Genomic DNA, 548,174 nt, shown 5'->3' on the forward strand with positions numbered 1-548,174 from the left:
TACTTCTTTGAAGTGTTTTCCAGTGCTGTAGATCTCATGAATCAGATCCTCCATGCAGATGATGCCATGTTTACCAAGAAACCATGCAATCAAAGCGTTATCCGTCAAGGCAATTCATCTCTTACTGATTTTGCCACATCCATACTTGTAGATTGGTTCATTCACTGACTTCAGGTTTGGGTACCCCCATGCAATATCTGTTCCACGATCTTCAGCATGTTAATTGAAGCCTTGTTGAGCTTAACGAAGGTGCCGTTGAAGATCTGGCGAAAGCAAAGAAGTTATAACATTTTACAAACCTTTGGGCTCAAACCATTGATGTCTCAGATCCTGATGACAAATGCCAGTTTGGGTTCTGCAGGTACGTAGAAGTTGCCAGCTTTTATCACCATCGTAGCCTTTTGAATCTCTGTTCTGTACATGTGCCTATATTCCTTGTGGTAATGCTTGACTTTTTCATAGATAAGTTTCCTCCTTGCCTTTCAAAGCATCTTTTGGGCAAACTTCCTCAGGTGCTTTACCTTCAGCTCTGCATAATTCCTCCGCTTTTTCTTAAGGGTTTCTGACACAGCAAGAACCTTTGTTTTCTTCTCTTTGGCACCTTCCATGGTTCTAGCTGGAAAAAAACAGCAGCCCATTCTTGAGTGTGTGGCACTGACTTGAGGTGGCTTAAGGAGGAGAGTAAGCTAGGGCGAGGGCAGGGAGGCCTGGGTCAGGTTCCAGTCCATTTGGAGCTACACAGTGGTCAAGACCTGTAGGAGGGTGTGGAGGGAGGAGAAAGGGCCAGATAGTGGCAGCAGGGAGGGGCAGAAGGTTGAGGGTGTTGTTAGAAAGAGGTGGCAGTGACATCACAGCCTCAAGAATCCAAGCAAGGGGCCTGGAGCTGGAGCTCACTGGCAGAGCGCTTGCCTAGCATGTGTGAGGCATTGGGTTTGATCCTTAGCCCACATAAAAATAAATAAGTGAATAAATTAAATAATCTTTAAAAAAGAGAGAATCCAAGCAAGGAGTGTACTGTGCCATACTTGAACTTGAATTTAGGGTATTCCCTGGCAGCCTGTGGCAGCCCCAAGCTCTGATGAGGTCTCTGGTGCAGGTATGCTTCATGCTGAAGGAAATACGGGCAGCCAGGGAGTCCTCCTCACTTAACACCTGGCTCCTCCAACAATGTGGGACCCAGGATCACTGCAGACAGGGTTGAGCCTAGTGGGCAGGCAACCTTCATGTGCTTTCCTTGTGACCATTCCCTCCACTGTCAGTTCTTTCCAGGAAGAGCCCAGCCATGGTGGCCAAGTCCCAGGTGAGCTGGCCTCTGGGTCTTTCAGCTTTAGCCTGGAGTTCCTCACCCAGCACACTCTTGGGGTTCAGAATAGAATCTTCCCTGGATCCAGGCCCACCTTGCTCTCTACTTCTTCCTACCAAGCTGAGCCGGTCACAGGACCTGGAAAGAGACCCCAGTTTTGAGGGTGCAGTATTTCCACAGTTACCCTTTCCCCTACCCACTTCCCTCCCCACCCAACCCTTTTCCCCAGCATCTCCCTGGAAGGCTGGGGGATGCACACACAGCCTTTTCCTGGACCCTCAGGTGGGGTGAGGCTTTCTGAGCAGCAAGCTCCTGTGATTACAGAACATGATGACCTTCAAGGATGTTGCTGTGTTCTTTACTCCAGAGGAGGCACAGCACCTGGGCCCCCATCTGAGAGACTTCTGCTGGGATGAGATGCTGGAGAACCAGCATACCCTGAGGGCTCTGGGTGAGTACCACATGGTGGTGCCTCAGGTTCCTGCACCCTGGTGCCTGGTCTCTGGGTGCTCTTGGTGCTTGGTAGACCAAACACCTCCAGTCCAAGTCGGTGCCCTTATTCTACAGGGAGTGCCCAGTAGACTCATCCTCTAATTCCTTTCCCTCCGGACCTCCACTGGGGTCTTCCTCCTCTATCATCCTAAGTGACCCTCAGGGTGGGCAGATTTGATTGTCTAGCAACGACAGTTATCTTCTTAGTCCGGACCTAGTAGGATCATCTCTCAGCTGGAGGAAGGGGAAATGCCATGGATTGTGGCCCTGTGGACCTCCCTGTACAGGTGAGTGACAGCAGGTTTCCTGGGGGAGGCACTGTACAAGCTACAAGTGATGCAGCATGGAGGGCAGGTGGCCCTGACTGTCCCTTACTGGCTCTCCTCCTGCCCCCATCCCTTAAGTACAAGTCCACAATGACACAATGTGCTGCTGCTCAGGTGAGATGTTCATCTTCTCAGTAACCAGGAAAGTGTCCACATGATAGGCCAATTAGGACTTGGGTTTTAGTATAAACAGAACATTGCATCGTGTCCACATTTGGAACTTACTGTTAGCAAGAGGACCGTCCATTCCTGTCACTCATTCCATCAACAAGTACAAATTGAGTGTACCACATGTGGTTATTCTTCTGAGTGCTGGGGTTTAGATTAAGCAAAACCAAGTCTTTGCATGGAATTTGACTTTTGGTCTGGGGAGAGCATTCCAACTGGAAAGGTATTCTCTGTCCTGACCCTGATGTCCTCTCATATTGTTGATTCCACATTAGGTTGTCAACTCCCAGAGGGCAGGGTCTCCACTCCTCACCCAACTCCATTCCTCACTAGGACCTGTGCCTGGCTCTCAGGAGACGCATGGCAGGCATTGTTGGAACGAGCCGTGTGCTCCTTTGTTTGTCAGCACTAAAGTGAAAAGCTGAAAGGAAGAAAAGCATAATCTGTATGGGTTCAGTGCTAGCCTGTTTTTGACATCCACCAGGGGACTTAGAACATGCCTCTTATGGGTAGGTGGGAACAACTCTACCTCCCTTCTCCTTTCACAGGCAAGCCTTTAATTTCCCTTCTTTGTTTTCAGATTCTCAAGTCGAGACAAAGTGTCACCATTTAACTCCAAAGGAAAAATCTTTTGGAACAGAATTAAAAGTGGTGACTCAGAAAGTTCCCTAAGAGGCAATCCAGAGGTGTTTGAGTCTCAACAAGCTTATAGGACTGAGGCAGGACCAGAGCATTCATGGAAAAAATCAGTAATGGGCAGGAGGAAGTTCTTTTCCCAAAAGAAAGGTCCCAAAACCAACATAGCAGAGAAAGACCAGAAATATAACAAATTGGAACGTGTGTTTCTGGGTACAAACATCAGAGGGATGGGCCAGGAGAAAGCACCAATGGATGGAGGTGGATAGCCAAAGTGTTCCAGGAGAGCCGTGCCTGAGTGGTCAGGTGACAGGTCCCAGGGTGTCAAAACCTGTGGATATCGTGTGAGAACAATGCAAGAACTCACACCTTACTTGGCATCAAGAAAATTCATGCTAGAGAGAAGCCCTGTGGATGTGTTCAGTGTGGGAAAAAATTCCATCCTGACTCAATCCTTAGTGGACATCAGGAAGTTCACTGTAGAGAGAAACCCTACCTGTGTAATGATTGTGGCAAGGGTATTTGTAGGAATTCAACCTTTTTTTAAAACTGCAGATGGACACAATACCTTTTTTTTTTTTTTCCTTTATTTTCAGGACCGAGGACCGAACTCAGGGCCTTGTGTGTGTTAGGCAAGCGCTCTGCCACTGAGCTAAATCCCCAACCCCTATTTTGTTTATTTTTATATGGTGCTGAGGATCGAACCCAGTGTCTCACACATGCTAGGTAAGCACTCTATCACTGAACCACAACCCCAATCCTCAAACCTTATTTAAAAACCCGTTGATACATACTGGAGAGAAGCCCTACAAATGTAATGAGTGTAGAAAAGCCTTTAATCAGAAAGCAAATCTCATTAAACCTCAGAGATCTCATGTAGGAGAAAAGCCCTTTGCATGTAGAGTGTGGGGGAGCTTCAGCCAGCTGTCACTCTTGACTCTCCATCGAAGATGCAGTCCGTGGAGAGGCCCTATAAGATGCGAAGAGTGTGGCAAAGGCTTTGGTCAAAGTGATCACCAAAGAATACAACTGGGGAAAGCCCTGTATGTGTGAGTGTAGGTGAGGCTTTATTCAGATGTCACACTTGATTTATCACCACGGAGCACACTCAAGAGAGAAGCCCATGCGTGCCACCAGTGTGGAAAAGCTTCGGTCAGAACTCCACCCTCATCAGACACCAGCTCTCCGGGGTGCAGAGCACATGCCAGCCAAGTGGATGCAGTAGGTCCATGGCATGAGCTGCCACAGGAGTTCAGGAGGAGCCTTCCCTCTGTGCCAGGGGAAGCGTCTGAGAATATAGTGCGAAGACAGAAAATGCCTTCTGCTAGCTCGTCAGGCAGTGTCTGTAGTTTCCTAGTGCAGGGCCTTGTGGGTGCAGTGGGTGTTGAGGAAGCATCTAGTTGGAGCTCACCCCTTACTGTGAGATGATCCACGTGGGTCTAACAGACAAGAAAGGCTTTGGTGCACTGTGGCAGAAGGCAGGCCTCCAGGCATCACCATTGCCAGCTGCTCCTTTGATCCCTGGCATGTTCTTGCCCACAGGTGGCTATGCCCTGTGGTGTGCTGGAATGAGGACAAAGATAGCCTTAGGAGAAGCCAGTGATCTGAGTGGCCTGATCCCACAATGCAGACCAGGAGAGAAGCAGGTTAAGAAGTGAGTCCCCAGTGTGGGCCACAAGAAAAGATGAAGCTATTTGGTGTTGGCCTAACCTTTATCCTGAACAGTGTGATAACCAAGGACTGCCTGAAAACTCTGGAGAGGAGGAACAGTTTCCTGCTGCTCTGTGCTAAGTCCCATAATTCCAGATATGTAGAATGGGCACCAGCCCTGGCTTCAGGCAAGATTCATGTTTTCTCAGAGAGCCACCAGTGGGGTACAGGCTGCAGAGAAAGATTTGTGCCAAAGTCGAGGATCTGTTTGTACAGTCTAGAAGTAATTTAATCAAAACAATGATACACAAGATCATTAAAGTAGAAATAAAGGTTGAAGATAAGACCAACTAATTTTGTGAGCTTCAAACCATAGATAAAACTCATGGTTATTTATGCAAAGTGGCCATGGAAAGTTTCCAATGGCTTTTCCCGTGGCACTTTTGGGACCTGGGAGGAGCTGTGAAATTGTCATCCTCCAGCTTCCTTTGTCAGCCAACAGTGGCATAGGCAGCCTAGCGTGCCCACCTCAGAGCCTTGTGGGCAGAGGTGCAGATGAGCAGCCACATCAACATGCCAGTCCTGGCCTGAGGGAGCAACTGTGGAAAAGAATGCAGGGAGGGTGGGTCTCTGAGTCCTGCTTGCAGTTCCTTGTACCTCGTGGAGAGCATCTTCAGTAGCAGTGGTCACACACAGGTGCCCCGCGTCACTGATGGATGTCTGTCACAATCCTAGGTGTCTGTTGCACACAGCCCAGGACTCCAGAGGACACCTCCTAGTGCTGCCTGTGCTGTGGGTCTTACGGTGGGGAGGGCAGGGTCAACTGGGGAATCGGGGTCAGGTGGACTCCATGAGGAAGGATTGGAACCTTGGTAGGGTGATGGTAAAAAGGGCCAGAAGGAACAGAGATGGAGATAGTAAAGGCTCACTCTTAATGCCAAAGATCAGGGGTGGCAGACCTTGGTCTGTGGGCTCAGTCCTGATGACTGTGGACTCCATGTGGTGTTACATATATATACATATATATATATATATATATATAATTTAGTTGTTGATGGACCTTTATGTATTCATATGTGATACTGAGAATTGAACCCAGTGCCTCACATGCTAGGCAAGCGCTCTACCACTGCGCTACAACCACAGCCCCAACACATAGTGTTTTTGAGCAGAAGGTTTTGGAGTTCAGCACCTTGGCCATCTCTGCCCATGGAGTGCAGAGACCCACTTGAAGCTCACTGCCTGTGCCTGCTGAAACCTCATGCCAAGTGCTGTGCACAGCCGTCTCTCTGGCATCCAGATGTGATACAGTGGCTTCTTTTGAAACTGCAAGTCTCTCCTTCCCTCCTTTCTTTGTTCCTTCCTTCCTGTTCTTTTTTCTACAGGGTTAGCCAGGTCCCAGGCTGGCCTTGAACTCCTGGGTTTAATCAGTCCTTCTGCCCCAGCCTCCAAAGTAGTTGAGACCAGGCACGTGCCAGTGTATCTGGCTAAAAGGTATACTACCCTGTGGTGGATGTGATTTTAATTGACATACCATGGTAGTAAGCTTTCCATTACTATAATAAATACCTGTGATAACCAACTTATGAAAAGGAAAGTTTCGTTATGGATCATAGCCTTGATGGTTTCAGTTCAGTTGATCCCACTGCATTTGAGCCTTTGGCAAGGCAGCACATCCAAGTGGGAGAAAGTAGTGGAGCAGAGCACTCACCTTGTGGCCAGGAAGCAAGAGAGAGGGTAGGGCCGGACTCCCAACAGTCCCCTTCAAGGGCATGGCCCCAGTGACATGAAGACCTCCAGCCAGACCCCATCCTCAACAGACTCTGCCTCCAACAGTGTGCCCTGCTGGGGAGTTTTTAGGGAACACATTCATTTGCTTTTGGTACTGGGAATTGAACCCATGGTTGCTTAACCACTTAGCTACATCCCCAGCCCTTTTTTATTTTTTATTTTGAGATAGGGTCTAAGGTGCTTAGGGCCTCACTAAATTGCTGAATCCAGCCTTGAACTTGCAATCCTCCTGCTTCAGCTTCTCAAGTCGCTGGAATTACAGGCATGTGCCACCACACCCAACCCTTTAGGGGATACTTAACAAACTGTAGCATGCAGTGTGGTGTAAGTCCCATTTAATTTTTGTATGCAGCTCTTCCTTAGCTGGTTCTTTGTTCCCAACTGCTGTGGCAGGTTGTACTCCCTGCGTTTTATTACGTGTCACCTACTGATGAGCTTCCACATTGCCTCCTAGTCTCCACTGCTGCAAATAAGGTTGTGCTGAGTATCTGCTTCCACAGGACCTATGTAAAAACTCCTTTGGGTTACCTTCCCGTAAAAGGTTGTTGGTTCACAGAATATTCCTGTGTTTAATTCCGCCATCCACCACCAGGCTGCCTGTTAGGGCTCCTTAAGCCACTCTCATCCCATCAGCAATGCCTGGGAATTTCTGGCTTGCCATGTCCTTACCCACACTGACACGGTTCTCTCGTTTTTTTTTTTTTTTTTTTCCAACCAGATGTGTAAACAAAGACACATCACAGTTGTTTCAGTTTCCCTTTTTCCAAGTGAATTTGATGATACCAGTACTATCCAGCCATTCCCTTTTTGTGGATTCCCATTTTTTTTTTTTTTAACTTTTCTACTGGAGTTCCTTTGTTTCGTTTTGTCTTGTAGATTCGCAAGAGTTCTTGTACATTCTAGATGTAAATAATTTTTCAGGTTTATATTGCATATCTTCTTGTTTACCGTCTATTAATTTTGCAATGACATCTGTTTAACAGAAATAAATTTAAAGTAACAATATAAGCTTTTTTTTTTTTTTTTTTTTTTTTTTTTTGCCTTGTGCTCTTTGGCTTTAGGAAGTTTTTGCTCTTTCCAGTGTCATCAGGATACTCTCTTGTGTTTTCTTCCATTTGTATTTGAATTTTACTTTTCATATTTATGTTTGTAATTCATTAGGAAATCAATTTAGTACGTGTAAGGTGTGAATCCAGCTTAACTTTTCTCCATGTAGCTACGCCAAAGAGAGTATATTAATCAATCTTTCCCTAGTATTATTGTTATTATTACTTTTTATTTTTCAGTACTGGGGATTGAGCCCAGGGTCCTCTACCGGAGTTACACCCACAGCCCTTTTTTTACATTTTATTTTGAGACAGGGTCTCATTAAGTTGCCCAGCCTTGCCTTGAACTTTGAATCCTTCTGCCTTAGCCTCCCAGGTAACTGGAATTATAGGTGTGCACCACCGCACACCTTAAAATCTTAAAATCTTAAAGGATTTCCATCTAAAGATTCTCAGAATTATTCTGAGAATAATGTATATAGGATTTTTTGGTACATATCCTCTATCTGTATAGTTAATAAATACATTTTCTTTCATAGTCTCAGGATTTTTTGTTTGTTTTTTGTTTTTGGTACTGGGGATTAGACCCAGAGGCACTTTACCACTAAGCCACATCTACAGCCTGCTTTGTTTTTTATTTTGAGACAGGGTCTTGCTAAATTGTTTAGGGCCTCAATAATTGCTGAGACTGACCTCAAACTTGTCATCCTCCTGCTTCAGCCTCTAAAGCCCCTGGGATTACAGGCCTGAGCCACCATAACAGCTATATTCTTAGTTTTTATTTTTTGATACTGGGGGGATTGAAACCCGGGGTGCTTTACCACTGAGCCACATACCCAGCCATCTTTATTTTTTATTTTGAGGCAGGGTTTCGCTAAGTTGCTAAGGGCCTTGCTAAGTTGCTGAGGTTGGCTTTGAATTTGTGATCCTCCTGCTTCGGCCTTCTGAGCGTAAAGGCATCAGCTACTATGCCTGGCTATATTCTTAGTTTTTAAAGTTTTGATTAAAAAGGAATGTTGACTTTTATTGACAATTAAGTCTGTGGTTTTATCTTTAGTCTAACGATGTGGTGAATTACATTGATTTTTCTTATATTTTTACATATTCTTGAACTGTCCACATTTTTGTATGTGTGTACTCAGCTAAAAATATTTTATGTAGGAATTTCACATTTATGTTTTCAAGTGAGATGAGCCTTTGATATTTTTTCTTATACCATCCTTATTTACTTTAAGAATCAAGATTAGCCAGGTGTGGTGGTGCAGGCCTATAATCCCAGTGATTAGAAAGCTGAGGCAGGAGGATAGCAAGTTTGAAGCCAGCCTCAGCAACTTAGTGAGAACTTGTCTCAAAATAAAAAAGGGTTGGGGAAAAGTGCCCCTGGGGGTTCAACACCCAGTTCATGCACACACGCAAAATCAAGATGAGAGTGGTCCAAGAAGTGAGGTAGGTTTCCTCCTTTTTGAAGCAACTTGTTTAGGGTAGGTACTATTTAATGAGCCATCAAACTCAACTTTAAACTGTTCCTAAACAGTTGGTGTGTGGGAGAGATATCTGGTCACATTTACTAGTTGTCCTCAAGTTTTCTTTTCTTTCTTTCTTTCTTTTCTTTTTCTTTTTTTTTTTTTGTACCAACTTTGACAGTTTTTCTTTTCCCAGAAATTTGAAAAGATTGGCATTTAAAATGTGTTCATATACTATTATTTACACCATTCTTGTTTTAATTTTTTAGCCTCCATTCTGCACTTAGTGTAGTTGTGAATTCTCTCATTTTGAATAGAGGTTCATTGGATTAGACATAGGGGAATGAAGGGAAGGAAGATGGGGTGGGACTGGGAAAGACAGTAGAATGAACTGGACATGACTTCCTGTGTTCATATGTGAATTCACGACCAGTGAAACTCCACCTCACGTACAACTGCAAGAATGGGATCAAAACGTCAAGGGTTGCACCGCGTGTATGTATGTCAGGATACACCCTGCTGTCATGTATACCTCAACAGAACAAACAAAAAGAGCACATGTGCCCACTTCCCTTAGCCTCTGAGCCAACAGATGCCACGTCAGTGGGGTTGTCATCAAGGTCTGTCACTCTCAGCCACTGCCACCATTTAATATGACCAAAAATCATGTCCAAGGATTGCCAGCAGGAGGCAGGGTAGTAATGAATATGATCATTGCATTCTCAGACTTTGAGCCTGTCCAATTCTAAAAATAACTACTAAACATTATAAAATCAAAAAGCACTGTGTTGTAAATGTCAAAAGAGTCCCAAACTTTGGAACCATGAAGGCTTGAACCCATGTCTGTCCCACACTAACTGGGGGACTGCTGGCCTGTTGTCGTCTCTGAGATTGTTTTCCCTCCATGAAATGGAGATGAAATACTTTGTGATGTCAGGGTCAAACTGATGTTATTCCATGGTCAGGACAAGTGAGAAAGGGTCCCAGAGTCCCCTGAGCCCTTGAGGGAAGATGCTGGTTGGTTGTTGATATCTTTGACAGGTTTGCATTTTGTCTGCACTCATACACATCCCTCCCATGGGGGACCAGAGTGGTGACAGAAAATAAGGTACATCACCCACAGTCACTGCAGCATTATTCACAGTAGCCAAGAGACAGAAGCAACCAAGAGTTCATCCATGGGTGAATGGGTAAAGGACATGTATCTATACCATGAATTTTACTCAGCCTTAAAAAGGAAGGAAATTCTGACACATGCTGGAACAGATGAACCTGGAGGACATGATGCTAAGTGAAGTAAACCAGACACAGAAAGACATTGTGTGATTCACTTACAGAGTAGTGAAACTCATAGAGACACAAAATTGGAGGGTGGCTGCCAGGAGCTGGGGGAGGGAGCAACAAGGGTAATATGTACTGTGCAATTTCCATGTGGGAAGATGAAGAAACTCTGGTGTGGATGGTGGTGATGGTTTAAAAGGATGTGAATGTACTTAATGCCACTGAACTCCACATCTGGAAAGAGGATTACAGCAGTGAAGTTTGTTTACTTTACCACTATCAAAAATTTAAATATTTTAAAAAGGAACAAAATTCTACTTATTGCACATTAGTCAGTCTTGCAAAAGGTCCATCTCTTCACTTATTCTTTGTTTAACAAATATTTATTGACCTAGGCATTGGGGATACAGCAATGAGAAAAGCATTGGGAAATTGATATTCCAAGTACACATGTATCTGCATAGCTTGAGTTCACCAAGGCAAGCAGTCTAGCTATGAAGAAATGAGGTCCAAGGACTGAGCCTGGGGCCATTGCACCTTGAGAAATCAGGAAGGTGAGGAGCCAGGGAAGAGGAGTATGAAGACGGTCAGGCCATGAGACCCGAGAGGTACATATGGATCCCACCAGGGGATGTGCTCCTCAACCTGCTGTAGTAACCTTTCCAAATCATCAGTTTTTAGTTTGCCGATATTCTGTATTTTGTTGTTGCTTATTTTATTGATTTTGGCCCATTTTTAAAATTATTTCCTCCTTATTTGGAATTTCCCTGTTTCTCCTTTCCCAACATCTAGAGCTGAACACTTAGGTGAATATTTTCCAATTGTTCCTACTTTCTGAAAACCTTATTTTAAATTTCCTCTATTGTTTTAACTTGGTCCCAGAAATTTTTGATTATTGTTTTTCAGTCCATTATTATTATTATTATTATTATTATTATTATTATTATTATTGGTTCTGGGAATTGAACCCAGAACCTCACACAAGCTAAGCACAGTACTTGCCCCTGAGCTACACCCCCGTCCTAATTATTAAATTTTTATTTCCACTTTAACTGAAGAATTTAGTGTTCATGTGTTATGTGGGGGCTGTTTCATTGTATCTGGGATGTACCTCACTTATTTATTTGTAATTGTTTTCAAATTTTATTCCTCTTTGTCAGAAGATTGTACTCTGAATACCACTGATCCTCTGGAATTTATTGTCAGTGCCATCGTCAGTTTTTGTGAATTTTCCTGTATGCATAATCTGCCTTTTAGGTGTGTTATTTCTGTATCTCTTAGTTCAAGTTTGTTAACCATTTTATTCAAGTGTTCTATATTTTGGCTGTGTTTCTGCCTGATTTAACAAAGAGATATGTTAAAATTTCTTTGTTCACAGTGATTGATTTGTCTGTCACCACAGATCAGTTTCATGTATATGTGTGTGTATAGTTAATGCGTACATTAACATAAAATTCTTTGCAATTTTCTGAACAGAATATAATTTCCCTGTGGTCCTTTATAACATTTTGTACTTAAGTTCTACTTTTTTAATTTAAATTGCTAACTTGCATTTACTTTGTGTCATATCCTCTTAACATATATTCTTCCATACTTTAATTTTCAGTTACATAAATGCTCACGTTTGGCAGGGGCTGGGGAAGGAGAGCAGAAATGGAAAGCAATCCCCACTACTAGGTCTACCCCTTTTTCTAAGGAAATCCTCTCCCTCTACCAAGAGTCCTTTGCTTACACTCACATAGAAGGTGAAGGCAAAGGATGTTCTTGTTCCTCCCCCAGAAGTCCTCAACAGATGCATGTGACACCTTTCTAGGATGTGTGGATGTGGTTGCCTGCAGTCCTCACCCAAAACTCTGTTCTCTTGTTGTGCTACAAGGTGCTGACACACACGGCTATCCCCTCAGAATCCCAGACCTAAACACCTAAGGCTCTCATCCACAAAGGCAAGTCGAAGGTCAAGTGCTGGATGTTCCGACAGGGCAACAAGATAACACAAGAATGCTCTATACCCCACAAGTGACCTAAGCAAGACATTTTTATGGAATCGGTGGATGAAGGGAGAAAAAGAAATTTAAACAAGATGATACTGAAGTGCAGGCACAGTCATCAAGGAATGGAGTTCCCAGGGAGGCGGGTGGAGTTAAAATAGGCCTTCGGCTTTTATAATGAACACAGTGTGTTTCCATGCTCTTGGAAATTATTCAACACAGATGGGCAAACTGACAATGCAGGAGACAGGCATGGGTTCCAGTTGCCTGAAGCAACTGCCTTTGATAGGAGCAGAGAGATACGGCAGGCAGGCGTACTTTCCGGAGAGAAGGTGAAAGGCAGGGGGATGGATGTGGTGAGCCTGTGGTTTGGTGATGGGAGTCTTGGTCTCCTCTGGGAGGCTTAACTAGAGGGAATCTGAGAAGTTATCTGATAATCGGGAGACGTGCCCTCCTGGAGAAAACCGCGAGATTGCTTGGGAGTGTGAAGTGCTCATTTTCCTGGTCAAGTGTTCCAATGGAAGCCCCGCAGTCCGGTTGGTGACGTTTCTCCAGCGGCCTCGAAGGAGAATGGCCCGGCTCATCCAGGTTGGGTTTCCTCAGGTGTGCACAATGCAGAGCGAGCTGAAGCTCGTCCACGAGCATTGGGGTGCAGAGTGAATCCGATGCGGACCCTCCGGCCGCAAGCAGAGGTGCGGTCAGCGGCAGCAGGGGTAGGTGGGTCTCGAGAAAGCGCCGCGCATTTTCTCGGTGTTGGAACGGGTCTGGCGGAAGGCCGAATGCTGTGCTGTCGTGGAGAGCTTCCGCGGTTTCACATCCTTATTTCTAGAAATGGTAGTTAAATACAACTTCTAGAAATGAATGCGGCAAAAGGAAGCATTAGGGGGGCTGTAACCGGGAAAAAAATGATAGAGACAAAAAGAAAATGATAAGGAGCAGTTAGAGACTGGTAGTTTCGCCAGATATTTTAGACAGCAGCTACCTTTCCAGAGTCCGGGAAGGGGTAAATTTCAGATGCAGGATGCATCCACATGCGCGCATGTGAAATCACACCACATACACACCGCAACGCGCCACGGGTTACCTGCACCACGAGCTGAGAGGCGCGGGTAGCCCCGGGGCGGAGCAGGTCCTGAGAGCGCAGGTGCAGCAGGCGGGGCGCGGCACTGGGGGCGGGGCGGGGCCAGGACCAGCTCCCGGCGTGCCACGCGCATGCGCAGGCGCAGTATTGTTCTGCGAGGCGCCCTCTGGCGACCGCGGCGGCGCGGGGGCGGAGCCGGAGGCGGGGGGTTGCGCTTGGTGACGGAGGACGCGCGGCCGCTGCGCACTGGGCCGGCGGCCGCCGAGAAGGACTCGGACCGCGGGTGGCAGCGGCGGCGGCCCGGGAGCCGCGGGCAGTTTGGGCGCGGCGCGCGGCCCATGATGAAGGGCTGTGACGGGGCGGCCCGCGCGCAGCCGGCCGGTGAGAACGCGGGCTGGGGGCGGCGCGGCCGGGAATATGGCGGAGAGGCTGTGCTGCGGCCCGGCGGCCCGGCCCGGGCGGAGGCCCCGGCGGGCCTGCGCAAGGAATTCGGTCCTACGGAGACCGAGGGCGCGGGAAGGGCCGGGCTGGGGGCGCTAGGGCCGCGGGTCGGGCGGCTAGGGGTCAAGGCGCACGCCGCGGAGGTGTGAGGGTGGGTGCGAATTCGCGAATATGCCGGACCCGGGGGTGCGCGAGTGTGTCCCTGCTCGTGGGTGGGCGTCTAAGTGTGAGGGGCAGGAATGTGGTTGCGAGTGGGCCCGACCTAGAGGTGGGCGTGAGTGCTTGTGTGCCCCTGCTCGAGGGTAGCGGTGAGTGTGAGAATGCATGGCCGGAGGGTGGTTGTGATTGTGCCCGGCCTGAGGGCGGGTGTGAGTGCGTGCGTGCCCAGCAGGAGGACAGGTGTGGTACACGTGTGCCTGGCCCTGGGACAGGTGTGAGTGCTTGTGCCCCTGGCCTAAGGTTGGGTGTGAGTGTGTGCCCCGCCTGGGGGCCGAGTGAGTGCTTGTGTGCGTGCTTGTGTACCAGGCCCAGGAACAGGTGTGAGTGCGTGTGTACCTGGCCCGAGGACAGGTGTGAGTGTGAAGGTGCTCTTCCTGAGCGGGGCGACGTTCCATTCCGGGTGGGGACCAGGTGGTAGCCGCGGGTCTGGGTTCGAGCGGGCGTGGGCTGCGACCCTGATCGGGCTTTGTCCGCGGGGCGTGGGGAGTCGGTGGGCGTCTCCAGGCCGGGTCATGGCTGCCTGCGCGTGGCGTGCCTGGGCTCCGTGACCCGGCCTCTGCGGCAGGCGCGACTCGCCCTTCCCGGGGTCTCTGGAGCTGGAGCTTCCTGGGCACATCTCAGTGGCTGGTGTGGTGTGGGTGGGGGCCGCGAGCCGGCAGACTGTCGTCCGGGACTGGACATCTTTATTTTAAAACATGCAGCCGGCTTCAGGCGCGGCAGCTGTGGGTGTGTTCCATGCTGCTGCTCACCGCAGCTGCTGTGGGCGCTGCGCAGCCTTCAGCGGCAAAAATGCGGCTGGGCCCCCTCCCCCTTCAATGTTGCGGGGGTTTGACCAAGCCTCCAGTGACCTCTGCAGAAAAACCTACAGTTGCAAGGCCTCGGTTCCTCCCCTGGTGCAGACAATACGGACGTTTGTCTTTGAAAACCAGGGAGGGGAATTGAGCATTGCGTCCTGAGTGCCTTCTGGAAACAGCAGGTGGTTCTGCCTGCTGCTTCCCTTTCACAATGAGCCTGGGGAGAAGAGGAAGCATGATGGAGGCGTGACAGGACATCCCAGGACCCATTCATTCCTTAAGCCATCCTGGGTGCCTGAGTGCTGGAAGAAATGGAGAGTTGCCTCCCTCCTGCACTTGGCTAGTGAACTGGAGAAGAAGGGACAAGAGGGTTCTGGAGCCAGAATGACGGCCTTTGAGTCATGACTGTTCCTTTACTGGCTTTGTGGTCTTACACAGGACTCTTGGTCCCTCAGCTATAAAATGGGTACACTTTAATAGTACTGGCTCCGGAGACTTGTGAGTGAACTAAAGCTTGCAAAACCCGTTGTCCCTGGCACTTGTATTTCAAAAAGCTAGGAATTGTTCTTACAGACAAGGTTCAGACCTGGCAGGGTTAGGTGTGGATGACATTGGGTGCTGTAGGGTGCATGTGCTGGTTCATGGGCTCTTCGGTTACCCACCAGCACTGCATCATAGTATTACATGAGTTTGAAATCTGTGTCTATCGCTTCTTCCACAAACAAACTGAGGCTATATTAGGAAAAACAGGTGTTTATAAAGGTAAAAGAGGAAGCTGGGTGCAGTGGTCCTGCCTGTAATCCCAGTGGCTCCCGAGGCTGAGGCAGGAGTATTGCAAGTTCAAAGCCAACCTCAGCAAAAGCAAGGCACTAAGCAACTCAATAAGACCCTGTCTCTAAATAAAATACAAAACAGGGCTGGGGGTGTGGCTCAGTGATCAAGTGCCACTGAGTTCAATCCCCAGTACCAAAAAAAAAAAAAAAAAAAAGAAGAGGAAGAAATCTTATGTACTTAGGTTAAATTATTATATAGAACTGTTTTTAAAAATATCTTCAGAGAAAGAATGCTTCCAATGAACAATCTTGGAATGCTGTAGAATTTTCTTGTCCTTGGTTAGGTAGGATTGTTCCTGGGTCAGGTCCACCCTCTGAGTCAAACCTCCAAAGCCATGTTGCTCTCTAGAGTTGCTTCAGTGTACCTCGTTAAAATAAACCTTGGGTGACTATGAGGAAATGTGTAACAGTGAGATGTTGAGTTATTAGCACAGTGATGTTCTGCCTTGCTCAAACTGTTGGAATAAGTTGAGAGTTGCTTTAGAGCAAAGTGGGGAGAAGCCACATGTTTTCCAAGGAGATGACTCTCTTCAGGTCTGATCATCTCTCCCTTCTATATTCATTTTTCTTTGCGATACCAGGGATTGACCCCAGGGACTCTTTACCACTGAGCTACATCCCCCAGCTTTTTAAATTTTGAGACAGGGTCTCACTAAGTTACTTAGGGCCTTGCTGAGTTGCTGAGGATGGTCTCCAACTTGTGATCCTCCTGCCTCAGCCTTCTGAGTCACTGGGATTACAGTCCTGCACCACCACACCTGGCTTTAAATACGTTCTTGAGAGCTATATTTCATCTCCTTCTTTGAGATTTGTAGCATTGAAGGCGAGAATGTTCATTGTTTAGAAAAAAATGGTGACAAGGATTTTTAAAATGCCAATCCTGGCCTCTCTCCCACATGTGTGCTGAGGCAGAAGGATGTGCATGGAGACTTCATGTTTTTTTTAAACTCGAGGGAGTTAGCTGTGCCTGCCATCCTGTCAACCCCCTGAAATGTGATGGTGACATATATGAACATTATTGCCATCAGTCTGTGAGCTTTGATGATGGGGGATTGTGTGTCTCTGCTTCCACCCTTTGATGGTGTGTGCTGAGAGGAGCTTGGGTGGCCTCTGTTTTGCTACACTGGGTGGAGTTTTTGTGGTTCAGATTTAGTGCAGCATTTCTTGCTCTTAAGTCTTTGAAATTCTGTGGCAAAACCATAATAACATTAGGAATAATTTTTCAATATTCTGTACAAGTGTTTCCCAAATATTGTTTATTCAGTACTTTTTACAATTGAGCAGTAATCTACATTCAGTGAGTTGTGCATGCATTGCAGTGCTACACATGAAGTTTAGAAAGAAAAAAAAATCCATAGAAGACAGGAACCTTCCTGTGATTAAGGTTCAAACTGGTCTCCAGACCAGGGGTCAGTTAGTTACAGCTCACCAGGAAACCACATGTCTGTTTTGTCAATAAAGTTTTATTGAAACAGCCACACTTGCTTGTCTTTGTATTGTCCAAGACTGCTTTGAGAGATTGAATATTTGTGACAGGCTGTGCAACCTGCAAAGCCTGAACCCTTCATTTTTGGTACAGTCACAGGACTAGCATGCTACTGAACTTCTGAGGGGAGTTGGCTGCAGGGCTCTGGCTACAAGGAAGAGTTGGTCTCTGGCTAATGGGATAAGGAGACACCACAGATAGAAGATGCTTTAAATTTAGGAGCAAAGGGAAGAAGGTGGGTTATATGTGGTTTGTAGAGGTTTAAAGTTTGTGTAAGAAATAATGGGACATGAGGATGGTGATAGAAAGATCTCTCTGTTTAGGTTAAAGATTTCAGATTTTAATTTTCTAGTTAATAGAGAACTACTACAGGGATGTGAACAGGGACTGTCTTGATGAGCAGTGACAGGTGGAGTGAACTGGAGAGGACTCCAGATCAGTGTTTTGGGACAGGTTTCTCTAGACAGCAATAGCACATAGCACTGTGTTTTCTGTGACTTCAGTGACAGGGTCTTGTTTTCTACTGACATTTCATCCACTTGTGGTATTGCTTCCAGACCCAGGACCAGTGCTTATGTGGAACATGCTTGTTTTTAAGGCAGAAGGGTAGCAGAAGCTAGGAGTGTCTCTTCAGGCTTCATCTTGAACTGGCAGGTCAGCTTCCATGGCCACAGAATGTACAGCCCTCTTGTGGCCAAGGGGTAATGCATACTGGAGATAATGCAATGATCTTCACCACCTACTGCCTGCCCCGGCGAAAAAACGATTGAGCCTGCTCCCTGCCACCTGGGTGGCCTCACATGGATGGGGCTTAAGGTGCAGCTAAATAGCTCTCCTCAGCCTGGGACACAGGAGCCAGCTGTACACAGAAGTCCTTAAGGCTTTTCAGTACCTGTTCTTTAGGCCTTACCCTCGGTGCTTTGGAACTTCAGTTTGTTTGAGGCTGCTGGAAGCCTGGTTTCCTGACCTGGGTTCTTCCCTCGACCTTGAACCCCTCCCTTTCTTTCCCACATAGTTGCTTAGGTGATGTGTGCTGTGCCATGCTCTCACATATCTGGAGACACTTTTGTTTTCCTGTACTAGGAGGGCGAGGCCAGAGATGTGGATAATTCCTGCAGTCCAGGGTGGCACCCAGACTCCCCAGAGCCTCCTAGCTGCTCTCCAGAGCCCCATGTGTTCCTGACCTGCTCTACTTTCAGTGATGCAGCTTTGTTGGGTCACTGGGCCAAGCCTTGCTTGGTGTTTCCTTCTCCAAAACAAGCAAAGCTCATGTGGTTCCTTCAGGTCTTTGACCCCGGCTGAGGCAGCCTCAGTAGGAGTCCTTCCCCACCTCCTTCAGCACCCATTTCTTCCCCTCCCATCCCCTGTGGGCTCTGGGTGATGGTTTTGGTCCCTGTGTAGCTACACCTGTCTCTGCCTAGTCTGGGAATTCCTTGTGGGCAGCAGATATATCTGTATTCTTGATATCTTGCTGTATGTTGCCTTTAACATCAGTAAAGATGGTTAGGTTTGAGCTGGGTGCTGTGGCACAAGCCTGTAATCCCAGCAGCTCAGGAGGCTGAGGCAGGCGGATCACGAGTTCAAAGCCAACCTCAGCAATTCGGCAAGGCCCTAAGCAACTCAGTGAGGTCTTGTCTGTAAATAAAACATAGAAAGGGCTGGGGATGTGACTCAATGGGTAAGCATCCCTGGATTCAATCCCTGATATCAAAAAACAAAACAAAACAAGAACAACAAAAACAACAGATGGGTGGGTTTGGGCTGAGGAGTGCCCAGAAAGAATGCTCAACAAGCCCAGGAGTGACTGTTATTTTCTCCATTTTGACTGTATCCAACTAACTAGGGCTTCTCTCATCTCTTCTTTTCCTAAGTATAAATTGTTTGATTTTTCAAGAGATTCACTTTATTCCTGATTCCTGAAAGTTTAATTTTATGTATTTTTGAACAGATGATCTGTTCACATGGTGCACAAGCACAAAGGGTGCTCAGCAGGACTTCCTTCCTTTCTCCCCAGAGCCTGGTTCCCTGAGTCCAGGACCAGCTTCTGCTATCTCTTGGGATACTTTGTAACTGTACAGGCAAGCATGTGTTCTTTTTTCCTGTCCTTTTGAAAATCTTTATGACCCTTGCCTTTTTCAACTATGTTTGAGAGGTCATTTTCCAGTACTTTCTTTTCCATGACTGTGCCTTCTTTAGTGCGGACATGCTGTAATTTATCTAACCAGCTCCTGTTGATGAGCATTGTTTTTTGTGCAGATAGAAATGAGACTGCAAGTACAATATTCTAAGTGTGTGGATGTGCCTGTCGATGCACTCCTAGAAATATTACTTAGGTCTTCAGTCATTTGTTTAATGGCATCAGGTTTGCTTTTGTCCCTGAATGTCTTTAACACTGTACTTCCTTTGGCCATTTATTTCTCCCAATTATCTGTCTCTGCATTTTAAATACTAAAGTAGGTCCAAACGTGATTTTCTCTGTTGGGAATCAGTTACCTTTTATGTGTTCTGATGGTTAAGAGATAGGAAAACATACGTCCGCCCAGAAACTTGTCCATGCGTGTACACAGCAACAATAGCCAACAAATGGAAACCATCTGGGTATTATCCAAAGGTCCAGTGGGGTGGCACCTGCCATCCCAGCTGCTTGGGAAACTGGGATGGGAGGATGCTTGAGCCCACGAGTTTGAACCAGCCTGGGCAACAGAGTGAGACCCCATATCAAAAGACCAAAAACAGGGGCTGGGGAGATAGCTCAGAGTCGGTAGAGTGCTTGCCTTGCAAGCACAAGGCCCTGGGTTCAATCCCCAGCACTGCAAAAAAAAAAAAAAAAAAGAAACAAAAATAGAACAGAATAGAAATACAGGTATCCACCACCATGCCCAGGAACCCAAAAGCTCCCAAGATGAACTAGACAAGACCAGACCTCTGTTGGGGTACACTGTGGACAGTGCTCACACTTTATGGCAGCTGTGCAGACAGCATCCACCATAAAACAACACACATCACCAGTACATGAGTGGATGAACAAGGTGGTATAGCCATAGGAAGGAATATTATTTGGCAATAAAAGAAACAAGTTACTGGTTTGTTTGCATTATGGATGAACCTTGAAAATACTATGCTGAATCAAAAAAAAAAAAAAAAAAAAAAACCATACAGAGCTGAGTGAGATGGCACACATATGGGCACAGTGGCACACACCGTAATCCTAGTGACTCAAGAGGATTGCAAGTTTGAGGCCAGCCTCAGCAACTTAGGCCCTAAGTAACTTATTGAGACCCTGTCTCAAAATAAAACATAAAAAGGGCTGGGGATGTGTCTTGGTGGTAACTGGGTTCAATTCCCAATTCAAAAAAAACAAAAACCAGACATGTTATATGATTTCATTTATATGAAATGTCTAGAATAGAGAGATCCATAGAGAGAAAATAGTAGGTAGTGGTTGCCAGGAGCCTTGGGGATTATAGCTAAGAGGAGTAGAGTTTCTAGAGTATTGAAAATGTTCTGAAATTGACACGATACAGCTTGTCTTTGTCTGTGAATAGAACAAAACTGTACCCTTTAAATGGGCGTATTGTATGATATGTGAATTACATCCCAGTGAAGCTATTAAAAACAAGGGTAAACAGAATTTTTCAGAAGGGAGTGTTCCATGGTAAGAGTCAGAGGTCGGGTGGTACCCACAGAGGCTGTGGGGTGGATGCCATCCTGGGGTGAGATGGGACCGAAGATCCAGCAGGCCCTGTAGCAGGTGTTGTGCAGGTGGGATGGAGCCTTGAGTCACACATGGACTCTGTCCCTGGCTAGTTGTGTTGTTAATCACAGTTGTATCACTAACCCCCCGAGTCCTAGCTCTCATCTGCAGACTGGAATTCTGTGCTGTCTTCTGTTCAGGGTCATTGTGAAACTGAAGCACAATTAAGTTCCAGAGGACTCCATCAATTACTGGGGGTTATATAGTTTTATTAGTAAGAGGCTGATGAACGAATAGCACTTTTTCTGTCCTCTTGCAGGCTGGTCTGAGACAAGACAACCACCAGGTGTAGTGAAGTGTAGCAAGGACAGCTGAAGCCCAGGTCCTGGGCACAGGCACAGAGCCCCTGGCTGACCTGGGCATTCAGTTCTTTTTCCTTTTTTTTTTTTTTATTGTAAACAAATGGGATACATGTTGTTTCTCTCTTTGTACATGGCGTAAAGGCATACCATTTGTGTAATCATAAATTTACATAGGGTAATGTTGTTTGATTCATTCTGTTATTTTTCCCCTTCCCCCCCCCACCCCTCCCACCCCTCTTTTCCCTCTATACAGTCCTTCCTTCCTCCATTCTTGCCCCCCTCCCTAACCCTAACTCTAACCCTAACACTAACCCCTCCCACCCCCCATTATGTGTCATCATCCACTTATCAGCGAGATCATTCGTCCTTTGGATTTTTGAGATTGGCTTATCTCACTTAGCATGATATTCTCCAATTTCATCCATTTGCCTGCAAATGCCATAAATTTATCATTCTTTATGGCTGAGTAATATTCCATTGTATATATATATATATATATATATATATATATATATATATATATCACAGATTCTTTATCCATTCATCAACTGAAGGGCATCTAGGTTGGTTCCACAATCTAGCTATTGTGAACTGAGCAGCTATGAACATTGATGTGGCTGTATCTCTGTAGTATGCTGATTGTAAGTCCTTTGGGTATAGGCCAAGGAGTGGGATAGCTGGGTCAAATGGTGGTTCCATTCCAAGTTTTCTAAGGAGTCTCCAGAGTGGCTGCACTAGTTTGCAGCCCCACCAGCAATGTGTGAGTGTACCTTTTTCCCCACATCCTCTCCAATACCTGTTGTTGCTTGTATTCTTGATAATCGCCATTCTAATTGGGGTGAGATGGAATCTTAGGGTGGTTTTGATTCGCATTTCTCTTATTACTAGAGATGTTGAACATTTTTCCATATGTTTGTTGATTGCTTGTAGATCTTCTTCTGTGAAGTGTCTCTTCATTTCCTTAGCCCATTTGTCGATTGGATTATTTGCATTCTTGGTGTAGAGTTTTTTGAGTTCTTTATAGATTTTGGAGATTAGTGCTCTATCTGAAGTATGATTGGCAAAGATTTTCTAGCACTCTGTAGGCTCTTTCTTTGCATTGCTGATAGTTTCCTTTGCTGAGAGAAAGCTTTTTAGTTTGAATCTATCCCAGTTATTGATTCTTGCTTTTATTTCTTGTGCTATGGGAGTCCTGTTGAGGAAGTCTGGTCCTAAGCCGACATGTTGAAGCTCTGGACCTACTTTTTCTTCTATAAGAAGCAAGGTCTCTGGTCTGATTCCGAGATCCTTAATCCATTTTGAGTTTAGTTTCGTGCATGGTGAGAGATACGGGTTTAGTTTCATTCTGTTGCATATGGATTTCCAATTCTCCCAGCACCATTTGTTGAAGAGGCTATCTTTTCTCCATTGCACATTTTTGGCCCCTTTGTCTAGTATGAGAAAATTGTATTTATTTGGGTTTGTGTCCGTGTTCTCTATTCTGTACCATTGATCCACTTTTCTATTTTGGTACCAATACCATGCCGTTTTTGTTACTATTGCTTTGTAGTAGAGTTGAAGATCTGGTATTGCGATACCCCCTGCTTCACTCTTTCTGCCAAGGATTGCTTTAGCTATTCTGGGTTTTTTATTCTTCCAGATGAATTTCATAATTGCTTGCTCTATTTCTGTAAGGTACATCATTGGGATTTTAATTGGAATTGCATTGAATCTGTATAGCAATTTTGGTAGTATAGCCATTTTGACAATATTAATTCTTCCTATCCAAGAACATGGGAGATCTTTCCATCTTCTAAGGTTTTCTTTAATTTCTTTCTTTACTGTTCTGTAGTTCTCACTGTAGAGGTCTTTCACCTCTTTTGTGAGATTGATTCCCAAGTATTTTATTTTTTTCGATGCTATTGTGAATGGGGTAGTTTTCCTAATTTCTCTTTCTTTCTTTTTTTTTTTTTTTTGGTGCTGGGGATCGAACCCAGGGCCTTGTGCTTGCAAGGCAAGCACTCTGCCGACTGAGCTATCTCCCCAGCCCCCCTAATTTCTCTTTCTGAAGATTTATCTTTTATGTATAAAAATGCATTAGATTTATGTGCATTGATCTTATATCCCACTACTTTACTGAATTCACTTATGAGTTCTAAAAGTTTTCTGGTGGAATTTCCTGGTTCCTCTAAGTATATAATCATATCATCAGCAAATAGGGATAGTTTGAGTTCTTCTTTTCCTATTCGTCTCCCTTTAATTTCTTTGGTCTGTCTAATTGCTCTGGCTAGAGTTTCAAGGACAATATTGAAAAGAAGTGGTGAAAGAGGGCATCCCTGCCTTGTTCCAGTTTTTAGGGGGAATACTTTCAGTTTTTCACCATTTAGAATGATATTAGCCATGGGCTTTGCGTATATGGCCTTTACAATGTTAAGGAATGTTCCCACTATCCCTATTTTTTCTAGTGTTTTGAGCATGAAGGGGTGCTGTATTTTATCAAATGCTTTTTCTGCATCTATTGAAATAATTATGTGATTCTTGACTTTAAGTCTATTGATATGGTGAATTACATTTATTGATTTCCTGATGTTGAACCAACCTTGCATCCCTGGGATGAAACCCACTTGATCATGGTGCACTATCTTTTTAATATGTTTTTGTATGCGATTTGCTAAAATTTTGTTGAGAATTTTTGCGTCGATGTTCATTAAGGATATTGGTCTGAAATTTTCTTTCCTCGATGTGTCTCTGTCTGGTTTAGGTATTAGGGTAATATTGGCTTCATAGAATGAGTTTGGGAGGGTTCCCTCCTCTTCTATTTTATGAAATACTTTGAGAAGTATTGGAATGAGCTCTTCTTTAAAGGTTTTGTAGAATTCGGCTGAGAATCCATCTGGTCCTGAACTTTTCTTTGTTGGTAGGCTTTTGATGACTTCTTCTATTTCATTACTTGAAATTGGTCTATTTAAATTGTGTATGTCCTCCTCGTTCAGTTTAGGCAATTCATATGTCTCTAGAAACCTGTTGATGTCTTCGAAATTTTCTATTTTGTTGGAGTATAGATTTTCAAAATAGCTTCTAATTATGTTTTGTATTTCAATCGTGTCTGTTGTGATATTTCCTTGTTCATTCCGAATTTTAGTGATTTGGGTTTTCTCTGGTCTTCTCTTTGTTAGCGTGGCTAAAGGTTTATCAATTTTGTTTATTTTTTCGAAGAACCAACTATTTATTTTGTCAATTTTTTGTATTGTTTCTTCTGTTTCAATTTCGTTGATTTCAGCTCTGAGTTTAACTATTTCCTGTCTTCTACTACTTTTGGTGTTGGTCCGTTCTTCTTTTTCTAGGGCTTTGAGCTGTAGTGTTAGGTTGTTTATTTGTTGAGTTTTACTTCTTCTATTAAATGCACTCCATGAAATAAATTTTCCTCCAAGTACTGCTTTCTTGTGTCCCAGAGATTTTGATATGATGTTTCTTTGTTCTCATTTACCTCTAAGAATTTTTTAATTTCCTTCCTAATATCTTCTGTTATCCATTCATCATATAATAGCATATTGTTCAATCTCCAGGTGTTGGAGTAGTTTCTGTTTTTTACTCTTTCATTTATTTCTAACTTCAATCCATTATGATCTGATAGAATTCAAGGTAGTGTCTTTATCTTCTTGTATTTGCTAAAATTAGCTTTGTGGCATGATATATGGTCTATTTTAGAGAAGGATTCATGTGCTGCTGAGAAGAAAGTGTATTCGCTCTTGGTTGGATGGTATATTCTATAAATGTCTGTTAAGTCTAAATTATTGATTGTGTTATTGAGATCTATGGTTTCTTTGTTCAATTTTTGTTTGGAAGATCTGTCCAGTGGTGAGAGAGGCGTGTTAAAATTACCTAGTATTATTGTGTTATGGTCTATTTGGTTTCTAAAATTGAGAAGGATTTGTTTGACATACATGGATGAGCCACTGTTTGGGGCATAGATGTTTATGATTGTTATATCTTGCTGATTTATGCTTCCCTTAAGCAGTATGTAATGTCCTTCTTTATCCCTTCTGACTAACTTTGGCTTGAAGTCCACATTATCTGAAATGAAGATGGATACTCCAGCTTTTTTGCTGAGTCCATGTGCATGGTATGTTTTTCCCCATCCTTTCACCTTTAGTCTATGGGTATCTCTTTCTATGAGGTGAGTCTCTTGCAGGCAACATATTGTTGGATCTTTCTTTTTAATCCAATCTGCCAGTCTATGTCTTGATTGATGAGCTCAGGCCATTAACATTCAGGGTTATTATTGAGATATGATTTGTATTCCTGGTCATTTGGTTCATTTTTTAAATTTTATTTATTTATTTATTTTTTTGACACAACTTGGTTCCTCCTTTATTTGACAATTCCTTTAGGATAATTCCTCCCTTTGCTGATTTGCTTCTTTGTTTTTTATCTCTTCCTCATGGAATATTTTGCTGAGAATGTTCTGTAATGCTGGCTTTCTTTTTGTAAATTCTTTTAGCTTTTGTCTATCATGGAATGATTTTATTTCATCGTCAAATTTGAAGGTAAGTTTTGCTGGGTATAAGATTCTTGGTTGGCATCCATTTTCTTTCAGAGCTTGAAAAATGTTGTTCCAGGCTCTTCTAGCTTTTAGGGTCTGGATTGAAAAATCTGCTGATATCTGTATTGGTTTCCCCCTGAATGTAATTTGGTTCTTTTCTCTCACAGCCTTTAAAATTCTGTCTTTATTTTGTATGTTAGGTATTTTCATTATAATGTGCCTTGGTGTGGGTCTGTTGTAATTTTGTGTATTTGGAGTCCTATAAGCCTCTTGAACTTGATTTTCCATTTCATTCTTCAGATTTGGGAAATTTTCTGATATTATTTCATTGAATAGATTGTTCATTCCTTTGGTTTGTTTCTCTAAGCCTTCCTCAATCCCAATAATTCTCAGGTTTGGCCTTTTCATGATATCCCATAGTTCTTGTAGATTCTGTTCATGATTTCTTACCATCTTCTCTGTTTGGCCAACTTTGTTTCCAAGATTAAATAATTTGTCTTCAATGTCTGAGGTTCTGTCTTCCAGGTGTTCTATCCTATTGGTTATGCTTTCTATGGAGTTTTTAACTTGGTTTATTGTTTCCTTCATTTCAAGGATTTCAGTTTTTTTTTTTTTTTTCAGTATCTCTAACTCTTTATTGAAATGATCTTTTGCTTCCTGTATTTGCTCTTTTAACCGTCGATTGGTGCGATCATTCAATGCCTGCATTTGCTTTTTCATCTCATCGTTTGCTTCTCTGATCATTTTAATTATGTACATTCTGAACTCCCTTTCTGTCATTTCTTCTACCATGCTATCGTTGGATTTTATTGACGTAACATCTAGATTTGTTTGGGACATTTTCTTCCCTTGTCTTCTCATACTGTTCAGGAATCAGTGGATCATTAAGATATTGCAGATTTCCTCTATTGACTTATAATGTCCCTGAAGATTGCTAGTATATCCCCTCTTATCCTTCAGTAGCCTGAAGTCTTGGAGGAAGTTGATACTGCGGTGCTCCACAAGGAAGCTGCCTCTCTAGGGGTGGTGACCTTCAGGTGGGGTATATTCCCTGATAGTGGGCAGAGGTACCTCCACTTGTTGACCAATGGTCATCCAAAGGGGAACTAGGCTGTGGGCTGAGGCAAGGCCTGTTTGTGCCTGTGTCTCTGGTTTTACCGTCCTTGTGGGAAAACCTCACCCGGCGGGGAAGACTCACCTGGTGGGGAGGTCTTGCTGGTCAGTTCCCCTCCTAGAGGTTCCCCTCAATCTACAACTACCGCCTGGGCTGGACTGCCTTCCTCTGCAACATTCCCAGGGGCCTGGACCTACCTCCTGGGCCTGGGAGCCTCACCCTTCGCAGACGAGTCTCCTTAGGCTGCCTCTCCTCAGACAATCTGCCCGCAGTCCTGGAAACTTTGCTCCGCCCCTAGGCATGTCTCTGTGCGGCTCTTCCACCAAGAAGCCGCCTAGGTCCTGGGACCCTGCTCTGCACCTAATCGCCTGGCTATGCGGCCCCTCCTCTGAACCGCCACCTGGAGCCCCATACAATAGCTCCGATACCCAGAGACCCGCCACACACCTCTTTCTCCGGACAGCCGCCCGGTGTTCTGACGCAGTCACTAGGAGTACAAGCAACTCACTTCACCTCTCCTCCTCCCGCCATCTGCCCGTAGCCCTGGGCAGTCACTCCGAATCCAAGTGACCCGCCCTGTTCCTCCTCCTCCTCAGGGTAACCCCCGGGTGTTCAGGAGCGGTCAGTCCGAGACCCACCGCGCTCCTCCTCCAGGCAGGCCACCGGTGTTCAGGAGCGGTCGCTTTGAGTCTAAACAACTCACCACTCGCCTCCTCCTCTGGCAACCGCCTGTAGCTCTGATGCAGTCACTCCTAGACCAAGCGACCCGCCATGTTCCTCCTCTTCCTCTGGGAGCCCCCCGGTGTTCAGAAGCGATCGCTCTGAGTCCAAACAGCTCACCACGCAGCTCCTCCTCAGGCAACCACCTGTAGCTCTGATGCAGTCACTCCTAGACCAAGCGACCCTCCGCTCTCCTCCTCTTCCTCTGGGCAACCCCCCGGTGTTCAGAAGTGATTGCTCTGAGTCCAAACAGCTCGCCACGCAGCTCCTCCTCAGGCAGCCACCCGGAGCCCCCCTGTTTCTTAAAGGAGACTTCTTAAATAATCTTCAGGTTCCACAAAACCTGGATCTACCCTGAAACCCAATGCCGAGCAAGCCAAGTCCTGACAGGAAGCAGCTCCCTGGTAAAACCAGTTGTGGGGGAGTAGAAATCCTTCCCAGCCTTCACAGGATCACTTCATCATCGAGGTCCTTGCCACTGTCTACCTTGTATGATCCACTGACAGGTCTTGTGAGAGGTAGCAGAGTGTTGTGATTAAAATCACAGAGACTGGATTACCAGATGTAAATTCTGGGTCTACCATTAACTAACTATGTGACCTTGGGCAAATAACTCATTTCTGGACCTTGATATTTTTACGTGGGTAGAGAGCCAGCAAGGATGGTCAGCCCAAGTGACCACATGAGGATGGTCAGTTGCACTTGCCTTTGAGGTCTGCCTCTTTTTCCTTTTTTGCCATGCTTCTTTCCCCTTTTCTGCTTTTTCTTTGGACTACTGGAGGGTGGCTGGTGCTTCCTTTTTGGATTAGTTTCACAGAAATGTTTCTTGCTGCAGTCCCGTCTGCCATCCTCTAGGACTTCTTGGTGGTCAGCGTTCTTCCCATCCATTGGGATTGTGCTGAGATCGTTCTCCAGCCTACAGGCCTCATGTTACCTATGCTTGGGGCTGGAGTGTTCCCTTGTGGAGCTCCTGCTCACTCTCATTAGAGTTTGTTGCATGGTGCTGGCCTTTTACCTTGTGTTCAGAATCCAGCTGCACCCTGGCATTTCCTACTTCTTCTGATCAAAAGTACTAGAAGCAGCATAAAGGGATGAGGCTGTGGTTCCCAGAGACCCTCATGTAGGACCCTATGCCAGCATGCATAGGAACCACAAATGGTTTCTAGGAACAGTGTGGGGCTTCTTGCTCAAGGCCCTGGGGACCCAGGGCTTCAGAGCCCTTCTCCATTGATTTGGCAGGGCTCCAGTGCCTGGCTGGCTCTGTGCTTGCCAGGCCCACCCTCTCTCACCCCACTTGTTATCTCCTGTCACCTTCTGTGTGCTTCTGAGATGGAGGAGACAGACCACACTTCTCTTGGGAGACACAGCAGTGAGTGCTCACACCCGATGGCAGCAGCATCCCACAATCTAGGACGGCAGGTCCTAGAGGCAGTTGCATAACTCTGAGGTTGTAGAGCCTCAGCCGACCTTCCAGAGAGGGGATATCTTGTTGAGGAAGGAGGCTGTTCACCAGGCCTAGAGGAGACAGCTGTGGGCCACTGCCCGTGGCTTTTAGGATTGAGGTCCAGTGTGAGGAGAGGATGTGCAGACACCCAGGAGATCAGGTGGGCTCTTTTCAGCATGAAGAATAGGGCTGTCTCCTGGGGGGGGCCTGTGTCATCTCGACATACCATGGGGTCAGGATGCAGTTGTCGGGGTGGGGTATTGGCAGCTTTTTAGCCCCAGCTTCCTTTGTGGGAAACATCAGAGTGTAGTGAAGTTATCCATCCCTGATTCATTCCAACGTATTTTAAATGGTAAAATAAATCCTTTGCAAAATCTGGACCAGCTGCCTTCCAGTGACAGCACAGCTGACTGGGAAATGCCACTGGACAGGACCTTCATTTGTCCCTCAGAGTCTGGTGTGGCAGACCCATTGGCCATGACCCTCATGGAGAATGAGATACACAACACAGGCTGTGTTTCACGTTGACTGGGTTAGTACTTCAAGACAACCAGCACTAGGGATTCGTGAGCTAAAGACGGGCACATGTTTATTATACAGAGGGCCCTGGTTGGCATCTGGTGGAGCTTGGCTGCCAACTACTGGTTTCCTCCTGAGTGTGAGCACATGTGGGTGACCAGGGTCTCCAAATCTGGAGGAGGGGACACTCCCAGGCAACACTGTGGGTGTGGTTCCTGCCTTTCCAGTCATCTACCCCATCCATCCCTGAGAGCTAGTCAGGCGGGAGCTGGCAGTGCAGGGTGAGGCCCTGCCTCCGAAGTTCAGTGTCTCCTGCAGGGACACAGTTGGCAGTTGTGTGTACTCTGAAGGCCAGGAATGGGGCAGTGAGAGCAAACTTAGGGAACCCTGTGTAGGTGAGGGGCCAGGGCAAACCTGGGCTTGCAAGACAGGATGGGGTGGGATGGGCTCATGTGGCAGCCTGGGCAAGACTCCAGGGAAAGGCAAGAGATGGGGCAAGTAAGGCCGTCCAGACCATGCCAAGGGCTGACCCAAGGCTCTTTTTGAAGCATCAGCCTAACCGTGTGCTGGAAGTTGAAGGCCTCCAGGAAGCACAGAAACAGTTCAGCCTGGCCTCTAGTGGGGGCAGAGATTGTTGAGGATTAGGTGTGGTTGGAGGGCTGGCACAGTTCCTAGTCTCAGGTGCTGGTCTTGCTTCTCAGAGTTGCAGCAGCATGTGTCAGAATGCTGCTCTTTTTTACTGCCAAGTAGTATCCACTGTAACTGACCAACCAGTTCCTTTAAATTCATCCATTTATGGACATTTGAGTTGCCACTTACTGGCTATTATGAAAATGCTGCTGGCATGTATTTGTGTTTTAAGTGTTCGTGCAGATAATATGTTTTCAGTTCTCTCAGGTATATTGCTGGATGATTTGGTAGATTTAGTAGAATTGCTGGATGATTTAGTAATTCTATACACGTTTTTGAGGAAATGCCAGACTGTTTTCCAAAGTAGCTGCCCCATTTTACAGTTCCTCCAGCAATACATAAGGTTCCCCATTTTGCACTGCTTGAGGACACTGTTATCATCCTCCTTGCTCAGTGCTGGGGTGTAACTCAGGATTCCCACACGTGAGATCTGTGCCCTCCTGTTGTCCCAGTTTTTATTGTAGCCATCCTGATGAGAGTAAAGTGCATGCTCATGATGGTTTTGATTTCTGTTACCCTAATGGCTAAACAAGTAGAGCATCTTTTCATGTGCTTACTGGCCATTTGTCTGTCATCTTTGGAGAACTGTTTAGATCCTTTGCCCATTTTTCAGTGGGTTATCTTTTTATTATTGACCTGTATGTTGTTTATATTTTGGATGGAAGTCCCTGATTAGATATATGATTTACAAATGTGTTTTCCCATTCTGTGGCTTGGCTTTTCACTTTCTTGATAGTATTATTTGGAGCATGAAAGTTTTTAATTTTGATGAAGTTCAACTTGGTTTTTCTTTCTTTAGTTGTTTGTACTTCCAGGTTGTGGCAAGAAATCATTGCCTAATCCAGTCATAAAGAGTTTATACTTTCAGCTTTTACACTTATATTTTTGTCTTTAGACATTTCTTTAGATATTGTTGATGCACACATTTAGGTGTTTGATTATTGAGTAGATATTTTCGTGAATGGTGTGCAACAGCAGTCCAACTTTGTTCTTTTGTAGGTGACTGTTGATCTGTCCCAGCACCATTTGATGGAAAGACCCTTCTTTTCTTTTCCAAGTGCGTTGTTTTGGCACCCTTGTAGAAAGTCGTTGACTATTAAGGAGCTCACTTCCTGACTGCTCACTGTGCCTCCCTGTGCATCTGTCCTCAGCCATTGGCATGTTTTCTTGAGGACCGTAGCTTTGGTAGTGTATTTCCAGGTCAGAAAGTGTGAGTCTATCCCTTGGTTTCCCTTTTTAAGATTGTTTTGGTTATTTTGGGTCCTAGAATTTCCATTTGAATTTGTAGGATCAGCCTATCAGTTTTCTCAAAATTAATTCAATTTTGATAGAGACCTGTTGAATCTGTAGATTAATGTAGAGCATTTTCCATCTTACGAATGTTAATTCTTTCCTTCAGTGAACATGGGGTATTATTGTACTATTTATTTAAGTCTTTTATTTCTTCCAACAGTGTTTTATAGTTTTCATTGTACAGGTCCTACACTTCTTTTGTTAAATTCATTCCTAAATATTTCATTCCTTTTGAAGTTATTGTAAATGAATTTGTTTTTCTAATTTTATTTTCAGGTTTTTCATTACTAATGAATCTTTTAAAAGCTTTTCCTTTTTATCCTAAACATTTAATCAAAGGTTCAAAATTTTACAGACAGTAAGGTAAACTGTGAGAAGAATTCCACCCTCACTCTTCAGCCATCCAGGGTCTCTCTTGGGGCAGCTAGCAGCCTTAGATTCTTGTTTATCTTAATAGGAACCTTTAATGCAATTATAAGCAAATGCACATGTATGTTCTTTTCCTGCCATTTGGTTGATAGTTCTAAATGAGCAATAAAAATTATCTTTAAAATTTAAAAAATTGCATTTAAAAAGTGAAGTGCATGCATAAAAAAAAAATCCTGGGACTATTTCAGTGGTAGAGCATTTGCCTAGCAAGTGTGAGGCACTGGGTTTGATCCTCAGCACCACATTAAAAAATAAGTAAATAAAGTAAAAGTATTATGTCCATCTACAACTAAAAAAAAATTTTTTTAAATTGTTTCTGAAGAGATGAGGAACAAAGAAGTTTTACTTCTACCTTACCTTCTAAGTTTGCCAGTTTTCAGGGATCCAGGAGAGTTAAGAAGGGCTGTGAACATGATTCCATGAAGCATAGGGCTGGCATTTTCAGCCCATCTTTGGTTTGAACATTGCCTCACCAGAAGATCCATGAAGTCTAGAAAAACTGCCTTGAAGATAAATGTTGCCCACTGTGGCTGCTGGCCTTGTGATCTGGTGTATGTGTCCACATACCATTCTGAGCACATCCTGGGTCTTAGCAAATCTCCGACAAACCTGTCCATACAGCCCAGCCCCTAGTGGATGTTCTTGGTCCTGTCCACAGATGTAGCATGGGATGGAGAGGACTGTGACCCATGTAGGCACTCAGTGGTGGCAGAACCTGATCCACATCTACTCGATCACACCTTCTTGCACGTATTGTCACCTTGCTGACCTCAGGGTATAAACACATGGTTCTCGACACTTAGTGTGTCCATGGACACAGCAGTGAGGTGCTGGGACAACACAGTAAGGAGGCAGGCCGGCCCTTGCTCTCACTGTGCTTAGGGGTCAGTGCTGCAGCTTTTGGAAGCCGTTAGGGTCAGGTAGGCCTTGTTCACAAAGACCATGAATTTGAATGAAGCTGAGCAGGTTGAGGAGGGAAACCCCTGTGGAGAGGGCAGTTCAGGCTGAGGGGACAGCAATACAAACTATCCAGCTGGAGCTGTGCAGTGGCCGAATGTGCAGGCTTGGGCAGTGTGTGTTTGTAGGAGTGAGCAGGAGGGCCTGTGGGAGTGGAGACAGCAACCCAGGTGGGGGGCCTCACCAGGTGTTAATGGGGTATAGGATGTTGGAACCCAGAGACCATTTCTAACTTTTTCTTCTTTTGTTTTAATTTTTATTGAGCTTTTTGGACATGTTGAGATTTCCTGGTGGAGTTGCAGGTGAACTGACTTGCAAGTCAGTGAGGAGTTGTTGGAGTGTGTCATGATTGAACCTCTGAGACCTCAGAGTAGCTGGTGGGGGTGTCAGATAGGGAGTCATAGGCATAGAGACAGGAGCAAACTGAGCCTGGAGGGACCTCCAGGGCAGAGGTACAGGTGGAGAAGGGGTCCTCCTAGATACGGGTCTCCCACAGGTCTCAGGCAAGAGTTCTCAGAGGCCAAGTGAGGAAGACCAGTCAAGGGAGGAGAGAGCTGTGCATGTTGGATAATGGAGAGAAAGAAGTGGTCCAAGGAGGATAATAGAGAAAAGGGAGCAATCTGAGGCGAGTAATGGGAAGGAGGGAGTGGGCTAATCCACTGTGAGGTAAGAGTGAAAGGATGGGGAACTGGCATTGGACTTCTTAAATCATCGTGATCTGAAGAGATGTGGAGGTGTAAGGGAGGGAGGGGATAAAGGTGCTTTTGGAATGGGGTTAAGAGAAAATGGGACAGAAGATATCAGAAGTATTAGGACAGACTCCTTTTTGAAGGGCGTTCAAAGGTCAGTGGAAGTCACCAGAATAGTTCTTCACATCTATTTTTTTAAGATGCAAGAAATGGTAACTGGTTATGTGCTGATGGGACCAGTCCTGGAGAGAGGAAGAAGTGGTAAAGGAGGAGATAAAGTCTTGCGGGAGCTGACTGGGTGGCAGGCAGGTAGTGGTCATATACCGGTCCACAGAGGTCTGTGGGAGTCCTCCGGTGCTTTTCTCAGAGGAAGTAGACTGAGCATTGGAGGGAGCAGCAGACAGAGGAGGTGTGAAATGGGCCAGGAAAGGTGTAAACCCTGAGCAGATGTGGGACTTGGGTGGGGATTAAGGGCAGGCTGTATAGCTGCATTTTCCTGGGGGTATTCAGCTGCAGGCATGGAAAAGGGGAGCCCTGGGTTTGCCAAGTAAGCTTGACCAAGGGATACACAACATCTTGGACTGAGAGATAAAGACCCAGAGGCCATTTGTGCTGACCTGACTGGAAGGTCAGGGTGAGGAAGAGCTGGGGCAAGGGTGGGATTTTGCCTTCAGAGCTTCGGGAGCCTTGAGTGGTAGATATGGGGTGACCTCATCTGATCACTCCTGTGGTAAGATAGTGTAAGCTGTGTAACGGGGGCCATGGTGGTCCAGGAGTGAGATGATGGTCCAGGAGTGAGATGGTGGCAGACCCCTGTGTTTTGTCTGTTCTGTAGTTTAGATTTTATGTGTCACCAGAGGCCTGTGTGTTAAAAGCTTAGTCTTCCCAGTGGCACTACTGGGAGGTGGTGGAACTTTAGGAGGTGTGTCCTTGTAGGAGGTCCTTAAGTTACTGGGGGCATGTTCCCAAAGAGGATTGTGGAACCTCATCCAGTCTTTCTCCCTTGGGTCCCGGTTCCTTTTGTGACCAGTTCAGTCTTTCACATGATCCTGCCACACCATCCAGCACCCCTGCCAGAGACCCAGAGCCATGGGTCTGCCTCCTTAGACTAGAACCTCCAGAACCATGAGCTAAATAAACTTTTTTTCTTATAAATTAATGATCTGGGGTATTTTGTTATAGTGGTGGACATCTGTCTTAACAGATGTATGTTTTGAAAGTGGCACCAGGAGGGCTTGCTGTAGGATGGTGATGTTGGCCTCATGCTGTGGTGCATGCAGTGGACCACTGTCACCCCAGGGTCTCAGGAATGGTGGTTCTCATCCTTGAGGTGGTGCTGGCAGGAAAAGCTGTAGGTCCTAGATTCCATGCATCCTCTAGGCTGGGAAGGGGTCTTAAGCACTGCTGTGGCTGGATATAGACACGTTTGGGGATGTGGAATCCAGATTGACAGCTGCATTCCACTTTACACAGGAACTGCATCCCGGTGGGGCTGAAGAACAAGACAGCCGTCTGCCCACGTGTGGATGTGCATGCTCACACCTGTATGTGTGTCAGGGTGGACAGAGGCTACCTAAATGTGCTGTGGTAGAAGGGGATCTGGAGAGGAAAGCACTTGTTCTCATCAAGTGTAGTAAGACCTGTTTCTTATGAACCCAAAGAATAGTAGTTCTGCACTTGCTGCTACAAACAGAATTCTTCTGGAAGGAAGCACAAAACAATTAACAGTGGTTTCTCTGTTGGAACCTCATTCCTCTTATGACTTATCTGCTCTGTGTGATGATGGGCTGTTTGCATTTTCTTCTTCCTCGTGAGTGACTTACCCTGAGATGTATGAATCATTCAGAATGGGTGTGGGGCAGGAAAGGGAAGAACTGCCACTTGAGTGCTGGTGCGAAAACCCTGAGGAACACTGGGAGCCATTCATGGAAGGACAGGCAAGGACAGGAGCGAAGTTGGAGGGAAAGGGACTGGACCCCTCTTGCACCTCAGCCCAGACCTTGCTGTGGACGCAGTGTGCTGGTCAATCTGAACTGGAAGCCTGGAGCCCACCTTTGACCTGAAGGCGAGGGTGCTTCACTGCCGTGGATGATGCTCTGGCCTCTCTCTAGCCGGGGCATTCTGCCTGTGCCCAGTCACTGGGTCCCACAGCAGTTCTTCTGTAGCATAAATTGTGTCATTAGCTCCCCTGCTTAAAATATTTTGGTGGCTTTGTACTTAGGACAAAATTAATAACCTTAGCATTTCCTCTGAGCCTTTTGAGCTCTGCAGTTGCACTGGGACCTCTTCCCTCATCCCTAGCATGGCTGGTCCCTTCCCCCTTCAGTCCCCAAGGCTGACTTCTTCTCCTGAGATCTTATTTTTTAATGGACAGCATGCCTTTATTTTATATATTTATTTTTATGTGTTGCTGAGGATCGAACCCAGTGCCTCACACATGCTAGGCAAGCGCTCTACCACTGAGCTACAGCCCCAGCCCCTAGAGATCTCATCTTTAAAATATATGTTCTTTTTAGATATACATGACAGTAGAGTACATTTTGACATATTTTATATACATGGAGTATAACTTATTCTAATTCGGATACCATTCTTGTGGTTGTACATGATACGGAGTTTCACTTGGTGGTGTATTCATATTTGAATATAGAAAAGTTATGTCCCACTCGTTATATTGCCTTTCCTATTCCCATCCTCCTCCCTTCCCTTCATTCCCCTATGTCTAATCTACTTCTACCACCCTCCCCCTTATCGTGCCTTATCATCCATATATCAGTGGGAACATTTGGCCTTTGGGTTTTGGGAATTCGCTTATTTCACTTAGCATGATAGTCTCTAGTTTCATACATTTACTGGCGAATGCCATAATTTCATTCTTTATGACTGAGTAATATTCCATTGTATATACGTACCACATTTTCTTTTATCTATTCATCTGTTGGCTTCATAGCTTAATCTTTCCTCATGTAATGTAAGTCCTTCTCACTATTCTTCCACATAGAACTCTATCCTTTTCTTTTACAGCAGTTACCAGAATTTATAATTATGTATTTACTTTTTAAGAATACCTTTATTTATTCATTCATTCATTTATTTATTTTATGTGGTGCTAAGGATTGAGCCCAGTGCCTCACACATGCAAAACAAGTGTTCTGTCTCTGAGTTACAACCCTAGCTTTGTATTTACTTTTTTTTTTAAACATTTTTTTTAGATGTTGATAGACCTTTATTTTATTCATTTATTTTTATGTGTTGCTGAGAATCAAACCCAGTGTCTCACACGTGCTAGGCAAGTATTGTACTGAACCACAACCCCAGCCCCTGTATTTACTTTTTACTGTCTCTTTTTCTCCTTTAAAGTGTAAGGACAGGAAACTATGGAACCAGCCTAGGTGCCCATCAGTGGATGAATGGATAAAGAAAATGTGATATATACACACAATGGAGTTTTATTCAGCCATGAAGAAAAATAAAATTATGTCATTTGCAGGAAATGGATGGAATCCATTATATTAAGCAAGACAAGTCAAATTCAAAAGGTCAGGGGTCCTGCGTTTTCTCTCATATGGGGAAGCTAGAGAGGAAAAAGGAAAAGAAAGGTGGGGGAGGGGTCTCATGAAAGTCAAAGGTAGATCAGTAGAGGAAAGGGACCATGGAGTAGGAGGAAGGAAGGGGGCGAGTGCTGGGAAGTGATATTGACCAAGTCATAGCGTTTTATCGTCCAGTGTGCACATACAAATATGTAACTACATAGTCCACCAAATCCCATTGTTCTGTGTAACTGCAGTGTGCCCATAAGAAATGTGGGGGAAAAAACAACTGTCTTATACAAAAAATAGATAAAGTGTAAGGGCAGGGCCCACATCAGGTTTGTACAGCTGTGGGTGTCCCATGCTGCAGGGGAGGCGTGAGCATCCAGGAAGGGTACCATGTGGCAGGGAGGAACTGTGGGTCAGGGTGGTAAGACATCAGGTTTGTGAAATAAGCGAATTCCCAAAACCCAAAGGCCAAATGTTCCCACTGATATATGGATGATAAGGCACGATAAGGGGGAGGGTGGTAGAAGTAGATTAGACATAGAGGAATGAAGGGAAGGGAGGAGGATGGGAATAGGAAAGGCAATATAACGAGTGGGACATAACTTTTCTATATTACCCTGGACCTGGTAAGATATTGACACATTAGCACAAAAGAGGTATTTTTTGCATGAATTAATGAATTCATAGATAGAAGAAATAAATAGTGGAAGAATTAATGAGCTCCATCAGGAGATATTGCCAGCTACTGGTGTACATAATTAAAAGCATTTGAATGATGGAGATAAGAGCTTAATAGCAATTCAGAGGGAGGAGGCCCTTTTACTGTGGGTGCTTCTCAAAGGGTGGATGGTTTTGGTTAGAAAGGGAGGGGAGGGGAGGTGTTCCCAGGTGGGGAGCAAGCACCCAAGCATCAGAGGAGGCCTGGCAAGGGCGAATAGAGTCGAGTTGTTGGAACAGAGCAGAGGCGAAGCTGTGTCTGGACCAAGACCTCCAGAGTCGTGCTGTCCCCCATGGCTGAGCAACACTGAGCCATGGCCAGTGAGACCAAATGTAGGGATGCTTCATTTTAATTAACTCAAAGGGCCACAGTGAGGGGTGGTGCTCTTGCTGTGAACAGCACTTCCTGAAGGTGCTAGTGTGAGACCTGTCCCTTTATTTAGGGTCCCTTTATTTATTGTGATGAAAGTCTTGGCTAATCTTTTGAGGGGTTCTAGAATCCCACCATGGGGGTGAGATGGGCTGGGGAGGGGACACTGAAGACCTAGAGAATCTCCTCTTACCTAGCAGAGGTCAGCAAAAGGTAGCCCTGGCAGTTGGGATAGAGGTATTAATGGTAGAGATTATGACTTAACCACTGAGAGGTTATAGTGAAACTGTGGAAAACAGGTTAGGACCAAGGATTTCAATGAAGAACAGTAGAGGGAAAAGAGCTGTGGGTGTCCCATGCTGCAGGGGAGGCATGAGCATCCAGGAAGGGTACCGTGTGGCAGGGAGGAACTGTGGGTCAGGGTGGTAAGACAACAAGCCAGAGAGTCAGTCCCGCCAGAGGATTTGGTGGAAGATTATTTGAATTCTCTGATCTCTTCTTTTAGACCCCCATTTAATGTTCTAGAAATGTACTTCCATTTGTCTTGAACTGGGAATGTCAATCCAGGGATCACACATCTCCCCATACACAAATTGGAGGCCAGTGTTCTAGTCCTTTCTCTTCCTCTGTTCTGATGACCAGGCATTAGTGCTGGTCTGTTATCTGAGGCTGCATGGCAGCCTCAGATGCTTTGCTGTGGCTGAGGCAGGTCTCAGTGGGAATGTCAAGCTGGACTATATGAAATTGCAATGTTTTTAGGTAAAAACTGTTGGAAATGGCAATTTCAGCTGGTTGTATCTGCTTGTATGAAGAGGCCCTGCTCATCAGTGCAGTTAGGCTGTGTGTACCTGTGCTCCCATCGGCATAGAGTGTTGTCTAGCTGCCTGCCATTTTGACTGTAGTAATCATGTCCTTCATGGATGTGCATATTATTGCAGCTTGTGTCAGAAGCAGACTGAAATGCAGAGTGTCATTTAGGAAGTTTGCTGGGGAGTTCTCCTAGGGAGAGTACAGGGCAAGTGGAACTCTAGCACCTGAGGCTACCAGTTCACCAGCCAAGTACTCTCTCCAAGAATGAAGTTCTTCCAGCACCTCTTGATGTACTTTGTAGTGCTCAGTGCTCTTATTTCATCCCTAATATTGATATTTACCCATGATAAACAAATATTTGTTTCTGATTTTTTACATATATTATCATTTTGTCTTTGAATAAAGAGTTTTATTTCTTTTCTAATCTGTATGCCTTTTATTTCTTTTTCCTGCTATATTGCACTGGCTAGGTTCTCCAGTGAAATGTCACACAGAAGTGGTGAGTGATCACATTCAGTCTTCCACTGCTCAGATGGCAGATAGTACCTTGGGTGTGTGGACCCCTTTGTCATGTTGTGGTTGCTTCCTCAGTTGTAGTATGTTTAGTTTTGTTAGAGTAAATGGACATGTTCTAGTCCTTTCTCTTCCTCTATTCTGGTAACCAGGTATTAGTGCTGGTCTGTTCAGATGGTGGATGGCACAGATTCACCTTGATATTAAACTAACCTTGCAATGCTGGGACAAACTCCACTTGTGTATGGGGTGTAATCTTTTATTGTTGGATTCAACTTGTTGTAATTATCCAATTGTAGAATGTTTATGTGTGTGGTCATGGGGGACATAGGTCTGTAGTTGTTTTTTGTTTTCGTAATATCTGATTTTGATCTCGGTATACTGTTGACTTCAGTTAAGAAATGCTTCTTCCAGAAGCAGAAGAAGAATTTTTAAAGAGTCATTACTTTTTTTTTTCTTAAATGTTTAGTAGAAATTATCTTAGCCTGGAGTTTTCTATGTGGGAAGGTTTTGAACTATGAATTCAATTTCTTTAAAAGATAGATATATGGGTTTTTCAAGTTAAATGTTTCCTCATGAGTGATCTTTTGTAGTTTGTGTTGGTCAAGGAATTTGTCCCTTTCATCTAATTTGTCAATTATGTTCTTTTTTGTTTTGTGTTTTTGTCTGGGTACTGGGCAACTGTTTTAGTTGACTTTTTTGCTGCTGTGACTAAAGACCTGAGAAGAACAACTTTTGGGAGGAAAAGTTTATTTGGGACTCATGGTTTTGGAGGTCTCAGTCCATAGACAGTCAACTCCATTCCTCAGGACTCAAGATGAGGCAGAACATCAAGGCAAAAGAGTGTGGTGGAGGGAAGCAGCTCAGATGATAATCAGGAAACAGAGGAGACTCCTCTCACCAGATAGAAAATATACACCCCAAAGGCGTGCTCCCAAATGCCCCACCTCCTCCAGCCATACCCCACCTGCCTTTAGTTATACTCAGTTAATCAGAGGATTAATTCGCTGAATGGATTAAGGCTTCAATAACCCAACCATTTCAGCTCTAAGCCTTTTGGCATTGTTTCAACACATGAGCTTTTTGGGGGGACACTGCACATCTGAACCCAACAGCAACAAATTCTCTCCCTTTGGGTTCTCAGAAAAACAAAAATCTAATCAATTCTGACTTCTATTACTGGAATATACTAAAAGGGATAGAGAGTACCAGGTTGGCCATCGTGTTCTCTTCTGGAATGTGCTCTACCAGTCCTACTATATGTACCGCTTCTGAGAAGGTCTTTTCTGCTCGTGTTTATTGGTGAGGTGGCGCAGGGCCTGCTCCTGAGGAGAGGTCTCTCTCACTGTTTTCAGACCCCTTCCTGTTCCCATGCTTGTTTTTCTGTTCAGATTGTGCTGTACTGACTGTAGGTCAGTTCTGTTTTTCCTCTATTTCCGTTGCACCTAAGAGGCTGTCTGTGCTATAGTTGCCCACTCTGCTGCTCTCTAGAAGGTCTCCTGATCTTGGAAGGTGCTCCCTGTGCCTGCTCTCTTCTTGGCTGTAGACTGTGGCACCCTTGTTCAGTGCTGATGTACTTCCTCCACGTCCCTGTCATGGAGTTCTCAATCTGAGGCCAAGTTCTGTCCTCGTTGTGACTTTAGTTATGACTTCCTCCAGCAAGATGGTGGTTCATGGATTTCTAAGTCAGTTTTCTGTGTGGGAGATCCTAGGTGTAGATTTGATGAGAATGAGGTGCTAGCACTGATCTGTCCAGAGTTCTGGTGGTCGACTTTTATGGAGTTTGTAGGGTCCATCAGTCCTTTCCAGCAGCCTACAGCCCTCACCACAGCCACTCTTTCCAAAGCAGAAATGTCACGCACAGTGTTGTCCTCCTGGTGGGCAGTGTCCTCAGTGCTTGGTCCTCTGAGTCCTCTCACCTTTGTTTCTGTTTGTCCGTGCTTTTCCCCTTCAGCTGTATATTGAAGTCACTGTGAGAACTTAAACACTGGACCCTGCTCTCAGCTCCCTCCCACACACTGCTCCTGCCACCAGTCCTGAGCTAGGTTGTTCCACTCATTCTTTCTGTTCATTCCGATTCCTTAGCTCTCAGTTTTATTTTCTTAATGCTTTTTTCACACCTTGTTTTTTTTAATTTGTTCTAATTATACATGACAGTAGAATGCACTTCGATACATCATATATAGTGGAGTATAATTTCTCATTCTTCTGGTGATACATGATGTAGAATCCCACACATTGTTTAGTTATATATGTACATAGGGTAATAGTGTCTGATTTATTCTACTATCCTTCCTACCCCCATACCCCCTCCCTTCACTCCCCCCAACCTAAAGTCACTCTATTCATCCCTAGTCCCCAGCAGCACCACCCTTATCGTGAATTCACATCCACATATCAGAGAAAACATTTGTCCTGTGAATTTTGGGGATTGACTTATTTCACTTAGCATGATATTCTCTAGTTCCATTCATTTATTGACAAATGCCATAATTTCATTCTTCTTTAAGGCTGAGTAATATTCCATTGTGTATATGTACCACATTTTCTTTATCCATTCATCTGTTGAGGTGCTTCTAGGTTGGTTCCATAAGTTAGCTATTGGGAGTTGAGCTGCTGTAAACATTGATGTGACTGCATCACTGTAATATGCTGATTTTGGGTATAAACCAAACCAAGGAGTAGTATAACTGAATCAAATGCTGGTTCCATTCCAAGTTTTTTTTTTTTTTTTTTTTTTTTGTGGTGCTCGGGATCAAACCCAGGGCCTTATGCTTGACAGGCAAGCACTCTACCAACTGAGCTATATTCCCAGCCCCAATTCCAAGATTTTGAGAACTCTCCATACTGCTTTCCATAACGGTTCCACCAGTTTGCATTCCAACCAGCAGTGTATAAGTGTGCCTTTTTTCCCACATCCTTGACAACATTTATTGTTGTTTGTATTGTTGATAATTCTCAAATTGCTAAAGATGTTGAACATTTTTTTCCTTATATTTGTTGATCCCTTGTATTTCTTCTGTGACGTGTCTGTTCGGTTCCTTAACCCATTTATTGATTGGGTTATTTTTATTAGTTGTCAATGAACCTTATTTATTTGTATATGGTGCTGAGAATTGAACCCAGTGCCTCACACATGCTAGACAAGTGCTCAACCACTGAGCCACAACCCCAGCACAGGGTTGTTGTTGTTGTTGTTGTTATTATTATTATTATTATTATTATTTTCGCATTAGGTTTTTTGAGTTCTTTATATATCCCAGAGATTAGTGCTCCACCTGAGGTGCGTGTGGTAAAGATTTTTTCCCATTCTGTAGGCTCTCTCTTCACGTTATTGATTGAGAAGAAGCTTTTTAGTTTGAGTCCATCCTATTGATTGATTCTTAATTCTGTCTACTTCTTGCACTTTAGGAGTCTTGTTAAGGAAGTCAGGTCCTAAGCTGACGTGATGAAGATCTGGACCTCCTTTTTCTTGTATTAGATGCAGAGTCTCTGCTCTAGTGCCTAGGTCTTTGTTCTATTTTGAGTCGATTTTTGTGCAGGGCGAGAGATAGTTTTGTTTTGTTACATGTGGCTTTCCAGTTTTCCCAGCACCATTTGTTGAATAGGCTATCTTTTCTCCAATGTATGTTTTTGTCTAGTACGAGATGACTGTATTTATGTGGGTTTGTCTCTATGTGGGTGTCTTCTATTCTGTACCATTGGTCTGTGTGTCTGTTTTGGTGCCAATACCATGCTGTTTTTGTCACTGTGGCTCTGTAGTATAGTTTGAGGTCTGGTGTTGTGATGCCTCCTGCTTCACTCCTCTTGCTAAGAATTGCTTGGCTATTCTGGGTCTCTTATTTTTCTAAATGAATTTCATGATTGCTTTTTCTAGTTCTATGAAGAATGCCTCTGGGATTTTAATAGGAATTGCATTGAATCTGTACAACACTTTTGGTAGTATGGCCATTTTGACAATATTAATTCTGCCTATCCAGGAGCATGGAAGGTCTTTCCATCTTCTGAGGTCTTCTTCAGTTTATTTCTTTAGTGTTCTGTAGTTGTCTTTGTAGAGGTCTTTCCCCTCTTTTGTTAGATTGATTCCCAAGTATTATTTTTTTGAAGCTATTATGATTGGGATAGTTTTCCTAATTTCTCTTTCAGTAAATGTGTCACTGATGTATAGGAATGCGTTTGATTTATGGGTGTTGATTTTGTATCCTGCTACTTTGCTGAATTCATTTATGAAGTCTAGAAGTTTTCTGGTGGAATCTTTTGGCTCTTCTAAATATAGAATCATGTCATTGGCAAATAGTGATAGTTTGAGTTCTTCTTTTCCTATTCGTATCCCTTCAATTTCTTTCATCTGATTGCTCTGGCTAGAGTTTCAAGGATGATGTTGAATAGAAGTGGTGAAAGAGGGCATCCTTGTCCTGTTCCAGTTTTTAGAGGGAATGCTTTCAATTTTCTCCATTTAGAATGATGTTGGCTTTGGGCGGGTTCCCTCTTTTCCTGTTTCATGGAATACTTTGAGGAGTATTGGTGTTAATTCTTCCTTGAAGGTCTTGTAAAACTCTGCTGAGAATCTGTCTTGTCCTGGGTTTTTCTTGATTGGCAGGCTTTTGATGGTTTCCTATTTCATTACTTGTAATTGATCTGTTTGAATTGTGTTTGTCCTTCTGTTTCAGTTTGGGTAGGTCATATATCTCTAGGAATTTGTCGATGTCTTCAAGGTTTTCTATTTTATTGGAGTATAAATTTTCAAAGTAGTTTCTAATCATTGTATTTCGGTAGTGTCTTGTGATATTTCCTGTTTTCATCACGTATTTTAGTGATTTGAATTTTCGCTCTTTTTCTCTTTGTCAGTGTGGCTAGGGGTTTATCAATTTTATGTATTTTTTTCAAAGAACCGACTTTTTGTTTTGTCGATATTTTCAAGTGTTTCTTTTGTTTAAATTTCATTGATTTTAGCTCTGGTTTTTATTATTTCCTGTCTTCTACTGTTTTTTTGGTGTTGACTTTTTTCTTTTTCTAGAGCTTTGAGATGTAACCTGAGCTCATTTATTTCTTATCTTTTTAACCTTTTAATGAATGAGCGAAATGCAATTGAACTTTCCTCTTAGCACTGCCTTCAGGGTGTCCCAGAGATTTTGATATGTTGTATCACTATTCTCATTTACCTCTAAGTATTTTTTTATTTTATCCCTGATTTCTTGTGTTATCCATTCATCATTCGATAGCGTATTATTTAGTCCCCAGGAGTTACAGTAGCTTCTATTTTTTATTCTATCATTGATTTCTTATTTCATTCTATTATTATCTGATAGGATGCAGGGTATTATTTCTGTCTTTTTCTGGTTGTTTAGAGTCCCTTTATGGCATAAGATGGATCTGTTTTAGAGAAGGATCCATGTGCTGCTGAGAAGAAAGTATATTTGCTCATTGATGAATAAAATATTCTGTATATGTCCATAAGTCTAAAATATTGTTTGTATTAGTCACTTTCTAGAGTTTCTATCTCAACAACTTCTTTTTTTGGGTGCCGCGATCGAACCCAGGACCTTGTGCTTACAAGGCAAACACTCTACCGACTGAACTACCTCCCCAGCCCCTCAACAACTTTTAAACTTGATCTTTTCATATTATTGTATAATTCTTGGATGTTCTATTCATGGTTTCTTACTTTCTTCTGTTCATGATCAACTCCGTTTTCAAGATTATGTATTTTGTCTTCATTGTCTAAGGTTCTCTCTTCCAGGTGGTCTAGAATATTGGTGATGCTTTCTATTGAATTTATAATTTGGTTTATTGATGCCTTCAATTTGAGGATTTCTACGTGGTGTTTTTTTCTCAATCTCTAATTCTTTATTGACGTGATCTTTCACTTCCTGTATTTTTTCTTTCATTTCATTCCGTATACTATCCTTTACTTTGCAGATCAGTTTAACTATGTACATTCTAAACTCCTTCTCTGACATTTCTTCTACTGTGTTATCTGTGGGTTCTATTATTGAAGCATCTTGGTTTGTTTGAGGTCCTTTATTCCCTTGTTTTTTTATGTTGTTCATGTGTTTTCCCATCTAGCATTATGGATCTGAGGCAGTACAAATTCTGCTCTGCAGACTTATAGTGTCCTGATGGTTTCCACTACCTCGCCTTTAATGGGGGAGACCAATATCAACAGCACTTAACACAAACAACATACAGCCCCAAACCCACTAGATCCTATTAAAACTTCCACACTTTTCTCGCAATAAACAGAAATGATAAGTTCAGTTGTTCCCTATACTACATACAGTAAATTTGCTAAAAGACCTTATAGTTTCAAATGTTGAACAAAGAACAGAAGTGTTGCAGGACTTCTGAGGGAGAAAGAGAGAAGCCAGAAATAAAAATCTATGGGAAGAGTGGAAGAAGAATTGATAGAGATTGACCATTAATGGAAGAAAATAGAGAATCCAGGAAAACAGGCAAGTGAGGAAAAATATCTACAATAAAAAGTTTAAAAGATAAGAATACACAACAAAGCTGCAAAATACCATTCATATGGCACCATCACAGTCCTCAAAGCTGATGACAAACTGACACATGGAAAATTCCTGGTTTCAAACATAGCAGAGATGTTAGAGAAGGGAAAAGATTAATCAAAACCAAAACCCACGCCAAACAAAAAACTCACTGGAAAACTGAACAACTATTTGTCTCAGCATTCAGAGGTTTCTCAGACCTGTCTCTGATTCTTCATGGGATTGCCAGGCCCAGACCAGCCCATGCAGACCCAGTCACACTCCCAGGGATCTGGGTTTCAGATACTCCAGACTTGACCACATTGCAGTTCCAAGATCTCAGTGCCGTTCCAGTTTTCAGAGAGAGCACCAGGGATGCACTCACACAGAGAAGTGACCTTGAAAGAAGCTGCAATTAGGAGGTCACCAGCACTTCCAACGGGAAGACTCCAGGCGCAGCCAGCCCTGCAGGCACTTTGACTCTGGACCTCCACGTCCCAGGCTGATGTCCCCAGACAGAGGAGGCTGTACCCTGGGATGGTGGTAGTGGCAAACTGGCTAGCACCCTGGCTCCCCAGGTGCTGGCAGCATCCCAAGATGGAGGCGGCCATGTGCAGCCAAACCTGCAGGCACTCTGGCAGTGGTCCTCTGGGTGGCAGGAGTGGGTCAGCAGCAGCGGGCAGCGGGTTGTTGGCAATGACACCTGGAGAACCTGTTGGCAGCAGCAGCTTCCGGAGAAAAGAGCTCCAGGCCTAGGTAGCAGCAGCGGACTTAGGGAGCGGTGCCCAGAGCTCACACCTCGTGTTTTGGGTGTTGGTGTTTTCAGAGGGTTGAGGACAAGCACGGATCAGGCAGGCAGTGCTGCAGGGCTCTCCTCCACCCTGTCCCCTCTCAGTATCTGCCTTATGACCGCAAAACTGTGATCCTCGCTCCACTTGGGGCCATTGTCACTGTGTGCCTTGTCTTCATCCCACCAGACACTTGAGGATCTTTCCCTGTTGGCATAGAGAGAGCATCTGTGCCCCTCTCCAGCTGCCATCCTTGCTGCTGGACACCAGGTGCCATCAGTTGGACCAGCATGGATGTGTGGCTCCAGGATGAGGTTCTGCAAGCGATGCTGGACCAGGGGCTGTGGTGATCTCTGTCTGGCCACCCTTCCTCAATGACAGGGCCATTCTAGATGTTTCAGGGCAGAGGTGTGTTGCTTTTCGGTTCAGCAGAACCCTCCATATGGAGAGTCTAGTGCTTGAGGTGTCTGTTGGGGCATCTGCGGGATTCACCACTCCCCTTGCTGCCTCCCTGCCAGCTACTTCGGTACGACTTTCCCAGGATTTGGAGTTCAACATAAAGTAACATCTGTGACCAGGGCCTCTGGCTCTGCTTCTTGACAGAAAGTTTGAGTGAGGACTTTTCCATAGGGGACAGGAGTCCCTTGTGTCCTTTACGTGTCAGGTCTTCAGCTCTAGCCTGGCTTCAGCTCTAGTCTGTGAGGTTGACCTTCCTAGAAGGTCTGAGCTCAGAGACCCAGAGCCAGAGCCAGACTGGGGGTGGGTTCTGCCTTCACAGAGCAGGTCAGTGAGCCTTTCTGAGCCCATGCGGGACGCCTGAGGAAGTGATGTGATTCTGTGATGGCCCTGAGGGCAGTGATAGTCTTAGCACAGGCCCTGGCTATGAAAGAAGGCCAGCCCTTCTTTCTCGCTGGATGCCTCCTTGTCTTGGGCTCATGGTTCTAAAGCATGCAAACTTGACCTGCAGGTTCTCCACGTGGGTGGTGCAGGCCTTGTCACTTTTCGTGTGCAATCAGTGTGGCCTGAAGTTCTTCAGAGTAAAAGGTGAGTCCTGTTCCCTTTGTCAGAGCCACTGCTCAGCAATGCTTCCTCCTTGGTCAAACAGGGATTACAGGTGACATGTGGTGTTGTAGTTTGGATATGAGGTGACCCTGAAAAGCTCATGTGCAAGACAACGAAGGAATGTTCAGAGGTAAAAGGGTTGGATTGTGACTGTCATAACCTAATCAATGGATTAATCCACTTCATTGGATTACTGGGTGGTAACTGCAGGCAGGCAGGGCATGATTGGAAGAGGTGGTCACTCGGGGCGTTCTTTGGGTCTGTATTTTGTCCCTGGTGAGCGGAACTCTCTCTCTGCTTCCTGAGGGCCATGTCCTGAGCGACTCTCCTCTGCCACACCCTTCTAATGTGGCGTTCTGCCTCCCTGTGGGCCTAGAGCAGTGGAGTACTCTGATCACGGACCGGAACTCAGAAATCATGAGCCAAAATAAACTTTGCCTTTTCTAAGTTGTTCTTTTCAGGTCTCTTGGTCACAGTGACAAGAACAGCTGACTGAAATGCTTGGTCAGTGACAGGGCGAGCTGAGTGCTGTGTCTGGCCCTGCCTGTCACCTGCTTCCCAGGATCATGCAGACAGGGAGCTGGTGAGGACTGACGTCTGCTGTGAGGCGGAGTCTGGGGTGGGAGTGCCAGCGGGTGACAGAGGACCCCCTGGGGATAGTTGGGTGTGACTAAGCTGAGTACTGAGGTGCTGATGAGGCCTCAGAGAAAGGGGCAGACACAGGGCGAAGGCACTGAACTAGAGTTCTGTGAAGACACCAGCTGAGAGCCAAGCATGCTCCTGGTCCCAGGAAGGCCAGGTGTGTAGCCACAGACTGCATCATGCTTGGCACTGGGCTAGGGTGGAAGCCCTGGAGATGATACCCCTGGAGAGGTAGTGTGTGGAGAGGAGGCCTTGATGACAACACAGAGGGCTTTGGAGCTCCTGCTCCAAAGGGCAGGAGCAGGGAGGAATGTTAGCCAGGGTCAGCATTCATTCTGGGATGTCTTAAATGGTTTTATTGAGATAGATATAATATATATGCCAAAAATTCACCTAACCAAAAATTTGATGCTTTTTTAGAAAATTTTACAGAGTTGTGCAGCCATTACCACTGAACAGTTTGAGACCATTTTCATAACCTCAGAAAGATTCTGTGCATTCATTTCCAGCCCAGCAGAGACAACCACTAAACCACTTTTGTCTGCAGATTTGCCTTTTCTGTGAGTGGAATCCTGTAAGATTGGATTGGTCTTTTGCCTCTGCCTCTTTTGTTTTGGTGTTCATTTCATTGTACTGCTTAAGTGTCTCCTGATCGTGTTCTCTGTGTTTTGTTCCTGTGGCCTAGTTGATGTGCATGGGTTGTCTCATGAGACCTGTGCATGTAAAGGTCTGCATGCGGGACAGAACAAGCATGTTCTCATTTCTCTTGGGTAGATTCCAAGGAGTAGAACTTCAAGCTGAATGGAAAATGCATGTCTAACCTCCGAAGAAACCAATGAACTGCTTCCCCATCTTGCTGTCATAGCAGGTCCCAGTGCCTGTTCCTTCACCTCAGTAGTGCTCACCTGAGCTTGGATTCCAGCCCTCTTGGTGGGTGTGAGGGGGCTATCTCCGTGTGGATTTGCTTGGATTTTCCTGATGACTAATGATACTGAGCATCTTTTCATTCACCTGTTGTTCATTCATATATATTCTTTGGAGAAATAGCGATTGAGATCCTTTGCTCAATCTTTAAGAGGGTTTCTTTTTTTCTTGGTATTGAGTTGTAACAGTTCTTTGTATGTTTGTAAATGCAAGTTCTTTGTCAGATGCATGATTTGTAGAATTTTTTTTCTCCTGTCTGCGACTTATCTTTTTCTTTTGTCTTTTCTTTTTTAAGTGGTACTGGGGATCACCTAGGGATTCTACCTCTGAGCTACATCTCTCTCCATCCCTTTTTATTTTGAGGCAGGGTGGTACCAAGTTGTCCAGACTGGCTTTGAGCTTGTGCTTCTCCTGCCTCAGCCTCTTAAGTAGTAGGGATTATAGACTGTGCCATTGCATCTGTCTTCTTTTCATTTCCTTTTTCTTTCTTTGTTCCAGAGATTGAACTCAGTGGTGCTTAATCACTGGGCAACATCCCCAGGTCTTTTCATTTTTTATATTTTTATATTTAATTTTTTTATAAAGGAACTCTTTTTTAAAAAATATTTTTTTAGTTGTCAATGGATCTTTATTTTACTTATTTATATGTAGTGCTGAGAATCAAACCCAGTGTGTCACACATGCTAGGCAAGTGCTCTACCACTGAGGTACAACCCCAGCCCTATATTTTTATTTTTGAGATGGGTTCTCACTCTTTGTTGCCAAGGCTGGCTTCCAGCTTGCAATCCCCCTGCCTCGGCCTCCCAGTTTTTTCATTTTCTTAATGGTGCATTTTAAGGCAAAAAAAGTTTTGAGTTTCAGTAAAGTTCATTTTATCAGTTGCACCCTCTATCACACCTGCCTTGGGTATTGCATCTGAGAAGTCCTATTCTTCAAAATACTGAGAGCCAGTTTCTGTACTCAGTTTAGCAACATGGAAATTGCTGGTGATGCCAACAGTGCAGGGACATGGTCTATAGTGTTGGGTCTCAGCATCAGTGAAATGCGAGGTGGTTAGGAACCCTGTGGTGGCGACTGCAGGGACACCTGGGTAGTGGGCAAGGGAGCCCTGTCTCTGGATTAATGTCTTTAAGATGGAGGAGACAGGAATGTTTTTAAATGCTGGCAGGAAAGGACAGGCAAGGAATAACTGAGCACATAAGCTTTCCAGGAAGGAGAGGAAGGAGGAAGACATTTGTGTGAGTTTTCTATTGCTTCCATAACAAGTCATCACAGATTGAGTAGCTTGAGACAGTGCAGCCCTGTCCTGGGTGTTCTGTAGGCAGGGTGACTCTGGAGCATTCTGTGCCTGTGGGTTTAGGTGTACAGGTGCTGTGAACCACAGTGAGGAGGCCTGGACCATCCTGAAGGCTGTGGCAGTGACCACATGATGTGTGCCCATGTGCTCCTGGGGCTTGCCAGCAAAATGTGACTGCTCAGTGCACCTGTTTCTCAGTGCCTGGGACACATGCTTGACACCTGCTTGCCTTGGGTCCCTGTAGGGCTAGCAGGAGCTGGGGTGGATCCCAAGTCAGCTTTTCTCTGGTTCACCTTGCAAGCAGAAACCCAGAACCTTTGCTCTCATCTTGGGCTCTGCTTTTTCTTTTTGGTACTGGGGATTGAACCCAGAGGTGCTGAATCACTGAGCTACATCCCCTTGCCTTTTTATTTTTTATTTCAAGATAGGGTCTTGTCAAATTACTTAGGGCCTCACTAAATTGCTGAGACTGGCCTCAAATCTGGAATCCTTCTGCCTCAGCCTGCTGAATCTTGGACTCTGCTTTTGGAAGAGTCCTCTGAAGGTGAGCCTAAGCAGCAGGGGACCAGGGTCCTGGTGGTCTTCCTCAGCAGACTTGGATGTACCAGTGGCCTCAGGTAGTGTCCAGGTAGATGTGCTTTCAGATGCACTCAGGCATTTCCCACTTAATATTTTAGCCCAGATGAGCTCATGGGGACATAACCCACGGCAGGGGGAGTAGTAGCCATGGTCCTCCCCAACCTCTGCCCCCTCAAGGCCAGAGATTGTGCTTAGGGCTCAGCAGCCTGTGTAGTCTTTGTGCCTGTGACCCTGTGGCAAAGACTGACCCTTCCAGATTCCTTTGGAAAGCTACTCCCCAGCAGGGTGCCCACACACAGGCACCTTGGTCTGGGAACTGGCTTCCCTTCTGGGTGAGGAGGGTGTCTTCAGAGCCCACACCTCCTGCTGATACTCAGTAATATCACTTAAAGTGTAAGTGGAACTGGGTGCTGTGGCGCACACCTGTAATTCCAGCGACACGAGACTGAGGCAAGAGGATTGCGAGTTCAAAGCCAGTTTCGGCAATTTAGTGAGACCCTGTCTCTAAATAAAACATAAAAAGGGCTGGGGATATGGCTCAGTGGTAAATTGTCCCTGGGTTAAATTCCCAGTACAAAAAAAAAAAAAAAAAAAAAGACTAGGTGAATATAAAAGGTTGCTGAGATAAAAATGTTTACTTTGATTTACTATTACGAGAAGGATGAACAGCAAGTCAGTGCAGAGGAAGACAAGAGGGCGTGCGGTGCTTCTGCCCACCTCCCAGGCCTGATGGGAACAGCCAGGGCCTGGAAGTTGGTGACGTCTGAAGCAAAAAGGCGGCTTGTTGCAGCAGTGTCTTGCGGGTGCTTGTCTCCACACCACCCTGGCACCCTGTCTGTCCCACCAGTCGGGTGGAGTGGCGCTCTGTGAGTACCTGAGAATGGCAGTTGTCTCAGGAAAGCAGCAGTCCCTGGCGGCCTGTCAAGCTTATCTGTGTTTGGCAGACCCTTGATTGCAGGGACCCTCTGATGCTGTCTTTTGGCAGAAAGGATTGCAATGTTTTATGCACGGCACTTGTAACATATTCTCAAGAGAGCAAGTGTTCAGGTATTTCTTGCTTAACGTGGGTTGACAGACATTCTACATGAAAATGCTGTCTTCTGTTTACATTAAGTGGGGAAAGTTACTAATCACATGTCATTCCAGTCAGTTTCCTAAAAGCAACCAAACTGTGGTGAAGCACCTTCAGAGAAGAAGCAGGCTTGTGTCAGGGCCTCCTGGAGGCCAGATGGGCAGCATGACCCTGGCTGCTGCTCTTCCTGTGCTGGCAGGACAGCACTAGCTGCCTCTGGTTGCACTCATTTGTGATTGTAATCTTTCTGGTTGTATCTGGAATGTAGCTTGAGGCTTTTCTCCTGCTTGCTGTTTTGTTAAACTATCGATTTGATTTTTTGAGATAAATACAAAATTTGCCCTGTGACTCATAAACAGAAATGCATATTGGAAAAAACATGTGATTTATGAACTTTTAAACTATCAGAAACCAAGAGGTGTCCTACCAGGAAGTGTTAGCTGGGAAGGTGTCCGCAGTACAAGTGCATTTGCAGCTTGGTGAATGTCAGTAGATGATGAACTGAGTACTTATTTCTTTTGTGTTTTGAAATAATGTGTGTGGTAGCAATGAAATTTAAATCAATGCAAAATGTGTCTGGAGTGAAACTCCAAATCAGTTTTAAATGCTGTGTATAATTTTTACAGAAAGCACATTGCTTCCAGGTAAGGGTGGCTGACTGGATACAGGCAAACACTTTCTCTCCCAGAAACTGCTAAATGAATGCTAAACTGGTGTTTTAAAACTTCACACAGGATGGTCAAAACAGAAGAGACAAAGTGATGCAATTCTGGAAGCTAGAATGCAGACAGGCGAGTGGCAGCTCACTTAGCAGATCTAAGAAAGCCAGATCCTGTGCTGGCACTGGGGAAGCAGATGATGAATTCCACCTGTGCTGCAGAACCATCAAGCTGGGTGTGGGGGCCACACCTGTGATCCCAGTGGCTCAGGAGGCTGAGGCAGGAGGCTGAGGCAGGAGGGTTGCAAGTTGGAGGCCAACCTAAGCAACTTAGTGTGACTCTTGTCTCAAAAATTAAAAAGGGCTGGGAATGTGACTGGTAGAGTGCTCCTGGGTTCAATCCCTAGTACTCCCCCAGCTCAAAAAACAAAAAAACAAAAAAACAAAAAACAAAAAATCACAAACATTAGAGGTACAAGGGATGTAAAAACCACAAAGGTGAACAGAAAACAGAAGACAAGATGTTAACAAGAATAATCCAGAGGGTTTGAGATGACCTCAGGGAACCTCTAGAAACAAATAATAGTTGAAACTTTTAAAAGTTCCCACTAATAAGGTTGGGGTGTACTTAATAGTAGAACACTTGCCTAGCACACCTAAGGCCTGGGTTGCATCCAGCACTGCAGTAAACAAAGTTCCATCAACAGCTTTAGTGTCCAGTTGTTCATAGTTGAGAGACTTTGTGGACTAACTAGAAGACCTATATCAAGAACACAGCAGGGTTGGGGATATAGCTCAGTTGGTAAAGTGCTTACCTTGTAAGCACAAGGCCCTGGGTTCCATCCCCAGCACCAAAAAAAAAAAAAAAAAAAAGAACACAGCAAAGATGGTTAATGAGATGGGAAAATGACAGTGAAGTTGGTTGAGATGTGGACGATTGGATGTACCACAACTTTAAGGTACACTGGATTTCAGCCCCAGAAGGGAAAAATAGAATGGAAAAGAGGTAATATTTGAAGAGCTGTCAGCTTCAGAATATTATAGAACTGATAAGAGATTTGAATCCATGGGTGATGGAATTATACCTTACAGTCACCCTCCTTGTCCATAGGGCTTCTACCCAAGGCCCCTGTGGATTCTGAAAATGCAGTCAGCACCACACCATGTCTGTATGCTGTGCTTTCTCCTATACCTGCATACACAGTCTAGTACCTGTCCCTCCAACTAAGCATGCATCACTTGCTGTGGCCATTGCCTTCGAAGTTTGAGGTGCAAAACTAGCATGAATATCATTTTCCTTTACCACAATTCCACAGGTAGACTTGTTCATACTATAGATGTTAGCAAACTCAGCACACAGTTTTCTGTCTTTCCTTATGTCGTGAACTTTCACTTTTTCACTTAAAGGAAGCACTTTACAACTTCTGTTTAGTTCATCTGAATCACCAGTGTCACTGCTCCTGCCTTGGGGGCCATTAACATGGTTCTTACTGCAGCACAGCCTCACCAAAGCTAATTGCAGAGGTCGCTGGGTGAGCTGTGCTCACTGACTGGTGTTTACAACTTGACTGAACTACTGCACTTTTTAATTATGCCAGAGAGTGAAGCCAGTGGTCTCTGGGTGCTTGTGGTAGCAGCAGCAGTAATTGTTTCCCAGAGCTGCTGCGGGGGAGTCAGTTCATGCTGCACTACTGGCACACACTTGTACAGTTACTGCGCTTAAATGCTGCAAATTTTGTGTTATTCTACTAGCAAACTCTACAAACAGTTGAACCATGGCAGTTATTACATCATCCAAAAGAAACCACTGTTTTGTAAACAATTAAACTCACATGTTCCAATATCTGAAAGACTCCTGGCAGTGCACAATGGAGTCTGCCCTCCCAGCACTTTGCCCATGACTGTGGAGCTGTCTGATGGCCCATGTTGTCTGGGGTACCCTGTAGAGCTCCTGAGCCACAGCTACCTGGCAGGTTCTCTGGGCTGCCCACATAGCACTGCCATCAACCTTCATCACATTCAGGAGAGTTCAGAGGTGACAAGTCTGTGTGCATTCCAGGGAAGGGCCATGGAAGAGGTGGAGCTCAAGGCAATACCACAGCATGGGCACATTTTACAGGCAGGGTGAGCTCCAATGCCCTTCCTTAAGTTTGGGGCCTTGTGCTCAGATGTTATGGATGTGAGTGCACTTAACTGATAATTGCCAGCCACCAGGGCTTTGCTCAGCTCCGCTGGTACCCACAGTAGCCCTTCAAGCTGTTGAGGTAGATAGGGGTGGCCCCTTGACCTCATGGCTGGTGCTGTGGAGCTGTGCTAATGGTACCTGTTCACCCCAGGCCTTTGCTCACCCTGTTGTGACAGGCACTAGGACAATTGATTTGGGACTAGAGTCCGACAAATCAGAGTCTGTGTAGATTAGGCCTAGAGTGGCAACAAGGGCTGCCATTTCATTTCCACAGGGAGCTGTATAATGAAGTTGAACTTTTAAGGACTGGGGATGCAACTCTGTGGCAGAGCACTTGCCTAGTATGCATTGAGGCACTGGGTTTGAGCTCCAGCCCCTCAAAAAAAAAAAAAAAAAAAAAGTTGAACTTTGAAAGGTGAATCTGCCACTTAAGTTTAAGGTGAGCAGGAACTGCTAGAAGCAGCTGAGAGTTGTTGTGCTGACTTCACACCTGTCTGCTTTTGATTACTGAAAGAGAATGAAGGTAAGAAAAATGATCCTGATCCATCTAGCTTTCCAAATGTTGTGGCATTCAGGACAGATAACAGAGTAAGAGTGATGGGGAGCCCTGTGACTACAATGGGGTCTGTCCCTGTGATGGTGGGTACATTGGGGAGAGCCAGCTGTGGGAGGAAGCAGGACTGAATTGAGCTGAATGTGAGGGATGAACTCTAAGGGCACTAGTCCAGTGTAGTTTATGTAGTGGGGCCTGTGGTGCCCACGAGGACCAGGCTCCAAGGCAGTGGGAAGATCTGTGGGGAAGGATCTGGCATCCTGGAGAAGGGCACTGTCCTGGGCAGTGTAGAAGGAAGCTGCATGTTCTCTTGGGCTAGATCACAGACATGTTCACAAGGCCACACCTGAGCACAAGTCCCATATAGATCTGTGTTCTGGCTGCTCTGACCCAAGACATCTTTATGTTTTGTTTCTTCTCTCCTTCAGTTGGATGAGATGTTTTGCTTTCCCTTCTCTATGGGCTTCTTCCCTTAGAATTCTCTCAGCACAACTGAGGCATGCAGTACTTGTGTTCGTGTACCTTCTGTTCATTTCATGTGGAGAAGCAGCTGTTTCTGTTGTGTGCTGATTCCAAATTAAAGACTTAATGATTCAAATTTTTCTGTTATAGTGTTTCATGGTGTGAAGGAGTACTCTAACCAGAGCATGATTTGATTACGAACTTGATGATATTCATAATTCACTAAAAAGCTTTTAAGCTTTAAATCAGAAGTGACTGGTTTTTGAAATGCTGAGCTTCATGAAGGACTTCTGGGTTGGATATATAGTTCACATCTTAAATGAAAAGTAAGTAATAGAGCCTGGGGCTGTGACTCAGTGGTAGAGCACTTGCCAAGCCTGTGTGAGGCACTGGGTTCAATCCTCAGCACCACATAAACAAATAAAACAAAGGTGTAAAAAAATTGTGATTATCAAACATGCTTGCTTCAGTATTGTTGTTTCTTACTTTTTTCTTTGAATTTCTAATACTTGGGACTAGATTTGTGAGAAATGTGCCCAAGAGTTACACAAGCATCAGTAGCTCTTCTCCCAGCTCCCCAGGCCCTGCCACACAGCCCTGGGTTCAGCACTGATGGTCTGGGCTATCATGTGGCCTTCCACATGTAGCTCAGTGCCAGGATCCTCTTCCAGCACTCTGATGCCCCCTGAGGAGATGGATGGAGGCAGTGGTTCTGCCACCTGTTGGTGAGAGACAGAGTTACCTGCCACCAAAGTTGTCTGGTGTACATGAGAGTGGGGACATGGCTGGTGGACCTGAGCCTAGGCTGGTCTCTGCTGTGCCACAGACCCAGATGCCTCACTTTGCTGGCTCCGAGGGGACAAGCCCATGCTCTCAGTGGAACTTGTAGCCCCTGTACATGTTCTGGCTGCCAGACAGGCACAGTGTAGGCACAGGTGTGCCCTGAGGTTCTGGTGGAGTGTGGTGGGTTGCTGCAGTGAGAGGAGGCCTGAGCCAGGGCCAGCCAGGGCTGTAGGCATTTTTAAAAAGATACCTGGGTTGGACATCAAGAAAACAGTATCAGCTCTCTGGAGGCCAGATGCCAGGAGGCAGAATCCTGCAGGGGAAAGACGAGAACCAGCCTGTACAGCTCAGGGCATCATCCAGGGCTTTGAATCAATGGCCTCTGTTCCCTAAGTGGAGGCTAGAAGACAGGGTTGATCAAATAATCAAAGACTGTGAGTGATTGGAAGCCTGAATCCTCTCCCTGGCATCCTCCATGTGGGTCTTTTCTCCAGAGAGTGGTTCCAGAGAAAAGAGAGGTGTTGGTACTGGTCTCTGGCCCAGTTGAGGGTTGGGATCCTGTGCTCAGAACCCTGGCAGCCAGGCCTTTCTCTCTACACTGGCTGCTGGGGTCATCCATTCATTCCAGGAAGAACCAGAGGTCTTAACCAGGGGCCCCAAGAGATGGTGCAGCCACACTGCAAGACCACACGCACCACACCATTGTTGGAATAATCAAGCTGCCAACAGGACCTACAGGCCTACTTCTCAGAGATGGACTATTCAGAGAGATGAACATCAAGTCACAGGAGAATCTTTAGGGTGAGAGCCCATCCACCCATGCAATGAGCAGGGATGCTACGAAGGAAGGAATGCTTGGCTGTCTCAGGCGTGAGAGCAGGAGTGGGAAACCCAGCAAGGATGGGCCCTTGCAGGAAGACATAGGAATGTAGTGTCAGTCCATCCCTGCTGATGGGACAAGACCTCAGCCACAGTGACTTGTGTGCAGTAGATGTCCCTCAGTCTGGGGGCTGTAGTCCACGGGACAAGCCCTGTCCTCCGTGATACCTTCCATGTCCTCAGTGGCAAAGAAGGTGGAGGGCAGAGCCCTTGGGATTTAATCATGACCCAAGAACCCCACCTCTGCACACTACCATGTTGAGCTTAGGTTCCAGCATGTGGACTTTGGAGGATGCAACACATACAGGTTTATTGGGAAGGGAAGGGAAGGGAAGGGAACTTTCTTCTTAGCTGGCAACTGCCCTGCAATGGGAGGTTCCTGCAGAAAGATTGTTCCATCAGCTTTCAGGACTTCTCAGACCTGAGTGCTGCCTTATGCCTTTGTTGGGACCAAAGCTGCCTTGTTTGCCTGAGACTGCTACTGCTTCTTGAATGGTCTGCCTGTCCTCCATTTGCATTTGGCAGTCTTCTCGTGGCAGCAGGTGGCTGATTTGGGGCCCTGGTCCTCTCATTGCTATCAGTTCATTTTCTGGGAGGCATTTTGTCTGTCCTGCCTGCCCACTTGTCTGGTTTGCTCTTTGTCCCTGAGCCTGGCTCAGTCACCTCGGGGGAGAGCCTGGCTGGGTGGCTTCAGCCCTTTGACATTTGTTGAGAACTTGTTTCATGCCCTGGGGTGTGGTCAGTTTCACAGTTTCAGAAATGCCCCATGGGCAACTGAAGGAATCAGTGTTTCCTGCCTTTGGTGTAGTATTCTGCACGCCTGCCAGATAAAGACTGGCTGGGTGTGTTGTCTCCTGTGGCAGATGTTAACTCTCCTATGTCTCCTCCTCTGTCCACGTTGCCTTCTGTGCTGTGAAACTGTGCACCAGGTCCAGAGGCCCCTGTCCACTCTGTCGCTGAAGCCTGTCAGCACTGATGGAGCCACACAGCAGTTCCACTCTTGGCTTTCTAAATTTCATGCTGTTATATGTTGTTATCTTTAAATTTTTTTTTGTTTATTTTTGGTACTGGGGATAGGACCAGGGGCACTCTGCCACTTTTATTTTGAGACAGGATCTTATTAAGTTGCCCAGGGCCTTGCTAAATTGATGAGGCTGGTTTTGGACTAGTGATCCTCCTGCCTCGGCCTCCTGAACAGCTGGGATTACAGGCCCAGTTCATGCCCTATGATTAGATGTGTCTCCTCTAAGAACACAAAGTCGTGCATCACTTAAGGGGGGCATTCTGAGAAGTTAGCTGTGACGTGTCCTGTCACGCGGACATCAAGATTCCTGGACGAGGCAGACAACGGCAGTCCCAGGCATGACCTGGGGGGCTGCTGTTCTGGGCTTGTGCAGCACACGACTGCACCTGGGTCTCTGCAGGTCTGGCCTGGCAGCCTCTGTCTTCACCTGACACTGGCCCATACGTTTACTATGATTGTGATACTGCCTTTGAATTTATTTCTGCTGTCTTACTTTGTTCTGTCCTGTCCTTTGGGGATAGCTCACTTTCCTTTCTTGGCCTCTCAATTATTTCTTGTTAATTTTATCTCTGCTGTGTATTAGAATTTACTCACTCATTTCCAGTGTGGTTACACTAGATATTTTAACATGTAGAACCCATTTATCAAAATCTAAAATTCATCTACGTTTTTTTCCCTCCCCAAACACCCGAGGCCTTAAAATCCTACGTCTGGCTATGTCGGTAGCACAGTAGGTCCTGCCTCTGTCTCAGCTCCAGCCATCACCTGACTCTCAGGAGTCCTGAGAGGGGGATGGTGGCTCTCCTTCCAACCCACCATAGACCCTCTGGGGTCTGGCTGCTGGGGGTTCCTCTATGTGGATTTGTTTTCTCCCCTGCTTTCTTGCAAGCTATAAACACAACTCAAGGTCAGCTGCTGGTCAGGACCCTCAGAGGCCAGACCACTGGTTCCTCCCTTTCTCCAGGTTCCTGTTTTCCTTAGTCTTTGCCCTGTTGGGTTCTAAACATTCTTGGTAATTCATCGGTGGATTTTCTATGTCGCTGGAGGATCATCCAAGGAGGTTCCAAAGAAGGGGAGGGGAGAGGGACCTCAGCTTGGCCTAGGTGAGCTCCTGACTTTTGTTCCGGAAAATAATTTCTGGGCACATCAGAGTTCAGTGAAAGAAAGCAGTGGGACCTGTACACACTTAACAAGAGGGGAGTGGGTACCAGAGAGGGTCACCCACTTTCAGGGCCTCAGGCTCCTCTTTTACAGGGAGCTTTGAGGGGCAGCATGGCAGTTCCTGCTTGTGGATCACAAACACTGCAGTGTGTCATGCTCTCTAGATTTTTTTTTTTTTTTTTTTTTTTTTTTTTGGGTGATGTTGGGGATTGAACCCAGGGCCTTGTGCTTGTGAGGCCAGCACTCTACCAACTGATCTATATCCCCAGCCCTCTCTAGGATCTTGAGGACGACACACTCACCATCTAGATGGTAGAGTGTGCCTACATTATCGGTTCTTCAAATGCACGTCCCTTTGAACATACATGTTTTGTAGACTAACGGTGCACTTAAGCTTTACTCAAAATAGGCAGTTTTGGGACTGGGCCTGGGGTTGTAGCTCAGTCATAGAGTACTCGCCTAGCATGCGTGAAGCACTGGGTTCAAACCTCAGTACCACATAAAAATAAATAAATAAAGGTATTGTGTCCATCTACAACTAAAAAACAAAACAAAACAAAACAAAAACAAAATAGGCAGTTTTTATAAGTGAGTGAATTTACAATAACGCTAAGGTTCGTAGATTTCTCAGGAATTTGGGAGTGACAGGCCTGGAGGAAAATGCCAGTCTGTGAAGTCAGTAGTCGTGGGCTTTTCGGGCCTACCAAGTCTCCTTCCCTTTTTCTTTCTCCTGTCTCTGTCTTCAGGCCCTCTGTCCTGCCTCATCATCAGAGGGTGGGTTGAGGCCATGCGGGTCATCATTCTGACAGAAGGCAAGTGTTTTCTAAAAAACTTTGACTTCCAGTCTGACTTTGGAACATGGCTTCCATCCAGGGCTGACTTCTCTCCTGGAGGACCATCCCTGGGCACAGCCCCTTCTCGTTCCTCCCTGTTGTAGTTGCAGAATGCTGGCAGCTCTGGAAGTCTCCGCAGCTCTTCTTCTTGTTGGGGTTTAACCTTGGGCTGGCCTGAAGGCTTCAGAGAAGAAGGCTTCTGACAGGTGGGTCTCTGGAAAGAACATGCTTCTCAAGTTCACCAGCAGTGTTGTGGAACTGCCGTCAAGTAACTTGAAGAGAGTCCCCAGGGGCAGCAGCCTCCCTGGCCCCACACCAGGCAGCAGACCCTGATGAGGGGGCAGCCATGGCATAGGGGTTGCCAACTTTTCCACGTTTTCTCTCATCCATGACCTCATCTTTTTCCCTGCGTTCTGTTGGATAAATGTTTCTTCCTTTTATTTCTCTCATGGAGTTGATTATCTTCACGCTGGCCCTTAACGTTGTATGATATGTTACCTTTCAGTCTTCCTGATGAACTTGTCTTCGCTCAGGACTTCTGAGACACACACACACACACACACACACTCTGGGCCACCTGCTGAACTTACCCTGCTGTGATTTCGCCTAAAATGGTGGTTGTTTTATCCTTTGTAAAAACTAGAAAGGAGCTCTCAGGCCCTGGTCGGTCATGTGCGCCCCAGAGCCTCTAGCCATGGGGACCTGTAGCTGAAAGCTTACTGTGTGGCTCATGCCCACAGAGGACTTTTCTCTCCTGTTTCTGACTGACTTTGGCATCCTCACTCTGGTCTCTTTCCCTGGTGCTTTTCTCCAACTGTCCTCCCTTGGGACATGAGTCTTCCTGCTCCTGGGAATTGGAGAACATTGCATCTGAGAAATTTGACTGCAAGCCTGGGGGTCATGGGGGGCACTTGTAGGTTTCTGTTGCAGCATGTGGAGAGGCTCACTAGGAAGCTCTCTGGATGTGGCCGTCCTTGGCTGCATGGACAGTTCAGAGGATGTGCAGATGCCACCTGGGATGCTACCTGAACACAGGAAGAAGGTACCAGTTTTGCCACAGAGGCATATAGTGGTGGGAGCCAGGGCAGCATGGAAGGACAAACCAGTGGGGCTCTGGGCAGCCAGCTCCTCCCGTAACTGCACTTCTACAGAGGAGGCCTTGAGGGTGCCGGGTAGTCATCCCAGCTTCCTCAGTGTGGCTCCTGTCCCTGGCATTCTCAGGCGCTGTTAGTTTCCCAGGTCTTCCCCTGGAGAGTGGGAATTGCCACAAAGATGGTCTTAGCCTTTTACTTTTCAGCCCAGCATAGGACATGAGGGCCACGCCAGTGATGGAAGTCACAGGGATTCCTGCTGGTCAAGGCCAGGGATCCTTTCCTGTCCCGACAGTCCCCACTAAATCCAGCACCTGGTGTCTACATGTAGGAATCGGTGTTTGGGAGAATGGTGCAGGTATAGGAGGTGCCAGGGCAGCCTGGGAGCAGCCTGGACCAAGGTTTGGGGCAAGAGGCACAGCACGTCGATGGCAGGCTCCTCACACCGTGCCGCAATCTCATGCCTACATACGTGTGCACACACATGCCCATGTTCACGTGTGGCCCACCAGCCCTAGACAGGGTTGGGAGAGGTGGGCTAGAGGCCTGGTCTGCTTGAGGGTGCTGCCAGCTCCAGAAGCAGATTCCTATTTCTGGGGGCTCATTCTCCAAACACACCCCATCAGGGGCCAGCACAGAGCGTCCTCTGTTCTGGAACTCTGTGTAGGAGGTTGGAATCAAGAATCTTCTCGCCCACTCATGACCAGAGCTTAGCTGCACCAAGGAGTGGGGCGAGGAGCAGCTCTGGGGGATGGCAGGAGAGCCTGGTGCTGCTGTGTGGGTGGCTTCTGTCCTGTTCCTTGTGTGTCTGAAACCTTACTGTGCACTGTGGTCAGTGGCTGGGCCTGCTCTGTACCTCCTGGGACAGGCTGCCCTCTGTCTTCTCTTCTTTTCTCTCTCTCTCCCTCCCTCTTTCTTTCTTTCTTTCTCTTTCTTTCTTTCTTCTTTCTTTCTTCTTTTCTTTTCTTTCTTTTCTTTTCTTTCTTTTCCAGTGCTGGGAATTGAATATAGGGCCTTGTGCATGCTGGGTAAGCATTCTGCCACTGAGCTACATCCCCAGCCTTGCTTCTGCCAGTGGTGTTGACATTGCTCTGGCTGTTCTTTTTGCTCACCTTCCAGGTGAGGACCAAAGGGCCTGCTCTAGGACCATGCCCTGTACAGTTGCACACAACTTGCAGATGCCATCAAAGGGCAGCTTCTGTCACACTAATGTGGGTCTTTTGAACCTGTATGTTGCCACTGCTGTGTGCCAGGCACCCCTCAAGGAGCTAGGTAGCAGGGTCCCTGCCTACCTTGGCAGCAACAGCACATTCTGAGGAACCCAGTGCTAGCAAGCTTAGGGCCTCCCCAGTCCAGTGCAGGACAGAGCATGCTGGGCAGTGGGCCTAGGACATCCCAGGCACCACAGTGTCAGGTTCTGGCACCTCTAAGCAAGTGCCCGTCTCCTCCTACAGGAAACCAGCTCCTGTGCTGTAGGACCACTGCATGCCCTGTCTCTGCTCTCCTGTCTCTGCTGAAGCAGTAGACCAGTCTTCAGGTAGTGTCAACAGCAGGAGATGCCGTCTGACCTTGCTCAGGCTGACCCACTGAGTAGCTAGGCCCAGGGAGAACTTAGCTTGTGCAGAAGACAGCTTGGACATCAACAGAGTATGTCAGCCTGTGCTGTGCTGAGCGCACCCCTGGTAACACTTAGGGTGACATTCCTTAAGAGGCTGGGTTAGGGTGGAGCCTTTTGGTGGAGATCCTTCAGGACATCAGGGGTACTTCCCATGGGTGCACTATAACCTTTTCCCTCTCCCAGCATAGACTGAAAACAGGCCAAGTGCAGGGTCCACATCAGTAACTGAAGTAGAGTCCCATTTTTCCCCCCATGGTACTAGGGATTGAGCACTGGCCCTACTCTGATATTTTCATACCACACCTTGTGACAAGAAGGTCCCCCAGTATAGGGGCCGCAGCCAGGTGGGAGGAGGAGTGGGGCGAGGTTCACCCTGAGCATCAGCACCCAGACAGGCAGGTGAGAAGTTCCCTAGAGGGCAGGTGAGAGGGAGCCATGTGCAGGGCACAGGATATTTTGAGAAATGTAACCCCTAATAAAGATTGAAACATTCTATTCTATTGAAAATAGTCTTAAAATCAACACATGTTCCAAAGCAGTGTTGACTCATTGAGCATAGACACTGATCTTTGGAAGGTTTTTAAATAGTTGCTTGTGAGGAGACTTAGCAAGAGCACCGCCTGTTCCATGTGGTGCTGCGTGTTGCTCTCTCCTTTGTAGGACCTGGGTCTTCTCTGGTGCCATGTCCTGGTTCCAGGCCAGACCTCTGTTCTGCCTTTGGCACCTAGGAGCAGGAGGGGCTGTGCCACAAGGCAGCTCTGTGTCCTGCTGCCCTTTTCTAGGACTTAAATGCGCTGGCTGAGCCCATAGACTCAGCTGGTATTGAGGCAGTGACACCACAGTCAGAACCCTTCACACGCTATAGTGAGGCATCTCCCGAGGTGGGGCTTTCCCTTTCTCCTTCCCCAGAAGCATTTTCAGAGCTGGTCCTTAACTACAGTGTTGATCTCACAGCTTGCCAGCCTGCCGGATCCCAGAGTTAGATACAGTGTGACCCTCCAAAGGGTCTGGGGAAAGCAACCTCCCAAGGCAGTGGACACCAGGAGTGCCCAGCTGCTCTCCAAGCCTACACTGCACTGAACCAGTTGTAGGCTCAGGGCTGAGAGAATGGGCCATTGTGCCCTTTGCACAGTCAGTCTTTCAGGATGTGAACCAGCTCATTGTGCAGGACTTGGAAAGCTGCTTACTGGCAATCTTAAGAATGGACTTAGACCTTCTGGAAATGCTGGCTGAGCAGACTTGTTCATCCTAATTCCTCCTTGAAACTCACTGAAACAAACAAAAAATGAAGAGCAAGGAACAAGATCTCATCCACAGTGGTTCAAAAGCAGCTGCAGTCAAGGAGACCAGCCAGCTGGGGAAGAGCAGCCATGGCAAATGGGGGGGTCTCAGGATCAGACTCACGCTGAGCAGGAAGGATTGCAAAGGACAATGCTGGTGAGCATCTGTGTAGAAGATGGGTCTGTGTGCAGGTGCAGCTGTGTGGCCTAGGCTGGGCATCTGGTAAGGGAGGCAGGCCCAGTTGCTCCACCTGTGTTCTCAGCAAGGTCCAGACTCCCAACAGGGTGGAATGGGATGGGTACCATGGTGCTCACCTGTGATCCCAGAGGCTCAGGAGGCTGAGGCAGGAGGATCACAAGTTCAAAGCCAGCCTCAGCAACTTAGAGAGACCCTGTCTCAAATAATGAAACAAAAAGGGCTGGGGTTATGCCTCAGTGGTTAAGCTCCCCTGGGTTCAATGCCTGGTCCCCAAACAAAAACAAGCAAATAAACCAGGGTGGAATGCTGAAGGGGGAAAAGGGGGGGTGTCTCCAACTGCCACGAAGTACCCATCTTGGCAGTTTCTTAGATCTGGGCCCCTGGTGTATGGGCCAAGAAGAGACCTCTTCTGACCCGACTCCACTGAGCACTTCAGCAGACCCACAGTCCCTGGCTGGTGAGCTTGGGCCCTGGGGTGTGACTGCTTCCCCCAAGTGTGCAGCTAAGGGATGGCCCACCCAAAGGAGGCAAGACAGGGACAGAGGCCATAGCAGGGCCCCAATGCCTTCTTGGGCTTCACCTGACCCACTAGGGAAGAAGCTTCTTGTGGGGTCAGAGTGCTACTTAGCAGGTTTGGGGTCTCGCACAACCTGCCCTCTAAAGCACCATTCAGAGCATGGAGAGTCCCGAACCTCCTGAGGGCCCTGCACAATGTGGGGCCCAGACAACTGCTGCGGCTCCTGTCTCCACACCAGAGCACTTGCTGAGACCAGTAAGAAAATTTGGTAGAGGAGCAGTCTGGAATGATGCCCAATTTGAGGGCACTGCCTTTCCTTATTTAAAGGTATTGGGGCTATGGTGCAGCTCAGTGGGAGAGCACTTGCCTAGCATGTGCAAGGCCCTGGGCTCCCTGCCTAACACCACAAAATAAAGGAAGAATGAAAGAAGAGTGATGATCCAGAGCCCTCAGCACCCTCATGTGGACACTGGCAGGAGGGGAAGAGTCAAGGGAAAGAGCACAGCTGAAGAAAATCAGAGTTGCAGCTCAAGAAACAAAACTTCACTGTATAGCAAAGAGGTATAAAATTTAAACCACATGAGTTGGGAGAAGATAGTTCCAGAACAGTGAGCTGCAGAACTGGGAAGGGTGGACAGTAAAACCATCACAGCACGAGGCCCCTAGCACTAGCAGGCCACGATGGGTGCTCACCCCCCAGGGCCGAGCTGTTGGGGAGGGGAATGGAAGCAGGAGGGCCAGCAGGGGGACTGTAGCACCCAGCAGTGTGAGGGGACATCATAGAGGGAGCCCTTTGGGTGAAGGAAGCTGAGTGCATATTGAAGGCTGAGGCAAGGGTATTGTAAGTTTGAGGCCAGCTTGAGCAACTTAGCAAGACCTGTCCCAAAATAAAAAAGGGCTGAGGATGCAGCTTAGTAGCAGCATACCCCTGGGTTTAATAACCAGTACAAACAAAAAGACCAGCATTCCTGAGCGCTTGGGAAGTGTTCATACAAACCCAGCCATCTGGCTCACAGCATCAGTCTGTTCCAGAAGGCAGCAGAGCAAAGAAAGCCATGCGGTTCTGAAAGGGGGAGAGAAAATTGTCATCCCAGAATTCTCATGGAGTCACATTGCCATGAGTGTATGATGTGTCGGGAAAACATGAAGCATGGGGCCTGCAGAGCAGTGTGGAAAACCTTGTCAAAGCCCAGTGTGTGAGGATAGCAAACCCTGCATGTTGAGGCAGAACACCTGAAAACTGGTTACAGAAGAGAATGTGATGATTTAAGACACTGATAACATAAATTTAAAACAAATTGTGTTTAGAGACAAATGGAAGTGAAAGTCTGCTGCCCTTAATTTTCAAAGCTAGGCATTAGTAGATAAATGTCTAAAGTGAATAAAATGAAGAGAAATTAAAAGACTAGGCTTTAATTATTTTGACTAAAATTGGAAACAAAACAATGCTTACTATTTTGATTCACCATCATTCTGAACATTTTTTATCAGTGCAGTAAGCTATGAAGCAGCAATAATGATTATAAATGTGAGAAAAATTTCCTGGCAAAATAAACTGTATGTAAGTATTAAACTTAAGTTGGTAAAGATTCTCTGGGGAGTAGGGTCAACCTCCAAACAGAAGAGGCTGAATTGGTTCACGAGGTGGGGTCAGCCTGCAAGTGGAGGAGATTGGATTGGTTTGGGTGGTGATGGGTCAGAGTTGGAGACACCAGTATGAATTCATGTGTGGCATTATGTAGCTACAGGTGGGTGCATGTCGAAATACCCTGGATATGTACATACACTCAGGTTAGCATACACAAACATGGCTCCAGTGTCAGCTGAGAGGGTCTAGAAGCAACAACCCTTGGAACAAACATACCTAGAGATCAGATGTTGGCTCTAATACCATCCCTCAATAAATGGAGCCAGCAGTCCTGGGAGAAATGACTGAAATGATAGGGTCAGGAAGTATTCAAGATGAGCCTGGAACATCTTGCAGAGGCAGAAAGTCAGGAAGAGCTAAAGCGAACACAACACCACAATGACAGTAGTTTGTGAAGGGACCCCAATAGCTACAAGAGCTCCCAGCCAACAAGCTAGCACTTGGAGCAGAACCCCCAAGTCACCCTGGAGTTCAACCCAGAGTGTGAAATGAGTATCCTTGAGTGCAAGTTGACATGAATAAATGACCCTACAAGCAAGAAAGGGGAAAGAACAGATTAATCTTCCTTGCAAAAAGAAAACTGTCCAGGGAAACAAGTAGTTTTACCCTCTTTGAACCTCAAACAGTTGTATTGAAACAGGAAAACAGACCCATGCTGTAGTGAAGAGTCAAATCAAAACTGACATGGATGTCATAGTTTGGACAAGATCCTCTGGAGGAAAGGCTAGATACCTCACATACAGACACAGAAGGTATCCAGATGAAACTAGAGTCAAACCCAGAATATCCAAACATGGATTACCCTAGTGGGGTCAGTGGCAGAGTAGCCATTGCAGAAGGGAAGGGAAGCAAGCCTGAAGATGTGTCCACACGAAGCAGGTACTTGGGAAACAACGAGCATCCCCGAGCTGCCCTGGTGTCCAGAGCCTGCTGCATGGAGGAGCTCAGGAGGAGGCACAAAGCACCAAGCTTGATGGAGACCCGGAACCCAAATCCAATGTGTCAACACTGAAATGCAGAAGCAACACAAGAGAATCTGGACTGAGTTGTTCAGAACCGTTCACAGAAATGGCTTGAAAACAGGCGGAGAAGACATCAGATGGCCAATAGAGAAAACCGTGGCAGCAACGCCTTTCTGTCAGAAATAAGTCATGAAAAGACTGGTGTCTAAAGTTCCAAAGAAAAGCCCACTGCCATGCACAAGCTTCCTGAGTGAAGGTGGATTGAGGCACTAGCACGCTTGCAGAGCAGGAAAACTCAGGCTCAAGAGGAGACCAAGTGGAGGTGGGTTGTGCACCCAGGAGCAGAGGGCATAGGTGGTGACCGCAGGGTGAATGCGGAATGCTTTGCTTATAATGAGTAGACTGTGGCAGAATGAGGGGTGTTTAACGTGTAGCTGGAGATTACAGGACCAAAGGGGGGAAAAAATGTCCAGGACACATGTATTTGAAGTGATATTCTTTCACTTGAAGACCATGATGGGTATGAGAACTATAAACCCAAGGGTATTTACTAATGATTTCCTGCTAAGTCAACCATGGGGATAAAGTTGAACCACATGGCAATCCACAGGAAGGCAGGAAGACCTGGGAGGCTCATGGCTGCTGTGGGGGCACGGCAGGCTGTGTGTTCTGAGGGCCTCCTGTGGGGGCACCTTGACTGACCAGCAGAGTGCTGCTGGTAACAGCGGCCAGCCCAGGCGCCAGCCAGCAGAGCAGAAGACTAGCAGCATGGTGTTGGGCGTGTCCAGGCCCCAGTGTAGCTGACTCCTCACTGGAGTACAGCAGCCTGTCAGATGGTGTGCAGATCAGTACTCAGGTATGTGCTGGCTACAGTGAGCCTCCTTCAAGACATAAGTGGGCTAAAGTGAGAAAAGGATAAAAGGTACATGCTTATAGTTCTGGTGGATAGTGTGTTGAAATGGCTGCAGCAGCATCCAATATGCTGATTTCAGAGTCAAGAAAACTACCAGGATGAAGATATTTCATAACAATAAAGGGGGGCTGGGGAGATAGCTCAGTCGGTAGAGTGCTTGCCTTGCAAGCACAAGGCCCTGGGTTCGATCCCCAGCACCACAAAAAAAAAAAAAAAGAAAAAAGAAAACAATAAAGGGGTTAGCAGAGATACAAACGTGTGAAGCAAAACCCAGCAGAACTGCAAGGGGAAACAAGCCCACAGTTCTATCGGAGGGACTCAACAATACTCAGCAGTGGTAGAAGAACCAGAGAGGATCCTCCTGGCAGCTGTCAGCCAGCGTGACCTAATTGGCTTTACGGTGCTCTCCACCTAGCAACGCGCTTGTCCAGTGCACACGTATGGGAAAGAGGGTGGATATTCTTGTCAAAATGCACATTCAGTGAGTACCAAAATAGACTTTTTCTGGGCCATAAAGTGTCTTAATAAACTTACAAATCCAAATCATTTAAGATAAGTTTCTGACCAAAAAATGAAATTAAATTAGAAACCAATAAAAGTATCTGGAAAGTTGGCAATTATTGGTTGATATACTTCTGTGTAATTCACAAGTCAGAGTTTTCTGAACCAGATGAAAATGAAAATTCAGCTTATCAAAACAAGGCATCCTGAAAGCTGGAACAGAGGAAGATTTTAAGACCGAACACCTAAACTGGATTTTTTTTTTTTGAGGGGTGTGGTGGGATTGAACTCAGGGGCACTGAACCACTGAACCACTGAGCCGCCTCCCCAACCCTATTTTGTGGATTATTTAGAGACAGGGTTTCACTGATTGCTTAGCACTGCATTTTTGCTGAGACTGGCTCTGAACTCGGATCCTCCTGTTTCAGCCTCCCAAGCCGCTGGGATTACAGGCATGCACCTCTGCACCCAGCTCTGGATTTTTTTTTTTTTTAAAAGGGTGTAAAACATTGAATTCTACTTCCACCTTAAGAAACTAGGAAAAGGAGAATAAATTAAATCCAAAAGAAGCAGGGGAAAGGAAATGAAGATCAAAGTGGAAATTAAAGCAGAAATATAGACAAAATATTAAAGCTAAAAGCAATCTTTTTGAGATCAATAAAATTGAGAAGGTTCTAGCCAGACAGGTTAGGGGGTAGTAAGAAAATGTGGGGAAGGACAGACACAGCATCCCAGTGGAAGGCTGATTGTGAAGTGGCAGAGGAGGGCACAGCCACTCCATGCTGCCTGGCCTGCGAGGGGCAGGCTCCTGGAGGACATGCACCCTGCAGCTCCCTGGAGAGGGGGCACAAGCATGGCTCAACCCTGCAAGTGTTGGGCACTTCCAGTTCCTGGCCAGAAGCCTGCGCACAGAACACTGCATGCCTAGGGGGCTTCACTGCACTCTCCAACACCTAGGGGAAAACAGCAACTCCACAGAGGTCCCCAAGGAAACCCATGACAGGTACCCCTCCATCCATCTGATCACACCAGTGCTGTCCTGACACCAACCAGAGACTCGGCGAGAGGAACGAAACATAAAGACCAGTCTCCCACATGAATGTAGTTGCAGAAGCTTTTGTTTTTTGGTTGTAGTTGGACAAAACACTTTTATTTATTTTTATGTGATGCTGAGGATCGAACCTCATGCCTCACATGTGCTAGGCAAGCACTCTACCATCCAGCCACAACCCCAGCCATAGATGTAGAAATTCTTGACAGAATTTTCTCCAGTTGAATTCAAGAACATAGGAAAAATATAATTGCGTCATGACTGTTTTTGTCCAAGGAGTGTATACTTGGTTTTACATTAGAAAACTGATCAGTGGAATTCAAGTATTAATAACTTAGAAAAGGAATACCATGTGATCATTTCAGTAGATAAGAATATTTTACAAAATCCACCAGCCTTTCCTAAGTTAATAAATAACTTGACAAACTGGGAACACAAGGGAGCTCCCTGAACCTGGCAAAAGGCATTTAGGAGAAGCTACACTCACATTCTCAGTGGTGAGGACTGAATGTTCCTGTACCAGAGCAGGCTACTGGTGCTCACCCTCACTAATTCCGTTCATCATCTTGCTGGAGGTTCTCGCTAGTGTGATACAACAGGATCAAGGAGAAGGATCTGGGCTTGAAGAAGTGAGACTATCTTGGTTCTCTGTCAACACGATCATCAGTGCAGAAAACTGATTGAAACCACAAAACAGCAACTAGACTGGTGAGTTTTGCAAGTTACAGGTACACCACCAAAGTGCAAAAATAAATAACATCTTTCTGTACTAGCAGCCAACAACTGGAAGTTGTTTTTCACTTTTTAGCATAAAAATGGGAGGGCTGGGGAGGTAACTCAATGGTAGAGAACTTGCCTAGTATGTGTGAGGCTTGGGTCAGATTCCCAGCACCACAAAGGAAAAGAAAAACAGGTGTGCCAGGCCTGGTGTGGTGCCCGTTGTCCCAGCTATTCAGGAGGCTGAAGCAGGAAGATCTCTTGAACCCAGGAGTTCAAGATCAGCCTGGGCAACACAGCAAGAATCCATCTTGGAGGAGGGAAGGCAGGACTGACTGAGGAGTACATTTTCTAGGTATGTGTGGAAACTACAGAACATTGCTGGAAGGAAACAGACCTTGCTAGCTGGGGTGACAGGCCCTGCATGGTCAGAAGACTGCTTGCATTCTTGCCCACCCAACCAAACCCAGCAGCAGTGATGCAGATTGAGAAACTGTTCCTGAAATTCATGTGGAAATGCAAAGACCTAAAGTAAGTAAAACACCCTCAAAAGCAAAGGGCACAGTTTGAGGGGCGACACTGCCTGTGGTGTTTGGGATCATCAGTGCAGGGTGCCCCAGCTGGAGAGTTGTCTGGAGAGGATGCTGGGACCCACGTAGCGGGGCAGGCAGTGGTTATCTGGGCGCCTTCTGTCAGTGCTGTGGGCCAGGCTTGAAGGAGGAAAGGAGGGTGCAGGTGGAAAGGGTGGATTTGAAGTGCTTCAGGCTGTAGCAGATAATTGCCAGTTTTTAGATATTCACTAACACTGCCATTTTTCTCTTAAAATGCAAGAACCATACAAGTTCCCCTGTTTTCTCTGAAGAAATTAGGAACACTTGATTTTCATGTTTAAAAATAGCATTCCTAGTCCTCCACATTTGAATGAATGGTATGTTGAGTGGTGTGGCTTCAAGAAGGCTGGAGAGGGAGTCTCCACCTGTGACTGAGTGGGCCTAGCTGTAAGCTGCCGGGCTGGCTCTACCCTCTCCAGGTGGTCAGGGAGCAAGACCATGAGGCCCACAGTGATGTCCCTACTCTGCACTGCTGCAGGCTTTTTGGTGTGGGTCACACGTAGGGGAAAGTGGGAGGGCACGTGGCTCTGTGCCCCACATAGCAGCCCAGCCTCCAGCCAGCAGAGCAGCAGTCCCTGTCACTGCCTGACTTCTGGCAGCAGTGGTTCTTGCTGGGTTCTGAACTTTCTGAAAGGGAATCAGGTGTGTGCTCAGTTCTGTGTGGCTCCCTTCCCTGTCCCTCAGGCCTGGGAGGCTCATGGCTGCTGTGGGGGCACAGCAGGCTGTGTGTTCTGAGGGCCTCCTGTGGGGGCACCTTGACTGACCAGCAGTGCTGCTGGTAACAGCGGCCAGCCCAGGCGCTGAGCACTGTACAGGCCTCTGCAGCCTCCATGGAGCAGGCCCAGCTGTGGTCCAGATGGACAGGTGTGTTTAGGTGCTTAGGAGAGGCTGCCTCTCCAGTGTTCTGGATGGCACTTGGTGGCTCACACACTTTCAGTTAGCCTCTCCCTAATGACAGAGCTGCACATTTCTTATTGACCTCTCTGCCCTTTGTCCTGCTCATCTGTAGACACTTCTGTGTGTTCTGGATTTAGTCCTTGGTCAGAATGTGTGTGTGCGCTCTCACTCGTCACGGACTCAGGGGTTTCTTGTAACCGCTGTTCTACTGGATTGCAGTCCAGTTCATGGGGTTCCTGTTTGGTTCAGACATCTGTGCCCACTGCGGGGCCAGAAGGTTTTCTGTGTCCTCTAAGAGTCTTTTGTTAGCCACCACAGTGTCATAGTCTGTGATACAGCTGCTCAGGAGGCTGAGGCAGGAGAATCCTAGCTCTAGGCCAATCTGGGCCACTTAGCAAGACCCGGTCTTAGGAGGTGACTTGGTGCCCCTGGGTTGAAACACTAATACTTCCCCCACCCCATAAAGCCAGTCATTTCACTCTAGCATTCAGATTTACATTGCTCTGGAGTTGGCTTGTGCCTGGGTGGGTCTAGGGTCCTGGCCCACACAGCCCTGAGCGAGATGCCGTCCTCCATCACAACCAAATCCATGTGATGCGAGTGCATGTGGTGTGTCCTGGGTGCCACCCATGCAGAGCCGTGCTGTGTGTTGCACATGTCTGCTGTGCTGTCCCCACTGAGGCTGCCAGGTAAGTGGTGGTGTCTGTGTCCACAACTGAGGACATGAAGGCTTGGATGTCAGGTGCCAGCAGGAGCCTGGTGGACCATGTGGTCCTGTGCCCTCGAATCCTGCAGCCCCTCTAGTGGGCAGCTGGCAGAAGGTCATCCCATTGCCAAGGAGGGGCTGGGCACAAGGAAGCTCCCATGGGTTTGGCTGGCCAGGGAGCTTCCAACCCTGGGGGCCAACTTGACCTTGAAGGGTAGATTTTACTGTCATGCAGTATTTTCCACATTGGTACTTAGATGCTTCTCTCTCACAGTGCGGCCCCTTCCCATCTGATGCTGGAGGAGGCATCCTGATGACCCTGTGACATCTGTCCACCTTGGTGCCCAGGACCTGGACGCAATGTCCCAGACCCAGGACTACGAATGTAGAAGTCATCATGTTGACGGACAGGAGTCCAGGATCCCAGGATCCAGTACCAGGTAAGGAAGCACCATGCAGACCTGAGTGTTCCTAGCCTCAGGTGAGTGGGAAGGAAGGGTTCTTGGGAGGTGGGTACAGGACTCCAGGGGATCATGCTGGTTCTCCAGGTCCTGGGCACCTGCACATAGCTTCTCACAAGGCTTTGCCGGTGCTGGGCTGGGCCTGCCTTTGGGAGTCCTGCTTTATCCATCACAGCCACTCACTGCTACCTTGCCTGCTGCAGAGGCCGCATGACCCACATGGGAGCCCCTGTGCTGGCCATGGCTCCCCAGGTCTTTCTGTAGGCATTGGCCTATGTAGATGCAGTAGCCATAGTTCCTTATTTTCATTTTCCTAATTTTCAGCTTTTTTTTTTGGAAATATTGCACACTTATAGAAAAGTTACTAAAATAAGAACAGTCCGGAGAACACTCACTGCCCTGGCCCAGCATTACTTGCTGTTATCATTAATCGCTCAGTCCCTTTTTCTGAGTACTTCTGGAGCAGGTCCAATGCTTGGCCCCTGTTCCTTGGGTGTGTGTCCCCTAGGTAACCTCTCCTTGAGCCGGGGTACTTGGCACAATGAGCAGATGTGGTGGTGACACAGGCTTTGATTTTCCCTGCCACCGGCCCCTGTGCCAGCCAATTCTCTGCTGCCCTTGGCAGCACTACCTGACCATGTGCAGTGCAGGGTTCCTTGGCTGATTTTGCTCCTGGCTTCTATATATTTAGACTTTCCTAATCTGCATGATTTCTACAGCCTCTCCCTGTTCTTTGTGACCCAGACCCTTTTAAACATAATTTTCATTCATTTTTAAATAGAATATTCAATAAGAGAGGTAAGGTTACATATTAATCTGTAAGGTATACTCAGCAGGACCTCATTTACCTACTTGGTTTCTGTTTGTAAGAAGAACTGCTGGTGTGGTTTCCAACTTTTCCCTCATTCCTATAAAATGCAATCCCAGCATTTGTATAAGAGAGGCTGAGGCAGGAGGATCACAAGTTTGAGGCCAGCCTCATCAACTTAGCAAGACCCCGTATCAAAATGAAAAAATAAAAAGGGCTAGGGATGTCAGCAGTGGATAAGTGCCTCTGGGTTCCACCAAAAAAAAGGAAAAGAAAAAGAAAAAGGCATCTCTGTGTTCCCCACACAGTCCTCAGCAGCTTCCTGGAAGTCATTGCCTCTCACCATCACAACTATCCTCCATTGTTGACAGCTTCCCAGGCCAATGTTGTATGTTTCCCAGAAACTTTTCAACTGGTCCTGTGCAGTTACAGGTGCTGCTGTAGAAGCAGCCTGTGCCTGTGTAGCATTGCTCTTTTGGAGCTGGATCTTCAGGTGAACTTCTGATGAGGAATGACGTGGAGCGTGGTGCTGCCACAAGCAGACACCTGTCCACCATGCCTCCCACGCGGCCCAGGCTGGGACTGGGGCCTGTGCTGGCAGCATCTCGTGACTGACCAGTCCAGAGGAGATGCACCATTTGTCACACTTCACCCTGAGATGTCCTTTTCTCCCCCTTTTTCAGTGGAGTTTATATTTGTCTTTGTTCCCTTCTGTGCACCAAGGATACGAGCCCTTTGTGATTCATATTGCCGACGTTTCCACTAATGTGTCCAAAAAGCTAGAATCTTTTCTAGTCATTTGTGGTGTTTTTACCTTGTGAAAGTGTAGTTCTTGTGCAGCTGAACGTGCCAGTCTCATCAGCACGTCTGGAGTATTAGTCCCCTCCATCCAGACTTTGTGTCACAGTGTGTTTTGTGGTGCTGGCAGTTGTGTGTGTGGGGTCCTGGGGTTGAACCCCAAGGAGGCATGCATTCCACACTGAACTGCACCCCAACCCCACAGTTTCATTTTTTGTGTTTAGGTCTCAGATCCACTTGGGTTTAACCTTGAGTGAGGTGTGGACCTGGCTCTTTGTTTTCCAAACATTCTGCAGCTGTCCCAGCACCATGATGAAAGACTGTCTTTCCCTGACCTGAGGCCTCAGTGTCCTCTGACCATTTCCTGGGAGTCTCTGAGGAGCTGGGGCTGCTTCAGCTTCTCTTTGACTCTGTTGACCTCTGTCTCGTGCAGGCTCCACTGCCTGATGGAAGCCGTTCCCCAGTGAACTGTCTTCTACCCAGGCCTGTGCTGGTGGGACCCCAAGTCCCCAGTTGTGCTGCAGAGGGCCAGGCAGGTCGGCAGTGGCTGATGGTGTTTTGGCTATTTGTACATCTTTTTTTGAGAATGTCTGTTTGGACCATCTGCCAGTTTTCTAACTTTTTTTTTTTTTTTTTTTTTTTTTTTTTTTTCGGTACTTGGGATGGGACTGGAGGCCTCACGCACTCCAAGCATGCCTTCTACCATAGAGCCACATCCCAGCCCCAAGGGTTATGTGTCTCTTTATTGTTGCATTGTAAGTGTTCTTTTTTGTTATGTTTGTTTATTTTGGTAATGGGGATCAAACCCAGGAAGGCTCTACTACTGAGACATGTCCTTAGCCCTTTTGATTTTTTTTCATTTGAGACAGGCCTTGCTAATTTGCTGAGGCTGGCCACGAACCTGTGACCCTCCTCAGCCTCCTGAGTTGCTACAAGTGTGCACCACCACACCTGGCTGCACACTTGATTTCGATGCTCTGGATTTGAGTCCTTACCACAGATGGTGGTAGCTGTGCACTCCTGCTGCTCAGCTGTTTTCACGTGGTGGTGGTGGTGTTGGCAGAGGCTCACCTCTGATGAGTCTGGCACACCTGGTGCTTCTCTTGCTGCTTGTGCTTTGGTGTTATGTCTAAGAAGCTGTCACCAACCCCAAGGTCATGAAAATGTCCCCTCCTTTCTTCCTAGTTTTTGGATTTAGTTCTTCCATTGAGCCTTGTTTCAGTCTGCATTGTTTTGTGTGTGGCCTGAGGTAGGGCTACCTTTACTCCTCTGCAAGTGGTGTCTGCCTGCCGCAGCACCGTTGCTGAGACTGTCCTTGCCCTTGTTGAGTGACCTTGACACTGCATCGTTGGAATCCAGAGAACAGAGAATGTGACTGTCTCACCTGGTAAATTTTGCCTGGTATGTACTTGGCACTCACGGTGGTCATTCTGGAAATACTTGTTTAGACAGATCATGGTCTGAAAGTAGACATGTCCAAGAGCAGGAGCAGCGTGAAGGGTGCTTTCACATCAGCACCCCAGGAATTGCTGAGGAGGGACCTGTCTCCTGTTGCCCTGTAGGACAACAGGGTCACCACAACCTCACCCACCCAGGGATTGCTGCTTCTCTCACTTTTCACCTTCCTCACCAAATGGTTTCTTCTTTTTGCAGTTCATTGTAAATACTCTCCCCCAAACACCACTCAAACCAGGGCAGCAGGAGACTGCCAAACCTCAGCCACTTCCCACTACCTGCAGACACCAGTCTCCACAGGTGGCAAAGCCCTGAAATTCCTTGGACAGTTCCCCAGCTGCTAGTCAGGCTCTCCTCACCTGCTTAGTTTGGCGCGGATTGTCTGTCATCACCTGGTGACAGTGCCCTTGCTCTGTGCAGCCCCCACTGGTCAGATGCTCAACTGAGCCCAACTCCAGCCCCCAGAACAGGATGCCTGTTCTCCAACCCATAGTGATGTTATCTCCCGAGTCCACGAGGAGCGATGAGCAGTCCCAGACCCCAGCCTGCATGTGGCCACAGCCACCAGCCGTGTCCCTCCCTGTCCTTGAGGTCCAGCTCCAGCCAGAGTTCCTGTGGCCTCCCCAGACTGGGTGCCTCTCTTGTGTTCTGAAGCCCCTCGCCTTGAAAATCTGTGGGTCCTGCCCACACCCGTCTGGGAGTGGCTCCCTGGGGTCCAGGGTTCCCTGCGCCCTTGCCTGCCTCTGTTTTCTGAGGTTCCTGACCGGATGCGATCCCCAGGAGGTACCATGCGCTAAAACGGAGTGAAACCTATTCTCTGTTGAGTTGGGGTTAGTGCATCATATTCACATTTTTAAGAAAAACAAGAACTGATGTTGCTGCTTTTAAGACTCAAAATGTCAGTAACGTGCTTTTACTTCTCTGCTCAGATTGTCTGGGGAGTATCCCAACTTCGTTCTGTAAGAGAGAAAAAGTGAGAGCATCAGCCCCAGAGAGTGAGGCAGGACCTTGTGGGCACCCTGCCCACATCCCAGGGCTGGGGAGGCTGTACTCAGGCTGTGGCACTGGTTCTTGTCACTTTCACGCTTGGTCTGTCATTGGTGTGCTCCCCAAGTTCTGGCCCCAGACCCCACATAGTCCTGCCAAAAACCTTGCCTTCCCCCACCCTGTGGGCTTCTTTCCTGGAAATGCTTCACCCATCTATCTGGAAGCTTCCACCTCGCTCCCTCCAAAATAACCAGGAGGACCTGGTCACCAAGTTGGGTTGGGCAGCAGGGACTTTTGTCTTTACATCCCCCTATCAGTGAGTCCACCTTCCTGGAAGCCCCAGCAGTCTTGCTGGGTGTTGTTTGGTCAGAATTGTCCCTGCCCACCTGTTCTGTGCTGGCAGGGACGGGGTGAGTGTCTTCCAGGGTGCAGTGTCTGCAGGGGAGGCTTGTGACTGTGTGCCTCTGGCCACACCCCAGGCCCAGCCTCCATGCCAGTTGCTCAGGGAGGTTGAGGAAGAGACTGTGAGCAAAGCTAGCTGGACAACAGAGTAGTGGCAGGTGCAGGTCTCTCCTGGAGTTCGCTCTGGAGCAGCACCAGCCCAGGGGTAAGTGTCTTTCATTGTGGAGAACAGCAGGGCACACCTGAGGGTGATTCAGGAGAGTAGCACAAAGCCTTGTTGTCCCGTGCCACTGGGCACTCAGTTCTGGGGCAGCAGGGCCGTGGTCGTGGCAGCTCCCTGGAGATGTGTGCCTTTAGTGTGCCCTGGGACTCTGCAAATCTATCGCTTCTGCCTCAGCCATTGGTAAAAGTTGGCCTTGTGGTCACTCCTGGGCAGAAGCTCAAGTGACCTACAAAAACCACTGAAGGCTACTCAGTGTGAAGGTCACAGCTGGGAGATGGTCAGTCTATGTGCACTCTTTATACTTTTTTTTTTTTTTTTTTTTTTTTTTTTGGCAGTGCTGGGGATTGAACCCAGGGCCTTGTGCTTGACAGGCAGGCACTCTACCAACTGAGCTGTGTCCCCAGCCCCTTGGTGACATCTCTTGCCTTTAACCTGTCTTTTGAGTGAAACCCACTCCCAGCTCACACTGCTCTGCATTCTGCAGTGTGGCCAGCGAGAAATGTCCACAGTGGCCTCCCTGTGCAATTGGGCACTAAAGGGTTAGCACTTAGTGTGTAGGTGTGGACCTTGGGGATGGTGGTCACATGGGGGTGGATATGCTGCAAATTCAGTCAACGGCCAGGAAACCAGCACTGGGGGCCTGGCTCTGAGGCAAGGTGACACTTCTGAGCCTCGCACGTGTGGAGCTTCACTGTGTCTGGGCCTCCGAGGGCTGCTCATGCTCCTCTGCCTACGGCTCGGGTCTCTCCCAGCCTCCTGAGTCTTTTGGAGGAACGGGCTCGACAGGCACCCCATGCACCTGGTGTCCTTGATTCACCCTGAGAAGCGGCATCAGCAGGTCTGAGTTTGTCTTGGATTCTCTGTCATCGACCACAGGGGCGGACGCGGCTGCAGGACTACAAAGCCACAGTCCTGGCCATCACATGCACATTTGCATGCCATCCTGGCCCAGTGTGCCTGCTGCTCCCAGGGTCCTCCCTGCCTCCAGTGGACAGGAGCCCTGTGGGCTCTCCTGGCTCCTTGGTCCCACCTGCAGGTGCTGCAGGTGCCTATCAGGAGAGGAGGCTCTTCCCGGGAGGCTCCCACAGCCCTGCTCCTGGTCTTCATGCCCACAGCAAGGAGACACAGCCTATGTGGCCCTGCCCAGGAGTGAAATGAGCCCTCTTTGCAGTAATCTGCAGGATGTAAAATTAACATCTTAAAGTGTAGATACTGCTTACTTTTAAAGAATTATCCTTTTATTTGAGGAGTTTTAGGTTGAGTAGCATTTGCCAAGGTAGTGCCAGGGGCGCCAGCCCCAACAGCCGTGTCTGTGGGTGTGTGGCAGACTACCAGTCCACACTGGTCTGTCATCTTTGCCTAAAACCTGCACTCTACTCAGTATTCCTGATTCTCACCAATGTCCCTTCTGTCTTCAGATCCAATCTGGTGTGTTCTTGTCATGTCTTCTTGGTCTCTGCTGGTCGTTATGGTTCCTCAGATTTTATTGGGTTTTGTTTTTGTTTTAATACTGGGGATTGAACTCAGTGGCTCTCTACCACTGAGTTATACCCCCAACCCTTTTTATTTATTTATTTGTTTGTTTGTTTGTTTGTTTTTTGTTTTTGGTATTTTTTGGAGACAGAGTCTCACTAAGTTGCTGAGGCCAGCCATCTTGAGATCCTCCTGCCTCAGACTCCCAAGTCAGTGGGATTAAAGGGGTGGGCCACTGTGCACAGCTAGACTTTCCCAGTTTTTGATGACCTTTTACAGTTGTGAGGAGGACTAGCCAGGAATTTTGTAGAGTGTCCCTCAGTTTGGATTTGTCTGATGTTTTCCTCACAATTAGTTGGGGCAGTACATGACTTCGGAAGGATGACCCCACTGTGTCAAGATCTCAGCTGTCAACAGGCTTTTCACTGGGGTCACCAGTGTTGATGTGAGGCTGTGCTGTCCAAGGTCCTGTGTGAGGCCCCTCCCCTCTCTACTCTACTCCTGAGAGGGAGCCCACAGCTCCGTGGGGACTGCTTTGGGCTCCCTGAGGAGCAGGGATGGGTCCTTGTGTGCATTCCTGGGACTCCTCTGCGGGGAGAGGTCTGCCTCCACTGGCCCCTGGCACCACTCCCATTGTCCTGTGTCCTGGCTCTGATCACCGGGGCTCCCCTGACCTGGGATGCACCCCTCCTCTGGGGTCTGCACCCCTTTGTATTCCCTGCCCCAGGCCTGGAATCTGCCACTTCTCTGAGGAGCCCTGGCCCTTCATGGGAGGAACCTGGACTCTGGGCTGTGGTCAGCAGAAGCTTTAACCTCTGCTGCCTGGACCATCCATTTCATTGACTGTGCTCCTCAGAGGTCTTTTGGTGTGAGGCTTGCAGAACTGAGTGTGTCCAAGAGTCTCACAGTGCAGCCTGGTTGCTATCACAGGCAAGTGAGCTGACCTGCTCTTTGCTCAGAAGACACAGCTGGGCTTAGGTGCTGCCACCAGCCTGGGTAGCATCCCTGCTGGCTGCTGCCTCTGACCTGGAGGGGTCATCTGGTGGGCCTCCATGCACTTTTCAGGCACTTCTGCTCTGCCCCAACCTGGCCACAGCCTTGCAGGCCTCCTGTGTCTCCTCCATCCCTGCGCCATGCAAGCTCTCCTCTCGGCTGCTGGGAGAGGGTCAGGGCTTCTGACGTGGGAAGGCGAGGCTTGTTCCTCTGTCCTCTGGTTGACTTTGTGGCCCTACCAGCAGGGACTTGCCAGCATCATTGTCAGCTTTGTTTGCTTATGGACCTTAAGGGGAGCCCCACCTCACGCTGTGTCTGGTTGCCCTGATGGCGTGTTGTGGGCTGATGTGCTAGATGTCAGCGCCTGGGTGGCCTCTGCTTGTCACAGGTGTTTGCTGCGGTGAGTGTGAGCACCTCATCTGTGGGTTCCTGCCAGGTCTTCAGCTTGAGGAGCAGGGCCAGCTGCGCCATGGTCCTGGTCCTTGCCACCATGGGCATTAGGGCCTCTTGGTGAGACTGTGCTTGTGTTTGCAGTGCCCTTCTGTGTGGGTCTGCATTTTCCTGATCTCTGTCATTCCTGATGGTGACAAGCACCTTCTACCTCAAGGGGCCAAGACGTGTGGGTAGTCCATGCTGCTTCTTGGCTGTTCTGGGAAGTTACTAAGTTGCTGGGGTCTTGTTAAGTTGCCCAGGCTGGCATTGAGCTTGCAGTCCTCTCAGCCTCCTGAGTCTCTGGAATTAGAAGCATGTGCCACTGCACCAGACACCGCCTGACTTTTGGTGAGCTCAATCTTTGGCATGCATGGCTATGATTTTTATAGGATTTGTATCTTGTGAAGGCAAGTAGAGGTACCAACCACTGTGGTCTTTCTCGGGGACCCCCTCAGGTCTCATGTATACCATCCTTGGGGTAGATTCTTTCCCTGGATCTTTCAGTGGTTTTTTTTTTTTTTTTTTTTCCGGTTGCTGGGGATTGAACCCAGGGCCTTGTGCTTGCAAGCAAGCACTCTACCAGCTGAGCTACTCCCCAGCCCTCAGTGGTTTTTACATGGGCCCTTGCCTGTGGCAGGCTCTGAGTCTTCCTGCAGCCTGCACGGCAGGCAGTGCTGGGCTCCTGGAGTGAACTCACTGTGAGGGAGTTCGTGTCACCGGGACATCAGCAGCATCCACATCAATGAGAGTTTTCTGACCACTGCCCCCTGTTGAGGGAGCAGTGCTCATGGCCTGGAGCCCCTGCCCCTCTGCCCTAGGGCGAGGATCTCCACGGCCACAAGTCTGCAGGGAAAGCTCTGAGATGGCACTGAGCTTGGCTTCCAAGGTTGGACTGGGCCTACCGTGTAGGCTATGGGCTTCTAGGGAGAGCTCCATCTCCCACACTGTGGCCACAGGAGGGGTGGCTGGATGACACGCATGTGACCCTGCACAGGTAGGCAAGGCAGTGCGATCAGCCAAGATGTTGGGGAGGCAGGGTGATTCTGCAGTGGGCAGGGCCATTATGAGTTTTCAGCAGCGTAGGAGATAGTCTGCAGGCTGGAGGGGTGGGAGGAAGGAAGACCCACTGTGGTCACGTGAGTGCCAGGTTTGCCCTAGGGTCAGGGTTGCAACAGTAAGGGCCTGACTGGGCTCTGAGGTGCAGGCTCTAGGGAGAGCACCCCCCCTTCTAAAACACACTGACTCTGGCCATTTTTCTTTGTGTGATACTTGGATTCTCTTTCCTGATTAAAGTGGGCTGCGAAGGGGCCCCAGAGAATGCAGATTTAAGAAGCGAGGTGTCAGTGTGATAGGCACAGCCAGCAACATCCTTGGGAGTCCTGGCTGGAGCCACTTGAAGTTCTCCCCAGCCTTCCCTCCATGCAGTGCTGAGCTGAAGAGGGAAGAAGAGAAGGTGGGTCACAGAGCCCATGTCAGCATCCCATGTTTTCCCTACAGAAGAACTCACATTTGTGTTGCAGACTGAGGGGAAGGTTTCCAAGGAGGGTCACTGGAACAGGCGGGCACAGGACCAGACTGAGGGCAGCACAGCTGCATTGTGGCTTTAGAGGGAGTGGGGTCATTCAAACAGGTTGTGTGAAGCCAGGTGCCAGGATGCTTAACTCTCACACTGGGTGCCATGGGAGGGGCGCAGGCAGCCTTAGCTGGCACCCTGGGTGCTCCATGGAGTTGTTCATTGACTATGAATGCAGAGAAAGAAGGGAGCCAGGGAGCTGCAGCAAGAATGATGAGAATCCCTGCTTTGTGTGGGAGCAGACCAGAGAGGTGCAGACTGAGGGACTAAACTACAGGACCAGGGCAGCACAGGGGCCCAGAGACAGAACCTCAGCAGTGCCTGCTCTGCAGGGCTAGACGCAGAACCTCTGAAATTGGAACAGGCACCAGCAGGTGGCAGGGCCAATGGGGTGTGCTAAGAGCTTGCAGTGCCTTCTCCATAGACCTAGCCCATGAACAGGAGAGACTCCAGGATGACCCATGCACCACAGAGAGGTCTGTGCTCCCTGAACCAATCCGTCAGCTCAGGGCAGATCCCACATGGGGGCCAATCTCAGACCAATTCTGAGATTCATGGGAAAAGGAGAAGGGGCACTAATAGCGCAGGGCTGGGTGTGGTGGTAACACCTGCAGTCCCACAACTTGGGAGGTGGGGCAGGAGAATACAAAGTCAAGGCTGAGACTGTCTCAACATGAAAAGTGAAAAGGATGGGCTGGTCTGTGGCTCGGGGGTAGAGCACTCACCTAGCACACGTGACACCTTGGGTTCGATCCTCAGCACCACCTAAATATAAAATAAAGGTATTGTGTCCACCTACACCCAAAAAAGAAATTTAAAAGAAAAATTATCAAAAAAAAAAAAAAAAGTGAAAAGGACTGGGGATGTCGCTCAGGGGTCAGGCACCCTAGAGTCACGCAGTACTACAAACATAACTTTAGAAAATAAAAAATAAGGGTTGGGGAGATAGCTCAGCTGGTAGAGTGCTTGCCTCGCAAGCACGAGGCCCTGAGTTCGATCCCCAGTACCACAAAAAAATAAATAAATAAATAAAAAATAAAACCTGTTTTCATCAAAAGACCGAAGGTACCATAAAGACAGTAAAAAAACAAGACCCATAGTAGATTATTTTAACATATAACTGAGAAGGCAAGTGTGTTTAAAACACAACTCCTGCCAATCAGTAAGAAGGAAAAGTTTAACAGTAAGTCTTTTGCGTCTAACAAATGAAGAACATAAGTGACTGGCGAATGTGAGAGAAATGTTTTACTGCATCGTAATCAGGAACAAGTGACAACCAGTCTCTGTGTTTTCATGTGTGTTTGAAATTTTCTGTTATAAAGTTTGGAAAAAAATTAGATGAGTGAAAAGGGAAAAATTAACCAGACTCTACTACTCCTAGATGACCCCTTTTAATCTTTGGTTTTAATTTCAAATCATTTCTATACAAATGTATATAGATAAGGAGATACATGGCTTTTGAAAATAAGGCTCTATACCTTCATTTAACTATGGATTATGGCACTGCTTCCCTGACATTAACTTTGCATTCACCTTAAAACACCCCTTTGGGGACACCGTTAGGGCTCCCTTGGCTGAGGGGTTGCACAGGCCCATGCAGGTGCTTTGTGGAAACATCGCTACTGCAACTGTAAAACTTCAAAATTTTGATACTTTGAAAGCTTTATTGCTTACCATAGTTGAATTATGCACTATTTTTATAGAAGATAGTGTGTGTGTGTGTGTGTGTGTGTGTATTTTCAGTAACAAAAGTAATATTGTGAACACTGTGGAAAACTTGGAAAATTCAGGAAAAAAGACAAAATCACCCTACCCCCCACCCCCACCCCCACCCCTACTGACACAACAAAGTCTCTCTTGCTCAACACTCACAGCAGGACCCACCTGAAGCTGCAGAGGGCGAAGGGAACAGCACTGGGCGGCACAGGAGGACTGCTCAGACACTACTTTGCATCAGACTCAACCCAGGACTCTGAGCTTCCATGGATGACTTCTGCCTGAAACAGGCAGGACATGTCTCCCGATAAGAACCTTATCAACCACAGAGAGAGGTCTGGCTGCCCCCTTGACCAGGTGGTCCAACTGACTATCCCCATGACCATCCACCTGCTCTGATGTACTGCAGTTGCCAGGCTACCAGGGTCCTCTCAGAGGGGAGTGGCCCAAACCCAGGCATCCACACGTGTTGGCCAAGGTGCTCAGATGCCAGTTAGGAAACAGCGCCTTCACGCTTTCCAAGGGTTAGGGATGGAATGCCCTAAGGACAGGTCTCAGCCCAGTGGGACCAAGGGCTTCAAACTGCCTGTGCAGGATGGCAGTGCCCACTTGTCAACCCAGCTTCCTGAATGGACCCCACAGTCTCTATAATTAAGAGACTGCTCATTCTGTGCCTTCTTCCTCCTCCCATCTGCTTTCTTACTGGTGACATCTTCACTCAGGCCCAGAGCTAGTTCCTTCCCTGTCTGTGTGAAGTCTTCCTTAGAGCCTCCGCCACACGGGGTGCTGAGCCCCCCACCCAGAGCACTCCCCAGCCACAAGCCCCTCTGCCTGTAGTGCCCACTCACAGGAACAGGGGCCAGTGATTAAGGAAGGGCTGAGGCATTTGGCATTGGTATCAGCAAGAAGCAGGGGTATGCCAGGTGTGGTGGCCCATGCCTGTAATCCAGCCACTTGAAAGGCTGAGGTAGGAGGATCACGAGTTTGAGGCCAGCCTCAGCAATTTAGTGAAACCCTGTCTCGATATAAAATAAAACAGGCTGGGGATGTAGCTCAGTGATAAAGCACCCCCAGGTTCCATCCTCAGTATCAAAACAAAACAGATGCAGGACTGCTGCCTGAGGCTTGGACAGGCAGTGGTGATAGCTGCACACCTTCTGCCCCACAGTTAGGTCCTAGCCTTGGCTTCTTCCCGTGTGGCATGAGGGCTTATGGGTGCAGAATCCATCTGGAGCCTCAGTGCTCCCCAGGAAGGCAGATATGCATGCAGGCATTTGTCTGTTTTCTGAGCAGCCCTATCCCTGGCCTGGTTCCACAGGCAGGACAGGTCATGAGAGAAAGATGATGGGTGTGATGAAGGGCCCCCTGCTCTGGGCCACCATAGGGTCAGTGAGTGTGAGATGAGGGAGGAACCAGCCAAGTGGAGGCAGTGTCCCCACAGATAGGCATTCCAAGACTGAAGGGTTTTTCTTTCCAGGTAGACATTGCGAAGCAGCTTTAAAATGCCAGATGACACCCAAGCACAACCTGACTTGAAACATACCTGTTTTCAAATGGTCTTGTCCTGGATGCTTTAATTTCCATTATTCACAAGTTATCTTCTTAATTAGAAAAATTACAGGGTTGCAGGCTGTGCCCCCCTCCCCCCGCATGGGGTCCTATGGATCACCAGGAGCCAATAACTGGAGCTCCCGGATAAAACCCCTCCAGCCACCGTGCAGAAGTGGTGGTGCTCCTGCTCTGCGGAAGGTCACCTGGGACTGGGGGCTTGGGATGGCAGTGAGGGTGGGGAGCGGAGCTGGCCGCCTGGGGCCCTCGCTGATACCTGTGTCCCCACAGGCTGGAGTGGGTGGAGATCATCGAGCCACGCACCCGGGAGCGCATGTATGCCAACTTGGTCACCGGCGAGTGCGTGTGGGACCCTCCAGCCGGTGTGCGCATCAAACGCACCAGCGAGGACCAGTGGTGGGAGCTCTTCGACCCCAACACATCGCGGTTCTACTACTACAGCGCCGCCTCGCAGCGCACTGTGTGGCATCGCCCTCAGAACTGCGACATCATCCCGCTGGCCAAGCTGCAGACGCTGAAGCAGAACACCGAGTCCCCACGTGCCTCGGCTGACAGCAGTCCCGGCCGCGGCAGTCGCGATGGCAGCACCGGCTCCTCGCTAGAGCCAGAGCCCGACACCACAGAGAGGGCACAGGAACTGCCCACCAGGGCGGGGCGGCCTGCAGCGCAGGGGACCCCAAAAGAGGACAGCGGCAGGTGAGGAGAGTGTGGGGCTGGCTAGAGGAGGGGCATGGCCAGCAGGCGGTGGGCGGGGCAACCAGGCGGGGGCTGCCCGGATGTGGCCGCCTGCAGACGTCTGGCTGCAGCTCCTGCCTCCTGGCTCTCCACCTGTGACCAGTAGCGAGGGTTTGGGGTCTCTGGCAGGTGAGGAGACAGCTGTGACCCAGCTGATGCACATGCTGGCTGGCTCCTTCCCATTTTGCTCAGGATCAGCTCTTCGTTGACACTGTCCTTAGTTACCTGGATCCCTAAATCCAGGAGCTGATTAGGGGAACAGAAACTTACAGACCCAGAAGCCCTGAGGAGCCAGTTTCTCAGTCAGCTGTGAGGAGGCCCCTGTCAGTGGGTGTTTTCCTGGCTAACAGTCATGTCTTTGGTACTTGACTTCCATCAGTTTGTTGAGGAGTTGCCTTCCCTTGACTTAGCGTGGGGGTCTGTGGGGATCATGACATTGCAGGTGCTGCCTGGGCTAGAGCTGGACTGATTCTCCTGAATCCCCCAGGAGGGTGGTGCTGCTGTTGTTCTCATTATACAAGTGAAGAAACAGGTGGCTCAGGTGGAGAACCTTGTCTGCATGGTCAGGCAGGTGGGTCTGCAATGGGAGCCTGTGGTCAGGGTCCCCCAGCTACCAGGTGTGTGTCTACTCGGTCACAGACGTCTTTGTTGTATGCCTGATCCTGAGCAGCTTCTTGTGTTGTACATCCGGCCACTGGCCTTTTCTTCTGCAGGACCTCGCCCTCCCTCAGACCCCTCCAGGTGTAATGTTCATCTCTAGGGCTTGGGTTTGGTTTTGCATGTTCTGTGCATCCACTTGAAGTGCTGGTCTTCTTCTGACTCCGAACACAGGGAGCACATGGGAACAGCTCTTGCTACCTTCCCCTGCTGACTGCCTCATCCTTGTCATTGCTGGCACAGCTTCTTCTTGACTGGTTGTGGCGAGCAGAAATAGGGGCCCTGTGGACAAACACAGCAGGTGGGAGGGTGAGCTGCTCCAGAACAGGGCCTGCGGCATCCTAAGGGGGCAGCAGGTGGTGCGATGGCTGTTCTTCAGTCAGAAGGGCTGCCACATTTGGACCTGATCTGCACATGTATGTTTTGAGCATGTTCATCACGTAGAGACGTTGATCAAATCCTGTTGATCTTCTCCTGGCGTTTATCTTTTAGCAGGCAGTGCCTTACAGGTTGGTCACACCTGACTGAAGGTTAGGCAGAAGCTCCTCAACTGCAGTTAAGTGAGTCTTGAAACAGATGTTTCCTTCATGCTTGCATGTGCATCAGAGTCTAAAAGATTCTGCTGGAACTGTAGCTTGAGCTTGGAAAATACCTGCTACCAATTTGTGTGGGGTTGCTGGTAATGTTGACCAGAGGGAAGGGGATGAAGTGTCTCAACATTGCTGTGATTTGAACGCTCATTGTCTTTGCAGAAACTGCTTCAGCGTGTTTCACAGATAGCCACCATTTGCCCTGTGATTTTAGGTTGAGTTCATTAAGAAACATTATCAGGTCTACAACAAAAAGTAATCTCCAAAGGCACTCAACAGTGTTTAATAGTGATTGAGAGAAGTTTTTCTCATTCAGAAAATCTCACTTGACCCTGAGTTTAAAAAAAAATCATAATGAAATATTATGGCTGCTGAGTTGTTGTATAACAGGTTGTTCAGCTACTGTCTCTGACCGAAATATCCATGGTACTGATGATGGCCAAGTCCAGGGGAGTGCATAAAGTCAGTGCAGACACCAGTGTTTGATGACTCATGGTGGATTCAAGTATTTCCTGAAAAATACCTGCTAATGAACAACAAATGGCCATAGACTTATGTCTTCACAAGCTTTGTAAGTGGTCCAGCCAAGCCTTTGCCTGGGCCACCCGTGCTCCCAGTAGTCACCTGTGACTCCTCTTGGCAGAACCCAGGTTACTTCCAGTTGTACCAAATTAGTGTTTTCTCAGGTGATTTTGAGATAGGGCTTCTCCAAGTTGCCCAGGCTGGCCTCAAACTTGTGATCCTCCTGCCTCAATCTCCCACATCACTGGGGTTGCAGTCTTTGCCACCACACCTGACATCCCCAGCCTTTCTTATTTTTTTTTATGGAGACAGTGTCTTGCTAAGTTGCCCAGGCTGGCCTTGAACTTGTGATCCTGTTGCCTCTGCCGTCTGAGTGACTGTTATTACAGGTGGCACTGGGAGTTCTTTTTAATTATTAGTATATATTAGTCTGATCATATGCCTTTTGAATATCTGTCAAGATAATTTCCCTCTAGGTCACTTATTTCTTCGAGTGTCTGTTGCAAACCTGCCAGTCAGCCCCATGGGGGTCTTTCTAGCCATGGTTCCTCCTCAGGCTGTCCAGTCAATTCTGGTTGAAGCTGTAGACTCACTAACTCCATCTCTGGACCCTTAGAGCAGCAGCTCCAGTCCCAGTGGCCCAGGTTCCTGAAACACAGGACAGGGCTGGTGTCCTATCCTGGCACACAGCTTTTAGATGGGCCACTGTGGGCTGTCCCTGTGAGAGGAGGTGGGTGCAGAGCAGAAGAAATACCCATGTGGACTGAGGAAGGAGCAGTGTTGTGGGCAGGAGCCAGGCCGTGTCCTCCCTAGTCAGCTGAAGGGCACCCCCATGTTCTTACCTAAATCGCTGCGCTTACGCTCACTTCTTTTCCATTCTCCCGTGTTTCAGTTCGTCGCCACCGGGTGTACTCCTGGAGAAGGACTATGAGGTTTACCGGGATTACAGTGCAGATGGCCAGCTGCTTCACTACAGGTAGACACTTCTGCCCCCCAAGTCCATCTACCAGCCCAAGACGGACTCCTGGGTGGGCTGGCATGGGGCACCTGGAGCAGAGTCTGGCTCAGCAGGAAGCAGGGGCAGTGCCCGCCATCTGGTGGCTGTGGAGTCTGCTGTGATGGCTTGATAGCCCCATCTGGGAAGACCCTTGTCACTGCCCAGCAGAGGCAGCCATGGGTCCTGGGTGCTGCCTTCGGCCCCCATTAGAAGAGTGAAGTCTGAAGGTCCCTGGCATGTGGTCAACCCCTGGGCAGCACTGGCTACACATGAGAGTGCTTTTTAAGTTGTCAGGAAGATCCTGTTAGTCTGGGAAGGGAGCAGGCCTCAGCTCATGGGGAAGCGTTGGAGGGCCCTGCGGGTCAGCCCTGAGCCCACTGGTCTTCCTTTGGCTAGTGATTGGTTGGTTGTGGGGGTCTCAGGACCAGGGTAGGTGCTGTCCTTGGGAGTAGAATTTGTGCTGGAGAGAGCTGGAGGCCTGAGGCCCAGACTCAGACAGTAGTCTGTTTCTCAGATTTGTATTTGAGGAGCATCAAGAGTGTGGAAGGGACTCGAGCTGCCCTGGCCACACAGGCCTGTGACTGTGGTGTGTCCCTGCACTGTTCAGGCTTCATTACCCCTCATGAGACGGGTCTCACACTGGCCTCCTGGTCCCTGTGACCCTGGCATATTCCTGTGTCTGCTCATCCTCACTGTGGCAAGTTTGATTTTGTCCCTGGCACAGGCCTAGGCTTCCCCACAACCCCTGCAGTGCTTTCCTGGGCTGAGGAGCGGGCTCTGTATGGACTTGTGCCCACCTGGCTTTTGACTGAGCTTTGTCACAACCCTGCCATCCCCTGGGGAGCCATTAGCCCCTAAAAGAGCCTGGCTCACTGACAGCACCCCTGTTACCATTGTGGGCACCTGGGGAGCTTTCAGGGAGGTGGGTCCCAAGTGGGACAAAGAGGGTCCTCTGGGCCTTTCAGGCATCACAGAGATGGGTGGCAAGTGGCAGAGGTGAGCCTGTCCCAGTGTTCCCCCACTTGCCAAACCTCTCTGGCAGCTGAGCTGCTCTCAGCCCCATGGAGCCTCCCCTAGCAACACAAGCTGACAGGTCTGGTCTCTTATAGAGGCTTGACGTCTCCAAGGCCCCTTGTCCCCAAGCCCTCAGCTCGCTGGTGGCCACTGTTCCTGTGCCTGTTGCTTGTCTTGGCAGCCCCCAGCCTCTCACCCTGCTAACAGTGTTGCCTGTCAGACCCCACTCAGGCCCCTGGTGTGGGCCATCTACTGGCTGAATCATCCACCACAGGGCAAACACTGCATTTATAAGTGAAAAAACAGTGACTGAAGAAGCAGGCCATCCGCAGTGTTGACCTCTGGATGGGGTACATCTGAGACCTGCTGGGCCTAGCTGTCCAGAGGCAACCCAGCATGTCTGCCTGGGTGGGGCCAGCTCCCGAAACCCTGAGAGTACGCTGGCCCTTGGCCAGTGTGATGCTGCAGTCTGGTCTCACCTGTGATCTTCTGGGGGTGGCTCCATGCCACATAGTTCAGCCATACCCTCCTGCCCCTTCTCCTGCCATTACTGAGACCTTGGGACAGAGACCCAGTGATGTCTGGAAGAAACAGCAGGTCCACAGGAGGGGGGCCAGCGAGTGCACAGACACCCTGGAGGCCAGGTGAGCTGCCTGGTTGTGCAGCCAGTCCTGTGGCCACAGCTTGGTGCCCACCCACCCCAGAGAGCTGGCATTTTCTCTCACAAGCTGTCCTGGATGGCACAGACGGCATGATAGAAAGTAGAACTGCAGGAATCACGGTGGTATGGAAGACCTTGTGAGAGAAAGCCAGGCAGCCCAGGCAGGGGCAGCAGAAGCTGTGCTGCCGCTCAGCCTGGTGGGAAGGAGCACCCTGGTGTTCCTGCTGCCCAGCACTAAGGCTCACCGAGAGTCACACTCTGGCTGCCCAAGTCTCTGGTTGGGCCCGGTGTTAGTCTTGGGACCAACTCTGGGTGTCTTGTGGAGAAGAGAAGTTCCAGAGCCCTACCAGGGCCGATTCAGGTCTGGGGTGGGGGCAGTTTGGGGAGAAAGGAATAGTGGATCTGAGAAACATTTAGAAGGTGAAGTTGCTGGAATGTGGGGACCATGTGAGGGAATGAAAATGTGTCCCACCAGAACCCCCAGGTGGGATGTGGGGGTGGGCATTCTTGGAGCTCAACCTCCAGAGGGACTTTAGAGCACATGCAACTGCCTTTGAAGTAGTACACTCACCAGAGAGAGCGGGAAGAGCAGAAGTAGCACCAGCAACTTGGGAGGCTGAGGCATGAGGATCCCAAGTTCAAGGTCAGTCTCAGCAACTTAGTGAGACCTTGTTTCAAAAGAAAAAAGGGGCTGAGGATGTGACTCATTGGTAGCACCCTTGCCTTGCATGTGCAAGGCCCTGGGTTCAGTCCCCAGCACAGGGTCAGCTGACAGGACAGAGGAGGAGGCACCCCTGAAGCCCTAGCAAGTCTGTGAGATGTGGAGACACGAAGGGACCTGTCCAGGAGTAGGCTGTGCCACCTCAGAGGTTGTGCACAGGGCAGGGCCCTCAGCAGGTCAGGGGCTGGGCAGCACCAGCATCATGAGTGAAACCCCTGGCCACCAGCCCAGGCAGAAGAAGCTAGGAGTGGTGGGAGATGCAGATGGACAGCTGACTGGTCACTTTCAGGCGTGGTTTCTTCTGTGTCATGCGAGCACAACTCTGCTCGGGCTGTCTGTGAAATGTGCCGTCGGCCCGGGGACTTGGGGCTGCAGTTTCTGGCCCCGCCCTCCCACTTCCAGGCTTCTTCCCTCAGCATAGTGGTAGAAAAGCATTCCAGCTTCAGTTCTAGTTCTGGGTTTGTTTTTGTGCAGGGCTCCCAGTTCTTCCTTTGAAATAGGCCTTGGGGAAAATACCCTGCAGGGCCCTGAACAGAATGAACCCTTTGTCCCTGGCTGGCCTGCCTTTTGGCACTTTCAGAGGCAGTGGGCTCTGCCAGGGTTTCCTGCTCCCTTACTGATGAAACCAACCCAGTGAGGCAGAGATAGGGCTTGCCCTGCCCTCGTCTTCTCTTTGGTACCTTCACCTGTCAGGGCTATCATTGGAACTAGGGAGCTGAGGAGAAGGATGTGCAGACAGATCAGAGTTCACCCGCTGCCAGAGGTGGGGACAGTCTGGGGTAGGAGGAGGGAATGTGGGCCTGTGGGAAGGCCAGACACACCCCAGGAGGAAGCCTGACAGGGTTGCAGGCAGCAGAGTCATCACAGCCATCACAGCCAGTGGCCCCTGGGACGGAGGCAGGATCACAGTTGGCAGGGCCTGCAAACTACCTTGTGAGGCTAGGGGCTGTGGAGAGCAGAGTGGTGGAGCAGGGTGCAGGATATGGGGCTGCAGAGAGGCCCAGCCCCGTGGTGATCTTGGAGCTGCCTATACAGCAGATGGGGACCCAGAAAGTGGGCAGGGTAAGAGACCCTTCAGACCAGAAGGTGTGCTGGACACCCATGGGGTGGCCTTCACTTGACTGCGCTTCATCTTAGCTGCACTTCCAAAAGAGGCTTCGCCGTCTGAGACATGGAGCCTCTGATCAGGCTCCCTGCACAGGCCTTGGCCTGCTCTGAGATTCAAATGAGACTTCCTGTAGGTTCCCCAGGCACACACAGCCTCAGGAGACCACCTACGTGGTAGAGGGCAGGCCCACAATGTCCACCTGCCTGGTTCTCTCCCACCTCATCCCTGACTGGACATAACCAACTACTCTAGTTCCTGGAATAGAGGGTATTCCTGACCAGCAGGCGTTTCTGCCTATCCTGACACTTGCTCCTGCCTCAGCAGCCAGGAGCAGAAACCTGAGAGCCTCCTCATCCAGGCCACAAAGAACATAGCCTCCAAGACTGGACCAAGGCTGTTGTGAGTGGTCCCACACCTGGCATTCTGGAGTAGGCCCAACCCCAACTCACCTACTCCAGGGAATGGAGCATCAAGGCCTTGTCCAGATTTGTCCCTTATCAGAGGGACAGATGGAACCTAGGGACCAGACTCACAGCTGGGTCAAAGAGACGCTTCAGGCTTTTCTTTGTCAGACCTCAGACCCACCTTCACCCACTGGCAGCTGGAGAAGTTAACAAAACACACGACCCGACCCTGAAGTCATCAGAGATGTACTGAGCAGTGAGGTCTGCAGGCTGCTCCTCCTCAGCAGTCACCAGGCCTGAGAAGCTTCACAGACCCTTGGAGGTTCCTCTAGTTAACATCTAACAAAGAGGCCCTCCTCAAAGGCCTCAGGAAGAGGAGGAGGATGAGCCGTGAGCAGGCTGCCCTCAGCATGAGCCCAACCCCAGTCAGCTGGGCCCCATGTGGGACTCAAGGAAGTGCCCTCCTAATGCCTGCCAGAAACTAAAGTAAACCCAGAGCTCAAATTGCCACTATAGCTTTTCATAAACGACCACTAGAGTTTCAGTCTAAAATAGCAGAATTACTTAGAAACAGAAACAGATCCACATGTGCACCATACTAAATGGCAGTGTAAAAGAAACAAATGTGTATTCTAGAACTGAAAAAAACTAAGAACGCAATAGATGGTGCTAAGGTCTGAATGTGTTATGTGCCCCTCCCACCCAGATTCCTTTGTTGAGATGCTTAAGGAGATGGAGCCTTTTCAAAGTGATAAGCCATGAGGGTAGATGAAGAGTCCTACTAGTGACAGATAAGGGCACTGTCCTTATAAAATGAGGCCTCCGTGGGGCACTGTGGCACCTCCTTGTAATCTCAGCTACTCAGGAGGCTGAGGCAGGAGAATCAAAAGTTCCTAGGCCAGCCTAGGCAATTTAGTGAGACTCTGATCTCAAAATAAAAATTAAAAAGAGGGATGTAGCTCAGTGGTAGACTAACCCCTGGATTTAATCCCCAGTACCACAAAAACAGCAACACCTAAAAAATCAAAGCCAGCTCAGACCTTCTCTGTGTGAGAACACACAGCCAGGCATCACCTGTGAACCATGAAGGAGTCCTTAGCAGACACTGGATCTGTCAGAACCATGACTGTGTACTTCCAGCTGCAGAACTAAGTAAATATGTTGTTTTTAAGCCACTCAATCCATGGAGCTTTGTTATAGCAGCCTGAATGGATCAGAACAATGGGTTTTAAATTAGATTAAACATAGCTGAGTAGAGAATTAGTAAATTGGAAGACAGATCAGAAGAGAACATTTGTTCTGAAGTATGAAGAAGCCAGGAATGAGAAATACAGAACACAGCATGAAAACCCACAGGATGCACAGTGAAAAGGATTGTAATTGAATTCCCAGACTAGAATAAATGTAATAAACATAATATTTGAAAAGATAATGATCAGGATTTTTCCAAAAATCATAGAAGATGTTGAACCACACATTTTTAAAGAATTGCTGTGAATCCCAACTAGAGAACCACCCCTAAGTATCCTGGGGCAGAGAGCTTGAGGGAGGGACAAGTTCTGCCCACCCCCACCCTGATCCCTGTCATCTCTCCCCAGACATGCCCTGGGTCTGGCCCCCAGTTACAGCAGGTACAGCCATGGGGTGCAGGACCTATGCCAGCTTTGAGCTCACGGCAGGCACAGTATGCACGGACATGGAGTCCACGCAGTCCATGCAGCAGTGTAGCCCTGGGACAGAGAGCAAATGAAGCTAAGAGACCAAATGTCCAGCATGAACTTACTAGGGCAGAGGCCAGAATTCAGACAGGAGGCTGTGGGTACCCTTGGCCTGATGCAGGCATTAGTGGGTAGGTGATCAGTGGAGGATTCACAGGAGCCTCTGGTTGGGAAATGGAGCCTTGAAATGTTGGCATGCTGGGCTCACCTGGAAGCTGATGATCACACATACCCCCGAACTGTATGCTCAGTTGAGTGGTCCCTGGGCAGGCCCCTTTCATTGTCAGTCATAGCTGCAGATCTGTGCCTGGTGCTGGGCAGGGTGCAGAGCAGAGCATGCAGGAGAGCTCCTGGGGAAGGGTGCCAGGTGGTTCGCGGGGAGCACCCCCTGGAGCGGGTGGGTGCTGGAAACCGCCACGCTGAGGCGTGGGACGGGGCTGGCCTCCTCCAGTAACTGCTGTCTGCTCCCCTGTAGGACCTCCTCACTTCGGTGGAACTCAGGCACCAAGGAGCGCATGCTCATCAAGGTCGCTGACAGGGAGCCCAGCTTCCTCACCCCCCAGGGCAATGGCTACTCTCCCGACGGCCAGGCTGGGGGCCGCCCCCGACGACCCTCTGGCAGCCAGCACTCGCCCAACCTGCAGACATTCACCCAGGACTCGGAAGGCGCCGTCTTCTTCCCCGAGAGGCGACCCTCGCCCTTCCTGAGAAGGGCTGAGCTCCCTGGGAGGAAGTGCTCCAGCGACTCACAGCCCTCCTCCCCACGCTACGGCTACGAACCCCCTCTCTACGAGGAGCCCCCAGTGGAGTACCAGGCCCCTATCTACGATGAGCCCCCCATGGATATGCAGTTCGAGGCTGGTGGCCCCTACCAGGCTGGCTCCCCACAGAGGTCACCCAGCCGCAAGCCCCGTCCCTTCCTGCCTGGGGCTAAGCAGACCCCTGCCTCACCCTGCCAGCAGCTGGTGCGCACCAAGCAGAAATGCCCTGAGCGCTTCCTGAGCCTGGAGTACAGCCCTGCAGGCAAAGAGTACGTCAGGCAGCTGGTGTATGTGGAGCAGGCTGGCTCCAGCCCCAAGCTGCACGCAGGCCCCCGGCACAAGTATGCACCCAACCCGGGTGGTGGCTCCTACTCACTGCAGCCCAGCCCCTGCCTGCTGAGGGACCAGCGCCTGGGGGTCAGGTCTGGAGACTACAGCACCATGGAGGGACCCGAGCCCCGACTGGGCCAGCCACCCACTCCACTGCCCCCTGCCCAAGAGGACACCATGTCTTGGTCCAGCCAGCAGGACACCATGTCTTCCACAAGCTACTCTCCAGGTACACGCAAGAGGAAGAGCAGAAAGCCCTCTCTGTGCCAAACGCCTGGCACTTCCTCCACAGATGGCCCAGGGGACCTACTGGGCGAGCAGCCCCTGGATGAGGAGCGCTCCCCATGTGGGCCCAGCCTTGCCCAGATGAAGCATGCGGAGGCTGAAGTGGACGCAGCACGGGGTGTGGCCGAGCCCTTCCTGGCACAGGCGCGGCTGGCCTGGGAGGCACAGCAGGCCCACTTCCACATGAAGCAGAGGGGCAGCTGGGACTCCCAGCAGGATGGCTCTGGCTACGAGAGTGACGGTGCTGTGCCGCTGCCCATGCCTGGACCCGTGGTGCGCGCCTTCAGTGAGGACGAGGCGCTGGCGCAGCAGGACAGCAGGCACTGGAAGCGGAGCACCTTCGAGAAGCTGGGCTTCCCCCAGATCCTGCTGGAGAAGAGCGTCTCTGTGCAGACCAACCTGGCCTCACCAGAACCTTACCTCCACCCCTCACAGGTGAGGAGTACTCGGTGGGCAGACGGGGACCCTGGGCTCACAAGACCTCTAGGATCAGCTGCAGGCAGAGTGGGGCTGAGCGCACCTGGCATCCACGAAGTGTGTGTGGCCCTGAGCACGTCCAGAGCCTGGCCTCTGAATGCCCAGCACACCAGTGGCAGGGAGGGCTTCAGGGAGCACCCCAGTGAGGCCTCCACCAGGCATAGGGCTTCCTGGACCTTGGCCTCCAGGGAGTTTCAAGTTGTGACTCAGGCCAGAGCAGCTGGGGGCAGCTGGTAACCAGCACTGGGACTAGTGTGGGGCATCAGCATTCTTTGGTGGCTCCAGAACTGTCTCCAAGCGAGTGTCCCTCAGGCAGGAATTGCTGCTGGTGAGGCAGTGACTGGGTGGTTCCCAGACATTGCAGCCATAGCCGGAGCCAAAGCCAAAGCCCAGCCTGCTGTGTCCTCCCCAGAGGGCCACAGCACACATCAGTCAGTGTCCCGCAGAGCCCACAGGTACTTCTGTTCAGCAGCCCGTACCTGAGTGTCCACCTGCGGGTCTTCCCCTCTGGAGACCACCAGGTCATTCAGATTTGATGGCTGTAATGTCCTTGTCAGTGCTTCTAGCTTCCACCTTCCATAATGGTTGATTACAGACACAGGCCAAGCCTGAGGGTGGCCTGGCATCTGTTTAGTTGCCCAGTGACCCCAGGTTCCAAGGAGGATAGAGTGAGAATCTTAAGGCCTCCTGGAGATGTATGGCGGGCCCACCTCTGCCCTGCTGGGGAAGGCCTCCGTGGCCCTTGGGTAGCCAGCATCCTGGGCCCTCCAGGCTGGTGAGCTCAGAGCTGCATCCAGCCAGACTTTCCATCTGCTGCTCATAAGCTGTCAGGATAACAGGACAGATGGAAGAGGCAACCTTGGGAAACAGTGAACAGGTAGAAAGCCACCCCAAACGGAATGGGCAGGTCAAGAGCAGGACAGAGGGATAGGCCTGCTGGGGAAGCACTGGAGTCACGCAGAGAAGGGAGCAGGACCTGCGAGGCTCACTTGCGGAAGCTGGGACACTAGCACCTCCTTAGAGGTGCAGGGTGAGTCAGGTGTCTCTCCCTTTCCCTGCCCTCTTTCCCTGGGTACCTGCTGCCGCCCCGCCTAGGGTTTGAAGCTCGGCTTCTTGGCTGTGTTGCTAGGCTGGCCATGCCACACCTGGCTGGCTCACACATCTTGGGACTATAATCCCAGTGGGCCCGGCTGCCCACACCACCCCACCCCTGATGGCCCAGCCCATTTGTCCTTCCCAGTCTGAGGACCTAGGTGCCTGTGCCCAGTTTGAGAGCAGCCGGCAGAACTGTAGCGCGATGCCCAGCTCCAGCTGTGTGTTCCCCACCTTCACACTGCGCAAGCCCTCCTCAGAGACGGACATCGAGAACTGGGCCTCCAAGCACTTCAACAAGCACACCCAGGGCCTCTTTCGACGGAAGGTGTCCATCGCCAACATGCTGGCCTGGAGCAGCGAGTCCATCAAGAAGCCCATGATTGTGACCAATGACCGCCACGTGAAGAAGGAAGCCTGTGAGATCTTCAAGCTGATCCAGATGTACATGGGTGACCGGCGGGCCAAGGCAGACCCGCTGCATGTGGCCCTGGAGATCGCCACCAAAGGCTGGAGTGTGCAGGGCCTCCGGGATGAGCTGTACATCCAGCTGTGCCGGCAGACCACTGAGAACTTCCGCCTTGAGAGCCTGGCCCGAGGCTGGGAGCTCATGGCCATCTGCCTGGCCTTCTTCCCACCCACACCCAAGTTCCACTCCTACCTGGAGGGCTACATCTACCGGCACATGGACCCTGTCAATGACACCAAAGGTAAGGCCCAGTGTACACCCGCAAGGTCTGCTGCAGCTGAGGTAAGGGCTATGGAGAGGGCTTCCAGCCATGCTGGGCAACACCTGTCCAGTCCCCTGTTCTCCCACCCCAGCAGACCTGGCACCACACAGGAGTGGCACTTCTAAGAAGACACATGTCCCCTGAGAGACCCCATACCTCAGCTTTGGCTGGTTTGAGGGCATCCTCAGGGCGTCCCACCTTGGCCCCGAGGTAGAGTCTTCCAGGGCTCAGATGAGGGCTTATGGCTTCCTGTCTCAACCAGCTGCATCTACTCTGCTCCAAGCCCTCAATGACTGGTTGCCTTCCCTAATGAGGGGCGGCATGACCAGGCCCTCCATGCCTGCCCAGTCTGGCTTCTGTCATCTGCAGTGTGAGGGCAACTGTGCCATGCGGCTCAGGCCGCATGTTCTAGGCAGGGAGGGGCACAGTGGCCACAGTGCAAGTGCATCTGCCTCAGCCACAGGCTTCCCACATACAGGCCTGTGGAGATCAACCAGCCTTTGGGACACTGTGAGCTGAGCTGCCCTGAGGGCCAGAGATTCAGGCCAGCACAGGTGGCCACTTGCTGGTGGCTGCTGAGTATCAAGTACAAGGCCCCCAAAGGGGATGCACTAGGTCTTTTGGGCCCAGGCCATGGTCTCTCAGCTGGGCAGCACCCTGATTATAAACCTAGTGGACAGCCTAAGCCCTGGGCTTGACAGAGTGCACACTGGGCAGGGACACAGGCAGCCCCAGGCTATGTCCCACTTGGTGCTTGTGAGCGTCTGCAGGACACAACCGTGGAATTGACGGCCAGATGTGCATACCTGTGTTTAGGCACTCACACACATGCACATGCACCCCTTCCAGGGCAGACATGCCGGCTCCTCTGGGCATCCAGTCTCTGCCTAGGTGGAAACTGGGATCCCCCCAGCCCAGGCATGGGAAAGGCAGGTCTCACACTGCCATGGAACCTGAGTGTGCATCCAAACGTGGGTTGGGGTTCCTGGGGAAGGTGCGTCAGGCCCAGGAACCACCAGCTCCTCAAACAGTTGTGGACAGTTTTGGAAAATGTGTGATATTTGCCATGTGTGCACTTACAGCACATACACCAGCAGACACAGAGCCTGACCTGGGTCTCCAGTCCTTGATCTTCTTGGACGTTTCTAGGAGCTGGTGGAGTCCTGTGGCTTCTTAGGTCACCCATCTTGCTTCTCGTGAAGGGGCCTTGAAATGTGCCTAGAGCTGGAGGCTGTGGAGATGTGTCTCCAGGGCTCGGCCAGCAGACACCCGAGAGCCTGCTGGGTGGAGTCCAGACTGAGCGGGGGCAGTAGCTGGGAAGCAGAGGCCTGAGCTTGCTGGCTGTGCCTGGGCCAGCTGACCAGCAAGTGTATGGCTCTGCCATCCCACCATCCAGGGCTTCCCAGAGGAGCTTATGCTTCAGGCCCCATGCAGGGAATCCCTCTCACACAAAGGATGTGTGGTTTTCTCCTAGGGTCTCACACCCACAGGGCCCTGTCTTGCACATAAAAGGGATGCAGGCTTAGCTTCAAGGCTCCTATGTAAGGCCCACAAGGTCTCAGAGGACTATGTGGGCGCAGGGGGATAGGTTCTGTGTGATTCTGCCAGCATCCAGACTGTGGCACAGTCTGCCTGCCCACAGCCAAAACCCCATCTCTAGTGCTGGGGACCCCATCCTAGATCTGCCTGTCCAAGGTTGTGCTCCACCCTGACCCCAGAGGAAGGAGCTCCACGCACAAGCTAGCCGCCAGCACATGGTCCCTGGGGAAAAGCAACATTGGTCAAGAATGTGGGTTTGGGCTGGTTTGTAGCTCAGTGGTAGAGCACTTGCCTGGCATATGTGAGGCACTGGGTTCGATTCTCAGCACCACATATAAATAAATGAATAAAATAAAGGTCTATCAATATCTTAAAAAAAAAAAAAAAAAAAACTAATGTGGGTACTGCTGGATGTGGTAGTGACACCTGTAATCCCAGCTACTCAGGTGGCTGAGACAGGAGGATCGCAAGTTCAAAGCCAGGCTCAACCTACCGAGACCCTGTCTCAAAATAAAAATGGTTGGGGTTGTAGCTCAGTGTGGCAGAGTGTCCCTGGGTTCAATCCTAGTACTGAGAAGAAAAAACAGCAGCCTTATCAGCCCAGAAAGATGTTAACTATGCTCTCGAGGGACCAACAGTCTGACCACACAGCACCTAGAAGAAGGAGACTGCAGCAGAGGGACCATGATGAGGGAAGAGCTCAGCCTGGCTCCTGGGCCTGGTGCTGGCTCTGGCGCTGACCCTGGCCCTGGTGCTGACCCTGTCCCTGTCCCTGAATTGCTTGCCTTGGCCTCAGGAACCTTGATCAACTTGTCCATCAGCATCTGTGTGACCTCCACTCTGTGGTCACCACCCCAGGACCAAGGCATCACGGGGTGATTCCCATTTAACCTTGTATCTTGCATGGTAGCATCTTCATATCAGGCACTAGGAGCTCTCTCCTGATTGTCCTCAGGAGCCCCTCAGATAGAGTAGCATGTAGAGGGTGACTGGCCCTGGATCAGGAAGCTGCAGGAGCCAGGTGCTGTGGCGCACGCCTGTGCTCCTAGCAACTCGGGGGGGGGGGGGCTGAGACAGGAGGAAAGGCTAGGCATGTAGCTCAGTAGCTCAGTGGTAAAACACCCCTGGTTCAATCTTTGGTATCCCCTCCCCCGCAAAAAAAAATAAAATAAAATAAATAAAGAAGAAAAATAAGTCGTGAGAGACGTCCTGCAGTTGGTGTGGGAGACTGTAGCCCAGAGGAGTTCTCCTGCTTCACAAGCTTTGTGCTTTCAGTAAGACTTCTGGTAAAGCATACCAAGAAGTAAGCAAAAGAACAGAGATAATGAGGATAGTGGTAGAAGCCAGTGAAAGGGAGTACAGAACAACAGCTGATGAGACAGAAAGCTGGTTCTTGATAAGCCTGCCGCCAAACTGATGAGGACAGAGTGAGAGAAGACCTGAATCACCAGAACCAGGAAGGAGAGGTCACGCCACCAGATTCTACAGGTGTTGAAAGGGTAATGATGAAATAGAGTAAGCTGTATGCTAAGGAATTCAAAATGGACAGATTCCTCAGGTGACACAGGCTGCCAGAGGTCACTCAAAAAGAAACAGACACCCTAAAAAGTCATATGTCCATTAAGGAAATTGAGTTTGTACCTAAAAACCTTCTCACAAAGAAAATTCCAAGCCTAAATATCTTCACTGGTGAATTCTACCAAACACTTCATTGTTTATGCAGCAATTCTGTGGAATGTCTCCCAGAAAAATGAAGTGGAGGAAGTGTTTACTGATTCATTCTATGCTAAAATTAGAGAAGGACATTACAAGAAAGAATCCCTCATGAACAAGGAAGAAAAAATAATTAGCAATATTTTAGCAGCTTGAGTACAACAGTATATAAAGGAGATAATACGTCTTGATCAAGTGGAGTTTATCCAAGGAACCCAAGAATGAAAGATTGGTTCAGCCAGGGGTTGTGGCACATACTGTCATCCCAGTGGCTCAGGAGAATCTCACTTTCAAGGTCAGTCTCAGCAACTTAGCAAGGCTCTGGCTCAAAATAAAAAATAAAAAAGACTGGAGATATAGATTAGTGGTAGAGCACCCCTGGGTTCAAGGTTCAATCCCCAGAATTGCAGGAGAGGAGCAATCAATGGAAAATGGAAACTACATGTAACAAAGTAAAAAAGAACATACATTTCAGAAAATCCAATATTCCATTCTTGATAAAATTGAATAAACTAAGAACAGAAGGGAACCTCTTCACCCTGGTTAAAGACATATTAAAAACCTACCTGGGCCAGTGGTGGAGTCCTTGCCTAGCATGGAGAGGTCCTGGGCTCCATCCCCAGCAACTCCAAAACAAAAAACAACTACAATACCCAAAGGAATTTTTAAAGCAGGTTTCAGGCACACACTTGCATGTGTTCATAGCGGCACTGTTCACAGCAGCCAGCAGGTGAAGTGGCCCAGGGTCCATCCACAGAGGAATGGTAAGCCACATCTAGAATGACATTCTGATACATGCTGCAGCATGAATGAGCCTCGAAACATGCTGACAGGTAGAAGCCAGACCCACAGCGGCAAACCTTGTGTGTTCCCACTTACATCTAGAAAAGGCAAATTGATACAGAAAGCAGGCTTAGGCAAGGTGAGAGGAGAGACTGAATGCTTCATAGGTACTGAGATTTAGTTTTGAAAGATGAAAGAGTTTTGGAGATTTGGCGACAGTTGCGTAACATTGTGAATGTAGTTAATGCCACTGAATTGTCCTTAAAAATTGGTTCAGAGGCTAAATTTATGTTTATATTTTATCACAATTTAAACACACCCACACAGACATCATACTTATTGGCCAAAGACTGAATACCTTCCACTAACAATAGGAGCAATGCTAGGACCTTCAGTCATACCCCGTCTGCACAGCATCACACTAGAGGTCGAAGCCAGGCCTCAAGTCATGACGAGATAAAAGTCACCCACATCATAGAGGAGGTGTGCAGTTGCTTTATTCACAGTATGACCTGCAGAATAGTACTGGAACCAATGAGTTTATTACAGGATACAGGACCAATATATTAAAAAGTGATCCATTTCATATACTAGCAACAAGCTATAGGAAACTGATACTTTTAAAATACCATTTGCAATAGCATTTACAAGTCTGATATACTAAGAGAGAAACCTGATAAAAGATGTGTAAGACCTCTACACTGAAAAGTACAAAACATTACTGAAAGTAAGAACTGGATAAAGGGAGAAGCACACCATGTTTATTGATCTGAGACTCAATAGTGTCAAGATGTCATTTCTATCCAAATTGATCTATAGATTCAATCCTAATCAAAAAAAATTTTTTTTAATTTTAGAAAGTGACAGGCTGCACTGGGTACAATGATCCATAACATAATCCCAGCTGCTCAGGAGCTGAGGCAGGATCCATAGTTTGAGCCCAGCCTGGACAACTTGGCAAGACCCTGTCTCGAAATAAAAAAAAAGAGTTGGGGATGTAGCTCAGTGGTAAAGCACCCCCTGGGTTTAATCCCTGGTGCAGCAAAAAAAAAGCAACAGACTGATTCTAAACTTGAGGGGAAATGTAAAGAGCCTAAGGTAACCAAAGCCCCTCAGGCAAAGAAGAGCAAGCCTGTCATAGCCTCGCCTGCTGCCTTGTTACAGCTGCAGTGTCAGGAGAGGGCACAGTGTGGCATCGAGGTGGACGTGGTCTTGGAGCAGGACTGAGGTCCCAGAAGTGTACCCACCTGAGTGCTGGGCAGTTTCCTCAGGGGCAGGCAGCTCAGTGAAGAAAGGGCAACTTTCCCCAGTGGTGCTGGGACCCCTGCACGTCTAAATCCAAGCAAGACAGATCCAACAGAGCTTTACACTGTCTGCAGAAAATAACTCCGTGGATCACAAGCCAGAATATAAGACCTAAAACCAAGCTGAGCATGGTGGCACACACCTATAACCCCAACAACTCGGGAGGCTGAGGCCTGCAAACTGCAACTTTAAAGCCAGCTTCAGCAACTTAGTGAGACTCTACCTCAAAATAAAGTAAAAAGGACTGGGAATGTAGCTCAGTGGCAGAGCGTTTGCCTAGTGTGAGTGAGGCCCTGGGTTAAATTTTTAAATAAATAAAACCTAAAATAATAAAACTTCTAACTTAGGACAAAATCTTTGTTTTCCTGTATTAAGCAAATATGTTTATGTCATACCAAAAGCACTCTCTATAAAAAAAAATTGATAAATTGAATTTATTAAGATTAAATCTACCAGGTCCTGTGGCACATGCTTGTAATCTCAGCTCAGCAAGCTAAGGCAGGAGGTTCAAGGCCAGCCTCAGCAACTTATTGAGACCTTGTGTCAGAATAAAAAATGTAAAAGGAAAAACAACAACAAAAATATATATACAAGGACCGGGGGTCTCTCTCAGTTGTGGAGCACCCCTAAATCCAATCTGCAGTACCTGGGATAGGGGGCATCCTACAAGACACAATTAGGACAGTGAGGGGTTGGAAGTGTAGTTCAGTGATGGTGTGTGAGAGGCTCTGGGTGGTAATTGGAGGCATCAGCATGAACTCAGGTTTAGCCTAATATAGACACAAATGGACACATACAAAAATGCTTACAGGTCTGTGTACATACAGGGTTAGTAGGCTCACAAATGTCCTTGCTGCCAGCTGAGAAGACCTAGTATCGGGGGCACCTCCACCTAACCTCGATCATGGTTTCTAAAGACACTTTCCATGAAGAGGAACTGTAGTCCTCTTCACCCCACTCCTTGGGGAGGTGACTGATTTTAGGCCAGTGCAGGGAATATACAAGATGTGCTCCAAAGTTAAAAAGTGGGGCGGACGCAAGCCAACTGAAAGAGCTTCAGTGGCAGAGCTGGGACAGGGGAGCAACAAAACCGTGACCAGGATGATGACCGAAGTTAATAATGTCCACAACTCTAGCCCAACCCCTGTGAGTGACTTCCCTCCAGAAAGCACAGTGTGGAAAGGGAAAGAGTGTCTTCACAGTGCAGAAACCTGACAGGTGTGACCTCAGCAGTGGCCAAGGTCCCTGGGGACAGCACAGAACTGTCCTGCAGCTCCCCTGGGACAACCCCAGTTCCTCTTCCCCTAGCAGCAGCACCCAGGTGGCCAGTCCCCTGTTTCTGTTGGTTTTCTATCTGGTGGGCAGGTTGGGCTGAGCATATCCAGCTCAGGAGCCAAGGCAGCCCCAGACTTGTTGCCCGCAGAAGACGGTGAGCCTTCCCTGCACCTTCCTGCCTACCACTGGCGTGGAGAGCCAGCCTTCTGATCACATAATGCCAAAAGGGCCCTGGTACCTCACACAGCCCTGGGTGTGCATATGCCTGCATGTGGCACCCACCCACTGACACACTTGGTCCCCAGCTAGATGGGGACAGTCCCCAACAGGCCCAGGGGCCTCCTTGCCACCCGTTGCGGGAACCACATGGGCACTGGTTCCTGGCTTGTGTTCTGTGGTCCTCATGGTTCTGTTTGCTCCCCAGTGACACAGCACATAAAAGAGCTCCTGGAAAGGAACACTAAGAAGAAGTCCAAATTGAGAAAGAAACCCAAGCCTTATGTTGAAGAGCCGGATGGTAGGGCTCCTGCAGCCCTGGGCGCTGCCTCTGCACAGCTCTGCTCTCCAGCCTGGGCCACCTGGCCTTCTCTTCTCTAACTGCTTCTGGGCTTGGGGAGGGACACTAACCTCAGACCTGGATCTCCTCAGCGTTCTGGAGGCCCAGGGTGACTGACAGGATCCTGGAGAGGCCAGGCCTGCTCTGCCCCTCCCTTGGTGGTATCCAGAACAATTCCAATTTTGTTTGCTGGGTTATTGTTGGGCAAGGGGCATGAGGTATAGCCAACCAGGGCCTGGAGGCACCCCCAGGTGAGTGAATGTGCCCAAGCCAGGTGAGGCTCACAGGGAGAGGGACAAGGGGTACTCTGTGGCAGTACTTTCCCAGCCCAAGGTCCCCCTGGGGCCAGGGAGCAGAGCCTGGCGTCCAGAAGTCAGAGGGAATCTCTCATCTTCCATGGCAAGCCACTAGCTTAGTCCCCCAAGCTCAGGGGTTTCCCTGTCCTTCCCTTGGGCCCTGGCTCAGGACCCGCCCTGCCCAGTCTGTCCAGAGGTATGAGTGGTTCTGCTAACATGTCAGGTCAGTCACCTCAGGGCCTCCAAGACCCAACACCCCCACCACAAGCTATACAGAACTGCTTTCACCAAGTGTGGCTCACATGCATCTGTCTGGAACCCTGTCTCCGCTCTTTGCTTCACTCCCTCTGAAAGGCCCTCTCTGACTGCACACTGCTCCAGGGGACACACAATGTTGGGAGCTTTCTGCAGATAGGCCTACGTAGAATGAACTCTTGGGCCAGCAGGAAGCTTCAGGGACTTGAAGGGACCCTTGTGGGCAAAGCCAGTATGGCATCTGCAGGGCAGGGGACTTGCCCTTACCCTAAGGCCTCTGAGGTTGCCGCCAGCAGGTTTGTGCCAGGGCAGCTATAGTCCAGGGGTTAGATTCCAGACCATGGGCTTCTGGACACTCCTCTGGGACAGCAGTGGAAGGATCTCTGAGCTCCTGCCTGAGCCGGCCACTGGTGGTTTTGGAACTGGAAAGATGCCAGCTGACCAAGAGAATCTTGCTGCTGCAGCTGGGGGAGCAGATGCCTCAGGACCAGTGTTCTGATCAATGAGGACAGTGCAACCTGAGTTGTGTCAGGTACAGAGAAGGGAGCAGGCCTGCCCTGGCCACACCTGTAGTCTTTGAGGGCTTATAATTTGGGCCTCTCGTGTAGCAGCATGGACACTGCTCTGTCCACCCTCTGTGGGCTAACCTGCATCCAGATAGATGGAGGTGCTGGCTGAGGTCCAAGTGGGGCAGATGGGTCAAGAAAGGTCAGATTGGAGGCCCAATCTGACACAAGTGCATCTTACACAAGCGAGGGTCTCCCTAGGCTGACCATGGGCATTGCCCATTAAATCCTGGGTGTGAGTCACCTCAGGACCCAGGACTGTGGTACCTGCAGCTCTGCCAAGCACTGGGTGACACAGTCTCAGCTCAGCCCTTCACAGGCACCTGCCAGTTTGTGCTGCCCCTGTCCCTTCCTTCAAGAAATGGGCACAGCCAGGCGCAGCAGTTCACACCTGTAATCCCAGAAACTCCAGGGGCTGAGGCAGGAGGATCACAAGTTCAAAGCCAGCCTTGGCAACTTAGGAAGGCCTTAAACAACTTAGTGAGACCTTGTCTCAATAAATTAAAGTGGGGGAGCTGGGGATGAATCTTTGTGGTTAAGTGTCCCTGGGTTTAATCCCTGATACCAAGAAACTGAGGCTCAGAGATCATCAGCTGAGAGGTAATGGCCCCAGGATGCTATCCTGGTTCAGGCCCAGGCTGAAGGCCTGGGGGTTTGCTGTAGCGACAGGAAAGCAGCCCTTCCACCACCCTCAGACCTCTCCTGCCCAGTGAGCAGTTGTCCTCACTGCTGGGCTGAACCAGGGCCCAGAAGCTTCTCTACCTGCTGCTCCCTGCAAAGCTGCCTCTAGGTTCTGAATGTTCAGGAATGGCTTAAGCACTGTTCATCCCACAAAATGAGGGGCCTCAGAATGTCCTATGGTAGAAGGATCCAGGCACTGTCTAGAGCTGGCCGAGACCAGAACCAATACCTGCTGGGCCTTTGGGTCCCCAGGGACCTGGAGAAGGTCGTCTGTGAGAATTCTTGAATTGTCTTCATCTTGATTTAAGAATTCCCTTTCATAGATACGCACAAGGAGAGAGCCATTTTAGGATAACTAAAAACAAACGTTTTCATGAACTGCTGAGCCTAAGGACCCCGTGTCCTCAGACATCCACAGAAATGACTTTCATTGAAAGAAGGCAAAGGTGAGGGCCTGGATCTAGTGGCCTCCCTTACACCCTGGCAGGCAGCAGGTGTGGGGCGGGGGCAGCACCTTCTAGAGCAGGGTCCTGTGCCCAGAGGCACATGGATCAGGCTGCCTGCCTGTCCCCTGCTTCTGGCATCTTCTCTCACCTGCCTCCCCACCCCTTTCCTGCTTAGGCCAGGGTGGCCAGCACACATCCCAAGTCCCAGGCGAGGGCTTACCTGCTCCTTCTCTTTCTCCCACTTGCACTGTCTTGGCCTTTCTTCCTGCCATCCCATGACCCTCCAGGACTTCTAGCTAGAACCTCTGCTGCTGGGAGACTGAGTTGCAGAAGGCCCCTCCCTTGAAGGAGGAGGCCTCGTCCCCAGTCTCAAGGAGCCCAAAGGTGATCCTGCCACCGCTCTGCCCCCATGGGGGAGAATGTGCTGGTTCAGGGTGCTGCTGCACTTCCCCTCTCACTGTGGCCTAGAACGGGGGCCTTACTTTCCTTGACCCTCATTCCCACCCCATCTCCAGGCAGCCTTGGACTGACCAGGGCCCCTAGCTGGAGACCAGGGCTGCAGGGAGCTGTACCTGCCTTCCAGTAGCTCACCGCTCTCCACAGTGTGGTTTCTTGTCCAAGAACTTCTTCCCAGGACCAGGGAGGGCAGGGGAGGTGTGGAGGCCTTGGGGCTCTGGGTTTTTGCCCTGTCCTGCCTGTGTCTTCATACAGGCAAGCAACTTGGTCGCCAGTCTGGCCCTTCTGTTCTGGGTGGCCATGGAAGTGCTAGGTGGGCTGGCAGAGGGGTTGCTCCCATAGCCTGGCCCCTGGAAATGAGAAGAACCTCTAAAGGACATTATCTAAGAGTGGGAGATACTGTCCTGGTCAGGGGTGAGTGGGAGCCTAGCCAGGCCACCCATACGCCAGGGCCCCCAACAGGTGCTGCCCTCCCTTAGCCCCTGCACCCTGCACATCCACCCTAGACTGACCAGCACCTGTTCTTTTGCAGGGGTGGCGATAAGCACCTACGCCAAGTATTGCTACCACAAGCTGCAGAAGGCAGCCCTGACGGGGGCCAAGAAGGTACAAGCACGCTGGGAGGAGCAGCCCAGCCCAAGGTGGTGGGGAGGTGTGAGGCTCAGGGGAGCGCTGACTGGCAGAGCAGAGGGTGCTGCCAGGATGCTTTAGGCAGCTGGCCAGGTGCTGCAGGGGCTGCCTCCTGCACCACACCCCTTTCCCCTCAGGGGCTCCTCTCCATACATAGATCCCCATTTCAGGAATGGTACAGGAAAACTGGTGTGTCCTGGGCAGGGCCAGGGCGTCAAGGGAACCTCCCACATGAGGTGGGGCAGCAAGGGAACAACATCCTGACTGCACCAACCCAAGGAACCAGGTGGTGTGGTCAGGTGCAGGAGTTGGGTGCAGCCATGGCAGGCCACAAGACCACCCTCTGGAGGGGACGGAGGGGACCCTGCCTTTGCTCTCTGGGAGCCTGAGCCCTTCCTGCCAAGCCCCTCTGACTCCAGAGGACCGAGGCCTCAGTTACAGCACACAGCTGGACTTGTTCAGGAAGTCACTTGAGCCCCTGTACCTGTACCAGATCTGGCCCCTTCCCCACTTCCTGTTCTGATATGTTGCTCCAGCCACTCTGGCCCAACTCACAGGACTCTTAAGCCCTGCCAGTCAGGCTTCCAGAAGCATCAGATCAATGAACCTGGCTCCCACTGTGGTCCCCGATAGCCCAGACTGACCCAGCCACTTCCTGCATGGCCAGGGGGCCCACTTTGGGTGCTGTAGCTAGCCCAGCAAGAGACCCCTTGGTGACTTGGTGGTCAGGGTTCTGGGACTGCTCCTGGCTCTGGTTAGGGAGGAGAAGACCCTGGGGGTGGGTGGGGGAGGGCCAGGCCAGACCTGGACAGAAGAGCCTGGCTATTTTCACAGGGGCTGAAGAAGCCCAACGTGGAGGAGATCCGGCACGCCAAGAATGCTGTGTTCAGCCCTTCAATGTTTGGCAGTGCACTGCAGGAGGTCATGAGCATGCAGAAGGAACGTTACCCAGACCGGCAGCTGCCCTGGGTACAGACGCGGCTCTCCGAGGAGGTGCTGGCACTCAACGGTGACCAGACGGAGGGCATCTTCAGGTGCCATGTCAACCCTGGTCCCTGGATGTGGGGGACACAGGCTTGTGTCCACCATGCATCTCTGGTAGCCCATCAGGCCTGCTTTTTAATGCCCCTGCCTCAGAGCAGATGGAAGGGTGGGCCACCCTGTGGAAGCTGATCCTAAAGGCCATGTGGCCAAGAGGAATGTCAGGGCTCATCCTTCGACCCCAGTATGGAAGCACAGCCACCAGAGATGTTCCCTCTACAGAAATAGCCACCAGGGGTCCAGAGTGTGCTTCGCCTAAGATGTGAGCCCCAGAGGTGAGGTCAGTTAGCCAGCAGAGCAGTGCAGCAGCTCAGCAACCCAGCTCATCATCCTCACCTGTGAACAGGACTGCAGAAGCCCCCATTGTGACTTACCTCTTAGGAGCAGGGCTGCCCAAGCTCCTGAAGGAATTGTCTCCCCAGTCTGGGAAAACAGGCTTGCAAGCGTGGGCCTTCACGGCCTGCAGAGGGAGGTATGTGCACAGCAGAGCCTGCCTAGGGTCCAGGAAGGGACGGTCTGGGGGACCCCACACCCCTGACCCAAGCACAGGGGGCAGAAGGCCAAAAGGTCAATGAGGCCTTGTTACAGCAACCCCACTGGAAAAGGGCCTTGAGGGTCTGCACCACCTTTGCCCTCCTGCCCGAGACCTGCCCTGTGCTCTGCAGGGTTCCTGGAGACATTGACGAGGTGAATGCCCTGAAGCTGCAGGTGGATCAATGGAAGGTGCCCACAGGCCTGGAGGACCCTCATGTCCCAGGTAAGCCCCCAACCCACTCAACACCAGAGCATGCACTCCCCAGAGGGCAGATGGCCATTCAAACCAAAGCCTCTGTCCACTCACTCCTCCTGTCACCTGCTGTATCATGTCCTTCCTTCCACACCTCTGAGGCCAGCCCATCACCAGTCGGAAATATCACTGGACCGCACCACTCCTCAGTCCCCAAATACTCTGTCAAATTGGCAGGACAATAGGTCTTATTCAAAGCCAGCCTTGAAGGAAGATAAAATTTCCATCTTGGGAAAAATGAAGGGTCAGGATACCTTTTATAAGAGAACAGCCAGGAAATGTATACATGAAGATTTATTTAGCCTGTGACAGCAACGGCCATGGCGGCAGACGTGGGCAGGGGACCCTTTCCAGACAGGCCTTTCCCCACGTTCCCTGAGGCGGTCCCAGCGGGCAGCTAGGCCCACGGGTTCCCCGAGCAGGCCCACCTGAGCCGCCCTCGTCCGCAGCGTCGCTGCTGAAGCTGTGGTACCGGGAGCTGGAGGAGCCCCTGATCCCGCACGAGTTCTACGAGCAGTGCATCGCCCACTACGAGAGCCCCGAGGCCGCCGTGGCCGTGGTGCACGCGCTGCCCCGCATCAATCGCATGGTGCTGTGCTACCTCATCCGCTTCCTTCAGGTACCCGCGCCCTGCCCCACCCGCCACGCCCCACGCGTGCACCCGGGGACCCGCGGGCCCACCGGCCATGCCCTCGCTCCGCCCCCCCTGCAGGTGTTCGTGCAGCCTGCCAACGTGGCCATCACCAAGATGGATGTCAGCAACCTGGCCATGGTGATGGCACCCAACTGCCTGCGCTGCCAGTCGGATGACCCGCGCGTCATCTTCGAGAACACGCGCAAGGAGATGTCCTTTCTGCGCGTGCTCATCCAGCACCTGGACACCAGCTTCATGGAGGGTGTGCTATAGCACGCGGCACCACGGACAGCGGGCTGCGCGGCGCGCGGGAGCGGGGGCCCGCCGGGGCAGCATGCCAGGCCCCGCCGGCCGCGGGCCAGCCGGCCCGAGAAGTGCCTTCTGTTCCCCGGAGCCGAGCGACACAGCCCTCCCGGCCGGCCGCAGCACTCGCCGCGCCGCCTCTCCGCCCGGGCGGGCCTCCAGGGCCCCCGCTGCCCACCACCAGGCCGCGGCCTCCTGCGCGGGGCGGGCCGCGAACCACAGCCCTCGCAGCGGGCAGGGCCGGGCAGGCACCCCTGGGGCGAGGGGAGGGTTTTTTCCGTGGTGTACCTGCGAGTCCAGATTCCACCCCGCACCCAGCCCTCGTGTGCAGAGCCGTCGGGATCCGCCGGCGAAGGACCTAGATCCAACCCAGATGCCGTTCATCTCCGAGCGTCCGCACCGTCCTCGTGCAGAGCACTCCACCCTCCTTCCTCACCCTCCTCACCCGCGGCCTCCGACCCAGCCCCAAGCCGCGCGGCGGCCGGGCCGGACTCGCCTGCGTTCTCGTTCTGGAATCAGTTCCGACTGTTGTCGAGCTTCATTTCTCCCAGTTTATATATATATATATTTTTTAGAGTTGAGTTTTTATTTATTATTAAAACAAAACAGCCAGCCCTGCCGAGGCGGCCCCTGGGCGGGCCTGGGTCTGGGCCTGCGGGCCACAGACGTGCTCTGACGCGTGGACCGAGGGACAGCGCTTCGTGTGAATAAAGTTCGTGTGGACACCCGTGCGCTGCCTGGGGATCCTTCGGTCGCAGCGGGTCCCGGGGCGGGCGGGGCGGGCGGGGCGGGGCGGGGCGGGGCGGGGCCGGAACCCGAGGAGCGAGGCCGCGGCGCCGGGGGACGCCTGTTCGCGCAGCACCGTCCCTCGCCTGACCTGCCGGCCGCTTCCGGAGCGGGAGGATGTGGCGGACATGCGGGGCGCTGAGGATTTCGGCACTGGCCTTGGCGCGGTCGCGGGGAGCCCGGGGCTACAGCGGAGACGGGGGCGTCTCCTACACTCAGGGCCAGATCCCGGAGCCCCGGACGCGCGAGTATTTCTACTACGTGGATCATCAGGGCCAGGTGTGTGGGGAGCGAGGCAGGAGAGGTGGTCCTCGCGGGGGCGGAGCAGGAGCAGGGGTCCCGGTGCGTCCAGGCGGGGAGAGGGGTCCCCGAGGGCCGGGGTAGCGAGGGGGGAACCTGTCAAGTGCGTGAACCCAACTCTGCAGAGCCCAGACAACCTGCTGGGAAGACCAGGGGCAGCCTCCCACCCGGGGAGGCGCCGTCCCACCTAGTCATCAACCCGTCATGTCTCGGAAGGAGCAGCCAGGTAGCCTCCGCGAAGGAGGTGGCACGACTGATGGGAAACTTGAAAGGAGGAGGGGAAAGTGCAAGGAAGCACTAGCGGGCTGCGGGTGACGTCGGGAAGCAGCGGCTGGGCTGGGCGCCCTTTCCGCGCGCCGCCCTGCCCCGAGTGTGCACAGAGAACGGGACAGCGAGCGCGGGCTAGGCTCGCCTCCGCACGCCCGCAGGGCTCACGCTTGGGCGCGGCCTGTCCCCTGCAGCTTTTCCTGGATGATTCCAAAATGAAGAACTTCGTCACCTGCTTCAAAGGTACTGCTGCGCCCGCTCCTTCGCCCTTGAGGACAGCCGAGGACGGGCCCTGCCCGCCCCCACAGGGTGACCCGGCTGCCCCGGCGAGGCCCGCGCCGGCCTGCGGTGTGGGCCGAATGCTGAGCAGCCGCACCCTCTGCCTCCCGCAGACCTGCAGTTCCTGGTCGCCTTCTTCTCCCGCCTGAGACCCAACCGCAGCGGGCGCTACGAGGCCTCCTTCCCCTTCCTCTCACTTTGCGGCAGAGAGCGCAACTTCCTGCGCTGTGAGGACCGGCCCGTGGTCTTCACGCATCTGCTGGCCGCGGGCCGCGGACCCCCGCGCCTCTCCTACTGCGGCGGGGGCGAGGCCCTGGCAGTGCCCTTCGAGCCAGCGCGCTTGCTGCCCCTGGCTGCCAATGGGCGCCTGTACCACCCGGCGCCGGAGCGCGCGGGCGGCGTGGGCCTGGTGCGCTCGGCCCTAGCCTTCGAGCTCAGCGCCTGCTTCGAGTACGGGCCCGGCGCGCCCGCGCTGCCCTCGCACGTGCGCTGGCAGGGCCGGCGCCTCGCCCTCACCATGGAGCTGGCCCCGCTCCTGCGGGCGACCCCGCAGTCCTGAGCCGCGGGCGGTTCCGGAGGGCCCAGCGCTCCGCCGGCCGAGTGCGCGTGCGCGCGGAGGCGCGCCCCCCACACCCCGCTGGCGCTGTCCGAGGTGCTGCGCGGGCCCGTCCTGGCTCTGGCGAGGACCGCGCCGCCCCCCGCTCTTCGCTCCCGTTCCGGGCGTCCTCTCGATTGGCCCGCGCTCCCGACGTCAGGCCCGGGCGGCGGGCACAGGAGGCGCGGGGCTCCGGTGCGCGTGCGCGCCCCGCCTCCCTCCCCCGACACCCCCGGCCGCTGCTGGAGCCAGGCCGCCGCGGGCTGGGCGGGGAGCCGCTCGCCGCCGGAGCGTCAGGTGAGGGGGCGCCCGGCCCAAGGTCACCGGGCTTGGGGGCGGGATCGGGGGCTTCCCCGGGTCGGACCCTCCGCGCTCACCGAGAAGGGTGTGCGACCTGGCGCCGCGGAGGGCGCGCGGACACCACGCCCTCCACGAATGCGGCCTGCACCCACCTGCGCGGGAGGGGGAATGGGGAGATTTTGCGGGATCGCGGCGCCAGGTCGCAAGGACCACCGGAGACCCTGACTCAACAAGCCCCGCACTGTGCCCGAGAGAGGATACCGGGTGCCCCCAGACCCCTGCTCAGCCGGGTTAGGGTTTGTCCGCGGGTAAAAGGACTTCTGGGCCCTCATCCGGGTCCCTCATCCCTGTCCGGGCGGTCCTTCCACAAGGACGTGTATCTAGGGGGTCCATGCATGAGAGCTGCAGCGCCGACTCATGAGGAGGAAACCAAGGCTCTACTGCTGGAGGCTGCGTGGGCGGGCGAGTCCTGGAGCCGAGGCCACCCATTGGTGCTCAGGGAGACTAATCTCATGGGCCCAAAGAATGCCCCCCACCCAGTTTCTTGGGGTTCACACATCCTGAGACACCTGGCAAGTGCCTCTGCCTGATCCAAAGCTATTCCATTAAAACTTTATTGCTGTGCTTACTCATCTCTCGTGATTTTAAATAATCATGTGAGCTTCAGTTTATCACGACTCAGAGAGCAGGGACACCTGCGTAACAGTACACCCTGGGCTTTGACTTCCTTGGCTCCAGAGGAGCAGGCTTCTCAGTCCCCATGGTACCTTTAAAACTGGGCCCCTTGTGCTTGGCACAAGACCCCAGTCTCCCCATCCCTAAGGCCACAGCTGCATGCACATAGACCCCTGCAAGGCACGTGCTCCTTCCTAGTCTCAGAGGTCATTGCTCCTAGGGGCCACTTAGAAAGCCACACTGGAAATGCAGTTGGTGTGGTTGGAGGTACAGCCCAGTGGTGGAGTGTGTGCTTAGCATGTGAGGCCCTGGGGTCAATCCCACACAAAGAAGAAACACTAAAGCCTGATTGGTGACCTAAAACCCCTCTCACACTCCAGCTTTCCAAGGACTCCACCTACCCCCAAAACAGAGGCTTTCTTTCTGGGAGGCATCCTAGGGAGCACGGGCCCATAGCTCCTGAATTAATGTTCCTATTGTTTGCCTCACCCCCCAATTCTCTACAAGTTTCCTGAGAAAAAGCCCCAGCTCTAGCTGTCCATCTGGCTCCTCCTCCTGCCCAGGTCTCCCTTCAACTCTTGACAGATGAACTACCAGGTGGAGCCTACCTGCTACTAGTGTTAACCCGGAGTTTAAATTGGGACCCGGGTCTTGTTCTAGGGGCAGGAAAGAGATCTCTGCTTTGGACTGAGCCTTAGATTCACACCAGTCCTCACAGTGAAGGCAAGGGGACATGCCTGCCTAGGGCCTGTTTTCCCCTTCTGGTCCTGCAGTCCTGGGGCCAGCTCTAGAGCCAAGGAGCTGGATCACCAGGTTGCAGAGGATGCTTGAACCAACTGGGTCACGCATGAGCAGAGGCCCTCAGGACAGGCATGGGAAGGCATCTGAGAATGGGTGGCTTTCTCCATGTGGCAACATCCTGAAGAAGCAGGACACCAAAAATTCTCAGCTTGAACCTCATGCCCTCGGCCTTGGTGTTTTTGTCAAGGAAGGAAGACAGAAAATTTTATTCATCCGTTTCTTTATTGGGAGGGGTGGCTGCACTCAGGGTAGCCCAGGGCCTTGTGTATGCTAGGCAAGTGGCTACCACTGAGCTACTTCCCCAGCACTTGAACTGACTTAAAATTTTTGGAAAGTTAGACACAGGTTGTGGGCCTCCACTTGTGCTCTTGGGCTGGCTCTGGAATATTAGCAGTGGCCTGCCAACCTGTGTTTCAGGAGGTGCATCCCATCTGGGGCCAACCCTGGGGAGGCTCGCAGCCCCAGGCCGTTTTCTAGGGAAATGGCCCCGGGGGCTCCCGTGCTGCTGCTGCCGCCGCTGCTGCTGGGGCTGCTGCTGCTGCCACTGCCCGGGCTCCCGCCCCGCGCCGCGGGCTGCCCCGCCGCCTGCCGCTGCTACAGCGCCACGGTTGAGTGCGGCGCCCTGCGCCTGCGCGTCGTCCCGCTGGGGATCCCCCCAGGGACGCAGGTGGGCACCACGTGGGGCCAGCCGGGCCTCGGGTTGGAGCAGGCTGCAAGAGCCCATGGGATGGAGGGAGCCTTGTGTAAGCATCCGGGCGGGGCGGTTGGGGCGCCCCAATGGAGCGAGACTCCTGCAGTGGGATAAGATTCGCCCTCCCCCGGCCCACAGACGCTGTTCCTGCAGGACAACAACATCGCGCGCCTAGAGCCCAGCGCCTTGGCGCCACTCGCCGCCCTGCGCCATCTCTACCTGCACAACAACAGCCTGCGTGCTCTGGAGTCCGGCGCCTTCCGTGCGCAGCCGCGCCTGCTGGAGCTGGCGCTCACAGGAAACAGGCTCCGTGGCTTGCGAGGAGGTGCTTTTGCGGGCCTAGCTCAGCTGCGTGTACTCTACCTGGCCGGCAACCAACTGGCACAGCTGCTGGATTTCACCTTCTTGCACCTGCCGGTGAGAGGCCAAAGTGCGGGATCTTCTTGTGCTGCCAGTCATCCTGTGCACTGTAGTAGTTAGGGGAGAAAAGTGAACCTAGTCTAGCTCCCCAGGGCCCTTTTTCCTGATGATCTGCTGTCCCTACTCCAGCGACTGCAGGAGCTGCACCTGCAAGAAAACAGCATTGAGCTGCTGGAGGACCAGGCCCTGGCCGGGCTGTCCTCCCTGGCCCTGCTGGACCTCAGCAGGAATCAACTGGGTACCATCAGCCGCGAAGCCCTACAGCCTTTGGCCAGCCTGCAAGTCCTGCGCCTCACAGGTAACTCTTCAGGCAAAGGTCTCTAGCTGGGCTCAGTGGCATCAGTAGGGAGCAGGCTCAGGTGTGGAGGGGGTTCCTGTGATAAACCACTGGGCAGCACATTGAAGGACCACACCACCCCCCTGCAGTTGTGGTACAGGGCTGCTGACAACTGAAGTGCTGTTTGATACATAACTTTGGCACCTGCCTAAGGAAGTGAAAAAAGGTAGACCAATCCAGAAAGGCTTAACAAAATTGAGGTTCTTGGACACTTTGGGGCCATGCAGGCAAAAACTGAAAAGAACTGACCAGTACTGGAGCCATTTCCAGGAAAGGGTTATCTGAATTAAGATCTCAGTGTTGTTGGAATATCCATGTGGTCACTGAGGTTCCCCCAAAACAGTGGGAATTGTTTGGGGAAGAAACTTCCTAAGGGACAGGCATCATCGAACTAAGCAGGGGTGGTGGTGAAGGGCCTGCCTCATTCCCAGGAACGCGGGGCAGAAAAGAAACTCCACTGAGGTGGCTATGGGAAGTGGAGTGTGGGCTTCTGCCAGAGCCAGCAGAACCTACACGGTGTTCTTGCTCTGCCCACAGAGAACCCATGGCGCTGCGATTGCGCCCTCCACTGGCTGGGTGCTTGGATCAAGGAGGGGGGCCAGCGACTGTTCAGCACCAGGGACAGGAAGATCACGTGTGCGGAGCCTCCACGTCTGGCACTGCAGAGTCTGCTGGAAGTCTCAGGCAGTAGCCTCATCTGCATTCCGCCTTCTGTGCACGTGGAGCCGCTAGAGCTCACAGCCAACCTGGGAGAGGACCTGCGGGTGGCCTGCCAAGCCTCCGGGTACCCGCAGCCCCTGGTGACCTGGAGGAAGGTGCCGCAACCTCGCGAGGGCCGGCCGCAGGCCCAGGCGCAGCTGGAAGGCAGAGCGCCAGCTCTGGGCGGCCAGGCCGCCCCCGACACCGGCAGCGGCATGCTCTTCCTCACTAACATCACCCTGGCACACGCGGGCAAGTACGAGTGCGAAGCCGCCAACGCGGGGGGCGCCGCACGCGTGCCCTTCCGCCTCATGGTCAACGCGTCCCGGCAGCCACCGCCCGGCCCGCCGCCCCGCCCCGCCGGCCGCGCCCCGCGGGATGAGGCGGGCAGTATGGCGTTCCGCGCGCTGGGCCTGGCCACGCAGACAGCCATCGCAGCGGCCATCGCGCTACTGGCGCTGACGGCGCTGCTGCTGGCCGCCATGATCTGCCGCCGCCGCAGGCGGAGGAAAAAGGCGGGCGCGCCGCCGGGGGAAGGCGCGCTGTTCGTCAACGACTACTCGGATGGGCCCTGCACCTTCGCGCAGCTGGAGGAGCTCCGCGACGAGCGGGGCCACGAGATGTTCGTCATCGACCGTTCCAAGCCCCTCTTCGCCGAGGGGCCGGCGGAGGCTCCCGCGGCCCGCGGCGGGTCAGAAGGGCCGCCGCCCGCTCTGCGCCTCCCGTCGCGCGTTGCCTACGAGATTCACTGCTAAGCCCGCGGCGCGCGCCGATGACGCGGTCGCCGTTCATTGGCCCGCGTGGCTCCACTCGTGAGGCGTCGACGGCAGACGTCCCAGAGCCGCAAGAAACCGTGATCTGGAAGGTCCACAACGTCCCTGAGCTGGTCCTGGCCCTTAGCTCTTGGGGGCGGGGGGCCCTATGCTGGTGGAGGGCCAGAAGGCCGAATGACAGTTGATGCCCAGTAGCCATGCTGGGGGAACAATAGAGGTGGGGACAAATCACACTGGCCAATTGGGACAGAATAAACAGCCAGATTCAAACTCCAGACACACTGCACGTTTGTACCTTGAGGCCACCCTCCAGCCCCATAGCCAGCTGGCAGGGTGGCTCTGGTGCCAGGGCACGGAACACTGCACAGGCCACAGGCTGCATGAGCCCATGCCTCCATGAAGCAGGTCCCACCCCACCTTCAATCCCACCGTGCTGCACTCTTGGTAAGAAGATGCAAAGGGCCCAGCACTGACCCTTGGATCACAGCTGGGATCCCAGGAACATTCATAGAGCAGCCAAGTGCAGCTACACAGAGCAGGGTAGTGCAAGCCTGAAATCCAGCACAGGGCCCGCAGTCAGCCAGTCAGTTAGGGAGCAGGTGCAGGGCACTCAGAAAACATGGGATGCTTAAGGTGTGCCCAGGGGCAAGACAGACCCTGCAGGAAACCTGAGACCAGTGTCTTTGTGTCAGGCCTCCAACAGAGTCCCAGCAAAGGCTCTTGGCCTGTCTCACCCAAAGCCGGGAGATCACAGGCTGAAATAGTCTGCAGCTAGCCGCCCATAGATGTCTGTGGTCCAGAGCACATGGGCACGGCCTGAGGCCAGCAACAGCTGGTGCAACTCAGCTTCTACACGGGCAAACTTCTCCTCATTGATGGAGGCTTCCAGCAGGACAGATGCAGGTGGGGGCCAGGGCAGGCCCTCATAGCAGTCCACAGGGAAGGGATGCACCACAGTACGCAGCTCAGCCTGCACCGCTGAGTCCCGCAGCAGCTCCTTGAGGCCAGCCATGGATAGCGGGTTGCCATAGAGGCCAAGGTAGCGGAGACTGGCACAGCGGGTCAAAGTGGGCAGTGTGGCCAATAGCTGGGCATCAGCAAGCTGGCACTCAGTCAGCTCAAGATGCAGCAGTGTGGCTGCTGCTGCCCGCAACAAACCCTGGAAGGGCACCAGCTGACTGCCTGACAGATCATTACCACTCAGATCCAGCTTCTTTAGGTGGGCAGCATGGGAGCTCTGTGCCAGGAAGCGCAGGTCCTCAGGCAGCAGAGCACAGAAGGCCAGCTCCAGGCTCTCCAAGGGGCTCTGCAGGGTGCTGTGGGGACACAGGTGTCATAGACAAGTAGGCCAGGGGAGTGTCACGATGGAAGGGAAGGGTAGACCACTGATGGGGCCCACTCACCTGAGCAGCTGGTCCAGCCTGCCTGAAAGGAGAGAGGAGCCCATGCTGAGCTCTCGAAGACAGGTGAAGCGGCCCATCTGGGCCAGGAAGTAGCGGAAGTTGTCCTCACCATCTACAGAGGGCTGCCTTGAGTCCCCATGCACATAGTGTAGTCGCAGGCTGGCTAGGTGCTGGAAGCGAGCCACATGAGGGATGATGACAGACAGGCCACGCAGGCCTAGATTGTTGAAGCGCAGGTCCACTCGGCGCAGACAGCCTGCATCCAGAAGCTGCAACAGGGCCACAGTGTTGCGCATGGGCAGGTCCTCAGCCCGGAGGTCCCGGCAGCAGAGCCGCAGGGGGCTACCCACGCTGCTTCGGAGAGCCTCACGCAGGAATGAGTAGGAGGCCCGGTTCACCCGCAGGTCCACACGAACCTCCACAGGGACAGGGGCCGGTCCAGGTTCAGCAGTCCTGCTCTGTTGCTGGGCAATGCATGTGCGGGCTACGGCTGCTGTGCAGTCCCACATGCTCATAGTACCAGGGTCCTGCTCCACACCATCATCCAGGAGACCAGTCATGTCCAGCACCCGCAATGTGTGCTTCCTAGAAGTAGGGATGGACCAAGATGGGATGAGAGAGCAGGGTCTACAACCCCTCCCAGCCACTTTCAAACAAGAACAACATGTCTGTTGCCAGATTGAGCTCTTCTAACCTTGCACCCCAACATACGCTGTCCTCAGAGAACCCTCTTTGTAACTCCAGGTCTGAGGTCCCTGCAGGTAAGTCCATACCTACAGAGGGAATGTGTGTCAGCCTCAGCCTCTGGGGTGTGGAGCCGGGCAGTCAGCCCCAGGATCACAGCTTGCATGCTCTCAGTGCTGGGCCGCTCCTGCAGCAATGCCCGGCTGCAGTGAGCACATTCCTGCAACAACTGCTGGAAGCTGAGCAGTGGGAAGGGCCATGTGTGCACCAGCTCACGCAGTACCACAGTCTTCTTGTCCATGAAGGCCACCTTGAACAGCAGGGGAAAGAGCTCTCGGGGCAGCAGGGGCAGGGCCTGGCAGGCAGCTGGCTGGCACTGGAGCACTTGCCGAGTGCTCAGGAACACAAGTGTGTGCATGGTGCTGGGCTGGGCAGGCAGCCACCTGCAGGAGAGGGGCTTCAGTGGAGAAAACCCTAGGCCACCACCAGGTCACACCCCCCAACATACATCAGTGATGAGAAAGCCCAACATATGCTTGACTGGAGTAGGCAGTGGAGGACAGTGACACAGAGAAGGACCTTTTAGGTGCCTGGCACTGGGCTGGGCAGAGTGGACTGGAGACAAGGCCATACCTCAGGCCCCAAACTCCAGAAGCAAAGGGCTTTGTTAGGAAAACAAAGAATCAAGTAGTACATAAATGGTGTGTCACCATCAAGTTTGCGTGTGCCTCCACAGATGGTTATTGCTCCACAGAGGCTCCCACTGGCACTTGCATCCTACCAGATCATAAGGCTGTTTCAAAAATCCTCCCTCAAAAGTAGAATGAAGACCAGGCCCTTCCAGGTGGCCCCTTATCAGCCCTAGAGCAGATGGAGTACTCCTGGGGAGGCCAGCAGCCACCTCGGGCTCCCTCCCTCATCTTCCTCACTGATGTATTTGAGGGCTGCTCTCGGATTCCAAGAAGCACAGACACAGCTTAATAACATCTGGGTTTGTGGAAACACAGAATCCCAATGAGATGACCTGGGATCAAGGCCCTTAAGGTGAGCCCAAGGGATAATGACTATTTGCTGGGATATCACCAGGGATGGAAACCCAAGAAAAAGCAACTCTCACCTTCTGTGACCCTCGCCACCTGTCTAAGCATCTCGCTTCTTCCCTGAGGAACCAACGAGAGAGAAACCAAGGATTCAAAAGGGCCCAAGTCTGAGATCGCTCGAATGAGGCACAAACAGCACGCAAGCTTAGAAGATGCATGCAAAAGATCCAAGGCTGCAGGATATCTGCAACACATGGGCTCAGCCCTGCTTCTGATTTAAGCAGACTTCCTGTGCGCCAGCCACCTCACTCTGATCCCCCTCCGACAGATTGGAAAGCTAAGGCCTAGGCCTTGACCAAGGTCACAGCCCAAGTAAGGGGCAGGGAGCAGTCCGGCCGCAGGGCCCTGAACTTGCTGCCCTCTCGACAAGTCCTTAGGAGGCCACTTCCTAGGAAAACTCACACGCCCACCCTCGGCCTGGCGTTGCCGTGCGCAAATCTCGCGAGGACGATGCATACCTCGCCGACGGGACAGACGGAACGAGCACCTGTCGCGAAAGGAAACGAAGACGGCCGGCCTAGCCGCCCAGGGAAGAGCTTTGGCGCGATGCCCCCGTTCGTCCGGCGCTGCAACAAGCGCAGACGCCCCCGTCGGGCTCCTGCGGGCCCTCAACCTGACGACCCTCCGCCGCCCAGGCAGGTCTGTTCCCCGGGCCTAGTGAGGCCCTGCCCACCCCGAGGTCGTTCTTTCAGCGTGGGGGGGGGTCTCTCGGGCCCATCCCGCCCGCAGCAGCACCGCCCAGGACTCACAAGCGCCAGCCCCCGCCTCCCCAGCCCGAGCGCCCGGCGCTACGCCCCTTATAACCAGCCGGTCCCGAGGACGCGCTGCCTCATTCAGACCCAAGCCCGGCGGCCCGCGCTCACCGGCCCCGCAGCCGCCACCACAAGTCACCAGCCCCGCCTCAGCCGTCCGCCCGTCCCGCCCCGTCCAGCGCCGTGGCGCGCCGCGATGACGTAGACACCTACCATTGGCCGCTCCTCCAGGACCCCACGGATTGGTCGTCCGTCCCAGCGGCCCCGCCCCGGCCCTGCCGCGCACCCCCATTGGCTGGTAGCCGGACGTCGCTCTCGCGGCGGGAGTTTCGCTGGGCGCGAGACCGGATCTCCATGGAGCGGCTGCGGGACGTGCGGACGCGGCTTCAGGAGTGGGAGCGCGCGTTCAGGCTGCAACACCGACGGCGGCCCGGCCTGGTACGGGATGTCGGGGGTGGGAGCCGAGGGTGCGGCCTCCGTCTGACACGTTCCCTTCACAGGAAGACGTGGAGACGGCGCCCAAGAACATCCGAGGTGAGCAGTGCGGTACCGGGGACCACCGAGCGCGGGACGGCCTGGCGGGGGACGGTGGGGCGGGGCCGAGGTGGTGCGAATCCCGCCCTGACCCAGCTCCCGCCCACTCCCCCCACCCAGCTCTCTACCGGGAGTACCGCACCCTGAAGCAGACGGTGGGCCAGGCCGGCGGCGGGCTCCGCAGCTCCGAGCAGTCGCTCCCAGTTGTGGTCAAGGAGGTACCTGAGCCCCAGACCCCAGCCTGCCGGTCAGCTTCCTGTTCGGCCGAGTTGGAAGCCAAGAGCAATCACAGCCAAGACTCTGGAGCGCAGAACATGGAGCCCAGTGGGAAAAGTCCCGGCCTTCCTGCTGGGGGTGGGTGTTGGAGGCACCTCAGCCCTCATGCCAGGCTTTTTCTGGTCTGGACCCCTACTGCCTCCTTCTTTAGGTTCTGGAGCCCAGCTGCTGGGGACCCCACCTGAATCGGGCAGCAACCCAGCGTCCCCAACCTACTCCACAGCTGAGCCCCTGGGGATCTGTACAGGACTATGGGAAGAGGCTCAAGGCCAATCTGAAGGTCATTCCACAGGTGAAAGGTGGAGGTGGGCTGCAGTGCATTCAAGCTGGGACCAGAGGTGTCCTGACCCAGAGGCAGGCCTCTCTGTCTTGTCTCCACAGTAGGTGCAGGCATAGGCAGGGTCCCTGTGTTGCTTCAGGCTTGGCTGCTGAGGGCCCTTGAGGACAACCTTTGCTCTCAGCCTCATTTCACAGCCAGTTTTGTGCCTCTTTCCCTGCCCTGCCATTGAGGGTGGGGTCTGGGCAGTTTTCTAAGTCTGAGTTCCCACCTGCTAATACTATTCTCCCTGACCCAGGCTAAGCCAACCCTGGGCAGCAGACGCCAGCCTCCACGAAGACCCTCATTGAAGATGCCCACCCAAGTCCACCCGGCCCAAGGACTGCTTCCACCTCTCCAGAAGAAGTCAGTGATGGCACACTTCCCCAGCCATCTGAGCCCCAGCGAAGTCTAGGCCGGCTCCAGCAGCTTCGGGCATCTCTGAGCCTGCGGCTGGGCTCCCTAGACCCTGGCTGGCTTCAGCGATGCCACAGTGGACCCTTAGATTTTTCAACGTCCCCCAGTACCTGCAGTCCTGGCCTGGGTGCAAAGGGGTCGCAACCTCTGGCCTCAGGTATGTTTCCTGTCTTTGGTCCCAGTACTTGCTCTGAGAAATTTTCACAGGATCCAGAGACTCCAGCCCCACAGGCAACCCAAAATGTTAAGGGAAGCCCTCCGCTCAGCAACCCTCAAGGCAAGAAGCAAAGATGGAATGAGAGTGGGGTGAGCCCTGTGCAGCTCCAGCAAGACATTAACCAAACAGGACCCCTGTCTGAGGATACTGGGGCTACAGCACTTGAGGAAGACTTTCCAGGGCATCCTGTACAGGCCCAGCCACGTCAGCCCTGCAGCAGCTCCTCAGGTCCAGCTAGGGCAAAGAAGGCTAAGGCCATGGGCCACGTGCACATCTGCCATAGACCAGCTGTCCCAGACAGAAGTAACTACGTCCGGCTCAACATGAAGCACAGGCGCTATGCACGGGGTGGGGCCCTTCGAGGTAGGCTCCTCCGCAAGCAGGTGAGATGGGCACAGCAGGACAGGGTGGACCTTCCCCTTATCTCTCCCATCTCCCTTTTACATGATTCTTTTTTGTGCACTCTCTCCAGGCATGGAAACAGAAGTGGCAGAAGAAAGGGGAGTGTTTTGGGGGTGGGGAGGCCAGAGCCCCAGCCGAGGATTCTTGTTTCCAATGTGGGCCGTTTGGCCACTGGGCTCCCCAGTCCTCCAAGCCAGGTGAGGCCTCTGGCCTGGGGAATGGGTGGAGACAACACTATGCAGGGAGTGCTATGCTCTTTTGGTGAACATTTCTTAAATAGAAGGCCCTGTCTGCTCTTCACCCTTGGCCCAGGCCCCACTCTGACCCTTCAGAAGGAGAGTAGCAAGGGCAAGGGCAAGGACAACATGCAGGTGTTTCCCACTTTGGAGGAAGCAGCCTGGAGGACAGACGCTACTTGCTGCCACCTCCCTGTGCCAGGCTGTCTTGGTCCTGCCTGGAGCCCCCACAGTACCCTATCTCTGCCCAGGTGGTGAGAATACAGGACCTCCTGGGCCTGAGCTGCAGGTGGATCCCCCATCCCGGCACCCCCCAGTGCTACCACTCTACCCACCAGGGCCCTCAGGACAGGTGGCAGGTGAGCAGAAACCTACTGGACCAGAGCCTTTACCAAGGGGTGGGAAGATTTCAGGGGCCTTAGTAACCAAACCTGTGTCCACAGAGACACCAGCTGAGGTGTTCCAGGCCCTGGAGCAGCTAGGGTACCACGCCTTCCGCCCAGGGCAGGAGCGTGCAGTCATGCGGATCCTGTCTGGTGAGTGTGGCTGCCCGGGGGCTGACTCCAGCCTCCACACATGGAGCCTTACAACTGCCTGTTGTCTGGCCTAGGCATCTCCACACTGCTGGTGCTGCCCACAGGTGCTGGAAAGTCCCTGTGCTACCAGCTTCCCGCCCTGCTGTGCGCCCGCCGCAGCTCCTGCCTCACCCTGGTAGTCTCTCCGCTCCTGTCGCTCATGGATGACCAGGTGCATGGATAGGGCCTCAGCGCCTACCGAGTGTTGGGGCCCAAAGTCTCTGGAGCCCTGGGGTTACTTCTTGTTCCCTGAACACCAGGAGCAGCCAGGTGCTCTGCGGCCTTTGCTCAGGGGTGGCAGGGCCTGACCCCCAGCATCTACTATCTGGGCCCCTTAGCTTCAGAGCCCCAGGCCCAAGGCTCTCTTGTAGACTCTCCCAAGGTTTGGAAGTGAAAGTGGTTCAAGAAAGGTGCGTTATTGAGGTGGTGGGCCCAGAACCTCAGCTGAGGATTCTTGTTTATGGCATGAGTCATTTGGCTGGGCCTCACAGTGCCTCCAGCCAGGTAAGGCCTCTGCTCTGGGGAGTAGGTGGGGGCCAATGTCTTCATCCCCGGACTCAGGATCTGGTGCTTCTCTAAGGGAGCCTGTTGGATCGAGCAACTGCAGAATTCAAGCAACAGCCAGGGTTGGACTGGCCTGTGGCAGCATTGCCTCTCTATCCGCAGGTGTCCAGCCTGCCCCGTGTCTCAAGGCAGCCTGCCTCCACTCAGGCATGACCAAGAAGCAGCGGGAGTCTGTCCTGCAGAAGGTCAGGGTGTCCCATGGATGGGTGTCTGTGGGTAGCCCCCTGGGTAGTGTCCCTAACCCTGCTGTCTTCAGGTACAGGCGGCCCAGGTGCATGTGCTGATGCTGTCCCAGAGGCACTGGTTGGGGCTGGGGCCAGCCTCCCCCAGCTGCCCCCCGTGGCCTTTGCCTGCATTGATGAGGCCCACTGCCTCTCTCAGTGGTCACACAATTTCCGGCCCTGCTACCTGCGTGTCTGCAAAGTGAGTCACGGGGTGTCAAGGTGGGTGGTGGATGGACCAGGGTCCTGGTGTGCTGGATACTGGGTGGCCTCACCACCAGGCCTCCCTTCTGGGTTAGGTACTTCGGGAGCACATGGGTGTACGCTGTTTCCTGGGTCTCACGGCCACAGCCACACGCAGCACCGCTCGCGATGTGGCCCAGCACTTGGGAGTAGCCGAGGTGCTTGGCCTGGGTAGGCCAGTCCCCATCCCTGCCAACCTGCACCTGTCTGTGTCTGTGGACAGGAACCCACACCAGGTAGGCATGCATACGGCAGGGTCTGGGCAGAGTCCACCTCCTGGCTGCCCAATGACTACTGCTCCCCACCAGGCTTTGGTGACGCTGCTGCAGGGTGACCGCTTTCGTGCCCTGGATTCAATTATCATTTACTGCAACCGACGGAGGGAAACGGAGCAAGTTGCTGCACTTCTCCGAACCTGCCTGTGTGCGGGGCAGGACCGAGGCTCTGGAGGTAAGGCACAGCAGGCTGGACCCTGGGCCACACCACGGGCAGGCCCTGATGCTGCCCACCATCTCTCTCCATCTTCTCCAGGTCGTGCCCCAGAGACTGTGGCTGCAGCTTATCATGCAGGCATGTGCAGCCGGGAGCGGCAGCGAGTGCAGCGGGCCTTCATGCAGGGCCATCTTCGGGTGGTGGTGGCCACAGTGGCCGTTGGGATGGGACTGGACAGGACAGACGTGCGAGCTGTGCTGCACCTGGGGCTGCCCCCAAACTTTGAGAGCTACGTGCAGGCTGTGGGTCGTGCTGGGCGTGATGGGCAGCCCGCCCAGTGCCATCTCTTCCTGCAGCCCCAGTTGGCACCCTGCCATCCCTCACACCGGGCCAGCCCTGTGCCCTGGCCACACACTCACAGCTCTGCTTCTACAGGGCAAGGACCTGCAGGAGCTGCGTAGACACGTGTACGCTCACAGTGCCGATTTTTGGCCCTGAAGAAACTAGTACAGTGCCTGTTCCCACCCTGCTCCTGCACCCCACAGCCTCCAGAGCAGGAGGGAGGCAGCAATGGGGTGAGGCCCACAGCCGAGGCACACCCTCAGGAGGCCAAACAGCACAATGGCCACTCAGCAGCCCCAGTGCAGAGACGGGCCTGCCCTAGCCATGTACGATTACTCCCAGTACAGCAGACAGTGCAGGCCCTGGACATGCCAGAAGAGGGTGAGAGCCGGGAAGATTGGGGCGGGGGGCCTGTCTGCACACCCACTAAGCCCACTCCCCACTACAGCCATCGAGACCCTGCTGTGCTACCTGGAGCTGCACCCACGGCACTGGCTGGAGCTACTGCCAACCACCTATGCCCATTGCCACCTATACTGCCCCAGGGGCCCCACCCAGCTCCAGGTCCTGGCCCACAAGTGAGTGCCCACCACCCTAGGTCAGGGACAGGGACAGAGGGCCAGGGCTGCCAGCATCATGCCCTCTCCTCCCGAACCCAGGTATCCTCTTGCAGCTGCATGCTGGGCCAGGTGGCCACCTGAGGACATGAGGCAGGGCAGCTCCATGGAATTCGATGTGGGCAAGCTGGCGGATGTGATGGGCTGGGAGCCGGCATCTGTGCACCAGGCTCTGCGCCAGCTGCAGTGGGACCAAGAGCCCAGGACAGGTGCCTGCCCCAAGGCCCCACCTGGCTGCCTGCCCCACCCACCCATACCTGATGCACTCTGACAGGTGGGCTGCCCCACCCACCCACCTGTATCTAATGCACTCTCTGACAGGTGGGCTGCAGGACACAGGGGTGACCGTGGAGTTCAGGGAGCTGGCGCTTCACCTGCGCAGCCCTGGTGATCTGACCGCTGAGGAGATGGACCAGGTCTGTGACTTTTTGTACAGCCGTGTGCAGGCCCGGGAGCGCAAGTCCCTGGCGCATCTGCGCCGAATGTTTGAGGCCTTTCACAGGTAGGAAGGGGGTGAGCAGATCCTGGGGCCACCTCCCTGTCCCCATGGGCAGCCTTCACAGGCTCCTCCCACCCCTGCACCCCAGTGTGGCCTTCCCCAGCTGTGGGCCCTGCCTCGAGCAGCCTGACATGGATCGCAGTGCCCAGCTGAAGGCCCTACTCGGCTGCTACTTCGAGGAAGAAGAAAGGAAGAGAAAGAGGGAGGGATAGAGGAGCAGGGCCCAGAGCCTGGGCAGGTCCAGGTGAGTGCAGTCCTCTGGACATGATCTCCAAGGCCAAGGATGGTGCCACATCCACACTCCTGACTTAACAGGAGTCCTACCTAGCTTGTCCACAGGCTTCCTGGACTGCCTAGGCTTGGCTGTGTGGGGCATGGTTCTGTGGAGGCTCAGGGGGAAGTCTAACGTGCGCGTCCACCCACAGCTTCAGGACTGGGAGGACCACGTCCGCCGTGACATCCGCCAGCTCCTGTCCCTGAGGCCAGAGGAGAGGTTTTCCAGCAGGGCTGTGGCCCGCATCTTCCATGGCATTGGTGAGAGCCCCAGGGGCTGCCAGATGCAGGCAGGGGCTGTGGACAGAAACCAGCCCACCTCAGGTCTGTTTTTCTGCTCTACCACAGGAAGCCCCTGCTACCCAGCCCAGGTGTATGGGCAAGACCAGCGCTTCTGGAGAAAGTACCTACACCTGAGCTTCCCTGCCCTGATGCGCCTGGCCACAGAGGAGCTCCTGCTGGTTGGCCGATAACTGCCCTGCTCAAAGGTGCTGCCCCCATGGAGGACAGGCAGACTCAAGGCAGCGGTGCAGCTGTCAGTGATCAGCACAGTGACTGACTGGGTGAAACCTGCCAGCAATTGAGTGGGAACAAAGAGGCCCTAAAATGCAGAATAAAAGGAGTTTGAGCTGTTTTTATGAGCCCACCTTTCCATCAAGCAGCCCTCAATCTGAGGACAACTGTGCCTCATACTGCAGACACATCCAGGTCAAAGGCACACTCGGCTTTATTGACAGTCCTACCACCCAGTTCAAGCCAAGGTGCTGGGTGCCAGGCCAAGGTCCAGAAGGGGCAGGGCTGCGAGAATGAGGAAGAGAGTGAAGCAGGGACGTGGTCCCAAGCTATCAGCCAGCACTCCAGCCAGGGCACCCATCAGCAGCTTGCCCAGCAGCTCCAGAGTGGCCAGGAGGCTATAGTGTGTTGCCTGGGGATGGGAATGTGTGGTTAGAGCCTCCAACCTTCCCAGTCCTGGGTGTCCCTGCCACATACCCTCACCTGCAGGGCCCTGGGTGCCAGCTGGCTGCAATGCATCATCACAGTGAAGGTGGCAGTGGTGACCAGGCCCCCCAGGAAGTGCTGCAGACACAGGCTCAGCAAGGCTGCTCCTGAGAGAGCAGAGGTCAGTAGGATCCAGGGTTCCTGGACCCTCCATCCCCAAAGCCAGACCCTCACCTCTCAGGAGCGTGCCAGGGCCCACGCTGGCCCCTGGGGTGTCCAGGTGGAGGAGCAGAGCAGTCTGGCAGGCCAAGCCCCCAAGGCGGAGCCCAAACACTGACCTCAACAGCGGGAGTGGCTGCCTGGGGTGGGGTTGGAGAGATGATAGGTCAGAGAATCCAGGACAGGACCAGGGGTGAGGAGTGAGAAGGGCAGGCTGGGGAGGCTTACCAGTGCCTGGCCAGTAGGGCTCCACCCAAGGAGGAGCCAGTGACAGAGCAGGCCACAGCCCCCAAGCCATTCCACAGCCCCAGCTCTGGGGCAGAAGCACCATGGTCCAGCAGGAGGAGTGGAAACAGGCTGCCGGCACCCTGCTCACCTGAAGGAGGTGGGGAGTAGATGTGGTCCCCATGCCTGCCACCACTTCCTTTCTCCCCACCTGTGGCCTCAGTGGTGCTGGAACACCAGCTGGACCCTGCCCTGCCCCCATCTTTCCTGGGCCACAGGTGCTGGGAGAGAAATGGCGCTGGGCATTTGGTGGAGCCCAGAGTCAGTAGACAGCAACACAAGAGCAAACCAAGGGCTGGGGCTTTGGGCTGGAGCGGAGGGAGGACGAGGCAAGGCAAGGCCTGGGTGCAGCACCCTGGGTCCTGGGATCAGACTGCGTGCTGGGTTCTGGGGCCAGTCCCAGAAAGAGGGTGGCCCCTTAAGTGGGACCCAGAGGCCCTGGGGACCCAGCTCTGTTGTTGCCTGACTTGAAGCGTCACTCACCCAGCTTGTAGGTGAGCACAAAACCTGCTGTCCACAGGGTCCCAGGAGCAGCCAGCAAATCCTGCAGGTGTGGCGTGCCTGGGGTGTGCTCTGAGGGCGGAGACCAAGGCATCCGTTGCAGCGCTGGTGCGGTCCAGGCTAGGGCAGCGGCCAACCAGTAGGTGGCAGCCAGGAGCAGAAAGAGTCGTGGCCAAGAGAGGGTGGGCAAGAGGACGAGTAGCCCACCCCCAGCCAGCGCTGCCCCCAGCTTGTAAGCAACCACCTGCACGGTGTTGCCGGGTCCCAGTTCGGCTGGGTCCAGGAGCTGGACAGCCAGTGTGTCCAGGGCCACGTCCTGCACAGCCGCACCAAGGTTCAGCAGCAGTAACAGTCCCATCACGGTGGCGGGCAGCCCGTCCTGGTCAGTTTGGCTGGGAGGCAGTGCGGCTAGCAGCCCACACACCAGGCCCAGAGACGCTGTGCTGAGCGTCAGCCAAGCCCGCGGGGAGCCCCGCCGGTCCACCAGTGGGGCCCACGCCAGCTTGAACAGCCATGGTGCGTACAGACCTTTGGCTAGACTCACACGCGTCAGGGAGAGGCCGCGGGCCCGCAGCAGGATGGGCAGCAGGCCGGACTGCAGCCCATACGGCAAGCCCTGCACCAAGTAGAGGCCAGCCAGCGGCAGCAGCTTCCCGTGCATGGCCAACGTCAGATGGGCCCGGCGGGCTCAGGCCGGGAGCAAAGCCCGGGGGTCAGCCTCCGGGTGGGGTCTGACAGGGCATGGTCCCCATCCGCACCGGGTCGTGCAGGGCAGGCTGGGGCCCGGATGCGCGCTTTGAGGTCCTGGGGCTGTCGATACCCCGGAAGAACCAAAGCTAGGGACAAACCAGCGAGCTGAGAACCAGGTCCTCCAGCCCGCAGGACCGCGGGGTCCTGCAGCCCGCTGCTCCCAGCGTGCTTTGCGCGGGGCGGGCGGGGCCCTTCCTGGTTGGGGCGGGCCCTGAGGGAGGGGCCCACGCCACTCAGGGCTGGGCTTGCTGGCGCCCGCTCCGCCCTTCTCCCCCCGCCCCCCGCAGCACCGCTGCCCCGAGCGGTCCCTTGGGGTCCTCCCGAGCCACGAAGCGTAGTGTGGACGCACGCCCGCGGGCAAGTAGCCGCAGAAGCCCGCGGCTGCCCGTTCACGAAAAGCCGCGTGAGCCACTGAGATCCTGGTAGGCCCAGAGCGTCCGTCTCTCTAGCTCCCGGGCGCCCCTGGTGGCCAGCTTGGTCAGGGCATCCCGCTGGCCCCTTCGCACGAAGTGCAGGAATCCGAGGTGGCAGCAGCTGGTCACCAGCCCTGCCCCACCCCGAATTATCCGATCCGCTCCAGAAGTACTTCCCAGTATCCAGCCCCCACGGAGGAGTAAACCTGCTACCGTGTGCTTCTGTCATTGGTCCTCCGCTGTGCTTGTGACTTCAGCCCTCTCCCCAAGGCCTTGTGTGATAGATAGGTCAGGGCCAAGGGTCACCCAGGACACACTGCCAGCCACACTGCTTATATCCTCCCCTCTCGCCCTCTACTGCGGTGCTCAGTGGCAAGGTGAGGAGCGCCTAGTCAATCAGGCCCAACCCTTCCTGATTCTGTGCCCAGAGCTGTGCCCTCATGAGATCAGGCCAGGATGAGGCTGTGAAATGAGGCCTTGGTTTAAGAACCATCTTCAGCGTGGGCATGGTAGCCTGTACTTCTAGCAACTGAGGAAGCCAGAGGCAGGAGGATCAACCTCAGCAACTCAGCAAGACCCTATCTCAAAATTTAAAAATAAAAGGACTGGGCATGTAGCTCAGTGGTAGAGTGCACCTGGGTTCCATCCCCAGTTTAAAAAAAAAAAAAAAAAAAAAAAAAAACTCTAAGGTCTGTGAATCTCTGCATGCAAGAGAGCCAGGTTATTTCTGTGGCTACTGAGTCACTGGTGTCTTGTCATTTCCAGGGAGTCTTGGAGCTCAAGTTTTCTCATCTATAAAATGGGATATCATGCCTACCTCAGAGGAACACTGTTGTGAATCAAGGAAGTGACCCACAGCAGTGTTAGCAGGGTGCACACAACAGGCCCTCAATCCTTTGTTCCAGAGGCAAGGACATGGGCCTTCCCCTGGGATACTTTTCCCTCTACATCCCTTTTCTGTCCCCAGGCCTCCCAAGCAGAAGACTGCATTTGCACTAGGACTTCCCCTTCCACCTGTCGAACCCAGGTGGGAATGCCCCCTTGAGCCCTTTCACTCCCTAGCAGGAGGGAGCCCAACCAGCCCCCTCCTGTTGGCACAGGAAGGGTAGGGATGAAGGACACAATTGTTTCTTTTTCAGGAAAGGCTATTTTTTTTCTGATGTGGTCTTTCTGGGGCCACTGCCCCTGTGCTTCATTATCAAGTCTCATCTCCTCCCTGAGAGATCTGGGGGGTGCCACAGGAAGCACAGGTGGCCTGTCCTTACTGGTACCATCACCTGATTTTTATGTGACTTGTCAGACCAGAGATGGCAATGGAGACCTAGTCCACTAAGGTGCTGTCTCTAGGACGAATGGGTGGATACTAGACAGGAGGGCCCCGCTGTGGGAGCCAACCTTGACCACTCCTGAAGATGGACCCTGGTGTCCCATGAGTGGAGTCCCCAAGCCTGCACTGAAGGCAATCAGGACAACCAAAGGTGGGGGTCACCCAGGGAAGTCAGGCTCACCCCCTCCAGAATCAGAACCGCACGCAGCTTTATTAGGGACCCACAGAGGGAGATACCCAGCCTGCAAGAGGCAGCAGCAAGTTCTCAGAGCTCCAGAGACCTCCAGGTCCCTGGGCACAGTCAGTCCGGGCGGCCCAGCTTGGTCCCTGTGGTGGCCTTAGGAGTACTCGTGGGTGAACTTGGTGTGAAAATCGCTCAGCTTCTCCAGTAGCAGCCGAAGTTTCTCCATGGGAGGCAGAATGGTCATCCTGAAAAGGGCGAGCTGTAAGCCAAAGGGAGCACGGCCGGCGCCGGCAGGGGCTGTGTGGGCCTGGTCTCACCGGAAATGATAGGTGCCCTCCAGTTGCCCGAAGCCGCTCCCGGGCACCACGCAGATGCCGGTCTCCTCCAGGAGGCGCTGGCAGAAGAACATGTCCGGGGCCAGGCCGAGCTCCTGCGGTGTGGAGGGCGGTCAGAGCTCCAGACCTAGGTCTTCGCCCCGCCCCGCCCCGCCCCGCCCACCAGACCTGAGCGCGCTGGATCGCGCGCGGGGGCAGCTGCATCCGAGGGAAGGAGTACATGGCACCCTGCACCGGGTTGCATCTGATGCCAGGAGTTTCATTGAAGACCTGCTCGGTGAGCTTGGCCTTGGCCGCCAATTCGGCTAGCACCGCTCGCCTCTCCTGCAGAGGGGGCGATCAGGACAGGGCAGGGCAGGGCCACGGCATCCCTCAGTCCCTTCCCCCAACTGGCTCGCCGGAAGCCCCCAGCCTCAGTCCCCTCACCTCCTGGAACTGCACGAAGGAGGGGTCAGAGGGTGTTGGCGGGCTAACCACCATGTCCAGCAGGGCCTGGCCCGGCACAGGCGGGCACAACCGCACACTCATCAGCTTCAACATCTGCCGCTGCACTTCAGGGTCCATGTTCACCACCTCCACGTAGCCACCACGGAACCCGCACCTGCCAGGTAGGGCAGGCGTCGGGGCGGGGCCAGGAAGAGGGGGCCGGGGAGTGGCTGGGGTCCAAGATCCCATCCCTAGCCCACACGCACTCGCCCATGTAGCCCTTGGAGACCGAGTGGAAGGAGGCGAGCTCCTGCTGCGCGGCGTACGGCGGCCCCATCTCGGTGAGCACCTTCTTGAAGGAATAGAACTGCGAGCCCTCTGCGTACACGTTGTCCTGGTACACCTGCAGGGGCGGTGGCGTCAGGCGCGCCCGCCGCCGCCCACCGCCACCCGTCCCTGCGCTTCCCCGTCTGCACCTCGTCGGCCATCAGAAAGAGCCCCTCTTCGAACGCGAAGCGGATCACGGCCTCGATGCACTCGCGGGTCTGCACCTGCCCTGGGGACAGCAGCATGGTCGGGTCAGCTGCAGGCACCCACCACCCCACCCCGCCCCCTCATCTGCACGTGGGGCTGACTGACCCGGTGAGGTGGGCCTAGGAGCATCTAGCGGCTGGAGGGGCGGGGTGGGCAGGGCAGGGGGCAGAGGGGCGCACCGGTGGGGTTGCCCGGGTTGATCACGCAGAGCGCGCGTGGGCAGCAGTGGTCACGCGCTTGGGACAGCGCGCGCCGCAGCTCAGCCACGTCCAGCGCCCAGGCGCGCTCCTCATCCAAGTAGTAGTCCACCTGCACGGCGCCCAGTTCCGCCAGAGTGGCCGAGTAGAGTGGGTACTGCGGGATGGGGATGAGCACGCCGGTGCGCGTGCGGCCCTCACCAGCCACCAGCAGCTTCAGCACTGTCTGTGGGCGGATGAAGAGCCCAGTGTCGCGGGGCCAAGGGGTTGTACCCGTCCCCCGCCCCTCGCCCCATGGAACCACAGATGAAAAGCCATTGGTCCTGCCCTGGTCCAGCCTACCACGATGGCATCGCTGGCGCCTGTGGACAGGAAGATGTTATTGGGGTCCGCGGGGATGCCTCCATCTCGCCTCTGGATGTACTGTGCAACGTCCTCACGTATCAGCTGGATGCCAGAGCTGATGCTATAGGCCCCTGGACTCCAGGCAGGCAGAGCAGAGTGGGCCTATGAAAGTGGCTAGTCCTCCTGCAACCCTCCCAAGCGATCCACCCCTCTGCTTCTCCAGCACTGGCACTCACCCAGACTGTGGCCCCCACATGCCAGCAAGATGCGCTGAGCCCTTCTTTTGGCATCCTCAGGGAACTCAGGGCTGCTCAGGAGATCTGGGTGGACACAGAGGGCCAGGACCTGGGAGGATGGAATGATGAGGTCAGGGCACACTGGCCGCTGGGGACAAGGAGACATAAGTAGTGCAGGAGCCTCACCTGGCGCAAGAAAGTGATGGGCCTCTGCCCCATGGCGTGTGCATCTCCAATGTTGGCACGGATGACCTCAGTGAAGGGTTTCTTCACTCCCTGGGAGGGAAAGGGAGAAGGCAGCCAGATTGGGCACCGTCACCCCCACAGCCCTTATCCCAAGTGCCACTGGGCTGGAGGCTGATTCAGTAGCCCAGGAGCAGCAGGAGGGCAGCAGGGCCCAGGACCATACCTGGCGCAGCTCCTGCTCCAGCTCCAAGGCCCGCAGCACTATGGGGCCACGCACAGCATACTCCACCTTGCGCACGCGTGGGTTCATGGTGTTCAGTGTCAACACCTTCTCCTTCAGTCCATTCCTTGTAGCCTGGCTCCGGTCACCTACTCTCAAGGCCATGACTCTGCTCAGATCAGGCAGAAAGGTGGCTCAGGAGGTAGCAGGCCCAGAGGTGGTGGTGGGGGCAGCAGGGGCCAGGCTTGGGGGCTTAGGATGGGAGAGGGAACCTGAATCAGGGAGCTCAATGTAAGAGGACACCCTCTTCACTGCAGCCTGCTGGCCCCACTGACAGGGACAGAAAAGGCCGAAGGAGCTCAAGCTGCCTGGGCTCCGCCCCATAGTCTGGGCACAGTTCTGCCCCAGGGAGCCAGAGGGAGTGGGTGAGGCAGCAGGCGGGGCTTGGGGTGAGTCCCAGTGCCCGCCCAGTGTCCCCATGACAGGGGAGCAAGAGACCCACATGGGGGGTAGGGAGAGACGGCCTGGGTGTTGGGGGAGGGGAGAGCTCAGTGCCTGGGTCTAGTGGACAGGAGAGGTTGGCAGAGATGGCTAGGGGTGACCAGGGTGACCCCTAAGGTGAGACTGGAGCCAGGAGACACTGGATTTACCTCAGCAGGGCACTGCTGAGGCCTAGCCCTCTTGGCACCCCCATCTTTTCTTGGGCCAGTAGACAGACCAGTCTCCTAGGTGACAGCCAGGCCTTAGGAATGCTGGGGGCCTTGGGGGGACAGGAGTAAGTAGACTCTAGGTTCCGCCAGGGCAGTGGCCACAGCCCAGACACTGCAAGAGCACTGTAGTTGGACCTTGGTCCCTGATCAGCATTGAAGGGAATGGAGGGAGAGGGAAGGCTGGAGACAGGGCAGGCCAACCCTGGACCCTCGGACCCCTTGCCCCAGGTTGCTCTGGGCCGCCCTCATGCCCTTTCAACACACATCACCTAGGGTTGTCCTTGGGGCCACACCCCAGGCATGGGGCTGGTACCCTGTCACCTTCCCTCCTTCCTGATTGGTGGAGAGAGCAGGAAGTGAACTGTGATAGGCCCCAAGAACCCCACCTCCACAGGCTCACAGGCCATACTGAGGATTTGCCCTGGGCTGCCAGGCCAGCCAGCATCTGAGAGTGAACTGACAGTCAGGAAGCCAGCCTCTGAGCTGGGAGTGGGCAGCTGGTTAGACCCATGAGCAGCCTTGGCTCCTCTGCTTCTGCAGACTGGGAGAGAAGCCCAAGAGCCCTGAGTGGGGCGCGCGCGCACACACACACACACGCACACACCTCTCACCTTGCACCCTCAGTTCTGCTGCCACAATGGCCTCCCAGTTCACAGGCCTGTTCCTCTGGCCCTCAGGTCAGAGCACAGGTTAATATGAGACTGGCCCCAGCCAGAGCCAGCCACTGCCTGCCCTCTGGCATCAGGGCCCAAGTGGCAGCTGCAGTGGTAGGTGGACCTTAGGCAGCTGTACCGCCCCACTCACTAAATTTAACCAGCAGCTAGCCCCTGGCCCTCCCCCAGACCTGCTAAGGGAAGGAGGCCTCCAAACACAGATGCAAGAGGAAGGGCGGGCTCTAGACACACTGGATAGATCAGGTCAGCAAGGAGAGGAAGGTAGCCTAAATTCACAGTCAAGCATGGTGGTCATGCACAGCTGCCTACTGACAGATAAATGATAGAGCAGTGCCCTCAACCCTCCAGCTTGAGGCCCCTAAGGGGCCCCTCTCACCCTCACACATTGTATCCAGCCAGCTCAGAGCCTGAGTGGCCAAGTGCTTGTCACCTATACCAGCCCAGGCAGAAGTTGGCAGCCACGGCCCAGGATCAGGGCAACATGCCATAAACTGGGGAACCACTGCCCCTGGGAAGTGCCTGATGCCAGCTGTGCCAGTTTTGCTCCACTGGCTCTGACCCAGAAATCCTGTAAAAAATACTGCCTCCCTTTCCAGGTCAGGGTCCCTGCCCCTTGTATGGGCCCCCTCAGCCCTGCTTCCAAAGAGCTTCCTTCTAAAATATCCTACTGCCCTCAGGAAAGCAAAGAGTTAACAGAGCCTCCAGGAAGCTGAACACAGCAGGGGAGGGTGTGGGTGAAGGCCAGGCTTCTTGCCCAATGGCCGTGGGCCTCCCTCCTACACAGGGGCCAGAGCTGCCACTTGTGAGCCCCAGAACCACGTGCGAGCCCCAGCATGCACCTACAGGCCTGGGTGCCCGTGGGCGGCACCTGATCCAGCAGCACCACCTGCCCCTCCCCAGCTGAGACACTGGAAGGCTTGATGGCAAACAGCCCTTTATCAAGAGTTACAGGGTAAACAGTCTTTGCAGCTGGATGCCTGCAGGTATGGCTATGCCACAGGTCCATCCCTGAGAGAGAATCCAATGTCCTGAGCAGCAGAAGCTGGGGAAGACTATGGTGGTTGCCACCTGCAGTTCTGGGGCACACATTGAGCGTGGGCCTCCGGGGCAAGCCTCTGGCTGGGCTGGGCACTGCCACCTTGAACCTCCGGGGCAAGCCTCTGGCTGGGCCTGGAGATGGGCACTGCCACCTTGAACAAGAGCCCCTCACATGAGCAAGCAGCATGGCCTCTTCTCCACTGGGGCCTCCTCAGACGGGGCTGTGAGCTTGAGCAGGGGTGGGTCCCCACCTATCCGGAAGCCACAGTCAGGCTGGGAGGACTCAGGGTCAGCAGGCAGGCCAGGCTCAGGAGCCTCAGGCACCTCAGTTTGTGGTCGCAGAAGTTTGGCAGCAGCTCGCTGGCGCTTGAGCTCTGCCAGGGTGTGGTGGGCCTTGTCCCGGACAAGGGTGTCAGGGGTGGTGCTCTCCACCAGGCTCAGCTGGTATGACACACTCCGGTCCAACCGCTTGGAGTAAAGGTGCCGCCCTGGGGGCCCCCTACTCGGCCATTGTGTGACCTGGCCACCTCAGGGCCATCTTCCTGTGGGCAGAATCAGGGCCCAAGGCTGTCAGGAGGCACCCCTCTTCTTGCCTCAGCCTCAGGCTCTAGGCTATGTGGTTGTGGAGGGGCAAACATGAGGGGCAGAAGGACACCAGCCCAGTCCTGAGGGGCACAACCCACCTAGGAGCCCAGGGGCTCTGGTCCCACCAGCTCCACATTGGACCAGTGTGAATGGGAAACTCAGCTGCTGATGCCAAGTCACAGCCTAGGACCAACTGCCAAGGGCACATGGAAGGTGGGCAGCACAGGCCGGCACTCACCGCTGGGGGTGGTAGCCAGAGCTCTGCATCCGTCTGGTGGTCCTCATCCTCCTCCAGTGGCTCTGGACTGGTGGGAGGAGGCTGCTGCCATACAATGGCCTCCTGGGCATGCTCCTTGCGGTACAGATTGGTGCGCTGGGTCAGGCTCACTCGCCTCACCACCTTCCTGGGAGGCCAGGGTGGAGACAGAGGTGAGTTGGGGGCACACAGCCTGCCCCTTAGACTGTCCTGAGCTCTGCTGGCAACTCCATCTCCAAGCTGACATCCTCTGACATCCTGGGGCACAGCAGGGTGGGGGCTGGGGATGGTCTATGGTAGGAGGCTTACCCTCGGCTGCCTGCGCTGGAGGTGCGGCGGCGCAGCAGGGAGCGCTGGCGGCCCTGGGCTCGAAGGAGTGCATCCTGCTTCTGCTTCAGCTCTAGCAGCTTGGCCCGAACCTCTTCATCTCCGCATACATCTGAGAGGTGCGCACAGGCGTCACAGAGGCCCTCCCTGTGTGTTCCTTCCACCAGGTGGAGGCAGCCCCCAGAGCTCACCAAGGGGCGTCTCATCCATCAGGGATTTTCCGTTCAGGTTGGCCCCATTTGCCACAAGCAGCTCCACCAGGTGCACCTGCAGGCCAGCCAGTGGGGGCTGCTGAGGGCTTGAACCGCAGTCAGGAGCCCACTCACATCTGCTCCTGCCCACACTCACCTGGCCCCAGTAGGCGGCAGCATGCAGCGGCTCCCAGCCATCCAGGTCCTTGACGCTCAGGCTAGCTCCATGCTCCAGCAGCAGGGCAGCTGCCTCACTGAAGCCACTGGCGGCGGCCATATGCAACTGCAGGCAGGCCACCCAGCCTGAATCCAGTTCCATGCCTATCCAATAAGCCCCCAGCCCCACAGCAGACCGCCCCCTCTACATGGCCAAGTCCTCACCAGTGTGGCTCCGTGATCCAGCGGGTCGTTGAGGTCAGCCCCCGCGTGCAGCAGGCTCCGGAGGTCATTCAGCATGTGCAGCTCTGGCACCGCCCGGGCCTCCTCAATGCTGGCCTGGGTGATGCCTGTGGAGCAGCAGGCTCAGAGACAGAATGCCTGGGCCCACCCCTTGCAGGCAGGCACAGCACACTCACCACAGTTGGCCATGGCAGTCTCAAGGCAGTCCAGGGTCTGCTCATCCTCACACAGGTCATAGGGCATGTTCCCATCAGTGTTGATGGCCAGGAGATCAGCACCCCTGCAGGGAGGATGGATGAAGGCTGCTGGCTTCAAGACCCTTCCTCATTCACTAGGCCCTTTGGGCAGGGAGTTCCCAGCCCCCTTTCAGCAAGTCCTCCCTGAGCAGAGGCCCTCAGCCTAGGACTGCCTTCAGGAAGTGCCAGCAGACATGGGGAGGACATGTAGGTTCTAGCTGCTGTTGGAAAGGTTGCCTCTGGGCTCCTCTCGCAGGCCCTCAGCCCTGGATCTTGTCCTCAACCCAGACAGGCCATCCTGCAGTCTACCCATATGGGCTGCAGGCTCATAGCACCCATCTGTCCCCCATAAATTCAGGGTACACCTGCAGGAGGCATGCAAGTACTCTGCAGGTCCCAGGGAAAAGGGGAAGCAGGAAGGCCTGGCAGCTGCTCTTCTGGCAAACCCACAAGCAGGGAAAGCAGGTCTGGGAAGGACAGCTGGGGACACAGAGGGGCTGCATGAGGAATGGAACCTATCTGCAGCGTGTCATCAGCTCCAAGGGGAGTCTGGGGGCCTGCTTGCTACATAGCTACTGCCCTACTCAGAGGAGGCACCTATGTGTGATGGTGACAGCCAGTCACCCACACAAAGATCTCTGATATGCTGACCTGGGGAAGTCACCAGCCTCCACTGCTCCATCCTCCTTCCCCTCCCCCAATACTGGGAATTGAGCCCAGGGGTGCTTTACCACTGAGTAGTATCTCCAGCTCTTTTTATTTTTTTTTGTGTGTGTATGTGTGTGTGTGTGTGTGTGTGTGTGTGTGTGTGGTACTGGGGATGGAACCCAAAGTTATGTACACACTTGGCAAGAGCTGAGCTACATCCCCAGTCCTTTTTTAAGAAAATTTTTATTTTCAAGGCTTGGGGATGTAGCTCAGTAGTAGAGTGCTTGCCTAGTATGCATGAGACAGTGAGATCAATCCCCAATACCACCAAAATAATTTTTTTTTAACTTCGAGATAAGATCTAAGTTGCCCAGGCTGGCCTTGAACTTGAGATCCTGCCTCAGCCTCCAAGTAGCTGGGATTACAGGTGTGCATCAACTCTCCCCACTCCAACTTCCTTCTTGTTAGAGGTAAAGTCCTCACCTGTGCCCAGACCCACCTAGCCTCTTTGCTCCCCCTCCCTCCTTCTCAATTCTTACCCTCAATATTAACCAAAATGGCATTTCTCAGGGGAGATCATGGGAAAGCTCTCAGTCCACAGCTAGTGGTCCAGCCTACCGGGTGGGCCCAAACCATTCCCCTGGTGTCCCAAGCAGGATGGGCAGAGAAGTTGAGGACTTAGGAAGCCAGGATCTGGTCAGCTTCACCAAGTAGCCAAGTGAGCTGCTGTCTATGACAAAGCCCCTCCATGATAAAGGCCCAATGGACACTACCGGGCAATGAGGAGTTCCACCAGGTGCAGGTGGCCGCAGGTGGCTGCAGCATGCAGGGGCGTCCAGCACTCACTGTCGCGGGCATTGACATCAGCCCCAGCCTCCAGGAGCTGGTGCACCATCTCTCGGAAGTCATCGATGCAGCACTGCAAACACGCAGCCTGAGTGGCCAGAGCCCTACCAGCCCCTGCCCTGCCCACCCGCACACAGGCTGACCTGGTGCAGCGCTGTCAGCCCGTCCTCATTGGCCAGGTCAGGACTGACTCCACTCCTGAGGAGCTGGCGGACTGTAAGAAGGGGGTGGTGATGTTTGGGTGAGGCCAGTGACTGGCCTCTGCTGTCCCTGGCCTGAGGCCGCCTGGGCCCACGGTGCTGCTGCTCAGGGATCAGAAGAAGACGAGGAAGACTGGCACAGGTGGCAAGAGGCACGTAGACTCAAAGACATGGGACAACTGTCTGCCCAAACACAGTCACGTGCACAGCAGCCCTAATCCCTCGGCCCTCAGAGCAGGCCCTCCTGTGAGGCGGCTGGCTAGCAGTTCACACCCTGCTCCCAGTCCCACAGCTGCTGCAGCTCCAGTACAGGGGCTTGCGCTCCTCTGCTCTTCCTGATGATGAGCCCAGCCCTCAAGCAGTGCCTGTCCCTGACCTCGTTCCCTTTCAGAAGTCCTGTCTCAGGCCAGGATCTTGCCAAGGTCCCTGGGGTCCTCTCTGGCCACGTAGCGGGACACAGCTCCCTGTGGTTTGGCCTGTGGCACACACAGTACCGTCCTCTACAGGCCCCTCCCTCCTCCAGGTCTCAGGAAGGCTCCTGTACAGGCACTGCCCACTCCTTGTCACCTCTGCCCCAAAGAGAGATAGGAAAAGCCCTTAAGAGAAACCAAGAGGTCTCCTCCCCAGACTCCAGAGCCCTGCACCCAGTGGGGCTGCCAGTATGAGACATGGAGAGGAACAGGGACCTGCAAAAAGGTCAGGCCTGTCATCAGGCTGGAAGGGTCCAATGGTGAGGACAGAATCAAAAAGGGGACTGGGGCAGCCACGAGAAGGGTCAGCCATGTGGGCTCTTGGCCTAGCTGACCCTGCTCTTTGCCTCTAACTAGAAGTATGTATTACTACCCCACTCTGCAAAGACACAGAGGACAGCAGGCAGAGACCAGGACTCTAGCCCACAGCCCAGGACCCTTGCAAGAAGCAGTGAGAGTTGCTGGCCTGCTCAGTTCCAGACATGCAGAGCACTGGATGCTTCTGCAAGCCCAGGTGGACCCAGCCTGTGGCCTAGCCTCTCACACTGGCTTGCCTCACAGCAGGACCATTTGCACGTAGCCCCTGCTGTCTCAGCATGGGTTGTCCTAACAGGAGACCCAGGGTCACCATGTGGCTAGAGCCTAAGAGTGGTGGACAGGCACAGGCCCAGACCAGAGCCCAAAACAAGATGAGGCCACACCCAGATGGATGGGAGTGCCATTTGTCTATCACGTTGGGACAAGTACACTCACCTTCTTCCAGGTCATTTCGGGCAGCAGCTTCCAGAAGGACAACACTGGGAGGGAAGACAACTTGCTTCTGGGGCTCTCGGACAGCTGCCTCCTTCCGCAGCTGTACCCCATTGCCTTTCTTGGATTGGGCCTCCTTCTCGGCCTGGGCCCACATCTTCACCTGCTGGGCACGCCGCTTCTGGGCATGCTTCAGCCGCTCCTGGGCGCTCATCCTGCCCACCATGGGCATCTCTGCCAGCAGCTCCAGGTGCTCAGTCATGGTGGGGGGTGTCTGCCCACAGGGCTGCTTGGGGTACCACAGTGCAGGGGTTGGGGGCCAAACCAGGTTTGAGGGGCAGGGCAGCTGGCTGGACTAACACACTTGGGGGCATTCCTTTCCCAAGGTTTGTGCCCTCTGTCCCTGGCAAGGCTGTGATCAGGCCCAGGCAGCCCTGAGAGGCACAGCCCAAGCAGGGAGAATGTGCAGGGGTACCATAGCTGGTCCTACGCAGGCCTGGCACCTCAGCTGCTCAGACAGCAGGGCCTCTGCCCAGAGAGCACCTCACTTCCTTCTTGGGGTCAGGGTGCAAAGACTGTGGGAAATAACCCTAAGACCTGGCCGGACTCAGTCCAGGGTCTGAAGCTAATTATCCAGATAACAATGTTCCAGCTTCCTGGTACCTTGCCAAGAGAGAGGGAGGACAGGGCCAATGCACAGTGGGCCCCTGAGAACCCCTGGGTATTTCTGCTCTTTCTAGGCCTCAGGAGTCTGGGTGGGGCCTAGGAGCAGTCATGGACTGGCCCTGCCTGCACCCCCTGATGGTCCTCCAGTCAGCACATCAGGACCAATGAGGTGGGCCACATATGGTCAGTCCTGGGCAGCCAGGGCACAGAGGACACAGGGCACCTGTCAGTGTCTTCAGGGGAGACTCCCCTTCTGGCAGCCACACACACCTGAAGAGCAAATAAGGAAGCACATCAAGGCCAGCTCCCAGGGTGGGGCAGGCAGGCTCCGGGGAGACCAGGCTCCCTGCCACCCTGCCTTGTGGTGGGGCCTGCCCTCTGCCTGCAGAATATACTGCAGGGCAATTATCCCTGGGGGGCTGCTCTGCTCTCACATTGTTCCACACATTTAGGAAAGGCAGAATGAGGGGCATCTCAGGCTCCCTATCACCCTCTGCAGAAGGGGCTGCACAGGTGCACAGTCGGTGGGCAGAGCCAGTAGTATTGTCCGTACTCAGTCAGCCATCGCTGTGCACTGCGTGGGAAAAGGTCTCTCCCTCAGTCCCTGAGCTCAGGCCCTGCCTCCTTGGTCTTGGCCAGTGATCAGCTCTCCAACCCCTCACTCTAGCATCTATCTGCTCCTGTTCCTTGCCAGGCTTCCTGGCTCTGGCCAGCCAAAACTTCAGCCATCCTGAGCTGTACTGGAAACCTGGGCAGTGTGGACATAGGCACAGGTGGCCTACCTGGCTTGAGGTCTATAGGGACCAACAGGCAAATAGCTTAGGCTATAAACTTAGGGGTACAAACCTGCTGGACTGCCCATGTTGGCCCCATTCCTGCCCAAGATGTGGTCACTGGGCTGCCCACTGCCCTGTTCCTCAGAAGGCATAGCCACCCACTGCCCAGAGATGAATGACCCAGAATTCTGTTCTCCACAACCAGGCCTTGTGGTCACCTAGACACTAACCCACTTTCCCTCTAGCTAGTCTAGTACAACAAGGGTCTCAACAAACATCCCCTTTTGCCTTGAAGGGGATGGCCATGCCATGTCACATTAGGTTGATCCGAACCCTCCTGACAGAGTTAGCCCCTGTGAGCTTGGTCTGAGGTTCCCAGGGACAGAATAGGAGGGCCCTTGGTGCTGGGCGGGTGTGCTTTCTACAGGTCAAGAGCTTTCCAACAGCACTCTGCTCTGAGCAGCCTGCTCCAAAGTTTGGCCACCTCTGCAGACTGCTGGGGCCAGGGCTTACAAAAGTCAGTCCAACACCCTGCCCAGGCTCCCCAGTTCTGCTCTCACCCTCTAGAACCCAGCATCCCCACCCAAGAGAGGCCAGGATGGGTCCCACAGGTACCCTGCTAGCTCCTCCAGCATGAGGACAAGGATTGCAGACCCTGCCATGTGACAGTCCTCCCTGCTGCCACCCACAGTACATATCCTCCTCCTCAACAGGGCTGACAAGGTGGGACCTGCATCTCTCTGTCATCAGGATCCTGTCAGGGAAGTAGTCCCAGTCTTCCCCAAGAGATCACAGCAAAGAGGGAGACCCAGTGCCCCTGTCTTCCCTACCTCGGGCCAATGAAGATAACGGAAGATGATCTGAGACCATGCCTACCCCATCATTTGATAGATCTTATTTTTTTGTACTGGCATTTGAACCCAGGGATGCTTAACCACTGAGCCACATCCCTCTACCCCCTTTATATATATATATATATATATATATAAACACATATTTTTAGATGTTGATGGACTTTTATTCTTTATTCATTTATTTATATGTGGAAATGAGAATCAAACCCAGTGTCTCACACATGCTAGACAAGCACTCTATCACAGAGCCATAACCCCAGTCCCCCCTTTTATTTAATATTTTGAGACAAGGTCTCGCTAAGTTGCTTAGTGCCTCACTAAGTTGCCGAGGCTGGCTTTGAACTTGTGATTTTCCTACCTCAGTCTCCTGAGCCACTGAGATTACAAGGGTACACCACCATGGCTGGCTATATAAAGATATTCTGATGCCCTTGTCCTACAGAAGAAAAGTAATCTGAAGATAGCAACCACTTTCCTTTGTGTATATGTGTGTGGGGCTAAAGACTGAACCTAGGGATCTCTATCACTGAGCAACATCCTTTAAAAAAATTATATATTTGTTAAATACACACACACACACACACACACACACACACACACATACATACATACATTTTTTTTTTTTTTCCAGATAGGACTTGCTAAGCTGCCCAGACTGACGTGGAACTAGAAATCCTCATGCTCAGCCTCGTGAGCAGCTAGGATCACAAGTTTGGTCACCATCCTGGCAACAACCACTTTTCAAATGGAACACAAGCTGACTTAATTTTCTCATCCTGAAGCGCCTCAAGGTGCAGCTGGCCCCTCTGGCTGCTATGAAAAGAGTGCATGTGGGGTATTCTGCCCTCCCCATATGGCACACAAAAGCAGTGCCCACACCCCCAACACCCTGGTGTACCCACCTTGCTGAGTTCCTTGCTGGAGGCTGACTGAGGGCAGTCTCTATGTGAGCTGGGGTCGGTCCCTACCCTGCTTGACTGTTTCCTCTGAAAGGAGGTGCCCAATGAGGCCAAAGAGTCCCACCATGCAGGCACCCACCCGAGAAAGTCCCCCTTTCAGGGAGACTAGCACCCACCTTCCCCCAGGCAGAGCCATAAGCTCCCAGTACCCTAGATCCCCTGGGCACTGCCTGCCTAACTGTCCTCCAGAAGTCAACCTCAGAGGGGGCAAGCCAACCAAAGTCCATGGCATCAAGTCTTAGGTTCCAGAAGGAAAGGCCACCTCCTGCCTATCTGGATCTTGGCTGCCCCAGTGGAATGTCACTAAGATGTAGCCCCTTCTCCCAGTCATGAAAAGGACCAGATCAGGTAAGCCACAAAGGCTCAGTGGCTGGGTCAACAGAGACCTACCACATGTCTACCACACTGCACCCAGACCAGGAGTGGGTGGAGAGGGCAGCTCCCGTGCCAGTCCACAAATCCTCCCCAAGCCTCCCTGGAATGTCAAACAGATAATCTGGTTGACTTATTCTAGTTCTCAGTTCCAAGCCCAGGCAAGCTGCACAGGAGAGTGGAACACTGTGGGGTGGAGCCTCAAAGATGGATACTGGCCACTGCCCCATCCCTCCCTCTCAGCCTCATACCACTGGGCCACCCCCAGACTGCAGAGAGCATCGTGGGGCAGCAGCAAGTCAGCACCCAGACCCAGCCCAGACTGTAGCAGTTCTAGGATGGCCTGGCTTCCTTGGCCTGACACCCTCAGCACCAACCCACCCTGCCCCCAGCCAAAGCCCTCCTCCAGCATGTCCTTGCCATCATCCCCATGCCTAAATCCACAGCTGCCCTGTTAACCACTCCACCACAGTGCCTCACACACCCACTTAAGGGCCTCCACAGCACAGCAAGAGAAACTCAGTGAGACCCTGTCTCTAAATAAAATATAAAATAGGGATATCCAAGATGGGAGACTAGAGGGAGGCTGCGTTCCTTGTCATTCCATAACTCGGGTTTCAAGCAGATGATATCTGTTTCTTGGTGAGGCAGTTTTTCTGCTTATCAATCCCCTGCTGTTTACCCCATTTGTCTCCTGTGATTACCTGCAGTCTGCCATCATATCGACTACTTTTGAGTGCAGATTGCTGTCTGGTGACTGCCATCCACCATTTGCCTGCCTCTTGCCTGTCCAGTGGCTGCCTTTCACCTACCCATCACCTACCACCCAAGGTTCAACTCCCGATCCTCCGACAGCAGCTGACAGTCTAACCGCAGACCGCCAGTGGAGTGCCAGCTACCTGCTGTTGCCTGGAAGTCCACTGTCACAGTACCTGCAGGTTTGGTTACACGTGGCTGCTGCCATTTTGAGACAACAGCCAGGACCTGTAGGTTCCCTGGACGGACTGACTGAGCCCCGTCTCCAGGATCCCTCAGCCAGACTGACCACTCCCTGCCACCAGGACCCCCAGACCAACTGACTGCGCCTCTCCTCCAGGATCCTGCAACCGGATTGATAACACCCCACCTCCAGGACCCCTGCCCAACCAACTGCACCCTGCCTCCAGGACCTCCAGCCGACAACACCTACACCCTGTGCTGAAGCCAACACATTTGGAAATCAGAGTGGCCATCTTGGATAATCCTGGAAGCCGTATCTCTCATCTTTAGGTGGGGCAAATCTCATCCTGAGACACCTGCTGGAGTCTGGAAGGTCATTGTCAGGTGCCTCTCATGCATCAGGCTACTGAAGACTGGGAGGTTTGAATACTATATGACTGTTATAGTCTAGATCTTTTTCTCTCTTTTCTCATGCTAACAACCAACTTCTTTTTTTTTTTTTTTTTTTTTTGCGGGTGCTGGGGGTCGAACCCAGGGCTTTGGGCTTGCAAGGCAAGCACTCTACCAACTGAGCTATCTCCCCAGCCCCCAACTTCTTTTGATTACACTTTCATTCTTTCATGATCTAGAACTTCTATATACTCTTTCCTTATCCCATTATCAGTTACATCTTACACCCCTCCCCATCCTCTTTGTCCTCCATTAGAAACTGCAGACCTTATTGCAAATCTATTTGTTATACTGTAGATAATAATTAAACTCATTCTGTTTATTATGACAATATTGTTAACGTCCTCATAGGGGCTATTTGGTTTAGGGTTGCATATTGTCTGTACTGGGCACTGCTAATATTGATCTCCCCCTTAAAAAAAAAGTTTTGGAAACTTATAGGGTCACTATAAGCCTATAGGGGGGAAACTGCCTCAGATCTGCACTACTAGAGGGGAAGATACATGAACAACATGAAAAAACAAGGGAAGAAAATGATCCGAATAAACCTAGAGTCTATACTAATAGAAGCCAGTGACAGCATGGTAGAAGAAATCTCAGAAAATGAGTTCAGAATATGCATAATTAAAATGATTCGTGAAGCAAAGGATGAGATAAGAAAGCAAATGCAGGTAAAAAATGATCACTCCAATAAGCACTTGAAAGAGCAACTGCAGGAAGCAAAAGATTATTTCAACAAAGAGGTAGAGATTTGGTGAGAACTGTTTCCCTCATGCTGCTTGACAAGGTCTGAGCATGGGGAAGGGCCTGGCAAGGCCACCATTCCAGGAAACTGCCACTGTCATCTCTCCTAGGAGTTGGGTGACTTCTTGTAATCATCATACTTACAACTATGCAACTGCAAATCACAGTCCCTGGATTGCTGTGATAAGAATTTAACCTGGGGGTGGGGTGGGAGGGAGGCAAGAATGGAGGAAGGAGGGATTGTATAGAGGGAAAAGAGGGGTGGGAGGGTTAGGGGGGAAGGAAAAAATAACAGAATGAATCAAACACCATTACCCTGTAAATGTATGATTACATAAATGGTATGCCTCTATTTCTTGTACAGAGAAACATTTATTTACAATAAAAAAATAAAAACATTTATTTACAATAAAAAAATAAAAACTAAATAAATAAAATATGGAATTTAAGAAAAAAGCCACCCCCCAAAAAAAAACAAAAAAAGAATTTAACCTCAATGAGTGTGCGGAGCTTGGGAAGGATGAGGAATGCTTTAAAAATATGCACCAATATCACACATGTCTGAAGGTACCCAGTGTGAGGCGTTCTTCAGAAAACTACAGTTACAGGAATCGCTTGCTCCTATGCTGACCACACCTGCCCCTGACAAAACAGGAGACTTCTTGTCCCCACAGTGCAAGGACCGCCCTACTTAGCTTACAGGATTGGGGGACATGTGTGGAATCCACCTAGAGGGAAACAAGCAAACAAGGATAAGGACCCACCTCCCACAGATCCACCTCTTCCCTAAACAGGAGTGCACAATGAAAATGGTGAATAAAATTAAATATTTATGGTAAATAGACAAATGTCCAATATTTGTCCTTCCTTCAAGGACGTCAAGGGCCACCCTGGAAATGTAGGACTAAAGAACAAAGAAACAGCATAGGCAAACAACTAGAAAAATATTATCTTAAGATCAAATGCCCTCATTGCATGTTAACTGGTGAAGTAGTTTATGCTGGCTTACATCTCACATGTGTACTACAATAGGCAGAGGACAAATCAATGACATCAAAAATATAGGATAAAATTAAGTACTCACACTGATTGTTTGGCATAAATAACCTAACTTGGTCTTAACTGAGCTTCTTTAGGTAACAGAGTAGACCTTTAAGGTTAAATCAAAAACATAATCATATGAGCTAAAGATTAAGTGCATATTTTGCTTAGCAGTTCAGTAATTAGCTTAAAACAAAATAGAATCACTATGCTGACAATAGGTCTGACACCAGAGGGTAAACAAAGGCCAGTAGGATGAAAGAGGAAAATATCTTTCACTGTAATTTGCTTATGTGAGTAACTTTAAGTGAATATAGAAAGTTGGCCTTAATGTACCCGCTCCATGTTAGACACCCGCTGGAGAGTGTGGTTAATGACAAATCTTGTGGTAATTTTTCTACAACTTGCATTGTGTTTAATCTTGTTTTACTTAATACTATAAAAGAAGAGCTAAAATAAATCTGAGCAGCACTTGCTTCAAGTTGCTACAGTGGTTCAAGTCGTTCCTCTGCGCTGACTTCACCCATCCTTTGGGGAACGCGCGAGTTGGTGGGGCAGACATTCTCAAAAAAAAAAAAAAAAAAAACCAAACGGAAATCCTTGAAAAGAAGGAAACAATAAACCAAATAAAAAATTCAATGGAAAGAATCACCAACAGACTACACCACTTGGAAGACAGAACCTCAAACAAGGAAGACAAAATATTTAATCTTAAAAATAAAGTTTGCCAAACAGAGAAGATGGTAAGAAATCATGAACAGAAAGCATCTCGAAGAACTATGGGACATCATGAAAAGACCAAATTTAAGAATATTTGGGATTGAGGAAGGCACAGAGATACAAACCAAAGGAATGAACAACCTATTTAATGAAATAATATCAGAAAATTTCCCAAACCTTAAGAATGAAAATCAAATACAAGAGGCTTACAGAACACCAAATGCATAAAATCACAAAAGACCCACACCAAGGCACATTATAATGAAAATGCCTAACATACAAAATAAAGAGGATTTTGAAGGCTGCGAGAGAAAAGCATCAGATTACACAGAGAGGGAAACCAGATTTCTCAACCCAGACCCTAAAAGATAGAAGGGCTGGAACAACATATTTCAAGCTCTGAAAGAACATGGTTGCCAACCAAGAATCCTACACCCAGCAAAACTAACCTTCAGATTTGAAGATGAAATAAAATCCTTCCACAATAAACAAAATTTAAAAGAATTTACAAATAGAAAGCCTGCACTACAGAATGTTCTCAACAAAATATTCCATGAGGAGGAAATGAAAACAACAATGTAGGTCAGCAAAGGGAGGAACTACCTTAGAGAAAAACCACTCAAAGGAGAAACCAAGCCAAGTTAAAAACCAAATATAAGCCCAAATGACTGGGAATACAAATCATATCTCGATAATAATCCTGAATGTCATTGGCCTAAACTCATCAATCAAAAGACATAGACCAGTAGACTGGATAAAAAGAAAAAAAAGACCCAACAATATGCTGCCTTCAAGAGACTTAGATAAGAGCATAGAGACTAAAGGTGAAAGGATGGGAAAAACCTACCACACACATGGACTCAGTAAAAAAGCGGGGGGTTTCCATCCTTATTTCAGATAAAGTGGAATTCAAGCCAAAGTTAGTCAGAAGGGATAAAGAAGAACATTTCATACTGCTAAGGGAACCAAAAATCAGGAAGACATAATGATGGTACATATTTATGCCCCAAACAACGGTGCATCCACGTACATCAAACAAATCCTTCTCAATTACAGGAACCAAAGAGACCACAACAAAATGATTCTGGGTGACCTTTAACACACCGCTGTCACCACTGGATAGATTTTCCAAACAAAAAATAAACAAAGAAACCATAGAGCTCAATAACACAATCAATAAATTAGACTTAACAGACATATATAGAATATTCCATCCATCAACAAGCGAATTCACTTTCTTCTCAGCAGCACATGGATCCTTCTTGAAAATAGACCATATGTTATGCCACAAAGCAGACCTTAGTAAATGCAAAAAAATAGAGATACTGCCTTGGTGTTCTATCCAGATCATAATGGAATGAAATTAGAAATCAATGACAAAATAAACAGAAATTACTCCAACATATCGCTTCTCGGCCTTTTGGCTAAGATCAAGTGTAGAAATTACTCCAACACCTGGAGACTAAATAATATGCTACTGAATGAAGCATGGATAAGAGAAAACATCAGGGAGGAGACAAAAAAATTCTTAGAGGTAAATGAGAAAAATGGAACAACATATCAAAATCTCTGGGATACTATGAAAGCAGTACAAAGAGGAAAATTCATTGCATGGAGTGAATTCAAGAAAAGAATGAAAAGTCAACAACTAAATGACCTAACATCACAGTTCAAAGCCCTAGAAAAAGAAGAACAGAATAACAGCAAAAGTAGTAGAAGACAGGAAATGATTAAAATCAGAGCTGAAATCAATGAAATTGAAACAAAGAAACAATTCAAAAAATTGACAAAACAAAAAGTTGGTTCTTTGAAAAAGTAAACAAAATAGACAAGCCCTTAGCCACACTAAAAAGAGAAGAAGAGAGAAAACTCAAATGACTAAAATTCATGATGAAAAAGGAAATATCACAACAGACATCACTGAGATACATAACATAATGAGAAGCTACTTTGAAAATCTGTATTCCAACAAAATAGAAACTACCGAAGACATTGACAAATTTCTAGAGACATATGCTCCTCCCAAACTGAACCAGGAGGACATACACAATTTAAACAGATCAATATCAAGCAATGAAATAGAAGAAGCCATCAAAAGTCTATCACCCAAGAAAAGCCCAGGACCAGACGGATTCTTAGCCGGGTTCTACAAGACCTTCAAAGAAGAACTCACTCCAATACTTCTCAAAGTAGTCCAGGAAATAGAAAAGGAGGGTACCCTACCAAACTCATTCTATGAAGCTAATATCACCCTCATACCCAAACCAAAGACACATCAAGGAAAGAAAATTTTAGACCAATATCCTTGATGAATATAGATGCAAAGATCCTTAACAAAATATTGGCAAACCGTATCCAAAACATATTAAGAAAATTGTGCACCACCATCAAGTGGGGTTCATCCCTGGAATGCATGGATGGTTTAACATCCATAAATCAATAAACGTAATCCATCATGTCAATAGACTTAAGGATAAGAATCATATGGTTATTTCAACTGACGCAGAAAAAGCATTAGACAAAATACAACACCCCTTCATGCTTAAAACACTAGAAAAAAATAGGGATAGTAAGAACACCTGAACATTGTAAAGGCTATTTATGCTAAGCCCACAACCAACATCATTCCTAATGGAGAAAAACTGAAAGCATTCCCTTTAAAGACAGGAACAAGACAAGGATGTCCTCTTTCACCACTTCTATTCAACATTGTCCTTGAAACTCTAGCCAGAGCAATTAGACAGACTAAAGGAACTAAAGGGACATGAATAGGAAAAGAGGAACTTAAGCTGTCGCTATTTGCGGATGACATGATTCTATATTTACAGGATCCAAAAAACTCCTCCAGAAAACTTCTAGACCTCATCAATGAATTCAGCAAAATAGCAGGCTAGAAAATCAACACGCATAAATCTAAAGCATTCTTATACGGAAGTAATGAAACATCTGACAGGGAAATGAGGAAAACAACTCCATTTGCAATAGCTGCAAAAAAAATAAAATACTTGGGAATCAATTTAACCAAAGAGGTAAAAGATCTCTACAATGAAAACTACAAAACATTGAAGAAAGAAATTGAGTAAGACCTTAGAATGGAAAGATCTCCCATGTTCTTGGATAGGCAGAATTAATATTGTCAAAATGGCCATACTACCAAAAGTGCTATACACATTCAATGCAATTCCAATTAAAATCCCAATGATGTACCTTACAGAAATAGATCAAGCAATCATGAAATTCATCTGGAAGAATAAGAAACCCAGAATAGCTAAAGTAATCCTTAGCAGGAAGAATGCAACAGTGGGTATTGCAGTACCAGAACTTCAACTATACTACAAAGCAATAGTAACAAAAACGGCATGGTATTGGCAACAAAATAGACAGGTAGATCAATGGTACAGAATAGAGGACACGGACACAAACCCAAATAAATACAATTTTCTAATACTAGACAAAGGGTCCAAAAATATGCAATGGAGAAAAGATAGCCTCTTCAACAAATGGTGCTGGGAAAACTTGAAATCCATATACAACAGAATGAAACTAAACCCCTATCTCTCACCCTGCACAAAACTCAACTCACAATGGACCAAGGACCTTGAAATCAGACCAGAGACCCTGCATCTTACAGAAGAAAAAGTAGGTTCAAATCTTCAACTTGTTGGCTTAGGATCAGACTTCCTTAACAGGACTCCCATAGCACAAGAAATAGAAGCAATAATCAATAACTGGGATAGATTCAAACTAAATAGCTTTTTCTCAGCAAAGGAAACTATCGCCAATGCGAAGAGAGAACCTACAGAGTGGGAGAAAATCTTTGCCACTCATACTTCAGATAGAGCACTAATTTCCAGAATATATAAAGAACTCAAAAAACTCTACACGAAGAATACAAATAACCCAATCAACAATCAGGCTAAGGAAATAAACAGACACTTCACAGAAGAAGATCTACAAGCAATCAACAGATATATGAAAAAATGTTCAACATCTCTAATAATAAGAGAAATGCAATCAAAACTACCCTAAGATTCCATCTCACCCCAAATAGAATGGCGATTATCAAGAATACAAGCACAATAGGTGTTAGAGAGGATGTGGGAAAAAAGGTACACTCATACATTGCTGGTGGGGATACAAATTAGTGCAGCCATTCTGGAAAGCAGTGTGGAGATTCCTTAGAAAACTTGGAATGGAATCACCATTTGACCAGCTATCCCACTCCTTGGCCTATACCCAAAGGACTTAAAATCAGCATACTACAGATATACAGCCATATCAATGTTCATAGCTGCTCAATTCACAAAAGACAGATTGTGGAACCAACCTAGATGTCCTTCAATGATGAATGGGTAAAGAAACTGTGATATATATATATATAATACACACAATGGAATATTACTCAGCTATAAAGAATAATAAAATTATGGCATTTGCAGGCAAATGGATGAAATTGGAGAATATCATGCTGAGATAAGCCAATCTCAAAAAACCAAAGGACAAATGATCTCGCTGATAACTGGATGATGACACATAATGGGGGATGGGAGGGGGCCAAGAATGGAGGAAGGAGGGGACTGTATAGAGGGAAAAGAGGGGTGGGAGGGGTGGGGGAGAAGGAAAAAATAACAGAATGAATCAAATATCATTACCCTATGTAAATGTATGATTATGCAAATGGTATGCTGTTACTCCATGTACAAACAGAAACAACATGTATCCCATTTGTTTACATTAAAAATAAATTAAAATTAAAAAAAAGAGAGAGTGCATCACCATCAAGTGGGGTTCATCCTGGGAATGCAAGGTTGGTTCAACATCAGGAAATCAATAAATGTAATCCATCACGTCAATAGACTTAAGGATAAGAATCATATGGCTATTTCAATTGATGCAGAAAAAGCGTTTGACAAAATACAACGCCCTTTCATGCTTAAAACACTACAAAAAAAAAAAAAGGGATAGTAGGAACATACATCAACATTGTAAAAGCTATTGATGCTAAGCCATGGCCAGTATCATTCTTAATGGAGAAAAACTGAAAGCATTTCCTTTAAAAACAGGAACAAGACAGGAATGCCCTCTTTCACCACTTCTATTCAACAGGGTCCTTGAAATACCCAGAGCAATAAGACAGACTAAAAAAATTAAAGGGAAATGAATAGGAAAAGAGGAACTCAAGCTGTCACTATGTGCTGATGACATGATTCTCTCTTCAGAGGTTCTAAAAAACTCCACCAGAAAACTTCGAGACCTCACAAATGAATTCAGTGAAATAGCAGGCTATAAAATCAACATGCATAAATCCAAAGCATTTTGATTTATAAGCAATGAAACATCTAAAAGGGAAATGAGAAAAACAACTCTGTTTACGATAGCCTAAAAAAAAAATACTTGGGAATCAATCTAAACAAAGAGGTGAAAAATCTCTATAATGACAACTACAGAACACTAAAGAAAGAAACTGAAGAAGACCTTAGAAGATGGAAAGATCTCCCATTTTCTTGGATAGGCAGACTTAATATTATCAAAATGGCCATAACTTCAAAGGTGCTATACAGATTCAACGCAATTCCAATTTAAATCCCTATGACATTTCTCATAGAAACAGAAAAAGCAATCATGAAATTCATCTGGAAGAACAAAAGATCCAGAAATAGCAAAAGCAATCCTGGGCAGGAAAAATGATGCAGGAGGTATCACAATACCAGACTTTAAACTCTACTATAGAGCAACAGTAACAAAAACGACATGATATTGGCACCAAAATAGACAGGTAGACCAATGGTACAGGATAGAAGACAAGGAGACATACCCACATAAGTACAGTTACCTCATACTAGACAAAGGTGCCAAAAACTTACAATGGAGAAAAGATAGCCTCTTCAACAAATGGTGCTGGCAAAACTGGAAATCCACATGCAGTAAAATTAAATTAAACCCCTGTCTCTCACCCTGTACAAAACTCAACTCAAAATGGATCAAGGACCTAGGAATTAGACCTGAGACCCTCCACCAAACAGAAGAAAAAGTAGGCCCAATCTCCACCACGTTGGCTTAGGATCAGACTTCCTTAACAAGACCCCAAGAGCGTAAGATATAAAAGCAAGAATCAAAAAATTTGGATGGATTCAAACTAAAAAGCTTTTTCTCAGCACAGGAAACAATCAATAATGTGAAAAGAGAGCCTACAGAGTGGGAGAAAATTTTGTCCACACACACCTCAGACAGAGCACTCATCTCAAAGTTTATAAAGGACTTAAAGAACTTTACCCCCAAAATACAAAGAACCCAATCAATAAATGGGCTAAGGAACTGGGCAGACACTTCACAGAAGATATACAGGTGATCAACACATATATGAAAAAGTGCTCATCATCCCTAGTAATTAGAGAAATGCAAATTAAAACCACCCTGAGATTTCTTTTAACTCCAATTAGAATGGCTATTATCAAGAACACAAGCAATAGTTAAGTGTTGGCGTGGATGTGGGGGAAAAAGGCACACTCATACATTGCTGGTGGAGTTACAAATTGGTGCAGCTACTCTGGAAAGCAGTATGGAGATTCCTCAGAAAACCTGGAATGGACCTACCATTTGACCCAGCTATCCCACTCCTTGGTTTGTACCCAAAGGACTTAAAATCAGCATACTACAGTGATGCAACCACATCAATGTTCATAGCTGCTCAATTCATAATGGCTAGATTGTGGAACCAAACTAGATGCCCTTCAATTGACGAATAGATAAAGAAACTGTGGTATATACACACAATGGACTATTACTCGGCCACAAAGAAGAATAAAATCATGGCATTTGCAGGTAAATGGATGAAGTTGGAAAATATCATGCTAAGTGAAATAGGCCAAGCCTAAAAACCAAAGGCTGAATGTTTCTTCTGGTAAGTGCATGACAATATATAATGAGGGGGGTAATGGGGGGAACAGAAAAAATGAAGGAACTTTGGAAGGTACAGAGGAAAATGGGGTGGAAGGGGGTGGGAGGACAGACAGTTGGTAGAATGAAACAGACAGTATTACTCTATGTTATGTATGATTACATGAATAGTGTGAATCTACATTGTGTGCAACCACAGAAATGAAAAGTTGTACCCCATTTGTGTACAATGAATCAAAATGCACTGTGTAAAAATAAAAAAGATTTAATAATAATTAAAAAAAAGATATGTATCTAGGTAGCTTGGCTGCTGCTTGTGGCAGAGACTGGAAGTTGTGGACAGAAGAGGCATTTGAATACCCCAGACTTAGAACAGGAGACCTGTGTGGACCAGATGACTGACATGCCAACACTGTCTGAAACCCCATCCAAACAAGGCAAGAACAAGGGGGGCATCCCAGGAAGAGTTCACAACTAGTTAGTAAATTCCTAGAACTGGATGGAAGAAAGGAGGAGGCTGGAAGAGTAGAGATATAGCCCCCCCAAGTTCTTCAGGGAAAAGAGATCAGAGAGGGACACAATACACAATGACAAAGTTTAAAAAAAAAAAAAAAAAAACAGGGACATGACAAAAGAGCCGATTCCTCTGAACCCCAACATTATTTGTGGGGTGCAGAAGTTAGGACACTGGCCAGGTGTATGCCTATAATCCCAGCAGCTTGGGACTGAGGCAGGAGGATCCTTTGAGCCCAAGGGTTTGGGGCCAGCCTGGGTAACATACAGAAACCTCATCTAAAGGTACTTCAAAAAGAGAGTGGATAGCCAGGCACAAGAGCACAAGCCTATAATCCCAGTGGCTTTGGAGATTGAGGAAGGAGGATCCCAAGTTCAATGCAGACTCAGCAATTTTGAGAGGCCCTAAGCAACTGTTGCAAAATTTAAAAAAAAATAATAATAAGGGTGGTGCCACACACCTGTAATCCCAGCAGCTGGGGAGACTGAGATAGGAGGATCTCGAGTTCAAAGCCAGCCTCAACACCAGCAAGGTGCTGAGCAACTCAATGAGACCCTGTCTCTAAATAAAATACAAAATAGGGCTGGGAATATGGTTCAGTGGTTGAGTACCCCTGAGTTCAATCCTGATACTCAAATAAATAAAGGACCGGAATGTGGTTGAGTAATTAAGCACCCCTGGTTTCAATCCTGATACCAAAAGAACAAAAACAAAAACCATAAAATAAAAGAGAGAAGACAAAAATTACCAATATTATGAATAAAAAAGCATTACTGCAGCTCCTACAGACCATTAAAAGGAATTATGGTCTGGATCTGGAATGTACCCCAGCATCTCATGTGTCCCAAGTTGAGGCTTGTGGGAAGTGATTGGATAATGAGGGCACTGACCTCTAAGCCACAGGTGGTAGACTACTGGAGGTGGGAGCTCACTGGAGGGGCAGGTCACTGGAAGCCTGTCCTTTAGAAGGGCACACTTCTCTCCGGCCCCTGCCTCTGTTTCCTAACTACCATGAATGAGTGAGCAGGCTTCCTCGTTGCCACACTCTTCTGCTTTGGTGTTCGGCCTCACCTAGCAGAGTAATGGAGCCTGCCAACCACAGACTGAAACCTCTCAAACTGTGAACTTTTAAGTTCAAAATTAACTTTTCCTCACTTAAGTTGTATTTTGGTCATAGCAATGAAAAGTTGACTAACACAAAGAATAAAAAGGGAAATATTTTGAACAGCCTGTGATAACTAAAAACTTGAACCAGGGTGGTTGACAAATCACAGCCTATAAACTACTCTGGCCTGCCCATTTGACTTTGTAAATGGAATTCTACTGGAACACAGCTAAGTTCATTGTTACAAACAAGCAATCTTTGGCTGTTCCATGCCAAGTCAGAGTTGAATAATTCAACAGAGACTAGAGACCTGGAAAAACCTAAAAGTTACTGTCTTTACAGGGAGAAAAAAAAAAAAAAAAAAAAAAAAAGTCACTCTGGACTTCAATAAATGTACAAATTTCTTCAGTGAAACAAATTATCAAAATAGGCTCAAGCCTGCCATGGTGGTGTATTCCTGTAATCCCAGTGACTAGGAAAGGCAGGAGGATCATACCTTCGAGGCCAGCCTGTGCAATTTATCAAGATCCTATCTTTTACCTGGGGTCTTGCACATGTTAGGAAGCACTCCATCACCAAGCCACATCTCTAGTCCACCTGTCTCAAAACTTTAAAAAAGGACTGGAGATGTAACTCAATGGCAAATGCCCCTGGTTCCATCAGAAAAGGAAAGGGAAAAGAAAAGGAAAGAAAAAAGATAAAGGTCAAACACAGGGACACGTACCTGTAAATCCCAGCTACTCAGGAGGCTCAGGCAAGAGGGTTGCAAGTTTTGAAGCCAGTCTGGGCAACTTAGTGAGACCCTGTCTCAAAACAGAAAAAAGAAAAAAACAAGAGCTGGGGATGTAGCTCAGTGGTAGAGTGGTAGAGTGTCCCTGGGTTCAATTCCGAGTACTACAAAAAAAAAAAAAGAAAGAAAAAAGAAGAAAGGAAAGTAGAAACTGGTTGGGCTGAGAGTGTGACACAAAAGCCACCAGTAATCCCACCTACACAAGTAGCTCAAGGCCAGCCCGGGCAACTTACTAAGATCCTGTCTTAAAATAAATGGCTTGGCGTGCAGCTCAGTAGTCGAGAGCTCACCTACCATGTACAAGGACCTGAGTGCAATCTGTAGTATCACCAAAAAAAATTAAGACAAACCATTTTTCTAATTGTTTCTCCCCACATACACCTCAACCTGGGGACCGAACCCAGGAATGCTCTACATCTCCAGCCTTTTTTTTTTTTTTTAATTTTGAGACAAAGTCTTGCTAAATTGCCCAGGCTGGCCTCCAACTTTTGATCCTACTGCCTCAGCCTCCTGAATTACTGGGATTATAGGCATGGACCACCACACTGGGTGCCTATAAGCCATTTTTCCAGGCAAAAGATTTGAACAGACATTTCGCAAAATAAGATATACAGCCAGCCAGGCACAGTGGCTCACACCTATAAACCCAGCAGCTCTGAAGCCTGAGGCAGGAGGATCACAAGTTCAAAGTCAGCCTCAGCAATAGTGAGGTGCTAAGCAACTCAGTGAGATTGTCTCTAAATAAAATACAAAATAGGGCTGGGGATGTGGCTCAGTGGTTAAGTGCCCAGGTTCAATCCACAGTAACCGTTCCCCCCAAAAAAATCCCCAGAGATATACAGCCAATTAAAAAAAGCACATGAAAAGATGTTCAACATACTTCAAACTTAGAAAGTGCAAATTAAAACCACAGTGAACTACCAAAACACACACATCTATAAGAATGGATGAAGTTTAAAAGGATGACGTTAGAGGTGTGACTGAGTGGTAGAGCCAAACTCAAGATATTTACAGAATGGCCTGCTACTGTCAACTTCACCCCACCCCATGAAAGCTGTTACTTCTATCTGGAAAGTTCTCCTAACCAGATCTTAGACATCACAGATCAAGTCTTTTTTTTTTTTAATATATTTTTATTAGTTTGATTTATTTATATGTGGTACTTGAGGATTGAACCCAGTACCTCACACACGCTAGGCAAGTGCTCTACCACTGAGCCACAACCCCAGTCCTCAGATCAAGTCTTAAATGTTACTTTCTCAGCAGTCTTCTATGATCACCTCACTGTTATGTTTTAATTTCTGACATGACACTTACTGTTGGCTTCCCTGCTATATCCTCAGAGCTTAGCCCAACGCCTGACTCACAGGAAGCACTCAATAACTGGTGAACAAACAGGTGAACAGCCGCTGCATGTGCCAGCACTGGGGACAACAAACAGAATGCGGACACAGGATGGGACACCGAAAGGCCTTCACTCAGGTGTGCACACCAATGTGCCAGGCACGTCTAGGAGGTAGTTCCAAGAAAGCCTAGAGGGACTGGGGCTGTAGCTCAATGGTAGAGCGCTTGCCTCATGCACTGGGTTCAATCCTGAGCACCCCATAAAAATAAGATAATGTATCCATCTATACCTAAAAAAAAAAAAAAGAAAGAAAAGCCAAAAGATGAGAGAAGAGCCTTCAACTGCCACCCAGATGTCTCCTCTTGGCCACAGATAGATGTTGCATACGTACTGGGATGGGGCACACTTGGGGTTGAGCAGGTGTGGAATCTGGGGGCTGAAACAGTCTGTTGGTTGCCTGAGACTGAAGTTTCTAAGTTGCATGCAGTGGAGACATTCACTGGAACCAGTTGTTGATATGGATCAGAGATTCAGGAAGCCCTAAGACACAGACCCCAGAGTTGTGCCCAAAGATACAGAGCCCCGTTTCTAGGTGCCTGCCAGCCAAGACAACCCTCCGAGGAAAGCAAAGTTCAGGCATACCCTGAGCTGGTGAGGAAGGATGCCAGGAAGGCTATTCAAGAGACAGGAGGTGGGCCCCAGCTAACAGGGGGGAACCCAGCGCAGGCATCAGGAGAAGGAAGCACCACCTAAAGCTGTCCATCCCAGCACTGAGCATGATGATGGGGAGACTTTGAACAGGTTCGGGCAGCTGGCCTCTCAAAGCTCTGAACATCCATCACAGTGACAAACATGGAGCAGCCAAGGCTCTGTGAAGGTTTGGGCAGTCACTGCCCCTCAGACAACTCAGTTTCAGGCTGGAGTTCCCCAAGCTGGTCCGTGGGGACTCTGGATACCAGGCAGCCACAGGCAAGAGGACTCTTTCAGAAAAATCCGTCTTGCCAGGCAACACCTGGGGAGCAAAGACCGCCCCCAGGAGGTGTCAGTGCTGAGCCAGAGAGGGCAATGTGGTACCCTCGCCTCCGGCCTGCACCCAATGAAGGACCAGAAGAAAGGAGGACTAGTTTTGCTCTGGCTCCCCTGAGCCTGGGATGACTCCATACACACCTCTCCTCTTTGAACCGGTGGAAATTAATCCCACCATGCCCTGAGCCTTCACTCTGGTTTAGCCAGAGCCAAATCAGCTGAAGCATTTTTCACGGGTTGGTTAGTACTTCTCGCCTGACCCCAATTCGCGAAGCGTCGCCGAAGACCCCGCCTACAAGTGAGGTCACTTGAATCCTGAGAGGCTCCGGTTTCAACATTCCCCTAACTCCAAAGCCCCACCAAGCGTGGGCACGTCTCTTCTCTGTGGCTTTAGTGTCCACATCTGAAAATGAAGACTACCTGACCAGCAGGCTGCAAGAACCACACCTGCCATTTGGACAAAACGGGACACGCCTACCGGTGGCCTCCGCAGGCGGCCCTTCCGGAAGCCTCTCCTGACCCTTGGCGATCGCGGCCCGACAGGAGCCGCACAGGCGCTCGGCGGCCGAGCCCGCCTCCTCCGCCCCGCGCCCTCGCGGACTCCGCCGCCCGCCCCGCGCCGCCCGCGCCGCCCCAGTCACCTTCGGCCCGCAGGCGGCGCACTCTTTCCAGCCCCGCGACTGGCCAAGCGGCCCCGCGCTCCTTCAGGCGCCGCGGGGGCGGGCCCCGCGCCGGCCTCGCCATGGCAACGCGACACTTCCGGCCCGCTAGGGCCCGAGCGGAAGTCGCAGTGCCCCGTGGGAGCCAGGGGCGGGATCACGCTGCCTAGGCGGAGCGCCGGGAGCTCCTCCTGTAGCGAGCGCGTTTTCTCTGTGCTGTTGGGCATCGCGGCGTGCTCCGCCTCTGTGGCGCGATCTTCCTCTGGCTGCGGGTGGGGCGGGAAGGGCGAGTGGTCAAATGTTCCTGGATGGGTGGTCGTCTATTTGTGCTAGGCTTGAAGGAAGGGTAGTAGGAATCTACCTCTCAAAACAGAGCCATCCTGGGCGAAGGGAACAAACAGCGCATGCCAAAGCAGAAGGGCCGGGACTGCACCAGAGAAGTGGGCAGCAGCTCGTGTGGTAGCTGAGGGGCCCGGGAGAGAGTGACCAGAGAAGAGCCGCTAGAAGAGAAGCCCTGAACTCCAGACCGAAGAGCGAGGCTTGCAAGGGAGGGCCAGTGGAGGAGAACACCCTAAGACTTCTGGAGAGAGCGAGGTCCTTGCCAAGTTGGGCTAAGAGTCCATAGGTGTTACCCTCATGATACACAAGGACCCCTCAATGAGAACCCTGGAACGAAAAAGAGGAGAGGGCACCGAGAGTGCCAAAATGATAGGAGTCTAGAGGAAGCCGGATGCTGTCTGAAGGGAGAATCTGGTAGTGGGGAAGAGCACAACCATGCCAGGTGTGGGGTGGCTGAAGCAGTGTGGTGTCCCACGTTCATCTCCCATCTCAGCCCCAGACTCCCTCCTGTGCACTCATGACTCATCTTTTCCCTTTGGTACTCAAGGTGCTAGACACTCATTGTATGCCGCAGGCCAACCATTTAAACTGCTAATAAAGTGCTCCAGCAGATCTAGTGGCCCTTGACTTTGGTACCAGCATCAACCACTACTGCTAGTACCTTGGCCCTGATGCTTTCTTGGGCAAACTTGCCTGGGCTTTGGGTCAGGGTGGAGACCACAGGTTTTGACTGACCCCAGGGACAGAGCCAGGGAGAAGGTGAGGGGTTCAGCTCAACTCTATAGCACATTCCTGGGAAAATCACTTGAATCCACTACATCCCATTCCCCATTTTACTCCTAGGATGGGGACTTTATAGTCTCCCTTCAGGAAGTCTTCTTGATCGTGTTCATTAAGTCCAGCCCATAGGACCCAGGTTCTACTGGCTGCTTTGTCTTGAATTCCAGGAAAGATCCATCCCTTCTTGCAACTTGGCATGGGCAAATCATTCCCATCTTTTAAATAGGAATCTGAGACCTGGCCCAAGCAGACAAAATAATCCTGGGCCTTGCTCTCCTCCTAAGGGTTTTTTCCTTCGAGTTCCTGGGAGATGCCCAAACATCCAAAGACAACCTAGGAATGGGGACTGTGGCTTCAGGAAGTCACCTGGGGTCCCACTGGAATCCTCTCTCTGCCCCTCCCTTCCAGATTAACCGAAACCTGCTAATTGTGGCAGCCCTCGCAACTCCCCTCCCCCACAGCCTCTTCCTCCCTCCCTCCCCCTTCCATCCGAATGATAAAGGGCCCGGTCTGCCTGCCCCAGCCCGGCCTCAGGCCCCTGGCCCAGCCTCCCCATACTGCCCCACAGTCTGAGCCTTCCACGAGGCCAGGCCCCTACCTACGCCGTCAGCCTCCCCTGCATGGGGCCTTATAGCGATTCCCGTCTGGGGCCCCCGGATGCAGAGCGGTCCTCGCAGCCCCCCAAGAGGAGAAAGAAAAGATACCTGCGGCATGACAAGCCCCCCTTACACCTATTTGGCGATGATCGCCTTGGTGATTCAGGCCGCACCCTCCCGCAGGCTGAAGCTGGCCCAGGTGAGAGGGTCCCCCGCCTCCCTGACACCCCGTGGTGGGTCTTTTCCCCAACCCGCTTCCCAACTATCTCACTCTCAAGTCTGGTTTCCCACCCCTACTCGGCCCACCCGGCCCACCCATCTCCGCCAGTGGGACCAGTGGTGGAAGCCGAGGGACTCAAGACGACCTTTCTCTCGGCCCTCCCCACCGCATCGCCCCCTGGTGCGGAGGTTTCCTCGAGCGGGGTGCCCCTGAGCCGGGCCGTGAGGGAGCGGTGGGGTGCCGCCACCGCCTCAGCTCACGGCGTCGGCCATCCCCCGGTTTCAGATCATCCGTCAGGTCCAGGCCGTGTTCCCTTTCTTCAGGGATGACTACGAGGGTTGGAAGGGACTCCATCCGCCACAACCTTTCCTCCAACCGGTGCTTCCGCAAGGTGGGGCCCGCGACGGTCGGAGCCCGGGGGCGGGGCGGGCGAGTAAGCCCCAAGCATCCGGGACCGGGCGGCCCCACCCAAGCCTACCACCCCCCAGGTGCCCAAGGACCCTGCGAAACCTCAGGCCAAGGGCAACTTCTGGGCCGTCGATGTGAGCCTCATCCCGGCCGAGGCGCTACGCCTGCAGAACACCGCCTTATGCCGGCGTTGGCAGAACCCGGGCGCGCGCAGAGCCTTCGCCAAGGACCTGAGTCCATACGTGCTGCATGGCCAGACCTACCGACCGCCCACTCCCCATACGCCACCCAGCGAGGGTTTCAGCATCAAGTCCCTGCTAGGGGACCCCGGGGAGGGGGCATGCTGGCCCCAACAGTCCCAGCCAGCCTGGACAGAGCAGTCCAACTCAGGCAGGCATAGGGTGCAGTGGGGAGGACCTGGTGGTGCCCACTCCACACTTGCCCTCCTCTGAGAGGCTTCTGTGGCCCCTCTGCTCCCCTCCCAGTGCCCACAAGAATGGAGGAGGAGACTTCCCAGGGGGCAATCATTGGGCCTCGGGCCTATCCCCAGAGCCCAGAACCTGGCCCTTGCACTTCCTGCAAAGTACCTCAGACTCTGGGGGAGTGTCCAGTGGGGGATGCAGGGCCTCCCTGTGGGGACAGCTGCCCACCTCCTACTTGCCCATCTACACACCCAACGTGGTAATGCCTTTAGCCCCACTACCATCCACTTCCTGTCCCCGGTGCCCACCTTCAACCAGCCCAACCTACTGGGGGTGGGCCTCTGAATCCCAAGGGTCTCCAAGGCTGCTCTGGGATCTAGACTCTCTCTTCCAGGGAGTACCACCCAACAAGAGCATCTATGATGTGTGGGTCAGCCACCCTTGTGACCTGGCTGCCCCTGCTCCAGGTTGGCTACTCTCCTGGTACAGCCTCTGAAGCTTTCTAGGCAGGGGTTGCTTCTCTCCCCAACCCCTTGATGGTGGAACCAAGGTAGGAAGATGTCTCCGTAGCCCCAATAGCCTTGAAACATCAGGCTCCAGCCTTTCTTGGTGTGGTCCACAATGTTTATTGGGCTATTCCAGTAAGAGCTGCTGCTCAGCTAGGCACCAACTTGGGCCTGGTCAGTCTTGCCTCTGCCTCCCCCACACCCAGGGGCAATGCTGGAGGAGCAGGGCTGAACCTCAAGTAGCCAATCATGACTCTATCTTCAGGCCTAACTCATCAGTCTATCTATCCATCCATCACCATCTGTCACCTCCCTCCTTGGCTCCAGGCTGGGGGAGGGAGAGCCTAATGGTGGGTCAAGCCTGAAGTCCTGCCTTCCCTCAACGGTCTGAGAAGGAGGTAGCACCTTTGGGGGAAAGGGTTAGAGAATAAGACTGGATCTTATGTACACAGATTTGAAGTAGTGGTGGGGTAACATTAAAAAATTTACAGCATTTTAATGTGGAGTCTTATTTTTGGAGCAGAGGTGGTGACTTGGGAAACTCCTTGGCCAGAGTCAGATCTGGTTCCTGTGGCTCTGGGATCCCCTGCTGTGTGCTGTGATAACGGCAAATGGTGATAAGGAGGGAGCTGAGGGCTCTGGCCCAATGGGGTGGGGCAAAATCACTTCTCCAGGCTATTCCCTGTCTGGGGTTGTGGGGAGCAACTTAGGAAGTTTGGAGAGGAGTGGGCCCCAAGAGATCAAGAAGGTTGCCTTGGGAGCCCCGGGTGTAGGAATTTTACAGCTACCTCTGCCAGCAGAGTTATATCCCCAGGTCTCTTGGGCAGGGCCTCCACCCAGAACTAGGTGGGAAGGTTCCCTGGAGGCTCTAGTGCAGAGCATGAGCCGCTGCCGGGGCTGGGGCTTGGAGGGCTGCCAGGAGACGGCGTAGGAGTGCAAGGGGGTCCCAGTGAGTGGGGTGTCAGTACTGAGGGAAGAGGGAGTCCCAGAGCGTGGTGCCTTGCGGCGCCGGGCTGGTCCCAGCTCCACTTGACCCACTCGCTCAGCGAACTTGAGCGAGCAGACAGTCTCCCCAAGATCCTCTGGCCTAGTGGAGATCTGCGGAGGAAAAGCGCTTGTGGGCGGGGCCCGGCCCTAGATGGTGGCGCTTCACACACAAATGACCCTCCTGCACCCTGCCACCATGCCTGCTCTAGCCAGGCGCCCACCTGCAGTAGCAGCACTGCGGTGGTACCCGGACCAAGAGCCGGCTGCAACAAACGCGTAAGCTGCGAGTCACGGAAGGGCACGTGCGACCGGCGGGCGCGCAACGCAGCCATCACGCCCCCCAGCGCCAGCAGCGAGCGGTTGATAGTCTGGGCCTCCCGCAGACCGCCGGGCACTGTTGGGATCTCCTCGCTGCGCACCAGCCGCCCCCGCCTTCCATGCACGCTCAGATCCCGCCAGGTCCACCAGGTGCAGAGTGCCTACAAAAGCAAATGAGCCCGACGTGGAGGGAGACCCGGCTTCTGGCACGTTGGAAACCCCGCAAAGGCTTAGGCAACTGCAGTGCTACCTGCGGTGCCTGGAGCACGTAGTGGAGAAGCTTCGCACAGGGTCAGCGTAACGAGGGCGTGGGATCGGGAGCTGCGTGGGTTCATGGCGGTGGCGGCGGTGGCCCGGTTGCTTCTCCCCTGGCTCAACATCTGGAAGGAGGAGCGACGAGGCGCACCTGGTGCACAGTTCCCACTCCCAGGTGAGAACAGAGGAGAGAGACCTTAGAAGACATCTTTACCTGGTGCAAAGTCTCCAGGTTGGGCACATCCCAGTGTGTGAGGCCAGCTACATGGATTCCCCCCTGTCCTGCTGAGCCCTGCCTCACAGAGAGGCGCTCGGGAGGTCCTGGGGCCAGGAGGTCCCTAGTAAGACAGGAGAGTTTGGTTCCGGGATTCTAAGAGTAGCGGGAGTCTTGGACTAGGGTGAAGAGTAGCCCACCACCCCTTCTGCACAGCTCTGACCTGACAGCCTCGTTGTAGATCTCCACCATGCTGAGGGTCACACGGTGCTGCCCCTCCAGTCCCCATTTCCCTGAACAGCGACTGCAGCGCCCTGGGAGCTATGCCTGGGTCCTCAGGTGGGCCCTGAAGGGGTACCACATTGGGCTCACATTCAAGCCTCTGAGGTTTTCCCCCCAGGTGTGTGCTCCACCCCACCTCCATGCTGTATGTCTTTCCAGTCCCGGTCTGGCCGTAGGTGAAGATGCAGACACTGTAGCCTTGGAGGCAGGACAACACAGCTGGTTCCAGCTCTCCAAAGACCTGGGAGGAGAGGTGGGAAAAGTGTCCTGAGCCCTTTCCAAGGTCTCTATTTAGGACCTTAAAGGGTGGAAAGTGCAGTGAAAAAAATCGTGTAGAGTACATTCTCTTGGGAGATGGCTCCAGGGAGCACAGGGGGCTGCCCAGAAGACACGCTCTGCCTCCCTAGAAAAGGTGGGTATTTACAACTGACCAGGCAAAGGGAAGAGATGTGAACAGCCTGTACAGATAATGTGGCGTCCTGATGACCACTTAGGTGGTCCTGGAGAGCAGTGGTCAAGGGTCCAGGTGCTGGGGCTTGACTGCCTGGTCCCAAACCTGGATGACTGGAAGCTACTCATTCTTCCTGTGGCTCGTTTGTGTTCTTTCTCTGTTCGGCACCTATTTTAAGGCTTAGTGGGCATGTGTCCAGGAGGGCCAGAGCAGCACTTAGCACACAAAGGATGAGAAAGATGAGACTGGAAAAGGCTCTGGGGGTGGAGAGGATAGTAGCCAGCCAGGACTGCTAGAACCTTGGTCCTGAGAGAGAGGCAGAGAGGTGACTGACAGGGAAATGAGTAGACATAGTAGTTGCTTTCTTTCTTTTTTGCTTTGTTTTTATGGTATTGGGGATTGAACCCAGGGGTTCTCTACCACTTAGCTACATCCCAGCCCTTGTTATTTTTTTTATTTTGAGATACGGTCTCACTAAGTTGTCCAGGTTGACCTCATTCTTGACATCCTCCTGCCTCACCCTCCTGAGTAGCTGGTATTACAGATGTGCACCACCATGACCAGCAAACAGTGACCTTTTGAGCAATGACATGACTACTTTCATTGTAGAAGGTGCTGATAACTGGGTGGCTGTCACCTCTGCTTGAAGTCTTGGCTGATGGCAATGAGGCTAGAATCTAGAATTGCCAGGGTGGGAGCTTAGAGTCCATGATTAGATAAAGAGGCACTGGAAGTGGTGGTGCACAAATAAGGAACACAGGTGAGGGGCTTGGTCACAATGCAATGAAACTGTTGGGCCAGCAGGCAACCTGGATGTGCATCACTGCCATCCCTGTCCCTTACCTAACCTTCTCCCAGCTCTGAGCCTCCATCTCAGTTCCAGAAGCTCTAGGAGCAAAATTTATATGTAGATGGAAACTGTATTAGCAAGTTGGTGGTAGGCTGGGACTGAGTCCCTGCTTTTCCACTAGTGTCTGGCAGAAAAAGAGGGGAAAACATGGGATCTGGGCAAGGCAGTGGGGGAGTGCTAGTGCTGGACGCTGGCCTGTTCACCTATGGCCCTCAACCTGCATTGTAGCCACAAAGCAAGGAGGGCTAGTGTCCTCCCAGGTGGAAGAGTCTGGACCCCAGAGATGGGGAGTGGTCAGTCATGGAAGCCTGAGGAGGCATCGCCCGTGAGGTCATGGCACTGTTTCTACCACTGTGGCACCCAGCTGTACTCTAGCCAGTTCTACACAAGCAGGGACTGTCACTTCAGATAGGTTCATTTTCCTTAGTGTCCAGCAGGGCAACCACTCCCAGACCCTCGGGCTACTCCATTCCCTTTCAGGCTGGAACTGATTCACCCTCCCTTCTACAGGTGGGCAAACAGGAAGGGGAAAGGAGCTTCTTCTGGACTTTGGGAGACTCTGAGGAAGGGTCAGGATAGGTGCTGTCACCTCCTCCTGGCTGGCATCTGGAGAGAAGACCCAGTCCAGGTGGAAACGACGCTGGCGCCCTCGATAGCAGGTGGTGACTGTGCCCCCTGGTCCAGCCTCCACACTCACCAAGCTGCAGGGTGTACCTGGCCTCAGCCGACATAACACACGAATATTCCCTGCAGTGGGGATCAGGTCAACAGGTTGCCTCTTCAGCCAAGAGACATAAAAAAGATCCACCTCCTCCACCATGCCCTCCCTACCATCTGCTCCCCATGCCTGCCATACCCTTAAGCTCCAGCAGCCGCCCTGGGCATCCAGTTGGGGGCCCCTGCTGCCCCTCAGGGAGCTGAGTCCCAGTCCCTCCAGCTGACAATGCCCCCAGGGCCCAGGATACCTGAGGGAACATGGATTTGATGAAGACAAAGACAGGTATTCCAGGGTCTCCAGGTAGGGTGGGATGCTGGGAGCAATATGGAGCCATTGTAGCCCTCAGCTGTGTTGATTCACAACGTTCAGTGGCTTTGGGGCCCTGGGGGCATCATTTGGTGGGCCTGACAAGGACATTATATCTGTCTTTCTAGGCTTCTCAGCAACTATCAGTTTGCACAGGATAGACATGAGATCATAAGGTCACATACAAGTTGTTCTGGTCTCAGAGTTTACAACAGATCCCTAGTATGGGCATTTCTCAAGGCCAGGAAGAGAGAAATAACAGGGAGTGAACAGGCTACCCAGATTGATGATGTGAAGAGGGGAGGGTTCCTGACCTGGCCCTGGGCCTCACTCAGCGAACCCTGACAGCTCTGGGTAAAGGTGCTGACCAGTCCTCTGAGGTCACCACAGCCCTGGCGCAGGCTGGCCATCCGTGCCCGAAGTCCTGGAATGGTAAAATAGTTGAGAGGGAAAGCCCAGACCTCAGGGCCTTCCATGAGCCACCTGCTCCCAGCCCTTACCTGCCAGCTGCCCATGCACCTGCTGTAGTTCCCGTCTGCAGTTCTGCTCCGTCTCCTGCTGAAGCTGCTGAAGGGCCCCTCGGAGGCCCTGCAGCTGCACCTCCTGCACCCCCAGCTGCCCCACCGAACCCCACCCCTGTCACTGAGAAAATAGGCACTTACCAGGCCCTGTCCCAGATGCCCCCCTCCCAGTGTCCCAGCCCACCTCACCCCGGGCCCTGAGCCCACCTGGACTCGTAGGGCTTCTGTGGTGTCCTGGGCCTCCTGAAGCCGGCCCTGGAGCTCCAACAGTGCCTCTGCCTCCTCCTGTAGGAAGTGGGAGCCAGGTAGGTCTTTGAGTCAGGTGAGAACTCAGGGAGGGGCATTCCATGATCCATTTCATAGATGGGAAAACAAGTCAAGTGGCAGGCCCAGCTGAACCCATGCCTCCCAACTTCAGGCAGGGTTCCTCTCCCTAGTCCCTCTACTTTCCCAGAGATGGTCACTCTGAGAAGCATGAAGTGGGGGTTATCCCAGATGCATCACCCTGATGGGCTTGCTCTACATAGACCACCCTGGGTCCTGTTTGTTAGAGACAGCCCCCTGATAGAGTCCACTGCTTCAGCCAACTTAAAGCCCTAAGAAGGCTGGGGTACTGTTGCTGATGCCAGGTGTGCAGAAGCCAGGACTGTAGGAACAGCAGCAACCAAGAAGTAGGATACCTGTGGGGCCCTGTTGAGAGGGCCAGGGCCCCAGTGCAGCAGGAGGTCCCGAGTGAGGCTTAGGCTCTGTTTCAGGGCCTCATTCTCCAGTGTGAGATGCTGAATCCTTTTCTCTGAGTCTGTTGCCCCCTGGCAGAGATGGAGGCACTCAGGACCCGTGTGAAAGTCCTGTACCCTTCTTGCCCTCTCCCAGCACCTGCTCCAGCAGCCTCACCACTCCCAGACGCAGTCTGCCCAGCTCCTCCTCCTGTTGCTCCAGCTGCTGCCTCATTTCTTCCAGCTGCAGAAAAGCAGAATGGAATTCCTTTTTTGTCTCACACCCTCCAGTGCCTGCTGCTTCTGGGCCCCTCACCTGTCCAAGGATGAGCTGCTCCAGCCTCTGCCAAGCTCTCTGCTCCTCCTCCAATTGAGAAAACTGCTGCCCCTGGGCCTCACCCCTTGGTACCTCCCCTTGGATGGGAGCAGGCTGGTAAGGGTTATCTTCTTGAGCGAGGGATTCTGGAGAGGTGTGAGCTCAGTTAGGAATGAGGTGGTCTGAATTTTAGGAACCCCAACTGCACACCACATAGATTCTGATAGGATTCCCCCTCCCACAGAGGGTACCCCTTACAAACCATCTGGAGTGGGGGGCTGCACTTTGGAGGCTGGATGAGTCCCCTGGAGCAGGACCTGCCTCCCCCTGGGGCTCCGAATCCATGCCAGAAGAGCCAAGAGCTGACTGGTCACTGTCAACAGTGGAGGAACCTCCCCAGGCTGTGAGGAGATAAGAATCAGAGCAAAGAAACCTGGAATGGTGGCCCACACCTGTAATCCAAGCTACTGTGTAGGCCGAGGCAGAACAGCAAGTTCGAAGTTTACCTCAGCAGTTTTAGCAAGACCCTGTCTCAAAATTTAAGTGGGGGGGCTGGGAGATAGCTCAGTCGGTAGAGTGCTTGCCTTATAAGCACAAAGCCCTGGGTTTGATCCCCAGCACCCAAAAAAAAAAAAAAAAAATTAAGTGGGAATGTAGCTCATCCGTATAGAGCTCCTGGGTTCAATCCTCCAGAGAAAGGAGATTCAGAGCAGAGACTGAGTCGGGGAGGATTGTGGAGGCCACAAGGGCTGGAGAAAGAGAAGTGCTGCAGACAGCTCCTCTGCCTTCTCACCTTGCCCAAGTCGGGAGGATTCTCGCAGCTCTCTTCTGCCCCCAGCTGGACCGAGAGGAACTCAGCAAGGCGCATAAGAGCCTCTTCCAGGGACACCTCGGCTGGGCGGTCCTCTGCTCCCCCTTCAGGCCCATCCTCAGACTCCGAGCAGCCCGCTAGGCCAGGTAGTAGAAGGGGGAGGCATTCCAAATCACCGTTGGAGACTGGCTGGGCCTCTTTTCCCTCCCAATGAGGTCACGGCACCCCTCCCTCTCTCGGACAACGAAGATCCCTCAAGGACCCCGAGGCGCTCCGGCCTGCACTTACCGGCCAGGTCTGTCAGCTCGGTCCACAGTTCTGGCGTAAGCTGGTCGGGGCGACGACGACCTCTAGGCTTGCAGTGGGTTCTCTAGGAAGGGAGAAGGGGTGTCCCTGAGGAGGAGGCAAGCAGCCTGTTGGGGTTCCTAACCGCCCAGAACTGGGTCAGATGATAGGGGCCGAGATCTAAGCTCCCAGGGCTCGGACCAAGAGGAGGGTCCTCCGCACCGCCGCGTCCCTCAGCGCCAGCGCCCTGAGGACGTAAGCTGCGCAGGCCTACCACCACCGCATCTCCTGATGGGGGCAGGGGCTCGACCGGCGGTGCAGGCCCACGCTGCTCACCTGGGCAGGATCCTCAGGGTCGGCGGTCGCCGCTGCACCTCCATCCCTGCGGAAGAGGCTGTAGAAGATGTAGATGAGAAGCGAGTAGAAGGCGTACATGGGCGCGCGGGGCGGCAGAGGGCCCCGCTTCGCGCCGCCCCGCGTCCCCGCGCCCGTACTCCGTACTCGCCCGCCGCAATGCCCATGCGCATGCTCGCGGCGGCCGCCCCCACGGCCCAAATCCCGCGCGCGGAAGGCGCGAGCTGAAAGGCGGGAGTGTGGTCGAGGGTTCCTGAAACAGGTGTTCCCGCGACCGCACCTCGCAAGGTCCGTCCCTCTCACAGCTCCTCCGCTCGCCGGACACTCAGTATCGAGAACGCCCACGGTTGCCTCACCTCCTTTAGGAGTCCCTCCCGCCCTCCGCGGAGACCCCCACCACTCGCTCGTGGAGGAGCACTCCGCACCCAGGTGTGCTGCCTCGCCGCCCCTTGCAGCCCGCCCTCTTCCGGAGCCCCGCCCTCCCCTCGGAGCCCCGCCCAGCCTCAGCTCGCGGCCCCGCCCAGGCTGCCGAAAGCCCCGCCCTGCCTCCGCAGCCCGGCCTAGACCGCTCTGCCGTGCGCGCTGCTTCCCAATCTCCGCGCCCCGGACTAGCCCTTGTCGAGTCCCTAAGCCTGGGGCCGACCTCCTGCCTTCCAGTCCTCCTCCTAGAGCCTCCCATCGTCCTCCCCAGGCCCCGCCCCGGCCGCTCTAGCCTCGGCTCCTCTCGCTGGTGGCAGCGCTCGGCCGGGCTCGCCTGAGCCACGGGAGGCGCCTGAGGCTGTGGGGCCGATTGCGGTGGGCCTACTTCGGCCTCCGACTGCCGCCACCAGGAACTGCGCACGGCTGGCGGCCCGCAGGTCTGCGCCGAGGATCCTTCCGGGCCGGGGTGCGGAGGACGGCGCTTCCCTGAGTGCTGGGACAAGCCCCGGCCGCCGCGAGGGCCTGCGCGCCCCGACGCTCGGTCTTTCTGGTCCTGCGCCCATTTGAGCTCACGCCCGCCCTGCCCAGCTCCCAAGCGTTGTTCACCACTTTTCCAGTCGAATTAGTCCTTCTGCACAGGTGCTTCCAGTGGCCTCGGGGCTCTGGAAAGTTAGGACTGTACCTATCCCATCATCTAGCCATGGGGCCCTGGAACCTGGGATTCCCGCCGAGCCGCCGTTAGGGCTCCAGGTCCCCGGCTTCTATTCTTTCACTCCAAAGTTGAAACTCTCTTTCCTGTCTCCTCAAACTCACTACTGCCCACGTCCATGGCCCTCAAGCCTGGGGGTGAGTGGAGCACAGTCCTGTCCCACCTGGTGCTGGGAATGGTGTCTCTTCAGGGAGCGGTGAGTTCTGCGCAGGTGAGTAACCCCACTCCCACACCCTAAAAACCTAGTTTGCTGTATCAGGGGAAGGTGGTGGGAAGCGAAGGTGGGACCAGGTCTCCATGAGAAATCCAAAGCTTTTCCCGTTTAAAGAGGTCACCCTGCCGTCTTGTTTCCTTCACTAACAGTCGAGTCGAGGGGCTGCTGCTGGTTTCCTGCTCCAGGCTTTGGCTGCTGCGTCCATGCTGGTCCCAGGGCTGGGCACACATGAAGATTGTCTTGCTGGAGCCTGGGTGACCACAGTCATCGGCCTGCCCCTCCTGGCCTTCGACTTCCACTGGGTGAACGGGGACCGCTCCTCTGCTAACCTACTCCTGGGCGGAGGCATGGTGCTGGCAGTGGCTGGTGACCACCTGGGTCCTGAAGGCTGTTCTGTGGCTGGTCAGGCAGTACTGTTGGTGGTAGCAGTGACCATCCTCATTGTGGCTATTTTTACAGCCAACACTTACGGGATGTGGGGTGGTGCGATGCTAGGTGTAGCAGGCCTCCTGAGCCGACTGGAGGAGGAGAGGCTGCTGCTGCTGCCAAAGGAGGATGTCTGTCGCTGGGCCCCTGGCAGCAGGCAGTTGGGCCTACTGCCGGGCTCTGCACACACAGCGCCTGCAATGGGAATGACAGTTGCACACAGCAAGGCAGGGCTTCTCCCTTGGTTACCACCTCCCTCTCCACCAGCCTGCTCCTGGAGCCTCCTCCCCTAGGAATAGGCTTTCTCTCCTGCATTGGGCTTGCTGCAGGTTGACTGATGCAGAGTGGAGTTTAGGTGCTGTCTCTTCTCCCGTGTCGTGTAGGAACTTACCTAGACCAGAGTGAAAGGACCAGGGTCCCAGGCATGTTTGGGGCCTGATTCTGGGAAGGACATAATTTCGGGTTCAGAGAGGCCTGATCTACAATAAACCTTAGGAATTCTACAGGAATATGGAATTTGCCAATTCTTGAGAGGGACTGAGGGGTCTTTGGTGAGCTTCCAAAGGCCTCCAGGGCATCAACTGGTTTCCCTGAACGCAGGGTGGGGATGTGCTGGAACAAGCATGGACCTCATTCAGTCTGGCCTCCTCCTGGCACCTTTGTCAGGATATCTGCTGTGCTTAGAATATATAGTCCCAGAGTTCTTGCTTTCCTGAGACAAATTTATGGATATGGGTGCCCAGCCTGGCAGGTGGCCCTCTGGGGCAGTGACCTTCACGGGCTGATGGCTGGGTTAGTAAGGGCAAAGGAAGTCTGTACCACAACGATTTGCAGAAATGGATCTCCCTTCCCTGGGCTGACTCAATGACTACCTGTTTGCCTTCCAGTTTGTGGAAGCAAAGACCTATTCCCTAAGACCCTCACTTTCCTCCGTGGACCCCTCTTCAGCTTCCAACCCCAAGGATAGCAGAGCAGTGGGTTAGGGGTACGAAGTGCGCCCCCTCCCCCGCGGCAGTCCCTCAGATTGCGTCCTGCAGAAGCATATCCTATCCCGCACGAGACATGGGTGGTCCGCCAGGCTCTTAAGTTCGTGCCCTTCCACTCCAGGGAGCCAGGCCTCATTAAAGCCCAAGTGTCGGGGTACGATGGCGCAGGGAGACCCCCGAAGTGGGAGTCTGGGGCTGCTCGGCCCCTGCTGACTCGCCGCGAGTAGGTGCGGCCCCGTAGCCCCCAGGCGGGTTTCCCAACTCGAGGTGTGCGCCCCTCCGCGGGTCGTCCGGGCCCCGCCCCTCCTGCCCACCCTATAGAGGAGGCGGGCCCTCACTAGCTTCGTGCACCCATTGGCTCTGGTCGGCGTGCCGTCTTGCTCCAGGTAGCGTTCCCATTGGCCCTGCGCGGAGTCCACGTGATGGGGAGGACGAGGGGGCGGTGGCGCGGGGGGGCGCGCAGGGAAAACAAAGATGGCGGACGCGCCGGGGTCGGTGGCCGCGGCGGCTGCGGGGCGACGCGCGGGCCGGGCCCACTGAGGCGGCGGTGCGGCGAGTAGGCTGCGGGGTCGCGGCGGCGGCGAGAGGCCGGCGGGGGCGCGTGGCGCCCCTAACTTCCAGCCGGCGAACGCGCCGGCACCCGCCCGTCGGCCCGGCCGGCCGCAATGTCCGGCGCCGAGGAGGCCGGCGGGGGCGGCCCGGCCGCAGGGCCCGCGGGCGCAGTGCCGGCCGGGGTCGGGGCCGGGCCCGGAGCGGTCGCGGGACCGGCGGCGGCGGCGCTGGGCGAGGCGGCGGGGCCCGGGCTCCCGGACGAGGCGGGCCTGGCCGGCGCCCGGCAGCTGCAGGAGGCGGCCGGCGACCCTGACGCGCCGCCCAAGAAGCGGCTGCGGGCGGCCGAGGCGGCCGAGGCGGCGGCGGCGGCGGCGGCGGCGGGCAGCGGAAAGCTGGAGGAACGGCTCTACTCGGTGCTGTGCTGCACCGTGTGCCTGGACCTGCCCAAGGCCTCCGTGTACCAGGTAGGGCCGCCGGCCCTGCCCGGCGCCGCGTCTCCTCGAGCCGGGCCCGGAGGCCCGGGGCCGGCGGCCGGGACCCTCTCGGGTCCCACGTCCGCCTTCTGCGCCCGCGGGACCCTGGAGCCTGTCCGGAAACTCCTCGTTTTCTCTTTCCTCTACCAGCTCCGAATCCCCTTTTCCGTGTTCCGACCCCCTGACTTTCTGTTTTCTTTCTCTTGCTTAAATCCCGCCTCTCCTCTTCCAGGTTCCTTCACGGTTCCTCGATACCTTCAACTCCCCTCCAGCTGACCCCGAGGAGAGCTGGAGGCAGGTGCCCACGCTCCATGCCCTTTCTTGGCGCTCCTCACTCCCAGGCTTTCTGGGCACACAGAGATAGCTCCTCTGTTCTGGCAGCCACACCCCCAAGCGTGTCCCTCCAATTCTGAACTCATATATATGTCCTTTTTTGCTCTCCAGAGCCCTGTCAGATTCTTTCTGAAAACAGGAAGAAGGGAGGGGACTGCCTTTTGTCCCTCCCCCAGCCCTCCTGTCCCTGATCTGGAGGAACCTCTGCAACAAGCCAGCTTCAAGACTGGCAGTCTGGGTATTTTCTCCAGACCTAGCCTGAATCTCCCACCCCAGACCCCCTCACCCATGCCAGGTCTGCAGAATGGGTTTCCTTGGCTGCCAGTGCTGCAGAATGTCTGTCTCTCATTCACCATCTGAGGAAGATCCAGTGCAGTGTCTGGACTTAGGATCCTTGACCAGCTCAGGGCTGCCTGAGGGATACCTGGTCCAGGTAGATCTAGAATTCCCCTCTCAGGTAACAGCAGGCCTCTGGTTTAGGCCCAGAGTCAGTGGGCAGTATCTCTGCCTTCCCCTGATGTTTCCACCTGTGCCGCAGCCCCTTTGAGAAACAAAGTGGATTCCCTCTCGATTTTTTTTTTTTTTTTTTTTTTTTTTTTTTTTCGTACTTTCGTACTTACAGGAACTGGAAATGGCTGGTGGGTCCTTGTTTCCCTGATTCTGTTTAGACTGGGGTTCTGAATGAGTAGGCCACTTTTGTAAGGAAGGACGATAAGGACTAGTTAGAGTTCCTATTTTCCTAGTCTCTGGTTCTCTCAATCCTTTCTGCTCAACCAGAGGTTGCTTGAGAAGACCCCACTGTCCTGGATGGGGCACCCACCTTCCTGGGTGTCAGTCCTGGGTCATCTGGAGGGGTGTCTTCCACAGCTCTGGTCCCAGCACCCACATTTATCCCTCTCTTTGGGGACCATCTGAACCCCTCCAGCCTCATGATCCCCCTTGCTGGAAGAGCTTTTCCTCTTCTTGACCTCGAGTAAGAACCAAGCCAGTGGTCAGGGGTTCCAGGGAATTCAGTGTTGTCCTTGTTTCCCTTCCTATGAATGGACTGGAGCTGGACTTGGCATGATGACAGGCCACACAGTAATGGTTTCTGATGCACACAGCTCTGCTTATGGCCAGACAAGCTGGTGACCAGGCCTCTGAGCCTAGCTGGTTCAAACCAGCCTGCACTCTGTTCAGAGTAAGCTCTTGCCTGGGCAGCTGGAGGCAGGACAACTGAGCCGAAGCCGTAACAGCATGAAGTCCAGGGTTGCCCTGACTAGTGCCCTGCCAGGTTGGAGCTGCCCCATGGCTTCTCTGGGAGCAGACGAGCTAAGCATGGGGAGCCATGGGCACTGACACTAAGTTGTGGGCTCTGCCATGAGCCCACATCCCACCTCCATTCTTCCCAGGTAACACTTGGAGCAAGAGAGTTCCTCTCTCATCTCTAGATGCTGGGAGAAGGAACTAGAATGTGTGACTGTGGAAGAACCTTTGGGCCCCGTGTTGGAACTTTGACTGCTTACAGATTTATTATGTGAAATGGGAAGGGGACCAGAGGAAAGAAGGAAGCCTTCCTGTTGTCTCTGAATGCCACCAGGAACACTTCCCATGGTGGTTCCCTGCCATGTGCAGTGACTTTGGAGGTTATTGCTATTCCCAGCAAGTCATCCTGGGTCATGTCAGACCACACTTTTACCAGGTCTTCCCAGAGGAACTGGGCACAGATGGAGTGGGCATGTCCCTAGTCAGGGCCTACTGCTGATGACCACCTTGGCTTGGGCATGGCCCCTCCATCTTTTGCTAGCCTTCATTGGTGACCCACATTGATTGGCTGTCTCTTGTGAACCAGTCTCCGCCTTCTTGCTTTCTGTTCCTGCAGGCAACATTTTTCCCCCAGTGCTGGGAACTGGACCCAAGGGCACTTTACTACTGAGTTACATCCCAGCCTTTTAAAAAAATGCTTTTTTCAGTTTTTGAGGCAGGGTCTCACTAAGTTATCAAGGCTGGCCTTGAACTTGTGATCCTCCTGCCTCAGCCTTCCAAATCACACAGGTATGCACTATCATGCCTGGTTCTGGCTGGCAAACATTTTGCCTGATCCAGCAGAATTTGTGGCTGGGAATAGGTCCCTGCCATACCTGGTGTCCTGGCGGCTGGCTCAGACACTCTGATATGAGGAGAAGAGGCAGTGGCCACGCTGAGCCCTGTGTGTTGTGCCTAGCTTTGGGCTGTATGGTTGGCTAGGTACATGGTAACTTGAGAATACATAATCTGGCAACCAGGTACTACCTGTGGTGTTAAGGAAAGTTTGGGTAGTGGCAAAAACAGATGTGAGCCTCATGTGTGGGTTCATCTACCTGGTTCAAGACTGAGTCCTTGGACCCATAGGGTCAGCTTTCACACAGGCCATACACATACACCAGCATGTCACAGGTTGGGAAACTTGCTAAGGCCCTTGAGCAAATGGCTCTAGCTGCTGTGGCCTGTCATGTCGGGTTGAGGGCCACCACAGGGATAGCAGATGCATGCTTTTGATGTTCTGTGTGGGTGTTAGGTGTGTCCTGGGCAACTGGCCTGGCAAGATGTGCAGCCGCCTTCCTGAATCCTGGACAAGGCCTTTCCAAAGTCCCAGGCAGGCATCCAGGTGGATGGTAGGAGTGCTGGAGGAGCAGCAGCAACGCCCACTCAAGAGCTTTGGGCAGGACGGGCAGCGTATGCTGACATCCTGCTCTGGATACAGTCCTGTGCCCCAAGGACAGTGTGACCTGTCAATACCTCTGCCTATGAAGTGCCTTCTCTGAGAAAGACCCAGCCTTGGTGGTGCCCAGGATATTACAATCACAAGCCTGATTCCTGACCTCCCTATCCCAACTATCCTGGCACAACCCTTTATAAGGCTTCAACATGGTCCTCCCTAAGATGGACCCAACTCAACCTTTCCTCTGGATGTCTGTGAGACCCAGAGTCTGAGTCCTGACATCTGGAGGAAGACACTCGTGGACTTTGAGGTGTGGGAGTCAGTAGGCAGGGGTCTTTTGAAATGGGATGTGGTCTTGCCTGCACTTGCTGTGACACAGAGGCACACCCGTCATCTGTCCCCACCTTCCACTTGGCTGCTCTCCATGTCACCACTCACAGCTCTGCCTTTGGGCTTGTCTGAGGCAGTGCCCCATGTCACACTATTCCCTTCTCCCTGCCACAAAGGCGCCCATCTCTCCCTATTGCCTGAGCCCCTCTTAGACCTGGGGGAGGGTGGTATACCCTGCTCCCATCCGATACAAGACCTTCTGCCTCTGTGCCAGGTCTCAGCTGTGGGGACTGGTACCTGATTGGACAGTTCTGTTGATGAAAGGCCCAGAAAACAGGTACTGCTCCATCTCTGCCCACAGCTTCCCACCCTCTGAAAACATGTAGCAGCTCAGGGTTCACTACTCACATGGCCATGAGCCTCAGATGCCACTGATATATTCTTTGAGGCAGGAAAGAACTTTGGAAATAAATCTGCTTAGGGGTCCAAAACTCAGGACTGAGCAAGAAGGGTTTCTATAGGTTTTGTACATTAGGTTGTTCTTTTGTGGTGATAGTTTGTCAATTTAAGTTATTATTTGTAGTACTGGAGATTGAACTCAGGACTTTTCACATACTTGACAACTGCTCAATCACTGAGCTATGTTCTCAGCGTTTTAAAATTTAATTTAATTTAATTTGGAGTCAGGGTCTCATTAAGTTGCCCAGACTAGCCTTGAACTTGTGATCCTCCTGCCTCAGCTTCCTGAGTTGCTAGAATTTCAGGCATGCAGCACTGCACCCAGCTTTAAATTACTTTTAGATCTGAGGACATTTCTAGGTATAATGGGGACAGGTTGCTGAGCTCCACCTGAATCCTGACATCAGGAGGGGAGGTCAGATTTAGCTGGTTCAGAACTTCAGATCTAACCTGAGTGGAAGTTTAAATGCTTCCTTCCCTCTTTTTTTTTTTTTTTTTTTTTTGCGGTGCTGGGGATTGAACCCAGGGCCTTGTGCTTGCAAGGCAAGCACTCTGCCAACTGAGCTATCTTCCCAGCCTGCTTCCTTCCCTCTTAATGATTATGTGGCCTTGGACAAGGAACTAGTCCTGCTAGGCCCATACTATGGAGGTTAAGGAGTCATGGTTGAGTGTAGGATGTGTGCCAGAGTGCCACTGTTGTTGTTAAAGCCTTGCCTACACTACGAAGCTCTTGGGAGGAAGGAGGCATCTCCAGCTGACTGAGCAGTGCTTTTGGGTTAGTGCCCAAGGGGAAAATCCCTCAGCTACATTTTGGCACTCTGACCTCTGCAAAGGGCTTGTGGGTCTCTGTCCTACTGGGCAGAAGGGTGAACTGTTAACATGGGTAACAATCTGTCCTGTAGTAGAAAGAGTAGGTCTCCATGGGTTTGAGAGGATCATGTGGTCCAGGCTAGAAAGAGATCCTAAAAGGCTAGCTGTCCCAGAGAGAACTCATGACCAGCTAGAAGTCTTGAAAGCCCCATTTCCTAGGACCTGCTTGTGGCCTTGGCAGGCTTCTCTTTGAGCCTGGCCAGTTCATCTAGCTCCCTTAACCCAGGGTACAGAGCAGGTCATACAGACTCCTGGTATGCACAGGCCAGTCGCATGTGAGCTGCCTGCATCCAGGTGGAGGGCAGGGCTAGGTGCTGTCCTGGGGTGTACAGGTGCAAATGGCTATTTCTGGGCCTTCAGGGTCTTTGTTGTGGATGATCACAAGGGTGGTGTATGTTTTGAGCCTGCTGTGGTCTGGGTGCCCAGCTTTGCCACCAGTCATATTAACCCTCCTACCTCATAATAATCATCACCTTGTGCGTGTGAGAAAACTGAGAAGAAAAGTGATGAACCTAAAGTCATGCTCCTCTTGACCTTGGTCTGGGGCCTGAGTCCAGATCTGTGACTCTGAGCCAGCATCTGCCCTACGAGGGCCTGCTGGGAGGCCCCGTAGTGTTGTTCTGGGTTACAGGTGCAAGTCTTCCTGGCTGCTGGCGGGAGGGCAGCCTGACCTGAGTTCTGCAGGTGCCTGGGCTCTTGGGTACCTGACCCTAGCCTGTTGAGTGTGCATTGTGGCCAGCATTGTGTGTAGTCATCTGGGTGGGACTCAGCTTCTGGCTGGGCAGTGGGCACAAATCAGGGAATCATGTGCACTGGCAAGCCACTGGCAAGACTGTATGACTTTCCCTGTGGCCAGGCCTGTGTGTGAAATCAGGTCTTGTTCAGGAGGTCAACAGAAGACATTGGGGCATGGTGACCACCTTGCTGTGGGCAGACTGCCTGAGCTAGGTGTTGACCTGGAATTCACCTAGAGAACGTCCCTTAGCTGGTGAGGGGCTATGTGTGGGTGTGGCTTGTCCCTTGGCTGGTCTAGCATGCCATAGAACATCTTCAGCTGAGTTGTCAGGGCTGAGGGGGGCAGTGACCCCAGAGCTTAGAGATCCCCAGGAGGCTCAAAGGGAGGCAGAAGAGGGCAGGATCAGCACCACCTCTCCCATCGTGAAAAATCAACTACTTGTGTAGGGGTCTGTGGCCAGGGGTTGGTAGCAAGAGTGGTGCTGGGAAATAAGTGGTGACATGCTTGGCAGCCTCAGTGGGCCAAGATGAGGGCAAGTGACTCCAGCCCTGCTTGGAAGTGCTGGGAAGACCAGGCTACAGCCAGGAATGCTGTTGCCCTCTCCTTAGGCTGGTGGACCCTGGAAGCAGCTCTTGGCTGGGTCCAGAGCCTCATCCAAGGCCTAGGTAGCCTCAAAGCAGCGTAGGGATACCAGGTCCTGGAGGCTCGGGCCAGTGTTCTATAGGCTTCCCTCTTGAGGAATGCTGCATGGTGCTATGTGTCTGGCCCCACTTCTGAGGAGGCAACTCGAGGCGTGTGTGGCCATCTGATACCATGCTATGTCCTGCCCTCCCTGACAGTATCAGCAGCAGCCCTCAAACCAGACAGTCCATGCAGGTGGGAGCAAAGAGAGGCCCTGTGACCTGGGCCCTTGTGCCACCCAAACCCCCATTCCACACCCCACTGACCCCTGGGATAGACAGAGCAGCTTGGTTTTCCCATCAGGATTTGCCTTAACCACCACCTCAGCCAGTCTGGACTTGTTGCTGCCTGGCCCCTGCTAGGTCGCTCCTCACTCATTGTAGTGTGTTTTAATTTCTAACCTAATTTAGAGTATGAGACTTGAATGCAGGTGATACGTGGTGTTTTTGTAGATGTGGATTCTGTGGCAGTCCTCTGTGGCCATCAATCCTCAGCGTGTAGGTTCCATCAGACCTGGCCCAAGAGTTCCTGCTAAAGCATTAGGAAGACAGCAGAGGTTCACTGTGGACCCCACCTGTACAGTGTAGTTCCTGGCACAGCCAGGTAGCAGCCTTATGAGCATCTCCCTGCCCAGTGCACACTGCCTGGAAGCTGTGGTGTGATGGGCCTGGCATCTGGGTGTCTTTCTCTCCCTCTGTGCTTCTGGCATAGAACCAGTGCCTCCCCATACTAGGCAAGTGCTCTCCCAACTGAGCTACACCCCAGCACCTGGGCCTCCCCTCTCATCCTGTGAGCCCCCTGAGGTCTGACCCACCCCAAGTCCCTTGATGGCACCATTTGATACTCAGAGGTATTTATTGAACAAGTGAGAGATCAAGATGGGAGAGGTTGTGGCAGCATTGTCCATATGAGCAGGACCCCCAGCAGTTTACACCAGCCCAACATAGCACCACATCCTCTTGCAGCCCCTTCCCACCTGTCTTCATCCTGGTTCAGCTTGGCCTCCTGCCTGCTGCAGCTCTTTGGACGTCAGCTCTGGTGATAGCTCCAGCAGGTAGCTACCCTTCCTGGGCAAGGGCTGGCACCAAGAACCAGAATTGAAGTCAGCCTGAGGGCCCTCGTCCCCACATGAGCAGCCTTTCAAGAAGGCACAGAGAAAGAGCCTATCTCAGTGTGTGGGGAGCAGCTTCCACTCCCCAGCTGGAAGCTGCTCTCTGAGGGCCTCTGCCTTGCCAGGCCAAGTGTTCTCCAGGGTATTCTTGTAGGACAGGGAAAAGGAAAAAGTCCAGGTTTCAAGACCTGGGTTGGCCAAACCACCAGTCAAGCTTGCTTCAGGGAAAATGTGGAACTCCCATGACCTGATGATGCCCCACAGAGCTCAAACTGAGTCCTGTCACACCCCCTGCCAGCAGCTGTTACTTTGCTAGACACCAGCACGAACTTGGGTACTGGTGGATGCTCCCTCCTCTCCTCACCAGCTGGAGTCCCTTGGGACAACTGACCAGGCTGACGCTACAGGAAAGGGCGGGCACGTGTGCACGCGTCCCGCAGGTCTGTGAGCTTCATCTCCCTTTCCTTCTTCACAGTGTACTAATGGTCACTTGATGTGCGCTGGCTGTTTTATCCACCTACTAGCAGATGCCCGGCTGAAGGAGGAGCAGGCCACATGCCCCAACTGTCGTTGTGAGATCAGTAAGAGCCTCTGCTGCCGGAACCTGGCTGTGGAGAAAGCCGTGAGTGAGCTGCCCTCAGAGTGTGGCTTTTGCCTGCGCCAGTTTCCTCGTTCCATCCTGGAGAGGCACCAGAAAGAGGAATGCCAGGACAGGTAACTTCTAGGGCTACGGGCTCCACTACACTTGTGGGGTCCAGGATGGGGCTGGAAGCCCAGCCTGGTGCAGGCGAGTTCTGCCTCAGGATAAGCTGGCTTGTCCTTGTTGTCTGAGTCTTGGATACGCACATGCAACATGACAACCCTGTAGGCCCAGGGTGGGGTGAGCATGGGGCTTCCCAAAGGACAGGGCAAGTTCTGTACCCATTTGCTATCTAGACATGACCCTGACCTAAGCTTCTAACTCTAGAAGCTTTGCTCTATAACACAACCCAGGAGGTGGACAGGGCCACTCATCTGGTGAGTCCCACACCAAGCCTCCCCTGGAATGAGGCTGTGTGGGACTAGGACCATGGTCATCGGCCCCCTTATTACCAAGCAGGTGAGAGATAGCACAGCAGTGGGTACAGGAGGCATGTTGACTTATAACTCTTACTCCTCCTTCCCTCTCCCCCTCTCTCTCTCTGTCTCCTCCTTCCCTCTTTCACTGTCTCCCTCTCCTCCTCCTCCTCCTCCTCCTCCTTCTTCTTCTCTCTCTCTCTCTCTCTCTCTCTCTCTCTCTGTCACACACACACATGTGCAAGCAAGTACAACTGTTCTCTGATCCTGTCCTCATGACTGGGCTCAACGGGAAGAGGTCTGTGACTGGGCAGAAGCTGCCTCTGGGGACAGCTGGTCACAGCCACTTCCTCCTCACATAGACATGACCGCTGTGCTCACCTTCTACCAGGGTGACCCAGTGCAAATATAAGCGCATCGGCTGCCCGTGGCATGGCCCTTACCATGAGCTGACAGTGCATGAAGCTGCATGTGCCCACCCCACCAAGACGGGCAATGAATTGATGGAGATCCTAGATGAGATGGACCAGAGCCACCGCAAGGAAATGCAGCTCTACAATAGCATCTTCAGCCTGCTCAGCTTCGAGAAGATTGGCTACACAGGTGAGGTGCCCCACTGCTCTCTGCATGCTACACAGGTGTGAGCTGGGATGGTGCTGGTGACCAGAAGCTGGGTGTGGGAAACAGCAAGCTCTGGGCAGTGGGCACAGGCTGCGCCGGATGGCCAGGCTTTGGACAACCTCCAGGTGGACAGGAGGACATCTCAGGGAAAAAGATAGGTTAGGTCAGAGACTGAGCGGGGGGAGGGGGGGCTGACAGGGCCCTAGGGCATACCTGCATGGCTCTCACAGTAGCCCCTGCCCCCTGTCCTCCCCATCCTGGCCTACCATCCCAGCAAGTTGGTGTCCTCACTGTGTATGGCTCCACAGCTTGGGGTCTAACCAGAAAGTGGGACGTTTGTTAGGGAGTCCTGGGAACTCAGGGCTGCCACTCAGCTGGAGCAAGAAGAGCCTCCATCAGGTCAGGCTCTCTCAGCAGACCTCACTGAAGCCACCACATGCCTCCCAAGGCTGGCAAGAAGCTGTTCAGGGACAGGACTCCAGAGCAAGCTGAGGGCACCCAGCTCAGGCTGTAGAACCAGGAATGGATGTCCACAGATGGGCAGACTGGACTGGGCCTAGGCCCACTGGATCTCGTGGCTCCTGGGCTACTGCCACCACCTTTGAACATTTCGGAGAGCAGGAGTCAGGCTGGAGCCTGGTTCAGAGGACAGCAAGAAGCACCTGCAGACACTGGGCCACTCAGGGAGACCCCATCCCTCTACTGCTCTGCAACACCAGGCGGCCAGCTCAAAGTGTGCAGGGCAACCATGGGCAGCCAGTCATACCACGCTGTCTAGACTGAGCTTGGCTGAGTATGGGCCTGAGCAGGCCCCAGAGGCTGAGGGCCCAGGGGGCTACTGCAGCAGAAAGCCACAGCCCCTGGTTAAGAGCAGTCTCTGCTGATCTGACAGGCCCTGTGGGGTCTGGGTGGGCAGGGGTGTGTGGCTACAGCAGTGGCTGGGTAGGAAACCCCATCCATGCAGGAAGGACTGGTTGCCTGGGAACCCACACCTCCACAGAGGGACTTGCCAGCCACAGGCTGTGGGCACAAAAGAGGACTGCAAAGGCAGGTCTGCCCGCTGACTGACAGCCCCAGAGATGCCAGGCAGAGCCTGGTCGCAGCCGGACACCTGAGGACCTGGCGTTCCCCTCGGGCAGGACCGGGTGCCACTCACCTGCCGGCTTTTCTGGCAGCTTTGTATCCGAACCAATAAAGTACACTTGTTCTCAGAACTGCATCCTGTCTGTGTGTCTGCTTACCCCGCCCTGCTGGGACACCAGGGCTAGGGTGAGGAGGGCGGTCCATGGGTCAGCCACGCCTGGGAGATGGCCTGATATCCCATAGCCTTGGGGCTCTACAGCTAATTGGTGTTTGTCCCCCTGGACCCCTGAAAGCTTGTGCGCCTTCATGTACAATACTTGCCTTTGACTTGCCTTGTGACAAGTAGAAGTCACTGTGTCTGGGTAAGTTGCCTTCCTCCCTGGCTGAGCCTGTCCTCAGCCTGGTCAGAGAAGGTGCCACCATCCAGCTCTGCCCAACACTAATGGCTGGCTGTTTCTGGCCCTGTCTGTCTCCACAGAAGTCCAGTTCCGACCATACCGCACGGATGACTTCATCACACGCCTGTACTATGAGACACCGAGGTTCACGGTGCTGAAACCAGACATGGGTCCTGAAGGCTCGTGTGAATGACTCAGAGCGCAACCCCAACCTGTCTTGCAAGCGCACACTTTCCTTCCAGCTCCTCCTCAAGAGCAAGGTCACAGCACCCTTGGAGTGCTCCTTCCTGCTGCTCAAGGGCCCGTATGACGATGTGCGGATCAGTCCTGTCATCTACCACTTTGTCTTCACCAACGAGAGCAATGAGACAGACTATGTGCCTCTGCCCATCATGACTCCGTGGAGTGCAACAAGCTGCTGGCCGCAAGAACATCAACCTGCGGCTCTTCCTCTTCCAGATACAGAAGTAGGACGGGCTCAGGATGCCCGAGGAGCTGAGGGCCAAGGCCGGCGCCGCCATCCCATCAACCCCTGGCTTGGCAGCGGCTTCACATGACCATCTGATCATTTTAGCAAGAGGAGAACAGACAAAACCAAACACTGGGAAAGTCTGCATGCGTGTGCCACAGGGTCCCCTGGCTCCAGCTCCCCCTCACCCAGCCTCCCTCTCCTGAGGGTGGCTGGAGGCTGGGCTGACCGCAGAGGAGACAGTGCTCTGGGCTACCCAGGCTCAGGGATGGGTGGTGAGGAGGGCAAGAACAGCGGCCCTGCCCCTGCCCCCATCCTCACAGTGAGGCAGCACTGCCTACTCTGGTCCTGGCCGGGCTCAGGGGCCCTCACTGACTTCAGACGGCATATTTGATTGCAATTAAAAGGCAGCCTTGTTTCCTACTTTCTGTTTTGTTGGAGGGGAAGGAGTGGCTGTGAATGGACGGCGTGGGAGCTCTGGTTTGGCCTGGGGGTTACTGTTACTGCACCTGTGTGTGCCCCCAAGAGAGACTTGGAGACACTGTTTCCCCCACAGTCTGGCTCAGGTCTCTGGACTGAGGCCTGGACAGGGAAAACCAGGAAGGGTCGGGACTCCCCCAGCTACCCAGCTACTCCAGGGAGGCAAGACTCAACCACCAGGGCTCAGCAGATGTTTTCGGAATGCAGGGTGAAACTTTCTGTCTCTTCCCAGGAAAAAATTAAACTCTTTACAGGCTCTTCTAAAAGTGATGCTGTTTTAGTAAGAGAGAACTCATTCATTTTCTTTAGCCTCAGGACCCAGGATCCTCAGGCTATAAAGGAGGCAGGCTACTGGCTGTGAGCCTGACTGGGTGAGGTCAGAGAGGGCCCCCACCCCAACCTGCTCTCAGGGACTGGCTACTGGGCCTGTGTTCAGAGAGCCACTGCAGGGGCCAGGGTTGGGCTTCTCACCTGAAGAAGGTGAGCTATGAGAGGGCTGGGGAGTGGGAAGCAGCCCAGCCTGAAGGAACAGACCCTAGTCCTTTATTCCTCTGGGACCCTTAAAGCTACTGGGAAGGTAGAATTTGCTCCCTTCGACTTTTGTTTAGGAGATGGGGCTCCTCTGTGATAGCTTTTTGTTGCTTTAATACCAAAGAACTGGGTTTTCTCTGCCCTGAGCAGGTCACCACACACCTGGGAACAGCTCCCACCCTCCCTGCAGGCTGCCTGTGCCCCATGGGGCTGAAGGACTGGATAGCTCTGGCCACAAGGGTGCAGAATTTAGGCCAACTGACCCCTGAGGCTCCTCCCCCCCACCCTCAGGGGGCCGAGAAACTGAGGGAAGGGGCGGGTGACAAAGAGCACAAGCCCCAACTATATTCCTGAGCATGGCATAGCACAGGGTGGCTGCCGAGTCAGTTCTCCCCTCCAGGGTGGCTCTTCTGTCTCCTCACAGACTGAAAGTTTCTCAGAGCTGTTTTCAAGGATCCTTTTGGGCTCCTGTCCACAGCTCAGGGCAGAGGGCTTGCAGGGAGCCCCTCGCTGGGGAACCTCTCCTGCAAAGCTGATGTGGCTCAGTCAGGAAGGCCATGTTTGGCTTTCCGCCTTCTACAAAGAGAGCCCCAGCCCCAACCCCAGATTCCAGCACATCTGTAGGAGCAGTGGCCTCTGACTCAGGTACACCCGGTGACTCCTCTGCCCTTATGGGGCAAGCCCCTCTCCTATACCTACCTGACAGGCACAGAGGACCTCTGGAGGACAGAAGCCCCTCAGAACTCTTCTGGATTCCAAGGTGATGGTGTGAGGGACAGTGCAGATCACCCTGTCCACCTACCCTTGGGTGTGTGTGTGAGACTGATCTAGCAGGGGATGATGTGGTTTCCTGGGTTGGGACAGGGTGGGAGATTTGTTCTCCAAGGTCACAGCCATACTGGGACAAGGATGGGCACAGCTGGGCTGGCAGGAGCTTGGAGGCAGCAGATCTATATGTATGTGTAGCTGTGGGGCCTGGAGGTCACAAGGAGGGAGGCCCAGGGCTGGCAACCCTACAGCCTTTCCTTCTCAGTGCTGGAGCCCACAGCCCTGTGTGTGAGGTGGGGGACAGCAGGGTCAGCCCAAGACATATGCAGGCAAGGGCAGTGCCCAGACAACGCCCTCTCTAGGGGTGTGGTGTGTCTGGAGATGCCTGGGAGGACTTCTTAGGCCTCCCAGCACTGTCCCCAGCATGGCCCCTGCCCTATGACTGTCACATGCAGCAGCTGAGCCTAGCAACCTAGGGGAACTTGGCAGTGAAAGGAGGACTAGCATGTCTTTGGGTTGTGCTGGGCACTGGCACTACAAACCTTGCATTATTGTCACCATGAACCCTTTATTATTGGGGCACATCTACTGGCTTGTCTCCAGAGTCCTGTGTCTTCTTGCTGTCTCAGTCTGGTCCCTTATCTGTCATCTCTGAAGATAGGGTGTTTAGCCTCTGCAGATGTGGGGGGGGCTTGTGGGGGCAAAAGGCCAAGCCAGGCCTGTACCCCCATTTTACTCCCACTCCCTGTGAGCACCACATCCCTCAGTTTGCCCAAAATGAGACATTTACAAAAATAATAAAAATGAATTTTTAAACATTAGAGCAAGAAGTGCTTTTACGACTGTCAGAAATGACTTACGTGTCACTTTTGTGGTCTGCATTTTCTTTGGATATTTTCTGTATGTAACCGTAGTTTAAAAAATATTCCAAACTATGTTTTGTCTGTGTGTCCTTACCGGAAGACAGCCTCTCGCCGCCCCAGCCTGTGCCCTCCCCCAGACCTCCAGCTCTGTGCAGCACCTTGGGCCTGGTCACCTGGGGAACAGCATGGAAAAGTCAATCATCTCTGAAGGGAATTGGGCTCTTAGAAACTATGCTGTCCTGTGAATCCTGGGGCTGGAAGGAAGGCAGTTCATGGTCTTCCCAGCTGCTCTAGGGCCTCCCTGTGTCTTCTGAGCCAGCTTGTCTTCAGTCTCTACTTCCACACACCTTGATCCTCACTCCCCTCCTCCCTCACTGTGCTCCTCACACACCTCATCAGCCTGCCTCCAAGTAGCTGCCTCAGTTTCAGAGCCACAATTTAGAGGGATTGGCAGTGTGGGCCTTGTCCCTAACACCCTGGGTCTCGCTGGGGGCCTGGTAGGACACCTCACCCTTTACATCCTGTCCCTTCTCCACCTGCTCAACTCTATAGCCTTGGTTCCACCCTACACCTGTAGCTGTGGAGACAGCAAGGCACAGAATAGCCTAGGCCCCAGCCCACATCAAGAGGTCAGTGCTCTGTTTCACCATCCTGACTCTGGCAGCCCTTACTGGACATATCTGCACCCTTCACAATGCCCTCTCCCCAACAGACCTGCTGTCCATCCATCCACTGACTGGGAGTTTTACCTCATTGGGTCTGTTTTGATTATGATTTAAAAAAATAAAAAACCCATCTATCTCCCACTTCTTCTGGGGCCTCAGGACACAGCTCAAGAATCAGGTGTCCAGTACTCATCTTACAGTGTTGTAAGGAATAAGAGCCCCAAGACATGACAGGTGTTTGGTGTTCAAGGTAATGAGGGACAGGGTGCCCCAAGTCACAGGATTCCAGACGTGTCAGACCTTCCTAAAGTTGAGAAATCTGTGTTATAATGCTCCAAGCCTAGACCCTAACTCCCTCTTACTTCTTCACATTTTTAATGTGCCTTCACTGAATCTTGTAGTAATACAACCTGCATATATACCTAGGAAACAGTACTTGGTCATTTTGGAAAACACGTTTCCCTCTTCTTTCCTTCCCCAACGTCCCTGGGAGCTTGAGTTCCTTAATACGACTAGCTGTGTCTTCTGCATGCAGGCTGTTCCCTGGAGTATCCGTCCCCTTGATTAAGTTCACATGCCCAATTGCCCAAGTGTATTTTACCAAAATCACTTTTGTTTATTAGGACACTATGTCCCTTTTTAAAAGTTCCAAGTGTAAGGTGGTGTGTTTTGGTTTCAGGAGAACGGGGCGACGGTGCAACAGAACACCTGGGTGAAAGCAGGAGCCACAGCCCGGGAGAACACCCAAGGGGCTGCGGGCAAGGTCGCCCCTCCGCCTGGCCCCGCCCTTGGCGCGTGCCTGGTGACCAACGCTGGATGTACCGATCTGGTCAGAGCTCAGGGTACACGGACTACATCTCCCAAGATGCTCTGTGCCCGCGGCCGAAGGGCGGGCCTGGGCGGGACCTGGGCGGAGGCTGAAGGGACGGGGCTTGGACGAGACCTGCGCGGGTGGACGTCAGGGGTGGGGCCTTGGCGGGGCTTGCGCGTTGATCCGAGGGGGCCGGGCCTGGGGTGGAACCGCCGTGCTGCGCGGGAAGTCCGGGTCATCACGGTGGCTGTGGCGGCGAGAGCATGAGCCTGGAACGCGAACTTCGACGTGAGTCCCTTGGGGCCCAAGTACCGGGAGCAGGGGGCGGAGAGTTGGTCTCCACTCATCTCTCCGCCCTCCTTCCCGGCAGAGCTGAGCAAGGCCAAGGCCAAGGCCCAGAGGAGCGGGCAGCTGCACGAGGAGGCGGCCTTCTGCCATCAACTGGGGGAGCTGCTGGCCAGCCATGGTGAGCGCACGCGCGGGCAGGAGGCTGGGGACCTGACTCTTCTCGGCGGCAACCGGAGTGCCCGTAGCCCGCCTGGCCCGGTGACCCGCGCCGACCCCTTCCGCAGGCCGTTATGCTGAAGCCCTCGAGGAACACCAGCGGGAGCTGCGGCTCCTGGAGAGCGCCCTGGACACCCTCGGCTGCGCTGTGGCCCACCGCAAGATCGGAGAGCGACTGGCCGAATGGAGGATTATTCAGCTGCCCTGCAGGTGCACAGAGTGCAGCAGCCTGAGCTTCTGGGGCTGCTTTCTGAGGAGGGAGGCCCCCACTCAGGAGCCTTAAGCTAGAGGGACGTAGGCAGCCACACTCTGTGGCTTGCCAGGGACACATCCTGGTTCTGGGGTCAGAGTACCGCGGCCTTCCCTGCAACCAAGCAGTAGTGTGTTCCTGGCAACAGAAACTATTAAGGAAGTATTACTTCTTCTCAGTTTGTTGGGGAGGAGTGGGACCCACTTGTTGCTGGAGGTGGTGGCAACACCCCAGCCAACTTCTAGTCATCACAGACAGCCCCTGGCACCAAGCAGATGGGGCATGTGAGGATGGCACTGCAGGGGAGCAGGGGACTCTCCTGGGCAAGAGTGGCTTCCCCTGGGGTTGGGACTTATGGGTTTGCTTAAGATGAAATTAGCTCAGCTGCTTTCCCTCTCCACACCAGCACCAGTACCGTCACCTGGAGCTAGCAGGTTCCCTGTCCAATCACACTGAGCTGCAGAGGGCCTGGGCTACCATTGGCCGCACCCACTTGGACATCTATGACCACTGCCAGTCAAGGGATGACTTGCTGCAGGCACAGGCTGCCTTTGAGAAGAGCTTGGCTATTGTAGATGAGAAGCTGGAGGGTGGGTCCCTTCACCTGACCTCCATCTCCTGCCATCCAGGTCCTTCTTTTTCCAAGATTCCTGCATGACAGGCTATAGGGCCTATGCTGCCTGCCAGATTTAAGATGGTCTTTGTGCCCTTTATGCTGTGCCTGCAGCAGGACCTCTGCTCCCATGGTGGGGGGAGGGGCTTGAAACCCCATGTGGGGAGGAAGCAGCTCAGTATCTGGAGGGGGTATCTTCCAGGGACCCTGTCCCAACGAGAGCTGAGCGAGATGAGGACTCGACTCTACCTCAATCTGGGTCTCACTTTTGAGAGCCTGCAGCAGACAGCCCTGTGCAATGAGTACTTCAAGAAGAGCATCTTTCTCGCTGAGTGAGGCTCTAGCCTGACCCAGGAGGGTGTGGGTGGCCCCCAAGATCTTCCTGAGGGGGCGGTCTGGTTGGGCTGTTGATCTTCCATGAGCAGAAGGGCCTCTCATCTGTGCTGGAAGTTGGGGAGGAGCAGGTTCAGGCCCCAGGCACACAGCATGGCAGTGCTGTGGTCCATGTGGCATCAGTAGCCGTAACTAGCTTGGCAACCTTTGCACCTCAGGGGCATCTTAAGCACTTTGCTACCCTTTGTCCACTGTTCAAAAGTAGGGAAGGGTCCTGGGCATTCTGAGCACTTGTTCCCCACCCTCTGCAGGCAGAACCACCTCCACGAGGACCTGTTCCGTGCCCGCTACAACCTGGGTGCCATCCACTGGCGGGGAGGGCAGCACTCTCAGGCCATGCGCTGCTTGGAGGGGGCCCGCGAATGTGCACGTGCCATGAAGAAGCGGTTCCTGGAGAGCGAGTGCTGCATGATGGTCTCCCAGGTGCTGCCCTCACTACTCAGGGCTCAGCTTCCTCTGGATGGGCTTGGTCTTGGAGAGTCAGCACCTCACCTTCTTTGCTCCCTAGGTCCTCCAAGACCTGGGGGATTTTTTAGCTGCCAAACGTGCCCTGAAGAAGGCCTACAGGCTGGGTTCCCAGAAACCTGTGCAGAGAGCAGCTATCTGCCAAAATCTCAAGTATGGTGAGACTGGACAGGGACTTGAGAACGAACCCCAGAATGGTTGGGAGGGCTCTGGTCCTCTAGCAGAGGAGGCCTAAGTGTCTGTCAGCTTCACCTGGGCCTCTTGCAGCAAGAGGAATAGGTCCCTGTTGACTCAGACAAACCTTCACATTCATCTGAGCCTGTAGCACAGCATGTCAAAGGGTGTCCAAGGGGGACTAGCCAAGCCTTTATTCACAAGGCAGCATCTTCACAGACAAGCTGACCAGATGGGAAAGCAGGTGGCATGTGTGTGGCCCTGCATTGATCACAGTGATGGTCAGTTGTGATTGATAGCAATGAGCTCTTGCTCCAAGCCAGGCACTGCTACAGACTGTGAGCTTATTTGTTCTAATCTCAAGGGACCCACACAGTAGATTCTTCTGCCCTCTTATCCACTGATAAGTGGTAGGAGTGGGGTCGGGGTCCCATGCCATGCTGCCCCCTTGCATGAGACACTTTCTGGCAGTGCGAGCAGTGGTCAGGCTGCAGCAGCAGCTGGAGGATGCTGAGAGCAGTGACCCTCAGGGTGCCATGGCCATCTGCGAGCAGCTGGGGGACCTGTTCTCTAAGGCAGCTGACTTCTCCAAGGCCATTGAGGCTTACCAGAAGCAGGTGTGTGGCCCCTGCTAGGGTGGGCGGAAAGAGCCAGCAAGATGCAGAGTGGACATGACCTCACTATGCTCCTCTCCAGCTGCACTTTGCTGAGCAACTGAATAGACCAGACCTTGAGCTGGCCACCATCCATGTGTCCCTGGCCGCCACACGGGCAGACATGAAGGACTACCACCAGGCAGTGTACCATTATGAAGAGGAACTCAGACTGCGCAATGGCAATGCCCTGGAGGTGATATGTCCTGTCTCCTCAGTGTAGGCTTGTCCTCATGACTCTGCCTCAGACCCACCATCCTCCAGTGGGCATAGATGAGTGTCTCTCTGGATAGGACTTCCTTCTGAGGATTGTCAAACTCCATTATTTGGAGATGGGGGAGAACCAATGCAGATATTCCTGTTGTATGTGGGCAGCTGGGGAAGCCAATCTATGAATGTGGTGGGCAGCAGGCACCAACCTCATCTTTCGTCCACTCCAGGAGGCTAATACCTGGTTCAACATTGCACTGTCCCGCGAGGAGGCTGGTGATACATATGAGCTGCTGGCCCCATGCTTCCAGAAGGCTCTTGGCTGTGCCCAACAGGCCCAGCAGCCCCAGCTGCAGGTACATGAGCCTGCACTGCCTTTACTGGGTCCCCAGGAAGCCCAGCTTCCTTTCAGCCTGCCTGTCCCTCTTGTCCCATACCCCCATCTCCCCTGCTCCACCCCCAACCTTGAGCAAGATGTCCTCTTTGTTACTCAGAAGCAGGTATTGCAGCACCTCCACACTGTACAGCTGAGGCTACAGCCCCAAGAAGCCCCTGGCACCAAAACCAGACTAGAGGAGCTGAGTGTGGCTGAAGACCTGGTGGAAGAGGAGGAGGAGGAGGAGGAGGAGGAGGTGGAGGAGGTGGTGGCTCGTGAGGCCCTGGAGGGCAGCGAGCTGGAGCTCTCAGAGAGTGGTGAGGGGTGTGACTGCGGCTGGCCTTGTCCCTGACCCCTGCTCTAGACTGGTTCCTGGGCTGGGGCTGTGCCTGCACAGAACTTGCTCAGGACTCAGCAGCAGGCAGGCAGCCCTGGCTTCTGTGGAGCTGAACAGAGAAGGCTGGCAGCTGCAAGGAGGCTCTGCAGGGCAGAGCCTGGGGAGATGGCCCAGTAGAGCCTGCTGTGCACATCCAGGCAGGGCGAGGTATGGTGCACGAAGAGGACCTTGGTGCTCCATGCCAGAGCCAAGCACATTCCTGGACCCCTCCAGAGGCTGGTGTGGTCGGCTGTGCTGAGGGTGGATGTGAAGGACCTGCTGGAACAGGTCTTAGACTAAAGTTACAGCTGTGGGGTTAGAGTGAGAGGTCCGGGGCTGAGAGTAGGGTCGGTGGGAGGTAGGGAGCTGATTTCTGACTGTAGGGTGGGTAGAGGGAAGCCTGGCTGTGAGTTTTGGAGCACAGGGTCCTGAAAGGCTGAGACTTGAAAACTGAGGGGCCTCTAGGACCTCAAGGTGAGTCACCCAGCAGCCGTGGGAAGTTGGGCCGGCCTTAGAGGAAAGGCAGGTTGGATGTTGCTGGTGTGTGGGTGGTGCGGGAAGAGGTGACCCAGGACTGAAACTTCAGGGAGCATCATTCAGCAGGTGGACACATGGAGGCTAGTGTAGGAAGAGTGTGTAGAAAGGCAGAGGCAGCTGGAAAGAGCAGAGGGGGTGATACTCAAGTATCATCAGGAGCAGGAGTGAGTGGGAAGCTGAGGACAGGCACCTGGCCTGACAAAGGTATTTCCCAGGAGAGAGGATAGGGGTGGAGGTAGGGTATCTCCCAACAGCAGGTCTGGGAGGGAGGCTGGTCTATAGAATAGGACCTGTTGGCAGGGGTGAAAGGCCAGCACATGGTGGGTTGGGTGGCAGCTCCACTGAGGGAGGGGTGCATCCCCTGTGGACAGGAATAGTAGGGCCTTGGCAGGGCGAGGGGTGGATCAGGAGCAAGCTTTGACCCCACCTGGCTGAAGAGCTCTCAGGGCCCACCAATCTGAATTGTGCTCTCCTTCTTGTGGCCACTGCTGCCCCAGAGGTCAGAGGAGCCTGGGCAGGGCAGGGGTTTCTCCTGCTGGCTTCTCACAGGCTCACAGTTCGCACAACTATTCCAGAGGATGATGCTGACAGCCTGGCCTGGCAGCTGGAGGAGGATGAGGAGCTTCAGGGCCGTCTGGGCCGGCGGAAGGTGAACAGGGTAAGGACCACATGTCCCAGTCCCGCCTGTCCCGGCAGCACCACCTGCTGCTCACAATTCTGCCCCGAGTTGGGGCTGCTCTGCCCACAGTGGAACCGACGCAACGACGTGGGGGAGACCCTGCTGCACCGAGCCTGCATCGAGGGCCATCTGCGCCGTGTCCAGGACCTTGTGAGGCAGGTAGGCTGTCACCCCACAGACTGCTGGGCCCTGGCTTCATTGTGGAGGAGCTGTGGGCTCATCTTCCTCGTATTTAAAATGGGTCCTGAGACGCCAAGCAAAATCTGGGCTGGCCTGGCCAGGATGGGGACGGATTACAGACCAAAACCCTGGTGCCCTCCCTCCCACCTCAGATCCTCCAGCCAGGCACTGTGCCTGCCCCAGGTCACAGGGCAGCTTAGAGGCTGGAGGTGCGCTGTGGCTATTCAGCCAGCCTTATGGGGCAGAGGTGCTGCCCTCAATGAAGAGACCTCCACAGTGGAGGAGAGGGCCAGAGCTAGGCTGCAGAGCACACTGGGCCAAGCTCCTTTCTGTCCTTGGTCACAGGGCCACCCCCTGAACCCTCGGGACTACTGTGGCTGGACACCTCTACATGAAGCCTGCAACTATGGGCACCTGGGTGAGCAGGGGACAGGCAGGGCCAGTGCACAACATGGGGTGTGGGGAGCAGACACTGGAGCTGGGCTCATGTCCCCACCTACAGAGATTGTCTGCTTCCTGTTGGACCATGGGGCTGCAGTGGATGATCCAGGTGGCCAGGGATGCGAGGGTATCACCCCTCTACATGATGCCCTTAACTGTGGCCACTTTGAGGTGGCTGAGCTACTTATTGAGCGAGGGGCATCTGTCACTGTCCGAACCAGGAAGGTGAGCTGAGGGAGTTGGGGGAGTGGGGAGAGGGGCTGCTCTGTCCCCTGCTCAGCTGGGTGCCACACAGGGCCACAGCCCATTGGAGACGCTGCAGCAGTGGGTGAAGCTATACCACAGGGACCTGGACCTTGAGACGCGACAGAAGGCAGCAGCCATGGAGAGGCGACTCCGGGCAGCTTCTTCAGGCTCAGGCAAGTGGGGACCTCTGCATCTGTGGACATCACCCCAGCTCTGGGCCCTACTCTAAAGGGACACTCTAGCATAGATGGCAGAGACAGAGTCCAGTACCTGTCTCACAATGCATTCTTCCTCCTACAGCCTCCCCAACCTCCTGGACCATCCCAAGTAACCACCTGTTTGACCCTGAGACCTCTCCTCCCTCCAGCCTCTGCCCAGAACCCCCTTGGCCCACCCCTAGACCCTCAGAGGCCTCTCCAGCCTATGCCAGGGTTTCCCCACAACAGGCCAGGCCTCGAAGGAGCAGGCACAGGTTGGCCAGTAGCAGCAGCTCGGAGGGTGAGGACAGCGTCGGGCCCCACAGGTCATCCCAGAAGAGGCCAAGGCACTTTGCTCCAGCACAGCAGGATGAGGCCAGGACAGCTGGCCCTGCCAGCAGCAGGGAGGCAGCTGCAGTGAGCACTGGTCAGACAGCCTACCAGGCAGCCATCCGAAGTGTGGGCAGTGCCCAGAGCCGCAGCCTGGGGCAGAGCCCTCGGGACCCAAGTGAAGCCCTTGGACCCCAGGCAGCTCTCATTCCTGAGGAGGAATACCTGGCTGGGGACTGGCTGGAGCTGGACACACCCTTGCCCCACAGCCGCCCATCCCGCCTGCCCCGACCCCAGGGCAGTGGGGACAGCAACAGACCCAGTGCCTCAGCGCCAGGCAATGAAGAACACCCTGCCAGGCCCCGGACCTGGGCCAGGCAGAGCAGCCAGGCCTGTCTCGAGAGTTGGAGCACACCAGACAGAGCTGGAGACGGCAGCTTGGCTGCAGAGCTCCCAGAGAAGCCCAGTGGGCCCAGTGGGGAAAGCCCTGCAACAGGCCAGCCCTTGGTGGGTGACAAGCTGGCAGCAGAGCTAGCTCCCCAGCTTGGGTGGGTGGCGACGAAGGCCTCTGTCTTTCCTGACTGCCCTGTCCCCTGCCTCTCCTGCCAGGGTCTAGTGCAACCTCTTCCCATCCGGATTCGAGTTCAAGTTCAGGATAACCTTTTCCTTGTCCCTGTCCCACACAGGTATGGTGGCATCTACCCTCTCCCAATACCAGCCCCTCTGCCCACCATGTAGCCCCTTGCCTGAGCCCTCAGTGGCAGCAGAGTACACAGTTCCCTTATGTGCATGTCAGGGTGGGATTTGATGACTTTGCCTTGATGGCTTGCCCCTGTTGTGCCCCAGGGTGCCTGCGTGGAGGTGGCCTGGGCAGTCCTATAGCCCCTAGGAATGGCCAGAGGAGCAGGTAGCATGCCAGGCTACAGGGACCAGAGGTTGCTGTTGAGAGGAAGGGATGGGAAGGCCACCTGGAGAAAGAGCTGTAGGCCTTAGCAGGGTTGACAGGGCTTGGGGAATCTCCTGGGTGCAGCATTCTACCCTCCCCCAACAGTGAGGTCCACTCTGTGGCCTGGCTGGCTGACCAGGCTGCCCAGCGCTACTACCAGACCTGTGGGCTACTACCCAGACTCACCCTACGGAAGGAGGGAGCTTTGCTGGCCCCACAGGACTCCATCTCTGATGTGCTGCAGAGCAACGATGAGGTAGCCAGCAGGGCCATGGGCGCAGTCCACCCTCACGGGCTGTCTCCAGGCCACTCACCAACAGTGCTCTTCAGGTGTTGGCTGAAGTGACTTCATGGGACCTGCCCCCCTTGACTGACCGCTACCGCAGGGCCTGCCAGAGCCTGGGACAAGGTGAGGGCCCTAAGAGCCTGGCTGGGGCAAAGACTGCGTAGAGGTGGTAGGCACACAGTCCACACCTTCCAGTTGCCACTCCCAGTTCTGTGGTGCCCTCGTCCCAACCTAACCCCTTACACTCACCTGTGGGTGACAGGTGGGGGCAGACCGCACTGCACTTAGGGAGGGAGCTGCCAGGAAGCTTGTTGGATGGGAGATGTGAGTTGGGATGGGGGATGGGAGGTGTGAGAGTGACCCACTTGTGCAGGGGCTCACACACTGAATCCCAGGCTTATGGGAATGGGCTCAGCTTTAACTCCTGGGGCTGCCTGGTTTGTCCATAGAACTCAGAGGACACAGTGTGGGCTCTGGCCCTGCTAACCCCATGTCTCCCTCCCAGGGGAGCACCAGCAGGTGCTGCAGGCCATGGAGCACCAGGGCTCAAGCACCTCCTTCAGCGCCTGCTCCCTGGCCCTGAGCCAGGCCCAGCTCACACCCTTGCTTCGGGCCCTCAAGCTACACACAGCACTCCGGGAACTGCACCTGGCAGGGAATCGACTGGGGGATGGATGTGCTAATGAGCTGCTGGCTGCCCTGAGCACCATGCCCAGCCTGGTCCTCCTTGATCTCTCCTCTAATCACCTCGGCCAAGAAAGTCTGCGCCAACTTGCTGGGGGCCCTCAAGGCCAGGCCACCTTGCAGGTAGGGGCCTGGGGGGAGCAGGCCAGCAGGTCCAGTAACAGGCTACAACAGCTGGGAGAGCTGGCCTGTACCCAACCTGGAGCAAGGAAACTAGACCCGAGGGGACTGGGCCCATGGGCATCAGGGAGCTCAGTGCCCACACATGTCTTCCACAGAAATTGGAGGAGCTGGACTTAAGCATGAACCCTCTGGGGGACAGTTGTGGCCAGGCCTTGGCTTCCCTCCTACGGGCCTGCCCCTTACTCAGCACTCTGCATCTAAAGGCCTGTGGCTTTGGTTCCACCTTATTCCTGAGCCACCAGGCAGCCCTGGGCAGTGCCTTCCAAGGTAAGCTGACTAGGCACGTCTAGTCCCTGAGCCCAGGTGTTGAGGGATTAAGGGACCTTGAGTATGAGGGCCCTGAGATGTCAAGCCTGACTTCTTCAAGAGGAGGCAACACCTGAGCAACAGGTGGACATTTGGGTGCTGCACCAATCTGGGCTGTGCTCCCAGACCCCCACCCCCAGCACACTACAGGCAGGGTCCCAGGCAGGCCATTTCTGCCCCATCTCTGCTAGAGACTTCTGCATGCCTTAGTTCTGCTCATGGCAACAGGCTGAGAGCAGAGCCACCCAGGGAGCCCTGGGACAGGTGCTATGTTAGGCAGCAGTGGTAGGAGTTCCCCGGATGCCCCCAGACATGCTAGCCCAGGGCCCATCTCCAACAGCCAGGGACTGTGGGGTAGGGAAGTTGGGCTCAGGAGATCTTGGGCAAGAGCCTTTGCCACTAGACCTCAGTTTCCCCGCAAAATTAAAGGAGAACAGCCTCTCCAAAGATTGTTCTGGACCCAGAATTCAGGGTGGGAGATGTATAGGGTGGGTTGCTACCTGGGGCCTACAAATTCTGGTCCTGATGCAGATGCTGAGCACCTGAAGACCCTGTCCTTGTCTTACAACGCTCTGGGTGCCCTTGCCCTGGCCAGGGCCCTGCAAAGCCTGCCCACCCGTACACTTTTGCACCTAGAACTTGGCTCTGTGGCAAACAGCAAGAGCGACATGGGCCTCATGGAGCCCATTGTCAGGTACCTGGCCAAGGTATGAGATGGGAAAGGAGATGCCAACATGAGACCTCAGATACCAAAGGGCCCCATAGCTGCGGCCCTTGGGAGGTTGGAGGGGTTGGTTTGGGGCAAACAGATGCAGGACACCTGTACAGATGCTTGTCTCAGGTTATGAATTCCTGGCCACCAGGAAGGACATCTGGGATTTGGGGTGGCCTCTTCACCCCAAAAAGGTCCCAAGGAGCCTACCAAGCCCTTGTGCTCTCTCCCAGGGGCTTTTCCAGCTGGGGCTGGGGCTTGTGGTTTTCACATCACAAGGTGCCAAGCATGACTCAGACCAGGAAGAAGAATTTCCTTCTCTAAGTTGGGGGGCTTCCTGCGTGTAGGGGCCTCTGCTGGGAGGGAGGGAGAACCAGTGCCCACTGGCTTGGCTCCCTCCCTGTGCTTGTGCTCAGGAAGACTGTGCTCTGGTCCACCTCACCCTGTCTGCAAATTACCTGGGTGACACAGCTGTGAGAGAACTGAGCAGGTGATTGATACCCCTGCCCTGTTCCCCGAGGGGGGGGGGGGGTGGCTCGACCTGAGAGCCTGGGATCCCAGTTACTCTGACATCCACCCTGTCTCCAGGGCTGGCCCTGGCAAGCATGCTGCTCTCCTAAAGTTTTTTTTTATTATCATACTCTGGTGACTCTTGAGAGCTTTCCCTCTAGTGTGGCATTTCTTGGCACCCTTTGTGCATCAGTCCATGCAAGGGCTACCACTCTATGCCCCTGGAGATCTGGCTAGCTCTAAGGGGAGTGTCAAGAGGTGCCCAAGTTTGGCAGTTCTGCCGAGCTGGCCACTGCAGTCCTGACCTTGGTAGTGCTGCTAACCATTGAGTGCCTGCCCAGCTATGTTGGGCCACAGTCTGTTGGGACTGACCTGTGAATCCCAGAGCTAGGGTTTGTGGGGCATCTTTCCCTAGAGATCCAGTGAGAACTTCCATGGAAGCTAATCCCTACACTTCTCACATTGTCTCAGGTGTCTCCCTCTCTGCCCCTCGCTTATCTCTCTGGACCTGTCTGCCAACCCTGAAATCAGTTGTGCCAGCCTGCAGGAGCTCCTATCTGCCCTCCAGCAGCGGCCCGAAGGCCTCCATTTCCTTGGCCTGTCAGGTGAGGGCTAGGTATGGTGGTCACCTCTGCCACACTTTCAGGCTCAGTTACCTTCTAAGAGAACAGCATGGTGAGAGGCAGTGTGAGGTATGACAGGAAAGGAGCAGGGGAGCCTGAGGTCTCTGCTGTGCCCCACCCAGCCTGACCCTCAAGTATAGACCATGACAGAAAGGCCCCTCATCCACAGGGATCTCCTCATTCTTGATGGCAGGAAGAGGAAACCCAGGGTCAAGGTTCACCACCACCATGGGACCCTCTCACATCCTGGTAGGGGCTGCTTGGACTCTGTCCAGGCTGTGACAATGTAGTTTGTTCTGCCACACCAGGGCAGCCCCAACATGTGTTCTCTGAAGGACCACTTCAGGAGAGGAGCATTTGGTGAACTGGCTGACCAGCAGCCTGGCATCCCTAACTGAAGCCTGGGCAGAGTGGCAGGCTTTGCCCTTCAGTGGACATAGGCTTGTGCCTAAGGGAGTCCCTGAGTTCTTCCTGAGCTTCACTTCCTGCTTCCACCCTGGGTTGCTGGTACCTGCACCTTCACCCAGATTCTAAGCTTCTCCAGATTCTAAGTCTACTGGGCTTTCTGGCCAGAGGACCAAGCCCTGGCAGCTCAGTGTCCTGAGCCCTCAGGCCCACGACATACAGATCTGCAAGTAACCTGTTAAATTCATTTTATGGGTGGGCGGGTCAAAGTGTAGGTATGCTGCAGGGATGGGAGGAAGTCCACCAGTGGGCCCATCTCGCTTCTTCCCACGGTGAAGCAGGGCTTTTGCCCTCCAGGCTGCGCTGTCCAGGGCCCCCTGAGTCCGGGTCTCTGGGACAAGATCACCGTGCAGCTGCGGGAGCTCCAACTATGCAGCAGAGGCCTGTGCGCCGAGGACCGCGATGCCCTGCACCAGCGGCTGCAGGGTCCCAGTTCATGCACTCTGACTCGGGGCCCCCAGCTCTTCTTCCGGCGCCTCTAACCCTGCCCACCTCCCGCTCGAAAACCTCAATAAAAAGTCGCTACTGCCTTCGTCGTGTGGCTTCCTGGCAGGAGGGTGGGCGGTGTGAGGTGGGATTCGCTTTGCCCCATCCGCATCCCCCAGGAGGTCCCGCACGGAAAAGGGGTCGTGGGGGCGTGGCCGAGGCCAGCCACGCGCCGAGCGCAGGCGGGAGGGCTGAGCGCCGAGCTGCCGATCGGGTCGTTCCGGCAGGCGCAGGCGCGGGAGAGCGCCCCGCCCCGGCGCCATCTCCGGGAGCGGCTGAGCGCGCCCAGGTACTCGTGGCGGCGGCGGCGGCGGGACGGGACGGGACGGGCCTGGGCGGTGGGCGGCGGGCGGCGCGCCTGGTCTGGGCTCTGCTGGCCGGGAGGACCTGACTCCGCTTTCCTCGGGGGCTCCGGGTCGTGTTCGCGGGCTCCCCCGCGCTGTGTTCGAGGAGCCCGGCGGGAGCTGGAGGACGCGGTTCCATCCCGCCAGCGAACTGGACGCTGCTCCGGGAACCGCGCGCCAGGCTGGCGACCCCCTACGACTCCGCCCGCACCCGCCCACCAGGCCCCTGCGTCGTGGTTTCCCACTGTCATGGTTCCCCTAGGCCAAAATCGGGGGTCTCATTTTTAAGTCCTTATTTTTTCCACCCTGTTTCAAATCCTTCGGTGGGACCCAGCCATCGGCCCCAACCTCCCTACTAGGCAGGACCCTCCCAGGGGTCCTATTTCCAAACAGCCCCTACCTGGCAGGGAGCCTTGCGACGAGCTTGCCTTTAGCCCTCCAGTAGTTCCTGCCATATTATAGATAAAACCCTCTCTCCATCCTGCTTCCCTAGGACACCCTAGGCTCAGAAAACCCAGCCCCCAGCTTGTCTTTTCCTCAAAGGACGTTCCCTCTGACGGGTTGCTTTAGGGTGCTCTTGTCTGCGCAAAATGCTGTGTTCCAACAACTGCTCGTTTCCACCTGTCGCAGAGTAGCTCCGCCACACCGCCCTGCCCATCACTCAGTGCCTGCCGCCTCTCTTCCTCTGACAACCCATGGGCTCTGTGTACTGATTGTTGTGGGAGGCTGGTGGGGAAGCTCTTGGTCAGGGCCTTCTTGAATTGTTGCTGGATGTACTCCTCAGGTCTCACTCTGTGGCTGACCGAGCCTGCAGGATGTTTCACGGGATCCCAGCCACTCCGGGCATGGGAGGTGAGTGCCTGCACTAGCAGAATAGGAAGGGCCCAGGCTTTCCCTGTGGCAGGGGCTGATGGGAAGGTTTAGGGGAGGGAGTCAGAAAGTTACCAACCTCCCTCCATCCTTCATACTGCCTTGGAGGTGGCCAGAGGTAAACAGTAAGGGCCCCAAGAACTCCAGGCAGAGCTAGCCTGGTCCTGCTCAGCACAGAGATGATGAGCTTCATTGTGCTCAGAGCCTCAGCTCTGAGGATCCTGAGCATCCTGAGGATTCCTGCATCCAGCCCAAGTTGTGAGGTGTGTGACAAGCCTTATTTGCACTACACTGTGGTGTTGCAAGCAAGGTGTGGTTCTCCCTGTTGTACAGTGGGTAGCTGGGCCTACCACAGCCACTCAGAGCCAGTATCCTACTCACTAATCAGGGGTGAAGATGGAACCCCCATCCTTAAGCTCCCCCTGAGCTCTTTGGGATACAGCACAGGAGAAGCCTCTGGGAAGGAACTGAAATGGGGCTGAGATCAGCCTGCCCTGGGCTCACCCTGTGGCGAGCTTGCCAACTCTCTGCCTACTCTGTTGCAGCCCCTGGGAACAAGCCAGAGCTGTATGAGGTGAGTGTCAGGTGCCCTCCTGGCCAATGTTGGCCCATAGCAAACAGCTGTGTGAACCCTCTTGGGCCCTGGAGCCACCAGGTGCAGCTGGCTGACACGTTACCTACTCTTTCCAACAGGAAGTGAAGTTGTACAAGAATGCCCGGGAGAGAGAGAAGTAAGTCAAGCATCCAGGCTGCCCCCCGCATGTACCTGTGCCCATCCCAGCCTCTGGGGAGTAGCCTCTCCCAAAGCCACCACCACACTAGTGGTAGGGGAGGAAAACATGGGGTCAGGCCAGGTAGACAATTTCCAAGGAACAGTACCAGGGATGGGGTGAGAGGTGGGCTGACAGATCCACCACAGCTGTGTCCCCATGTGGGAGGCTTCCCTGCCTCGGGGCCATGGCCTGATGGACAGATTGTCTCAGGTATGACAACATGGCAGAGCTGTTTGCAGTAGTGAAGACAATGCAGGCACTGGAAAAAGCATACATCAAGGACTGCGTCACCCCCAACGAGTGAGCAAACCGCCACCCTCAGATGTCCAAAGGGTACCCCGCATTGGAAGCCTTGCAGAGGGACTCCGTGGGCAGCAGGAACAGTGGTCTGGGACCTCGCTTCTGTAGGGCCTTCAGCACCGTGGGGGTGCTCCTGGGTGCTAGGTGGCCTCAGTGCTGTTTCAACCAGGGAAAACCTGCCTGGGTGCAGAAGTATCTAGTGAAGGACAGGCATATAATATGTATGCCCCGGCCCTGCCTGCCAGGTATGGGTGGCCTCATTCAGGCGGGTTGGGGATGTTCAGTTAGAGGCAGTGCTGCTCAGTCCTGGCACCCAGTGTGGACATGGGGGTTTTGTTCAGTGAGGTAATCAACCCAGCCATTAGCCCCCCAGGACCATAGTGGGTATCTGGGCCTCTGCCCAGTGTGAGCCTTATTCTCTGTGGCCATCATATTTTGGCCTCTGCTCTCCCCTAGAATTCTCATCTTCTACAGGCTTGATGGCAAGCCTCAGCCCTCAACATCCAGTCTCTGACTCCATCACCTGGTCCTCTATGAGAGTCACTGTGTCTGAACCGTTAGGGGAAAGCAGGGTGAGCAGGGGCTTGTTTCAGGTGTGGGCAGCAGCTGGCCCTTTCACTAGGTACACTGCAGCCTGCTCTCGGCTCCTGGTCCAGTACAAAGCTGCCTTCCGGCAGGTTCAAGGCTCAGAAATCAGTTCCATTGATGAATTCTGCCGCAAGTTCCGCGTGAGTGAGCCAGTCCCTCCACCACAGGAAGGGTGCAGTTGGGGTCAGGGGGGGATGAGGCCATGGCCTGCATAGGGCCTGCCACTCTGCAAGACCCAGCACCCACATCTGCTCTCCTCAGCTGGACTGCCCGCTCGCCATGGAGAGGGTCAAGGAGGACAGGCCCATCACCATCAAGGACGACAAGGGCAACCTCAATCGCTGTATTGCCGATGTTGTCTCAGTAAGCCCAGCCTCCTGGGAGAGCGGGAGGGCTTGCTGCAGCCCACCACTGAAACAGAGTCCCAAGGGCCTCTGCTGAGCAGCACGCCGGGAGCCCCCAAGGCGCACCTGTGGCTGCCCATAGGCTCCTGTGAGGAGGAAGGCACAGGGTCCACTCTGGCAGGGTGCTGGCCTGGGAAGGTTGTGTGGCAGTGCGCCCCAAGTTCCCACACAGCTCTCCTTGCAGCCAGGAGACCCTCTAGGAGGGTCCTGCATATAGTGCCCCAGGCAGGAAGGAGCCCCAGAACTTCAGGATTAGGTGTGGTGAGGAGCCTTGAGGTGGGAGAGGCAGAAAGGCTTGGCCATGGACCTGGCCCTGCAGGGGAACCAGGCCCATAGCTGCCAGAAACCTCCCCACACCAAGCTGGTCTGCGAAACCTCCTGCATGCCCCCCCCAGCTCTTCATCACAGTCATGGACAAACTGCGCCTAGAGATCCGTGCCATGGATGAGGTAAAAGAGTTGGGCGGGGAAGAGGGGCGGGGGTGGGGGGAGGCAGGGGTGGGGTGCCAGCCCCTCACCTGTCTGCAGATCCAGCCCGACCTGCGGGAGCTGATGGAGACCATGCACCGCATGAGCCACCTGCCCCCAGACTTCGAGGGCCGCCAAACAGTCAACCAATGGTGAGTGTCACTCTTGGGCAGGCAGAGTCCCCAAGGTGCCATCGTAACCCCGTTGCCCACACCCCACTCACTCCACTTCCAGGCTACAGACCCTGAGTGGCATGTCAGCATCCGACGAGCTCGATGACTCCCAGGTGCGTCAGATGCTCTTCGATCTGGAGTCTGCCTACAACGCCTTTAACCGCTTCTTGCACGCCTGAACCGCGGCGTGGCCTGTGGGGATGTGGATGCTTCCTAGGAGACAGTTCCTCGCTCCCTCTGGCGGTAGCCACCCTGGATATCTTCATGAGACTTGTGTCCATGGTGTCAGGACTCTCCCCCAATAAAGATGCCGTCCTTACGCCTTCTGTGGGTACTCCTCTGGGCCTGTCTGGCCTCATCTGTCTATCCTAAACTTCTGGTAGGGTCCTGCAGCCGTTGCTCCAAACCAGCATGGTGGCTTGTCCCTGTCACTGCCGCTTTGCACACCGTCTGTTTCATGCAGGGGCACTGTCCTCCCCAGTGGGCCCTGCTTGGCACAGAGAGGTCTGGGTGAACCTCTACTGCTCCTGCTTTGGGAATGGACCTGCCGTGCCATCCTCCCCACTCCGCCCCTGAGAGCTCCCAGCAGCTGGGGCTGGATGAAAACTACCAACCACAGGCTGCCGGAGCTGCCCTACCAGTCTCTTGGCATTCGTTGTGAACCTGCCTCATGTCAGAGATCACTGTCCTGGCCAAGTATGGTGGCACAGGCCGGTAATCCCAGCTACTAGGAAGGATGAGGTAGGAGGGTCGCAAATTTGAGGCTAGCTTGAGCAACTTATGTGTGACCCTGTCTCAGAATAGAAAAGCCTGGGAATGCATTTCAGTGGTAAAGCACCCTGGGTTCAATCCCTGGCATGAAAAAAAAGGAAAAGTATGCTCGCCTAGGGAAAAGCAGTAAGCCACGGGACCAAGAGAGGCATGCTTAATGCTGCAAATGGCATGAGGATGCTGGCAGCATTTTGTGGCTGGGGAACAGCTTTTTTGGGGGGAGGGGTACCAGGAATTGAACTCGGGGGCACTTGACCACTGAGCCGCACCCCCAGCCCTATTTTGTATTTTATTTAGAGACAGGGTCTCACTGAGTTTCTGAAGCCGACTGACTGGTTGGTTGGTTGTTTTTTTAATTTTTGGGGTTTTTTTTTTGTTTTGTTTTGTTTTTAGTTATGGATGGACACAATGCCTTTATTTTATTTTTTTAAAGTGGCACAGGATTGAATCTGGTGACTCACACGTGTTAGGCAAGCGCTCTACCACTGAGCCACAACCCGGCTGCTGCGATCTTCCTGCCTCAGTCTCTGGAGCCCCTGGGATTATGGTAGTGTGCCACCTGGCCTGGTGCGAACAGCCTCTTGATACCACTGCGCTTAAGGCCTGCAGTTGTTCAGAGGGACCAATGGCCAGGGAATGTTGCTTTGATCTGTTTTCTTTTTTTATGATAAAATGTAACATTTGTCATTGTAACCACTGGAGTGCAGCCACTTTCAAGTGCATCAGTCCTGATCTTAATGAGCGTCCTCACTGTCCACCTACAGAACTCATCATCTTCCCAAGGTGAACCTCAGCACCAAGGAATCACCAGCTCCCAGCCCTGGCACCCTCTCCCTCCTCTCTGTATTTGAGCACTCTGGTCCCCTTGTGTAGTGGAATTCAGTGTTTGTCCTTTTGTGAATGGCGGTATTTCAACACAACGTCCTCTGGGGCCCCTATGCTGCAGCCTGAGATGGGAATCCCTCCCAGAAGGCTGCAGACTGCTCCGATGTGCATGTGTTACTCATCCCTCCACAGGTACTCCGTAGCCTCCACCTCCTGCCGTCTTGCCTAATGCAGCTGTGACAGGCTATGGTTTTGGTTTTTGCTTTTTGACTGTATTGGGGATTGAACGCAGGGCCGCGCACACACACTAAGCAAGCCCTCTACTGTTGAGCTGCATCCTCTCCCAGCATTTTGCTTTTATGATGGGTGCAGACGCATTGAGCATCTAGATGATGGGGTGACGCAGAGGATCCAGGGTGCTGGAGAGGGTGCAACACCCAGGAGACCGACCCTACTGGGGGTGAGCTACCCATCTGGTGTGGGTGGCAGAAGAGCAGGGAGCTGAGGATGCTCTGTGGCAGCTCTTAGACTAGGCAAGTGGGCATGGGGAGAGGGGGAGGGCACCAGAAATGGAACTGAGGCCCTTTGGGGGAGGCCAGCCTTGCACTGACTTTTGAGGGTTCAGACGGGTTTGGCCCCTGGGTACAGAGGTCAGATCTGGATTGCCAGGCCCAGATCTTTGCCCAGAGGCTGACAGCGTGAGCAGTGTGTGGTGTGTAGCCAGAGGCCATTTCAAGCCAGCCTGGTCCTGCAGCCAGCCCAGTGGCCACAGGCAGAAGAAAACCTCCGTTTTGGGCCATGGCTGTGTGGGGTTGCCCTTTTTGGCATTCCAGGCAGCCCCTCCCTGACCCTGCCCTAGCTCTCACTTAGGGACAGGCAGAAGAGTCACCAGACCCCAGGGCCCAGGACATCCAGCCTGACGGCACCCTGCCCTGCCCTGCCCTGCCCTGCAAGACTAGGGAACACAGTCCTAGGGCATCAGGCTCCCATTCACCAGCCCAGCCACACCCTGCAGGGCTCAGTCAGGGCTTGGCTGAACCCAGAGGGAGGGGTTGACAGTGCCCTGTAGGCCCAGTCCAGAAGGCAGGGCTGCCCTAGGCCTGGGGGGAGTCCAAGCTCCCTGGAGTCCAGCCCTTCCCCCAGACTGCCACAAAGTAAAGATAAGGCCCTGGGGTCAAAGGCTGGAGAGGAAGCCAACAGGGAGGAGCACCACTGGGAACCACAGCCCTCCCCCAACCCTTACCAGCCCCAGAGCTCCAGACCCTTCTTGGCCCTCCTCCAGCCTTTGTTGCCAAAAGCTCTGTCCCCCATGCCAATCCAACAATGGACACAATTTGGAGAAAAATGAAAAAGGTTTATTGCTTTGCTAGCAAAGGAGAAGCACAGGGCACTCCTGTCCCAGGGGCTGTGATTCTGCCCACCAGCGGGAACAGGGGCTGTTAAAGAGGCAACCCAAAGGCCACGTTCCCGTGCTCTCTGTTGGAGTAGTATTCACTGGTTAACTCGGGAGACAGGCATTTCTGAGGTCTTCTGCTGCCATCCCCAAAGGCTGGATTCCTTCCTGTGGTGGGTGTGCACTCAGGGACAGATAAGTCTGCCTCCATGGGGAAGAAAGGTAAGCCTGTTCCCCTGAGGTTAGGGAGGAGCAGGGAGAGAGGAAGAAAAAGAGCATGTCTGTTTAAAAATAAGTCACCAAAAATAAATAGATAATCTAAATATATTAATAATAATTTAATATAAATTTATTATTTATTATATATAAATAATAAAAATAAGTCGCAGTGGCTGAGCAGCCAGGGCTGCGTTCAGAGCCAAAAGTGAACCACTGAACCACCGAACCACCATTACACCCTGACACCAAGAGCCCTGCCAGGTGGTAGCCAAGGTCAAGAGCCTGTCTTCCCTTCCTGTTTGTCTGCTGGAGCTTTGGCCATTTCCTGGGGATTTTCCCTGGAGGACTTGGGGTGGGGAACATGACTCAGCAAGTACCTTTGTGGCTCCTTACACAGCAGCCCATCCCAGGCCCAGAGGCCAAAGCCCCACCCTCAACTGGGGCCACAGGCTTGGGGGGCTGGGAAGGCGCCAGGGCAGGTGTGTGCGTAGGGGCTCTGAGGTGCACGTGTGGAGGAGGACAGGTACATCCTGTGGCATTCAGGCCCCTCTGCTGCAGGAGCATAAGCTTGAGGGCAACCTCCAGAGACAGGGCAGGAGGGGATGCTTGGAGCCCTGGGAGAGTAGAGGGGTGGCCCTGCACCACAGCTCTGGGTGAGGCAGGCAGGGGAGGGATGCTGAGGCCACTCACCCAGGGGAAGGAGCCCGGCCCTCACTCCACAACAGGCAGCGGCTCTGCGCCTTGCTGACAGGGAGGACCTGCCACTGGAATGGTTAACCCAGGAACCTCCAGCAACCAATCACAGAGCCCTACAGGAAATACCTGGGAGAGGTCCTGGGGCTGGGGCCAGACATTAGAGCCCAAGCCCAGTCTGGCCCCAGCAGCCCACAGCTGGCCCAGACACACAGCACCGGACACTCAGGACCCAGCATGGTGTTCCTAGCCCAGCTCACACCAGGGCTGCTGTTGGCCATGACGATGGCAACAGCGGTGATGGCCCAGCCTGCCAGCTTGCTGAGCCTGCTCACCTCAGGCCAGGGCACTCTGGATAAAGAGGAGCTGAGCAGCCTATTAAATACGCTGATGGACCGTGTGCACTGTACCAGCGGGCCGTGTGGAAAGGTAACAGCCCCACCCGATGGGTCCCCCAGCCCCGGCCCCTTCCTGCCCGCTCCACCCTGCAGCCTGCTGCCAGCAGCCAAAGGAGCTGGGCAAACTCCAGGAGGCGGGCCAGTGGCCGAGCCGAGCCTCTCCTCCCCTGCTGGGGGCTGCCAGACCTGCCCTCCCCAGCACACAGAGCTCCACTTCTTTCCCAGGGCGTCAAGCTGGCAATGGCTTCAGGAGGAAACTACCCAGAGATGGGGGTCTGACTGGTGGGGACCTCTGGGTGTGCTAGCCAAGTGAGGAGCAAGAACAGGCTAGGGTGTGAGAAAGGCTGTGGGGCCCATCCTGGCCAGGGCCTGCCTCTGCCCTCTCTGGTGGGCACAACCCAGCCCCTGCCCACCTGTTTGTGCCCACAGTGCCTGTCCGTGGAGGATGCCTTGGCCCTGGGCAGGCCTGACAAGCTGGGGCTTGTCCCAGGACCAGTCCTGGAGTCCAGGTACATCGCCCGCCTCAGTGCCGCCGCAGCTCTCTATCTTAGCAATCCACAGGGCACATGTGCAGACATCCAGGCTGGTCGCTGGGCCTCCCGTGCTGACCACTTCCTGGTCCTGCTGGAGAGTCCTGAGGCCATGACCCAGGGCCTAAATCAGCTGCTGCAAAAGATCAAGGCCCAGGCTGCTGGCCAGCCTGCTGGGGAAGAGGTGAGGGCCCATGTGGGCTGACCGAGAAGTAGGGTGAGGAGGGGCCAGAGCACAGGAGGGGGGCCATGTAAGGGGTCAGTCCTGACTGCAGCAGGGGAAACATCCCATTCAACGCCTTCCAGGCTTTGGGGCCAACTTGAGAGGCTAGAGTGGGGCTGGGGGCTCTCACATAGCACTGACCACTGACTGGGGCAGGGAGTGCCAGAGCCAGGAGATGGAGTGGGTTGTGGGGTTACTCAGAGATGGGAGGCCAGGAATGCTCTTGTGCCCCCAAGAAGGCCAGAGAGCAGACTAGGGGTCTGGACTCGCTGGAACAGGGCAGGCTGGGCTGAGGCCTCAAGGAGGAACTGAGGCTAGCCAGGTCACAGGTGAGAAGAAAAAGTGGATCTGATTCCAGGAAGTGCATCAGGCTGGTAGGTGCAGACCCTGGGGGTTAGTGGGAGACACATCCAGCAGGCAAAGGCAGACCTGGAGTCTAGAAATTCACTGAGGGTGGGACTGAGGCCCATCTCTTCCCCAGACATGTGTAGATGTCCCTCAGCTGCTGGAGGAGGCAGCGGGGGCAGGAGCTCCTCAAAGCCCGGGCCCTGTCCTGGCCGCCCTGCTGGACCACACCAGGAATGGGTCCTGCTTCCATGCCCTGCCAAGCCCTCAGTACTTTGTGGACTTCGTGTTCCGGCAGCACAGCAGTGAAGCTCTCAACCTCACACTGGCTGGTGAGACAGGCTGAGACCCCCAGGCTCCATGTCCCTGGGAAGGACAGCCCGGAGCCCACAGACTGTGCACTGCCTCCATCCTTCCTGACAGAGCTGGAAGCTTTGATGAAGCTCCTGGGAGTGGGTGGAGAGGCCCACAGTGACCACGACCACACTGACCATGATGAGCACAGTCAACTGGACAGGGAGGCCAACAGCTGGGACCCTGTTCCCCTTAACCCCAACAGCAACTCCAGTGTATGGGACACGGTAAGCCACCTGCAGTCTTAGGGGAATCGGGGTCCCGTGGGTATGCTCAAGCCCCTGATCCCTATGCCGCATAACCTGCCCACAGGTATGCCTGAGTGCCAGGGAGGTGATGGCTGTTTATGGACTGTCTGAGCAGACTGGGGTGAGCCCTGAGGCCTGGACCAAGCTGAGCCCCGCCCTGCTCCAGCAGCAGCTGAGCGGGGCCTGCAGCTCCCAGGCAAGGTCACCAGCCCGGGACCAGCTCAGCCAGGCAGAGAGTGAGTGCCCAAGCCCCCAGCGGGGCCTACCCAGCTCTGCCCCAGGGTGCTGGCCTCAGGAGCGGAACCCACAGAAGGAGGAGAGAGTGGTCACTGAAAATGGGAGGCAGGCAGGCTGGGGGCCTGCAAAGGGGCTGCAGTTAGACTGTGAGGTAGGAGGGCCAGTGTACACAGAGGCCTCCACTGACTGCGGGCAGTCCTGGTGAACTCCTGCTAATTCCCCGGCTGGGCTTGGGAAGCAGGGGGCTCTCAGTGTGGTCTCACCCCCTAGGGTATCTGTATGGCTCCCTGGCCACACTGCTCATCTGCCTCTGTGCTGTGTTTGGCCTCCTGCTGCTGACCTGTGCCAGCTGCAGCTCAGCCACCCACTATGTCATGCAGACCTTCCTGAGCATGGCTGTGGGTGCACTCACTGGTGATGCCCTCCTGCACCTGATGCCCAAGGTCTGTGGTCACCCACTGCCAGAGCCCCACTTCCTTTCCCTCCCTCCCCAGCCCTCCCCTTCACCCCTGTGGGCCCTAAAGCTCCCAGCCCACCTCCTGCTCCCCAGGTGCTGGGGCTGCACTCCCACAATGGAGAGGTCCACACCCACATGGAGGAGGGCCTTGGCCCACAGCCCACCTGGCGCCTACTGGCCGTCCTGGCAGGCCTCTACATCTTCTTCCTGTTTGAGAGCCTCTTCAACCTCCTGCTGCCCAGGGACCAGGTCAGGCTGGTGGGGATGTGTGTGTGTGTGTGTGTGTGTGTGTGTGCACCCCGGGGCGAGTGCAGGCATGCGACTGGGACTTGAAGGTCAGTGACCCGCCTTCCCCACAGGACCCAGAGAAGGACGGGCATTGTAGCCATGGTGGCCACAGCCACGGAGTGTCCCTGCAGCTGGCACCCAGCGAGCTCCGGCAGCCCAAGCAGCCCCACGAGGGATCTCGGGCAGATCTGGTGAGTGGCCCACTCCCCACCCACGCAGAGCCTGGTCCAGGAGAACCACCGGCCTGTGACCCATCCCCACACCGAGGCGCGCACCCCTTCTCCCCCGCAGCTGGGGCTCACTCTCGCTCCTCCCAGGTGGCAGAGGAGAGCCCAGAGCTGCTAAACCCAGAGCCCCGGAGGCTGCGCCCAGGTGAGCTCCGGGGAGGAGTGGAGGGGAGGCGCGGAGGGCTGTGGACCTGCGGGCGGTGGACGGGAGGGGCAGGGCAGGCCTACGAGGACCCACGCCCACTGCGCCCGCAGAGCTGAGGCTGCTGCCCTACCTGATCACCCTGGGCGACGCCGTGCACAACTTCGCTGATGGACTGGCCGTGGGCGCGGCCTTCGCGTCCTCCTGGAAGACCGGGCTGGCCACCTCGCTGGCGGTGTTCTGCCACGAGGTCCCTCACGAGCTGGGTGAGCGCCCGGGATGGGGCCGCTCCCGGGGGCGAGGATACCCGGCGGGGCGTGGCCTCCGAGCGTGGGTGGGACATTGGTGGCCTTCCCGGTGGTGAGGGTGGCTACTGGGAGCAGGAGTGGGTCGGTCCTGGTGGGGGAGCTGGGCCAGCTCTTGATGGACCCTCCCCACAGGGGACTTCGCGGCCCTGCTGCACGCGGGGCTGTCGGTGCGACGTGCGCTGCTGCTGAACCTGGCCTCGGCGCTCACGGCCTTCGCCGGCCTCTACGTGGCGCTCGCAGTCGGAGTCGGCGAGGAGAGCGAGTCCTGGATCCTGGCAGTAGCCACAGGCCTCTTCCTCTACGTGGCGCTCTGTGACATGGTTAGGGGGACGGCCCAGAGCCTGGGTGGAGAGCTGAGTAGGTGCCCAAGCTGACCGCTAACCCAGCGCCACCTCCTCAGCTCCCGGCCATGCTGAACTTGCGGGACCAGCGGCCCTGGCTCCTATTCCTGCTGCACAACGTGGGCCTGCTGGGCGGCTGGACCGTCCTGCTGCTGCTGTCACTGTATGAGGACAATATCACCCTCTAAAAATCCTGCCCGAGTCTACGGCCCTTGACTCTGCCTCCAGGTCCTCAGGAGTCCTCAGCCCTTGGATGGACCCAGTAACCAGAGAAGCCCTGGCCTTTGAGAGTCCCCTCCCCCTTCCCAGTGTCCTAGCCGCGATTTCAATAAAGACAGCCTTACCCTCGAAGCCCTGCAGTTCTCTCCTGGCCCAGAGAAAACAGTTAGCTTGAAGAAAGTCCAACCTGCAGCCACTAGTTGAGAGCTGCTCTTGGATTCCTCCAGGGAGCCAGCCCTTCTCTGTGTGAGACACCACCTGGAGAACCAGGTCAAAGAAATTACCCAGGGTGTGTGGGCTGCAGGGGGACCCTATTCCCAATCAAAACCAGCATCACCAGTGGTGCTTCACACAAGAGGCCTTATTTCTCTCTAACATGGAAGCAGTCCCAGAGGTAATCAGACCAGAGTATGACAGCTCACAGTCCCTGGGGCTGCCCCACTGTCCTTCCAGGAAGTGTCCACCCTGAGTCCCTTGCAGCTGTCTCCTTGGACTTAACACCACCTATCATAGACTGGGTGCTTAACACTACAGAAATGTGTTCTCCCACGGTTCTGGAAGCCAAAAGTCCAAAGGCAGGGTGCCAGCAAGGCGACAGTCCCTCCCAACACCCAGGGAAGGATCTGCTCCATGAGCCTTTCCTGACTTCTGGTAGCTTCATGTGCTCCTCAGCTTGTCACAGCACAACTCAAATCTGTTTTCATGTGAACATGACACTCTTGCATATCTTTTCTCTGCTTATAAGGACATCTGCCTTAATCCAGTATGACCTCATCTTAAGTAATTCCATCTGTAATGATTCTTTTTCCCAATAAAATCACATTCTGAGGTGGAGGTTAGGGTTTCAACATATCTTTTTGGTGGACACCATTCAATCCACAATACCCCTCATGGTCCAAAGCTGCCAGGGCTTTAGTCATGATAGGCACTCTCCAGGTAAAAGAAATGGGACAGGAGAAAAGAGCAAAGAGATAAGAGGTCCAAGGGCATAAGATCCAGTCTGTCATTCACTTGGTATCACAGTTCCACAAACAGGACAGCCAGAGGTTTATCTCAAGTTCTACAGGTTCACCTGTGCTGGAGGGGGAAGACACTGCCTTCAGGGACCAATGCAAACTGGGCAGGAAGGGCCATGTCTGAGAGCTCCTTGAGTTGACACAGTTCCCAGGAATGGTGGGGGACAAAGAAGCCATGTGCTCCAGCCAACTCTGAGACACTGATTCTTACCTCAGCATGCCGAAACTGGGGTTAAACCCAAAGGTGCTTTACTACTGAGTCACATCCCCAGCCCTTTTTTATATTTTATTTAGAGACAGGGTCTCACTGAGTTGCTAAGTTGCTGAGGCTGGCTTTAAATTCACAATTCTCCTGCCTCAGTCTCCCAAACTGCTTGGATTACAGGTATGTGCCACAGCACCTGGCCTCAGCAAAGATTTTTCAAGAAACTTCACCAATCTCCCAAAAGGCATTGAGGAATTACCCTCTTTCTTCTAAACCCAGCTCACATTACTGAACATGCCAAGATGGCTAGTAGCACGGGGGAAAGTTGCAAAAAGCCATGGGCTGGCTGGGCACACACCTGTAATCCTAGCAGTTTGGGAGATTGAGGCAGGAGGATTGCAAGTTCAAAGCCAGCCTCAGCAGCTTATCGAGGCCCTAAGCAACCTAGCAAGACACTGTCCAAAAATAAAAACAAAAAGAACTATGGATGTTGCTTACTGGTTAAGCACCCCTGGGTGCAACTTCCAGCAATAAACAAACAGAACAAAAGAAAGCATCCAGGGTCTCCCAGCACATTGCCTGCTTGTGCTATATGTGTGGGGTGGGTGCACGAGTGTGACCTGGACAGCAGGAGGGTCCCCTAGCCATGGCCCACCTTGCAGGGGCTTAGTGAAGTCTGGAGGGCAAGGGCCTCTGAATGGCGAAGCCGAGAGCCCTGAATCTGCCAGGTTGTGTGCTGGTGGCCCCATTGTCCCCCCCCTCCCCCGTCCATGATGATGAGATGCTCCTTTCTCAGAACCTTTGGCCACGGTCCAGCCCACCACTGACCTTCCCCACAGTGCCTCCCAGTCCCCCTCCTCACTTTATCTCTCATAAAGAACAGGCCACCGGGCAGGTCTGCCTCCACCTTCCAGCCCCAGCCAGCCCTGAGACGGGGCAGGGAACATCCCGCCTGAGTTCTCCCGGGAACTCTGCTTCTTCTGTGTCTGGCTCGCTCCCTGAGCTCCTGGTTCGTCTGTAAGGGCTCTGCCACCTGACAGGCCTGCTTGAGGGGTTCTGCGGGCTCTGTCCTGTTTATTATGGGGTGTCTGAGGTGGGAGGATGCTTCCCTCCAGCACTTTGGCAATACCCCGTGCCCCAAACAAAAACCAAACGAAACAAAAAAAGTAGACACCCTGTGATGTAAGAGCCCGGACTGCCCATGAGTCCGAGGAGGTAGTCTATCTTAACACATTTTAAGGGGCTTGGAGGTGGCTCAAAGGCCACTATCCGTCTGGGGACCCAAGTGACGCCAGTCCCCTGCTCAGTGATTGGGCGGCGGATTTGGGCGTGGCACGAACATGTTTCCAAGCCTTTCTCTGGGGTGTGATTACACTCTCTTTCGCTTGACCTCTAGGATTGAGGTGGGGGAGCTGGGGCCGCGCGCAGGGACCCTCTCGGCCGCCAGGGGCCGCTGCCGCCCGCCGCCGCCGCCGCCGCGCAGGCGCAGGAGGGCGGAACGCACGGCTCGGCTTCCGCGCGAGGTCGGATCGCGTCCGCTGCCGTCCCGGTCCCCCAGTCGTCCCCGGCGGCGTGCGGCGGCGGCGGCGTCACCATGTACGCGGTCTACAAGCAGGCGCACCCTCCCACCGGCCTCGAGTTCGCGATGTACTGCAACTTCTTCAACAACAGCGAGCGCAACCTGGTGGTGGCCGGGACCTCGCAGCTCTACGTGTACCGCCTGAACCGGGACGCCGAGGTAGGCCCGCGCCGCCCGCGCGCCGCCGTGCTCGGGTGCGCCGCAGGCGACCGCTGCGCCCGTCGCGCTTAGTGGCGCCGGGAGCCGCCCACGCGCCCGCGGAGGAGCCGCCGCCGCAGCCACGCACCGTTAGGCGCTCCTGCAGCCTGCCGCGCCGCCGGGAGGCTGGCGGGCCCTATGGCGTGAGCCCTGGCCGGCCTCGCATTGCCACCCTCCCGCCGCGGCCTCGGGCCGAGAGCGGCTTTGTCGGTGTTTGGAAACTGCCGCCCCGAGGCGGAGCCGAAGAACACGCCAGCCCGAGGCGCGGGGCTGAGTCCGCGCGGGGACAGGCTACTGGCAGAAGGGGGCGCCGGGCCGCGCTGGTTGCCAGAGCGACGAGGGTCCGACCGGGAAGGCTTCTCAGAGGAACGAGGCGGGCCCGCATGCGGAGCGGGACAGGTGTCGGGGCGGAGGAGGCCACCGCCTGCTAGTGCGGGCGGGCTGCGCAGAGCCCGGAGCGGCCCGCGAGGGGAGGAGCCTCCCAAGGGTTTTGCGTAGGGGCTGACCGGGCAGAGCGGGCTGCACAGCCTCCCCGTCCCCTCCTGGGCACCTGTCCCACCGCAGGTGTGTTTAACGTGCAGCGCTGTTGAGGTGTATGCACATCACGAGGCAAGCAACACAAAAGGACGTGCTGTTTTAGTGAGCTGTAATCGAACACGTTAAAAAATGACTTAAGCCAGGCGTGACTGCTCATGCCTGTAAACCCAGGAGCCTGAGACAGGAGGATTGCAAGTTCCGGGCCAGCCTCACGAATTTAGCGAGACCCTAAGCAACTTTGTGAGACCCTGTCTCAAAATAAAAAGAACAGGGGCTGGGGAAGTAGCTCAGTTGGTAGAGTGCTCATCTCGCAAGCACAATCCCCAGCACCGCAAAAAAAAAAAAAATAAATAATAAATAATAATAAAATAAAATAAGGAAATAAAAAGAACATAAAAATGACATGTTTTGAGATCAGTACTTGACTTTAACGTCAAAATTTCAGTCAAAACTGAAGAAGAGGTTTTTTGTTGTAAGTTACTGAGGATTGAACCCAGGGCACTCTACCACTGAACTGCATCCTTGGCCTTTTTATTTTTATTACTGTTATCTTTAAATTTTGAGACAGTCTCACTAAGTTTTTGAGGCTGGCATCAAACTCACAGCCTCTCGAGTTGCATGCACCACCACACAACCAGCTGAATGAATTCTTGCAAGTAAATACACATAGCATAATGTCGTGAGAACTTTTTTTTTTTTTTTTCCCCTTTCTTTTTTGTACTGGGGATTGAGCCCTGGACCCCACTCAGGCTTGGGAAGTGCTCTATCACTGAGTTAAACCCCCAGTTTTTTATTTTTTCTTTTGAGACCAGGTCTCACTAAGTAAGTTTCCCAAGCTGGCCCTGAAATTGTGATCTTCTCACTTCATCCTCCCTAGTCACTGGGGTTATAGGTGTGCACCAACACACCCTGCTAACTGCATCTTTGATTCTGTTTTGACAGTGGATTTTCAGGTTCATCTTTGAAAGATTCAAACAATTATTTGAACTTAAATAGTCTTCATTACCTGTTGTAGTGGACTTTTACTAATTAGAAGTTGTTACATCATTTTTTGTTGTTGGGTTTTTGTTGTTGTTGTTGTTGTTGTTGTTGTTGTTGTTTGATACTAGGGATTGAATCCAGGAGTGCTTTACTGATGAAATTCACCCCCAGCCCTACTTATTTTTTATTTTGAGGCAGGGTCTCCCTGAGTTGCCCAGGCTGGCCTCAAACCTGTCTTAGCCTCCTGAGGGTTAGGGTCGTAAGTGTGGCTACCATGCCTGTCTCAGCCTCATTTCCAACCCTGGAGCCTCCCAGTGGCTGCAGCACCTTGTCTCTGACTGGAGTCTAGTGCAGCCTGCATGTGCCTGGAGCAGCACTCTCAGGCTCAAGTCTGGGTGCGTAGCTGAGCAGGTGTGGGGGCAGATCATGAGTGCAGGCAGCAGATATTGGCTTCTGGGGAAGCTTTGAGGCAGAGACTTCCTGGGGAGGAGCCCGAGACCAGGCTCAGGGACATGGGTGGGTGAGGGTGCTCGACTGTCTCCAGGGCACCTAGTGGCAGGGACCAGCCCTGGGTGAACTTTTCCTACTCTTCCTCAGGGCTGTGTCTCTGGAAGAGGTGAGGCAGCCATGTGTGTGGACCCTCACTGCCTTCTCTTCCTATCCCTTCCAGGCCCTGACCAAGAATGACAGGAGCACAGGTGAGTACAGGAGTGGCCACCCTGGGTATGTGGGTAGCCAGGGCACCATCCAGATCTGACCTGCTGACCCTCTCCCAGAGGGGAAGGCCCACCGAGAGAAGCTGGAACTGGTGGCCTCCTTCTCCTTCTTTGGCAACGTCATGTCCATGGCCAGTGTGCAGCTGGCAGGAGCCAAGCGTGATGCCCTGCTGCTCAGCTTCAAAGACGCCAAGGTGAGTGGTACTCCTGATGGGGGGGTGGCAGGCATGGGGCAGGGAGTGGGGGTCAGGGCTACGCAGGGGCCTGCTGGCACCCCCAGGGTGGGCGGGGGCAGACAGTTCTGACCTCCTCCCTCAGCTGTCGGTGGTGGAGTATGACCCGGGCACCCACGATCTAAAGACCCTGTCCCTGCACTACTTTGAGGAGCCTGAGCTTCGGGTAGGCTAGCCCAATGACCAACTCCCTCCTTCCACCCCCAAAGCTGCCTGTGGGGTCTCCTGGCTGATGTCCCTCTGCCCCCAGGACGGCTTTGTGCAGAATGTGCACACGCCGCGCGTGCGGGTGGACCCTGACGGGCGCTGCGCAGCCATGCTCATTTACGGCACCCGACTGGTGGTGCTGCCCTTCCGCAGGGAGAGCCTGGCTGAGGAGCATGAGGGCCTCGTGGGCGAGGGGTGAGTGCTGGGGGTGGTTGTGGGTCTGAGGGGCCTGAGAGCCCAGGTTCCCCTCTGGGATACCCCCGCTGCTGACATCCCCGGCCCCCCAGGCAGAGGTCCAGCTTCCTGCCTAGCTACATCATTGACGTGCGGGCCCTGGACGAGAAGCTGCTCAACATCATCGACCTGCAGTTCCTGCACGGCTACTACGAGCCCACCCTGCTCATCCTGTTTGAGCCCAACCAGACCTGGCCTGGGTGAGGCCCAGGGATGCCCTCTGTGCTTCATCCCAGCTGCCCTGGGCAGAGGGGACAGGGATGTGGAGTTCAAGGAGAGGGTGGAACTGGGTGCCTAGCTGACCTACCTGCTGCTCCAGGCGGGTGGCTGTGCGGCAGGATACCTGTTCCATTGTGGCCATCTCGCTGAACATCACACAGAAGGTCCACCCTGTCATCTGGTCCCTCACCAGCCTGCCTTTTGACTGCACCCAGGCCCTGGCTGTGCCCAAGCCAATAGGTGAGGAGGGCCCAGCAGTGCCAAGTAGTCCCTGGGGCGGACGCAGTGAGCCTACCCACCAGCCCGTGTTCGCCTCCAGGTGGGGTCGTGGTCTTCGCGGTCAACTCGCTGCTGTACCTGAACCAGAGCGTTCCCCCGTATGGCGTGGCTCTCAACAGCCTCACCACAGGCACCACTGCCTTCCCCCTGCGTGAGTGTGACTGGCTGCGAGTGGGCGGGCTGTGGATGTGGCAGGACCTCCAGGTGGCCCGACCACTTTCCTCACAGGCACTCAGGAGGGTGTGCGGATCACTCTGGACTGCGCCCAGGCCGCCTTCATCTCCTACGACAAGATGGTCATTTCCCTCAAGGGTGGCGAGATGTGAGCCCCTGGCCCTGTCTGCCCTGGGACCCCCACATCCCCTCCCCTGCTCACTCAGCCCTGCCCCCAGTGCCCACCACCCCCAGCCCCACTCAGCAGCCTGCCCCACCCACAGCTACGTGCTGACCCTCGTCACAGATGGCATGCGCAGTGTCCGTGCTTTCCACTTTGACAAGGCAGCTGCCAGTGTCCTCACCACCAGTGTGAGTAGTGGCGGTGGTGGCGGTCTTGCCCTGGGTCCAGGTCTGTCCTGCTCTCACCCTCACGTCCTCCCTCAGATGGTCACCATGGAGCCTGGGTACCTGTTCCTGGGCTCACGGCTGGGCAATTCCCTCCTCCTCAAGTACACAGAGAAGCTGCAGGAGCCCCCAGCCAGTGCTGTCCGTGAGGCTGCCGACAAGGTGGGTGCTCATGGTGGGGGCCCTGGGTCTGCCTGGCCACTACCCCTTGGTGCAGGACGGCCTGGAAATGCTGCTCTTCTCCATCTCCTGCCTCGCAGGAAGAGCCTCCCTCCAAGAAGAAGCGAGTGGACCCCACAGTGGGCTGGTCAGGTGAGGGTTGGACTAGTGGTTTGGGGCCGGGGCTGGGAGCCAGGGCCCAGCTAAAGTGCGCTGTATGTGCCACAGGGGGCAAGTCGGTGCCACAGGATGAGGTGGATGAGATTGAAGTGTATGGCAGTGAGGCCCAGTCAGGCACACAACTGGCCACCTACTCCTTTGAGGTGAGACTGGGGACAGCAGTGGGTGCCTGTCCCCTCTGCCCACCTGACTGCTGCTGTGTCTGCAGGTGTGTGACAGCATGCTCAACATTGGACCCTGCGCCAATGCTGCTGTGGGCGAGCCTGCCTTCCTATCTGAAGAGGTGCCAAGGGTCTGGGCCTGGGGGGTGGGGGCTGGGGGCTGGAGCATGGCTGGGACAGCATCTTTACCTCCACCTGTGCAGTTTCAGAACAGCCCTGAGCCAGACCTGGAGATTGTGGTTTGCTCCGGCTATGGGAAGAATGGTGCCCTATCAGTGCTGCAGGTGTGTAGGCATGTGGGGGGGCCTGCTGGTGGGACCTGAGGAGGCTGACCCCACTCCTACCCCGTCTTCATCCCAGAAGAGTATCCGGCCCCAGGTTGTGACAACCTTTGAACTTCCTGGCTGCTATGACATGTGGACAGTCATTGCCCCTGTGCGCAAGGAGGAGGTAGGTGGTGCCTGAGGCGATAGTGACTGGTGGCCGGGGGGCAGCTGGGTCTGGTGGTCATGACCACCATGGCTCTCTGTCCTCCCCATCCTTGGCCCTTGCAGGAGGAGACACCTAAGGCAGAGGGCTCAGAGCAGGAGCCCAGTGCCCCTGAAACAGAGGATGATGGCCGAAGACACGGGTTCCTCATTCTGAGCCGGGAAGACTCAACAATGGTGAAGGGTGGGGTCTAGATTTGGGGTCTGGGGGTCCCCCTGGGGAAGGGTACAGCTCACTACTGTTTCCCACAGATCCTGCAGACTGGCCAGGAGATCATGGAACTGGACACCAGCGGCTTTGCCACACAGGGCCCCACGGTCTTTGCTGGGAACATTGGGGACAATCGCTACATTGTCCAAGTGTCACCACTGGGCATCCGACTGCTAGAAGGAGGTGGGTAGGGAATGGGGAAGCAGGTCCTGGGCAGTGCGTGCTGACCTCCCTGGTCTGACCATCCTGTGCCCACAGTGAATCAGCTGCACTTCATCCCAGTGGACCTGGGTGCCCCCATTGTGCAGTGTGCCGTGGCTGACCCCTACGTGGTCATCATGAGCGCCGAGGGCCACGTCACCATGTTCCTGCTCAAGAGTGATTCTTATGGCGGCCGCCACCACCGCCTGGCACTGCATAAGCCTCCACTGCACCACGTAGGCCTCGCCTTCCGTACCTGCTGTCCCTGCCCGCTGCCCCCCACCCTGCCCCTGCTGTCCCTGCCCCACTGCCCCCCACCTGCAGCTGAGCCTTGCCTCACTCCCTGCAGCAGTCCAAGGTGATTACACTCTGCCTGTATCGTGACGTTAGTGGCATGTTCACCACTGAGAGCCGCCTGAGTGGGGCCCGTGATGAGATCGGCGGCCGCAGTGGCTCAGAGGCCGAAGGACTGGGCTCAGAGACCAGGTGTGCGGGGGGCTGGGGTGCAGAGACCTGGTCACCGTGGCAGGTTCAACACGTCTGTGCTCTCCAGCCCTACAGTGGATGACGAGGAGGAGATGCTGTATGGGGACTCCAGCTCCCTCTTTAGCCCCAGCAAGGAGGAGGCCCGGAGGAGCAGCCAGCCCCCTGCTGACCGAGACCCTGCTCCCTTCCGAGCAGAGCCCACCCACTGGTGCCTGCTGGTGCGGGAGAACGGCACAATGGAGGTGGGTGAGCCTGTGTGGCCTGGTAGCCCTGGCAGGATGGCAGGCCCTCCCGGCACTGACTGCTGTCCCCCATCAGATCTACCAGCTTCCTGACTGGCGGCTGGTGTTCCTGGTGAAGAACTTCCCTGTGGGGCAGCGGGTCCTGGTGGACAGCTCCTTTGGACAGCCCACCACGCAGGGTGAGGCCCGCAAAGAGGAGGCCACACGCCAGGGGGAGTTGCCCCTGGTCAAGGAGGTGCTGCTGGTTGCCCTGGGGAGTCGTCAGAGCAGGCCCTACCTGCTGGTGAGCGCCCTTGATGCCTGCCCGAGGCTGGGTCCTGCCCTCACAGCCCAACTCATGGCTCTCCCCTGTCCTCGAGGCCCAGCCCCACCTCTGTGGCCCCACCCTGCCTCACTTCCAGGTGCATGTGGACCAGGAGCTGCTCATCTATGAGGCTTTTCCCCATGATTCTCAGCTTGGCCAGGGCAACCTCAAAGTTCGCTTCAAGAAGGTGCAGCTGCTGGACCCTTTGTGGGTGCCTTGGGGTGGGGTCCAGGCTGCAGGGTCTGAAGAGCCTGGCGTTCGTCACTTCCTCCACTAGGTCCCACACAACATCAACTTTCGTGAGAAGAAGCCAAAGCCATCCAAGAAGAAGGCAGAAGGTGGCAGCGGAGAGGAGGGGTCTGGGAGCCGGGGACGTGTGGCCCGTTTCCGCTACTTCGAGGACATTTATGGCTATTCTGGGGTAGGCAGGCAGCTTTGCTTGGGCTTGGGAGTGGGGAAACAGGACCTTACCCACATGTTCTCATCGTACCTGTCTCCAGGTGTTCATCTGTGGCCCCTCACCCCACTGGCTCCTAGTGACTGGCCGGGGGGCTCTGCGGCTGCACCCCATGGGCATCGATGGCCCCATCGACTCCTTTGCTCCATTCCACAATGTCAACTGCCCCCGAGGCTTTCTGTATTTCAACAGACAGGTAGGAAGGCTAACCCGGCTGCTCCACTGGCACCGATGCTGCCCTGGCAAAACCAGGCGCCAGGGACGGGGGACCCTCAACTGCAGCTCATCCCAGAGAACTGGAGATGAGTGTCTAGAGGAGGGTAGGGCCAAAGAAGTGGAATCTGGGGCTTAATGCCGGGAGGTCTAGAGGCTGGAGCAGGTGGCAGTAGAGGGCAGTGTCACTGCTTGGGACACACCCTGAAAGCCCCGCTCAGGAGCCACTCTGGGTTGGCTTCAGCTCCATACTGCACCTTCACTGCTGTGTAACTCTGAGGGAGGCACACACTTTTCTGGGCTTGTGTTCTCATCTGTGCCACCCGCATGGCAGTGGTGACCACCTGAGTCACTCAGGCACCTCAGTGTTGTGTTTCCAAGGGGCTGATAAACTTGGCCTGTCCTTGGATGGAGACTGTGACTAGCAGGGGTTCCCTCTGCCTGGTTTCTGCAGTCCCTGGCATGGCCAGTCTTGGGCTTACTTGACTGTTAGCCTCTCGTATCCTCTGGGTGTGGGCTCCCATACCCTGTGCTATGTTCCTCAGTCAGGAGGATGGACAGGAGTCTATTGATAGAAGGCAAGGGGTCTGATCACCAAAGCTGCAGCCCTTCCTGACCATCCCCAGACATGGTGACCCTGGCCACGCAGCACCCTGGGGAGGACTGTGGCCCCAGGCCTTGCTGACTGTCTCCACCCACCCCAGGGTGAGCTGAGGATCAGTGTCCTGCCTGCCTACTTGTCCTATGATGCCCCATGGCCCGTCAGGAAGATCCCGCTGCGCTGCACAGCTCACTACGTGGCTTACCATGTGGAGTCCAAGGTCTGCCCCCTCCTCCCCAGGCACCCCTCCCCAGACACATCAGGCGTGTGACACCCTTCAACCCCCAGGTGTACGCTGTGGCCACCAGCACCAACACACCCTGTACTCGCATCCCACGCATGACTGGCGAGGAGAAGGAGTTTGAGGCCATTGAGAGAGGTACATGCCGCCAGGAGTCGGCCGGGCCATGCCCAGGGCTGGCTGTGACCACCCCTTCCTTGTCCCTGCAGATGACAGGTACATCCACCCCCAACAGGAGGCCTTCTCCATCCAGCTCATCTCTCCAGTCAGCTGGGAGGCCATTCCTAACGCCAGGTGAGGTTGGACCCAGTGGGGGCTGCTTGGTGGCAGCAGGGCAGGGCTGGGGTGTCCTGATGCAGCCTGGCCTTGTGCAGAATTGAGCTGGAGGAATGGGAACACGTCACATGCATGAAGACAGTGTCGCTGCGCAGTGAGGAGACTGTGTCCGGCCTTAAGGGCTACGTGGCTGCTGGAACCTGCCTCATGCAGGGGGAGGAGGTCACATGCCGTGGGCGGGTAAGCAGCCAGCAGGTGGGGACAGGCAGCCCCTGGCGACCCCTCTGCCATCCCCTCTGCCACCCATGTCCCCTCGTCCTGCCAGATCCTCATCATGGATGTGATCGAGGTGGTGCCCGAGCCTGGCCAGCCCCTGACCAAGAACAAGTTCAAGGTCCTGTATGAGAAGGAACAGAAGGGGCCTGTGACTGCCCTGTGCCACTGCAACGGCCACCTGGTGTCGGCCATTGGCCAGAAGGTACGCCACTGTCCCTGCTTCCCTGGGTCTACCTGCTCACCCTGCCCCCTGTGCTCACCCCCTCCTGCCCCCCAGATCTTCCTGTGGAGCCTGCGGGCCAGTGAGCTGACGGGCATGGCCTTCATCGACACCCAGCTGTACATCCACCAGATGATCAGCGTCAAGAACTTCATCCTGGCTGCGGATGTCATGAAGAGCATTTCATTGCTGCGCTACCAGGAAGAGAGCAAAACGCTGAGCCTGGTGTCCCGGGTACCTCACGTGGCCCTGGGTACAGGTGGGAGCCAGCTAAGGCCCCTCCTGACACCCCCTGCTTCCCTCCCTGCCTGCAGGACGCCAAGCCCCTGGAGGTGTACAGTGTAGACTTCATGGTGGACAACGCCCAGCTGGGCTTCCTGGGTGAGTGAGGTCTTGGGGGAGTCCCAACTCAGGGGTGGCTGGAGCTGACTCTGGGTCTTTGCTCCCCAGTGTCTGACCGAGACCGCAACCTCATGGTGTACATGTACCTGCCAGAAGGTGAGTGGCTCCCTCCCTCACTTCTGCCAGGCTGGGTGCTGGGCACTGGGTAGGCAGTGATCTGAGTTCCTCTGACCCAGCCAAGGAGAGCTTTGGGGGGATGCGCCTGCTGCGCCGGGCAGACTTCCACGTGGGTGCCCATGTGAACACGTTTTGGAGAACGCCATGCCGGGGGGCCACGGAGGGACCCAGCAAGAAGTCCGTGGTGTGGGAGAACAAGCACATCACATGGTTTGGTGAGTGGGGGGTGGAGGGAGAGGGACAGGTGTGTGTGTGTGGGGGGTTGACCCAGCTCACACTGCCTCCCCCAGCCACACTGGATGGCGGCATCGGGCTCCTGCTGCCCATGCAGGAAAAGACCTACCGGAGGCTGTTGATGCTACAGAACGCACTGACCACCATGCTGCCCCACCATGCTGGCCTCAACCCCCGTGCCTTCCGGTGAGCACCCGCCAACCTCCTGGCCCTGCCCACCCTCCTGAGTTGCCCTGACCTCACACACCCACCTCCCCAGGATGTTGCACGTGGACCGGCGCATCCTACAGAACGCTGTGCGCAACGTGCTTGACGGCGAGCTGCTCAACCGCTACCTGTACCTCAGCACCATGGAGCGCGGGGAGCTGGCCAAGAAGATTGGCACAACCCCCGACATCGTGAGTCTGCCTGCCACTCCTGCCCAGCCCGTCCCTGCCCCACTCAGCCGTGCCCTGACTGCTCCTCACCTTACAGATCCTTGATGACCTGCTGGAGACTGACCGGGTCACCGCCCACTTCTAGGCATGTGGATGCCAGCCACCCCTGCACACTGCCTCCCACCCCTCCCCACTTTTGTACAAAACAAGGAAAACAGATCGTTTGAGAGGAGTTGTGTGGTCATTGCTGGTCAGACAGAGCCCCACAGTGCTTCCCCCCAGTCCCCACGTGCAGGCCATGACTGCTCCATGCCCATGGTGGGCAGCAGCCATCTGCCTGATGTCAGTGTGCCAGGGCTGCAGGCCCTGCTGGCCCCGGGCAGCTGTGTGGTTGTCCTGGCCCTGCAAGCCTAGGTCTCCAGGTACTGGTAGAGCTCCTCAGCCTGAGGCACAAAGCCCAGGTGGACCAGAACTCGCACCAGGAGGGCAGTGAGCTGCATGGTCAGGGTCTCCAGCCTGTGGGAGGGTAGATTAAGGGGGTGTCAGACTGGTGGGGAGAAGGCCCAGGCCCACCACCCACCCAGTCCCACATGTCCACTCACCTCAGGGCCACCTCAAATTTGAACATCTCCCAGGCTACCTTCAAGTGGCGCAGAAGGCCGCTGCCGTAGATACCCCGATACGCTGCTCCCACCAAGCGGCTCCAGCCTCGGACTGCACTGCATCGGGCACAGGCATCAGCCCATGGGCCTCGCCCGCTCCCAGGGAACCCCCTCGGTCACTAACCTCTTGGCCATGAGGAAGTAGCGGTCCACAGGGGTGCCGAGAGCCACATTGATGGCGCGGACAGTGTTGATGTTGCGCAGCACCAGCAGCATGGACCGAGGCAGTGCCCTGAGTACCTGCATGATGCCCTCGAAGTGGTCGCGGGCCATGTCCTGCATGTAGGCCACCTCCTCACGGCTGGGCAGGTGGGAGCGCCACAGCTGCCCCAGGCGCACGGGCCGCTGCATGAGCATCTCGGAGAACAGCAAGTAGTCTGTGGAGGCAGGACCTGAGCTGGGCTGTGTCCAGCTGGCACTGCTCGACCTGGGGCTGCACCTTCCCTCACCTTGTACACCGAGTGCAGCTGCGTGCTCCTTCATCGCAGCCTCGTCTCTCAGGATGATGGTGCGCCACAGCTGACACAGGGCTGACCGGTCCCTGTGGGAGGGTCTGCGTGAGCCCCATGACCCAGGGCGAGAAAGGTCAGGCCACCAGGAGACAGTCCCACCTGCCCACAGCTCACTTCTCGTCCAGGAACTGGTAGAGCCCATGGTCCAGCAGCACCAGCTCTGCCTTCCCGTCCGGGCCTCTCCGCACCAGGACTACAGACACAGCAAGTCAGCCCAGGCCACCCACCCCAGGGTCCTGCCCTCAGCAGGGTGTTAGACACAGCAGGTCAGCCCAGGCCACCCACCAAGACCTCCCCCAGGAGTCCTACCATTGCCAGGGTGGGGGTCAGAGTGGATGAAGCCTGTGTAGAATATCTGCTCAGCAAAAGCCTGGATCAGCTTCTCTGCTACCTGGGAGGGCAGGATGTGCAGCAGAGGGCAGCACACCTGCCCCCACCCCCACCCCCCACCAGGTGCATGCCACTCACATCCCGCACTGCCAGCCCCTGGCTCTTGATGGCCTCCACGTCGTTGACCTTGCAGCCCTCACAGAAGTCCGCCGTCAGCACGCGCTGTGGGAGAGCAAGAGGTTGAGCCCAGAAGGCCTGAGCTGCGGCCCCCCCCAGGCCAGCCTGGCATTTGTCCTTGTGCACTTGTCCTTGTGCACCTGTCCTTGTGCACCTTGCTGCACTTGTCCCAGTGCACTCGGGGGACTGTGACGTAGCGGAAGTGCTTCAGCTCCTGCGCACAGCGCTCAGCATTGCGGCCCTCATTCTCAAAGTCCAGCTCCTGGGCCAGGGTCCCCTTTAGGTCCTGGGGCCACATGTGGGCAGTTGGTCAAGGTCCAGGACCATCTCCCGCCCACGGCCTGGACGATTCAGCTCCCTGGGTTGCCATTGGGCAGCACTACCTGCAGGACCCAGCTGAAGCTGAAGCTGGGGTGCATCAACCCCACAAGCTGCAGCAGGAGCTCCAGTGCGTGCACGTCCCCATCGAAGCGGTCCTGCAGGTCGATGTACTGCACCTGCAGCAGGCGGGGTGTCGGGGACCCAGGGCTGCCACCCAGCCCAGAGCCCGCCTGGCACATGGTGGGGGCCCAGGTACCTTCACAGCCACGGCAGTGCCATCGTGCAGCTTGGCACGGTGCACCTGAGCCAGGCTTGCAGCAGCCAGTGGCTGGTAGTCGAACTCCTGGAAGAGCTCAAGGGGCAGGGCCCGGAAGTCTTCTAGGAACAGCTCGTCCACCTGGGAGGAGCCAGCACTTGGAGCTGCAGGGAGCACTAAGCAGCCCCTCCCTTCCTCTGGCAGCCTTACCTCCTGGAGGCCCCGCGTGAGGGCCCGGTCCTCAAGCACACGCAGCGTCCTGATGTACTCTGGGGGCAGCAGGTGGTTGAAGGAGCATAGCCCCTGGCCCAGCTTCACATAAAGGCCACCATTGCGGATGGCCCCTGCCACCAGGGCGTCAGCTGCCCGCTGGTGACAAGCAGACATCACCTCCACGTACCTCGGGCTGTTCTGACCACAGACATGGAGGAGAGGATGGGGGCAGGCAGCCACCTCCTCAGTCCCCAGGGCACCCACCACCTCCAGTGTGCCCCCTGCATGCCCAGGGCATGGAGACAAACCTCTTCTACCCCTCGCAGGATGACATTTGTGCACCACCAGTAGTCCAGGGAGATGTACAGGCCAGTCCCCAGGGACCTGTGGGCAGAGGCAGTTTTAGCCCCTGAAGGCAGACTGTGCACTCCTGTGCCGGGTTCCTTTTCTCAGCCCTATCAGGGGCTAGCCTCACCCCTGCCAGCCCCTTGTGTCAAGGGAGAGATGGAGCTGGGGCCCAGCCTCCAGCACTTAACACTTGTGAGCTAGTGCTTGCTGGTCAGTCTCAGTCCCACATCTGCACAAGGCCACCTTCATTCCTCACCATAACACCCACGTGAGTCCAGGGAAGCGGGAGGGAGAGACAGTAGACAGGGAGGAAGGGTCTCCAAGACCCAGAGAATCAAAGCTGCTGCTCCTCAGAATGGAGCCTGAGGGGTGGGGATCACGGAAGGCCTCTCAACTGGAGGCTCAGAACTCAAAGGTGGGTGGTCTAATCCCAGTCTCAGCTGGGAGGGGAAGGGTTCCTCCAATTCTGGGTTACAAGTCTCTCACCACCATGGAAGTAGCAAGGTCAAGCCATGCCCTGCACCTGCTGAGCTGTCCTCCACAAGCTGGACCTTCCCACAAGGGGGAATGTCCACTGCAGAGGGGGTATGTGGCCAGGAGAGTGAGCATGGAGCAGGACTGCTCAGCTCCCTCGGACTCCAGGAGGACCTTCCTTCTTGAGCAGTGCAGACCTAGAGCCATCAGGTGGCTATCCTCAGGGAGACATGAAGGACTGTGCCAGGAGTGGGAGGCGCCCCGGGAGCATGCGGTCTTCCAGCCAGGAGGACACAGTCTGCAGGCACACATCCCAGGCACGACTTTGCCTCACAAGGCCTGTGTGCACCCGGAGTTGCTCCAACCACCTCCACTCCAGGTTACCCCAGGCTCCTTGGAAAGAGGCTGGGCAGGGAAAGACTGGAGAACCCAAAGCATCCTGCAGTGCCAGGATGCAACAGAATGCTCAGAAAAGGAACACAAGCCAAAGGACAGAGGAAGGTCATGGCAAAGCCTCAGGGTGGGCACAGGCACACACGGGTAAGCAGGGAGCATTTTCTTTTTTGAGGGACAGAGGTTACTAGGGATTGAACCCAGAGGCATTTTACCACTGAGCTACATCCCCAGCCCTTTTAATTTTGAGACGGGGTCTTGCTGAGTGGCTTAGGGCCTTTCTAAATTGCTGAGGCTGGCTTTGAACTTGTGATTCTGCCTCCTGAGGACTATAGGTGTGCACCACCACACCTGGCACATGGAGCATGTTCACTTCACTGTTTAAAATTTTTCACAATAAAATGTTGGAGAAGTTGGATATGGTGGCCCATGCCTGTAATCCCAACAACTTGAAAGTCTGAGGCAGAAGGATCGCAAGTTCTAGGCCAGCCTGAACAACTTAGCAAGGCCCTAAGCAACTCAGTGAGATCCTGTCTCTAAACAAAAATAATACAATAAAAAATAAAGGGCTGGGGATGTGGTTCGGTGGTAAAGCACCCCTGGGTTCTATCCCTGGTACCAAAAAAAAAAATTGGAGACAAAAAGGACACAAAAGCCAGGGTGAAGGGGGACCCCCGAGTAGAATCTGGAACAGTTTAGCAAAAAATGATGCTACCTCCAGTAGCACATTGAATAAAACAGAGAGGTTGGATGGTATGAATAAGCAATGGCTCATAACTGGCAGAGGAGAAACTCCTTACTAAAGATGTTGAGGGAGTGGCTGAATTAGAACCACCTCTGACCTCCATGGACAATTCACTGGAATAGCTCAGTGAGTGGCACTGTGGAGCCATGGGAGGAAGGGCAGCAGGCTGGCATCACCATGATGAGACATCAGGGGCCAAGGCCTGTTGGTGCCTTGGGCTGGTGCCCAAAAGGGTCAACTTGGAAGGGCATGGTAGCTGTGCAAGGCCTGCCTCCATTCTGCACTGAGTCAGGAGAAGCATGGAAGAGCACGTGTGCTAGGAACAGGGCAGCAGCTCTGTCCAGCCCAAGCCTGTCTGGGACAGCAGTTCTCCTGTGGTGGGGTGAGAAGAGAGGTGGGCAGCTGCCATCTGGCCAGGGTCTGTGGGGCTGTGTCCAGAAAGAGGCCCACTTCAACATGGGCCTTGTCCACATGTGGCATGGCAGTCAAAGACACCTGGAAGAGGGTGAGAGTCCCTGCAGAACACTGCAGCCCTTCCAAGGACAGGCACAGCCCACCTGCGCCCTTCTACCTGCCAAAGCGCCCAAAGCCATCCACCACAAGCCGCATCTTCCTCTTCTCCCGCGCCTCTGCTGTGAAATAGCGGATTCCAAGGAGCAGGGGCACCCCCAGCACAGTGGCAGACAGTGTCCTCTTCCATAGTGGCATGGGACTTGAGGTCCTGAGGGGCAGATGGGAACTGCAGGATCTGCCCTCCCAAGGCTGAGCCTACCCCAAGGACTGCAAGCAGCCCTGAGGGAAAGTCTCCCCGCCTTCAGTCCCACTGCTGCCACTGGATGTACAGTGGCTCAGTCAGATTGAAGCAACCTGGAGAGGTCTGCACTCCATGGGATGAGGGCCACTCCACTGCCAGAGTCACAGCCACCATCCCCTCAGGACAGTGACTGGTAAGATACGCAAACCCAGTTGAGAGCTAAAAACAGCCGAGCAGAGCTCTGTACTGCCCAACACAGGAGGCTGGCTCATCGACCTGTGTCCATTCCCAGTCTGTCTGTCCCAAGGACATAGGTCTGAGCACATGCAGACACTGGGAGGAAGGGCTGTCCAATGTGGTCCAACCTCACTGGCCTCAGGGCCTTGGAAGACTTTCCGTCCACTTGGAACATACCTTCCCACCTCTTCTTCTGGCTGCTCCTACCTCTTGACTGACCCACCCATGGCAACACCCTCTCCATGCTCAGAATGGTCGCCCTGTTTATGTGCTGAGGTGGATGGCTATCCTCCTGATCTGCCAGCATCTGCTGGTGATGCTGTGCTGGGTCAGGACCAGGGTGGTCTTGGTCCCAAGGCACTGTATAGGTGCAGACACATCAGGCTTTGTGGGTACAAAAGAAGATCCTGCTTAGGCCCCTCTGCCTCCACCTCCACCCTGACACAGGTCACCTCCCTGCCTGGGGGAGGTGCATGCCCATGGCATGGAGAATGGTTACCTTGCAGGTGGGCTCCTGAAGTTCCTCCTGAAGAACACTGCAGGGCAGGGCCAGGGCTTCCACCTGCTTCGCAGCAGAGCCAAGTGGAAGGGGCAGAGTCGCAACTGCAAAGAGTCGGTAGGTAAGCTCAGCAAGGGGAGCAGCCTTCAGGCCTCTGTGGACCCAGGAGGCCCAGGGCGCCTTCACTCACTGGCCACCACCTGACATGCCATCCAGATGTTTCCAGGGCTGCAGCCAGGATGCAAGGACAAAGAAGCAAGCCTAACTCTTAAGAGCAACACACCATAGGCAAGGAAAGATTGGGGGGTGGCTGAAAATGCCTGACTTTCAAAGTCCCCTCCGTCTCTGCAGGAAGACTTCATCATGGCATGGCTCATCTGTGCCAAGACCCACCATCGCTCTTTTGGTGGTCCTGTGATCTATCACTTAATATTTCCTGATGCTGAGACCAATGACCATAGAAAGGCAGGCCACCTCCAGGCGTGCAAACAATTCTAAGGACTGTGAAACAACACAAAGGTCAAAGGACAAGGCTCATGATCTACTGTCCCAGGAGAACAGGCTGACCACACCTTTTTCTGCTCAGTAAGACTACAAGCTGCAGGCACTGATTCTCAAGAAAACTACAGAGGCAAGAAGGGGTGCCCTAGGCAGAGGTGGGTACACCATCCACCCTGCAGCCCATTGGCTTTACCTCCTGACCCCAGACACCTCCAGTGCCACGACATATGCACAGCCTAGAGAGGCCCAGGGAATAGGAGACTTGATCATGCGCTATAGAGAGGCTCAGAGCAGAAGCTAGGAAATGCCTGCAGAGCAGCTAGCTCTAGCGGCCATCCTGACCACCACCTACCTCATCTGAGTCCTCCATTCCATGCCACACTGCCCAGGGCACACAGACAAACTAGCCCTGCTTGCAACAAGGACCAGAGCTCCACAGCCAGCCCAGAGAGCACAGGGTGGAGGCACACACCATGATTTGGACAGTGGATGGGACTTCCAGTGTCCCCTGAGGTCAGGATGGCGTGGGCATCTCTGAGGAGTGGGAAACAGGCTTATGTGGCTGGAAAGTAGAACTTTGCCCAGAAGAGGGGGTTGCTCCAAAAGAAAAGGACAGGCACACAGCAAGCTGGATTCAGCAGGACACTCTAAGGGTCCCAGGGCTGCAGGGAGGAAGTGAGGGAGAACTAGGTTGAGCCCCTACTCGGGAAATTAGCCCAACAAGGCAGGGGCAAGCGTCCAGTTAGAGGAGACTGGAGCCAGTGGATCCAGGACAGGATGGCCTGAGGCTGGTGCCTTGGTACCATCCCACACCTGCTGCCACTCTGGCTCTCAAGGGTTCTGCTGTGACTAATCTTCCGAGCAAAACCACCAGCCCAGTGGATAAGAAGCAACATCAGGGCTGGGGTTGTTGCTCAGTGGTGGAGCACTTGCCTAAGCATGTATGAGGCACTGGGTCCCATTCTCAGAACCACATGTAAATAAATGAATAAAATAAAGGTCCATTAACATCTAAAAAAGATATTAAAAAAAAAAAAAAAGAAGAAGAAGCAACATCAGCCACCAGCTGCTTCCCAGTGCTTGATGGGCACCTTCTGACCCTGAAATATAAGCAATCATAAGGTATGGAACATCCTCTAATAACAACCCGGTCTCTTCAGAAAGTAGCGTGAGCCAGGAATTGAGCACTGCTGGTACTGGGCACAGGCATTAACTTTCTCTGCTTCTATAAATATCTGAAATTTCTCCCATAACAGGAAATTAAAACAAACAGTCACAGGAAAAGGTGGGAAGAGCACTACAGACAGGCACCACGGCAAGTGCAAGAGCCTCAGTCAGGAGGGAAGATGCCTGCTTGCAGGACATTTTGAGGTCCACAGGCAAGACTGAACGTGGACTAAGCAACAGACAGAGAATTATTAGGAATTTAGGCATGAAAAACTACCATGGCTACATGAGAATGTCCTTGCTTAGTGGATGCATATTAAAGTGTTAAGAGTAAAATGTCTATGATTTACTTTCAAATGGTCCAACAAAAACATTTTTCCAAGCAGAAACAGAAAACAGTTAAGGCAGCATATTAATAAGGAGTAGAGGGGCTGGGGAGATAGCTCAGTTGGCAAAGTGTTTGCCTTGCACACACAAGGCCATGGGTTCAATTCCCAGCACCACCAAAAAAAAAAAACAAATAAGGAGTAGATTGAAGCAGTAGTTATCTGGATAACTGACTACATTAAATTCCAGCAACCTGGAAGGCCGAGGCAGGAGGATTGAAAGTTCAAAGCCAACCCAGGCAACTCAGTAAGACCCTGTCTCAATAAAGTTCTGGGGATGTAGCTCAGGGGTACAGCACCCCAGTTCAATCCCCAGCATCATTATAAAAATAAATTGGGGGAAATGCTTTCCTGAACAAAAATTGCAAAATATCTGCTCTAGTACTGAAAGTCCCAGTTGAGAAAGTGGCGTTTTGGAGCTGAGGCAGCTCCCACAGGGTGGGGGTCCTCACCTGGGGTGACTGTGCCCACGACACTGGCACTGAAGGGAGACGCTTCTCATTATCACATGATGTGCCCTCAGGTAGAGCCCAGGGTGCTGCTCATACCAACAGTGCACAGGATCCCAGAAGCTGAGGCTGGGAACCTCAGGAGGAACTCTGGATGGGCTTTTGAGGCTGGAATCCTGGTTCCAGCCCTTAACTGGCCATGCAGACTGGGGTAAATTACTTTTCTCTCTGTCCCTCAGTTTTCCTGTCCATAAAGTGGGGATCAACGGACAATCAATGTGCGAGACAAGCCCACAAAAAGGTTGTACCACAACCCTTTGCAAAGTCCCTGGAACAGTGCCTGACATACCAGGTGCTGTGAGTGTGTGCTTGGCAGGCAGACAAGCTCTGAGGCCATGCTGGGCTCAGGATTCCCAGCATAGCTCTCCAAGGCTTTCTCCCAACACCAAGGCCCCCACTGGCCCCCTCGGTGAGTCCCAGCTCACCCCATCTAACAGGACAATCCCATACCTACTTACTGAGTTGAATTATTTAAGAGTGGCAGATTCCTGCTGCTTTCAAAAGGAGAAGTGTTTTAATCCAGAAGAGAAAGGAGACTTCCAACATGCGCAGACAGGTTATATGCAAAGATGAAGAGAGGTTCCCACTAACCACAAGAGGTCAGGAGAAGAGGGCTGGCTGCAGTTTCCAAGGGGACAGCAAGAGAAGAAGATGGCCAAGGCTGACACAGTGACTACTCTTGAGATTCAGCATTCAGAAGAGAAGGGGCCACATGGCATTCTCGCCAACAGGCAGGACTGGAGAGGTGCAGGCTGTGGGTGCTCACACCAAGGTCACAGAATCGGGATCCCTCTGCACCAGGCAGGGCCAGGGCTCACACACAGCTGCCAAAGACAAAAGGCTGAACCCAGCATCACATGGCTCCCAAGGACAATGTGAGGGCTAGACAGGAAGGGCCTTGGAGGTGGCAGATGGGAGAATCAGGCTGAGGGAGGGCTCACACTCCATGTCCCACCAACTCTGCCCTTCAGGGAGATTCAGAGGAACATTAGGAAGGGTTCCCCACAAAGGAGCATATGCACAGCCTAATCAAGCATCAGCCAGTCAGCAGCCCCTCAGGTTTTCTGGCAACCCCAGTGCAATGGCAGTGTCTAGATGGCAACGTCATGCTGAGGGGTATTGCTGAGGAGGTAGAGTCCAACAAGCACTGAACTAAGTTGGGGCAAGGCCAGTGTGCCAGGAGAAGCCCCCATCTGGGTAAAGGAGGGGCACCTTCAAGGTTGGCGAGGGGAGCTCACTCAGGGCTGGCACTTAACAGACATGCCACAAAAGGGGGTGTCTCTTATAATGGGGACTTTATGTGTCCTCACGCACAAGACCTGGAGAAGCTGGGAGGAGGACCCAAGCTTAACTGCTTCCTCAGGTGACACTTTCTGTGACACACTAGCCTCAGCATCCTATGGTAAAATCTTTTGTTGTTGTTGTTGTTCTATTTATTTTGTTTTATTTTATTTATTTGTTTATTTGTTTATTTATTTATTTTTTATGGTGCTGGGGATTGAACCCAGAGCCTTACGCATGCCAGGCAAGCACTCTACCAACTGAGCTATATCCCCAGCCCAATTTTATTTTTTTATTTAACTTTTTTTTTTTTATTTTTACAGACTGCATTTTGATTCATTGTACACAAATGGGGTACAACTTTTCATTTCTATGGTTATACACAACGTAGATTCACACTTTTCATGCATCATACATAAACATAGGGTATACGGTCTGTTTCATTCTACTATCTTTCCTTCCCCCACCCACTCCCGCCCCATTTTCCTCTACACCATCCAAAGTTCCTCCATTCTTCTCTACCCACCCCCCTGCCACACCTCTTGTTATGTATCATCATCCACTTATCAGAGAAAACATTCGGCCTTTGGTTTTTTGGGCTTGGCCTATTTCACTTAGCATGATATTTTCCAACTTCATTCATTGGTAAAATCTCTTCATGAGCAGGGATCCCTGAGGCCACAGTGCTCGACATTATTCCCAAGGGCAGAGAGTCAAGCACACTGTCCCCAAAGGTTTGGAGGAAAAAAAAAAAAATCAAGTCACCTGAAAAACACTTTAACATCACTTTCATATATTAAAACACATGGTTCTTGGGCAGAGAAGAACACTGACTTGAACCATCTTACAATGAAACTGGAGGCTCTGGGAGCTCCTGATAACTGTCCACTGTCATCAGGACTCCAGTGGGCAAGCTGGGGGCTGAGTGTGCAGGTCCCAGTACATCACCGGCACAGTACAAGCTGCTCTCACGGCTGAGGTCAGGAGGGTCTGGTTCCTATGCACCACACTCAGCCACAGTTTCCTGCTCTATTCTTAGGAGCCCATACTCCGGTAGAAGCTCTGGCCCTGGGATCCCACCTGCAACACCCCTCCCCACCCGTGGCTTCATCCTGCCTACCATGTTCCTCTTCCCTGGTTCCTCTTCACCTCGTATACCCCTTTCTCACTGTCCTTCTCTCGGGCTGGCAAGAAAGTGAATTTATAGCACCTGTCTGGCTGGACCAAGCAGGGTTCACCTCCCAAGAAGCTTTGCACTTCTAGGATTGAGCACTGTCCTGGGGTCACTGGGGTCATGCAGACATACAACACATACTTGTTGAGTAACAAAAGGGACCAAGCTTGGGATGGGGTTGTGGCTCAGTAACAGAGCACTTGCCTAGCATGTGTGAGGCACTGGGTTCAGTACTCAGCACCACATAAAAATAAATAAATTAATTAAAGATATAAAAATACAATAACATTAAAAAGTGGGGGCAAGCACAGAACTAACCAGAACCCCACATGGCACACACTAGGACTTCTGCCAAGCAATAGACAGAAGGTCACAGTCAGGCAACAGAGGGCAAGTCCAGCCCTAGATAGGACAAAAGTGGACAAGATCTCATGCTGATGGCCCCAGAGCGCCCACAAGCTCATGGGGCAATTCCACTGCCTGCCTCCTAGGGTAGGAAGTCCAGGGTTCTGCAAGCGATCAACTCTGAAATTCCCATCATGTTACAGACATTTTCAGAATCCAAAAAGGGGATGTTGGGGCTGTGTTGTGGCTCAGTGGTAGAGCATAGTACACATGAGGCCTGGGGTTCGATCCTCAGCACTACATAAATAAAGGTATTATGTCTACCTACAACATAGTAATAAAAAAAAAGGGTGTGGGGGACCAAGCCTGCAGCCAGAATAATTTCCACCATATTGCACATAAACCAAACTCCTCCCAGAACAGGACCACTAAACCAAACACAAAAAGGCAGAGAAGACTGGGTCCCAGGACACTGTCCCACATATCACCAGCTCCTCCCCATTGGGGCAATACACTCCTGCCTACCTGGGACTGCTTTGGCCATAAGGGTCCCAGCAGCTCCCTCTCCCCTTCCAGTATGGACAAAATGAGATTGTCTCCCTTTACCCCAGCCCTTGTACATGCGTGCATGGCCTATCTGCAGAAAGAAACAATTGCTCAGTTCTCCAATAGCTGCTGTTTTCAGTGGAAACAAATCTGTAAAGTAGCAAAAGCAAGCTCTGTGCATTACCTCTCCAACAGATACCCACAGATACCCAAAGTGTGGCTGTCAGGCAGAGTATGGCTGAGCCTTCCTGTTTTCCAATTCCCTGCAGGTCAGAAAGCAGACTGGAAGTAAGATGAAAGGTGGCCACAGACAAGCCAGCCTGCAGCAGGAAGAAGCAACTGTGAGTCTCAGGATAAGGCCTTAAAAGAGGGAACTGGAACCAAGCAGCCTTATGGCAGGATCCAAAGTGCTATGCACCCCAACAAGAAAGGAAACCGGGTACAAGAAGAGATAGACTGGGAACCTGAGTCACAGAATTGTCTGCTGACCAGAAATGCTGTCTTTCAAGGGCATGAAGCCTGTCAGTGCTCAAAGCCTTCTAGGCCAAGCTGTACTTGCTACTCACATCAGCTCCTGCTCAGGGGCTAACACCTGCCCTGCCTACTCCCTGGGGCTGTCTAGAGGATTGGTGGCCTGGTATGTGAGGAAGCATTGCCAGAGGTCAATTCTGTCTCTGCCTGACTCTCAAACTAACATCACTCCACGGTGTCAGTCCAGAAAACACTCTCATGCAGCAAAGCTGCTCACTGCAAGCCATGAGTCGGCAGAACTCACCATCTTATCAGTACCTACACCTTCAAGGCCAAGCTTACTAGAAAAGCACAAGCTCTACAAAACAGTCCAAAAAGGAAAACCGCGCAGGAGGCTGAGGCAGGAGGGTTATGTCAACTTTGAGGCCCACCAGAGCCATTTAGCAAGACCCTGTCTCAAAATAAAAAAAAAGTAAAAGGGATGGGCATGTATTTCAATGATAGAGCACCACAGGTTCAGTACCCAATACTGCAAAACAAAAACAAACAAACGAAAAACGCTGCTGTGGAAAGGGCCATAATCCAGGGCACCTCCAAGGACAGGGACATCTCCAGTGTGGAAGACAGGGGCCAGGGAGGGGAGGGCCACCCTGAGCTCATCCGGGCCCACTAATTCCCTCCTCTCCCTCAAGCAGAAGAGGGAACAGGTTCTCCAATGGAGGGGAGGGTTCCTGCAGCACGCAGGGACTGGAGGGGTGTCCATCTACCCCGGTGGACTGAGAGGACTGGGGCGGGGCGCTCAGGCTGCGGCCTCTCCCCGGGCTATTAGGTGGTCAGTTCTCTCCCTAGGGGTCAGAGGACCAGGTGGAGTCGGAGACCCCTAGGGTCGCAAAGAGGAGAGAGACAGGAGGGGGCCTGAGGGAGTCTGGAGCACTGAGGTGGGGGTCCTGGGCATGCGGGGTCGGATCCCGGGACGAGCGGATTCTCACCGGCCGCCACATGTCCCCGCCGCGCTTCACAGAACTTGGTCGCTGGCGTCCCGGCGCCCAGCAGGCCCTGCGGGAGGACGCGCGGTGCGCGTGCGCACCCGGCCCTCGAGCCCCGCCCCGGAGGTGGGCGGGGACTGGAGGCCACACCCGGTCCCGCCCTCCTTTGAGGCGCAGCAGCGTCCCCTGGCGGTGGCTGACTGCCCAGCGTCGGGCTCCGGAATCTCGCTCGCCGGAGATCTCGGGTTAGATCCCCGAGCACACCAGGGAGCCCTTGGAACTTCCCTGACCACGTCACCCGCGGCAAGGGCTGAACAAGAAACTAGCCAGACGAAGCGTAAAGGTCTTGGGGCTTCCCGAGGTCTCCTGAAATGGTCCCTACTCAACATTCCGTGTACCTAGGATGAACGAATCTCTTTAACTTCCTCGGGATTCACTTTCCTCCCTGCAAAAACGAGGTGGTAACTCATAAGCTTGTCGTCAGGTGTGACGCCCAGACTTCACTTGCATTGAGCCCGTGATACTTAGCAGCATCTGCAGGTGTTGCCATGGATGGAGCCTCTTCCAGAGGGGCCCTGCCGCTTGCCGGTTTCCCGACTCTCCTCGAGCTCCCTGCTATTGCCGTGCGGCAGCCCCTCCTCTCAGCAACTACCCCTCGGTCTCTGTGCATCTCTGGCCCGTTCCTCCTGTGGCCTGGCCGCCCTGCCGTGGTCACTGTGATCTTCCAGGCACCTTGAGCACCTGCTCCCTTTTTCCACACTTGGCTATGGTGTATGAAGCTGCCTTCTGGAACAATTGGAGACTCTAGGGATTACATATCAGGGAAGCAGAGGGTCAAAGAGGAGGGGGAAGCAAAGGCCTTGGGCCAGAGAAACCGAAGGCAGCAGCACCTCCCACAGGGCCACCCTTTCTGGCCCTGCCCCTTGACACACCCATGACAAGAACTCTGTAGTCTGGATGTCTGGGGCGTCTCTAAAAGCAGCTAGGGTGCAGTGGGCCATGGACAGAAAGGACTCAAGGTGCACTAACCCTAAGATGGGTATGGGAGGGAGAAGGTGTTCAGGGACTAAAGGTACTCAGTTGTAGCAGATGGCCAACTGTAACCCAGACAGCCTGAGAGGGAGCTGCTCATGAGTTCCTAGGCCCCATGAGGCCAAGCCTGCACTCTAGAAAGACAGGCTCGGGTCCTGAGGAGGGCCACTGGGGTTGGAACTTCAGACCTGTCTAAAGATTTGGGGCCATGGGAGCCCCCTGGAATCTCCTGAATACCTGCCCACCCCAGGAGATAGGTGAGCACCAAAACACGGCAGAGTGGAGTCTCAGCCAGTGGCCTGGCTCAGTATTCACAACTGATTTGGTAAGTTAATATTAAGTAGTATTTCTGAAGTGTCAGGATTTATACGTGAGGCCCTCCAGCTGAGCAATACCTCAGAAGCTGTGAGATCTCAGTGTTTTGGAGCCAGGAACCTCAGGCTCTGGTTGGCACAGCAGGGTAGGAAAGAGTGACCTCCACCTGCAAGATAAGAGTGATGAGGCTTGGGGAGAAGGTGTGGGCCAGACAGGTATAGCAGGGGAAGGCTCAGCCTGGCCTCTGTGAGTGCCCACCTCGAGACACAGGCAGAGCTGGTGTTTGCAAGAGTCTGAGGGGGCTTGCTCCTGTGGGGTCCCTCACGTGCCCAGGTTCTTGCCCCTCTGACAACAGGACTGTGACTCCATTTTGTGCAGCCTCTGGAGGCCCTGACCCATGACTCAGGGCCTGCCCCTCACGACTTGGGAGGCTGTGGTCACTTCCTTGCAGAGCCAGTTTTCTCCTTTCCAGGTCAGCCTGGCAGCACCCCAACAGAGATAACTACTGCAGCTCCAGGCCTGCTACAGCTGGTCGACCCTCACTCCAGCTCAGGACCTGAGACCTCAAATGGCACCAGGCACCAGGACCCAGCCAGAGCCCTGTCCATATCAGCTGCCTGTCTCTCCCCACCTGCCTGTCTCAGGATCTGGTTGTCTTTTTCTCACCTGGCACACCAAATCCATCCCCTCCTGTTACAGGAGTCCCTCCTCCTGGCCCCTCTTCCTCCAGGGGGCCATGTGGTAGGATAAGGTCCTCTGTCTCCTGCACCCAGAGCCATCTCACCTCTCAGGGTCACTCTGAATGGACACGCAACTGCATTCCTATCTACCATTCAACAAAAACCCTCCTCTCAGCCTGGTGTTCTGGACTCTGGAGCTTACAATAGCCCTACCGGGATTCCAGGATCAACCAAAATCTCTTACTCCTTCCACAGCAGGTCTTTGTCCGGCTCATCCCCATTCTCCCTCCTGTCCTGTCCGACATTGCCAGGCCCCTTTGGCCTTGGCCATATCCACAATCTGTTGTTCCCGGGCCACCTGCCAGCATCGGACTCCACCTCCTCTGGACTCCACCTCCCACATCCCAGGAGCCTGTCTTGACTCACCCTTCTGTCTCTGGAAGGCAGCAATTCGCCCTCTGACTGTGAGGTGGAAGGACCACCAGGGGCGTGTCTAAGAACAGTCCCGAAGTCCCTCTTCCAGAGGCCCCATTCACATAGGGAGGCCTTCCCCAGCCCAGACCAGTCGGATTATAAGATTTTAGGGTCCAGCCTGCAGTCCCAGTCTCCACATGAGCTGAGACACGACATGCTCAGGGCCCAACTGGCTGCTCTTCCTCAATGCACTGAGTGTTCTGCTGGGTAGGCCAGCACCCTCACCCCAGCCAGCAGGGCTCTGGCAGGCATCTACAGCTCACTGAAACTGCAGAGTGGTCCTGTCACTTACATGCGGGAGCCCTTCCAGGTCTGTGCTTTGAGCATGGAATAAAATCCCCTTCTGTATATAGAATTTTTTTTTTTTTTTTTTTTTTTTTGGTACTGAGGATTGAACTCAGACACTGTACTACTGAGCTATATCCCCAACCCCCTTTAATTTTTTTAATTTTGAGAAAGGGTCTCACTAAGTTGCTAAGGTTGGCCTTTAACTTTTTTTTTTTTTTTTTTTTTTTTTGGTGCTGGGAATTGAACCCTGGGACTTTCAACCACTGAGCCTCACCCCAGCCCTTTTTAATATTTTATTTAGAGACAGGTTCTCACTAAGTTGATGAAGCTGGCTTTAAAAAAATTGTTTTAGTTATTGATGGATTCTTATTTTTATTTTATTTATAAATGCAGTGCTGAGAATCAAACCCAGTGCCTCACACATGCTAGGCAAGCGCTCTACCACTGAGCCACAACCCCAGCCCCTGAGGCTGGCTTTGAATTAGTGATCCTCCTGCCTCTGCCTCCTGAGCCACTGGAATTACAGGCTTGCACCAAGGAACCCAGTTGACCTTGAGTTTTTGATCTCCCAACTCAGCCTCCTGAGTCACTGGGGTTACAGGCACCACCACACTCAGCTCCTTTAGACTTTATTCTCATGTTGTTCTTCCTCCTAGCCTGGCCTAGAGGTGCCAAAGGGCTGGGAATAGGAGGGGTTTAGGCCTCAGGGCCTTTGCATCACTCTCACCCATGGAGTCTTCCTCCTCTCCCCCAGGGTTCAGCCAGTGGCATCTCTGCAACAAAGCAGTCCTTACCCAGTCTGAGTCCATGGCCTCAGCTTCTGACACCTGGCTGTCAGCTTCTATTTTGACATGTCTGGTGTCCCTTAGGTATTGAATTCCCCTGTGCTGGTTAATGCCACCAACTGTTGTTACCGCAGGTTAGGGTTAGGGTTAGGGCTTCCGTAGCTGTGAAGATTGAACACCCAGGAAACGCAGAGGCAAGTGTGGGAAACAAGTGGTAGCTCAGTGGTAGAGCACTTGCCTTGAACGTGTGTGGCACTGGGTCCCATCCTCAGCACCCCATAAAAAAATAAAGATATTGTGTCCATCTACAACTAAGAAAAAGAATAGTAACACAGACTTCTCCCCAGAGAAGGGGGCCCAGAGCTGGTGTCTGTGGGAGAGGTGAGTCTTGTCCTTTGTACAATTTCCAAGTTTTTTATTTCTCATGTCCCCTCCCTGTCACCCATGGGGTGAAAAGGTGGGAGAGGGGTAATTCAAGGGGAGCTGCCCAGGGAGTACTCATTACTCACTCCCTGCTGGGAATGCTGCCCCAGAGGCAGGTGACTTTGGCTGGGAGTGAGGTGGATGTATCCCAAAGGTATTAAGGGCTGTTCCCTTGGAGCAAGTGTCCCCTCCCCACCTTCCTTCCATCTACCTGCACTAGCTGCCTGACCTTTGTTCCTGCTTCACTGTCCTTGTGCATTCTTTGCCCACTGACCAGGAGGACAGGACTTGCCTCTCATCTGCAGTGTTTTATCCCCCACGTCCAGGGCAGGGCTTAATAGAGGGACCTGGAGTCCCAGGGCTGAACTTCTTGCAATGTTCTCCATGGCCAGCATTGATCTCCCCCAGACCTCCTCCTCCCCCTCCCCCTGTACAGTTGGGTGAGGCAGGTTGGCATTGGTGTTGGCCACGTGTGAGGCCGAAGCAAAGAGCAGGGTATGAGCTGCAGCCAGAAACACTGCCCTGCCGCTGCCCCTGAGCTAGGAAGGGCGGGAAGACTCCTCCGTCCACCCTGTGAAGGGACAGACAGTACAGGGTTTCCGGACCCAGAAAGAATGCAGGAATGAATTCCATCCTCCAAAACAGCTGTTGAAGAAAAAAGTATAAGTAGGCATTAGCAGGCATTATTTTCACATTAGTATAACATGAATGTGTGTGGGGGCTGAATAGCGTCCCCTCAAAAGAACACCATTCCAGCCAAGCCCTGCGGCCACACCTGTGATCCCAGTCATTCAGGAGGCTGAGGCAGGAGGATTGCAAGTTCAAGGCCAGCCTGGGCAATGTAGTGAGACCCTCTCTCAAAATAAAGGATAAAAAGAGCTGGGGATGCAGCTCAGAGATGGAGCAACCCTGGGTTCAATTCTTGATACCTCCCCAAAGGAATGCTGAAATGAACTCACTAATGGATATGAGACTGATTTTCCACAGGGAAAAAGATGGTACCACACTGGACCAAAATCAAAGGCATGGCTAAACAGGAAGCGCCTGCCCTGCTGTGAGCACTAAGACAGCAGGGACAGGTATCCACAGAAGCAAATCAGAGCCCAGGAGGGTGTGCTCTGAACCATGCCACACTTCCCCTGGAAACAGCAGGGACACAGTGGCTTATTCCAAAGTTTAAAGTTTTCATTACTGACTCCCAACTCCCTTTTTGATTAAAAACAAACAAGTCTCAAAAGAAAAAAATCACTCCAGGCTACAAAATAAGTTAGTCTCAGTAAGAGCGGTGAGTTGTTCACATAGGATCAGCAGAGATGCACACTGTGGAGGTCACTGCTTTGCTAGCAGTTTCCACAGAAGTCTCTGATTGAACCTTCCCAAACTGCTGTTGCTTGCTAAGCAGAGACAGGAAACACAAGACCCACAATGGGGTGAACTTTTGAGTTCCTAGGCCTTCTAGGAGGTCCCCTCCCACCCTCCTGCAAGGTCTGGTTTCCCAGGCCTCGGAAGGCTCCCTGGTGCTCTTTGGTAAGCCACTCTCAGCTGTATAAGCACGGCCAGTCACCCAGACCAGTGAGCAGCAGGCTGCACTGCATAATGCTTGCTTCTAATCACAGGCTGACAGAAGGATGGTCTCCAACCCAAATACATGCTGAGTCCTGGATGTGTCCCCCAGGATCAGGTATTGGAAACTGGATTCCCAAGCAGTGATATTGGGAGGATGTGTAAGAGGCGATTAGAACATGAGGTCTCTGCTGCTGTGGATAGACTAGGGCCAACACTGAGGGCATGGGCTCCCTGTGGGAGGCTGAGGTCAGCTTACTGCCTCTCACCATGTGCTACCTTCTGCTGGGTTATGATGTGGACCCTCAATCTTGAACTTCCAGTTTCCAGAATGACAAACCAACAAATTCCTGTTCATCTTAAATTACCCAGTCTGAGTTGGGCACAATGGCGCCTGCCTATAATTGCAGTGGCTTGGGAGACTGAGGCAGGAGGATTGCAAGTTCAAAGGCAGCCTTGGCAATTTACTGAGCAACTAAGCAAGAATCTGTCTCAAAAAAGAAATGAAAAGGGCTGGGGCTCAGTAGTTAAGCACGCAGGGTCTCTGGTCTGATTTCAAGGTCCTTGATCTATTGTGAGTTGAGTTTTGTGCAGGGTGAGAGATAGGGGTTTAGTTTCATTCTGTTGCATATGGATTTCCAGTTTTCCCAGCACCATTTGTTGAAGAGGCTATCTTTTCTCCATTGCATATTTTTGGCACCTTTGTCTAGTATTAGAAAATTGTATTTATTTGGGTTTGTGTCCGTGTCCTCTATTCTGTACTATTGATCCACCTTTGTATTTTGGTGCCAATACCATGCTGTTTTTGTTACTATTGCTTTGTAGTATAGTTGAAGTTCTGGTATTGTGATACCCATTTCATTCTTCCTGCTAAGGATTGCTTTAGCTATTCTGGGTTTCTTATTCTTCCAGATGAATTTCATGATTGCTTGCTCTATTTCTGTAAGGTACGTTATTGGGATTTTAATTGGAATTGCATTGAATCTGTATAGCACTTTTGGAAGTATGGCCATTTTGACAATATTAATTCTGCCTATCCAAGAACATGGGAGATCTTTCCATCTTCTAAGGTCTTCCTCAATTTCTTTCTTCAATGTTTTATAGTTTTCATTGTAGAAATCTTTTACCTCTTTGGTTAGATTGATGCCCAAGTATTTTTTTTTTGAGGCTATTGCAAATGGAGTAGTTTACAAATGGAATTGCTTTCTTCATTTCATTTTCAGTTTGTTTACTGCTAGTATATAGAAATACAACTTGCCCTCGTACGGGTTCTTGTATCCTGCAACCTTGTTGGACTTATTAGATTAGATTTCTTTTGTGGGTTCCTTAGTATTTTGCATATGTGAGATCACATCATCTGTGAAGAGAGATGGTTCACTTCTTTCCAATCTAGATGCCTTTTACTTACTCTCTTGCCTGCTTGCCTGGATGGCACCTCCTGTACAGTCGACTAGAACAGCGTGGGCATTCCTGCCGAGGATGCTGGTGTTGGAGGGAGAGTTCTCCTCTGATCCTGGAGTGCTGAGTGACTTTGTCATGAAAAGGTGTAGATGTCCCTCTTTCTCCCCCTTCCACCCCCCACTCCTTTTAATAATGAGGCCCTGTTCCTGGAAGTGCTGCAGTTCCAGACTGGTGACAGAGTGGACAGAGCAAGCTCCTGCTTTATCTCCCTGCTCCAAAAATCCATTTAACATACTGTCCTTGGAGGAGGACGCACCAGCCATGAAGCCGATGAGAAGAGGCTCTGCACTTGACTTAGCCAGAAGGCCAGGAAGATATTCTTTCTTTTTCTATTTTTTTCTTTTTTTTTTTTTAGATTGGGCTGACGACCTTGCCCAGGCTGAACTGAGACTCCTGCACTCAAGCACCTCTGGCCTCAGCCCCCCCCCGAGTTACTAGGACCAGAGGTGCAGACCACTTCGGCTGGTGGGTGTTAAATTTTGTTTAACATTTTTTCTGAGTCTTTTTTTTTTTTTTTTTGGTGGTGCTGGAGATTGAACCCAATGCCTTGTGCTTGTGAGGCAAGTACTCTACCAACTGAGCTATATCTCCAGCCCCCTTTTTTTGGGGGAGGGGCGTCAGGGTACGGGTATTGAACCCAGGGGCACTTAATCACTGAGACACATCCCCAGCCCTTTTTTTTTTTTTTTTTTTTTTTGAGAGAAAATCTCACTAAGTTGCTTAGGGACTCACTAAATTGCTGAGGCTGGCTTTGAACTCACAATTCTCCTGCCTCAGCCTCCTGAGACACTGGGATTACAGATGAGTCCCCACGCCCAGCCTGAGTCTACTGATATGTCTATTGATATGGTTTTTGTCCTTTTTTAGAATGGCGTATTGAATGATTCTCATATCTTAAGCCAATTTTGCGTTCCTAGGATGATAACAGTTGAGATCAAACCTGACCTAAGATCTTACTGGAGATTGCCTGGCATCCTTGGCTGCTGTGTCTGCTGTAAGAGGATTTCAAGCAAGACGTGAGACCTAGTCACAGTATGGCAGTCTACTAGAAGAGAAGGAAGAAGGGTGAGCCCCTCAGGGGCAGAGCCAGGGCTCTGAGAGGAGCCGCTGCTCACTCCTGGTCTGGTGGAGGTGCTGGAGGCTCCTGGAGAGTCGCTCAATCCCTGCCCAGCCCTTGACTGTCAGGACGTTCAGGTCAGAGTTTGAAAGTTCCTCCTGGCATGTTTTTACCTACAGGTACTCAAAGTCATTTTGGTTTGTGTAAAGGTTTACAGAGCTTCCACCAGGTTCAGCCCACGTCAGGGTGCACTGTTCTGTTTTGAATTCGTGGAGGAGTTTTGTACCTATACTTCTCAGCCTAAGAAAGAACAGCCCTGAAAATAACAAGCTCTTTGTTGTTCTTCCCTGGGGTAGATAAGGGTAACATATCCTTATCTTCTTAAGTCACAGCTGGGTCAAAAGGGCCTTGTGTGAGCAGCTTCAAAGAGAGACAAGCTGAGAGTTAGCAGTTGGTTTGTCTGCAGAATTAACCCTTTAAACTTCACACCCCACTGCTGTTTTGTATCTGTGAGAGGGCTTCAAGCAAAGTCCCCCTTTACTGGGGACTGAACCCAGGATCTACCACTGAGATCTACCATTTTACTGGGGCTCTCCCACTGAGTCACACCTCAGCTCTCTTTATTTTTTATTTGAGTTGCCTAGGCTGGCCTTGAACTTGGGATCCTCCTGCCTCCACCTGCAACTCTCTTGAGTGTGAACACAATGACGGTGCCCAAGGAACCATGGTTGGTTTTCCCAAAATCATTTCCCACCACGCCATACCAACAAACCATTGAAGTGGTCCCTGAAGCTCTGTGACTGAACCTGGCACCATCACCTCCTAGGATGTCCTTATTTGATAGGAACTTTAGATAAATGAGGCAATTCTGAGTTGGATGAAGTCACTTCTGATCTGAATGACAGGGTTCCACCTGTCTTGCTGCTGCCCAGGACCACACTCCTGTCAGTGAGACCCCAGTAAATCCCAATCTACGCAATCCTGGGTCTGTCTTCTTCCTTTTGTCTTGTGGAACCTTTCAACTAATTCTTTTACACTGGATTTTCCAGGAACTCAATCCTTCCAAATTTATTGACATTTGTATTGTGGTTCGACATAAGTTTGTCCTGGAGATGTTCCATGTGCCCCTGAGCAGAGCGCATATTTGGCATTGTTGGGTGAATTGTCCTGTGGACACTTATTAGGTCCAGTGCCCAAGAGTCCATTGACATTTAATGTAATTAATGATTTAGAAGGATCTGTTTGGCATTTGCTGTTTGTTTTCTGTGTGTCTTACCTCTTTTGCTCCTTTTGCACTTAATAGATATTTCTAGTTTACTATTTTAGTCCCCCCACCTTTATTTTTTTAATGGTACAGGGGATGGAACCCAGCATTACTCTACCTCCAAGTTACATCCTTAGCCCTTTTCTTTTTGAGACAGGCCCTAATATCTAAACAATAAATAAGCAAAAAATTAAAAAAAGCAAAAATAACTAAAATAAGCAAAAAATTTAAAAAAATATATCGCATAGGGGTAATTGTAAAACTGTGTTGGTGGATTTATAGCACATACAATGCTATTTGTAGCCAGGCATGGTTGTGCACACCTTTGATCCCAGCTACACATGACGCTGAGGCAGAAGGATGGCAAGTTTGAGGCCAACCTTGGCAACTTACTGAGACCTTGTCTCAAAATAAAAATAAAAGGAATGGGGAAGGGGCTCAGTGGTAGAACATTTACCTCCCATGTGTAAGGAGACCTCAGTTTGATCCCCAGCACTACAAAAAAATTAAAAAATTTAAAAGAATTAAAAAGGTGTTCTATTTTATCCTCAGGAAACACCCTAAGAAAACAACTTCACAAAATAGAGAAAAATATGGTGGGGAAGACCTCTAATCCCCATGACTCTGGAGGCAGAGGCAGAAGGATAGCAAATTTGAGGCCAGCTAGAACAATTTAGTGAGACCCTTTCTTGGAAAAATAAAAATAAAAATAAAGCACTGGGGATGGAGCTCAGTGGTGAAGCACTTGCCTAACATGCATGAGGCCCTGGGTTCTATCCCCAGTACCACAAAATAAAAACAAAAATACTATTATGACACTGTACAAATTTAACAAGTCTTACTATTATCAAATATTCACTGTTCAAATTTCCAATTATCGGGGCTGGGGATATGGCTCAGTTGGTACAGTGCTTGCCTAGCATGCACAAGGCCCTGGGTTCAATTCCCAGCACCAAAAAAAAAAAAAAAAAAAAAAAAAAAAAAAAAAAAAAAAAAAAAAAAATTCCAATTATCTTGTAAATATCTCTATACAGTTTCATGTCCATCTGGGTAAGCCTTATTTGACTATTTCTTCAGGCAGGGTATTAATTGCTGTGCCTTTTTTTTTTTTTTAAAGTAGTTTCCCCCCACCCCAACCTCAACATGGTAAAATAGATCTGATATAAAATTTGCTGTTTCAACCATTGTTGGTGTGCAAGAAAGGTCCGCAGTACTAAACGTGATCACAGTGTCCTGAAAACCATTCTCTCTCTTCAGCCCATGACTCTTTCCATCTTGCAGAACTGAAATTCTGAATCCAGGCAATACTGCCTTCCCATCTTCTCCATCATCCAGGCACCCGAAGACCACACTACACTTTCTATGCAGTCATTTCTGCTTTTGCAGTGCTGGGGATAGAACATATGCTAAGCAGGTACAGCGCCACTGGGCCACACCCCAGGTCCCATCCCCCACATGGCCCAAGTTTCCTTGGACTATCCACTTAGGTGGGTCTACAGATTCCTTGAGTTCAAAAGGATGTGAGCCAGTTTGTCACAGCTGAGGGATTCAGAAAACCAGGCCCTCCCTGTTCCCTACTTGAAGCCTCTGGGTCAATGGCCCAGACCTTTGGACTATAGTCCTGGCCATCTAATCTTGCAGAGGGGTTAACCATTCTCTTGGCATTGCCTCCCACACCCTGGGATCCCCTTTCCTGGGGCCCCTGGCTGACCTGCTGGGTACCTGACCCTCCCAGAACACCCAGAGTTGGGCCAGATGGGGAGGTGGGCAGGCCATTTCTCAGCTGAACCACCCTGACAGAGCCCCAGGTGGGTTTGTAAGAGAAGTCAAGGGGGCACTTGCCAACTTGGCCGTCACCTGTTCTGAGTGTGGATGATCCTGCCAGGCCACTCTTCCAAGCAGGTGACTCCCTGCTCAAGGTGGTGTCATGGGACCTGGCTCAAGGGCTCTCAGCTTGAATATCACATTTCTTGGTTTTTCTTTTTCTTTCTTTCTTTTTTTTTTTTTTTTTTTTTTTGCGGTGCTGGGGATTGAACCCAGGGCCTTGTGCTTGCAATGCAAGCAATCTACCAACTGAGCTATACTCCAGCCCCAGTTTTTCTTTTCTTTTTTTTTTTAATTTATTTTTGTTGATGAATCTTTATTTTATTTATTTATTTATTTATTTATATATATGTGGTGCTGTGCATCGAACCCAGGCCCTCACACATGCCAGGCAAGTGCTCTACCACTGAGCCACAACCCCAGCCCCCCAGTTTTTCTTAATAAAGAGCTACCATCTCTGCCCCCACCAAGCAGGGGTTAGACAAGCTCAGCCCTCACTGGACCTGCCTTGCCCACTGGATGTACTAGATCCAAGGTTTTCAGGCCAAGCAAGATGGGCAGTGGTCTGGGTTTCAGTTCCTGGGAGTGACCATCACAGGCAGCACTGAGGTCACCTGCTGGGACTGGAGTAAGAGTGATCTGAAGGCTGGAAAATTCAGGGAACTGGAGGAATTAGTGTCTGGCGGGGTGGAGATGAGAACACAGGAGAGGGGGGACTAGGTACTGGGAGAAGTCAGGAGATGGCAGTATGTGATTAGATGGAATTAGGTTCCTGAGAAAACTGGAGAACTTTGGAAATTAGCTGAGAATCCTGGAGATCCAAGTGCAAAGGGTCCTGGCTGCAGGCACAGTTGGCTCCAGGTGATCCCAGGATCTTGTCAGTGTTGTCCTACTACTCAGTTCTGCTTGCCTCTACTGTGCCTCCATTTTCAGGTGGGCTCTTTGAATATTCTGAGTCATTCTTATGAAGAGTGACTGAACCCCCTAAGGCATACCTCACAGGGGTCTCACCACCAGTTCAATCAGTGGTCAGGAACATGGCTCACACATCCACCAAAGGAGCTGGAAATGCTGTGATGAACACCCACCAAACCTGAGTGGTCTCTGAGCCCCCAGAAGCTAGAGCAAAGAAAACCCAGGTACCCCAAGTCAGTGGGCAGCAAGTTTTTCCATGATAGGGTCGGGTGTCTGGGGGACTGGTTCCCACTTTTGACCATTCTCTGCACCATTTCCTGGCAACAAGGAAGCTGGGAGGTGCCTGTGAATTCCACCCAGTGGAGGGAACTCCTTCAAGGACCACCATTCTGCATCCCCTGTTCAGAGTCTCTCCACAGACACAAATTGAAGGTCACCATTGTCCCTTCACCCAGGTGTTGTCACACTGCAAGGGCATCAGGACTCTCAAGGGCTGGGGTTGTGGCTCAGTGGTAGAGCACGTGTGAAACTGTGGGTTTGATTCTTAGCAAACAAATTTATTTATAAAACAAATAAATGATATAAAGGCATTAAAAAAAAAAAAAAAAAAACCCTCAGTCTCTGTCCAGATCCTCTCTGGGCAGAGAGTCACAGAACTGAAGGTCCTGCCTCAGTCACTCAATCAAAGCCATTTGAACCTTGCCCAGCACTCACAGGCTCAGTGTCAGGTACGATGGCCACACACACACCTGGGAATGGGGCAGCTTACAAGCTGGCCCTTCTCTGGCTTTGAGAACCTGAGGGGACTCTTCTTGGTGGTGGGTGAGGCAACATGGGCCTTGTGTCCTGCCTTAGCTGCTGCCTTTCCTGTAGGGTTTCATCCACAGCCCCAGGTCCAGGTCTGAGACCCCCGTCCTGACCTAGACAGGCCCAGTGTGGGGGCTGTCCTGCCTCCTGAGGGATGCCATGGCTCGATGGGACCTTCTTGGCCTGGGCTTGTTCTCCTTCTCTCCTTGTTATTTGATCCTTGTCCCATTTCCTACAATAGGACCTGAAAGCCCTGGAGACCTCAGCACTATGGCTTCCTCAGGCGGCCTACCTCCAGACCAGGGTGGTTGGGCTCATGGGCACCTGCCCCCTCTTTCAGAGACCATGTGTGTCTAGAGGGTCAGGCAGGGCCTTGCTCCTCTGGGGTCTGTAGGGCTGGCACACCCTGAACAACCTCACATGTGGCCACTGGGCAGAGGCTGCAGGAATGCTTCTGATCCTTGACCTGAGGCAAGGAAGGCCACAAGGAGCTGGGAGGTGGCTCCAAGCAGCCTTCAGTCCAGGGTAGACAGGTGAAGAGATCAGAGTGCTGGAAGGGAAGGAGAGTGTGGGACCTGGAGTCCTGCTGCGCTGCCAACTCCACCCACCTGTCCTGGTCCCTCTGCCTCTCTTCTCCATTTACCAGCACAGGTGACTGAGGAAGTTCACCTCGACCTGCCACCCCACATCCTAATGTCAGACCCTGCAAAGGGAATCAATCCCCCCAACTGCCCCTGACCTTCTGGTGGCTGTCTGAGCCACCCACCTAGAGGTTCCACCAGAAGTTGGTGGTTCAGGGTGGGCAGATGATACTGTCAGGCTGAAGGACCAACATGGGTCAGAACCTTAAACCCTAGCTTTTCTAAGTTCCCTTCACTGAGCCCCTTCTAGAATGCCTGGACCCTGCAGCAGACCGCTGGCAACCAGTGGATAGGTGCTGCGTTCCCAGGCCACAAGTAGGCAGCAGGGATTGCTGCAGGTCACAGCCCGGTCCCACCTGACCCTCATGCCTCAGAGATGCTTATGGAGCAGTGGCCCTGCTGTCAGGAGGACTCCACACTGCCCGAGACCAGCAGCCCTTTGTAGGGCCCATACAGATGGGCCCTGGGAGCTGGCGTTCGCCTCCAGGGCAGTTCTAAACTATGTGGGGTGAAGTCCGGGGGTGACCCCAGCATCTTAGAGCAGCCTGACTGGATGCCAGCCCAGAAACTATGCCAAGCCCCTGTGGAAAAGTAGTCTGTACTGAACAGGCTAGGGAGAGGACTAGCCTCACAGGAAGAGGTGCTCATGGGATTAACAACTGTCCACTGGATAAAGATGTTTTATTGTGCAAATCCCATGAAGTTCCCAGGCCCAGGACCAAGCCTGCAGCCCCAACCTGTGCCTGGCTTCGGGCCTGCTCTTTGGTCCCCACCCTGGTATGAAGTGCCAGGGGCTCCTGTGGAGTGTGCAGGTGTCCATGAATGTGTCAGTGTTGGGTGGGAGACCTCCCTGGGCAGCAGGTGCTCAGGCACTGTGGCAGTCTCCAGGTGGAGACCGGTTTGGAGGTTGGCGGGTGTGAGGAGAGTCCCACCTGCCCAGGCTCAGGGACCACACTGGTCCACACAGTCTTTTCCACTGTGGAACACGTGATAGATGCTGGTGGGAGGGAACATGGCAACAGCACCGAGCAGGGAGCCCACCTGGATGGCCACACCAGCTGCTAGCAGTGCTGGCCGCCCCCAGCCGTGCAGCATGGAGCTGATCGCCACCTTGACATATGAGAACACACCTGCACACAGCACCCACGACAACACCTGAGAGGCAGATGACAGCAGCAGGCTGAGTGTGAGATGCCACTGTAATGGCGAGGCAAGCCCTTTCCCCACTTCATGTGCCCACTGTACCTACCACAAGGACCACGCCTGCAGAGGTGCCCACTAGGGGTGGGCAGGGGCTCAGGATTGCCAGTGCCATCAGGTAGGCCCCAAAGAGTAAGCCCAGCAGAGAGAGACCACACAGCCCTGCCAGGGACCTGCCAGAGAGGGGCGGGAACTCAGGACTGGCTGAGCCAGGACCTGGACCCTACCTCTATGTCCCCCCGCCACCAAGAGGTTTGGGACCCATGTTCACCTGCATAGTATGCCCATGGCCAGGAAGCAGGCAAGGGGGTTGGCGGAGCTGCCCAGCACCACAGCCAGGTGGTAGGCTAGGCGCCCATAGGGCAGACAGGAAAAGCTCTGCACTGCAGGCAGCACGCCATTGGTCAGCGCGTTGGTGACAGCCAGCAGGCCCAGCAGGCAGGCACCCCGGGCTGAGAATAGCTGAGAGGTCTTGGGGTCTGGGCCAAGGGTGCCTGCTGCCTGACTTGGGGATTCCTGCAATGGTGACACCTCTTCCTCCTCTTCTTCCTCCTCCTCCGCTCCTGGTGTCCCCACCCGCAGGCCTGGCCCTGGGCCCCCTGCAGGTGGAGATGGTGATGGAGGCAGCAGTAGCAGGAGACCCTGGAAGGCGGCAGCCGAAGTGATCAGGAGGGCAGTCAGTACCCAGAAGAATGTGCTGGCAGGAAAACGCTCAGGGAAGTTGATTGGGGGCCCAGGGGTGCCATTGGCAGGGGGAGGCAGACACTCAAGGCGGCCCACGCCCTGCACCAGGGCCAGTATGCAGGGCAGAAGAGCACTGAGGCCCTGACCCAGGAAGAAAGATCGCAAGAAAGGAGGTGGCAGGTGGCTCAGGAAGGGCAGGAAAGTGACATTAGAGGCACAGCAGGCCAATGCCAGCACCAATGCCAGTGTCAGGAAGGCCACCGAGTGGGGCTGCCCAGCCACTGGGGTCACATGATGCCACAGAGGGGCCAGTAGGGCTGTGCCCACCATACTCAGCCCCTGCACCACCTGGATGGGGACCCGCTCCCCCTTGCTGGGGGCTAGCCGCCTCCACAGGGTCACCACCAGTAGACCCAGGTTCCCCAGCGCCACAAGCACAGAAAGGTACGAGGGGAGGCTCCAACCTGCGGGGGAGGGGGAGGGAGGTCATGTCAGGGTCACATGGCCGAGGTACCAAGAGCAGCCTGCCCACCACCCCAGGCTCAACCCCCCCACACTCACCCTCGGGGAGGTCTTTCACCACCACGGGCAGTTCCACCCAGATTCCATTCACAGCAGCCCAGGAGCCCATGCCAAAGAGGGCCACCAGCAGGTGGGTTAGCACCAGACGGTCCAGCGGGGGTGCAGCCATTGGGCCAAATGAAGGCCCTCCTGGCCAGGGTGACGATCACAGTTCGTTTTTACCCACTTAGATCCCAAGACGCTTTGGCTCTTCTGAGAGCTGAAGACCCCTTCCAGCTGGAAGGAAAAAGGCAGGCGTGCGGGGCAGACCCTGAGTCAGAGGAGTCAGACTGCAAGTACCGGGCACCTGGACCGGCCACCGCGGGGCAGTCAGGGGCTACACATACCGCGGAGCCCTCTCGGAGACCAGGACACAGCGAGGCTGGCAAGCCGAGAAGCAGGAAGCCGGTCCACGGCGTGGCCAAGAAGAGGCCGAGGAAAGACAGTGACCCTGCTACTCACGGAGGACCAGTTCCCTGCGCTAACAGATCGCCACCGCCCTCTCCCCACTACCGCCCCTGCGCCGCGCACACCTTGGGCTGCTGCGACCAAGGCCTGCCGGCGAGGGCGTGGTCGGGGGCGTGGGTCCCGCGCTGTCAGTCCAGCGGCCGGCCTCCCAGCTCCGCGAGCTCGCCGCCCCCGCCGGGAACGCGGCCCAGTTCCGGCCTGCTACGCCCAGTCCCGACCTGCGTCCCCAAGGCCCGGCCGCCCTGCGCCGCTCGCGGCGGAAGCCCCGCCCCGGAAGCCGAGTTCTGCCACAGGCGCCAGGCAGTTCCCGAGAGGAAGGCAGGGGTCGGGGGACCCCGCCCCTTCCGCAAGTCCCGCCCTTCCGCACCTCTGGGCGCCTTCGCCGCGCCTTCTGTGGCCATGGACGCAGGGCGAGCCAGGCGCAGAGCGTGGCGCAGAGCCCCGGGCCCGCGAATGACCGGGGCTCGGACTCGCTCGGCCGAGGACTGGTGGTGGGATCGGCTGGCGCCCAGCGGCTCTGGGTACCACCTGCTACAGGCAGACAGCATGCTGCTCGTGCTGCCCGGCCCGGGGCCCGTCCGCGCCCGCGCGCACAGGCGTACCACCCGCCGCGCTCAGCGGCCACTGCCCTCGGGCCCCGCCGCGACAGTCAAGCCCAGGGCCAGGCCCCGACCGGAGCCGACTCCTGTCCCTGAACAGGAGCCGGACCCGGGCTGGGGAGATCGCATTCCCTTGGAGGTTCTGGTGCAGATTTTCGGGTTGCTGGTGGCTGCCGATGGGCCCCTGCCGTTCCTCAGCAGGTACACTACACCCCCGGCCCCGGCGCAGACTTGTAGTTGGATTTTGGGAGCGCATACACGAGTGTTTGGGCACTCATCCGGAGCGCAAGATTTCTCGGGGGATCCATTTGTATCCCCAGAAGCCCGGCTTTGAGCTGGGGTGTCCGCTGCACCGCTAGTGCAGGAGCCTATCTGCCCCTCTTAAGAAGCCAATCGCGGGGGTCTGGCGATATAACTCAGTGGTAGAGTGCAATGCCCTAGGTTCAGTCCCCGTCAGCGGGCATCACCTGCGAGACGCCGGGCGCCCTCAGTGGTTTGTTCCCCCAGGGCTGCGCGCGTGTGCCGCCGCTGGCACCAGGCAGCTTCCCAGCCCGCCCTCTGGCATACGGTAACCCTGTCGCCCCCGCTGGCTGCCCGAGGTGTCAAGGGCAGCGTTAAGGCGGAGAAGAAGCTCCTGGCTTCCCTGGAGTGGCTCATGCCCAGTCGGTAAGGATTTCCCCTGGTCCTTACTCCCTTTCCTGCCTGTGCCTCCTGCACCTGTGTTGGGTAGAGAGGAAGCTGGCCAGGGCAGCATGGGAACCTAGTGCAATTGGGCCTCTGCTGTCACCCAGGTTTTCACAGCTCCAGAGACTGACCCTCATCCACTGGAAGTCTCAGGTGCACCCTGTGTTGAAGGTGAGAGCTAGAAGCTGCCCTATGTACCAGCTGTGTACTTGGAGGGAGTAGCCCAGTGCTGCCCCACAGGCATGTCTGCCTGCCTGCCTGGTTCGCCTTTTCTGGTTGTCATCTCTGGCAGGGAGAGGCCAGAGGTAGGGCATCCAGGTAGGCCTGGCTTGGCAGAATGCAGGTCACAGCAGGGGCCTAGAGTGGGTTGGCATGGCCATCATGGTCTTTCCTGTGCACATTAGCCTGCCTTCCTCAAAACCCAGGTGGCCTCTATTTTTCCACAGCTGGTTAGTGAATTCTGTCCTCGGCTCACCTTCCTCAAGCTTTCAGATTGCCACAGCGTGACTGCAGATGCTCTCATCATGCTAGCCAAAGCCTGCCACCAGCTCCACAGCCTGGACCTACAGCATTCCATGGTGAGCCCTGTGTCCCAAGGGGCCCTGAAGAAGCCTAGGGAGAGGTGACAGGTACCTCTGTGCTGGGTCCCCAGGTGGAATCCACAGCTGTGGTGAGCTTTTTGGAGGAGGCTGGACCCCGAATGCGCAAACTGTGGTTGACCTACAGTTCCCAGACAACAGCCATCTTGGGTGCACTACTGGTAAGCTGGTGATGGGCAGGAGCAGAGCCAAATGCTGAACTGGGGACTGCCAGGCTGGTGACCCACTGTACTCCCCCACCCCTGCAGGGCAGCTGCTGCCCCAAGCTCCAGGTCCTGGAGGTGAGCACTGGCATCAACCGCAACAACACTCCTCTGTTGCTGCCTGTTGAGGCTCTGCAGAAAGGCTGTCCCCAGCTGCAGGTACCTGATGTCTTGCTTCTTCCACCTGCCACCCCATCCCCACCTGCAGCCTGAGCCTTGTCCCCAGGTACTGCGGCTGCTGAACCTGATGTGGCTGCCCAAACCTTCTGGGCGAGGGACAGCTCTGGGACCAGGCTTTCCCACCCTTGAGGAACTCTGCCTTGCTAGCTCCACCTGCAACTTTGTGAGCAATGAGGTCCTGGGCCGTCTGCTCCATGGCTCCCCCAATTTGCGCCTACTGGATCTTCGTGGCTGTGCCCGCATCACGCCTGCTGGTCTGCATGATCTACCATGTCAAGGTCTGCTGTCCTGGGTGGTGGCTGGGCAGGGTGGATGTGGGGGCCCTTGCTTTTCCTGTGGCCCATGCCATTCCTGTCATCTCAGAGCTGGAGCAGCTGCACTTGGGCTTGTACGGCATGTCTGACCGGCTGACTCTAGCCAAGGAGGGCAGCTCTCTGTTGACCCAGAAGTGGCATCACACCCTGCGGGAACTGGACTTGAGTGGCCAGGGCTTCAGCGAAAAGGATCTGGAGCAAGCCTTAGCTGCCTTCTCTGACACCCGTGGAAGCTCACACCCTGCTCTGTACTCCCTCAACCTCAGAGGTACCCAGGTCACAGCAAGCACAGTCAGGTCAGCACCCACTCCCCCAGTCCCTTGAGGCCAGTACTGCTTGTTGCTCAGAGTTGGTATGCTGCCTGGCTTAGTACCACCCAAAGTCTGGGAGGGAGTGAACACTTGCTAAGCCCTGCTTGGGCTTGGCCTTAGGGACACTAAAGTGCTGGGCTTAGGCCTACATAGCTGTGGGTGTCAGGCCAGGGTAGAGCACAGGCAGACATGGATCCCTGGCTGGGCCCCGCTTTCTGGGCTTGTGTCTTCTTGGCAGTAGCTTACTTCCCCTGCCCACAGCTCTGTGATCAGTAGCTGCCCTGGCCTGCTGTACCTCAACCTGGAATCCTGCCGCTGCCTCCCCAGGGGCCTGAAGCGTGCCTACCGGGGCCTAGAGGAAGTCCGGTGGTGTCTGGAACAGCTACTCACCAGCCGACCCCCCTCCAGCTAGGTGGATCCAGCCCTGCCCTGTACCCTTTCCCAGTTTGGGATGTTTAAACATTTTGTTACAATAAAACATTTTTAGGAACTCTGTATGTTTCTTGGGGTGGCCCCTTGTGTGAGGAACAGGATTATATCTGATGGAGCCACTGTAGGCTGCAACAGACAGGAGTCAGTATTGTGGGGAGTCCTCTAGAGCCTACCTGGGCTGTACCTTTGCCTGGTCAAATTTTGGGTTCAAATTTTGAACTGTTGGGCTGGGGAGATAGCTCAGTTGGTAGAGTGCTTGCCTTGCAAGCACAAGGCCCTGGGTTCGATCCCCAGCACCCCAAAAAAAAAAAAAAAAAAAAAATTGAACTGTTATGTGTCCTGCCTCAAGACACTAAGTGAGCTGGGTGGGTGTGTTCATGCATGCCTGTTATCCCAGGGGCTGGGGAGGCTGAACATTGGAGCATTACAAGCTTAAAATCGGCCTCAGCAACTTAGTGAGAAATTGTCTCAACAAATAAAAAGGGCTGGGGATGTGACTCAGTAGTTAAGCACCTCTGGTTTCAATCCCTGGTACAGAAAAAAAAGGCACTAAGTGAGCTGTCCCTGGGTATGTCCAACTGACTACCCTTCACTGAGGACTGAGTGGCTGTACAGGGGTTGCCAATGTGGTGGACACTGGCCAGGAATACAGGGTACACGCCCACGAAGATGGGATGGTTAACAGAGCAGCCCCGTCTAGAACGTGCCCTAGAACTGCTAGAACTCCTGCTGCGTGGCTCAGATAGTACTGATACGTGGCTTGCTACCTTGCCCTAGAGCCGCCTGAGTACCTACTCCTTCCTGGACCGCAGCCCTGGAGGCTTTTTTCTCCCGGGTATGAGCGTGACTGCGGGCAGTGGGCGATGGCAGCAGGCTGGCCCCCAGGCTGACCTCCTCCACCTGACAGGTTCCCAAGGGCCGGGCCAGTGGCCTGCCCACGACCTCTGCCGGAAGTCGCTTCCATCTCTGGGCCCTAGGATTTTTCTGCACAGAGCGCCACCTGGCCAAGCGCCTCAAGAACAACAGCTTTTACCCATTCACGCAGCAGCAGCCCGGTGGTGCGCGCGGGTGGGGTGGAGTCTGACCCGTGGACTGGGCGGGCCAGGGCTCGGGGGTGGGGTCCGCAGGTGTACCCGCCTGCGGCGTAGACACCTAGGGTGAGACATTTACCGCATGGGCCCCTGAGCCCAGTGGATCCTTCGGGACCGAATTCCTGGCGCTGCCTGCCCCCGCCCCAACACACACACCATCCCCTGTTGCGGGCACGTCCTCATGCGCGTCGCCGCTCCACCTACAGTCTTCGTGCTTGAGTACTACCTGGACACGCTCTGGAAGGGAATGCTCCTCTTCGTAGTCTGCCTGATCCTGGTCTGCTCGGGCTTTGTGAGACAGGTCCGAGTCCTGGGCCCCACCCCCATGGCCCGCATCCTCAGAGGGCCGCACCTAGCGACCTAGCGGTTCCTTGCACCCTGCAGCCTCTCATATGGCCCCCGGCGCCCACAGGTGGAAAAGCAGGAGACCTGGGGCTTCCCCGCCTACGGCATGGTCGTGGGCCTGTGGCTCATGATCTCATCGTTGCCGCGGCGCCGCTTGGTGCTGAACCACACGCGTGGCATATACCACTTCTCCATCCAGGGCCGCACCGTGTGTCAGGGGTCCATGCACCTGGTCTACGTGCGCCTGGCGCTCAGCTCCGATGGTGACCTGGGACGGGCGGGCTCAGGGAGGGTGTGTGAGGGGAGGGTAACCACCTGGGAGTGGGTGGGGGCAGGCAGGGACCTGCTGCCCTGCCCCGAGGCCCAGCCCTCAGAGACCCCCTCTGAGTCGCTCACTGCTCCCCAGCCTACGGAAGGTGCTTCTTCCAGTTGGTCCTCTGCGGCCATAAGCTGGAACCATTGGTGCTGGTGCAGTTGTCGGAGCGCTACGAGGTGGGTTCTGCCCTAGACACAACTCCCTTCTTGGGACATAAAGTCACAGACCGCTGTTTAGGGTCCTCGGATGCGGCATTTTGCCCTCAGAGGGTAAATATAGCTTGGTTCTCCGCCTGAGCTTATGCCTACAGCGGTTGGAAACCGGGAGAGCGCGGCTGGGGGGAAGGGTGGGGGCGTGTAAGGGGCGTGGCATCCGGGCCTCTTTGTACATCCCACAGCAAATGGAGTACCTGGGCCGTCACATCGCTCGGAAACTCAACATCAACTACTTTGACCTACCTCGCTAGCTCCTACCGACACGTGGTCCGGCACTGGCCTCTGGGGGCCTCCTTTAGCCCAGGCATCGTGCTGCGCAAGAAACGCATCTACAGCAAGCCAAGCAGCTCTCAGTCCGACCTAGATGTGTAACCCTGGGGTCTGCCACCCAAACCTCTGGTCCCGTTCCCTCCATCCTCTCACCCTGCCTGTAGACCATTCCACCCTGACCCTCGGGTGGACTCCAGCCAGTCCTCCTCACTGGCCTTTCTCTGAATAGAGATGTCTCTAGCTTCCAGCCAAATCAGTTTTTGTTTGTTTGTGTGTGTGTGTGGTGTGGGGGGGTTCCTTCCATTGTCTCCCCCTAATGCAGACTTCTGAGGGCCTCAGGACCCTGTCCTCTCCAGAGGCTGCATTAAACCTCAGAGCAGGAATTGAAAGAGGAGTGTGTAGCCAGGATTGAAAGAGTCTGTATGATCACTGGATAGGCTTAGTACTGCTGCCCCTATTGGCTAGCAGCACTTAACAGGTCCTGCCTGGTTGCAGCCAGTGGAATCCAGGAGTCAGAATCTGGCCCTGTCTGGCTTGGTGGCTATCCCTAATACAGTCAGCAGTGGGATGTGGCAGAGCCAGGGAGGAGAAGCCCTCAACCTGTGAGCTCACCCCGAACCTCCGTGAGAGGTGCGCTGCACACTTCCTAGGGAGTCACCTCCAGAGTCCTCTCCTAGGGTGCAGGGACCCAGTGGCACTTGCTCTGTGTGTGTGCTGGAACCCCCTTGTCCAGCAGTGCACCCCAGCTCCTGCTCCAGGCATCCGAGGCCTCTTGGGTGCAGGGGCTGCTTGTGAGCAGAGAAGGCAGTAGGTCATAGGCTCCAGGAAGAGTGGTACTTGTCATGGTCCACCTGGCTCTCTGTTCAGCTTATTTTTGACCCAGGACTTTGGGCACTGTGTCCCAGAACCCAGGATGAGCTACATAATTTGCAGGATTCCAGCAATGTGGAGGGATGTGGGTCAATGGTAGAGCACATTTTTAGCACACAGGAGACCCTGGGTTCGATCCCCAACACTTAAAGAAGGAGAGGACCAGGGGAAGGAACCTGTGGTGGGGGAGAAGGGCAGGGTCCTTGGAGACCCACAGCTAGTCTATGCAGTGGGAAATGGATTGTAAGCAGAGAGGCCCTATGATCCAGGGAAAGAGGCAGTCAGGAAGAACCAGAGGCTATAAGAATTATGCTCAGAAATAAGGGACTGGCAGGGCAGAGGGGGAGGTTAAGGATTCTGCTGAAAAGCAAAGCCCACAGGATTTGCTGGCCAGGTATGGACTGAGAAGCAAAGCAGTTCCCTGGGAGAGCAGGGCGTCTGACAGCCATGGGAGGCTGGGCTGGGAATGGGGGTTCTGAGGTAGGAGGTGCTATGTACTTATTTTGTGGTGCTGGGATCAAACTCAAAGCCTTACACAAGCTAGGCAAGTACTCTACCCCTGAGCTACTCCCCAGCCTTTCAGGGGATATTTGAAAAAGACAGAGGCACCAGGCACAGAGCTGGATCCATCATCACCCGGGAGATCCCTAAAGCCAAGGACCAGCATGTGATGTCCCTGGTGACACAGTAGAAGCAGCAGAGATGAGACTAGAGCCATGATGGAGCCCTGGCCACTTTTTTTTTTTTTTTTTTTTTTTTTTTTTAACCACTAAGCCATATCCCCAGCCCTTTTTGTATTTATTTAGAAAACACAGTCTCACTGAGTTGCTCAGGACCTCCCTAAATTGCTGAGGCTGGATTGAACCCCCAAACTGCTGGGATTAGAGGTGTGTGCCAGTGTGTCCGGCTTATTTGGTGTTTTTTTTTTTTTTTTTTTTTTTTGCAGTGCTGGGGATCAAACCCAGGGCCTTGTGCTTGCAAGGCAAGCACTCTACCGACTGAGCTATCTCCCCAGCCCTTATTTGGTGTTTTCTAATACCTGCTGCCAAGTTTGATTCTAATTAATAAGTGGGGCATCGGCTTTGAGGGTGCAGGGGATCAGAAGGCATTCTTCTTTTCTTCTGGTGCTGGGGATGGAACCAGGGCTTGGTGCCATCTGGATCTGGATGAGGCTGTGCCACTGAGCTACACCTTCAGTCCTTTTAAAATCTTTATTTTTTGCAGTACTGGGCATTGAACCCCAGGGTGCTCTACTGCTGACCTACACCCCCAGCTGTTTTATGATTTATTTTGAATCAGGGTCTCACTAAATGCTCAGGTTGACCGTGAACTTGTGATCCTCCTGCCTCAGCCTCCTGAGTAACTGGAATCACAGGAGTGTGCCACCTCACCTAATGGATTAGAAGAATTTAAGTGGGCGTGGGGAGGAAGAAGGTGTGAAACAGTCTTCCCAAGGAGTGGGGGGCCGCTGGTCAAGGGGAGTGTCGCAGGATGGCCTGGTAGCATGGCTGCCTGTGGGGACGTGCCATCACAGAAGGGCCGTGAGTATGAGCCTGTGTTTTATCCAGTAGAGTTCTGTGGTTTGACAAGAGCAGCTGCTTAGCCAGGACAGCATGAGGGCGACAGAAGCCAGTCGGGCGGAGCACGGTGCCAGCTCTTCTGCTGCATCAGCAAGCACTCTGAATGCAGGCCTTGAACCAGCAATGGCCCTCTTCCCCAACCTCTGTGGGCTGGTGTGGCTCAGCTGGCTGGTTCTACTGCCCCTGTGTGGCCGGATTGCTCATGTGTCTACACCAGCTGGAGGCTCATTGGGGCCATGATGTCCAGTGCAAGCCCCACCCTCCAGAGCTGCTTCCCAAGTGGCATCAAGTCATTCAGCAGACCTTCCTGGGCTGGTTTCCAGAGGGGTGGGACCAGAGAACAAGGCCTAGCAGGTAGGGTGACTCTGGGTGCCTCTCAGCTCGGCAAGTCACACAGGAGTGGGCTGAATATGTCTGCAGGGTCTTCAGGTGCAGGGACAGATCTAACAGCCCAGGCTCCTCCCTACACACTGCATGGTTGGGGATGTCTTCCATGGATGCTTCTGCAGGGACAGTCAGCGCTGGATGGTGTAGCTGGCCTCCAACAGGCCAAGTGCAGAAGAAGAAAAATGCTGCTCCACAGAAGGAACCTGGAAGGTGCCACCTTGTCCAGGTGGCCAGCATCACCAGAGCCCAGTTCACTGATGTGATATGCCCTCTGCGGTTCAGCAAGAGATCATTCCGGCCATGGTTTCCTTCCCAACTTCCTACCATTCACCCCTAGAGAACAGTGACATACCCGACTGAGGAAAATTCTACAAATACTCCTCCATTCTACAAGGTTGAACATCACTGCTCAAAACTGCCAAGGCCATGGAAAATAAGGGGACTGAGAAACTGTCACAGACCACAAGAGACATGAGACTAAGAGCAGTGTACTACCTGGGGCTGACTCTTGGAAGAGGAAGAGGAAATCTGCGGAAACACAAGAGAATTCCAAATAGAGCCTGCTGGAGTTAATAGTAATGTGTCTGTTACTCAAAGCTGGTCATCTTAATTATGGCAAACGTACCATATAAATTAACATATTAGCATGGGGAAGTGAGAGAGGGTGCAACAATTTCTTGAATTATTTTGAAAGCTTCTGTATGTATTATATTTATTCTGTATTTATTCACATTTATTCTAAAGTAAAAAGTTAAAAAAAAAGTAGAGGGGCGGAAAGTGTATAGCACTGTAGTCAATAGAAATTCTGAAATGTGTGGCAAGTTGCTCTCTGCCTGTCTTGCAGGTAAGGAGTTGTCCTTGGCTGGATCCATCTGTGCTCTCAGAGGGTCTCTATTGTTCTCTTCTTGGCTCCATCCTTTGAACTGTCTTTTCTTTTCCACAGGAAAGGTCCACATTCTTTTTATTTTTTTGGGGGGGGTGGGTACCAGGGATTGAACTCAGATGAGCCACTGAGCCACATCCCCAGCCCTATTTTGTATTTTATTTAGATACAGTGTCTCACTGAGTTGCTTAGTGCCTTGCTAAGTTGCTGAGGCTGGCTTTGAACTCTCAATCCTCCTGCCTTGGGCTTTTAAACCACTGGGATTACAGTTTGTGCACCACTGTACTTGGCAAAAGTCCATATTCTTTTTTTTTTTTTCGTTGGCAATGGACATTTATTTGTTTATATGTGGTGCTGAGAATCAAACCCAGTGCTTCACATGTGCTAGGCAAGCTCTCTGCCATCAAGCCACAAACCCAGCCCTGAAAGGTCCATATTCTTGACCTGCTTTCTATCTACAGAAAGGTTGATGCTTAGCGGTCTCACTGGTTTGAATGATCTTCTGTCCTGTTTAGTTTAAGATACTGTGATTCCTTTTATAACCATATAGATTTTCTGAGCTTGGTGGCAAACACAGATATTCGGGAGCCTGAGGTAGGAGGATGGAAAGTTCAAAGCCAGCCTCAGCAAATTAATGAGGCCCTAAGTAACTTAGACCCTGTCTCAAAATGTTAAAAAGGGCTGGGGACACAGCTCCTGTCCAAAATGGCCAGGCCTTTTACGACCATATGGAGAAGTTGCTGTATACAGGCCACTCTAGAAGGCTCTAACTGTGGGGCCAGGGCTGTTAGCAGCTGAGGGAGCCCCTGGAGCATTCAAGTGCAGCTTGTCCACACCCTGCACTGCCAGCAGTGACCAAAGTCTTTCCTTGGAGGGTGACATGGGTCACACATCCACCACAAAGGACAGCGGCAATGCAGGACAGGAAGAGGCCACCTAGAGTTGAGATGAGTGGGCAGCTCCCTGTGGTCCCCAGGGACAACACTCCCTGGACAGTGAGGAACTGGAGGGGAGACCAGAGGTGGCCTCAATGAGTGTGTTGTCAGTGTGGACCCTTCTTGGGGTGCAGCTGGGGACCCAAGAGTGGGGCTGAGTAAATGCTGAAAGTGTACAACCTCAGAGGAGATTAGGGTGAGGGAGGGAAGGACTTCCTAGATTAGGAAGTAGGGATGATGTTGCCAGGCTTCCGTGCAGGACTCTATGGAGTTTAGGCAGGTAAGGGCCTGCTGTCCATTGCACCTTCCCTGTGGAGGTGGAGGCAAGGCCCTGCAGGCCATGTAAGCAGTCTCCCTTTCCTTCCACTTTCCTTTCTTCCCCATTAGTCCAGGCTCTCCTTGATGTCTCCTTTAACACTGGCCCCAGCCCATGCCTGTAATCTCAGGGACTCAGGCAACTGAGGCAGGAGGATGGCAAGTTCAAGCCAGCCTGGGCAACTTAGGGAGACCCTAAGCAACTTAAGCAGACCCTGTCTCTAAATAAAAAATAAAAAGGACTGAGGATGGGTCCAATTCCCAGTCCTAAATAAATACCCCAAGAAATGTCCTGCAGGCAATAGAAATGCCCCGTGTCTCTATAAAGCCAAGAGCACATGCACGTGTTAAAGTTGATGGAATACCTACATTAAGGTCTTCTATAGTATGGAAATCATATCTTAGCAATTAAGTGATCCTTGCCCAAGGTCAAGAGTCTGAGCAGGTCAGGCAGTTGGACTTCTGGGTACTGGTGACAGGCCTCTCCATTATCAGTCAGAGTCTCAAGATATAGGATGTTGAAGGGTCAACCTGCCAGAAGCAAGACGGGAGTAGGATCTAATGACACCTGCTGAGCTGACTCAGCAGGTTGAGGTCTCCGGGTTGGCTCCTTAGCTGCCCACCCATACACCAACTCTCCTAGGCCTTCGTGTTTCTCATGTCTTTATTCAGAGAAAAAAAGTGGCATTTCGTAGGGCTGGGGATATAGCCAGTCGGTAGAGGGCTTGCCTTGCAAGTACAAGGCCCTGGGTTCGATCCCTAGCACTGCAAAAAAAAAAAAAAAAAAAAAAGTGGCATTTTGTGATATAAAGTCTGGGATTTGCGTCAAAATGACAAGAAGTAGGGGAGCTGGTCTTTGGCAAGTGTGGGCATTGGAGGCCCTCATTATCTGGGTCTCTCTGCTTTTGTGCATTTTTGGGGTGGATCCTGGGATTGAACCCAGGGGCACTTTACCACTGAACTATATTCCCATCCCCCACCCTGTTTCTTAAATTTTGAGATGGAGGTCTCAATAAATTGCCCAGTTGGGCCTTGAATCTGTGATCCTCAGCCTCAGTGTCCCAAGTTGCTGGAATGACAGGCATGCCCCACCACACCTGATGCTTTGGTTCACATTTGACAATTTCTATAATAAAGCCAAAATCCTGAAATTTGCATTTTGTCACTTAATCTTTGGATCTAAATAATGTCTTTTATTTCTTGTTACCAATCACCTGGTAACCTTTTTGGGATCTCTTTTATTTTTTTATTTTTTTTTGCAGTGCTGGGGATCGAACCCAGGACCTTGTGCTTGCAAGGCAAGCACTCTACCAACTGAGCTATCTCCCCAGCCCACTTTTTGGGATCTCAACATCTTTGTTCTGTTAAAAGTCCATTTATGCCAGTTATTTCTTTTATCATCAGAATATAAGCCTGATAGGTTTAGTGCAGAAGTCTTCTACTACTTTGATACTTGCTCTTTGTTTTTGCTCATCTTTTTCAGGGACACATCATGGTTGTGTTATGACCTGAACTCTCTCCTGCGATCATGGCCTCCAAAGTTCATGCCCCACTAGGACCAAGTCTGCCCCACCGTTACACTTTTTAGAGCAGACCCCCAGCCCTGAAACTCTCTGCTGGGGCTCCGGCTCTTACCAGGGAGCCCCCACGTCCTCTCCTGAGGGAGCCTGGCTGCTGTTAACCTGGCAGCCCCCTCTGTCACTGTCGTCTCTCCCCACCTAGGACCCTGGACTGGAGGGCAAGCGCCACCTTCCTTGTTCTTCACTGGGATTGCAGGCTTTGTCCTTTCACTTCCCTAAGAGTCCTCACTGGGACAGGAGTCCCTGCTGCAGCGGCCACCCAGCACCAGCCCTTGTTGATGGCGCGCCCCATGGCTGTGTTGAAGCTCCTGCTGGTGTCAGTATTCTTATGGATGATTCTGCATTTTCCTGCCTCACAGCCTTGACCTTTTCTTCCTGCTAATGACCTCCTCCTCTATCCCAACTATATGATCCCCCACAGCAACTGTATCCTTGTTTCAACACAATCCCCATTCTCTGCCCCATCACTTCCTCCCTGCCCAGCAGGAGGGGTGAACCCTCCAGGATAGGTTGTCCACTGATTCCTAGATTGAGTCCTGCTGGGCAGAGAGGAATGGGAACACAGGATCTGAGGTGGGCAAACAGGGTCTCTGCTTCCTGGTGGTGTGGGGGTGCTGGAACCCAAAAGTGGAGCCCCTCTCTTAAACCTGAACTTTCTGCTATATGAGGGGATGGTGCAGGTTCTGGGGGTGACTGTACAGGAGAGGCAGAGGGTCATAGAATCAGTGCTGGAACGAAGCAGGACGGGGAAAAGAGGCTGGGCAGAGCTGTAAGTGAAATAGGACAGCAGTGAGAGGTCCCCAAGGAAGACTGTGGGGAATGACTAGGAGACCAAGTTGCAGACAGAGCCTGGTGCATCCACCCAGCTGTGGGCCCTGGATGGTTCCTCTTGGGGAACCAAGTCTTCCAAGATCCCTGGCTCCAGTGGAAGAGACTCAGGGGATCCCCAGGTTAGAGTGACTAAAACCTTCAAAATTAGAAGTCATCTGCTGTCCTCTAACCTTTCCTGGCTGTACCTCAGGTATGGGGCACTACCAGATGAAGAGGGCCGAGGTGGGATGGGGCAGGATGTTTGCAGGGAGACAAGGCAAAAAGACCCAAGCAATTGCTCCCAGGCCACATGTGTGCTCAGTACCCAGGTCGGGGTGGACTGATGGTCAAGGCCTGGTCCCAGCTGCCTCTCCTTGCTGGGCGCCCTGGGGGTGGCTGAAGGATCCACCCAAGTGCGATCGAGGGCCCTCCAGAACGGTACCCTCGGGAACACCTGGCCGTGGGACACAGTGTTCACACTCTGACGTCTTGTCGTCAGGATGGTTGGGGGCCAAGGGGACTGGGAGATGGACAAAGAGAGACAGGGATGTGGACAGAAAGAAGATGCGGGTACCGAGATGTCGGATGGAGAGACGAAGGGTGAGCGAGTGGTGGACAGAGGAATGGCACCCGAGAAAGAGATGAGAGGACCGAGGCGGAGGTGAGATAGAGGAAGGGAAAGAATAAGGGAACTACAGCGAAATAGTACCGGGATAGAATGACGGGATGACTGTGTCAGAGAGAGGGGACAGAGAGGGAGTCAGAAAGACAGAGCTGGGGGCGGGGGCAGGGTCCAGGAGGATGCAATAAACGCCGGGTGAGAGGAGCGCCTGGTGCAACCTGGCAGCGCCCCGAGGGTCTGCCTGGTAATTAGGCCTCCTTCCAGATGGGCCCCCCAGTCCCGCAATCAAAATGCTAATTGGCCCCACGCCTCCAACTGCGCCTACACCGGGAACCCCTGGGAGGAAGCCTGGTAGAGCCGCGCGGCCGAGGGGACCCTCACCCCGCCGCGGCCTCGCCGGCTGCTGCTCAGCGATAAGGGGGCGGTCTCGCCCATTCCCGCCCCTCGGGGACGCCTGACACGCAAGATGAATGTCTTGGCCAGCGCCTGGCCAGGCCTCTGGCAAAGGGCCGGCGGGAGGTCTTCACGCGTCTTGCGCAGGTTTGGTTGCTCTCAAGCACTCCAACCCCGGGTAGGCAGCGCATGCGGGAAGCCGCGGGTCGCCGGCGCAGGGGGCGGGCGCTGAGCTCAGCACTCCCGGCGCGCCCCCGTGCGCGCCCCCGCCGCCCCGCACAAGGTCACCGCGCGCGGTGGCGAGCGTGTCCCCGCCTGGCCGCTCCCGGGAGCCGCCCCGCGACCTTGGTCCCCAACTAAAGCAGGCTGTGTGGAGCGCGCTGGCGCAGGGAGACCCCGATGCGGGCGGAGGCAGGAGAGGGGACAATGGCGGCGCCGGCCCTACTTGGGGTATAGGTACCCAGCGTGCGGCCATTGTGAGGCCGCGAGCCCCGCGCCCCTCCATTGGCCACCTGGCCTGACGTCATGGGGACTGCAAACTCGGGGCGGGCGGCCGGCCGCGAGAAGGGTTATCCGCCTGGTTGCGGGGCCGTGGGGGGAAGGGGAAGCTGCAGCCGTGCGGAAGGGCGGAAACCACCTTTGAAGCCACATTGAAAGCAGAAGCATGGCTTTCCCCTGCACACCCCGCTCGCTGAGAAACCACGGCGATCGACGTCTGCCTCACAGGAGAGAGGCGGGGGCGGGGAGGCCCCTCTAGCGGGCATGGGGTCAGCCCGGGTGACGGAGTGGCAGGAGACACTGCGGCACAGAGCGCACGCCGCACTTCCACACTGCGCTTTCGCTGCCTCAGCATTCGCTCCTTGGTCTCCCGCCTCCCCTCCCCCGCACATCCCGCACCTCCAGGCCGCAAGCGAGGCGACCTGCACCGGCATGGGGTTCATCTACGTTCCTCCTAAATGACCCCGAATCCGGGATGCGTGGGTGCCGGGCGTATTCCCACTCTCCCCCCCCACGCCGGATAGTGCCGCCGATCGCTGGGCCGCTATTCCCCCAGCCGCGCAGGGAACTCCCCACACGCCGAGATGAGGCATCCCCAGGACCCTTCCCAGGAGACCCTGGCGGAGCCCGACCCAGCGCAGCCATTTCCGTTGGCCTCTTCCCCTCCCCCAGCTCCTGGCTTTAAAAGCCAGAGGCTGGGCTGGGCAACCGGCAGAGGCTGCTTCGGGCTCAGGAGGCCTGCCCGCGAGCTGTCCGAGCTTCGAGCCCCGCCCCCGGAGCCCCGGCCCTCCCTTCCTCGGCCCGCCCTCCCTGCGCACCCCTCCCCCCGAGGACCCCCGCCCCCCGCCCGCCGCCGCCGCCGCTCGCTCGGGCTGCAGAACAATAAAGCAAGCCTCCTAGAGACCCCCGCTGAGGACCCCCGCCCGGCGGCCGAGCCCCCCCGGGCCCGCCCCTCTCCGCCCGCGCCGGCTGAGCGCGCCCGGGCGCTGGCCGTGGTGCTGCCCTGGCCGGCGCTGGCCGCGGTGCTGAAGCTGCCGGCGCTACTGCTGCTACCGCCGCCACCGCGTTCTCCCGCTGGTGCCGCCGCCCCCGAGGACATGGGGGCCGCTGACTGAGGGCTCCGCCGCGGCGGGGGGGGGGAGGGGAAGGGGGCCGCGGGGCGCGGGCCAGCCCTGCACCCATTCGCAGCCTCCAGGCCGGGACGGAGCCGCTCCCCCCCTCTCCGCCCCCCCAGCCTCCTCCCCCGCCTGTCCAGGGGCGGCACTGCTGGCTGGGAAGCCGGGACCAGAGGAGGGAAGGAAGGAAGGAAGAAGAGGAGAGGAGAGAGAACGGAAGGAAGAAGGAAGGAGGAAGACGAAGAAGAGGGGGGTCCGGAGGGGCACAGAGGAAACGCAGGGCAGAAAGGAGGAGGAGAGAACGCACGCAAGGCATCATCCACAGGCCAGAGTGGGGACCGGTGCTGACTCCGCTGCTCTCGGATGTGACCGGGCTCCGCTGCAGCTGCAGCCCCTTCGAGCCCCGGCTCCGCAGGCCCGCAGCGCCGGAGCCCCGCAGGAATCATGCCCAGGTCCTTCTGGTCAAGAAGGTCAAACTTGACACGTTCTCTTCAGCAGACCTCGACAGCTCCTACGGGCGCGCCCGAAGCGACCTCGGAGTTGCGACTGCACGATAAAGGTGCGAGCTGGGCTGAGGCTGGGGTGAGGGGCCCAGGGCTTTGCTAGAATGGATGGGTGGCCAGAGTGTGGGTGTGGAGAGGGAGGGTCGGGGAAATAGACGAAGGAACCAGAGGCGGGCAGGAGGCTGAGACTGAGCTGGGACTGTGGAGGGGGTGGGGAAAGAGGATCGCAGAGGCAGGCCAGATTTCAGCCAAGGCTGGACAGAGGGTATAGATGCTGGAGAGAAGGTGGGGAAGAAGTGTTAGGAACAAGAGGTACTGAAGGTATACACTGACCCACACCCTGACACAATGCAGAGACCACAGCACACAGCAGCCTGGACACCTGCTGACATTACAAGGACCCAGCATACCAACACATGCAGACCCACACCCAGAAACCTGGACCCGCCTCACTACCCTCTTCTCTTCCTTGGTTGTTCCTCCAAGCCCCCTGCTAGTGCTAGCTGGATAATGCTGGTAGCTCCAAGGAGTAGGCATGGGGTCCAGCAGGCTGCCCACCTGTCAGGGCCAAGGTACCAGCAGAAGTAGCAGCAGTATCTTCCCTGGAGTCAGTGTCAGGGAGGAAGATGTGGTAAAGGGAAGCCCAAGCTGCTGGAGGCTGGGGAGGCTCTTTGTGTAAGTGTGCCCAAGTTCAAGGACAACTGTTAGCATGCAGACAAGGGGAACCGAAGTGCCAGCAGCATGGGGTGGCAGAGCAAATGTGACCTGCAGGAGCATGAGCCTGTGTGGGCCCATGTGACTGCCTGTGCCCATGTGACTGTGTGCGCTTGTGTGTGACCCTGTGTGAGTGTGTGCCTGCCTGTGTGCCACTACATGGGACCATGTGACTCTGAGGCCGCTGTGTGCCATGTGACCCAAGAGTATGTCTGGGGTGGCTGCATAGGTAACCCTGTATGAGTGGATGGTGAGTGCCAGGTTCAGTGAGCAGCTTACCCTTTGAGGGGACTGCAGGGCTGATGGTGGCTGGGATGCTGGGTATAAACCTGAAGGAGCCAGAGCCTGCATGATGAGGGGTGTGCATTTGTGACTTTGAGGTTGTGAGATCCATCTTGTGCCTTGGGAACAACTGCAGTTATCGGCATGAATGATGCCATCCTCCTGCTTGTCCCTGAGAAGGTGTCCCCCATGGATGTCCTGGCAGTCTCCTGATCACAGAGTCTTCCTAGTTGGTATTTGGAGTGGGGTCAGGAAGGTTCCTGCAAGGGGTTAGAGTGTGGGGAGAAGAGGACAATGTGAAACACGGTGGGACCCAAGGATGCACGATGAGGGAAGAGAGTGGAGGTAGAAGAAAGTGGATATAGGGAGATGGGTTCCAGCTGCAAGGGCATGGGTCAAGTCGTCAGAGAAGTGGGAAATGAGGTGGAGGTGCTTGTAAAGGAGGTGCTTGTAGAGGAATGGGGAGGTAGACGTCTCTAGGGTTTGTTGGACGACCTAGGGAGCCAGAGGTAGCCAGTATCAAGGCTGGGAGGGGGTGCTAGGGGCCAGAAAAGGGTCGTCAGGGATACCTGAGAGGCAGGACCGCCGGGGTCCCTGGGCTGGCAGTCCTGCTTTGTGCACGGCGGGTCTGCAGTGTGTTGCATAATCAGGAAAGCTGCTGAAGTGGGGAGAACCGAGGGGGAGGGGAGGGGAGGGGAGGGAAGGAAGTAAAGGGAAGCGCCGCCCCTCCCCCCTGACCTTGAGGCTTTCGGAGGAAGGGGGGCAGCCGCGCCCGAAGATGCGCGTCTCTCCTCCCCCGGCAAGGGCGGGGCGCTCCGGCGGCGGGGGCGGAGCCGGCCGGCCCTGTCTCACCCTCTCCTCTCCTCTGCTCTCCTCTCCTCTCCCTGCCGTCTTCATCCTTCCTGCCCCGTGGTACCCGGTCCCTTGTCCTTTGTCCTCGTTGTTTGCCTCCCTCGCGGACTCTGGCGTTTCCCGCCTGTGTCTGCTGTCCCCTGCCACCCGCCTGGTGTGTGTCTTGCCCATTGCCCGGTTCCCCTACCTGTGTCTGTCTGTCTGCCTTGGCCTGCAGGATACCTCAGCGACTACGTGGGGCCCACGTCCGTCTACGATGGCGACGCTGAGGCGACGTTGCTCAAAGGGCCGTCTCCGGAGCCCATGTACGCTGCGGCTGTGCGGGGAGAGCTGGGTCCCGCTGCCTCAGGCTCGGCGCCGCCGCCCACCCCGCGCCCAGAGCTGGCCACTGCAGCGGGCGGCTACATCAACGGCGACGCGGCGGTCAGCGAAGGTTACGCGGCTGATGCCTTCTTCATCACCGACGGGCGCTCGCGGCGTAAGGCCACCAATGCCAATGCTGCCGCTGCGCCCTCCACAGCCTCAGCTGCTGCCCCCGACAGCGACGCAGGAGGTGGGGGTGGGTCCAGCGCACGAAGCTCGGGCTCAGGGCCCGGGGGCCGGGGAGGCACGCGCGCGGGGGCGGGCACCGAGGCGCGTGCAGGGCCAGGAGCCACTGGCGCTGGTGGTCGGCATGCGTGCGGCGAGTGCGGCAAAACATACGCCACGTCGTCGAACCTGAGCCGCCACAAGCAGACGCACCGCAGCCTGGACAGCCAGCTGGCGCGGCGTTGCCCAACGTGCGGCAAGGTGTACGTGTCCATGCCGGCCATGGCCATGCACCTGCTCACGCACGACCTGCGCCACAAGTGCGGTGTGTGCGGCAAGGCCTTCTCTCGGCCCTGGCTGCTTCAGGGCCACATGCGCTCTCACACAGGTGAGAAACCCTTTGGCTGTGCGCATTGCGGCAAGGCCTTCGCCGACCGCTCCAATCTGCGCGCACACATGCAGACGCACTCGGCCTTCAAGCACTTCCAGTGCAAGCGCTGCAAGAAGAGCTTCGCGCTCAAGTCCTATCTCAACAAGCACTACGAGTCGGCCTGCTTCAAGGGCGGCGCCAGTGGCGCCGGAGGCCCTTCAGCCCCAGCGCCGCCGCAGCTCAGCCCTGTGCAGGCCTAGGGCTGCGGAGCTTCTGTCAGCCAGGTCGGCTCTCAGCAATACGAGCCCCCAGGGAAGTCTCCGCTGGCGTCCGTGCTGAGGGGCCGGAGGGCGGGCCCCTCCTCACAGCAATAGGGGGAGGGAGCCGGCCCCACCCCGCCCCGCTCGCCAGGGGCCTTACCTGCCCCTTCAAGCAATAGGGTCCCGAGGGGAGACCCACCCTGAACCCCCTCCCCTCCTCCAGGGTGCCCCAGGCTTTCTCCCAGCAATAGGGTCGATCAGACCTAGAACCGAACCTCATCTCTTAGTTGGGTCTCTGTAGACCGAGGGTGGGGTGAGGTAGGGAGCGCCCTCCTCCTTCCTCTGCGCCCCTGGATCGAGTTGCAGAGACTCAGGTCTTCCCTATCCCTTCCCAAGCCTTCCAGGCCGGGCCTTCGGCCCAGACGTCCAGGGAGCCAGTCCCTCCTGGCAGTAGGCCGCGGGAAGAGCAGGAGAGGGGGCAGGCCGCAGAAGCATCCTGCCCTGCAGGCTTCGCCAAACTCCTGGGAGTCTTAGACGAGTTGGGGATGGGGAAGGGGCGTGGACGGCGGCACTCCTCTCCCTCGGTTCTTTCTGGGGCCTCAGTCCGAGCCGCCCTCCTACCCTCCCCTCGTATCCTCTGCCAAATCCGAATTCTTCCAGCCCAGTTTCCCGGGCTCTGTCCTCCATAACAAATAATAATGACGCATATCAACTCGCATGGACTTATCCGACCTACTCAGATCCCGCTCCCGCCCTGCCCCGGGGCCCCCCCTCCCTCGTACCCGGGCTTTCGGTGTTGGAGGACAGATACCTGGCCCGGCAGGCAGGCGTGCACTGCCCTCTACACACCTCTGTATTCGCTTTGCGGGTAAAGCCCCTGCGGGGGGGGGCGGGTTTGCGGACGCGTCGGGTTTCTTTCTTTCTGTATTTGTACGTTTTATTTATGAACGGATTGCACTCGGGTCAGGGAGGAGGCGCCGAACCCTTATCCTTCCCGCCGACGCCCGGGACTTGGGATGTCCAGGATCACTTATTCCGCCTCTGAGCCGGGACCCTAGCTGGGCTCTGCCTCCTGGGAGCCGAGGACCCCGCCTCCCAGAGGCCGACCCCTCCTCCGAGGCCCTGGCCCCATCCCCACTCAGTTGCCAACTTTCGCCCGTCTATGCCAAAGCCTCGGCGGCGACCCTGCTCAAGGGCCCGCCCCATTGGCCGCCGCCTTTGTGACGTCACTGCATGCAGCCCCACCCCTCCTCCCAACCCTTCCCGGGGCTGCCCGCTCTCCCTTCCTCTTAGTTAGTCCGATGCCGACTATAGAGCAATAATGCGCACTGCATGCGAAGCTGCCGCAGCCTCTAGAGTTACTAAGAATCAGGTATTCCCCGCCCTTACCCAACTCATAGGCCCCTAGATCAGGGATGCTGCGCGGGGCCGGCCGCGCAGACTTTCTTTCTCCCCTTCCCGCCCCCCACGGCAGAGCCAGCTGGGCCGGCATGATGGTTCCAGGGGCAGGGGTGGGGGTGATTGCACCAAGGCCTCTCGGTCAGTTGGCAATCGCTCACCGGTCCTTTACTGGGCACCTATTTGCCAGGCCCGTTGCTGAGTCTGTCAGACACGGCCACCTTGGGGGAGGTGCTTGTCCGCGACAGGAGCCCAACCGGCTTTCGTGGGCCAAGGACACAAGCAGATGCAAAGGGCAGAGACCCTGGGCTCAGACGGCCCCGCTCCTCCCCACCTCTGTTCGGTCCATACTGGTTACAGTGGGGCTCTGCTTTCGACTTGGGTCATGAGTTCCCAGGTCAGGCGGGATGGACCCAGAGTCCCAGAACCCAGCTTCACTAGGGTTGCCCACACAGGGCCCAATCTTTTGATTCCCTGGCAAACGCGGCTCTGCTGTGTGCGGCCAAGGTGCAAGCTGGAGTATATATGAACAGCCTCATCCCCAGCACCAAGCGCGGCTGCCCCACAGGGGCGGCCCTGACGGTCCAGCATAGCTGTGCTCCCATCCAAAACCCCACACACCTCCAGGGGTGGTGCCTGCATAGCTTCCCAGCCCAGGTCTGCCCGCCTGTGCCGCATGCATACGCACACACAGGCGCCCCGCCCCACCCCACTCCGCACTCCTGTCTACCTACCTAAGGAGAATGCCCCAGGGCCCTGGGCCCTCCTGGTTCTCCCGCTTCCCCCACACCCTGCCGCCGTGGAAAGCCATGGGCCCCCTCCTGCCCCCATAACTAAGCAGCACAATAACCGACTTAGCGAATTCAGGTAGAAGGAACGTTTAGGTAGCACCTATTTTGTACTGATTCTACAAGTAGGGCCCGAGGTGCGGGGCCCTCGGGTGGGGGCTGTGGCTGCCGGCCCGCCCCGCCCCCACCCCTGCCTGCGCCCCGCCGCCTTGTACATTTTCCCTGCCCTGAACAGGCCGGGATTTTTACTCGGGCCGCGCCCCTCTTCCGCCCCCATTTGGGGCCGGGCCGGCCGGACAGACGGACGGACGGACAGACCTCCTTCCTAAGCACAATAGCACCAGCTCCCCGGAGCGCCGCACCTCCACAAGGAGAATAAATGCCACTCTTGATAGAATTTGGAGTGTTGCCTGATGTGATGTGTCTTCTCTGGGGCGCTGCTGGGGGTGTCTGGGAGCATCTTCCCCGTGCTGAAGTCAAAGCTCAGGTACCTGATCCAGGCCTTTCTTCTAGTGGAGAGGGCCTGCTTGCCTGGTTCAGCCACAGGAGCACCTTCCTTTAAGGCAGAGCAGTGGGCATTTCTCTGTGGCAGGTGAATCTGTAGGAGGAACTGAGGGCACAAATGGGCTCTAGCTCAAGGTCAGGCTTAGCCCAGGTTGATCCAAAATGGCCAGACTATGTACAGCAAGGGATGCAGTCCTCTGGGATGTCTCCACTGTTCCTGTTCCCTATTTTCCTTATAGGGGCTTCTGCTCCATAGGCCTGACCTGAAGGCAGATATAGCAACAACTCCAGGGCCCTCATCCTTAGCAAGCTCTCTAAGTTGCTATTGGAAGAAATGGAGATGGCAAAGATTCTGAAGTCTAGCTCTCCCTGTGGCCTGCTGCCCTCGTCCTGACTACCAGACTCTGGGGTTACGCTCCCATACTGCTGGAGAATGCTGCAGGGGTGAACCAGTTCCAGGGAGAATGTGACCCAGGGGCAAAGAGGCTTTCACAGTCACCACAGTCCTTGGGCTCTAGACAGGGTAAGCAGAGTTGAAATGGGGTACAGGGCTGTGCTGGGTAGAGACAGCAGAAAGGCAGGGACCTCCTGCCTTGCAATGGCCCCTAGTAATCAGGTAGACAGTCATGAATTGAGTGGCTAAAAGACTTTGTCAAACTAGGTTAGTCTTAAACTGGGGTTAACACAGATGCTCATATCCTGGCAGGGGCAGGGGCCAGAGCTGCCCAGTGGAGATATAGCTCTAACAGGTAATAAAAAGCCTATGGGGGGGCTGGGGAGATAGCTAGGGGCTGGGGAGATAGCTCAGTTGGTAGAGTGCTTGCCTTGCATGCACAAGACCCTGGGTTTGATCACCAGCACCGCAAAAAAAAAAAAAAAAAAAAAGCCTATGGGTCTGATGCTTGGAGGGGGTTATAGTGAGGGTGAGCATCCCCTTCTGGGATTTCCACCAACAATAACAACTGTAGGAATGAAGGTATGCCTGGTGCTGTGAGGGCTCCTCACTGTCACAGTCTCTGGGCTGGGGGGCATCACTGTCCTACTTGCAGATGAGGAAACTCAGGGAGGTGATAAAGAGCTTTTCTAAGGTTGAAGGACCCAGGGCTGCCTTTGACATAGACATATCCCTGCCCCAGTACTCCACATACCACTATACCTGGATCTACACCATGGCAGGTAGAAAGGCTCCTAGCTGTCCACTCCTTCCTGAAGGATCATAGGTTCAGTCTTTATGGGCTGTTACTGCTTCTTTAGGATTCTGAGGCTGATGGGGGTAGAAGGATGGAAGTGACCTCCCCAAGCCCTGGATGAGCCCATCTGCCTATTCCTCCTGGCTGTCCACAGACACTGCTTTCCATTCTAGGGAATGGGTGGCACAGGCCTGTGAACAACACTGCCACATACTCCCCCTCCATACTGCTGGTTGGTTTCCTTGGTCTGCCCATGATCCCAAGACACTGGGGACAGCCAGGGACCCTTTCTAAACCTCAAAACCCTTCTGGTCCTCTTATTCCACCAGGATTACAAGGTTCCCCACACAGCCTGGTCCCCCTTATTTGTTGCCTTTCTAGGTAAAGAGGACTGCACTATGATTTCCTTGCCAGCCCTACCACACCACTGTCTCCAACCAACCTCACCTACTCTGAACTTTATCCTTTCCCCTGGTGCCCTAGGCCACATCTTGACCTGGATTTTGGTGTACTCGTGCTGTCTACCAGATAACCTACCTTTTCCTACCTCAGACTTCCACCCAGGCCCCGCCTCCCTAGGCAAGCCCCGCCTCTGCGCCACCATTTTCTGCTCCGCCAGTGTGGCCCGCCATATCCCCCAACTTGGTGACTTTTGGTCCATCCTGTGGTAGTCTCATTCCCCAGGCCACTTGCCAGCTGATAGCTCTGAGCCAGGATGTGGCCGAAGGCAGTCAGCTCCAACACGACTCTCCAATCCTCATTGGCTGGTGTGCTGGGCCTCTCCCGGCTTACCGACATACTCAGCGTTCAACATTTTCTGCCTATCAGCCTGGCTTGGACCGGCACTCTTGTTATTTCTTGGTTCCAAATTGGAGGATGGCAATGGCTAGAGTGCCCTGGCAGGGAATACGGAGGACAGGGATTCTTGGGTTCGCGAAGGCCTTGTGCTAACTACCTAAAAAGGGACTGGGGAAAGAGTGGCAGAGCTCCCGTGGCTCGCTCCCGTGGCTCACCCCCAGGATCCAGCTTCCTTTGGGGTCCATACTCGCAAAGTCCCAGCCCTGCCTGGTTCGGGCCAGTTGCAGGGCAGTCGCTGTGGTTTTGACCCACCAAGGCCCGGGCCTGAGGGGCTTTCCTCCGTCAAGCCGTTAAGACCAAGGAGGTTTCCTGCAGGCTACACGAAGACACCTGCCAGGTAGCCCCGGTCTGCCTGATGCCTGGGCTGACTTCAGGTCAGGAAGGCCAGTGGCAACAGGAACACTGTCATGGGGACCGGCCCCCCAACCACCGTCGGAGGAGGTGGTGAAATAAGGGTGAGCTCAGTTGGAAAGGTGTGCCCCGTTTGCTCCAGAAAGGTGCTTCTTGGCCCTGCCCTCCCTTGGGAAGCGAGCCTCTGTGCGTCCCGTTGCTAAACGCGTTTCTGGGAAATCCGGCCGCTTCGCGAGGTCCGGGATGCGGTCACTGCGTGCCCGGTGCAGGACGCATGGCAGCCCTAGAAGGCGCCCCGAGCGGCCCTGATGGCTGACTAGTTGCTTCACTTAACCGTCGGGCGATTGCATATGCCTCCTGTGCCTTGGCCTGGGCATCTCCAGCTTGATGCACCGACCTGGCCTTTGTGGGAAGTCCCCCTAAGTCCATTCAACTAGGTCCCTGAGTGACAGCTAGAGGGCTCTAGGGGCCCGACGGCGTCAGTTTCCGTCGGGAGCGCGTTCGGACACCGGCTCCGGACAGCCGGAAGGTCGCGCACAAGGCGTTTCATAAACGACTGCATCCCAAACTGCTCGCCAGGTTAACGGATGACGAAGCCCCGGGTTTACAGAAGCGGGGCAAGGGCAGGCGAGCGGTCCGGCGCGGCGCGCAGCCGCCTTAGCTGGGTGGCGCAGCCCTCTGGCCGCCCAGATCCTCACTAGGCTTGGCAGCACTTCCGACGCTGCAGGCGGAGGACTGGGACCACGCCGACGCTGGTCCCACGCCGCGGGGCGACTGCGACTCCCAGGATGCCCCGCGCGCGCGCCCGCGGCGACCGCCACTCCCAGGATGCCCCGCGCCGCCGCCCCGACCCGCCCCGCCCCCGCCGGCTGTGCACTACAAATGGCCGCGCGCGGTGGCCGCCGGCCAGTCAGTGGCTTCGGAGCAGCGCGGCTGCGGGGTACGGCGGCCGGCAGGGGGCGGCAGCGGCCGTTGCTCAGGGTCCGGAGGCGGGGTCGCGGGCCTGGAGCACTGCGAGCCCAGCGGGCCACGACTGGTGCGGGCTGAGGCCATGGGCGACCGCGGCGGCACGGGCAGCTCCCGGCGCCGGAGGACTGGGTCGCGGCCCTCTGGACAGGGCGGCGGCGGGCCCGTGGGGGCGGAAGAGGAGGTGCGGGACGGGGCCACAGGCCCCGACGTGGGCGCGGGGGGCGATGCGCCGGCCCCGGCCACCTCCCCCGACAAGGACGGAGACGCTAACGTGGGTAGCGGCCACTGGGAGCTGAGGTAACGGAGCGCCTGACCCCTCACCTATGACCCCAGGCCCCGCGACTCTCCCCCTCTTCCGGGAGTGGCCAGAGCAGTGCGAGTCCGGAGACGTGTGCCTCTTGGGCACCGCGGGAACACTTGAGACTTTCCCGGGAGGGTCACCTGCCAAGGTCACCCAGGTCAGGGCCAGGAGCTGGCCTTCCTGGCCAGACAGAGGGGAGCAGAGCAGCAGCCCCTTTTCAAAGACACCGGAGCCGATGTACAGTCAGTTGGGTCCAGAGGACCTTTCTGAGGGGCCAGGTGGAGACCTGGGCCTCTCCTGAGTTGGTCCACTTTCTCCTTTAGAAGGAGGTGTGTGGATGGGACTCGTGGTGAAGGGGTCTCTTTTGAGGGCTTGCCAGTTTGATACCTTGCCAGTTAGGAAGGCTCCCAAAAGAGGATTGGTCTGCCAGGGAGCGTGCTGCTGGCGTCAGGCCTGTCTGAAGACAAGGGAGTGGGTTTGCCCAGGGCAGGAGTGAGTGCAGGAGACTTTCCTACGGTTGCAGACCCTCCTGAAAGTGGCCCATTCATCCCTCACGCAGTGGTTAGGGCCCTGTTTATGTTACCAGAATAAGTACTGCTGTGGAGGGTTGGGCGCTGTGTGGGAACTTTGATTCGCTGGTTGTAGTTCAGGAGAGGGTTTAGAAGTGGACACAACTACAGGTGGGGCCCTGCTTAGCTGAAATACTGACAGGATGGAGTAGAGGACTTGGCCTGCCTGGGCCTTGGTTCCCTCCAATTGGCCTTGGTCTTCCCCAAACCTCCCTTTCTGGTCATCATCCTGAGATTCTCAGGGACTCTGGCATAGGGAGCACCTGAGGGGCTAGGAGGAAGGATTGGTTGGCAAGGACTTTCTTTCTCAGTAAACAAGAATTGAGGCTTTCTTTACCTAGCATTCTAGGGAGGGGACTGAAGGAGGGCAGCTTGGGTACAGGCGCTGTCACCGTGCTTCATGATGCTCACAGTTCACCTGGGAGATAAGATAACCTCAGAGTGAGGCAGACATGGCACACTATGAACAAAGGTCGGATAAGGAGGCCATAAAGATACTGTGGGGGAGGAGGCTGGCCCTTCTGAGAGGGGCACTGACTTCCTGGGACCTGGGAAGGTGCTGAGGAAGGCTGGTCCAGTACCTCCTGCCTGAATAGGAGTAGAGGGCCCTGGAGTCCTTCTCTGTTGAATGCCCCAAGTTACCCTCCATAAGATTGGGGGATGGTTTATATGACCTCCAGAGGGGTTGAGAATTGGAGTTATTTTGTGTGATATTGACAGGGAGGTCCCATCTGGGCCAAGCTACAACCTAGGCCTAGGCAGGGGAAAGCAGTTACATATCTTCTTTGCGCTAGCCAGTGAGCCTTTTCCTTGTCTGTGCTGTGTGAGGCTAATGGGAGAGGCTGAGGGTCTCCCTGGGAAGACGAATGGTACATAGCAGCCTGGAGAGCGAACCAGTTGATTATCCACTTGTGGGTCTCCAGGTCATGCAGGCTCTGAATGCTTATCTCTCAACCCCAGGGAGGCAGCAGGGCTTGAGGATTGCTGGTTGGGGTGTTGGACTTCATTTCCCTGCTGTCAGGCCAGTTCTTGCTCAGACTATGCTCCTGGAACTTGGCCTGTAGCTCACCTCCTTGTCACCCTTCTCTCATCAAGTTTGCTTCCTCCCTGCTTGTTGCTACACTTGGCCTAGCCCAGTCTTCCTCTCCCCCTTCCTCCTGATTCCTTGAGCTCTGGTCTTGTCCCCTCCCCAACACTTCCTGCTCACCTTGGACTGGGCAGGTAAGCTAGGCTCTGGGTGTGAGCTCCTTTCTTCTGCCCTGTGGCAAGGTGAGGCTGTGAGGCAGGAAGGGGAAGCACTCCTTGCTCTGCCTCCTGTTTACCTTTCCAGACTCTGCAGATTCCCACCAGTCCATGGTTCACAGGTACCCTAGGCATAACCTTCTGGTTTTGAGGTTTTCCTAGGGTGTTTTTCCCTGTGTGTCCTACCTACCTCTCCAGCAGAGTGTGAAAGGTGTGGGGAGCCTGGCCCAGCCGTCTGGCACTCCAGGGCTTGTCTCAGGGGTTGGTGTAGAGGAAGTGCTGAAGAGGTGGCAGCTGGGAGGGGAACTGGCACTCTGTCCCCCTCCTTGCTCCACTTGGTCCTGGAGCTTGACTTTGTGGTCCAAGAAGCAGTCCACACTCAAAGGCTGTCTTTGGGCATGGTATAGACCTTAGCAGGTACATCATGGGGATGCTTAGCCCATGTGAGATTGAGTGTGAGGCAAGGAGAGGGTACCCCTTCCTGCTCTGCCTTCAGTTCACCTGGGTAGGCTTGGGACTATAGGAGGGAGAGAGGGCTGTTCCAGGTCCTCTTGGTCCCAAGGAGTGGGTGTAGGACAGTTGGAAGGTGCATGGTACAGACAGGCCTCTAATAGGTGAGAGGGGGGACAAAAGCAGCTTGGGTATGGCTGGCCAGCACCCTCCTCCTCTGCTGGCCATCCCTGCAACCTTCTCTCTAGCCTGTTTTCTGCTGACCGCACTGGAAAACGTGGGCCTTTGTGGGCATTAGAGTAGGGGGGCTTCCTCCCCTGGGGTAGGGGCCTCTGTGCTGCATGGGGTGGGGTCCTGCCTGGGGGAGGGGCTAGTGGGAGGCCCTGGGAGGGGCCTGAGGTATGGGTGTGTGCTATTGAGGAAGGCCTTGAAGCCCAACAGGAGGGATCTGGAGAAGTTCTGTGGATTTCTGGCACCAGCCTTGGAAAGCAAGACCCTTTCCCTACTACTTTCTTCATCTTGGAAATGACCACAGATAAAGCAGCATGCTCTTGGTGGCCCAAAGCGGGCAGAGGTCACACTGTTGTGAAACAGCCATGGTGGTGTGAAGACAGCATGACAGTTGGTAGGTCGTAGTACAAGGAGGCCAGCCAGGAGGCTTCGGGATAGTTCTGGTGAAAATGAATGGGCTTCAGCTTGCAGGAGGGGCACCAGTTGAGAGGCCCTATCCAGCAGACAGGCCCAGAGAGGCCATCCTGCTTGCCTCATGGTACTGAGGCTCTGGGGAGGGCAGACATTTGAGTGAAGCCAGTTGCAGGGTGCCCCAAGGGAAATAGTCAGTTGGAAAACCAGGTATAGACTTTGGGTGAAGGGGGGCTCAGGTAGAGACCACAGCCTCACTGTGTAGCTCAGGGTGAGCCTGGCAGGTAGATACAGGAAGCCCAGGACTGAGTTTGGGAGAGAGGGTTGGATAATGGCAGGGGCTGAGGTTGGAGTGGAGCTAAGGTGGGCAGAAGGAGGGGTGTTACCACCCTTCCAGTGGCCAGAAGCTGCCAGGGGCTAGTGTGGATGGTGCCAGGTGCTGAGCAGACACCTGGGGATGCAAAGGTCGAACCCTTTGGCACTGCCCCTTAGCTTCCTTTGTCCCTCCCCCTAGGGGTGCTGTCTGGTCACTGCCCTTGGCCAGAACCAGACTTGCTTCTTGGACTGAGGCAAGCCAACTCTGAGAGGGCATCTGTGCCTTAGTGTCCGTCATGGGCTCCTCCACATGCTCCCCCTGCCCACATGCCCTGAGGGGGAGAGAGGTATGGTGGGAGGGATGGGGAGTCTCTGGCTTCTCCTCTTACAAAACTAAAGCCTTACTCAATGCCACATGGGACTTCCTGGTGGCACAGCAGCTGGAGGGCAAGGCGGGGCCATAGCTGGTATGAGTGAGCCAGGGTACTGGTTCCTGGGATGTGGGCTCTGGCCTTGTTCCTGTTTGTTCTTGCCAGGGCCTGGGTCTGAACCTTGTCTCAGCCATACCACCTGACCCCTCTGCCAGGCCAAGGTACTCCTCTTCACAGGCAGGGTCTTTAGGGAGGGATATCTTCTACCCCAGCACTTGGTGGAAACATTCCTGGTGTTGGGGCCTGCTTCTGTCAGAAGCCTGCCTGCCATCAGGTGCCTGGTCCTCTAATGACCTCCACTTGGCATCCCCAGCCTAGGCAGGAACATAGCATTTACCATGAGCACATGAGGTCTCAGTCACTGCCCCCAGAAAGGTGCATAATAGGCTGGATGCTTGGCTGGCCATAGGACTGGGTCACTGCCCACTCATGCTTGTGTCACTAAATGTGGGGAGGAGGCTCATCTGGGCTCTGGTGAGAACCCTTTAGCTTATTGGGTGGTGGAATGGGTGGACTGAGCAGGGTGGACTCTACCCCCACCCCTCTGTCCCAGCAGTGGTGGGTGGTACTGGGTGGGTCCACAGATCCCTGAGTTGGATTATTATGGTGGCCTGAGACCCTGATTTCAGTCAGGTGCCTCTGGGGAGCAAGGCCAGACTCCTAACGTGGGGTGCTGAAGCCCCATATAAACTTAGGTTAGCTCTTGCCTGTATTTGATGAACCCTCTCTCTGCCTGGAGGAAAAAGCCTCTGCATTTTCCTGAGAGTTTTGCCTACTATAGGCCACATGGCTACTGGGTAGCCTTGTGTGGCTCCTCCTCCTGGGGAGTGGGGTATGTGGGCAGAAGAGACAGTTGGGTGGGAATGGGTCACAGTAGTGGGCCCATCTCTGCCCTGCTGGTGTCTGCTCACTAGGGGGCCTATCCCCTACTCTGTCAGGTGCCATCGCCTGCAGGATTCTTTGTTCAGCTCTGACAGTGGCTTCAGCAACTACAGAGGCATCCTGAATTGGTGTGTGGTAATGCTGGTGAGTAGGATGCCCACCTGTGACCAGGTGTGGCAGAGCTTTCCAGGTGGGCCTTTCCCTGAGCACAGGCTATGCCTCAGGGGTGTGGGGGCTGGTGCTAATGTGGGCTGGGGTGCATGGGTCATGTTGCAGCTACCCTGAGAAAGTTACAGCTCCATGTGGCTTATAGCCCTGGGTGGGTGGAGGAAGCAAGGGTGATCCCTGTAGTGGCCACATGGGGGTCCTTTGGGGTCCTAGATTACCCCGTGGAGGCCATGTGAATAGTGGGGAGGCTGAGCAGTGCACTTGGGGCACAAGGGGTTTAACTGAGAGCAGTGCCTCAGGAGTACAGGTTCCCCTCTATGTATTGGCATGACATGGGAGGGCAGAGAGGAGGAGAGTACTGAGTGGCCCCTGAGGCTGGGAGGCTTTTGGGGACCGAGCCTGGGTTGTTGTATGGGTACAAAGCTTTCCTAGCAAAGTGGAGGGGAGGTCTTACCAGTTGTATGCCAGTGACCTCAAGGGCATAGAGACTTCTCCTGACCCCTCTCCCTCAGCCTTGGGTCCTAGTGAATGGAGAGGCCTCTGCCATATCTAAGGTCCTGCTGTCTCTAGGACCTCATTCCCTGGTACTTTGTGGGGTCAGACCAGCAGCCCCACCCCAGAGGCTATTAGAGTCCAAGGCTCGAAAGGGCAGGCAACCTGTAGGGCAGGTCAGGGGCAGGCTTCTATTACTCAGGACTGATGTGGCCTGAGGCCTTTTATCCTCACTCAGATGTGAACACCTCTACTTTGGGTACAGCTCTGTGGCTGCCCATGTGCAAGGGCTTCATGTATACCATACCCTGCCATGTCTTGGGAGGTCCTGAAATTCCAGCACTGTTAGCCTGAAGAGGGCCTTGGTCTCAGTCAGCTGTAGGGGGCCACAAACTAGGGTGAGTGAGTAGCTGGTAGCACTGGGGACATGGGTCCAAGACCAACCTGATCCCCAGGAGATGAAATGTCCCATTTCTGGTCCAGGCTGGTTCTATAGTTTTCTCAGCCAGCCTGGGAAGCACTGTCTGTTCTTTTGCAACCCTGTGGGCCTGCCTGGCTCTTGAGCACAGCCCCATAGCCTTTCCCCTGCTCTGGGCCCTCCACCACCTTCTCCCAAGGAGATCATACATCTTGGGCTCCAGCTGCCTGCTGTGGTCTCTCAGGAGAGGCCACACTGTGCTGTGATGGTATTGGGGTCATATGTGTTGGGGCAGCAGGGTGGTAGAGCAGCCCTGCAGTGGGGAAGGTGGGGTGGTGGCTCCTGTATTCTGAGCTTGTCATCTCTGTGAAGCCTTCCCTGACCACTCAGGCAAACACACCACCAGTTTTCCCTTGCCAGTGTTACTGTTCAGTTTCAACTGTGCAGGGCCTGAGCTCTGGACACATGGCCAGGTTGATGGCATCAGGGCCCAGCTCCTGGGGTGCAGGGGGTGCTTTTAAGATGGTTGAGGAGAGAGGACAAGCACCTAGTTCCAGGCCAGAGTTGGGGATCCTGTTTCAGGGGGCTTAGCTTTTGGAAACTGCACTAGGACCAAGCCTCTGGGGCTTGGAGTATTTTAGGAACAGCTAAGGCGGGCAAGGGCAAAGCACCTCTACTCTGACCCTCAACTTTGGTAGCATCTGTCACTTTCAGGGCCTGCACCTGCTCTGCAGCCACTTGCACTGTAGGGACCAGCCTGGCTTGTGGGGTGGTATCCTGGCAAGGGGTGGGCAGTTCTTCCTCCTCAGCCTGGACTGCTAGTAGGGAGTGGTCCTTGGGGCTCAGCTTTGGGCAGGTATCCCTGGACAAGCGGGTGTGGGCTTTGGGACCATCACAATAGTGACAGGCTGTCGGGTGAGCTGTGGCTTCCTCATCAGCTCAGCTAAGCTGAAGTGGTGAGGGCTACTGAACAGTGGGTCTGTCTGCTACCCAAGATGTGGGCATCCTCCTCAGTAGTGGTAGTGGAGTTGCCATTCTTTTCTGCCCCTGCACTGATATGTGGTAAGGTAGATGGTGAGTCTCAGAGCTTGGCATGGAGAATGGTGGGCCTAGGACTGTAAGGCTGAGGCTGCTACCTGGCCTAGGGTCTCTGTCCCCCAGGGGAGGTGCTTTGGGGAGCTGGCAGGGGCTGGGGTGGAGTGCCATGTGACCAGCACTACCATACTGACCTTCTGACCATCTGCAGATCCTGAGCAATGCACGGTTATTTTTGGAGAACCTCATCAAGTGAGTATCTTTTTCTCTAGATCCCATATACTCTGCCACCAGGCCAAGGCCCACTCCCAATCAGACCTCTTTGCCCCACCCTCAGGTACGGCATCTTGGTGGACCCTATCCAGGTGGTGTCTCTGTTCCTGAAGGACCCCTACAGCTGGCCTGCCCCATGCCTGGTTATTGGTGAGTTGGGCTCTGAGGAGGGCCATGGGTGGGGACCAGGCTGACCTGTCCTGAACCTGCCTTATGGTACTTCTGTCCTCAGTGGCCAACATCTTTGCTGTGGCTGCATTCCAGGTTGAGAAGCGCCTGGCAGTGGTAAGCACAGTCCCTTGTGGCCTGCCCCCAGGTCAGCTCTCCTTACTAGGTAGTCCTTACCCAGGGAGGGGTTCCTGAATGAGTGTTCTGCTCCCTACAGGGCACCCTGACGGAACAGGCAGGGTTGCTGCTGCATGTGGTCAATCTGGCCACCATCCTTTGCTTCCCAGCAGCAGTGGCCTTACTGGTTGAGTCCATCACTCCAGGTGTGCCCCCACCCATCCATCCCAGCCCATGCTGCGCTCAGCCTGTATAGTCATGGATCCCCAGTGGTACATGGGGGCTGTGGCTGAGCCTGCCTCTCTTGCAGTGGGTTCCGTGCTGGCTCTAGCAGCATATACCATCCTCTTCCTCAAACTCTTCTCCTACCGGGACGTCAACCTGTGGTGCCGCCAGCGCAGAGCCAGGGCCAAGGCTGGTGAGGCTGCTGAATGGGGGGGAATTCACCTGTGGGTGGGCCTGGGTGGCATGACCCCACCCTGGTGTCCCCTGTTTTGCTTGCAGTCTGTGCAGGGAAGAAGGCCAGTGGGGCCACTGCCCAGCGTATGGTGAGCTACCCGGACAACCTGACTTATCGTGGTGAGGACCTGTGGGGCCAGGTCCCAGGGGAGGAGCTGGGGCAGGGTCAAGTCTGTGCTGGTTCCAGCTCCTCCCTTCCCTTCCAGATCTCTACTATTTTATTTTTGCTCCTACTCTGTGTTATGAACTCAACTTTCCCCGCTCTCCCCGAATTCGAAAACGCTTTCTGCTGCGGCGGCTCCTTGAGATGGTGAGGTTTGGGGTGGGGGGGAGCCACAGGGGTGGGAGGGATATGTGGCTGGTGGTGCTAGGTTCTCAGCTGGCTGCTCTTTGGCTCTTCCCCCCAGCTGTTCTTCACCCAGCTCCAGGTGGGGCTGATCCAGCAGGTAAGTGGGTGAGGAGGTGGATGGCGGAAGCCAAGTGCAGCCTGGTACTGATCTGGTGCCCTCCTTTGCAGTGGATGGTCCCCACCATCCAGAACTCCATGAAGCCCTTCAAGGTGAGCAGCTGGGCTCTCCTGTGGCTGGGGAAAGGTGGGTGGGAGCCACGGCCACTGAGGCAGACTGTCTCCTCAGGATATGGACTACTCCCGCATCATTGAGCGCCTCCTGAAGCTGGCGGTGAGCATTGGCTAGCAGTGGGCAGGGTCAGGGAGCATGAGAGGTGGGTGGGGCATCTGGAACCTAGAGTCCCTTTCACTACAGGTCCCCAATCACCTCATCTGGCTCATCTTCTTCTACTGGCTCTTCCACTCCTGCCTGAATGCTGTGGCGGAACTCATGCAGTTTGGAGACCGGGAGTTCTACCGGGACTGGTGGTGGGTGGCCTTGGGGGGTGGCCCTGGGGACTGGGGTGGGCTGCAGCATGCTCTGCTCACCCCATTTTCTCTCAACCCCAGGAACTCTGAGTCCGTCACCTACTTTTGGCAGAACTGGAACATCCCCGTGCACAAGTGGTGCAGCAGGTGCGTGGGTGGGGTGTGTGCGTGTGTAGGGCGGGTGCACATTGGGGCCTGTCCCTGTCCCAGGGTGTCATCCAGCAGCCTCCTTCCTCTGCAGGCACTTCTACAAGCCCATGCTCCGCCGGGGCAGCAGCAGGTGGGTGGCCAGGACAGGGGTGTTCCTGGCCTCAGCCTTCTTCCATGAGGTCAGTGCTGAGGGCATCCTGCCTCACCTCTAGGCAGGGGTGTGGCCAATGACTGAGACCCTGATGCCCTGTTCTCCCCTCACTCCAGTACCTCGTGAGCATCCCACTGCGAATGTTCCGCCTCTGGGCATTCACGGCCATGATGGCTCAGGTGAGCAACACCCCAAGTATCTCACCCACCTGAGCCCTGTGCCCAACCCTATCCTTGTGGTCATTGCCTGCTGACCTTGGTCCCATGTGTCCCCAGATCCCACTGGCCTGGATTGTGGGCCGCTTTTTCCAAGGCAACTATGGAAACGCAGCTGTGTGGCTGACACTCATCATTGGGCAGCCAGTGGCAGTGCTCATGTACGTCCACGACTACTACGTGCTCAACTGTGAGGCTTCCGCAACGGGGGCCTGAGTTGCCCATAGCCAGGAGAGCCAGCCCTCCCTGCCCAGGCCTGGAGGGAACCTGGCTGCTGAGCCTTCCTCCTGCCCCAGGAGGCCTCTCTGCCCCTATGGGGCTCCCTCCTGCTCCCCTTAGGGATGGAGACAGTGGAATCTAGCCCAGCTGGCAGGGGCCAGTGCCTTCCTGTGGGAGTCTGTGCTCACTTGTGGAAGAGGGTGCCAATAAAATGCTGCCCAGAGTGACCTCCCTCAGCCTTCTGGGGGCTGGTGGGAGGGATGGCTCAGTGCCAGTACTGTGGGGGCAGCTATTCCAGAGGTTTGAGGCCCTTCTGGTCCTCAGGTGACTGGCCAAAGCTTTGGAGCTCTTATATGCGTGGGGGTATTTGGGTCCTGATGTCTGCACCCCCACTATAGCTGGCAGTCACCTTGTATGCCTACAACCTCCTGGGGTGTGGGCAAGGCCACTCAGCTACAGCAGGGTAGGACACAGGCAGTCACCCACAGTTTCAGCTCAAGGCAATGGGGGTCAGGGTCAGCTGAGCAGTTCTGCTTAGGTAAATGGGGCCGAGGTCCCACTGCCTATTTTAGCCCTACCCAACTGATGCCATGTGGGGCCAAGACTCGGGTGTTCTGTGGACCCCAGTGGACAACTTTGCTTGGCTAATCTGGGTCTATCACGCTTACCAGAAGTTCCTGGGAATGGGGCTTAGTGTGGGGCAGGTCAGAGACCAGGGAGTAAATGGTCCCCAAGGCCTTTCTGACTTGGGTCTGGTGAGTTCTGGGCAGGACCCATGTCTGCAATCTTGTCACAGTCTTCAGCAGGAACTTGAGTTAACATACCCAGAAGTGGGGCTTTCCCTGCCCCTAAGCATGGACTGTCTGGGCCTAGGGCACCCTTTCACCTGGCACAGAGACCCAGATGAAGACTGGAGACCTGAGTACCCCATCTTCCCATCTCCCCAGATGGGACAGCTCAGCAAGGAGGGCTCTAGGGTGCACTGCAGAAGGGCTTGGCCTGTCTGCCCCCTGCCCTCATAACCCACTTCTTAGCGCTCTGGGCAGCAAGAGCTGGTCTTGTGATCCTCAGAGGGACACTTTGTCTCCAGACCCTGCCACATGGCCAAGTTGTGCAGAGGCCACTTTACTGGCCTGTCTCATCATAGGAGGGAGGTCTAGTGCTGGCTAAAAACACAGCCCTCAGGCCTTCAAGCCATGGCCCAACAAGGTGGGTGCCTGAGGGGTACCTGGGTGCTGAGAAGGGCAGGGGGTGGTCTCAGGCTTGCTGTCCCTGCCCCATTAGCAAACTGCTAGACTCAGTCCTCACCTCTCTGGCCATGGCAGTGTTGAAAGGGTAGCTTAACTGGGGGCTGCTCTGTTCTGGCTGGTTCCCTTCCCAGCAGAGGCCTGTCCAGGACAGTGCATAGTGGGTGATACCTGGAGGGAGAAGGCTTTGGAGCTCACTGGCCTGAGCCTGAGGGCTCCTATGCATCCCCCAACCCCTCAGCCAGGAGATCCTGACCCAGGAGATAGGGCATGCTCCACAGTCACCTGTGAGCTTGCCTTCCCCCTCTTCTGCCCAGACCCCATGAAAACTACTGAAACAGAAGCATGCCACCCCTGCTTCCAAAAAAGTCCAATACCCTGTGGATAGAGGGGGTCAGTGTGACCCTGCCAGGAGATACATGGAGCATGCTCACCTGTGCCCCCTATTCCTGAATGGATATCTTGGGAAGGGGTGTCTTGCTGACAATCAGGGCCAGACAGGCCCAGGGCGCTGCCAGCATCTGCCCTGCAAGGCTATCACTGCTCAGAACTGCAGTGACCTCTGGGGTCTTCCCCTGCATCCCCACCTCCCTAAGTAGCCCTCAGGGCAGGAGGAATCACATAGGAAGCCACAGCATAGAGCTTGTCAGTTTATAGATCTCTGCTCGTCTTGTCTGTCCGTCTGTCTGTCCATCTGTGTGTATATATTTCTCTGTGAAGGGGAGAGGGGAACCCTCTTGTAAAAATCCAAAATACAATTCTATGAACCTGCAGAATCAGTCCAAGCGTGGTTGTGAAGCCCCAACCAAGCCTTGGGGATGCGGGGCTGGGCGAAGGCAGCAGGTGTGCAGGCCCAAGGGCCCTCACGCTGGACTGGAGGTGCTGTTCAGCCCTGAGCCCCTCTTCCCAAATGGGGCTATTGAAGCTGACCCAGGGTGCCCAGGACCACGTGTGTGTCCTGCCTCCCCAAAACCTGTCCTTGGGGTAGAAGCAGGCCAAAGGCCAGCCCAGTTCCTCCTGGGATCTCTAAGAGACAGTAGGGTCCTTGGCTTTGGGGGGCTCAGAGCCCGTCAGCAGGGAAATGGTGGGATCATCTGTGTAGTCGTCTCCCTCGGAGAAGTAGGAGCCCTCCCCTAGCTCGAAGAGCACAGGTAGGTCACTGCTCCCCGTGTCCACAGCGTCCGGGTCCAGCAGGAACAGAGGCTGTGCTGTGTACTGCACCAGCTGCTTCCCTGTGGGTGGGTGGGGGTCAGGGTGGCATGGTTGGTGGGAGGGTTGGGGGTAGGCACAGGGCTTGGCTCACCTGAGTCAGGGCTGTTGTTCTCTGCCTCAAGAGGCCTGGGGGGCTCCTGGGGAGACAGGAGCTCCTGTATCTGTGGGGTAGAAGGAGCATGGTAAGGGCTGCTGCAGGTGCCCCTGCCCCCCACCCTGCCCGCCTACGCACGCTGGCCAGGCTGCTGTCAAGGTCAGGCAGGCTCATGTCGGGCATGGTCACGGAGGGGCTGAACAGCTGCAGGAGGGAGGGAGGGAGGGAAGTCAGGGCTGGCTTATAGAGAGTGGGACGGAGCAGGGAGAAGATAGGGTGGACTCACGTCCAGCAGGGCGCTGGTATCCACGCTGAAGCCATGGCTGGTCAGCATGGTCTGCAGGTTGTCCAGGTTGGAGTCCATAGCATCCAAGTGGTCACTGAGCTCATTCCTGGCCCGGGGTGAGTGGGCAGGTGAACCAGAGCCCCAGACACACTCCTGTAGAGAAGGGCTCCCCCTTGGCAACACCCGTTCCCTAGAAGGGCCCCTCAGCACCCCCAGCATGGGCTGTGGGGAACAGTGTGTATGTATACAGCTGGAAGGTGCTGGAAGGGCAGTGGCGAGCCCCATGCCCACCAAGGCTACTGAGGGTAGGGTGCAGCTTGGCCCACGGGGTGAAAGGCCTTGCGGGGTGATCAAGGCTGGGGCAAGAAAGTAGCAGGGACAAGGGATTCAGCTCCAGTGCAGTTTTTCAGGCTTGAACAAGGTCTTGCCACAGCACTTGGAAGAGTAAGGAGGGGAGATGGGCTGTGCTCAGTGTGGCTGGGTCTGACCCTCCCCTGGTGCTAGTGGATGTATTGGGGGGCTGTGGGAAGGACAGCCAGGAGGGCTCTACAGGTGCCACTGGGCCCACCCACCCTGAGAGGAAGATCAGCACAGCAGCCTGGATCCTGCCTGCACTGGTAGCTGGGTTGGGGGAGGGGGTTTCGTCCCAGTCACGGCCATTGGCCCAGGCCTGGAAAGTCAGTGAGGATGCAGAGCCTGGAAGGCCCTCCTCTGGCACCCTCGACAAACAAGGTAAGTGCTGTGCCCAGGTCAGGGTCTGGTTCTTGGCTGCGGGAGGGGCCCGAGCTCTGACAGAGCCCTCCTCCCTCCCCAGTGGGGGCAGCGCTAACCCTGGCTGGACTCGGCCATGCAGAAAGGAAGAGGAGGGGCAGGGGAAGAGGCGGGCAACCCCAGACATCTGTGGAGCGCGAGCCAAACTGCAAGATACAAAGACAAGAGCCCCCCATTGCAGGTGGGGGCCGGAGGGTGGGCTCTGAGCCCACCATCCTCATTCACTCAGCTCCTGGGCAGGGCCTAAGGGGTCAAAGCCAGGCCCGCTCACCATCTCTTGCCGCCAGTCTGGGCAGCATGACAGGCAAGGGCCCTGTGGTTTGCAGGAGAGGGTGATGGTAGCCAGAGGGTGGCCGGAAGGCAAGGGCCCTGGGTTACAGAGTGGTCTGGCCAAACTTAACTCCCTCCCCGGTCCTAAGCCTGTTTGCTTACTACTAGTAAACCCTGTGCCCGGCTCCAGAGCCTGGAGGTCTGACCTCCCCACCCCGCAGGACAGTCCCAGCTCAGGTCCAGGCTCAGGGGCAGCGCTCACTTGTCCAAGCAGGCTACGCTGAGGCACTTCTCGGGGGCCGAGGTGGGTGGGGATGAGGGGGCGCGGCCTCCAGCATCAGTGGGGGCTGTGGCTGAGGCAGGGGCAGGCTCACTCTCCCGCAGGATGGAGTCGATGAGGGCAGTCGGGGACAAGGGGGTGTCCACAGAGGACGGATGCCTGGGACTCGCCTCCTCCACCCGGGGGCTCCGAGGTGGACTGGGGGGTTCCTCCTTGACACGAACCAGGGGGCTGCCGGACAGGGGCCTGGACATGTTGGGGAACACATTATCAGGAACCTCAGCAGGCCCCGCTCCCTCCCAACTCCACCCTGGGCTCACAGGGGCTGGTCCAGTGAGGCGACAGAAGGGCTGGGGGGGAATACAGCCCCACCTCTCATCTCTGCTCCTGCCTGGGGAGGCCAAAGGGCTGGTGGGAGCAAGCTCAGTGATGTCGGAGATTATAGGTCCAGAGCTGGTAACAACATCTGGGGTATAGAGACTGGAGCTGCTGTAGGCTGGAGATGGAGCCTGCAACAGAAGCAGGGGCTGGGCCACACGTAGGGTGTGCTGTGGCAGCCCAGGTACATGGAGCACCACGCAAACCCGTGGGCGCCGTCCTGCCCAGCCTGGTGCTTACCGAGTATGGGCCTGGACCATGCACATGCTCCAGGGAGTACTGTCTGCCATACTTGGGCACTGAGTGTGCTGAGCTGCTGTCACTCAACATCAGCGGGCTGTGAGGAAGGGGTTGGGGTTAGCTGTTCGCCAGGATGCAGCAGATGGAGGGCAGGGAGGACCCAGGGTCTGAGCAGAGGGTACAGGCACCCCCAGTGCCTCACATCTTTCTCTTCACCCCCAGGATCCGGTTCGACTGCACCAGCGAGATCAGGAACTGAATGAGCTGTGGGGCAGAGAGGACACAGTCACCCTGGCCCAGCTGTGGAGGGACCCGCCTGCCGCCAGGCCTGCCCCACCTTGTTGACGACTTTCTGTTGTTGGGCATGCTTCTGCCGCAGGCTGGCCACCTCTCGCCACAGGGCTTCATTCTCACTGCAACACATGGCTGGTCAGGCAGGCCCACCTCAGCAGCCTAGGCAGGGGTAGCTTGCAGCCCTCCCCTGCCCTAGGCAGGTACAAAGGGGTGTGGAACAAAGGGTGGGGCCCGGCGAGGGCTTGCGGACAACACTACTCCTCCAACCTCTGCTGTTCTTTCAGGGAGGACAGAGGTAGGGCTTGCCAGGCACCCACTGATGTTGAACACTGGGGTGGGGTGGGGTGGGGTGGGGGCGGCGGCTGCGGGGGTTCTTTGAGCTTGAATCCTATCCCAGTCATCTGCCCCCACTGAGGCCCAAAGGATCAGGTTTTAGGAAACCTAGACTTCAGATTGCTAAGTGACATACGGGGTGCCCTGCATCTTGTGGGGGATTCAGGGCCCTGCACCAAGTTTGGGGGTGGCCCTGTGAGGGTAGGGATTAGCTGCCAAACACGGTCCTGCATTCCTGCTGCTCTGGGGGGCTGGCCTGGCAAAGCCCACATCTCCTTGACAAAGAAATGGCCCCCTTCCACATGTCACAGTCAGTGGCTTCTGCTAGACCTGATGTGGGGAGTATGAACCCAGGGCATCTTTTGCCACATGGGTAGGGTTCCTGAGTCCCCAGGGCCTCAAAGTGGATAAGAGACCCGTGCCTCAGTTTCTCCAGTGCTAGGCTGCCTGCTAAGCCTCCAGACCCCTGGGTTCTGGTTGAAGAGGGAGTCACAGGATGATCATGTGTGGCCAGACATACACAGGCAGATTCCAGAAGGAACCTGAACTGCTTCCTGCCCTAGGCCTGGGAGGAGGCAGCAGTGGGGGCTGTTGACATTGTGCCGAGTGATACTGGGAGGAACCAGCGGCGGGAGAGCAGCTCACCCAGCCTGGGGACTGCCCTGCTTGGTTTCCTGCTGCCCTGGCCTTTAGGGAGGGACTTGAAGGGCAGAGTTTGTGCACTCAGATCCTGTGGAGTGGAAGCCCAGCTAACCTGTGGCTTCAGGAAGCAGGCAGAGGTCCATCTTCCCAGAAAAGGAGGACAGTTCAGCAGGGGTAGAGGGAAGTGGTTCAGTGCCCCCCCTCCCAAGGGTGGACACAGAAGGCCCCAGAAGTCATGGCTGGACAGTGGCTCTGCAGGAGGTCCTCCTCATCCCACTCCCTAGCCCCCAGGACACATCCATGCTCCGGACCCACCCCCTGGAGACGCAGGACCTACTGCTTCATGGCCAGGAGCTTGGAGTCCATGCACTCTTGCTTCCCTTTCATCAGTTGCACATCTGTCAGTAGCTTGGTGACGCTATCCTGTCGGATCTTTATGTCTTCACTCTTCAGTGTGGACACCTGGGTGGACAAGAGCCTCAGGAGGTCCCGGAGTGTGGCTGGTTCCCATGCTGCAGCTGGGCCCCAAGGAGAGTGGGAAGGCCTGGGACACAGCAGGAAGGGCCAAGGGGTGGCTGGGGTGGGGTCAGAAAGGGACAAACGAGGAGGGAGGATAAGGAAGTCTGTGCTTAGGGCCAGTCACTCACGCTGGTCACTTTCCTCTTGATGTTCTCAAGGAGCTGCTCCTGGCCACGCAGGAAGCATGGGTGCTGGAACTCAGTGTCATCCCTCTCAGGTTTGACCAGGCCTCCCTGCTCAATGTGGACCACCTTCCGGAAGCCGTCTGCACACACAGGGGTGGGAGAGCTCTGTCTGAGGCCAAGTGAGGGGAGGCCCCTGGAGAAGGGCCATGCAGGGCTGCGGCCAGAGCCCATGCCCATGGCAGCTGGGAGACCCTGTTCCCACACAGCTCCCCATCCTGCATGAGTTGTGGCTAGGGCCTCACAACTCCTCCCTCCCTGGGAACCCCAGGTTTACACTGTGAGGATCTTCCAAGAAAGAGGTGCTTTGCCCCAGCCCCCATGTGTGCCGGACTCCAGGCCCTGCCCCTGGTCAACCTAAAGCATTGTCTGGGGTGAACATGCTGGGGTCTGCCTCCCACAGACTCCTAGAATGGGGCACCCGCCCAGCCAGAGTGGGCACTCACACATGTTGAGCTGCCGCACGAAGCTGGCCATGTTGTTGTGCTTGAAGTACTTGGGCAGCACCTCCTTGGCGAACTGGCCTTGGTCAAACACATGGAAGCTGTTCCCACTCTGTCAGGAGACACAGCAGGCCACATGTAGCAGTGACAGGGTAGTGGCCTGTGACTCCCCTCCTTGTGTGGTGGGCAGTGCACACTCCCACCCTATGGGGCTGCTGGAAGGCAGAGTCTAGCCCAGTACGCGCTGGCCCTCATTCAGAGATGGGGTTCCTGGATGCTGAGTTCACATTCATGCAACACCATGCACTCTGTTCCACCCTCTGGGGATGACATGTAGCTATAATCAGCAAGAAATTCCTTAACAGCAGCTAAGAGTCCAACTGAGGCAGTGGAGGAAAAGAGGGGCAGACGTCCATTACTCTGGAGGAAGGCACAGCTGTGCTCAGAACACAGCCTCATTCTTCCCGCAGGTGGGATGAGAACCAGACTGTCAAACACTGCCTGTACTGCCCTTCCTCTCCCAGTTCTTTCCTGAACTCAGCCCAGAAGCCATCAGGAGGGACTGATGGGGAAGCCATGGTGGTTCAGAGGAGGCATCAAATATGGTGGGGCCCACACAGTGGAGGTGGGTGGCGGCTTGTGGTTGTACCTGACCCCATCAATCAATCCATTAAGGACAGTGGAAATGGTTTCTCCTAGACAGGGTCAGGATACAACACGGGCAGAAGACAAAAAGAGCACCACAGTGCTGGGTTAGCACTGGAGCTGCTTTCTAACACACAGAGGCATGAAAATAAGCTTGAGTAGCAACAGTGGTGTGAGGAAGTGGTGGAGGAAGGGACTACAAAGCAGCAGAGTGACAGCAGGTAAGAAATGTTAAGTCAATTTTTCCAGGGCTCTGAAAAGTAACCAAAGAACGCAGCATGCTGGAAGCAGTTTCTTCAGGAGGAACAGCTGTGTTGCAAGAGCACTGAGCTGCATGGCTCTTACTGGCCCTGTTCTATTCCCTCTCCTGCAGTCTTGAAACCAAGGGCTGCAACCAAAGTGGGGAAGGCAAGGCTGCAGGGCAGGCCTGCAGCTGCTATAAAGCCTGATTCCAGAGAACACTCACTAGCTGGTGGTGGTGGCAGCTCCCTGGAAGAATCCATGTGCAGGCATGGATTTGACCAGGCTTGAAGCTCTCCCAGTGCAAAGAAGTCATTTTCCCCTAGGAGTGTTTGTTGGAACATCTAGGGGTGATTTTTAAAGGCTGTGGCTGCTCAAGGCAGCATATAATACAAGCTAACTAGAAAACTTAAAAAGGAAAAGCCAAGCCAATGTATGGTGGCACGTGCCTGTGATCCCACGGGCTTGGGAGGCTGAGGCAGGAGGATCACAAGTTCAAAGTCAGCCTCAACAACTTACTGAGACCCTATCTCAAAATAAAATAGGGCTGAGGATGTGGCTCAGTGGTTAAGTGCTCCTGGGTTCAATCCTTGGTACCCAAACAAACAAATAACCCCCCAAGACCCCAAACATCAACAAGAACAACAAAAGGAACAGTGGGTAAAGGAGGAATCATTAGGGGCTCTGAGAAGCCCCAAGTGTCCCTGGGAATCCAGAAGCCATGTGTATGTGTAGAGCTGGAGCTGTGCAACACACTCCACGGACCCCAGAGGTCCTAAGTGGTCATCTCTGGCTGACCTTGAAGCGGGCTACCCAAGAAGTGAAGGATGAAGTAGGGCTGTCCACTACTGTCTGGGTTGAAGGTGTTCTAACATAGAGGCCCTGGGGGACTGGGAAACTTACTGGTTCTAGACATTTGTGATTTTGCCCCAACCCCTGACTAAACTAATGGAACAGAGACTGTAGTGGCCACCAAAAAAAGAACACAGGCTTTACAGATTAGTTCAGGAAAAACACCAGGCAAATAAAATACCAACAAATACTGGGGAGAGGGAGAATCTCATCCCTAGAGTTTCTACATTTGATTAATTAAGTCTATTTTTCAATTAAAAAAGTCATGAAACATACAAAGAAACAAGAGGTTATGGTCCATACATTGGAACAAACAGTCAATAAAAACTGCCTAAGGCCAGGCGTGGTGGTGCACACGTGTAATCCTAGTGGTTTGGGTGGCTGAGGCAGGAGGATTCCAAGTTCAAAGCCAGCCTCAGCAACAGTGAGGCGCTAAGCAACTCAGTGAGACCCTGTCTCTAAATAAAATTAAAAAATAGGGCTGGGGATGTGGCTCAATAGTTGAGTGCTCCTGAGTTCAATTTCCCCAGGCCCTTCTCCCCAAAAAGAACACCACCATCAAAAACTGTCTAAGAAGTCCAGATGTTGGACTTCTGAGACAAAGATTTTTTTTCAGCACTGGGAACTGAATCAATGGGCTATACTCACTGAACCACTGAGCTACATTCCTAGTCCCTTGGATTTTTCTTTTTGAGACAGGGTCTCAGTAAATTGTTGAGGCTGGCCTCAAACTTGTGATCCTCCTACCTCATCCTCCCAAGTTGCTGGGATTACACACCACCCTGACCAATGAGAAAAAGTTTTTAAGTTAGCTATTTTAATTATTTTCAAAGAATACATCTGTCGAACTAAAGTAAAAGAACAATATCTTGCCAAATGGAGAATTTCAATAAAGAGGTAAAAATTATAAGGAAGCATCAAGTTGAAATTCTGAGGCTGAGGAGCACAATTCAGTTTAATAATTCACCAGAGGTACTCAAGAGAGATGTAGGCAGGGAGAAGCTGGAATTGACAAACCTGAAAACAGGTTGACTGAGATTACAGTCTAAAGAAAAGAAAGAAGAATGAATACAAATGAACAGAATGGCAGAGACCTGAGAGGCACCATGGCACACACTTGGGCTGCAGGTGAGGCTCAGAGGCAGAGCCCACGCTTAGCGCTGACCTCTGGTACAGGGGGCAAAAAGTGCAACTTATGTATAACAGGAATCTCAAAAGAAGAGGAGAAAGAACAAAGAGAATGTATTTAGAAAACATTGCCAAGAGTTCCCTAAATTTGATGAAAAACATCCAAGAAGCTAACAGAATTATAAGTGGGATAAATGAAAAGGAATTCAATTAACACACTTCCACAAGGGAACTGTCAAACGCAAAACGAGAGAGAGTATCTTGTAAGCAGACAACAGAGTCATCACAGCTGAGAGCCATAGGCAGTGGACACCAGCAAAGCTGCCCTTTGAATTAATTTCTTTCTTTCTTTTTTTTTTTTTTTTTTACAGTTTCAAATCATTTATTTGAATTCCTGTTAATAGATTTTGTCAAGCAATCTCTGACCTGGGAGTACTCCTTAGAGGGAGAACTTGGGCTGGAAATGATCTTGTAGAAGAATAGTGATTTATGACTCAAAAGATAGAGGGGGTTAACAGTCTTCTTCACCTTCAGATAAAAATTCCTGGTAGCAGAACAGCAATTAAGATTTAGATGTCCTTTCCCTCTGGACTAGGATGGCAACAGGACATATACAACAGGACACACCGAACCTACCAGGAAGCCTTCATAGTCTCTTGCTTCATTTAGATGCAGGGAAAACATAAATGGACTCTCAGGATGCTTAGGGTCAATACCAGTGAATATAAACTGCAGTTTATCACCATAAATTTTTCTAATTTCTAGTCCCAGTCGATCTTTATACAAATCTGCTGATTTCTGTAGTCTTTTCAGTCTCTCTTCATTAGCTTTATTAGCACTAGAAATAGTTTTCTTCCTAAAATATTCTTCCTTAAGATCCTGGAGTTCTGCAGTTAGTACTTCTAGTTCCTGCTTTTTGCCTTTTATTTCAGTGATCAACTTTAATAGGTCCTCCTTTTTTTCTTGAATGAGCTTATTCTGCCTGCAGATCTGATTTTGATATTCCAGAAACATCTCAACCATTTGTTCTTCTTCCTAATTTCACCGACAGTTTTTCTGCAAGTGCTCTGATGGAGTCCTTGTAGGCATCTCTTAGACCCACCATCTGACAGGGCGTGTCACTGAAAATGTTTATGAACTTACTTCCGAATTCATTTATACTTTTATCAAAGAGTGCCAGTTCATCCTCCACCACTGTGTAAGACACTTGACTGAAAGGGGTCAGCCCGACGCTTTCCCCAAACCAGATCTGCACTACCTTCAGTCACCAGCCTGTAGCCAGACCTAGCTCCGGCTTCTGCGCCAAAGTTCTGATTTCTGAATTTATTTCTTTTTAATATATATTCTTAGTTTTAGGTGGACACAACTACACAACAACACCTTTATTTTATTTTTATGTGGTGCTGAGGATGGAACCCAGGCCCTCACATGTGCTAGGTGAGTGTGCTAACACTGAGCCATGACCCCAGCCCAAAAAGTCGCCCTTTGAAAGTGAAGAGGAGATTCTACTTCTGGGTCAGCAGCATGAGGTACTTCGTGGAAGTTTCTCCAGTGAAACCCCAAAGCTTACTTAGACCCTCTGGCATCTAGCAAGTGAGGTGACATCGACTCAATGACACCTGCTACTGCTGGGGGCAGTGTGCATCTCGCGAGAGCCACACCACCAGGATCTCACCCCAGCACTCCAGGTTGAAGAGATCACATTCCGGTTTAGTTGGGACAAGAGGGCAGTTGGCTCCCTCACCATGCCCATTCCAAGTCCAGCAGTCAAGAAAATCAGTGGCTACTGCTCAGCCCTGTGCCCAGAGTTGTGGCTCCAAGTCTGTGCTCAGGGGAAGGGTGACCCTGGAGGAAATGCTCTGCTGCCACTGCAGGGAAGCAAGCGCCCTATCAAGTGTGGGCAGGCCCGGGTCCCAATCAGGGCACCAGGCAGGTCCTAGACCAGCCTGCTGTACTGGGAAGGGCCAGAACAAACCTAAGGCTGACCTGAAACACTCACAGCTCAACCAACAGACTCCCCTGCCTACTGTGGAGGGCAGGCTGTGCCCTCTCGGAGATACTCCACGATGTACAGATTAACGGTTTTCAGGCTCCCTAAATTTGATGTAAAGGTTACTTCATTTTGTAAAGCAGTGGTTTGCCATGAGCTACTCCATTTTGAGTTTAAGTGCTGAGATGGAATGACTCTACACCTTGTTTGTACAAGTAAACAACTGTCGGGGTTTCGGCCGGACCCCTGGCCCTAGGTGGAGCCTGGCCAAGATGGCGCCTGGCAAGCTGCCAGTGCAGTTGAAAAACTGCTATTCTGCACGTATACAACTAACTTCACCTTGAGGAATTCTCAGTAATTGGTCAGGGCCTCTGCATGATTCTTGCGTGATTTTTAGGTGCTTCAAGTTATACCCATATACGTCTATCTTCTCCCCACATATCATGAATATTCTAATTAGTTGATATAACCTATATAAGTGACAATAACTTCCCAAAAGGGGAAGAAATAAAAAGAAGAAAAAGCTGTTAATAGGGAAGTTTGCCACCCATCACGTCTCCGGGTCGTTCTTGCTGGCGGGAGCGACAAGTGGTGCTGAACCCCGGGAATCTTACGTGCCGCGGAGAGGTGAGTGAGGTGAGCAACGGATCGGTGAAAGTGTGCACCCAGATCTGTCAGTGGACAGGGAGGTTTCCTAGAGACGATAATATTGTGATTGTGATAAAGTTCCTAGGAACGAGAGGTGAAAGTTTCCTCAAAAAATGGGGAACGAGGTTGCTAGATATAGAATGGAAGGTCCCTTGAAAGAAATTCTTAAAGCTAACGGCACTTCCTTAAAGACAAACTGCTTGGGCATTTTTAAAGCAGGTAGAGGAGATTTCACCTTGGTTTCTGGAAGAAGGATTGTTAACTATCCCACAGTGGGAACACCCGGGGGAAGATTTAAAGCGCTGTCCGGTAACGCTCCCAGGGACGTTAGCAGTTTGGTCATTAGTCAGAACTTGTTTGCGTTCCCCTCGGGAGGCTTTACAAAAGGCAGTTGCGCAGGGAGAGGAAGTGTTAGAAAAGGTAAAAGAAGAGTCACAAAAGGGCTCTGTTAGCGCTCAGTCAGATTCTGATGAGAGCGAAGAGGGACTCTCAGAGATGGAGTTAAATAAAATTAGTAAAGAAACAAAGTGTTCTCAAGCTGGTTCAATTAGTCAACAGGCATTAAGGGAATTGGAGGGCATAGGGCAGCAGCTAGAAGACAAAAAAAAGGCGTTACAAAAAAAAAAAAAAGAGTTACTCAAAAGAGTTGAGCTTACAAAAATATGCAGTGGCGCAGTGGAAAAAAAAAAAAAAAAAAAAAAAAAAAAAAAAAAAAAGGGAGAAAGTACAAATAAAACCACAAACAGAGCACAAAGAGAAAAATCAGTTTAGGGGAGGGTCCCCCTAGGCAGAGAGCTCAGCAGCTCCATTCCTTAAAAGTAGTAAAAAATAATGTTTTCTGATTTTCTGCATTCAAACCTAACCTGATTTCTCAACCAGGCAAAAAAGGGGTTAAAAAGTCCTAGGTGATCCTCCCTCCCCCTGCCACAATGGAATGTAACTACAGCATCTCAAGGAGAAAAGGGGGGTAACCTAAAGATAAGAAGAAAAGAAGAAAAAAAGTGTCCGTTTTAAATTCCTGGGCCGCTGCATAAAACTGACTTATTCTTCAGGATTCTTGTTTTGTTTTGTTTTTTCTTTAATGCTGTATTTTTGAGCTCATAATTTTGATCCTGCATACCTAGGTTAATGATTTTTTTTCTCTTTTTGATCAGTTCTATTTTTTATTCAATTGAAGTTTTTGAACAGCTGTTTCATTGCAATGAACATTTACCTATAAATTACAAGGCCTTTGATTTTGTGTTATTTGTATGTCGTACTGTCTGGTGTTATGTCTTATCTGCATCAAAACTGAGAGCTCTTAAAATTAAAATTTAAAAATGGATCCAAATACTTTTATTCACATGATTTAAAAAGGTTCAATTTAAATTGGGTAAACTAATAAAAGTAAAATATTTTTAAAAATAACTTGCAAGTTTCCAGGTGGTCAAACTAATGAAATGTTAATGTTAAACAATGTCTAATATCAATTGCTTCTAGGACTTTTCTTCAACAGGAAAGAGGCAGCAGATCCTGTTCAGGACACTTGTCTGATATCTTGGTTTTTATAAAATAAATAAATTGGAGTTAACATGTATGGGATTACTCAAATGTGTTTGTAGAGACGTCTGGTTAATTTACAAAGTTGAAATGCTAATTGTTAAATAACATCAAGTACTTTTAACTCCTCAAATTCCATGGGGTATCATACTTAAACATTATTGGTGTTTTCATAGGTTGGTAAATAAAAGGGTTTAAACTTGCTTTGTGCCATCACTAAACTAAAAACAAGGTTACTAAAAGTTATGTCCTAACAAGTGGAATTCTATATATAAAGGGTCCCAAAAGTTTCAACTGTGTTTCAATTAAGGGTACTATAAACAACAAAATATTTAATCTTATTAAAATAGGGTGATTTATCTAAATTCAGAAATTTCATAAGAGTTGTTTCAAAATGTGAACAAAAAGGTGTCAACAGATAAAAAAAAATAATAATAAATAAATAAATAAAAGGTTCTGGGTATAGAAATATATTTAGTAAAAGGTAAAAGGAAATGTTTCTGGATAAGAAAGTCTGTGTGTAACAAAGGGCAAGTTTCAACAAATCTGTGTGTAACTAAGTTGGTTGTATGTATGTAAAACAGCTAAAGCTATTTAAGGTTTTTCCTAAGGTGAAATACTAATGTTCTGATATAAGCCAAAGTTTAATCTATATGGTAAAATGACATGGTAAAATGACAAGGATTTCTTAGAAACACTAATTTACTCTTAACTTTGTGTCTCTTAAGTTTTATTCTTTAGAACAATTGTCTTAAAAATAGGGGTTTATACAATTATGGTTAAACAACTGTTAAAGATTGTACTACGTTATAAAGTCTATATTTTTCTTTAAAAACTAAAATTGGTAAGAACCAATTCCTCACTAAAATTAAAATAACTCTAACCACAGATGTACCTTATAACCCACAAAAACAAGGTATTGTTGAACATACACATCTCACCCTCAAAAATGTTCTTTATAAACAAAAAGGGGGAATAGAGGAGACCTTCAGGTCCCCTAAAGATAAACTTTCTCTTTGTCTCTTTGTTTGGGGTTTTTTAACTCTGGGTAATAAGGGTAACTCGGTGCTTTACTGGAGCTGTGGCTCAGTTTGTGTGTTTCCACGGAATAAACTAACTTACTACCTCTTTTTAGTCTCTTAGGAGGAACAGTTCAACTATGTAACAAAACAACCGCTTCTTTCAATTGTACTTTAGATTTGTGCTAAAATGCTTCTAGATTCCTGCTGGCAGACTTAATGTGTGTTCCTACCTTCCTACCAGTCCCAGTCTATGTTACAGATGCAGAATTGCCAGTGTTACTATCAAGAAACAGGAGAGAATTTGGCATCACAGCGGCTATGGTCACTGCAATAGTGGTTTCTGCAACAGCAGCACTAGCAACTGCCATACCTACAGCAACAGCAGTCAATCACTTGGCCGAAAATATAGCTGCAGCCTTACAGACTAAAGAGACCCTAAACCAACATCTAACAGCAGGCATACTCCTTATGAACCAGCGAGTGGACTTACTTCAAGAACAAATGGACATTTTACAGGAACTGTTAAACGTGGGATGTATTTATCATCTGGCGGGACTGTGCGTTACACCTGTAGCTTACCATAACTTCAGCTATGCAGCAAACTTGTCTAGAATCTTGTCTGCTCAGCTACAAACAAACTGGTCTTACGAATTTGATAATCTTACTGCTATTCTTAGATCTCAAATTGTTAGTCTCAATGCTACTAGAGTTAATGTAGCCCCTATGTCCGAAGTGCTAAGTTGGCTATCCTCCTCTTTCAGCTTTGTAAGCAATGGGCAGGTATGGGAGCCTTTTGTATGTTCATGGTTATTACTGTTATCTTCCTCACACGCCTTATCATGCGCATGCGCCGAGATCAAGTTAGAGATTGTATCATCTTCCATCAGGCCATGGCTGCCCTAGAGGCCGGCAGCTCCCCACAAGTGTGGCTCGCGAGGCTGGACCATTGACCAGACGGGTAAGGTAGTAGGTAACGCCGTACCAACCTAAGACAGGAGCTGTAGCATGCTCTGCAGTTATCCGATGACGGGTAAGGACGGTGGTTGACCACTCCGCCTAAGACAGGCTTGGTCCCGAGCTTTTCTTTTAAAAGAAAAAAGGGGGAACTGTCGGGGTTTCGGCCGGACCCCTGGCCCTAGGTGGAGCCTGGCCAAGATGGCGCCTGGCAAGCTGCCAGTGCAGTTGAAAAACTGCTATTCTGCACGTATACAACTAACTTCACCTTGAGGAATTCTCAGTAATTGGTCAGGGCCTCTGCATGATTCTTGCGTGATTTTTAGGTGCTTCAAGTTATACCCATATACGTCTATCTTCTCCCCACATATCATGAATATTCTAATTAGTTGATATAACCTATATAAGTGACAATAACTTCCCAAAAGGGGAAGAAATAAAAAGAAGAAAAAGCTGTTAATAGGGAAGTTTGCCACCCATCACGTCTCCGGGTCGTTCTTGCTGGCGGGAGCGACAAACAACCACCATCTGCCAAGCACAACCATAAGGCATAAACTGAGATAAATTAATCATTCCAAGAAGAATGACCACTTGTAAATTGATTAACCACAGCACACACTGGCATATCAAACTCACATTGGAAAAACCAAGCCCATGAGATTATTGAACATACTAGACCACCAAATAAAGCAAACCCCTCACCTGAGACCAATAAAAGGGAGGCACCCCAAGATTAGACATAGTGGCACCCTGACCCGATTAATTGGTCACTGTTCACTAGCCTTGCCCAGGAAAATTGCTATAGCAACGAACCTCCCATTATGTCCTTGGGCTTTAGCAGAGTACGGTTTCTCCTGCCCATGACAACCACCTGAGTCCCACTCCAAGCTGACGTGGTGAAACTGCCGGACCCCTGGCTTAGAATAAGCTCCTGCAGCCCAACGGCTGACAGCTCTGGCCCTGAACGAGCTCTGGCTCTGGTTCTGATCGTATCTGACTGCCTGCAGTGGCTGCCTTCTGTCTGCTCACTGCCCTTGCTCTCAGTGCAGCCTCTGCGCCCCCTGTGGCCACCTTGACCCCTTCTTAGCTGTTCTGTGGCCTGCGTGTGTGTCGCTGTGTGAAGCATGATGTGCGACTTGGGAGCTACAGACACTAGCAGTTAAGATGGAATAAGAACCTGGGATTGCCTGGCTCATGACCACCAGGTGATCTGCACATAGTCAGTCAACTGCCACTGCCCAGCTGTGAGGCCTGCGACTTTGCTGTCATTCAACACATTCTGACAGCGTGGAAAGACAGGAACACCTGTGGCCTATGCTGATGACACTACCAAATCAGAAACACCTCCAAAACAACAGCTGCCCAGTCACCTCCCCACAAACCAAACCAAACCAAACCACCTCACCACTAGTCAGATTTAATTGCATTTGACTACCCAACCATCTGTGGCCCAGGGCATTACAAAAAAACAAAGGCAAAATTAGGCAGTGATTACAGGGGCTGGAAGGGTGGGTGTGATCCCTGCAAGGCAATGAATAGAGACCAAAGAAAAGTAGTCTCCCTCAAGCTGCCAGCCAAGTCACAGCAGACAGGGAAACGGCAGGAATGCACTCAGGAAGAAGGAACCGCCACCCCAAGTGTAGCCTACCATGTGTCAGCTAGAATGTAAGACTGCACAGAAACAGAAGAGTGTCAAAGAAGCGGGGCAAAGCACTCACTGTGCCAGCAATAAGGCGAGGGGAAGAGAAAGGATGGGAAAATTTTCGGAAAATCTCACATCTGTGGATTCAATGGTGGATTGAAAAAAATATATATTATATGTATATTGAAATGACATTTTCCCTGAATTCATTCTTTCTTTCTTTTTTGGGTAGAGGTACTGGTTATTGAACCCAGGGGTGCTTAACCACTGACCCACAATCCCAGCCCTTTATTTATGTCTTATTTAGAGACAGGGTCTCCCTAAGTTGCTGAGGCTGACTGAACTTGCGATCCTTCTGCCTCAGCTTCCAGAGATGCTAGGATTACAGGTGTGAGCTTCCAAAAATATTAAAAACAAACAAACAAACAAACAAAAAACCCTACAGACTATGTAGAGACTTTTTTTCCTAGTCATGATTCTCTAAACAATATAGTATAACAAGTTCACATAGCATGTACATTAGGTGCTATGTATCATCTAGAGGGTGGGGGTGTGGCTCAGTAGTAGAGCTCTTTTCTAGCATGAGAGGCCCTGGGTCCTATCCTCAGCACTGCATAAAAGCAGAAAAAAAGAAAAGAAAAATATAAATCATATACATATGATTTAAAGTACACAGATGTGATGCCTATACCTGTAATCCCAAGAGACTGGAGGCTGAGGCAGAAGGATCCAAATTTCAAGGCCAGCCTGGGTAAATCAGATCATCTCACAATTAAAAAGGGCTGAAGGGCTAGGGAGATAGCTCAGCCCTGAGTTCAATCCCCAGTACTGGGAAAAAAAAAAAAAAAAAAAAAAAAAAAAAAAAAAAAAAGGAGTGGGGAGGGATGGACTGAAGATGTAGGCCAGTGGTAGAGCATACCTGGGTTTAGTCCCCAGCACTGCCCCCTACCCACTAAAGTATATGGCAGGAAGTGTAGGTTATATGAAAATACTACACCATCTAATACAAGGGACTTGAGCATTCTTACATTTTGGAATCCAGGTGGGGATACTGGAAGCAATACCCTGTGAAACCAAGGTATGACTCTTATTTAATTTTCTCGAGCAACTGTAAATGGTATTAAAAAAATCAATTTCCCATTATCCATTGGTAGCATGCAAAAACAAAATAGGTTTGTGGGTTGACCTTATATCTAGTGACATTGTAAAACACATTCCTCAGACCTAGTAGAACTTCTGTGAGCTCAGGGCTCTCCATGCAGACAATCTTAGTATGCAGGCAGACAGTGTTGCTTCTTCCCCTCCAATTCCAATGCCTTCCTTTTTCTTGTCTTATGATATTGGAGAGAACTTCAACAAGAGGCTGAATAAAACCAGTGAAAACAGATATCACATCTTGTTGATCTCAAGGGAGAGCACTTAGTCTGCCATCACTGAGTAGTTAGGTGTGCTCTTTTTTCCTGGTACTGGGGGGTGGAATCCAGGGATGCTCTACCACTGAGCCACATACTCAGCCCTTTTTTAAAATTTTGAGACAGTTGAGACAGGACCTTGCCGAGGTTGGTCTCAAACCTACAACCCTCTTGCCTCAGCTCACTGGGATTCAGGCATGCAGAATGAGCCTGCTCAGGTGTGGACTTTTTTTTTGTAGACACTCTGTATCAGGTTGAGGAAATTTCCTATTATTCTTAGTTTTTTTTCTTTCTTTCTTTCTTTTTTAATGTCACAAGTGTCCAATTTGATCAACTTCTTTTTAAACAAATAATCCAATCATGTTTTTTCATCTTTATACTACTGATATGGCAGATAATGTAGGCTTATTTTCAAATGCTGAACTAACCCTGCACTCCCAGGACGATCCCACTTGTGATTTCATTCTTTAAACACAATGCTGACCTGATCTGCTATATTTTGTGGAAGATGTTGTAAGGGATAACATTTTATAAGGGAAAATGTTGTCTGTGGTCTTCTTGGAGTATTTCTTGTTTAATTGTGGTATCAGAGTAACGCTGGTCCCATAAAATGAAAAGTAAACCATTTCTGCCTCTGCTAATTTCTGCAAAGATTGTAGAAACTGATGCTATTTATTTTTCAATTGTTGGACTTAGTGAAATATTTTGGGCCTGGAAATTTCTTTTACAGAAGGTTTATAACTGGGAATTCAATTTTGCTAATTGTTTTAGGACTATTCATGTTGCTATTCTGAGTGTGACTTGTAGTTTGAGGTTTAAAGAATCGGTCCATTTCATTCACACTGCCAAATTCACAGTACTTCCTCTTCATCTTATTACCTGTGGAGTCTGTACTGATGCATCTTTTCTTCCTGATATTAGTAATTAGTATGGTCTCTTTTATTCTCTTATCATTTGTGCTATGAGTTCATTAACTTTATTATTGTTTTTCTCAAAGACTCAGCTTTTGGAGTTTGTTTTATTGTTTTCAGGTACAGTGCTTTCTTCTGTTGTTTTTACTTCCTTCCTTCTTGCTGTGAATTTAATGGCACCCCTCTCCTGCTTTCTTAAGAGTGCTCAGAAGGTCACTCTTGTGGAATGAACCCAGGACTTTGCACATTAAGCTAGCAAGTGCTCTGCTGCTGAGCTACAGCAATGGTCCCTTCTTCTCTAATATAATCACTTAATGGAGTACATTCCCCCATAAGCACTGCTTTACTGTTTGGAGATTCTCCCATTTCCGGTTTAATTCCTTTATGTTCAGAAAACACACTTTGCATGATTTTAGTTCACTTAAGTCTCCTGAGCTTGCTTTCAGGGCCTTGAACACACTCCACGCTGGCACAGGTCCATGGGGCCTGAGAAGAGACTGGGCTCTGTTGCTGACTGGAGCATATTCAGGTGTCAGCAGGTTGAGTTGTTTGATGTGTTCACGTCTCCTCTAGTTTGAAATTCTCTCAACACCAATCCAGTCACCATGAGAATGCTGACACGCGTGACTGCACCTGCAGGTCGTTCTTCCAGCCCTGTCCAATTCTGCTTTAGTTCTTCTGCTGCTTTGTTGCTAGGTGGACACGTCAGGACTGCCACATCCCCTTGGTGCACTCACCCTTATTCTACCCGAGTTAAAAATCCCAGCCCCAGTATAATGCCCCTCTTTAAGGTAAGTTCCTTTGCTCGTAGGCCTATTTTAATTGATATTGTCACTCTACCCTTCTTTTGGTTAGTGTTTAGAAGCACAGTAGTCCCTTCTTATGTATGAGGGATACATTCCAAGATCTCCTGAGGATGCCTGAAACCACAGGTAGTACTCAACCCTACACATACCATGTTTTCCTCTACACATACACCTATGCTAAAGTCCAATTTATAAATTAGGCACAGTGACAAATGAATAACTACATAATAAAACAGCACAATCGTAATGCGACAGCAGTGATTTGATGTGCTCTTTCCCTTCTTACTGTACCTCACTGATGGAAACGACAACGTCTGTGGCAAGATGAAGCGAGGTGAGTGAAGCAGGTGTGTGAGACAGCGCGAGGCTACATCCGAGGATCACTTGAACTCAGGCACCACGTTTCCCGACAGTTGGCCTGGCACTGGAGATGGCTGCTATAAACGACTCCTAGGCAGGCGCATGTGTGGTGCAGACCCACTGAGTGAAGGGACCATTTGCATTCTGGGGGTCAGTGTGAGGCTGCCTTACACTACTCAGAATGGTGTGCCATTTTAAACCCACAAGTTGATTATTTCTGTAATATTGTATTTGCTGTATTTGAACTGGGGTTGCCCGTGGCTAAGGGGGAACCACCATAGGTTTTTCCTTTATTGATTGACTGACTGATTTTGGTATTAGGGATTGAACCCAGGGCACTTCACCACTAAGCTGAATCCCCAGCCCCTCTTCATTCAGTTGTAGCTGGATATAATACTTCTATTATTATTTTTTTAATATATATTTTTGGTTGTTGATGAACCTTTATTTTGTTTGTATGTGGTGCTGAGGGCTGAACCCAGTGCCTCACACATACTAGACAAGTGCTCCACTACTGAGCCACAACCCCAGCCCTTAATTTACTTTCGTGTGGTGCTCAGGATCAAATCCAGCGCCTCACGTGTGGTAGGCAAGCATTGTACCACTGAGCTACAGCCCTGCCTCCCATTTATTTATTTACTTAATTTTAAATACTTTTTGTTGTAGATGGACACAGTACCTTCTTTTTATTCACCTGTTTTGTGTGGTGCTGAGGATTGAACACAGTGCCTCACACATGCTAGGCAAGTGCTCTACCAGAGACACAACCCCAGCCCCCACGCCCCACTTCTACTTTGAGACAAGGTTTTGCTAAGTTGCCCGGGCTGTCCTCAAACAGCCTCAATCCCCTGAGCTGTTGATTATAAACATGTACCACTGTGGCTGGCTTGACAGTTCATTTCACTGGTTTAACTTCCTTCTGGCTTCCCTGTTTTCTGATAGGAAATACAAAGCAACAGGTGCCACTGCTGCCAGATGGGGCCATTTTTTCTCTGGATCTTTTAGAATTTTCAGTTTGCCTCTAGTTTTCAGGAGTTTGGTTATATCTTGGTTTTATCCTTCTTTGAGGTATACTGAACTTGAACTTTTGGGTTTATATCTTTTGTTTAATTTGTAAATGTTCAGCCATTATTTATTTTTCCTGCACTTTTCTATTCTCCTTCCAGGACTCTGATGACATGAGGCCAGACTGCTGAGCTGTCTATGAGGCTGTCTGCTTTCTCTCCCAGTTTTTGCTATCCTATGGTTATCACATTCACTGACTTTCTTCTGTCACTTCCATCTTACTACTGAACCTGTCCAGTGTTCCTTATTTTGGTTACTATAATTTTAAGTACTAAACCTTCAATTTGGTTCTTGTATATAAGTTAGATTTTCTTGCCAAGACTTACTTTATACTCATTCCAAGTAAGTCTACCCTTAGTTCTTGAAGTGGAGTTTGCAGTCATTCTTACCTTTTGTTCTTCTGTGTGCCGTTTTCTTTATTTTTCTGCTTGCTTTTAGGGCTTTTTATTAGTCTTTTTCAGAGATTTGAACATGATAGTCCTCAATATAGCTTTCTTTGTTCTTATTCTGGTTGGGATTCATTGCTATTCTTAAATGTGTGGGTTTACAGCTGTTCAAAAAATTGGGAAAAGAATGCATTCCTGTAATCCCAGCTACTTGGAAGGCAGAGGTAGGAGGATGGCAAGTTCAAGGTCAACCTCTGGATAACTTAGCAAGACTGTGTCTCTAAATATAATAAAAAGGGCTGGGGATGCAACTTAATGGTAGAACACTTGTTGGGTATGCACAAGGGTGAGTCTGATCTCTAGTACCACGGGAAGAGTTCCGGCCATTCTTTCTGCAGACATTCTCCTCTTCCCTCTTCTGGAACCTCAGCTGTCTCAGTCTGTATGGCAACATCCGAAAGATGCTCAGATTTCCAACCTCTCTCTCTATGCACTGCAGTTGATCACTTTTGTTGTTTCTCATTCAGTGATCTTTGTTAATCCTCTCCAATGAACTTAAAAATAACCTTTCAATTTTAAATTTACAGAGAAGTTGGGAAGATTGTACAGAGTTCCCATACACTCCACACCAGTTTCCTTATTACAAACATCTTGCCTTAGCAAGGTGCATCTGTTAAACTAGACACATTGTGAAGCAAAGTCCATACTTTTTCCAGATTCCTCATGTCTTCTTTTGTTCCAGTACATCATCCAAAATATAACATTACATTTAGTTGTCATGTCTCCTTCAGTTCCTTGGGACTGCAACAGTTCCTCATACTTTCCCAGTTTGATGACCTTGACAGTTTTGAGGAAGACTGGCTAGGTATTTGGCAGAATGTCCCTCAATCTGGATTTGGTATTCTTCTTACAATCAGTTGGGGCAGACTTTGGGGGGATGGCCCCACTGTGTCAAGAGCTCAGCTGTCAACAGGATTGTCACCGGGGACACCAATGTTGATGTGCTGGCTGAGGTTGTGATGTCCAAGGTCCTCTGTGAGGCTCCCTCCCCTCTCTATAGTGCTTCTCAGAGGGAGCCCACAGCTTGAGTGTGAACTGGGTGTGGGCTCCCTGAGGGGAAAGGATCTATCTAAGTAATTTAGAATTCTTCTGCCTAGATTAGTTCCAATGATATTTTGTCTAACTTGCTTCTTTTTTTCCTACCTTCCACTTCTCAGTCTTCATGTTTTGGCTTTGATTCCTTGAGCACACAGAGTATTGTTAAAATTGTTTTAATGTACTTGTTGCTCATCCCATCAGACCTGGGCCTGTTATTATGAACTCTCAGCCTCCCATGACAAGTTACACTTTTCTTGCCTACTGGATTATCTACTGATTTTGACTGGACCCAGAACAAGGGAGTTTTCTGTCATGTGTCTGGATTTTGTTGTCTGCAAGAGTGCTGCACTCCATTTAGGGCAGCCTGGCTGTCACTTCAAGGCTTACCTCCAAGCTTGCTCCCATGGTATCTGGAGTACCTTTCATATGTGAACTGCCAGCACATCTATTCCGAACTGTAGCTCTCCCAAGGTCCCTGCTAAGCCCTACATGTGTTCATTCAAAGTGGTTTCTCCACCCTGCTGGCGAGAGCGCAGCCTGTGGGCTTGTGAGCTCCAGCTGCTCACACTGTAGCTCTTCTGCAGCGCTTCCTCCATTGAAGGTGTTCTTGGCCTCCATAAGGGCTCACCATCTGCATGAACAAATTGGTATTCTGCCAAAACTCCAGGGAGTTCATCTGCTGATTCCCAGATATCTTTCTTGGGCAACTTCCTTCTCTATGCCACCATGCCCCACAAGTTCTAGCAGCCTCAGCTTCCCCTAGTCTGGGATGTTAGCTCTCCCTTTTTGTACCTAGGTCTGAAATCATCCCCACAGAACATCCAGGCAATTGTGTATTACCTCAGTCCTTATCTGTCCTCTAACGCTTGAACACTGTCCAAAGTGAACAAGTCTGAACCTATTCAATTTCAGAGGGTCTGCTGAATGAGGAGCAGAAAACTCAGTGTTTCATCTCTCTGTCTCAGTGGTTCAAAGGCTCTCCTTTGCTGACCACAGGTAATTCTGGAAGGTCATAGTTTATACTTGAAAATAATGAAAACTGGAATTATGGAGGACCAGGGAAAACTGGCTGCCTAGTTATTGGCTGTTGAGTAATGCTCCTGTAGTCTGAAACACGGTAGTCAATAAACATGAGTCTTACTGTGAACTATACCCAGATATGTTCTACCACCAAGCTACACATCCAGTCTTTTTAAAATTTAAGACAGAGTCTTGCGCCCAGGATGGTCTCAAACTGGAGATCCTTCTGCCTCAGCCTTCCAAGTCCTCAGTCACCATGCCTGGCTATGGCTTTGTTTTCTTTCTTTTCCTTTTTTTTGGTACCAGGGATTGAACCCAGGGGCCCTGAACCACTGAGTCACATCCCCAGTACCCCCCTACCCCTTTCATATTTTATTTAGAGACAGGGTCTTGCTGAGTTGCTCAGGGCTTAGCTAAGTTGCTGAGGCTGGCTTTGAACTCTTGATATTCCTGCCTCAGCCCTCTGGGGTGCTTGGATTATAGGCGTGTGTCACCACACTGAGTCTGTGGCTTTATTTTCTATAGCACTGTTGACAACTTGAAATATATACAAAATTCTCCATGTAAATGCTTTGTATGGAGATCTGTGACTTTGCATATCTTCTCAAAGGACTCTGTGGTACCAAAAGGCTAACAGTCATAAATTTTATAATGTGGCTTATCTGTTCTCTTCATGTAACTGCCCAGTCACAAGCCCTTCCTATTTTAGCCTCCCTGCACATCCACAGATGGGGCTTGAAATGTACTCTGGTTTCCTGGCCTCAGCTAACTGACCTCTCTCTGGGTCCCAGGAACTGGGACTAGAGAAGCAGGAAGTCTAGGTACTTGGTTGCATAGGAAGCCATGCTGGCCTGGCCTTGTGGCCATGAGGACATGGACTGAAGAAATCCATTCTAGAGAGTGAGATTGATGGGAGGGTTCAAGTAGGTACAGAGGAGCAGCCCATTTCTGGGCCTCCTTCCCCAGTCCTAGTCTTGCCATTCTCTGAGGGTCAATTTGTACTTTTCCCAGGGGTGCTTTTCTTGCTTCTGCTCATGCGTGTAAGTCAGGCACCATGACCAGCATACTCCTCCACATCCCAAGAGCACTGAACACATGGAGGCTGCTCAACTCTGTTCACTGTAGGTTCAGCCAAGTTGGAAGGGGGATATTGGCAGAAGCTACCAGTGCTGCCAGGCACAAAGAAACACTTGAGTGCTGAGCTCCTCACATTTTACAAAGGACAACCTCTTGCTCCTGCCAGACCTTGGTTCTGCTAGGCTCTAGTTTTCCCTTCCCATAGGCTAACTCCTCTGAAAACAAGCAACTCCCAGGTGCATGTTGCTCTTCCTGGTCCCTTGATAAAGGGTTGTGAGCCAACACTAGTTCTGTGGTGTCAGATGGGCCCATGTTGCTGTGGGCATCTGCTTTCCTCCAAGGTTACCAAAACCCAGGCCTGCAAAGACCTCTGTGCCCTGGGCTCCACCTCTATATCCTCCAACTCCCTCAACTCCTCAAGGTAGGAAGAAACAAACAAAGGCTGAAGCATAGAGCTTGTCAGTTTGGTCTCATTTTTCTTTGTGTGAAAGGTGGACCCTCATTTAAAAATCTAAAATATGACTATGAATCAGCAGCCTTGGTCACTGTAAAGGTGGCTGGGAACTCACTAAGAAAGAAGGTAGGCAGGGGTCTCCTGCTGCCCTCTGTTTCCAACAGCTGGGTGACTCTGGACTTATGTTTACCATTTTCTAGCTCTTAATTTGGTAAGATTCTTGATGTCTTTAAGCCTGAGTTTTCTATATATAAAATGGAACTTATGTCACCCACTTGAATGATTGTGGGTAGAAGCAAATGAATAGGCAAGAAGCATAACCTTGTCTGTAACACAGAGACACCAAACATGCTGTGCACCATTCAATGGTCAATAACCCAGCAGCACGCATCACAGCCTGCTTGAGGTGTGTGGTTTCCAGCACTTTGGGCCCACTGCCACATCTCCAAGGGTGGGGCCAGTGGGCCTGTCAGTTCTTGTCGGCTGTCTAAGAATGAGCTCACCTGGCTGAGAAAGCGCAAAGAGTAGGGGTAGCTTAGCTTGTCCTGGGAATTCTGGGCACAACTCGTGGCTGACAGCTCATCTCCTTTCAATCATATAACATGTTTACTTTTTAAGAACTAAAAGAAAAACTTAAATAAAAATAGAAATTAACTGTAATCTCACTAGCCAGAGATAACCAAGATTACTGTTCTTTTATCCTTCTAAAAAAGATGGAGTGATATTATACAAAATCAGGATTACACTGAACCTGGGTATGAACCTTCATTTTTCACTTAGGCCTGGACATTTCTCACTGCTTTGAGGGGACCACAACTCTCTAGAGTTGTCCCGAATCCTGCAAGGCCCTATCAAGAGCCTACTTGGAGGACAGAGGAACACAAGAAGGTAGGGAGGCCTCATGCTTTGTTTATGGAGCTACCTATTTACACAGGTAGCCCTGATCTTTGTACCTTTGGGTACTGGATCCGGGGGCACCTTTGGGACAAATGTTGAGAAGCTGGCTAAGGGAGGACTACCCATGTCTACACTCATACATTCTTGTGGATCCTACTTGGATTCTAACCTATGGTCACCAAATTTCCTCCACAGGGCAGATAGAACTGCACTGTCCCCCAGGACCTGCCTGGGGAAGGTATCTGTAACTAAATAAGGACTGGATGTGGGAATGAACACGAGGATACATAGTGCCATAGCCCCCACTGCAGAGTTTCCAGGTCCTGAACTATTCTGTCCCTCAGTGGCCTATCCAGGCTCAGTACAGGGCTTCTGGGACTGGAAGTTCTTCTCCATATATTCAGCCAACATTCTCCCTCCAAATGGGATGGTACTTTTGGACAGAATAGGGAGAAGACTTCCAGCACCAAGGAGAAAATAACCGAGTGGGAGCCTCAAAGCCTTCTGAGGTCTCTGAGGGCCGAGTCAAGGGCAGTGAGCCTATAGGAGGGTCCATGCTGGGACTCTGCTGACAGAGGCCACTGGGCCAGTGTGGGTGCCCTCAAGGTCATGGGAACAGAGACATCATCTTCCTTTTCTGGGTCAGTCAGCTCCAAGAAGCTCTGCAGTCCCTCCCTGCTCATGCTGACAAGGGCTTCCTTCCATTTCTAAGCCAGAGTTTGGTTCCAGTACTCATGCTAGCACCCACTGCTGTGTCCTGCATTAACCATAGATCAGGAAGAACCAAAGCTTGAGTTCCATCAACTCTCTATCCCTCCCCAGGGAAAATATGTCAACAGGTAGTGTGCTGCTGTGGGCGGGGGCTGGTCACAGGTCTGATCAGATCTGACTCCCAACTCAAAGGCCCTCCCCAGAACAACCCGCAGGTCCTGGAAGAATGTACACTGGAACTTTACCCATAGGTCTCTCAATCTAAAGGCAAAAACAGCCGGCAGATTACTAGGCAAGATGGACCTTCCTAGCAGGATAAGGCTCAGAATATTCCAGAGCATGTCTGATGCCGGCCCCCACCTGGGTGAGACCACTTCCTTTGAGCTAAGGGTAACAAGGTAGAAATGGAAAGAAGCTAAAGAGAGTCGGAAACGTGGTGCCATTTCCTGGGGTCAGGAGAGTTCAAAATCTAGAAGAGGTGTCTGGAAAACACACCTCCTTTTTTGGATCTGGGGAGCTGGGAAGGCCCACATAGAGGAGGTGCCATGGGGACAAACAGAGTTTCCACCAACAGTGAAGCTGCATGGTTTCTAGTCTTCTCTTTATTCCCACACACAGTTTTTTCTTTTGGCACTGGAATCGAACCTAGGGATACTCTACCACTAAACTTACTCCCCCAGCTCTTTTAAAAAAATATTTTTTTTTTGAGAGAGAGGGTTTTCTCTTGCTAATTTGCTTAGGGCCTTGCTAAATTCCTGAGGCTGGTCCTGAGGTTGCATTCTCCTGCCTCAGTCTCGGGTTGCTGGGATTATAGAAGTGCTACACTGTGCCAGGTATATTCCAAAATACTCTTTACAGAGGGCACACCTTCAGTAAACCCCCAACCCAGAGGCAGAGAACCGGACTTCCAGCTCGGGCTAGGTTCACGTCCAGGCTTCTTCTTCATTCCTGACGACGGAAGGGACGGGTGTGTGGAGGGGCGTGCTCTCGGCACCGGCAGAGAAGCCCCGAGTTCTGGCTTGCAGGAAGTCAAGCAGGTTTGGTGGCACCCGGCCCGTCACAGTTCCTCTAAAGGCTCCCTCTGGATCGCTGCGGCCTGTCCTCAGGCCACCATTTGCCAGCCCGAGGCTCTGACTCTCTCCCGGCGTGACCTCTGCAAGCTCGAGGTCTGCGGGCAACTCCAGAGGCCCGACGCCGCCCGGCTGCCAGGCGGCCTGGGACCGGCCGGCCCGTGCGCCTCGCTGCCCGCCCCTCCTCGCGCCACGCCGCGATCTTTCTCTGACGCGCGGGCTGGGCCCAGGCCGTCGGGCGCTGTCCCTCTGCGAGCCTCGCGCGGGAGGACCGGAAGCCGCGTCCGCCGCGTCCCAGGCAAACTGAGGCTCTGGGTCCGGCGGGCTCGGGCCGCGCGGCCCCGGGGTGCGAGAGGGCCGCGGCGGCCAGGTCCTCCGCGGCAGGGCCCCTTCCCGCGGCGCCCCGCTCCCGCACCCGTCCCTACCGGGCTCCAGCAGATGAGTGCGTCGGTGTCCGGGTCGCTCACGAGGGTCCAGAGCTTGGTCAGGAAGGCCGGGACGTTGCTGGGCCCCGCCGCGCCGGGGCCCATGGGCAGATCCATCTTGTGCGAGGCGGCGGAGGCAGAAGTGGCGGCCACGAAGAGGGGCCGAGGCAGCGTTAGCGCCGTCGCCGCGTCTGTCCCCCGGGCCGCACCGCCGCCCGCTGCGCACACACTATCCTGGAGCCTCGCATGGCCGCCGCCATCTTGTGACGGACGCGCTCCCGCAGGCGCCCCGCCCGCGCGCGCTCTCGCGCGCAGGCGCCACAACCCGCGCCGGCGCCGGACCGCCTCCGAGCAGTACGCCTCGCCGCGCGCCTGCGCAGGAAGGCCCCGCCCCCGAAAGTCGCCAATCAGAGCCGGTTGGGCGGGGCCGACTGCGCCTCACGCGGCGCGCTCGCTGCCGGAAGCGGCCGTCCGTCGGGAGCCGGGAGCCACTCGCCATGGATGCGGAGAGGGGTGCCGGGCGCGAGGCGCTAAGAGTACAGCCCGGAAAGCGGCGTCCGGAGCCGGAGCCAGAGCGCCAACTGGAACCGGAACCGGAGAAGGTGATTGCTGAGCGACAAGGCGCGTGTCGTGAGGGCCCGGGATGCACGTGGCGGCCGGCGGGGCGGGGGAGGCCGGCGGCGCTGGGGAGTGCGGGCCGCCTGTCACCCGGAGCGCAGCACCGAGTGTCCTGAGGGTCGCTTTGAGGCTCGCGGAGCACATCCAGAGCCGAGGGGCGCAGGAGCCCGGGCAACTCTGTGGCGGAGGAGCTGTGTCAGGCTGGAGACTGGCAGGGGAGCGGGAGCCTCTTCCAACGACCTCCGAACCCTTGAACTGCGTCCCATCATGGGGAGGGCTTGAGCTTGCACCCTTATAACCGCTCGCCTCTTACACATTAAGTAATTGTGGTACTGTCCAATGTGTGAGGAATATTTCGAAATTAAAAGTGGACGTGACAGTATGGAAGTCAGCAGAGAATCCAATGCCCATTTGTCACGATCTACCTTTCCCAGGGGCAGGGTTGTGGAGCGTCACCAAATTTGGTGAAGGCATGCACAGCCGAGCCTCTCAGACCACTTTGCCTTGCTGCATCCTTTAAGCTGTTCCTTTGTTCTGTGAAATGTACTGAAACTGCTTCCCATGGTCAACTGAGCTAGCAGTCTGGATACCAGGTGCCGAAGATTCAGTGAGCCCTAGCCCTTTGCCACATTTCACTTGCTGTTTTAATGTGTAGCAGCTGGAGTAATGGTGATACCCTCATCAGTGAGTGTGTGAGGTCTCTGCTATGAAAACTCAGTTATGTGTTGTCCTTGAAAAATTACTCCCTTGTGAAATACTATGAATTAAAATGTAGGTGGCAGTGCTGTCTGTGGAGGCAGGAGATGAGGGAGACCTAGGTTGGAGGGTGGTTTTGGTGGAGGTGGAGGTGGGGGCTGTTGTGCAGTGCCAGGTCAATTGCCCCTGTGGGGTCTGCACAGTCTCTCCGGGGTGAGCCTGTGGGGTTAGCAATCACCACTTCTCTGCTTCCTTGCAGCCCTCCCTTCTCTGCAACCCTGCTTCCAACCACAATGATGACAGTGATTCTGGCCTTTCTGACAGCAAGGAGAGTGTATTCTCAGGTCTGGAAGATTCTGGCAGTGACAGTAGTGAGGACACTGAGGATAAAGAAGATGGAAGCAACTGTGACAAAGATGACGGTAGCACAGAGGAGACCTCTAAGGAGCAGGCACAGGTGGGTGAGCGAGGAATCCCTGTGCGCTCCCCAGTGTGGATGAGGGTGGCCGAGAAGAGGACGCACTTGCTGGACCATGGATCCCCTGAGGGGTGTACCGCGCTGTCTTCTCCAGGCCAACCCAAGCCTTATCTCTTCTTATTGTATCTGGGGCCATATTTGGGCTCCAGGGCACCCAGATGTGTGTGCCATTCCTGAGAACTCTGAAAATTACATGCCTGGGTCTTCTCCCCTCAGACGATTTTCAGGCCACCTCTCTATAGGACACTGCCTTTCACCCTTGCTGTAGGCTAGGCCTTCTGGTAGAGCCCAAGATGGGGATTTCACTGCCCGGGGTATTGGCAGAGCGTGGTTGTAAGGGAACATTCTGAGCAGTGTGGTTAGGGTTGCTAGAGTCCAGCCCAGTCATCCTACATGGGTTACATTGGTATTGGGGAATATTGCACCCCACTCTTGTCTTATGTGAGAACAGGGTTAATTCAACTAAAATGCCACAATCGTTACTTAAAGCATCCTGGAAACTAAGGTGTAATCATTTGTATTTGAATGGGCATGATATTCTGAAGTCATAACTTTGGCTAGTAAATTTTATAGCCATGAAGGGAAGCCATAAAGCCATAGTTTACTTGTGTTGATTATATTAGGTTGGTGTATTTACTAGGAAGGAACGAGTTAAAGCCAGATTTAAGCCTTTCACTCATTCAAACTGTAATTATAACTCTGATATGCACAGAGAGAAAATGATGTGTTCACTGTGCTGACCTTGGTTTATAAGGTTCTTTCAGTTTTTTTATTTTTGGTACAGGGATTGAACCCAGGAGCACTTTACCACTGTGCTCCCTGACCTCAGTGTCTCACTGAATTGCTGAGGCTGGCCTTGAACTTGTGTTTCTCTTGCCTCAGCCTCCCGAGTCACTGGGATTTACAGGTTTGTGTCACCTCACCCAGCCATTTTATTATTATTATTATTTTAGTTATCAGTGAACCTTTATTTTATTTATTTATATGTGGTGCTGAGAATCGAATCCAGTGTCTCACACATGCTAGGCAAGCGCTCTACCACTGAGCTACAACCCCAGCCCCTCACTAAGCCATTTTTAAGTTTTTTTCCCCCCCTTTTTGGTATTAAGGATTGAACTCAGGGACACTTTACCACTGAGCTACATCCCCAGCCCTTTTTATTTTTTATTTTGAAATAGGGTCTCACTAACTGCTGAGACTGACTTCGAACTTGAGATCTTCCTCTCTTTGCTTCCCAAGTCTCTGGGATTACAGGTGTACCTTTTTTAAGTTGTAAAAATAGACCTTTCTTGAAAAAGATTTGGATATTATATCAGTACTATCTGGTGAAGTGTGAAGGTTCTCATTCAGTGCCCTTGTATTGATAATTGGCTAACAGTTCATGTATATCTTTCTGGGCTTTTTCCACCCATTTTAAAATTAAGAACCCACACATTGAAATATTTAAAGTGTAACTTTTGTTAAAGTCCTTGAAATGACCTGTACAAGTGTTTTGAAGGTACAGGAGGGTGTCTGGTGGAGTCAAACCGCAAGGTACTGCTTTCATCAGGCTTTGGTACATCCCTGGGCATCTCTGATTCTTGGAGCTCTGGGTCTGACCTCGAAGCAGTGCTTTTCCTGCCTGAGCTCTCTGCTCAGATTCCTGTGTCTGGAGGTAACTGGACATCTGCCTCATCCTGTGGCAGTACCACCTATCTCCAAGGGTGGTTCTGTCCTTCTGCCTCAGGGGCGCTGTTTCAGCTGCAGGCTGCTTCACTGCACTTGAGTTGCCAGGCTCAGACCAGGTGGGGTTGAAGGAAGGGGCAGTCCTCAGATCTGCGCCACCCTACTCTGCCTAGCTATGGGACCTGCCCAGCTGGGTGCTCTTGTTTCCAGTGTTTTTCCTATCTTGTATCTTTTTTGTGTCCTGATTGGGGACTGTAAGTAGGCCCTATTAGAGTGTTTTCAGTGCTGAAATGTGATCCTTGTTATTAGATTTGAATTCTTTCTGGCTAGGGGAATGAATCGAAGAGGTGGGGGTGCTGTCTAGTCTTCAGTGGGAATCCCTCTCATTTCCCTCTTTTTCCTCCATTCCACAAAAACCGTTGTACACATTAACCTGGCCAAGCTGTCCCTCACCTCCTTGTCCCCCTGTCCTTTTCCGTGAGTCCTTTTCTCTTGCCAGCCCTGTAGGTAGAGACCCAGTCAGTACTGCCATTTGAATGTTCTCAGCTTCCCATGAGCTCAGCTTCCCTAGGTACCCCACGTTCTGCATGGCAGCCTGCCACGCTCTTCACTGGTGTCTGAGTCTCCGCCATCTGCCACCCCTAAGGATACTAGACCTGCAGCCTTCCTACCATTTGGGTGGTGTTCCACTGAGTCAGGTCCCTTTTGGGAGGTCTGCCAGCCTGCTTTCACCTACCACGGTGGCAGCTTGTCACTTATCATACCATCTGCCCCAGGTGTTCCCCACTGCATGTGTGTCCTCAGCCTAAGAACCCCTCCATCAAGCAGCTTCTAGGATTCTTGTTTTCCCACACTGTTAATTGTGGGAATCTGCCAATAGTGACTCCTAGCCTCTCCCCTGCCTCTGCTAGATGTCCCAACTCTTTAATGGAAACTCAGGATCATGGGTGCCTGGTGTGATCTTGTGAATTGCCTCTGTCTCAGGTGAGGCTCTACAAGATAAGGAGAGCTCTCTATGATGGAGAAAATAGTCCTTTCTTCTTCTAGGCTTTCTCCTAAAACATAGTTTGATGCCCTGATCCCAGAAGCATCTCCTATCTCCTTACCTTAGTTGGATCCACTACTTGTTGGTCCAGCAGTCCATGTCCTTACATGTACCTGTGTGTGATATCAGGAAAGCTATACTCGGCCCTGTTGTCATTTTGGCCTGATATGCTGAACCAAGAGCCTTTGTTATCTGTGTTAGTTACCTGTCACTTATAGCAGGTTACCCCAAACTTCTGTGTCCCTCAGAAACAAGACTTTACTGCCTCCCTGTTATTGGGAATCTATTGCCATGGTGGCCTGGGGGTATAGTCAGGGTGCAGCAGGGTTGGGGTTGCCATGCCAAACCCCTCACCTGGCTGATACCAGGAGGACTAAGGTGAGGAGGATCCCAATGTTTCAGGGCTGATGGTTGGGTGGGAATGAGGGGTGGGGAATGGGCCTGCAAAGGTGGGGCAAGTGTGGTGTCTGCCCATCCCTGGAGGAGCTGGGTTTTCACGGGCCCAGCATGTTCAAGGTGGCCTACAGCACTTAGGTGGCAGCCTGCCTTCAGGCAGTGGGTATTGTTGTTTGGCTTTGTGTGTAGTTATGGGGTAAATAACTTGTTCCCTATCGAGTGGACAGGCAGCTTTGTTGTGCTCCTCATTTAATGATGTCAGCTTGCTCCCGTAGTCCCCAAGGCATGTGCAGAGATTGGCCCCTCTGCCTTCACCCTGAGCACCCACTCTGTATCCAGCCTCATTCATCTATGTCCCCTCATGACTGATGACCCTGCCCCTTTGTCCCTCTCCAGCCTGATGACCTGGTGCCTGTGTCCCAGTTCCCAGGGCACCCTCAGTCCCTGATTGTCTCAAGCCTGGTCCCCGTGCTGCCAGGCCTGGCTCCTCCACCCACTGGTGTTCCCCACTGCCACCCTGCCCAGCATGTTATCTCTGCCCGCTGCTAGCAGCTCAGGGAGAGGTTTTGCAGGGCTTTCTGGACTCATGGTTAAGAGGACTTACCTGTCACTATGCAATTGCTCTCTTTTCTTTTATTTTGGTGCTGGGTATTTAATCCCAGGGTCTCATACGTGCTAGGCAAGGGCACTGTCTCTGAGCTATACCTGACATGTGCCTTCTCATCATTCCTGATGTGGTTTGTGAGCTTATAGCCATTTCTTCCCCTTTGTGCCCAGCTGACCCATTATTTTCTGCTTATGCTTGGCTTTGGTTGTTTAGTAGCTTTTGTTTTTTTAGTGTGAGTATTTTGCTCTCTTTTGTTTTCTTCTTTCTTTGTGCCATAGTCCCAGTTCCACCCATTCACCTTGCTTGCCATATTCCAGAATGTAAGGAATGGCCTAATACTGGTCCTGGTATGTAAGAAGCATCTCCTTGTTAATTTGAGAAGAGTTTCGTCTGTGCCTGGACTCGATGCTACCTTGGGTAGGAGGGGTGATTGGGATCTCAGCATCACACTAGGGGTGGTAACTGCCAGGAGGTGATGCAGAGGCCATGTGAATCTTGTACTGGCTCAGGTGTCACTGTGGGCTCTGGTGTGCATGTGTTGGAACCCTCTGGTAGAGTATGGTATGGGGCTGCAGCTCCCCAGGGCTGGGACCAGGGCACCTAGGGCTTTCCCCAGCTAGTTGGTGGAGTGCACCTCAGGCAGGAAGTGCCTGGGTATATGCCAGAGCTAAGTGCGGGGCTCAGTGTTCAGACTGGAGGGGATGCTCCTGTCTCTGTCCCTGCTCTCTTCCTTGCTTCTCTCACCACTGAGCGCCTCAGACTGTTCCTTCACCCACCCAGTGCTTAGCGTCAGGGCCTCTCTGGTTCTGGAGCTCATCAGGGGTGAGGAGTCACAGGTTCTGGTACATTTCACCTTAGGACGAGGGTTACTCAGATCCTGCCTACTGTATTCTGGGGTTTAGTGATGATGGAGTCCCAGGTGTGAACGGGGGTTCTTCACTGATATCGGGGCTGCCCCTGAATGACTGGTGCACACTGGGCTTCTCTGTCTGTCTGTCCCTCTCTCTCAGAGGAATCACTCTTCCCAGGGTGGTTCTGAGGTGAGTGGTCCCGCACACTAGGCAGAGGTACAGGGCTTTTATGTCTTGTGCCCAGGTCATACACTGTCAGTTTGGGCTGCCTCCCGTGGGTGTGTAAAGGAGCCACAGGCCCCTCCAGATTTAGGCAAGGGGATATTGACTTAACCTCTTGATGAGAGGAAAATAAAGGTTTGCAGTTCTGTTTTCAAATGGCCGCAGGAGCTGGACACGGTGGCACATACCTGTAGTACCAGCAACTTGGGAGGCTGAGGCAGGAGGATTGCAAGTTCAAGGCCGGCCTCAGCAACTTAGCAAGAACTGGTCTCGAAATAAAAAATAAGAAAGGATGGGGATGTGTCTTAGTGGCAGGGTGTTTGCCTACCTGTGTGAGAACCTGGATTTAGTCACCAGAACCACAAAAAATAAGTAAAATGTCCACAACCACATTCCCAAGTACACTCCTCTCTCAGACTCACCAGAACCTCACGACACAGTTGTGTTGACTCTGAGCCAACCCCAGGGTCTCATCTAAATCAGACCTGGTGTGAGTAGGGGTTCATCTCTCTCTTCAGGTCTTGGGGGCAAGAGTGCAGGGCAGCCACTGTCCCTGGTGTTTGTGAGATATGCATGGCCTGCTGTGGTTCAGGGCAACGAGCCTACTGATTTTAGGCTCCTTCTGAGTCACTTTCCTTTTCCCTGAGAAACAAAGGTGTTTTCCATCCCATGTATTTCTGGTCTTTTAGTCTCCACTGAGGAATTCCCTTTTAGTGAGACCGTTTCACCCTGTTGCCTGGTCTGGCCTTGTACTTGGGGTCCTCTGGGCTCAGTCTCCCAAAAAGCTGGGTTTTCAGGCATGTGCCTCCATACCTTGTTCTGACATATTTTCTTTAAAACCATACTGGTTAGAAGGTACCAGTTTCTCCATCTTTCCCACTGGTTGGACCATGTGCGCAGACCTCTGATATTGACCCTTTTCATCTGTGTTCAGCCACTGAGGCTGAAGTGGTCAGTGCCCTGCAGGTATTGTGTTCTTTTTGTCTCTTTTGCACATAGGGTCTTTGTGTTAGCAGCAGCAGTCTAGATTTGAGCTCTGCCCCGAGATGTTGGGGACGTGCTGTGCCTCATGTTGACCTCAGTGTGCAGTGCCTTCTGGTGCCTCCCGAGATCTGGGTGCCACAGGGAAGGAGTGCTGAGCGCGAGGTCTGGCTTGGCTGTCCCAGGCCTCCCTCCCAGAAGACAGGGAGCTACTGACCTGCCTGGCTGCTGGAGGCACTGATGCTGGACAGAGGAAACTGCTGCCATTACAACAGGAAGCTTGTCCACCTGATGTCATTCCAGACTGTCATAGCCCACTCTAGTCCCTCTTTTTGGTCCTCATGGTGCATACTAGCCCTAAGGCCAGGCAGCCACCCAGATTTCAGAATGGGAACCACCTCTCATGGACTTTCCCAGGCACCTGCACTGCAGCTCCTTTGCCTGAGTTTGCTTCACTAGCTCCTTTGTGGAACGTCTTCCTGGCCTGCTGCCTTGTGCCTAGAGCAGCCTCCCTTGCGGTGGTGAGCACAACCTTCCATGTCCCTCTCTGGCACTTCCATGCTCCCTCCTGGGCTCCAACTGCTCTGCCTCCAGTTGCTGTTCTGCTGATGCCCCATGGCCCCTACGGGGGTGTGGCTCCCTGTCCACTGGTCAACCTGCTCTGCCTCTGTTCGAATTGTGCACACTGTGCTGCCCTCAAGGTCCTTGGGCTTTTCTGCCCCCTACACCCTGTCCCTCTGGCTGCTGGGCCTCTTATGAGGCTGGAATTACCAGTTGTAGTTTGAAGCTGTACACTGATCCATCTTCTAGGAGGGGCCTGTGTGGGATTACTGGCCTGAGATATCTGTCCCCTCATCTGGAGAACTTACCAGAGAATTCCGTGTTCCTTTATGCTTCCTCCTGTCACTCCCAACCGTCTGAGGCCCCTGAAATCAACCTTGCCGGTGGCTTCCTTCATGTGCAGCTCCAGGCAGGGATGACCCTGTCCTCAGGTGGGTACTTGTGGCCTGTGGTTAGCTAGCTGCATGGGTCTGTGAAGACCTCGGCTCCTGGCGTCTTCACCTGAGAGTGAGGGGAGCAGACATCTAGGCTGCTGAGGGTCCCCTGTTCCAGAGAAGACAGACTGCTGCAAGCAGGTCACACCTATATTCCATTTGTGTTTTGGATGTTTTAGTGATCTTTTTCTTAATTTTTAAGTTAAAAAGAAAAAAAAAAAGGTGTGCAATGCCCACCAACTGCAAAGCATCTGCCTCCAAAATTCGAATGGATGAGGCTTTCCTAGTCTGCTAGTTCCAGGGCTACCCCTGTTCAGGTGGCCCCCAGTGCCTCAGTAGGGAGCTGGGCCCGGGGCTGTCTTGCATGCCGATGCTGCCCTCTGGTGGAAATCATGTGCCCTTCAGCCATTGAGTTGAGCTGGGATGCTGCTCCTTGGAACCTGGAGTGCCCTGTAAGTACACATTTGTTGGAGAAACAAAGTTCTGCTATTGGGGCACCCCTCCTTTTGCCAAGGGCTTGCCAGTGTCAGGTTCTCCTGGTATACCTACACTGCCATGCTAGTGGCCTAGCTGTGCACAGCTTGACAACGGTGGCATACGGTGCTGGGTGATAAACCGGTGGTCTCCTACAGTACTTTGTGACAGAGGCCTGGGACACTGCCGCTGGGACTCATGGGGTGTGGTGTTTGGCAGGGTGCACTGGTCCCAGAGGGCCCCTGGGAGGAGATTTGAGATACCAGGGACCTGGCCTGAGGTCAGAGCTGCAGGTGCATGCAGCTGACTGAAGTTGGTGTCCTAACTACCCCCATCCAGGAATCTGATGGCCCTGAGGTGGCCTACCAGTTGCTGCTGGGGTGGATTTCTCCTCTGAATGTGTGGGCCCTGCTCCAAGCCAGTCTGTTAGGGGTGTGTGCTCTGTGCTGAGGTAGGAGCTTAGGACTCACCCACCCTATGCTCCGTGCCAGCCAGTGCTGACCCACTTTCAGCGGGCAGCAGGGAAGTTGGAGGTGGGGGAGATGTGAAAACTGAATCCTGCCTTGTTCCTGGCCTGGAAAAAAACTTAGTCTCCTATCCCTCTTTATATTGAGGGAAAAAACAGGCCAGGGAAGAGCCAGGCCTTTGGCTCCTGCCTGGGTAGGAGGGAGAGGGGCTCCGGGTGGGGGGCGCCCGCGCACAGGGGTTCCTGCTCTGAGCACTTTACTGCCCCCAGGGGTGAGAGGTGGGCCTGTTTTCCCCATTAGTCCTGGTTCCGCCAGTAAACCCGATCTGACTGGAGCCCTCGCCTCCCCAGTCAGGGGCGAATCTGTTTTCCAGGTTGGGGTGTGAATCCTCTGTGGCGCCCACTCTCTGACCCCATGGGATGGGGTCAGCCTAGGGTCTTGGACCTAGTGGGTGGGGAGGGTGCCTGGGGGGCCTACAACTGGCCCCTCTTGGGGTTCCAGGCATTCTGAGGATTTGGGGAACCTCTGTGGGCCCTTGGTACAACTGAATGTGGCTCTTAGCGGCTCCTGGCAGTGGCCAGACTGCCTAGGGGCAAGGGTCTCACCCTGAGGATTGGGCTGCCTGCGGCCCCCTTTGACAGGTTAAAGGCACGCACTATCTTGTGCCCCCTCTGTGCACTGCCCCCAGTGATGGCTTTGCCCTTAAGCAGTCTCCTCTGCTGGGTCTGGGCCCAGTAGATACCAGCATGGGGCAGTTGTGCCAGGGGCCCTGGAGCAGGTTTTGGTGTTACATAGCATGTGGGGTCAGGTGGGAGTGGGGCCTTGCTGCTGCTTCTCTGGGTGACTTTCTTCTTTCCTGGTCAGGCGTCTGGTATTAGCTCCTCTGTGGGCTCCAAGAGGGTGTAGACTGGTTCAGCCTTGAAAGAGGACCAGGGCAGGGCCCTGATGCCAAGGCATGGCTGCTCAGGCCCTGAGAGGCTCACTGGGAACTGGACAGCCTCTAGGCTGCACTGAGGTCAAGTGCCAGGTGGAGCTGCTCAGAGGCTGGGCACAGGGCTTCCTGTGGTTGATGTCCCAGGCCTTGGCATTGGGTACAGCTCTTCCCAGGTACCCTACCAGGTCAGAGAGACTGGGGCTGCCTGATGTCAGGACATCCTGTGCCTCCTGAAGTAACACTCTTCCCCCTCGCTCTGCAGGTGCAAGCTTCTCGCCCAGCAACAGAGATGGCGGGAGTGCCAAGCAGGGACGAGTATGCAGAAGACAGCTCTGATGAGGAGGTGGGCTTCAGGGTTACTTTCCTACCGTGCGGGGGGCCTTGTGCCATGGCCCCAGTGGGGCCAGAAGCTGCCCAGACTGGGTGCTAGGTTTTAGGCCAGGGTGACCCTGGAGGGCATTTCCACAGGAGGGCGGTGCTGCCTGGGACATGGGAATCCAGGGCCTTAGGAGGCTGCTGGGCCGAGTGGGCGGCCTGGTGTGGGCCTTACCCCCATCTGGAAGAGTGCTCTTGGGGTCCAAGACAGACGATTACAGTTTGCATTGCAGGGGTGGGGGAGGAAGGTTGGATGTGGCTCAGCAGCCCCAAGCCCTGCCCTGTGGACGGGCCCTGTGACTCCTGGCGTATGGATCTGCAGGGTGCTGGTGTTACCCCCACCCTGCAGCTCTGTTTCCTGAGGGCTGTGCTCATCTGCATGGTCATAGAGGGGCCAGGACATGGTCTGAGCAGACCCCGACTCCTGTGGTCACAGGCCTGGCAAGGCAGAGGGCAGTGGCTGGCTCTGGCCCTCCCCTTTTCTGTCCCTCAGGTGGTGGCTTTTGTGACTGGGCCACTGCCTTTGACCTCTGACTGAGTTCCAGGAGCACTTACGAGGGGCAGGGAAGGTTGCTTGTTCCTCTCACAGAATTTCCAGGGTAGAGGCAAAGTGTGGTGCTGACTGGGGTCCATTGGAGCTCTGGGGAGCACAAGCATGGAGAGGCTGCGGTGGGCTGTGTCCTAGAGACCGAGGCCAGGAGGGCCTGGAAGCTCTCAGCCCAGAGGTGGTGGGGCTGGCAGTCCGTCCCCTCCCCGGTGTGGCCTAGCCACAGGCAGGGCGGTGGCCCCAGTGTGGAGGGCCAGAGAGTGAGCCAGGAGCCTCCCCCATGCCCCGGGGGCTTTGGTGTGAGGCCTGCAGGGACAGGCCCTCCTCCTCAGGAACTCTTCCTGCCTGCCCGTTAGGAACTGTCCCCAGGGCCTGGGGGAGACACGCGCCCCCTCCCTGGCTGGGCTTCCTCCCCCATCCTTGTGCTCTCTTGGCAGTGTCTGCAGGAGCCTTGGCTGCCGGCCCAATCCCGTCTCTGCTGCGCGTTCAGAGAACAGAGACAAAACAAAATAAATTGGTTTCCTGGCCGGAGCAGCGGGTGCACTTGGAGAGGGGGGCCGCACAGCATAGCTCCCTGCCCGTCTCCCCTCCCCCCAGGGGGCTCTGGCTGTCGGCAGCCACATCCTGTCGGCTACTTTTTTATATTTGGTATTTTGAGAAATCAATGATGATTGTAAATGGAGTGCAAAGGCCAGGGGAGGGCCTTCCAGAACTGGGCAGGACCTTGACCAGCCTGCCTGCCTGCCTGCCTGCCCCCAGGGGGCGTGCCTTACCTGGCCTGTCCAGGACCACTGCAGAAGGGTTGGGCAGCCCCCGCTGTGCCTGGAGGAAGCCCTGGACTGCGGGGGCTGCTTCCTCCGGTGATGACTATCGCATGTGTCAGTGTGAGTGACAGCGCTGGAGCAGAGATGCCTGCCCACCTGAGCTTCTGCCAGCACAGCCGGCCTCCAGGAGCCGGGTCGGGGCAGACAGATGCACCAACTCTGTGTGAGGGCCAACCCCACCCCAGGGTTCATCTGGCCTCCTCACCCTCACCAGAGCAGAGCTCTGCATGTGGGCTGGGCACAGGCCTGGGAGAATGGGATGTGGCCGTCAGTGCCTGGCTGAGGGCCAGGCCAGGTGAGGAGAACTAGACCCGCCCGGGCTACCCACTGCAGTTCTGCACAAGAGTTCCGCGCTCTGGGAGGCCACCCTCTAGTTGGTTAGGACCTGTGAGGGCTGCAGCCTGCTGTTGAGGGTAGTGCTTGTGTGGACTTCCGGCCAGCGGCGCCCTTCTCCTGACAGTGCCCTTAGAGGGGGCTGGTGATAGCAGGACCCCAGGGCGTCCCCAGCCCCGCCCAGCCATGGGTGCCTGGCAGAACTGGCCAGGTGAGTGGTTCATATCAGCAGGCCTCTGGAGGGCTCTAAACAGCAGGGCAGAGAGGGTCCTGGTGAGGCGTGTCCTCCCAGGAGCAGAGACCTCAGCGGGAACCACGAGGGATGGCAGCCACATGGTGTGGGGGAGGCCTGTGTGACTGCTGCTGGGACCGGAGGTGCCACCTGGCCCTCCCTTCCCCACTTCTTCCCTTCCCATTCCCTGGGTCTGGCTTTGGGGCCATCTCCTACTGGCATCTGCCAGGCCCCGCTTTAGGAACACCCCCATCATACACTGACTGGGAATCAGACCCAGGGATGATCTGCTACTGGCTCCATCCCCTTAGTTGTTTTCTGTTTTATTTTGAGGCAGAGTCTTGATGAGTTATGGAGATGGACCTCCAACTTGCAACCCTCCTGCCTCAGCCTCCTGGGTTGCTGGACCACAGGCGTGGCCACTGCTGGCCTCACTGACTTGGTTACTCGTGGAGCAGATTCCTGGTTGTGTTCACTTGGCCTCTGGTTCCCTTCCCCCAGATTCACAGCCAGGCGGCCTGGAGTGTGGGCTGAGTGCAGAGGGGGTGGAGTCCCCTGGACGAGTTGTTGGGCCTGGCGGGGGTCCTGGACACCATGGAGTGGGGGAGCCCCTGAGGAGCTGCTGCACTGCGGCTGCCCCACCCCCGCACGGCCACCTCACCCCCTCCCCACAGCACCCGGGTTTCCTAGACGTGATCTCATCCAGCGCCGGGACCCCTGGGAGGGGGGCTGGGGTAGAGTGCGGGTAGATGGACTGGCTTGGCCCTTTCTCTGTGTGTCAACAACTGGGAGAAACTGAGGCTGGGCCTTCTCAGGTGGAAGAGCCTCCTGCCCTCCTCTTTTCCCTGCCCAGCAGGCCTGTGGTCCTGCTTGTTTAGGAGGCCTGGCCAGACTGAGGGGTTGGGGACCCTGAACTCTGGCTGGGAGGAGCTGTACCTCTCGATAGTTTACCCTTGCCTTCCCTGTGGGCACCGGGCCTGGGACCATCCCCCAGAGCCCCTGGTGGAGCCTGGGGTTAGGGGCTGGGCTGCAGCCCTGCCTGGCTCCCCAGCACCCCTAGCTGTGCCTGGGCTGTAACTTGGGATCCCACAGGGACGCGGCCCGGCATGTCTGCATCCAGAACCCGCGATCCCCTCTGCTCTCTCGCCAAACGCCGTTAATGGCTTCTCCCAGCTACTGAACCGGCAGCTGCCTCCAGTGCTGGCGGCCTCCCGCTCCTCCGGGGCCGCCTCCGCCTGCCTGCGTCCTGGCCACCGCCCCACGTACTCTGGTGCTTGCTTGCGTTGCTGCTGGCAAGAAGAGACTGTCGGCTCAGGTTTCCAGTGAGTGAGCTAGTGAGTGGCCCTCGCTGCTCTGTTTGTGGAGGGCACCCAAGCCTGCAGATCACCCTGGTAGCTGTCCACCCAAGGCCAGCCTGTATGCTGCCTCTGAATAGGGTTGCTGGTGGGACTCAGACCAGCCCTTTGGGTCCAGCCTTGCCAGCCTACTGACTGCCAACCCAGGGATGCCACCAGTAGCCATAGGGCATGGGTGTGCATGTGTGTCTTTGACCAGAGAGACAGACTCCCAGCAACCTCTGTCAGCCACAGCCTGGTGGTTCCTAAGGGCCACCCTTTGTGTCCTAGTGCCTGGTTGACTGAGCACTGTCATTGGAGGGGTGCTCAGTGAGGAGTGGCAGACGGTGGAAGCCAGTTCCCCTTGGTACTGAGCACTCTACAGGGTCCTTGCGGTGACCATCAGGCAGAGTTGGCCTTCAGAACTGCACCCTCCCCCATGTTGGGGTTGGTGGGGTCAGCCCTGGCCTGCCACTGGACTCAGGCAGGGCCAGTTGCCTGACAGCAGGTCCCCATGGGGTGGGCTGGAGGTGTTGGCACGGACGGTGAGGAGGACATCTGGAGAGCAGGCCTGTGGGGTGGAGCGGGGGTGCTGGGGCACAGGGCAGCTGCAGAGGGTGGGCAGTTGGAGCTTTGTGTGTGGGTGGTGCTCCAGAGCTAGGGTCCTCCAGGTGAAATTCCAGAGGCCTGGAGCCAGGGCGCTGACTGAGTAGGTGTGAAGCCCCCTCCCAGCTTGAAGCAGCACTGTCTCTGAACATGGGGTTCAGGATAGGGCTTTGCCCTTCAGCTCATGAGACATAAAATGGCCTGAGCTCTTGTCCCCCACCCCAACATTCCTACAGAAACACCTTGAGAAGGGATGTATGGCACAGGAACACCCCTTGGACCTGCCTCGCTCCAGGAGAGGGCCAGGCAAACTGGGCCTGGGGCATCCTATAGGTGAGGGGTTCCTTCCCACTACCTATGCCCCCACACCCTGGCAGGAGTCTGGGTAGTGGGCCCACGTGCACCTGATGACTGAGGGATGGGCCAGCAGATGGTGGGAGGAAGAGGGAAGCCAGGGTGTCTGGGCACAGACTGTGGATCAGTCTGACTGAGGTGGGAGGGTGGCCCCTCCTGCTGGCTCCCGACCCCTGCTTGGTTCCTTGATGGGTTTGGACTGGGTCGGGAAGAGGTTGTCTTCCCTCTGGTCTGTCATGAAGGCCTCTTGGTATGGGCTCCAGGGCTCAGCATCCCTGCTGGAACCTTCCGTGGGGTCAGTGCTGCAGGTGAGCGAGCCCAGGGCAGCCTGCAGGCCCTGAGCACTTTGACAGAGATAAGACACCTCAGGAGGGGGAGGCAGCAGCCAAGAGGCACAGGAAGGCTGTGAGCTCCGAGGCAGGCGGGCTTTTTGTGGAGGGGGAGCTGAGTGAGCACTGAACACTACCCGCATTGTAATCGGAGAGGGGCCAGGGGAAGAGAGAGACTGAGCAAGGCGGCTGACCCCGAGCTCCCGGGGGACAGGTGGGAGAGGCGGAACGAGGAGAGAGTGAAGGATTCCAGAGGTGGGCCGGCTTCCTCTCTCGCAGACAGACACGGGAGGGAGGTGGGCAGCGGGCCAGCCCCGTACCTGCAGTTCCAATCTGCGGTCCTGACAGCTGCAGCCACTTTGGGGAGGGGGAGGGGATAGGGCTCATCGAGAGCGGAAAAGTCCCAGCCGACACATCAGCTAGTTGCTGCTGTGTCCGGTGCAGTCTGGGGGTGGGGGGACCCCTGCCCAGCCCCATTCCACAGGCCTGTATTTGGGGCTGTGTGGCCCTCGAGGAAAGCTCTGGGTTTGCATCTGTCTGTGCCTAGGCCAGCCCGGGCAGGGGTCTTGGAGTGTGGTGCCTGACCCAGAGGGGTCACATGTGTTTCCTGGCAGCCTGCAGGTGCTGAGCAGGGCGGGGTGGCTGGCCTGGGGCGCAGGCAGCCTGGTGATGAATCATGTGGTGCTGCCAGCGGCTAGTTCCCCAGGCTGGGGACGGGGAGCTGACAGCGAGGCTGGACCGAGCGTTTCCAGCTCAGCTTTGCTCACAGGGGCCTCCCTTCCTTGCCAGCTGCCTCTGTGGGGCACATGCAGAGGGAGCCCTGAGTCCTTGTCCTGCAGCTCCCCAGCTGGGTAGAGGGAGAGACCAGACTGGAAGGAAGCCAGGGTCCATGGTGGGCAGGGAGCACCTGCCATCCCTTGGCTGCTGGCTGAGCTGTGTGGATTTGCGTGGGGCCACGGGCTGGGGCGGCCCACGCCACCCCCAGTCTGGGTAGAATCTGGAGCGGTGGAGGGTGACGGAGTGTTCCTCCCAACCCTCCCTTTCTCCTGCTGGCTGTTGGGCCAGCCCCTCGGCTGCTGCTACCGGTGCAGCTGGGGGAGCAGCCGGGCCGGCTGCCCAGACCTGAGGCTGGCCAAGCTGCAGCCGCTGCCGGAGTCAGACCCTGTAGCAGAGGCCTTGGCCGGGCGCGTGCCGTACCCTGACCATCTGGGCCCCTGGGGATCCTTCCAGCCCAAGGCTTATTTCTGTCCCTGGTCCCTTCCACCTGGCCCTTAGCTCTTGTCTGGTGGCCTGGCCCTCCCTCAGCCTTGCTCAGACCGTGCCTGCACATCCCTGTCCTCTCGTGCTCTGCCAGTTCTTCCTAGCCATGTTCGGTCCTCCCCTCCTGTTATGGGCTCCAGACCATGTGCTGCCCACTGGGGCCAGCCATCAAGCCCCTATTGCTCCAGCCCCCGTCTGCCACATCGTCCCCAGTCATGCCTGCTGTGCAGGATGGCAGTCCCTGTTCTCCAGGGGTGTCCCTTCCCTGCTCTCCTTGGTGTGCTCTTTGGAAACTTCCTCAGTGCTCTTTGCAGTGTGTCCTCTGGTTTGTTCCTGAACTGTCTGGGCCACTCTGACCACTGAGATAGCTGTTTGCACCCCTGCCTGGGCCCAGAGCTCTGTGTGAGGGTAGGTAATCCACAGTGCTCACAGGACCTGCAGTGGGAACTGGCACCTCTTGCCAGGTCATGCCCTGGGCTCTGCCCATCCTTATATAGTGGCCTTGTTGCCTGGGAGGGAGGCTGGGCAGGGTGCTGCATGGAGATCACATGGGAGGAAAGAACCTCCGTCAGCCCCCAGCTGCACCCCTGGTCCCCCTGGGCCTGGCTTCCCTGGGCAGGCAGGGGCTTCTGCAGCAAATGTGCCCTCTCCTCCCCCTCTGGCCAGCTGTGGGCTCCTGCAGGATTAAGGGGAGGAAATTTGGGGTTGGGTTTCTCTCTGAATGAAACCTGCCGCTGAGACTTTTTATCCTGTTATATTTCTATCACATAGGACACAGCCCACCCCCCAGCCTTAATGGCTCTGGCTTTGAGAATTTCCTCCAAAATTACACCACTGCTTCCTGCTCCATGTTCCCTGGAGCCTGTCATACAGAGGAGGGGCAGCTCTGGCCCTGCCCTGTGATGGTGCCCAGGGCTTCAGTGCCTGTGCTGCAGGCCAGGAGGGCGAGGGTCTACAGAGGGGGCATGGGCCACCAACCTCTTGCACCTGGCAGCCTTGGCCATTTCCACCTTCCACCCAGCCAGAAGACAGACTGCTGGCTGTCTGGATTAGTGGGGAAGGTGGTCTGCATGGAACTACCTGGCTTTTCTTTCTACTGTGCCCACAGAGCTCTGCCACTAAACTAATTGTCCCCTGTAGGACTGTAACAGTTGACCAACTGTGCAGGAGCCTGGTGGGGCGCAAAGTGACCCTTTTGGAAGCCAGCAGGGTCTTTCAGGAAGTTGGGTGGGACAGAGTGGTGGACAGCCAGGAGTCCTCCTTCCAGTATGCTGCTCAGGACAGGGCAACTTGTGGCCTAATGACCCCTTGCAGAGGCAGGGGAGCAGGGTGGCCCTGGTAGGCTGTGGGTCCACAGCTGAGGCCCAGGTGGGTACCAGTGGGGCACTTAGGTGGCTGCCACCTGGCTGACCTGCTGTCAGGTCAACCCCATGTCCACTCTGAGGAGCACTGTTTGACTGAGCTGCCTGTCCACAAGCCAGCCTCAAGGCCTGGCACTGTGCACGACCAGCTCTACCCTCCTTACTGTCCAGGGACCTTGGTGGGGCGAGACTGCTCTGCTGCCTGCTGTCACCCCTCGCCATGTGCCTCTCCTCCCTCTCCCCTTACCTCCCCTCAGCCCCACCCCACAGGTTCCCAGTGGGAGACTCTCGTCGGGTGACAGGCTGCCTCTCTGAGACTGCCTCAGTCTAGTCCAACAGGCAGGGGCTTCTCAGAGAACTGGGGCGCCCCAGGCGGGGAAGGATGGCGCTCTGGGGGTGGGAGTGCAGGCTCGGCTGCGGGTGCGTGGTAAGTTCACAACCTTTCAGAGGATAGTCTGCCTCCATATTTGGAAGATACTGTTCCATTTTTTAATTATACAAAATTTCCACACTTTATATTATCACATCAGAGATGCAGGGTGCCAACACTCAGCCCAGGTAGGGAGCCAGCATGGAAAGTTCCAGTGGCCGGGCGGGTGCTGAGCTGCTCAAAGTCAGGCTGCTGCCTGTCGGTCCATCTGTCCGTTGGCCCTGCTCACAGCCAGGGGCGGGTCTGGCCTGGTGGGTGCTCTCTGGGTTCGTGCCCAGGTCAGGTCCAGGTGGGGTCTGTGCATCCCCCGCTGGCATCCACCTTCCCCATGCATCCGCCTCGGCTGCTTGGGCCCTCCTCCTAACTCCGAATTGCCGTTTTTCTGTCTCGGTCCTTGCTCTGCAGAGGGAAGGAGGGGCATCAGGGCCAGGGCAGAGGCCCAGCATCACCCAGTGCCAGCCCTGGCTTCTCTGGCTTCCTGCTGGGTGCTGTCTCAGATGGCCAGTGCTAAGGCACCCCCTTCCTGGCTCCCCCCCGTGCGTATTCTGCACAGCCGAAACTGTAAAATTAAATTTCCCAGATGTTCAGGCCCCAGGAGCTCGCGCGTGCTGTCTGGAGAGGAAATGGGGATTGGGAAAAGCCGTTGTATTTTCTCCCTGCTCACCCTGCTTTTCCGGTGCCACCAAGCTGGGCTGGAGCTGTAAATCAAGGCTGGCCAGCATCTCCCACAGCCTGGCCCTCACCCCCACACCCATGTCCCCTTTGGCCTCTCTGCCTTCTGCCTCCCACAGGCCAGGGGGAGGGGCAGCAGGTGCCCAGCGAGTCTTGGGGTGGTAGTGGGCTGCAGGGGTCGAGGAGCGGTGGCAGATGGACCCCAGGGGCTCCTTTCTGAGTGTCTCACTGCTACCCTTTTGCCTAAGGGCAGGGCTCATGGACACTTCCTTTCTCAACTTGCTCAGAAATCCTCAGCCTCTCCCAGGTTGGTGTCCAACCTGCTATCCCCCCAGGCTGCCTGCCCCCAGTGGCCCCTTCTAGTCATTCCTACCTCCTGGCCCTTACATTTGCAAGTCCTGGTGACCTACTCCAGCCAGAGCCAGTCTCCTAGGAAGAGGCCCCAAGAGAAAACAGACCTGCCTTCCCCAGGGCAGCTTCCATGTGTTGGTCCCTCCCTGGGGCCCAGCTTGGGTGGCAGATGTCCTATCTGCCCTGCTGGGGAGCGCTGCCCAGCCTTGCTCTCTCTGGGGCAGGTGGGTCTCGGAGGGGTGAGGTGGGCCCCTTGGCGCTGGGACCCTGCTCACCAACTTTCTCTGGTTGCTGAGGCAGAAGGTGCAGATCTGTTTGGGCTGCGCATTCTCGCCATCTCGGGCTGGCGGTGGAGGCGGCGGGGGTGGGGGGCTGCCGGTGCGTGCCGCATGGAAGAAGGTGGGTCCGGAGTGGCACGGCTGCCCATCGCCGCAGGCCTCGCCCACCAGCAGCACGTTGCCCAGGTGCGAGATGTAGCTGGAGGCCAGGCGCAGCGTCTCGATCTTGGAGAGCTTGCGGTCGGCTGGTTCGGTGGGGATGAGCGTGCGCAGCGCGGTGAAGGCCGTGTTCACGCTGTTGGTGCGGTCCCGCTCGCGCGCGTTCGCTGTGTGCCGCTGCCGAGGCTCGCGACCCGGCCGCCCCCCGGGTCCCGGCCCACCTCCCCCGGCCCGCCGGCCTGCAGCCCGCCGCCGGGCGCCCTGGAGGCCGCAGCGCGCTGCATGCACGCGGCAGGGCTTCTCGTCCGAGCCCGAGCTCTCGCTGCCGCGGTCCTCGTCCTCCGACAGCGGGCTCACCTCGGGGTACAGGTAGCGGCCCGGCGGTGCCGAGCGTAGCATGGCGAAGGACACGGGCCGGGGGCCGGCGTCAGCTCCGCCGTGCGCCGCTCATGCCGGCTCCTGCGGCGGCCACGGGCCTCGCGGGCAGCCGGCCGGGCGAGGCGCGGGTCTCGGCTGCGCCCCGCGGTGGCGGCTGCCGGGCGCCGCGCGCACACGTGCGTCCTGGCTAGAGCGGGGCCGCGAGTCGCGCCTTTATAGCGCCGGCCGGCCCCTCCCCCGCGCCGCCGCCTCCCAGCCCGTCCCAGCCCGTCCCTGCCGGCCCAGCCGAGCGAGGCTGGGCTGCCTAGCGGGGCCTCAAGCGTCTTTGCCTTCTCGTGGCCGCGCCTCCTGTGCCTTCGAGCATCTTTCTGGCTTCGGAGATGCAGGGGAAGTGGAAGCCCCAGGTGCTACTGGATCCCTGAGGACCTCGGTGCCCGCCCCTCCCTCTTGGCTTGTAGGGGGCCGGTGGGGGTGGGAGTATGTGAGACAACCCGTGAGCAAGCAGGCTTTTTCTCGACGTGCCCAAGTTTACCCAGATGCCCTGGGCATGCCCTGGCTCCCTTGTTCCTCCTGCTTGCACATGGCCTTCTGTGCCCAGCCGTGTGTCGGCCACAGGAGTGTAGCAGGGCAGCAGTCAGCCCCAGCAGCTGCTGCTGCCCACAAGATTTGTGCGTGGGGTGGCAGTCTTGTGTCCTGCACCTGTCTGCTCCAGGTCTGTGCTTTCTGCCAGAGCCCCCGATCTGTCCTAGGTCACTACTGCTCCCTCTTCCCCTGCTGTGTACTTCTTGAGCCTTCTCAACACCAGGGCCCACGTGGATAAAACCTAGGGCTCCACCCAGAGCACCGCCAGTTCTGGATGGCTGTGTAGACAGACGTGGAGGGTGCTGGAGACCTCTCCCCCCATGGGACCTCAGGACCCAAGGGCAGTGCTTGTCTGGCCTGCTGAGAGGGGCTGGGGAGCAGAGCCCAAGCGGTCTTGTGGTGCTGCAGAAGGGCCGTGGGCACCCAGCTGCACTAAGTCTTGTCTGGGCCCCTCCTTCCATGGCTACTGTTGCAGGAAGCGGCTGCCCGGGCAGCAGTCCTGGGTCTGGAGGAGCGAGGGTGGTAGCTGGCAGGGGCTGAAACCAGGAATGTGAGTCCAGGAATGTGGCTGCTCTGCCCACCGGAGGAGGGAGGGGCAGGGCCAGCAGGAGCTGGGAGGTCCCCAGGTACCTGTAGGGCAGAGCTCAGTGACTTCCATCACCCTGTGGAATGGGTAGGGAGGGGTCTTTCCCGATCTCTGTCTCTAGCTACCCACTTTGGCCTAAGGCCCCTGCCAGGGGAGGGAGCCCGTGGGCGATGAGGTCATCCCTGTCTGTGGCTGCCCAGAGCCTTGGCCAAGGAATCTGACGAGGGGGAGGCCAGGGCTGGCACCACTTCAGTGGAAAATGTGAAGGTGCGGCTCCAGGCCTCAGAGGCCTGGGGGGGCAGCAGTGCCGGCCGCTGTGCCACGTCAGACCCTAGGGCCAGGGAGAGGGCACATGTGTCGCCGGCCTCAGGTGCACGAGGCTGGTCCTCTGGTTCTTACTCTCTTCCCTCTCTGCACCCTTAGAGTGGCTTACAGGGAGGGAGGGCATGGTGGGACAGGTGCTGAGGTGGTGGCATGGCTACAGGACATCCGGAACACGGTGGGCAACGTGCCTCTGGAGTGGTACGAGGACTTCCCACACGTGGGCTACGACCTGGATGGCAGGCGCATCTACAAGCCCCTGCGGACCCGGGATGAACTGGACCAGTTTCTGGATAAGATGGACGATCCTAACTTCTGGTGAGTTGGCCTCTGGGCGGGGCCTGGGGGCCTGGGGGCCTGGGGGCAAGGACTTTGGCTCTAACTGGCTGTCCCCCAGGCGCACAGTGAAGGACAGGATGACGGGGCAGGACCTGCAGCTGACTGATGAGCAGGTGGCCCTGGTGCAGCGACTACAGCGGGGCCAGTTTGGGGATGTGAGCTTCGACCCTTATGAGGTAGGTTGGGACAGCTGGCCCTGGGGGTCTGGAGGTAGCTGGGCCCCTGCCTGGACACCACGCCTGTCTCTCTCCTTAGCCGGCTGTGGACTTCTTCAGCGGGGACGTCATGATCCACCCAGTGACCAACCGCCCTGAAGACAAACGCAGCTTCATCCCGTCCCTGGTGGAGAAGGAGAAGGTGGGAGCCCCCGCTTCCCCAGGCAGGGCAGGCCCTGTGCTGCCCGTCCTGACCCGAGGCTCCCTTGCAGGTGTCTCGCATGGTACATGCCATCAAGATGGGCTGGATCCAGCCTCACAGGCCCCGGGACCCCACCCCCAGATTTTACGACTTGTGGGTGCAGGAGGACCCCAACGCTGTGCTGGGGCGCCACAAGATGCATGTGCCTGCACCCAAGCTGGCCCTGCCTGGCCACGCCGAGTCATACAACCCCCCTCCCGAGTACCTGCCCAGCGAGGAGGAGGTGTGTCTGCGTGGGGGGCGGGGTCTGGGCTACCCTGACCCCAGCCCCGGGGGCTCCTTCCTCCCGGCTCACCCCACCTGCCTGTCTGCACAGCGCTTGGTGTGGGCACAGCAGGAGCCGGGAGAGAGGAAGCTCAATTTCCTGCCACGGAAGTTCCCAAGCCTGCGGGCTGTTCCTGCGTATGGGCGCTTTATCCAGGAGCGCTTTGAGCGCTGTCTTGATCTCTACCTGTGCCCACGGCAGCGCAAGATGAGGGTATGTGTGTGTGGGAGGGCATGCCTGGGGGCACTGGGCAGGGCCGGGGTGACCCAGGACTCTCCTGCCCCAGGTGAACGTGGATCCTGAAGACCTCATCCCCAAACTGCCTCGGCCCAGGGACCTGCAGCCCTTCCCCACGTGCCAGGCCCTGGTGAGTGGGGACTGGGGACGCGGCCAGCACCCCTGGCGTCCGTCTCCTCACTGCCGCTTCTCCTCTGCAGGTCTACAGGGGCCACGGTGACCTTGTCCGCTGCCTCAGTGTCTCCCCAGGGGGCCAGTGGCTGGTTTCAGGTGGGTCTGGGGGGGGGTCAGCCCTGTGCTGGGAGGCTGAGTTAGGGGAGCCGCCACTGAGGGCCTCTGTTCTTCTAGGCTCAGACGATGGCTCGCTGCGGCTCTGGGAGGTGGCCACTGCCCGCTGCGTGAGAGTGGTGCCCGTGGGTGGCGTGGTGAGGAGTGTTGCCTGGAACCCCAACCCCAGCGTCTGCCTGGTGGCCGCAGCCATGTGAGCAGGGGCCTGGGGGCCTGCAGGGGGAGCCCTTCGGGAGGGACACTGCTGAGGGGCTGCCTCTGACCCTGGCCCGCAGGGACGATGCAGTGCTGCTGCTGAACCCAGCCTTGGGGGACCGGCTGCTGGCGGGCAGCACAGACCAGCTGCTGAGCGCCTTTGCCCTGCCGGAGGAGCCTGCCCTGCAGCCTGCGCGCTGGGTGGAGGCCTTGGAGGAGGAGCGCCAGCGGGGCCTGCGGCTGCGCATCTGCCACGGAAAGGTGTGTGGGGGGAGGGCGGGGTGATGCCACTCTCCCCAGGCACCCGCCCAGCTCATGCTCTTCCACAGCCCGTGACACAGGTGACCTGGCACGGGCGTGGGGACTACCTGGCTGTGGTGCTGGCCACCCCAGGCCACACCCAGGTGCTGATTCACCAGCTGAGCCGGCGTCGCAGCCAGAGCCCCTTCCGCCGTAGCCATGGACAGGTGCAGTGCGTGGCTTTCCACCCCACCCGGCCCTTCCTGATCGTGGCTTCTCAGCGCAGCATCCGAGTCTACCACCTGTTGCGCCAGGAGCTCACCAAAAAACTGATGCCCAACTGCAAGTGGGTGTCCAGCCTGGCTGTGCACCCTGCAGGTGAGGGACGTGCCCCCTGCAGCTGAGGGTGGGGTGTGCACCGAGGGCACGCTGGGCATGCCTGCTGCTGCTCTGGCCCCCAGGGGACAACATCATCTGCGGCAGCTATGACAGCAAGCTGGCGTGGTTCGACCTGGACCTTTCCACCAAGCCCTACAGAGTGCTGAGGTGAGGTGAGCTGGAGTGGGTAGCTGGGGCCGCAGGGCCGCCTCTCGCCTGGACTGCCAGCAGTTCCGTCCTCCCCCAGGCACCACAGGAAGGCTCTGCGGGCTGTGGCCTTCCATCCCCGATACCCACTCTTTGCGTCGGGCTCGGACGACGGCAGCGTTATTATCTGCCACGGCATGGTGTACAAGTGAGTGCTGGCCCCTGCCCTGCTCCCCTCCGCCCTGGCTCTGGTGTCCAGCTGTGTCCTGAGTTCTTCTCTTCCACAGTGACCTGCTGCAGAACCCACTCCTGGTGCCAGTCAAGGTGCTGAAGGGGCATGTGCTGACCCGGGACCTGGGTGTGCTGGATGTGGCCTTCCACCCCACGCAGCCGTGGGTCTTCTCCTCAGGGGCTGATGGCACTGTCCGCCTCTTCACCTAGGCTGCCGCCCTGCTGCGGGGTGGGGGCTGACCTCCTTAATAGAGGCTTTCTTCCTGTGCCACTGCTGCTTCCTCCTTCCCCCTTCCCACCAGGACCAGCCTTCACCTCATTATTTTTCTAAAATGGGGGCAGGGGGTGACACCCTCCTGGCCTGTCTCAGAAGGAAGGGCCACACCACTGCACCCTGCCACCCCTTGAGGAGCAAATGGCTTTATTGGGAAACAGGTGGGGGCACACTGGCTGGTCCAGTCTGGCCCCAGCACCCTCCCTCCTTCCCCACCAGCAGGGCCGGATCCGGGTGCCGCCTGGCAGGCCTGCCCTCGCCCTGCCTGCCAGCAGAGGTCCTGGGAGGCCTTCCTCTGCAAGTGCAGGCGCAGGGTGCTGCTCCTCGGGTGCTGGCCCCTCAGGCAAACTTCACCAGGCGGCCCAGTGTCTCCGCAGACTTCTCCCGCACCCTGGGCGCTGGGTCCCGCAGCAGGAGCTGCAGTGCTGGGGACAGAGGGAGAGCAGGCTGTGTGCACGTCCGCGCCTGCTCTTGGGGCCGCCCACAGCCTTCCTAACAGAGCTCTGCTGGAAGGGCTTGGGAGCCAACGGAAAGATAGTTTTTCCTTTTTTAGTGTTTTTTAAGCTCTTTTGGAACAGTTAGGAAGTTTCCGTGAATTACTAGAGACGATGAGGTCACCAGTGACAGGGAAAAAAATCCTGAAATCCAGGAAAATCACTTAGTCCCTGCAGATGCCCACAGGGTCACCGGGGCCCAGCAGAGCTGGGCAGGTTGGGGTGGGGAACTCAGGCTGTGGGGCACACACCTGCAATAAGTTGGTCCAGGTCCACCTGTGGTTGTTGCTCAGGCTCTGCATGCAGCACCAGGAACCCTGCAGTAGGTGGGGTTAGGTGTGTGGCAAGGGTGGAGGTGGGCCCCCCCAGGGGCTGGGGCTGGGGCCAGCACTCACCTGTGAACATGGGGGCAGCAGCACGGACCTCTTCCAAGGTGCTCTTGAAGTAGAACAGGTTGGTGCTCACCAGGCGGCCCAGCAGGTCTGGGAAGTGATGCATCTGCAGAGGTGGGTCAGGCAGTAAGGGTGGCCAGCTCAGCCTGGGCAGGGCCTCCCCCTTGTGCCCACCTCACCAGGGTCTTGCAGGTGGAGTTGAGGAACTCCCCAAAGTGCAGGCTGCGTCCCTCCTGCAGGTGTTTGTGGATGGTGGCTGCCAGCTCCTCACAGTCCAGGTTGGGGATGCACATACACAGGGCAAACCTGCAGGCCTGCAGGCCACCGAGTGAGCCCTGAGCCCACTGAGGGTATCCCCCCACACACCACTGGCTACTCACACTGGCCACAGGGGCTTGAGGGTCCTGCAGGTGCAGCAGCAGGGGCACCAGCCCCCCCACGACCTGCTCCAGGAAGACTTCTTCGCAGTCCCCGTGGCAGGCCTTGTTAAGGTGCCCAAAGAGGCGGATGGATGCTTCCCGAAACTCCACCTTTTCCTGGCGGGGGTGTTGCCCTGTCACCTTACAATGCCTCTTCCCTCTGTCCTCCCTGTCCCATGCAGTGGGTGGACCTAGGAAGAGGACTGAGGCTGCCACCAAAAGACTACTGGGCAGGGGTGGGGGAGGGCAGGTCCAGCACAGCATCGTGCCTGTTGAGGTCTAAGTGGCGGGTGGAAGTACGGCTCATGGGACCCGTGGGGAAGCAGCAGGGACTGGCCAGGGGCCACGAGTCAGCTTCAGCTGATACCCCACCCCACCATGGCCTACGCTGTCGAAGAAGGGCCGGATGCGGATGGCTATGTGCAGCAGCACCAAGCGCAGGTCCCAGGGCTCCACCAGGTCCAGGAGTCGAGCAAGGCCCACCATGGCCTCCAGGGCTACCAGGCCATGCGGGTCATCCCCGTCGTCCAGCCCACTGATCATGGCCGTCAGGAGCTGGGGGCCATGGGCCCGCACCTGGGAGCCCTGCATTCAGTCTGTGCTCCGTTCACAACCCCTTGCAGCCACACCCCCTCCACAGCGACCATCGTGCACCTGCCACCACACCCATGGCTGCCCTGATCTCCAGGGCCTAGCCAAGCAAGCCCCCCCACACTTCCTCCCACCAGGACAGGGGTGGTAGGAGGCTGGCCTGCTGGACCTACCTTGTCAGGGGAGCCAGAGGCAATGTTGGCCAGGCCACGCAGCACCAGCCTCCGCACACCGGTACTTGAGTCCTTCTGCCGAGCTGCTAGGTTGTCCAGCAAGGACTCCAGGAGCATCAGGTCATTGACCACATTGCTGCTGAGTAGCTGGAGGCAGAGCCACAGTGACCCTCTGTTGCCTCCTACTAGAATACTGCAGCTGAGCAGGGGAGCCACGACAGGCTGGGGCCCTGCTCTCCCTCAGGTCTGCACAGGCACCCCCACCTCCACCCCTGGCCTTCCACTGCCAAAGGCCTGGCCAAAGTTTCAGCTCCCATGGCCATTAAGGGTTGTGGGAGCCCAGTCCACCAACCTGTAAGCTGGGCCTACCAAGGGTGTTGCCAGGAGGAGACTAAGTAAGCTCCACAGGGGCTGAGGAGGCAGCGCTGCCTGCAGGTTCCCATGCAGTGATGCACAGCAGCGTGCCATGACCACCCCACCTCCCTCCGGCTCCTACCTCAGCCAGGAAGGCAGTAGAGGTGACCCTCTGGATCTCATACACGCTGTTCTGTGTGCACACAAGCGTCTTCACCACAAGGGGGAGCCGGGGCCCTGCACACCTGGCCATGGCACTGGGGAAGGAGGTCCCCAGGGGTTTAAAGGCTAAAGCTGCCTGCCTGGAACTTGCAGGGTCTGTACAGCCACTCACATGTGGACCTAAGGGCACTACTACCTCCCACCCTGGGTGGCCTTGGCAGCCCTGCCCAAGCCCTGCAGTTTCTTCCTCAGACACCCCCTTCCAGAGGCATCGCCTTCTGGCTCATGGAGGCCCCCCCCCCCCCCCCCGCCCCCAGGTGTCTCCAGGGGTCCCAGGCTCTCAGATGGGCCCGGAAACAGAACCCGGCCTATGTACCTGGCCAGCTGGGTGACTCCCTCCTCGTGCCCTGCTGAGGTCCTGAGCAGCTCCCAGCCCCCTTCCAACTCCACACACTGCACCACATCCTGGCTACCACCTCGGAGCAGCAGGGCCTGGAGAGCATCCACTGCAGAGCTGTGGGGATGTGAGGCTCAGCTGCCTGGGTGGGCCCTACCTGGGGCCTGGAGGCTCCCAGGGAGCCAGGCGTGTGTGTGCCCTGCTGTAAGCACACACTTAGGAAGGAGCTTCCAGGGCCGCCTGGCCCCAGCCCTGCCAGTCCACCCTTTACGGAGCAGGCTGCTAGGACTGCAGGGAAGTCCTTGGGTGCCCAGCAGGACAGATACAGGGCCTGCGACAAAGATCCTCATTTCTTGGCCCGGGGGTGAGCTTCAGATTAGCCAGAGCCATGGCCTTATAAGGCAGAGCCACCGGGCCATGCCAGCCTTTCTGAATTCCTCAACCACAGCTGTTGCAGGAACATGCGTGACCCTGTCATGTCCAGCTTCCAACCTCTCCCAAACGCCTTTGTTGTGGTGTGCCAACCCGACACAGTCAGCCTGCCTGGACATTGCCAGGTGTCCAGGGCCACATGTCAAGCAGCCCCTTGATCTGGATCTGCATGCAGCCAGTTCTTACCCCTCAGAAGCTTTAGGTTCTCATGTCTGAGATGCTATGTCCACTCTGGGAGACTCCAGGGCCTTCCATGAGGGATGGCAGGCTGGGTCCCTACCCCTCTCCCAGGAGTTAAGCAAAGCCCAGGTGCAGGAGCAGAAAATGGCCCAGTGCTGGAGCAGGCTGGCTGAGAAGCATCCAGCTCTGTCAGTGCTGGGAGGGCACAGGCAGGGGCTGTGCCTGGTCCCTGGCTCTCCAATTTCTTGCAGACCTTAGACCCAAGGGCCAGTAGCAAACAGGAATTGAGACTGAGACTAGGATCCCCAAGGCATTGCTCAGATAAGCCCTCCCCAGTAGGCAGGGAGCACAACAGCATCCAACAGGTAGCTCTAGCATCTCCTGGTCCCCAGGAAGGAGCTTGCACCAAGGCCTGTGGCCTCACCCAGACCAGTTGTGGGCCACGTGGGAGCAAAGAGCAGGGTTTTAGGCTGAGGATCTGAAGGGCCACAGCTGGCTCCAGTTCCAGGAGTCCTGTCAGCTGGGTCCTGCAGATGTCAGGGCCCACGGCTCCTGGGATGCTCACAGGTAGATGGAGCTGACTCTGGCACACCAGGCCCCAGGGCTGTCTGGGCCAGCAGCTGCTCCTTTCCATTCAGTTTCCACTTGGTCTTCATGGAACCAAGCCAGCCCTGGCACTGGCACCTGCCGGAGCTTACAAGTGGGTCCTGAGACTGAGCAGCCCTGTGGCGGTGGGGGTGAGGCTATCCCTCCATGTGCCCCTGCCCTAGGTACACACCCAAACCTGGACACCTGGGTGGGGCAGAGCCAGGGCAGTCAGGGTGGGGGCATGGCAACCCAGGGCTCACTACTGTCCAGGCTCATGGTCCTGGGGCTCACATGGTACTGTCAGGGCTGCCTCCTGGAGTGTCTGCTCTCTCTGCTCAGGCTGTCAGCAACCATGAGGTCTCCCAATGCCAGCTCAGAAATGACCCCAAAGATCAGGACCGCAGGCAGGGGACAGATACCCATGCCACTAAATGTCAAGGACAGCTCAGCCCAGCGTGAATCCACCAGCTGGTTCCACCTCACCTGCCACTGTTCTGCCCTCAGATCCAGGGTCCACTCACTCCACAGAGACTACAAGATCCCAACCCCTGACAGCCAAGGGGGATGACTCCTGCCCTGCGGCATGGCCACACTCCAAGGCTGTTCTGCTGGACAGTTTCCTTCCATAGTGGGCTCCGGTCCATACCCAAAGACCCCCACAGCACCACTGAGAAAGAATAACATCCTGGTCCCACCTGAACCACCCACCCGGACTGTGGGTGGCTCCCTGCAGAGTCCTTGGCAGCCACCCACAGCCAGCACTGCTGCATGGACTTGGACCTGTCCCCACCCAACATCAACCCCTGTCCTGTCTGCACAGGTAAGAAGAGACCTTCCTTCCCAGCACAAGTGTCTGTGGACACGATGACCGCCCCCAACCCTGCACCAGTGGGAGGTGCTGGCTCCCTGGGAACAAACTCTCCTGGGGTTTGACCACATTTTAAGCAGTAAAGCAGCTGTGGGAATTCCTTCCTCCTCCTAAAGAACCAAGAACAGGTGATCTGAGGCCCCCTCCCCAGGAAGGCCACCCCGCCTCCTGCCCCAGAGGCCTAGCTGCACAGGCTGTCCAGTGGCCAAATGTCAAGGACAGCTCAGCCCAGCCTGAATTCACCAGCTGGTTCCACCTCACCTGCCACTGTTCTGCCCTCAGATCAGTGCAGACACCTCAACAGGGCCAGAGACCAGGTGCCCTACCCTCCCTGCCTCCAAAACACCACGCAAGCCTGTGCGTCCTAAGTCAGACGGCGATGAAGACCAGTTACCTGCAGGGCTCCAGGGCCCGGGCCAGGGCTGTGCCGGCACCCCTCCTCTCCTTAGCTTGCAGGTTCCTGGGCAGCTGGACTCCCACAGTGCAGCTGATGCGCAGCAGCAGTGCCACAAACAGCTGGGGGTACAGTTCCTGCACCGCAGTCCCCGAGGCGGGGGCAGACACCACCTCGTACAGCGCACAGGTGGCCTGGGGAGAAGCCCCACGGGGTCACACCTGCCTCGGCCACATGACCTCGGCACCCTGCACTCCAGGGCCCACACAAGCCTATGCCCCTTGGCATGCAGCCCATGTGCAGGGAGGTACATGGAGGTCTCAGGTTCCCAGAGGAAGGCCTGTGCAGCTAGGCCTCTGGGGCAGGAGGCGGGGTGGCCTTCCTGGGGAGGGGCCTCAGATCACCAGTTCTTGGTTCTTTAGGAGGAGGAAGGAATTCCCACAGCTGCTTTACTGCTTAAAATGTGGTCAGGCTGGGCTTATTTTTTTCCACAGGATAAAACGTGAAACGGGCTCCCTTGGGGGCCAGCACCTGCCAGGTTTTATGAGCCTGGGCCCCCATGCAGCTGCCAGGTGCCTTCAGGGCGCCCAGGCCTCCCTGTGGGGGTGGGGAGAATGCCTGGTGCCCCTGGAGCTCCCACTCACCACAAGGGGCAGCAGTGTGGCCACCCGGTGAGGAGTGCTGCCCAGCAGAAAGGCCCGGCTCTCCTTGAACGGGACGTCCCTGCTCATCTTCTCCAGGAGCTGCCCCAGGACCTGTGTGGTCAGGTTGGGCTCCACGGCCAGTGCCCGCCACAGGGCACAGGTGTGACTAGAGAGGTGGGAGGGGGGTCACTGTGAGCTGCTGCTGCCACAGCACCACAGGGACTGGCACCCTGGCTGGGCATCTGCCCACTGCTGCCGTGGTGCTGAAGCCCCCAGCTCCCCCACACTCAGACAAAACAGCCTCAGCTCCAGCATCCTGACCTGAGGTAGGAACTCACCCTTCCTCTGACCCCAGGGCTCTACCGACAGTGCAGTGAAAGACTGGGAGAAGCTCCAGGGTTGCACACGGGCCTGAGGCAGGAGAGTGGAGGGGTTGCTGGGGAGCGGCCAGAAACACACCAGGCCTCTCAAGGAGGCAGAGTCCAGGAGCAGCTCAAGATCACAGTAGACCAGGACACAGGAGAGCACTTGGATGCCACAGGCAGCAGAAAGAGGCCCACACAGTCACTGATGTAGTGCTCAGACTCATGGGAAGCAGCTAGGTTTGTTACCACAATTCGGGACAAAGTTCAAAATGCCTAACGGGAACTGGAAACTAAAAATACAGTAAAGTTGAAAGAAGACCAAAGAATCAGCCTGGGAGGCTGAGGCAGGAGGATGGCAAATTTGAGGCCAGCCTCAGGAACTCAGTAAGACCCTGTCTCAAAATAAAAAATAAAAAGGGCTGGGGATGGGAGCTCAGTGGTAGAGCACCCCTAGGTTCAAACCCCGATATCAAAAAATAAATAAATACAAGTAAAATCATCTGTAGAAATAATATTCAGGAAGGAAAGCCAAAGACACCTTCAAATGAGCAAAAGTGAGAACTGGTCACTAAAGAACCCTTGCGAAAGAGACTCTGGAAGTTGTACCCAAGGTAAAGGCAAGTGGTGGCGATCCCAGACACAAGGAGCAGCAGAGCCCTGCGCAGTGCGTGCCCCGCCCACAGCAGAGGCCCTGCCCTGGGTGGCTCAGCCCAGAGCAGCCAGGCCCACCAGGACCAGGGAAGGGGGGCGGGGGGGGGGGTGTCCTGCAGGGCTGCACAGGGTGGGCCAGCCAGGAGGTGCCAGGGTGTGGGGGAGGCTCAAAGGCCCGCGCCCTCACAGGCACTGAAACTCGAATCTCCTCTCTCACATGTCAGGAAATATTCTTTTGATCTTTCCCCAACCTTTACAAATGGGAAGCCACTCCTGGCACACGGTGCATACACAGCTGCTGGCCACCCACAGCCACCCCACTCAGTGTGCCTGTGCTCCGCAGAAGACCCGCGGATGTTAGAGCATTGTCCCTAGAAGCCCTGCACTGCAAACAACCCAAGATGTCCACCACCTGGAATCAGGAAAGTGAACTACAGAAGACAGCGTCGTGAAGAACAAGCCACCCTGCCGCGTCTCCCAGCAGCACACAGCCAAGAAGCCAGAGCAATGTCCCGTCCACTTCCACAAGGCTCAGGCTTGGGCAATCAGTCACCAGGAGGCTGTGGCTGACGGTGCCCAGGGGCTGGGAGCTGGATGCTGTCTCTGCCAGAGAGTGGTGCGAATGTCTGCAGGCACGGAAGTCACTGGGGGCACCGGGACACGCGCCCTCTTCACCCATTCACGCCCCCACAGGAAGTGAGATGGGAAATGCAAAAAGAGCAAGCCAAGCAGTAAATATGTGACCAAATTTAACTGAATGAAGACAGCACAAGAGAGTGACTTGGGAGGCTGAGGCAGGAGGATCACAACTTGGAGGGCGACAAGAGCCTGTCTCACAATAAAAATGAAAAGAGTCAGGGGACGGAGCCGGTGGTCGAGTGCCTGCCTGTGCTCGATCCCCAGCACCACACAGAAGCAGCACACAGCTGTCCAGGGAGCACTGCGCCCAAAGGCACGACGGGGGGCAAGGCCTGACCAAAGGTCAAGAGAAGTGGAGAGGTGACCAAAGCCTGTGATCCCAGGCCGGGGGCGGTGGCTGGCAGCAGTGGGGGCGGAACGCAGCTCCCGGCTGCCGAGAGGGCACATGTCCCACACACCTGAAGGTGCCAGGCGGACATGGGTATCAAACACTCTTCAGCACAAAACTGTCCCCATTGGAACCGCAGCACCAGGGGACGAGCTGCGAACAGGTGCATACCCCCGCCGGGGCACTGGCCCCATGGAGGGTCTTGGCCCTCAGGCCGTGTCCAATGCTGGGGGTGTGCCTAGGAGGGCTCAGGGTACCTGTGGTCAGGAGCTGGGAGGTGAGTTTCGGGGGTCACATTGAGGCGCCGTGAGGACGTGGTCCCTCAAGCTTCCAGAGGGGGACCCATAGTGGGCATGGCCCTGGGAGTCTGTGCACAGAGGACGAGCCCAGGGAAAGCTGGGTGGAGAGGAGTGGGGAGCAGCCTCCACACCCACTGGCAGGCAGAGCCAGCACTGTGGCCCCGGGGGGAGCTGCGTGCAGCCCTGGGCAGTCAGGTGAGCCTGGAAGGGCCGCAGCAGGATCCTGAGGCCCTTGAGAGGGACAGTCTCACAGCGCCTGAGGGGCAGGCCTGTCTCTACAGGCCTCCTGTCCCCAAGGCCCAGGCCTGAGGTCCCATACAGAAAAGCTGGGCGCACAGGCAGGCGGAGGGCTGGAGAGCAAGCACCGTGCACACAGGAGGCACTGCCAAGGGCGGACAAGGCGCCACCTAACAGGCTCGTGGGCGCTGGTACCTGTCAAAGGGCAGGGGGCTGCCCAGCAGGCTGGACACCACGGCTGCACAGTGCTGGGACGCCAGCAGGTACACACTGTGCTGGGCAGCCAGCAGGACGTGCTCTTCCTGGGTCTCCTGCAGCTTGGAGCGCAGCACACTCACGATCTCTGGCACCTGCAGGGGGGTTGGGACGGGAAGGAGATGTGGAGATCAGGCCACAGACCAGGACAGACGAGGGTCCAGGTCACATGGACAGCCTGACTGTGGGGCAGTCCCTGGAGACCGGAGCTCCCAGCTGCTGGCAGAGGTCCAGGCCCCTCTCCTGTGGGTACCAGCAGGTAAGAGCTGGATTCCACGTGGACCATGACTACGGGGCAGGGCTGTGGCTCAGGGGCAGCTCTCGCCTGATGAGGTCTGGGCTCCACCCCAGCACCAGGAAGGGGCAGGAGGAAGGGAAAGGGAAGAGAACCACCAGTGCCTGTGGGAGCCACGAGGGCAGGTGTGGGCCAGGAGCTGCTGTGGAGCCTGAGGGGCAGGGGACAGTGGGGTCGAGCATGGGCCAGCAGACTCTTGCTCCTCTCAAGCCGACAGCATGCCTGCGGCCCAGCCTTTGACTGCTGGAGGCAGAAACTGCAGACTGTGACTGCTCCCCACGGGGAGGCAGGCTGGGAGCAGGGAAGACGGAGCGGATGTGGGCAACGTGGCCAGAGCCTGGCTCCCCAAGTCCAGCAGCCCCGAGCACGGCCTCGTCCTGGTGGATCCCCAGCCCTAGGGGTGCTGGCTGGAGAGCCTCTTCTCTGGCCTCAGCCATGGCGGTGCCCCCAAGGCTGAACCCCTGGAAAGCACAAAGTGGGCAGCTGACACACTGAGTGGCCTGCACAGTCGGAGAGAGAAGAAAGGCCTGCCCTGGTCAACGAGGACCTTCAGCAGGCCCCGCCCACTCCGAGGCACAGAAGGCCCAGTCGCTGCCCTGACCAGTTCAAGTGGCGGCTCCCTGCTGTCAGCAGCTCCCTCTGCATCTGCACTCACTGCTGGGCCTTCACTGGCTGTGGACTCTGGCTGGCCCATGGGTCCACCTGGCACAGCACGTCATTTCCTGACCATGCCTCCCGCACACTGGGCATGCACTCTGCCACTGGGCACACCCAGCCCCCTGGAGGTGGCACTGGGCTTCCAGCGGAGCTTTTCCACACGGGACTAGGCCCTGAGGGCTGAGGCAGACTGATGTCGGCAGGCAGCACACCTGGCGTGGACATGGCTGTGGACGGCTGGTCTCCTCGCTCACTGCCCCGTCACAACCCCAGGGCTGCCTCGCATGCCCAGGTCCTGCACAGATCCTGCCTCCCCAGGGGAGGCTGCACCCCAACCTCCCGGGCCCTCACCAGCCCTGTCAGGCCCTGGGCAGAGGTGCCTCCCCTCACCGTGCGTCCCGCGGAGCACATGCACCCTTCCTGTCCACCCAGACTTAGCCGCCTGTTCACAGAGCTTCGTGGAGACCAGTCCAAGAGCCACGTGACGGCCGTGTGCTTCTGCACATCCATGAAGCCACTTGAGAACACTGCACACCCCAGATGAGTCCTGGCCCCTGCCTAGCCCCCGAAGCCTCTGGCCTGTCTTCCACCTCTGGGGTCTGCCTGCTGGGGACTGCGCAGTGTGTGGCTGGTGTCTGGCTCCTCTCGCTCGGTGCTGCTCCCAAGGCCAGCTACTCCATCTGCTCACTAACGTGGACAGCTGAGGCTGCTGGGTGAACACGTTTTAGACTGAGCTCACCCTCAGTTCTCCTAGGTGTGTGTAACTGGGAGTGGGTCATGGATGAGCTTTGCGTCTTTCTTCTTTCTTTTTTTCACTTTTTGAGTACTGGGGATTGAACTCAGGCTGCTTTACCACTAAGCTGCATCTCAGTCCTTTTTAAAAATCTTCTTCTTTTGAGACAAGGCCTCCCTAAGTTGCTGAGGCTGGCCTGGAACTTGCAATCCTCCTGCCTCAGCCTCCTGAGTCACTGGATCACAGGCAAGGCCACCACGCCTGGCCATCGGTGTCCGACTTTCTGAGTGCCTACCAGGCGTCCACACAGCTGCCGCTCTCCTCCCCGGTGGTCTGCTTTAATGGGGCCTTTGCTTTTCTCAGGGTCCCTGGGCTCCCAGAGTGCATCCCCTCAGCCCACGGAGGCCCTCTCCCGCCTGCAGCACAGCGAGCTGGCACCTCCTGCCTTCCCAGCCCTGCTACACACTCCCTCTGTTCACGGTCATCTGTTTGTTGGTTGGTTGGTTGGTTGGTTGGTTGGGTTTCCAGAGATGGAACCCAGGGTGCTTCACCAGCGAGCCACCTTCCCAGTCCTTTTTATCTATTATTTTGAGACAGGGTCTCACTAAGTTGCTGAGGGCCTCACGAAATTGCTGAGGCTGGCCTGGAACTTGCGATCCTCCTGCCTCAGCCTCCTGAGTTGCTGGAATCACAGGTGTGGCCACCATGCCCAGCTACAATCATCTGTTTCTAAGAGGTCCCCCTGCTGGGGTCTCTCAGGGAAGGGAAGAAAGTTCAGAGGTTCATCCTAGCACTAGTGGACCCCCGATACAGAAGCCAAGTTGTAGGGGCGACACAGGGCATGAGGCTCATTCGTGTTCAGGCTCTGAGGCTGGTGTCAACAGCACCACTCCTGTGGGCCACCATGACCAACTGGCTCGGCAGGTCAGGTCCATGGAGGGAACCTATCTTTGTCAAGAGCACAGGGACACAGGGCTCAACAAGCTCCTAGAAGAAACAGAGGGTGAAAGCTTCAGGACAGTGGACATGGCAACCAAACAAAACCGGTGGACTGGATGGCATCCACCTGAGAACTTCCTGCCTCAAAAGAAGTCAGCAATGCAATGGCGAGCTACAGAATGGACCTGACGAGGGGTTGCTACCTGAGCAGTATGAACCGCAGCAAGAGAAACAAGGACAGCCAATCGGAAAACACGCAAAGGACTTAAACAGACATTTCTCCAAAGATGAGACATGAATGGCCAAAAAGCCACGAAAAGACACTCGGCCTCAGGACCATGAGGAGTGCACATTAAAACACCATGAACATGCCGCACACCCGCGGGGCCACCGTCAAAAAGGCCAAGTAGAGGCTGAGGAGCCCTGGCAAGCACCGGTGAGCACCTTCGGAAGGTCCGCACACAGCAGCCCTGGGCACTGCCGGTGGGGACGTGAACAGGAGAGCCAGGCCGAAAGCTGCAGGGAAGCGCCTCAGGAAGCCACAGGCTGCCACGAACCCCAGGAACCCCACTTCTGAGAACCCCAGGAGAGCTGAGGGCAGGGCCTGAAGGGGCTGGTGCAGCAGGTTCACCACCCCTCCTTCAGACACCCCAGGCAGAAGCAGCAGGGCCTGAGGCTGGGCGACGATGAGCCGAGCGTGGCACAGGCAGCGCTGCACCAACCACAGGCCCGGCCTCCACCTCCAGCGGCCCTTCCCTCTGCAGACCATCACCAGGCAGACCTCCAAGCCACGGCTGCACCTCCACCCTCCTGAACCTGCACCTGCAAAATGAACCACGCCTGCGTCCCTGTCCCGCTGCCCTTCTCCCTCCCAAGCCTCACGCAGCACCTCCACACCCGTAGCCTCTTATGTTGGCCACTCTATGGCACCTGAACACTGTCCCTCTCCAGAGCCTGTACCACAGGGAACTCTCTGGGCAAGACGCCCATTCCACTCAATACCCTCTCTTCTTTACTGGCCAGTTCCTGCCCATCCCTCCAGGACATACAGCTAGTAACAGGCCGTATCCAGAATACACACAGCACTCCTGCAAATAAAGCACGGACAACTCAAAGAAAATGGGCAAAGGCTGGTGTCTTCACAAAAGAGTGTCCAAGTAGCTGGCAATCTGCCAGCGTTCAACTTCCGAGGACTAGAGAAAAGCAAATTAAACCCTAACGTGAAGCATCACACATTCACTGGAGAAAGGAAGTCAGTCCTGGCAAGACTGGCCACGAGCCTTGGACCCTGAGGCCCGCATTCTCCAAGTAGCCCCTGACCAGGAGTGCCACCACGCTCCAGGTGTGCCCCAACTGAGATGCACCTTCAGGTCCGGGGTCCTGGCGGCTCTTCCTGATGGTGCCAGCTGGAAACTGCCCAAGTGCTCAGAGGTGGCAGTCGAAAACACCGTGAGCAGTGCAGGAAATGACATGGGGACCTCACCTGAATGCTACCCCAGAACTCCCAAACCAGGCTGTGCTGGCAGTGCCGGGGGACAGGGTGTCATGGGAGGCACTGGCTGGGGACAGGGTGAAAGGCCTGGAGCTGGCAGGTGGCCCTGCTCAAGGAAGCCTGCCTGAGCCCAGTACCTCTGCTGGATGCAAGCTTCAGTGCAGAGCCTCAAGATCCCTCCCGCAAGGAGGCTGAGCCTGTCCCCGCAGCTCCAGAACTTTTAGGCACCTGCTCCACAGCCCCCAGGAGCCCAGCAGCCCCAGATGTCCAGAGTGCCAGGGACACGTTTCAGCGTTGATTCACACTTGGTGCCTCAAGGTTGTTTCCAATGTGTCTGGAAACCACTCCGGAGATGTCATGCAAGAGAAGACAGGTGCGGGGTGTGAGGCTGAGCTCACAGACACAGAGGTGAACCGGCTGTGTGGGGAAGTGGCGGGGACTATTTCCACCATGCTGCTTGACAAGGTCTGAGCATGGGGACGGGCTTGGCGAGGCCACCATTCCAGGAAACTGCCGCCATCATCTCTCCTAGGAGTTGGGTGACTTCTTGTAAATATCATAGTTATAACTATGCAACTGCAAATCACAGTCCCTGGATGGTTGTGATAAGAATTTAACCTCAATGAGTGTGCGGAGCTTGGGGAAGGATGAGGAATGCTTTAAAAATATGCACCAATATCACACATAAGTCTGAAGGTACCGAGTGTGAGGCGTTCTTCAGAAAACTACAGTTACAGGAATCGCTTGCTCCTATGCTGACCACACCTGCCCCTGACAAAACAGGAGCCTTCTTGTCCCCACAGTGCAAGGACCGCCCTACTTAGCTTACAGGATTGGGGGACATGTGTGGAATCCACCTAGAGGGAAACAAGCAAACAAGGATAGGGACCCACCTCCCACAGATTCACCTCTTCCCTAAACAGGAGTGCACAATGAAAATGGTGAATGAATAATTAATATTAATGGTAAATAGACAAATGTCCAATATTTGTCCTTCCTTCAAGGGCTTGGATGTCAAGGGCCACCCTGGAAATGTAGGACTAAAGAACAAAGAAACAGCATAGGCAAACAACTAGAAAAATATTATCTTGAGATCAAATGCCCTCATTGCATGTTAACTGGTTATGAGTAGTTTATGCTGGTTGAGGCCTCACATGTGTACTACAATAGGAAGAGGACAAATCAATAACATGAAGAAAATTAGGATAAAAATTAAGTACTCACACTGATTGTTTGACAGTAAATAACCTGACTTAGTTTTAACTGAGCTTCTTTAGGTAACAGAGTAGACCTTTAAGGTTAAATTGAAAACATAATCATATGAGCTAAAGATTAAGTGCATGTTTTGCTTAGCAGTTCAGTAAAATTAGCTTAAAATAGAGTCACTATGCTGACAAAGGCCAGTAGGATGAAAAGAGGAAAAAATCTTTCACTGTAATTTGCTTATGTGAGTAACTTAAGTGAATATAGAAAGTTGGCCTTAATGTACCCACTCCATGTTAGACACCCGCTGGAGAGTGTGGTTAATGACAAATCTTGTGGTGATTTCTCTACAACTTGTATCGTGTTTAATCCTGCTTTACTTAATACTATAAAAGAAGAGCTAAAATAAATCTGAGCAGCACTTGCTTCAAGTTGCTACAGTGGTTCAAGTTGTTCCTCTGCGCCGACTCCACCCGTCCTTTGGGGAACGCGCGAGTTGCTGGGGCTGCTCCTGGCAGGGAAGGTGATGGGGAAGAGCAGCACCTCTCTACGCAGGACCCTGGGGTCCTATGGGGGTAGCCTCCTGGGACCCTGGGTGACTCTCTGCACCTATATCCTTGCCAGCAATGGGTGCAGGGAGCTGAGCCAGTGCTGGTGGCAAGTTCGTAATAAGCATTAGTGCTTACGGACTTTTGTTTTTAAGGCAGGGTCTCTCTGTGGTGCCCTGGGCTCAAGCATCCTCCTGCCTCAGCCTCCCTGAGTAGCAGGGATGACAGGAGTGCTACCCACCCAGCTTGCAGTTTTCCTTTCGAATTTCTATCCTTAATTTTTTTGTAGCAGATTTGCTTTCGTCAAATTCTAACCTCCTTCAGATACAAGAACAATATTTGTTGGTAACAGACCTGCAGTGAAAGGGCGCAGAGGTATGAGGATACAACAGGGGGCACAGAAGGCAGCAGGAGATTCCAAGTGCCCGGCCCCACCCAACCCCGCCTGCGCCCCGCGCCTCACCTTCTCCAGCAGAGCAGGGCCACGCTCCTTCAGCAGGCAGTTGATCATGACTGTAGCTGCTCGGGAGCAGTTCTGGTCGGGGTCTCCCAGACCCTCGAACATGGTTAGCAGGAGGCTGATGAGCTGGTCTGGTGGAAGGCGCTTGGCAATGATCTAGAAGGGTGATGCAGAACAAAGCAGCCAGCTCAGGCCGGAATACCAAGCATTCAGGTAGAAAACCTCAGGGATCTGGCATGTCCTCTCTCCTGCCAGGTGGCTCCCATGCTCGGGCTTGTGAAGGAACTGGCCACCCTCCATTTCAGCAGCTGACAAAAGCCCCTTTCCTCCTCCTGTGGGCACGAGACTGGCCAGAAGTGAAGGTAAAGGAAGTAGGGGTCAAGAGACAGCAAGAGCTAGTCGCAGAAGACCACCCGGCTCCCACCACCCTGCCTGGCCCAGACTCTGTCTTTGTGCCCCTGCACCCCAGTCTCCTGAGAAAGGGTGCTGATGACCACGCCCCTTCCTTCTTTCTTTGTCACTCCAACCCAGGAGGGGCGTCCAGGGAGAAGAGCGATGCAGTGACATGGGGCTGCACAGGGGCAACTTTCTTCATCCCCATGAGCTCTGCTGGGCCTCTGAGAGTGGCCACCAGGCAGGCCTGGGGCAGGAAGGGAAGATAACTCAGGCTAGACACAGGGACTAGGGAGTACAGGAGATGGGGGACGAAGAGGGAAGCCCACCCACGGAGCCACCTCCAGACTGCTGAGGGACAGTGTGCCTGGGCCAGGTGGTCAAAGGCAGGGTCCACCACTGCCCCCTCCACAGGCAAGCCAGAAGCCACAGGACAACACTCTCACTGCTCAGAGCAGGCCGTGTACACAACGCCAGCCCAGGACAGGCCACCAAGCCTCTGCTCCAGAAGCCTGCAGTGCAGGTGGCCTGGTGGCGAGGCTCCCCGTGCCCCACCCTCAGCCAGGGCGCTGGTCACAGGGACCACTGTTCTTTTGCATGGACTATGGTGCCCACAGAAGGGAGGCGTGGGGGACGTGGGCAGTGTGTATCAGATGAGGTCCCAAATAAAATGTCTGAATGAAATGCGTCCCCACCCTCATCCCCTGCTCTGCACCTGCACAGCCTAGAGACGCCAGGCAGTGCCAGCCCCTCTGTCTTGATGCACACGTTCCGGCAGGTACCTGGGCTATGCTGTGGCAGGTGTGGAAGAGGATGGCAGGGTCAGGGTGTACCAGGCCATCTTTGAGCGAGAGCAGCTGCTCGGCCACATTGTCACGGTAGTCTCGGGAGAACCCTAAGAGGCCAGAGGAGTTGGGCTGAGGCCTTCCCTGGGGACTGTAAGCTTGAACTCAAGGCAGAGAGCAGGGAAGGTCAAGGGACACAAACCAGTATGCACAAGTGCCTGGCCCAGACCACCAAGCTCCCACCCAGCTTGCCTGGCCCAGCGGGAGCGGGGCCCTCACAGCCCCTCCTCCGGCAGGGCTCACCCTCGTGGCCCAGCTGCAGGTAGAGCAAGGTGTAGACGCAGTCCACGGCCTGCTGGCGGGTGGCAGGGCACAGGTCCGCACAGCGAGGGGAGAAGAGGCCAATGAGGAGGCCCAGGTTGTGGAAGGGCACCAGAGCCTGGGAGGAGACGGTAGGAACAGGGAAGGGCAGGTACGATCACCCAGGGAGCACCCTTCCCCACACCCAGCACAGGGGGGTCTGCTCAGCTCTCTAGCACCTGGTCCACCTGGCTCCCTAAGCATGACAGTCCTGGGGAAGCAGATGAGTGCAGGCAGAGGGGTGGCCAGGGGATGAGGAGGGAGGCCCCACCTGCGCAGCAGAGGGGACCAGGACACAGGGCTCTGCTGACTCCGCCATGTCCTGGGGAAGCCCTCCTCTAGAAGGCCAGCGCCCTACGGGACTGGGTGCACGTGGCCCTTGCATCCTGACTGGGGCCCAGGCCAACTCTCACTGTGTCCTGCTCTCCTCCAAGCTGTGCCTCCGCCCTCCCCTGAGCAGACAGCTTTGCTCCTACTTCCCAGGGCCTGGCAGCAGCAGCTGCCCCCTCTCCATCCGTTCCACGGGCATGAGCTCCTGAATCCTGCTGTTCCTGCATCCTAAGAATCACCACTGCTGAGAATGAAGGAGCTCAGGAAGGGAAGACTGGGATGGGGGACCCAGGACCTCAGGGTGGGTGGCCACTGTTTTAGTGAGGTTACACTCTCAACATGGACCAAGATAAAGCCCAGTCAGACCAGGGATGCGTGAAAAACAGGCAATGAAAAAGCAACTGGGAAGAGCCCACCCATAAGAAGAAACGATGCCAACTGAGTCAGCAGCTTAGTCATGGGGACTTGGGGTGCAGTGCCCTAGGATGACCCCTGGCCAAGACAGGAAGGACGAGGCACTAGATGAGGCAGCAGAGGGAAGGGCAGGGAGACCGCACGGTGCTCAAGGGCCACACGCAGGGTCTCCCAAGCCAAGGGGGGGGGGTGGGGCAAGGCAGCTCGAGCTGCGCTGCCCTTGCTGTGCCCGAACCCGCCTGTACTCACGCTGACGTGCAGGTGCTGCAGGAAGTGCCGCAGAAGGCAGGCGCTCAGACCCAGTGCCCGTGCCCGCTCATGGCTCTTCGGGGACTTGATCCATGGGCTGAGGTGCTGGGGAAGAAGGGGTTTCACACAGGTGCCAGCTTGGGGGGCAGCCCAGGACAGCAGAAGCCTGTGCACTGAGTGCCAGCTCAGTATCCCTGCTAGTCACCCTTCCACCACTGTGTGGCTCCCATCTCAGGGCCTGCTGCAGCTCACCCTGCCCCATCCCTCTGTCCTGTCTGCTCAAAGACTCTGCCCACCCCAGGTGACCAAGAGTAAACCAGGTCTATTAGGCACAGGTAGAGCCCATCTTTGCCCTAGAAGGACATGCTCCTAGACCAGGAGGTCCACCCCAGTCCACTACAACCCTGAAGGGAGAAGGAGAGAAGCAGCAGCAGGACCCATGTCCTGCCATCTTGCCAACCCAAAATAGTTAGGAGCTTATGCCCAGGACTTGTGTTCCTCCAGCCCAGCACCAAAGAGTGGGGCAGAGGAACAGGCTGCGCCCTGCATGGCTGTCCAGGTCGGGGAGTGTTGCCTGCCTGTCCAGACACGCCACTGCAAAGGGTATCAAACTGAGGCACCCCTGTGGGGAGAGAGGGCCAGGAGAACAGGCAGGGGGCCGGCAGGGGGCCCTCCTCTACCCCTACCCATCTGCACGATGGCGTACACCACCACACACCTCCACCATGATCTGAAGGCCCTGGGGAGTCATGTTCCGCTGCAGGAGGCTCGTCAGCAAATCCTCCAGGGCACGCACCGTGTCCAGATACAGGGTCTAGAAGGAAAGCCACAACACCGGGCCACACAGGTGACCTCAACACCTACAATGGCCCTCACACTGCCCCAGTGACTTGCATATAGTGAGAGACACGGCAATACCTCCTGGCAGCCACCAGCCTCCCCGTCAGGCTCTGGAAGCAGGCCCATGACACTGTGAAGGCAGCTGTGGATCACATCCGCTTGTGCCTGCTCCTCCAGCGCTGGTTCCAAGGAGCTGAGCAGGAAGTTAAGGGCCCCAAGCAGTGACCCCTGCGGAGGGCCTTCTCTAGCCCAGCTACCCAGAAACCTCTTGGGTTACGTGGACGGCAGAACTGCTGACGGGTGTGATGGCTCCAGGTTCCTAGCTGGGCAGTGCGGCACTACACACAGATTCATGGGCCACAAGGCAGGAAAGGATACACCAGGTGAGTGCAGGTGAGCATGGCCTTCTTCCTAAGGGGCGTTTTCAGGGAGTCCAGGGGCTCCGCCCTGATGAATTCCTGGTAAGGCAGCCATAGGACTTAACCTCAGGAGGCACCAACCCTCCTCCCTGCTTAGCCTATCCCCCATGCCAAGAGGCTGGCTGGGACCTCGAGGCACAGGGCTGTCCTCGCAGAACCCCTTGCTATGTCCCCAGGCTGCATACTACGCTCACCCCTCAGTCTTCCCCAGCCCCCACCTCACTGCCTGTTGGCAGTGCCCTGACCACCCGCCTCCTCCCCTGGAACCTGCTCAGAGCCTGCTCTGCCCAGAGCTCACCATCATCTGTGCCACCAGTTCTGCTTTCCTCGAGAAGTAGAAGGAGCTGGCCCGTGCACTGCTGCAGATGGCCCGACTGAGCATGCACAGGCTCTGGACAAGGCACAGCTTCAGGGCGGGGTCCTGGAGGAACACCCGCCCCCAGTGCTGCTCAGGTCCATGGGGCTGGCCACTTCTGCAGCCAACAGGACTGAGCCTAGCAGCAGAGGTCAGTCTCTGCTGGGAGGGTATCCTTCCCTTTACAGCCAGAGACATGGACACTCTGACTCAAAGGGCCCTCTAGCCAGCCCTCCTTGTCAGAAGAACCGCAGGGCCTTGAAGTCAAGTCCGGGACCGATGGTCCCTAGAGAAGACTGGGCAATGTGGTGAGACCAAGGTTGGAGCAGAGCCTGGCTGAGGGCCCACCCTGTCTGTGGGCCTCACAGAGACATGAGGAAAGCCATCCTGAGGACAGAGGGCCAGTCCCCCAAGCTAACAGGCTGGGAAAAGAAATGAGAACAGTCCCTCCCTTGCCAACCAGCCCCAAAAGGCTATGTTCTTTAAGGGTGGCTGACTGTCCCCCATGTGGGCCTGGTCAGGTTAGTGCCAGGAATGCCAGAAAAGAAAGAGGTTAGTGAGATAAGGGAGCCTCCAAGACCATTTCCTCTGGTTCAGGCTCAGCCCTCCCCTGGGTGCTTGCTGGGACCTAAAAAGCACAGCCCTGAAAGCAGCAGTGAGCAGAGCCAGAGGAACCCAAGGGTTGTCCCTGGGATGTGCAAGCTGAGCCACAAAGTGGGTGGCCCAGTTGGCTTTCTGGCATGTGGGCCCTGGGTTGGTTGCTCAGAGGTGATAAAAACCGGCCCCTCCAGAAGGTGGGAGCTCAGCTATTCTGGCCCCGACAAAAGGGGGCTGTTTCAAGGGGCAGGAGAGGGCAAGAGTCTAGAGCAGTCCCCAAGGGAGCTTCAGACTGGCTCTGCTGCTGCACCAGCCCAGCCCAGCCCAGAGGAGAGACAGGAAAGCACAGGCCACACCCGATTCCTGCACACTGTACCTTGGTTTCTACCTTTATTCCCAGAACCTGAACAACAGAAAGTGAAACCAATTAAGACATAAGACTGTTGTCAGTGACCAGCCCCCCAGGGAGCTGCAGCGCCCACCTTGGTGTTGAAGCACTGGAACATGTTGCGCAGGAACTCCGATTCCGCCTTGGCCAGCACCAGCTCATGGGGGGCCTGCATGGCCATGTGCCCGTAACACAGAATCAGCGCACTCTTCACCTTCTCTAGCTCCTGCTCACCTCGATCCTGGCGGGCGGAGGAATCGGCAGGATGTCAGTTTCAGGTCTCACTACTCTCCCCACAGGAAGTCTGCAGCACAGACTATTTCTACACTCCTTCGGTTCTCTTGGAAGGGCCAGAGTCAGCTACTGACACCAGAGGAATAACTCAGGGTACTACCCGGTGACAGCAGGACAAGCTAGCTGCCCAAGAGGGGCCCACTGGGAACCAAGCAGCAGGAGAGGGCAGAGGTAGTGGTCGCCCATATGAGGGACCAACAGGAGGACTGCTGGGGAGCCCGCTGCCAGAGGCAAGAGAGCTTGCTTGCCCTTGCTCTGCAGCTGCAGACCAGCCCTCGGTCCTTGGGGTCTGTCCACCTCTGAACACCTGAGCCAGTCCCAAGGTTCTGTTAGTGGGGCAGTCACTGGAGACCAAAGTGGGGGACAGTGGCCAGGCTGCAGATTAGGCTATGGACTGGGAGGAGGGGATTAGTCCTTCCTCAAATCCAGCCCTGGCTGAGTAGCCTCTGCAGGCCAGGAAGGGAAAAGGCTGGTGTAGACCGCCTGGAACGCAGTAAGGACATCTTCCCGGGCTCCCCACCACTGCTACCAGAGCCCCTCTCCTCGTCAGCTGGCAGAGGGAAGAACACTGTCAGCACAGGGACCTGTTCCTGGAAAGCTCTGCTGGGAAGGGAGCCCAGACCCAGGGGCTGTAGGATAGGGGTGGGTTTCTTTCCAAGTCCAAGGACACTGTACCCTGCAGCCTCAAACCTGGGCAAAGACAGAGCTGCCCCCAGAGGAAAAGGACCCCCACCCTCCACCCCAGGCCTTCAAACACGTGGTGGCAGTCATGCAGGAGCAGGTTCCCAACAACCTCCACCCTTACCTTAAAAATGCTGAAGATGCCACTGGATTTCCTGAGCACATCTGACCTGATAAAGTCCTCCAGCTGGGCCAGAGTGTCCTCAAGGTGGGCAATGGCACAGATCCCAAAACAGCACGCCAGGCCCTGAGAGAGACACTGAGTGGTGCTCATGCCTGGACAAGGAGGCACAGCCCACCCTCTGCTGTGTGGGAAGGAGTGCACACACGCTGGGCACAGACAGGAGCCCCCACACCTGCACACGACACGCAGCTGGTGGTCCTGGCTCTCACCTCGTGCTCTGCCTCCTGCTGGTATCTGGCGGCTCCCAGCAGCTCCTGCAGGTGCTTCCTCACCACCTCCTTACTTGCAGCTCCCAGGGTGGTTCCCACGCATCTATACAGGAAGTTCTACAACAGAGCCGAGACACGGCTGCACCCAACTCCTTCCTGTAGGACACCTGCGCTGCCATGACACCGTGGCAGGTGCCATCCTGCTCAGGGGATGTGGCAGGGCCCGTGAGGACAGAGGGCTCAGTCTGGAATGTCTAGGCAGCAAGGGGGTGAGCCCCAGGCTCCTCCCTCTCCAGGGGGACATGCCCAGACAGCAACTGGCACAGTAGCTCAGAGCCTGAGGACCGTGTAGACCCCCCGCTGGCCCGCCCAGCACCTTCTCCTGGGGCACCCCGTTGTAACACGGCAGCTGCTTGCGCATCTCCAGGCTCAGCTGGCAGGTCCAGGTGTTGTCAGAAACAACGGCCAGAGTGTCCCGCAGAAACTGCCAACGAGGGTGCCCGTGAGGGACTGGCTGAGGGACAGGCAGAGCAGCAGTCCTGCAGCACGTGGGGTGGAAGAGAAGTGCCCCACGGCAGGGCCGCCAAAAGCCAACACACTGTCCTGCTGCCAGGGGAGGCCGACTGCCACCCTCAGCCAAGACTTCCCATCCTGTGCCCTGCTCCAGCCGTGCCGGCGGGTCGACAGGCAGAGTGACCCTGGGAAGGCACGGCCCTACAGCCTCCGTCCCCCAAGCCCTCCCTGCCCAGGACAGAGATGGTCTCAATGCCACAAGGTCACGACCTCAGCTCCTCTCCATCTCACCATCAGCAGCTTTTCCTCCCACTCCTTCAGTGACAGTGTCTCCTCAGTGTGTTCTGAAATGACCGGTCACCCCGTCAGCCTGCTCTGCCAAGCAGGCCCATGCAACGTGCACAGCGGGATCCTCAGCACCCCAGCCCGTGGCTGTGCCCGTCTCCCTGTGCCCTGTCTTAGGCCACAGCCAAGATGGCTCACTCAGACTCACAAAACCCTCACACCCCTGGCAGAAATGAGGCCAGGGAAGCTGGTGCCCTGGACCCCACTGGCCTCACCCTCCAGGCACTCCAGCAGCAGAGGAATGGCTGTCTCCCACGGCTGGGCCAGCGAAGGGTGGATGCTCCGGCGCAAGACCCTCAGGAGGCGCAGCGAGGCGGCCCCACGCCCGCCCCCCAGGTAGGGGCTGGAAGACACAACCTGGGGCATGGAGGCGGGAGCGAGCTGAGCAGGAGCTGGCGTCCACATAACACCTGCCCCTGCAGATGCGGCTTGGCTGGACTGCTCCAGGGCTACAGCAATGAACACAGGTACCAGCTGCCCACACCCAGGGGGAGGGGAGCCTGGGCAACAGCTGGGGTGGCTCTCCACCAAGAAGGCAGCCCTGGCAGCCACGTGAATGGGGACAGCAATGCAGGGACACAGGAGGCAGGTGCCAGCGCCAAGCCAGTTGCTGGGGGTGGTGCCCGCCAGTGTGCTCAGAGAGAGTGGTGCTTACCAGCAGTCTTGTGGTCACGGCGTAGGGAGATGGGAGGTTGGCTGGACAAGAGACATGGAGAGAGTCACCACGCAGGGACAGGCACAGGGAAGGGCCAGGTCAGGGGTGGGCCTGGGGGTGCGCACCGTGGGCCTCGAATTGAACCAGGAAGGCATCTGCCCCCGCCTCCTGCCTCTTCAGGGCCAGATGCACCAGGCTCCTACAGAGCGGGGTCAGGGCCTCAGTGAAGTGCACCGGGATGAGGAACTCCAGCAGGTAGGGCCAGAGGACCTGGGGAGCAGAGGGCCCTGGTCTGCTCCAGGGCAGCCAGCACCCCAGGAAGGCCACTCCCGGCTCTGCCCAGGGCTTCTGTCAAGTTCCAGGGCAGGACAGCCTCTGAGGAGTTCAGGTTTGAACACACCGCCTGCTGGTCCGGCTGCAGGTGAGGGGCTCTGAGCACCACCGAGGGAGGCGATGCTGAGCACTGCCGGCTCACGCAGTTCCCAAGACTGGGGTGGGGAGACCGCAGAGGGAGGGGAGACCGAGGGGCAGCGGCCCAGCTGCAGGCCCCACCAAGGCTGCACACTCACGTCACTCATCCTGTCCACCGTGGTGCTGACCAGGTAGAGGGTGCGGACACTGATGGCCCGCACACTGTCGGCAGCTGCCGGATCCTCGCCCTCGGGGCCTGGATTCTCAGGCTGGGTTAGGGGTGAGAGGCCAAAGTGTGTGTGAGTGGCTGCTCACCCCAGGGAGCCAGGGAGAGGGCACTGCTACTGGGCAGAAGCAGAGCCCGCCTGGCTGGCCGCCTACCCCTGGGGATGCCTGCCTCAGCTGGCACCCGAGGTGGACTGCTAGGCTCCCTGACCGCAGTGCTGAGCAGAGGACGGACAGCAACGCAGGGCTAGCGAGGGAGCACCCACTTTCAAGTGGCTGGGTGTGGCAGCCTGGGGGGACTGAGGTGGTCCTCAGTCTTGTGGGAGGCTCCCCACAGAGGATGACTTCCACAAGCCTTCCACTCACACTGACACTCCAAAGGCAAAAAGGGAAACGGTAAATCTACAATGAGTACAGCAAACTTGTGCCGTCCTTGTCTCAGAAGCTGAAGGCCAGGTGGAAGGACAGTGATACACAGGCCCTGGACAGCGCTTCTGCAGAGAGAACTTTATAGCAAACACACACCAACAACTCTGAGAGTCTGACCATTTGGCCAAAAGGGACATTCCAACAAACTTTAAGAGCAGAAATCAACCTGCCAGATTCACTTTGACAGCCGATCACATGGGACAAGTCCACAGTACCCATGAAACCCACCTGGATGCTTTTAAAGATCACAAAGAAACATTTGGGTTAATAAAGTAACTAAACTATCTGGAAATGAACACCAAGAACAAAATCCACCAGAAGCAAAAAGATGAGGACACAGTCCCAGGACATGTACTTAGCCTAAAAGACACAGTAAGGAAAGGAAAACCATCAATACAAACCAAGAACAAGAAAAAAATCCCCACATATTATGTGAAAAACTGTAATAGAGAATTAGAAATAGAACTCAACGTAGGAAGTTACTGTGATGGACATCACAGGAAATGACTGACTTGGAAGAACAGACTAAAGACAACTCCAAAGAAGATGAAATAAAGAATGAAAAAAGAGACAAGAAAATCCCCCCAAAACAAAGGCCAAATGTGTTCTCTGATAAGTGGATGCTGATGCATATGGGGGCAGGGTGAGGAAGAATAAGGACAATCGGGATGAATGGAGGGGAGTGGCGGGGGGGAGAGGGCAGGGGGCGGGAAGGAGGGTGGAATGAGCCGGACCTCATCACCCTATGTGCCTCTGCAGGTGTGGCACTCTACACTACTACAGCCAGAGAGGTGCGCAATGGATGGAAACGCATTCTGCTGTCACATGTGACTACAGAGAACAAACAAAAGAGAATGAGAAAAGAGCTAAAAGAAGGAAAGAAATATCACTCGTCAGATAACAGACACTGGAATGGTGAAAACAGCAAATAGAATTGGGACACGAGATCTGTAAGGGGAGTAGGCAGAAACAGAGGAGAATGCGTGCAGGGGTCCCAGAGCTGACAGCGGTCCAGGGGCCACAGGACAGCAGCCCAGGCCCCTCGAGCCCGCCACCCATTTCCACAGTGCCGCAGCTTCCCAGGCAGAAGCTCCGTCCCCCCGGACACTAACTCCTCCCTGTGCCCAATCCTGGCACCCACCACCCTACTGCCTGTCCCTGTGGATGTGGCTCCTAGGGACCTCAGAGAAGTGGGCTCCCAGCATGTGTCCTTGTCAGCAGATGCCCTCCAGGCCCGTGCTGCAGTGGGGCTTCCATTGTGTGGAAGGACCTGCGTGTCTGTCCACGCATCCTGCATGGACACTGTGCTGCTCCCACCTGTGGCCCTGTGAATAGTGCTGCAAGAGCATGGGTGGACCTGCTCTCAGTTCAGTTTTACATGTCCAGAAGTGGAATTGCTGGTTGGACGGTGATTCCAGTCTAGCTTTTTAAACACCACCATGCCGTCTTGCATAGTGGCTGCACCACTGTGCACCAGGGAACTTGTGAACGTCCTACCAACAGTTGCTTTCCTTCCGGAGCCTGAGTTCTGGAGGTGTCTTACAACCTCTGGAGCCAGAGGCAATGCAGTGAGTCTCACTGCAGTGGGAGGGAGCACAGGTGTGCACGTTGGCCGCAGCCCTGACTGCAGCATGTCTGAGTCCTCCAAGTCCTCCCAGGAACCAAGCTTACTCAGGAACACAGAAAACCCAAACAGTGCTATGGCTATTAAAGAAGGTAAATTCAGCTGGGTGCAGGGGCACACACCTGTAATCCCAGTAACTCAGGAGGCCAAGGCAGGAGGATGGCAAATTTGAGGTCAATCTGGGCAACTTAGTAAGGTCCTAAGCAACCTATTGAGACCCTGTCTCAAAATAAAATGTAAAAGGGTTGGGAATGTAGCTCAGTGGTTAAGCACCCTAGGGTTCAATCCCTGGGACACCCCCCCCCCCGAAAAAGGTAACTTCATGGTTAAAAACTTCCTACAAAGAGACTGCTGGTCCCACACAGCCCCAGTGAGGAATCTCAACAAAGACTCTAGGAAGAAATACTCTTCCAGGAACCAGAGGGAGGGAGCATATCCCACGAGCTCATGAGGGCCTAGGCACAGGGAGAGGCATTACAAGGCCAGTGTCCCTGTGGAAAGAGCTCAGCTCCCACCACTTTTGCCAGCACTGCACCAGAGGTCTCATGACCACGGGTTAAGCAAGGACTCAGCAGACAAGACACCAAGAGCAGGATCCACAGACAGAAACCAAATAAATTGGACTTTAAGAAATTTAAACTTCTAGTTGGGTGAGGTGGCCCACGCCTGTAATCCCAGTGGCTCAGCAGGCTGAGGCAGGAGGATCGCAAGTACAAAGCCAGCCTCAGCCACTCAGTAAAGCCCTAAGCAACTTAGCAAGACATCCCTGGGGTTCAATTCCTGGTACCAAAAAATAGAAATAAAAATAAATTAAACATGGTTTTGAAAACATTATAAAGAATTAAAAAGACAAGCATGCAACAGAATTGTAAGAAAATATTTACAAGTCATAAATCTGAGAAAGGGCTTGCACCCAAATAATATCTCTCAAAACTCAGTAAGAAAACAACCACTCCATCACGTTGGCTTAGGATCACACTTCCTTAAAAAGACCCCCAGAACGCAAGAAATAAAAGCAAGAAACAATAAATTGGGATGGATCCAAACTAAAAAGCTTTTTCTCAGCAAAGGAAACAATGAACAATGTGAAAAGAGAGCAAACAGAGTGGGAGAAAATCTTGTCCACACACACCTCAGACAGAGCACTCATCTCCAAAATTTATAAAGAACTTAAAAAACTTTACACCCAAAGTACAAAGAACCCAATCAATAAATGGGCTAAGGAACTGGGCAGATACTTCACAGCGGAAGATATACAGGTGATCAACAAATATATGAAGAAGTGATCATCATCCCTGGTAATTAAAGAAATGCAAATTAAAACCACCCTAAGATTTCCTCTAACTCCAATTAGAATGGCTATTATCAAGAACACAAGCAATAATAAGTGTTGGTGTGGATGTGGGGAAAAAGGCACACTCATACATTGCTGGTGGAGTTGCAAATTGGTGCAACCACGCTGGAAAGCAGTATGGAGATTCCTCGGAAACCTTGGAATGGACCCACCATTTGACCCAGCTATCCCAGCTATTTTAAGTCCTTACACCCAAAGGACTTAAAATCAGCACCCTACAGTGATGCAGCCACATCATTGTTCATAGCAGCTCAATTCACAATAGTTAGATTGTAGAACCGAGATGCCCTTCAATTGACGAATGGATAAAGAACTGTGGTATATACACACAATGGAATATTATTCAGTAATAAAGACGAATAAAATTATGGCATTTGCTGGTAAGTGAAATAGGCTAAGTGAAATAAGTCAAGCCGGCGTGGTGGGTAGAAGAGAAGAATGAAGGAACTTTGGATGGAGTAGAGGAAAATGGGGTAGGAGGGGGTGGGGGAGGGAAAGATAGTAGACTAAGACAGACAGTATTACCCTATGTTATGTATGATTACATGAGTGGTGTGAATCTACATTGTGTACAACCATAGGAATGAAAAGTTGTACCACCCAAACAAACAACCCAGTTCAAAGAAGAGCACAAGATATGAGCAGACACTTCATCAAGGAAGAAACACAGCTGGGGGAGGAGCATGTGGGAGATGCACAGCGCGATGCTCAGCATCCAGTCACCAATGAAACACAAATGAAACCACGTGAGATGCCAACCCACCAGGATGGCTTGAAGAAATACTGCCCAGTGCCCATGCAGGGGCACACACCTATGGTCTCAGCTACTGGGAGGCTAAGGCAGGAGGATTCCAAGTTTCAGGTCTTCCTTGGCAATTTAGTGATTCCCTGTCTCAAAATAAAAAGTAAAAAATAAACACAAAAAGGTTACTTCTAAAATACTCTGGGTTTGATCCCCAGTACGGAAATACAATAAATAACCCCCTGGGCCAGGGTGTGGCTCCTGCTTAGCGTGCATCAGGCCCTGGCTCAATCCCCAGCACTGAAAAAAAATATACACTAACCAAAAATACCCCCAAGGACTCACAAGGTACAGAGCAGCAGGACCCCTGCACTGCTGGGGGAATGTCAACGGCACCACGTCTTTGGAAAAGAGCTCGGAAGTTTCTTATGAAGTTAAATATACATTTTCCCACTCTGGGTACATCGTCTTGCCTCTGGGTATTCAGTTACATGTATGCTCCCAAAAGAGAGTGCGCGAGAGAGGCAAGATGGCAGAGTCGGGGAAGGATGCCATTTCCAGTTGCTCCGTGGCTTGGGGTTCTAGCACTGGGAAACTTCTTCTGTGATGGGGGTCAAAGAGGGACCTCACTGAAATTCCATATCTGACAGTCTTTTAGAGACTCAGAAATCAGGGTGCATTAAACAAAGAATCAATGGCCACACTGGACCCAGGGAGGTGGTAGCAGGGGCAGTGGTTCTGGCTCACCATGGAGGGCAGGGAGGACACAGACAGAAATGTAGCGGACAGATTTGGCACAGAGGGTCCTGTGGATCAGAAAGGCAGCTTCAACTCAGCTGATCCAGAGCCTGCACAGCCATCTGGTGTTTGAAAGGTGCCATTTCTCAACTGGCCATGGGCAGCTGAGGTGGGAACCATCTCCAGGAGGCCACACTGCGGCTTGCCGCTGTGGAGCTGGCAGACCACAGCAAACACTGTCCTGGCAAATGCCCAGTAGCCCAGGGTGTGCCCAGCAGAACCTGAGTGAAACAGGCACAGAGGAGATTGTACCCAGGGGGTCAAGTAAGGAACGCAGAGGGGAGCCCAAGTCACTTTCCCTTGGAGTCTGGAGGCTCATGTGACCAGCTGAAGTGGTGGGAATCTGAACCGGTGGGTGAGCACACACAGGAACTCATCCCGGGAAGGCTGTTTGAGGGCAGCAGAGTGCGTGGAGGAAGCCCCCCAGCCTGTGAGCGGAATTCTTGGGAGGCTCCTGAGACGCAGGCTCCTGGCTGCCAGGCCCTGGGGGTGTGTTGCTCTACTCTCTCCAGAGCAGATACCACCCAAAGCACCCTTAAGGCCTCATTAGACCCAAGCCCAGCCACTGGAACGCCCTCATTAAGCCTGCAGCAGCCCACCCTGGGAGTGGTCAGTCTAGTCTGTATGGGCAGAAGTCCATCCTACCTACCTGGTGAGAAGGGGAGCGGAGAGCCATTTCACCCAGTCCTGGGCCACTCCAGCTGGCAGCTTGGTGAGCAGCACCAGGACCAGGGGCTGTTCTCCCCCTCATGCCCGCATGCCCTCTCAGTGCACAGCCCAAGGAGAAACGGAAGCCAGGCAGCAGGTACCGGCAGTGATTGTCCACCCTCCTTGACCATTTAGACCACTTCAGTTGAGACAATTCTTTCATTAAGAAATTTTCCCTCTTTTCTTCCCATTCTGTTCATTTGTATGTGTTCTTGCTGATTGTTTCGAGGTTATATACACATATTGTTTCTTTTTTCTCGTTTTTAGCATTTCCAATGATATTTGTTTGTCTTGTTTTTTGAGGGTTAGAAGTTTCTATTTATCTTGAACTTGTTTCTTTCTCTCTTTTCTTCTCTCTCCAATAGCTAAATCCTCTCGTTCTCTCTTCCTTTATTTTGCTTTTTCTTTTTTTCTTTTTTTTTCCGGTACTGGGGATTAAACTCAGGGGCACTCAACCACTAAGTCACATCCCAGCCCAATTTTATATTTTATTTAGAAACAGGGTCTCTCTAAGTTGCTGAGGCTGGCTTTGAACTTGAGATCCTCCTGTCTCAGGCTCCTGAGCCACTGGGATTACAGGTGTGAGTCACAGCACCTGCTAAAAATCACTTGTTACATCTCTTCTGCATTCTCTCCATTCACATTTTGAACATCCTAAACTCTCTTATATATTCCTATCACATTCTCCTTTCTCTTAATGAACAGTATTTTTACCATTTTTTAGAATTATTTAGTTTCTATAATTCCTGACCCACCACCATTCATGTTATCAACACTTATTAGTACTAGGTATGGCACAGTTGACACCTGCTGTTTATTTAAATGTCAGATCTAGTTCTGGACCATTTATTCTTTTTGTTGTTGGCAACTATTATGCCCACATTTCTGTTTTTGTGTTAATTAGTATTGTAGATATGACTGTAGGTACTGGGTATTTATTGTAATGCTATATGTTGTCTGCTTCTGTTATTTACTGCCTCCCACGCATGGTACCAGGAATTGAACTCAGGGACACTTAACCACTGAGTCACATCCTCGGTTCTTTTTTTAAAAATCATTTTATTTTCAGATAGAGCCTCACTAAGTTCCTGAGGTTGACTTTGACTTGCCATCCTCCTGCCTCAGCCTCCTGAGCCACTGGGATGACAGGTATGGCCACCGTGTCCAGCCTGTGGTTGCTTTTCTGTGTTTCTCCTTTTTCTGTGAGGTGCCAAGAACCTACCAGGACACTACAGGTTCACAGGGCAGACACTCTGCTGCTGAGCTAAACCCAGTCAAGAGACAGCACGTCCCACTCCACACAGAAACCAACCATGCTCAAACTTATAGCACCCTAACACAAAGAACAGGAAAGACGAAGCAGGGAGCAGTGGTGCACACGGTTCAAGGGGCTGAGGCACGAGGATTGTGAGTTCACATCCAGCCTCAGTTAAGCAACTCAGAAAGCTTGTCTCTAAACAAAACACAAAACAGGGCTGGGGATGTGGCTCAGTGTTCAATCCCTAGTGGGGGGGTGGGGGCGGAAAAGAATAGAAAAGATGAAATCTCCAAACTAACAACCAGGCCCTCACATCCCACTCACCCAGGACATCCACCCCTGGAGTAAAAACAGAACTGACACAATGATGTGGACACTACGGCCATGAGGGGTCTCCATTTAAGTCACTCCCAATACTCTTTTAGACACACAAAGTGTTAGTGAAGAAGAGAATCACACACACACAGGGGATGGCCCACATACCCTGAGGTATGCAAGACGATTGCCAGATCTACAGGAGACCCCAGTCCTTGGAGACCTATAGGAAAAATGGAATTCTCTGACACAATATTTATAGAGTCAAAATACACTTACCATCACCAAAGAAGTAGCAGGGGACCTACTACAAAACCCACCTTGAAATATACTGATTATTTCACAACAACCTGATGTCTCAGAACACTCTGGCAAGAGAAGGCTGTGTCCTAAAGAGGCCCAGAATTAAGAGAGGAAGAAGCTGGGTGTGGTGGCATATGCCTGTAATGCCAGTAGCTTGGGAGGCTGAGGCAGGAGAATCACAAGTTCAAAGCTGACCTCAGCAACTTAGTGAGTCCCCAAGATCCTGTCTCTAAATAAAATATTAAAAAGGGCTCAGGGGCTGGGGTTGTGGCTCAGTGGTAGAGTGCTTGCCTAGCCTGTGAGAGGCACTGGGTTCGATTCTCAGCACCACACAAAAATAAACAAAATAAAGGTTCATCAGCATCTAAAAAAATATTTTTTAAAAAAAGGGCTCAGTGGTTAATTGTCCCTGGGTTCAATCCCTTCTACAGAATATTACATCCAACAAAAGCTGAATTCACTTTTTTCTCAGATGCTCATGGAAACTTTAATAAAACAGACCATATATTTTAGGCCACAAAGTCACTCTTAGCAAATGCTAAACAAACAAACAAAAATCCAATATAATTCTTTGCATTTTATCAGATCATAAAGGAATAAAATTAGACATCAACATGAAAAACTACAGAAATTATATAAACACATGGAGATTGAATAATACACTTCTGAATGATGAATGGGTGAAAGAAGATATCAGTGGAGAACTTTAAAAATACTTAGAATCAAATGAGAATAGTGATACAACATACCAGAACCTCTGGGACACTAAGAAAGCAGTTCTAAGACAAAAGTTTATGGCCATGAGTGTCTACATAAAAAAACCAGAAAGATCCAAAATAAACAACCAGCAAAGAATCAACGAAACAAACAGCTGGTTCTTTGAAAAGATAAATAAGTTTGATAGACCCCTAGCCAAAATAACCAAAGAAAAAGAGAGAAGAGGGCTGGGGATATAGCACAGCTGGTAGAGAGCTTGTGCAAGGCCCTGGGTTCAATCCCCAGTACCACAAAAAAAAAAAATGAAAAAGAGAGAAGACAAAAATTAATAAAGTTAGAGATGAAGAAGGAGAAATCACCAGACATCAGAAATCCAGAAGATCATCAGGGGTATCTTGAATACTTATACTCTAATCATTGAAAAATGAGAAGAAATGAATACATTTATAGACATATACAACCTGTCAAGTTGAATCAAGAGGACACACAAAAGCTAAACAGACCAATAACTAGCAATAAACTAGAAGCAGTAATAAAAACCTCCCAACAAAGAAAAGTCCAAGACCAGATGGGTTCTCAGTGGAGTTCCACCAGACCTTTACAGAAGAACTGACCCCAATGCTTCCCAAATCATTCCACGAAATACAGAAGGAAGGAACACTTTCAAATTCATTCTATGAAGCCAGCATCACACTCATACCAAAACCACATGAGGAAACATCAAGGAAAGAAAACTACAGACCAGCTGTGCACAGTAGGTCATGCCTGCAATTCCAGTGACTAGGGAGGCTGAAACAGAAGAACTGCAGGTTTAAGGTCAGCTTCAATCATTTAGCAAGGACCTAAGTAACTTAATGAGATCCTGTCTCAAAAATAAATAAATAAATAAATAAATAAAGCTGGGGATGTGGTGAATCACTCTTGGATTAAATCCCCAGTGTCAAAAGAAAAAGCAAAACTACAGACCAATATTCCTGATAAACATAAATGCAAAAAAATATTAGCAATTAGTATTCAACAACATATTAAGAAGATTGTACATCATGACCAAGTTGGTTTTATTCCAGGATTGCAACAATGGTCTAATAGCTGGGTGCTATGGTGCACCTGTAATCCCAGCAGCTGGGAAGACTGAGGCAGGAAGATTGTGAATTCAAAGTCAGCCTCACCAACTTAGAGAGACCCTGAGAAACTCAGTGAGACCCTGTCTCTAAATACAATACAAAAAAGGGTTGGGGATGTGGCTCAGAAGTTAAGTGCCCCTAAGTACAAGCCCTAGTACAAAAAAAAAAAAAAAAAAGAATGGTCTAACATATGCAAATCAATCAATAAATCCAATTCACCACATAAATAGAATTAAGGACAAAAAATCACAGTTATCTAACAAAATGCAGAGAAAGCCTTCAAAACGAGCATCCATTCATGATAAAAAAAGCACTGAAAAAAGTGGGAATAGAAGGAATTTACATCAAAATCACAAAGGCTATGTATGACAAACACAAAGTCACCCTCACAGTGAAGGGGAAAAACTGAAAGGAATTTCCTTTAAAATCTGGAACATGACAAGGGTATGCACTCTGATTACTCTTATTCAATATAGCATAGAAATTCTAGCCAGAGCAATTAGGCAAGAGAAGAAAATAAAAGGGATAAAAAGAGAAAAGAAAGAAGTGAAATTATCAGTGTTTGTAGAAGATATGATCCTAAACTTAGACAATCCAAAAACCTCCACCAAAGGACTGCTAGAGTTTATAAACAAGTTTAGCAAAAGAGCAAGTTACAAAATCAATATATGAAAATCACTACTTTTCCTATACATAAATAATGAATCTGCTAAGAAAGAGATCAGGAAAATAATCCCATTCACAAAAGTCAAAAAACAAAACAAAACAAAAATCTAGAAGAAAATCTAACCAAGGAGGTAAAAGACCTCTACAGAGTTATAGAATGCTGAAGAAAGAAACTGAAGAAGACACAAGATGGAAAGACCTCCCATGTTCATAGATAAGCAGAAGTAACCTTGTCAAAATGGCCACCTTACCAAAAGCAACATAGATTCAGTGCAATCCCATCAAAATACCAATGACATTCCCCACAGAAATAAAAAAAGTCCTAAAATTCCTTTGGAAGAATAAAAGACAGAGAGTAACCAAAGCAATTCAGAGCAATAAGAGCCATGCTAGAGGCATCAAAACATCTGACTTCCAATTATAGTAAAGAGCTACAGTAACAGCACAGCAGGGTACTGGCATAAAAGCAGACACACAGACCAAAGGAACACAGTAGAAGACACAGGCGAACCCACCCAGATACCACCATCTGACCCTCCACATGTGCCCAAACAGACTGGAGAAAAGACACCTTCTTAACAAATGGTGCTGTGAAACTGGTCATCCACATGCAGAAGAATGAGACTGGATCCCCAGTGCTCACCCTGCACAGAAGTCAACTCAAAGTGGATCAAAGACCTAGGAATCAGACCAAAACCATGCACCTCCTAGAAGAGAACGTAGGCTCAACAGACCTGGGTAGGTGCAGGCTCAGACTTCCTCAAGCAGCCACCTAACGCTTGAAAGAATACCGAGAACTAATACATGGATGGCATCAAATTCAAAAGCTTTTGCACAGCAAGGGAACTACAGCACGAAGAGAGAACCTACAGAACGGGAGGAAAATCTTGGTGGGCTATTCTTCTGACTAGAGTATGTAAAGAACTCACATAAGAGAAAAACAACCGAAGCAATGAGTGGGGAAATGAACGAAAGAGACACTTCTCAAAAGAAGAAACACAAAAGGCCAACAAATACAGGAAAAATGCTCAACACCTCTAGCAACTGGGCACAAGCAAATCAAAACCACACTGAGACTCCAGCTCACTGCAGTCAGAATGGAAGTCATCAAGAACACAAACAATAGCCAGGCACAGTAGCGCAAGCCTATAATCCCAGTGGCTTGGGAGGTTGCGACAGGAGGATCACGAGTTCAAAGTCAGCCTCAGCAAAAAAATGAAGAACCAAGCAACTCAGTGAGACCGTGTCTCTAAATTAAATACAAAATAGGGCTGGGGATGCAGCTCAGTGGTCAGGTGCCCCTGACTTCAAAACTCTGTACCCTAAATAAATATATACACACATACATATATAGAATAATAAGTGCTGGAGAGGATGTGGAAAAAAAGGGAGACTGTTGTTGAGATTGTAAATTATCATAATCACCTTGGAAATCAGTATGGAGGCTCCTCAAAAGACCAGGTCTGGAACCACCATGGCACCCAGTTATGCCACCTCTGAATACTTACCCTGAAGCATAAGAGTCATCTCACTACAGTGGGACATGCAAGACCATGTTCATAGCAGCACAGTCAAAATGGGCAGACCCTGGAACCAGCCTAGGTGCCCATCAACAGGTGAATGATAAAGAAAATATGGTACACATACACAATGGAGTTTTATTCTGCCATGAAGAAGAATGAGATTGTATCATTTGTAGGAAAATGGACAACACTTGAGACCATTATGTTAAGCAAAATAAGATGAACTCTGAAGGTCAAGCATTGTGTATTTTCTGTCATATGTGGAAGATAGAAAAAAGGAAAAGGAAGTTGAGGGGATCTCATGAAAACTGAAGGGAGATCAGTAGAGGAAATGGACAGAGAGGAGGGAGGAACGGAGGGAGGGGAAAATAGTGGGGAATGATGTTGGCAAATGAAACTGCTACATCGTGAACACGTAAGAATATGTAACGACAAATCCCACTATGTACAAACAATGCACTGAAGAATTCGGACAACACACTCTACCGCTCAGCGCGGGCCTATTCATGACTGCCAGACCTGGAACACTTGACTGTGAGTGGAGGAGTGAAGGGTGGTGCGAGGGCATAATGGATTGCTGCTCAGGAATGGAAAGGGACTGCAGCTGACCTCCAAGTCCATCGCAGAAGCGCTGGGTGTGGCTCAGTGGCAGAGCACTTGCTTAGCGTGCACAAGGCCCTGAGTTCAAGCCCCAGGACTTAGAGAAAAAAATGCCTGATACAAGGCTATGCTAGGTACAAGTCCTCCTAGACATTCTGGAAAAGCAAAACCAGAGGGACAGCTGGCTGCCAGGAAGCAAGGGAACCTGGGGGTGCCACAATGTCCTGGGTCTTGACATAGCACTTATGTGCCTGCCATCTTATCAAAAAGTGGTGTGCAAGCTTAAAAGGGTACATTTTCCTGTATGTGAATATGCCTCAGTGAAACTGACAAAGAAAAATGGAAGGAAAAACAAAAAGGACAGACAAGACAGCAAAAGAATAACAACAATGAATAATTCCAACTTCAATTCACATTTCTCCAAACACCTTGGAGGGGCATCTAAGTGCTGCACTCAGCATTTGGTGCTGTGTTAGCAGGACCCAGAGTTCCCATCCTGCACCTGAATGGCTTAAGAACCGGCCTGCAGCTCACTCACCAGCACTGCCTTCCCCACGGACTGTAGCCTGCTGCAGTCTATCTGGACAGCACCCCAAGATCCGTTTGACTCAGGGCACTGTATCTTGTTTTGTTTTTTAAATATTTTATCATGCAGAAAGCTTGATATCCCCACAAGCCCAGTGTGGCCCCAGCTCCAAGGAATGGAGGCAGGGTGATGCTATTAAAAATATTCAAGTCTGTTTCCTTTCACGTGTAATGTCGAAGCATAGATTCAGAACTGTAGCAGAGTCTTCTCTATCGAAAGGAATTTAAAGTACAGTTTCTACTATGGGAGTTGATTCCAGTTTTCTAACATTAAAAGATCTTCAAATTCCAAACTGTGGGGGACTAAACTAAAACAGAGGTCTTGGACCTCTTCAGTCATATCTAATGATCCTCAAAGTCACTGTGAAGATGCTGAGGTTAAAAGCAGTCAAACTGATGCACACACTCCACCCCTTGGCCTATGCATTCATCTTCCCACTGGATCCACTCTCCTGTGAGATGTTTCAAGGTAAACATAGGCACTGACCATTACCAGTGTGAGAGGGAGGCCCACATCTGTTCTGAGCTGACCTCAAGGACAAACCCAATTTACTAAAACTTCCCAGGTTACATGCAGCTGTTTTCTTTACTGCAGTGCTCAGGATGAACCCAGGGCTCCCCCATCAGCTTTTACTTTTACCAAAGCTTCTTAAACAGAAAAGCCCCAAGGAGAACCATGTCCCTGCTTTCTGCCTCTTCTGAGTTTCAGGAGCCGCCAATGGACTCAAGGTGCAAAGACCCTAACTCAGAAACACAGGGAACCCTAAGTGTACAGACTCAGGCCACATAGGCCACCTGCTACTGGGACAACAGCCCTGGTTACGAGCACTGACAGGGGTCAGGGCACTGTAGGTCAAGGAGCCTGGCTGCTGCTGGGCCTAGAGGTGGTGGGTGAGGCATGGTCTCTTACCTCCTGCTCAGGGGGCAGTGCACACTGCTGCACGATGTACTCGATCATCACCTCGCCTCCAGGCTGCTCCAGGTAGCCATGATGAGCCATAGCGCTGATCACCTGCACCACAGCCCGCTTCACCTGCCCAGAACCAAAGGTCAGCAAGGGGCCACAGAGACATACTGCCAAACCAGTCCAGCAAGGAGACAGGAGTCTCACCCTTTCCCCCATCCACACCTGTGCTGCACACATACCTGTACCCACACCTCACCTTCACCTGACCTTGTAACTGTGCCTATACACATACCTGCACCTGTGCTTATACTTCTACTATGCCCAATCCTGCTCCTATGTCTTCTCCTGTACCTCTATCTGTGCCCGTTCCTGCTCCTATGTCTTCACCTGCACCCATACCTGTGCCTGCTCCTGCTCCTATGTCTTCTCCTGCACCTCTACCTGTGCCTGCTCCTGCTCCTATGTCTTCTCCTGCACCTCTACCTGTGCCCGCTCCTGCTCCTATGTCTTCTCCTGAACCTCTACCTGTGCCTGCTCCTGCTCCTATGTCTTCTCCTGCACCTCTAACCTGTGCCTGCTCCTGCTCCTACGTCTTTACCTGCACCCATACCTCTGCCCGCTCCTGCTCCTATGTCTTCTCCTGCACCTCTACCTGTGCCCGCTCCTGCTCCTATGTCTTCTCCTGCACCTCTACCTGTGCCCACTCCTGCTCCTATGTCCTCTCCTGCACCTCTACCTGTGCCCGCTCCTGCTCCTATGTCTTCTCCTGCACCTCTACCTGTGCCCGCTCCTGCTCCTATGTCTTCTCCTGAACCTCTACCTGTGCCCGCTCCTGTTCTTGTGTCACCTGTACCTCTTCTGGTGCCTGCTCCTGCTCCTGTCTTCGCCTGTACCTGCACCTGTGCCCGCACCTCCACCTCCACTGCTGCCTGCAGCTGTGCCCACGCCTGCCCCTGTGTTGTCTGGCCTCTGGGCTGCAGAGGCTCTCTCAGGTCCGCAACAGCTCTACTGGGGCCTCTTCCTTCTTCCCCACACCTCCCCAACTCCCACCAGCCCCTCAGCAGGCACCTTGTCTCACTTGTCTCATTCCTCAGCCTTCCCAAGTTCATGAGAGCTGCCTGCTGAAGGGCCTGCCCCAAACTGCCCTGCCCTTCAGTCTCCTGCACACTGGCAACCAGCCCTCCCAGGCACTAGATGCAGCCTCCTGGAGTCACACACACCTTCCCTCTGCCCAGGGTTTGCCTAGCCTTGGGATTCAGTGCTCCGGGGCTAGCTGCTCTGGGTACACTGTTTCCTGGAGTACACCACTGCCCTGGCAATGGTCCCCAGATCTGCAGCCATCATCCGAACACTCCTGGGAGTCCACAGCTGCATGTCCAAACCCGTCCAATAACAACTCCTAGTGGCTTGAAGGCATGGCCAGTCCAACATGCTGAAACAAGACACCTCCTTCCCAGAGCCAGCAATGCCTCCAGTCCCAATGCCACACTGTCCCCATAGACAGTGGCCTCTGCTCCCGCTCAAAGCCCTCTGCATATCTTGCCTCCCTTGGGAAACTTCTCCCTCATCTTCAGACAGTCTCTTCAGAGATGGAACATCATCACCCCACAGAGGCCCCGCAGACCACCCCCAGCTCATACATACATACATGTCTCTAGGAACAGGATGGGTTGATCAGTAACTGACTGCCTAGCTTGCAAGCATGCCCCTTGGCACTATGGGTGCCGTGTGAGCCCCTGTGACTGCTGCAGGGTCTTGCGGGGAGGGGGACATCAGAGAACACACCTGAACACAAGACTTGTGCAGTGTGGAGCATGACCCTGCCACAGGGGTACCTTGGGATCTAGGCTAGAAGCTCCAGGGGAAGTGCAGCAAGATGCAAAGGAGATCTCAAAGAGCAGACCAGGGCCAGCAGAAAGGCTAGAGCCACCCCAGAGGGCTCACGTCCTTTGCTGCCCCTGAGCAAGCAGGCCCTGCCCACGGGAGCAGTTCCTGATTGGACTGAGTTCAGTGGAGGATCTTCCCTGCCCAAGAGGTGTCTGGTCTCTGCCCTTGGCTCTAGCAGATCATCTATAAGCCCTGGAATGTGCTGCTAGTAAGAATACCCTTTGGCCTTGGCCATGGGCCATACCACATGGTCTAAAAATGTGATTCTGAGGGGCCGGAAGTTGAGCATGGCCATGTGGGCAGCAAGCAGGTCTGCAAGACAGGACCCACCCCAGTAAAGGCCCAGGACACTGATGCTGAGGACTGGTTCTGCTTGGCAGTGCCCATGAATGTTGTCACCACCTCACAAGAGGACAAGTGGAAGCTGAGTGTGGGTTTGGATCTCTCCTGGACTCTGTCCCATGTGCTTCTTGCTTGGGCTGATTGTAACCTGCATCTTCTCCCTATAGTAGACTATCTAAACATATAACAGCTTGCTGAGTTCTCTGAGTCCCTCGAGTGAATGGCTGAATCTGAGAGTGGTACTGAAGAGCCCTGGACTTGTGGCTGGCACCAGGAGTGAAGCGGTCCCTGGCATCCGGCCTGGTTAACTGTGTAAAAGTATAATGTAGGCAGTTGTTAGCCACACACTAAACAGGTGTGCCTCCCTGTGCTGGTGGCCCAGTACCTGGTGGGACAGGGCACTCTCCTTGTGGTTGCTCAAGGTGGAGCCCAGACTGAGCTGCGCAGTTTACCTTATTGTTGGTGTCCAGAAGTGGAAGCCTCATGGAAGAGAGAATAAAGGGCTTCTTAACTTCCATTTGAGCAGCTGCAAGAAATGAACATGAGGGCTCAGTCCCCACCAAGGCCCAGAACAGTCATCCCACTCACCTCCACCCCAGGGCCCAGACTACACTTCTAGGGTCTGGCCTCAGCTGGCTTCCATGTGGGAGGAGAGGGTCTAAGTTCACTGCTCTCCAGGGGACAAATGATTTTTTTCCTCAAATATCTTTACCCAATTAAAAAGCTAAAAGGTTTGCAATTCAGGGCAGTAGTTAAAAACTGGGCCAGAGCCCAGCATGGTGGCACACACCTGTGATCCCAGCAACTTGGGAGGATAAGGTAGGAGGAACAAGTTCAAGGCCAACCTGGACAACTTAGCAGGACCTTATCTCAAAATTAAAAAAAAAAAAAAAAAAAAAATGTAGAAGGGCAGGGCATGTCACTTGGTGTTAGAGTACTTATCCAATATGCATTAGGCCCTGGGTTTAAGCCCCAGCACCACCAAATCAAAAAAAAATTATTTTTTCATTTTCTTTTTTCTTTTTTTTTTAAGAAACTGACAAGAAGATTACAGAGTTAAGGCCAGCCTTGGCACATCAGCAAAGCACTGTCTCAAAATAAAATAAAGCTCAGTGGTAGAATACCTCTGGGTTCAATCCCCAGTACCACAAAAAAGAAAGAAGGAAGGACCTGAACCAGGTTGAACACGTGCTCTTCCCACTGCAGGGGCCCTGGAATCCCATGTGTGTTAAACAGGGTGAGGTCTGGCACAGGCCCTGGAGCTCAGTACACATCTCATGTGTTCCCAGGAGACCTGATGCTGCTGGTATGGGGACTCCCTCTTGCTGAGAACCAGCAATCTAACCCTTCCTTTCCTGATATCTAAAAGAGGGTAAAAAATGGCCATCAGGTTGAGATTAATAAAAATAAACGCAGTGCAGGTGACCTTTGAGGCACACTGCAAATAATAATGCTTTAATTCAGTAGACAGGCTGAAAGTGAGATAGGTGTCATCCTGATCCCAAATCCACATATCAGAAATCTGAAGCCAGGGAAGCTGAAGAGCTGGCCAAACTCAAACTCCCATGGTTGCAGAAGACAGAAGCAGAGGCCTAGGACTCAGTCGGGGCCTGAGGCTCATCACGCCTCAGCTCCACGAGGCCCCACGAACCCAGCTCTGCCCAGAGAGCTACCTGGCACCTAGACCCGTCCCCACCATGCCCCTGGTGAGGGCCTGGTGAGGGTCCAGGTGGCAACAGTCAAGCAACAGGAAAAGACATGGCACCACAGGAGCTTCGAACACAGGCTCCAAGTTTAGCCATGAAAAACCGCATAAGCCTCAGGAGATGCAGTGGAAGGCTCTTCACGACCTCAAGTTGAGAAGCATAGAGGACACGGGAAAAGACGGAAGCAAAGTGGCCCAGGGCCACACTGCAGGCAGTCCAGACTCTGCCAATGGAGACAGCACGCACAGGATCAGAGGACCAGAAAGACCATCGCCAGGCAGCAGGGAAAAGGACACAGGCAGACAGGACTCAACCCCAGCACAACAGCACTGCAGGAGACGGGGCAACCAGGGATGGACGCGGAGCAGAGCGCTGGGTGTGGGCAGCACAAGCAGCAGCCACGGGGGGAGCCTGGAAGCCCTGGTGACTGCCCGGCACCACCAGACAGTGTGAGGCCTGCCTGTGGAGACCAGGGACCACGAACACCACGCCCACCACAGCAACGCAGACGGCACCGTGATACCCAGCAGGTAACAGAGCACAGCACAAAGGGCCAGTGCGGCTGTTCCTCTAAGTTCAGAAACAGGCAGGAGCAAGCAGGCCACACAGCAGTTCACACGGGGGCAGGCTAGGCAGCCAGGCGGTCCCAGGAGCCCGTGGGGAGGGTGCACAAGGTCAGCTCCAGCACCATCTCCCAAACCTCACACCTGTTCTGGGGCTCTCCAACTTGAGTCTTATCACCCAACTCAAGATTCAAAAATTTAAAAATACAAATAATAGAAGAAGACCTAAGGATTGAGTAAGTGCTCCCAGAACAGGACACAGGAGCACAGGGGCCTGGGGAAGGCAGGTCTCAGCGGGAAATGTAGACTGCTGGCTGGTGCTGGGCCAAGGTCCCTATGGATCTCTATTCCCAAGGTTCAAAATGACCATGAAAGTGCACACAAGAAACAAAGCCAGGGGCTGGGCTGTGGCACAGCGGTAGAGCTCTTGCCTAGCGTATGTGAGGCACTGGGTTCGATTCTCAGCACTACATAAAAATAAATGAATAAAATAAAGGTCCATCAACATCTAAAAAATATATTTTTTTAAAGTGTAAAAAAAGGTTAAAACAACAACAACAACAACAAAAAAAAAAAACCACAAAGCCACGTCCATCTATCCATCCGAACGGCCTTCAACACATAGTCTGGGATCTTCCTCTTTCCTACCAACTACCTGCCAAGTTCTGTACAGAGTGCTGAGCTCCTGACACCAAGCAAGGCACATGTGGCCCTGCCCTCTGTGGCTCAGGTCCTCAGGGAAGAGAGAGAAAAGCTCCTGGAGGTACCCAGGACCTCCACAAGGGAAGGAATGGGGAGCCAGAGACAGACTCACAGCAGGGCAGTGTGCCTGGAGAAGGCAGTCGGCACAGGTGCCGTCCTGAAGAGCACACTGAAGCCAAGACCTGTGAAGGGTAGTGGAAGGGAGGTGCCCCTGCATCAGGATGCCTGATGCAACTGAGGACAGGTAGGCGCTGTGGCTTCAGGACAGCAGGGGACCCAGGCAGCAGAGAGGTCACAGCGAAGAGCAGAGACTCTGCTCTACTGCAGCACATGGTCACTGAAGTGACCAACACCAGGAGGTTCTGGTGAAATTACTGGACTTTAAAGAAAAAGAAAAAATCCTTTGGGTATCTGAAAACAAAAGCAAATATAACAGGAGAGAAAATCAGACTATCATCAGACTTGGGTGGCGGCACTTTGGGCTGAACAGGGTTGCCAAATAAAACCCGGGACTCCCACTTCATTTGAATTTCAGATGAACAACAAATAACATTTTAATGCAAAACATCTCATGCAATATTGGGGCATCCTGTTTGTTTCTGCCAAATCTGGCAACTTCGTGCCAAAAGAGAAAGGAGTAACATATTAAAGAGACTCAGTGAAACATGAGTCAAGAATTCTACAAGCAGCAAAACTGTCCATCAAACATAAAAAGCACAGACAAGCAGTGAAGGACAAGCAAGAATGCAAGGAGCCTGGTGCTCACAGGCCCTCCTGCGGAATCAGCCCCAGACAGCCAGAAGGAGCAGACAAGCCAGGCAGCACATACACAGTCCCTGCAGAATGAAACCAGAGGAGGGTGGGAGGAAGGGACAGGATGCCATGACTATCACTCAGCTATCACAGAGACCGCGCAGCTGGGAGGCCAGGAACAGTGGGAGAACACACATTCAGAGTCCTCGTGCTCAGTCACCCTGCAGGGGAAGCATCAGTGACTCCAGTGTTAGCGCTGTGTATGACCAGGTGAGAAGAGAGGAGTTGCCAGGCCTGTCATCCCAGCGGCTCAGGAGGCTGAGGCAGGAGGATCACGAGTTCAAAGCCAGCCTTAGCAACTTAGCAAGGCCCTAAGCAAGTCAGCAAGACCCTGTCTCTAAATAAAACAGAAAAAGAGTTGTGGATGTGGCTCAGTGGCTAAGTACCCCTGGATTCAATCTCCAGTACCAAACAAACAAACATACAAAAAGGAGTTACAGGACATAGTGATTCCATCAGCCTCGAAAGCCTCAAAGTTACAAGGGCAGAAAAAAGTAGGGACAGCTGGCCATTTAGGAGACCTACATATGGGAAGGCGCTGCCCAATGGGGACAGATGGAAATCTGTATGTGCTGACATTCTCTGAGGAGCACTGGGGTGCAGAGGAGCATGCCGTGAGCTGTCTCCTGGTCCGGTCTTGCACAGATACACTTGTATAAAAGTGGACGTGCTATGGTTTGGTATGCCCTCCAGCTACTACACTGTTCAGAGGTGGAGCGATGGGACAGGGAGCTGCAGCCCAGCCAGTCCACCTGGTTTGAATGGATCAAGGGGCTGGTGACTGCAGGCAAGTGGAAGTGGCTGGAGAACAGCAGATCGCTGGGGGCATGTCCTGGACGGGTGACTCTTCTCAGTGGTCCCTTCTCCCCCTCTGCTTCCTGACACTGCCACAAAAGGAGGCACTTTCTAAGGAAACTATCAGCAATGCGAAGAGAGAGCCTACAGAGTGGGAGAAAATCTTTGCCAATCATACTTCAGATAGAGCACTAATCTCCAGAATCTATAAAGAACTCAAAAAACTCTACACCAAGAATACAAATAACCCAATCAGCAAATGGGCTAGGGATATGAACACATGCTTCACAGAAGAAGATCTACAAGCAATCAATAAACATATGAAAAAATGTTCATCATCTCTAGTAATAAGAGAAATGCAAATCAAAACTACACTAAGATTCCATCTCACCCCAATTAGAATGGCGATTATCAAGAATACAAGCAACAACAGGTGTTGGCGAGGATGTGGGGAAAAAGGTACACTCACACATTGCTGGTGGGGCTGCAAATTAGTGCAGCCACTCTGGAAAGAAGTGTGGAGATTCCTTAGAAAACTTGGAATGGAATCACCATTTGACCCAGCTATCCCACTCCTTGGCCTATACCCAAAGGACTTAACACTACAGAGATACAGTCACAATAATGTTCATAGCTGCTTAATTCACAATAGCCAGATTGTGGAACCAACCTAGGTGCCCTTCAGTTGATGAATGGATAAAGAAACTGTGATATATACACACACACACACACACACACACACACACACACACATACACATACACACATACACACACACACACACACACAATGGAATATTATTCAGCCATAAAGAATAATAAAATTATGGCATTTGCAGGCAAATGGATGATATTGGATAATATCATGCTAAGTGAGATAAGCCAATCTCAAAAAACCAAAGGACGAATGATCTCGCTGATAAGCAGATGATGACACATAATGGGGGGTGGGAGGGGGGCAAGAATGGAGGAAGGAGGGACTGTACAGAGGGAAAAGAGGGGTGGGAGGGGAGGAAAAAAAACAGAATGAATCAGAAACTATTACCCTATGTAAATGTATGATTACACAAATGGTATGCCTCTACTTCATGTACAGAGAAACAAGATATATCCCATTTATTTACAATAAAAATAAATTAAAAAAAGAGCTAGTGGTGAGTTTAAGAATTACTGTAATATTTAAGAAATGATGAATGCAAACTGTACTTTGACACAATAGCAACAGTAATGCAGTATAAAATTACCTGCAATTTTAATAGGTGTCAATGCACAAGACTGCTACTGCTTTTGTGGTTGGTGACTTTCATTCACAGAAAGGAAATGTTAAATTTCAAATAGAAAGCAGTGAAAATAAAGATAGTTTGTTGTTTTTTCCATAAAAAAAAAAAAAAGGAGGCGCTTTCTTCTGCCACACCCTTCCACCAGGATATACTGCCTTGCTTCAGGCCCAAAGCAGTGGAGTTGGTCAACCATGGACAAACCTCTGAAAGCATGAATCACAATAAACTTTTCCTCCTCTGAGTTGCTCTTGTCAGATATTTTGGTCAACAAGATTCACCAAAAAAACACAAACCCACATGTAAAAATGATTACTTCTTTCAAGTTTATTGCTGATCAATTAAATTAGTCTTAAATGCAGGAAACCTAAATCTTCGACTGTGGGGAGACCATCAGGCACAGTTAGTTGGGAACACACTCCAGAAGAGGTCTTGCTTCTCAGGGAAAGGACACTTCACTAACAAAGTCTGAGAACTAAACTAAGCCAGAGTGTGGCTTCAACTAGATCCCACAAGGAGAGAAAGTCACACCAGGGAGGTGTGCTGACGGGACTCTGTGATGTTGGTCCTGTGCTAATGGGGTGGGGGGTTGGGGGACACACAGGTGGTCAGGGCACGTGGCTGCAGCCACTATTGAGGCAGGTATCAGTGTTCAGTGAAGGGCAGATGGATACTGCTCTTATACCTCTTCAAAAAGTATAGAATTGTGCAAAATAAAAAGGTGGGGAAAAAAATTTTTTACAAAATTCAAAGTAAAGCCACAGCACAGTCATGGGTACCAGAAGTCCCAGCTACTTGGGAGGCTGAGGCAGGAGTACCCGAGCCCAGGCCAGCCTGGGCAACATAGGAAGACCCCGTGTCTTAAAAAAAGAAAAAAAGAAACCCAAGCAGGATGGTACTTTTCACCTAAAAGGCAATCTCCGCCTTTCTGGCACTACCCCACTGGACACAGCACAGGTCTGGAGGGCACTCACCGGCCGAGTTGATGATGTGCCTCAGGATCTGCAGGGTACCCACACGCAGCCTCTCACTGCTGGTGTCCAGTCTGGGCAGCAGGAAGGCCAGCAGCCGGTCGGGCAAGCAGCAGGCTGAGGGACAAAGTGCACATCAGGCAGTGTCTAACAGTCTGTCCTTTCCTCGTCACTCCACAGTGGTGCCGCCAAGTCCTTGGGGCCAGCATGTGTCGTCCTGGCTGTTGTGTACACAGGGCTTCCCAGCATGGAGGAAGAACAAAGGCTTGCTGTGGGGACTAGGGGAAGCTGGACTCCAGGCCAGCCAGTTCTGCGCCACAGCCTCTCAAGGGCACCAGGCTCAGGGCGGGGGTTGGAGCACACACTCCGGCCACAGCACAGGCCAGCAGTCAGCAGCAGCCAGAGCACAGGAGATTCAGACTGGGCCCACAAGGTTCTGAGTGCTGAGTTCAGGTTCTCAAACTCACAGAGGCCCCACAAAAAGGTCCTCAGCATCCTGCCTGCCTCTGGGTAGAGGTGCACCTGGGGGGACAACTCTCCAGCACTTGAACCACCAGTCAGTGCAGGTCTAAGCAACCCAGGCTTCAGGCCTCTAGCCTGGAGCGCTCAACATTACCAACGGGAACTCTGGGGCAATGACACGTGCAGGTTCCTTCGCCTCTGTGAACCAGGTCATCATCAGACCTGCTGTCCTCCCGCACACACGCCAGGGTGGCTGAGCCAGTCTCACTGCCGCCCCACTCCATGCCCCAGGTGGACCCTATCTCGCCGGCCCTAAGCATGCATGGATGCTGAGGACAGGGTTGGCAGACCGCCTCTGCTGTTCACATCAGGTGATGGCGTCTCTGGCTGGAGCCAGGAAAGGTTGGAAGGATGGCCAGGACCAGGATAAGTGGCACGAGGAGTTGGCCACGGGTGAGGAGCAGGGGCAGAGCCAGTGCATCGTGGGGCAGAGCCTCGAGAATGGCAGGGGCTCGGCCATAACAGGCATCTGCCTGGAAACCAATTGCCTGGGGTAGTGGTGAGGGCCAGGTCCAATGAGGCCTCTGGCATATCAGGCAGAGGTAGGAAAGTAGCCCACTCATCCCGTCACACCACCCTCTACCTGAAGTGGCAATGAGCCCAGCAAGTTTCAAGCCTGTTCAAGGAGCAGCCACCACTCACCCAGCACAGTAAAGCAGCGCAGCACCTCCTTCTGGCTGCTCATCACCAGGGGACTCGAGGACTCCACGGGCACGCAGATCTGCTCCAGGGAACAGGGCAGAGGTTACAGGGCTGACACCAGCTCCCTCTCAGGGCCTGGAGCCCCAGGCAGATCACTCTTCAGGCCTTTCTAACCCAGAAGCAGGGATGCCCAGGTGCCAGCCAGGGGACACACATGCTCTACCATCAGGGGTGAGTGGGTGGCCAGTCCCTTGAAGTCAGGGATAGGGGAGACACTGCACCACAGGACACAGGGCACTTCACCATTAAAAAGGAGCATGCCCACATCCCTGGGTGTGCACTCCCAGCTCAGGCTAGAAGCTAGTCACCTCTGGAATAAAGCTCCAGAATCCAAGACACCTGGAGCCCATTTGTTCAAAATCATAGAAAGATAGAAAAGAGAGAGTGAAAAGCTGCCTTGATTAACAAGTAAAAACTAAAACAAAACCCTCTCAGGGCTCCCTGGTGCCTGGTGCTGGAGCATACCCACCAACCCAGGCACACTCTGGTTGGCCCCCAGGTCCCCACCCACCTCCTCAGTGTCACAGCACAGGACACACCCTACAACCATGAGAGGGGCCCCCAGCACATCAGCACCCAGCCTAGACCGCACCTCTCCTGACGGTGCAGTTCCTGGGTGAGGGGGAAGCTAGCAGGTGAGGCATGGGCTGTGGGCCAAATCTGACCAAAAAGGTCCCTGCTCCTTGGCCTCTTAGGAGGGCCCTGTGGGGACCACTCTGGAGGGGCAGGTCCCTCTTAGAAGCAGGTCTTCCAGCCCAGCAAAGCCTTTGGATGATAGTCCTGGCAGCCAGCAGGACTGCAAGGGAAACAGGGCAGTCCCAAGGAACGTGTTCCATAGCGATGGGCAGTCATCTGAGGAAAAGCAAAGCGGGGTTCTCACCCGCCTCCTCTGAACAATGAGGTACAGAGGAAGAGCCTGAAGATGATCACTGAATGTGGAAAAGGCTTTTGTCTATAACAAAACCTGAACCTGAACACAGAGGCAGATAAATGAGGCTGGGAGTGCAGCTTAGTGGCAGAGCACTTGCCCAGCATGTGTGAGGCTGAGGGTTCAGTTCTAAATACAGAAGAAAAGGAAAAGTTTTTAAAGGGATAAATGTAAAAATTAAACAATTTTTATGGTAAAAAAAAAATACTACAGAATCAAAAAATGTTTAAAACAGGATAAAGTAGGAGTTGGGTTCCGTGGTGCACACAATTCAGGAATCTGAAGCAGAAGGATCACAAGTTCGAGGCCGGCCTCAGCAACTTAGCAAGACCCTGTTTCAAAATAAAAAAATCAAAAGGACTGGGGATATTGATAGAGTGGCCCTGAGTTCAATTCCCAATACCAAAAAAAAAAAAAAAAAAAAGGATAAAGTAGAAGTAAATATTTGTACATATATAACAACGAGGCTTAAGAATATGAAAAAAAAAAACTAAAAACAGGACATGAATGGACAGTATAAAGAATAGCAAGTAGCACATTTTTTCTATCTTCTCGGCCTTTGCATATTTAAACCCATTCCCCACTCTTATGCCCATCCCCATAGGTAATCATTCTTTTATAGTTTTGATGAATGTATGTGGTTTTGGATTTCCAGATCAGCTTGGTGATATTATCTCACGCTTCTGTTTTTCCTCCCTGTTGTGTTTTCAGAATTTTCAGTTTTTCTTCCTCAAGGTCTTGGGCACCCTTGGTTAGGCTGACTCTCACAAAACCTTTCTGTTGCTACAGTACGCGGTATTTTACCTATGTTCTAGCAGGTCGCAATCCAGGCACAGATTCTGTTCTTGGTGGCTGGGGATGGAAGCCGGGGCCTCCCCCTGCCAGGCACACTCCACTGCTGCACACTGCACAGGAGGTTCTCAAGTGTCGACCCTGGGACTTCTTGCTGGTTCTAAGTTTGTGTACTAAGTTCAGTTCCTTCTTCTAGATGAGTGACTGAGCATCCACAGAACAAGTATGTACTATGTGCTTGCAAAACACAGGAGGGGTGCAGCAGACATCCAGCTGGGGTGAGGCAGAAACAAGGGGCATGAAGTTACTGAGCACGTGAAGAAAAGGCCAGTGCCCTGAAGACAGCAGGCCACCCAACAGAAGCAAGGGTCAGTGATGACAACCACGGTCAGCTTCTCCTACAAGACGCGCCTCTCACTTCTTCCTCTTCCTCACAGAACCCATGCTGGTGAGAGCCAGGTCTGTCCTCTTCTCGACTTAAGGAAGTGTGCCTGATGTCCCCCCTCAGTTGGGAAGGCAGGGAAGGCGTGGGCATGTGATCTTCACACACTTGAAGTTTCTCTTTAATCTTAGTTGCTAAGAGTTCTAATGATGAATAGAAAAATGTCTTTTTCTGCATTGACTGAAGTCAGATGACATCTCCTTCTGTGTATCACTGTGACGACCCACATGCATCCACAGTCACTCAAGGCTGAACAAGTGTTTCTCATGGCCTCCTCTATGAGGTCCTCTGACAGGGGTAGTGCTGGCCTCGGCCAGCTGTTTCTTTACACAAGATCTTCAAACTCACCCTCCTAATCACACGCCTGCCTTGTCCTGTGTGGTTCTAATTTAGGTTTGGAATCAAGGCCAGCCCCCAGAATGAACTAGGCAGCTCAGAATCTTTTTCTGATTTCCAAACCAACTTACATAGGACAGGGATCATTCCTTAGAAGTTTGGCAGAAGCTAGGCACGGCGGGGCACACCTGCAATCCCAGCAACTCGGCAGGAGGATCCTAAATAGAAGTTAGCCTGAAAAACTTAGTGAGAGCCAGTCCCAGAACAACAAAAGGTGGGGCACTGGGCCCAATTCCCAGTACCAAACACACACACACCAAAAAAAAAAAAAAAAAAAAACACAGCTTGGCAGAAGCCAGGCTTCACAGCACCTGGGCACTGCCTTCAGGAAGCAGGAAGGCCGCAGCCTTATCCCACATCCTCGCTGTCACTGGCGTGCTCACATTGTTTCTTCTTCTACAACTCTGACACTTAGAATTTCTCTGGGAACCCACCTGCGTCGTGTCCAGGTCCTCAGCACACCACTACTCACATGCTCACATAACCTCCAACGTCTGCCCACCCCCAGACCAAGGCTGTGTTTGCTAGGCCGGGAAGGACTCTTCAGGCTGGCCAGGTGGGCCACTGGTGCTGCTGCCTTCACAAAGTCCAGAGGGGCCATCAGGACCCTGCGTTCTGGCTGCTCCTCTCACCCACTAAGCTCCGTTGTGGTCTGTTCCCAGGTCTTTGGCATCATGCCTTGGGGGTGCCCAGCTGGACAGCCTCCCTTTGGAGCACTTCCTCCAGTGGTGTCTTCAAGAACCCTTCCCATGCCTCCCACCTCCCTGCAGCCCTGGCCCCTCTGCTGGCTCAGTTGATGGCATCCCTGGGCCTCCTTCACTCTGTGCTGGCCCCTTCCATGCGAGGGCTCCTATGTCACCTGCATACACCACGGTGAGGCTGGAGGAGGCCACTCCTCGGCCCTGTGGGGCTGAGCCACCACCCGAAGCCCTCTCCCTGCACTCCCCCTCAGGTGACTTCACTCGAGGGTTCCGCCCTGTGGCACCTGAATCCACCTCTGCCTCCTCGCCCCCCCCCCGCCCCAGCCTACCTGAGTGTGCAGAGTGACCAGGAGGGCATCAAGCTGGACCTCCAGGGTGCGGCTGCCCACACTCACTGCTGCTTCCAGGATCTGGCCCAGGCTCTGCTCAAGGTAGGCAGGAGAGGACTTCGGTTCACTTCCTTCCCCGGAAGAGCCCACAGGTCACAGGGAGAAGTCCAAGACATGGACTCTGCCTTGGGGTTCAAATGAAGAAGCCCTATCTTTACCTACAGAATTTGGGACGGCTGGGGGGGGTACAGCAAGCAAAGAACCAGGTCCTGGGCTCCTGTCTAGAGCAGAGCAGTCGGGGTCCTGCTCTCTACAACCTGGCACTGAATCTTATCTCTGGGCCTGCAGGGCCTGATCTAAGGGTCCTTAGGGGTGGACATGCCTCGCTGCCTGCACAAACCTTGGACACGTGGAAGGTCTCCGCATGCTTCCTGTAAAGGCTGAGGACTCCAGGGAGGAGCTTGGGGAGCTGCTCCTCTAGCTTCTCACTGGGAAGCAAGTGGCTCATGGGACCCAGAGCTGCCACCACTGCAAGCCGGAGCTGAGGAGACAAGTCAGGCAATCACCCGCTGGGTGCAGAACCATCCATGGAAGAGAACACCAGGGCCATTGGGTCCATCAGGGCTGGGCAGCAAGTTCAGCAGGTTGAGGTCAGAGTGCAGTTGCAGAGTGGCTATGGCAAGGGGCTGGGTGGGGGTCAGGTCAGAGAGCCAGGGGGGAGGCCTTTAGAGGCAGCAATGGAGCCTTGGGAAGAGGGCAGTGACCACAGCCCCCAGTAACAGGACAATTCTAGAGCAGGCTGGACACTGTCACAGACGTGGGGACCTGCAGGTAGACCCTGTACAGGTATGGCAACTGCAGATGAGGTCCTCCACCAGCTCCTGAGCACTGGCTGTGGGTGGGCACAGGCAGAGACGACCACCCTGGTAGCAGATGTAGACAGGTGAATTGGTCCTTCTGCCCCACCCCAGGATCCCCTTCAGCAGAGCTGGCAGAACAGCAGAGCACAGGCCCTGATGCCAGGCCATGCCCATGCTCCTGGGGGCTGCAGCTATACCTTGGCATCTCGACTCTGGAGCCAGTGATGGAAGAGAATGTCATAGGCGCTGAAGATGTCAGAAGCAAAGGTATCCCTCCTGACAGTGGGGTCCGGCGCCTGGTCCAAGTTGGCCAGGTACTCCAGGGTGCTCTCGCTGAAGTGCTGTAGGGCTGAGATGGTCCCTTGGTGAGCTGCTGCAGGCAACACCGCACTGGGTCTTCACTGCTGCCCTTGGAAATTCCCAAACAGCCTGCAGGACACCTGCCCAGCACCCTAGCCACACAGTCTCCCAATTCACATCCTCTTGGGAACCTCAGAACGTGGCCTTATCTGGAAAAAGGGTGGTTGCAGGTGTAACTGTTAACATGAGGTCACATTAGAGTAGGGTGGACTGAGAGGACAGTGTCCCACAAGAGGCAGGAACAGGGAAGATGGGTGTGTGGGACAGAAGCAGAGACTGGAGGATGAGCCAAAGCTGCTGAGGAGCAACAGCCACCACCAGGGTAGGGAGAGGCAAGGAACAGTGCTCTCTCTGAGCCCTAAGGGAACCAACCCACCAACACCGTCTGCCAGACTTCTGGCCTCTGGAACCAATGCACAATAAACTTCTGTTGTTTTACATCAGTCAACTGGTGGAACTTCCCTATGGCACCCCTATGGGAACCTCCCAAGGTGCCCTTTGTCTACTCCCGTCCACTGTGGAGACAGAAATCGAGCTTCCCCAGCCCACATTCCCTCACAGACAGCTCATGCCTCGTATCTTCCAAGGGCTGCCATGTGAATGTGGGAGGACAGACCCGGAGGGAGGGTGGTGCTGGGCATCAGGCACACAGGCCTTCCCAGAGAGGATGCTGCTGCCTGTATGACCTGCAGCCTGGACAGTGGCCTTCAGCACCCACAGGTATCCACAGGGCTCAGAGGATCATGGAGGTCAGGTCATGGTCCAGCAGGAGGCAAAGTGCGAGGCTGGAGCAGGACACAGGCCTGGCTTAGGTGCTAATGTGTGAGGGGTCAGCAAGCTGGCCCTTGAGAAGGCGACAGGGCGGCTGCCAGGGTAGGACTCTTTCCAGATGCCCATGTTCTGGAACCGAGTCAACAGATCAAGGGTTACTGAATCCTACAAAAGGTGAGCTGTTCACAGGTATCCACAACCATCCAGACTGGGTACAGGCACATGGATGGCGGGCTAGGTACGTGAGTTATCTCATTGTAAACTTGGTCTTCAGATAGCAAACAGAACCTGGAAACTGTCCTTTCCCTTGTTGCTCTGGGAGGAAACTGGGCGACTCCCCTACCTGGGATGGTTCTGCTAAGTCACATGGCACTTCTCTGCCTCCCAGACAGAGTGCAGGGCACACAGCACCAGTTTCCTCTTCTCCACAGTGGGCCTGAGACCACCAGGGGCATGTGGTTCCTTTCCTGCTGCTGCACATCCCATCCTACTCACCCTGCCAGCCTCCCCACCTTTCCAGTCCGAGTGTTGGCTTGACAGTGGGATCTGCCTCAGCCACGTGTCTTCTCCCCTCCCCAGTGATGGGCTTAAGGTTCCAGGGAGCAGGTCTCTGGCACCACTGTGGGGGTCAGGAATCGGCGGCTCTGCTCCCAGGGCTGAGATGGTCCCTTGGTGAGCTGCTGCATGCAACACCGCACTGGGTCTTTCCTGGTGTCCATTTCACACATCCTAGCATCCATTCAACAGAATACACTGGGATGGGCATCTTCTCATTTGGCCACTTTGGGTCTGCTGTATGTGGTAGCATGAGGATTCCTCTCTTTCGTGATATGGTCACAAGAGATACAGTCAGCACGTGTCCCTCTAATGCCTGAACATTCATGCCTTCTCTCCATCCTGTTTGCTTGGTGCTGCCCCTGGGATGTCTTCAGACCCACCCACTCTCCATTTTCCTCCAGGTTTGCAGACGGATGTCCATGGTACCTGCTTCCTCTTCACGGGACAAGTTTCCTTTCAAAAAACTTGTATTTGGCCTTTTCTTTTCACAGAATTTGCTCTTTTTACATGTTTGCTCCTTGTTTCATCCCTTTGCTCTGGAGTTCTGCATCCCACACTAGGTCATTCCAAGCCATCCCTTTCTGCTCTGAGTGTGCTGTGTAGGCAGTGATCAACGCTCTGCATGCTCAAGCTACAACTTGGCCCAAGACTGCACTTTCCTCTGCCAAGGGCCTGGAAACACCGTCCAAACTGACTTTATATGATGCTGGCCTCCCTCCAAGGACAATTCTAACTAGCTCACACAAAGCTAGTGCCTTCACAGTCCAATAGAAGGAATAAACTCAAGCCCTCCATCAACATAAGGGCAGACCATGGTGACAAATCCTTGGGAAGGGGAATCTAAAAGAAGTTTTGAAAGAAAACTACCTCCCTGCCAGGGCTCAAGGTGGATGGCTTCCCATGGGTCATCCTTTGCTGAGGGCAGGAGTTGGGGGTCTGTGGGAAGCATCCTTATCTAACAGAATCAGACAGTCCCTGACTCCACCCTCTTCTGTCCATCACAGAAGCTCCTCCTGGTCTTGCCCCTTACCTGTGTCTAAATAGAAGAGAAGTGGGCTACACCAGGTTGTTAAGAGGCCAGAGCTGGTATGGCCGGACCTGTCAAGCCCCTCTCATTTAAAAGGAGTATTGGCTTTTACATGTTAGGGTAGATAAGTTTATGGGTAATTGATCAATTTACAGCCAACACCATTCTCCGGCAGTTAACCCTTTTCTCGTCCATGCTGGACATGGCTGAGGCGCCCCCAGAGGGGTTCAGTTCAGGTAGGTCCTGGCCCTACTTGATGCACAGAAAGGCCTTGTTCCCCACCACCCTTGTCTCCCCCAACCCTTACTGACACTGGGGCAGCTAGGTCCCGGGGCAGACAGAACCCTCTGCCCACTCCTCTCACACCCTCTGGGGACCCAGGGTTTCTTTCTGATCAGAAGGATGTATGTCAGACTGGTCAGCAAGTCTAGGTCATCCAGAGCAGGAAGGCTTTTGCGAATGACAGGTCACTGCATCGCCAGAGGCAAAACCCACCTACCTACCTGCTTTTAGGTTTTTATTGGTGAAGGGTGCTAGGAAGTGAACCCAGGGCTTGACCATTGAGTTACATCCCTAGCCTTTTTATTTTGAGACAGGGTATACTAAGTAGCCCAGGATGATCCTGAATTTGTGTTCCTCTGGCCTCAGTCTCCCGAGTTGCTGGGAATGCAGGTTGCCACTGCAACCAGTCCAGCAGGTTTTTGTTTTTATTTTTAAAATTTTTCTATTTTTTGGGTACCAGGGATTGAACTCAGGGGCACTTGACCCCTGTACCACATCCCCATCCCTATTTTGTATTCTATTTAGAGACAGGATCTCTCTGAGTAGCTTAGTGCCTCATTTTTTGCTGAGGATGACTTTGAACTCATGATCCTCCTGCCTTAGCCTCCCAAGCTGCTGGGATTACAGGTGTGCACCACAGCACCCAGCAGATTTTGTTTTCGTTTTTACTATGTTTTTAGTTGTAGAAGGACATAATTTTTTTTTTTTTTTTTTAATGTGGTGCTGAGGACCAAACCCAACACCTCACATGTGCTAGGCAAGCACGCTGCCACTGAGCCACAACCTCAGTCCAGGTTTTGTTTCTCAATCAAAGTCTTATACTCCCATAAGTTCAAGGAGCTACTCCACACACATTCCCTATGTTGATTTCCCTTTCTCAGGAGGCAACTGTCAGTGGGTCTCATCTCTGTGAATGATGGCCACCAACCCCCTCGGTACTGCCAACCTCACCAAGCTGGGGCTGGCCTGGCAGAGCCAGGAGCCACGCTGCTGCTCAGAGCCGGCTGCCACAGCCACTAAATCTCCTCCTCCCGATGCTGCTTTTCTGGAGTCAGGGGTCCTATTACAATGGCATCTACTAAATTCTCCAGGTATGTGTCACTCCCACGGCCCCAGCCTCCCTGCAGGTCAGGACATCAGTGGCCCCCTGAGTTATGCAGGCCGACGGGCACCTGGCATTCTCCCCCTCCACTCAATCCACTTCTTGGAGCAGCAAACCTCCAGTCACTCTGGGGAGGCACAGAGGGAGGTGCTCGTCTGCCCTCGCTTCTCTAAAAAGCCTTTATTCTACCATCACACCAGATGGCACCTCAGCAGACTGATGCAGGGCAGCCACAGCCTGAGGCCAGGCTATCTGGGCACCACCTCCCAGGGCAGGTGCAGCCGACGTGTCTGGGCATTCTCAAAGGCCGTGTGCTGAGTGGTTCTGCACCCTTCTCCATTCCCCTTTCTGGGGTCTGCTGTGGCCTCCGGCTCCATAATCTGACCTGCCAGTCCTCCGTCACTTTCTCTGTTTTCCACAATTCTACGTTTGGCTCTATTTTAAGGGGCTTCCTCAACCCTCTTTCCTGACCTTTCTTTGATGTCTTCTACTTGTCACCTGGACATGGCTCCTCTTTGGAGCACATTCACAACTCCCTGCATGCTGGTCACAGCCCTTCTCTCTGCTCCATTCTCTTCTCTAAACTACGTGTCCCAAGTCATATGTCTGTTTGTCTTGCTCCCGACAGACTTCCCTCCCGAGGCGAGAACCACCAGTGAGAACCACCAGCGAGAACCCTGCAGGGCCTGTCTCAGAGCTTCCCCATGCCTCTCCTGCCTGGTCATGACGCCAGGCTGTGCGCTGGCCCCTCTTACTGAAGCAATGACCACAGCCCTCCTACCAGAAAGGGGGCCTCACTGAGGCTGCTGCAGCCACAGGACCACGGTGTCCTCCAGCAACAGGTATGACTCATCCTTTGAGCAGCACGCATGGATAAGGGCATCCCCAAGGGTCCCTGTTGAACCAGTTCACCTGCTTCAGCATGAAGAGGGCACTGACGTGGCAAGACCTGGACGGGGTTCAGGCTGCAGTCAAACAGGCTAAGGGCAGGTACTTCCAAGGAGAGCCACCAGGAGGCAGCAGCAAGCAGTCAACATCAGGCCAAGTACTCAGCACAGTGTGGGTTGTTTCCAGTCTTCTTTGGCCTCTGCCTGGAAAAGCCCTCCTCCAACCCCACTCCCATGTCCTCAGGGTCTACACATAGGTACCCAAGGCCACACCCAACACGATGGCCTGTCATAAATTCCCTATCAGCCAGAACTGGGTCAAGTGGGGTTTCTCCTCCTCACCCAGGGCTGCAGTCCAAGGCAGGTGTGAGAGGCAGAGCAAGGCAAGGAATGCAGGGGCTGTGAAGCAGGTGGTGGGAGTTGGAGCCCACTGGGGGTCTGCCACTGCACGGAGAGACAGACCCCAGACACAAATACCAGGCCAGAATCCAGACCCAAAGCACCAAGTCACCCCCGTGCCTTCACCTTCCCACATCAAAGCCAGGTCCTCCCTTGGCACCAGGCCCCTTCGACATATCCCCAGGAGAGGAGGCAGGGAACCTCCTAACCAACCCCCACCCGAAAGGGAATTAGACCTGAGAGTACAAGGTCCTGTCTTCCTGGGAACTGGAAAGGACCAGGCACGTCCTCTCCCCACAGGCACCAGAACCTGTCTTCTGCCAAGCTCACCCGCCCTCTTCCAGCAGGGTGGCCTCCACCCCAGCAGTCCCACCTAGCACCTGCTGCTGACACAGGGTCACACCAAGACCTACACAGGGGGCTACAGACGGGCTGCAGGGTGCCACTCCATCACCAAGATGCCCGGGGGGTGGTCACTGCCAGCTCAGAACAGACACAGGGCAGAGGGGACAGTTGTGCTCCAAGGAGGCACAGCTCCCTTCCAGCCTGAGGCCTGTCCAGAGGCAACGAGAGGCGGAGGCAGCGTCTGCTGCGTGCTGGAGTCCTCCTCTCGGCAGTGGCTTGGCCAGGGGACCCTCCCTCCAACGGCCCACCTGCCTTCCTATAGCTATTAGACACCTGAACCTACTAGAACAGATATTTCTTAAACAGAGCCCCCCCAAAGGGGCCCCTGAAGTCAAAGTGAAGGAGGTAGGCGGCCGAGCCCAGTCATCTTACCGCAGCAGAACACCACCCTCAATGCATCCTGCTTCGCCATGCCCAGCATGGGCAGCATGGTACTCAGGATGGACGGCAGGAAGGGGACCATGCCAAATGCTGCAAGAGAGGAGCTGTCATAGGGGCTGCAGTCAAGGCCGATGCCCACCTTGCTCAGGCAAGAAAGGCCACAGAGCACCATCAGCACGGCCTCAAGTACCCACCAGCCTGAGCAGGTGGCAGAGTGCCAAGACCCAGGGGCCCTCAGACCTGCTCAGACACAGAGGTCCAAGCCAAGCTGGCACCTACCATTGGACACTGAGAGGCTGGCAAGTGTCTGAAGCACAGAACAGTGCGGCAGGACCCCGGGCTGGAACCTGCTGAGCACCTCCTCCATCACCTGGTTGATGAACCGCTTCCCCACAGCCACCAGGACGCTGCTTGCAGCCCGCTGCCAATCACAGTCCAAGTCCTGCACCCCAAAAAGTTATAAGGCAGACCTCGCCCTGAATCCTCCCCACAGGCTCCAGCAAGAATTCTGCCCTAGGTGACAGGTGGTCAAAGACAAGACATCCTGTTTCAGTGTCCCTATTAAATGCAGGTCAGAGGGACCACATGGCACAGCCTCCCCTCCAGAGGGTCCTCACCTTACAGGAGAAGCAACAGAGCCAGGAGAGGTCAGGTAAGGCCTTGAGGAGAGTGGCCCACACCTGAGGACCATGGCAGACAACCAGGCCAGGAGCACACAGCAACAGTGCCCTTAGTGCCCTGAATTAAGGCACTTTGTTCTCACTTCAGTTTCTGCCTCTAAAAATTATAAGGTGGCCATTCCCTGACCTAGGAGGGTGTGCATAGGACCAAGGGTCTCTGCCAGCCCTGAGCCAGTCAGACACAAAGTCCCATTCCTAACACTCTTGGATAGACAGACTGAGGAAAAGGAGTCTCCTCCCCATGGCAGGAATGAGCCTGCAAGACCAGACACCCATACCTTCGTCCTGGTCATCTCGCTGGAGGCCAGGAGGATGATAATGCTGGCTGTGTCCTTGTCCAGCTGATGAATGTGGCTGCTCAGGACCATCTCCATGGCCCTCAGGACTAGTGCGCGGTAGGGATGAGCCAGCTGAGAAAAGAAGCCCCGGGAAGATGCCAGAGGTGAGCAGCACCCAAAGCTTCTGCTTTCCTTCAGGGACTCAACTGCACAAGACTACTTCCTACCTCGAACACAGAGAGGGCACATGCCAGCACCCTCTGGGTCCTCAGAACCTGCTTTAGTGCCCACACATCTTTGAAAGGGCTGAGAAGAGCCTGATGAATTGCTGGCTTCTGCCTTCCCAGTATAGCCAGCAGGGTCTCCTGGTCAGGAGAAGGTCCAAAGACCCCTCCACTCCCCCTGCCTGGGCCTCCTCAAGTCTGAGGAGAGGATGCCCTCCGTTCCTCATCTTTCTTTGAAGACAGGACTGTGCTTGCCTCCCACTGCCCTTCCCCAAGGCTATGAAATGCTGAGTCACAAATAATGACGCTGCCACCACGGCCACCATCTCCTTCTGCCCCAGGACTGCTGACTCTTCCTGGGTGAACCTGCCAAGGTCCTGCCACTCACTTCCACCATCCACCCTAGCAGCTCAAGTTGTCCTCACCTCCACTGAGGACACTAATGGCATGGGCTGAGCAGCATGTGGAAGACTGGGACCACAGATGCACTGCAGAGCGGCAACTGCCAGGCCCAGAAAAAAGGGCCCTGGAGCTGCTGCTGAAGGCATCCAGCTTCCCAGAAGAGCCTCCTAGCAGTGCATGTGCCCAGGGAACCAGAAGGGGAGGGGAGGGGAGGGAGGGCAGGGGAGGGCAGGACAGGTGGTGCCTATAGGTGGCACTGCTGCCCCTCCTGGTTGATGCCTAGTTGTCTGGCCCAAGGCCACTGCCCACAGTGGCAGGGTGGGAGTGAGAGCATGTTTGCAGTGGACATACCAACTCCATCCCATGTGGGACACGAGGCACAGCTCGGTGAGGAAAGAAATGCCAAGGTCTCTGTGTCCATGGGCAGACAGGATGTCTGCTGTGCCAATCACCCTTCATCACCGGGCCCACAAGTGGACAGGACTCCTACTCCTGGAAACGGACAGTGCAGATCCTAACAACCCAAGGGACAGGAACAGCACACAAGCCCGGGCAGCAGTCCCCGGCACAGGCTGCGGCTGTGCCCCATGCTGCACTCCCTGCCTCATAGCCCTGCAGGCACCAGTATTCGAATGCTACCATAGGTGCCACCTGTTCCTTCTGGGGAGTGCTGCCTTCGGCATGCCCACATGGGTAACACTTTGGGAGAGTGAGGAAATCTGGGGCAAAAAATTGGAAAATTAACATGAATTGGTATGATTCTATTTAACTGCAAATATCACCCACTGGGAGGCAACTCTGATAAAGCAGGTGGACATCATTCCCCCGACCTGGAGCCAGCTTCAGCCTCTCCCCAGCTCTCGGCCCACAGACACAGCTCAGGAGTCCACGTGGCCTTTGGGCAGCTAACTCTCCCTGAGTACACAAAGGAGCTTTGGGCAGCATCTGCCTTCTCCCCAAAGGGAAGAAAAAGAGTTCCTGGGCCTAAGTTCTCAGGGCCCTCTCGCAGCTTTGCTGACAGGTCAAGTTGCAGGGACTTGTGACCCCGAGGGGTCTGTGACTGGGAGGTGGGGACAACACTCTGTGAAAACTACCCCAGGAAGTTGTTTTTTAAATAGAGTACGCAGCTAGCCTGGTGGCACGCACAGATAATCCCAGGGACGCCAGAGGCCGAGGCAGGAGGATCATAAGTTCAAAGCTAGTCTCAGCAACTTAATGAAGTCCTAAGCAAAAATAAAAATTAAAAAAGGAGGTTGGTTTTGTAGCTCAGTGTTAAGAGCATTTGCCTTGCATGGCATGTGTGGGGCACTGGGTTCAATCCTCAGCACTGCACAGAAGTGAATAAATAAAATAAAGATATTGTGTCGTCCATCTACAACTAAAAAAATAAATAAAAAATATAAAGGCCTGGAGTGTGGCTCAGTGATTAATCACCCCTGGATTCCATCTCTGGTTTCAAAAAATAAATAAATAAAAATAAACAAGTCAAGGATGAACTACCTGTGCCTGGGGCTGGGTCTGAACTGTCTGGTGGTAACAGACTGTGTGGCCCTTCCACCTCATTGTCAAGGCCTTCCAATGGAGGAGCACCTCAAGGGCCTCTTTTTGGGGGAGATCTACAAATGACCAGGCATGCATTTTTGGCTGGTGCATTATAGTTGCACACTTTTATTCCACTCAGTACTGGGACCTGAACCCAGGGACGCTCTACTGCTAAGCCACATTCCCAGTCCTTTTAGAGGTAGGTTCTAAGATTCGGAAGTCATCCTCGAACTTGTGATTCTTCTGCCTCAGTCTCCCAAGTCGCTAGGGTTACAGGCACACACTACCACACCCAGCTAAGGGCCTCTCCTTGCTAGGAGGCAAAGGTTACCAAGACCTCAGGAAATACAGAACATAACTTACTCTGAAGAAAATGAAAACCCCTGGGATCGTTCCTTGCTGGTCATTTTTAAGGCAAAGGTTTCTTTTCCATTTCACCCTTGAAGAGTACCACAGGCAGTCAAGCTGGGTGATGGTGAACGGCTCAGTCCTCTCCGTTGTTGTCCATCAGGCCCCACCAGTGACTGGACTACAGCATGGGGCCACAGAACCTGGGCGCTGACCACATCTGCCTCAGAGGTGCAGAACTGGGACAGGCACAAGGCTGGCTCACCACAAGACAGGCCCAAGGTGGGGGCACATGAGTTCAGCTCCATGGTTCTCAGGTATTATTAGTGGGTGGCCAAGGAGGCGGCCTGCCTTTTCCCCAGGCCTGACCAATCAAAGTTCAAAGTGGGACACACACACACACACACACACACACACACACACACACAGGGGCAACTCTTATGAGGTGCCCCTCCTGCCCTGGGAGAGTTGTTTCTGATCTTCACACCCCAAAAAAATCCTGCTCCTTTCACTCTTGAAAACAAAAAAGGTTCTCAGGTATTATTAGTGGGTGGCCAAGGAGGCGGCCTGCCTTTTCCCCAGGCCTGACCAATCAAAGTTCAAAGTGGGACACACACACACACACACACACACACACACACACACAGGGGCAACTCTTATGAGGTGCCCCTCCTGCCCTGGGAGAGTTGTTTCTGATCTTCACACCCCAAAAGAATCCTGCTCCTTTCACTCTTGAAAACAAAAAAACAAAAAATGGTGGCCACAAAATCCCCCCACTAAGAGCATGTCAGCATAGCCCTAAGGCTGTGAACTAGGCCCTTCAATGGCCCAATGTTAGCCCTCATACAATGTGATAACCTGAAAGAGTTTGAGTTTCCAGGCACACAACTTCTAAAACTCTTGGATTCTACAAAGTGTCTGTTTTTTTGTGTGTGTGTGTTTGATTTGGGGATTTTTTTGTACTGGGACTGAAGGAGGGGCACTTAACTACTGAGACACATCCCCAGCCCTTTTTTACATTTTATTTAGAGACAGGATTCTTGCTGAATTGCTTAGGGCCTTGCTTAATTGCTGAGGCTAGATTTGAACTCACAATACTCCTGGCCTTAGCCTCCCCAGCTGCTGGGAGCTGGGATTACAGGCATGGGCCACCTTGCTCAGCTCCAAAGTGTCTTTGTATGCTGATGACAGGATGGGTGGGGCTGGTCACTGGAAAGACCAAAGCAGGATTAAAGGCTGGGGACTTGCTGCCCCACCACGGCCTCCAGGGAGGGGAGAAGGACTGAAATGAGTTGATTGTAGGATAATCAATTATGCCCATGGAATGAATCCTCCATCAAACCTAAGGACAGGGTTCAAGGAGCTTCCAGGTAGTCAGCAGGTGGCACACCCAGGGAGGACATGGGAGTCCCCACGCCCCTTCCACACAACTCACTCTCAGCATCTCTTCTCTGGTGTCCATTTGCACCTTCTGTCATATCCTTGATAAACCAGTAAACATATGTACTTCCTGATTCCATGAGTCACTAAAAATTCACTAAACCCAAGGAGGAGGCTGTGGGACCCTTGAACCATAGATGGTGATCAGCATCACAGGACAGAGAAGGGGCTTACTGCTGCCACCTCAAGTGGGTCTACCTGGGGGACGAAACCCTCAACCTGTGGGACCTGACACTACCTCCAGGCATCTACTCTGATGGTGTCAGAATAGAATTGAACCAGAAGACACCCAGGTGACATCCAGAGGGACGAACTGTTTGCTGGGTGTGTGGAGGACAATCCCAACACATCTGGTCACAGAAGTGTGCTGGGCTGTGAAAATACAGAGGAGAATGGAGCTCACCTGTGCCTCTGTCTCTAAACAGGGCACCCCAGGACGAAAGCCAAGTCTCCACTCCAGCTGGAACAGAACCCAGTGGTCACTTCAGTTCTGATGTTGGGCCCTAGTGTCCCCATGTGGTCTTGGAATCAATTCCACTTCTAGCCAATAGTGGGTTCAAGTGGTTGATGCTAAGGGGCTGGCCCAGCCCTGCATGTGGGGGCACTGGCTCTCACAGCCTTTGCATAGAGATGAGCAGCCCACTACAATCCCCTTATGTTAGGATGAGATTCTCAAGAGACTGGAAAATAGGAGCTTGTGAAGTGGAAACTAGCAGAAGGGAGGGAGGGAAGAGATTGAAAATTGCTTTACTATTTTTGCATCTCTTTCCACCTGCCTCCCCAGCCCCAGATGGAGTCTGTTTGTCCTGTGCTGGACCTTGGTGGGTGTGTACAAGACTGGCCATGTCTAAAACCCTGAGGTCACAGCTCACAGAGCAGTAGAGCCATGCCTAGGGCCTCTCTGAACTGAGACACGAGCTGCAGTCACAGGCCTTCAGGTTTGTGACAACAGAACCACAAACACCTAGCACAGCCAGGAGCTGATGCCATAAAGCACCACGTGAATCTCAGCTCAAGGTGAGTGCCGTACCATCGTCCGCTACTGCACTCCTGGGATTGAGCCCAGGAGGATTCTGCCTCTGAGGTACAGCCCCAGCTCCCCAGCACTTTTTTTTTTCTTTTTTACTTAAACAAGGTCTCACTAACTTGCTGAGGCTGGCCTCAAACTTGTAAGGCAAAACAGCGGAAACCGGAGGCAGTCGCCAGGAGCCAGTGTGAGAGCGTTGGGGGAAGAGTCATAGGCCAAAAGATGAAGATCAGAACTCACTGTACACATGCAATTGGAAGTGGAAATTCTGTTTACGGTCAGTTAAACTAAAAAGGTAGGAAAGAGGTGAAGTCAAAGGTAAAGTGGAAAAGACAAACACAGAGGTCAAAGGGGCTCTGCAGCAAGCCACAAGTCACATAGAGAAGCTCCTTCCCACAGGGCCCTGGCCAGGTCCTCAGCAGGTCACCTCACCTTCTGTCCCATAATCGGATGCAGATGCCAGTGTGCCACATCACACAGAAGTGCCTGGCATTTTTTGCAGCACGCAGCCCTTGGAGAAAGAAGCACAAGGCAGGCACATGTGCAATGCAGTGCTGACCTGTGTACAAGCACAGCCCCGTCAGTACCACTGGCTCACTCAGCTCCTAAGCAAGCAAGAAGGGCAGAAGGGGAGGAAAGAGGCCCTCCAGGAGGCATCTTGACCCCCGCACCATTGCAGTGCCCTCATGCAGTGGGCAATTTCCCCAAGAGGTGGCAGTCGACAGATAAGAAAGAGGAACACATATAGAAGTCCCTTTTCACATATCAATATCAATTAAAAAATAATAGTGGTCTTTAGAAACTGTAAAACCCTGCACCAAGGAAAACCAGAAAATATGCATGATAATTTCAGACAACAGAGCCAGTGCGGTCTCAGCTCTGCTCTTGGGCCAGCAATCTGACATCCATGCAGGGCTGAAGAGAGAATCCCCAGAGTCCCAGGAGCTGGTAAGTCAGCCCCATTAGCAGGAGGGACAGGACTTTCCAGGGCTACAGGAGAAGGACCTGTTCCTTCCTGGGAGAAGCTCCTCTGGGAGGGGATAGTGGATGTGCTGGTGGCCTCCAAGATAAGACAATTTGGAAACAGCCTTCTTCTCCTCATGAACAGGGACTACTGTAGCCACAGCCTAGCCCCAAACACAGGACCCCTAGTTTATGGGGGACACAGTCATACCCCACAAGTGGTGAGTCAGGGAGGGTTAGCATCCTGAAACACCCAGCCTTGAGGGAGCTTAGAAGTCACTTTCCACTAACAGCCTATTTGGGTGCCTAACCTGTGGCTCCTGCTGGCCATCTCCTCCCAAACCACAGCACAGATAAGTGTTCCTGAAGCCACCACACCCACGGGAGAGAGGTACCTTGTCATGTTGTCGCAGGTACTCGTCACAGGCGCGGAGCATCTCCCTGGGACGCGCCTCTCCCAGGGAGCACAGAGCACGGCAGACCTGCTCCTGAACCACAGGCTCCTTGTCGGTGATGGCATCCAGCAAGGTGAAGGACAGTTCTGCAGTGACAAAGCTTAGTCGGTGGCTTGTGCCTGAGGCCTCCCCGACAACCACAGCCACCATTCCTGCATCTGACATCCTCCAGACTCAGCAGCAGGAGAGAGCACATTCTGGCACCACTGGCCCAACGCCTCAGGGCCCAGTGGGCCTGTCTGCCAGACACAATTCCTGCATGTAGTGGGCAGTGAGTTAAGGGGCAGGGACACTGGTGATGAACAATGAATGAAGCAATAAAGCCACAGTCCCTGCCCACAGCACTCTGTCTAGCAGGACCAGATGTGAAATGAGGAATCAACAAATGAACACAGCACTACGCAGAACGATCAGCAACCACAGACCTTGCACTTGGTCCAGGGAAGGTGGGGCATCTACAACATGCTGACCAGTCATGCCACCCCGCAGAAGGTTACCCAGGCTGGGCTGGGATGTCCCAGGCTCTCTGCTCTACCAGCACTATGCCCAATGCCCACACTGCTAATGAGGACAGCCCAGGAGGCACTTGCCATGGCAACAGAATAGACAGGCACTGGAGTGTGGCTCAGTCTCCCCTCTGGGGAGGAATTCCTTCCTGAGCAGAAAGCTGGACTTCTAACAGCCCTCCCTTCCTAGATTCAAGAGTTGGCTGGGTGCTGTGGTGCACGTCTATAACCCCAGAAGCTTGGGAAGCTGAGGCACAAAGATCACAGGTTCAAGGCCAGCCTAGGTAACTTAGCAAAATTCTGTCTAAACTAATAAAAAGGGAATGTAGGGAATTAATAAGACCTCATTGTACCTAAGGCCAAGTTCAACCCAGGGAACCAAACCTGGCCCCTCTAACAGACATCCTCCTCTCCTATTTCCTAGGTTCTAGGTTTCATTTGGAGACCATCTCTGTTGACGAGTGTGTGCCCTTCCCCTCCTTCACCCCAAAAGCTCTGTGCCCTGTCCTGACCTCAGATCTCACAGGCACCCCAACCCCATTACTACCCTCCGCCACCTGTCAACACTCCTCACATTCCAGGCCTCTCAAGATCCCTCAAGTTCAGGACACAGCACCCAGAGTGGCACTTACAGAGCCCCAGGTACAGCTCAACCCCACAGACAGAGCTCAGGAGGCAGAGCCACACTGGCCAGAGCTTCACACCAACATAGGCAGCAGGCCCTCAGTAGCCAGCCAGAATAGACACTGGGTCATGCCAGGGCTTGTTTAAAAAGGGGTGAAGGCACAGTACATCAGGGACAACCACTCAAAGTGTGCTGGACTGCAAAGAAGCCACCATCTCTGGTTCCATCTACACTGGCTGCTGTAGCCTGAATACTGGTCTCTCCAAACTCACACTGGAACTTAACACCAATGTGATGTTTCAAGAGATGAGGCCTCTGGGTGGTGACCATCCTGAGAGCAGGTGCAGTCGTGCCTTATAAAGGATCAATGGAATCACTAGTCCCTTCTTTCTGTCATGTGAAGATATGGCAAGAGGTGCCACCTAGGAAGCAGGGAGGAGTCCTCACCAGACACCAAATCTGCAGGCCTTGATTTGGGTCCTACCAGTCTCTAGAACCATAAGAAAAAAAAGTTTCCCCCTTAAAGAAAAGGTTTAGGAAACCTATAGGGCCACTATAAGCCTAAAGGGGGGAATCTGCAATACCCCAGATCTGCACTGCTAGAGGGGAAGATGCATGAACAACATGAAAAAACAAGGGAATAAAATGATCCAAACAAACCTAGATTCTATATTAATAGAATCCAAAACAGTATGGTAGAAGAAATGTCAGAAAAGGACTTCAGATTATACATGATTAAGATGATTCGTGGAGTCGAGGGAATCGACCTCCCCAGGTGAGTCCTGGAGGAGAGGCACCAGTAAGGAAAATTGGAGATTTGACTAATTTTTTAGCACTTAATCTGTAAAAATAAGAATACGACAAAAAAAAAAAAAAAAAAATCCTGGATACTTGCTAATTTTAATTATATCAACAGTTCACCACTTTTTTGTTTGTTTTAAATTTGGGACTACGTGTTGAACCCAGGAGTTCTTCACTACTGAGCTACATCCCCAGCCCTTTTTAGTTTTTATTTTGAAATAGGATCTCGCTGACGGGTGCAGTGTCGCACACCTGTAATCCTGGCGGCTCGGGAGGCTGAGGCAGGAGGATCACAAGTTCAAGGCTAGCCTCAGCAATTTAGCGAGACCCTAAGCAACTTAGTGAGACCCTGGCTCAGCATAAAAAAATAAAAAGAGCTGGGGATGTGGCTCATTGCCTATGTGCCCTTGGGTTCAATCCCTGGCATAAGAAAATGGAGCAGGGGGGGTGGGGGAGGGTGTCTCGCTAAATTGCTGAAGCTGTCCTCGAACTTGCGATCCTCAGGCTCCGGAGCCTCTGGGCCGACAGGCATGTGCCACCGCTCACCAGTTAGAATAAAGTTTGATGCTTGCATCCTGGAAGAATCCAGAGAAGTCATTGCCTCTGGGGATGGCATTAGAAACTTCCTTTTCTCCATATACATTTTTAGATTTTTTTTTTTAATTTCTTTTATTTGTCCATGGTTCTTTGTTTTTTTACTTATATGTGGTGCTGAGAACCGAACCCAGTGCCTCACACATGCTAGGCAAGAACTCTTACCACTGAGCTACAACCCCAGTCCTTTTTTTTTTTATTTTTATTTTGAGACTCATGTGTGTATATATTACTTATTCAACACAATTAAAAATGTTTTGTTAGTAAAAAAAAAAAAAAAAAAAAAAAAGATTCGTGAAGCAAAGGATGAGATAAGAGAGCAAATGCAGGCAATGAATGATAATACCAATAAGCAGTTGAAAGAGCAACTGCAGGAAGCAAAAGATCATTTCAACAAAGAGAGAACGATTCTCAAAAAAAAAAAAAAAAAACGGAAATCCTTGAAATGAAGGAAACAATAAACCAAATCAAAAACTCAATGGAAAGCATCACCAAAAGACTAGACCACTTGGAAGACAGAACCTCAGACAATGAAGACAAAATATTTAATCTTGAAAATAAAGTCGCCCAAACAGAGAAGATGGTAAAAAATCATGAACAGAATCTCCAAGAACTATGGGACATCGTGAAAAGACCAAATTTAAGAATTATCGGGATTGAGGAAGGCACAGAGATACAAACCAAAGGAATGAACAACCTATTCAATGAAATAATATCAGAAAATTTCCCAAGCCGGAAGAATGAAATGGAAAATCAATTACAAGAGGCGGACAGAATACCAAATACACAAAATCACAACAGATCCATACTAAGGCACATTTTAATGAAAAAGCCTAACATTCAAAATAGAAATAAGATTTTGAAGGCTGCAAGAGAAAAGCATCAGATTACATATAGGGGGAAACCAATACGGATAGCAGCAGACTTCTCAACCCAGACTCTAAAAGCTAGAAGGGCCTGGAACAACATATTCCAAGCTCTGAAAGAACATGGTTGCCAACCAAGAATCCTACACCCAGCAAAACTAACCTTCAGATTTGAAGATGAAATAAAATCCTTCCACGATAAACAAAAGTTAAAAGAATTTACAAATAGAAAGCCTGCGCTACAGAATATTCTCAACAAAATATTCCATGAGGAGGAAATGAAAAACAACTATGTAGGTCAGCAAAGGGAGGAGCTACCTTAGAGAAAAACCACTCAAAGGAGAAACCAAGTCAAGTTAAAAACCAAAAATAAGCCCAATGACTGGGAAGACAAATCATATCTCAATAATAACCCTGAACATTAATGGCCTAAACTCATCAATCAAAAGACACAGACTGGCAGAATGGATTAAAAAGAAAGACCCAACAATATGCTGCCTGCAAGAGACTCATCTCATAGAAAAAGATATCCACAGACTAAAGGTGAAAGATGGGAAAAAACCTACCACGCACATGGACTCAGTAAAAAAGCGGGGGTTTCCATCCTTATATCAGATAAAGTGGACTTCAAGCCAAAGTTAGTCAGAAGGGATAAAGAAGGCCATTTCATACTGCTTAAGGGAACCATAAATCAGGAAGACATAACGATCATACATATTTATGCCCCAAACAGCAGTGCATCCTATACATCAAAAAAATCCTTCTCAATTCCAGGAATCAAATAGATTACAACACAATAATTCTAGGTGACTTTAACATACCAGTCACCACTGGATAGATCTTCCAAACAAAAACCAAACAAAGAAACCACAGAACTCAATAACATAATCAATAACCTAGACTTAGTAGACATATATAGAATATTCCATCCATCAACAAGCGAATTCACTTTCTTAGCCGCACATGGAACCTTCTCGAAAATAGACCATATGTTATGCTACAAAGTAGCCCTTAGGAAATGCAAAAAAAATAGAGGTACTGCCTTGTTTTCTATCAGATCAAAATGGAATGAAAGTAGAAATCAATGACAAAATAAAAAACAGAAATTACTCCAACACCTGGAGACTAAATAATATGCTACTGAATGAAGCATGGATAAGAGAAAACATCAGGAGACAAAAAAATTCTTAGAGGTAAATGAGAAAAATGGAACAACATATCAAAATCTCTGGGACACTATGAAAGCAGTAGTAAGAGGAAAATTCATTGCATAGAGCGCATTCAAGAAAAGAATGAAAAGTCAACAACTAAATGACCTACATTACAGCTCAAAGCCCTAGAAAAAGAAGAACAGAATAACAGCAAAAGTAGTAGAAGACAGGAAATAATTAAAATCAGAGCTGAAATCAACGAAACTGAAACAAAAGAAACAATTCAAAAAATTGAGCGCTGGGGAGATAGCTCAGCTGGTAGGGTGTTTGCCTCGTAAGCACAAGGCTCTGAGTTCGATCCCCAGTACCACAAAAAAAAAAAAAAAAAAAAATTGACAAAACAAAAAGTTGGTTCTTTGAAAAAGTAAACAAAATAGACAAACCCTTAGCCACACTAACAAAGAGAAGGACAAAGAAAACTCAAATTACTAAAATTCGTGATGAAAAGGAAATAGCACAACAGACACCACTGAGATACATAACAAAATGAGAAGCTACTTTGAAAATCTGTATTCCAACAAAACAGAAACTACCGAAGACAATGACAAATTTCTAGAGACATATGCTCCTCCCAAACTGAACCAGGAGGACATACACAATGTAAACAGATCAATATCAAGAAATGAAATAGAAGAAGCCATTAAAAACTTACCATCCAAGAAAAGCCCAGGACCAGACGGATTCTCAGCCGAGTTCTACAAGACCTTCAAAGAAGAACTCATTCCAATACTTCTCAAAGTATTCCAGGAAATAGAAAAGGAGGGTACCCTACCAAACTCATTCTATGAAGCTAATATCACCCTCATACTCAAACCAGGAAAAGACACATCAAGGAAAGAAAATTTTACACCAATATCCTTGATGAATAGAGATGCAAAGATCCTTAACAAAATGCTGTCAAACCGTATCCAAAAACATATTAAGAAAATTGTGCACCATGATCAAATGGGGTTCATCCCTGGAATGCAAGGATAGTTTAACATCTGTAAATCAATAAACGTAATCCATCATGTCAATAGACTTAAGGATAAGAATCATATGGTTATTTCAATTGATGCAGAAAAAGCGTTAGACAAAATACAACACCCCTTCATGCTCAAAACACTAGAAAAAATAGGGATAGTAGGAACATACCTGAACATTGTAAAGGCTATTTATGCTAAGCCTATGGCCAACATCATTCTTAATGGAGAAAAACTGAAAGCATTCCCTTTAAAAGCAGAAACAAGGCAGGGATGTCCTCTTTCACCACTTCTTTTCAACATTGTCCTCAAAACTCTAGCCAGAGCAATTAGACAGACTAAAGAAGTGAAAGGGATACGAATAGGAAAAGAGGAACTTAAGCTGTCACTATTTGCTGATGACATAATTCTATATTTACAGGAACCAAAAAACTCCTCCAGAAAACTTCTAGACCTCATCAATGAATTCAGCAAAATAGCAGGTTATAAAATCAACATGCATAAATCTAAAGCATTTTTATACACAAGCGATGAAACATCTGAAAGGGAAATGAGGAAAACAACTCCATTTGCAATAGCCTCAAAAAAAAATAAAATACTTGGGAATCAATCTAACCAAAGAGGTAAAAGAGATACTGCCTTTTTTTGAAAACTACAAAACACTGAGGAAAGAAATTGAGGAAGACCTTAGAAGATGGAAAGCTCTCCTGTGTTCTTGGATAGGCAGAATTAATATTGTCAAAATGGCCATACTACCAAAAAGTGCTATACAGATTCAATGCAATTCCAATTAAAATCCCTATGACATTTCTTATGGAAACAGAAAAAGCAATCATGAAATTCATCTGGAAGAACAAAAGACCCAGAATAGCCAAAGCAATCCTGGGTAGGAAGAGTGATGCAGGAAGTATCACTATACCAGATCTTAACTCTACTATAGAGCAATAGTAACAAAAACAGCATAGTACTGGCACCAAAATAGACAGGTAGACCAATGGTACAGGATGGAAGACATGGAGACATATCCACATAAGTACAGTTATCTCACACTAGACAAAGGTGCCAAAAACTTACAATGGAGAAAAGACAGCCTCTTCATCAAATGGTGCTGGGAAAACTGGAAATCCATATGCAGTAAAGTGAAATTAAACCCCTGTCTCTCACCCTGTACAAAACTAAACTCAAAGTGGATCAAGGATCTAGGAATTAGACCTGACACCCTTCACCAAAGAGAAGAAAAAGTAGGCCTGAATCTCCATCATGTAGGCTTAGGACCAGACTTCCTTAACAAGACCCCCAGAGCGCAAGAAATAAAAACAAGAATCAATAAATGGGATAGATTCAAACTAAAAAGTTTTTTCTCAGCACAGGAAACAATGAACAATGTGAAAAGAGAACCTACAGAGTGGGAAAAAATCTTGTCCACACACACCTCAGACAGAGCACTCATCTCAAAGTTTATAAAGGACTTAAAAACTTTACACCCAAAATACAAAGAACCCAATCAATAAATGGGCTAAGGAAATGGGCAGACACTTCACAGAAGAAGATATACAGGTGATCAACAAATACATGAAAAAGTGCTCATCATCCCTGGTAATTAGAGAAATGCAAATTAAAACCACATTAAGATTTCCTCTAACTCCAATTAGAATGGCTATTGTCAAGAACACAAACAATAGTAAGTGTTGGTATGGATATGGAGAAAGAAGCACACTCAGACATTGCTGGTGGAGTTGCAAACCGGTGCAGCCACTCTGGAAAGCAGTATGGAGATTCCTCAGAAAGCTTGGAATGGACCCAGCATTTGACCCAGCTATCCCACTCCTTGGTTTATACCCAAAGGACTTAAAATCTGCATACTACAGTGATGCAGCCACATCAATGTTCACAGCAGCTCAATTCACAATAGTTAGATTGTGGAACCAACCTAAATGTCCTTCAATTGATGAATGGATAAAAAAACTGTGGTATATATACACAATGGAATATTACTCAGTCATAAAGAAGAATAAAATTATGGCATTTGCTGGTAAATGGATGAAGCTGGAAAATATGCTAAGTGAAATAGGCCAAGCCCAAAAAACCAAAGGCTGAATGTTCTCTCTGATAAGTGCATACCAATATATAACAATGGGGGGTAGTGAGGGGAAGAGAAGAATGAAGGAACTTTGGAGGGTGTAGAGGAAAAGGGGGTGGTGGGGTGGGAATGGAAAAACAGTAGAGTGAAACAGACAGTATTACCCTACTTACATGTATGACTACATGAATGGTGTGAATATACATTGTATACAACCATAGAAATGAAAAGTTGTATCCCATTTGTGTACAATGAATCAAAATGTATCTGTAAAAATAAAAAATATTTTAAAAAAAGAAAATAAATTAAATTGAGTGTTATTACCGTCAAAAAAAAAGAAAAAAAATTTTATTACATATAAGTTACCCAGTCTAAGGTATTTTTTCAGAGCAGCCCAAGTAGGCTAGAACAATCATTGCATTCTTGTTTCTCATTAACAAAAACTTGGGAAAATCATGCTCCTGAAAGCCATGTTTCTGAATGCCATGGCTCACCTGGGTCCTAAATTCTAACAGGGGAGCTCCACGATCTGGCCCAGATCCCACCAGGCCCCCAGGTGCCAAGTGAACAGTTCATGTTGGCCTTGGCCTATCTCGACAGCCAGAGGGCAAAAGGCACCTGGCATCCACCCCATGTCTTGAGCACTCACTCTCCATGTAGGACTCTGCCATTTCTGGGTTCTCAGCTTCTACTGCCCAAAGTGCACATGGAGAGCTTCTCCAGCCTGGAATACAAAACACAGGATTTGATCCATAAGCCCCCATAATACAAGTTCATAGGCAATTACTATTTTGTATAAAACACAGTTAAATGAATTTGTCCTGGGGCATATCTCTGCTGCAGTTGGTAAAATTTAAGGAGCCAAATGGACCACGACCACACACCCCCCCACCCCCACCCCCTGCCAGGATCTGGCGGCTCAGGGAAGCATTGGCCCACAGTGTGGCCTCACCATCCTGAGTCCTGGCAGGCAAGGCTGCTCCTCCTCCACCCAAAGCACCCGTCTCTTCACTGAGGAGACAAGTGGACCACACTGTGCCTCAAACGTCCTTGAAGTGCCACTTGTGGAGATGGCCCCTCCAGCACACGCGGCCTCGACCACTTCACCACATGGTCTCATATACACGGCCTATGCCTTGTCTTCCGGAGGTCAGAGACTGCAGGCTCACCTCGGCCTGGCACCCAGCTCCACTCTGACTGTGTGGCCTCTATTCACTGATGAACCCCCTGGTTCCCTTCATCTCCTCCCCTCCAGCATTCTTTCCTCACACACTCCAGGGAAAATAAAGGAAAGATGCCATGATCCACCCCTGGCATCACAAAGGACTGTGCCCACATGGACAGAGGGCAAGGTTAGAAATGGTGTCAATCTTGGGAGTTGCAGGAATTAAAAATAAGTGAGAATTCTAGTTCAGGAAGGCAGGCTGACCCCAAGCATCCACCCCCCACACCAAAACTCCACTGAAATGACAGAAAAGATGCATGTTTTAAAAGGGTAAACCCTTAACAGCAAGGAAACAAGGATGGATGGTTAACAGACCAGAAACTCCCAGGGATCCCTGAAGACAGGCAGGCAGGGTAGCTGCTGTGACAACGGTGGCATCAGCACAGCACTGCCCCTCCCTTCCTGGAAGGCATCTAAAAGGAAAAGGAAAACAGGAAATGAATGCACACATTCCATCTGCAGCACAGCAGGGAGAAGGCAGGAGAACTCCAGCTCTCAAAGGGCAGAACCCAGCAACTGTGAGGCCCAGAGAGACAGGCCCATTCAGAAAGAGGCACTGTTCTCAAGGGGATGGCACAGCTGGCATGAAATCTCAAACCCCAAGTTCCCAGACCTGGACTGAGTCTGCCAGGTGGAGGAGCCAGGGACAGAGGCTTTGCCCTGTGTAAAGCCACAGCTGTTGACCTCCACCATTCGAAAGGTGAACCTAACCACACCTCTAAGGGTGGCCCTCACCCAACTCAAAAAGAAGCAAACGAAGATGGACAGGCACCAGAGGTCACCTGCCCCAGACAGGTGAGTGTGACAGGAACCAACTAGCCCTCCCAGCCAGAACAACTCAAGAACTGGATAAACCACCTGTAATCCCAGCAACGTGGGAGGCTGAGGCAGGAGGATCATGAGTTCAAAGTCAGCCTCAGCTGGCTAGCAAGACCTGAGAAACTTGGTGAGACTCTCTCTCAAAATAAAACACAAAAAAGGCTGGGGCCAGGCATAGTGACACACACCTGTAATTCCAGTGGCTTGGGAGGCTTAGGCAGGAGGATCACGAGTTCAAAGCCAGCCTCAGCAAAAGTGAGGTGCTAAACAACTCAGTAAGACCCTGGCTCTAAATAAAAATTAAATAGGGCTGAGGATGTGGTTCAGTGGTTAAGTGCCCCTAGGCCAAATCCCTAGTACCAAAAAAAGTCCTATAAAAATTGGACAAAATACATGAAACTGTAGTTCTTACAATGGTGGACATCAGAAAATGAAGGTCAGTGAGCCCCAAGGGGTGGGAAATGAGGAAGCCCTTCAACTACCCCAGTGCACTGTGGGGAGAAAGAGCCTCGAGGCCTTGAAGCAGGTCAAAGGATCACAAGCATCCAAGTTGAGAAACAGAACCGAGAGTGTTGATCAATTCCAAACAGCTAGTGTGCAGGCTCCAGTAGCAGGGAGAGTCGCCCAGGGCTATGGTTTGGTAAGTGTCCCCAAAGGCACAGGTGCCAAAGGCTTGGTTGCCAGGGTAAGACTATTGGGAGAGGTGGGACTTTTAGGAGGTGGGGCCCAATGGGAGGTCTTTGGCTTATTGGGGGTATCCAATAATCCCCTTGGACCCTGGCCCCATCCCTTTCCTGGCCGCAGGGTAAACAGTTTTCCTCTGTCACTTACTCCCCACCATGTCTACCTCGTACCCTCACCATACGCTGAAAGCAACAGGTCTGTCTGATCATACACTGGCTAAAATAACCCTTTTGCCTTTATAAGTTAATTATCTCAGGTACTTTGTTACAGTGATGGAAAGCAGACTAACACACCCAGAGAGAACTCTGGAGACCTGCAGAGGGTCTTCCAGGCACTCAGTGAATTGTTATCAATGCTGGGTTGGCAGAAATAATGTCTCCAAAGATACCCATTTCCTAACACTCAGAATATGTGAACATTTTCATTATATGGGAAAGGGATTTAGCAGACGAGATTAAGGGTATATACATAGAGATGAGATTACTGTGGATTATCAGGGTGAGAGCAACCAAGACACAAATCCTTTAAAGCAGAAAATTTTGCAAGGAATGGTAGCACCTACCTGTAATCCCAGCTATTCAGGAGGCTGAGGTAGGAGATGTGCAAATTTAAGATCGGCCTAGACAACTTAGTGAGGCCTTAAAAAAAAAAAAAAAAATTAAAAGGCCTGGGGATATAACTCAATGACTGTAATTACCTAGTATGTGCAAGGCCCTAGATTCAATCCTCCATACTACCCCCTCCCTCCAAAGAAACCAAGAAAACTGTCCTGCTGAGTTGGGAAGACATAAAAGAAGGCGAAAAGAAATTCAAAGCATGAGAAACACTCAACCCACCATTGACGAATTTGAAGATGCAGGAAGGTGGCTTTGACACAAGAAATGGAGGTGGCCTACAAAAGCCCTCAGCTCATAGCTGGAAAGAAAACAGGGACTTCAGTCCTAAAAATACAAAGAAACAAATTTTGTGAACAACCTGAAAGTAGGAAACAGATCCTTTCCAGAGTCACCAAAAAGGAACACAGCCCTACCTAGATCTGGATGTTCCCCAGTGAGACCCATGTCAGATTTCTGACTTCAAGCAATTTAAGGTGATGAATCTGTGTAATAACATTAAGTCTGTGATAATTTGTTACAGCAACATTAGAAAACTAATACAAGTGCTACCAGTAGAAAAAGGAACGGAAACTTGGGGGAAAACCACCCAAAGGGATTAGCAGAAACAATATCTGGAGCTTACAAAGGGTCAGGAATGTGCTGCTCCCAGACCAGAGAGGAAAGCACAGAACTCACCAGATATTGGGCAGAGTGCTACGGAGGGGCTTTACCTCAGTAATGAAATAAAACTCTCACTAAACTCTATGTTGCTCAGTCTCATCAAACAAAGGTAAAAGCAAGCCCTGAATGGACTAAACTGTACCCAAGAAACTTAGCCACATCCTAGCATGAAATTCAAGGGTGATACAGGATGCAAAAATATCCAGAGCCAACAAGGTTAAATGCAATGGCTGGCTCCAAGGTTGCCAGGAGGGTTGATGTAGCATACAAAAGGCCCTGAGTTCAACACCCCACACGAAAGAAAGGCGGGGGAGGGGAAGGAAAGAAAGGAAGGAGGAAGGGAGGGAGAAAGCAGAGAAGCAGGAAGACATGACCCATAATGAGGATGAATGGATCAATACAAACTGACCTGTACATGACACAAAAGAAAAAATTAGCAGACAAGGTCATGTAGAGAGTCACTATACTGGATGTTTCATATTCAAGAAACTACAGGAAAGGCTGAAGTGTTACAAAGAGGTCAAGTGTAAAAGGATGGAAAAGTAGAAACAAGCCAGAAAGATGGGTGACCAGACTGGCAGGTTTCAAAAACACGACAATTCTGAACATGTGTGTACATAACACAGAGCTTCAAACTACACAGAGCACAGCTAATACAACTGCAAGGAAAAACAGACAGATCTAAGCTACAGATTCAAACATCCCTTTCTCCAGGGCAGATAGAACAAGTGGAGAAAATCAGTAAGAAGACAGAGATGTGAATGGACCACACTGCTAATCAACTTGACCTAAGCACGTTTACTGAATGCTCCATTCACTAACATTAGGATACATGTTATTTCTAATACACGACCACATTCTTGGCAATAAAACAAATCTTATACATGTCAAAAATTCAAGACATACAAAGTATGTTCTCTGACCACAATGGAATTAAATAAATCAATAAGAGAAAGATAACTGAGAAAGTTTCAAGTATTTAGAAACTACTCACTATGCTTTGAAATAATGCAGAGTTCCAAAAGGAATACAAAATGAAATTACAAGGTGGGCAGGGTGGCACACAACTGCAATCCCAGTAACTTGTGTGGCTGAGATAGGAGGGTCATAAATTCTAGCCCAGCCAGGGCAACCCATAAGACCCTGTCTCAAAACAAAGAACAAAAAGGGCTGGGGATGTGGGTTAATGGCAAAACACCCCTGGTTTAATTCCCAAAACAAAACAAACAAAAAGTTATAAAAAAGCTGTACTGAAATTTGTGGGAGCTTATAGCACAAATCTATATTAATAAAGAATGACTTCAAAGGCATCCTTGAGAAACGAGACCCCCAAATGAAGCAAAAGTAAGGAAAAAAGTATCAGCATACAAATCAAAGAAATAAAAATAGAATAGAAAAAAAAATGATACCAAGGCCTAATTTGTGAGAAGATAAATAAATTTGATAAACTTTAGCCTGACTGCTCAGGAAAAAAGAAGAAACAAATTACTGATATCAGGAATGAGAGAGTAGACATCACCACAGATTCTACAGATACTAAAAGGATAATTACATATTCTGAACAACTCTATGGCAGGAAAAGTCAACAACTTAAAAAAAAGTTCATTAAAAGATATGAACTACCAAAGCTCACTCAAGAAGGGAGAGAATCAGTGCACACCTACAGACCCAGCTACTCGAGATTCAGCAAGGTCACTTGAGACCAGCCTGGGCAACAGAGCAAGACTGCACCTCAAGACAAATAAATAAACACATAATAATAGTCCAGAAAAAAACAGTAGTAAGGAAGACAAAAGTATTCTATGATAAGGTGGGATTTTAATCGTAAAGACAGATTAGTCAATAAATAGTACTGAAGCAGTTAGTTGTGCACTTAGTCTAAAAAAACTAAATCTTCCCTACATTTTTCCTTACTTCAAAGTAAGTTCCAGATGGATGCAAGAGTTAAATGTAAAAATGAAACTATAAGAATCCTAGTAGAAAATACAGGTAAATACTCAATAGCACTGGAGTTGGAACAGACTTTCTAAGCCAGACACAAAAAACCCAGACGCCATTATGAACATTGTTCTCCTTGACCATACAAAATTTTAAAATTTCAAAGTCAGGCACAGTGGTCTGCACCTACAGTCCCAGGTACTTGGGAAGCTGAGGTAGGAGGATCATTTGCACCCAGGAGTTCAAAGCAACATGAGATCTTTCTTTTTTTTTTTTTTTTTTTCCTGTGCTGGTAAATGAACCCAGGAACTCAAACATGCTAAACAAGCAAGTGCTCTACCACTGAGCCACACTCCCCACCCCTTTAGAAAAATCAAACTTCTGAATGTGTATACAAGCACACACACACATAACCATATCCTACACCTGCCTCAACCATACACCTAGTTCCACAGTCCTACACTCGCCCCCTCCAATCACCAGTGAAACATAAATGAGAGACAATGCAGAACAGCAAAAGCAAAAGCAGAATTTGGCCCAGTGCACACACCTGGAATTCCAGTGACATGGGAGACTGAGGCAGAAGGGTCATAAGTTCAAGGCTAGCCTGGGCAACTGAATGAAACCGTGACTCAAAATAAAAAATAAAAAGGGCTGAGGGTGTAGCTCAGTGGTAGAGCCTCCCTGGGTCCAATCCCCAGTACCACAGGAAAAATAAAAAGGCAAAAATAGACAACAAGATTACATAAACCCAAAGGAAACAATGAGTGGAGAGACAACCTACGGAATAGGAGAAAATATCTGCATCTGATAAGAGGTTACTATCCAAAATACATAACAAACCTAACAGTGAGCAAAGGACCTGAATAGACATTTCTCAGAAGAAAACAAGCAATCAGCCAACAAGTACATGAAAAGAATGCTCAGTGTCCCTAATCATCAAGAGTATAAATCCAGGGCTAGGGATGTAGCTCAGTTGGTAGAGTGCTTGCCTCGCAAGCACAGGCCCTGGGTTCAATCCCCAGCACTGGGGGAAAAAAAAAATACAACTCCAAGCACCAAGAGCAACCCCACCCTGCAAAGGTGCACAGCGTCCACGGCTCCTTGTCCCAGCTTGCCACCGGCCAAGGTTTCACCAGTACGCCACAATGGAACATGCCACAGAGACCACAAAACTGCCAGGATACAGGCTACTTGAAGAAGGAGGACCTGAGAGTACTAGGAGAAAAGGATCTCCCTACCATTACTGGAAAATCAAAAAGACTTCTGGTTGTGGACAAAATAACGATGGCCTAGTCCACATCAAGACAACAAGGGGGCCCACGCTGCTGCCCAAAGGTCTCCTCTGGGAGGCAGGGCGCAACTGCCCCTGAGGCCTCTGCACAGATGCCTGGAGCTCTTTTCCCAGGTGCTGCTGCTGCCGGCACCACTGCCACGGCCCAGACCAGAGGTTTTCTCCTGGGCGCAGCTGCCTCTGACACCACTGCCGCAGGTGCCAGGAGGCCTATTCCCGGGTGCTGCTGCCTCGGATGCCAGCTGCCATCTAAACTGCTGCCACCGCTGCTCCTACCACTGACACCACTGACGCCAAAGCCATGCCACTCCTGCAGGTCGCCTGCAGCGATGCCACCACCACTGCTGCCGCAGTCCCCCACCTGCTGCCGATGTCACCGACATCTGCAGCAGCTGCTGACCCCCTGCCTGCTGCCAACGACTCCTGCTACTGCCACTTCCACCACTGCCCAGAGGGCTGCTGCCAGGGAGACTCCAGGTCTGGTTGCACAAGGCCACATCCATTTTGAGAGCCTGGGGTTTGCTAGGGGTGCCAGTGGGTTTGCTGCGACTGCCATCTTGGGGCACAGCCACCCCTCTCTGGGGACACTGGCCAGGACCTGGAGGTTCAGTGTCAGGGTGCCTGTGGGTTTCGCTGCCCCTGGGGTCTTCCTTCTGGGAGTGCAGTTGCGCCATCTGGTTACCACTGTCTCTCAGGATTGCTCATCCCTGGTGGGCTCTCTCCAAGTTCCAGTGGCACTGAGATCTTGGGCTTGCAACGTGGCCAACCCAGGGCTTCTGAGGCCCAGCTGGTGAGACAGTGACTGGGTCTGCCAGGGCCTGTCTGGGCCAGGCGGTCTTGTGGGAAGTCAGAGGCAGGCTGAGAGGCTTTCAGATGCTGGCAGGGACAGTCGTTCAATTTTCCACGGAGATTTATTTTGTTTTCATTTTTTCTTCTCTGGCACCTCTCTCCACCATATTGGAGCAGGGTGCTTTCTGTGGATCAGTTTGTTGAAGACAGTAGTATGTGCATGGTGTTTTGCAGTTCTGCTCTATATCCTGTACATTCTTATATTTTTAATTTTTTCTTCTCTTTATACATATTCTTCCTCTCTCTTGTCTGTCTTCCTAGATTCCCTTTATATTTTTTCTCCACCTAATGGCCAATCTATGTTGGCTCCTCTCCCACTCTTCCTGTGGATTTTTGCTTCTGGCCTTTCTTTTTCTCCCTTATGAACACCATGTCCTGCACTGTTTCTTTCTTTGTCCACTATCTGAGATTGTAAATCCATTTGGCAAATTTTCTGTTTTTTTGTGGACAGGGATTGAACTCATCATTACTGTTTACAGCGAGAGGGTACTGGATGCCTTCTGGGAGCTATTAGACTTGAGGCTGTATATTGTCTGCCCTGGGTGTTGTTGATATTGTTCTCCCTCTTAAAGGCAGGATACTGGAAATCTTCAGTGATGATATAGGTCCAGTGATGATATAGGGTAGAATCTGTGTTGCCTAGATCCATACACTACATGAGAAAACATGAGAAAGCAACATGAAAAAACAAGGGAACAAAATGCCACCAACAAACCAAGATGCCCTGATAAGAGAAGCCACTGACAACACAACTGAAGAAATTCCAAGAAGGAGTTTAGAATGTACACAGTTAATCTGATCTGTGAAGTAAAGAATTGAATAAAAAGTGAAATCAAAGAGAAAATACAGGAAGTGAAAGATCACTTCAATAGAGTTAGAGATTATGAAAAAATCAAGCAGAAATCCTCAAAATGAAGGAATCAATAAATCAAATTATAAATTCAATGGAAAGCATCACCAACAGACTAGACCATTTGGAAGAAAGAACCTCAGACAATATTTAATATTGAAAATAAAGATCTAGAATAGCCAAAGCAATCCTGGGCAGGAAGAGTGATGCAGGAGGTACCACAATACCAGACCTTAAACTCTACTATAGAGCAACAGTAACAAAAACAGCATAGTACTGGCACCAAAATAGACAGGTAGACCAATGGTACAGGATAGAATACAAGGAGACATACCCACATAAGTACAGTTATCTCACACTAGACAAAGTTGCCAAAAACTTACAATGGAGAAAAGACAGCCTCTTCATCAAATGGTGCTGGGAAAACTGGAAATCCATATGCAGTAAAGTGAAATTAAACCCCTGTCTCTCACCCTGTACAAAACTAAACTCAAAGTGGATCAAGGATCTAGGAATTAGACCTGACACCCTTCACCAAAGAGAAGAAAAAGTAGGCCTGAATCTCCATCATGTAGGCTTAGGACCAGACTTCCTTAACAAGACCCCCAGAGCGCAAGAAATAAAAACAAGAATCAATAAATGGGATAGATTCAAACTAAAAAGTTTTTTCTCAGCACAGGAAACAATGAACAATGTGAAAAGAGAACCTACAGAGTGGGAAAAAATCTTGTCCACACACACCTCAGACAGAGCACTCATCTCAAAGTTTATAAAGGACTTAAAAAACTTTACACCCAAAATACAAAGAACCCAATCAATAAATGGGCTAAGGAAATGGGCAGACACTTCACAGAAGAAGATATACAGGTGATCAACAAATACATGAAAAAGTGCTCATCATCCCTGGTAATTAGAGAAATGCAAATTAAAACCACATTAAGATTTCCTCTAACTCCAATTAGAATGGCTATTGTCAAGAACACAAACAATAGTAAGTGTTGGTATGGATATGGAGAAAGAAGCACACTCAGACATTGCTGGTGGAGTTGCAAACCGGTGCAGCCACTCTGGAAAGCAGTATGGAGATTCCTCAGAAAGCTTGGAATGGACCCAGCATTTGACCCAGCTATCCCACTCCTTGGTTTATACCCAAAGGACTTAAAATCTGCATACTACAGTGATGCAGCCACATCAATGTTCACAGCAGCTCAATTCACAATAGTTAGATTGTGGAACCAACTGAGATGCCCTTTAATAGGTGAGTGGATAAAGAAACTGTGGTATATATACACAATGGAATATTACTCAGTCATAAAGAAGAATAAAATTATGGCATTTGCTGGTAAATGGATGAAGTTGGAAAATATCATGCTAAGTGAAATAGACCAAGCCCAAAAAACCAAAGGATGAATGTTTTCTGATAAATGGATGATGATATATAGCGAGGGGGGGTTGCTGGGGGTGTGTGAAGAGAAGAATGAAGGAACTTTGGATGGTATAGAGGAAAATGGAGTGGGAGGGGGTGGGGGATGGAAAGATAGTAGAATGAGATAGACAGTATTATCCTATGTATAAAACATGAATGGTATGAATCTACATTGTGTACAACCACAGAAATGAAAAGTTGTACCCCATTTGTATAAAATGAATCATAATGCAGTCTGTAAAAATAAGAAAAAAATTTTTCTTTTTCTTTTCTTTTTTTTTTTTTTTTTTTTGGTGCTGGGGATCAAACCCAGGGCCTTGTGCTTACAAGGCAAGCACTCTACCGACTGAGCTATCTCCCCAGACCCAAGAAAGAAAATTTTATTAAAAAAAAAAAGAATCGGGCTGGGGTTGTGGCTCAGTGGCAGAGCACTTGCCTAGCATGTGTGAGGCACTGGGTTCAATTCTCAGCACCATATAATAATAATAAATAAATAATATAAAGGTCCATTGCCAACTTAAAAAAAAATCAATAAATAGGATGGACTCAAACTAAAAAGCGTCTTTTCAGCAAAAGATATAATCAACAATGTGAAGAGAGTGCCCACAGGTTAGGAGAAAATCTTTATCACATGCACCTCAGATAAAGCATTAATCTCTAGAATATATAAAGAACTCAAAAAAACTTAACCCAAAAAAAAAAAACCCAATCAATAAATGGGCTAAGGAACTGAACAGACACTTCACAGAAGAAATATAATCAATCAACAAATACATGAAAAAATGTTCAACATCTTTAGCAATTAGAGAAATGCAAATCACAACTACTCTAAGATTTCATCTCATTCCAATCAGAATGGCAATTATCAAGAATACAAGCAGGGGGCTGGGGAGATAGCTCAGTTGGTAGAGTACTTGCCTTGTAAGCACAAGGCCCTAGGTTCGATCCCCAGCACCCCCCCATCAAAAAAAAAAAAAAAAAAAAAAAAAAAAAAGAATACAAGCAATAATAAATGTTGGCAAGGATGTGGGGGGAAAGGTACACTCATACATTGCTGGTGGGACTGCAAATTGGTGCAACCATTATGGAAAGCAGTGTGGAGATTCCTAAGAAAACTTAGAATGGACCCACCACTTGACCCAGCTAACCCATTCCTTGGTTTATACCCAAAGGACTTAAAATCGACATACTACAATGACACAGCCACATCAATGTTTACAGCAGCTCAATTCACAAAAGATAAACTAAGAAACCAACCTAGATGCCCTTCAACAGATAAATGGATAAAGAAAATGTGGTGTGTGTATACACACACACACACACACACACACACACATGATGGAATATTACTCAGCTTTAAAGAATGAAATTCTGGCATTTGCTGGTAAATGGACGGAGTTAGAGAATATCACGCTAAATGAAATAAGACAAACTCAAAAACAACCAAAGGTCAAATGTATTCTCTGATATGCTAATTCACAATAAGCTGCGGGGGATAGGGAAGAATAGAGCTACTTTATATTAGGTAAAGGGGAATGAAGGGAGGGGAAAGGGTATGGGGGAAGGAATGGTAGTATGGTGAAACAGACATTATTATTCCATATACACATATGAGTACATGATCGATGTGATCCTGCAATATGTATAATCAGAAAAATGAAGAGAGATTATACTTTATTTATGTATGATCTATCAAAATGTATAAATGCTTTCTACTACCATATACAACTAATTAGAACAAATAAAATAAAAATAAAAATAAATAAATAAATAAAATAAGCAACTTCACAAATGACCTCTTAGAGAAACTGCTCCTAGCAGTCCACTGCTCCTATTATGCAGAACCTCACCAGCCTGGAATTCTTTGAATTGGATATGAGGCCATGGGCTGCTTTATTTCTAAATTGAGAGTGTACAGAAGCCAGTGTTACCAGAGGCAATCTATAAAGTCTTAGTCCTATCCAGAGCATACTTTCAAAATGACCTATTCAGAAAGCTAATGTTCCCTGTAGCACAGAGAACACAGAAAATAATGAACCAAAGCCCCCATAAAACATTTTGATAAATACCTGGTTGAATAGGTCACTTCACCAGGATTAATCTTATCTGGATCCAGTGTTCCTGAAAAGTTAGCTGTACTGCCCATGGCCGGCAACCAACCCATGAGAAACTTCAACCACTGAACACGAAAGGCCATTCACCCACAGATCAACCTGCAGCAGAACATTCCCATCTCCAAAACAGGATGGGTTTGGCCTTTGTTCTGCTGGGAAAATTCTAAAAGATTCTATACCAGTAACCTCCTTGCTACAACCCATCACTGGCCAAAGCTGCCCAGTTCACTTCCAATTGAAGTCACTTCACAGAGGCTGGGAAAACTTTCTCACATATGGTTATATATTGAGTATAGATTTGCTGACTTGAAACATCTATTTAAAGTCATCAATCAAAATCCAAAGACCAAATGTCCTCCCTGATATGCAGATGCTAACACACAATAGGGGGTGTGGGAGAATAGAAGTTCACTGGATTAGACAAAGGGGAAAGAAGGGAAGGGAGGGAGGGGAACGGAAAGACAGTGGAATGAATCAGACATGAACACAGGACCCGTGTACCACACCACGTACAACCACAAGAATGGGAAGTGATACTCCATGTATGTGTTATATTTCAAAATGCACTACTGTCATGTACATTTAGAAAGAATTTTAAAAGCCTGAAAAATTTTTTTAAAAAGACAGCAAAGTGGGCTTTCCAGAGTTTCTCTTCCCAAAGCACTGGCCTCAGTGCAACGACCATGGTGCAGAGACCGTGAATCAGAAGGGAAAGCAGAGGGAGAAACAGCACCACTGCTCCCAGCCTGGAGAGTGCTTGCCAGAGGGGCACTCAGGGAATCTGCTCAGCTTCCCCTCCTGCACAGACTTCAGAGCTGATCAGGGCCAGCAGAAGACACCTAAACAAAAGCTAACTCCACTTGAGGAGTAGAGAAAGAAAAGCCAATTAAAGGCCAGGTAAGTTTTTGATTGCTATGTTATTTGCATTCTCTTGCTCTCAATAAGTAAAATCCTTTTTAAAGTGGGCAGGGGAGGCCACCATGAATTATCACCTCACACCTTTTAAAACGGCTATAATCGAAGAGCTGAAAGATAACAAATGTCGGTGAAAATGTTGAGAAAAGGGAATCCATATGTACTGCTGGTGGGAATGTAAATTTGATACAGCCAATATACAAAACAGCAAGAAGGATCCTCTAAAAATAAAGAGAACTACCTCATAATCCAGCAATACCACTACTGAGCACCGACCCAAGGAAATAAATCATCACATCAAAGGGCCATCTGCACTCCCAGGGTCACCACTACACAGGACTCACAGCCAGGACATGGGATCAACCAGTTTCCAATGATGGGTGAATGGACAAAGAAAATGTGGTAAAGTGAAGTGAGCCAGTTTCAGAAGAACAAACGCTCCATGATCTCATATGTAGGGCTATAAAGACTGAACTCATGGAAGCAGAGAATAGAGTGGAGGTTAAAGGAGATGGGGGATTAGGAACAAGTTAATTAAAGGGTACAATGTTTCAATTAGACTGGAGAAATAGGTTCAACAGATCTATTATAGAACATGGTTTCTATAGCTAATAACAATGTATGGCAACTTGAAAATTACTGAGAACAGATTTTAAGAGTTCTCACCACAAATAAATAGGTGAGGTAATATATATCTCAGCTTGACTTGGCCATTCCAAAATGTATACCTATTTCAAAACATCATATTGTATATCATAATTACATAAATTTTTATTTGTAAAGAAAAAAAAGGGCTGGGGAGATAGCTCAGTCGGTAGAGTGCTTGCCTTGCAAGCACAGGCCCTGGGTTCAATCCCCAGCACCACAAAAAAAAAAAAAAAAAAAAAGACCAGATGGGCACAGTGGCACACCTGTAATCCCTGTAATCCCAGTGGTTTGGGAGGCTGAGGCAGGAGGTTCACAAGCTCAAAGTTAGCTTCAGCAATTCAACAACGCCCTGAGCAACTTAGAGAGACCCTTTAAATAAAAGATAAAGAAGGCTGGGGATATGGCTCAGTGGTTAAGTGCCCGTGGGTTCAATCCCTGGTAACAAACAAAGACAAGGGTGTAGAAGTTGGGGAGAGAGGGAGGAGGTGCTGTGGAATGATTCTAGTCGAAGTATATAGTTATATTGTGTGCACATACAAATATGTAACCACAAATCCCATCAATATGTACGACTATAATGCACTAATAAAAAATATGGAAAGAAAAAAGACAATGCAGGACAAATCATTCACAATACACATGACAAGACTAATTTGCCTGTGGGCTGAAGTTGTGGCTCAGTGGTAGAGTGCTTGCCTAGCATGTGTTAGGCACTGGGTTCAATTCTCAGCACCATATATAAATAAAATAAAGGTCCACTGACAATTAAAAATATATTTTTTTTTAAAAACTAATTTGACTATAACACCCAAAGGAGCTTCTGCGTCACTAAGACAAACAAGAAAAAGGGCAAAGAACATATAGGATTTCCTAGGAGAGACAGCCCACAGATAAATGGGGGCTGTGCTGATCACGCCTTCAGCCCAGCAGATACATTCTGCCCTTTCCAGAGCTGATGGACAGTATGATACCATGGTTAGCTGAGGACTCAGTGCTATAGCCAGACACCTTGTGGGATTGTTGCACAGCCATCAGCATGCACAGAATCTCCCTGGGTCCCTTCTGCCAACTGCAAGTGCTGACCACACTCTGACTTGGAAGAAGTTAGGCATGTGCTAGGTTCCAAGAGCACTGGACAACATGAGGACAAGGATGCTGGGTGCTAGTACCCATGGCAGGGCCAGAGGAAAGGCCACTACAAGCCAGACGGCCCAGCACTTTTTCACATCTCTCAACAGACACCTTCACATTAGTGCACAGATGTTAAGAAATGTACACAGATGTTAAGAAAAACAACCAGATGCCTACCATGGATATGGGTAAATTTAAAAAATAAAACTATGGAAGGAGGTGGTAGGGAGGTTGGGTTGATGGGGCCTTTCCTCCCTACACAGTGTGCACACTTATATGAATGAAGAAACTGCATCCTCTTGGTTCTACATTTAGTAAATGACCACCAGGCACTGTCTGAGGCCCACAAGTCCTTGTGTGAGGGCTCTCTTTGCCACAAAAAGAACTCAAAGGAACCAGGTACAGTGGCACAAACCTATAATCCCAGCAATTTGGGAGGTTGAGGCAGGAGGATCACAAGTTCAAAGTCAGCATCAGCAACTTAGCAAGACTGTCTCAAAATAAAAAATGAAAAGCTCAGTGGTAGAGTTCTCCTGGGTTCAATCCCCAGTACTTCAAAAAAAGAAAAAAAAGACTCGTAAGTATTACGGCTGCTGTGTGTGTGGTGTAGGCACAACAGAGGTACTACATCACCTGCAAGATGAGTCAGCCTGGAGGGTCAAACATAGGTGGGGAGGTCACAGACTGCCCTAGTCTGACATGGAGTCCAAGGGCCCTTTTCCCCTAGCACAGAGGCCAGAGAAGAGTCAACTTCCAGAGTCACCAACACAAACTTGGGCCAGGTGATACCACCCAGCATTCACTGCTCACCACCCCCTGAGAACACAATTTCTCAACATAATCCATGTGGAGCTATATCAGTGGTTTCACACAAACTCCCAAAGCAAGGGAGCCCTCTAGCTCAGTGAAGAAAGCATGATTCTCATGATTTATCAATCATTATTCTCTGAGCACTGCCCAGGAGCTTACAAGAGCTATGAGAGCCTTGTCTGGTGCTTCTTCCCAAGAGAATCACACTGTGTGCACTGCACTGGCTTAAACTCAAAACAACTTAGTTCACAGAAAGAGGTTCCAAGACGTGGGGTTGCTGATCACAGGAGCAACTTTGCCTCTCACCTGGGCCTCTGTGGACCCTAGAGAAAAAAAGCAAGCACAGACATCTACCTCTCCCAGTACACACCAATGGCTGTAAACCTGAGCAAGCATATGCCCCACAGGTTCCACCTCTGACCCCCTGGTGTTCCACAGGATAGCAGAAATCAAACCAGGGGGAGAGAGAAGTAGCAAGATGCAGGTCTGAAAAGCCACAGCAGCCAGGACATTTATTTCAAGATAACAGAAACAATTCAACCATAGGTCATTCCTCACTCCCACCTGAGACCAAGTTCACCTTGGTCTTATCTGAGAGGCCTGGAATGAAGATCAGCAGACAGCAGCATCCTCAGGCCTACAGGGTGTGGAGACTGTACAGTCAACCAAGTCATAATCATACCATGAAAATACCTCACAACCAATGATTCCCAGAGGGGAATCCAGCTTCGCCTCTCCCAGGACGACATGCCTACTCAGGGTCTCCATCCAGATGGTCATGGCTACTCAAGCCCAACAGCTCTAAGACTCAACCCACCATCTTCACCCCTGACCTCCCACACTTCCCAACCCATCTGCTTCTTTCCTGAGTTATCACCACTCAACCATCTGGGTCAGAAATCAGTACTAACAGCCCCTCTTCCTCTATCTCCTCCCCACACCACCTCCACTCCTACCATCTCCTTCCAAAGGGGTCCCTGCCTCCCTCACTAGCTCCTCAAAACTGCCCATCACCGCAACAGCTGCTCCAGTTCATATCCCCAGGCTGGGCTGCTCCCCTGCCAGGCCCTCCTTCCTTCACCCACTGAGTCTGACCTCACTCCACTAGTGTTTATGGCTCTGTCCAATCCCCAGCCTCAGCTGGCAAAGGGGACCTCTGTAGGATGTGCAGAAATGAGCCCTGCACTGCGGCTGTACCGACTCTGCAGGAAACAGGAACCCAAAATCCGCGGGGCAGTTCTAGCTAAGCACCACCCAGCTCCAGCCTTGCTTGAGAGCTGAACTTCCAGCTCGTGACCTACACCGTGGGACCATTCGTCCCGCCTGACTCTGGACAAATCCCTTCCCTGCTCTAGAAGGCCTCCGCTCGCCAAACACTAAAAGCCTGTGGCCCCAAAGCGCTAAGGACACCAGGGTTTAGGCCTGGCTTCAGCGGCCTGAGAGGAAAGGACACCGCCCCCGGGCGACCCCTCAGTAGGCCGCAGGAACGTGGACTCCTCGCTCCCCACCCCAGAAAGTAGGGACAAGGGCCGGGGGCCACCGTGCTCCCAGCAGGGGCAGGCGGCGACCAACGAGTTAAGGTCCCCAGGGGCCGGCGAGTTCCGGGAGGGACTTGGACGCGACCGCGCGCCACCCAAGGGCAGGACAAGGACCGGGGAGGAACTGAGTCGCAAGCGCCCAGGTCTCTTCCGGGAGCGAGCAGCCAAGCCGGCTCCGCAGGGCCGTGGGCGCTCCCGAGCCGGGGGAGAGGGCGGGCCCGGGCCGAGCCGCCGTGGACCTCCCGGCGCCCGGCGCTGACCTTGGGGTGGCGCCCCAACTCGACTTCCCACGCGGCGAGGCAGAAGGGACGACCTCCAGGCTCCCCCGCTCAGACACCCCGAGGGTCGCTTCCCCGAGGCACGTCCGCCCGCTGTTCACCTGAGGAGGAGCCGCAGCCGCAGTCGCCCAGACCCGGCACCGCCCTCCAGCCCCGCGGCCCGGCGTGGGCGGAGCCGCGCTCCGAACCCGCCCCACAGCCCGCCGGCCAACCGCGTCCCTGCGCGCGATGGCTCGGCCCCACCCCCACGCAGTCCCTGCGCTCATTGGTCGGAGGTACGTCCCTCAAGCACGAGTTGTGCGCAGGCTCCGCCCCGCGCTGGGCCCCGCCCCAGGACGCCGCGTGAGGGTCGCACCCGACTGTTGGACGCGCGCGAACGCCCTGGGAGCCCGAGGCGGGGACGCCGGCAGGTCCAGCGCTGCTGGCCTCCGGACGCACTCGCGCTCAATGCGCTGTCCCCGTCACCCCACACATCCCGAGGACCTAGGTCGGCGTGTCGTTGCATCCAGGCGCACACAAAGCCAGCGTGTTCACACAGACACGTACCTGTCCAGATGCACACCGGGCGTTGTCTGCTGTCTTTCACAAACACACACAAAGAACATCTAACAAATACTCCAGAGACCCTAGGTTGCGGACCCCTCAGCGAATACATACACTCGCATGCCCATCAGAGGTGAACGTTCAGTTACCAACAGACCATGGAAATCAGAATGATCAGACCCTGCCCTAGGAAACTCAGAATCTGAAAAAGAGGCAAATAAACAAGTGAACGATTAGTAAGATCAATTACAGCGTACGGGAAGTGCGGTGAAGAGGCGCGAGCGGCTTTACGACTGAGAGCAAAGGTGGGCAGGACCCAAGCCCCCAGACCTGAGAGGAATGCTCAGGGCAGACTCCCCCGCTGCAAAGACTGGGAGGCCAAAATGACCCAGATAAGTTCACAGCCCAAAGGAAGGAGTATGTGGGGTTTTGGAAGCAAAGAGAACCATTTGAGAAAAAGGAAGCAGCCAGCTCTCTGCATCCAGGTCTGACAGTGTAGTTAGATGTGGAAATCAAACTGCCAGTTGGGTGGGTTCCTAGGAGGACAGTGGGCTGAGGGTTTGAGGAGGTAAAAGAGGGACCTTGCAAACACTGGGACAAAACGTTCTTTCCCCATAGCAAGAGAGACTTGAGCCTGTTTCTGTGGGGATGGAGTCCAAGAGAGGGGGACAGGACATAGAGGGCAAGAGAGGGAGATGATGGGCAGATTGGGGGCCTGGTTCAAGACACTTGCTGGGGTTGTGGCTCAGTAGTAGAGTGCTTGCCTAGCACACGTGAGGCACTGGGTTCAATCCTCAGCACCACATAAAAAAAAATAACGAAGTAGAGTTATAAAAAAAATGTATTGAAAAGAGAAAAGACACTGCTGGGAGTTGACACCCAGCAGGCAGGAAGTTGCCCAGGGAAAATGGCTTTTCCAAGTCATGCCTGGACAGACAGCTCATTGCCCTGCTTAAAGCCTACAGTGCTCTGCTCCAAGGCCAAAGTCCAACATGCCCCACTGGTCTTGTGCTCCTCCATTTATAGTGGTCCCCTCTTCCTTCCCCAAGCACAAGCTGCCCAGCATACATTACATTATTATATGTTATATATATATATATATATATATATATATATATATATATATTTACAAAAAAAAAATATATATATATATATATATTGGTACCAGGGATTGAACTCAGCAGCACTTGACCACTGAGTCACATCCCCAGTCCAATTTTGTATTTTATTTAGAGATAGGGTCTTACTGAGTTGCTTAGCACCTCACTGTTGCTGAGGCTGGCTTTGAACTTTCGATCCTCCTGCCTCAGCCTCCTGAGCCACTGGAATGACAGGTGTGCACCACCTCAGCTAGCATGCATTGCATTATTCAGCAAAAAATCCAGCAGGTAATGTTGCTGATGGGTTTATAATGGTGCAGACAAAAGGATAAATAAGATTTTGCAAAGAGAGGGCGAACAAAGCTGATGACCATTCTGGGTCCTGCCTGTCCTTGCTCAGCTTAACCTTCTCTGACTTCCAGTTGGGTCCTGGCCCAGGCAAAAGCCAGGAAGGTGAGAGAAGGGGTGCAGCTAGGATGTGTGGGCTCCAGGGCTGGAGAGCGCAGCCAAGTGGCATAGCCACTCTCTGCTGGGGCCATGCAGTTTTCCCTTCAGCTCCCCAGCTCTAGAAGCAGCAGTTTCTTGAGGCCATCACCTTCACCTGAGTTCTTGTGTGCCTCAGCCCTTCTAACTCCTGGGTGACCAACCCACATTAAATTCCCAGGAGCTGGGGCTGGGGAAATAGCTCAGTTGGTAAAGTGCTTGCCTTATAAGCACAGGGCCCTGGATTCAATCCCCAGCACCGGGGTGGGAATTCCCAGGAGCTGTCTCTCTTTTCCTAACCCCCAGATCAGCCACAGGCCAGTTAGTACATCCACACTTTCTATATTCCAGGCAATTTGTCAGACAAGGTGGGAATATCAAGCAAGAGCATTGAACCTTGTGGTTAAGAATCTCATGGGCTCAGGAGACAGGATCATGAATGCAAAGCCAGCCTCAGCAACTTAATGAGTTTATATTTCTCAAAGTGAAATGTAAAAAAGGGTGGGGATGTGGCTCAGGGGTTAAACCCACCCTGGGTTCAATCCCTGATACCAAAAACAAAGAATCTAATGGGCTGGGCATGGTGGCATCAGCCTGTGATCCCAGCCACATGGGAAACTGAGGCAGGAGGATCTCAAGTTCAAGACCAGCCTCAGCAAATTAGCAAGAACCTGTCTCAAAATAAAAAGGACTGGGGGCTGGGGTTGTGGCTCAGTGGTAGAGTGCTTTCCCAGCATGTGTGAGGCCCTGGTTTAGATCCTCAGCACCACATAAAAATAAATAAATAAATGAGGGTATTGTGTCCATGTACAACAAAAAAAATATTTAAATAATTAAAAGGACTGGGGAATATAGCTCATGGCAAAGCACCCCTGGGTTAAATCTGAAGAAGAAAAGAGGGGAAGGGAAGGAGAGGAGAAAGAGGAAGAGGCTCATGATCCAACAAGGGGGAGAAAACATCGGGGCCAGACTATTCCAGGGCCTCTACTATGTGCACACCATTCACCGGTACATCTCAGTGCAGAATGATGCAAGCTCTCAGACTCATTGGGCCTCTGCCCTGTATCAGGCCTTTGTGGAAACTCCCAGGATGGCTGCCCACTGGCCACTGTGCCAGACTCTCTGGCTCACAGTTAAGATCTGACATTGGGGCTTGGGCTCTGCTACTACTGGGTCTCAATTTCAGCATGTGCGAAGGTATGTATTGTTTAGTTTTGTTCAGATTTACAGTCCTGGCTGTGAGGTGCCTCTTGTGGAATGGGCACCTCAGAGTGCCCTCTGGGTGAGGCAGCTAACATCATTGTCTAGAGTGGCACCTAGCATAGCAGGCACTCAGTGGTGTCAGCTGCTGCTCCTGATAGTGCCAATGCTCAGCGGACTCTGGGGGCCAGGAGGGAGAGATGTTGGCCCGTCTGCTGGAGTTGGTGATCTTGGAGGGCCCAGGCCCCGGGCCCAGGCTCTGGAGATGTGTGGTCAAGCAGGCAGACTTCCAGCCGTGAGGCTTCCCGCAGCAGTCCTGGTCAGGCTCTGGCGGTTCTGGCTCCAGCAGAGGAAGGCCAGGTATTGGGCTCTCCACCCTGTCCCTCTTCTGGTGCAGCCCCGGCAGGGCTTGGTACCCCCTAAAGGGAGGAGGAGGCACAGCAGGAACAGCAGTTGGCACACGTTCCATCCTTTTCCCTCCTATGTCCTTGGAAGTCTGGTCCTCCTGCCTTTGTCCCCAGGATCCCCAGTTTTTATAAAGGTCCTTGGTGGCCAACACATTCAGAGTGGCTCACAGAGGCCTCACCCTGGCTCTAGCCCTTGAAGTGGGTTCTTCCCCCTGAAAAGCAGGCACCACACATGACTGGGCTGATCCAAAGTCATTCTCAGACTGGGAAGGTTCTGAGAGGACACACTCTTTGAGGGCACAATGCAGGTGAAGCTCTAGAATCTTCCATTCTAGAATGTGTCCCCAGTTTCCCAGAGCCTGTGCTCCCCACCCAGTCCATAGCTGTGTTAACCTCCCATCTTCAGCAAGTCTCCAGAAACTTGGTTGCTGCCTTGAGGGGTGCAGCTTCTGCTTGGCCTCCTGCTGCCCCAGCCTTTGCCCTCTGACACAGCTTGCCCCACCCACTAACTGAACCTGGCAGTGAGCTGGACCGCCAAGCTCCCTTTGGTGGCACCCTGTCCTCCATGAAGGGCAGTGGCAGGCTCAGGTCGGACCACAGAAACTTCATAGAACAGGTGCAAGAGTGCATGGACAATGGCTACTTGCTCTCCTCCAAGAGGATTGGCTCAGGGGCCTTCTCCAAAGTCTACCTGGCCTATGCCACACAGGAGCGCATGCAGCACAACCCCAAGCTGTCCTCCGACTTGCGGGGCAAGCACCACACCATGGTGAGGCAGGCCTGCCTCCTTCCCATGGGTTCTTTGGGGTACCTCTGCCTGGGCCCCCAGCAGTCCCCTGTCCTAAACCCACTCAGGCACCTTCTAGTTACCCCAGCTCCCTCCACAGAGCCTCTCTCCCATTCCCTGCTTCTTCTGGGCTTCCCCATGACCACTCCCTGTTACCAAACCTTGAATATACAAGTGCCCAGCAAAAGGAGGGGGAGGTCAGCACTTCCTCCAAAGACACTGTTTACCCCACTACACCCCTGAGAAGTTCAGCAATGTATACCAAAGACGGTAAGCCTGTCCTGCCACAACCATCCAGAGGGGGCTCTGGTCTGAATGGTGACAATCCACTACCTCCCACAGGTAGCTATCAAGATTATCTCCATGGCTGAGGCCCCTGTGGAATTCTCTCAAAAGTTCCTGCCCCGGGAGATCTCATCTCTCAATGCTACCTATAAACATCTGAATGTGGTGGGCAGTAGTCTTGACATAGCCTGTCCCATCTTCCCCATCCTCAAGGTCAGGCCTTATCACACCTGCTGCCTGCCCCAGACCTGTCCACCTCCCCAACCTGGGACCTCCCTTTGGTCCTTGGGCTCAAAGCCCAACCCCATTCCAAACCCTGGATCCAGTACCCTCCACAGTCCCTGGACATCCTTGGTCCAACCCCTCCCCCGGGTAATGGTGGTGGGGGTCTGGCAGGTACAGCTGTACGAGACCTATCATAACAGCCAGCGATTCTACCTGGTGCTGGAGCTGGCAGCCCGAGGCGACCTGCTGGAACACATCAATGCTGTGTCCGACCACCGGTGCTGCCCAGGTCTGGAGGAAGAGGAAGCCCGAAGGCTCTTCTGGCAGCTGGTCGGCGCCGTAGCCCACTGCCACAATGCTGGCATTGTGCACCGGTGAGGGTGCCACCTGGCCGGCCTGTCTGCCTGGAGTCCCACTAAGCCCAGGACCAGCCCCAGCCCCACCTTCCCTTTCCCTGCAGGGACCTGAAATGTGAGAACATACTCCTGGATGATCAGGGCTTCTTAAAGCTGACAGGTGAGCCCAGTCTGCTCCCCCCAGTCTGCTCCACTCCTTCACCACAACCTTCAACTATAGCCAGTCCCAGGCAGGTCCCTACCTCCAACTATGACCTGACCTTTAGCTCTCCCATGGGCAGCCCAAACCCACTGACCTAACCCCATGAGTGTCTCCTGCTCAGCCCCATCCTTACCCACATTACTGCTGTCACTCACACACTCCATGTCCCTGCCTCCCCAACATGACTGCAGACCTACATCATCCTGAACCCACTGTCCCTGACCCCTGTCTTTCAACTGCTGTGCTGCCCTGCCTGTATGCCCTGTGCAGATTTTGGCTTTGCCAACCACTCGGGCCTCAAGAACTCACTGCTGAGCACCTTCTGTGGCTCTGTGGCCTACACAGCTCCAGAGATCCTTATGAGCAAGAAGTATAGTGGCGAACAGGCTGACCTATGGAGCCTGTGAGTGCCCCCCATAGGCATCCTCTGCATGCAGGACCTGAGGGAGGGTTGGGGAACGACAGCACCCTGAGGAGTCTTGTCTCCAGAGGCATCATCCTCTATGCCATGGTGACCGGGAAGCTGCCCTTCAAGGAGAGCCAGCCTCACCGCATGCTGCACCTGATGCGCCGTGGTCCCATCTTCCAGCCTGGCCTGTCTCCAGGTGAACCCTCCCAAACCCCAGTTCGGGTCTGGAGAATGAGCAGAGAGACCAGTGTGCCAGGAAGGGTCATCCAGTGTGATGAGAATGATCTGGAAATCACCCTCCACCTCTGGCACCAGGAAAGGCGGCAGCTCCACCAAACTTGGTTTGAGCTCAAAACTAGCCCCAGGAACACCACCTAACCTCTCTGTGCCTGCCTCCCCTTCAGTGACCCATGGACTTGCTTGGACATTTGCCAGGACTGAATGGGTTGACCTGCATTATTGGTGGCAGTGGGCATGGGCCAGGGGTGCTGTGGGGAGGTTGCAGGTTGCAGCTGTGAGCTTTTGACTGCAGAGTGCCAGGACCTGATCCGGGGACTGCTCCACCTGCGCCCACGTGCACGCCTGGATCTGCAGCAGGTGGCTGCACATCGCTGGATGCTTCCTGCTGTGCGCACACTCTTCCGATCGGTATTGGGTGCCACGTCAGGTGGGGTATGGTCCGGGGGTGAGTTGGGAAGCAGTCAGTCCTCTACACTCCACCTGATCCTACTGCTGTCAGTTTTAGAGAAGCCGGCAGGTTCACAGCCAGCATCCCAGGAGGACGAAGAGCCTGGCACGAACTTGACTTACCCGAGGTGGCAACAGCAACAGTACACCCGGGAGGAGAGCACCTCCAGCTTGGCACTCAGGCCTGCCCCAGAGGTCTGCCCCAGACAAGAAGCAGGTTCTGCAGGGCTGGGGCTCCAGTGCACCAAAGCAGGAAGCCCAGGAGTGAGTGACTCCAGGCAGTCACCGTCCCTATGTTCCACCTATGCTATCAGGAATATTCCTGGGCACTACCTGGTCAATTGAGTGTGGGTGGGTAGGTGGGTGTGGGCAGGTAAAATGTTTATTCTATGGAGCTGGGAGTGCTGCTGTTTTAATGTAGGGGAAAAGCAAATGGCCTCCAGATGCCTCCATAGGCTGAGGCTCTGCCACAACTTCCTGGGCCTCCCAGTCAGGGAAAACCAACACACACATCACACCTGCCTAGACTGCCAGAGCTATAATGGAGGCGAGCTAGGGGGCACTCTAGAGAGGGAAACCAGTGGCACCAAATGAAGCACCTATCCATGTCAGAAGAACATGAGGTGGTGCAGCTCTTGGGTTTCAGTGAGGTGGAATGGGACACTGCAAGCTCCCCAAAGCTAAGCTCCTTTATCAGGGTCTCAAGGGCCTAGGAACCACTGGTAAGGAGAGGAGACAGTACTCAAGAGTCCCATGTAGGAGGGCGTGAGGCTCAGGAAAGAAGTGAACTGGAGTGAAGACCACTATAACAGCTCCAAATTGGGGGGCTAGGGGCGTACACACGAAGCCAGGCAAAAAAAGGATTCCAGGGCCATAGGATGGTGGGAGGAGCGGCTTAAATGGAACAAGGCTGCAGATACAGTAGCCCCTTGTAGGCAAGGCACTGGGGAACAGGGTCCGGATGTCTTGAAGGGCAGCTGAGGTTCAGGGAAGCTGACCAGGGAGCAGGCCTAGCTAGAGCCTATTCTCAGGCCAAGTGGTGGGATTGGACAGAAAACATTGCATGTCCTGAAGAGCCTATTCTGCAAAGTCTGAGCATGGGCAGGTTCAGAGGTAAGAGCATCAGTTTGGCCTGGGACTGGAGGAGCTGACTAGAGGCTGAGGACCCTGAGGCACAGGTCAAGCAGGGAGATGGAGATCACAGAGGAAGTAGTACCCAGCAAGTGCTCCAAGGACAGGCCCAGGAGCACAGTCCTAGGAAGACCCCAGCATCCAGGTGTGGCTGAGTCAGCCCTCTGAGGCCAGGTCTCAGGCAGGGCAAGCAGAGGGCCCCTGGGGATGGGGTTGACAGCAGGGGACATTGCTTAAACCTCTGACCCTGCCCATGCTCAGACTTTGCAGAATAGCCTCTTCAGGACATGCAATGTTTTCTGTCCAGTCCCACCATCTGGCCTGAGAATAGGTTCCTCATGGCTCCACTGGCCACCACCTATCTGCTTCATGAGAAGACAGTTGTGGCACAGGGCCTGGTTGGCTTCAGCTCAACCTTTATTCTTACTGGTATCAACAAGACATAGGGTTGGGAAGTGACCTCTAACCTCTGACATTTACTGAGCTGTCCCCCTAGCCTAAGTGTAGCTCTGCTTCTCAGGGAGCACAGGGGATTTGAAGGCCTGTAGGTAGGTCTGGTCTGGGAAGCCTGGCAAAGGTGGCTGCGGACTGCTATGCTGAAGGAACCTCAGGTGGGTACAGTCCCCTCTGCCCTCGGCTCTTGGGCCAGCTCCTGCTGCTCCCGGTCCAACTGCTTCTGCTCCTGGCAGTCTAGCTGCTGCAGCTGTCGTTCCACATCCTCAGGTACCTGCACCTCCAGCAGGTTTTCCATGCCACATTCTGGCTCATCTCCAATTAGCACCTGCCAGGAGAAGAGGCAAGTGAGCAGAGCAGCTGGACAGCTGTGGGCTCCCATTCCCCAGTCTTTCCAACCTTGCACCCACCTGGATGAGCTTTTCACAAGCCACCCGCACATCAGGCTCTGGCTCCCAACTATGCAGCTCTCGAAGGATCAGGTAGGTTCCCTGGTCCCGTACCAGCTGCCGACCAGGTGCGGTGGCTGTCAGCTGGGGATATTGAAGAGTTTTTCAGATGTCAATGTGCTCCTGTCAATGTGTGTGTAGGAGAGTGGCATTAAAACAACACACCCACGCTCACCAGCATGATGGCTTCAATGAGCATCTTGCGGATGTCAGCATCAGGTTCACGTTGCTTCTCTGGCGGCAGGTACTGCAGGTCAACAGGCAGCCCTGAGGGTGAGTGTGGAGGCACTGGGTCCCTGGACTGGGCAGTCAGACCTGGCTCTACCTGTGTGAGCCTCATCTGTGCTCAGTAACTCTCTCCTGGAAATTTTCAGAAGGGGCCTGAAGCACACAATTGTCCCTTTCCTGGGGTTGGCTTCCTTCCTGCCTGGCCAACACTTAGGCTCAATCGACCCAAGTCACTCACGGTTCATCTCTTCCTCCGAAAAATCCTCAGGCCCTGCCAGAGGCAGGAGCAAGAAGGAAAGAATGTCGACCTCAGGTCCAAGTAACCACTTATGGTGTCCTAGGGGTGGGGGACAAGAATAAGGTCAGTTCGTAGGGGTCCCAGAGTCCAGTCCCCACCCCAGAAGCACCCAAACCTCTCCCCTACCACTCACGGTGCTCAAAGCAGCAATTTCGAAGCGTCCCTACCACCCCGCCCCTGCGCACTGCGGAGTCTGAACATTGGATAAGGGGCAGCAGCCGCTGGACCACGCACCTGTTGGAAGAGGCCATTCGTTGCCATCCCTGCTAATTTCCTCCCGCTCCCCACTTGTACGAAGTCTAGGCTTCACCTGTCAGGGTCCAGCAGGAAGGCACGCGCCGCTGGTAACCGGCTAAGGTTGGAGAGCAGCGGCCCCAGGTAATGCAGGGGCGCGTGCGCGTTGTAGCCGCGCGTGCACAGGGCACACACCAACCGCTCCAAGGTCGACTGCCCTGTCTCGACTCCTGCCAGCGCCGCCATAAGCGTGGCACACGGCGCTGGCTCGCGACTGAGGTTGGCCAGCGTGGCGGCCGCCTCCTCAGCCCAGGGCCATTGGGGGTCCAACGCACGGTCCAGCAGACGCGCCGGCAGCCCGGGGTCAGCCGCCAGCAGCGGATCGTGCAGGCTGGGGTCAGCCGCCAAGTTCACTAACGCGCGGGCGGCGTCGCGGGCTGGGGCCGGGGCCGAGGCCGCCGCCAGCTCAGTCAGTGCGTGCAGCAGCGCCTCCTGCCCGGCCAGCAGCTGACGACCTGACTCCGCGCCGGTCAGTGCCAGCACGTGTTGTGCCGCTGCGGCCTGCAGGTCCACCCGCGCGCCGGGCGCCAGAAAGGGCAGCAGCTTCGCCGCCTCCGCTTCCAGGCCGGCCTCCGGCCCTTCCCGCACGTCGCCGCTCGACGCACCGGCGCTGGCTTTGTCCTGCCGCATGCCGAACGGGCCCCGCCGCTCTTGGCGGGGCGGCGGGGCTGCGGCGCCCCTGCTCCCTGACAGCCCGCGGTGGCGCCCACAAGGGAAGCGGAAGTCGCGCGGCCAACCCGAGGCCGCGGTGCGGGCTGGGGGGCGGGGCCAGGCCGGCGCGGGGCCTTGTGGGCCTCGGGGCACCGGGGGCCGGTCTTCCTCTCCCGGCGTTCGGCGCGAGCCACCCTGAGCCTGGTACCTCCGGTGGTCTCGGGCGTCCAGGGGCTGGCGCACGGGTGGGCCGAGTCTGGTCAGGGAAGTGTGGCGCCGGACCCGCCCGGGAGGAAGGCCTGTCGAGTCCTCCAGGCTGCTGCCACCATCCCGGAGCCGGTGCGGGGGCCACCCGGGAACCGGACAGCACAGGCCGTGGGATGAGGCAGCTCCGGGGCTTTGTCAGGAGAAGGGCTTCTGGCTGTGGTGGGAGGTGCAGGCACAACGACGCATTCGACACGGAGGCCGGACCGAGGTGCAGCGGGAAGCGGCGCCGTCCGAGGGCTTGGCGAGACGGTGCTCCTGAAGGTGCTGCGGCCACGGCTGGGTTTGGTCTCTGTGAGCGGAACTTGCTGGTTATATCTACCTGTTACACATCCAGCCCTTGCAGTGGTTTTACTTTTCCTGATTACGGATGAGTTTATAGCCTATTTTGACTTTTGTGAAATTCCTGTTGTTTTCTAGTTATACACCATTAATTTGTAGGATCCTCGTTCCTTACATGTTTTGTTTTTAGTGTCATATATTACAGGTATCTCCTCCCTGTGCTTTTTCCTGTCTTCATGGTTTATTAAATGTGTATTTAAATAATTTTGGGGGCTGGGTTTGTAGCTCAATGGTAGAGCGCTTGCCTAGCACATGTGAGGCACTGGGTTTGATCCTCAGCAACACATAAAAAAAAAAAAAATAAAGTTATTGTACATCTACAACTAAATTGTTTTAAATAACTTTATATTAATAAGTACAAATATGTTGTCTTATGACTCATGGTGGGTTTTTCTTGATTTTTAAATTCTCCCTGCCTTCTCACTCTTGTATTTAAAAAGTATTTCTTCTTTTTATCATTTAAAACATGAAACACTAGCAGAAGCGGTTCACCATAGCCCTGGAGTTATTTAGTGTGCACGATTCCTTTTATGAAAAAAGCAGTCTTCTGATTCTCCAGTCCTGGAACCCCTTGGCCTGCCTGACCTAGAGAAGAGGTGCCAGTTCACAGTCCCATAACAAAAGCCCCTTCAGGCTTGGGGGTTGTGGAGAAGGGATGGATGACCAGTTCTAACCCTAACACCATTAAGAAGAAAGGTCTAAGGTTGGGAGCTGAGTGAGAATTTACAGGAAAGAAATCACTGTGGAAGGATGTGAAAAGCTAGGAGAACTTCACAAACAGTGCAATAGCTAATGTGTGTGAGGACCCTCAGTTGTCCCGTCAGTGACCTGCCAGGCCAGCTTTGAAGGAAGTGGGCCTCTCTGAGATGCTGCACCCCATATTCGAGTCCATCTCCTGGGACTTATATGTGGAAGGATCGAAAGGATGCTGCTGCCATATTACTTATCAGAAAAAGACTAGGTGGCTCTCCCAGAATGAAAGTAAGGAAAACTGCTGGTCAAACATGCAGGCCCCTCCTCCTACACACCTGTACCCACCTGGAGACACCCCTCTCCCCTCCATATCAGGTCACTTAGTGACCCAGGGAACCATCTCTAATGTCAGTCGCCCATCTTAAAACCCAGTACTTCATCTGCACTATGGGTCTCCTTTCAGTGTCTACAGATTCATCCCATCAGGAGCACGGCTCCACCCCATGACCACATCCCAAATGCTGTCCAGCCCAGAAGCACCCAGTACCTGACATCACAAGCCACCCATTCCCAGAAAATTCAGACTCTCACCACACCTTTTTGTCCACCCCAGAACCCTGGAGAAGTGGAGGGCATCCGTTGTCTTGCCAAAGCCTCTGGGCTTTATTCCAGATGCCAGCTAGGCCAGGGAGCACAGCACACACAGTGGTGCTGCAGTTCACCAAGTTGATGGGGCTGAGACCGGGAACCCACTGCCGTCCACCAGGTCAGCTGTAGCTGTCAGGATCAGCATCCTCAGGCAGAAAGTACCGCTGCAGGGTGGGCTGCAGGAGCAATGGGGGCAGGGCACGGGGGGGCGCTGGCCAACCTGGGGGGAAGGGCCGCAGTTCCACCCGTGGTAGGGGCAGCTTCAGCACCCGGATAGAACAGTCCAGCGTGCGGGCACTGCCAGCGTAGAGATGCGTCCTACGGCCTGGGGGCAGGTGGGCCAATGAGATCACCAGCCAAGGCTGGGATAGGGAAGGGGTGTGGGACCAGGGGCCAGTCCCCACCCTTGGGTCCACTTACCCTTCATTCTCATCCCAGAGCTCTGAGACTTGGCTTCCTGCAGCCGGAGGATGGGGTAGTGCCTTGGAGGAGGAGTCAGGTCAGACAGATGGTGCTCGGCTGGCTGCCTGCCCCTGCAGGCGGTAGGGGCATGAGGGGGGGACTTGCTGCACTCACCAGCGATCCCAGGGCTGTGGCACCACAGTGTTAGGCACAGGAGGGCTTGGGGATTCGGAGTGGGGTGGCTGCTCTGTCTCCTTCTGGGTCAAACTCTGCTGCTGCACTCGATGCTGCTTGCAGAAGAAGTTGAGTGCATCGATGTAACATAGGTCCAGCATCTGCCAGTGGGACCAGTCAGTCTTCTCCAGCGGTGGTGGCAGGCCATGCGGTGCAGTGGGCATGGAGGAATCAGGCACCAAGCAGAAGCTTTGCAGCATCTCAGAGAGTGACCGCCTGGTCTGCCCAATGCAAAACTGCGCCTGCATGCCGTGAGCATGGGGCTCTGGGGCTGCAGCTGTAGATTCCTGGGGGGACACTGGGAGCAAGGGCGGCTCTAGGACATGGAGGAGTGCCTCCGAGGCTTGCGAAGGAGCCCCTGAGACCATCGAGGCCTGTGACTGGGCCTCCCTGAGAGGAGAGGGAGGTGACCAGGTATCGGAGACCTTGGGCGGCACCATGGGCAGCTGGGCTGGAGATGGCTGTGAGGTCTCCATCTGTGGGGGAAGTGGTATCTAAGGAGCACCCTGGCTCCTTAGCTTGAAACTCCCTTTGGCCTAATTCCCAGTCCCAGGGAGCAAGTGCCCCAACCCTGAGTAGGAAGCCAAAGTACGCATCCCTGTGCCCGTGGGACTGCAGGGACACCTTTGGAAAGGCCCATCTGGGCCCTGTGCACCAGACCTTCAGCTTCTGGATCATGTCCTCCAGCTTCTGGCAGCAGCATTTGCGCAGCTCGGCCTTGGAGTTAAGTCTGGAGCCCTGGACCCAGGTCATCATCTCCTTGAACAGGATGCCCTCTGGATCCTGGAGGCCCAGACTACTCAGAAGCTTCTTGAGCTCTGGCCTAGGACAAATGCATGTGGCTTAATCCCCAGCCTCCCCAGCTGTTGCGGAGCATGGGCCAGGAGTGTGACTCACCGGTAGGCAGCTGGAGAGTACAGGAAGTAGGACATGAGCTCCAGCACCACATCATGGGACTCCAGGGAGCAGGCCAACAGTAGCTGCAGTGCCAGCATCACAAACTGCTTCTGAATGTTGTCCTGAGCACAGGAGGGGAACAATGGTTGGTGGGAGAAACAGGGTGTGGGAGGAGGGTGTCAAGGGACTCACCTGGAGGCTGGGGGGCTTGTCCAGGTTGAGCAAGTGCACGAGGTTGCTGTGCAGCCGACTGCGGAGGTTACTGCTCACATCAGGCAGCAGTCTCAGCAGTGCATTTAGGATATGCACACGGTCCTCCCAGGTGGCCTCTGCCAGCAGGTCAATCAACATGGAGGCCAGGCCCTCCACTGTGCCCATCTCTGGGTAGGCCTACAGAATGGTATGCTGAGGCCCAGCCCCCTACTACACACTCTGACAGGCTCCTGCCTTTTCCCCATTACCCACCCCAGACTATATTTCCAGCTTCCCAGGCTCCCCCAAACCTCCAGGGTGAAGATGGGGAACAGTTTTTTGAACCAGTTCTGGATGACGAAAAAGTGCAGGAACTTGGGCAGATGCCCATAGCGCTCTTCCCAGAGTGAATGCCCATGGTGGTACTGGGAGCCAAAGTAGGCCTCGGTCCTCAGAGCCTGGTGGGAGCTTTGGGACTCCCTGGTCAACTCCATGGTGCTCTAGGAGAAGTGACAGCAACTTCAGGCCCAATTTCTCTGGGTTGTGGGCACTAAGCCCACCCCACCTATGGCAGCCTGGGATGCATACACCAGCCTCTGTCTCCCAGTAATCTAACTGTTGGTCAGAGTACATCCTGTGTGAGCTCGGGGAAGCTGAGATCCAGTCCATTTTCAGTTCTTCCTCCTCCTCCTCTTTTTCCTCCTCCTCCTCCTCCTCCTCCTCCTCCTCTTCCTCCTCCTCTGACCTCCCGTGAAGCCATTGGATCAGCCTTCTCCGCCACTTGGCATTGTACCGCCTGTGGCGCTGTAGCCACAGGTCATCCAGGCTTGCACCTGGCTACAGAGGGGAGAGCACAAGAGAGGGCATCTTGCAGACTGTGGGGACAGTGGAGCCCTCCCTGAGCCTCCAGCTCTGCCTCTTGCCTTGAGTCTTTTCTCAGTATGGGAGGCGAGCTTGGCCAGGGATCCAAGGTAGCTGATTTCTGTGGATAGCCACATCTGCTGAAGCACCACGGAGTTGGGCACACAGCCAGGGAAACTAATGGGTCGTGGGCAGTACTGGAGGCAGAGCACATAGGGTGACTGAGAACCTGAAGCCACCCCAACTGGATACCACCCTGGGGCACACCTATGACCATGCAGAGTCCCTAGATACGGACCCAGTTCTGCCTGCCAGGCTTCCATCAGACTGGACAGGCAGCCCTTGATCTTAACACACAGGTGGGGAGAAGGTCTGTGGTGGGGAAGGAAGGAAGCCAGGTGAAGGTGTGGTCCACGGACATTAACTGAGAGATGAGGGAAATCTTGGGGACAGAAGGCCTTCGGAAAGCCCCAACCCCCCACAAGCTCTCCTAGGCTCTTGGTGCCAAACCCTGGAACAGAGAAGTCTGTAAGAATCTGGGGATAGGGGACAGGGTAGAAAGGAAGGAGATGGGAGAGAGGTCAGTGGAGGACTTGAGTTGATATGCTATCCAAGCTAGAAGGACAATGGCATGCCTAGGTTGGAGAAAGCATGTGCTGAGCAAGGGGCTGGGCCTCCTTGGGCATTCAGTGTGAGCAAGTACGGGATATCTTTTTTTAAAGGATTTAGCCTTTATTTTTTATTTGTTTTTTATGTGGTGCTCAGGACCGAACCCAGTGCCTCACCCATGTTAGGCAAGCACTGTATCACTGAGCTACAACCACAGCCCAAGTATGGGATCTTGAGGGGCTGGTTCCCCTTGACTTTACACCCCTGACAGGTGGGGACTCTGGTCTTCCAGAAAAAGTTCACTGGCGACCTGTCCACATAGTGCTCCCACTCAGAGGGGCATGGAATCTCTGGCTCAGGCTCAGGCCTTATAGGCAACAAGGAGCTCCTGCCCACAGACACAGCCACACCAGAACTATAGGTCAGGGGGTGAGAGTTGGGGGCTCTGCAGCCTGGCCTTCTGGGCTGCAGGTGGCCATGGCACTTAGGTCAATTTGGACACAAAGGTTTGCAGCAAAGGGGAGATGGGTACACAAGAAGAGTAACTCCTGGAGGGGGGTGCCTTTCTGGGGTCCCAGAAGACCTCACCTTGTAGGGCTGCACGGTGGCAGGAAAGAAGCCCCTGAGATCTGAGAGAGGCTCCTTGGGCTGTCTCTGCAGAAAAAGTGGAACCTGGAGATGGGACAGGAACTCAGAGTAAAGCACAACCCCTAGAGTCCCTCAAGAATTGCCCTTGAGTAGGTGGCATCCCACCTGCCTGGGTTCCTCACCCTGTGCTGTGGGAAGGAGGCTGGTGGATTCAAGGCCATGGTCATGCCCCCTCTGAGCTACTCCAGCTGCATCTGCAGATCCAGTCTGAAGCCCAGGTGATAGCTCAGGGAAGAGGAGGCAAGAAGCTGGGGCATCCAAGGAGGCAGGGGGATTCGGCCATGATGTCAGGCAATGGGTGGGAGGGGAGGGAGGCCTCACCTGGGACACCTTGCTGTGGACCTTCCGGTTGGTGGGTGGAATGGGCAAGGTGACTCGGGGAGGGTGGGCGAAACGCTGACCTGGGGCCCCCAGGGCCTGGGGGTGGGCCAGGGCTGTGGGTACTATCTGGGCTTCACTGCTGACCACAGCCTGCCGAGAGCAGGAGGCAGTTCCGGGCAGGGTGCTGGTGTCCTGGAGCTCTCTCTCTGCAGTGAGGGCCATGAAGCTCCCTTGCTGGGGCTCCCTTTTGGACTGCATGTCCTGGGACAGGTGGGAGCAGTGGCAGTATCAGGTCTGGGGTGAGGGGAGGGTCCAGGGCCAGGTTCAGGGCAGGGGCAGGGGGATGGCCTCACACCCACCAGCAGGCCAGGACCATAGATCAAACGTAGGTAATTGTCAAAGGCTTCCTGGTGCTGCTTCCAGGACAGTGGGGATGGGGTTGCTGGGATGATCTGCCCCAGCCTTAACTGCTGAAGGTCTTGGTCACGGGCCAGTATGGCCTCCAAGTCCTGAGGTGGGGGTCAGAGGTCAGCTTTGCTTCCTTGGAAGTTGCCATAAGCTGCCCACATAACCACAGGTGTCCCAAGCCAGCCTCAGGGATCCACCCCACCTCCTTCACCACTGGCTGCTGAGATGTTGCCCTCTGGTGATGGGTGTAGGTTAAGACTGAACTGCAAAAGGGAAAGGCACAGGTGAGATGCATACCAGTAGGACAGAGCAGAAGGTGGGACAAGGACCAGCCAGGAGAGGGAATGCCAGGGCTGGGATGGGTGTGGAGCCTCTGAGCAGCCCAGGATCCCAAGTCCTCATGCAGGGGGCCCACAGTCAGGCCTTGACCCCAGGGTAAGTGGGAGCCTCTAGGACAGCTGAGCACCTGCCAGCAGACCTGAGACTGGCTGCCCCATGCAAGTTGGTGAGCCTCTGCATTTGGATGGAGGTCAGTGACTCCTGGCTGGTCAGTGGCAATGGAGGGTCATCCACCACATCAGGGGCCTTCTGGCACAGATTCTGAGCAAGGAAGTAGAACCTGGATCCCTGGTCTAGTGGGCCTGTTCTCATGTAGCAACCCCACTGTCCTCACTGCATACCTTAACCAGGTAGGACGTGGGCAGATAGAGCCCATGGGACACCAGGCAGAGGCGGGAACCCAGTGCCAGCACTAGGTCTCCACTGTTGCTGGAGAAGGCCAGGGCCTGAGGGGCACCATCTAGCTGCAGGAGCCTGCAGGGTGCCCAGAGGTCAGAGGCCACCCCAGCTTCAGAGAGGGAAACTGAGATAGGAACAGGGGCAAGGCCCTGTGTCATCCTACCCCCTAGCCATTGGGCTCTGGTGGGAGGCAGAGGTTTGGAGAGCCCAATGGCTGTGTCCCATGCTCCCAATCCCCTCCCTGGGACCCCAGCCCACCGCAGAAGACGGTTCTCTGAGGTCCAGATGCGGATGGTGCAGTCCAGGCTAGAGCAGGCATACAGCTTGAGTGTGGGGCAGCAGCACAGGCCTGGAGACCAGATGAGGTCAGGACCAGACTAGCATGGGGGCCCAGACTTTGCCTTTTCTCTGTTCGCTCACCAGTGATGTGGTCCATGGGGTCATCCTGGGGTCGGTGGTCACGGCGCCGGCCCTCACCCAAGCCAAACTGCACCAGGCCATAGGTGGCACTGTTTGGGTCCTCAAAGCCTACAGTGATGCGTTTACCCAGAGCACAGAGGGCCACAACAGGGTGGCAGCAGGAGAAGGTGTGCAACAGGCTCAGGCTCTCCTCTGCATAGGGGAAGACGCGCCACATCTTCACAGTCAGGTCTCCGCCTGTGGGGCAGTGGGAACCAAGGCCGAGTGTTCAGGAAAGGCAAGGGCTCCCAGGCCCGATTCAGGGAGTGGAGGTACTAACCCGAAGAAACGATGCTGTTCCAGGTGGACGCAATGGCGGTAACAGGGCCTGGGCTGTGCGCCTCTGTATGGAACACAGTTTTTGAGGTGAGCCAATCAAGCACCGAGAGTGCACCGTCTGTATGCCCTATCACTGGCAGATACCTGCGGGTGGAGATGGAGCCTGTTGGCACGGGCTTTGTCACCGTGCCCCTCCCTCCGGGACCTCACTGGTTCCAGCGCCCACCGGTTTTTGTTTTTCCAGGCCCAGGCTACAGCACTGCTGCGCAGATCGCCCTCCTGCTGGCGCACGATTTCCCAGCAGGCGAACGCGCTGCGGGGGTCTGTAAGGTGACTATAGAGGTGCAGGCAACAGGGCTGTGGCGCAGGGGCCGGCGGCGGGCACACACGATGCAGCACACTCATGGGGTAGCGCGCCGCGTTGGCGCGCACCAGGTGTCCTGTGCGCGTCAGCAGCCACAGGGCCTCGCGCGGAAGGCAGTAGGCCACCGCAATCGCGCAGTCCTCCGGTTCAAGCAGTAGTGCGCTCACTGTGCTCCCTGTGGCAGCTGACACCAGGTACACGGAGCCGTCGACACACGCGCACACGAGGCGCGTGGGCAGCGAAGGGTCCGCGGGCGCAGGTAGCTCAGGTGCCACCTGTAGGTGGAGCACGGACGCCGGCAGCTGTGCCAATGGCGAGTAGAGTTCGCTTTCGCGCCACAGCTCCACGCTGCTCGCGCACAGTGAGAACACCGGCCAGCCCCGGGCCGCGGGCGCCAGCAAGCGCCTCACGCGTGCTGACAGCACATCCTGGCCCCAGGAGCACAGCGCCACCTCTCCCACCTGCGCCGCCATCTGCAGGTCCCAAGTGCGCAACGTTCCATCTTGAGAGGCAGAAGACACTCGGGTGGTGTTCGGGTGAATGACCATAGCAGTCACCGGGCCTGTGGGAGAGTGCGGATTTCAGGCGCACCAGGGAATGAGGGAAGGGAGTAGTTAGCTGAGATGCAGCCAACGCATTGAAGCTTAGACAGACCCAGCAGAGATCCCTGACAGCCCAGGTAGAGAGAGAACATGCTACAAGAGCCTACAGGGAACAGCGCACCTGTGTGACCCACGAACACCATGCGAATCTGCCAGTTAACCTCCCACACTTTCACCATACTGTCCTGCGAAGATGTCACCATGGCCTTTGCTTCCTCAAAGTAGGCCAGATCGGAGATGGTGCTGGGGATGAGAGAGAATGGGGACACCCGGTGGACTCAGCATGACCTGGTGTGTTGCAGCCTGCCATGACCAGCTCTCCCTCTAGGGGACCTGCCTTGTCTTCCAGTTCCTGGCCCCCCTCACGTTTTGTGCAGATTTTGGCGCACATCTGTGAGGGTCCAGGCATGCAGATTGAAGGTGAGCACAGATGAGCCGTAGGCCGCAAAGCAGTGTGTATCTTGGTGGGTAGACCCTGGCCCCAGAGCCAGACGCTTGAGTGTGCCTGCCAGGCCTGGTGGTGGCTGCAGGGGTAAGCCACGCAACACCAGGCGGCGACCACCTGAGCGGAACTTCCAGAGAGCCAGGCTGCCACCCATCTCAGCCACAAGCAGCAGCCCCAGGTTGGGTACTGGCAAGCAGCAAGTGGGCTCACCACCTAGAACCCTACTCACCTCAGGCTGGCTCAACCACAGCAGGCTGAGGTCTGGCCTTAGTATGGCCAGCCCTGAGGGACCCCAGCCTACAAAGCGACCCATTGCTCCCAGAGGGCCCAGCACAGCTACCAGACCAGTAAGTGCCACAGGGGCCTGCAGCTTCTCCTGAGCCCAGCCATCCTTTTTATGAAGATGCAGGCAACCTGCCCCATCCAGCACCACGAAGTGTCCTCCCACTGGGTCTTGTGCCACCGATCGCAGCCCAGCTGGCACCTCCAGGCGGCGCAGTGGCTCCAACCCATGTGTCAAGCGAGCAACACGCAGCTCGGCTCTCTTCTCCTGTGGACCAGGATGGGTGGGATCTGCAGTTAGGGGGGGCGGGCTCTTCTGCCTAGGGAAACTCAAGGGATCCAATGGAGCTGGTACTGAGGACCCCTAGGGGAAGGGCTGGACTGGGAAGAGACCAGTGGCAGATGCTTGGTCAAGTTCACACCTTTTCCACAATGTCATGGAGGCCAGTACGAATGAGCAGCCATAGTTGGCGGGCACGGGCACACAGGGTCATGTTTTGCCACAGCTGGCTGTTGGTGAAAAGCTCCAGGACCTGTGACTGCTGCAGGGAACACGGCTCTGTGGGACAGTGGAAGGAGTGCCGTTACCTGTGGCCTTGGGCCCCAACCCTGGAGGTCGTGAGCAGCGAGATGCCCTCCCGAGTGCCAGGCTAAAACAGTAGTTGCCCGGGAGAGTTGTGTTCCCAGGACAGAACCAAGTCAGAATGATTCCTGTTCCTAGCAGGGTGCCTAGGGGGTGAGACCAGTCCCCCTCACCATTCTTTTCTGACAGCAGCCCAGGGTCTGGATTGTCATAGCTATCTGCATCATGCAGGTCTGAGTCCAGAAGCAAGTTATGGCCCTCTGATGATAAGGGGTTGCTTGTGTCCAACACGTCAGCCTCCATTTTCACAGCTTTGTGTCCAGATAACCAACAGCTCCGGGAAACTAGCCGTTTCCTGGCGGGCGGGGCAGCATCTGTTGCTAGGATACCAATGACACAGGCCCCGCCCACAACGCAGGCCCCACCCCCACGACGCACCCAGGTCCAGAGTCACAGAAACTTTTATTGGAAACAAATGAGCTGCAGCAAAGTGACACTCAGTGCACGCGGCCCACCTAGTGAGGCGGGGGGGAACAGGTGGGCACCAGGGGCCGCTGGCTCAAGACAGGAGCCTGTGGCAGCTGGGGCCTGCTGGCTGGGTCTCAGGCCAGGAGTGTGCAGACCCAGTATGAAATACAAAAATAAACTCTGTGGTCCAGCTGTCCCTGCTGTATGGCAGTCTGCTTGGGCAGGGCAGTCACTCTTCCCAGCAGGCCCTGTGCTGTCTAGTCCAGTCACAGCATGGGCAGTAGGAGCCTTCGAGGATGAGTGCACATCTGCAGGCTGGAGCCAAAGGGCTAGGCAGGTTTGGCTTTGGGCAGTGCCAGGACAGTGATAGTGCCAGGGTGTGGCCAGCAGCTGGGGAGGCCCTGGGGCCCTCAGGTGGGCAGGTCCAGGCACTGGTCGAAGCTGGATGAAGCTGGGGCCTCTGCTTCTCCTCATCACATACAAATCACTGGGACCCTAGGCAGAGGTCGACACACAGTGAGCTTTGAGGAGCCACCACTCAGGAGACCAGGCAGAAGGGACCCTGACCTGGCCAGGCACTGCAGGCTTCAAGGACTGGGACCACCGCCATCACATACCTATCCTCCTCCATGGTGCCAGTCTCCTCAGCCCTGCCCTCACTGCCTCCACCTCCACTCTCTTCCTCCACTTCTTCCTCCCCCAGTTCCATGTCCAGCTCATTGCCTGCTTCTGACGGTGTGTAAGTGGAACCACTGGTGGGAAGTGGGGAAAAGTCTTAGGACCACCTGCTCCAGGCCTGCTGCTGGCCCCAGGGAGGATGTCCAGGCAGCACAAACTTGAGAGCAGATGTGCACATCTGAGGAGATGATGAGGGCCCAATAGGAAGCTGGGGGAAGGGGAACAAGCAGCACCAACCTGATGGAGCGGCAGCTGAAGAAGACAATTCGCTTGAGCCGCTTGTTGTAGAAGAAGTAATTGAAGGACCAAAGGCTGCCATCCTCCCCAAAGGGGTCCGAGTCTAGGTCTGGGTTATAGCTGGAGAGTTGGCCAAGAGACAGTGTGAGGCTCCCAGTGCCACATACACCTGGGGGCCCACCTGTGAGGATACCAGCCCACCTGTAGATGTCACATTCAGCTAGGCAGATCTCCTCATCCACTGCGTCCCACAGCTGTGGCTTGAGGGCCTTGAAGTCTTCCCGCACAGCTGAGAACAGGCTGCAGTTGACCGCATTCACCACCTAGGGCAGGTCACAGTGGGGCTGACAGGAGTCCAGGGCAGGGTCCAGGACTGAACAAGGCAGAACCCAGGCCGATGTGGGGAAGGCAGTGGGAATGGCTGCGGGGTGGGGGTCCCTCCCAGTCCTCACCCAGCTCAGGCTGGGCTCCCGACTGAACTCATGGCTTCGGGCTGTGCTGAAGTCATAGTCAGGCCTGAAGGACTCATTGAGTGTGGCAATCAGATAGAAGAGGGTCTTGCGACTGCACTTGTCACTGAGGGGACCCTCATCTTCACCACCTTGGCTCTTGCTCAGTCTGCACAGAGACAAACATCAGCCTAGCCCACCATCCCACAGCCCCAAAGTAGCAGGTCCCATCTCAGCTCACCTGCTGGGGCTGAGGCCCGAAGTCTGGGGTGGGGACAGTGCCTCCAGCACATGGGGTTGGCCCTCCTGGCAAAACTGCTTGAACATGTGTTTGTCATCTCCTGCCATCTTACACGAGTAGCTCTCAATCCTATGGGATGCAGGCAGGAACATAGAGCATGTTGTCCCTTCATGTTTCAACTCAGGGGCTAGGGCAGTGACCTCTGAGATGGTGGCTCCTAGAGCTTCCAGCCTCACCTGCCAATGATGTGGGCATCTCCAGTCTCTACTGTCAGCTGTGAATTGATGGCCTCAAAGCTCGAGTTCTCCAACAGCTTCATGTCCCCAGGAAAAAGACTCCTTGCTCCAGAAGGGTTAGTGCTGCCTAAGGTTGTGGGAAGCCAGGCCATGGGTATCGGATTTTATAGGGCTCTACCTTCAGTTCCACTACTCCTTAAGCAGAGCTCCGTACACAGCTGGGTCTAGCCTTTGCCCAGGTTTCACACAGATCTTCTCCCTCCCGCAACCTGCTCCCAAACACTAAGGACTGGCTGAGAGATGATAAGATCCTGTCATCACAAAGCAGAAGATCCAGGATCCAGCTCAGCCACACACCCCTATACCACGTGGGCTTCTGGGGCCAGGCTGGGGGACCTACCCCGGATCCTGCTCACCCTGGGGCTTGAACTAATACCGTACTCGAGGCTCCCTTTTCCCATCCTGAAGGAAGCATGCCCACCCACCACGGGGGTCACTTTAGCCTGCAATGGAGTATGACTCCTGTAGTACCCCTCAGGCCGGGCTGGGCTCCTCTCAAACATGGGGCTCTTCCCCTGTTCTACGGTCTGCTTTTTAGCAAGGAGAGGAACCCACAGGCTCCTCCGTTCTGCTCTGCAAGTACGCCTGAGCTCTTCCAACAACAAGGAGCAGAGCGAGTTCCCACTGCCTTGCCAGCATCCTGCATCGTCCACCTGGTCGCGAGAGGGGAACCTGCCAGGTCGCGGCGGAACTACAAGTCCCAGGAGGCAGCGCGTCAGGCGAGGGGGCCTCTGCCAGGTCGTGGTAGAACTACAAATCCCAGGAGGCAGCGCGCTAGCGCAAGGACCGGCGGGAACTGTGGTTCCGGCGACCTGGGACGGCGCGGGGGGCACAGGACGACACCCACCTCCCTGGGCCGGGCAGATCGGGCCGGACCAGTAGGGTCGCTTGGCGTCGGTGCCGGAGCGAAGACGGGGCAGGCTTCGCGCGGTGCGGGCTCCTCAGTGGCGGAAGGCGGCGCCGCGGCCTCCGCTCGGGTCGCACTGTATCCGGGAGAAGCTCCGCGGCGACGTCCCGTTACTCCCGGCCTTGCCGGCCCATCCGGGTTGCCACCGCGACATAGCCTCGCCCCCCTGCACAGCGCCCGCTCTCGCGACCGACCTGCCGCCGACCGCCACAGATGGACCCAGCGAGCAAGCGAACCTGCGACCTCCGCCTCCGGACAACAACAAGCGTCCGCCAGGCCCGGCCCCACGCTTCTGAGTGGCCCGCTCCGGCTTCGAGGATCGAGATCGCAACTAGCCATTGGGGGAAGTCCCCGCCGCTCAGTTCTGATTTCCACTCCTGCTGGCCATAGAACCTGTCTGTCACTGTCCGGGCGTACGAACCCGCCTCCTCCCCGGCGCTCATTGGTCAGGGCCCCACCCGCCCCGCCCAAGGGTCCGCCCGGGTTCCTGGAGCTGCGCGGGCCCACAGAGCGCCAGTGTGGGCGTGGCGCGGCTGAGGTTGCTGCGGGGGCTGGCTAGCGCGAAGTGCCGCGGACCGGCTCCCTTCTCCAGCCTGTCTCTGAGGAAAGTCTCCTGCCAAACTGTCGCCTAACCTTACCCGAGCCTTTAAGGCGAAAAGTCCGCGCCTGGCCGCGTTTCAGAGCCTGACACTTTGCCCCGGAGACCCAGCTCAAACGTGCCCGCTGCGGCGACCGGTGTCCGGAGACCCTCGGGTCGAGTCCATCCCTAGGCAGAGCAGGCGGATCAGGCTCGTTAGCTATGCTGCCCAGCGTCCCTCCAGGGCCCTGACGTTCTGCCGCGCCCGGAACCCAGGCTCACGATCTGAGTTTCTGGCCGGCGGAGGCGCTCCGCAGCGCGATCTCACGGAAGTCGCCTCGGAAGGCCGTGACCCGCCAGGACAGGAGATGGCGCCGCCGGCGGGCGGGGCGGCGGCCGCAGACCCGGGCTCAGCCGTAGTGCTCCTGGCTGTGCACGCCGCGGTGAGACCACTGGGCGCCGGGCCGGACGCCGAGGCGCAGCTGCAGATGCTGCAGCTGAGCGCGGACCCCGAAAGACCCGGGCGTTTCCGGCTGGAGCTGCGAGGCGCGGGGCCCGGAGCGGTGAGTGCGGACCGGAGCCGGAGCCCAAGACCAGGCGCCTCCGCTAATCCGCGGCGTGCCCTTAAGCCGTTCTTTCTCTTTGGTTATCTTCTGGTCTGAAAAATGGGGATGGTGCTGGTTCTTGGTTTACACACTGTTGTGAGGAGGATTTGGTAAGATAATAGGTGGAAATGGCCTAGCACCGCGTTTAAGTGATCTATAAACGTTTTCTTGTCTTCCTTTGATTATCACATGGTTCATGGTGAGAAACCACTGAGACTGGACTCTGCTACTCCATAGGTCAGTCTGGAGTGGCCCTTGGAGTCGATCTCCTATACCATCCGCGGCCCCAGCCAACATGAACTGCAGCCTCCACCAGGAGGGCCCGGAACCCTCAGTCTGCGCTTTCTCAACACTCAGGAAGCTCAGCAGTGGGCAGCCCTGGTGCGAGGTGCCACTGCGGAGGGACAGAATGGTCAGTGCCCTGGAATGAAGTATGGAATAGCCCTGGCCCCTCAGGACTGGGTGGGGACAGTGATGGGAAAAGCTGGGTGCCTAGAAAGGCTCTCAGGAGGAAAAAAGTGAAGAAAAGAAGTTGAAAATCTGGAGCCTGGAGTAATAGGCAAGGGTGAAAAGCAGAACAAGCAGGACTGCAGGACCCTAGTGAGAAGACAAATGAGTTCAAGAGCAATGGGTGGTATTCAGCAGAGTAACAGGCTCAGATTGAGACCTCTGCAGTAGAATGGGGTTGTGCAAAGGACTGGAGAGAAGAATGATTCCAGAGAATTTTAGGAGATGGAATTAGCAAAGTTTCATGGCCATGTAAATAGAGGAGTTAGTGGTCACAACTGAATCATAGAGGGGCCAGGTAGTGCAGGGCTCCTACACAGGGCCCTTTTAAGAGCACATCTCTGCTGGAGCTGGGGCTCTAGAGATGTCGACTAAGGCACCAATAGAGAGAACCATAAAGAGAAGAGGGCTGGCATGCAGAGGTTGCATTAGGGAATGGAAAGAGAAGCCACAAATGGTACAGAGGAAGAGCTGCCAGAGGGGCAGGAAAACAACCGAACAGTGTGCTTTATGTAAGAGGCCCAGGCAAGTAAGCATTGACAAAGGGAGAGGCACTTTTCAGTCATTTATTAACCAAATATGTGTACCCAGCCCCTGCTCTGTATTGGGCACTTATTTAACATGAACAAATCTCCACCCTCTTGGAGGGTGCATTTCTACATGGGAGACATAAAATCAGTAAATAAACTTCTTTTAGATGAGTGCTGGAGCTGGGAGGGAGGAAAGGGAAACTGCTATTTAAAATAGGATGACAGGGGCTGGGGAGATAGCTCAGTTGGTAAAGTGCTTGCCTTGCAAGCACAGGGCCCTGGGTTCAATCCCCAGCACCACCAAAAAAAAAAAAGGATGACAGGACCAGATGCAGTGGTAATCCCAGTGACAGGGGAGACTTACAGAGGATCACAACTTTGAGGCCAGCCTTAGCACTTAGTGGGACCCTATTTTAAAATAAGTGAAAAGGACTGAGTAAATAGGAGGGTGGCAGGGAAGGCCCCCTTGAAAGGGTGACACTTGAGTGGAATTTGGAGGTCATAGTATGAGCCATGTGGCCCTAGGAGCAGCAAATACAAAAGCTCTGAGGGGAACATGTGCAAGCAACCCTCGAGACACAGGCACAGGGCTGGGTGCTTGGAAGACTGCTTATTTTAGTGGGGTAGACAATTCAAGATACCAAGGGCCTGAGGCCATCAAAGCTGTGTCAGCACTGGCAGAGACCCCCCCTCATTGCAGTGAACTGGGAGGTAAGAAGGGCAGGCATCATCCTTGAAAGGGCAATGTGTTCTGTGCAGATGGGCTAGCCAGGAGAAGGGAGGTCAGTGAGGGCACTAAGGAAATCACTGACTACAGGGCTCCTGTTGGTCAGGAAGGGGAAGGCCTCTCTGAGGACCTGCTATGGTTCTGCTGTGTAGAGAAGGGGCACCAGCAGGATCAGGCAACCGAAGGGTTCAAAAGGACTCCAGATTCCAAGGATGAGTCTAGGGCAGCTCCAACAAGTCAGGCAGGAAGAAAGGGGGAAAAAAAAAAAAAAAAAAGGTCAGGGACCTTTGAGGATTTTTAAAGGGCCAAGCTAAGAGGGGGAAGGAGTATTTTAAACTATGACCTGAGGTAGGACCTGTCACGGGCTGATATGAGGAAAAAGACAAGTGCCCTGCTTGGTATTGTAAACCTGAGGGCAGAGAGGCTTGAGCAGGGGCCACCAACCACTTCACATTTTTCCTCCTAGGCAGTGGCAGCCCACTCCTAGCCCTGGGACCAGAAACATGTCCTGTTTCCTCACCCAGTCCCCCTATGGCCCCAACACTCAAAGTGCCCCAACCTGAGGTGGATTTTCAGAGCCCTGGAGACTTGATGGAGAAAGGTAAGGACAGGCAGCTAGAGGGGTTTGAAGAAGTGGAATTTGGTGTGACTGTGACAGTTGTCCTCCCTTTAGAAGAGCTGGCTGGGCTCCTGGCCCAGGCCATTGCAGGTGGGGACAAGAAGGGGGCAGCTCAAATAGCAGCAATCCTGGCCCAGCGTCACGTGGCCCTCAATGTCCAGCTTCAGGAGGCCTGCTTCCCGCCTGGTCCCATCAGGTGAGGCCTGATCCTCATCCTGCCCCGCTGATCTTCTCAGGTTCCCCATCCAACCTCTGACCTACATTCTGACCCAGGCTGCAGGTCACAGTAGAAGATGCCACATCCGCTGCATCCTCAGCATCCTCTGCCCACATCTCACTGCAGGTCTACACCCACTGCACCATCTCAGCCCTCCAGGAACAGGTGAGCATGGGGTTCAGAGAGCCCTGTGATAGTGTGACCTGGGGTGACACTCTTCAGCCCTGACACTCTGACCCTAGGTGTTCTCAGAGTTCGGTTTCCCACCAGCTGTGCAGCGCTGGGTCATTGGGAGGTGCCTATGTGTGCCTGAGCGCAGCCTTGCTTCCTATGGGGTCCAGCAGGATGGGGACCCTGCTTTCCTCTATCTGCTCTCCACTCCCCAAGAAGCCCCAGGTGGGTCCTTGATGGGGGTAGGGTGAGGGAGGTAGGATGCAGCCTCAGATGGTCCTAAGCCCCTGTCCTCTGCCACAGGATGCAGCCCTCAATGCTTGCAGAAGATGGAAAGGGAACTAGGACAGTTCTTTTCTCAGTCATTGGGGCTGTCCCGTGCCCTGCAGCCAGCCAGTTCCAGCCTCCCTGGCCCACTTCAGGTGGGCAGTGGGGAGTGAGCAGGGGTGGGCTGGGCACACTAGAAGTGAAGAAACAACAACAGTCTTCTATCTTCTCAGCCTGGCTGGCCCTGTCCTTCCTGTACCTTCATCAATGCCCCAAATCGCCCTGGCTGTGAGATGTGTAGCACCCAGAGGCCGTGTGCTTGGGACTCCCTTCCTACAGCATCTGCCCAGTAGTCACTAAAGGTACAAGAGGTGGGTTGACTGGAGTAGGGGGGTGCACAGTATAGAACAAGCAGGAATGACCTGTCTCCTCCCCAGGTTACAGAACATGGCCCTTCCCTGGAAGGCCTAAATGCCTGGACCACCATCTGAACTCAGGAAATGTCTGCTTGGCTGCTCACTGGAGACAGACAACAGGGTTGCAGGAAAGAGCTACAAGTCAGTCATTAAAGACACTTAAGAGTTAGCCCCAGTGTCCCTTCACTGTGTCTTGGTGCAGAGCTGCCCTAGCCTATCTAAGGTAGGACAGAACCTGGCTGGCCCTCCTCAGTCAGCCCAGGTGTCTACTGATCACAGGATCTTGGCACTGGGACCTCTTCTCAAGCCCCATAGACTTTCAGAGGCTCTCTTAGCTGCTGACCCCTGAGATGGAGGTGCTGGGGGCTCCATGTACTGAAGTGAGCCCTATAAGCCCTACCCCTGCTATTGACCTTGCCTTCTGTATTTATCCTGACTCCCCAGACTTTGGCCACCACTCCCTTCAGCCAGAATAATACCAACGTGGGTGCGTTTCCCTCCCCAGTTAGGGACAGGGAAACTCAAGCACTGGGAGTCCTAAGTCAGGGTGTTGTGCTACCGCTGGTTCATGAATTGACCTGTCATAGCATCCCCCACTTTGTTTGCCCTTAGGCACAGGGCTACATGGGTCTACTTCAGCTCCCCTGTGAACTGCTAGGTGCCATTCCATGATTAATACTTATACCTCCACACAAATCCCCAGTGTGACCCTTAGCACTCCAGCTAAGACTAGGGGACATCCCAGATACCCTCTCCTCTGCCTGTCTACTATGATTCATTAAGATGGCTGGGAGCTGTCCCCCTCCTCTTTCTGATGTCACTCTGCTTGGCCCTGCCCAGCCACTCCAGGCTTCCCCTTGGTGACATGCTGCCAAGAGCTCTGATTCTCAAGATGGAGTAACCAACACCCTGACACGTGGTGGTTCATCCCAGTAGGTCTGAGATTCTGGGCCGTAGCCAATCTGGCCAAGTCCTTTTCACCTCTATGCAGGACACACTCAGCCTACTAAGTGCCACTACTTCCTATAATAGTACCCAGCTTTCTGTTCCAGATGTAGGGCATGGCTGGCCACACTACCTGGGACTTCCTGGGAGCTCTGAGGGTATGGGTCTTAGTCCCAGAGTCCTTTGCAAGCCTGTACTCTTTGTCATATAACAGCTCAAATGTGTATGTTGAGAAATTTAATTTATTCCCATGATGAGGTTGAACAAAATCTGGAGCCAAGGCCCAGTCTCCTGCCCCCTCCCTCATCCCAGAGGAAGAGGGCCTGAGCAGAGTGGGCCGGGTGAGGACTGAACAGGCCTAGGATGGCTCCTGGGCTTGAGGGCCTGTTCAGGCAAGATGGCAAGTGGATGCTGGACAGGGTCACTTGGGCGGCCTATAAGCCAGTTTTCGACTCTTCAGGACTGACCACTTATGCCGCTTCATGGCGTAGATCAAAGGCAACAGCAAGCCCATCATCATCAACATCTGGGGACAAAATAGGCTCAGAAAAGCAGGCTAGGAAGGACCCTTCCCATCCTTCTCCCATGCCCACTGTGGCCCCTTTGCCCAACCCTTCACCTTGAGTCCCATGCGTTTGCGATGGTCATGTTCTGGCTCAGATGCCCAGCGCAGGAAAGTACACACATCCTTGGCTACCTGGGACATGGTAGCGGGGGTACCTGGGCCAAGGACACATAGTGAGGACTATCCTTGGGAACGTATACCCACCCTGAGGTAACCCTCAGTGCACACTGTTCCATGGAGGCAGAGATTGGCCTCTACCCAAGGTTCAAAGGGACAGGACCCCATATAACTATGAAAGCCTCCTCAAATATGCACAGCCAAGAAAGGGGCAGGATCTCTCAGGCCCAGGAAGAAAAAGGCAAGCATCCCTGAGGGATGAAAAAGGACTCATAGTGAAGGACTCTCACCATCATCAAACTCCAAGACATCAGTGTAGATGGGAGGGGCCATGCCGATGGCCTGGCCAGGGAAGTAGGGGTTGAAATAGAGGCCTTCTCGCAGAGACACCCCAGTAGGTGGTTCACAGTACCCCGTGAGCAAGGAGAAGACGTAGTCCTCACCACCATGCCTGGAACCAGATCCATGGCTCCTCAGTCCCTGGCAGAAGTTACACCTTCCTTCCCCCCTCCAACCCCACCCTGTGGGCAGTCCTTTTACCTAGCTCGAACAATATAACTGAGGTCAGGGGGCAAGGCTCCATTGTTGGCAGCCCTGGCAGCCTCAGGGTTGGGGTATGGTTTGGGGAAGTAGTCAGACAGCTTCCCTGGCCGCATGAACATCTCCCCATCCTCATTGGGGCCATCCTGGACCTCCACCTGCCACCAAGAGCTTCATTACAACCGTGCCATCACATCAGAGTGGGAGCCCCAAACTCTGAACCCTTTCCATTTCCAGGTTCCACACCTCTTCAGCTAGGGCCTTAGCTTCATCCTCAGTGTAGCACACGCCCACCAGGTGGCGGTAAGCCACGTAGTCCATGCTGTGGCAGGAAGAGCACACCTGCTTATACACCTGGAAACCCCTCCGGATGCTAAAAAGAGAGAAAGTTTTAAGGGAACTGAAGATTCCACTCCACCCAGAAACCCCAGGCCAGTCAGCCAGCCAGCTGCGCACCTGGTGTGGTCCAAGGAAGAGAGGAGGCCACGGTGAGACCACGGATAGCTGGGGGGGTGCAGCTCCAGGTCACTGGCACTCACAGCAGAATGCAGAGCCACTGCCAGCCCTGCACTACCTGCCGCCAGCATGCCCAGCGCTGACAGCATCACCTTCCGCCCGCGGGAAAGGCCAGACTTCGAGGACAAGGATACTGCCTGCAAGAGCCCCGTTCAGCGCCTGCCAGGACACCACCCGCCGGGCTGGGGATCTGACTAGGCGCCCACCTCTCCCACTCGTCCTCCCAGCACTGGCGCACCAGCATCACGGGCTGCGCGCTGCCCATCGCATCCCTCTCCGCTGCCGACCCTGGGCCGGGGCTTGGCTCTGAGAAGCAGCTGAGGAGTGCTCTCGGATCCTGAGCCGGGGGTCAGGTCGAAGTGACCGAGGGTGCTGCGGCGGACCAAGGTCACCGGCAGCTGCCGAGGTCAGGCTAGAATTACTTCGGGACGCGGGCGCAGTGCGGACCGCGTGCGGCGGGGGCCGCCCCAGGCACGCCCTCAGCGCGAAGACCCCGGCCCCGACCCTCAGGAGCCCGCCCCGCCGCCCCCGCGCTGGTCCGAGGCGCCCTACCGCTCCGAAGTGTATGTACAGCTCCCGGGCCGCGCTGACCGGCAGCGAAGACCCGGTCCAAGGGGGACGTCGCATGCGGGCCCGTCCCGTCCCGCTACCCGCACGCGCCCGGAGCCTCCCCGCCGTGACCTTCACCGGCTGCGGGGCGCGCGGGCCCAGGACCCAGGCCAGCGCTCACCTGAGGCGTCCGCAGAGGGAGCTGCCCCGGCCGTGCGCCGCCCAGCAGCCCGCGGGCACGTGCGCCCGGGAGGCCAGCGCCCCGAGGGCCCACCACCGCCCCGCGAAGCGAAGCCGCCGCCGCCGCCGCCATGTCGGCCCCCTTCAGCGCGGCCGACGCTCCCGTCGGCCCCTGCGGCGCCACGCGAGCTCAGACCGCGCGAGAGCCGGGCCGGGGCGGGGCCAAGAACTGTCCTCAGAGGCAGGCCCCACCTCGCCGCGTGCCTCTGGTTGCCGTGGAAACGAGGTTGGGCGGGACTCCCGTGACTGTAGCCAGGACCCGGCCGGATTTTTCCTGGGACCCCGCACCCTCGCAGCCACTGCGTCTTGGTCTGGAGACGCCGGCGTGCTCAGCAGCATTCCCAGGCCCCACGACCGCGGTTTGGACCCTGCACCTCCGGCGACAGAGGCGAGCTTCCGAAGGCAGTCCGCGCAGGCCACAGGCAGGCCCTCGCCCGGAAGCGGAAGGCAGCGCGAGGCGGGGGCCTGGGACCGGAGCCCGCGCGCCGTACCCTTGGCTGCCACTGCACGCGTTTGCTCCTGCACTTGTTCTGCTGCTGTGGCAACCCACCATGTCTCAAGAAACTGTCGTCAGCTGAATGTCCCTCCCCCCGAATGAAAGCAAGGCGGGAGGGGAGCTAGCATAAGCTGTGAGAATCAACTTTTTTAGAATTCTAGAAATTAATCAAGGGCTACGCCACCCTCAGCATCCCAGGGAGTGTGTATTCAAGAAAATAGATGATCAGCAGCAAGAAGTTACATTTATGGTGTTTTTCCTTGTCCAACTCTGCTCACAGTGGCAACGTCAGAACTAACAGCCCACATTCCGGAGGGAACAGAATGCCCCATTCTCAAAGAACTGTGATTATTTTACTTGTTTGATGGCTTTCTGGAAGTCTCCACTTAGCAAGAGTGAGCACCAGTCCAGTATCAACAGCTTCCTGAGGTTGTTTGTGAAAGGCATTTATGGACAAATGTAACCTCACAGCTGCCCAAGGTGATGGATAACAGCTGGAGCACACAAGATTAAACAAACAGCTTAAGAGGAAAAAGCAAGGGTACAGAGATGTTCACAGGGGCTTGGAAAACCCAATATACTTTCGGGAATATACGTCACACACATAACTAGGGCTGGAGTCTCAGGAAAAACCTGAAAAGCCGAGCTTTCACATCTGGCTGACATTGGGGCTGCGTGGGGAGGAAAATAAATGCTCAGGCAGAGTAGCATGCTGCATGCTGCATGCTGAGTGTTGGAGGCGTGCTACATCATACAGCCACTTTGGAAGGAATGGGGGATTTATTGGTTCTGCGTTATTTCAGGAACTCTCTGTCCAATGGTTAGCTGAACACTAAGGAGAGACTTTGGTGGCCCTCACATGACAATGCAGGCTTGATAAAATTAGTTCAGAAACACAGGTACTACAAGCAGCAGTAACAACAAAATCTAGAGAGAGGAGTGAATCTGATCCTCAGAGTTGCCACATTATGTTTATACGGTCCTCCTTCCACCTGGCTTTCTGGGTCCTGAGAAATACAGAGCACCTCAGTGCTCTGATATCCACCATCTGCATGATTTCCCTGCAGGCCAGAACCCAAGCCAGTACCTTGAATAACCCAGGTTATGGTAAAGGTGCTTAAGCTGTTGCTCCAAAACACTAGGAGTGGAGGCATGGGACCTGGTGGGCGTGGCTCCGCGGCTTTAGAGCTGCTTCACTGTAAAGGCCCGCCGCAATTAGGACTTGACAGGGACCAGCTAACTTCTCTCTTCAGGTAATTGGACCCAACCGTCACCTACCCTTGGAGTTCGAAATGCTTTGCCTGATCGACTTGGGCCTGGGAGATACCAAAGGACATCACAGTGAAGGGCCTGGAAATTGTAAAAGGCTGCAGTCCAGTGTACTTAGAAGCCTACACCTCAGTCCTGACTGTAGGGAAGGAAGCCCCGGAAGACTTTTATGGAAGAAAATCGATTCTTGCTGATAGAGAAGAAGTGGAACAAGAAGCAGATAATATTTTAAAGGGTGCTGATATCAGTGATGTTGCCTTCCTCATGGTTGGTGATCCATTTGGAGCTATGACACACAGCAATCTTATTCTGAGAGCAGAAAAGTTGGGAATCCCTTATCGTGTTAGTCATAATGCCTCCATAATGAGTGCTGTAGGCTGCTGGGGTGTCCAGGGCATGAATGATTTGAGTGTACAAAAAGTATACCTTCACAGGAATTTCACCTGTCTACAGACAGAACCTAGAGAGACATCAAATTAAGGCACAGGCTTTGAAAAATCTAATCAAGGGCAGGAAGATCTATGAACCTGCTTGGTATATGCGTGTAAACCCAGCAACTTCTGGAAAATGTTCAGAATCAAAGAATAGGAGGAGAAGAACCAGCAATCACTAAGGAGAAACTCTGTTGGCTTAGCCAGGGTTGGAGCTGAGGACCAGAAAATTGTAGCAGGTACTTTACAACAATGTGTACTGTGGACTTGGGAGAACCACTGCATTCCTTGGTTATGACAGGAGGCAGCATGCATCAGCTTAAGATGGAGAAGCTAAGTCTGTTTTCCATACCAGAGAACAGCTCAGAATCCCAAAGCATTGATGGACTGTGAACATGGACACTTTCCACTGTGGCACATTAATTTCAGTTAGAAATGGATATACACATCTTTGTATAACAAATTAGGCAGGTTTTTTGTTTTAGCTAATGAGTATAAAGCAAGTGATCAAAAAAGAAAGAAGTTGACTCAACAATGCTTGGTTTCCTGTGGCACTAAATTTTTTCCCCACAATATCATTGGTTGTTGCTATTATGGCAACTTTTCAAGATTGTACACCCAAGGAGCAGGTTAAGCTGAAAAACTTAAATTGACATCCATAGACAGAATCATTTAAAAGCAGATTTTATTTATGGGAGCAGTTAATACAAGGTGGTTGGTTCAGTGATAACTTAGAGGTAAGTGGAATGTGAATCACTTGAATCCAGTTTTAAAGGGTAAGAAATGTAGGGGTGGCAAGTAAAGCAAATAAAAGATTGGTAACATTTTGAAAAATAACCAAAACACTGGGAGACTGATGCTGTTACTGAACTAACAGAAACTAGCTGCAATCTGAACAAAAATCCCTTCAACTCTTACATAAACTCATACAAAACCCTGTTAGGCCGGGCAAGGTGGCACACACCTGTAATCCCAGCTGCTCTGGAGGCTGAGACAGGAGGATTGTGAGTTCAAAGCCAGCCTCAGCAAAAAGTGAGGCACTAAACAGCTCAGTAAGACCCTGGGATGTGGCTCAGGGGTCAAGTGCCCCTGAATTCAATTCCCAATACCAAAAACAAAACAAAAACAAAAAAAACCCTGTTAGACTCTCTCATTGAGAACACACCTGGGTAGAACACCGTTCATCCTGCTGTCTATCACAAGGAAAAGCCATAGCTCCCTCTGTGAATAAGTTCCCCTAATAAATACTGTGGACTGTTCACATTAGGGTTTTTTCCTTTGGAATCCCAAGAGGCCCCAACTAGAGAAGGTTTGTTGCACTCTGTTGTAGGAACTCCTGTCGCTCCCGCCAGCAAGAACGACCCGGAGACGTGATGGGTGGCAAACTTCCCTATTAACAGCTGATTCCTCTTTTTATTTCTTCCTCTTTTAGGGAAGTTATTGTCACTTATATAGGTTATATCAACTAATTAGAATATTCATGATATGTGGGGAGAAGATAGACGTATATGGGTATAACTTGAAGCACCTAAGAATCACGCAAGAATCATGCAGAGGCCCTGACCAATTACTGAGACTTCCTCAAGGTGAAGTTAGTTGTATACGTGCAGAATAGCAGTTTTTCAACCTCACTGGCAGCTTGCCAGGCGCCATCTTGGCCAGGCTCCACCTAGGGCCAGGGGTCCGGCCGAAACCCCGACAGTTCCCCCTTTTTTCTTTTAAAAGAAAAGCTCGGGACCAAGCCTGTCTTAGGCGGAGTGGTCAACTACCGTCCTTACCCGTCATCGGATAACTGTAGAGCATGCTACAGCTCCTGTCTTAGGTCGGTACGGAGTTACCTACTACCTTACCCGTCTGGTCAATGGTCCAGCCTCGCGAGCCACACTTGTGGGGAGCTGCCGGCCTTTAGGGCAGCCATGGCCTGATGGAAGATGATACGATCTCTCGCTTGATCTCGGCGCATGCGCATGATAAGGCGTGTGAGGAAGACAACAGCAACAACCATGAACATACAAAAGGCTCCCATACCTGCCCATTGCTTACAAAGCTGAAAGAGGAGGATAGCCAACTTAGCACTTCGGACATAGGGGCTACATCAACTCTAGTAGCATTAAGGCTAACAATTTGAGATCTAAGAATAACTGTAAGATTATCAAATTCATAAGACCAGTTGGAACGTAGCTGAACAGACAAGATTCTAGACAAATTTGCTGCATAGCTGAAGTTATGGTAAGCTACAGGTGTAACGCACAGTCCCGCCAGATGATAAATACATCCCACGTTTAACAGTTCCTGTAAAATGTCCATTTGTTCTTGAAGTAAGTCCACTCGCTGGTTCATAAGGAGTATGCCTGCTGTTAGATGTTGGTTTAGGGTCTCTTTAGTCTGTAAGGCTGCAGCTATATTTTCGGCCAAGTGATTGACTGCTGTTGCTGTAGGTATGGCAGTTGCTAGTGCTGCTGTTGCAGAAACCACTATTGCAGTGACCATAGCCGCTGTGATGTCAAATTCTCTCCTGTTTCTTGATAGTAACACTGGCAATTTTGCATCTGTAACAGAGACTGGGACTGGTAGGAAGGTAGGAACACACATTAAGTCTGCCAGCAGGAATCTAGAAGCATTTTAGCACAAATCTAAAGTACAATTGAAAGAAGCGGTTGTTTTGTTACATAGTTGAACTGTTCCTCCTAAGAGACTAAAAAGAGGTAGTAAGTTAGTTTATTCCGTGGAAACACACAAACTGAGCCACAGCTCCAGTAAAGCACCGAGTTACCCTTATTACCCAGAGTTAAAAAACCCCAAACAAAGAGACAAAGAGAAAGTTTATCTTTAGGGGACCTGAAGGTCTCCTCTATTCCCCCTTTTTGTTTATAAAGAACATTTTTGAGGGTGAGATGTGTATGTTCAACAATACCTTGTTTTTGTGGGTTATAAGGTACATCTGTGGTTAGAGTTATTTTAATTTTAGTGAGGAATTGGTTCTTACCAATTTTAGTTTTTAAAGAAAAATTTAGACTTTATAACGTAGTACAATCTTTAACAGTTGTTTAACCATAATTGTATAAACCCCTATTTTTAAGACAATTGTTCTAAAGAATAAAACTTAAGAGACACAAAGTTAAGAGTAAATTAGTGTTTCTAAGAAATCCTTGTCATTTTACCATGTCATTTTACCCTATAGATTGAACTTTGGCTTATATCAGAACATTAGTATTTTACCTTAGGAAAAACCTTAAATAGCTTTAGCTGTTTTACATACACACAACCAACTTAGTTACACACAGACTTGTTGAAACTTGCCCTTTGTTACACACAGACTTTTTTATCCAGAAACATTTTCTTTTACCTTTTACTAAATATATTTTTATACCCAGAACCTTTTATTTATTTATTTATTTATTTTTATCTGTTGACACCTTTTTGTTCACATTTTGAAACAACTCTTATGAAATTTCTGAATTTAGATAAATCACCCTATTTTAATAAGATTAAATATTTTGTTGTTTATAGTACCCTTAATTGAAACACAGTTGAAACTTTTGGGACCCTTTATATATAGAATTCCACTTGTTAGGACATAACTTTTAGTAACCTTGTTTTTAGTTTAGTGATGGCACAAAGCAAGTTTAACCCCTTTTTATTTACCAACCTATGAAAACACCAATAATGTTTAAGTATGATACCCCATGGAATTTGAGGAGTTAAAAGTACTTGATGTTATTTAACAATTAGCATTTTAACTTTGTAAATTAACCAGACGTCTCTACAAACACATTTGAGTAATCCCATACATGTTAACTCCAATTTATTTATTTTATAAAAACCAAGATATCAGACAAGTGTCCTGAACAGGATCTGCTGCCTCTTTCCTGTTGAAGAAAAGTCCTAGAAGCAATTGATATTAGACATTGTTTAACATTAACATTTCATTAGTTTGACCACCTGGAAACTTGCAAGTTATTTTTAAAAATATTTTACTTTTATTAGTTTACCCAATTTAAATTGAACCTTTTTAAATCATGTGAATAAAAGTATTTGGATCCATTTTTAAATTTTAATTTTAAGAGCTCTCAGTTTTGATGCAGATAAGACATAACACCAGACAGTACGACATACAAATAACACAAAATCAAAGGCCTTGTAATTTATAGGTAAATGTTCATTGCAATGAAACAGCTGTTTAAAAAACTTCAGTTGAATAAAAAATAGAACTGATCAAAAATAAAATCATTAACCTAGGTATGTAGGATCAAAATTATGAGCTCAAAAATACAGCATTAAAGAAAAAACAAAACAAGAATCCTGAAGAATAAGTTAGTTTTTTGTAGCGGCCCAGGAGTTAAAACGGACACTTTTTTTTTTTTTTTTTCTTCTTTTCTTCTTATCTTTAGGTTACCCCCCTTTTCTCCTTGAGACGCTGTAGTTACATTCCAATGTGGCAGGGGGAGGGAGGATCACCCAGGACTTTTTAACCCCTTTTTTGCCTGGTTGAGAAATCAGGTTAGGTTTGAATGCAGAAAATCAGAAAACATTATTTTTTACTACTTTTAAGGAATGGAGCTGCTGAGCTCTCTGCCTAGGGGGACCCTCCCCTAAACTGATTTTTCTCTTTGTGCTCTGTTTGTGGTTTTATTTGTACTTTCTCCCTTTTTTTTTTTTTTTTTTTTTTTTCCACTGCGCCACTGCATATTTTTGTAAGCTCAACTCTTTTGAGTAACTCTTTTTTTTTTTTTTTTTTTTTGTAACGCCTTTTTTTTTTTGTCTTCTAGCTGCTGCCCTATGCCCTCCAATTCCCTTAATGCCTGTTGACTAATTGAACCAGCTTGAGAACACTTTGTTTCTTTACTAATTTTATTTAACTCCATCTCTGAGAGTCCCTCTTCGCTCTCATCAGAATCTGACTGAGCGCTAACAGAGCCCTTTTGTGACTCTTCTTTTACCTTTTCTAACACTTCCTCTCCCTGCGCAACTGCCTTTTGTAAAGCCTCCCGAGGGGAACGCAAACAAGTTCTGACTAATGACCAAACTGCTAACGTCCCTGGGAGCGTTACCGGACAGCGCTTTAAATCTTCCCCCGGGTGTTCCCACTGTGGGATAGTTAACAATCCTTCTTCCAGAAACCAAGGTGAAATCTCCTCTACCTGCTTTAAAAATGCCCAAGCAGTTTGTCTTTAAGGAAGTGCCGTTAGCTTTAAGAATTTCTTTCAAGGGACCTTCCATTCTATATCTAGCAACCTCGTTCCCCATTTTTTGAGGAAACTTTCACCTCTCGTTCCTAGGAACTTTATCACAATCACAATATTATCGTCTCTAGGAAACCTCCCTGTCCACTGACAGATCTGGGTGCACACTTTCACCGATCCGTTGCTCACCTCACTCACCTCTCCGCGGCACGTAAGATTCCCGGGGTTCAGCACCACTTGTCGCTCCCGCCAGCAAGAACGACCCGGAGACGTGATGGGTGGCAAACTTCCCTATTAACAGCTGATTCCTCTTTTTATTTCTTCCTCTTTTAGGGAAGTTATTGTCACTTATATAGGTTATATCAACTAATTAGAATATTCATGATATGTGGGGAGAAGATAGACGTATATGGGTATAACTTGAAGCACCTAAGAATCACGCAAGAATCATGCAGAGGCCCTGACCAATTACTGAGACTTCCTCAAGGTGAAGTTAGTTGTATACGTGCAGAATAGCAGTTTTTCAACCTCACTGGCAGCTTGCCAGGCGCCATCTTGGCCAGGCTCCACCTAGGGCCAGGGGTCCGGCCGAAACCCCGACAAACTCCCTTATGGTTTAAAAAAATTTTTTTTTAGTACTGGGGAATTGAACCCAGGGGCCCTTTACCACTGAGCTACATTTTTTTTTATTTCGAAACAGGGTCTCACTAAGTTGTTAAGGGCCTCACTAAATTGCTGAGGCTGGCCTCGAACTTTCGATCCTCCTATCTCAGCTGGGATTATAGGAGTGGGCCACTAAACCTGGTTCCCTATTGCTGCTTTTAGGATTATTCCATTGATGGATTTGGCCATCCAAAACAATATTATTTAAAATATTCAGTGTTTAACAATAAATTATGAGACATGGAAGGAAATAAAAATTTCTAACCTAGAAACTGGGAAAAAGAAGCACTCATAGGAATTATCCCCAGAGGAAGTCCTGATGTTGACTTAGGTCAGATATTCTGCATGTGTTCAAAGAGCTCAACAAAGTCATGTCTAAAGAACTAAAGAAAAGTAGGAGAACTGTGTCTCACTAAATAGGGAGTGTCAATAAAGAGGCAGAATTATCAAAAGGAGTCAGAAACTGGAGTTGAAAAGTACAGTAATGGAAATAAAAATTTTATTGCAGGGTCTTAACAGCAGATTTAAGCAGGTGGAGTAAAGAATTGAAAAACTGAAGTTAGGTCAATTGAGATTGTCTAGTGTGAGAAAGAGAAATAAAATAAAAAGAATAATGAGCCAGGAGCAGTGGCCCACACCTGTAATTCCTGCTACTCAGGAGGCTTAAGTAGAAGGATTCAAAGTTTGAGACCAGCCCGGACAACTTAGCAAAACCCCATCTCAAAAAATAAAATAAGTCAGGTATGGTGGTGCACACCTGTAATCTCAGCAACTCTGGAGGCAGAGGAAGGAGGATCACAAGTTTGAGGGCAATTTATCAAGACCCTGTCTCAAAAAACAAAAACAAAACAAAACAAAAAAGATGTAGCTCAGCGGTTCTTGGGTTCAATTCCCAGTACCCAAAACAAACAAATAAAACAAAAATGGCAGGGATTAATTCAGTGATAGAGCACTTGCCTAGCATTTTGAGACCAGGGTTCAATCCCCAGTACCCCCACCCCCACACACACAACAAGATGAACAAGGTAGAGGAACAGAGCCTCAGAGACCTGCAGCTCAACAGCAAGTGTACCAGCACAGGAATAATGGTAATTCCAGAGGCAGAGAAGAGAAAGGGGAAGAAATAATAATACTTTAAAAAATCCTAAAACCTGTCATACTTTATGGAAAACATGAATCTGCACAGACAGGAAAACCAAGCTCCAGGTGGTATAAACTAAAAGAGATCCATACCCAGACACATCATAAATTGTTGAAAGAGGGGGGTATGGTGGCACACACCTATAATCCCAGCAGCTCAGGAGTCTCAAACAGGAGGATCATAGGTTGAAAGCCAGCCTCTACAACTTAGTGAGGCCACAAGCAATTCAGGGGAACCCTGTCTGTAAACAAAATATAAAAAAGGGCTGGGGATGCGGCTCAGTGGTTAAGCACCCCTGGTTCAATCCTGGTACCAAAACCAACCAAACAAACAAAAAACTGAAAGACAAAACGGGGCTAGAGAGGTAGATCAGTGACAGAGCACTTGGCTAGTAAGCAAAAAATCCTGGGTCAGCTCTCTGGCACACGGGCACACTCACACTCGCACATCCACAATCTTGAAAGCAGCAGGAGAGAAGTGATTCACTACATCACTACATACAAAGTATCCTTAACAACATATTTCTCATTCCAAAACGTGCCTTGAGGCCGGAATGCAGGGAATGACATAATCCAAGTGCTAAAAGAATAAAACTGTCAAACAAGAATTCTATATCTAGCAAACTTTTTCTGGAAAACAAAGGAGAAATGAAGATATTCCCAGATGAATAAATTGAGCCAGTTTGAGATCATATTACCCTCCAAGAAATAATAAAGGGAGTCCTCAGGCTGAAATGGAAGGACACTAGACAGTAACTCAAATCCATATGAAAAAATAAAAGCAACAGTAAAGGTAGCTACATAGGTACATCTAAAAGTGACCATAAATACATCTTTGTTTGAAATTCCCTACCTTTTGTTTCTAAAACATACGTATATATTTAAAGGAATTAAAATGGTACACTAGAAAATATCTAACAAGGCAATAATAAAGGATTGAGAAAAATGACATGTGACATATACAAAGCAAATATATATATATAAACCCTGCTGTCTCCTTAACTGCATCAGATGTATGTAGATTAGAACCTATTAAGAGGAGAGACTGACACGACTGGCTGAACATCGTGATCCAACTATATGATGTCTATAAGAAATACACTGGATTCATGGACACAAATGGTAAAGAGTAAGATTTTGGAAGAAGATAACCATAGTAGCACTAATCAAAGAGAGCTAAAGGGCTATACTAATATTAGACAGAATAGACTTTAAGATACTAATTGAGGGCTGGGGATGGGGCTCAGTTGGTACAGTGCTTGCCTCGCATGCACAAGGCTCTGGGTTCAATTCCCAGCACCAAAAAAACAAAAACAAAAACAAAAACAAAAACAAAACAAAACAAAAAAAACCCCACAAAACTACACAAGAGAGTAATTGCTACCAGAGTCAAAAAAATAATAATTCCACTCCATTAAGAAGACATAAAGTTATATTTATGTAACAACAGAGTCCTAAAGTACATGAAGAAAAAATTCACAGAAGGGACAAATAGACAATTCAACAGTAATAGTTGTAGACTTCAATACACCACTTTTGTTATTAGATCAACTAAACAGAAGATCAGGGCTGGGGATGTAGCTCAGTTGGTAGAATGTTTGTCTGGAATGCATAAGACCTTGGGTTCAATCCCCAGCACCACAAACAAACAGCAGCAACAACAAAAACCCCAGAAGATTAGTAAGAAAAGACTGAAGAGTTCTATAAGCCAACTAGACCTAACAAACATCAATGTTTGACAACAGAAGAATACACATTATACTTCAGTACATGTGGGAAAGAGAACACATCTAAAAGTGGCAAAATCATACAAAGTATGGTCCCCAACAACCACAGAATTAAACTGGAAATTAATAACAGAAGGAAAGTTGAGAAATTCACAAATACATGAAAAAATAACATATTCCCAAATAACCAATGACTCAAAGAAGAAATTGTAGGGAGAATTAGAAAATACCTTTTGGCGGCCAGGTGTGGTGATGCACACCTGCAATCCCAGCAACTGAAGAAGCTGAGGCAGGAGGATCACAAGTTCTAGGCCAGCCTGGGCAACTTAGCAAGGGCTTGTCTCAAAATAAAATAAAAAGGGCTGTGATGCAGCACACTTGCCTAGTATGCAAGACCCTGGGTTCAATCCCCAGTACTGTAATTATAATGATAGTTATGATTTAATAATTATATTCTTTCTAAAATTTCAATGCTTACTGTTTAGTGCCAAAGATAGTATGTATGCTTATAGAAATAAATAATAAGCTCTATCCCAGGAATACAAGGTCAGTTTGATATTTCATAATCAATCAATGTTAATACACCATATTAATAGAGGTCTAGTGTGTATGAGGCCCTGGGTTCAATCCCCAGTACTGCAAAAAAGTAAAAAATACAATTATTAGGAGCTGGGGTTGTGGCTCAGTGGTAGAGCACTTGCCTAGGATGTGTGAAGCACAGGGTTCAATTCTCAGCACCACATATAAATAATAAAATAATGTTCCATCAACATCTCAATTTTTTAAAAAATAAAATTACTACAATATACTATAAACCAGAAGTGGTGGTGCTCTGTAATCCCAGAAACCCAGGAGTCTGAGGCAGGAGGATCATAAATTCAAGGCCAGCCCGGCAATTTAAAACCAAATAGTTTATTTCTGGAATTTTTCACTTAATATTTTCATATCAAGGTTGATTACAGGCAACTGAAGTTTCAGAAAGGGAAACTGAGGGGCTGGGGCTGTGGCTCAGTGCAAGAGCACTAGCAGGTGTGAGGCAGTGGGTTCGATCCTCAGCACCACATGTAAATAAAATAAAGGCCCACTGACAACTAAAAAAAGTATTAAAAAAAAAAAAAGAAAGGGAAACTGAACAAGAGGGGACTACTGTAAAGGGAGAGCAATGATATGATGGTCACAACAGAAGCAGAAAAGGCACCCAACAAAGTCCAACACATTCTTGTGGTAAAACCTCAGCAAGCTGGGAACACAGGGAAACGTCTGTCTACCACCTGGAAAAGGGCACCTGTAAAAACTGCAGGTGAATAGCGCACACACTGGAGAAGGAATGTGAGCGCCCTTGAGAACTGGAGCAGGGGTCACACCCACTCCTGCCCCTGCCATTCAACTGGAATGGGGCCCTTCACCTTACCCAGGCAGGTGTGAGCAAAAGGTAGCCAGACCGGAAAGGAAGAAGTAAACTCATCTCCATTTGAAGATGAAATGATTTTATATATAGAAAGAAAAATGTGTGGTGGTGCACGCTTGTAATCCCAGTAGCTCTGGAGGCTGAGGCAGGAGGATCGTGAGTTCAAAGCCAGCCTCAGCAACAGCGAGGTGCTAAGCAACTCAGTGAGACTCTGACTCTAAATAAAAATTAAATAGGGCTGAGGATGCGGTTAAGTACTCCTGGGTTCAATTTCTGGTACCAAAAAAAAAAAAAAAAAAAAAAAAAAAAAAAAAACCTAACGTGTATATACAGAAATCAGACCAAATATATATATGTATATTTTTTGTAGTGCTGTCAATTGAACATAGGCCCTCATATATAATAGGCAAGCATTGTGTCATGGACCCACACCTCCAACCCCAAACTCCGTTTTATTAATTAACAATGAACAATGTGAAAATAAGAAAACAATTCCATTTAAAGTATCATCAAGCCTGTGCAGTGGTGTAGACCTTTAAGCCCAGTAGCTCTGGACGCTGAGACAGAAGGATCCCAAGTTTGATACCAGCCTCAGCAATTTAGCAAGACCCTGTCTCAAAATAAATAAAAAGGGCTGGGGATGTGTCTCAGTGGTTAAGCACCCCTGGGTTTCAATCCCTAATATGAAGAAAAAAAATGAAATAAAGTAGTATCAAAAAATGATGTGGCTCAGTGATCAAGTGTCCCTGAGTTCAATCCCCAGTACCCCACTAAAAATAATAATAATAAATAAAAATAAAATAAAATACTTAAGTCAAGTATGGTGGCACATGCCTACTATTCCAGCTATTCATGAGTCTGAGTCAGGAGGATCACAAGTTTCAGACCAGCCTGGGTAAGGCCTTGTCTCAAACAATTAAAAAAAAAAAAAAAAGAAAAGAAAAGAAAGAAGGGCTGGGAATGTACCTCAGAGGTAGAGTGCCCCTGGATTCCATCTTAAGCACTGCCAAAAATAAAATGAAGTAAAATACTTAGGAATAAATTTAGCAAAAGAATTACAAGACATACACTGAAACTTATAAAACATGACTGAAAAAAAGAAAGGTCTGAATAAAGGCAAAGACATCTTGTGTTCATGGATTGGAAGACTGGATATTGCCAAGATGGCAATACTCACCAATGTGATCTGCAGATTCAATACAATTCCTGTCAAATTTTCAGTGGCGTCTATTGCACAAAGGACAGGCTGATCCTAAAATTCATAAGGAAATGCAAGAGACCCAGAATAGCCAAAACAATCCTAAGAATGATCAAAGTTGGAAGACTCACACCTCCCGATTGGGAATTGGGAGCACACCTAACCATTTTAAAACTAAATACAAACCTACAGTACTCAAGATCATGTGCTGACATAAAGATAGACATCAAAAGAATAGAAATGAGAACAAAAATAAAATCTATGACCATACATCTGTGGTCAGTAGCAACAAAGGTGCTAAGACCAATGAGGAAAGAATCATTTCTTCACCAAATAGTGCCAGAACAATTGGATATTCACATGCAAAATAATTAAGTTGGCCCCTCACCTCACACCATTTACAAATGTTAACTGAAAATTTATCAAAGACCTGTTTAAAACCTAAAACCATAAAACTCTTAGGAGAAAATTCATAAATCCTCATGACCTTAGTTTGGTCAATGGTTTCTTAGATATGACACCAAAAGCATAAGCAACCAATGAAACACTAATAAATTGAGCTTCCTCCAAATTAAAAAAATTTGTAAATAAAAGGAAATCAAAAAAGTGAAAAGAAAATCCTTGAGAATGGAAGAATCTTTGCAAATCATGCTTTTACATGTTACAACTTAACAATAAAAAAAGGGTTTGGGTGTAGCTGTGGTTTAGCGCTTGCCTTAAGTATGAGGCCCTGGGTTTGATCCCCAGCACTGAAAAAGACAATTAAAGAGGAGGAATAAGAAAAATGGGTTAGGCAGTTTGTGGATTGGAAGACTTTAGATGACTAAAATGGCAACATTTCTCAGTGTGATCTGCAGGCTGGAAGAACTGCCAATAAGCAAATGAAAAGATGTTCAATTTCACTCATCACTAGGGACAGGCAAATCAAATTCAATGAAATATCACTTCACACCCACAGGAGGCTGTGATCTACAAGATGAACAAGGGTTGATGAGAATGTGGAGAAACTGGGACCTGCATTCTGCTGGGAAGGTAGAGTAGTAGAGCTGCTTCAGGAAAGTTTGGTGGTCTTTCATGATGCTAAACAGATTACTACAGAACTCAGCAATTCATGCCTAGGTGTACACCTATTTATCTACACGTGAATCTTCATAGTAGCATTATTCGTAATAGCCCAAAATGGAAACAATTTCACTGTCCTTCAACTGATGAATGGATAGACACAACATGGTACATCCATATGATGGAAGATCATTCAAACATAAAAGGATTGAGGTGTAAGAAAGCACCCAGAAACTACTCCCTACGTGGGAACTCATGCAAGATTTTAATTAAGTGGACAGGCAGAGTGTCTGTGCACAGGGTGAGAGAGAGAGAAGAGCCAGAGCAAGGGAGAGAGTGAAAGCGAGGAGAGAATGGCGGGGGAGCTATTCTTTGCTGTGCTGGGGATTGAACCCAGGGCCTTGTGCTTGCAAGGCAAGCACTCTACCAACTGAGCTATATCCCCAGCCTGGGGGAGCTATTCTTAAGTAATTAAGCTATTCTTAAGTATTCTTAAGCTATTTTTAAGTAATTAAGTGGCTAATAACAATGGATCAATGGCTGGCAAGGAGGTTTGCGGGCTAATAATCTGGACCAGTGACTGGCTAGGAAGTTCAGGGGCTAACAATCTGGGTTGTGAAGTGGTGTTGGGGAGGGAGAATAATGGCAGCAGCGAAATAGCAGATCTGATGCCAGTGTAGACAGATGCTCCGACTTGGAGGACTCTGGAAACATGATGGCAAGCAGAAAGCAGACACAAACCTTATATGTGTGAATCCATCCTTTTATTTTGGGGGATACTGGGGGTTGAACTCAGGGACACGCAACCATTAAGTCACATCCCCAGCTCTATTTTGTATTTTATTAGAGTCAGAGTCTCACTGAGTTGCTTAGTGCCTCACCATTGCTGAGGCTGACTTTGAACTCATGATCCTCCTGACTTAGCCTCCCAGCCACTGGGATTATAGGCATGTGCCCCTGTGCCCACCGCTGACTCCATTCTTTTTTTTTTTTTTTAATTTTTTTGTTGTAGATGAACACCATACCTTCATATTATTTATTTTTACATGTGCTGAGGCTTGAACCCAGGGCCTTACACGTGCCAGGCAAGCAGTCTACCACTGAGCCACAACCCCAGCCATATGACTCCATTCTTAAAAGTCCCAAGGAGGTGATGCAATGGAGGCAGAAAGTGGATTAATTGTGCCAGGGGAGGGGAGAATAGGGATCCCCTGAGGACTGCCTGGGGCAGCACCATGGCCAACCTGGCCTCACCTCACAGATCGATCTCTGTAGCTGCTGAATGGCACTGAGGAAGTAGCCATGACCTGGAAGCAGCAGAGCAGCAAGAGGCTGCCGTCCATAGGCAGATGACGACAAGGCAGGAGGCTGCCTCAGTGTGATGGAGGCAAACCTACTGAGGGAAAGCTGAGGAGCCCAAGTAACACGGTGGGAGGAGGGGAACCCGGGATCCTGGGGCCCGGGGTGAAGGCACTGGGAGGAGGGCCATCGAGGCTGCAGAGGGTGCAGGCCATTGTGGCACATCCAGGAAGCAGGGTCATGCAGGCAACCTTGGAAGTGGGGTCTGGGCCAGAGACTTGTCCCTGAGCACAGGTGGGAGGGCAGAGGAACCTGTGAGAGTTCAGGGTACCTGAGCCCAGAGCACTTGCACTCCCCACGTGGAGGCAGCAGGTAGGGTGGTTTGTAGAGTCTGAGTAGGGTGCAGAGGACACCCAGATGCCAGACAGCTTCCTGCAGGGGGATGTCTGTGCAGCGCCCAGCCATGGGGAAGCTCTGGGTAGGTCAGGTGGAGGGTTGCTCACCCAGCTCCAGGGCTCCCCAGGCCTCCCCACAAGGTTCCCAGAGCCCTGGCTCACATCACAAGCCATACACAAACATTCCCCCATTACCCTGTTTCATCTTTCTACCTGGTCAGGTAGCTCCACCTAGGCCACCCTGCCAGGTCCCTCATGGCCCTGTGCCAGTCTCCTGGCCTCCCCCAATACCTGGTCACAATCCTACCATCAAGGTGTGCCATGCTTGCACATCCCATCACTGGTTGTGAAAGAAACTCCCAGGCTTTCAGGGTCTGGAAAAGGAAATCCCATGCTCACTCTTTTTCACCCCACACACTCTGCACAGCAGCCACAGAGGCCTCCTGGTCTTCAGAGATGGCTCACGCCACCTCCCCTGGTTCTCCTCACCAGTTGGCTCCTTCCTCTAAAGATTTGCACTACAACAAAAGGCTCGCCACACTCCTGAGGGCACCTCCTGGCTTCCCCCTTCCTGCGAGAAGTCCACCTCAGCCATCAGAAGCTCTGCTGCCTGGAGGGCCTTTACCTATCCACCTGTGCTGAGCAGTCACCCAGGAAGCACATGCCCACAGAAGGGAAGCATGGATCCAAGGCCCATCATTCCACGGCTGGCCCCGACGCCTGCCATGCTCACCATTGTCATCTGGGTCAAGGCAAGCACATGGTCCACAGAAGACTCGTGCTCACTAGGCTCTGCAGGGTTCACTTCTACAGCTCCTTCTGCCTCCTTTCTCCAGTCAGTAAATACACATGACTGTTCTATCATGTGCTGGAACCATGGCAGGAAAATAGACAAGTCCCCATCACAGGCACCGACATCCTGGGGCACGAGGCATCTGCACTGAGGTGGTGTGTTCACTACCCAGCACTGGCTGCATGTACTCACATTTCCTCACCAATTAAATGACTTTCATCCAAGATTTTCTTGTACAACACTGCAATACCTTGATGTATTCAACTTCCACTTTCCCTGGACTGCCAGGAATGTGGCTAGACAAGTGTACTTCCAGTGTGCTCCAGACTTTACCAAAATTTCCATCTCATCAATGCCAAGACAGTATGCAACTGATACCTTCATAAACTTTCACTAAAAATCCAATTATCTCCAGGGGCTGTGGCACACGCCTGTAATCGTAGCAGCTCAGGAGGCTGAGACAGGAGGATCACGAATTCAAAGTCAGCCTCAGCAACGGTGAGGCACTAAGCAACTCAGTGAGACACTGTCTCTAAATAAAATACAAAGTAGGTCTGGGATTGTGGTTCAGTGGTACAGCACTTGCTTAGGATGTGTGAGGCACTGGGTTCAATTCTCAGCACCATATACAAATAAAGGTTGATCAACAACAAAAAAATAAATAAAATAAAAAATAGGACTGGGGATGTGGCTCAGTGGTCAAGTGCCCCTGAGTTCAATCCCCAGTACTACCCACCCCCAAAAAAATCCAATTATCATTCATGCAAGATGTGTGTAACAAGACTAAAATGATATTCTACTGTAACCCTTTGACCAAGTTGCTTAACCACTTCAATATGCACCTGCAAAATGGGGATAGTAATTGTACTTGTCTGCCTCTAGGGAGCTCACTCCAGGCTACCCTTTCTGTTTTTGTTTTTGTGGTACTGAGAATGGAACCCAAAGCCTCCTGTATGTTAGGCAAGCACTCTACCACTGAGCTATACTCTCAATCCCCATTGCCCCTTCAGTAACTTCCTGCCCCTCTGCCCCAGTACTGGAGGTTGAATATAGGAGTACTGAGCTACACCCCCAGCCCTTTTGTGAGATAGGTCTCCCTAAGTTGCCTGGGCTGACCTCAAACTGCTGCTTCAACCTCTGAGTTGCTGGTATCACGGGCATGTACCACTGCACCAGGCCCATGCCTGGCCACTCCCATACTTTTAAAATCACCCAGCTGGCAAGCCATGAGTCCTCATGCATCTTTATAAATCACTGGTGGTGCACATCTGTAATCCAGTGACTCGGGTGGATGAGGCAGAATCACAAATTCAAGGCCAGCCAGAGAAACTTAGCAAGACTCTGTTTCAAAATAAAAAATAAAGGCTGAGGATGTAGCTCAGAGGTAAAATGTCCCTGGAGGTCTGGGGAGGTAGCTCAGTGGAAATGCAAGACTCTAGATTTAATCCCCAGTAAAAAAGAAAAAAAAAAAAAAAAGTATATATATATAACCTATAATGTAGCTCAGTGGTAGGACACTTGCCTAGCATGAGTGAAACCCCAAGTTCAATCTCCAGTACTGCAAACAAAACACCCCTGGGTTCAATCCCCAGTACTAGGGGGGGTGGGGGAAGTCCCGTCAATCATAGCAGAGCCCAATCATGCCTAGCTGAAGACCTGGGAATGTCTTCCATCAGGGTGGCTTATGTTCACGTCTAAGTTGGGGTTCTATTTCTAAGGAAGCCAAAAAGAGACAGCAGAGGACAAATACTGTGACAGCCCCCAAAAGACACATTTAGTACTTCAGACCATTTTATACTCTCAGCACACACTGGTAGCATGTGTGTATGTGGTACTGGGGACCAAATCCAGGGCCTTGTGCTTGAAGCAAAGACTTCTACAACTGAGCTACCTCCTCAGCACTTGATACTACTGCCTCTGCTCCCTTAGTAACTGGTATTACAGGAGTGCACCACAGCACCCAGACTTTTTTTTTTTTTTTTTTTTTTTTTGTACATTCTGGGGTCCCTCCCAATGCTTGTGTAGATGAATAATTCATAATTCTGCTGGGATGTATCCAGAGCACAAGTAAGCTCATCTTTCAGCTTTCTTCCCACCTGTATGTTTCGTGGTTCAATGTATTTTCATTTATGCTTTAAGTGACTGCCAATGACCAGTTAATAACAGCTGAGGCCAAAGACCTGGTAAAACCCCAGGAAGGGAACTTTCTATCACATGACAGCTCACAAAGATACACAAAGGCACATGGATGAATATTCCTGTCTTAGGAGAGAGGCTATGCTGCTTCCTGGGAAGTGCTCCTAGAGCATTGAGAGGGTTGGGTTGGAGGCCACAGGTCTCTACCTGGCCTGAGTCCATCAGAGATTCTGACTTTGGAAACGGGCCAGACAGGCAAGTCAATGAGGAGGCACTTGTCACAGTGAGGTTCCCTGACACCCACTGCAGGCTGCACACAGGATATAGACCCCCACCCAGCAGGGATCAGTGGCTTCCTCTGGAGGACCCAGAGAGAAACTCTTCAGGGGCTGAATCCCACTTGTGGAGTCAAGTCAACAAGTCCCAGGGTCAAGGGGAGCCTCCCAAGGGAAGAATAGGTCCTACCACAGAGGAAGAGAAACCAGAGGGTGGAGTGCAGGGCAGGGTGTTCTCCTCAGGAACTTCCAGATCACATGCTACTCAGGGACAAGGCACTGAGGGGTGGTTGGCTCTGAGTCGACTTGGTGAATCTTTGGACCTCTACAGGTGAGGCAGTCATGACCACTTTCTAATGCTGGGGCTGTGCCTGGCCAAGTCCTTTTGCCTTCCTCTGACTTTCTCTAGCCTCAGCACCACATGGCCTTGAGTTCACCAAATGGTCACACTCTTTTTACCTCCTGGATGGACTCTGAAGTTCCTTTTAGGGGTCTTAGTACAATAACCTGTATATGGTTTGGATGTGAGGTGTCCACCAGAAGCCCACATGAGACAATGCAGGAAGGTTCAAAGGAGAAAAGATTGGGTTTTAAAAGTCTTAACCCAATCAGTGAATTAATCCCTAATGGGATTAAATGAAACTGTAAGGTACAGCTGGAGAAGAATGGAATTGGGACATGGCTTTAGGATATATATTTTGTATCTGGAGAGTGGAGACTGTCTCTGCTTCCTGATGATGTGAGCTGCTTCCCTCTACCACGCTCTTCCGCCATAATATTCTGCTTTACCTGGAGCCCCGAGGAATGGAGTCAGCCTTCTAGGGACTAAGACCTCTGAAACCGTAAGCCCTCAAATAAACCTTTCCTCCTCTATAATATTTACTTCTCAGATCATTTTGTCATAGCAGCAAATAAAATGACTAAAACAACCTGCTTCTCTGTGCTGCCTGTGAGTGCTCTCCCACTTTGGGGCCTCCACCCCCCATGGCCTGTTGCTCTTGGGCATTGGCTGGGCTTCAAAATTTGCCTCTGCCCAACTATGCTGCTGCCCTTCTCCTGGTGGGCACCTTAAGCTGCTTCAACTCTGAAGAAACATTCCAGTATTCCATATAAAGCCCATATGCTCTGCCCTTGGTTGGGCACATGGCCTGAACCCTGAGGTTCCTCTGTAAAGCTCCAGCTCCTTTGCCCCCTTAGCCCCAGCATTGAAGATGGTACGGCGTGGTCTCTGGGTGCCCCTGCTCCCGTCAGGCTCCCAAGCATTTCCTCATCTCCAGCTTTGTTCCTAGTTCTGCACTGAATGTTGATACACAGGGCACTCTGGGCCTGAAAGTACCTTCCAGGGCTGACTGAACATTTGAGAGTCCAAGGCCTGGGCCCAGTGCCCACCTGAGGCTTTTTTCCTGTTCTGTTGGAGCTGAGCTCCTACTCCTATCAGCAGCGTCCCAGTAGGGATGCCATCTGGTAAGTGAACCAGGGCCGAGGCTCTGGGGCAGCAGCGTGTACAAATGGACCCCCAACAAGGTCAATGGGCCAGCAGCCCAAACAACAGCTGAAATAGACACTTGTTTATTTCCCAGGGAGGAGGTAGAATGGTGGGGGCTTGGAGAGCCATGCCCCATTCTTTGTGCCCGGGTAGCAGACCTCACTTCCAGAAGAGCACATTCCAGAAGAGCAGCCAGCAGGGGTACAGGCCCAAGGAGAGCAGTGGGAAGAGCAAGGCACCATAGGTGTGGTGCTCCAGCACGCCCTGGGCCAATGCCACGAGGAAAAGTTGCCAGCCCTCGGCGAGTGACAGTGGTGCCTCCTGTAGCTCCTGCCACAGGAACAGGCTGCCCAAGAGCGTGGCTGCTGGGCTTGTCAGCACCAGGAGGGCAGCATAGAGTGGCCTGGGTAGAAAGGCATCATCAGGTAGTCTCCACAGATGGTGGGGACAGAGAACTACATGACAGAGGACTCTGGGTGAAGGGTTCAGGCACTGGGGGAGGTGGGAGCTGATTAGCACTTACCGGGGCCCACAGGGTTTGGTGAGTGCAGCAGCAGGTACCATGGTGGCAGCTAGCAGGAAACCCAGTGAGAAGTTGGTGAGGGCGATGCAACCCAGCTGTAGTGCTAGGTAGATCAGGGCCACCAGTTTCAGTGCCATCCAACCCCTGTCTGGGGCCTGTGTGCTCATCACCCTACAAGGCAAAAGGCTCAGAAGATGCTCAAGAACTGCCTACATGTCCAGGGGGACCCTACCTAACCTGCCAAGCCCAGTCACTCACCGGTGGGTGTTGTGAGGAAGAGCCAGGCCAGCTGCATAAATTGCCAGCAGTGTCAGCACCACGGCCTCAGCTTCAGCCACTGGGAAGTGTTGGGTAGCCACATGTTGACCCAACACAGGCAGGATGTAGAGGGCCAGGCCCATGGCCTGAGAGATCAGCAGGGGTGCCACAAGTGAGGCCAGTCCCACACCCTGCAGGATATACGGGTACCTTGAGATGGGCCCTGGGGCCAGATAACCATCATTCCAGCTGAGGTTGAGTGGCACAGAAAATGCCACTCAGGACCCCACAAACCCACCCCAACAGCAGAATGAGGCATCATCACCTGTGTAGAGGTAAGGGGGGGACTGGGTCCAGGAGCATCCCCAGCCTCTTCAGGGCCCACTCCAGCCTCATGCAGCTGCATCCACAGCTCCAGAGCATGGTTCAAGTCAAGGATCCCAATGACAGTGTAATGGGATCTCCCAGGTGGGGAATCCAGGACTTCCCCACCCCAACCCCGGAGTGGGATGATATAGAGTTGAGGGAACCCAAGGCTGGCCATGAGTGGATAGTGGGGGGACAGAGGATATCTTGAGACCAAGGACCAGGAGCAAGAACCCAGCAGCAGGCATGTAGAGACCAATGGAGACAAAACGGGAGAGAGCAGGAAGCAGGTAGAAGAAGAATGACTGGTGCAGGCGCTCCAGGAGGTGGTTGAGCTTGCGGAACATGCCCTCCAGAGCCCTGTCGGGTGCACAGCAGGATCAAAGTCAGTCATGCCCTCCTTGCACCAGCTGGACGCTGCACTCAGAATGCAAAGAGGGAACCAGAAGCCACTTACTTGCCAACAGCCACCAAGTCATACTTGTACTGCCGGAAACTATTGATGCCCCGAAGGGTTAGGGCCTCCACCCGGTAGCGCAGAAAGAGGCCGTGAGGGCCATGGGGGCGGCCAGAGGCCTGCCGCAGAACCATCAGCAACAGTGTCTGCAGGCCTTGCAATGGCCCATCCAGTGTTGTCCAATCCTGGAGCTGAAGCTTTGGAGAGATGGGAACAGGATTAGATAAATCCCTTACCAGAGGCCCTACACCCCCAGGCAGGTGGTCTGACCTTTCCCTGAAGTGTACACAGCAGCCCCCCTTTCTGGCAGAAGGTCTGGAAAAGGTTGAGCAAGTCGAGGTTGGGCAGTTGCCCATTGAGACCCTCCACAGTCACATCAAGGCTGGTAACCACATCACTGCTCAGCTCCAGGGCCACAGCTGCCTGAATGGCCCCCGCCCGGCCCTGCAGCGGGGATGATTGCATGCCTGTAGGGGCAAGCAAATAAACACCAGAGGAGGTACTGGTGGGAAAAGATGACCCTGAGAGAGACCACGACAAGACATGAACACCTACCAGTTACATTAACATCATGGTAGGCTTCAAGCCAAGCCTCAGTACCCAGAAGATCATGTTCTGTCACCAGAAAGATGATATCTTTGGCCCAGTAAATCTGCCCTGGAGGTCAGAGATAAGGTAAGCAGGACCTGAAGCACTGGCCAAATCCTCCCTGGGCAGCAGCCCCCGAGCCTTACCTCGAAAATGGGCAGCAAGTGCCAGCAGCAGTCCCACAGCCTGGCTATTGGTGGAGTCAGAGCCACAAGGTACAGTGAGTACAAGAGACTCCGTGCTGGCAGCACGTGGGGCCCGCAGGATGCCATACACGTTGGTGCCTGATACCATCTGTACAATGCATTGATGAAAGAGCCTCAGAGCAACTCTGGTATGTAAAGTCAACCCCCGGCCTCCGCCCCGCTTTCCCTGGCCCTACAATTCCCACCAGCAGGGATTCCCCTGGCCCCAGGCTACCCCTTCAAAGTGCTTTTCTGTCCCATGCACACCCCCACCCTCCCTCAATACGTAGCGCTCGTGGGTCTCATCTGGGAAGGGCAGTTTCCGGGAGAAACTCTGTGTGTAGACCTCCAGCCCTACTGACCGCATCGCCCGCTGCAGCCAGGCCACTGGCAGAGCCCTGGATACACAAAGACAGCCTCTGAACGGAGTTCCCTGACCTTGGCCACCACTACTTTTCCCATACCCACTCCTCTGCAGCTCACCCCGACTTCCTGCGGTGGGCAGCGAAATCCCGGGCAAAGCCCCGGGCACGGTCTCCGCCCACAAACTGCTCCTCCACCATGGTGGATCCCATGGCGTTCTCCGACATGTAAGTACGCTGGGTCAACGGCGGGAAGGCCAGCGCCAAGAACCAGGCGATGCCCGCCACGTAGCTCAGCACGCTGCGAGGGGTCAGAAGGCAGCAGCCGGAGCGTTAGCGCCATTGTGGACGCCGACTGCCGCCTCCATCTCCAAACCAGGGGTCGAACGGGTGTGAGGGCCCTCGGGACCTAGACCACGAGTCCCCGCATCCCCGCAGGACGCGCGCGAGCAGCCACAGAGACCCCGGTCTCCGAGCCGGACCACCGACCCACGGGGCCGCCCTTACCAGAGCGGCGCGTTGAGGCGCAGCACGAGACGGGCGAGCGCGCGCCGACGCACGGGATCCGACAGGAGACCCATGGCGGGGAGGGCGGCCCAGGACCCCCACTCCCACAGCCTGCTCCTGCCAGACCGCGACCCAAACACAGGCGCACTTCCGGTCCCAGCGACCCTCGCGCCGCCGCGCATGCGCAGAGCCCTCCCCAGCCACTGGCCCTGAGGCTGCGGGGTGCCGAAATCCGTGCGAATGGCGTCTGGTCTCGGGTATTGGCCTCCGGAGAGCCGCCCGGCCGCGCGCGGTACCAAGGAAGCGACGACGATGGCAACAGCTCGGTAGTCAGGAGCAGTTTTGATAAAGCTCCGGTTGGAAGCTTCGAGCCGGAGACGCTCAGAGCACCCATACTTGCCAGAGGGATGGTGAATGACTACATGTGAGTGCTAAGGGCTTCTGTGGACTAAGGTTCCGGCGTTCAAGAATCATTCCTATGGATGTCAGTCCCCGAAAACCAAACTCCACGGTGGAGTCACGAGTCACCTGGGTTCTGAACTAAGGTCATCAGGGGAAGATATAAGACCCATAGGGAAGATGCAAATCATACTACAGATAAGACAGGCTTCAGTGGAGCTCGGGTATATGGAGTAGCTAGTAGGGAGCATACTTGTTCTTGTCCAGGCCAGCAAGTCCCTGGCATAGTAGGGGAGTTGGTGGCCAGGGCAGGAGGTGCATGAAGGGGAGCTTGCTGAAGAGGGTAGTTTTAGGCAGGGGAAAAGGTTGAAGCCAAGGGGAAAAGATCAGTGAGGACGAGAGGTCTGGTATAGTTTTTTTTTTTTTTTTTTTTAAGTTATTGATGGACCCTTATTTTATTCGTTTACTTATATGCAGTGCTGAGAATCAAACCCAGTGCCTGACACACGCTAGGCAAGTGCTCTACCATTGAGCCACAATCCCAGACCTCTGTTGTAGTTTAGAGCTCAAGGTAAGCAGCAGGAAAAGGCCCAAGGGGATAAGATGGGTATTAGCTCTACCTGTGGCCTCACATCTCTGGTGGTTACCTATAGTCAGCCAAGGTTTCCTTTAACCCTTGTACCCAGGTTCTGGATGGACTAGTCTGAGGATGGCAGACTCTTTGGTCTGAGGCTTGGTTTTTCTCATCAACAGACTGCTTTCTCCACCCAGACAGCCACACCCCACCCTCCCTCCAGCCTTCTGGAGGTTTGAATTCTGAGGCCCAAGAGACAAATAGTTCTTATGTGGGGTTGGCTCCTCAAGTCATTCCCCACAGCCAGCACCAGCCCAAGCGCTACAGATCTTCAAACTGTCTGGAAGTGCTATACAGCAAAGAATGTTGAGCAGAGGAGCAGGACTTTATTCTGGACACAGGTGGTTAGGTGCTCAGTCCCCTAGCAAGATAGATGCTTCGCGCACATGCTGCCGTACCACATGGTCCAACAAGGTGTGCACATCTCTGGCGGCTTGGGCAGCGGCCTCTAGCACCCGCTCCAAGTGGTCCTCATGCAACCGGGCATCCATTTCAAGCAGTGCGATTTGGCCTGAGGCTGGCAGCAAGGCCAGGGCTAGTTGGGGGCCACCAGCTGCTTCCTCCACATGGCTGAGGTCTGCCAGAGCTGTGCCTTCCACAAAACCAGCTGAACACGCACACACAAAGTCCCGCATGGGTATCCCAGCATCCAGCACTGCCAGTGTGGCTGCATTCACACAAGCTGCATAGGTTCCACCATCTGCCTGCAGCACCTACAGGGACCCCCGCCACCAAGGTATCAGTCTATTAGACTGCCATTCAACCCTCCAGTCCCCTTCCCTCACTGGGTTGAGGACTGAAGCCAGCTCACCTGCACATAGATGTCAATCTGGGATCGTGGGTGCAGCTGAGTAAGAATGGCTGCCTCAAAGGTCTGGCGCAGCTGTAGGCCCATTTCACAAGACTTGCGGTCTCCATGTGGCCTCCGCTTGCGCTCCCCTGTGCTGAAGGTTGCTGAACTATACTGACAGTTCACCAGAGCCCGGTCAGGCAGGGCTCGAGACCTGGAACCCCGAATCTGGAGGAGAAAGGATGCATGAGCCAAGCCTACCCCTTCCAGCTTACAGTTCCTAGTCTTCTCAATCTCCTCCTCTCCTCTCCTCTCCCTCCAGTCTCAAGAGAGGGACAGCGGCTGGGGAGATAGTCAGTCTGCAGAGTGCTTGCGTTATAAGCACAAGTCCCTGGGTTCGATCCCCAGCACGGGGGGGGGGGGGGGGGGGGGGGGGGCGGGGGGGGGGCGGGGGGGGGCAACCACACAACTCAAGAGAGGGGCAGCTATGTTACCCCCAAAACATCCAAAGGAGAGCCATTTGTCAGTCTGTCATTGTCACCTCTAGCCTGCAGGCCTCCTTGTTTCCATGCTCACTCCATTTCCTCCCAACTCCTCCAAGTGGTGGCCACAGTATGGTTAGAAACATCAAGCCTTATTCTGTCTCCCCGGCACACTCACATTCTACTTACCTACCAAAGGCTTCTGTTACACGGGAAATAAAATCCCCAATCCTTTCCCCAGTCTACAAACCCCTGGGTCCTCACCTCTCTGGAAACCTGTCAACTTTATTTGGAATTATCTCCTCTCTCCCCATCAGCATTCTTTCTGTTTTGCATAAGTGCCATGCTTGTTTTTATCCAGGGTTCTTTCACCTAGAAAGTTGGGTTCCCACATTCGTGTGCTAAGTAATTAAAAATTATCTGTTGGCTAGGCTCTGTTACAGCGTTGAACGTAGCAATAAAATCGGACGGGTTTTATTTAAAGGCCCTGCTCTCAAAGAGTATATGTTCCCGTGGGAAGACAAACGAGTAAGATTAAGTTAAACTGACGTTCGAGGTAGTAGACACAGAAACGCAAGGAGGCGTGTAGTGGCCTGGAGCGGCGGCATCCCAAACATGATGTCAGTAGAACTGCGGGTAAGAGACCAAGTGGGCGAGAGCCTGGCACGGTGAGGAACCCAAGAGAGGAATGTAGGGCGCAGGAGCGAGGCCGGCATACCCAGAGATGTACTGTAGGAACTTGGGCGTTTACTCAGTCAAGATGCGGCATCGAGCATCCGCTGCGTAAACGGAGGCGCGCCCGCGACCCGCCGATCCCGCGCAGCCCACTCGCCTCGTGCGGCCCGTAGACCACTGCCAGCGCCTTGGTGTTGCCCTGCTCGATGTAGGCCGAGCCGTCGGCCTGCGCGAAAACGCCCATCCGCGCCTGGATCTTGCGCAGTTCCCCGGCGCGACGACCATCCACCCGGTAACCCTGGTCAGACAGGAGCTCCAGCCCCGCCATGTCGCGGGCCCAGCTCTCTGCTTCGCGGACAACTCGACACTGGCTTCACAGACCCAGTTTCCGGCTGCCCGGCCTCCTTCCGGGCCCGGGAATTACGACTTCCGGCGGTCCTGGCGTCTTTCCGGGCCTGGGGATTGCGACTTCCGGCAGCTCTGGCGTCCTTCCGGCCCGGTCAACTACGGCTGGCGAGGCTCCTTTTTCCCCACTTCCGGGCCTGGAGAGGGTGTAGCTCCTGGGTCGCGATCGTGGCTTTGCCTTTGCCGCGGCTGACCTGTGCGTCTCCTTGGCCTCCTGGGCGGACTTCCGGGTCGTCGGCTGGCCGCAGTGCGGGCGTTCGTCCCAGCTGAGATACTTTTTCTGTTCTCTGTTTTATAAAATCTGTCCATTTAAAAAATAGCCCAAAGGGTTGGGGTTGTAGCTCAGTTGGTAGAGTGCTTGCCTCGCATGCATTGAGGCCCCTGGTTCAATCCCCAGCACCACAAAATAACAACAACAACAACCCCATTTTTTTTCAGGGATTGAATACGGGGACGTTCCACCTCAGCTACCTTCCCAGCCCCCTATCCCACCTACAGTGCTGGGGCTCGAACACCTGCTAGGCAAGTGATCTATCACTGACTTACATTTTCCAGTTTTTTAAGCTTTGGGGCAGGGTCTCAGAAAGTTCCTAACGCTGGTCTAGAACCTGTGGCCCTTCCGCTTCTGCGTCCTGGGTAGCTGGATTACAGATGTACCAGCCACAGCGAGCCAGACAAGATTTTTGGCCATACGTATGTGTGATCATATTCTCTGTAAAACGGTTTTCGTTTTCCTTTTTCACTTAGTTCTTCTTAACGCAATAAATGGCCCTTTCTGTGGTTTTCTCCATTATCACCTGACTGCAAACAGATCATAGACACATACAGCTAGACATCAGCTTTGGGAATGCTGATTAATTTTTTAGATGTCATTTCATAGGCAGCTATTTTGTGGTTTTCACACACACAAAAAAGTCGAGTGTGGCAATGCATACTTGTAATCCCAGCGGTTCTGGCGCAAATTCAAAGTCAGCCTCAGCAACTTAGTGAGACCCTGACTCAAAATAAAATTTTAAAAATGGGGAGGAGGCTGTGGATGTGGCTTAGTGGCTAAGTGCCCCTCAGTTCAATTCCTGGTATTAAAAAAAAAAAAGAAGACCTTATGAAATCCCTCCCAAGTAATGCTGCAGAGTTAATAATTTTTTTGTTGGCTGCATTTACACTACTGCTCAATGGTGGACAGTTGGCTTATATTTTGGGCATGGAGTTCCAGGAGTAGAATTTCTGAGTGTAGGCGATGAGAGCAAGTTCCTTCATCCTTCCTTTGTCCCAAAGAGTAAGTTACACATTTCAAAATAAAATTTGCCAACCTAGGGTGTTACTGACATCATGTTATTACTCTTTAAAAATTTTTTTCATTCTCCTTTTTTTCATAAACACCTAGTTATAAGTTGTACAGATCAAAAAATAAAGGCAAAGAAGGGTGTGGTTTTTTTTTTTTTTTTTTTTTTTTTTGCAGTGCTGGGGATTGAACCCAGGGCCTTGTGCTTGCAAGGCAAGCACTCTACCAACTGAGCTATATCCCCAGCCTGTGTGGGGGTTTTTGATGTTATGGGTGGGAGGGTGGGGAGAAGGAGACAGAGTTGGGAACCAGTCTACTCCCTCCACAGCCCTGGTAAGGGCTCTGAGGAAGAGGTGGGCAAAAATCCAGAATAGCCAAACTCTCTAAACCCAGAGTTCACCCCTTCATCGCATGGCAGAGGTACAATGGGGAATGTTATTACTCTTGAGTTCTAATTCTGGTGTATTGCAGTCTCTCCTGTCAGTCCCATCCAGTGGCAAGAAGGAAAGGTAAGGGGGGCTTTCCTCCCTTAAAGTTAATGTCAGCCGGGAACCCCTTCCCCCACCCTGAGGTGCATTATCCAGCCCCTCCCTAATGCTTAGAAGCCACATCTCATGCTCCAAATCTGAAAGTGGAAAGATGAACTGAGTGAGTGGTAACACTGACTGAGGAGAGGAGGAGGCCTTGAGGGGTCCTAGTAAGATAGGGACAAAGGGCAAATACACTTCTGGGCTTTGACACGTGGCCTGACTACAAACCCTGGGGACACCTGGTGTGTGCCACCCTGAAGGAGTGTCAGTTTTGCAGGGTTGAGGTCAGGGTGCCTTGAATGTGTTTGTTAGTTAGATGTACAGGGGGGCAGTTTTGGTTCGTCGATAACTCCCAGAAAAGACGCTCCGCAGATACAGGTCTCACACGAGGAACTTTTATTCAAGCGGACAAAACGTGTCCGCTCAGGGGGAAAGGGGAAAGGGAAAGAGAGAAGATGGTACAAGGTTCTTTGTATTGGAATTTCGCGGGCTGGGAGGAACCAATCACGGAGGAGAATTATTACAGACTGACTGATGGACCAATGACATATTGGAACGTAATGTAGGGGAGGGGGCAGGAAGGTTACAGCGACGTAAGCCGGAAATTCCTGTAACAGGAGAGGCGGGCTTAACACAGATTGACAGGTGGGTTGGGAAGCTGGACTCCTGTAATGGGAAAGGAAGGTTGCTTTATACCTAACAGTGTTCTCTTGAACAGCTGCAGAAACTCACCTACCTTTAGCACAGGGCAAAATTCTTGAATACACCTAAAGTCAATTAACATTTCCACCACTGCAAGTAGTCAACAAAACCAGTTCCCTTTTGTTCAGGGAGATAGCCTGACATCTTTTTGTGGGAGCTGTGTCTCCCTAAATGGATGACCCAGTGAAAGCCTTGGCCTGCACGCTCATTGACCTGACTTGATTTCATTTCCACCTTCATCGGGTCAAAAGATCCTGGTATGCAACATCACTAGGAAGACCACCCAGACTGGTTCCAGCATGGCCATCCTTACACCTCTCATTAGATCCAGCAGGTGTGCTGCAGTCAAGTGGGCCTTTGTTTTTTCACTTTTAGAATGCAAATTCCATCCCCCTTTGTAGAAAGATGTTGTGTATTTGATTATCTCTTGCTACTTAACCTTAGTGGCTTCAAATAACAAAAATCATTTTATTATCTGTGAAAATCCTTAGGTTTCCTAGTCTTGGCTAGACAGTGTGCACTTGGGCTCTTTCCTGCAGTTGTTGCCTGATGGGTGCCATCTTGAAGACTCCCGCCCTCACATCTTTGGTAGTTGATGTTGACTGTTGGCCAGGACTATCTGGGGCTTTCAGGAAGCACCTGGACATGGCTCCTTCATGTGTCCTGGGCTTCTTTGAAGCACAGCAGCTGAGCTTGTAAGGAATCCCACAGAAACCACGCTGGACACGGGAAATCACATAAGGGAGTTTATTAAGCAAAAAGAGTGTCTTCCTGCAGGGTAAGAGAGAAAATGAGAGGAAAAGAAAGGGAAAGACAAAGGGCGCGTGCAAGAAAGTGTGAAAGCCAGGAGGATAGAGAAAGTGAGGAGGAGAGAGAGAAGGATGAGAAAAGATGGCGGGGTAGCTACAGTAAAGCAATTGAATTGCGCCGGGCTAACAGGGGACCAATATCGGAGAAGGATACTTGCAAACTGACTGATTAACCAATAGCTAGCTAGGATGTTCACAGATTGACAAGTGGTTGGGAGGCAGGGAAAATGGCTGCACTGGAAAGGTCAGGGGAGCAGCTTTGTACATTACAGAGCTCTAGTGGTAAACCTCGAGGTTTTTATGACCTAACCTCAGAAGCCACATAGTATCATTCCTGCCAGGCCCCATGGATCAAGGCCATCACATAGGCCAGGCTTAAGGGGAGGGGACTTGGACTTCACTTCTCAGTGGGAGAAGTGTCAACATTGTGCCATAAGAAAAGTGTGCTGCTGTGGGCTGGGGCAATACTGTTGGCCCCAGGGAGCCTGGGCAGCAGTGACGGCATTCTCAGCACAGTGGCTATGCGCTGAAGGCTGGACACCAGAGTCAGTCAGCAAGCCTCGGCCCTGATGCTGATACTGCCAGTGACCGTGATGATGAGTTCCCTTTTCCCAGGTGTTGAAGTTTGAACATCAGAGAAGTGTAGAAAAGCGTAGAAAGCAAGTTTTATTTAAAGAATCATAATACAGACTTCTCTGCAGAGACGGGGACCCACAGTTGGTATCCACAGCAGCAGGAGTGTCCTGCCCCTTTTATACACTTTAGATTTTCTTTGTTCCCATACCCTCCTTCCCCCTTATCTCTCCCCATCCTGCCTATGTGACCTGGCCAGGGTGAGCTGAAAGGTGGGAGGCAAATGGGCAAAGGGGAGGGCCAAATGGTGTAGTTATTCAGCAGTAAGGTATCAGCCAGCAGGTGTCAATGAACAACTGTCACAACTTCAGGCAGGGAGGAACAATTCCTGGGGCAGGTTACCTCAGCAACAGGTTGGAGCAAGAGGGGGAATGGCAGCATTTGATTTCCATTCCAACTAGCTCCCACCTTCCCCATCAGACCCAATCATTTATCATCTATATATATATATATATTTTTTTTTTTTCTTTTGGGTGCTGGGGTTCGAACTCAGGGCCTTGTGCTTACAAGGCAAGCACTCTACCAACTATCTATCTCCCCAGCCCCTTATCATCTATATTGACTGTCCTTTTGTCCCCCAACTTCAATACTACTATGGATCTGAGTCATGATGGGTCACCATCCTCTGCCACCAGCCACCCTCTATCCCCCCATCCTCAGCTCTGCTGCTGAACTGAGGCCTTCTTTCCTCGGTGGTCTTAGTTTCTACCATCCCTGTTCTTCCTGGGTTGAGATCATTCTCCCTGTCCACTGATAGTTTTTACCACCTGTGGTCCTGCTAAGGCGCTCCAGGGATCCCATAGATCCACTGTCCCCATTTTGTAACATGGGCCTTAGCAGCTCAGAGCAATCAGGTCGATGTTGGTCTTTGACTGAAAGAATTAATGTAGATTGGCTGCAGCTTCTGCTTCTTCCTCAGTGGAACACTTGCCATGGCTCGTGGTCTAAGAGTCCCCACCCCCAGGAAGGAATATCTCAACCTGAGCATCTCAGGGTCTGGGCCCTCACTCCTCTGACACTGCATTCAAGATGAAGGGAACACACATGGGTGGACCCAGGTTTTAGGGGCCTGAGCTTCAGCAAATCTGGGGGTGGTGTTAGTTAGGGACCCCCAAGACCACCCTGCATTCACTGATTTGCTAAGAGGAATAGAACTCAGCATTTTATTGTATTCATAGCTAGACTTGTCACAGAGAAAGGATGTAAATCAAAGTCAGCCAAGGTTAAAAGTCATGGGGTGAAGTCCAAAGAAAACGGAGAGCAAGCTTCTGTGGCCCTCTCCTGTGGACTCACACAAGATACAATGCCCCAGTAGCGAGTCAGAACAGTGTATGTGAGATGCTGTCTACCAGAGGAGGGTGGAAAGAGCGCCTGGGTTTTCTGGTGCTCTGGTTGCTTAGGCACCCTCTTTACACACACCAAGATTCCTGACTCCCCGAAGGGAAGCAGGTGTTCAGCCTATCAGTTTAGGCTCAGTGAGTTCTCTCAACAGGGAGTGGTTGGAGTCCTCCAAAACTGGTTTCAGATGCTAGTCATCTCTGCAAGTTTGCTTTGCAGAAGAGCAGTCTCTGAAAAAGGAAGACAAAAGTGTATATCCAAAGTTAGTGAATACAGTGAGAGGCTAAGACCCAATATGTGAGAAAAAAGTGTTGATGTTGATAAATACCAAAAACATCACTAAATATGAAAAAACAACGTGTAGTTAACTGTCAGACACAGAGTCACCCTGACATGTTTCCCTGTTTATTTTGGGTGCCTGCTCTGAGGATCTCTGAAGATTAAAATATTTTTATGATACATATGGAAAAGGATGTAACTTGGTCTTGGTCTCTTCTAGCATATTTGATCCAAATTTATTTTTATTATTTATGATTTAGATATGTTACTTTCTGGTAACAGCTCCTTCAGGTAATTTCATACACATACTTAAAAAAATTTTTTTTGCAGTGCTGGAGATTGAACCCAGGACCTTGTGCTTGTGAGGAAAGCACTCTACCAACTAACTGAGCTATATCCCCAGCCACCTATAAATTTTTAATAAATTTTTAGGACTTTGTTAAATTTGGGGAAACTGCCATCAGAATTTTTCTCCCAGTCATGCGCTCTCTGGACCCTATAGGCTTCCTTGTTGGTGAGCATTTGTGGACTGTCCTTGAGTCAACAGCACTTGCTGGCCAGTTTTATCAGCTCACCATATCATGACATGCAGCAGAGGGAGGTGGTTGTGTTTCTGGAAGCCATCACCACCTCATAACAACTAGCAGGAGACAATATGTCAGGAAGTGACTGTTCCCACTGAATCCAAAGCTGCATCCCACCAGGTCCCATGTGGCAGCGGTGGGAGTGACTGAGAGCCCAGATGTGGGATGGGGAAGTCATAACATTTATTTCCCTTTCAGGTCGGGGATGTAGCTCAGTTGGTAGAGTCCTTACCTTGTATGCACAAGGCCTAGGTTCAATCCCCAGCACCACAAAAAAAAAAAAAAAAAAAAAAAAAAATTCGTTTTGCAAAGTTTACTAAATGATCTGGGTACCATGTGATTCACCTAGTCCCTGCTACTTGAAGAGTGAAGCAGGAGGGTCACTCAAGACCATAAGTTCAAGACCACTCTGGATAACAAAAAACCCTGTATCCCCCCAATTTTTTAAAACTAAACATATGATCCTGCAAACACTTTGTTAGGGCCCTAACCTGGAAGGAATTGGTTCTTGTGACTTCACAGTGAACCTGACCCTGGAGCTCCAATTCCGTAGGCATCACAGACACATCCTGGCAGACAGTGTTCCACCTGGAAGGGGTGGCACCTGGCAGGCAGTATGGCAAGACCTTCAACAGATGGTGCCCTTCATTAGGCTGCTGGGGAATTTGGGAAGACCAGTAAGTCCTGGCATTGCAGCGTTACTGCCCTGCGTCATAGGCTGTGAGGCAAATTCTTGGTGTGCGGCACTGTCCCCAGGACGTGAGGTATTCAGGGGTCTTGGGTATGGAATTGCTGGCAGAGGAACTGCAGGCAGGAAGGCAAAACCATGTCCAGAGTAAGTGGTAGTTGCAGGAAGGAGAAATCACTTCCCTGTCTAGGTGCAAGGGGTCTGAAGTTGTCACCTCCGTTGCTCCAGTTTGGGCAGTGGCGGTGGGACTCTCACTAGAGGTTGAGAGCACTGTGGAGTGATCCTTGGCCCTTTGGTGCAATACCTAAGATCAGGGCAACTACCCTGCTAAAGAAACAGAAGTACAACAAGGCAGGAACAATGAGTAGAGCAGATCCACTGACATGCTGGGAAAGGCAAGAGGGTGTGAGGCACACCCTGGAGGGGCAGATCTGCGTGGGATGAAACACTGGATGATTGAGCTCTGCACTTTTGTGAGGTGGGGTAGTGGCACAAGGCCTAGGAGTGGCAGGCAGCTGTGCCTTCTGAGCTTGGTGTGCCACGTCTATTTCCCACCATTCCAGCACATGACACGGTTCTGTTGGAACAGAGGATGTTGCACGGCTATCACCCTCCTGGAAATCATAGACATGGCATACTCCTATGTGTGATTGCTTTTCTTGGACTACTGTTAATAATCACAAGTCTCTTTGACTTTGAGAAACAGCATATAATCCCCAGGGAAATTCTACTATATCGGAACACAAAATAAAATATAATGGATCTCTGTTATGTGAAATCGGAAGAGATATGCCCCCTAATATAAGTAATGGAATATTCATGGATAAGCAAGACAAGCAGCTTTATCAGCACCGCAAATAACAACTCCAGCCGTTCCTCATGTGGCTCCAGTTATACAAAAACAAAAACCCATGGTCCCCATAGTACAGGGACCTCCAAATGTTGCATACAGAATAAAAGGAAAATATGGTATCATCCTCGAGGCATGGATGTGAATAAAAACACCTGGACACCACCTACTGATCCTCCTCTCCCTTATACAGGTGTATTTAATGAAGGACAGTGGATAGTTAAAGGGGTTAATGCTCAAACGCTTGGGTTTATGGAAAGGCTAAGATGTTCTAGTTGGTGCTTAAAGACAAAAGAGCAAAACAGAGCTCTCATTAGATCAATAACTGGCTCAGAAAGTGCTGTAGATTAACCACAGATATGATTTCTATCCTCTTATGTCTAACACCTTCAAGGTCAAAATATAATTTTAGTTTACTATTAACCATAGAATAATTGGCATAGGAACTAGTATTGTCTAAAGGCTGATTTCTTCTGTTAATAATTATAGAATGTACTTGTAAGCAAAAGTATTGTTAAAAATAGCTAACTATGAATGAAAACCACAGCATGTTTTTTGAGCTAAGTGTTACAGTATATTAATGCTCAAAGATTTCGAATAAACCAGATTCAGCCTCAGAACACTTGGTGTCTCTGTCTGCTGCTTCTCCACTGCACCGGCACCTCCCATCCACCTAGGACACCGACTGCTACTAAGGCTGGACCCTGGCATCAGTGCTTGTGCCACTCTTGCCCATGTGGGGGGGGTTCACTGGGTCATGTTGCCCTTCTGGCCTGGCATCACTACTGGAGGGTTATTTAAAGGTTAGCGCCCCTCAGAGCAGTTGGTGGGCACGTGTGTGACCTTGGGAGCATGAGGTGTGCGCCTCCATGTGGAGAAGGGAGATGCCCCCCCTTGTGGGATGTGCCTTCAGTGGCTCTTCGTGGTCTTCCCTCCTCCCTCAGGTCGATTTCTTCCACAGTGCGTCCACATGAGGTGAGGGGCAGCTCACGTCCTGTGGTGTCACAGGATGATGGGTATTAGGTCCCCTGGGTGCATTGCCAGGGGCCTCTCACAGCCAACCCCTTTCTCACCCCTTCTCCTACTCCCACTCATCTCTAGCTACACTAATAAGATCTGCTGCTATGGCTTGGACCTGGAGTGTCACCTAATGGCCCATGTGAGAAGGCTGGGTCTCCAGCTTGATGCTATCAGGAGGTGGTTGAACCTTTGGGAGGTGGGGCCTGGGAGGAGGAAGATGGCCCCCTGGAGGTGTGCCCTTGAAGGAGGTAATTGGGACCCTAGCCCCTTCCTGTTTCTTCCACTTCCTGGCAGCCCTGTGCCTTTACCACATGAGCCCATCATGATGTTCTGCCTCACCCAAAGCAATAGGGCAAACCAATCATGGGACAAGGCTCCAAAAAGCGTGAGCCAAAGTAAACCTTTCCTCTTTACCAGTTGATCATCTCAGTGAAGGAAAGCTGACTCACACACCCACCATGCTGCTCTGTTCCGGGCCTCTGCCTAAGCACAGCTGTGACATCTTTGTCTGCTAATCCCAAATCTGGACCCTTCAAAGATAGCTGCTGTTGCCTTCTTCTATTCTTATGCAAGAGTCACGCTATCCTTTGCACACGTTATCTTTTTAAAAAAATTTTTGCTTTTATTTTGCTTATTGTTGCTTTTTTTTGTTTAATATGGTGCTGAGAATTGAACTCAAGGACCTCACCCATTCTAGGCAAGTGCTCCACCACTGAGCCATAATCCCAGACCACACATCATCATTCCCCACGCCCCCGCAGGGGTGCTGGGGATTCAAACCCTGGCCCTTGTGCATGCTAGGCAAGCACTCTACGAGATGGGCTATATCGTCAGCACCATGTCATCATTTTTTGTTGAAAACTACATTATGATTAACCAACCCCCTTGGGCTTGTTGCTGTTTTATTAGTTGAACAGCCAGCCTGGCCCAACTCTGTGAAGTTCATCTCCCCACTGCTTGCAGCTTCTGAAGGCTCTGCTAGATTCCCTGCAGCTATTGTTTTGAAGAACTGTGGTTTCCTAGAAGTCGAACCAGGATGGGCATAGTTTAGTATTCAGCCACCAGTTGGCCACAGGTCCTGCTTAAGCTCCCTGGCCACAGTTTGCAAGGGGTCTGTGTGGTGGGAATGCCCATGTGCAGCCAGTGTCAGGGGCTGAGTGATGACCCAGGAGGGGTCCCTGCATGATTCACTGAAGCCTGTGAATGTCACTTTATTTGGCTAAAGGGACTTTGAAGACATGGCTAAACCATGGATCTTGAGATGGGGCCTTGATTCTGGACTCTCCAGGTGGGTCCTAAATATGACCACAGATGTCCTTAAGAGGGAAGCTGAGTGGAGTGTGACTGCTGAAGGAAAGACCACAGACCAACAGGGGCAGAGATGAGAGAGATGGTCACAAGCCAAGGAATGCTGGCATGCTGCAGAGATGGAAGAGAAGGTAGGGAATGCTATAGGTCTATGCCACCTTTTGAGTGAAGTGACCTTTTGAGCTGAGGCTTTTGTTTGTGTGTGGGGGGTACTGGGTACTGGGGATTGAACTCAGGGGCACTCAGCCACTGAGCCACACTGCCAGCCCTATTTTGTATTTTATTTAGAGAAAGGGTCTCACTGAGTTGCTCAGCATCTCACTCTTTGCTGAGGCTGACTTTGAACTCGGTGATCCTCCTGTCTCAGCCTCCTGAGCCACTGTGATTACAGGTGTGTGTCACCATGCTGGTTCTGAGGTTTATTTTTATTTATTTTAGTTGTTGATAGACCTTTATTTTCTTTATTTATATACGGTGCTGAGAATTGAACCCAGTGCTTCACACATGCTAGGCAAACCCTCTACCACTAAGCCACAACCCCAGCTGCAAGGCTTATTTTTAAAAGGGACATGTTTTTCTTTTCCTCTTCTCCCTCTCCCCCAGGTTGGGTGGGGGGACAAGATTACCCTGAGCTATCCGTGCTCCACAGGAGGGAGATGTCTGCCAGAAGATCTAGGATGTAAATACCTCCCAAATTAACAAGTGAATACTAACACACCATCAGGGTGCCCAGGGACCTCCTGTCAGGAGGAATAGCTCCTTTAAATCTCCCTGTTCCTGCTGACAGGCAGAATCATAATCTCAGGGACAGGACTCTCCTATGTTTCTCCTTTGCTAGCAAAGCAATAAAACTTCTTTTTTCTTTTTCTTAAAATTGTGTCCTCATTATTAAATTGGCATGAATTGGCACTGGGGACAAAGACCAAGCTTTCAGTTACAGGAATGGCTTCTTGCTGGAGCACCTAGAAGGAACCATCCTGCTAAAAAATCCTTTGTCCCATAGACTCAGCTTGATGACTCAGGATTCCAGAACTCTAGGAGAATACATTTGACATTTCAAGTTTCAAATTTGAGATTGTTAGAGCAGCATGGGAAACCATCACATCATCAGGGATTTCCACTCTCATGGAGCTCTGGTTGCTCCAGTGGGTGCAGCCTGTTCTCTACATGGCCTCCTGGACACACAAGGACCGGTGTGATAGCAGGGCCCTTTTCCCTGCCTCTGTCCCTGACTTTTTGTTGTTGTTGTTGTTGATAGACCTTTATTTTATTTACTTAAGTGTGGTGCTGAGATCTGAATCTACCTCGTGCATGCTAGGCCAGCGCTCCACCACTGAGCTACAGCCCAGTCCTGTCCCTGACTTTTCTGGCTGGCCTGTCACTTGTCTAGTTGCTGATTCTTTTGGGCGCTCATTGCCACACTGAGATTTCCATTGTCTCCAGAAACCCTCAGGCATTGCTTTTCTATACACACAATTCCAAATAAAGCCAGGGTCCCTGGTCCCTCATCTTCCCTCTTACCCTGGTGGCTTCTGGGTTCTGGGGTGTAAGGAATCCCACGAAAACCACCACAGACACGGGAAATCACATAAAGTAGCTTATTAAGCAAATAAGAGTGTCTCCCTGAAGGGTAAGAGAGAAAATGAGAGGAAAAGAAAGGGAAAGAGAAAGGGCACAGGCAAGAAAGAGTGAAAAGTGAGGAGGAGAAACTAAGCAAGTGTGTAAGAGAGAAAAGCATGAGAGAAAAGATGGCGGGGTAGCTACCTGAAGCAGTTGATTCCACCGGCTAACAGGGGACCAATAATGGAGAAGGATACTTGCAAGCTGACTGATGAACCAATAGCTAGCTAGGATGTTCACAGACTAACAAGTGGTTGGGAGGTGGGGAAAGGGTGGGAGAGCAGCTTTGCATTACATGGGGCACGGTGTGTGGGGGGTCATTTCTCCCAGAGTCCTCTTTGCTCCTGTGCCACCAGCAGGAGTCCAGTGGGTGATGGGCCTGGTCTGCTCAAAACTTCCCTCCCTGAGTGGAGCCTCCAACTCACTGGGAGCAGGGAAGGGGAGAAGCCCGAGGTGCCTCTTAGCCTGGAACCAAGACTTCATGTGTTTTTATTTTTGTTGTTTTATTTTGTTTTGGTACCAGGGCTTGAATCGAGGGATGCTTCACCCTAACCCTAACCATACCCCCAGTTCTTTTTGATTTTTTTATTTTTTGAGGCAGGGTCTCACTAAGTTGCTTAGGGCCTTGCTAAGTTGCTGAGGCTGACCTTGAATTTGCACTCCTCCTGCCTCAGTCTCCCTGTGTTAGAAATAAGAATGTGCCTCAAGAAGTCAAAGGCGCGCTGGAAAGCGGGTGGGCAGGGCCACCTCACCTCTGCAGAAGCGCTGCTAGGACTCTGGCCAGCAGCCGCCTGGGCCAGTAGGCCCCAATTTCTATCTCCAACCACAGGCAGCACCGCCCTTCACTCTGATTGGAGGAGTTCGGTGACAATCTACATGATTGGCTACTTTTAGAATTAGGGCGGGCCAAGGGGAAGGGCCCCTTTTGAAAAGGGGCCACAGACTTTCTTTTTCGCACTCCGAGCTCCTGGAATCACAGGCTGTGCTACCATACCGGCCACTCAAGGTTTTCTCTTTGGCTTTGCCTCTCAGCAGTTGGACGGTCGTCTCAGTTTCTAAATGCTGCTCCATCCCTGTCCCACAACGCTCTCCCCGGGAGGCGTCACCCTTGCAGGGGATCTCTTTCATACCTTGGATCTCTGCACCAGGAAGAGACCAGTCCTTTAAAGGGTTCACCTGATGAAGTCAGGTACACCCAAGATAGCCCCCCTTATTCCTCAGCTGTGCCCCAAACATAACCTGATCATCGCAGGAAGGCTCATCCTATTCACAATCCTGGGGTTTGTGTGTGTGTGGGGGGGTGTAGTGTGAAATTTTGGGGCCTTCTTGGAATTCCACCTGCCATGTCCATCCTCTGGCTTTCAGAGCATCTGAGTTGGAGGTTGACTTACTGAACCTGTCATTCTTAGGGGGTAAAATCTCCAGTACTATCAGAAATATTCTACATTCCTTGGGATTGGGATCCCTCCCCCTAATTACAGGACTTATTTGGATTTTCATCATTGAATTTCCATTGTGTTTAGTAGCACCTGGTCTCCCAGCTGTCAGTGGGGCCTCCCCACCCCTGGCACCACAGGGATTTCTGTACCCCACAAAAGCAACCAGGGAAGGGGCTTGGAAATCCCAGGAGAACCCATAGATTAACAAATGGGAACTCCATCAAGCAAACAAAAAGGAAATGATGTGAATAAATAATCATCATATAATAAGAAATGGTCAAAAAAAATCAAAGCAACTGCACAGTAGTATCCCATTAAAAGATAAGAGTTCATAAAAGAAGAAAATCCATTATCTGATCTGAAATGCAAATCCATCGTCACCCTTGGGGTGGTGTTCGTGCCCAGGGAACCTTGGCCTCAGGCCCAGATGTTCAGCTCTGGTGTGCTTCCTTGCTACCTGCCTCCTGGAGTCCTTCCAGGCCTGGATGGGGTACCCCCTCAGAGCACCTGCCCCCCTGCCATGGTCTCCATGGGACAGTGCCATGGCCTGCCACCCCTGAAACAAGCCCAGCCCTTTCTGTCTCTTTGCCCGTAGCCTCCTTCCATGCTCCTCCTGATTTGCTCCTTAGCTCACCCAACCCTGCAAGCCCACCAGTGATATCTGATGCTATGCAGCTCCTGTGGTCACTAAGCAGGAAAAACCCCTGCAGTGCACTCCACTGTGTACCCTCTCTGACTCCAGTGCCACTCAGCTGTAACTGCCCAGAGAACAAGTTCAGTTGTCAGTGGGGCCTCCCCACCCCTGGCACCACAGGGATTTCTGTACCCCAGTTCCTTGTCCTGCATGAACATTAGGAGTATATGGCCAGAGGCCGAGTGGGTGTGTGAGCGTGGACAGGTGGGCTAGGCTGTCAGGGACCAAGAAGAAGTTCTCATTCTGAGGATATTCTGACCTTTATGATAAGCAGCAGCCCAGGGAGCATTTTGCGGTTGCCTCCCCTGCAGAAACACCCTGCAGCTGACTCAGGCACCCTGCAGCTGAAGGCTGACAGATTCCCGGAGCGCACCCCCTCCCCACTTCTGGCTGATAGTTCTGCCTATGGCCCGCCGGCGTGAACTTGCACCTTATCAGGAGCCCCAAAGAAAAACACAACCAACCAGCCTGTGTCTCATGATACCCCTCATTCCCTCAGCATAAATACCCTTGAGAACAATAAAAATTTGCAGCTTGATCAGAATTCCTGTCTTGCTGTCACTCCCTGTGTCTCTTGTCCCTTCATTCCTTCTCTCTTAGGTTTACCGTCCTGCGTTGATGTCCCACGGGTCAGGACAGTTGGCGCCCAACGTGGTTGACTCGAGCCTTTGTCTGAGAAGCGAACGCCGCCCTCCGGGGAAGCCTTGGCCAAGCGGGATTCGGGATCGCTTCGGTAAACGCGACCGGGAGTCAGATCCAGGAGGAGAGTGAGGCTGGTGAAAGGTGAGTGACACACCATGGGACAAGCAGTTTCGTCATATGATTTGTTTCTGTCGGGTCTCAAGGAGGCCCTCAAGACTCGGGGAGCGCGTGTTAAGAAAAAGGACTTAAAATTATTCTTTTCATACATAGAGGATTTGTGTCCTTGGTTTCCCCTTGAGGGGTCAATTGATGGTAAAAGGTGGCTCAGAGTAGGAGACTGCCTCAAAGATTATTATGAGGCTTTTGGTCCTCAAAAGGTGCCTGTCACTGCCTTTTCTTATTGGAATTTAATTAATGAGATTCTTAAAAGTTCACCCTTTGACAGTGGTACTTTAAAACTTGTAAAAATTGGGGAGCAAGCAATGCCATCCACCTCTCGCCGCCCCCCCCCCCCGCATGCCCTTCGGTTAGTATTCAAATGCCCCCTACTCAGCCTTCTCAGGACCCTGGGACCCTCCCAGACCCCGGGACCCTCCCAGACCCCACCTTACCAAAAGAGTCCCCTAAAAATCCCCCTAAGATTTATCCGGTTTTAAATCCCTATGATGAGGTGACCCCAGAGGAGGAGGCTACCCTGGAGGAGGCAGCAGCTCAACACCATTCTCCAGACCTGCCACCTCTTAAAAATCCACTTCCCTCTTATACACCCCCTGCTTTTCGTGCTCCAGCCCTTCAGGGACCTACTGCCCCCCCAAACATTTTTTCCTCACTTCCCTACTGGGCTCCTAGCACAGGTTCAAACTGCTGGTTTGCATGCTTGGAGACGGCTCCCTCAAAAGGGCTCGGCCACCACCTCCCTAGCAAAAATTCGTCAGGGTCCTGATGAGCCTTACAGTGACTTTGTTGCCCGGCTTAATCTAGCTGCGGAGCGCTTACTTGGACCAAGTGAAAGCGAGAGCTCCTTTGTAAAGTATCTTGCCTTTGAAAATGCCAACCCAATATGTCAAGATGTTCTTCAGCCCCATAAAGATAAAGGGGACCTTTCTGACTTCGTTAGGCTGTGTGCTGGGGTAGGAACAGCCCATGCCATGGGTCTCGCTATTGGCGCCGCCTTCACCAAGGCCCTTCACAACCTTGGCCCACGTACTTGCTTTACTTGCAAACAACCTGGCCATTTTGTGCGAGAGTGCCCAACAGGGAGACTGGGTCAAGGACCCATATCTCCTCAAACAGGGTCTAAACCACCTCCGCTCACCCTTTGCCCTAAATGTGGTAAAGGTTGCCACTGGGCCAAGGAGTGTAGATCCAAGACCAATGCCCTTGGACAGCCTATTCCCTCTAACTTCTAGGGAAACTCCTCTCGGGGCCAGCCCCTGGCGCCGACCGCCCCCAGAACAAACCCAGGGGCAATAAGGTTTGTTCCCTCTCAGACTCCCAACCCAATCCAGGCCCCCTGTCCTTGTCCACAATCACCTCCCTCCATCGCGCTACCCCAGGCAGCGCAGGATTGGACCTCTGTGCCTCCACCGATACAATATTAGACTCTATGCAAGGACCCCAAATAATACCCACTGGGGTTGTAGGCCCCCCTCCACCTCATATGTGTGCTCTTATTCTTGGGAGAGCTTCTACCACCTTACAAGGTGTTCAGGTCTTCCCTGGCATCATTGATAATGATTACACTGGAGAAATTAAAATACTGGCCACAGCTATTAACGGAATAGTGGCCATCCCTGCAGGAACAAGAATTGCACAATTAATACTCCTTCCCCTCAATTCAGGAAACACTCCCGCCGCCCAAAATTCACCACGAAACATGGCCTCTTTAGGTTCCTCTGATGTGTATTGGGTCCAACCTATCTCCCACAAAAGACCCACTCTTACCTTATTTATTGAAGGAAAGAAATTCCAAGGGATCCTAGATACTGGTGCAGACGCCACAGTTATTTCTCAAAAATATTGGCCATCAGAATGGCCCCTCACCTCATCACTAACTGACCTTAAAGGAATAGGGCAATCAAAAAACCCCTTAGTTAGCTCCAGGGCACTCAATTGGACTGACACAAAAGATAACACAGGAAATAAAGGAACTGTTACCCCCTTCGTTGTTCCTGATCTCCCTGTCAACCTTTGGGGACGAGACATTCTAAGCCAAATGAAAGTTATTCTTGCTAGTCCCGACTCTTTAGTCACTCATCAAATGCTTCGTATGGGCTTTATCCCTGGTACAGGCCTTGGGAGGCTAGGACAAGGACAGGTTGAACCTGTACAGCCCATACAAAAAACAGACAAATTTGGACTTGGGTATGTGGATTTTTAGTGTCGGTCCCTGCCCTCCTGTACCCCATGCAGACAAAATTATTTGGGAAACTCAAACTCCTGTGTGGGTGGATCAGTGGCCCCTTACCCAAGAAAAATTAGAGGCTGCCTCCATGTTAGTACAGGAACAGTTGACAGCCGGCCATGTGGAACCCTCAACCTCACCCTGGAACACTCCTATTTTTGTTATTAAGAAGAAATCAGGCAAATGGCACCTTTTACAGGATTTGTGCGCTATCAATAAGGTTATGCGCCCGATGGGGGCACTACAGCCAGGCATCCCTACACCGGTAGCTATTCCTAGGGACTATTATAAAATGGTCATTGACTTAAAAGATTGCTTTTTTACTATTCCTTTACATCCTGATGACAGATCCTATTTGCTTTCAGCCTCCCCTGCATCAATTTTCAGGGCCCTATGCAAAGATTTCAATGGAAGGTCCTTCCCCAGGATATGGCTAACAGCCCTAGTCTTTGCCAAAAATATGTTGCTCAAGCAGTAGACCCTGTGAGAGAGCAGTGGCCACAAGTTTATATATTACATTATATGGATGATTTATTAATCGCTGCACCTAATACCTATGATCTTAACAATTGTTATTTGGATCTCTATAAGCCCTTATTGCCTTGGGACTTCAGATAGCCCCTGATAAGGTTCAGACACAGGACCCCTACACCTACTTGGGCCTCAAACTTCAAACTAATCAAATTCAAATCCCTAATATACAATTGCGTGTGGACCATCTCCACACTCTTAACGATTTCCAAAAATTACTAGGGGATATTCAATGGCTAAGACCATATTTAAAACTACCCACCTATGTGCTTTTGCCTCTTAATGATATTTTAAGGGGAGATTCTGACCCTTCTTCTCCTCGAGAGCTTACTCCTGAGGCATGGCAAGCATTAATTCAAGTCACAGAAGCCATTGCTCAACAATTTGTTACACAAATATCTTATAACCTTCCTTTGGTTTTGGTTATATTACACACCCCTCATACACCCACGGGACTATTCTGGCAGCGGGATCCACATTTTAAAAATAAAGGTTGCCCCTTGCTTTGGGTTCATTTGCCCGCCACATCCTCTAAAGTTATTGCTGTCTATCCTGCTCAGGTAGCTTCTATCATTATTAAAGGTGCTTGCTTTCTCGACAACATTTGGCAAAGACCTTGATAGCATTCTGATTCCATACACTAAGGATCAAACCCAATTTTTACTACAGACAAGGGATGAATGGGGCATTGCCCTATCAGGCTTTTTGGGAACAATTGATAACCACCTTCCCAATGACCCCCTTTTGCATTTTGCTCAATTACATCCATTTATTTTTCCTCGGGTTACTCAGAAGGCTCCTATTCCACAAGCCCTTACTGTTTTTACAGATGGTTCCAGCAACGGCCGTGCAGCCTTTGTTGTTGATAATCAGCCCACCACCTTTGACACTGCTTATCCATCAGCACAGCTTGTAGAATTGTTTGCTACAACACAAGTCTTTATGACATTTTTTGATAAACCTGTTAATATTTATACAGACAGTGCTTACATTGCCCACTCTGTGCCCCTATTGGAGATTTCACCCGCCATTAAGGCTTCCTCCAATGCAGCCTTTTTGTTTAACCAGCTTCAACAACTAATTCAGGCTAGAAAACATCCATTTTTCTTAGGACACATTAGAGCACATTCTGATCTTCCCGGTCCCCTATCACGGGGTAATGCTCAGGCTGATGCAGCCACTCGCTCCCTTTTCCCAGTTCTTATTGGATCCATCCAAGAGGCCACAGATTTACATAACCTTCACCACTTAAATTCTCAGAGCCTTCAGTTACTTTGTAAAATTACCAGGCAACAAGCAAGGGAAATTGTAAAAGCGTGTCCTGCTTACGTTGTCTCCCTTCCTATTCAACATCTGGGTGTTAACCCTCGAGGATTACTGCCCAATCAGATTTGGCAGATGGATGTTACTCACTTTCCCGAATTTGGAAAAACAAAGTACATACATGTTTCCATAGATACCTTTAGTGACTTTATTTTTGCATCACCGCATTCCGGAGAAGCTACCAAGGATGTCCTTTCTCATCTTGTCTCAGCCTTTTCCATAATGGGAAAGTCAGCACATATTAAGACAGATAATGGCCCTGCATATACCAGTACCAAGTTCAAACAGTTTTGTGCCACTCTTCAAATCTCTCATACTACTGAGATTCCATATAACCCTCAAGGTCAAGGCATTGTGGCGCGCACACCTCACCTTAAAAACCTGGCTTACCCACCTTAAGGCCTCTTTCCTTGCATTTACCACTCCCAGGGATCGCCTTAATCATGCATTATTTGCTCTTAACTTTCTTACCCTAGACAATGAAGGACATTCGGCTGCGGACAGACATTGGCATCCCTCTTCTAATTCTGCTCGCCCATCTGTTATGTGGTGCGATCCTTTAACAAATAAATGGAAAGGCCCAGATCCCATCCTCATTTGGGGACGAGGCTCAGCTTGCATTTTAGATCAAGAACAAGCAGCCCCAAGATGGTTACCAGAACGCCTGGTCAAACAGGTCAATGATTTACCACAACCCAGGGATGGAAACCTTCCCCCTGAGGATGAATCTTCCTCTCTTACAGATATAGCCGACAATCTATGCGAAAAATTCCCTGAATGGCCAACCCTGTGACTGCACACCATTGCTTCTCTGGGTAATGGCTGCCTGTTCACTGCTCTCCCACAGCCATGCAGGACTTGAGGACCCTGCTAAGGTCCCCTCCTTTGCTTGCTGCTTATCGTATCTATAGGTCCTTTGATATTCAATAAGATCATGACTTTTCTTAGAGCTCATATTGAGGCTATACTGGCGAAACCTATTCAGGTTCATTACCATCGACTGGAGATGATGGATCGCGATGGTGATCTTAAAAGACCATCACCCCTGTGAGCTGAACTGGACAGCCAATGATGGGTAAGATTCGTGAGAGCTCATACCAACCTAAGACAGGAAATGAGGGCTAGAGCCTCATTATCCAATGACGGGTAAGGATGTTGCTCTGCCACGGACAACCTAAGACAGGCGCAGTTCCCGAGGGATTGTCACTCCAGCTCTGTACCTGTTCGGGCAGGCCACGCCCCCACCTCACCACATAGCCTCTATCACCCCTTTAAAATATGGCTCTCAGAATATGGTCAATAATTTTATATAAGAAAGGGGGAAATGTCAGGGACCAAGAAGAAGTTCTCATTCTGAGGATATTCTGACCTTTATGATAAGCAGCAGCCCAGGGAGCATTTTGCGGTTGCCTCCCCTGCAGAAACACCCTGCAGCTGACTCAGGCACCCTGCAGCTGAAGGCTGACGGATTCCCGGAGCGCACCCCCTCCCCTCCCCACTTCCGGCTGATAGTTCTGCCTATGGCCTGCCGGCGTGAACTTGCACCTTATCAGGAGCCCAAAAGAAAAACACAGCCAACCAGCCTGTGTCTCATGATACCCCTCATTCCCTCAGCATAAATACCCTTGAGAACAATAAAAATTTGCAGCTTGATCAGAATTCCTGTCTTGCTGTCACTCCCTGTGTCTCTTGTCCCTTCATTCCTTCTCTCTTAGGTTTGCCGTCCTGCATTGATGTCCCTCGGGTCGGGACACTAGGCTGGCACAAAGAAGTTTCCATCTTCCAGGAGGGTACTTCCTGGAAGAACCCAGAGGCCTGGACCAGTTTGGGCATCCCTGGTCATCCAGGCCACAGGACCATAAGTCAAAAGTCGGGTGAGCCTGTGGCAAGTGGTTGAGATGGCTGGGCCTTGGCCCTGAAGCACCGGAATGCGGGGGCAGGGCTGCCCACTGACCTCACAATGGTGGGTCTGCCTTCCCTGGCCAGGCTGCTGGCTGCCGGCCACCTCCCACGTCGTGCTGCTGGGCATGTCCCTCCTCAGCAGCTATGAGGGCCTGCGGCAGGAGATCCAGCGGTTGGCACAGGAGAACGAGGAGCTGCGGAGGCTCGTGCAGCTCATCCAGGAGAACCAAGAGCTGAAGCTGGTCCTCAGGAACAGGGGCAGCAGCCTGGGCTTTTGCAGCTCAGGGTTCCTGGCAGAGGTGGCTGCCAGTCCCCGGGTGCCCAGGCGCAGAACGATCAAGTTCAAAGATGCCGAGAGAGGTGAGCAGCCACGCAAACCCACAGGCTTCACTCCTCTAGCTCCTGCCATGATTGAGAAGCGCAGCAAAAACCCTACCTCATGGGCTGTGGGTGCAGGTGGCAAGTGGCAGGTGGAGGGAAGCAGAGCAAGGCCAGGGTAGAGGCGGAATGCCAGTTCTTTCAGGAGCACATGCAGCAAGGAGGAGGTGGCATCTCTAAGAAAGTGACATTGGAGCAGAACCGAGTAAAGTGAGAGAGCCAACCCAAGGAACAGTTGGTACAAAGGTCCTGAGGTGGCAGCCAGTTGGCTGTGAGGCCGGTGTTCTGCTGCAGAAGGTAGAGAGGACCAGGACAGCCTTGCAGGTCAGAGGGAGCCTGAGGACAGGCTGTCCCTGGCCCAGTGTTCTCTGGGCTCCCAAGGTTGACAAAGGGTGGGGAACAGCCCTACTGCTAGAGAGAAGGGACAGAAGCTTGGCCAGGGTGGGACTGTGCAAAATGGCAGGCTTGGAATATCTGTTTTGAAACTTGAGTCCAGGACTTCTGGCAATTCAAGGAAGAAGAATGCAAGGACAACTGCAAGTTCAGCCCCAGCTCTGAAAGTAGGGGAGTTGTCCCTGGAATGGGAGGTGACCCTGGGGCCTTGAGGGAATAGGTGCTGAGCTTTGGGAGGAGTCTGGACTCAAGTGAGCAGGGGATAGGTCCTGTCAAGCCTGCCACTGTCTTTTGTCCCTGCTGTGGGGCTGTGGGCAGAGCAGAACCACCCAGCATGCCAATATTCAGATGAAAATGAGGTAAGGCAGGCAGAAAATGCTTCCAACACAAGCAGATGGAGGGGCTGCCAGGACCAAGCACTGGGCCTTCCGGCCTTGGTCGTTCTGCTGTAGAGTGACTTTGGTGGAGCAGGGTCAGGCGAAGGCTGGGAGTGAGCAGAAGTGGGAGATGGACACCTTGAGTGGTAGTATCCCCAGGGGGAGCAGAGCAGCTTGGGGGCTGGAGGGTCAGTGCCCTTAGAGGACCATTTGTAAGCTGACAGGAATCAGTCCCTGGGGTGAAAGCGGAAGGGAGGGGCAGCTGAGGTGATGCTCACTGGGCTGAGAGAAGACTTGGAGTCCAGAACCCGGGTAGGCTTGAGTGAGAACAGCAGGTAGTGATAGGTGTGGATGGGTTGTGTAATTCTCTTTTGATAGATCCTGGACTGAGTTAGGAGGCCAGGGCTGTGTTGGGTCGGGTAGAAATGAGAAGGTAGACAGTTCCCTCAGGGCTTTTGGGAGTATGCAGAATGATTGTAATGGAGGCCTTGATGCTTCAGGTGGGAGTCCTGGACTGAAGTGGGACCACTGACGCTTCCCACAGCTACCCTGTGTGGGCAGGGGTAGGCTTCTGCGTCATGGTGATGCTGTGATGGCCTAGACCCCAGGCTGGACACAGTGCGCCAGGAGTTTGGCAGCAGCACTATGGCAGGAGAGGGGACACCTGCCACTTGATGGGCAGCTACGCACCTGCTACTGGGTCAAATCCCTGTCTGCTAGGGAGCTGGTGTTCACCTTGCTTAGCCCAAGAAGGGCTAGAGGGTAGGGAAATTCAGTGAAAGGGGGTCCGAGATGAGATAGGTCACAGGAGCAGCTCACGGTAGGGCGTGGGGTGGGGGTGGGTGGTGTCAAGGTTAGAGGGCATGAGGTGGGGTCAGAGGTCACAGTATTGCTCTGAGGCTGTCTTTCCAGTGGTGACCTGGACAAAGCACTGGATTCAGTTCCTTCTAAACCGTGTCTCCTGCCCCAGTCTTCCCAGATGAGGGCACCAGTCAGTGAGGGACCTGTTGCATCCTGGGGTGCAGCCCAGAGACTGGTGTGCTAATGCACAGCCAGCCCACCTCTGTTCTGGCCTCCCAGTCCCAAGCAGGCTTTGAGGGCCAGCAGGGCTCACAGGGGTGCGGGGACTGGGGTGTGCCTCCAGCTCATCTGGCATCTGGCTTGGCACACTGGGGCGGTCTGTGGGCTCAGCTGACTGCCCCTCTGGGGCAGCCGTCATTTGGGCAGCACCATTTACCTCACTGTTCTGCCTGCCTCACATGGAGTCCCAGGCTCCTCCACTCCAGCTATCGTTTGTCTCCCCTCTGAGGGAGCCTTCTGGTGCTGATCTTGAGTACAGGCTCTGCCCTGCTTGCAGATACCTGCTCCCACCCACCTCCAGCCAGCCCACACAGCTGAGGCCGCTTTGAATCTGCCTCAGCAAGTCTAGGAATGCAGGCCCTGCGCTGGCTCCACATAGGAAGCCCTGCTTTCCTGGGGCTTAAACGGCACAGAGTAATAGCAAAGAACCAACTTAGGAAACCTGTGCAGACCTCTCTCTGTCCTGGTCCTCTGTGGTTTTCTCTGCCTGGGAGCCTCCTCCACTCTTCTCCCATTCCTCCCCAGGCTGTGCCAACTGCAGCCTGGAATAGGCATCTTTTTCCCATGGGGGAAACACCCAGTCCTCACCAGGTGAGCTGCCTGACCACGGTTTGGGGGATGTCAGCTCCAGGTGTTGAAAGTTGGGTGGGGACAGGGTCTCATCCCAGGAGGGGATGTCAACTCCAGGTGTACTAGGGTCGCGGCCTCCTCTGCGCTGTGAGGTTGATCGTGGGGGGTGTGCATGCGGAGGGGAGGGCGTTCTCAGCCGAGTCCCCTTTATTCCTCTTTCCTACCCATTCCTGCCCCATTCCCGGGCCGCCTGCATCACGACGCAGTCCTGCAGTCCGAGCAAATCCGGACTATTAATTCTTTGTGGGGCAACCGAATTCCCTTGCCCCGAGACACCTATAAGAGGCGTCCTAGCTCGGAGAGCCCAAGGCCTGAGTGGGAGCCCCGAGATCAGCAGAGCTAAGGTGACCTTGAATCGCAGCGCCGGGTCCGCCCCCGGCCCCAACTGGCCACTTCACCCAGCAGCCAGGGGTTGCTCAGGGCAAGGGAGGAGGCGCTCAGGACAGGCCGGGACTGACGCAACCGCTGGGGGCGGGCGCGCCGGGCGGGGGAACCGGGGCTCGGGGACTGTCTCCGTAGGCCCCGCCCCGAGGTGGGGGTAGGGCAGGCAGGGAGCGCAACTGGAGCAGATCGCGAGCGACTCGGAGCCGACTATCCAGGTGGGCTCTGCACCGGTCCTAATCCTTCCCCGCGGCCGCCTTCCTTACTTCCCTCTCAGGGCTCCGCTCCGCTTCTCATCTCCTGGGCCTTGGCCCGGTCCAGGCATTGAACAGGCTGTGCCTGGTTCCCGTGGCCAAAAGGCCCTGGGAGGTAATGTTCCTTTCATCTGCCTATCCCAACCCTGTTGCCTCTTGCCAAAGGAACCAGGACTTTCCCAGCCAAGGGCTTCAGATCGCCTGCTCTGCCACCTCCATCTCTGCTCCAGGCCCTGGGTTTTTTCCCCAACCAGGGCATTGAGACCCTGGCAAGGGGGCACTGGGCTGGCCCCCTCTACCTTCCAGGTTAGGGCTCTGCTCAGGCTGCCCTGTGAGCTGAGGCCTGCAGCTCTGACCCTGCCCAGAATTGTGTAGTGGGTCATTTCCCTACGGCTCCTCCTGGACTTGAATCTACCCCTCTTTCCAATCAGAGCCTCTGTTCAGAGTTCAGTTCACCGAGGCGAGACTGCCAGGCCTCCCTGCTGATGTTTGCCTCTGTTCAGTTCTCCCAGGGTTACCAGCTGAAGAGCAACTGCTGGACTCCAGTCGCACCATCATGGGCAACCCAGAGGGGCGCTTCCACTTTGCCATTGACCGTGGGGGTACCTTTACAGATGTCTTTGCCCAGTGCCCAGGAGGGCACGTGCGGGTCCTGAAACTGCTCTCAGAGGACCCTGCCAACTATGCAGATGCACCAACAGAGGGCATCCGTCGCATCCTGGAGCAGGTGGGCCAAGGGAGAGCAGGTGTGGTGGGGAGGGACCCTCCCACCAGAAGCCTGATTCTGACCATGTGGTCTCCAGGAGGGGGGCGTGCTGTTGCCCCGGGACCGCCCACTGGACACCAGCCGTATTGCCAGCATCCGAATGGGCACCACAGTGGCCACCAATGCACTATTAGAACGACGGGGGGAGAGGGTGGCCCTGCTGGTGACACGCGGCTTCCGAGACCTGCTGCACATTGGCACCCAGGCCCGTGAGGACCTCTTTGACCTGGTGAGTACCCAGCTGGGTGCTAGGTGGTACAGCTTCCTTGAATCTGTCTCAGCAAGTTGTCATTGCCCCGTGGGGAGTGCAGTTAATGGAAGGATCAGTGGAGGGCCAAGTCCATCAGCTGACAGGCAGAGAAGTAGTTTTGGGCACTGCCAGCAGTTTTGGGCACATGCTCTCAGAGTAGGGACATGCTGCCATATTCCTGCTGCTACCATGTCCTGCCCTGGACCCTGGCAGCCCAAGTCAGCCCTGTTCAGGGTGAAAGTTCAAAGCTGCCCTTTGGGGGTGAGGCAGTTGACCATATTCCACTCAGATGCCTGAGGGCAGAGAGCCACCCACTAGGGGAGCCTTGCTGGGCTAGTCTGACTGACTGTCTCTTGGGCCTGTCTACTGACTTGTTGGGACACATCCCATTGCCTGCATTGCCCCATCCATGCAGGACCCACACAAACCCTCAGGCCTGGGCCTCCTCTGAGTCTCTGCTCACCCCCAGGCTGTGCCCATGCCAGAGATGCTGTATGAGGAGGTGCTGGAGGTGGAGGAACGTGTGGTGCTTTACCGTGGAGAACCAGGCGCCGGGTCGCCTGTCAAAGGTGCCAGTGCCATTCACAGCTGCAGGGCCTGGGGAGGGCAGATCCTGGCAGCCTCTGACTGGGGCAATGGGCTCCTGCAGGCCGCACGGGAGACCTGCTAGAGGTGCAGCAGCCTGTGGACCTGGCGGCCCTGCGTGGGAAGCTGGAGGGGCTCCTGTCCCGGGGCATCCGCAGCCTGGCTGTGGTGCTCATGCACTCGTACACGTGAGTGAGGCCATGAGCCACATGGAGGGCTGTGGGCCTCAGTGGGAGGCACAGGGCCTTGGTGGGAGGTGCAGAGACCCTGGGTTCTTGTTGTAGATGGGCCCAACATGAGCAGCAGGTGGGCACACTAGCCCGAGAGCTGGGCTTCACGCACGTATCCTTGTCCTCGGAGGCCATGCCCATGGTCCGCATTGTTCCCCGGGGACACACAGCCTGCGCCGATGCCTACCTCACTCCCACCATCCAGCGCTATGTGCAGGGCTTCCGCCGTGGTTTCCAGGGTCAGCTCAAGGTGAGGCCCCTTGACTGCCCGCTCCGCACCCCAGCTCTGGGCCTACCCAGCCCTTGCTGCCCACCTGCCCACTTCACAGGATGTGCAGGTGCTCTTCATGCGCTCCGATGGTGGCCTGGCGCCCATGGATGCCTTCAGTGGCTCCCGCGCTGTGCTCTCCGGTCCTGCTGGTGGTGTGGTGGGTTACTCAGCCACAACCTACCAGCTAGAGGGCCACCAGCCTATCATCGGCTTTGACATGGGAGGTATGAGGCTGAAGGGGGCCCCTGGGGGAGGCTCAGTTGCCAGGCTGGGCAAACGTGGGCATGCAGGTCTTGGGGTGACTCCTAGAGTACATTGCCTCCCAGGCACGTCCACTGATGTCAGCCGCTATGCTGGGGAATTCGAGCATGTCTTCGAGGCCAGCACAGCGGGTGTTACCCTTCAGGCCCCACAGCTGGACATCAACACAGTGGCAGCTGGTGGGGGTTCCCGCCTCTTCTTCAGGTTAGTTTCCACCCTTCCAGCCCAGACCTCCAGCCCTTCCCCAACTCCCACCTCCAATCCCAGTCCTCCATCTCCCCAGGTCTGGCCTCTTCGTAGTTGGGCCCGAGTCAGCAGGTGCCCACCCAGGCCCCGCCTGCTACCGCAAAGGTAAGTGCCAGCATGCAAGTCTGTGTCCTGCCAGACCTTGCCCTCCTCATGCTGTCCCAGGCCCATTCAGTCTTTCAGCCTCATCCCTGCTGCCCACTCCTGGCCCCCTGGCCTCTATCCCCCAACCCCCACAACGTGCCCACCTCCCAGGGGGCCCCGTGACAGTGACGGATGCTAATCTGGTCTTGGGTCGCCTGCTGCCTGCCTCCTTCCCCTGCATTTTTGGGCCGGGAGAGGACCAGCCACTCTCCCCTGAGGCCTCCCGCAAGGCCCTGGAGGCTGTGGCCACAGAGGTCAACAGCTTCCTGACCAACGGGTCCTGCCCTGCCTCCCCGCTGAGCCTGGAGGAAGTGGCCATGGGGTTCGTGCGTGTGGCCAATGAGGCCATGTGCCGGCCCATCCGCGCGCTCACACAGGTATGCCCTTCTCTGTCCACCCTCACCTACCTGTCTAGCCCTCAAGCCCTGCCCCTGCCCCCAATTTCCTGCAGGGGTGAGAGGTAGGGGCTAGACAAGTGGGCTAGGAGAGGCCACTGACCCTTCTGGATCCTCAGGCTCGAGGTCATGACCCCTCAGCCCATGTGCTGGCCTGCTTCGGGGGAGCTGGTGGGCAGCATGCTTGCGCCATTGCCCGGGCCCTGGGCATGGACACTGTGCATATCCACAGGTGGGTTTGGGTGTGGGTGTACTGTTGGCCATGTCTCCTGGGTTCAGGGAGAGTCAGCTTTGGGAGGAGCCTCTTCACCACTTGCTGCCCTGGCCCACAGGCACAGTGGGCTGCTGTCGGCACTGGGGCTGGCTCTGGCAGATGTGGTGCATGAGGCACAGGAGCCCTGCTCCCTGCCTTACACGTCAGAGACCTTCATGCAGCTGGACCAGAGGCTGAGCCTCCTGGAGGAGCAGTGTGTGGATGCCCTGCAAGCCCAGGGCTTCCCCAGGTGGGATTCTGGGTCACTGGGAAGAGGGTTTGTATTATCCCCATCACCCCCTTGGCAGGTTTACCACCTTGTGACTTCCCAGATGGTCCCAGAGTCCTTTAGGACAATGGTCAGGGAGGACCCCTGGACTGTGAGTCCCTGAGAAATAGGACAGGCATCATCAAGGACACTGGTGAAGTCCCACCTGCCTACTCTAGGTCCCAGATCAGCACTGAGAGCTTCCTGCATCTGCGTTACCAGGGAACTGACTGTGCCCTGATGGTGTCTGCCCACCAGCACCCAGCCACAGCCCGCTCACCCCGAGCTGGTGACTTTGGGGCAGCCTTTGTGGAGAGGTATGTGAGCCCCTCATCCTGGGAGCCCAGTGGGTGACCTATCTCTGACTACCTTGCCCTAATGGCTCCCTTGGATGGGGTGGTACAGGTACCTGAGGGAGTTTGGCTTCGTCATCCCTGAGCGACCGGTGGTGGTGGATGATGTGCGGGTGAGGGGCACTGGTCGCAGTGGTCTTCGGTTGGAGGTCGCCCCCAAAGCCCAGACTGGGCCTCCCCGGGTGGACAAGGTTGGTTGCCCTGTGTGCTGGCTCCCCCGTATCCATGGGCCCTAGGCACAAGTGCAGATGGGGAGGCCACACCCTGTTGGGGGGCCTCAGGGAAGGTGCTAGGCCTAGGAACCTGGCTCACCCCAAACTCTCTGCAGGTGACCCAGTGCTACTTCGAGGGGGGTTACCAGGAGACCCCTGTGTACCTGCTAGGGGAACTGGGCTATGGGCACCAGCTTCAGGGGCCCTGCCTCATCATTGACAGCAACAGGTGGGCTGAGACCTGGCCTGGGTGAAGCCTTGAAGAGGTGAACTATGGGACCCCTGGTGAGGGTTCTTAGGCCCATAGCTGCAGGGGCCTGAGGGTCTTGGGGGGGGTCCTATAATCAGGGTGTCCCCTGACCTGAGGCTGTGGGTCCCTGGTTGGGAGGCCTGGGTCTCTGACCTGGCCATTGCAGCCCCTTTGTGCCCCCTGCCCCCAGCACCATCCTTGTGGAGCCCGGGTGCCAGGCAGAAGTGACCAAGACAGGGGATATCCGCATCTCTGTGGGGGCTGAGGCCCCCAGCACAGTGGGCACTAAGCTTGACCCCATCCAGTTGTCTATCTTTTCACACCGCTTCATGAGCATCGCTGGTGAGTGGCTGCCACCATCCTCCCCACAAGCCTGGCTGACCCTGGTATAGGGCATGGGGACTGTGTGTGCTGGCCAGGGATAGGAACAGGTGGGGTGGCTCTCACTACATGCAGTGAACTACAAGGTGTGTACCCAGGGGAAACATGACCAAGGGGAAGAGCAGTTTCCCTGTGGGCCAGGGGGTGATTGGTGTGACTTTGGCCCTGGGATGGCACCACCTGCTACAGGGCAGTCCTCAGGCAGGGCAGGTGCCTTCTCCTCTTATCAGGATCTGAGGATATCTAGGAACTGAATCTTGAGACCAACACAGCAAGCTCACCTGTGCAGGGTCAGGACAGCCTGGGGGCTCGGTGCCTGGGAACCATGTTCCTGTTGTATAGACAGAGTGGAGGGTCAAGGGGAGACCCCAGGCTCTTGTTGGGAGCTCCAGGCGATTGAAGAGGAAGGTGATGTCCTTCACATAGACCAAGACACACTGGCTGCAGCTTCACTGTCCAGGTGGACATGCTGCCACCTAGTCCTTCCCAGGGAATGGGAGAAGTGGCTGGGTCCTGGGTTTGGGTTTGAAGGCCTTGACCCCATGGGTCCTCCTCCTCCCTTTCCCGGAGCCATGCTGTGGGTGGTGGGACCAGCGGGTGCCTGGTCACTCTGTGCCCCCAGAGCAGATGGGCCGCATCCTGCAGCGCACAGCCATTTCCACCAACATCAAGGAACGCCTGGACTTCTCCTGCGCCCTCTTCGGGCCTGATGGGGGGCTGGTCTCCAACGCCCCCCACATTCCCGTGCATCTGGGAGCCATGCAGGAGACTGTGCAGTTCCAGGTGCGGTGGGCCCCTTCCCTTGCCTCCCTCACTTGCCCATGCCTCTGCCCTGCCCTGCCCCAACTCTGCACCTATCTCCTGGTTTCAGATCCAGCACTTGGGGTCTGATCTCCACCCTGGTGATGTGCTGCTCAGCAACCACCCCAGTGCAGGGGGCAGCCATCTTCCAGACCTGACTGTAATCACACCGGTGAGGGTCACTGCCAGGCTACCTTTGTGGGGTAAGGGGTGGCTAGCACAGCTGACTGTCGCTCTCTACCTGCTAGGTATTTTGGCCAGGTCAGACGCGGCCTGTGTTCTACGTGGCTAGCCGAGGGCATCATGCAGACATTGGGGGTATTACACCAGGCTCCATGCCCCCACATTCCACTGCACTGCAGCAGGAGGGTGCTGTCTTTCTGTCCTTCAAGTTGGTCCAGGGGGGCGTCTTCCAGGAGGAGGGTAAGCAGGAGTGGGACTGCAGTGGGGGTTTAGCAGGATGGGACACCTGGCTGCTGCCAGTGACCAGGCTGGGCTGAACCCTGGGATACAGCCCAGCAGCCCAGGTCTGTCCTGAGGCTGGGGAGAGACAAGTGGTGATCCCATGGCACAGTTTGGATCATCTCCCAGAGGTGATCAGAGGAGCTGAGATGAATTCTGTCTGGCCAAGGAGGGCCTCCTTGGAGGTGGTTTTGGGGTAGGAAGTTGGCCAGGACATGCAAGGGGTGGAGTACAGAAGGAAGAAGGGCCTACTTTAGATGGGTAGTGGCTACAGTCCACACTGGGTCTGGGTGAAGGATGTTTGGGAACTCAAAGTTGGTATCAGATGGGATTTGGGTGGAGTGAGGGGTCAAGTTTGGATGCAGGAGGATGAAGGCCCTGCACTGAACAGAGGCAGGGAAGATAGGATTAGTAGACAAGGCAGCATGTGGTCTAAGGTCGCAGGGGCATGGCAGCCCAGAGAAGCACCCCAGAATGAGGGGAGGTGAGCTGAGCAGGCTGGAGGGGTAGGGGTGACAGAGCAGTGGTCCACTGGGGGTGTCACAGACACATATATAGGGCGACCTTGGTCAGGCGGAACTGGGGCAGGAGATGTGGATCATGGAGGGACAAGTGCAAGCAAGCACATGGCAGGGGACCAGTGCCAGGGAGCCTTAGAGACCATAACCCCGAAGGGAAGGAGTTTTCCTGAAGCATGTAGGAGTCTCTGGTTAGACCTGCACCCCTTGCAGGAGTGGGAAGGGAAACCTTGTCCAGCCCTGGGAAACCCGCAGGTTGGGGGTGGCATGGACAGCTGTGACACTCTTTTGAAGCACTTGGCTGTGGAAGTCAGTGGCAGGCGGCAGGGCTAAGGGCAGGGCAAGTGGGGGAATGTCAAGAAAGTGGCTTTTCTCCTGGGAGATGGAAGAAGTGGGTTGGAGATAGCAGCGGAGGGATGAAAGAAGGAGGAGCTGTTTCCAAGGGATCAATATGCCCTCCAGGCATCTCTACCTCCAGTGAGGTCACTGGCCAAGCTGGCTCTGCAGGGTGCCCTTAGGTGCTGGCCATGGGAGGGAGAAGGCTCAGTAGAAGGGTAGAGGCTGGAGCTTCAGGGGAGTGGAGTCAGCAGGAGAGGTGGAGATTCAGTGGACAGCCAACATGGGACTCCCAGCACCTGGTGGGGGTGCAGTGGGGTGGAATGCAACATAGGTGACTGAGAAGATGGTGGCAGCTCAGGGGTGACCTTGCCCATTCCATCTAGCGGTGACAGAAGCCTTGCGGGCACCAAGCAAGATCTCTGGTTGTAGTGGAACTAGGAACCTGCATGACAATCTTTCGGATCTCCGTGCCCAGGTGGCAGCCAACCAGAAGGGCATACAGTTGGTGGGGGAGCTCATCGGGCAGTATGGCCTGGATGTTGTGCAGGCCTACATGGGCCACATTCAGGTGAGTCTAGGGGAGGGAGGTGGGGGCAGCACTCTGCCTGCCCGAGGCAGCTGGGCCACTCTGAAGGTGGTGTGACCCATGGAACCCTCTCCCTGCCAAGGCAAATGCGGAATTGGCAGTACGTGACATGCTGCGGGCCTTTGGAACCTCCCGGCAGGCTCGGGGCCTGCCCCTGGAGGTGTCTGCAGAGGACCACATGGATGATGGCTCTCCCATACACCTCCGAGTGCAGATCAACCTGAGTCAGGTCAGACCTAGTTAGAAGACAGGAAAGGAGCCCTCTGCAGCTTGGGAGGTGGCTGCCCACTGCTGACGCCTTCACCCTTCTCCCTCACGGGCAGGGCAGTGCTGTGTTTGACTTCAGTGGCACTGGGCCCGAGGTGTTTGGCAACCTCAATGCTCCGCGGGCCATAACGCTGTCGGCCCTCATCTACTGCTTGCGTTGTCTTGTGGGCCGGGACATCCCACTCAACCAGGTTCGCAGGGTGTGGAGTCTGAGGTGGGGCCCTCAGAGTGAAAGGTCAGCAGGTGAACCTTAGGCTGAAGGTCACCCTGAGTGCTTGTGGGGTCAAGGTCAGCCTAACGTGAACTGAGCCCAGGAGGTGGGCATGTATCTACCGGAATCCCCCGTCCCATTTGCCCCTGAGAGCCGCTTGCCCCCCGCACAGGGCTGTCTGGCACCTGTGCGGGTGGTGATTCCTAGAGGCTCCATCCTGGACCCGTCCCCAGAGGCAGCGGTAGTGGGCGGCAACGTGCTCACATCACAGCGTGTGGTGGACGTCATCCTGGCGGCCTTCGGGGCCTGTGCTGCCTCCCAGGTGTGACACAGCAGGGTGGGTGCGGCCCCGGGGGCTTCTGGGAACTCTGGGAGAGGGTATGCAGGGAGCGGATGCCCCACCCCAGCCAGGTGCGGTTAAACCTTGTCCCTGCCAGGGCTGCATGAACAACGTGACCCTGGGCAACGCCCATATGGGCTACTACGAGACGGTGGCGGGCGGCGCAGGTGCGGGTCCCGGCTGGCACGGGCGCAGCGGCGTGCACAGTCACATGACGAACACGCGCATCACCGACCCCGAGATACTGGAGAGTCGGTGAGTTACGCGCGACAGAGGCTGGGCGGCTAGGATGGAGCCGAGCCCTGGTTGGGCTGAGCTGTGCCTCTTGCACGCGTAGGTACCCGGTCATCCTGCGCCGCTTTGAACTGAGGCCGGGCTCCGGGGGCAGAGGCCGATTCCGGGGCGGCGACGGCGTGGTCCGTGAGCTGCTCTTCCGCGAAGAGGCGCTGCTGTCGGTGCTCACCGAACGCCGGGCCTTCCAGCCATATGGCCTCCAGGGTGAGCAGCTCCTCTCGCGCCCCGCCTGTTCCCTACCCATTGCAGGATCTGCCATCCCCTGCCTCGGTTCCACCCTCCTGCCGTGTTTCCCCCTGACTCTCCATCCCCTTCTCTTCCTTTTCTCCCTGGGTATCGAGCGCCTCTTTCCCTGCAGGGGGCGAGCCTGGAGCCCGGGGCCTAAACCTGCTGATCCGAAAGGATGGACGTACAGTGAATCTGGGCGGGAAGACGTCGGTGCCAGTATACCCCGGGGTAAGGGGTGCGGCCGTGCTGTTCTCCCCTTCCCTTATTTCCCCCATTCCACGGAGAGTGAACAGAGATTCAGAAATAACTAGATAGTGAATTTAATTTGGTTCCTGAAGGACAGACGGCCTACACTGGGCCCCTGGGGTCCAGAGGGAAAGATGGGAATGCTTCCTGAGCTGGGGAGGCACCAAGCCTGCACTGAACCTGCCCCTCTCCACAGGATGTGTTCTGCCTTCATACGCCTGGAGGTGGCGGCTACGGGAACCCGGAGGACGCCCCACCATTGCAGGGCTCGCCCCCACAATCCCCTGCCTTCCCAGAGCGGGGTAGTGTCTATGAATACCGCCGGGCCCAGGAGGCTGTGTGAGGGGCCCCACAATAAAGATCCCTTACATCGCCCAGTTGTGGGACACGGCTGTCAGGCCACACTCCTGCTCTGCCTCGTGATCTGTTGCCGGCAGCATCCTTTGTGCCAGGTCAGGAGAGTACGGAAACTCGGAGCTGCAGGCCCACGGTCAGGTGGTCCGTGAGCCCCGCCAGGGCAGTACTGAACATCACCTGTTCCACTTCCTGGGGGCAGGAACCAGGTTGAGGGATGGTCCCAGTGCTAGCAGGCCCAGCAGTCCTGAACTCTGGCACTTACTGGACTCAGCAGGCTCCCAGGCACTCCCCGGTAGGTGATATAATCCAGGCGCCGTCCCTGCCAGGGGTTAGTCCGGCGGCCTCCGAGGGGAGGGCCTGCCAGGTAGAGGTGACGCCCTTTCTCCTGCTCCAAGGCCCTAGGGGAGGGGCGGTGTCACCAAGGCTGGAGGCTTCTCCAGGCCCGGCCAGCGCTGCACTCACCTCCGCAGCATCTCCGGGGAGCTAGCTACTGATTGGTGGAGGGTGGAAGTGCTCAGGATAGTTCCTGTGGGGGCAGTGGGAGGGTGGAATCAGCAGGTGCCTAGCTGATGAAGCCCTGAAGGGGATTACTTCCCCCGCCCCCCGCCCCCTAGTACATACCCAGGGCCCAAGGCTGATCCTGGCGTGTGCTCAGCCGGCAGGGGTCCCGGAAACAGCGGAAGAGTTTGTGCCCCTGCTCCTGTGCATGGTCTGCACAGAGGACCAGCGTTTGGTGGGCGGGCCAGGCCGGGCCTCAGTCTTGTCTCCCCCCATCTAAGCACCTCACCTTTTGAGCAATTGTCAAAATTTAAGTCACCCAGAAGTACGCTGAAGGCCACAGCCTCTCCACTCTGGCGGCTCTCGGCCTCAAACTGCTCTGCCCAGTCCAGCAGCAGCGTCAGCTGTTTGTAGCGCAAGAGCCCATCCTCTATGGAAGGGATGGGGGTTGGGGGTAGAGGTATGCCTTCTGCTCCGCCCTCGGTGAGGTGAGGGTCCACATCCTGGGCACCTGTCCCGGCTCCCCCACCCCAGTTAGATTGGGGTCTGTGCACCCACCCAGGCACTTCTTGGGAGTTGCCATGCTTGGGGCAGTGAACAAACAGTGGGCAGAAGGAAAGAGAGGGGCAAATAAGGGTAGGCCTGCTGTCATCACCGAGAGAGAAAAGAAGGGCAGAGGGAGGGCCTGGCTACTGTCCAACAACCCTTTCCACAGGGCTCACCAGTGGGTGCATGCAAGTGTGTGCAATGCAGGAATCCCACCACGCGTTGCCCGTCCAGGATGCCCAGTTGCGCCTGCAACACCACCGACAGTCCCAGCTTTGCCCATTCAGCCCAACAGCTCACCCCCGTCCCAGGCCAGAGCACAGAGTCGGGAGTATACCTGAGCGGACAGTAGACCTTTGGAGGCAAATGCATCCTCGCCCCGCGCATTGGGGAAACAATGGAAGGTGGCACGCAAAAGCGGGTAGCGCGAAGCCAGCAGGAGCCCGCTGCCCAGCAGTTTTAAGTATGGCCCAGGTTGTAGGCCAAGTGTGCCCACGTCGTATAGCACTGGGCCCAGATTCGGAGCAAGGCGACGCACCAGGCGTTGAGCTGCGCGGATATCGAACACCTCCTGCAGGCACACAAAGTCCAGCGCCGCGGGCATTTGGGCCATCAACACCCCGCCTGGCGTCCCAGGCCTCTGCGGGCCGCAGCCGGTAGCTCCGTAGAGCGAGGGTCGTAGGCCGTTTAGCAGAGCAGTGCCAATGGCCTCGGCGCGTTGCTGGCTGTGCGGCAGGTTGCTGAAACGCGCCAGCCCGTCGGGGAGCAGGCACAGGTTGGCAGTGAGGAAGACAAAGCAGCGCGCAAACTCAGCACACGGGCGCCAGGGCGTGGGCGGCACCCAGCATGGAGGAGGGGGCTGGTAGCAGAAGGGGCGCCGGCAGGCTTGCAGTGGCAGCCAGAGCAGCAAGCCGGGCAGCGCCAGCGGCAGGCCGACCAGCAGGAGTAGCAGCAGCGCCACCCCGCCGACAGCTACTGCTTTCAGCTTGTTGGGGCGCGCTGTTGGTGCCCAGCAGCCAATCAACTGGTCTAGAGCCCAGTAGGTCGGGAAGAGCAGCACGCGGGCCATGCTATGGAGGGCGTGCAGTACAGGATACGCGAAGGGCGAAGCCCGCAGGGTGTCGTCGGGCACCGGGGGCCAGTCGGACTGGGATTGCATAGCGCTCGGGGCTTTCTGGCTGCGAAGCCGCACTGAAGACTCATTAGCTCCGAGTGCGAGTCGAGTCGTCAGCACATCGGCGCGAGCTGCAGGGGTGTCACAGGGGTCAAGGCCACGTGGCACAGCCTGTGCGAGAAACCCGTAAGGCGCTGTACCCAGCGAGCCTGGCGGTTCCCAGGCAGGCCGAAGGGGCGCTTCGAGGAAGCCCCTGACTTTACCTGCCCGGAACTTAAGCGGCCGTTGGGAAAAACAAAACGGAAAGTGAATAGGACCCTAGTTTTGCAGCCCCGCCCCAAATCTTTCTTGCCCCGCCCGGGCCACCCGAAGTTGCAAGGGGGCAATAGAGCTCCGCCCTGCCCCTCCGCCCTGAAAGAGGGGTGAAGGCTGAATCCGGCTGTTCATCTTCCCCGCCCCCACCTGCCGGACGATCTCGCTACTCAAACCGCAGGATCCACCCGGCCCTTGCCCCGCCCACTTCTGCCTATCTTTCTGATTGCAAGCACCAAGCATCAATGGGAGACGGACCCGGACTCAGAGCAGCCTAAACAGTCCAGAGCCCCACACAGTCCCCCAAAAGGGTGGAGGTGGTCCTGTGATCCTACCCTAAGAAGCTCCCAATGTGGGGAGAGAGACGGTTGGTTCCGCCCTGTGAGGCCACTCCGCCTGGGCACGCGAGCCAGGAACAAGTCAGCTCCCTATTCGCTGAGCCCTCTAGCACTTATCCGTTCATAGGACAGTGTGACCTGGAGCTCACAGGCTCTGCTTGGCTCCCCTTGGATGCCCACTTCTAATTTGGACTGTTACTGAGTATAGTACCTCTTAAACTGTCCTGTAGGTTTGGATTAGAGCTGCTGTACACCCAGGCAGCCAGGGAGGTAAAGGGACTTTTGGGCCTCACCTGGCCGGGCTGGTCCCAAATGCTGTCCTCAGGATCAACTCCTTCTATCCCCTTTCCACGGGCTAATCAAGAGACTGAGTTTCCTGGCTGGAACCCTGAAAGTCTCAGGAGCACTAGGAGCCAGGAGGGCAGATGGCCATAGCTCCTGGGGCCTGGGCATCCCAGCCAGAGAGCTGTAGCAGGCACCCTTTCTGTCCCTGGACTCCTCACTGGTTGCTGGCAAGATTCCTGTTTAAACCCAGACCCTGTGACTTCTCCATTCCTTCCTTTTGTCTTTCTGATTGGCAAACACCAATGCTCTAGGACCGTCCACACTTGGGGTCCTTATTTCCACCCACCTTTCCATCGCGGCCCTGTCCCTACAACTTCCCCAGCTAGTACTCTGGGCTTACCCACACAGCCTCCTCTTAGGCCCCTTCCAGCCTTCCTGGCCTGCACCCCGCAGCTTCTGGCACTACTTACACCCTTCCCATCTCCTCCCACAGGCTACTCAAGCACTCTATCTGATCCCCTACCCATCATTTCTTCTCCCGTCTCCTGCTTCCCTATCCAACCTCAGCCTCTGAAACCCTCCCTAATTCTGAACCCCCCCCGCCCCCAGGCCCATGGACCCTGTGTAGGGGGTCTTTCCCTTCCAGACCTTGGGCATCTTGGTGGAGGGGCTGCTTTCTCCTTGACTGCTCCCTACCCAGGTTTGTATGGGGTGAGGCTGCTTTCTTCCCTTCCCTTCCCTCCCCTCTCCACTCCTTTCCTGTCCCCTCCCCTCCCTTACTTTTTCCTTCCTTCCACTCCTCTCTCTCCTTCTCTCTCTCTCTCTCTCTCTCTCTTTCTCTCTGCAAGCTCTCTTCCCTTTTGCAGTATTGGGGATTGAACCACTGAACCCAGGGGCACTCTACCACTGAACTACATCCTCAGCCCTTTTTATTTTGAGATAGGGTCTTGCTAAGTTGCCCATTGAACTTACCTTCTTCCTGCCTCAGCCTCCCAAGTTGGAGTCAGCTTTCTTCTCGTTGGCCTCCCTCTACTGCCCTCCTGCCCTCGAGGTTCTTCCTTCACCGCCCCTAGTCCCTGCCCAGCATGGAGGGAGAACTCCCTGCTGGCCAGTTCCACCCTCCTTCTGAATTCCTGCTCTGATTGTTCCAAGTCTCAAAGGGCCTGCTGTTCCCATCAACAAGTAAAGGGAACCTAGGGGGCTTCCAAACAACTCCCTTAGCCAGATGGCTGCTGAGCATTGATCTGGGCGCTCTCTCCAAGGGCCCCAGGGTAGGTGTGGGCTCCAGGGCAGGCGGGACTCGAGGAGCCGGGTGCAGGGGTGTGGGGAGCCCCCCAGCAGGCAGCACCACCTAGGAGTGCAGCATGGGATCAGCGGCTAGCCTAGTATCTGTGGAAAGCTTTAATGGCCGTGTACAGGGGTATAGGGCAGAGTGAGCCTGGCCAGCCGGGCACCAGCGTCACCAGATGAACATTGGCTTGCCATCATCATGTGCCAGCTGGTTGAGACACGAGAGCAACAGCAGCGCATCGGTGAGCATGCTGGGGTGCACGGTCTCCACCAGCACGCGTTGCAGGAAGTCCACAGTGTAGGAGCCTCCCTCTGAGGCCGCCAGCTCCGGCCGCTCACGCAGGATGCCATAGGCGTTCACCAGCTGCTCCGTCAGCGCAGGATGTACCCGCCCGTTGTAGCCCAGACTCTGTAGTCGGTTCATGATGCTCACGTAGCGCTGGGTGAGTGTCTGGCACAGCTCCTCATCCAGTTTGTGGTCACTGGGGTTCAGGGATGCCTGTGGGGAGAGTGGTCTTCAGGGACCCTCCTTGCCCCACTCTGCAACATGGGAAGGGAGACTGTGTAGTATGACTACCACCCAAGGGGGTGGGCAGGGAGGAGGTCCTGGGTGACAGGCTGGAGGGATCTGGGGGTAGGGGAGTTTGGGGGCTGAGCCTGACAGAGAAGCCCCAAAGCCCTACCCAGGCAGGGCCAGTAGCTCTGCAAAGTTCTCAGAATACCCCATTCCTGTTGGGACTGGGCTGAGGACAGGGACTGTGGCTGAGAGTCTGGGGGCACTGGGAAAAAATGAGGAGGCTCTTCAAACTCCCATGTTTGCCTGGCCTGGAAGTCTTCAGGACTTGCCCAGGACTCCTCCTGGCTCCCCTCCCTGATCCTCCTCAGTCTCCTCTGGAGGCCCCTGCTTCATACCCTGGACTCCATCCTCAGGACCTCCTCGTGCACCCTCTGTGGGACTTACTTTTCTCCCTGACACTTAATGTGGGATGCCAGCCAAGCACTCTGGACCCCAGCTCTGAGGGTCTGCCACCTGGACCTGGGGACTGGGAGATCTGTTGGGTCTCCACTGGGCACACCCACCCCAGCCAGGCAGCTTCTGCCTCTGGCCAGGAACTCTCTAATTGCCTGGTGCTTCTGTTGTACTAGTTTTTAAATATTTTGAAGATCTCCCTGATTAGAAGGAACTTCATTACCCTATTTAAAAACAAAGGAGATAAATAAAACAAATAAAAATAAGATAAAATGAAATGACTTAGGTATGTAATACAAGCAAGATAGATATCAAAACAAACCTAAAGGAAGCCCAAGGAAGGAAATTAAAAAATAGCAGAAATTAGGAAACAGAATCCAAAGGATTAGCCATGATCAGCAAAACACAATTGGACAAAGTAGACCCACTTCACTGAAGAGCCAGAGCAAAGACTGGGGCAGAAGTCCCTCTGCCTGTAGGAACTCCCAGTCAAGGCCACATGGCACCCATTCTGCAGTGGCCTGCATGTCACTAAGTTCCAGCCAATGAGATGAAACTACGACGGTAAGCCCCACCCCCTGAAGGCTGACTTGGCCCCTAGGTCTGAGAGAGTGAGGGACTCATGAAAAATAGGACCCCTTAAGATTTAAGATTAAGGGGCAGCATCTCTCAGCAGGAAGTGAGACAGCCATGTTAGCTCTGAGTCCTACAGGGTTAAAAGATGCACCAGAAAATTAGGACTTAAACAGTGGGTCAGTCAAGGCCAAGGGAGTAAGGTAACATTCCAGGAGATGGTAGGTTGGGAAGTCCGTGCAGCCTTCTGAGACTGTGTGACCAGCAGAGCTACAGAGAAGCCAGGTCCAGACAAGACATGGTCAGTAAGACCAAACAACATTCTGCTGTTTTCAAAATAATACTAGTGCTTTTCCCAGATGGTAAGGAGGGAATTCCAGGTGGGGAGGGCAAGCATGTGTGTAGAAGTCACTAAAGTGGCCTGCAGGTATGAGCCTAGAGGTACAGAGCACATGAAGAGCACACCCCAGGGTGGAGACTTCAGCGGGAAACGCACGACACTGAAGAGGCTTGAGGAGGAGAGCCAGACCCAGCTGTCACCCACCTCTGCCTGGGATGACATCAAGAGGCCGGCCCCACCTACCCTAGATGCCATAAAAGCTGAACACTGGGATTGCTGTCCCCAGGGCCGCCTCCTTGGTGCGCCATCAGAACCAAGAGCCTTGTTCACATCCCAGCTGTGCCTGTATCTGACTCTCCTGACACAATAACCCATCCAAGGGGTGACAGACTGAGTCCCACAACACATAGATGAGGACATGAGAGCTGGAGAGCTGAGAGGAAGAACGAAGGACTGAGGCTGACGCCGCTGTGGCAGATGAGGCTGGCTTACTGCAGCCCTGCGTGTCACAGCAGTTTGGTGTAGTCCCTGACACACGAGTAAAATTGCAGAGGACTTAACAGCACCCTAGTGCATTACATCAGGTATCTGTGGATAATTATCTGGAAGACTTTTCATGCTTCTCAGAATGTTAAGAAGAAAGGGAGGGAGTGAGGAACCTGTGACATCTCAATGACAGACAGAAAAGGCACCCTAGAAAATCAGAGTTTGTTCATGAAAAAACAATATAATCGTTTCTGAGATGGCAGGAAAGCTCTGAAGCTGAAGTGGCAGACACTGAAGTTCACCCAGCTTTCTGTCACTTACTGTGGCCTTCCTAACGGGAAGCTGAAGCTCTTTCAGACTTCAGTCTGCTGTCTGGGCTTCTGCCAAGCAGAGGGATGTGAGTGGTTGGGACTTCCACACAGAGGTGGCGACTTTGGGGAATCCATGGGCGTGGCACTGGTTCTTCAGGGACAGCTGTGTTTGACTCGGGCATCTGACTGGGTGTGTGCACACTGTCCTGGGCAGTGGGGCTCATAGCTTGTCCACTATGAAGGTCTTCTGTTGTGTTGGTGTTTGTCCAGGCAGTGTAGCACACAAGCACAGTTTTGTGTCCCTGAAGCTTTTCTAACTACCTAGACATTTACGGTAAACGCTTGCTAGTGTGGGTTCAGCCACCAAGACCACTGAGTTGCCTGAAAAGACCCAGTGAATAATCTAGAACACACTTCATGCTTTATGGGGAGGCTAGCATTCGCTGTCAATGTAAATATGGGATAAAGTTGCCTCTATGATCTGCTGCTTTTAAATACTCGGCCCAACAACCTGGACAATATAAGCTATAGTATGATAAATAAAATTTAGGGGGCTAGGGCTGTAGCTCAGTGGTAGAGCACTTGCCTAGCACATGCGCTTGCGGCTCTGGGTTTGATTCTCAGCACCACATAAAAATAAATAACTACAACTAAAAAAAGAAAAGTTTTAGGTCTGGGGTACAGGTCTGTGGTGCAGTGCTTGCTTGGCATAGACCAGGCTGGGTTTCTATCCCTGTACCAGAGAGAGAGAGAGGAAGGGAGAGACTTGAGCAGATAAATATGTTTAACCTGATTAAACAATGTATACATGTAGGGATGCATCATATGGCTCCCCATTAATATGTACAATCTTTATGTTTTTATTAGTTTAAAAATAAATTTAGGTGTGGTGGTGCACACCTGTAATCTCAGAGACTTGGGAGGTTAAGGCAGGAGGATCACTAATTCAAAGCCAGCCTCAGAAACTTAGAGAGGCCCTAAGCAATTCCGTGAGACCCTGTCTCAAAATAAAAATTTAAAAGGGCTGGGGATGTGGCTGAGTGGTTAAGCACCCCAGGGTTCAATCCCAAAGTAATAATAATAATAATAATAATAATAATAATAATAGGGCTAGGGATATAGCTCAGTTGGTAGAGTGCTTGCCTTGAAAGCACAAGGCCCTGGGTTCAATCCCCAGCACTGCAAAATAATAGTAATAATATAATAACAACAACAACAACAACATAAATTTGATTGAAGAGATTACAACTGTCTGCTAAATAAAGGGCCAGGAAAAGTGGAAGTAGATACAGAAAGGAATCAACAAATGATCCAGACTAAGACAAGGGGGTAAATATCTGGTTCTAAAATGTGACATCACTCAGCCCCTAGTGGACCCATGCAGAGGGCATGGGTATCAGCCTAGGTCGCAAAGCCACTTCTCTGCAGGAGGGCCTCGGGGAGCTCCTTCCCAGGGGGAATGAGGGTCTCCTCTACTGACAGCAGAATGGGCCAATGGGTCTGGAATTGGTGATGGAGGCTTTTGGGCTCAATGATTTTAGTGTCTTGGTGATAGTGAGATGCCTAGAGGCTGTCAATGGGGCTCAGTGGGCACCGTGCTGGCTTTGACTTCCATGGGCACCAGAGGAAGTATTGCCTTATATACATTCGCTCTTACCTAATGAGTTGTGCCTTGGAGCTGCAACTGTTAAATTCTACAGCCTAAGCAATAACTTCCATGTCAAGGGTAAGAAACAACATGAAGGGGGACAAACACAGACTACCCCTATCAAAGACCCATGTGTTTTATCATCTTCCGTTTAAACAACAAACAATAGGAATCCTCTTTTCACAGTTTACTATCCAGTTTCTACCTGGACAACTAGACATTTGCTTATAATCAAATGTAGACTTTGCAAAGACAACTAGACACCAGATGCCAGCATTTAGAGACATAAGCATTGTGCTTCTACAGTGTATTTTGCCAAGTTTTGAATTGCCCTAGCCAATCTGCACTGTGGCATAGCAGCATTGCTTTGGGACACCAGCAGAGGATTGTCATCTAGAAACTCCACCGAAGAGGGTCCCACTGATGCCAGCAACAGAAGTTGCAAGGTGCTGAGGGGTAACCAGTACTGTAAAGATGTGTAATCAAAGCCACGAACAGCAGCAAAGCTGTTCTGTGATCCCAGCTGCTCCAGGGGCTGATCTCAAATAAGGTCAGCAAGACTTAGCAAAATAAAAAATAAAAATAAATAAAAAGAGCTGGGGGTATAAGTATATGACAAAGCACCACTGGGTTCAATCCCCAGTACCAGGGGAAAGAGGGAGGGAGAGAGAGAGAGAGAGAGAGAGAGAGAGAGAGAGAGAGAGAGAGGTAGGTGTAATCTATCAATGTAGTTTAATCCATAAATCAATGTAAAACTACTCAAAATTTGAAACAGGTTTTCCCAGGAACTTGATGTTTCCACTATAAAAATTCACACTGAATAGGAAGAGCTAAAACAATCAAGGGAGAAGCAAGGTGAGGTCTGCCTGGAGTGATACCCAGCTCTGTGCAGCTCTCGGGGCAGCATGGCTTGGGTGGAGAGCCCAAACAGGTGCAGGCCTAGAAGAGGGACAGAGGCAGGTGCTGGGCACCCCCTTGGCCTGGCAGTGCTGGGTTTCTGCAGCTCTGGTCGGTTGCCCACTACAACAGAATGCTGTGGGGTCCCAGGGAATTGTCCATGCCCCTCAAAAGAAACTAAGCTGCTGCAGTCATTCTGTCCACACAGCCCTCTCCGTCTTCTCTTCAGAGTACCCCTTGTCCCTTTGTGCGGTTGTCCCCCAGGCCTAAGGGCTGTCCCTCTACACCTACCCGTTGAGGCTCTGCACTATGGCTATACACTGCTGGGGGGTCATCCCAAGCTGGTGGTCCCTCTGTGTGAGGCTTGCCTCTGGAGCTAGACCAGGGGTTGTCCATGCTGGGGAGAGGTACCACCCTCCCTAACCCACACCATCATGATCAGTTACAGGGCAGTCAAAGACCTAAGGGAAGAAAAAAACAACTTCAAATCCTTAGGAGAGAATTCAGATGAGGAGAGTATAGAAAATGCAGAATACTTTCAGGACTTTCTGATGGGAAGATTTTTAAAATTTTAAGACATTAAGAGGCCGGGCGTGGTGGTGCTTGCCTATAGTCCCAGCAGCTTGGGAGGCTGAGGCAGGAGGATCACTAGTTCAGAGATAGCCTCAGCAGCTTAGTGAGGCCCTAAGCAACTCAGTGAGACCCTGTCTCTAAATAAAATACAAAATAGGGGCGGGGAGGTGGTTGAGTGCTCCTGAGTTCAATCCCTGGTACCCCCCTGCAAAAAAGTATCAACATCAAGGGCAAAAGCTGAAAATTCTGATTACATTAACCTTAACTACTTACCCAAAGGAAAATTTAACCTAAGGAAAAGGCCAGCTCAAACCTGGACCCAAAATCAAGCCTTGTAACCAAGTCAATCCTTCCCAAACTACACACAAAAGGCTCGTGTTTGTCAAGCACCGTCCTCCATGCTGCCCGGGAGGAGGTAAGTGGACGCGTCCTGGGCCTGAGGTCCCTGGAAACGAGGCCAACAGCTGCTGCATGGCTCTGGGGCCAGTTTCCTGTGGTCCCCCAGTGATCCTTGAGGACACCCACAGGACCAGGGAGGAAGTGTGGGCTGTGCCAATCTGGGGAGGGTCACAGTACTCCTCGAGCCTCTGGCTCAGCCTCTGGGGATTGGGGTCGCCCATCCAGAGGCCATCTTGGTGGCAGAGGGGGAGAGCCATCTGCCTGTTCTTGGAACCCTCTTCTTTGGGGAGGCTGCTGGGACTGGGACCACGGGCTCTCGCTGCCAGATGCCCTGGATAGCTGCTGGCCACTTGGATTGAGCATTGGCTTCTTCCATCCCAGGGTCTCCTTGGATTCTAACATGTTAGCTTCACTGGAGGGCAGGGTCCCCAGTGTCCCCTCCTGGGTCAGCATACTGCCCCATCCCTTCAGATGCCTCTGGCAGTGTGTGGGAGACGGACAGCCACACACCTGGATGATCTTCTCTGGAATGTTGGAGACAGTGAAGCCATAGAGGCGCACACGCTCTGGGAATATGCTGGACAGGATCCTGCGGTCCAGCTGGAAGGCGATCTCCCCCACAAGCCTCTCCCAGGCCAGCTGCTTCGACTCTGGGGATGACAGAGGGACTTGGCTGAGCAGTGGGTGAAGTGTTGGGGTGTGGTCTACAGCCCAGGTGGGTGGCAGGGGGGTTGGTCTAGGCGCCCCAGACTGGCAGTGAGACCCTATGGCATCACTGACCTCGGGAGCTGTCTGGGAACTTGCTAGTCTTGCGGTGGGCCATCTTCCGCTCCAACTCCAGGAGGCCTTTTCGAGATGATTCCGTGGTACGTGAACACCCCCGGCTGTCATTCACCGAAGCCGGGGAGGATGAGGTGCGTGGTGGGGATTGGAGGTTGCGTGGGGGAGAATGGGGGGCAGGCAAGGGCCGGGTGGGAGAGTGCTGCGCTCGGGTAGGGGTGGGGATGGTGCCTGAGGGGGTGCAGTTGGTGGCAGCTTGGGGGATGGGGACAGGGACTGTGCCAGCAGGAGAGGCCGTTGGGGGGGTAGGGACAGAGGCAGGGACCATCTGTCCCTGGGGGACACCAGACTGGATTCGGGCATCTGCGGTGCCATAGAAGGTTGTCGTGGGACCAGGCATGGCCACGATGCCCACCGGGGTGGAGGTCTGGAGGGGTGCACCCACAAATGTCACGCTGAGGGGTTCTGGTTCCTGGATTGGCTGGGGGTGTTCACTGGCGAGTGTGACTGGTTGGGGAGGCAGAAATGAGAGGAGGGGGTTAGAGTGAGGCAGGGCGGGTGCAGGGTCTGGCATCCCTAGGGCACACCCTGCCCCTGCCTGGCACCCCATTACCTTTGGAGGTGATGGCGGGCCCTGCACCAGCTGAGGAAAGGGGCCCAGAAGGACCTCCTTGGAGCGTGTCTGCCAGCCGCACCCCTGGGGCCTCCGGCACAATCAGGCCGCCCATGGGGCTGGCCAGAAGGTTCTGAGAGACACCTAGCGGGGCCGCTGTGGAGTTGAGCAGGGGGCTGCTCAGAGAGACTGCTACTGGGCCTGTCAGGGGAGCCATCAGGGGACTGCTCTGAGACACAGCCAGGGGACCTGTCAGGGCGCCTGCCAAGGGGCTGCTTGGAGTCAGGGAGCCGGTGGAGGTTAAGCCCAGGGAGTTGGTCAGGGTGGCCCCGGGGGTCACTGTGATGGGGTTGGCCAGGTGGCTACTCAGGGGGCCGGTTGAGGGCAGGCTGGTCAGGGTGCCCCCTGGGGTCATTGCTATGGGGCTGGCCAGGTGGCTGCTCAGGGGGCCGGTCAGGAGGCTGGTGAGTGGGCTGCTCTGTGACACAGGCACCGGGTTGGACAGCAGCGTGTTGAGAGGGCCCATCAGGGGGCTCACAAAGGAGCCCACTGCAGGGCTGGGTTGTGGGCTGCTCAGCATGTCTGCCAGGGGTGCCAGGGCCACAACCCCCACTTCTTCCAGGACTTGTTCGTTTGCTGCTGCAGCTGGGGACGGGGGCAGGAAGACACCTGGGGGACACAGAGAGAGCACTGAGACCCCAGGCGAGTCCTGCCAGGAGTAGCGGAGGCAGTCATGGGCTCTCCTACCTTTCTAGGGCCTGGCCAAAGTGTTTGTCTGACTTTGGTGACTTGACCTCTCTGAGCCTCACTGCTTAGGTGGGCTGGAGTAATGATGCCCCTGCCTTTGAGGGGATTCAAGGGGCAGCCACTGTGGAGGACCTGCAGGCAGGTCTTCCCTCTTTTCTCAGTCCCTAGAGTCTCGTGTCTAGCTCTGATTCTCCAATTAGTCCTCCCAGACTTACTTCTCTGCCTGCCTCCCTTCAAGTCACGGGATGGTTCACAGCCCTCCCCTCAGTTGTTCTTATTGTACTGAGCTGCTGACCCCTCACCCAAGAAAGGAGGGTTTCCCAGTGGCAGGACTCTCAGGTGGCCAAGTTGGCCCTTCTGGTCTCTGAAGGGGAAAAGTGGGCTGGGCCTCCTGTGGAGAGAGATGAACCCGCTGGGTAGGACCCCTAGGGGGTCAAGGCTTCAACAGGCAGAGCCTCACCTGGCCCAGGGCCATGCACAGTCTGCCTGAAGAGGGAATGTAGGCCTGCAAGGGCAGGTTGGCCCCTGCCATGTGTCCTAAGAGGCCCAGACTCATTTCTTTACACTCCTGGACCCCCTGGGAGTTCCATGAGTTCTGGAGGAGAGTACCTTCAAATGACCACGGTTTGAGGGAGAGTCCCCTAGGAGGCACAGAGCTAAGTAAGGAGGCAGAGTGCAGGCAAGAGTTTTGAGGGTACGCAATTTCAGTGAAGACTTCTGCTTTATTTGTCTTGTCACAAAAGCAGTATGTGCTTAATATAGGGAAAGAATGAAAACAGACAAGAGAAAAACATGAGAACTCCCTGACAGTCCAAGCACGCCAAGGTTAGTCCCTAGAGAAGAGCTTGCCATCACCTTGCAGACTTTCCTACAAGTTTATGTAAACCAGAGGTTGGAGAATATTTTCTGTAAAGGGTCAATTGGTAAATATTTCCCACTTTGCCAGCCACATGGTCTCTGTTGTAAGTACTCAAGTCTGTTGTTCTTTTGCTGTTCAGCAAAGGCAACCAAAAAAAAACTTGAAAGTGAATGACTAAGGAAATGTAGCAATAAGCAATATTTATGGACACAAAGTTTTGAATTTTGTGTACTTTTCATGTGTTATTAAACAGTATTTTTTTTTTTTTTTTTTTTTTTTTTTTTTTTGCGGTGCTGGGGATCGAACCCAGGGCTTTGTGCTTGCAAGGCAAGCACTCTATCGACTGAGCTATCTCCCCAGCCCTTAAACAGTATTCTTGTTTTGATTTTTTTCAACCATTTAAAAACGTAAAACCTGTTCTTAATTCACAGGCTTTATACAAACTTGAGAAAATGACCACTGGAAACACGACCACTGTGGGTGATTGGCCAGGTGGCCAATTCAAAATCTCAATCACTCTCAATGTAAATTATAGCTGATTAATTTGATATATGTATACAAATAGCACCGCTATAGTCTTCATTTGCCTGTTCACCAAAAGGGTGAGGGAGATGGGACAGATCTTGGCCGGTTTCTCCAGAGGAAAATGACCCAGTCTTTTGAGTTTTGGTCCAAGTTGAATTCCAGATAAAATCAGTAAGCACTACAAAGAAGGTAATTCTATGACTACCAAGGGTGCACTTCATAGAAAGTATAACATCAGAACACACAAAGCAAAAACCACAGGGACTCTCAGAAGGTGTTGGATGGTAGCTGCCCCCAGATCCAGGACAGAATGAACAATGACACAGGGAATGGATTCTGTAATTCACAAAGCTGGTCTAATACACACCAGAGATATTCAATAGCAGGTGTGAGCAGGGTTCAATACCCAGGCTGAAAAACAAAAAGGCAGAAATAAGTCCTTTCTTAGTAGGATTTTCGCCCCCCTGGTACCAGGGATTGAACCCAGGGGCACTTAACCACTGAGCCACATTCCCAGTCCTTTTTAAAAAATATTTTGTTTAGAGACAGGGTCTCACTGAGTTGCTTAGGTTCTCATTAAATTGTTGAGGCTGGCTTTCGTGATCCTCCTGTGTTAGCCTCCTGAGTCACTACAATTACAGATGTGTGCCTCCGCATCTGGCTCTTATTGGAGAATTTAAAAAATGTATTAAAATCCCTAATTAAAAGGCAGAGACTAGCAGAATGAATTTTTGAAAAAAGACTCATGGTGCAACTATATGGAGACTCATTTTATATTAAAAGTCACAGATTTAAAGATAAAAGAATGGAAAAAATGAAAAAAGGCATTCCATGCAAATCCTAACCAAATGAGAGATGGGTAACTATATTATATCAGACAAAATATATTTTAAAAATTTTTTTATAAAAAGCAAAGAAGGACATCACTGGTTCAACCCCTGGTAGAAGGAGGAGGAGGAGGAGGAAGAAAATAGACAATTATTCATTAAGACTTGTAGAGTCTACACTTTCAGTAATGGAACTAGATAGAAGATTGAGAAGCAAACTAGACCTAACAGACATATGGGACATTCCATCCAACAATGGCAGAATATACATTCTCCAGTGCACACTGAACATTCTCCAGGACAGACCATATGTGTGTGTGTGTGGGAAGTCTCAATAAATTTAAAAAGATTGAAATAAAA

The 548,174-nt window shown here is 52.9% G+C and overlaps 36 protein-coding genes, 1 non-coding gene and 2 pseudogenes across 111 annotated transcripts in view; 19 read left to right on the top strand and 20 right to left on the bottom strand.

Annotated features, from left to right (window-relative positions):
- The window catches only part of LOC124963450 (60S ribosomal protein L7-like), a 740-nt pseudogene extending 132 nt beyond the window's left edge, over positions 1-608 (bottom strand).
- Positions 609-13,442: 12,834 nt separating this feature from the next.
- On the top strand, positions 13,443-113,170 carry Arhgap39 (Rho GTPase activating protein 39). Of its 12 annotated transcripts, XM_047523039.1 has the most exons (14): positions 13,443-13,606; positions 71,126-71,258; positions 71,623-71,798; positions 73,756-73,921; positions 86,642-87,067; positions 89,768-89,851; positions 95,974-97,309; positions 98,574-99,153; positions 106,214-106,306; positions 109,578-109,651; positions 110,510-110,709; positions 111,382-111,473; positions 111,953-112,122; positions 112,216-113,170. In XM_047523039.1, exons 4-14 carry the CDS (start codon positions 73,842-73,844, stop codon positions 112,408-112,410), a joined length of 3,330 nt encoding a protein of 1,109 aa, XP_047378995.1. In that variant the 5' UTR covers positions 13,443-13,606; positions 71,126-71,258; positions 71,623-71,798; positions 73,756-73,841; the 3' UTR covers positions 112,411-113,170. The 12 variants fall into 12 exon arrangements, with proteins under 12 accessions (XP_047378995.1, XP_047379004.1, XP_047378980.1 ...); XM_047523048.1 differs by lacking the exon at positions 71,126-71,258; XM_047523066.1 differs by lacking the exon at positions 13,443-13,606 and having other exon boundaries at positions 71,129-71,258; positions 98,592-99,153.
- Positions 113,171-113,297: 127 nt separating this feature from the next.
- On the top strand, positions 113,298-114,774 carry C1H8orf82 (chromosome 1 C8orf82 homolog). Its single transcript, XM_047523210.1, has 3 exons — positions 113,298-113,505; positions 113,988-114,036; positions 114,186-114,774. The coding sequence occupies exons 1-3, from the start codon at positions 113,344-113,346 to the stop codon at positions 114,629-114,631; spliced, it is 657 nt and encodes a 218-aa protein (XP_047379166.1). The 5' UTR covers positions 113,298-113,343; the 3' UTR covers positions 114,632-114,774.
- Positions 114,775-114,831: 57 nt separating this feature from the next.
- On the top strand, positions 114,832-119,656 carry Lrrc24 (leucine rich repeat containing 24). The gene is made up of 5 exons (XM_047523126.1): positions 114,832-114,964; positions 116,861-117,110; positions 117,273-117,551; positions 117,684-117,852; positions 118,429-119,656. Exons 2-5 carry the CDS (start codon positions 116,925-116,927, stop codon positions 119,343-119,345), a joined length of 1,551 nt encoding a protein of 516 aa, XP_047379082.1. The 5' UTR covers positions 114,832-114,964; positions 116,861-116,924; the 3' UTR covers positions 119,346-119,656.
- On the bottom strand, positions 116,659-123,654 carry Lrrc14 (leucine rich repeat containing 14). Of its 7 annotated transcripts, XM_047523145.1 has the most exons (6): positions 123,516-123,654; positions 123,009-123,116; positions 122,568-122,610; positions 121,540-121,893; positions 120,767-121,351; positions 116,659-120,679 (listed from the first exon to the last, which is right to left on the bottom strand). In XM_047523145.1, exons 4-6 carry the CDS (start codon positions 121,866-121,868, stop codon positions 120,112-120,114), a joined length of 1,482 nt encoding a protein of 493 aa, XP_047379101.1. In that variant the 5' UTR covers positions 121,869-121,893; positions 122,568-122,610; positions 123,009-123,116; positions 123,516-123,654; the 3' UTR covers positions 116,659-120,111. The 7 variants fall into 7 exon arrangements, with proteins under 7 accessions (XP_047379101.1, XP_047379114.1, XP_047379097.1 ...); XM_047523158.1 differs by lacking the exon at positions 123,009-123,116 and having other exon boundaries at positions 123,516-123,615; XM_047523141.1 differs by lacking the exons at positions 123,009-123,116; positions 123,516-123,654 and adding an exon at positions 123,414-123,456.
- Recql4 (RecQ like helicase 4) lies at positions 123,017-130,107 on the top strand. Its single transcript, XM_047523225.1, is given in 26 exon segments — positions 123,017-123,189; positions 123,534-123,740; positions 123,803-123,836; positions 123,957-124,083; positions 124,278-124,404; positions 124,688-124,739; positions 124,742-125,445; positions 125,535-125,661; positions 125,952-126,059; positions 126,144-126,236; positions 126,311-126,477; positions 126,950-127,030; positions 127,102-127,126; positions 127,129-127,262; positions 127,360-127,539; positions 127,612-127,753; positions 127,835-128,100; positions 128,171-128,222; positions 128,225-128,458; positions 128,526-128,655; positions 128,737-128,903; positions 129,016-129,196; positions 129,282-129,381; positions 129,384-129,437; positions 129,619-129,727; positions 129,815-130,107. Coding segments are annotated over 26 exon segments (3,819 nt in total). The 5' UTR covers positions 123,017-123,096; the 3' UTR covers positions 129,940-130,107.
- Positions 130,108-130,175: 68 nt separating this feature from the next.
- On the bottom strand, positions 130,176-132,325 carry Mfsd3 (major facilitator superfamily domain containing 3). Its single transcript, XM_047523189.1, has 5 exons — positions 131,393-132,325; positions 130,853-131,000; positions 130,640-130,764; positions 130,463-130,572; positions 130,176-130,391 (listed from the first exon to the last, which is right to left on the bottom strand). The coding sequence occupies exons 1-5, from the start codon at positions 132,069-132,071 to the stop codon at positions 130,218-130,220; spliced, it is 1,236 nt and encodes a 411-aa protein (XP_047379145.1). The 5' UTR covers positions 132,072-132,325; the 3' UTR covers positions 130,176-130,217.
- Positions 132,326-134,087: 1,762 nt separating this feature from the next.
- LOC124992861 (alanine aminotransferase 1) lies at positions 134,088-160,733 on the bottom strand. Of its 4 annotated transcripts, none has more exons than XM_047564180.1 (22): positions 160,655-160,733; positions 143,897-144,829; positions 142,617-142,687; positions 142,401-142,546; positions 140,920-141,023; positions 140,726-140,850; positions 140,502-140,627; positions 140,345-140,420; positions 140,136-140,265; positions 139,809-139,974; positions 137,214-137,323; positions 136,567-136,732; positions 136,344-136,433; positions 136,158-136,266; positions 135,919-136,052; positions 135,559-135,802; positions 135,322-135,401; positions 135,112-135,248; positions 134,846-135,020; positions 134,588-134,743; positions 134,402-134,514; positions 134,088-134,329 (listed from the first exon to the last, which is right to left on the bottom strand). In XM_047564180.1, exons 2-22 carry the CDS (start codon positions 144,153-144,155, stop codon positions 134,239-134,241), a joined length of 2,808 nt encoding a protein of 935 aa, XP_047420136.1. In that variant the 5' UTR covers positions 144,156-144,829; positions 160,655-160,733; the 3' UTR covers positions 134,088-134,238. The 4 variants fall into 4 exon arrangements, with proteins under 4 accessions (XP_047420136.1, XP_047420126.1, XP_047420141.1 ...); XM_047564170.1 differs by having other exon boundaries at positions 140,345-140,441; XM_047564185.1 differs by lacking the exons at positions 139,809-139,974; positions 140,136-140,265; positions 140,345-140,420; ... (5 more) ...; positions 143,897-144,829; positions 160,655-160,733 and adding an exon at positions 137,885-138,095.
- A 4,701-nt stretch (positions 160,734-165,434) lies between these two features.
- On the top strand, positions 165,435-167,011 carry Foxh1 (forkhead box H1). Its single transcript, XM_053743352.1, is given in 8 exon segments — positions 165,435-165,588; positions 165,590-165,664; positions 165,971-166,030; positions 166,032-166,076; positions 166,174-166,455; positions 166,457-166,567; positions 166,569-166,629; positions 166,632-167,011. Coding segments are annotated over 8 exon segments (1,113 nt in total). The 5' UTR covers positions 165,435-165,489.
- Positions 167,012-167,726: 715 nt separating this feature from the next.
- On the bottom strand, positions 167,727-174,546 carry Kifc2 (kinesin family member C2). The gene is given in 21 exon segments (XM_047540476.1): positions 167,727-167,962; positions 167,964-168,119; positions 168,230-168,391; positions 168,393-168,487; positions 168,577-168,706; positions 168,796-168,919; positions 169,019-169,071; positions 169,073-169,141; positions 169,214-169,318; positions 170,968-171,125; positions 171,235-171,343; positions 171,717-171,826; positions 171,903-172,017; positions 172,131-172,208; positions 172,604-172,732; positions 172,818-172,883; positions 172,956-173,101; positions 173,218-173,356; positions 173,749-173,903; positions 174,055-174,136; positions 174,388-174,546. Coding segments are annotated over 21 exon segments (2,379 nt in total). The 5' UTR covers positions 174,487-174,546; the 3' UTR covers positions 167,727-167,863.
- Positions 174,547-174,933: 387 nt separating this feature from the next.
- Positions 174,934-176,702, top strand: Tmem276 (transmembrane protein 276). Its single transcript, XM_053743356.1, is given in 3 exon segments — positions 174,934-175,745; positions 175,898-176,320; positions 176,322-176,702. Coding segments are annotated over 3 exon segments (579 nt in total). The 5' UTR covers positions 174,934-175,652; the 3' UTR covers positions 176,385-176,702.
- Positions 176,703-177,597: 895 nt separating this feature from the next.
- On the top strand, positions 177,598-189,430 carry Zftraf1 (zinc finger TRAF-type containing 1). Its single transcript, XM_047540487.1, is given in 7 exon segments — positions 177,598-178,176; positions 185,861-186,099; positions 186,833-187,044; positions 188,624-188,700; positions 188,702-188,933; positions 188,936-188,965; positions 188,968-189,430. Coding segments are annotated over 7 exon segments (1,188 nt in total). The 5' UTR covers positions 177,598-177,825; the 3' UTR covers positions 189,015-189,430.
- Positions 189,431-193,312: 3,882 nt separating this feature from the next.
- Tonsl (tonsoku like, DNA repair protein) lies at positions 193,313-204,993 on the top strand. Its single transcript, XM_047524501.1, is given in 27 exon segments — positions 193,313-193,418; positions 193,501-193,596; positions 193,703-193,813; positions 193,816-193,844; positions 194,291-194,474; positions 194,700-194,829; positions 195,142-195,313; positions 195,399-195,513; positions 196,001-196,146; positions 196,226-196,378; positions 196,623-196,748; positions 196,887-197,085; positions 198,257-198,339; positions 198,430-198,519; positions 198,886-198,958; positions 199,043-199,206; positions 199,277-199,400; positions 199,528-200,261; positions 200,364-200,440; positions 200,806-200,956; positions 201,031-201,109; positions 201,492-201,793; positions 201,949-202,120; positions 202,691-202,866; positions 203,288-203,361; positions 203,853-203,986; positions 204,767-204,993. Coding segments are annotated over 27 exon segments (4,104 nt in total). The 5' UTR covers positions 193,313-193,393; the 3' UTR covers positions 204,952-204,993.
- Positions 204,994-205,182: 189 nt separating this feature from the next.
- On the top strand, positions 205,183-209,200 carry Vps28 (VPS28 subunit of ESCRT-I). Of its 2 annotated transcripts, none has more exons than XM_047556000.1 (10): positions 205,183-205,244; positions 206,084-206,151; positions 206,715-206,743; positions 206,863-206,900; positions 207,153-207,242; positions 207,865-207,970; positions 208,092-208,193; positions 208,630-208,683; positions 208,762-208,853; positions 208,936-209,200. In XM_047556000.1, the coding sequence occupies exons 2-10, from the start codon at positions 206,115-206,117 to the stop codon at positions 209,051-209,053; spliced, it is 666 nt and encodes a 221-aa protein (XP_047411956.1). In that variant the 5' UTR covers positions 205,183-205,244; positions 206,084-206,114; the 3' UTR covers positions 209,054-209,200. The 2 variants fall into 2 exon arrangements, with proteins under 2 accessions (XP_047411956.1, XP_047411948.1); XM_047555992.1 differs by lacking the exon at positions 205,183-205,244 and adding an exon at positions 205,291-205,574.
- A 3,401-nt stretch (positions 209,201-212,601) lies between these two features.
- Positions 212,602-217,869, top strand: Slc39a4 (solute carrier family 39 member 4). 2 transcript variants are annotated; one of them, XM_047558982.1, is made up of 12 exons: positions 212,602-213,204; positions 213,603-213,887; positions 214,408-214,603; positions 214,695-214,852; positions 214,938-215,109; positions 215,381-215,553; positions 215,661-215,816; positions 215,927-216,046; positions 216,173-216,227; positions 216,338-216,490; positions 216,665-216,852; positions 216,933-217,869. In XM_047558982.1, the coding sequence occupies exons 1-12, from the start codon at positions 213,013-213,015 to the stop codon at positions 217,059-217,061; spliced, it is 1,977 nt and encodes a 658-aa protein (XP_047414938.1). In that variant the 5' UTR covers positions 212,602-213,012; the 3' UTR covers positions 217,062-217,869. The 2 variants fall into 2 exon arrangements, with proteins under 2 accessions (XP_047414938.1, XP_047414945.1); XM_047558989.1 differs by lacking the exon at positions 213,603-213,887 and having other exon boundaries at positions 212,604-213,204.
- A 1,970-nt stretch (positions 217,870-219,839) lies between these two features.
- Cpsf1 (cleavage and polyadenylation specific factor 1) lies at positions 219,840-230,155 on the top strand. Of its 3 annotated transcripts, none has more exons than XR_007108875.1 (37): positions 219,840-220,051; positions 222,279-222,306; positions 222,385-222,518; positions 222,643-222,723; positions 222,808-222,959; positions 223,052-223,198; positions 223,318-223,457; positions 223,537-223,647; positions 223,725-223,818; positions 223,934-224,021; positions 224,097-224,219; positions 224,318-224,369; positions 224,445-224,539; positions 224,605-224,679; positions 224,761-224,841; positions 224,918-225,007; positions 225,112-225,222; positions 225,298-225,439; positions 225,515-225,693; positions 225,807-225,943; positions 226,011-226,185; positions 226,262-226,468; positions 226,587-226,676; positions 226,767-226,910; positions 226,990-227,142; positions 227,864-227,980; positions 228,049-228,139; positions 228,211-228,295; positions 228,376-228,517; positions 228,603-228,755; positions 228,831-229,007; positions 229,088-229,154; positions 229,224-229,271; positions 229,352-229,507; positions 229,624-229,712; positions 229,786-229,924; positions 230,001-230,155. XR_007108875.1 is itself a non-coding variant. In XM_047554373.1 (37 exons), exons 1-37 carry the CDS (start codon positions 219,908-219,910, stop codon positions 230,046-230,048), a joined length of 4,326 nt encoding a protein of 1,441 aa, XP_047410329.1. In that variant the 5' UTR covers positions 219,841-219,907; the 3' UTR covers positions 230,049-230,155. The 3 variants fall into 3 exon arrangements, 2 of the variants coding, with proteins under 2 accessions (XP_047410329.1, XP_047410334.1); XM_047554373.1 differs by having other exon boundaries at positions 219,841-220,051; positions 229,583-229,712; XM_047554378.1 differs by having other exon boundaries at positions 219,841-220,051; positions 225,810-225,943; positions 229,583-229,712.
- Adck5 (aarF domain containing kinase 5) lies at positions 230,129-245,523 on the bottom strand. Of its 8 annotated transcripts, none has more exons than XM_047554389.1 (17): positions 245,462-245,517; positions 244,618-244,703; positions 243,194-243,994; positions 235,825-235,928; positions 234,906-235,055; positions 232,683-232,758; positions 232,372-232,572; positions 232,162-232,302; positions 231,968-232,081; positions 231,739-231,870; positions 231,546-231,629; positions 231,387-231,432; positions 231,192-231,270; positions 231,015-231,106; positions 230,690-230,942; positions 230,506-230,622; positions 230,129-230,419 (listed from the first exon to the last, which is right to left on the bottom strand). In XM_047554389.1, exons 3-17 carry the CDS (start codon positions 243,203-243,205, stop codon positions 230,314-230,316), a joined length of 1,707 nt encoding a protein of 568 aa, XP_047410345.1. In that variant the 5' UTR covers positions 243,206-243,994; positions 244,618-244,703; positions 245,462-245,517; the 3' UTR covers positions 230,129-230,313. The 8 variants fall into 8 exon arrangements, with proteins under 8 accessions (XP_047410345.1, XP_047410340.1, XP_047410352.1 ...); XM_047554384.1 differs by having other exon boundaries at positions 231,387-231,468; positions 245,462-245,516; XM_047554396.1 differs by lacking the exon at positions 243,194-243,994 and having other exon boundaries at positions 231,387-231,468; positions 245,462-245,523.
- Positions 245,524-250,342: 4,819 nt separating this feature from the next.
- On the bottom strand, positions 250,343-250,529 carry LOC124968872 (U2 spliceosomal RNA). Its single transcript, XR_007105881.1, has one exon. It is a non-coding gene; the product is annotated as a U2 spliceosomal RNA (small nuclear RNA).
- Positions 250,530-255,890: 5,361 nt separating this feature from the next.
- On the bottom strand, positions 255,891-259,893 carry Slc52a2 (solute carrier family 52 member 2). 4 transcript variants are annotated; one of them, XM_047519909.1, is made up of 6 exons: positions 259,512-259,893; positions 259,165-259,401; positions 258,952-259,067; positions 258,191-258,561; positions 257,969-258,092; positions 255,891-257,874 (listed from the first exon to the last, which is right to left on the bottom strand). In XM_047519909.1, the coding sequence occupies exons 2-6, from the start codon at positions 259,292-259,294 to the stop codon at positions 257,662-257,664; spliced, it is 954 nt and encodes a 317-aa protein (XP_047375865.1). In that variant the 5' UTR covers positions 259,295-259,401; positions 259,512-259,893; the 3' UTR covers positions 255,891-257,661. The 4 variants fall into 4 exon arrangements, with proteins under 4 accessions (XP_047375865.1, XP_047375864.1, XP_047375861.1 ...); XM_047519908.1 differs by having other exon boundaries at positions 258,191-259,067; positions 259,698-259,893; XM_047519905.1 differs by having other exon boundaries at positions 258,191-259,067.
- Positions 259,448-263,012, top strand: Fbxl6 (F-box and leucine rich repeat protein 6). 6 transcript variants are annotated; one of them, XM_047519892.1, is made up of 9 exons: positions 259,448-260,432; positions 260,739-260,897; positions 261,023-261,086; positions 261,362-261,493; positions 261,568-261,675; positions 261,763-261,876; positions 261,926-262,175; positions 262,261-262,507; positions 262,784-263,012. In XM_047519892.1, exons 1-9 carry the CDS (start codon positions 260,032-260,034, stop codon positions 262,932-262,934), a joined length of 1,626 nt encoding a protein of 541 aa, XP_047375848.1. In that variant the 5' UTR covers positions 259,448-260,031; the 3' UTR covers positions 262,935-263,012. The 6 variants fall into 6 exon arrangements, with proteins under 6 accessions (XP_047375848.1, XP_047375855.1, XP_047375852.1 ...); XM_047519899.1 differs by having other exon boundaries at positions 262,850-263,012; XM_047519896.1 differs by having other exon boundaries at positions 261,944-262,175.
- Positions 263,013-263,791: 779 nt separating this feature from the next.
- On the top strand, positions 263,792-265,293 carry Tmem249 (transmembrane protein 249). The gene is given in 7 exon segments (XM_047563919.1): positions 263,792-263,797; positions 263,862-264,012; positions 264,252-264,346; positions 264,458-264,653; positions 264,797-264,882; positions 265,104-265,160; positions 265,162-265,293. Coding segments are annotated over 7 exon segments (723 nt in total).
- A 7,836-nt stretch (positions 265,294-273,129) lies between these two features.
- Positions 273,130-281,277, top strand: Scrt1 (scratch family transcriptional repressor 1). Its single transcript, XM_047564041.1, is given in 6 exon segments — positions 273,130-273,212; positions 274,417-274,501; positions 274,589-275,118; positions 275,181-275,721; positions 275,723-275,738; positions 277,748-281,277. Coding segments are annotated over 6 exon segments (2,196 nt in total). The 3' UTR covers positions 278,689-281,277.
- Positions 281,278-284,644: 3,367 nt separating this feature from the next.
- Positions 284,645-296,354, top strand: Dgat1 (diacylglycerol O-acyltransferase 1). Of its 4 annotated transcripts, none has more exons than XR_007107660.1 (17): positions 284,645-285,043; positions 289,635-289,722; positions 291,903-291,943; positions 292,029-292,114; positions 292,197-292,249; positions 292,350-292,455; positions 292,560-292,667; positions 292,754-292,828; positions 292,915-293,018; positions 293,116-293,154; positions 293,226-293,267; positions 293,344-293,388; positions 293,473-293,585; positions 293,667-293,732; positions 293,827-293,865; positions 294,003-294,065; positions 294,162-294,248. XR_007107660.1 is itself a non-coding variant. In XM_047544104.1 (17 exons), exons 1-17 carry the CDS (start codon positions 284,829-284,831, stop codon positions 294,315-294,317), a joined length of 1,488 nt encoding a protein of 495 aa, XP_047400060.1. In that variant the 5' UTR covers positions 284,645-284,828; the 3' UTR covers positions 294,318-296,353. The 4 variants fall into 4 exon arrangements, 3 of the variants coding, with proteins under 3 accessions (XP_047400060.1, XP_047400067.1, XP_047400080.1); XM_047544104.1 differs by having other exon boundaries at positions 293,827-293,914; positions 294,162-296,353; XM_047544124.1 differs by lacking the exon at positions 284,645-285,043 and adding an exon at positions 285,245-285,376 and having other exon boundaries at positions 293,827-293,914; positions 294,162-296,354.
- Hsf1 (heat shock transcription factor 1) lies at positions 296,205-324,164 on the bottom strand. Of its 8 annotated transcripts, none has more exons than XM_047544026.1 (14): positions 323,864-324,163; positions 301,515-301,623; positions 301,015-301,151; positions 300,705-300,829; positions 299,436-299,511; positions 299,301-299,362; positions 299,099-299,195; positions 298,853-299,007; positions 298,463-298,726; positions 297,990-298,076; positions 297,160-297,265; positions 297,012-297,077; positions 296,871-296,940; positions 296,205-296,799 (listed from the first exon to the last, which is right to left on the bottom strand). In XM_047544026.1, the coding sequence occupies exons 1-14, from the start codon at positions 323,978-323,980 to the stop codon at positions 296,594-296,596; spliced, it is 1,677 nt and encodes a 558-aa protein (XP_047399982.1). In that variant the 5' UTR covers positions 323,981-324,163; the 3' UTR covers positions 296,205-296,593. The 8 variants fall into 8 exon arrangements, with proteins under 8 accessions (XP_047399982.1, XP_047399991.1, XP_047400002.1 ...); XM_047544035.1 differs by having other exon boundaries at positions 298,853-298,989; positions 323,864-324,162; XM_047544046.1 differs by lacking the exon at positions 297,012-297,077 and having other exon boundaries at positions 323,864-324,164.
- LOC124979366 (kinetochore protein Spc25-like) lies at positions 304,472-306,021 on the bottom strand (annotated as a pseudogene).
- Positions 323,888-348,631, top strand: Bop1 (BOP1 ribosomal biogenesis factor). The gene is made up of 16 exons (XM_047544011.1): positions 323,888-324,465; positions 325,437-325,634; positions 334,555-334,635; positions 345,768-345,922; positions 346,002-346,119; positions 346,199-346,300; positions 346,371-346,583; positions 346,677-346,838; positions 346,912-346,992; positions 347,063-347,132; positions 347,211-347,343; positions 347,426-347,606; positions 347,675-347,963; positions 348,047-348,131; positions 348,211-348,318; positions 348,398-348,631. The coding sequence occupies exons 1-16, from the start codon at positions 324,361-324,363 to the stop codon at positions 348,549-348,551; spliced, it is 2,235 nt and encodes a 744-aa protein (XP_047399967.1). The 5' UTR covers positions 323,888-324,360; the 3' UTR covers positions 348,552-348,631.
- On the bottom strand, positions 342,312-344,327 carry Scx (scleraxis bHLH transcription factor). Its single transcript, XM_047544136.1, has 2 exons — positions 343,576-344,327; positions 342,312-342,676 (listed from the first exon to the last, which is right to left on the bottom strand). The coding sequence occupies exons 1-2, from the start codon at positions 344,134-344,136 to the stop codon at positions 342,638-342,640; spliced, it is 600 nt and encodes a 199-aa protein (XP_047400092.1). The 5' UTR covers positions 344,137-344,327; the 3' UTR covers positions 342,312-342,637.
- Positions 348,632-348,739: 108 nt separating the features above from the next.
- Positions 348,740-440,018, bottom strand: Mroh1 (maestro heat like repeat family member 1). Of its 16 annotated transcripts, none has more exons than XM_047543906.1 (46): positions 439,965-440,007; positions 425,632-425,736; positions 425,358-425,433; positions 423,608-423,705; positions 422,717-422,791; positions 414,363-414,508; positions 408,022-408,153; positions 407,343-407,505; positions 407,055-407,153; positions 401,089-401,240; positions 400,432-400,572; positions 400,032-400,124; positions 396,384-396,462; positions 395,223-395,336; positions 388,846-388,919; positions 386,168-386,290; positions 372,445-372,555; positions 372,001-372,145; positions 371,876-371,916; positions 371,436-371,577; positions 371,167-371,219; positions 370,739-370,846; positions 370,363-370,479; positions 370,094-370,216; positions 369,089-369,235; positions 368,983-369,009; positions 367,953-368,075; positions 367,614-367,693; positions 367,314-367,428; positions 367,114-367,209; positions 366,396-366,500; positions 365,346-365,481; positions 365,040-365,152; positions 363,868-364,020; positions 357,478-357,632; positions 354,704-354,869; positions 354,060-354,253; positions 351,577-351,714; positions 351,181-351,295; positions 350,685-350,831; positions 350,308-350,505; positions 349,882-350,037; positions 349,681-349,815; positions 349,505-349,607; positions 349,361-349,426; positions 348,740-349,040 (listed from the first exon to the last, which is right to left on the bottom strand). In XM_047543906.1, exons 5-46 carry the CDS (start codon positions 422,736-422,738, stop codon positions 348,955-348,957), a joined length of 4,932 nt encoding a protein of 1,643 aa, XP_047399862.1. In that variant the 5' UTR covers positions 422,739-422,791; positions 423,608-423,705; positions 425,358-425,433; positions 425,632-425,736; positions 439,965-440,007; the 3' UTR covers positions 348,740-348,954. The 16 variants fall into 16 exon arrangements, 13 of the variants coding, with proteins under 13 accessions (XP_047399862.1, XP_047399899.1, XP_047399853.1 ...); XM_047543943.1 differs by having other exon boundaries at positions 350,308-350,496; positions 439,846-439,983; XM_047543897.1 differs by having other exon boundaries at positions 439,846-439,983.
- A 73-nt stretch (positions 440,019-440,091) lies between these two features.
- On the top strand, positions 440,092-446,815 carry LOC124992919 (testis-specific serine/threonine-protein kinase 5-like). The gene is made up of 9 exons (XM_047564286.1): positions 440,092-440,405; positions 444,089-444,365; positions 444,726-444,833; positions 445,065-445,267; positions 445,354-445,409; positions 445,722-445,854; positions 445,941-446,056; positions 446,393-446,527; positions 446,754-446,815. The coding sequence occupies exons 1-9, from the start codon at positions 440,092-440,094 to the stop codon at positions 446,813-446,815; spliced, it is 1,404 nt and encodes a 467-aa protein (XP_047420242.1).
- A 611-nt stretch (positions 446,816-447,426) lies between these two features.
- Positions 447,427-450,498, bottom strand: Hgh1 (HGH1 homolog). The gene is made up of 6 exons (XM_047539301.1): positions 449,417-450,498; positions 449,240-449,340; positions 449,047-449,145; positions 448,756-448,847; positions 448,542-448,664; positions 447,427-448,459 (listed from the first exon to the last, which is right to left on the bottom strand). The coding sequence occupies exons 1-6, from the start codon at positions 450,028-450,030 to the stop codon at positions 448,286-448,288; spliced, it is 1,203 nt and encodes a 400-aa protein (XP_047395257.1). The 5' UTR covers positions 450,031-450,498; the 3' UTR covers positions 447,427-448,285.
- Positions 450,499-451,947: 1,449 nt separating this feature from the next.
- Wdr97 (WD repeat domain 97) lies at positions 451,948-460,642 on the bottom strand. Its single transcript, XM_047539295.1, has 23 exons — positions 460,496-460,642; positions 460,162-460,298; positions 459,379-460,007; positions 459,134-459,255; positions 458,273-458,972; positions 458,048-458,190; positions 457,729-457,965; positions 457,567-457,657; positions 457,251-457,383; positions 457,049-457,170; positions 456,773-456,833; positions 456,522-456,671; positions 456,163-456,423; positions 455,782-455,847; positions 454,647-454,781; positions 454,312-454,560; positions 454,035-454,223; positions 453,724-453,921; positions 453,532-453,653; positions 453,295-453,457; positions 452,575-453,110; positions 452,419-452,480; positions 451,948-452,323 (listed from the first exon to the last, which is right to left on the bottom strand). The coding sequence occupies exons 1-23, from the start codon at positions 460,623-460,625 to the stop codon at positions 452,118-452,120; spliced, it is 4,842 nt and encodes a 1,613-aa protein (XP_047395251.1). The 5' UTR covers positions 460,626-460,642; the 3' UTR covers positions 451,948-452,117.
- A 123-nt stretch (positions 460,643-460,765) lies between these two features.
- Positions 460,766-463,874, bottom strand: Maf1 (MAF1 homolog, negative regulator of RNA polymerase III). Of its 2 annotated transcripts, XM_047539326.1 has the most exons (8): positions 463,539-463,874; positions 462,632-462,758; positions 462,396-462,524; positions 462,158-462,323; positions 461,907-462,028; positions 461,706-461,825; positions 461,408-461,542; positions 460,766-461,285 (listed from the first exon to the last, which is right to left on the bottom strand). In XM_047539326.1, exons 2-8 carry the CDS (start codon positions 462,712-462,714, stop codon positions 461,264-461,266), a joined length of 777 nt encoding a protein of 258 aa, XP_047395282.1. In that variant the 5' UTR covers positions 462,715-462,758; positions 463,539-463,874; the 3' UTR covers positions 460,766-461,263. The 2 variants fall into 2 exon arrangements, with proteins under 2 accessions (XP_047395282.1, XP_047395287.1); XM_047539331.1 differs by lacking the exon at positions 461,408-461,542.
- A 268-nt stretch (positions 463,875-464,142) lies between these two features.
- Sharpin (SHANK associated RH domain interactor) lies at positions 464,143-468,403 on the top strand. 2 transcript variants are annotated; one of them, XM_047539307.1, is made up of 9 exons: positions 464,143-464,738; positions 465,018-465,192; positions 467,011-467,145; positions 467,218-467,359; positions 467,437-467,545; positions 467,623-467,776; positions 467,855-467,973; positions 468,052-468,180; positions 468,256-468,403. In XM_047539307.1, the coding sequence occupies exons 1-8, from the start codon at positions 464,544-464,546 to the stop codon at positions 468,169-468,171; spliced, it is 1,149 nt and encodes a 382-aa protein (XP_047395263.1). In that variant the 5' UTR covers positions 464,143-464,543; the 3' UTR covers positions 468,172-468,180; positions 468,256-468,403. The 2 variants fall into 2 exon arrangements, with proteins under 2 accessions (XP_047395263.1, XP_047395266.1); XM_047539310.1 differs by having other exon boundaries at positions 467,221-467,359.
- A 1,000-nt stretch (positions 468,404-469,403) lies between these two features.
- On the bottom strand, positions 469,404-472,069 carry LOC124976441 (cytochrome c1, heme protein, mitochondrial). The gene is made up of 7 exons (XM_047539317.1): positions 471,648-472,069; positions 470,858-471,054; positions 470,648-470,774; positions 470,402-470,559; positions 470,152-470,312; positions 469,799-469,899; positions 469,404-469,705 (listed from the first exon to the last, which is right to left on the bottom strand). The coding sequence occupies exons 1-7, from the start codon at positions 471,777-471,779 to the stop codon at positions 469,601-469,603; spliced, it is 981 nt and encodes a 326-aa protein (XP_047395273.1). The 5' UTR covers positions 471,780-472,069; the 3' UTR covers positions 469,404-469,600.
- A 20,659-nt stretch (positions 472,070-492,728) lies between these two features.
- Gpaa1 (glycosylphosphatidylinositol anchor attachment 1) lies at positions 492,729-496,233 on the bottom strand. Its single transcript, XM_047567655.1, has 12 exons — positions 495,914-496,233; positions 495,528-495,707; positions 495,331-495,442; positions 495,006-495,153; positions 494,827-494,928; positions 494,542-494,738; positions 494,272-494,468; positions 494,021-494,174; positions 493,774-493,869; positions 493,449-493,639; positions 493,191-493,361; positions 492,729-493,070 (listed from the first exon to the last, which is right to left on the bottom strand). The coding sequence occupies exons 1-12, from the start codon at positions 496,093-496,095 to the stop codon at positions 492,827-492,829; spliced, it is 1,974 nt and encodes a 657-aa protein (XP_047423611.1). The 5' UTR covers positions 496,096-496,233; the 3' UTR covers positions 492,729-492,826.
- Positions 496,234-496,816: 583 nt separating this feature from the next.
- Exosc4 (exosome component 4) lies at positions 496,817-499,314 on the bottom strand. Its single transcript, XM_047567665.1, has 3 exons — positions 499,051-499,314; positions 497,758-497,964; positions 496,817-497,659 (listed from the first exon to the last, which is right to left on the bottom strand). The coding sequence occupies exons 1-3, from the start codon at positions 499,219-499,221 to the stop codon at positions 497,300-497,302; spliced, it is 738 nt and encodes a 245-aa protein (XP_047423621.1). The 5' UTR covers positions 499,222-499,314; the 3' UTR covers positions 496,817-497,299.
- A 23,216-nt stretch (positions 499,315-522,530) lies between these two features.
- Oplah (5-oxoprolinase, ATP-hydrolysing) lies at positions 522,531-532,930 on the top strand. 9 transcript variants are annotated; one of them, XM_047525536.1, is made up of 27 exons: positions 523,251-523,333; positions 523,873-524,096; positions 524,173-524,364; positions 524,855-524,954; positions 525,035-525,158; positions 525,255-525,450; positions 525,530-525,695; positions 525,798-525,936; positions 526,016-526,083; positions 526,234-526,499; positions 526,637-526,749; positions 526,850-527,020; positions 527,218-527,355; positions 527,444-527,582; positions 527,720-527,832; positions 528,020-528,195; positions 528,857-529,017; positions 529,106-529,207; positions 529,284-529,458; positions 530,738-530,922; positions 531,023-531,169; positions 531,264-531,398; positions 531,591-531,740; positions 531,856-532,013; positions 532,096-532,256; positions 532,411-532,508; positions 532,723-532,930. In XM_047525536.1, the coding sequence occupies exons 2-27, from the start codon at positions 523,926-523,928 to the stop codon at positions 532,867-532,869; spliced, it is 3,891 nt and encodes a 1,296-aa protein (XP_047381492.1). In that variant the 5' UTR covers positions 523,251-523,333; positions 523,873-523,925; the 3' UTR covers positions 532,870-532,930. The 9 variants fall into 9 exon arrangements, with proteins under 9 accessions (XP_047381450.1, XP_047381492.1, XP_047381502.1 ...); XM_047525546.1 differs by having other exon boundaries at positions 528,044-528,195; XM_047525494.1 differs by lacking the exon at positions 523,251-523,333 and adding an exon at positions 522,531-522,695 and having other exon boundaries at positions 526,016-526,499.
- Positions 532,646-535,086, bottom strand: LOC124993060 (sphingomyelin phosphodiesterase 5-like). The gene is made up of 7 exons (XM_047564615.1): positions 534,265-535,086; positions 534,104-534,176; positions 533,671-533,811; positions 533,505-533,594; positions 533,346-533,409; positions 533,146-533,281; positions 532,646-533,072 (listed from the first exon to the last, which is right to left on the bottom strand). The coding sequence occupies exons 1-7, from the start codon at positions 535,084-535,086 to the stop codon at positions 532,980-532,982; spliced, it is 1,419 nt and encodes a 472-aa protein (XP_047420571.1). The 3' UTR covers positions 532,646-532,979.
- A 2,285-nt stretch (positions 535,087-537,371) lies between these two features.
- Positions 537,372-548,174, bottom strand: part of Spatc1 (spermatogenesis and centriole associated 1) — a 21,707-nt gene continuing 10,904 nt past the window's right edge. Inside the window, exons 2-6 of the mRNA XM_047520420.1 lie at positions 545,295-545,525; positions 544,857-545,195; positions 544,244-544,750; positions 543,974-544,113; positions 537,372-537,765 (exon numbers count right to left, since the gene is read on the bottom strand). Coding sequence (XP_047376376.1) covers positions 537,436-537,765; positions 543,974-544,113; positions 544,244-544,750; positions 544,857-545,195; positions 545,295-545,525 — 1,547 coding nt within the window. The 3' untranslated portion in view covers positions 537,372-537,435. The remainder of the gene's footprint in view (positions 537,766-543,973; positions 544,114-544,243; positions 544,751-544,856; positions 545,196-545,294; positions 545,526-548,174) is intronic.

Source organism: Sciurus carolinensis, chromosome 1 (genome assembly GCF_902686445.1).
Source record: "Sciurus carolinensis chromosome 1, mSciCar1.2, whole genome shotgun sequence".
In the NCBI taxonomy this organism is placed as follows: domain Eukaryota; kingdom Metazoa; phylum Chordata; class Mammalia; order Rodentia; family Sciuridae; genus Sciurus; species Sciurus carolinensis.

Bases quoted from the DNA above. Each gene is read 5' to 3' on its own strand.
- Arhgap39 (XM_047523039.1), top strand. From the start codon at position 73,842: ATGTCCCAGACCCAGGACTACGAATGTAGAAGTCATCATGTTGACGGA. The intron at 106,307-109,577 runs GTAGGGCTCCTG...GTTCTTTTGCAG, and splicing joins TTATGTTGAAGAGCCGGATG to GGGTGGCGATAAGCACCTAC. The intron at 109,652-110,509 runs GTACAAGCACGC...CTATTTTCACAG, and splicing joins CCCTGACGGGGGCCAAGAAG to GGGCTGAAGAAGCCCAACGT.
- C1H8orf82 (XM_047523210.1), top strand. From the start codon at position 113,344: ATGTGGCGGACATGCGGGGCGCTGAGGATTTCGGCACTGGCCTTGGCG. The intron at 113,506-113,987 runs GTGTGTGGGGAG...TGTCCCCTGCAG, and splicing joins ACGTGGATCATCAGGGCCAG to CTTTTCCTGGATGATTCCAA. The intron at 114,037-114,185 runs GTACTGCTGCGC...TGCCTCCCGCAG, and splicing joins CTTCGTCACCTGCTTCAAAG to ACCTGCAGTTCCTGGTCGCC.
- Lrrc24 (XM_047523126.1), top strand. From the start codon at position 116,925: ATGGCCCCGGGGGCTCCCGTGCTGCTGCTGCCGCCGCTGCTGCTGGGG. The intron at 117,111-117,272 runs GTGGGCACCACG...CCCGGCCCACAG, and splicing joins GGATCCCCCCAGGGACGCAG to ACGCTGTTCCTGCAGGACAA. The intron at 117,853-118,428 runs GTAACTCTTCAG...CTCTGCCCACAG, and splicing joins GCAAGTCCTGCGCCTCACAG to AGAACCCATGGCGCTGCGAT.
- Lrrc14 (XM_047523145.1), bottom strand. From the start codon at position 121,868: ATGCACACACTTGTGTTCCTGAGCACTCGGCAAGTGCTCCAGTGCCAG. The intron at 121,352-121,539 runs GTATGGACTTAC...CCCTACTTCTAG, and splicing joins GACACACATTCCCTCTGTAG to GAAGCACACATTGCGGGTGC. The intron at 120,680-120,766 runs GTGAGTGGGCCC...GTGTCCCCACAG, and splicing joins AGGCTGGACCAGCTGCTCAG to CACCCTGCAGAGCCCCTTGG.
- Mfsd3 (XM_047523189.1), bottom strand. From the start codon at position 132,071: ATGCACGGGAAGCTGCTGCCGCTGGCTGGCCTCTACTTGGTGCAGGGC. The intron at 130,765-130,852 runs GTAAGCCTCCCC...ACCCCACCCCAG, and splicing joins GCCCTACTGGCCAGGCACTG to GCAGCCACTCCCGCTGTTGA. The intron at 130,392-130,462 runs GTGAGGGTATGT...TCCCATCCCCAG, and splicing joins TGGCACCCAGGGCCCTGCAG to GCAACACACTATAGCCTCCT.
- LOC124992861 (XM_047564170.1), bottom strand. From the start codon at position 144,155: ATGACTGAGCACCTGGAGCTGCTGGCAGAGATGCCCATGGTGGGCAGG. The intron at 136,733-137,213 runs GTAAATCCAGTG...TGATCTGAGCAG, and splicing joins CTCAGCAGTGCCCTGCTGAG to AGTCATGGCCTTGAGAGTAG. The intron at 135,402-135,558 runs GTGCGCCCCTCT...TGCTGTCCCCAG, and splicing joins CAACCCGGGCAACCCCACCG to GGCAGGTGCAGACCCGCGAG.
- Vps28 (XM_047555992.1), top strand. From the start codon at position 205,549: ATGGTTCCCCTAGGCCAAAATCGGGG. The intron at 206,901-207,152 runs GTAAGTCAAGCA...AGATTGTCTCAG, and splicing joins AATGCCCGGGAGAGAGAGAA to GTATGACAACATGGCAGAGC. The intron at 207,243-207,864 runs GTGAGCAAACCG...CCCTTTCACTAG, and splicing joins GACTGCGTCACCCCCAACGA to GTACACTGCAGCCTGCTCTC.
- Slc39a4 (XM_047558982.1), top strand. From the start codon at position 213,013: ATGGTGTTCCTAGCCCAGCTCACACCAGGGCTGCTGTTGGCCATGACG. The intron at 214,604-214,694 runs GTGAGACAGGCT...CCTTCCTGACAG, and splicing joins TCTCAACCTCACACTGGCTG to AGCTGGAAGCTTTGATGAAG. The intron at 215,554-215,660 runs GTCTGTGGTCAC...CCTGCTCCCCAG, and splicing joins TCCTGCACCTGATGCCCAAG to GTGCTGGGGCTGCACTCCCA.
- Cpsf1 (XM_047554373.1), top strand. From the start codon at position 219,908: ATGTACGCGGTCTACAAGCAGGCGCACCCTCCCACCGGCCTCGAGTTC. The intron at 224,370-224,444 runs GTGAGGGTTGGA...TATGTGCCACAG, and splicing joins CCCCACAGTGGGCTGGTCAG to GGGGCAAGTCGGTGCCACAG. The intron at 227,981-228,048 runs GTCTGCCCCCTC...TTCAACCCCCAG, and splicing joins CTTACCATGTGGAGTCCAAG to GTGTACGCTGTGGCCACCAG.
- Adck5 (XM_047554384.1), bottom strand. The intron at 231,271-231,386 runs GTAGGACTCCTG...CTGTGTCTGTAG, and splicing joins TGACCCCCACCCTGGCAATG to TCCTGGTGCGGAGAGGCCCG. The intron at 231,107-231,191 runs GTGAGCTGTGGG...ACCCTCCCACAG, and splicing joins TACCAGTTCCTGGACGAGAA to GGACCGGTCAGCCCTGTGTC.
- Slc52a2 (XM_047519908.1), bottom strand. From the start codon at position 259,294: ATGGCTGCACCCCCGCTGGACCGTCTGGTGCTAACCCACCTGCTGGTG. The intron at 259,068-259,164 runs GTGAGTGTGGGG...CCTCCCCCGCAG, and splicing joins GGTGAAAGACCTCCCCGAGG to GTTGGAGCCTCCCCTCGTAC. The intron at 258,093-258,190 runs GTGAACATGGGT...CCTCTCTGGCAG, and splicing joins GCCATGGGCATACTATGCAG to GTCCCTGGCAGGGCTGTGTG.
- Fbxl6 (XM_047519892.1), top strand. From the start codon at position 260,032: ATGGACGCAGGGCGAGCCAGGCGCAGAGCGTGGCGCAGAGCCCCGGGC. The intron at 260,433-260,738 runs GTACACTACACC...TTGTTCCCCCAG, and splicing joins CCCCTGCCGTTCCTCAGCAG to GGCTGCGCGCGTGTGCCGCC. The intron at 260,898-261,022 runs GTAAGGATTTCC...GCTGTCACCCAG, and splicing joins GAGTGGCTCATGCCCAGTCG to GTTTTCACAGCTCCAGAGAC.
- Dgat1 (XM_047544104.1), top strand. From the start codon at position 284,829: ATGGGCGACCGCGGCGGCACGGGCAGCTCCCGGCGCCGGAGGACTGGG. The intron at 292,115-292,196 runs GTGAGTTGGGCT...TTCTGTCCTCAG, and splicing joins TGCCCCATGCCTGGTTATTG to TGGCCAACATCTTTGCTGTG. The intron at 293,155-293,225 runs GTAAGTGGGTGA...CCTCCTTTGCAG, and splicing joins AGGTGGGGCTGATCCAGCAG to TGGATGGTCCCCACCATCCA.
- Hsf1 (XM_047544026.1), bottom strand. From the start codon at position 323,980: ATGGATCTGCCCATGGGCCCCGGCGCGGCGGGGCCCAGCAACGTCCCG. The intron at 300,830-301,014 runs GTGAGTGACTGG...TTGTCCACCCAG, and splicing joins TCAAGAGGAAAGTGACCAGC to GTGTCCACACTGAAGAGTGA. The intron at 299,196-299,300 runs GTGAGGCACTGG...CCTTCCTCACAG, and splicing joins CTGGGGGTGAAGAGAAAGAT to CCCGCTGATGTTGAGTGACA.
- Bop1 (XM_047544011.1), top strand. From the start codon at position 324,361: ATGGATGCGGAGAGGGGTGCCGGGCGCGAGGCGCTAAGAGTACAGCCC. The intron at 346,301-346,370 runs GTGGGAGCCCCC...GCTCCCTTGCAG, and splicing joins CCCTGGTGGAGAAGGAGAAG to GTGTCTCGCATGGTACATGC. The intron at 347,964-348,046 runs GTGAGGGACGTG...TCTGGCCCCCAG, and splicing joins CCTGGCTGTGCACCCTGCAG to GGGACAACATCATCTGCGGC.
- Scx (XM_047544136.1), bottom strand. From the start codon at position 344,136: ATGCTACGCTCGGCACCGCCGGGCCGCTACCTGTACCCCGAGGTGAGC. The intron at 342,677-343,575 runs GTGAGCAGGGTC...TTCCCTCTGCAG, and splicing joins TCAGCAACCAGAGAAAGTTG to AGCAAGGACCGAGACAGAAA.
- Mroh1 (XM_047543921.1), bottom strand. From the start codon at position 422,738: ATGGCAGAGTCCTACATGGAGA. The intron at 351,296-351,576 runs GTACATAGGCCG...CTCCTTCCCCAG, and splicing joins GGAGTCACCCAGCTGGCCAG to TGCCATGGCCAGGTGTGCAG. The intron at 350,506-350,684 runs GTAGGTCCAGCA...GACTGAATGCAG, and splicing joins CCTCTGGCTCCCCTGACAAG to GGCTCCCAGGTGCGGGCCCA.
- LOC124992919 (XM_047564286.1), top strand. From the start codon at position 440,092: ATGGCTCGGCCCCACCCCCACGCAGTCCCTGCGCTCATTGGTCGGAGG. The intron at 444,366-444,725 runs GTGAGGCAGGCC...TACCTCCCACAG, and splicing joins GGGGCAAGCACCACACCATG to GTAGCTATCAAGATTATCTC. The intron at 445,410-445,721 runs GTGAGCCCAGTC...TGCCCTGTGCAG, and splicing joins GGGCTTCTTAAAGCTGACAG to ATTTTGGCTTTGCCAACCAC.
- Hgh1 (XM_047539301.1), bottom strand. From the start codon at position 450,030: ATGCGGCAGGACAAAGCCAGCGCCGGTGCGTCGAGCGGCGACGTGCGG. The intron at 449,341-449,416 runs GTGAAGCCTAGA...CTCTTCCAACAG, and splicing joins TTCCTGCTGGACCCTGACAG to GTGCGTGGTCCAGCGGCTGC. The intron at 448,848-449,046 runs GTGAGTGACTTG...ACTCACCCTCAG, and splicing joins TTCGGAGGAAGAGATGAACC to GGCTGCCTGTTGACCTGCAG.
- Wdr97 (XM_047539295.1), bottom strand. From the start codon at position 460,625: ATGGAGGCTGACGTGTTGGACACAAGCAACCCCTTATCATCAGAGGGC. The intron at 459,256-459,378 runs GTGAGGGGGGCC...TCTCATCCCCAG, and splicing joins CGCCAAAATCTGCACAAAAC to CACCATCTCCGATCTGGCCT. The intron at 458,973-459,133 runs GTGCGCTGTTCC...ACTCTCCCACAG, and splicing joins GGTGTTCGTGGGTCACACAG to GCCCGGTGACTGCTATGGTC.
- Maf1 (XM_047539326.1), bottom strand. From the start codon at position 462,714: ATGAAGCTGTTGGAGAACTCGAGCTTTGAGGCCATCAATTCACAGCTG. The intron at 462,324-462,395 runs GTGAGCTGAGAT...GTCTCTGTGCAG, and splicing joins TCGGGCCTCAGCCCCAGCAG to ACTGAGCAAGAGCCAAGGTG. The intron at 461,826-461,906 runs GTGGGCTGGTAT...CCAACTCTCCAG, and splicing joins GCTGAATGTGACATCTACAG to CTATAACCCAGACCTAGACT.
- Sharpin (XM_047539307.1), top strand. From the start codon at position 464,544: ATGGCGCCGCCGGCGGGCGGGGCGGCGGCCGCAGACCCGGGCTCAGCC. The intron at 464,739-465,017 runs GTGAGTGCGGAC...GCTACTCCATAG, and splicing joins GAGGCGCGGGGCCCGGAGCG to GTCAGTCTGGAGTGGCCCTT. The intron at 467,546-467,622 runs GTGAGCATGGGG...CTCTGACCCTAG, and splicing joins TCTCAGCCCTCCAGGAACAG to GTGTTCTCAGAGTTCGGTTT.
- LOC124976441 (XM_047539317.1), bottom strand. From the start codon at position 471,779: ATGGCGGCGGCGGCGGCGGCTTCGCTTCGCGGGGCGGTGGTGGGCCCT. The intron at 471,055-471,647 runs GTGAGCGCTGGC...GGGCTCTTGCAG, and splicing joins TCCCTCTGCGGACGCCTCAG to GCAGTATCCTTGTCCTCGAA. The intron at 469,900-470,151 runs GTGAGAGTCCTT...TCCTTGGCCCAG, and splicing joins TGTCTTGGAGTTTGATGATG to GTACCCCCGCTACCATGTCC.
- Gpaa1 (XM_047567655.1), bottom strand. From the start codon at position 496,095: ATGCGCGGCGGCGCGAGGGTCGCTGGGACCGGAAGTGCGCCTGTGTTT. The intron at 495,443-495,527 runs GTGAGCTGCAGA...TTGTGTATCCAG, and splicing joins GCCCACCGCAGGAAGTCGGG to GGCTCTGCCAGTGGCCTGGC. The intron at 493,071-493,190 runs GTAAGTGCTAAT...CTTTCTACCCAG, and splicing joins ACCAAACCCTGTGGGCCCCG to GCCACTCTATGCTGCCCTCC.
- Exosc4 (XM_047567665.1), bottom strand. From the start codon at position 499,221: ATGGCGGGGCTGGAGCTCCTGTCTGACCAGGGTTACCGGGTGGATGGT. The intron at 497,965-499,050 runs GCGAGTGGGCTG...TTTCTCCTCCAG, and splicing joins TGGTCTACGGGCCGCACGAG to ATTCGGGGTTCCAGGTCTCG. The intron at 497,660-497,757 runs GTGAGCTGGCTT...GGGTCCCTGTAG, and splicing joins AGATTGACATCTATGTGCAG to GTGCTGCAGGCAGATGGTGG.
- Oplah (XM_047525494.1), top strand. From the start codon at position 523,926: ATGGGCAACCCAGAGGGGCGCTTCCACTTTGCCATTGACCGTGGGGGT. The intron at 528,196-528,856 runs GTGAGTGGCTGC...CTGTGCCCCCAG, and splicing joins CCGCTTCATGAGCATCGCTG to AGCAGATGGGCCGCATCCTG. The intron at 531,741-531,855 runs GTGTGACACAGC...TGTCCCTGCCAG, and splicing joins GGGCCTGTGCTGCCTCCCAG to GGCTGCATGAACAACGTGAC.
- LOC124993060 (XM_047564615.1), bottom strand. From the start codon at position 535,086: ATGCAATCCCAGTCCGACTGGCCCCCGGTGCCCGACGACACCCTGCGG. The intron at 533,595-533,670 runs GTGAGGTGCTTA...TCCTCTGTGCAG, and splicing joins TTTTGACAATTGCTCAAAAG to ACCATGCACAGGAGCAGGGG. The intron at 533,073-533,145 runs GTAAGTGCCAGA...TCCTGCCCCCAG, and splicing joins CTGGGAGCCTGCTGAGTCCA to GAAGTGGAACAGGTGATGTT.